Source organism: Ambystoma mexicanum, chromosome 9 (genome assembly GCF_040938575.1).
Source record: "Ambystoma mexicanum isolate Mex_15411 chromosome 9, UKY_AmexF1_1, whole genome shotgun sequence".
In the NCBI taxonomy this organism is placed as follows: Eukaryota; Metazoa; Chordata; class Amphibia; order Caudata; family Ambystomatidae; genus Ambystoma; species Ambystoma mexicanum.
In genome coordinates this window covers 1,303,231,698-1,303,808,413 of record NC_090931.1, presented here as the reverse complement: position 1 = coordinate 1,303,808,413, position 576,716 = coordinate 1,303,231,698, and the positions used below count along the sequence as shown (strand labels likewise).

The 576,716-nt window shown below is 46.2% G+C and overlaps 1 protein-coding gene across 1 annotated transcript; it reads right to left on the bottom strand.

Annotated features, from left to right (window-relative positions):
* Nucleotides 1–191,852: 191,852 nt before the first annotated feature.
* Nucleotides 191,853–576,356, bottom strand: CCDC14 (coiled-coil domain containing 14). The gene is made up of 13 exons (XM_069616670.1): nucleotides 576,161–576,356; nucleotides 515,734–515,789; nucleotides 504,088–504,145; nucleotides 497,670–497,736; nucleotides 497,452–497,592; nucleotides 485,189–485,437; nucleotides 478,858–478,952; nucleotides 423,401–423,977; nucleotides 401,805–401,946; nucleotides 326,834–326,916; nucleotides 277,853–278,071; nucleotides 236,806–236,938; nucleotides 191,853–193,076 (listed from the first exon to the last, which is right to left on the bottom strand). The coding sequence occupies exons 1-13, from the start codon at nucleotides 576,188–576,190 to the stop codon at nucleotides 192,029–192,031; spliced, it is 2,898 nt and encodes a 965-aa protein (XP_069472771.1). The 5' UTR covers nucleotides 576,191–576,356; the 3' UTR covers nucleotides 191,853–192,028.
* Between the last annotated feature and the right edge of the window lie 360 nt (nucleotides 576,357–576,716).

Here is a 576,716-nt window from a genome sequence, read left to right as displayed (position 1 = left end):
TGTTTCAATACTCTGCGTAGTTCCATTGCAGCTTCTGCAGAAAGTTTGTAATAGTCTAATTTGTTCTGGTGTTCTACTGGCAATAATAGTAATCGGTGTAAAGTGACACCACCTATGTTATAGGCAGCTAAACCTGTGGAGGCAGGGACAACAGCTGACAGTTTGTTGTTTGTCAATTGTTGAAGGAATTTACTGATGATTCTGATTAGGAATGTTTTGCCAGAACCAGCTTCACCACTGACGTACAGTAGTATAGGTTTATAATTATGGCAGGAACATTCTTTATTTTCATGTTGTATACCATGTGCAATTTGTTTTGTTACTTCTTCAAAAATGCTTCGTTGTTTGTTGTTTAGTTTTGATTGTAGTATAGTTAAGTCTTCTTTATGTTCATACTGACACATGGTGTTTTCTACTTCTAGCATAGCTAATTCTGCCTCATTTATTATTAGTGGTTCTCCAAGTGGTTCTTGGCTTCCTGTTACAGAAGGTTAACTACTGTCAGGAGTGTCTTTATCTAGTTGGGCCTGGAGTTCTTCTTCGTGTTGCTGTTCATTGTGCAACATTGTTTTGTATTGTGTAAAGTTTACATCAGTTATAGTGCTTTCATTTGCTTTGAAAGCATCTTCATATAAGTCATAGTTTTCTAGTATTTCTTCTTCTTTTCTCCATGGTTTAAAGAGTTGTAGCAGGGACATGTAATATATTTCTTTATGTTGAAGAGTCTTCAATGACAATTTTATATGATTAATTAAATTTGGTTTAGCGAGTTTAACTAAGCTGCCTTCACAGTTTGTCACTCTGTATTTACCTTTTTTTTCATCAGGTTTTATATTATTTTTGTATGTGTAGTTTTGGGCTGACTGGTATAGACACATGATTTCCGAAGTATTACTTCTGTTTGGGTAGTATGTGTCCAATAAATTGTTTTTTAAAATGTCTTAGCTGTTGGGATCATGTTTGGCTATTGCTTCTATATCTTCGTATGTTTTTAGAACTCTTTTTCTAGATTTAGCTGGACCAAGACTTAGCCATACTATATTTTCAGATTTACCATACAATGCAGTACCAGTTAAACAATCAGCTGCTTCATATGATCCACATTCTCTATGGGAGAGCATTTTAATGTCCAAGCTGTATAATTTCTGAGACACTGTTTTATCTGATGACAGGTCATTCCAGAGGTCTTGGAGCTCTGTCTTTTCTGCTTTAGTTAAGTATGCTGTGACATATCGTGCAACTGCAGTAGAATCGTCTGCAATGTACTGCACATCTATGTTTGCATTCCATAAGTGGGCAATGATTGCATTATAATCATAGATATATTTTTCTTCTTCTTTTCTTTTTATATAATATGTATTTTTAGGTGACTTACCTTTAACACTATGTCTAACTGAAGACATGAGGTTGTTCACTTGACTTGTAATTGTAACTGGTCTAGGGAAACCAAATCGGCATTTGGTGTAGTATTTCCCTTTGTTTTTGTATTTGCGAAGACAATATTTGCCACATGTATGTCTTTGAAATTGTAAACTTTCTGCATGAAGATCACTATTTGTGGATTCTGATGGAATTTCACAACAGACATTTTTCAATAAACTGTAAAACAGTGGCATCACTGTCTTGACCAAATTTAGGAGCATCTTTAATCCATAAAAGCATGTGGATATGTGGTGCTCCTCTGGCTTGGTATTCTTTTCTCCAAAAGAAGTGTTGCACTTCCCCAAGGGGAGGAACAGTTTTATTACAAATAAAATGTAGCATAGTGTAAAGACTGGTGGGGGGGTCTGTACTTCTGCTCTCTATATGGTAGAGGAGAGGCACAGAGGACCCCAGCCAAGATTCTCTAATTCGGTAGCAGTGGGCGAGCAATCAAGGCCTAGCTTCTCAGGAGGTGATGCAGGCTGGTTCTTAAGTACAGTGGTTCTTAAGTACAGTGTATCCCCAAGCCCCCACAAAGGAATGTCCACACACTGTATTACTGAAAACACAGTCTTTATATAATTAATATTCAAGGGTTATGTACACTTATCACAATAACGCACTTTGTGCTCAGGAAAATCAATAATGGTATATATCTACAATTCTAAAGTGGTACCACTAATATTAGACCTCATTAAAGTGCATTCACAATACTGTAGAAATGGCACACAGATCAATAAGAAGGAAACCAGCAATAGAGAGAGGAGAGATAAAAGATGGTTGAAACAATAGGCAGAATACTGGCCCTTGCTACTGGACACAGTTCTGTGTGGAGATCCCCCCACCTGGGCAACCTGTAAAATAAAAGAGATATAACACAAGCCCAGTCCATATATTGTTCAATAGTCTTATTCTCTCCTGCAATGTTTTTACCCCCCCAATGTACCTGGTGGAGTCGAGTTCTTCGAAGAGGCGTCGACAGATCCTTCTTGAATGACCCCCTTTAAAGCAGGAGTCACGGATCGTCGAGAGGCGTCGAGAAACGTCGAGGAACTCGGTGTTCGGTGTCGGGGAATCGACGGCCCTTCTTGAATGCCTTCCCTTTCAAGCGGGAGACACGGGGCGTCGAACGTCCGACAACAAACAAGGTAGAACGGCGTCGATGAGGCGGCAGGCTTCGATCCGAGCGGTGCTCGTCGGCGTCGAGACGTCGGCGTCCTGCGAGGAAGAGGCGTGCGGGGCACCTCGGCGACACTAGTTCTGGACCGCAAAGATTGTGAATGACGGTGGCCCAGCAAGGGCGTCGAGTCGCTCGAGTCTTTGGGGTCGTGAGGTGGCGGCAAACCCACCGGCGGATTCTCCTCGGCGCGTTGGTCGTCCTCGACTTTCTCCGGCAGGACAAAAGCGGTCGACGGTGCGGACGAGGGAGTCCTTCGAGTCAAATGTTCTTAGGCAAGGAGCGGACGGCTCCGGTCGTCGGCGGCACGGCGTCAAGTGGTTCCCACGGCTGGGCAACACAACTTCGACGGGCCTCCAGCGGTTACACAGACCTGCGAACCCTGGTCGACGACAATGGACTTCGACAGCGTCGATGTCCGGGTGCTTCACTTCGATCTCCTCGGCGGTCCCGTCTCGGGTCGGCAGCCTTTCGAGGGTCTGACTTCCAGGGCGCTTCGGCGAAGATTCAGCGGTGCTCGATGGTCCCTCGGAGCACGGGAAGAGGGCGCCTAACCAGGTCCTCTCTCGGGTCAGTCCTCGACGATTTCGACAACCTTCAGTTCTGTCGAAGCAAATGCCACAGCAAGTCTTCTTCTTCCAGCTGGACGTCGAGGATCAGCAAATCCAGTTACTCTTGAGTGGAGACTCAGCTTCTGAATGCTTCTGAACAATTTCCAGTGGTGAGAGGTCCCCAGATATACTATTCTGTCTCTCATCCACACTGCTGGCACACACACAGCAGCCAATCACACAGAAGGGCATTCATGCAGTCAGTCAGCCAATCAGGCACACAGTGCATTCAGGCCACACTCCTCCCTTTCAGACACTCACAACAAGGAATGTGGATTGGGACAAGTACCCAGCCATTCAACACTACACACTGCATTCAGGCCAGTTTCGGGCAGGGCTGTCTCAGTCTTTGTCTCACATGCCAGAAACCAGACAACCACAACAAGAAGTGTATATTGGTCACACACTCCATTCACCCAGGTCCCACCCACAGGAGGTACCCACAACATACAGTCAAAGGGAAGGCTCCAGTCAGTCTAGCTGGGCCTTCACAACAACACCATATATGGAACTTCCACCCAACAGCCAGTTAGGGGGAAGGGACAGAGTCAGGGCTTCCCAGGACTTTGGGAAAAACAAGACAACAGGCAATAGAAAGCAAGAGGCCACAGGGGCCATCTTGTTTTCTATCAGGAATCAACTGATCCCAATGGCAGGGCCTGGGTATCCCAAAATGGAGGACACCCAGAGCACCTGTCCAATTCAGCATGGAGCTGCCACCAGCCCATACCCTGCTCTGTGGGCCACCCACAGGTGCCCAAAAACATACACTAGGGGCACAGGGTTGTACCCCTACCCAGGGGTGCCATAAGGGTATCCCATGGGTCTGTTCACCAAACCAAAAGAGAGAGCTGCACTGCCAGGAGTCCCAAATGGACTCCTGGGCAGAAAACATAACAGAACACACGATAAAAGGCAGAAAAGGACAAGGATTCAGAGGCCCTGTCCCTCTGATGCATTTCCAGCATCACAGTCGCCCCCCCCAGACTGAGGTGGAGGGTGTCTAATCTCCCACGGGATAGACACCCTCATCCAGACGGTCAACATACCTTCTGGAAAGGCCATCCGCATTATCGTGACTCTTCCCTGGTCTGTGCTCTATGGTGAAGTCTAGCCCTTGCAGGCTAATGGACCACCTGAGCAATTTCGGATTCTCACCCTTCATCTGCATAAGCCACTTCAGGGGCTTATGATCTGTTTGGACCTTGAAGGTAGACCCCGTAAGGTAGGGCCTAAAACGCCTAAGGCTCCAAACTATGCTAAAACACTCCTTTTCAACAGTAGCCCACCTAAGTTCTCTACCCTTGAGTTGTCTACTGATGAATATGATAGGGTGTTCTCTCCCTTTGTCATCTAACTGGGACAAGACAGCTCCAATTCCGGTGTCGCAGGCATCCGTCTGGACGATAAAGGGTCGGCTGTAGTCAGGTGCACACAACACAGGTGCCCTACACAGACTTTCTTTCAAGCCATTGAAGGCCCTCTGACAGTCTTCGGTCCAATTAACCTTCCTAGGCTGTTTGGGCGAAGTTAGAGCTGTCAGGGGTGCAGCTATGGTTCCATAGTCTGCCATGAAATTGCGATAGTACCCAGTGAGGCCCAAAAAGGCTCTCACCTGGGTTTGAGTAGTGGGAGTCTCCCAGTTCTGTACGTCCTGTACTTTACTGGAGAGAGGTTGGATTTGACCCCCTCCTACCTCATGACCAAGATAGGTAACTTTCCCCTGAGCTATCTGGCACTTGGTGGCCTTGATAGTGAGGTTAGCCCTTTTCAAGGCCTGCAACACCTTATCCAGATGTGTCAAATGCTCTTACCAGGTGGAACTGTAGACGGCAATGTCGTCTAAGTAAGCCACACAAAAGGCTTCCAGCCCACTGAGCGCATGGTTGACCAATCTCTGGAAGGTGGCAGGGGCATTCTTCAACCCAAAGGGCATGACCCTAAACTGGTAGAGTCCCTCAGGTGTGGAGAACGCCGTCTTTTCGTTGGCATGGTCCGTCAGAGCTATTTGCCAATAGCCTGAGGTAAGGTCAAAGGTGCTCACAAATTTGGCAGCACCTATGGTGTCCACGAGCTCATCAGCCCTGGGCAATGGGTGCGCGTCAGTTTTGGTGACGGCATTGACTCCTCGGTAGTCCACACAGAACCTCCAATCCTTGGTACCCGCCTGGGAACTTGCCTTGGGGACAAGGACCACTGGACTGGACCAGGGACTGGTTGAGGGTTCAATAACACCCAGATCCAACATCTTGGCGACCTCAGCCTGGATGTGGTTTTTGACGGTATCTGACATACGATAGCTCCTGCTCTTGACAGGCACACTGTCACCAGTGTCAATTTCGTGCTTACACCACGGTGTAAGGCCCGGTGTCAGTGAAAACAGAGAGGCATACTGCTGGAGCAAAGCCCTGCAGGCCCTCTGCTGCTCTGTTGTCAAATCGGGAGAGAGTTGTACTCCCTCCACTGAGCCATCCTGAGGGTTGCTATGCAGCAAATCAGGAAGGGGCTCACTCTCATCCTCTTCTTGCCCTGAAGCTAGCAAGAGACATGAGACCTCTGCTCGCCTGTGGAAAGGCTTGAGCCTGTTGACATGGAATACCTGGGGGGCTACCCCAGAGGCTCCCATGTCAACCAGATAATTGACTTCGCCCATCTTGGAGATGATCCTGAAGGGTCCAGTCCACTTGTCTGCCAAAGCTCTAGGCTTGGTAGGCTCCATCACAAGGATTTCCTGTCCCGGAGTCCAGTCCACTTGCGAAGCTTTAAGGTCATGCCAGTACTTGTTCAATTCCTGGCTGGCCTTGAGATTTGCTGTTGCCTGACCCATCATTTGTGTCATCCTCCGCCTGAGGCCTAACACATAGTCCCCCACTTGCTTGGCGGGACCTGGAGGGGTGGCTTCCAAGCCTTCTCGGATCAAGGCGAGGGGCCCCCTCACGGGATGTCCAAAGAGTAACTCAAAGGGGCTGAAACCAACACCCTCTTGAGGTACCTCTCTGTAAGCAAACAGCAGGCATGGCAGGAGGAGATCCCATTTCCTCCTTAGGGGCTCTTCCAAAGCACCTAGCATGCCCTTGAGAGTTTTATTAAATCTCTCAACCAGACCATTGGTCTGGGGGTGGTAAGAGGTGGAGAACTTGTAGGTTACCCCGCACTCTTTCCACATGGTTTTCATGTAACTAGACATGAAGTTGGATCCTCTGTCAGAGACAACCTCCTTGGGGAATCCAACACGGGTGAAAATGCCCAGGAGAGCCCTGGCAACCACCTTGGCAGTAACAGTCCGAAGGGGTATTGCCTCAGGGTACCTGGTGGCATGATCTACCAAGACCAGGATGAACCGATGTCCACCTGAAGTGGGAGGGTCAAGGGGACCGACGATGTCGATGCCCACCCTCTCAAATGGTGTGCCAACCACTGGTAATGGCTGCAGTGGGGCAATGATCCTGCCTCCAGTCTTGCCAGACAACTGACAAGTGGGGCAGGTCCTGCAGTGGGACTCCACCTCTACCCCCATCCTTGGCCAGTAGAAATGGGCAGAGAGCCTCTGCTTAGTCTTCTTAGTCCCAAGATGACCAGCCAAGGGCACCTCATGCGCCAACTGCAGTAGGAAGGGCCTGTAATCCTGGGGTACCACCAACCTCTTGCGGGCACCAGGTTCAGGCTTAGTGGGCTCACTAACAAGGAGCTCACCCTCCCAATAAATCTTGAATGTCCTAGGCACTTCACCTTGTGCCTGGGACAGGGCCTGTTTCCTCAGACCCTCGAGAGAGTGGCACTCTCTCTGTCCTTTACAGAAGTCTGCCCGGGAGGGTCCCCCTTCAGCTAACAAGCATTGAAGGTCGGGGTGCTCCTCCGGGTTAAGAACCTCTCCCACAGGAGAGTCTTCTGCCTCTTCTGCCACAGGAGTTGAGTTTGGGTTTTCCACTGGACCCAGCCCGTCCGGAGCATGGATCCCAATGGGTGCTGTCGGAACAGCAGGAAGAGAAGGTGTTCCCTCCACAGAGGTGGCCTTCTTGGTCTTCCTTCTTCTTGCCTTAGGCCTCGCCTTTGGCTCGGGTACCTGACTCACAGCCAGACCCGGTGTCACCTGTGACCTAGTGACCGCAGCAGCAGTCAGGGGAAGACCATCCGAGATCAACCCCAACTCCACTAGATCATTACCTAACAGAATGTTAGCAGGGACATTGTCCTGAACCAGGACAGGAAGCTTTGCTGTCTTGTCTCCAATCATGAGTGTGACTAAGGCTACAGGTGATAATTTGGGAGGCCCACCAGCTAATCTGGTGGTTTGCAGAGGAGCACCTTCATAGTCCTCTGGCTTGAGCAGGGTCCTGTCCACCACTGTCATGCTTGCCCCAGTGTCTCTCAAACCAGTAGAAGGCTGGCCATTCAAGAGGACACTTCTCAAAAACCTACGGGTGTTCTGTGGGATAGTCGCCAGTACTTCTGCGTACTGGTCCCAGGCCCCAAGGGACACTAAGGAAATCTCTACCGGAGCACCAAAGGTGATTCCGGTAGAGGAGGGGAGGACAGTGGCCTCCACCTCAGACACGGGGTAAGGGTAGGTCAGGCTGACAGCCTGTACTCCAAGTGCCTTACCTTTACACTTGGGGTCACCCCTTTTGTGACCCAGAGCCCCACAATCCCAACAAGTGCCAGGAGTGCGGGGTACGGTACTGGAACCACTGGGAACCTGCTTTGCAGCAGGTGGACCACTACTCTTATTCCCACCCACAGAGGACTTATCCCCACTAGATTTTTGGGTCTTAGGAGAGGAAGGTTTTGGTTTACCTGACTGTGACTGCTTTTGGGACTCCTCAGCTTTCTGAGAGGCCCCCTTTTCTTTGTCCTTGTCCTTCCCACTGGAGTCCTTAGGGGACACCCGATGGGAGACCCACTTGTCAGCCAACCTAGCCAGCTTAAAGGGGTCCAAAATGTTCTGGTCAGCCACATACTGACGCAGCTCTGGTGAACAGGCTTCAGAAAAATGCTCAAAAAACAAGAGGTGGGACAACTCAACAAAAGTTTTCACCTTGTATCCATCAATCCACCCCATCATGTTCATGTGCGCAGTACTCACCCAGTCAACCCAAGACACATTCTCTCTTTTCTTAAATTCCCTGAACCTTTTAAGGTATTGGGTAGGTGTCTTGCCAAACTTGGAAATCAAAGCGGACTTCATACACTCATACTGACCCCTTTCTTCCACACCCAGCTTCAGAATACAGTCATATCCAGTTTGAGGCACTCTGCTTAACAAACACTTAGCCCAATCTCTTTTATCTACATCATGAATTGCACAAGCCATTTCAAACGCTTCAATCCATTGGAGGATATCTGAACCCTCCACAAACACACCAACCAAATCTTTCATAAACTTGGTGGCTGGGGACCTGCCACTCTCAATTGGTCTAGCTGAAGTCTCCACTCGAGCTTTCTCTAACTGGATTCTCTGACATTCAGTGTCCTTTTCTTTGAGCGCAAGATCCCTATTCTTGAGTTCCACTTGCTGTGCCAGCTCCTCTTTCTTAAGCTCAGCTTCTATTTCCAACTTGCGATATTCAAAGGCTAACTTCATCCTTAATAACTCAAGTTCCATGGAATTGCTGGGGTTTGGAACAGAGGCAGCAGGAATGGTGGCATTCTCAGAAACAGATTCAGCGACAACCCCAGGGGCAGAGTCCTCACTGGTTGCATCCCCCCCTTCCTCAAGAGTTTCACCATCAGTCTGGTAATCCACCAGGGCAGCTATCAGCTCAGCCCTAGACTTATCCACAAAGTCTAACTCCCTGGCTTCACAAGCACTCTGGAGAGCCTCTAAGCTCATCCGAGTCAATTTACCATTTGCAATGGACTCCATTGCTTGTAATGCAGTTATTTGGAACACACCCGAACCTTAATCTAATAAAAGTGCGGATATTTTGTAAGTGGCACGGTTATACACTGAGTCTTAAAACCATAAGCATCCCACCGCTGCCACCAGACTTTGTAAAGACTGGTGGGGGGGTCTGTACTTCTGCTCTCTATATGGTAGAGGAGAGGCACAGAGGACCCCAGCCAAGATTCTCTAATTCGGTAGCAGTGGGCGAGCAATCAAGGCCTAGCTTCTCAGGAGGTGATGCAGGCTGGTTCTTAAGTACAGTGTATCCCCAAGCCCCCACAAAGGAATGTCCACACACTGTATTACTGAAAACACAGTCTTTATATAATTAATATTCAAGGGTTATGTACACTTATCACAATAACGCACTTTGTGCTCAGGAAAATCAATAATGGTAAATATCTACAATTCTAAAGCGGTACCACTAATATTAGACCTCATTAAAGTGCATTCACAATACTGTAGAAATGGCACACAGATCAATAAGAAGGAAACCAGCAATAGAGAGAGGAGAGATAAAAGATGGTTGAAACAATAGGCAGAATACTGGCCCTTGCTACTGGACACAGTTCTGTGTGGAGATCCCCCCACCTGGGCAACCTGTAAAATAAAAGAGATATAACACAAGCCCAGTCCATATATTGTTCAATAGTCTTATTCTCTCCTGCAATGTTTTTACCCCCCCAATGTACCTGGTGGAGTCGAGTTCTTCGAAGAGGCGTCGACAGATCCTTCTTGAATGACCCCCTTTAAAGCAGGAGTCACGGATCGTCGAGAGGCGTCGAGAAACGTCGAGGAACTCGGTGTTCGGTGTCGGGGAATCGACGGCCCTTCTTGAATGCCTTCCCTTTCAAGCGGGAGACACGGGGCGTCGAACGTCCGACAACAAACAAGGTAGAACGGCGTCGATGAGGCGGCAGGCTTCGATCCGAGCGGTGCTCGTCGGCGTCGAGACGTCGGCGTCCTGCGAGGAAGAGGCGTGCGGGGCACCTCGGCGACACTAGTTCTGGACCGCAAAGATTGTGAATGACGGTGGCCCAGCAAGGGCGTCGAGTCGCTCGAGTCTTTGGGGTCGTGAGGTGGCGGCAAACCCACCGGCGGATTCTCCTCGGCGCGTTGGTCGTCCTCGACTTTCTCCGGCAGGACAAAAGCGGTCGACGGTGCGGACGAGGGAGTCCTTCGAGTCAAATGTTCTTAGGCAAGGAGCGGACGGCTCCGGTCGTCGGCGGCACGGCGTCAAGTGGTTCCCACGGCTGGGCAACACAACTTCGACGGGCCTCCAGCGGTTACACAGACCTGCGAACCCTGGTCGACGACAATGGACTTCGACAGCGTCGATGTCCGGGTGCTTCACTTCGATCTCCTCGGCGGTCCCGTCTCGGGTCGGCAGCCTTTCGAGGGTCTGACTTCCAGGGCGCTTCGGCGAAGATTCAGCGGTGCTCGATGGTCCCTCGGAGCACGGGAAGAGGGCGCCTAACCAGGTCCTCTCTCGGGTCAGTCCTCGACGATTTCGACAACCTTCAGTTCTGTCGAAGCAAATGCCACAGCAAGTCTTCTTCTTCCAGCTGGACGTCGAGGATCAGCAAATCCAGTTACTCTTGAGTGGAGACTCAGCTTCTGAATGCTTCTGAACAATTTCCAGTGGTGAGAGGTCCCCAGATATACTATTCTGTCTCTCATCCACACTGCTGGCACACACACAGCAGCCAATCACACAGAAGGGCATTCATGCAGTCAGTCAGCCAATCAGGCACACAGTGCATTCAGGCCACACTCCTCCCTTTCAGACACTCACAACAAGGAATGTGGATTGGGACAAGTACCCAGCCATTCAACACTACACACTGCATTCAGGCCAGTTTCGGGCAGGGCTGTCTCAGTCTTTGTCTCACATGCCAGAAACCAGACAACCACAACAAGAAGTGTATATTGGTCACACACTCCATTCACCCAGGTCCCACCCACAGGAGGTACCCACAACATACAGTCAAAGGGAAGGCTCCAGTCAGTCTAGCTGGGCCTTCACAACAACACCATATATGGAACTTCCACCCAACAGCCAGTCAGGGGGAAGGGACAGAGTCAGGGCTTCCCAGGACTTTGGGAAAAACAAGACAACAGGCAATAGAAAGCAAGAGGCCACAGGGGCCATCTTGTTTTCTATCAGGAATCAACTGATCCCAATGGCAGGGCCTGGGTATCCCAAAATGGAGGACACCCAGAGCACCTGTCCAATTCAGCATGGAGCTGCCACCAGCCCATACCCTGCTCTGTGGGCCACCCACAGGTGCCCAAAAACATACACTAGGGGCACAGGGTTGTACCCCTACCCAGGGGTGCCATAAGGGTATCCCATGGGTCTGTTCACCAAACCAAAAGAGAGAGCTGCACTGCCAGGAGTCCCAAATGGACTCCTGGGCAGAAAACATAACAGAACACACGATAAAAGGCAGAAAAGGACAAGGATTCAGAGGCCCTGTCCCTCTGATGCATTTCCAGCATCACACATAGCAATGAAGTGATGGTGAAAATATCTTGAAACATTAACAGGATCCAAAGAACAAAGTTCTCCTGGTGTTAGTATATCTATGTTTGTTTTGTTTTTATTTGATATGCGTAGGAAATCATGTAAATCTTCCCATGCATATTCTGCACAACGTAATGTAGCAAACCAAGTGGGTGGGCCAATGTTTCTGATCATACAACGTACATCTCTGTGACGTTGAAACCAGTACTCTTTAGGGCCACGCATATTTGCTAATAGATTTGTAATATTTGATTGTAAAACCTCATCCGTTTGTTGCACTTTTTGTAATAATTGTGCAGCTGTCATATTTTGAAAGTGACATCCTGATTTTAATATGTGTGCAACTCCGTAACATAAAGTTGCTAGTTCACTTTCAAAGAGTAGGTGGAATATGTATTCCACATTTTGTCTAAATCTGGGATCTTCAGAATACATCCGTAATGAGCGGTATTCTGAAGCTGATATTTGAATAGGTCTATCATCATACCTTCCTCCTTTGCCAGTAGGAAAGAGTAGAGGAAAAGCACGTGCTTCTATACTTTTTTCCCATATGCTGATTGGTGATCCTTTTGTTTGACGCATTTGGTATCTTTCCAATGCATCTTCTATGGTGTCAGAGTGCAAAGGATGAATTGTATAATGGTCTAAATTATTTGATATTGTAGCAGGATCTAGTAGCTCAAATTGACTAGCTTCTTGTGTTTCTTGAATTATTTCAGTTGTATCTTTCAAGTTTTCTTCAATATTAATTTCTTTGTAATATTCATTATTCTCTTTAAGATATTGTAAGGCTGGTCTAACTTTATGTAAATCTACCAGCTGTTGCCATTTTTTTGTCTTTTGTAGGTACTCCATTTACTAAGATAATTAAAGATTGCTGCATTGGACGTTGCACTCCTAGAGTATGCACATTTTCTTTTAGATCTAACGGTAAATAAATTACTTTTCCACGAATGCCTTTTACCAATTCAGAGGGAGGTAATTTTACTGTTTTTGGTTGAAGGCGTATTATTGCTTGAAATGGGTGTACTGTTTGAATTATGATGCTCTCATATAAATTAAGTTGTTGTAGGGGTTTTGGTAGTGGGTATAATTCCAAATTATTTGTCATAGCACGTTAAGGAGTTTGATTGTTGTCAAGTTTTGTAGTGCAGTAACTGCAAAGTATTAAGGGGTCACTTATTTCGTATTTGTTTTCTGCTACAAAGTAGAGAGCTAATTCAAACCATTTAGAATCTTCATTGTCTTCTATTTTATATGATAGGTCTACAGTTTTCGTGTTACGTTTATAAAAAGTTCTGCGGCAACATACACATACATGGTTTGGTACTTCAGCTGATGTACTTTTAAATTTTAGTATTTATTTTTTGTATGTGTTTAGCAAAAGGTTGCCATGTGTAGAATTGTTGCTAATTTGGTTTAAAGCTATTTCATTCTGTAAATGGCTTTCACTTCCAAAATATTTTTTCTGGATATAGTCAATTTCTTGAAGTAGGTATTTTGCTGTACCATGTAGAAGAATGTTATTTAAATTTGCTAGTGCTAAAGCAGGATTTCTAGCATAGTACAGTTTATAGACCAGATTTCTTATAGTTGAATGATGTGTTGATATTCTTTTGATATCATGGAAGGTGGTTTTACAAGTAGGTCCTGTAATGCAGGCCAATGAATGTCCTTGTAGTCCTGTGTATTTGCGCACTGGATAGGTATCCATATTTTGCAGTAGTTTAATTTTGATTTTGTCTTTGCTTTTTACATATTGATTGAGGAATTGGCATAAAGACTTGAAAAATTGTTTAGGAATGTTACATATTGACACGCATGGCCATTTGTACACTAGACGTTCTGATTCAGTTGAATGGAGGGGTAATTCTAAGTTTTCAGGGCATATTTTTGTAAGGAGTACTTCTTGTTCCATTATGGTATTATTAACTTTTTCATAACCTCGCCCACTGCTATGTATGGCAATTGTATTTGTTTGTTTTTGTTTGTACGCTTCTTCATTAAAGTATGGTTCTGTGCTCGTAGTGTGACTCCATTCACCTCCTCAGATACTTAAGAAGTTCTTTCTGTTGACATTTCATTTATTGAGAAGTCTTTTTTGTAATTTAGTTATTAGTTTTGTTAGCGGTTTCATTTTGTTTAACACTTTCTTTTGAGAAGAATTGCACTATCTATCAACGCTTCTAAAATTAATTTCCTACAATAGGTTTTAAGCATTGAACCTGATTTATCTCCTGTTTTTATAAGATTTTGAAGGACTTTGTGACGGAACATTTTGGCTAAAAGGTAAGGGTCATCAGAATTCTGTATGGCCTGTGAGTCAGCTTGAGGAAGACGCTGTCACACAGAGGTGGTCCTTGTGGTGACAGGATCAGAAACAGAGGATGAAGTAGAGGAAATCAACCTACTACGTTCTTCGCAAGGTACAACCTTGTGAATAGCCCCAGAGTGAAATGACCTCAGGTGTCGCTTCATGGTCGTGGTCCCAAAGCTGTACGAACCGTGCTTCCCGCGACTGAGTATCATTTTGCACTCATTGCAGATAACACGGTTCGCATGAGCCTTAGGATCATTCCCATAAATGGAAAATAACCGCCACACCCAAGACTCACGTCTAGTGCGGGTAGTAGGGATTTCCTCTACCTCATTCTCGTCATCCTCTTCTTCCTCCTCTGCATCCTCACTCCTGTTCCCCTCTTCAGGCCCTTAGGAAGGTGGTGGTGGTAGAGGGGGTGGGGGTGGTGCTGAAGCAGGTGCAGCACCAGGTGGCAGTTCTGCAGCCAGGGATGCCATCTCGATGGTAGAATCAGCAAGTTGCTGGAGAAATAGCTGTGCTCTGAAGAATAGCCAAAAACACAATGAGAATAAGCTCTAGGGTCTTTTATAGGGGTGCTTGTATGCGGTTCGCGGACATGCGCGCTTTCCGCGGACAGATCGAACACAAAAAAGGGTTCAGAAAGTTTCAAAGATATGTAGAAACTCAGGATTACTATGTGGACTTGTGCCATGATGAGTTTTTATGGAAAAAATACTGTGGATTACTCGAAAATTTACTTTTAAATTGTTCAGGGACACGAACAATGTCCACATTCAGAACGCGCGATCAGCATGGGCGCGGTCACATGATCCCTTCGTGAACAGGTCCGCGAAGGAAGCTTCTGTCCACAGGACACCAAATGCACGGACAATGGTTTGCGCATGCGCGTTGATGTTCTACGGACAGTGTTCGGGTCCTGAATTAATTAAAAGTGCGTCACACATCAAACGAACATTTCTGGACATCGCGTATGTTGTAGAACAGTTTAAACTTGCTAGCGAACACTACGGACAGATATAGTGTTCTTTAGAACACCTCAATTTCCGTTTAATTACGAATATTTCAGGACACAAATTGGGTTCTTAGTACAGTTTGAACTTGCTAGCGAACAGTACGGACAGGTATAGTGTTCTTTAGGACACCTAGATTTTCGTTTAATTACGAACATTTCAGGACACCGCTTGTGTTCTTTGAACAGTTTCAACTTGGTAGCGAACAGTACGGACAGGTATAGTGTTCTTTATTAGGACACCTCCATTTTCGTTTAATTCCGAACATTTCAGGACACCAATTGGGTTCTTAGAACAGTTTCAACTTGCTAGCGAACAATACGGACAGGTATAGTGTTCTTCAGGACACCTCCATTTTCGTTTATTTACGAACATTTCAGAACACCCGCGCTGTCCGCGGACATCTACATTGTTTTAAAAAAAATAAAAAATGGGAACTAATTACAACACAATATAAAAATTTTACTTTATTCAACATATATTAACAATTTATGACAGAGAAGGTGAGGCACAAACAAACAAAAACAGGAGAATTAGGGGTTTCAACATGATTGATATCAGATGAAGAAGGGATGGAAGTCTCATCAAAACATTTTGGATTATGGAGAGTGTTTGGGGATAATTGACTGGGATATGGTGAGGGGGGACAAGTACATGTGGGACAATGGTATGAGGTTTTTGTTTTAAAATGATCCTCAACAAAAGTTTTCAAATTATTAAAATTGCTCAATAATAAATCCATTCTTTCTTTTAAGCTGTCAAGCGTGTTTTCCATAACAGTTTCTTCAGACATTTTTTCTATTTTGGTATGCTCTGTACAAAAAGAAATATATATGTTAAATATATATATAAAATAATAACACTTAAATGGTTTATATTGTACAGTGTGTGCCATTAGCTTCACTATTTTCTGACATTTCGTCATGTGGGAAGTGCTCCTCTAGCCATTCCAGAGTACTAGACATTTCTGTGAGAAAAAATATATATATAATATTTTTTTTTAAATCTAATACATAAAGTTTATAAAGATATGAGTAAAATGATGTACACTTACTATTTCAGGTAAGATATGTTCTGAGTAGTCTGTAGGTCTGGTCTTGGTCTTAGTTGTGGAGTGTCTGTCAGATAATTATGCTGGAAGCCTATTTATCTTCTCTTGGTATATTCCATTTTAGAATAGATTGTATTTAAATGAATGGTTAGTGTGGTACATATATGTGTTACATTTCTTATGTATTACTACATATAATATGTATGTGTAATTTTTTAAATGTTATCATGTTGTAATATAACAATGAAACATGCCCCCCCGACTTTTTAGGTAGTGGTACTGTTGTCCGAATATGTCCGCGGACATCAAAAATGTTCTCAGACATTACATTCAGTAGAAGTGGTTCAGTATGTTCCATATTACATGTACATAAAGTCAAAGTTACTATTGTTAAGCTTTGCTACTAAAAACCTATGAAATTCAGTTAAAAAACTTTGTTAAAAGGGGTATTATGTTTAAGTTGTGCTACTAAAAACCTATGAAATTCAGTGAAAAAACTTTGTTAAAGGGACGTTATGGTTAAGTTGCGCTACTAAAAACCTATGAAATTCAGTGAAAAAACTTTGTTAAAGGGACGTTATGGTTCCAAGTAAAACCCTTGAAATTCGCCAGTTATGGTAAACTAAGCAACCATAACTCGCGCCACCACCGTGCCCTGCTAAGACTAACACCCACGACATCAAAGATGACATCACAAATGTCATTGATGACATCACTGATGACATCACATGTGTATGTACTTTTCATGAAATATGTGTACAAGGGATTCTTATTATAATGTTGCGAAAAAAGTGTTAAGGATCATTGCAATAAATATCATACCCTAATTAGTGCATTGAATGATACATTGATATAAATAGCATTCTATTATGGGGTTCTATCTGGTATACTAAGCTACTAATGCAGAAACATAGCATTGTGTGCAGCGTACAAGATGAAGGTATAATATTCGTAATGTTAATATGTTGAATAATGAAATGATAATCGTTTTCTTAATAGATTTTTGTGTACTGTGAAATATGTAATAAGTAGCTAATAAAACCCATGAATTACATAATTGCATTACTATAGACAAAACACAAAGAGACAAGAACACATACCAATATGGGTATATACAGGGAAAGTGAAGTTAGCAAAAAAGCACAAGTATTAGCACAAACAATTCATAACCTAACTGATTATTTTCATGCAAATAAATGATTGCTCTGTTTCAAAGCTGCTATTTACCCTATGTATATGTATCACTGGATGTGATTGGACCCTAAGGAAAGTAGTGTGAGTACAATGTATACAAATATGACCATATACAGTGAAAGTACAGCTATAAAAAAAACAACAGAACTATCAGAAAGTGCTGATAAGTCTATTGATTACCTTTATGAACAAAAAGGATGGCTGTCTTTAAAGCTTGTGTCTTCCCCTATGTATATGTTTCATATGATGTGACTGGACTCTAAGGGAATTACTATAAGAACCTACTTGTAGGATACATCTACAAATAAAATACAATTTTTAGTTTCTAACTGTTACTGAAGAAAACCATGTGGCCTAGATATGTCAGCAAAAGAAAAAAGAGTGAGCCAGCCATGTGATGTCATCAGTGATGTCATCAATGACATTTGTGATGTCATCTTTGATGTTGTGGGTGTTAGTCTTAGCAGTGCACGGTGGTGGCGCGAGTTATGGTTGCTTAGCTTACCATAACTGGCAAATTTCAAGGGTTTTTCGGTTTTACTTGGAACCATAACGTCCCTTTAACAAAGTTTTTTCACTGAATTTCATAGGTTTTTAGTAGCGCAACTTAACCATAACGTCCCTTTAACAAAGTTTTTTCACTGAATATATATATATATATAAATATATATATATAGATATAGATATAGATATATGTGTGTGTGTTTGTCCCGCTCCATGATCTCAGTTCCATCCTTTTTCCCTAGCACTCCAACACTAAATGAGCATAGAACCAAGGTGTAATAGCTAACTGCCAAGAGGGGCAGGTAGCTAGGGCGATAAGGAATCTGTGGGAGGAACATCCATCAGAAACAACGTTACAAAGAGGCAAGTATTTTTTCTTCTAATGGACTCCTTCCTCCCACAGATTCCTCACCTATAATCATCTCCCAAGGCAGTACAATGACCTGGAAGATGGAGGGTAACAAGGACACCACCTAAGCCAGAAAACTCTGAAGGACATCTCTGCCAAAAGAGCGTCCGACCAGAAATAGAATCCAAGCAGTAATGCTTAGCAAATGTGCGCAAGGAAGACCACGTAGCCCCTTGGCAAATATCCAGGACAGATACTCTGTGTTGCAGAGCCGAGGTGGCGGCCAACCCACTGGTGGAGTGAGCCCTGAGACCTTCATGGACCTCCTTGCTGGGCAGATCATAGCATTCTGAGATGGAGACAATGATCCACCGAGACAGGTTCTGTTTGGAAATAGCCCTGCCAGCTCGGGCACCAGCATAACCAACGAAAGTTGGCCATACAGTATGTTCTCCCTTGTCCGAGAGACGTAGCACTTAAGGGCCGACACCAGATCCAGCCGATGGAATCGCTCCTCTTCCTTGGAAGGATGAGGCAAAGGGAAAAAAAACAGGTAGATGAACCTTTTGAGAGAGATAGAAATCTGAGACCACCTTCTGAAGGAAGGAGAGTCAAACTCTCAAAGTCACCTTTTCCTTGGAGAAAACCATGTAGGGAAGATTAACACACAATGCCTGGCACTCACTCACCCATCTAGCAGAAGTGATGGCAACCAGGAAAATCACCTTAGTCACCTTAGGGGGGAGGAGTCTTAACGAAGAAAAATGAATGGGCTCAAACTGAGCACCCATTAAAAACATTAACAAATAATGTAAATCCCACGCGGGAACAACAAACTGGTGTGGAATTGAATGACCATAAGGATTGTGAAAAAGGATCCTAGCTCCTGGGTCCTCGTAAAGACAGATCTGGCCAGAAGACAAACCCTTCACTTTACAAATCTGCAGGCCCATTTGAGCCCAAGATGGAAGAAATTCCAACACAGAGGAATTGGATCAAGTTAAGGGATCCAGATCACACTCCAGCACCAAGCCAAAAGCGTATGCCACCTGTAGGCATACATGGATGTGGTGCTGGGTCTTCTAGCAGAGAGAAGCAGGTCCAGGACGTCCTCCAACAAATCCCACTCCTTAGCCTTCCAGCAGCTAGTCATGAGGGTTCAGGCTGCAGAGGTTCAGGTGCAGGACCTCCCAAACCCTGTAGTGGGAGAGGAGATCCATCCTCTGTGGTAGATGTCAGGGAGGGCAGATGGCCATGTACAGCAACACCGGGCACTATGTGCTCCATGGCCAGTCCGGAGTGATGAAGATTCTCGTGGCGTGAACAGACACAGTCTCCTGAGAACCAGTGTAATGACAGGCATCAGCGGGAATGCATAGAGTAGGTCGAAGTCCCATTTGACCACTAAGGAGTTCACCCAAAGCTCCCTGAAGAGAAAACTCCCTGTAGCCGAAACACACTTCTTGTTCACACTGGAAGTAAATAGGTCCAGGTCCACCTGAGGAGACCTCAGTGGGAGAAAATGTCCTTCAGAACTTCTTGGTACAGCTCCCACTCTTTGGAGGTTGACTATTGTCTGCTCAGTGCATCCACTAGCACATTCGCCTTGCCGGCCAGACGTGTTGTGATGTCCCCAGTTACAACGATGAATGTAGAACACACAGCTTTGGAACTGGTGGCAGTTTGCAGAAAAGAAGTGGCAGAGCTGTGATATTCCTGCACCCTGCAGGTGAGTGTCCAGATTCAAAGTGGTGATGAGGAAAGCACCACGAGGGATCCAGCTGTCACCTGCATCCCCCTGCCTTTGTAAAATCATCACGGCAGTGTGAGGGATGGATACACAACTGTCTGGGAGATGCCATACAGCCAGACGCACCACTTGTTTCCTCGCATTCTCCAGGTCAACTGTGGCTTCAGCAGGTGGATTGGAGGAGCAAGTCTGGGAAAGGAAGCAGGGCGCTCGTCACATGTGCACCAGCGTGAGCTGCAGCAACTCGGCTGGACATGCAAGCATTGTTTCATGTAGCAGCTGCCCTAGTTGTTGGGCAACGGTAAAGTGCCGGGCGAGCACCGTTCGCTGTGGCACTGCACATTACTGACACACATGGTTGATATTGTGCTTTGGAGGAGCTAAGAATTGCCCAACTCAGCACTGTGCGCAGAAGTGGCTCACGGTAATAATGGAAACACTTTTTTTTGGATCATTCATTTAAGAAATAGCAAGAGGCTAGGGTTACCCATATACAATTATTGCCCCCCCTGATGTTTGGCAGAGCCAGGAACTCCACCAATTCACTGGGAGAGGTGGAAGAAGATGTCTGACACCTACCTTGTAGCCATCAGGGGTGACAGATGTGCACCAATGAGGAAGGAGGCAGTTGTGTTGCATAGTTTAGGGCCGGAAGGGCACAGTGTATACGATGGGCTCCTGGATGTTATGGAGGAGGGCGGCCAGGGTGAACTAGATGGGTTCTCCAAGGCCATAAAGAAGCTGCAAAACCACTTTGAGCCCAAGAAAAGACAATCTTCGAGAGGCAAGGGTATAGTGCCGGGTGAGCACCGTTAGCTGTGGCACTGCACCTTACTGACACACATGGTTGATATTGTGCTTTTGAGGAGCTAAGAATTGCATAACTCAGCAGTGTGCACAGAAGTGGCTCACGGTAATAATGGAAAAAAAGATGTATTTTTGGATCATTCATTTAAGAAATAGCAAGAGGCTAGGGCTACCCACATACAATTATTGCCCCTCCCGCCCTAATGTTTGGTAGAGCCAGGAACTCCACCAATTCACTGGGAGAGGTGGAAGAAGATATGTGACACCTACCTTGTAGATATCAGAGGTGACAAATTTGCCCGAATGAGGAAGGAGGTAGTTGCGTTGCATAAGTTAGGGCCGGAAGGGTGCAGTGTCTACGATGGGCTCCTGGATCTTATTGAGGAGGAGGGCCAGGGTGAACTAGATGGGTTCTCCAAGACCATACAGAAGCTGCAAAATCACTTTGAGCCCAAGAAAAGACAACCTTCGAGCGGCACATGTTCTTTCAGAGGACACAGAAGCAAAATGAGCCAGGAGAGAACTACATTGCCACCCTCAGGACATTGAGTCATACACGTGATTTTGGATCTCTACTTTCCGCTTTCATTAGAGATCAATTAGTGAGGTGTATGAATGATCTGAGGGGCCAAGAAAAGCTTTTACTTAAGGACATGACACTTGAGGCTGTGGAAGTGGCTAGGAGCATAGAACAAAGGGGCAAATATACACAGCATATGAATGGCGAAAACATTTGACATGAAAGTGCCACTGTATGTGCTCTTAAAAGTTTTACCAGGAGGAATTTTGAGGGGGTAAAAGAGATAAAATGCTTCATGTTTAGGAGCAAGAGACCTATGGCTACAAATTACTTTTGTCCGAGGAACGCAACTGGTCTTAAATGCAAAAGTAGAGGACATTTTGCACGCATGTGCAAAGAGACTAATGTGAACAATGTAAAAAGTGTTGCTACCAATGAGAGTCAAGAACATTAATTACAAAACAATATGCATAACTAAAGGAGGCCCCTATTTGAAATAATGGCCATAGCAGGAGATAGGAAAGGTCTTGTGGACAGTTTCATGGTGAATGACCAGCTAATGTCAATGAAAGTGGACAGTGCATCTCCATGGGCGATACTAACTGGAGAAGAATCTCAGTGAGATGATGGAGCACGACATCATGCCATGTGCTTATGGCAAAGTAGAAATAGAAATATTAGGAACATTTGAGGTTTAAATAGCATACAAAGAAAGGAAGTGTTGGGCATGGATATATGTGGCTAATAAAGGATCCTCCTTGCAGTAATGGGAGGAGCAGGTTGAGTTGGGCATTCACATACAGGCTGGGTCAAAGAAATCGGTCACTGTGGTGGAGGAGGATAAATGGGCTAGTGAGTATCCAGAAGTAATTTCGGAAGAGTTAGGGGAACTAAATGATTTTTCACATCATATTTACCTCAAAGATAATGCAAGTCCTGTGGTACAGAAAGTGAGGTGAGGGACTGCATAAAGGAAGAACTCGATGCCATGCTGCAGAAGGGAATAATTGAAAGAATAGAGAGTTCAGAATGGCTGTCCTCTGCATTTCTGGTAACCAAGAGCAATGGCAAATTTAGGGTTTGTGTAGATTTGAGGGATTTGAACAAGAGCATGTGTGTGCTGCCCAATATCTCAGAAGTATTGACTACCTTAGGGGAGACCAGGTTCTTCACAGTGATGGACCTTTTGGCTGAATATCACCAGGTTCCACAGTCACGGTTTTGTGTAATAAATCCTGTGGAGTCATTACTGAACTCCACCCTAACCTCTTCCCCCATGTGGCCAGGGGAATGCAGCCCCTACCTGACCCTAACTCTGGGGGTGGCATTATGAGGGAGGATCACATGGGAGGAGATGGCTGTCTAGGGAAAGTGATAACTCCATTGGGGGGGACATGGTATTTGTCCTCTTATGAGGATGAGGACCCTATAATTCCCAGATACCCAATGGCATGCTGTCACTGCACAAGTCCCTCCCATAAAACTATGCAAAGAACATGCTATGAAAAGTTATCCAGACAGGATAAGGTTTATACCTTAAGAGTTCCTGAATTAAATGTGGTATCCTCTAATTATCATGATTCTGTCTCAGGTAGAAGTACTAATCCCATTGTTAAATCATGCGAGTGGTGGACACTGCTGCTTTGATATTGCAAGGCAACTGATATTGTAAAAATTCCTGCGCTGCTATTTTCTGACTGAATGTGTGTAACCTAAAGCCTAGTTCCAGCAATTCTGACCTATATGACCATATACATTTTAGGATGCTTACAGAAGGTACATAACAGATCATTCTGTGGTTATTGTGGCATGATAAAGAAATGCCATCGAAATCCTTCATAGTAAGCATTCTTAATGGAGGAATGCATGCCATCAATTCTAACAGGTATTTTTGGTTAATCCTAGCTCCACCTAATATTTCAGCTTTACCCTCCAGGCCGATGATGTTTAAGGCCTCACCAGTGGCCAGAGAGTTACCTATTTGTTCATTGTATCTATAAGATACATTTCCGCTGCCTATGTTAGAAACTATTGGCATAACGGAGGGTGCCATTCCTGCTCTATCCACTAAAGTCACATTCCTCATTGCAGGCCCCAATACTACCATATCATTCTCACATTGGAATAAGGCTCCTTGAGCACTTATTTGCCTGTCAGCAGGGTAATTAACCACCTTTTGCAAGTCCAATTCTTTAATCAGGTTGTCATTCCTCCATCCAGTGTTTTTTTCAATGACCCCAATAAAGGTGCATGCGGCTCGGTCTCAACATAGTCAGCTGCTTGTGATGGCCGCATCACCTGCGCAGGGCCATTTTCTTGAGTGCCATTACGCAGAACCAATTCCCTGGTCTCGTCCGTACACTTCCCCCAATCGGAGGAAAAAAGAGACCAGGAAGGTTACGATTTTCAGTGGCATCAGACAGATCATGCAGGGGAGCAGTAGTACTACACTGACCCCCTCCCCCCTGGAGAGGCTGAACTACCCTTTTCTCTAATGGTAGTTCCCTGGAACCCCTTGCACTGGGGTCTGTATCTGTACCTATACAGTCCCCCCTTTTTTCTTCCTGCACTTATCAGACCTACGTTGTCTGCTGCCTTAAGACCAGCACTTGCCAATTGCTGGCTGCAATACCACTGTTTGTTGCTTTTATTATTTATTTATTCATTATTTATCTGTTTCTCCTTTGCTCCGCACTTTCCACTTCTCCCCCCTTCCGTGCACTCTTCCCCTCCCCCTCTCCCATGCACATGCGCATTCTTAATGTCACTGGGCCTAGTAAGATCGTTATTTTGCTCTCCGCTGTTCCCCTCCCTTGCTTTGATGCGCTCTGAAAAACTAGTGTACGAGTGCGACAGAAATAAAATATCAATATCAATGTGATTTTTTTATTGAAAATCCTTGACCGTGTGTTATATATATAACTTCAAGACTACTCTGCTTCTTTGGACAGTGGATATGGTCTCGACCCGGGTTAACATTGCACCTGGTTTGAGCGTTATTTGAACGGGTGCCACTCCCTGTAAGAGACCTACATTGTGAGCACTGGTTGTTCATAACACATCAGGAACCTGTGCTAGGTCATTTTCAGTGAAAGGAGGCGCTGTTAGAAGGGCCATCATAGAACACTGCAGTATTGTACCATTATCTCACAGGGTATGCAAGTAGCCAGCACTATCTCTCCATCATCAACCTGATCCTCAAACAATTCTGCATCTGTTACTTCTCTTAAGGGTACTGTTGGCTCAATACACAATAGTGTGCGCCATTCACGCCCGTCTGAATTGGTCCCAATTACCACAATCCTCTTTTCTGATACCACAAAACCCTGCAAGTCCAATGAAATTATCATACCTGCCACAAGCTCCAGGGACACAACGAGTCTAAAGATAAAATCAGATGGTACCCGCCAACACACTTTTCCAACCTAGGGCACTGCTTCAAGCAAAACTATAATCCTGTACACAAACATATTGGGGTGAACAGGGAGGGTGTGAACCATCACTTCCCCACCTCTGGCATGTATCATAATCATTGTGTGGGATGTTTCAACCCACTAGTCCAGGCCCTGCAATATTCTTGTGCATTGCTTGCATCAGGAACATCAGAACGCTAAAAATCACCCAAAAGTGCGCAGTAAAAATCTGAAAAATAGGCCGCCATCCACTTTTACCTATCTCAGTGTTAACACAGGAGACCACTGCCAAAACACATCATTTGGCTGCCTACAAAGCAAGGCTGAATACAAAAGAAACACAGAGCTGTGTGAAAATCCGTTTTGTTTGGTTGTCAAATTTGCGAAAATCATGGCTCACAAACCACCCAAAAGATCCAACCTCCTTGTTGGGTGTTGAATATCATTCTACTTCAAGAATCCACATAAATATAATGTCCGGAGAAGTACACGTATCAGAAGAAAATCCACATTGAAGATTGCTTGCTTGGAGAAATATGTCACAAATGGGTGCAATACCGTTACTCGGCACCGTCAGACGCTGGGAAGCTCTAAATCTGACAGATGACATTTGTGTCTTAAAAACTAAATATGCCAAAGAAGGGACTTCCATCAAATGCAATATAGGGTGCCAGCCATTGATTTTCATGTTGAAAAAAAGACTGGAATTGAAGATATGTCTGCTTATTTTAAATTTGTAACTGTAATTATTCACAAGGAACTATGTCACAATTGACCATAAGGTAACCTGATTCGGCTAAAACTTCAAAGAGGCTTTCTTCCCCTGAGAACATACCATCCTGTTCCTTCCCACCAAAAGGAGAGGATATCGCATTGGCATGTTAATGAGAAGGGGAGGAGACTTCCTCTGCTGCTCTGGGAAAAAGACAATGGGATCCTTGAACTGAATAGAAAATGCTAATTCGGGTGTGACTGACATCAGCTGCCCTGGCAGGAAGAAGACCATGTGACTCTCTTACTCAGCCAAGCTTGGAGGCGGGTCAGACTGGAAATGTGGATTGGAAACTAAAGTAACTATGTTTTGGGAAAAGACTTATAAAATATTGTGCCGAACTGACAAAAATATGAAATTTAAAGATTATTAAAATGAAAAATGCACTCACAGTTTAAAACTAATCTGGAATCTGTGCGACATTCAGAGACTGAACCACAACATGTTTAATATTGTAGCTAGTGTGATTATGCTAGGAACATGAAAAATTACAGGACCATGCCCAGAGGGTATGTGCATGTATGTATAAAGAATTGCAGCTAACTTATAGAGAGCAATGGAGTTATTTATAGACGTTTGTCCCGAACTCCTTTCAATGCCTTATAGACAATATTCAACAAAAGGGAACAAACCGTCTTTCTCTTCTACTTGTTCTCCAAACTCTACCCCTATTCCCACACACGGTCCGTGGACCAAATAAAGACTGTGTAAAGGGTTTTAAAAATCAAATAAAATACAATTTTATTAAGGAAAAAACATAGCACATAGTATTCTTAAAAGTCAACATATCTAAAAAGAATGTAAAACTTAGTGCACTTTGGTTAAAAAAAAACCACAATAAAAGTTCTAAATCAGTTTTAAATAAAATACTGAAAAAAACGTTCACAAACCTGCCTAGGTGTCACCTATACACCCAAAAGAAAGCTCCTGCCTATACAAATCTGCACGAAGCAGTACAACAAAAATGTAAACCCTGGTGTATTGTAACGCTTTTGGTAGGTAGCACCTTAAAACAACCCCTGTTCTAGGCTTGTTAAAGGTGTGTTGATAATCCACTGTCTGTTAATTGTCTACCCCTTACAGTCGCTACTGGGGTGACCGTAACCACTAGATTGGTCAATGAACAACACCTTATAATTAAGGTGTTGTGGGATGTTTTTACCCATGCATCCGAGCCCTACCTCAAAAACTGTGCAGTACTGGCATTGAAAACATCAGGATGGCCAGAGCTTCCCAGAAAATGCCCAGGGAAATGCATGAAGAATAGGCTGCCCCCATTTTTGCCGATGTTATGGGCACAGAAGGGCACTGCCTAAAACCACCATTGGACTACCCACACAGTAGCCTGAAACCATTGGGAATGACAATGCTGATTGCCAAAAGCAACCTAGAACTGTGGGGAATTAATTTTCTTGAATCCCAAAAATGGTTGCATTACCAGTACTCACCACTATCAGAAAGCCGGCGTTTTAAAACCACCAGACTTTGGTGTAAAACTGAATAAATGAACCCAAAGCAGGCCAAAGAAAGACTTACTAAGATGTGGATACAATGAAAAGTTATATTCTGAAGTGACTTGAAGGTTTATAACAAGACTGGCTGAGCTCTGCAGGTCTGCAGCGGCTTAAACTGAAACTGGATTTAAAATTACCAAAAATCGAAATGTGTAAATAAACTGAGGGACTGTCATGATGCCTACCTCTAAGGAGCCAGGCCGGGCCCAGCAACCCCAGAGGCAGACATCATTTTCCCCAGGGAAGTCTCAGCGGGCCCAAGTCGGGGCCCTTTGGACTCAGTCCTGGCGCCTTAGGCGCCAGGCTCATAGCGGACCCCAGTCCTGGCGCCTTAGGCGCCAGGCTCATAGAAGAGGATATGTGTTTAAGTGCTTGGGTGCACACTTACCTGATGCAGACCTTGCTGCTTCATCCAGGCCCTCTTGAGGCCTGAATGGGACTACTTAACCTGTAGGACTACTTCACCACCCGGGTGTGGTCGGGGAAGGATACATACCTGATTGGTGGAAGGATACATACCAGGAACTTCTTCCAAGGCTATTTAAACCCCACCCGAACAGCCACACATGCTTCGCGTTGTTCTGCACCTAGCAGCTGGACGCTCACCGTGTCAGCTCCTGCATCCTGACTTCAGCCACGCCTGCCAGCACCCTGGAACACCTGCAAGGGGAGAAAGGAAGAGAATATGAGAAGAAAAGCCCTTACCTGCTAAATCTGCATCCCAGAGTCATTTCTCCAACGGCCCTGAAAAGGAAGACATCATTTTAAAGGCATTTCGTTTCGATCGCTGCAGCGCTGCATTTTACTCACCTTTGCAAGGCGCTTCCATCTTCAGCAGCGATCTTCCGGGTTCAGCTACGCCCCGGCGCCTAGAGGAAAAAAGACAAGAACAAAGGTGAGAGGGAGAAAAGGAATAAGGAAAGCTCAGTTTCCTTTTAAGTCTTACCTGTTGAATTATTCCCACTGCATTTCGGGTCCTGCCGCTTCCTGGCATCTCCGGACCCCGGCCCCTATGGGGAAAAAAGACAAAGACATTGAATGAGCGAATGCAAAGACATTACCTGAGCGCTCATCCAGAACTGTTTCACTTCGGGTCGGCGCCATATCTCCGGCACTCCGAACCCCGACCCCTAAGGGGAAAAAGACATAAGCATTAGCGCTTGCTGCAATTAGACAACAAACATTATTATTAAGCTTGAACTTTTGAACAGAACTTTTACAGCGCCTTACCTGAACAGTCAAGCTTACCTGAACTCCCATCAATCCTCAATCCAGTGAAGTAACTGGGTTTGAACGCGCCCCTGCATCAGAAGCAGGATGGAGAGCTCATCCTTCCAAACCCTAAGGTGAGGCTTCACGGGGAATCGTGGAGGAGGTATCGTGGAGGGTTGGAAGGGAGTGGGAGGCTTGAGCATTGTTCCACAGTTGGTAATACTCCCTTTTCACGCACAGGAGGGTATCCAACGAGCCAGGGAAGCCAGAATAGAGGGGCCCTTCCTGTCCATCTTCATAGTTCTGCGCCTTCGACGCCGCGCCTCCGTGGGAACCAGGTGAGCGTTACAGAACGCGAAGCCTTACCACAATTTCCCACCTGGGTGCTATGGAGACTTCCGAGACAGATCAGCTGGCCCATCTTTTAGGGGAATTACGGGCAGAAGTGCACTCAGCCCACCAGGAGACTAATGCTCTCAGAAGGGAACTAATCCTATCCAAGGAAAGAACTGATGATCTGGCCAAAAGGTTATTGCAGGGCCAGGCAGAGCACACTCCTTTACCTGTTTCCGGAGATATTTCTACAACAATGGGTTCGAATAACCCGGTACAAATCAATCTACCTGGACACATGCCTTTGGCCCCGCCGGAACGTTTTGCGGGGGATCCCAAGAAATATGCCGTTTTTATGAACCAATGCCGTTTACACTTTTTATGCAGGCCCGGGGCCTTCCCCAACGACCAGACCAAAGTAGCCTTTGTACTATCTTACCTCAGTGGCTGTGCTGCCGATTGGTCTATTCCATTGGTAAATAAGGATGATCCCATTCTCCGGGATTTCCAGGGCTTCCAGGCCAGCATGGAAAGATTGTTCGCTCGACACTCGCAGGGACAGGCCCTTGACAACGAACTGCTATCCTTACGAAAAGGTAATCAGGATCTTTTGTCCTATATCGCCACCTTTAATAGACTAGTTGTGGAAACCGGATGGCCTGAAAATAAAAGGATCACATTGTTTCATCGAGGCCTGCGCGGAGAGCTTAAAGATGTTATAGCTCAGATAGTAGATCCACCCCAGGCCTGCGCAGACTACATAGACTTAGTGGTTCAACTTGATCACAGACTTCAAAATAGAAAAGCAGATCGGCTCAAGTATGAAACCAGAGTACCTATCAAGACCCACGTTAACTCCTAGAGTACTGACGTTTCCGAACCTATGCAAATTGGCAGTGTTAAAGGACCAATAACGCAGAAGGAACGAGAGAGAAGGCGACAAATGCAACTTTGTCTGTATTGCGGAACTTCCGGTCACTTTCTTCAAAGTTGTCCAGTTAAACCACCCAAGAAGGTGGTTGGAGCCACTGATAAAGAGTTATTGACACCTGGTTCGCGAAACGACCTAGCCCGACAAGCGTAGGGGTCCGCTTTCCGAGCTTGAAAACAAACTCTTTGACCTCGCATTTTGTCATGCCAATGGTGCTTGTGAACCCAAAACAGCCTCAGCAGTTGCATGCTATAAAAGCATACATAGACAGTGGAGCTATTGGAAATTACATAGACCGTGAATTGGCTTCCAGGATTAAGCTTCCTCTCCGCCCGAAAGTAACCCAAGATGTAATTACTACAGTTGATGGAACCGAAATAGCCTCAGGGCCTGTAACGCATTCCACAGTTGAAATCACTCTGGTGGGTCAGGACGGACATCGGGAAGCAATCGTGTTTGATGTGATCAAGGCCCCACAATTTCAAGTACTTCTTGGAATCCCTTGGTTAGAAACACATAATCCGAGAATAGACTGGCGAGCAAAGAAGATAACTTTTCCTGATTGTGAACCAACCTGTTACCCAAGGAATCCAGCTATGGGTCTAGCCTCTGTAACTTCCACCCCTGTACAGCTACCATCTGAATACCAAGAATTCCAAGACGTTTTTCAGAAATAGCAGGCTAACACCTTACCTCCCCATCGATCTTACGATTGCCAAATCGACTTGGTACCCAATGCACAACTACCTTGTAGTAGGATTTATGCTCTTACTGAACCTGAGAACCTGCATTTGCGCCAGTATTTGGATCAATACCTGGCCAATGGTTTCATTCGCCCATCAAAGTCACCAGTTTCTTCCGCTTTCTTCTTCGTACCTAAAAAGGAAGGAGACCTTAGGGCCTGTATTGACTACCGCGCCCTAAATCAGATTACGATTAAGAATCGTTACCCTTTGCCCCTGATACCTGAGCTTATCGACCAAGTAAAAGATGCTCGTGTGTACACCAAGCTAGATCTCCGAGGAGCTTACCACCTGGTACGTATAAAAGAGGGCGACGAGTGGAAGACTGCATTCCGCACCAAATTTGGGCTCTTCGAATATCAAGTAATGCCCTTCGGTTTGTGCAACGCACCTGCCGCCTTTCAGTACTTCATGAATGATGTTCTTCGGGAACTTATCGATGTTTGTGTCATCGTTTATATTGACGACATCCTGCTGTATTCCTCCTCAGAATCTGATCACAGAAACCATGTTAGGGCAGGTCTTGAGAAATTGCGCCAGCACAAATTATTTGCCAAGCTCGAAAAATGCGTTTTTCATACCACAGAAGTGGAGTTTCTCGGATTCATCCTGACACCTCAAGGAATATGAATGGACTCGCGGAAAGTGGATGCCATTCTCAAATGGCTATCTCCTAGCTCTGTGAAGGGAGTGCAAAGCATGCTTGGCTTTGCCAATTTCTATCGAAGGTTCATCCCAGAATTTTCTCGAACTGTTCAACCCATCACAGCTCTCCTAAAGAAAAACAAACGCTTTGAATGGACTCTTGAGGCTGAACAAGCCTTTCAGGACCTGAAAACCAAATTCACCTCTGCACCTGTATTGAAGCACCCGCGCCCAGATCTCCCTTACATCGTGGAAACTGATGCATCCAGTTCGGCCATGGGAGCTGTCCTGTCGCAAAGAGACCCAGAAACTAACCAACTACACCCTGTAGCCTTTTGGTCCAGAAAATTCTCTCCACCTGAACTCAATTACGGAATTAGCGACAAAGAACTACTGGCTATTAAATCAGCTTTCAAGGCTTGGCGTCACTATCTTCTCGGTGCAAGACACACCATCACCGTAATTACGGACCACAGAAATTTGCAGTATTTAAAGACGGCCAAAGCTCAATCTTTGCGACAACTCCGATGGGCTTTATTCTTTGCGGAGTTTGATTTTGTAATTACCTATCGCCCTGGCTGCAAGAATGGTAAGGCAGATGCCTTATCCCGGATAGGCATGGAAGAACCCAATTCGAGTTTAGAACCTGTGCCAATCATACCGGAACAAAGAATTCTGGGCTTGACTTCATTGCAAACCATTGAGGACATCCAAGCTCAAGTAAAACAGCTTTTTGACTCTTCTGCCTTACTGGAATGGAGTCAAAAGGGTTCTCACTACACCGTTAAGGATGATTTACCCTACTTCCAAGAGCGGTTATTTCTGCCAAGTAAAGAATTGCAGGAACTTGTCATTACCCGTCATCATGAATCATTAATGGAAGGACACCCCGGTATCGCGAAAACAGAAGAAAAGATCAAACGCCACTTCTGGTGGCCTTCTTGGAGAAAAGACATAAAGTCATTTGTGTTGTCTTGCGGAATCTGTGCCCAAAATAAGAGTCAAAAGAAAAGGCCAGCCGGCCTACTTCAACCTTTGGACATTCCACCAGCACCTTGGCACACCTTGTCAATGGACTTTATAATTGACCTGCCTCCTTGTGGTGGTTACAACACGATTCTCGTAATAGTGGATCTATTCTCCAAAATGGCCCATTTTATCCCTTTAAAAGGATTGCCGTCAGCTTCCACCTTGGCCAAGGAATTTATGGAAAATATAGTGCGGTTACATGGTTTCCCTTCCATATTAGTCTCAGACCGTGGAAGTCAATTTATCTCCCACTTTTGGAAGAAATGTTGCCAACTAGCACAAATAGACGTGCGGTTATCCACCAGCCACCACCCCCAGACCGACGGACAAACCGAGAGAACCAATCAGACTCTCGAGCAATATCTGCGGTGCATGTTACACCAATCCGAGTTGAATTGGAAGGACATCCTTTGGATTGCAGAATATGCATACAACAATTCAGTGCATTCTGGAACCGGACAGACTCCTTTTTATACCCTGTATGGTCACCATCCTCGGACCTCTGACCTAGATCCACCTCTGACCCTGGAGATGCCTGCAGTAAATCACCTACATTCCACAATAACCCAAGCCTTCAAAGAAGCTACAACCCACTTACAGCAAGCCAAGAAAAAGTATAAAGAAAACGCTGATTTGCACCGAAGTAAAACTCCTCCTTACCAAGTAGGAGATCAGGTATGGCTAGCAACTAAACATCTACCCCTCAAGGGTCAGCGAACTTTTAATCCCAGATTCATTGGGCCTTACCCCATCAAAGCTATTATCAACCCAGTGGCCTTTAAACTCGATTTACCATCCAACATGCGGATTCATCCCGTTTTTCACGCATCTCTTCTAAAACCAGTACAACCTGGAACCAGACTGTCTGAGCCCCCAGGCCCTGTCCAAATTGATGGAGAATTAGAATTCGAAGTGAAAGACATTTTAGATTCCAAGATAGTTAAGTCGAAACTCTTCTATCCTGTTGATTGGAAAGGATATGGACCTCAGGAAAGATCTTGGGAACCCAGTAACTATGTTCACGCACCACGATTAATTCAAAGATTCCATCGAAGATTCCCGCACAAACCAAAACCCCCGGAGGAAAAGACCTTGGGAGGGGCCCTGAGGGGGGGTACTGTCATGATGCCTACCTCTAAGGAGCCAGGCCGGGGCCAGCAACCCCAGAGGCAGACATCATTTTCCCCAGGGAAGTCTCAGCGGGCCCAAGTCGGGGCCCTTTGGACTCAGTCCTGGCGCCTTAGGCGCCAGGCTCATAGCGGACCCCAGTCCTGGCGCCTTAGGCGCCAGGCTCATAGAAGAGGATATGTGTTTAAGTGCTTGGGTGCACACTTACCTGTTCTGCACCTAGCAGCTGGACGCTCACTGTGTCAGCTCCTGCATCCTGACTTCAGCCACGCCTGCCAGCACCCTGGAACACCTGCAAGGGGAGAAAGGAAGAGAATAGGAGAAGAAAAGCCCTTACCTGCTAAATCTGCATCCCGGAGTCATTTCTCCAACGGCCCTGAAAAGGAAGACATCATTTTAAAGGCATTTCGTTTCGATCTCTGCAGCGCTGCATTTTACTCACCTTTGCAAGGCGCTTCCATCTTCAGCAGCGATCTTCCGGATTCAGCTACGCCCCGGCGCCTAGAGGAAAAAAGACAAGAACAAAGGTGAGAGGGAGAAAAGGAATAAGGAAAGCTCAGTTTCCTTTTAAGTCTTACCTGTTGGATTATTCCCACTGCATTTCGGGTCCTGCCGCTTCCTGGCATCTCCGGACCCCGGCCCCTATGGGGAAAAAAGACAAAGACATTGAATGAGCGAATGCAAAGACATTACGTGAGCGCTCATCCAGAACTGTTTCACTTCGGGTCGGCACCATATCTCCGGCACTCCGAACCCCGGGCCCTAAGGGGAAAAAGACATAAGCATTAGCGCTTGCTGCAATTAGACAACGAACATTATTATTAAGCTTGAACTTTTGAACAGAACTTTTACAGCGCCTTACCTGAACAGTCAAGCTTACCTGAACTCCCATCAATCCTCAATCCAGTGAAGTAACTGGGTTTGAACGCGCCCCTGCATCAGAAGCAGGATGGAGAGCTCATCCTTCCAAACCCTAAGGTGAGGCTTCACGGGGAATCGTGGAGGAGGTATCGTGGAGGGTTGGAAGGGAGTGGGAGGCTTGAGCATTGTTCCACAGTTAGTAATACTCCCTTTTCACGCACAGGAGGGTATCCAACGAGGCAGGGAAGCCAGAATAGAGGGGCCCTTCCTGTCCATCTTCAGAGTTCTGCGCCTTCGACGCCGCGCCTCCGTGGGAACCAGGTGAGCGTTACAGGGACAGACTTGTGACTGCCACATAGTTTGTCACTGTTAAAATGTCATAGTTTTGAACTTAGAATCAGCATTCTAGCTGCATATGTAAAAATTGTCTTGACTTAAACTGGGGAACAAAAAGTGACATTTTATCTGAAACCTGGCTTAATGAAACTGAATTCTGCCCACCAGCTAACCCCGACAGGAGTTGAGACTTGCACAACAGCTGTGTTCCCAGGCCTAGCTGCCTTTTGCTGTTCCCACCAAAAGGGATATGACACTTCTCTGATTGAATTACCTGGGCTCTGCAGGAAATTGAACAAAGCCCTGTCCTGACTCAGGCAAATGTTTTATTATGGGGGTCGTAAAAGTGGCTTCCTCCTGGAAGGAAAGGGGAGGAGCACTGCCTGTGAGAGCAAGCTGGCTTGGCAGAACTGGAAAAACCAGAAATTCAACCTTGTGCTGGGGGAAACCACACCCCTTTGGGGCCAGAACATAAATCTAAAAAGATGGATCATTCATAGAGCGGACTTGTGAAAATTTTATAAGTGATATCATTATTCTTGTGATTTTTCTGTGCACATTTGAAGACGTGGTAGGACCCGGTGGTATGTTCAGGGGGGTTTTAGCGGAAAAGAAGATATTACTCTAAATGTATGTATGTTAAAAATCTAACACTCCACCACCTAATGCCCACACACCATGGGCACATCTGTGTAAAAGCGGGGAAAAATCCAATATTGGTAACCCGACTAAAAAGTGAAATATGTTGCCATTTTTGAACCAAAGCTCCTAGGAAGAGCAGATTTGGGACAGAGTATACCTCATGTGATATGTGATGGGTGCGTGTAATTTTAAACAGATGTGTACCTGTGTAAATATGTATTTGGGTCAAATATAGATTGTGTGTAAAGTTGACAGGGGTGGGTTCTCTGGATCATAAACAGACCTCATCATGATAACACTTCATTTCATTCCCCCAATCAAGGGGAAGAGGAGGAAGTGGCCAATGACAAGTGGAGAGGGCTAGGGCCTAGAAAGCTAGCCTCTCCACCCACTTTCAAAACACATAAAAGCAGACAGTCAGGACAGATAAAGACATTCTATTCCATCTGTTGCGGGACGCTCTGCCGGGAAAATCCATACTTTACCTCCATCAACCTCCAGAGAGCCAACATAGAGACTTCAATCTATCCACCTTCAGAGACCAAGACTTTACTTCAGAATTTGTAGCAGAGAGGTCAACTACAAGCTAAATCCCTCTTTAGCAGGCCTCAAATCATTGCCACTATTCACAGCCAGGCGAGCGGTTTGAATTCTTTGCAAGAACTCTTGCCATTTGCCAGAGAGCAGTGTTGTATCCAGAGAGAGGCCAGCTGAACCGGAGACCGCTGTATCCGGACCCACAGACCTGATCAGAACCAGAGACCCAGACCAGACCAGCAGAGTAGAGCTTACCCAGACGCTGTGCGCAGAAACCGTCCGTGGCGAGTGAAGAAAACCTGTTGACCAGATCCGTGGCGAGGCCCACTCCTTTTAAAATTATATTGTGAGTACCTAGCAGAACTGTGCAGAACCAATCTCTTAGTTAAAATAATATAATTCAATCTATTTTAATCTAACCAGAACTGCCTCCTAACTCTCACCTGTCATTTGCAAATCTGTCACCTGTCATTTTCTATCTGCAAGCTGTAACCTGTCGCTTTGAACTTTTAAAATTTCAAATCCGAAAAACTACCTTTATTTAATCGTTCGTATCTCTGAAACCGTTTGGGCTAGGAACTTGGTTTAACTTTCCTCTGAAAGCTTAGAATCTCACCTTTTCAACAAGCCTAGACTTCCTACTCCTCATACTTTTGCCGTAATCACGTTTCTCGCACTCGCGAATTTTACCGCGATTTGCGATTTGGTTAAAAATCCAGCCACGTGTGAAAACAGCAGCTTCCTTGCTTTCCTTGCTAAAAATTCGTTTGCCTCTTAAGAACCATCCCTGAATCATTGCTAGAGTGAGCCTGGACTAATATTAACTAGATACCACTCACCCTGAACCTCTAGAGGGAATTAAAAGCATTTTAGCATATTTTTCACTTCCTTGCAAACCACATTCAAAGCACTTGGGTCTGTGTTTAAAACTCCGACCTGTTTTCCTCTAAGCTTGCTGGGGTGAACTGAATTACATTTGATTGCATTTCTGAGAACTGTGTGCTTTCCTTCCATTTCCTTGCATTGCATAAAAGGGGGGGGGTGAATTGTCCAAGAAAGTGATTACATTGTCTTTTGCTGAAATCCTATCAAGTTAATTTCTGTACTGCATTTCATTCCACATTGCATCCATTTGAAACCATAAAAGTATTGTTGCTATCGTATCCATCCTATAACCACTCATCATTGATTATAAAGAAGTGTGCTAGTGCCGGACTATCCATTATTGATTACTGCTCAGATTAAGTGTGATATTCAATTATTAATTTATTAGAAAGTGTGATATATATATATATTGTTTAAATTATCAAATAAACCGTTTAAACTTGCAAAACAGAACTACTTCGTGGCTCAGTGGGGTCAGGGGGATTCCAAGAGAGGGGTGTTATATAGGGGTAGTCATCCAGAACGCATGAACTGGACGTAAAGATATATCAATAAGGGTTTCCATTCAGTATCCCAGACTAGGCATTGACTTAGCTGTAGTGTTGAATTGAATCCTCTTACAAATTGGGGGCTCGAGCCGGACGTTTGGGTTAGATCTATCACTTGTGCAGATTAATACAGGGTGCCAGCTGACCAGATACACATATCCGGTCGGATCACCACGCTGTGTTACGCTGTAAAGCACTCCTCAAAGGAACGCTCTAAGGAAAAGGTCTGTTTTGCAAAAATAAAATACAAACTTCTGTAAGTCAGGACAGAGACCAATCTCTAGAATGACGACCTTGGTAGATATGAAAATAGCCAGAGAACACTTCTTACATAAGCTATTTGTGAGAGGTGAGTGGACTCATCAGGACCAAACGGTCTGGTTGCAGGCAATCGCGCAACAGGTCACTGAAACAGGGTCAGATATATGGGGAGATCAGGGTCCCCTACATGTGGCCCTGAGCGAACTATACATGGCCCCGAAGGCCAAGGATGAGCACCACAAGATTGCCAGGGTAGCGGCATATTTATATTTACATATGGGAGCCATGCAGGACAAATGTGCTGAAGGCCAAGATCTGGCGAGTAGGCAACTGCTGGCACTACAGAAGATCCAATCTGACCTGGTCTCTTCTGAGCAGTGGCTGCAGGGGAGCCAGGAGTCAGAAAATGATAGTAGGCAGTATATCATTAAAATAAAAGAGGACATGGATATACTGCAACAGGAAAAGACAGACCAGGATACCAGAATTCTGGCTTTGCAGAAGGAACGCCAAGACAGTTTGGACTCCCTACTGCAGAGCCAGAAAAAGCTGGAGCAACAGATCAATTTCAACAGGGCATGCACAGAGCAGGTAGCCACCCTGCAAATCCAACTAGACAGAGAGAAAGAGGAGAGCAATAAACTGATCCTGAAAGACCTGGATACCCAGGCAGAGTTTGATCAGGAGCGCCAGAAATCTGGTGCCTTCCAAAGGCAAAGGGACGACCTGGCGTCACAAATTCAAGCTCTTGGTCAGGAAAGGGACACCTTAGGCCAGGAAGTCTGCCCCTTAAGAAGAAAAATGGAAGAAAATCACCTGGCCCACCAGGGACTGGGTGACCTCCAAAAAGAACACCAGGACTTGCTAGAGCACACCAGGAGGATGGGGCAGGCTCTGGCAAGACAGGAGCAGGCCAATAGGGACACAGCTCAGGAGGTAACCCTCCTGCAGCAAAGACTGGCCCAGTGCTCCAGGACCAATCAGGAAATGCAGAGAGAGAATGAGGCTCTCTGCCAGCACAATGATAGGCTCCAACAACAGGTAGCGATGCAGGAGAGACTGATAGAGTCTAGTAAGGCCTTAACTGAGGAACTGAAGGCGCAGGCTCTTGCATTGCTACAAGGAGCAGGGGCGGATAGAGACCAGGTTCACTGGGAAAGGGAAACTCCTGAGCATAACCTCAGGAGCCCTAGTACCAGAGGCCTTTATCTCTCTCAGTCCCTGGACTCTGCCACCCCCATGTCCCCTGGCGCACATGAGCACTGGGCCACAGGGATGGCAGATTACTATCCAGCCAGTACCTCCCAGGAATGGATGGGCGGGCATCCGGGTATGGGCACCCAAGCACAGTGCAATTTAGTGGGGAACCCCAGGAGAATAGGCCCATTAAGGGCATCCTGAAAACTTCTGCCCAGTTAGGTCAGTGGGGGGGTACCCATCAAATCCTGGCAGCAAAGAGGAATCTGAAGACTCCTCTGAACGGCGCAGGACACAGGAGACCAGGTCCCCACATTCTGCCAGCCATTCCCAGGCTTGCAGAATCCGGGAAAACCTGGAAGATCAGACAGGAACCTCTGGGAGCAGTGCCTCTGAGTCAGAGGATGAATGGACAAGGGTTACCCGAACCAAAAAGGCCAATAAGGCAAAAAGGGCCTTGCTTAAGGACCCATTGAAGCAAATAAAGGCAATAAGGAGTGTTATCACGCCTTATCATAAGAACGCCAAGTATTCCGTATGGGAACACTTGGAGCTCTATGAGCAAATGATGGAGACTTTCCATTTGAAGGACAGCAGTAGCTGCATCCAGTACGTCAAATGGACATTCTCCCCAGAATACTCCAGTTTCTTTGCGGGGCTGGAGGACTAAAATCATTTAAGATGGTCCACCTATAAGGCGGCCATCTTGAAACATTTTTCTGTTCACAGAAATCCTCAAGAGGCTCGCAAGGCAGCCTACAATTTGCAATGTGGGGAGGATCAGGCCCCACAAGAATTCGTGCAAGAACTGAAACGTGCCTTTGCGCAGACCACCAGAAGGGTGCGCACAGACAGCAGAGAATTTGTCAATACATTTTTCCATGCCTTGCCCAAATATATAATGACCCAGCTCGTGAGAGATTTGCATGAGAAAAGATCTTTAGACTGGGTCATTGAACAGGCTACCGTGATCTATGAGGTGCAGAAGCCCATAGAAAATAAAAGCAATACCCAGAAAAATCCCAAAACCAACAGCACCCCTGCTGCTGCCAAGGTGGCAGAGGTAAAGGTTGCCCCCGTTTTGGATTTGGAGATGGGAGGGCCTAAAAACCTACCTGCACCTAATAATGCTGGCCCAGAAGGTCCTCGGGCCAGTCACAGACAGGGAGCCAAGGAGGCAGCCCCACAAATGGGGTCCCTCGCTCTCCTGATTATGTAAGTCCCCGTTACAAGGGAAATCGACCCATCCTGAGTTATGTGTGGACTCCTCCAGCCCAAGGGGGGGGATCCAGCCAAGCACCTAACCCAAGGAACTTCCCTCCTAACTTCCCACCGGAGGGCAGAAATTCTCCAAATCCTGGGCAGAACTTTTTCCCCAGGTATCCACCCAACTTCCAACCCCAAAATCATCCATCCTTCTTTCCCCAATTCCCTGAGCCCAGACAACCTAATCCGGGAGAGGGGAGGCCAAGGGTGGAGGGGTACCAAAATCTTCCCAACCAGGGGTACTACCAGAGAAGGGATAGCTACCCTTCCCGGGATCAGCCCAGGGGAGAAAATAGAGCCCCGTATCAGCCTGAGCGGGTTTCCCAGTTAGAGCGCCAGGTCCAAAATATGGCACGGGATCTGGGTCACATACTGAGGGCTCAACAGAACCCTCAGATGAGCGTGCCACCGCAGAATGCCCCAAACTCTGGACCTGGTACTCCAGAACAATGACGGGGGCAGCACCCCGATAACACACTGGTTCCTAGGGAGGAGGCACAAGGGCAAGGGGGGGTGTAAAGCCTTGGAGGAAGCTTCCTTCCCAACTTGTAAACAGCCCCTGGAAATCCAGGAACCGGAAACAAAATCTCCTGCCCCTGAAAGCCTGCCTCCCAAGGAGCAGAGGGGGGGTAGGAGAAACAAAGGACCCAAACAGACCCACTTTGTGGAGGAGGTACAGGTCTTCCAATTTGAGGGAGAGGGATCCTCAGAGGATCCTGGGGAAAGGACCTTCTCCTTCAGAGATGGGGGAACTCCTCCCAAGGAAAAATGGGTCCCAAGGGATTCCAATCCAGACTGAGGAGATATGGAGACTGAGCTACCGCCGCCCATCATCTCATCCCAGAACCCACAATACCAAAATCCCCTGGTTCAAACCCATCCTGATGACTGCCTCCAAAAAGGGGGGGGCGGCCCAGAACCGGAACCAGAGGAACCCACAATGGCTCTGATCTCCAGTTGCCAACTTTTTCTTTCAGATTCCCAAGGCTCTCCACAGAATTCTGCCCAAATTTCTTCTCTTGCAATGTCCAAAACCAGAAAGTTAGCCCACCAGTTGTCCAGAAATGTGCATTATCTGTGCCCCCTTGAGAAGAAGGAGGGAATATATTATGCCCCGGTACAAGTACAGGGGCATGGTACGATTTCAGCGCTGGTGGACACGGGATCTCAAGCTACCCTTCTGTCCAGAAGGGTCTTTGATGAACTGAATGCAGGAAGGGGAGGGAATTACCAAATTCCTCTCACCTCACTTCCTGGACAACTCCAGAACTTTGACGGGAAGGAAATTCCCGTCGAGGGGAAGGCAGATTTGGACATTAAAATTGGGCGACACAAGTTGAAACACCCGGTCATAGTTGTGACTCCAGAGGGCACCCCTTGTTTACTAGGGAATGACCTCCAGAGAAGGTTGTCACCCCTAATAGATTGTGTAAACAAGGTCCTCTGGACCCAGACTAGCCGACCCATAAAATTAAAACAGAGTGTCAACCATGTTAGTTTAAACGGCACATGCCACATGGTTGAACAAAAATCTGACCAGGTAGAATTCCACTTCCAGAATAACCAAATTCCAGACGTGACAGTAATAGCAGTAGGACAACAGACTGGTGATGGGGGGTCCTCTCTATTTCTGAAAATCAACCTTCCTTCCAGTCTAAAGTGGTATTCCACGCTGGAAGGAAACACTCTGAAATTCTATACTAATCCACAATCAGAAACTCCCCCTCCTACAGTCCAGAAAGATGTGAAATCAGCTCAGAGCCTGGCTGATATTCAGCAAATTGGAGAGCAGTTGTTCATCCCTGTTCAGTTAAAAGATGGGAAGGACTCTGTTCTCGCTCGAGTGTGTGTGAACAACGGTAAGAGCTTCATCAGCGAAGCCATGTTCCGCCAACTCCCAAAAGATCCAGCCATTCCCACATTCAAACTGATAGACAAATGGGAAATGGACCTGGAAGCCCCCAATTCCAAACATCTCCTGCCAAGCAGGTGTATGCTCAAAATCTCCATTGGCAACAAGAGCATAGTCCATAATTGTTGGGTCGTGCGAGACGTCACTGCCGCCTTTTACTTAGGCAGTGACATTCTCAATCGCTTTGCCATTAGTTTGAACCTAATAAACTTCAAAGCTTGGTACCGATTAGCGGATAATCCCATGGGCTTTGATGATCCAGAAAAAGCATTTAGGTCAGCTCAATTGCTACCTTATGCAGTTGAAATTCAGATCAAAGAGGAAGTCACCATCCCAGAAAGGACCCGACAATTCTCCCTGGAAGTGAAAGCTAAAAGAGGACAACATTTGAAAAACCCTGATGCTTACATACATCTAAACGCTTCTCTCCAACAGCAAGGGTTGGGGGTAAACCCAACTCCATTAGTCAACATAGAACATGACACCATTCTAATAGAGGTGGATAACAGCGACTTAAAGAGTATTACTGTAGCCGCAGGCACCATTATTGGAATGGCGGTTGATGACCGACATTTTTCCATCGATTTAGGTAATGAACTGTTAGGGCCAATCCCCAAGGACTGCTTTGACAGTGACAGTGATGACAATACAACACCAGACAGGATTTTTACCCGGCATGGGGGGAACTTCCTGGTGTACACTTCTTGCCCTTATGGTAAGGAAGATGTGACTTGTGACTTCAGGAGGGATGAGGTGATTTTCCAGGTCCATGAGGGCTGCCTTTCCCACCTGAAGCCTCCAGTCCAAATCAGCACTCTGACCAGGGACTTCTCCACCCAGCTGGAGGAGGCCGCTGAGATAGCCAAACCAGAAGTCTTTCCAGGCTTCAGGCAGATGGTGGAAGAGAGAGTCAACCTAGCTGATGCCTGTGTGACTCTGGAACAAAAGCAAAAGTTGAAACAAGTTTTCTTGGATTTCCAAGATCTCTTTGCGGTAGACTCATATGACTGTGGCCGCACCGACATCCACACAACAACAATCCCCACGGACCCTGGCATGACTCCAGTGTTTGTGAAGCAATATCGTTTGCCTCTCGCATCCATGGAGTCCCTTACTGAAATAATTAAGAACCTTGAGTCCCGGGGAATAATCCGTCCAGTTCGCAGCACCTTCAATAATCCGGTGCTGGGAATATTGAAGCCAAACGGCCAGTGGAGACTCTGCGCCGACCTCAGGGAGCTCAACAAAAGGGTCCACACTTCCCGATGGCCTCTGCCCTACATTGACCAAGGGCTGGCCCAGATCCAGGGGTCACAGGTATTCACTGCAATAGACCTGACCAATGGATACTGGACTGTGCCTGTCAGTAGGGAGGACCAATACAAGCTAGCTTTTACCTTTGGGGGCCAGCAGTACACATGGACCCGGACTCCATTCGGATACCTCAACTCCGGCAATGAATTCAACATTTTCCTAAACAAGGCCATGCCCGACCTGGGTGCAAGGGGTAACCTGGCTTATGTAGATGATGTCCTCATCAAAAGTTCATCTGTGGAGGAACACATAGCGGAGATCCGTTATGTTCTGACGCAGTTGAGGGCCACCGGAGCAAAACTTTCCTTTCAGAAACCACAGTGGTGTAGAACCCGTGTTAATTTCTTGGGGCATGAGATTACTACTCAGGGTCTCTGTCCCCAGGAAAAGAAAGTGGAAGCACTTCAGAAACTGAAAGACCCCACAACTCTGCGGGAACTAAGGAGCCTCCTTGGACTGACTAATTACAGCAGAAAGTTCATTGAGGGCTACGCAGAGATCCCCAGACCCCTCATTCATCTTCTGAAGGGGGGGGGGGTCAAGTGGGAATGGGGTCCAGAACAAGCCGAGGCGGTAAAACAACTCAAGAGAAGCCTCTCACAAGCGCCTTGCCTAGCTTACCCTGTCAGAAACAAGGAGTTCTTCCTGGAGACCGGGTTCTCTAATACGTGCTTGACGGCAGTATTATACCAAAAGCATGACAAGGTCAATAAAGTAATCTCCTATGCGAGCAAAACTTTATCCTCTGGGGAGGAAAAATTCAACGATTGTGAGAAGGCACTCCTGGCAACGGTGTGGGCATTGAAGAATTACCGCCCGTTTATCCAGGGGGAACACATCATAGTGGAGACTCCACACCAGCCTCTGCAATATCTCCAAAGTGACAGAATCCGGGCCGGAAATGTGAATAATTCCCGAATTACTTCCTGGATTCTGTCAATGCAAGGCTTTCCTGTGGAGGTCAGATATGGCCAAAACAAGAAGAGTCCCCTCGCGCAAGGTCTGGCTGACTTGCATGATTGTGCCAGAGAAAACTGTCTCGAGGACGAAAGTCTAAAGATCAAGGACAACACGGAGGCATACCTTAATTCTCCACACAAAGTCTTTGAAGAGGACAAGTGTGAGGGAATGCCCACTGTCTATGTGGATGGATGCTCGTACCATGTTGACAACGACGGGGAGAAATAACTGGTGGCTGGCGTAGGGAATGCATGGGTGAAGGAGTTCCCAGAACCCTCCGCTGGATACAAAATTGGTCCCCAAAGTAGTCAGGTGGCAGAATTCATGGCTGTGCATCAGGCCATCCTCACTGCTGTCCAGCATCAACTTCACGAACTGGTCATAATCACAGATTCGGATTATGTACGGAACGGGTTCGTGGAGCACCTGGTTAATTGGAAAACCAGAGGCATGTTATGTGCTAACAACAAACCCTTGAAACATGGGAAGTTGATCCAAAACATTGATGATCTTGTCACCTCGAATGAGATGACCATCTATTGGAAAAAGATCAAGGGTCATTCCAAAGTAGAGGGACCAGACAAAACTGGAAATGACTTAGCCGATCAGCTGGCCAAAACCGGGGCCATCCAAGGGGATCTAATTGAGATTGAGTCCCTGTTGGGGGAAATCCAGGTCACTGCTATTACTAGGTCCCAGACAAATGCTCACAATGATCTTTCAATTGCACAATGGAGTAAGGAGACCCCTGATGCTGATTTGATTACAGCTCAGAAGGGGGATCCAATTATTGGTAAGTTTTACCAACACCTTGAGGACCCTGAGAACTTTCCCCTGACGGATACCGATTACATTGGGAAAGAGGACCTAAGAGTGTTGATGAAATGTCCAAAAATGTTCCGAATCCAAGACGGTTTGCTGGTAAGGAAATCCAAAGCTGGCCACGATCAGTGGGTGATTCCTACCTCATTCTGAATCCTGATGTTAAGTCACGCCCATGATGCGGCCACCGCCGGTCATAGGGGGTTTCACACAACACTGGAAATCTTAAGAGAGGTTGCATACTAGCCACACATGGGGCAGGACCTTGACCAATACTTGAAGGGGTGTCTTGTGTGTGCACAATTTCAGCCATCATCACTCACACACCGTGCACCCCTCCAAAACAGGGGGATGACACTGCCATGGTCAGATTTGCAAATCGACTTTGTAGGCCCCGTGATTCGCTCTGCTAGGAGGAATAAGTACATGTTGACTGTGACATGCTTGTTTACCAAGTGGGTGGAATGTCTCCCAGCCCCAAACTGCAAGGCAGAAACGGCAGCTGCCTTGATGATTAACCACATATTTTCCCGTTTTGGTCTACCTCAAAGGATTGAGTCAGACAGAGGTAGCCACTTCACCAGTGAAGTGATGACAAAGATGTGGGAGATACTGGGGGTCAAAAGGAAGTTGCATATTGCTTACCGGCCAGCTTCTTCTGGAGCAGTAGAGAGATACAACCGAACCATTGTGAGCATATTAAAAAAGTTTGTGGCAGATTCTGGGCCAAGTTGGGATATCCGATTACCTCTGGTCCTAATGGCCATCAGATCTACCCCTTCATCTGCAACCAAAATGTCACCATTCGAGTTGATGACTGGACGCAAGATGGTGCTTCCGCAGCATTTGCTCTACAGGACTCAAGAGCAGACACTAATAAATGCCTCCACAACTCATGAGTATGTGGAGAATTTAAGGAAACACCTTCAACCTGCTTTTGCCTATGCTCAGCGGAATCTAGAAAGATCAGCTGAGAGTATGAAGATCCACTATGACCTGAAAACTTCCAGGAAGGAATATCAGGTGGGAGACCGGGTCTATCTATTCAATTTCCAAAGGAACCAGGCCAAACAGCGAAAATGTTTGCCTACATGGAAGGGACCCTTTGAGATTATAGACAAGATCTCCCCTGTGGCCTACAAGATCCGCATCCCCAAAGGCGGTTTGGCAGAGGGGGAAGACAAGTGGGTCCACATTAACCAGTTGAAGTGTTGCCATCCCAGGCACACTCTGCAACAACTGGAGGAATCCTCTGGAATCCTAGAGGGTACTGTCTCGGATTAATTCAGTTCTAACTTAAAATATCCTACATATCGCCTATCAAATTCTGAGTTTCTCAATGGGGGTTTTTCGCTTTTGAATGCAAAAAGAAATGTGCATGTTCATATGTTTTGACTATAAATTTATATGCCACCCCACTATATCAATGGTGGGGGAAAAATGTCTATGAATAGGTATTGCCGCTCTTCCTTTGTCGTCCTAGGAGAAAGAAAACCTTGAGACTGGCCAGGGAGGACGATCCGGAGACCGGGAGCAGAGACGCAAGGGGCCCGGGGTACCGCCCAATCTTCCCATCAGGGCCGGCGAGGAGAACCGATCGATCCGACCGGATGGAGAAAAAGATGCTGAACTGTGCCATCTATTGGAAGAAGATGAGGAAACATCGCAGATCTTGCGAGTTCCATCAGTGAAACAGAATGGCCATCGCAAGAGGGGGGCTTGTGGGATGTTTTTATCCATGCATCCGAGCCCTACCTCAAAAACTGTGCAGTACTGGCATTGAAAACATCAGGATGGCCAGAGCTTCCCAGAAAATGCCCAGGGAAATGCATGAAGAATAGGCTGCCACCCATTTTTGCCGATGTTATGGGCACAGAAGGGCACTGCCTAAAACCACCATTGGACTACCCACACAGTAGCCTGAAACCATTGGGAATGGCAATGCTGATTGCCAAAAGCAACCTAGAACTGTGGGGAATTCATTTTCTTAAATCCCAAAAATGGTTGCATTACCAGTACTCACCACTATCAGAAAGCCAGCGTTTTAAAACCACTAGACTTTGGTGTAAAACTGAAAAAATGAACCCAAAGCAGGCCAAAGAAAGACTTACTAAGAGGTGGATACAATGAAAAGTTATATTCTGAAGTGACTTGAAGGTTTATAACAAGACTGGCTGAGCTCTGCAGGTCTGCAGCGGCTTAAACTGAAACTGGATTTAAAATTACCAAAAATCAAAATGTGTAAATAAACTGAGGGACAGACTTGTGACTGCCACATACTGGAAAAACCAGAAATTCAACCTTGTGCTGGGGGAAACCACACCCCTTTGGGGCCAGAACATAAATCTAAAAAGATGGATCATTCATAGAGCGGACTTGTGAAAATTTTTATAAGTGATATCATTATTCTTGTGATTTTTCTGTGCACATTTGAAGATGTGGTAGGACCCGGTGGTATGTTCAGGGGGGTTTTAGCGGAAAAGAGGATATTACTCTAAATGTATGTATGTTAAAAATCTGACACTCCACCACCTAATGCCCACACACCATGGGCACATCTGTGTAAATGCGGGGAAAAATCCAATATTGGTAACCCGACTAAAAAGTGAAATATGTTGCCATTTTTGAACCCAAGCTTCTAGGAAGAGCAGATTTGGGACAGAGTATACCTCATGTGATATGTGATGGGTGCGTGTAATTTTAAACAGATGTGTACCTGTGTAAATATGTATTTGGGTCAAATATAGATTGTGTGTAAAGTTGACAGGGGTGGGTTCTCTGGATCATAAATAGACCTCATCATGATAACACTTCATTTCATTCCCCCAATCAAGGGGAAGAGGAGGAAGTGTCCAATGACAAGTGGAGAGGGCTAGGGTCTAGAAAGCTAGCCTCTCCACCCACTTTCAAAACACATAAAAGCAGACAGTCAGGACAGATAGAGACATTCTATTCCATCTGCTGCGGGACGCTCTGCCGGGAAAATCCATACTTTATCTCCATCAACCTCCAGAGAGCCAACATAGAGACTTCAATCTATCCACCTTCAGAGACCAAGACTTTACTTCAGAATTTGTAGCAGAGTGGTCAACTACAAGCTAAATCCCTCTTAAGCAGGCCTCAAATCATTGCCACTATTCACAGCCAGGCGAGCGGTTTGAATTCTTTGCAAGAACTCTTGCCATTTGCCAGAGAGCAGTGTTGTATCCAGAGAGAGCCCAGCTGAACCGGAGACCGCTGTATCCGGACCCACAGACCTGATCAGAACCAGAGACCCAGACCAGACCAGCAGAGTAGAGCTGACCCAGACGCTGTGCGCAGAAACCGTCCGTGGCGAGTGAAGAAAACCTGTTGACCAGATCCGTGGCAAGGCCCACTCCTTTTAAAATTATATTGTGAGTACCTAGCAGAACTGTGCAGAACCAATCTCTTAGTTAAAATACTATAATTCAATCTATTTTAATCTAACCAGAACTGCCTCCTAACTCTCACCTGTCATTTGCAAAGCTGTCACCTGTCATTTTCTATCTGCAAGCTGTAACCTGTCGCTTTGAACTTTTAAAATTTCAAATCAGAAAAACTACCTTTATTTAATCGTTCGTATCTCTGAAACCGTTTGGGCTAGGAACTTGGTTTAACTTTCCTCTGAAAGCTTAGAATTTCACCTTTTCAACAAGCCTAGACTTCCTACTCCTCATGCTTTTGCCGTAATCACGATTTTCGCACTCGCGAATTTTACTGCGATTTGCGATTTGGTTAAAAATCCAGCCACGTGTGAAAACAGCAGCTTCCTTGCTTTCCTTGCTAAAAATTTGTTTGCCTCTTAAGAACCATCCCTGAATCATTGCTAGAGTGAGCCTGGACTAATATTAACTAGATACCACTCACCCTGAACCTCTAGAGGGAATTAAAAGCATTTTAGCATATTTTTCACTTCCTTGCAAACCACATTCAAAGCACTTGGGTCTGTGTTTAAAACTCCGACCTGTTTTCCTCTAAGCTTGCTGGGGTGAACTGAATTACATTTGATTGCATTTCTGAGAACTGTGTGCTTTCCTTCCATTTCCTTGCATTGCATAAAAGGGGGGGTGAATTGTCCAAAAAAGTGATTACATTGTCTTTTGCTGAAATCCTATCACGTTAATTTCTGTACTGCATTTCATTCCACATTGCATCCATTTGAAACCATAAAAGTATTGTTGCTATCGTATCCATCCTATAACCACTCATCATTGATTATAAAGAAGTGTGCTAGTGCCGGACTATCCATTATTGATTACTGCTCAGATTAAGTGTGATATTCAATTATTTATTTATTAGAAAGTGTGATATATATATATTGTTTAAATTATCAAATAAACCGTTTAAACTTGCAAAACAGAACTACTTCGTGGCTCAGCGGGGTCAGGGGGATTCCAAGAGAGGGGTGTTATATAGGGGTAGTCATCCAGAAGGCATGAACTGGACGTAAAGATATATCAATAAGGGTTTCCATTCAGTATCCCAGACTAGGCATTGACTTAGCTGTAGTGTTGAATTGAATCCTCTTACAGTGTTCTTATGCCCGACATGTTTCATTCAAAAAACATATTAGCCAAATTACTTGAAATTCATCAGGGGATCCAAAACAAAAATCCGCTATACACACAAAAGATAAACAAATTCCAAGACAAGTGATGTTAACTGTCTGAGAAGATGAGGTATGTCTCCACGTAGGGATGCTTCCAAGTTACTGAAGGCTTTAATGAAGGACAACCTGCAATCTCAGTTTTGCCAAAGCAAATACTGCTAAGTAATGGTGAAGAAGAGAACGTCTCCACTGTGGACGTTTGTACACGTTTCTCTGAAGGAGGAAGTATGTCAAGGGGAGTCCAAGTAGCTCTTTCCAGTCCCAATGAACCCCGGCCCAAAAAAAGACAGCAGACTGCTAGTATGTATGGCTGAATCTACCTCCTGTCTGTCTTCACGCATCACTCGATATTTCCCAGTAGAAAAAAGGTCGCCTGTGTAGTGAATTTACACTCGCTCCCATCCATCCTACCGATTCACTCAGTCGAAATTGTACAGATCGAAAATGTGTAACCAACCAAAAGCGCAAAAAATTGTCATTTATGAACCAAAACTCGTAGGAAGATAAGATTTGGACAGAAACGTAACTTAGTCAATATGGCATGTAATTATGTATTATTAACAAGTTGTGCATATTGAAAATAAGTTTTGGGGAAAAATAGATTTTCTGGGTAAAAGCAAAGGGGAGGTTCTTCCCTAGATTGTAAATGGCAGCATCACTCCGACACATCACGACACATTGTTCCTTTCTCAAATCAGGAGAGGTGGAATTCTTTGACCTATCAGATCCTTAGAGGGTTGGGCATAGACAATCAGCCTCCCCCACCCACTTTGGAAAATGGATAAATAGGGACTGCTGAGGACAGGCAAAGGACACACACTTTCACTCATCACTGATCCACTGGCAAAGCGCTCTTCAGGAAGAACCCATCTCTAGAACCCCTCTCTAGAACCAGACTCCAGAACACTGAAGCAGAGGCCTAACCCAAAAAGCTGAACTCTTCATCAGGCCTTTAAAATCTAGCAACCTGATTTAACCCCTAAACTTCCACGGGGCCTAACCCATTCAACAGCCTGGCTGAGCTGTTTGCTGCTTCTGGCCAACAACCTTTGCTAGAACCCAAGATCCAGATCAGTCCAGCAGAGCTGTAACCCAGAACCCATCAGATACAGTCCAAGAGGCCGCGCAGAGACCAGAGTGCTGAGAGCAGAACCAAGCGCCTGAGACCTGTCCGGTGGCGAGCGAATTCCAGCCAAAACTTTGACCAGATCTTGACGGGCATATTCCATTCCAAACCATAGTTGTGAGTATTTAGCATAGAACTGTCCATAGTCATCTCTTAGTTTAAAGTAAACCTATTCAATCCATTGCAACCTATCAGAACTGCATTATAGAATATTGTGTCCATCCTGAATCCTTTTCATTATATAATCCTGTGATAATTGTTAGTGTAAGCCAACCTGTTTGCAATTCAAAGCGCAATTTCATTTGAAATCTTGACTCCGTTTGAGAAAAATCGACCTTTATTAAAACCTCTAACTTTTGAACCGAATGAAATGTAAGTGTCATTTTGAAGCTAACATCCTCAGCTTTCAAACAAACTCAAAACGACATTCCAATTCCTTATAGTTTTTACGTAATCGCGTTTCTCGCACGCGGAAAAGTTGCTGCGAATTTGCAATTGGCTCAATTTCACTCCATATAAAATAGCTATTTCTTGATTTTAACTTCTGAATTTCATTTTCCATCTGCTAGCCATTCAACTATCATTGCTAGTGTTGACCTGAACCAATCCAAAGCAACTCTCACTAGTTCTGAATCTCATTTAGCGAATTAAAATCATTTTAGCATTTTTCCCATCCAATTCAAACCACATCTAAAAGCAATCGACCGGTTTTAAAATCATTACTGTTCTCTCTAAGCTTGCTGGGGGGAATCGGGATTGAAACTGCAATTGTTGATTGTTATTCCTGATACCTGTGTGTCCTCATTCATCTATTCATATTGCATATTGGGGGGAGTGAGTAACAACAGGGGGAAAGAGTGATTATATTATCTTTGGTTGAATTCATATCAAGTTTCCTTCTGTGTTGCATTCTTTCCTATCATTACATTTCCTTGAACCACACAAAGTTATTCTCTGCTACATTATTCTTCCTCTTCCTACTCCTAATTGATTAAAGAGATTGTTGGTTTTGTCATCTTGCCCATTGCCGATCATAAGTGTGATATTCCGATATTATCCATATTTATAAAAGTGTGATATATATATTGTTCAATTCTTGAAATAAATCTTTTAATTTGCAAAACAAACCTATTTCTTCGTTCAGTGAGACCGGGGGAATTGAAAGAGAGGGGCGTTATATAAGGGTACATCATTCAGAATTAAAAGAACTTTTGACATAAAAATATATAAATAAGGGTTTCCATTGGGCATCCCATACTAGGCATTGACTTAGTTGGAGTGCTGGATTAAAATCACTTACAATTGCTCTCAGGGGGTAGCACATACTATCCCCCGATCTGTCAATGAGATTAAGTTTGCTCAAGAGATCACGCCCTAACAAATTTGCTGGTGAGGTTTCTGAATATAGTAAGGGTGCACGCTCCAGCTTGCCTCCTATTTTGATGGATACGTCTTCTGTAAAAGCAACCATTGCCACAGCCCCAGAGAAGCCCTGGATGTCAAGAGTTTCACCTGATAACAGGAAGTTTTCTTCACTAATGCATGACGTTGAAATCTTCTTCTTGGCACCGCAGCACTACGCGCTTTGTCCATGACCGCAACACCTGCAAGAAAAAGCGAAAAGCAAGGTTAGACATTAAAAAGACATTGGGCCTCATTACGACTGATGCGGAATGGGTTAATGGGCTCCGCTAAAGGAGGCGTACCCGTTAAACCCGTTCCGCCTCATTACAAGCTCTCCTCACGGGACCCGGTAAGAACGCCTGGTCAAACCAGGCATCCTTACCAGGTCCCACGAGGGGAAGAGGGAGCAAACAACAGGCCACTCGTAATCGCCCCGTTGTATTGCACCCTCTCCCATTCCCATTGAGCCCTACGGGTGCTCAGATGGGAATGGGGAAGGTCTGGGCTCGGGTTCCTGGAGGGAGGAATTACCAGGCCCTCCGAACTAGGAATGGCCCAGTAATTCCCCATTCTGGGAACCCAGACCCGATTTCGGCAGCAGGCATGCTGCCAATAGCGGCATGGCTACTGCCGAAGTCGTAATGAGGCCCATTGAGCTTAAATCATCACTCACCTGTTGTCAGACATTGCGGTTTTTTTCTATCTTCCTCCCGGCTGCGTTTCGCACCTCCACAGCTGCTGTTGAGCTGCAATTCCATCTATTGGGAAGAAAACAGAAGAGAAAACATTATTAAGGAAATAACAACAACATTGGGAGCAATAATACAAGACAAAGTGGGAAGGGATAACAGAAAGAGGAAAAGACGAGAGACATTGAGAAACACTTACTACCAACCAAGAGAAGAATAGTCGCAGCTGGACTGGACCATTACTCACCAGGGATCAGTGAAGGAACTAGATCCCATTAACAAGTGCCCCTGCCAGAAGTAGCAATCAATAATTACTAGGTGAGCCTTATGGACCAGTACATGTCCACAGAAATCGCACCTTGGGTAGAAGGGTTTGAGAGGTACCATAGTCACCGAGCAGCGCAATCACATTTTCTCATATCCGCGCAGGAGCAGGGTCACAATTGGCGCAGTCCGCAGCCTATCCACAGGGGAAGAGATCCGACAGGGGTGATCACATTCCTGGGAGGGCTGCAACCGTGCCCCAACGCTTCCGCAGAGACCAGGTGAGCGTAACATGGACCCCACAAGCTTTCTACCCATGGGGTAATTACTGGCATCTGTTCATCTTCTAATTCATCCAACGTGTCCCAGTCGTCCTCCCGCAATTCTCGGTTTGTATCTCCATCCAAATTTACTGTCCCGTAGCCCACACTCCCTGCCCCTCGTTCATCACCCTTCCCCTTCTTCTCAATATGAACATCCTTGATCGTCGTACTATCTAATCCAATCCAGAAAAAATTTCTCTTGCCCGGCATTCATCTAGTCTGCACCCTGATTTGTTCCCTTCTTCCCCGAGGGCCCTCAATTGTGCCAATTCCATTTGCACTGCCATCAACGCCTCTTCTAACACCTTCTGTGGTTTCCTATCCATTGGTACGGTAGTGTTAGTATTCGTTTGATATGGGGGGGTGGCACAAATTGGGGCATCGGGGGGTGCGCTGGCGAGAAAGGGCACATACATTGGATTGGTATATCCGGTGGCAGGAAGGGTTGGCTAACATCCTGCTGGGGACTGAGGTAACGTTTTTCTTCAGATACTGCTGCTTTAACTACACTTGGGGCTGGGCCATTATCACATTGGGACTTGCTCTCATCATTGTCCTCTATGTCCTCCACCATCTTCCATAATTGTAAAATCTCTTTCCTCCTTTGGAGCTTTTTACCTTGATATTTAGCTGCCAAAAATGTGTACATGTGTTCCAGTATCGCTCTGTTGTTCGTACCCTGCTCAGGCCATGATCAAAACATACCAACTTGCGGCTCCACTACCCACTGCTTATGATATTTCTCAATCTTGTCCTTATACAACGGTAATGCACTACACATGTACTCTTAATGGTGTAGCTACCCCCATGTTAAAAACCTGGTTTATGAAAATATCATACCATATACAAACTATGTTTCATCTTAAACTTTCCTAGCAGTCAATCGCCCCACTCCCCTATCACCCCATACCCACACAACCATTGTTCTCACCCACTCACTGCACGCATACATACTCTTCTCACAGATAATGCCCACACAACTCCTTCCACAGGCCCTGCACTAAAAACAAGCTAAAACAATAAACTAAAATAACAACCAGTACTTCACCTTATCCCCCCACCCACCTGAAATATATTGGGCACAGGAATTCAAGCCCTGTAATTATACAGAGCCCCTACTTCTGTATTCATTTATCTTTTTTTCAAAATGTGGCACAGTCTTCTTCCCTAAATCGGAAAGGATTCCACTTCTCCATGTCTCTTCTCATATTTTTATAATAATAAAAAATATATATATAACCGCCACATGGGCGTAACACCCTGCTCACTCAGTCCCACACTATTCCACCAAACACTCTAACACCCTCATCCTCAACACTCACAAACCCACACACTTTTCTCTCAATTCCCCTATCAGCGTCCTCCCCTGTTTTTGCCCACCAGGCCTGGCTCCAGCAGTAGGGACAGGGGGGCCAGGCCACCCAGAGCCAGCCCTTTCCCCCCCCTGGAAAGGAGGCCATGTCAATGGCGTTATACACCACTAGTAACCATGGGAGTGGGGGGGGGGGTGGATGTCGCTCTAAACATTCATCAGCAACCTCAGAGACATCATTCTGAGAGGCTGAACTGAGGAGGCCCAGCCAGGATTTGTTTTCTTGCCCTAGACAATGATTTATGCCCAACAGCCATGAAAGTACAAATGCCCAGGGAGATTGACGGCCATTGACACCTCTAAGTGAGGTAGCACACTTATTCAAACAGGCTGCCTACAACTATTTTCTCAAACTAAAATCACAATGTTGGTTTCTGTAATTTAAGTATGTTTATTTTTTGTGGGAATATAGTGATTTTTCACATCATGCTTAATAAAATGGTTAATTATATTAAACAATATAAATGACAGGTACAGTTACTTGAACACATTTACATTCAAAGTATATATTCTGCTGAATTAACTACTTCAATACAAGTGACAAGATAAGTGAAAAGATAAGGTTGGTAGTAACACATTTAATTCTGGAGGAGCGAGTGTAGTAAAATCAAAAAGTGATAGATGCAAGGCTTTGATTTTAAACATTACCACTACTGTTGCTCTGCACAACATTCCATGCCATAATTCTGTAGTATGTGCCATTAGAGAAGGGGACAAGCCATTATCAGATGGTTTTTGGTGCTGTCACCAAAAGGTGCAGTTCAATCTCACTCTCTAAGCCGTGTTCCATCTGCACTGGAAAAAAAGTAACCACATGGATTTTTAGGCCCTGTGGTCCAGCAGTTTGGGATGGGCTTCTGATATTAGTGACATGGCCAAGACTGATATGCAAACAATGGTATGGAACGCTGGCCAGAGCAATGACGGTAGTTCTAATTGATTCAGAGACTTTTTACCTATTAGGTACAACCAGAACGTATGCATTGGAACACAGATAGGATGGCGATAAAATGTGAGGAGAACAGACATCCTATGGGTGTGTCTGGTCATTTACCCACCTAATGACTAGCCATAGCTATGTTAATGCCTCACCAGAAAACCAAACCTTTCTAGCACTCTTTGAGCAAGCTCTATCACAAACTAACACCTAACGTGTTGCTGTATAGGGTCTGCCAGTGTTATATCTAGCATTCTTTTGAGTGTTTAATTACTTAATTGCGTCTGTAAATGAGCTCCTGGTGTGGTAAAATTCTCTTAATATGTGCCTTCAGGCAGCTGATTTTATAAGCAATATATTTGTCAATGGCTCTGTGACTTGCACTGAAGTTCTGTTTTAAACAAGCCATCATATTCCATCAGTTTTGGCTTGCATATATGTATTAGCAGACATTTGCTGGGCATATGCCCAGTCACTGGCATCATTTTAAGCTGTTGCCATTTTATGGCCAGGTGGTACCCTTATTTGATACCTGTATGGCAATGCCTGGCAAATGCCTATCCATGCCTAATCAAAATCCCAAGCTGTTGGCTTTGCAAATGCATGTTGGCTTCCGTTTGTCTCCCTATGTGAATGTGTACATGCCCAGATGTGTGTGTCTTACTTGCTATGCCTAGGGAATCAAGCTGCATCTCACTGTGCTGGTCTAACAAGACCCTACCTGAAAATGATATGGCTAGGTTGGCAAGTATTGACCAGTATCAGATCTTCTCATGCATACTTACAAGTGTGTCTCGACTTAAATAGAATATCTTTGTTTGGAAGCCTAGTCTACTCTGCCAGAAAATTTCATGATTCAAACTGATAGGTACTTTACAGAGTTTGCATGCAAACAGAATATGTCATGCGTGTTGTGGATTTATTTGGAAAGTATGATGTAAATCCTGGGTGCTGTTTGTTTAGGCAGTGCTGGAAATGAAACATGAACATAAGTAAAATAACAAAAAAGAAGAGTGTTTTCCATAAAGTTGGAGGCAAAATATAAAAAGGTGTACATCTTTCATAAATAAAAAACAGTTTTTCAATATTTTCCATAGAGTGCAATCAGAAGTGGAGTTAACATTTGGACAAGGGACAAATGCCAATGCCCCCTCCCTGTTCTACCCTCTACCCTCAAATGCAAACAGCAGGGCTGAACAGGCCTTGCCATTGAGATTGTATCTTTTTAAGGTGTCTCAGAGGCAGATTATTTACAACTGCAAGTGGTATGGCAACTATGCTGATGATACTCAGTGTCTTTTGCCTTCATCAGGAGACAGCACCAAAGAACCAAAGACACTGAGGTCATTAACGCTACATACAACTAAATCCAGCTCTGTGTGCTGTATAATGGACTAGCCCTGAATAACTAAAAAACGGAGATTATTATCCTGGGCACCGGCCCCAAGTGGCGCCAGCTTGATCAGTCCTATTGATTCTTTCAAATCGCAGAATGTCTGCTCCCCACTTTGAAAAAAGTAAAAACCTTGGGAGTCACTATTGACCAAGCGCTCTCAATGAGGTCCCATATTAGCGGCCTATTGACTAACTCAACATACTACATTACACTTTTGGCACAAATCAGACCATTCCTTGAGGCTTTCAGTTGTGCTGCCCTATCCAGGGTGATCATTGAGAACCGCCCGGACTCCTGTGCCAGCAGTCTACTTGGGGTAGGCAAAGGAGAAGTCAGTCGTCTGCAAGTTGTCCAAAACAACGCAGTGAGGGTGATTATGGGTATGCGTAAAACAGATCATATCTCAACAGCACGCAGAGCATTACATTGGCTCCCCATTACAAAGAGAATCAAGTTACGTACACTTTGCACTAACAGGCGTAATCTAAGATCTAATAACATAGGGTTGCTTTTTATCCCAAAGGCAAAACTGGTACAGGTGCAAAATGGATGCTTCCCAGCCCAATTCCTAACTTGTGGAATACTCTTCCGCCTGATTTGAGGCTGTGTGCCAGTCTTCCCAGCTTCAAACGTGTGTTAAATACCTTATTTTTCGAGTAAATGGATCCTTGGCCCCCACTAGTTTCTCTCAGGTTTCTCCTTAGGCCTCTGTGAACTTTATATTTGTTATTGTATTAATATCAGCGCTCTTATGTCTCAAGGCCACTGTACTAGCACATTAGAACCACATTAAATAAATAAATACATTAGAGATGAGAAGAGATAAAAAGGCAGTGACCATTGCTGTGGTACATTTAGAAAATAGGTATGTAGGGTTTTAAGAAGCTGTTTAAGTGTGATTGTTGGGTGATTAGTAATTAAGGGGATACAGAACAAGCTGTGTGAAACAATAACCTTGTCATGCATTTCATTTCACTTTGTGTCTGTTTGAGATTTTTTGTAAGGTCTCATTAATTGCTATGCTGGAGCTTGAAGGCTTCCATTCAGGATGGGGAAAATAAAGCTACAGTCATAGGGGTTATTTTTCAGGTCAAGCGGAGTGGAAGACGTGTGCTAAATGCATTTAGCTCCACTTTTTATGAGATGCAGGATTTTGTATGATTTCACAGGTGAAGTTGGAGAGCAGATCAGACTTAACAAGGTCCCCCTGTCAAATCCGATTGGCATTCCACCAGCATATATTTTTACGTTGGTTGAAAGCCAATGGATTCCATTGGGATCTGCCTGGCATCTACAGCTGTAAAAGCGGACAGAGTCAAAAGGAATCCATTGTGGATGGCTCCCACAGTCGTTAATTGTGGAAGTGATTTACACTTTTTCAGACACGTAGTGGTAAAGTAAAAGAGCACATGTGATTTTCGCCTGTGTTTTTCGCTTTACTTTTCCAGTAGAAACAATTACATTTAATGAATGGCCCCTTTAGCAAAAAGTGCAAACAGAAGAATTCTGTTCTATGCAGTTTGGGATTCAAAACAAAATGTCCCCTCTGCCCCCTTAAACTTTTCATCAACATGTTGCTTCAATGATGAATACATTGTCAGGTTGGTTTATCATGTGACTTGTGCATTTTTTTTGAAGTAATCTGTATAAAATTGAGTATTATTTTAGGTATTCAAAGCCAAACTTCAACACATATTTGTACCAACTTGAGCTCAGAACATGTGTAGTATCTAAATTTCAGGCTAGTCTGAAATTATGTCAGTCAACAAGTTTATTCGGATTCCAGAGAAAATCCATTAAACACAAAAAAAAACATCATACAAAAACAATAACATTCAATATTCCAAGAAATAACAGAATACACCCCATCGGAAATAATTGGGGAGGAGAATAAGTAAAACTAGGAGCCCCATTGTCATCCAGAAGTCCCCCATTACAAGGGCCTATCCCCCAAGGAACCTGACCAATGACGTCCCAAAGGGGTGAGGTTAGCACCAGACAGGGGGGAGGGTCTCATAGTTAACCTCGGGGGGCACTCGAGGACTACTGGAGGATGGCTACTGATTAAAATAACACTCCTGGGTGACCAGCTAGTCCCCCCACATTGTCCTAGAACCGCCCTTGCCACTCCCAGGTCCCAAAATGCAAGTTCCACAATGTCACCCTGCTGATTGTCCACTCTTGGCATTCTGCGACACCCTGCCAAGGATTCCCTGAACACGAAAGAGCAGCCTCTAACGGACCGCAGCCAATGTAGACTTTTGTTGAGAAGTGCATCCCTTGACTCCTTCCTGTCCCTTGCCAACCCGGGTACGCCATGCAAATACACGGTAGCTTGCCCGGTCCAGCCTAGGACATAGGATGGAGGTAACTTCTCTCTACGCCACGAGCCATGGGCTCTCCCCTCTCCAGGAATGAGGCGTATTGGGCCCGATTTGCTTGGTGCAGTTTCCTCCCGAGATGTAGGTTTAGCCTTACATTGGGGCACCCCATTGGACACTCTAGGCTCGACACAAGTACTGGGGTTGATACCCTTGGCTGCTTGTAGATTCCCAAGCACCATGCTAGAGAAAGGTTCAATGAACGTGGGTGACACAGGGGCCTGTACTTGTTGGTGTGGCAGGGGGTGGGCCAGGGGTGAGACGATAGGTCCTTTGCGAGCTATTAGAATTTTACAGGGCTCCCCCTCGCACTGTTTTTCCCCCTGCATTCCTATGAGGACTGAGAGCAGATTTTTGATAGCTGCCAACTCAGCCAACACTTGGATGCATACACATTTACACACCCTGGCTGTAGAATCGCCCCCAATTGAGGGGTCGGTGGCTGGTTTTGCCGTGGGATTGGGGTCATCAGGTTGTTGCTTCGGAACCCCGGGTAAGGATTGATGAGAATGTGAGCTGACTGAAGGGCTTGACGATGACATATAATCGCTCCAAAGACTACTATTGTCAGAAGATATATTCAGCGGAGGTATGTCAATAGGCGGACTGCAAAGATGCAGGCTGCCCTCGTTGAGTGAGCAGACAGGGGTGGAGCTGGACGGGCCCACCTCTGAGCAAGAGCCAGGGGTAGAGAACACGACTGCAGTAGGTGGACGGGACAACGGGCCTGGATGTCTTCCTCCGTTGGGGCATATGAGAGCCTGGTCCTCCTGAGGTTTAGGGGAGCGGTCCCCTCCTGCGCGGTCAGACATACTGCCCTGGTTAGTAGGTATTAGACCTTCCCTGGTCCCTAGTCCAGCGGCTGTACTGTCCCCCTGTGGCAGCTGACAGCCCCCATCTTTCATCACTAGTGGGGGTTCGGGGGAACATGGGAGGGACTCACCCCCAGGAATTAGGACAGAGTTTTGAACATCCGGGATTGGGGCTTTGGCTGGCGCTCCCTTTTGACCCTGGGAGCGAATCCTCTTCACAGCCTGGACCTTTCGCTTGAGTTTGGGACTGGTCGTTTGACGGGTGAGAAGAACCTCTGAGCAAAATGGGGGGAGGGGGAAGGGTGAGAGTGCTGGTAATGATGGGAGGGGTTTCCTTGGTGGGCCGTGGGCTTTCAAAGTTCTTAGGGACTTAAGGAGTGACATTGCGAATTTAGTAGGTCCACCCCAATGTTTCTACCTTCTTGTCCAAGACACACAGGCAATGCAGCTCTTCGTACAGTCCCTCGCCTGCACTTACTTCACCCTCTTCTCCCAGGTGTATCCAAGCCGAGTGTCCCTCTTCACCACCAAAACACTGTGTCCATATACCGCCTCAGGGTCAAAGGGACAGAGTCCAGAAGATGGACCTCCACGAGTCCGCAAACACCCTCCGCGGGACGCCAACACCCGCGCCCTTGTCCCCGCGGGCTTCACCCTGGCGGGCCGAGAGTCCTGGAGGAAATAGTGGAGGGGGCGTGGCTTGCACGCATGTATGGAAGCCCTCCTGGGCCAAAACACCCTCCGCGGGACGCCAACACCCGCGCCCTTGTCCCCGCGGGCTTCACCCTGGCGGGCCGAGAGTCCTGGAGGAAATAGTGGAGGGGGCGTGGCTTGCACGCATGTATGGAAGCCCTCCTGGGCCAAAACACCCTCCGCGGGACGCCAACACCCGCGCCCTTGTCCCCGCGGGCTTCACCCTGGCGGGCCGAGAGTCCTGGAGGAAATAGTGGAGGGGGCGTGGCTTGCACGCATGTATGGAAGCCCTCCTGGGCCAAAACACCCTCCGCGGGACGCCAACACCCGCGCCCTTGTCCCCGCGGGCTTCACCCTGGCGGGCCGAGAGTCCTGGAGGAAATAGTGGAGGGGGCGTGGCTTGCACGCATGTATGGAAGCCCTCCTGGGCCAAAACACCCTCCGCGGGACGCCAACACCCGCGCCCTTGTCCCCGCGGGCTTCACCCTGGCGGGCCGAGAGTCCTGGAGGAAATAGTGGAGGGGGCGTGGCTTGCACGCATGTATGGAAGCCCTCCTGGGCCAAAACACCCTCCGCGGGACGCCAACACCCGTGGCTTTACCACCTTACCAAAGTGTGTGATCCTGAACATTTTTTTTAATTTCACTATGCCTTGCCTGTTAAAATTAGGTGCCCCTAGAAGTGATTCAGCTTACATTATAAGCTATTCCAAAAAGGCTCACTTGTGGTTTGATAGATGGGCAGCACAGGAATTAGGACACACACATCTAACTTTGAAAATATCCGGGCCACATTTATAGAACAACATTGTTTCATTTAATACCAAATCAAAATAAACAAATCAAGCAAAGAGTCATCCTGGACAATTGTATATTATAACCAGTATGTAAACAGTATGTACCAGACATGATGTACAGGGGCATGGCAGGGGAGCAAGGCCCTCTCCTTCATGCCACACCCCACTAGGAGCCATACCAGGTGGCCGGGAATCCCTCAACCAGCACAGTCTGCCTCCTGATGCAGCCCTAGCACTGCCTTGCACTCTCAACTCAATTAAAATGTGCTGCAAAAAAGCAACGAAAAATAACATTGTGTGTTTAAAATGTAATTTTGGACATGAACCATTGATGGGAGACATTCAGAATGGGACTAATGTAGGGGTTCCGTTGGAAAGGAGGGGGGTTGTGGACTGGGTGGGTGAATGGAGGATTGTATACATGTGTATGTTATTGGAGAATATGTTTTTGTGCTCTAAATATTGTTAAGATCAACAAGACTACCTGTATTGAATGGGCATGGTATGGTCTGTTCTTGAAATAAAAATAAGTTTGGGGGAAAAAAAAAGTAATTTAGTAGGAAACAGAATCTCCTATTCCTTGCTTCAGTATTCTGGGGTGTGAGGCGGGCTATATCTTTCACAACAGGATTGAGGGAGCACAAGCAACTCCTCCGGAGCCTGCTGGGAGTAGCCACAGTTGTTGGGCGTACACCATCTGAGATGGTACAAAGACTGGGGTCTCATTGCTCAGCCCTCTCAGAGGAAGACGAGGAGGCATCACCCTCAAATCTCCCAAGCCAGGCCAGGAAAGGCATGTTGGGTGCTGGTGTGAATGGGTGGGAGGGGAGGTAAATGGGAACAGAGGTTAGGGCTGCTGAAGGAAGGTGACTGGATGGTGAAGGAGGATCAGATATAACATAAAGGGGAGAGCAGATGGGAAGGGAAGATGGGTAGATTGATGTTGCAACAAAATTTTCCTTGCTTCTCTTTTGCTATGTACTGTTTTTATAGAGGGGCGCAAATGTATTTTTGCAGTTCTGGGAAAATAATTTGCTGCATCATGGATCTGGGAAATCTGGATCAACGCCAGCACTTTGATTAGGGTACTCCCAGACCCACACCCAATGGAATGTGGGCCCCCCTGGTCACAACCCTGGACCACCCAGATGAAAATTCCTGGAGCCCGGCCTGTCGCCCGCAAGAGCTGTACTTACATCTGCATGTTCACCCAAGCTCCCCCGTCTCGGGGTCCCAATAACGGCCTGCGGCGTCCAAGGAGCCGTGCCCCGCTCAAAGAGCAGACAAGAATTCTGTCAAAACAGCTCCTGTACACCACTGCAGGTTGCACTCTTGGGACTGGTCGCTGCAGGTGGGCACGGCCACTCCAAATGTGCGGCCTGGAATCCTCTGTCTTTGCGGAAAATCTGGCATCATGTTGGAGTCACCAAATGTTTAGCGTAACCCCTTCAACACTCACACCAGAACAAATATAACCCACTAGGTGAAAAAGACCCAGCACACCCCTTGCAAGGAGAACAAGGTTTAATCTCACAAAAATACAAGCATGTGCCAGCAAAAAACTCTGCTGCGAAGGAACACTCTGACAAAAGCCACCTAAACAATGAGTTATAAAAGGTCTATAGCTTCATGAGTGACGTACATTACATAGGTCACAAGTCCAGGTAGCTGGTTGGTGCGACCCTATTCACATATAGCCGGCTCCATACAGGATGCCAGGCGATTGGTCCCAGCATCTTCTGTCCATCTTCTTCCACGTGGAGATATTTCTCTTCTGTCATGGGGTACAAAGGCTCTAATTTACAATCTAGTCATACAATTCATTATTTTCATAGCTCTACAGTGCACCTGGTACCAAGGACATGAGCGAGGCGAATACTTTCAAGGGCGTGATAACTTCTTCAGAACTATGTGAACCCCTGCTCCAATCCCAGACACGCCGGCGCCTCTGCAACTTTCCCACCCACAGTCCTAAATGTGTTACCTTCTCCCCTGCACCTCACAGCATAAATCACATGAACCGATGGTGGGGGCAGTCCATCACTGCGCTCTGATCTTCCCGATCGATTGACCACTTTACAGTTTTATGGCCAGGGGTCTTGGGTTGGTCAGTGTATTCAAATGCTTGTGTCCTACACTCAGGATCCCTGTCAGCTATAACAAAGATCTAGACTGGCAAAGGCCTAAAGCCCTCACCCCCTTCTCCTGGGATGGCTCTTCAAAGATCAATTCTGGCTCTTCCTTGGCCTTGCAGGGAACATTCCTTTTGGGTTACATGCACTAATGATAAGACACAACAGAGAACTGTGCTTCTTCTCTGAATTAACCTGCCGCCAGGGCTGAGAGCAAGAGACGTGCGTACACCCTGCTAACCCTTGGGACAAAATTAAGCATACTGGCATGGCCGTGGCATTAGGCTTCAATTTCAAAATGGCATCTCACTTTGGTATTAACATTACAGGTGTGGTAAGACATCTCTTTAGCTATCCCCCTCCCGCTCCCTCTCTATGACTCTGGGGGGTTCCAAATCTCACCAAAATATGCAGCATACTTCGCATGTGAGTCTGCTGCTGCATTTCCTTTTAACCATGTTTGCTCTCAGTAGAGGGTCTCCCACACTCTTGTAAATCATGACAGACTATATTGTGGGAACAAAGAGATTTATTTTTTAGGTGGGAAGCAGGAATAGGTTGCCAGAAGGCCTGTTAATTGCTTCTCCAAACTTCAAGGGTCATGTACTCCGAAGAATATAAATGTGGCGCAACTGGAGGGCAGGCCATGTTATTCGATTGGGAATGGGTTAAAGACCTTGATGCGGTCTGACTTGCAAGCAAACTAATAAATCCTTTTGCTTATCAAAACCAAATTCCAAAGACAAGACAGCTTCTTACGTTTACAGACTGCCCGCGCAAATCAGATGTGTCGCGCAACGTGGTCCGGCACCAGACCAGCCGGTGGCCTCCTTTCGAAGACCCATGTGCATGACCAAAGAAGGTAAGGAGTCATAGTTAAAAACTCCAAATGTGTTTATCGGGAGGAAGATGTCCAGGTCTGTAAATGCTGTGCATGCATAGCTGCTGAGCATTTTTATCATATTGGTTAAGCAACAGGAGGATTTGTTTTGGGGATTTGCAAATATAGGTTAGAAATTCAGATTTGGGTATTGCATTCCAATACTTTTTGACAGTTTTATTGCAATGGTTTTGGCATTTGTGTATTATTTCTCCCTGAAATAGTTCTGGCATAATGCTCCACATTTTAATTTAGTCGGGCTGGTCCAGTAATTGACCCTGCAGGTTTCAGATATATGTATCTGGATTGGCCTGAATGCATTTAGATTCTTTTTAAATGCATGCACCGGTAGGCGGCCGGTTTGTTATGAGCACCTCTGTTTTAGATAGGTAAATTTTAAAACGGAAACGGAATGAAATATGATCTGGTGGGAAGATACACTTCACTAAAATAGGAAAGACGGAAGCTTGCGGGTAGAGTGCCCCTTTAGCTCTTTCAGGACCACTTTGCAGAGTGTGATGAATCCTATGGAGTCATCACTAATTCCCAAACAAAGATCTCCTCCCATGTGGCCAGGGGACGGAAGCCGCAACCTGATCCTGACACTGGGGGTGGTATTATGAGGGAGAATCACGTGGGAGGAGACAGAGAAGAAGACTGGATCATTCCAAAATGTTGATGGCTTGTCACTATATAAGCCCTCCCCGTTGTAAACCTCAAAACCTCTTCTTCAAAATCACTCGACAAAACATCATTTGTACCTTATACACACAATACTCCTTTAACATCTCTTGTCTCTAATGATTCTTTGAACAGAAGTTCTGAACAATATCACATTGGAAGTCACAGAAACTCTATGAATCCCAACTCTGAGAAAGCTTCAGGTACTGGGAAGAGAAAGGAGTTAATGCGGATCAAGAGGAACACCAAGTTAAATATGCAGACCAGTTGTTTTGGGGAGGTCTGAGTGAGCGGGGCATTTAAAAATGGCATCCATTTTAAAAACAGAAGAGTCGGAGAAGAAGGAAGTGAAGCCTGGGACGAGAGAAGCAGAGCCGAAGCTGACAGTAGTACGGGGGAGGACCGTGCTGGGGTGAAGCAGGCACTTCCACTCTGCCGCTCACAAACGTTACATACCTGTGTAGCACAAGGCCAGAAGAGGCACTGCAGGCACCAAGAGAGAACCATCGAAGGGCTGGCAGCAGCAGTGGAGCAACCAGGAACACGGTTGTGCAGAGGAGAAGCAGTCGTGCTAGTGGGTGACAGCAGAGCTGCCTGAAGAGCTGGAAGGAGGTTGGCACTGCAAGGGAGGCCTTCCCAGAGCAGGAGCTTCACTGCAACAACGTGCCACGGGTCAGAAATGCTTCAGTACACCTCTGAGTCTACCCAGAGCCATTGAGGAACCTGGGGCGTCCCGACAAGCTTATAAACAGAAAAAGATATTTGAATACCGAACCAGTGAAATACAAAGACAGAACTTGACCAAATCCCCAAACACGAGATGAGAGTACAGGGAAAATTGGAGCAAGTATTAACCCAAGCAAATGAATAGCCATGAAGATATAAAAAAGTAGAACTTGAACAATGTGATGTCAGTTGGGGAAAGTTGGAACAAGTAGTACCTTAAGCCAATGAAATAGAAAACACAGTGAAGTAACACAACTGTTTTGAATTAAAGGACAGTGAACTCAAGAAGTCGTCCTGCTGAAGGGAACACAGCAGACAGTGACTATTGGGAGGCAATATGCTTGTCAAGAAGCAGGGCAGAATGCGTGAAATACTGATCACCACACTGGGAGGGCCGAGGGGGTCACATAGTTATGGGGCTCAATCTCACAGAAGGTGCCATGTGTGTCCCTCTTGTAGGTGTGCACTGCTCAAGGGCACCAGGAGACACTTTGGAACTGTTGCCAGTAAAAGCAGCAGAAGGGGAGAACCAAGGAAGGAACTACATACCCCAGTAGCCCCAGCGCTCTGCCTTCAGAGTCTGGACATTCCCAGGACCACGCCCAGCACAGCACGCATCGCACACTTGTTCGTGCTTGAGACTTCGACCCGAAAGGGGCATCGCAGGCTTCCTCCAGGCAAAACTCAGTGCGGGCCATGCCATGCCTGCAACTTGTTCAGGCCCCGCTCACATGAAGATAAGTGCAGCAGAACTCCCACTTTCCATAAGCGCCATGCCACTAACTCATTAACCCACGAGAACGGGTCCCGACGTTACCGAAATGCAGCAGCGCACTAGCACGCATGAGTAAATCTGTCTAGGACGCCATAGCTAGATGAACACATTCTGTGTTCTAGTTTGATATGATCCATAGGATAGGAGTGTTTTTGGGGACAACGCCTAATTTGTGCATCTCTGATAGTCTGAAGACACTGCTAATACAGCTCACAGTAGCAGCTGAGAACCAGAGACAGGGCAGACCCACTTTCTGCACAAGGGAGGTTGCCAAGCACCAAAGCTACGGGATTTGTGTTTTCGTGTACTGTTATAAGCAGAACTGCATAACGTCTAATACCATGATGTTATGCAAAGCAGGGCTCACAGTCTACAGGGCCAAGGTAATACTGTGCCTAAGTGGTGCGCTAATAACACATGGTTTATGCAGTGTGGGGCTCTAAACTCTGAGATAACTGAGTGCTGATTGAGCTCTATTCATTTTGGGTCACTCGCCCAGTGTGGCAACAGAGTGATAAAGTAAGGTGTATTTGTGTTTGGGTGAATGCATGCATGTTGGAGTATGTGTCAAAGCCAACCAGAACCAGCCGCCAGCAACAAGAGCCATGGAGCATTGAGCATACGGCCCTTGAAAACGTGCATCTGTTACTAGATGGGAATTACACCAGAATAGTAAAAAACCTATCAAGGGTTGGGATTGGTTAAGGAACACATCTAGATATACAATCATGTAAGAGCCAGGTTTGTTAATGGCTATCAGATATCAGGTGGACAACGTATGTCTACCTCTTCATACACGTCATTTAAGAAAAATCAGTTAAACAGTGTTTCATTGGTTTATCAAGTTATAAGGTCTAATACAATTGGTTTGGCACATGTGTTCCATGTCTGGAACATTCGGTTCAATTAGCAACACATAAGCCAAGACCCAGGTGCAAGTAGATAGGACATGGCGCTGCCCTACCACCCAATTAGCCCAACATCTCTTATCACCCATGCCTTCTGCCATGAAATTGTCTTTGTGCTTGGCCTTGTAGAGTATTCTTGTCCTAGAAATGTAACTGAAGTGAGGACACTCGCTATCGTGCCTGAAACTCCAAGGTCAAGCATTATTTTCAGCCTTGACTCGCGTGACAAGAGACCACGATTCTGGTAATTCTGCAAGTATTTTAATGTTTTAATTAATTAAGACTTGGCATCTTCTGTGTTATTTCTTGCACCTTAACGTGAGAGGATTCATCCTCCGCACACATGCTCCTCTTCAGCATAGATAGCTGACCTCGACTTCTCAGTTCTTGACTTCAGGCCAGACAGCCTCCCATTGAAGCTCCAACAACCTACTATCCTTCTGCGACACAGTCTTTCATTTTCTCTTCATAATGGTTTGTCCTTATTACTTATTTGATTATTGTTACTTATTTCATGATACCAATATCCAGTTTCTGTACAATGGTGGCTCTGCCTGTATTATATTCAGTACTTGTAGCTAGAATATACAATGGCTTGATCTATCTTGCGTTTCAGCGTATGTACATTCAATATACTTCTGATTTCTGCAGCACATTCTACTGTGTAATCTTCTGGTTTTAGACTTTTAGGGTCACTTGATTCTTTACTTTTTCATTTCTCCTCACGGATTCTTATATTGTCTTCATTCAGTATTTCAGGATTATATTCACACTTTCTTATGACGTCATCAGTCCATTTTCTTAGCTCTTGCTCATATTCCTTCAGGGATCTCCTCCTGCAGTCTATCAGCAACTCGAGGGTACATTCGATATGGGTGTCTTAATGGATACCGGCTTCCAAATACTCACTGCATTATTGGCACAATAGCTGGTGTTAGACAGGCCACTGGTTCATGTCTGCAATACAGGGGAGGTGGGGGGGGGTTAGAATCTCCTGCAGATGTGTACATCTGCTCCTCTACAGCATGTTCTTTCCTTAACACCCCTAACCCACCCACTACCTAACCCTCTACACAGTTACCCTAACCACCCCTTCCTGTTCAACCTGTGGACCCTAACCCTCTTTCCCTGTGGGGGTCACGGCTTACCTCTGTTAAACCAAGTGCAGGTGCCAAGACTCTCAATGGGAGAAAGGAGTTTGAGCTGCCTCTGCGTGAGAACCTGAGACCTGACAATACCTGTCAGGAGAGTATACCAGGGCATCTGGAAGACCCAGAAAGGAAAACCTGGCAGGAGAGTGTACCAGGCGATCCACCCAAGTTGTAAAAGGGTGGCAAGATACCCAACAGGAGTGCATACCAGGGAATCAAGGATTCCTGGCACGGGAGAATACCAAGAAGTCCATTCAAGTTGTTTAAAGAAACTTATTTTCTTTGCAAAGTACATGGTAAAGTACACCAGAGAAAGGTTTTGCTATCCTAAAAGAACTGTGTGCGAAAGAAACACTTTTGCCATCTTTAAGTAATTGTTGTTTATAAGAGACTTTTTTCCATCCTTTAGAAACTATTGACTAAGAGACACTTGCCATCACACTTAAATAATCCAGGAAAAGGGAAATCACCCTCTGGATCCAAGGACGACTCACAAACCCTTTTCACAGTAGATTCTGGTGAATCCCCCTCTCTTTTCAACAGCCCGTAGGAGTGGAGTCAAAGAGTGAGTGGTAGAGGAAGAGCAAATGAATGCAGGGTCCCTGGAGATAAAACTAGGACAGAACATGGGCCAAAGGCAGTCGAGACACGTGGAGCCCCTCCAAAAGGCTTGCCTGTACATTTTAGGTTTACCAACTACAGCACTACCTGTGACATTGTAGATTCTTGGCATTGCTTGCCACAACTTAATAAAAAGCTACTCCCTATATGGTATGGCAAAGGCATGGAACACCCCAGCAAGGCTATCAATTGGGTAGCAACAGATGAGCAGCAAGGCTTAAGCTTTCAGGGGGTGATGCAGGTAGGTTCTTAAGTACAGTGCTTCCCCAAAGCTCCCACAAAGGAATGGCCACACATTGTTGAGTGATAACACAGCTTCTTTATATAAAATAAGATTACTACCTATACCAAATATACATATAAAAACGCAAAGGCAGGTTATTTATGAACAGTGGCAGAATGCTTTCTTTAGACTAGGCAGGTAATTCTGAGTGAGGGTCTCCACCCACCTGGGCAACCTGTAATAGAAAAATTGGGGAGGAACTTATGTTGTCTTTTACAACATAGTCCAATAATGTTCAATAACCTACTTTCTTTCAAAAGGTTCTACTATCCCCAAAATACCTGAGAGGCAAGAGGAGAACAGGATCCAAGATGAATCTGGGACCCCTGGATGACTGAGGCTAGAAGATGCTCTTCCTCGTTGCAGTACCTTTGGTGCCTTGGCAGGCGAAGTGGCAGAGTTTCTCAGCTTTACTTGACGATTCCCTCCGAGGATGGACCCCCTTTGGAAGATGGAGCCACTGGGATGCTGAGTCCAAGAATAAAAAGGAACTAAAGTCTTTCTTTCTTTTTTTTTTTAAACACTTTTATTTAACAATAACAGGTCAATAAAATCATACATAAAGATAACAACCAGAATATAAAACATGCAGAACATTTGTAGAATTAATAAGCACAGGAAGAATATAACTAACAACAAAAGAAATATCCAAAGGTAATCTGGTTGTCCAATAATATTTTGACAGTATATCATCACAAGTGCATTCAGTATAGACATAAACCCAGTACACTAGACACAACAAACAACCCCCCGTGCCCTCCATCCCACCCCATCATAATGTATAAAACGGAACCAAACCTGTTCTGAAAGTCTTTCTGAAGTGAAGCAGTTTGGCTCTTCGCTGTGCTCTCTTTTGGTTGACGATTTCTCTGACTAGAAGTCTTGTGAAGATGAAACTTGCTGTGGGCTCCTTAAAGGCTTGGCAGATGAAAGTAAGACCCCGGGGACCCTTCAATGACTTCTGGTGGCGACGCGTACATAGGTCACTTTTGGTATCATGTTTTGGAATATCGTGCTTTTTCAGTCTTCAGTGCTGCAGCCGCAGCACAAATCTCTGGATGGCTCCTGGCGACCTGCACTCGACCACTGGAGTGGACCTCAGATCCTCACCAAGATTGGACCCTCTGGACTTCTTAGCTTCTGGTGGAAGGAAACCCACTGTCAGTACTTCCTCTGCTTCCAGCAACCCTGGAATCTCTCAGGCGGGAAAAAGTGGTCAGTGGTGACGGCAAGGATGTTATTTCAAATGTTCTTAGGCAGTTTGGACCTTTCGCAGCTCCAGGTGTCCAGCAGCACTATGTCAGGGTACCCTAACTTTTGGGCGGTAGACTTCAACGGCTTCCAGTGGTCACGAAACGATCCTCTGGACCCTGGGTGACACCAATGGACTTCTCTGGCTCAAGATGTCCGGCACTCCTCTTCGGGACATTGAAAACTCCCTTCTTCGGACAGCAAGCACACAGGACTGGCTTCCAGGATACTTTGATGAAGAGCAGCAGCTTTGCTCATAGCTCGGGAGAGGTCTCCTTTGCAGGTCCTCTCTGGATCAGTCCTTGGGAGGCATGACAGCTTTCTGATTACAGTGAAGAAATGCAGCAGCAGACTTCTCTTCCATCTGGGCTTTGAGGAACTGCTTCTTCTTGCTTCAGCTTCGACTTCAGCTTCTGAACAAATTGGTGAGTGGGAGGTCCCCAGATATACACATCTGTTCCCTATTTACTCTGGCTGAGCCAGGCTCAGTAGGCCAGTCACGCAGAAGGGCTTTCATGAAGGCAGCCAATCAGGCTCACAGACATTCAGGCCATTCACTCCACCCAGACACCCATAACAAAGAATGTGGATTGGGATAAGTGCCCAGCCTGTCAGCAAACTACACTGCTCTACACAACAATCAGATTCTCAACTGTGATAACCACAGCAAATAACTCCACAGAATCATATCTGAATTCGTCAAACCCACTTGCACCTCTTCCCAATCTCCCCCATCTCAATCGATCTGCGACTCTCACTCCCTCCACTTCTACACCACCGCTCTTGACAGGACGACTTCCCTTAACAACAAACTGTCCCTCCTCCCCCCCACCAACTACCCACCAGTCCAACAACCCCCCCCCCACTGCCCAACCCCACCTTACCCACCTTTGACTCCTTCAACCCGATCTCCAGAGAAGAATTTCTTGACCTTCTATCTGCTAGCAAACCATCTGGTTCCCCCCTTGACCTCTGCCCCGCCTCAATCCTCAAAGAAATATTCTCGTCCACCTGTGCAGGAGAACATGCGAGAACCATTCTAAATGACTCCCTCAGCTCTGGAATCTTTCCAGGTGCCTTCAAAATTGCACATGTCAAGCCGCTTCTAAAAAAAAACATCCCTTGACCCCAAAAACTGCAGACCCATCTCGAACACCAGATTCCTTGCAAAACTCATCGACTGAACAGCGTACTCCAAACTAAATGCCTTTTTCGAATCCAACAACCTCCTCGACCCCGCCCAATCTGGCTTCAGACCGCGACATGGAACCGAAACCACTCTGGCCTCAATCTGGGACGATCTTAAGATCACTGCAGACACTGCAGGATGCGCTGCACTAATTCTCCTTGACCTGTCTGCAGCCTTCGACACGATTAACCACTCAATCCTCCTTGACTGTCTCCACTCCCTTGGAATCCGTGGAACCGCTCTTAAATGGTTTGCCTCCTTCCACAACAATAGGAAACAAATAACCCTCCTCTCCTCTTTTGTCTCAGCAGCTCGCAAAGTTAATACTGGAGTACTGCAAGGCGCATGTCTATCGACTCTCCTATTCAACCTCTATATGTCCACCCTTCCTAGGATCATCCGCCGGCACAATATCTTATGCTACAAGTACTCCAACAATACCCAAATCATCCTTATTAAAGTCCACAACTCTGACCCCTTCTCCCAGCCAGACCTCGCAGCCTGCCTCCTAGAGATCGACCGTTGGATGACTATAAACCACCTCCTCTTAAACCCCACTAAAACCAAAATCATGGTGTGTGACAACACTGAGCTTCTACCTTGTCCACTTCCTTGGCCCCCTTCGATGGGCCAACCCCCCCAACCCACCGTCACAGTAAAAAACCTTGGGTGCACTATGGACTCTGACCTAACCCTCTCCCGACAGGTCAACAACCTATCCAAATGTTGTCACTACCATCAAAATTCTAGCGCCAAGATACCTCCGGGTGAACTTGCGCTTTAGAAATTCTTCAACATAACATCTCAAAATTCTCAGGTGCATTTTTCCGCACCTCTCCTTTCCAAACAGACTTGCCGCTGTTATGTCTATTGTAATGTCGAGACTGGACTATGGCAACTCCCTATACCTAGGAGTCCGGCATACCACCTTAATAAACCCCAAAGAGCGCAAAATGCTGCTGCTAAACTGCTCGTCGCCCTGGGTCCAAGAGACCACACCTCTCCAGCTCTTAGAACCCTCCACTGGCTCCCAGTCAGATGAAGCGCCACTTTTAAGACCCTATGCATCACCCATCGTAAAATAAAACCTTACCTTCCACCCCGCACACTAGGATCAAGCTCTGCCCTCCTTTTAGTGATCCCAACCACTAACTCCATCAGGATTGGAGGGTCCTCTTTCTCAGCACTGACCCCGACTCTGTGGAACTCGCTTCCACCACACATCCGACACACCCAAGACTATATGACATTCCGCAAATAAATAAAAACATGGCTCTTTCCATAATGCCAACTCTAAAGATTCATCTGAACTCGCAACATCCCAATTACAAAATCCACAATGGAACTCCCAACCTTGCCTTCAATGAATATGCTCACTGATTGGGCTATAGACAACCGTATATGAAGACTGAACACTGAACAATGATGTTTAGATCCTACCCACAGGATAGAATGTATAGTTGGAATGACGGATGGAGTTGATGGATGCAACGGATGGATGGAACAGAGGGAAAGGATGGACACATGTTTAAAGAATGGATGAAATGGGTGGCATGCATGCATGTGCAATGAGTGGAAGGTATGTATATGCAAACGATGGACGGAATAGATGAAATATATGTAGATGTATGGAATTGATGGATAGATGCGATGGATGGATGGAGGGATGGAATGACGGATGGAATTTATGGAATGGATATAATGAATGGAATGGATAAATGTAATGGATAGAGAGAATAGATAGATGGAATGGATGGATGAAATTGACGGATGGAATTGATGGAATGGATGGAAGGAATGGATAAATGGAATGGGATGGATGGATGGATTGGGATAGATGGATGGAGTGGATGGAATGGAGGAATGGATGAAATGGATGGGCGCATGTGGAAGGAATGGATGCAATATATGGCATGGATGCATGTGGAATGAATGGAAGGTATGTATATGGAATGGATGAAATAGACTGAATGGATAAAACGGATGAAAAAGATTGAATGGATGGACAGGATGGAGTAGGTGGATGGAATGGACTGATGGAATTGACGGATAGAATGGATGGAACAGATGGAAATGATGGACACATGTTGAAAGAATGGATGAAATGGGTAGAATGGAGTCATGTGGAATGAGTGGAAGGTTTGTATATGCAAACGATGGAAGGAATAGATGAAATATATGTAGATTTATGGAATTGAGGGATAGATGCAATGGATGGATGGATGTGATGGAATGGATTGAATAGGTGGATGGAATGGACTGATGGAATCGACGGATGAATGGAGGATGCAACAGATGGATGGAACAGATGGAAAGGATGGACACATGTTGAAAGAATGGATGAAATGGGTGGCATGGATGCATGTGGAATGAGTGGAAGGTATGTATATGCAAATGATGGACGGAATAGATGAAATGTATGTAGATTTATGGAATTGAGGGATACATGCGATGGATGGATGTGGTGGAATGGATGGACAGGATGGATGGATTGAATAGGTGGATGGAATGGACTGATGGAATTGACGATCGAACGGATGGATGCAACGGATGGATGGAACAGACGGAAAGGATGGACACATGTTGAAAGAATGGATGAAATGGGTGGCATGGATGCATGTGGAATGAGTGGAAGGTATGTATATGCAAACGATGGACGGAATAGATTAAATATATGTAGATTTATGCAATTGAGGGATAGATGCAATGGATGGATGAATGTGATGGGATGGATGGAATTGACGGATGGAGTTGATGGATGCAACGGATGGAACAGAGGGAAAGGGTGGACACATGTTTAAAGAATGGATGAAATGGGTGGCATGGATGCATGTGCAATGAGTGGAAGGTATGTATATGCAAACGATGGACGGAATAGATGAAATATATGTAGATGTATGGAATTAATGGATAGATGCGATGGATGGATGGATGGAGGGATGGAATGACGTATGGAATTGATGGAATGGATATAATGAATGGAATGGATAAATGTAATGGATAGAGAGAATAGATAGATGGAATGGATGGATGAAATTGACGGATGGAATTGACGGATGGAATTGATTTAATGTATAGATGGAATGGATAGTGAATAGATAGATGGAATTAAATGGATGAAATTAATGAAATGGATAGAATGGATTGAATGGATGAAATTGATGGATGGAATGTATGGATGAAATGGAATAGATGGATGACATGGAATAGTTGGATGGAATGGATAGAAGGAATGAAACGGATGAAATTACCCTAACCTCATGTATGTATCCCAGTGTATTAGCCAACCCTCTCGTCACCATGTATGCCCACCGTGCTTGTGCGTTACTGTGTACTCTGCTATCTTGTCCCCCATGCTGTTACTATGTATCCGTATGCCCCTCCTGTCACTGTAAGCCCAGCCCACTGTCACTGTATGTCCATGTGTTTATATGTTCCTTGCCATCCTGTTCACGTGCCTGGTTTCGGGCATTTTAAAGAGGAACCGTCATATCACATCACTACGCCTACTCTATACTGTACACCATCACGCAACTAGAACACAGCTATACCCCTGATAAATTTGGCGTAGCTGTTCACATACAAACTCTACCCCGCAGTTATCCCATGACATTCTGGCCTAGTTGCTCACATAAGCATCCTTCAGGCCTAACGCAGCCAAACCCAGTCTGGATGTCCACCCACCATACTGCACACATTCAAACTAATATCTCCAACACCACACCCAACGCTAAAATGCAGCTACCATCACGCTATTACATCAGCTGCTCACATAACTGGTGCACCGACGCACCCTTTGACACAATCTCCCTCTCCTGACCTGAACTGCAGTTCCTGGGGGCGTCAACTGACCAGCGCTTTAAGATCGTAACAATGATATATAGAGGCTATATAAATGCCAAGTAACATAACATTTATGTCAGTTTCAGTCAGGGCTGTCTCATTCGTTGTGTCACACAGAAACCAGACTTACCGTAATGTTCTTTCTATGGAGTCTTCTCCCGCAGATTCCTCAGAGGATAGATATCCCATGCAGCTCTGCTGCGTTGGAACATTTTCAACATGGGACGTAGTGGACCTCGACTGTCGATCCATCTTGCTCGGCATCTGGTCGTCGGCTTTGGACACGACATCAGGCGTTGTATAAATTCCCTTGTCACTACGCCCCACACCTCACTTTCTCCCTTTTTTCCAGAGCACACCACGCTGAACAAGAAAATGGAGAACAAACAGGCTAATAAGCCCTTAAAAAATGAAATAACTATAGACCTCTGAAGGAGGAAGAATTTGCAACAGACACTACCAAGTAGCATCAGAATTTTTCTTTTTTTAAAACATGCGGCAGGAAAGACAGAAAACGGACACTGAGGACCATCACCACGTCAACATGAAAGAGGAGATACGCACCAACCACTGACTTTCTGAGCGGGGCTGGATTGGAGGGGAGATGAGGAATCTGCGGGAAAAGAATCCATAGAAAGAACATTACGGTAATTCATTTCTCCTTCAATGGATTGCCTTTCTCCCGCAGATTCCTCATCTGATAGACTCCCAATGCAGTAGATCAAGGAGGCGGGCAGAAAGTTAGACTAAGAAATGTTGCAGCACTGCTCTGCCAAAACGTGCATCAGCTGTACGAGCCACATCCAGACTATAGTGCTTAGCAAAGGTATGAAGAGATGACCATGTTGCAGCGCAACAAATATCCCAGACAGGGACTCCCCTCTGTAATGCTGTTGACGCTGAGACTCCCCTAGGTGACTGAGCCCTGAAGCCTGCCGGTAATTCCTTTCCCGCGGACTGGTAGCATTCCGATTTACAGAAAATTATGCAGTGGGAAAAAGTTTGCTTAGTTATGGGAAGACCCTTACGGGCTAAGGAAAAAGCCACAAAGAGAAATCAGCTGTGCTCGCAATTTAAGTCAATGCCCTTTTCGGGTCTAGGTGATGTAACTGCTCCTCCTGCTTAGAAGGGTGCGGAGGAGGGTAGAAGACCGGAAGGTCGATGGATTGCAACAGGAGGAATTCTGAGACAAACTTGAGGGAGTGTGGGGGGGGGGCAGGCCTTACACTGAGTGAGACTTTTTCCCAGAAAAAACACAGGAAGGGTGGTTTACAGCATAAGGCCTGCCGCCTAGCGGATGTAATAGCCACAAAAAAGGCTGTTTTCAAAGAGAGAAGTCTTAAGGGATAAGTATGCATAGGCTCAAAAAGAGCCGCCATCAGAAATGTCAGTACCAGATTAGGGTCCCAATCCGGGACAACAAAGGGAGTTTGCAGAGAACTATTTACAAGGCCTTTCAGGAATTGTGCTATCACTGTGATCATAAAAAATTTACCTTGATCTGGGGATTTGTTAAACACAGACGAGGCCCCCAAATAACATTTGACTGTGGTGACCTGAAAGCCTGCTGAGGCCAGTGACAGAAGGAATTCCATCACTGGAGTGACGGGGCAATAGATGGGTCAATCTTGCATTCCCTGCACCACGCCTCAAATCTTCTACATCTGCACATGTACAAAGATCTTGTAGGCAGTCTGCAAGCATGCAGTAACACCTCAAGTACTTCCTCAGAGAGGTCCCAGTCATCATACCTGATCCTCTCAAGAGCCACGCATGTAGCTTGCGGGATTCCGGTTTCGGGTGGAGTCTCTGACATTCTGACTGGGTTAGGAGATCCGGCCGCCGAGGCAGCCGGTGAGGTGGAAAGATGGACAGATACAAGAGTACCATGTTCTCCTCGCCCAGTTCGGGGCGATCAAGATCATGGTCGCTCCAAACCTCTTCAACCTGCATAGAACCCATGGAATGAGGGAATCCGAGGAAACACGTAATGGAGAGGGAAGGTCCAATCCACCAGAAACACGTCCCCCAGTGCACCGTTCGCTGGGAATTCCCTCGAGCAAAACTGTCTGCACTTCCAGTTGGATTTGGTTGCAAACAGATCCATTGCTGGGGTATCCCAGAGAGAGAAGACCTCCTCTAGGGCTTCCTGGCACACTTCCCACTCATGCGAGACCATGCCCTGCCTGCTCAGAGAATCCGCCAAGTTGTTCTCTGTGCCCGCCAGATGAACTGTCGAGACTGAGATCCGGTTCTCCAGCAACCAGAACCAAAGCATCATCGCCTCAGTGCTGATGGGGCAGGAGTGCACACCACCTTGTTTGTTGAGATAGTGCATTGCCCCTGTGTTGTCTGTCAGAACGAGGACATGCTTCCCCTGTAGAGATGGGGCGAATGCTTTCAGGGCAAGCCTGATAGCTCGCAACTCCATCCTGTTGATGTGCCACTTGGCTTCCGTTGCTAACCATAGGCCACTTATCTGCAAATCCTTGCAGTGAGCGCCCCAACCCTTCAGAGATGCATCCGTTACTACTCGGGTCTGAGGCCAAGGAGTCCAGAAGGGTTTCCCTGGCAGGAGGCTGTTGCGGTCCGCTCACCAGGACAGGTTGTTGACCACTGATGCAGACACCCTGAGGAGATCCGAGAGAGTGCCGAGGTACTGAGACCACTGACCCCTCAAGGAGCCACTGCAGGTATCTCCTGTGCAAACTGGCCTCTGGCACTAGAAAAATGCAGGAGGCCATAAGACCTAGAAGGGGGAGGAAGGAAGCTGCTCGTAGAGTGGCATGGTTCCGGAACAAGTAGATCATTTGTGTCAAGCTGACTACTCTCTCCTCAGGAGGGAAGGCCTTCCCCACCCGGGTGTCTAGGACTGCTCCAATGAAATGGAGTCTCTAAAATTGTGTCATTTGGGACTTCTTTACATTTAGGGAGAAGCCCAGCCTGTGCTACAGCAAACAGGTGTCCTCTAAATGGGACAAGATGTGTACAGCAGACTTCCATCGGATCAGCCAATCGTCCTGATATGGAAACACGTGGACCCACGATCTCCTGAGGTGAGCCGCAACTACTGCCATGAGCTTGGTGAAGACACTCGGGGCGGAGGCTAGACCAAAGGGAAGCACCTTCAACTGATAGTGCATATCGCCTATGGTGAAACATAGGAACTTCCTGTGCTTTCGATGGATCAGCACATGGAAATAAGTGTCCTGTAGGTCTAGTGACACCAGCCAGTCCTGTAGTTCGAGTGCGTGGAGAATCTCTCTCAACCTCACCATCCTGAATTTCTTTCCTCAAAAACGTGTCCAAGGCCCTGAGGTCCAGAAAGGGACGGAAACCTCCTCCCTTCTTGGGTACCAGGAAATACTGGGAATACCAACTCAATCCTCTCTGCTCGAGCGGTACCTCTTCTACAGCACCCTTCAACAACAGGGCTCTCAGTTCTTCCTGGGGCTCCTTTCCCAGCTGGATTGGAGGTGGAGGGGGCCTGTCCGGTGATTTTCTTACAAATGGCAGACAATAGCCCAACTTAATGAGCTGACGAGCCCAGGAATCGGAAGTAAATCCCTGCCACTGGAGCAAATGCTCTGTCAACCTTCCACCAACCGGTGCGCTGAGAGAGGGGAAATGAAAGCAGTTTCGGAGGCTGGGCTGCCCCTGCGGCTGCTTGTTGGCCCCAAGAAGCCCCTCTGCCTCTTCCGGAGCATAAGAAATGCGTCTGCCATTGCCTGGTCAGTGGGAGCGGTGCTCTCCTGCCATAAGGAGCATACCGCCTGTAGCCCCGTGCCCTAGAGACTAAGCTGAATGCAGGTTTGGCCAGCTGCGCAGCTAGGTCTAAAGACTTAGCAGAATCGTCGGCTTTCTAGCCAAACAGAAGATCAACGTCGAAGGGCATGTCCAGAAGTTTAACTAGGAGAGTAGGCGGATACCAGATGTTTAATAGGCCTGCCTTCTTAGCGTTACTGCTGACCCCATAGATCGGCCCACACAGTTGACCATGTCCAGGCCCATTCACAGCGACTGCTTGACCACCTCTTTCCCATCCTCCACTAGCTGTAGGAAGCCCTCGTGCATCTCTCCTTCAAAGACGTACTGCGCAACATTCTCAACTTCTGTCCATGGACCAAAGGAGTACTTGCCAAAACTGCTTGCCACATTTGTAATCTTAAGGGCCATTCTGCCCGAAGTGAATGCTTTTTTTGCTAAGGCATCAACTTTTTTTTCCTTCCCTGGCGGGAGGCAGAGTCAAAGTGGAAGATGTAGGTCTAGATGAGACAGTGTCAGCCTGCATAACAAGCCCCTCTGGGGAAGGGTGAGAGGAAGGGAATGAAGGGTCTCCTCTAGCCGGCCTATATTTTCCAGAAATGGTGGAGCTGACAGGAGGAATAGAACATGGATGGTGCCACAGAATTGTTAAAGGATCAGCAATGGCAGGGATTAAAGGCATATTGCGCTCTGTGGTGAGCACTTCATCTAAAATATCGGTAAATTCATAACTTTGTATTGGTGCCATTGTTGAATGCAATCCTAGGGCATCAATAACCCTTTCTACTAAAGCCCTGAATTTAGACATACTATGAACATAGGGCTTAGATTGCTGAAATTCGAGGTCTGGCGAGGTGTCCAGACCGCTGGCGTCATGGAGGCCTTGAGCTTGCTGTAAAAGCTGATTTTGGTTTTCAAAATAATCAACCTCTCATGTACCCAAGTAAATGGGGTCGACATCGCCCTGATCATCAGTGTCATTATCGCCGAAGATACCTGCCATGGTATTGAAAGATTTGCACCGTGGTTGTAGTGTGAAGGTTTTCTCGACAAACTTTGACGTCAAGGGTTTGACTTTCGGCGCCAATATGGTGGATGTAGATCAGTGTTGAGATGCTGTAGCAACGACATCCTTGGATGCACAGGGTTGATCCGGCTTCCATTGGACCTCATTTGGTGTCAAAAGATTTTTCAGCGCAAACGTTGTCGGTACCCGGGATCTAGGGGTCGGAAATAATGAGGACCGCTCTTGACTCCAAAGCCTGCTGAATGGGGGGAGGAGAGGTTTAGCCACGCGGACTGCAGCATGCTTTTTAAACATTTTAAGCAGAGAGGACTTCAAATCCTCCCACTCTTGGCGGGTGGTAGGCCCTGCCGATGGCTTACCTTTTTCTGTCGAGGAATCTGAGTAGTGGCGGTGACGCCTCTTCTTTCGGGGCGATGTAACGCTCACCTGGTATCCAAGGGGACGTCACTCAGCCTGTTCTGACCTCTTACGACCTCGAAACCTTCCCTGGAGGCTATTCGATTGGAGACTGGGCCTGAAACACAAGATTGGTAGAGTTTAACTTCTTATTGTCTCTGTGTGCTTGAAGCCCTTCTTCCCCGGGGTCCAACCCTTCCCTTTGATCCACAGCTCACCTTGTTTTCTTGGATAGGGTGCTCTCCGTCCTGCTTTCAGCGCAGGGGCGCGTTAATTGATACAGGCTCGTTGCTGCCTAGTTACTTCACTGGCAAGAGTCCGACAGGTAAGTATAATGAGTCTTTTGAACAGTTCTCTAACTTCGTTCCTTTCCTTCCTTAGATGATGGCCGGCGTCCGGGGATGGCGGCGTGCTGCTAAGATGAGTAGCGCTGAAGGTGAGTGAGAGCGCGATGCACCCCTTTCGTATTTGCATTGAACCGAGTTCTTTTTCTGTGTCTTTTAGGTGCTGCGACATTTTCAGCGTGGATGCCGGTTATGAAGAACAAATGCGGTGCTTAAGCGCGGTATGCAACGCCTCTAGATGTTTCCACGCTACCCTGGAGTGTCTTTTCCCTCTTGCAGATGGATGAGAAGTTCCGGAGACAGAGTTCCCCCAGAGCGGCCGGGATTCAGATAAGCGTTTGAAGCTCGTACAGTATTTAAAAATAAGCGAAGATTTGCAGAATGCTTACTAATGCCTTTTTTCTGTTCTTTTCCCTTTTCCTTAGGATGCGGCGTGCCGGGATGGGAATGACACCGCCGAACAGAAGGAGCGATAAATGATGGGCAGAAGCGCCGCAAGGTAAGGCTGTTCCTAACGGTGTTCTTGCAGGATCTGAGAGCAGAAGAAAGATGCAGGCCTACTGGAGACCGATCCGAGCACGTTGAGTGTCACGCTGCAGGTGCAGAAAACGCAAAGCAAGTTTCTCAGCCTGGGTGTGGCTTAAATAGTCTCTGGGTATCCCAGGTGTCTCTGGGCTGAACCACACCAAGACTAGACCGCAAATGCAGTTCTGGGAACCGAAATTTGTGGGGGCATCCATCTTGTCCCCATCAATGCACTACAAGTCCAATCCCCAATGTTATCCTATGGGAGTGAGTTTGGTGCCACAAGCGCCAAGTCTGACTCCAAGTAGGTCTTTGGAGGGATGGGGAGCCCTTGAGGGTCATGTAGGTGATCGTGGCCTGGCTCCAGCCTGACATCTTGGAGGGCTGGGGGCATGAGGGGCAGGAATCATGACAGCCAAGGAGGAATGGTTCTTCGAGTGGGCCCGTTTCTTCTTCCTCCTATGTTGCTTTTCAGGGGTGTGCCCGTCAGCTTTGGCCTCCGAAGACCGAACCGTTGACTTGGAGGGCGACCGACCAAAAGCAGGTTTAACTGCTCGATCGCAAAGGGATTTGGGCTGCATTTTGGCACACGTTGGACACGAGTCAGTCCCGTGACCCATGCTGAGGCACCAGAGAAACAAATCAGGTGCGTCAGTGATGGGCATCTTGGTGCCACAGTCGGACCACCACTTGAAGCCTGATACCCGAGCGACCAACATCTTGTGTCGAGCAATTGACACAGGTCACACCCCTAGAGCGTACCCACAACACCTGAGAAGGCTCCAGTCTGACAGGAGGTAGCCCCAGAGCCATACATGGTGTTTCCACCCAACAGCCAGTCAGAGGTAAAGGGACAGAGTCAGGGCTTCCCAGGACCTTTGGGAACAATGTGAAAGGCATTAGAAATCAAGCCATCTTGCCTTTGTGTAGGAATCCATTGATTCCTAGAGCAGGGCCTGGGTATCCCAAAAAGGAGGCCACTCCGAGCCACTGCCAAGCCAGCATGTAGCTGTCACCAGCACATACCCTGCTCTGTGGGCAACACACAGGTGCTCAAAAACACACATAAGGAGCAGAAGTGTGTATCCCCACCCACGGGTGCCATAAGGGTATCCCATGGGTGTTGTTCACCTAAAGATAAAATGAAGAGCTGCACTGCCAGAAGTCCATGATGCACCTCAGTGGTACAAAACAGAGCAAACACACACAGAGAAGTGGTAGGCCAAGGACAGGAGGCCCTGTCCCTCAATAATGCAATTCCAGTATCACAGCCCTCTATTCCTCAATTTGACCAAAACCCACTACAGCAAGAAAGTGAAGTTCTGATGGATCCCTTGATTCTGATGAATCAGGATGGCCCATATGCACAATGTAGTGTAGACTGAGGATCTGTGCCCTGCCTGGTGGGCATAGGGGCTAGTAAATAAGCTCTGCATATAGGAAATGTTACTCACTGTAGTGACTACTGTACTCCTAGTCCATAATCCCCTTTCCTCCATACTTGTGGGCATTCAGTCTACTGGGACTTCAGTCTATTGGGACGGGACCAGAGCTTTTTGTTGCATCATAGAAACAAATGTGTCAATTTCTTGTGTCACAGGCTAGGCTACTGTTACACTCACCTGATATCCCTGGGGATGTCTGGAAGGCTCTGATATCTGGAACCCTGGATGCGTAGTTGCCCGGTGCTGAATAATGAATCTGCAATTACAGAAGGGAGGATTTGTGATAACTGTCTATTGTGGACGAATCTCCCACCTCCCTCTGGTAAGAGAAAGCACGAAGCGCAGCACCTTTGTCTTTTAAAGCTAACCTGTGTTTTCTTCTTCTCCTCCTCACAGGCCGCTGTGGTGATGCGAGTGGATGAGAGCGCGATGAAAAACAGGCCCCCGGAATTCGTTAAGGTAAGTACAGCGCTGTGCGGTTGTTTAATATTGAAAGCGAACCTGAATATGTCTCTTTTCCTTTGCAGATGTTGCTGTGGTGCTCCGGATGGTGGTGAATTCAGGTAAGACTGATGGAATTCGATGTTTTGGAAGCTTTTCGTTCTAATATTGTTTTTCCCTTTCTCGTTATTGCAGGTCGCAATGTTCGAACAGCAGCTGTGGTAGCCGTTTGCCGGAAGTCCTTAAGCTAGTACTCACAGGTGAGTGATGTTTTTTCTTCTCTTGGTTTCCACAGATTGCAGTATGAGAGCTACTAGCAGCAACCTGAATACCCAAGGATAGATCCAGGTCATAAAAAAACAATAGCTAAACCCCGGTTTTTGTTAGTTTGGCTTGTATAATTATGGGGTGGACTCAATCTATTCCAAGGAGAATAGAACAAGGTTGTGGTTGAAGACAGAAGGATAGAGCGAAAAAGAGGGTACTACCCCTACCTAAAGTGCGCTCTTGGCTAGGTTGCGGTGTTTCAACGCCTATCTGTAAGTGACAGAGTAAGAATGAAATTGCCACTTCTATGGTAAGTAAAACATTCAACCTTGAGAGTCTCAGCCCACTCTCTTCTTAATCAGAAGAGACTAGTAATAAAACCAGGGAGAGGAAAGGAGAGTCAGCCCAGGAAAATGAAGAGAGTCAATTTTTCTCTGCAAACTAGACCGTGTGGCATCAAATGGGATTGGCAATTTTAATAGCCCATTGATTGTCACATCGCTCCTAGGGTGCTCAATTATATAAAAATGACACAACTTCGGGAAAAAGGGGATAAATTCCCAATCCCGTGAACATACACATAGACAATACAATCACCACTGTCCATGTAGAGTAAACTTTTTGCTCATGGAGAGTGGGACAATATAAAAAATGTTTGCTCAAAACTAAAATGGGGGCCAATTAAAGCCCTTTTAGATGATGCAAACAACGTCGACCGGTTTCAGTGGCTTAGAAATAGTAACACCACATTCTTCAGGACAGTCTAAGCTCCTCAAAGATAGGTGCATTCACTTATGCAACAACTAATTCAATGAGGACAATGATTAAAAACAATGGATGGCATGGTACATTACCACCTTGCAGTCAGTGTCATAGGACTGGAGCAGTCTGGGAAAGAACCTGTGGAATCAACAAAATGAACCACAGTTACTCGGAAGCTGCTAAATTCCTCTTACTGGATTTTGGATGGCACAACACTGGTTTGCCTACCACAACAAGCACAACACCATGGCTATCTGATAACACCACCTTAATTACCCACAACATAGTAAATAGTTCTAACAGTGGTGCTATATGCTCCTAGACAACTCATGTGATCATAGTAACAACAGAGAAATTTCTCAACTCAACTCACCCTTGATGTTCGTTCCCTTTTGTTCTATAAACTGGTATGTTACAGGGTAATATCCAGATTATGCTGTCCAATCCACGTATGATACATCTGTGAATGATTACAACATATTCCAATCAGATTGGATTACAGGGACTTCCAGTGTGGGTGACCCCAGTTTCTTTCTCATGGGAAAGTATTTTGGGCAAGTCAAATTAGATTATCCCTGTAAATAAGAGTTTTTCTCTGTACTTACATAAAAATCGCATCACACGAACGCCTTGTCGATCACACGTGCAGCGCTCTATATCGGCACATCTATCCCCTATGGCTCGATTCTCTGTTTTAAGTAGGGGAATGGAAGCGGCAGCCTCTCCTTCATGTATCACGTGGTACGTGTCTGCGTGTCACGTGTTCATATCTCTGACCTCGTATAGGTCCATTCGGTTGGATATATCACGTGACATACGTACGTGATACGTACACAACTCCACCTTCTTGGTGGCCGGCCCGTTGACATGGAAACACCGATAACACACACGATGTTACCTTCTGTGGGTTTAAGAAACGTATCTGCGTGTCACGTGTTCATATCTCTGACCTCGTATAGGTCCATTCGGTTGGATATATCACGTGACATACGTACGTGATACGTACACAACTCCACCTTCTTGGTGGCCGGCCCGTTGACATGGAAACACCGATAACACACACGATGTTACCTTCTGTGGGTTTAAGAAAAACCCCCCAGTGTGGTGTCTAGAGGGTGTCTATCAATGTCAGTAGCTGATCTCAGGTGTCCCCATAGATGGCTTAGGGCATCATTGCCAGGGAATGCCAGGGTATATTTTCATTGAGACCCAATTTGTCGGTTTTTAGACGAAAAACCCATTTTTGTTCCCGTTTAAGTAGAAGGAGACTCATGTCCCCTCCTCTTCTGGGACATTTCACCTTTTCTAAAATGGTCCACTCAAAGTCAGATGCCTGGTGTTTAAGCCTCTGAAAGTGGTCCACCATGGGGGCATTCTCCCGGTGAGTTCTAAGACATGATAGGTGTTCCTGGATGCGTTTTTTAATTGGTCTTAGAACTCACCGGGAGAATGCCCCCATGGTGGACCACTTTCAGAGGCTTAAACACCAGGCATCTGACTTTGAGTGGACCATTTTAGAAAAGGTGAAATGTCCCAGAAGAGGAGGGGACATGAGTCTCCTTCTACTTAAACGGGAACAAAAATGGGTTTTTCGTCTAAAAACCGACAAATTGGGTCTCAATGAAAATATACCCTGGCATTCCCTGGCAATGATGCCCTAAGCCATCTATGGGGACACCTGAGATCAGCTACTGACATTGATAGACACCCTCTAGACACCACACTGGGGGGTTTTTCTTAAACCCACAGAAGGTAACATCGTGTGTGTTATCGGTGTTTCCATGTCAACGGGCCGGCCACCAAGAAGGTGGAGTTGTGTACGTATCACGTACGTATGTCACGTGATATATCCAACCGAATGGACCTATACGAGGTCAGAGATATGAACACGTGACACGCAGATACGTTTCTTAAACCCACAGAAGGTAACATCGTGTGTGTTATCGGTGTTTCCATGTCAACGGGCCGGCCACCAAGAAGGTGGAGTTGTGTACGTATCACGTACGTATGTCACGTGATATATCCAACCGAATGGACCTATACGAGGTCAGAGATATGAACACGTGACACGCAGACACGTACCACGTGATACATGAAGGAGAGGCTGCCGCTTCCATTCCCCTACTTAAAACAGAGAATCGAGCCATAGGGGATAGATGTGCCGATATAGAGCGCTGCACGTGTGATCGACAAGGCGTTCGTGTGATGCGATTTTTATGTAAGTACAGAGAAAAACTCTTATTTACAGGGATAATCTAATTTGACTTGCCCAAAATACTTTCCCATGAGAAAGAAACTGGGGTCACCCACACTGGAAGTCCCTGTAATCCAATCTGATTGGAATATGTTGTAATCATTCACAGATGTATCATACGTGGATTGGACAGCATAATCTGGATATTACCCTGTAACATACCAGTTTATAGAACAAAAGGGAACGAACATCAAGGGTGAGTTGAGTTGAGAAATTTCTCTGTTGTTACTATGATCACATGAGTTGTCTAGGAGCATATAGCACCACTGTTAGAACTATTTACTATGTTGTGGGTAATTAAGGTGGTGTTATCAGATAGCCATGGTGTTGTGCTTGTTGTGGTAGGCAAACCAGTGTTGTGCCATCCAAAATCCAGTAAGAGGAATTTAGCAGCTTCCGAGTAACTGTGGTTCATTTTGTTGATTCCACAGGTTCTTTCCCAGACTGCTCCAGTCCTATGACACTGACTGCAAGGTGGTAATGTACCATGCCATCCATTGTTTTTAATCATTGTCCTCATTGAATTAGTTGTTGCATAAGTGAATGCACCTATCTTTGAGGAGCTTAGACTGTCCTGAAGAATGTGGTGTTACTATTTCTAAGCCACTGAAACCGGTCGACGTTGTTTGCATCATCTAAAAGGGCTTTAATTGGCCCCCATTTTAGTTTTGAGCAAACATTTTTTATATTGTCCCACTCTCCATGAGCAAAAAGTTTACTCTACATGGACAGTGGTGATTGTATTGTCTATGTGTATGTTCACGGGATTGGGAATTTATCCCCTTTTTCCCGAAGTTGTGTCATTTTTATATAATTGAGCACCCTAGGAGCGATGTGACAATCAATGGGCTATTAAAATTGCCAATCCCATTTGATGCCACACGGTCTAGTTTGCAGAGAAAAATTGACTCTCTTCATTTTCCTGGGCTGACTCTCCTTTCCTCTCCCTGGTTTTATTACTAGTCTCTTCTGATTAAGAAGAGAGTGGGCTGAGACTCTCAAGGTTGAATGTTTTACTTACCATAGAAGTGGCAATTTCATTCTTACTCTGTCACTTACAGATAGGCGTTGAAACACCGCAACCTAGCCAAGAGCGCACTTTAGGTAGGGGTAGTACCCTCTTTTTCGCTCTATCCTTCTGTCTTCAACCACAACCTTGTTCTATTCTCCTTGGAATAGATTGAGTCCACCCCATAATTATACAAGCCAAACTAACAAAAACCGGGGTTTAGCTATTGTTTTTTTATGACCTGGATCTATCCTTGGGTATTCAGGTTGCTGCTAGTAGCTCTCATACAGTTGCGTTTTGCCTAAATTGTTGTGTTAACAATATCTTTCTAAAGGCAATACCCTGTCAATCTATAGAAAACTGCCCCATTGTTTGTTAATACTTCCACAGATTGCAGCCCAGTTGAGATGCTGAGTGCTGGATGGTGTTTTCTCAGGTAAGACAGAATAATCTTGTTCTTGTTCTTGAAGGATTACAGGAAGATGCTGAAGACCAGGAGCTGGACACGCTGCTGGTTGCAGAAAAACATGAAGCATGTTCTGCAGTCAGGGTGTGGTTTGTATAGCCCAGGTAAAGTAGTACCAGGGAAAGTAGTTCCAGGCACGAAACACCCAAAACACTTGACCGCATGGCTTGGTTCTTAGAACTAGACTGTGTGGGTGCTTCCATGTTGGATTTAAAGGCCCATGTACATACATGGGACTTAGTTTGAACAGCCCTTCCTTCCTACATAGCCTGGTGCCAAAGGCGCCAGGACTGACTCCTTGAGCCCTTTTGCATTTCATTTTAAGGCACTCAGGTTTCTGGTGGGAGCCTGCTTGTGGCACAACTTGTACCCCCTCACAGTGGTCATGACAGCTACAGACTCTTCCTCCCAAAGCGCTGCATCCGGGCCTCACCCTTCAGTCCTTTTAAACCAGCCTAGGTTGGGCGGTTACTAATGATGAGAACAGTTTCAGGGTGATTGAGGGAAGGCAGGTGTATGGAGGAAAGGGGATTATGGACTCAGAGCACAGTAGTCACTACAGTGAGTAACATTTCCTTACTCCTACGTTCTGCCCCCTTTCCACCATACTTGTGGGAAATTCTATAGCACACGTCTCCCAAGGAGTGAAAGGCTCTATTTGAAACCCTAATTGAAGAGATTGTTCAACACTGCCTGCCCAAACTGACCATATGCTCTTGAGCTCCTGTTCAGGCAAGAGCACTTGCAAAAGGCGGACGGTGATGCCCACGTTGCTGCTTTTGTGAGAACGTCCCAAGGGGTATGTGTCATGATGCATACCCCCGGGCATCTGGACCAAGCCCATCAGCCCCGGAAGCAGGTATCCAGACATTTATTAAAACCTCAGCAGCCACGGCTAGGGGCTATCTGGGTTCAGTCCTGGCGCCTTAGGCGCCAGGCTCATAATAGAAATCAGTCCTGGAACCTAAGGCGCCAGGCTCATAGTCATTACTTACCTCAGGCAGACCATGCTGCAAATGAATCCAGGCCAACGTGAAGCCTGGAGGGGACTATTTTTTACTTGTGTGTGGTTCAAGGGACTTCTTACCTGGGACTACTTTTGATGCTATTTAAACCACGCCCGACAAGCAACACACGCTTTGCGTTATTCTGCGTTATTCTGCATTCTGCAGCGTAACGCTCACCATGCCTGCAAGCCAGCATCCAGTCTTCTGCCACGCCCGCCTCGAATCCGGAGCTCCTAGAAAAAGGGGAAAGAAGAAGAAAAGGTTAGATCACGGGCATTATTTTAATTCCTTACCTGATTCTGGATCTTGCACGACTCCGAGCCTGAAAGGACATTACTTCAGCACGCGTCGCATCGCCAGCTGCAGCACTGCACCATACTCACCAGTCCACAGCATCTTTTGACTCAGCGCTGCCTCCATCATTTTCTTCAACAAACTCCAATACCAGGGGGAAAACAAAGGAATAACAAGGTGAGCCTAGAGAGCCGACAAATACAATAACTTTCACCACCAGGCTTACCTGATTTACCACCGGAGGCATTACCCTTCAATACGCCACATCTTCTTATGCCGCATCTATAAAAGGGAGAGAAAACAACAAGTTAAACTCACACAACTTTTACCGGACAGTGTTGGGTAATACAGACTCTTACCTGAACGCCATCAGCAGCCTCCAGACAATATTTTTAGCTGCAATTCAACAAGGGGATGCAAGAGTGAACATCGGACATATTGAACTCTTTGAACTTTATAAACCCCGGAGTCAATATTCCTCCGGAACTCTTCCAGTACCCCCAAACCAGTGAAGTAACTGGTATCGACTCGCCCCTGCATGCCACGCAGGATGGAGAGCTCATCATTTAAAAACATAAGGTGAGGATACTAATTGGGAATATCGGATGTGACTAGTGGGGAGAACGAGAACAGTGGGGAGGGACCATCACTAAAATCCACGGGGCTAAATCCCTTTCTCCACTTGCAGACTGTCATTTCTGCATTACGCTTCACATTGGTGCAGACCGCAGCAGTCCGGGTCCGATCGACGCCCCTGTGGGAACCGGGTGAGCATAACATAATGCCTGTGAAAGGCTACCAAGGCTGCTTTTGCCCTGACTAAATGAGTGTGAAGACCCTTAGGGTATGACTTCTTCTGTACACAATAACATTCCAGAATCTCTGCCACAATCCATCTGGCAATGGTTGCTTTAGATGCAGAGGAGCCCTTATTCGCTCCACGAAAGCTTATAAAGAGCTGAGGAGATTTCCAGAATTCCCTGCTCCTATCCAGGTAAAACTTTAGAGCCCTCCAGACATCCAACATGTGGCAGACTCTCTGATTCAGTTGATGGGTTTGGAAAAAATATCGGTAGGGACATTTCCTGAATAATGTGGAATTCTGACACAATCTTCGGCAGAAAGGAAGGGTGTGTGTGTAGCACCACCCTGTCTCAATGGAAAATAGTAACTGGTTTGTCCACCAAGGCCTGTATTTCACCAATTCTTCTGGCTGATATTATAGCTACCAAAAAGGCTGTTGTCCAGGACACCAGCTTGATGTCCACAGAAGCCATTGGTTCGAACAGTTGGTGGCACAATACTATCAGGACAATATTCAAAAACCACTTCAGATTGAGGATCCTTGACTGTGGGAAATAAGTGACACAGACCCTCAAAGTGCCACTTTATCACCGGGTTCCGATGGCAAAGCATTGGTCATCCGAGCTGAGGTAGACACCAGATAAGTCCTGAAGGTTTTGGTTTATTGGCCGCTTGTAGGATCTGCATGTTTTCACCAGACAAGCCCAGATGGCCTAGGGACTTGACCTCAGGTACCATGCTGGCAAGTCCCGCGATTGTGAGAAGGGATGAAGAACCCTCATGCCCTCCATTGGCAACAACTCCTGGTGAAGTATAAGTGTTACCGGTGTCTGATTGGCCAGGTTTACTAGATCCGAGAACCAGAACCTGGCTGGCCACCAAGGAGTCACTTATGAGAGAACAATCCACTTTCTTTTGAAATTTTCACAGGGCTCGATGAATCAGCAGTACCAACGGAAAAGTGTGAGCTGTTATCCCCTCCAAAGTGATCTCCAGGGCGTCCCTGAGGGAACACCGTCCCTGGCACACCCTAGATGAAAATTCCAGGCAGTGACTGTTCAGGTTCATGGTGAAGAAGTTGACCTGGGGAAAGCAGTCTGCGGAAAAGCTCCTTCGCCACCAAGGGGTGGAACTGTCACTCGTGGTTGGCCTCTGTGAGGCCCAGTTGGTCTACTTCTGCATTCAAGGCACCTGGAAGGTGGACTGCCTGTACTCCTATGCGGTGCCTGACAGCCCACACCCAGAACTCTAGGGTTAGAGTGATGAGAGGGGGAGACGGTGTGCCCCCCTGTTTGTTGATGTAGAACATTGAGACGGCATTGCCCGTCCTTATCTAAGCAGACGTGCAACGAATATTGGTGAGAAATGCCTTCAAGGCTAGAAAGATGGCTTTCAGCTCAAGATAGTTGATGTGTTAGGAGCGGTCCTCCCCCACTGATAGGCCAAAAACCTGCAGACTGTTGAACTTTACCCCCTAATCCAGAAGGGATGAATCTGTTGCAATGACCACCTGGGGTGTAGGGTTGTGGAATGGCCCTCCTTGCAAATGATTCTGGGGATCCAGCCACCACAGCAAATCCTAAGTCAATTTGTGAAGAAATTGATGAGTTGCGATTCGGGATCCAAGCCCTGCTACCAGGATCGTCTCAGCGCTAGCTAGGCTCTCTGCATCTTCATCCAGGCTAGCAGGACTGTCTAGACACAGGATGCCATCAATCCTACCAGTTTCTGGAACCACCAAGCTGTGGTGCTCTTGGCTGGAAGAAAGAACATGTCTCTTGAATGTCAAAAATCCTCTCGGTTGTCGGGAAGACATTGGCTTGTTGGGTGTCCCAAAGGAAACCTATCAGTACCAGGCGCCAACACAGGGTCAGGTTGGACTTCCTTCAATTGACAACCCCAAATCAAAAAGCAGGTCGTGGAGATAGGTTAAACAAGCTCTCACCTTTTCTGGGAAGGGACCTCTTGCCAACCAGTCATCCAGATAAGGGTAAACATGTATACCCTGAAGACAGAGAAAAAGTCACTGCGCCTCTCATTTTCGTGAACACCCTGGGGTTCTGCATTTAGACTAGTGCTTCTACAGAATAGTTCAAAGGCAGTAGGGTCTCTTTCTTCGGGCCATCATCCAGAATGTTTGAGCTCGTACTGCACCTTGGGTCGAGAGGAGGCTGAGAAGGCCAAGATATCAACCACTTTAGCTAGCAGATTCTGAAAAGTCACCTGTGGCCTACCCAGAGTGGGAACATGTCCAGCTCCAGGGAGGTGTCCAGACCACTTGCTTCCTGAAGATCAGTAGCAAGATCCACCAACTCACCATCCTCTACATAAAATTCCTCTAGAAAGTCCCTAACTTCGCTGGAGTGTAAGTGTTCCAATCCAAAGGGAATGGGGTACCCTTCACCACAAATGTCCTCCATTCGGGACATGAAAGTACCTCTAGGAAGCGGATCATACTCTAGAGGAAATCTGGCGTCACAGGCATTGACCGACGTGCCACTGTGGAAGCAAATGAGGTTGGAGGACCAACCTCCGAAGATGGATTAGTGCCACCTTGAGACATGATCTTGTCTGCCTTCGGCACAGAGCCCAAGGGGGTACAATTGCATGCTTTTGCAGTGCCTTTGCCGGCTCATCCCATTGTGATGGTGTTACGCTTACCTGGTCCCTTCGGAGGCGTTGGGGCACGGTTGCATCCCTCCCGGGGGTGAGGTCGCTCGGGTCCGACTGGGAGGACCGAATGGGAGGTGAAGAGTTTCACCTCCCATTCGCAAAGCATATTGACACGACCCACAAGCCTGTAAAGACAGGATGTGAGGATCTGAAACAAACATTTGGTGTCTGCAATCAACACAGGATTTAAACCCGGAGGGCTTCGACAGATTCCGTATATAGTCGACAGACGAGCAGCTGGGAAAACTCCAAAAAACAAAGCAGTGTTCCTGAAGCAAGCAGACTGTGGAAAAAAATTACAAGTGACCAATGTACTCCGAGTCCATAGTCCTTTACTCCATGATGCATGGACGTCGCTCACTAGTGACGGAAACTGAACATTTTTCACGCAAAAAAACCTTTCCCCTATAATTTTAGCTGCGTGTGGAGGCGTGACATCAGGACCATGCACTTCCCTGACTCCGCCCTGCAGCACCACACCTCAGTCCCCTTTTACACATCGGCCAGGTTAATACTGCCTGTGTTCTTTTTTAGGGGGAAGGATGGAGGTTCGTATAGAGGAAAGGGGACTATGGACTAGGAGTACATTAGTCACTACGGTGAGTAACTTGTAATTACTCCTACATCCTGTCCCCTTTCCTCCATGCTGCGTGGGTGAGATTACCACTGATTATTAGCCCTGAGGGAGATGCGATGTTGATAACCTTAAGAGAACAGATCTTCTGGACTGCTTTCCTGAAGTAGCTGCTGTCACGCTGCGCGCTCGCGGGCGCCACTTACCTGTCCTGGAGTCCCGGTCCACGGCCGCAGCGGTCTCCTCCTTCATGGAGGCTGTACCCGCGGTGGCGTCTTTCCTCACGCCGACCCGCGGTCCGGATAGGCTCCGTGGACGCCGCCATCTTGCGAGGATCTGCGCATGCGCGGATCGTCAGTATTCGATATCCCGCGCATGCGCAGTGTCGGAACATGCGTTCCGAGCCTCGCTTTGATCCCGGGCCTTAAAAGAGAACCGCATACATAGGGACAACGCGTCTCAACGCGGTTGTTACTGTGTATGCGCTGCTGGAGTCCTGGCGCTCGTGCCTCAGCCCTCCAGTTCCCTGCCTTGCCTTTTCCTGCCAAGCCCTGCCTCTTCTCCTTGTCCCCTTCTTGCTCCTTGGTCCTCCTAACCCTTGCTTCCCTGTTCTGCTGGGTCTTTGCCTGCCTCCTGGTTTAGGGTAGGGGAGGTCCTGTCTGGGTTCCTAGATTAACTCTCAAGTGGGATTTCCCTGTCTGTCCTGCTTCTCCTTGCAGTCCTTTCTCCCTTGCCTGTCTTGTGCCCTGCCGGTACCTGTGCCTTGCTGCCTCCTTGGATGTTCCTGAGTTCAGCTTCCGCTATCATCGGTGTCTTCATCAAGCCTTCTCAGCCAGTGGAAACACTGTCCCGACGTCACGCAAATACTGAGAAGTGCCACCCGTGGCGTTGGGAGTTGGTCCAGTGCCATCCTGTCATATATCGTCAGGAGGGGATTGGGCTGATTTCTCGCGCTACCCATTCATCGGCAATAGATACACCGACATACTGGCAACCTCAACTCCACGGTCTACAGGAAGAAAAGGTAACCAGCGATCTCGTGAAGACTCGTTTAACAGATTGAGACGCCTTTCCTCCAGTCTCGACATGGACGACATGCAGGAACTTCGCGAAGAAATGCGTGCCATGCGTCTTGAAATGACCACCCTCCGCCAGGAGAACAACACCCTTAGACAAGCGTTGGACCGGAGTTTGGCTAATCCCACACAACCAGCTACATCACCTGAGAACTCCATGGCTTACACTACTCCGATGAAGTATGATGGTGACCCGCGTCGAGTGGCAGAGTTCTGTACACACTGTCGGATCCATTTCCAGTTCAGGTCCAGTCATTTTGGTCAAGACAAGGCCAGGATCGGGTATATCCTTGGAAACCTAACCGGCAATGCACTTGCTTGGGCCGCACCTTTGGTCTCTACCAACAGTCCTCTGTTGGGTGATTTTGCTGCCTTCGAGAAAGCCTTTTTGGACGTCTTTAAACCGCCCAATTTGGCAGCCATGGCCCAGAATCAATTAATGGAAATCAAACAAGGGTCAGGTGACATAATCCACTACATCAGTCGGTTTCGACAATTAGCAACCGATTCACAATGGCCCGAAATCACTCAAAAAACCATGTTTCGTCGGGGACTTCGAGAAGAGTACAAAGACGAATTGCTGCACATCCCGGAGCCAGAAACGTTGCCTGCATTGGTGGAACAAGTCTTACGCATTGACCACAGATTAGCTGAACGACGGAGTGAACGTCGCAGATTTGACAGGTATCAACTGGTCCCTCCAGTACAGAACCCCGGACCAGCTGTCCCTACCGATATGGGTCCAGAACCCATGCAGTTGGGTGCCATCCGAGGCCCGTTGTCCGAGACCGAAAAGAAAAGAAGAAGGCAGCAAAACCTGTGCTTGTATTGCGGTGGTTCTGGCCATTTTCTGGGCACCTGTCCGCTACGCCCTCTGAAGAAACAGGAAAACTAACAGGCCCGTTGTTTGAGGCGAAGGCAGCAGCGGGCCGCCTTTCTGAATCTGACCTTCCTCCTATGAACCCGGTACCCTTGTTGATCCTGAAAGTCGGTGTTGCCTGGCTAGGGAAGTGTATGAAAACCTGGGCCCTTCTGGATTGTGGAGCATCCGGCAACTACATCGATGCCGCGTTCGCGATTGCCAATGGGATCCGTTTACATTACAAGGAACGACCAACAGTGGTCGAGGTGATCGATGGTTCTGCTTTATCTTCTGGTCCAGTCTGCCAACAGTCCGATCCCTTGTGGCTCTCTGTGAAAGGGCATCTCGAACGGATTTCATTGGATGTCATCAAGTCTCCCTCTTTTCCGGTGGTGCTGGGCTTACCTTGGCTGTTATATCACAATCCTCAGGTCGACTGGACCACTCGTTCCCTGGTGTTCTCTTCGACACGTTGTCCTCGGGACTGTGGACTTCACGAAACCTTTCCTGCAATTTTGGAGTCCCTCAATCCTGCTGACGTATCTGCCCGTTTATGTGCCACTCAGTTGATACCTCAAGAATATGCTGGATACCACAAGGCGTTCTCCAAGCCTGAGGACATACCATTACCGCCCCACCGGCATTTTGATTGTTCCATTGACATCCTGCCTGATGCGGTCATTCCCCACGGCAAGATCTATTCGTTGACTCAACTCGAGAAAGGCGTCCTACAGGAGTACATTACGGATTGCCTCAACAAGGGCTACATAGTGCCGTCCAAGTCCCCCGCAGGATTCCCGTTATTCTTCGTCAAGAAGAAAGAGGGCACTTTGCGCCCTTGTATCGACTATCGTCAACTAAATGAGATCACAAGGAAAGACAGGTACCCATTACCACTCATCCGGGACATCATCGAATCCCTGAAATCCGCACAAATCTTCACCAAGCTGGATCTAAGAGGGGCCTATCACCTGGTGCGGATTAAGAAGGGAGATGAGTGGAAGACGGCCTTTAAAACACCTATTGGTCACTACGAGTACAGGGTGATGCCGTTTGGACTCTGCAATGCCCCGGCCGTCTTCCAGCGGTTCATGGACGATGTCTTTTCGGACCTTATTGGAATATCTGTATGGGTATACCTTGATGACATTCTGTTTTTTTCTGACACTCGTACTGCAAACGTTGCGCATGTTCAGGAAGTTCTCCGTAGACTAACAGATAACGGCCTGTATGCCAAAGTAGAAAAATGCCAATTTCATAGGGAAAGCATGGAATTTCTGGGCTATGTGATCAGCAGCACAGGAGTGCAGATGGATCCCACAAAACTGCAAGCTATACGAGAATGGAAAGCGCCACATGGCGTGAAGTCACTTCAAAGGTTCTTGGGCATCGCCAACTTTTATCGACGCTTCATTCCACGCTTTTCTCAACTTGCCAACAGTCTAACCCGCCTGACCAGTACCAAGGTGCCGTTTCTCTGGGACACGCAGGCCGAGGAGGCATTTCTGGAATTGAAAAGATCCTTCATGTCGGCTCCTGTTCTTAGACATCCAGATGATGAAAAGCCGTTTGTGGTTGAAACAGACGCTTCGGACTACGCAATTGGTGCGGTCTTACTACAGCAAGATGCAATCACGGGAACAGAGCACCCGGTGGCTTACTACTCAAGGAAATTGTCAGTGAGCGAGAGAAACTATGCGGTGATAGAAAAGGAATTACTGGCGATAAAAGCAGCTCTAGAGGAGTGGCGACATCACTTGCTGGGTGGGAGGTACCCGGTGGTGGTTCGTACAGATCACCGTAATCTACAGTACCTGCGCTCTTTGCAATGCAGAACTTCCCGTCATGCTCGTTGGGCCTTTTTCTTTTCGCAGTTTGATTTCACCGTCACATACATTCCTTGTTCCCAGAATACTAAGGCTGACGCCCTGTCTCGGTCTCTGGAAAACAACGTTGAAGGTGCCAAGGAACCGGAGCCTCTGATAGCGTCAAAACATTTTATATCAATGGTGACTCCCCAGCTCCAACAGTTGAGAGAAGCCACACGAACGGATCCCTCAAAATCACAGATACTAAAACGCGCTGACATGAGAGAACGTGACGGCTTGTTGTTCTTCAAGGATCGTCTGTACGTTCCCACCTTGGAGCTCCAGAAGATCGTTCTACAAAATTGCCATGATTCCGTCGTTTGTGGTCACCGTGGAGTCCGCACAACACAAGAACTGGTTGCACGGCAGTACTGGTGGCCTGGATGGGCCACACTGGTAAAGCACTACGTGGATTCCTGCCCTGTATGTGCCCAGACCAAGATTCCTCGCAAAAGGCCCCTTGGTCTCCTGAAACCCACGCCTACGCCTCCGTACCCTTGGCATACCATCGCCACGGATTTCATCGTTGACCTGCCCCTATCTGGTGGTTTCACGTGTATAATGGTGGTGGTGGACTGTTTCACCAAGACTGCTCATTTCTTGCCCTTTCCTAAACTGCCCACTGCCTCCCAGATGGCACAACGTTTTCTACACGAGGTGTATCGTCTTCATGGTCTTCCTGAGAAGATCCTATCAGACTGGGGGTCTCAATACATCTCATTTTTTTGGGACCAACTGTGTCAGCATTTGGACATTCAGCGGGCCCTGAGTTCCGGCTATCATCCACAGACCAATGGGCAGACGGAACGCACCAATCAGACCCTTGAGCAATACCTACGTTGTTATGCCAATGCCACCCAAGACAACTGGTCGGAATGGTTGGACACCGCGGAAGCGGCTTACAACAATGCTGTTCATTCTGCTACCGGACTCAGCCCCTTTTTCTGCTCTACCGGTCTTCATCCCAGACTGCTGCCAGTTCGTCCTGCATCTTCCAGTGCCGTACCATCTGCAGATGCCCTGGTGCCCCTGATCCGCGATCAACATCGTCTGGCGGCCGGTACCTTGGCTGTGGCACAGGCACGTATGACAGAACAGGCTGACAAGAGACGGAGCCCTGAGCCTGTCCTTCATGTTGGGGACAGGGTATGGTTGTCCTCCAAGAATCTACTGTTACGCAATTTACCTGTGAAACTAGCTCCCTGCTTTTTTGGTCCCTTTCGCATCATTGGGCGTATTTCTTCTGTTGCCTTTCGTTTGTCTCTGCCTCGTTCTTGGAGGGTCCATCCTGTCTTTCACGTCTCCCTTTTGAAGCCCTATGTGCCCGATGTTATGGGTCGTACCTGTTCCCGTCCTGCCCCGGTTTTGGTTCGGGGGGTCCCTGAATTTGAGGTGCAGGAGATTTGTGATTCACGGATTTGGCGGGGTGCTCTGCAGTTCCTGGTTAGCTGGAAGGGTTATCCTGCTTGTGACCGCACTTGGGAACCGCGCTCCTTCGTGCATGCACCACGCCTGGTTCGGGACTTCTATCTCCGGTATCCTTGGAAACCCGGTGCTCCGGGGTTGTCCGGGAGGGGGTATGGTGTCACGCCGCGCGCTCGCTCGCGGGCGCCACTTACCTGTCCTGGAGTCCCGGGTCCACGGCCGCAGCGGTCTCCTCCTTCATGGAGGCTGTACCCGCAGTGGCGTCTTTCCTCACGCCGACCCGCGGTCCGGATAGGCTCCGTGGACGCCGCCATCTTGCGAGGATCTGCGCATGCGCGGATCGTCAGTATTCGACGTCCCGCGCATGCGCAGTGTCGGAACATGCGTTCCGAGCCTCGCTTTGATCCCGGGCCTTAAAAGAGCACCGCATACACAGGGACAACGCGTCTCAACGCGGTTGTTACTGTGTATGCGCTGCTGGAGTCCTGGCACTCGTGCCTCAGCCCTCCAGTTCCCTGCCTTGCCTTATCCTGCCAAGCCCTGCCTCGCCTCTTCTCCTTGTCCCCTTCTTGCTCCTTGGTCCTCCTAACCCTTGCTTCCCTGTTCTGCTGGGTCTTTGCCTGCCTCCTGGTTTAGGGTAGGGGAGGTCCTGTCTGGGTTCCTAGATTAACTCTCAAGTGGGATTTCCCTGTCTGTCCTGCTTCTCCTTGCAGTCCTTTCTCCCTTGCCTGTCTTGTGCCCTGCCGGTACCTGTGCCTTGCTGCCTCCTTGGATGTTCCTGAGTTCAGCTTCCGCTATCATCGGTGTCTTCATCAAGCCTTCTCAGCCAGTGGAAACACTGTCCCGACGTCACGCAAATACTGAGAAGTGCCACCCGTGGCGTTGGGACTGGGTCCAGTGCCATCCTGTCATATATCGTCAGGAGGGGATTGGGCTGATTTCTCGCGCTACCCATTCATCGGCAATAGATACACCGACATACTGGCAACCTCAACTCCACGGTCTACAGGAAGAAAAGGTAACCAGCGATCTCGTGAAGACTCGTTTAACAGCTGGCCTGCTGCTGGTCTCCCAAGGCACATGCCTCTGCAATGCCACAACCTTGGCCCTAACCGCATGAGCATGAAAATGTGCTTGTAAATCCTTATGTTGCCCTTTGTAGACCTCATGATTGGCGGCCACCGTCTATGAAGCCCGACAGCCTGATTTCGAACCACCAAAAGTAATGACTAATGCATCTGATTTACAAAAATCTTTCATCCTGTCCGAATAGAACTTCAGTGTCCTTTTCACATCTAAGCAATGCAAGACCCTTTCTGTCTCCAGCTTAGGATCAGAAAAAACCTCAGCAAGGTCAAACAAAGACACCACTTTAGGAAAGAACGAAGGGTGAGTGTGCAGCACAACCTTGTCATGATGGAACATGATGTAGGATTTCAAAGCCAACAGAGCTTAAATCTCGCTGACCCCGTGTGCCAATGTAAGCTTCACTAGACATGCGATCTTTATGGTGACAAGTCCGATGTCGGCCATCACCATGAGCTCAAACAGTTTATGCGCCAGGGCCCCCAACACCACATTGAGGTCCTAGATCAGGTGCAGGCACTTGATTTGGGGGGCGGAATACAACCTCAGTAATCCAGTAAGATGCCTCTTGACCACTGGGTTCGACATGGAGAACGACATATTCTCCGAGTTTCTGTACACCACTATTGCCACCAGGTACATGCCAACCTGAAAACCCTACTCTGCAAGGTGTACCGAGAAAGAAAACACCTGATTGAGGGTGCAAGCCAAGGGGTCTGTCTCTTTCCTTTGCCCAGAAGCAGAATCTGGTCCATTTGCTCTTGTACGGACTCCTGGTAGTCTCACTCCTTGCCTTCTGTATTATCCTAAGGTTGTCCTGTGACAGCGGCAGGTGGTGCAGGGTCATATTCTCAGGAACCAGGCTGCAAAGGATAATTTCTCTGGAGCCGGGTGAACCACTCCTCCCCTCCCCAAATCCCCTTGCTGAGAGAGGAGGAGAGATCCTGTAACTGGAAGCGGGGGTGGACCCCTGAACCGGCAGCCTCATCAGCTCTGAGAACCATGGCCTGGCTGGCCACTGTGGCACTAGCAGAATTAACTGCAGCCCCTGGGCCTCCCTGACCTTGCAGATGACCCTGTGAATTAGTGGGGTTGGCGGGAAGGGATACATCCATATTTTGTCCCATTGCAGGTGTAGTTCGTCTCAGGGCTGAAGTCGAGGGTCCGCGGGGGGGGGGGACGGAGTCCCCCCACTTTTTTCAGAGGGTGGACTCAGTTCCCCCGAACAAAAATGAGAAACACTGAATATCCTCTTTGAATTTATGAATTAAAGCTGACCTCAGGCAACAAATCGCAGTCGTCAGGTTTGCAGGCCGGACTCTACACCATTGCACTATATAACCTGATGAAAAATAAACTAAAGGTGAAATGTCCAATTTCAGTACTGCACGTTCCAGGGAAAACATTTGTATTGGTTCTTGGAGTTTCAAACATGCACCCCTTTTAACGTTTTTTAAAAACACTGTAATAAGAAAATATGCTCTCTTGATTTTGTGTGTGTGTCGATTGTATGAAAGGCAAATGCCATTCGTCCTGTGCTATTTGGGTGGTTATGCAAAGCCAATTTAATGAAATGTGCACATTTCACCTTGATACGCTAATTTCTGGCGACGTCACATCCCACTGCGTTTGTTGATGAGTCCCCCCACTTTAATTTTTAGGACTTGACCCCTGGTTCGTCTCCCAGCAAACCTCTGCCCCTGCAGGATGCAAACTGATGGCAGCACCTGTTCTGTGGCAAATAAGTATCTCCGGATGGCCCCACATCTGGAAAATATCCAGCAGGACTTGAGTGTCCAACTACCACTCGTAGTTGTCTACACCCAGCCTGCTGAGCCTGTCTGCCTCTAGATTGGAATCCCCCGGAAGGTAGATTGCAGACAGCTGTATATGGAGCACAATTGCCCATTCCCAGATATTGATTTATTTTAAAACATTTTTATTGGCATTTGTATATAGACATTTACACATGTTTCAAATGCTTCTTTTCTTGCAGTATAGTTTGCCTGTATACATATTCACATATTATTAACAAGTTAACACAATAACAAACACAAACTTTCTTCACTTATCAAGCAACATATTTTACCTATCATTTCGTTTTTCTTTGCAGATGATCAGGGGTACCGTGTGTGAGTCCTGTTGTCTCCTGTAGGGGCACTGTGCCAGGTATGCGCCAACCTGAAAACCTGACTCTGCAAAGTGTGCTGAGAAAGAAAGCACCTGATCGAGGGTGCAAGCCATGGGGTTTATGTCGCTTTCCTTTGGGATAGGATGTAGGAGTAAGGAACTAAGGTTACAGGATGCAGTGCCTCAATATGTATATGCATCAATGTTATGTCCGGTACTGGGCACGGAAAAGTTGCAGAAGTGCAGCTGCACTTGGAGATAGACATCAAAGATGAAGACTCAGTAGGAGGAAGGAATCCTTTAAAAACTGCATTCACCACAAGCTTGTGGCTTACAGTATAGTAAAGAGTAAGACCCAGTTGCAGCTGGGATGCTGCCTTGTTCGCAGTCAGCTGTACCACCAGAGTGATGTGAGAATATTGTGCTGGGTTCCACGTTAAGAGGTTGCAGCCCCACACTAAGTGGTCTCTTTTGTTGAAAATTAAAACATCTGTACCTAGAGCTAGTAAATATGAACTGTTACTTCTTTCAATGTTATTCTGACCAGATGCCCAGTTGTGAACCCAGTATACCTGCTTCCCACTACCCACGATGGTGAACGGCACGATAAAGAAACTCATGATTGTTTTATCTCTGACTTTTTATTGTCTCCCCAACATGATTTAACTTCTGTCCCCTCCCTGAGATGGACCTCATTTTCTTTGTGGATGGCTCATGTTACCTATCAGAATGGACAAATCGCAGAGCTAGTGGCACTCACACAAACATACAGGCTAGCACTGATTCGAGGATGCAATTGGGGTAGCCCACAACCTTTGTCAGCTCTGGCAAGCAGAGGGGATCCTTGACATCGACAGGGTCCCCCATTAAATATGATCAATATGTAAAATGACTCCTACAAGACCATCATGCTCCCTGAAAAGACATCTATAATCAAATGCACTGCTCATCAGCCTTTATATGACATCAGTTGCGACAGCAAAATAGTGGAACTAGCTGTCATATTAGACTGTGAAGATGGATACATACTCCCACTTAAGGTCAGTCATTCTTCAACCCCTCCCCCATTTAACACCCTAGAGGAATTTTCACAAATGCAGGAAAATTCTCCCTCCAGCGAGAAGGATCATTGGTCTAAGAGGGGTTAAGAATTGCATGAAGATTCTCTGTGGAGAGATGACCAAGGTTGATAAGTGGCACCAAAAATATATTCACACCTTGTAGAGTGTACAATGGCGAGGCTCATGTAGGAAAGGACGGGATGATTATTTCTATTGACAAAGTCCTGGTTTGCCCCAGAGTTCTCCAAAAAGGCTCAACAGTATTTGTAAACATTGCATCATCTGCCTCCAGAATAATGTGGAGAAAACTATTCCCACCACCCAGGGAGCACATCCTCCCGCATGTCCCCACCCCACTGCAATCAATGTCAGTACCTTCTTGTGATTCTGGATGTGTCCTTTGGGTGGGGGCATACCCCTGCCAAAAGGCAGATGTTGTAGTGGTGTTTAAGAAATTGGTCAGAGACTTTCTGCCCAGGTTTGATATGCTCAACAACGAACGACCAAGGGGCACTTTGTAAATAATGTGGTGAAAACGCTCCTGGCACACTTGCAACACAGTTTACATTGCTCACACCACCACCAGTCAAGCTGGGGCAGAGCAGAAAGGGCATTATTAAAATTATTAAATTTGCAAAGATGCCATGAGACAGGGCTGAAATGGCCCAGTGCCTTTACCTTCGTCCTATTCAGTATTCAAAGCACTCTTACTAGAAGAGCTGAGGCTTCCCTTATCGCCACATGTAAAATCTGTCGTTGTTAGTCTACACTTAATGGATAACTCATTGGGGTATGTGAAGTCCTTAATTTCTTCTGCCAGCTTTGCTCTTAATCAGGTCAAGGCAGCTCTGCCTAATAAACCAATTGTGCACATGCACTCTCTGCAGTACACGTTTTTGGGCTGTTGAAGATCCACTAGAGGAAGTCTGCTCTGGATCTACGCTGGAAGGGGCCATACCAAGTGTTACCGACTTCAAACTCTGCCGTTAAGCTACAGGGGCACCCTACATGGGTTCATGTGACACACTGCAAAAGGGCTATAGCGCCAATCAATTGAGAAAGAAAATGTCTGTTTTATGCATTTCAGTTGGACTGATTTTGTTGTTGGTCTCGTATGCCTCTTCATCTGGCAAGCTATGGGCTCCTAAGATATTGTCCTGTACCATCGTGAAGCTATCCCTAAATTGCATTTCTGACAAAGATTTTGTGCTCTAAATATCGCAACACAATCCTCAAAATTGACCCCCACCCCAAATGTGGTAGGAAACAAAATAACCACTGGTACTAAACCAACCATAGCTCTTGAAACGTATACTCAACCGTCCCATGTCTCAGATCTAATATATTGTTACTGTGTTTTGCACTCTAGAATCGGAAGGAAAAATCCTGAAAACAAAGTGTTGCAACAAGACGAATACAACAGTGTTGGTGAAAGAAAGGGTCCAAAGTGCCAACAAGAGCAAAGATGTTGATAAAGTATCCTTACCAAGGGGGCTCCATCGTGTGGCTGTCCCAGGAGAGCTTAATATGCAAGATCAGAGTGTAGTGTTAGGGAAGAGTTATAACAATTTGATGGAACTATATTGCTATTTACTAACTAATTTGGCTTCCAGGAACAGTACTGAGGTGGTATGGGTGTGCTCCAACAACACTCGTGCTGTATTAATACATTGTTAGAAAATAGAATGTTTACTCTAATCCAGCATAGCATATGGTTTCACCTACATTGAGGATGCAGAGTTTATGAGAAACACACAGATGCAGAGCCATTCCTTGTGGTATGTCATACTTAGCAGGATAGAGCAGGATTTTGCGATGTTATTTTGAACACCACTTTAACAATTAGGATTTTCACTATACCTGTGTCTGCGTTCCAGGTCATGGCACAGTTTCCCAATTGCACTGAGGGGGCCTCACTATACTTGCAGAAGCAGTCTGAGGAATTGAGCACAGGAAGAAAAAGAAATCTGCTAATATTGCCCTTGCAGCTTTTGGTGTATATAAGGGGCAAAAGTTAGACTGTGTGGGCCGCTTGGAACAAGCAACAAGACTTATCTCTGGGGCACAGCTCACCCTGACCAATAGAGGATTGGGGAGCTACATGTCATTAGGAATCTCAGCAAGCTCATGAGGGACGCCTTAATACAACTAATAAATGGAGTGATGTCTTCTGGATGCTGCAATGGGACATCGCTTGTGAAGAAGTGCAAGATTACCTGACCTCTGGACTCCTGAGAATCCGCATGGATGGGATGCATAACAGCTTCCCAATAATCCTGGGAAATGATTCAAGAATACTGGAAGGCATGCGGCCCTGGAGAGACGTCTGGCAATACAGTGGATGACCTGTGGACCTCAATAGTGCACCTTCACAGCAAAGGGGCCAGTGAAAGGTGTCTGCGACCCCACCAACACAATGCTGACTGGCCCGTGCGCTGTATGCAACCGAGACCGTGTTTCAGACTGAGAAGTGCGACCGCCTGCTAATTCAGCCAGATACCCAACAACTGCCCCAGGGATAAACCTATTTCTAGAAATAAGCTCAACTTGGAAACTATGGCCCCTACAGCCACCCCAGCTCTAATGACTTAAAGAACTAGGAAAAGGTCAGGTGTTATTGATGGGTAACAATATTTGCTGGGATGGAAGAGCAACTTGCATAGCGCCAACAGGAAGGTGCTTATTTCATGGTGAAGATGTTAGTAAAATTTGTCTCAGATATGCATTTAGTCCTGCATACAGGAGCGCAACAGTTGAATGTGTATTGGCCAGCAGTAGAAAGGAAATCAGTAAGTCTACATGTAGAGCTTTTGAAGGGATGGCCTAAGGTAGAACCTAGATGCTTTGAGGATCTTGAGTCTTATCCCAGAGATAAAGAAAATATCTCGCATTCAGAAGAGCTTACAGTTGTTAGAAATAGTTTTAAACAAGAAGCAAGCATCTGAGGTTGCTCACTGTACAGCCACTATGTATTCCTGATTCCATAATGCATGCGATTAGTAATGTCATTTCTGAACAACCCTATATCACCACAACCGTTTGTAAAACGGTGTTCATTTTCTTACTGCCTGGTATAATTTCTTGCTGCCGCAGGTGGTGCAGTAAGAAGCAAACAGTGGCAGACAATACAGAGTCCTCCAGATCTCTCTTCTGCATTTTGCTCACAGGTGGAAGAAGGAGAGTAAAAAATGTAAGGCTCTTGCTATGATAGTTGCACTAGAAGCGCAAAAGAAGGGTCTGTGTAAGAACATAGACCTGCATCAATAAAATAAACCAAATATTGATTTGGGACACAATATACATCGGTGGGGTGGGGCTGAGGTTTTTCTTTGAATGTACTCCAACACCAGGACATCATCCTGCTTCTTTACCTTAGCGTTTATTATTTTTCTTCACCCCCTGGTGAAACTATGCAATATTCCCCTAAGGGTGGCAGAAAGTGGGAACTCACAGGGAGAGACCCCCCAACTGCCAATGAGGACAAGGACTCCCATTCCGATGAGGAACTCCCTTTCCATCACATTAAGAAGCCCACTGAGGTCATACCAGCTGACAGAAGAACAGACTCCTCCTACATCTATTATTATGGTATTACTACTGAAAGCTATCTGCCTGGTACTGAGAAGAGTAAAACTCCAGGAGTGATAAAGAATAAGTACCTGATAGGTACTGGGACGAAGAGAACCAATGGAGTTATAACAAATACAACTCAAGTATAGACTTGAAAGAAGAAGACTAGTTGAGTCATATGAATGTAAATTAGAAACTGAAGGACTCCTACAAGCTACCTGGGAAATCCCAGGACCGCATCATAAAAGTGGGAAGGTAAAGAGTCGGCAGCGGGAGACCGGGGAGGAAGGTAGTGAAACTAATTGGGACATTATAAAGCAGCAGATGTGAGAAATTAAATATAACGATTGGTGTGATCTTCCACATCACAGTGGGGAACAAAGTCAATACCAGAGAGCGAGACAAACCATCTCAAGATGGAGGCTAATCATCCCAATACATGGCCAAAGATACAAAACAGTGAAGAGCATTGAGGGACTCCTCATACTCATCCCAGTGCGTGGTTGATGGTGCCAACGAGTGGGGAGCACTCTGAAACTCCTCATACTGGTCCCAGCATATGCACAAACCTACAGAAGAGAGAAACACTCAGGGACTCCTCGTAGTCATTCCAGTGAGTGTCTGAACCTACAGAAGAGTGAGGAACACTCAAGGACTCATGCTCCCCCTGTGAGTGGTTAAAACCTGTGAAAGATGGCGCTTGTCAAGAGAAGATTGTAACATGGAATATTGTTCTGGTAGAAGTAAGAAATCAGAAAGACCCAGAGACAACTAACCCAATAGAGAGACACAAGTTCCCTGAAGATACCAGAGAGAGGGGGCATTACAGAGACCCTAGGAGAGACCATAATCGCAAGGGGTCAAACCCCCAAAGCAAAAGTAGAAAGGAGTTGATCAGGAAGGAGAACTAAAAAAGTCTAATACAAATATTTGGAGGTGGGGTTGGCTGTTACTAGAGGGTTAAAAAGGGACATGTTATACGTTTATCATTTCTATTCCGTTGCAGTGGAATAAATTGACTCTCTCCTTTACTACTCTTCAGATTATATGTGTGCGCACTTCGTTTCGCAGACAGATTGAAGCTGTGCAAACCTGCATTCATCCATTCCCTCATGGGATCCTCTGCTCTTTTAACATGATGCGCAAGACAAGCAAACCCTGGTAGCGAGTTTCTGTTACAATTCGGGCTAGTGTCAGGGAGAGGTTGTATTAGGAGGCAATGCAGTCTCACCATAGTTGTGCGGAGGGTGAGAGGTGAATCTTTGGGAAACCGGGTATTTGCAGTATTGGTTCAGATTGAAAGACTGTGGGCGAAGGAACCACAGGGAAGGCTCACAATGGCATTATGAACACCACAGGTTAGAGAGGGACGGGGATCTGGATGACAGCATACAGACTCTGGGCCCCGTTTGCCGTAGCAGGTGGTGGCACCCAGCACTCAATGCCACCCCGGTCTGATCAACTAGGTCTATGCATGGGACTTAGTCACAGTATCCAGTGTAGACAGAATACCTGGAATTTTCTGGCCTTCTTCCACCTGTGAGCAAAATGCAGAAGAGAGCTCTAGTTCTGCGAGGTTCTTTTTGATAGACCCACCACATCAAGTCCAGACACAAAATAAGACACTTTGTTTTGAGATGTCAAACCACCTTTCAACCACAATTATGCTATAGGTACCCAAATTCCTTCAGCTCTTTGAACCCCACTACACTTGTGAAGACCGCTTAAAAAGCCTGTTGGGACCATCTTTAAGAAAAGCATCCCCACCGTGATCGAGTCTTTAGAGCTACATCTAAACACCTGAACAGAGCCTTACACTTCTGATATATTCACGATGACCCAGAGAGTAACATGCAAACTTGAATCACAGCTGCAGCAACTGAACCCCAATCAAGCAGTCATCATAGTTTCTTTTCACGCGCTTCAGTGATCCAATCCAGTTGAGACATCTTCACATTCAACCCATAGCTGGGATCTGTAAAGAAAAGTGCCAGGAATATCGGGTTGATTCTTTCAAGCCTTCTAACAAAGGATAAGGCATTGTAGTTGTGGAAAAGGGTTCCTTTTCAAGAAATCCTCAGGACCCTGTGGGAATAAATAGAACCTAAGAATATCTTCCTAAAGCAAACTTCTGCTAAAAAAAAAAAAAACTGCGCTGCTTCTTTTAAACTTGGTGCATATGACTCAATTGTATAAAGAAATATTACAACATAAAGGAATAAAAGAAGTGGGGCTACCCGACAAACTATTTGAGGTTTTCAAACATGCAGTAGGAACATTTTTTAAATCAAGCCCAAAAAGAATGCGTTTGTAATCCACTTTAATTGCAACAAGAAGATTCAGAAACCCCCTTGCATCCAATCGCACAAAGGCACAACTTTGCAACTTAGTTAAAGCAAGGAAATTAATGGTCTCAGTTGTAAAGATCTTGGTCTCAGACAAGATGCAAAGGCTTTAACAAGGTATTAGGTCATAAGAAAAGGCCATTACAATATTGTTAAAACGGGCAGTCTGACCAAAGTAAAAATGCCAATGCCTTCATGTTTCAAAGACACCTCCATGTCAATCATGCATTGATTCTACTACTGTCAAATGTATTGTACAAAGCCATAATGACTCATTGAAATGACTCAAGTTAATATTAGATTAGAGAAACGTGTGCATTAAATTCAGTTTGAAATTGTGCCGACTCAAGTAACAAGTATTTATTTCAAATCCGATTACAAAATCCATTCCATCTTTGAGAAATGTTCTTGGAACAAATCTGTGAAGGATAAAGTACACTAAGAAATTTGCTCCAGCAATGGGGTGGAGAGATTTCTGAGTTGCACAGATGCTCAACCCAATGGGAAGCTTTAAAGAGAGATAGATATATTAGTGGTCACCTCTTGGCATGTTCCTCAGCACATCTTACCCGACAGTAAATTAAGGCCTATTGAAAGGTTCTGTCCATCATTGTCAGACACAGCACAAGGACTTGTGTGGCTGTGCTGGTGCATATTGCTGTCGGAAATTATAAAACAAAAACAAATTTGCTGACAAAAACATGGAGTGGTTTTGGCCGCCACACTTTTCAGGTCAAAAGCTTAAAAATCATAACCATCCAATAGAGACTGCTGTGTGTATTTGTAGGAGTGTCTAGTTAGGAAATAAGCCAATGAAAATAAGCAACATCATAATGCCCATGGGGAGGATATTTTCATTATAAAAAAGGATTACACAGGAATTATCATGGATCGATTGATGAGACACCAACTTGAGAGCCAGAATTCCATAGATACTGCAGAAGAACAATTTACTTACCCCTGGTAACGTTCTTTCGACTGGATGTATTCCTCATCTTATGATATCTCCTTCCAGTGTCAGCTGTTTCAGAATTCTTTTGCGGTAGAGGGCGCCATGATTTGTCATCGACAGCCCTCGAAGGCCTCCATCCCCTCTCGAGGTTGACATCAACAGTATAAATAGCATGCACTGTGCCTGTTACTTCAGTTCCCAGGTTGTTTTGCCTTCCTCTATCAGAATAACCAGCATATGTGAGGTCACAGACCAGACGCTCAAGAAACGAAAGGTGTAATGCATGGAAATTCTACTGAGGGGTAAGATGGGAGGGGCGATGAGGAATACGTGGAAGGAACATCCAGTCGAAAGAGCGTTATCAGGGGGTAAGTAACTTGTTCTTCAAATAGATTGTGTCCTTCCATGTATTTGTCATCTTACGATAGCCTCCCAAAGGAGTATAGAATTGGAAGAGGGAGTAAGAATGTTCATGGTCTGTCATGGACGCTGTGACGTACAGCTTTTCCAAATCCTGCCCTCCTGAAGCAGAGTCAAGACAATAGTATTTTGCAAAGGCGTGAACAGATGACCAAGTGGCTGCCGCACAGATGTGCTGAATCGGCACCCCCTTTGTAAGGCAGATGAAGTGGCCACGCCCCTTGTGGAAGGAGCCTGCAAGCCGACAGGGGCATCTTTACCAGCTACTCTATAACACTCAGTAATGCATAACATTATCCAACGGGATCAAGTTTGCTTTGTTACTGCAAGACCTAGTTTGTGCCCTGTATATCCAATAGAAAGTTGATCATCTTGTCTCAGTTTAGCCAAAAGAGAAATATAAAAGCTTGAAGCTCTTTTGGGGTCAAGCCTGTAAAGCCTTTCTTCCTCTTTACCATGGTGAGGTGGAGGGTAAAAAGTTGGCAATTCAATTTTTTGTGATATATGAAATTCAGAAATCCCCTTCAGCAGAAAAGTAGGTAAGACTTAACACCATCTTTTCGTAGGAGAAAGTTGTAAACAGCGACTTACATGATAAGGCCTGCAATTCGCTGACCCTGTGTGCAGATGTTAGAGCCGGTAAAAATATTGTTTTTAATGTTAGCAATCTTAATGGCCAAGAGCGAAGTGGCTCAAATGGAGCACACATGAGAATGTTAGCACCAGCTTCAAATCCCAAATGGGAACCACAAAAGGTGCTGAAGGGAACACATTTGTGAGCCCTTCTAAGAATTGAATTACAAGTGGTGTCTTAAAGTAAGATGTTTTCTCAGACATCTGCTTAACAATAGAAAGTGCCCACAAGTATCCCTTGACAGTCCCAAACTGGAACCTGAAATTAGCCAGATGCAATAGTAATGATACGACCATAGCTGAGTCGTGTAGAAAAGGATCCACATTCTTCTCTCTACACCAGCTGCAGAACTTGTTCCAAGAGCAGCAATACAGAGATTATGTTGCTGGCCTTCTGGCCATGTCTTCTGCAAGGTACCAATCCTTATATCTCAACCTCTCAGAAACCATTCGTAAAGGTTGAGAGTTTTGACCTCTGGATGGAGAACACGACCCTCCTCTTGCGAGAGAGGGTCCTCTCTTTGCAGAAGATGAATTGGAGGACAGATGGACATGTCCAGAAGGCCTGGGTACCACATGCTCCTGGCCCAATACGGAGCAAGTAGGATCATGGATTTCCGAACTTTCTCAACCTCCTGATCATATGAGGCATGACGGGGACAGGAGGAAACACGTACAGGAGTGGAAACTCCCAGTCCACTATGATGCATCCCCTAGTGCTCCTCTCAGAGGTAAGTCCCTGGAGCAGAACAGCTTGCATTTCCTGTTGACACTGGATGCGAACAGATCTACTTGAGGTGTTCCCCAAAGGGTGAAGATCTCTTGAAGAACTTCCTGAGCTAGTTCCCACTCATGGGAGACTGTGTTCTGACTGCTCAGAGAGTCCCCCGCTGTGTTCTCCTCTCTGGCTAGGTGAACCGTTGATAGGGAGATTCCTTAATGAAGTGCCCAGAACCAGAGCTGCATTGCCTATCTACACAACGGTAGTGACCCTACACAACCTCTCTTGTTGAGGTTATAAATGGCCACTGCGTTGTCAGTCATTCTCAGGACATTCTTTCCCTGTACAGCAGGCAGAAAGGCCTTCAGCGCTAGCCTGATTGCCCTCAGCTCCAAAACGTTGATGTGTAGTTTGGACTCCAATGGAGGCCAACAACCGCTGACCGTTAAGATTGTTGGCATGAGCTCCCAACCATGTGTGGGAGGCATCAGTAACTACAGTTATCTCTGCGCATGGTTGCCAAAAAGGTTCCCCCTTGAGAATATTGTCTTCGCAGGCCCACCACAGGAGATCCTAGCCGACCCTACTCAGAACCTGAAGATCTGGCATTTTGGCCAAAAAACGAGGGCCCACTGGAGGGATCCCATCCTCAGACAAGCCTCCAGCACCAGGAACATGCAGAATGCCATGAGGCTCAGCAACCTTAGGAAATCGAAAGGCCGGAAGACGCAGGCCTTTTAAAATCTGGTGACCATCTGCTGAATGTGTTGAGCCCTCACCTCGGGTGGCAAGGTTCCAACCGCCTCCCGAGGACGCATCCAGGACCACTCTAATAAGTTGTAGCTTTTGGGAAGGTACATGTGAGACTCATTGAAGTTGAGGGAGAAGCCTATTCTATGGAGAGAGCATCAGGTTATTCAGAGATGTTCCAGGACCTGTTCAGAAGAACGGCTCTGAACAGCCTATCGTCCAGGCAGGGGTAGATGTGAATCTCCCCCTCTCCTGAGACTTGCTTCCACCACCACCATCAACTTGGTGAAAATCATATGGACAGAGGTCAGCCCAAATGGCAGAACTCGAAACTGATAGTGAGAACCACCACTGGCGAGCCTCAGATACTTCCTGTGCTTGTGATGAATAGGAACATGAAAGTAAGCATCTTGAAGGTCCAATGATATCATGCAATCCTGAAGCTGGAGGGCCTGATGGATCTGAGAGAGGGTAACCATTTTGAACTGGTCCTTCCTGAGGAAATTGTTCAAGTACCTCACTTCCAAAATATGTTTCAATCCTCTGTCCTTTTTGGGAATCGAAAAGTAAGGGGCAGTACCACTCTCTGTTCCTCTCCGACACAGGTACTAGTTCTATAGCAACACAATACAAAGAAAGGACCGGATGCTGTTTCAATACTACAGGGCACCATGCTTAGAAGAAGTGTGAAGAGAAAAAATATTCAATTTGCTCTTCTTTATTCTCAAAATAGATCAATACTTTATTATAAAAGCGGTCAATACGCTGCTAGTAATTAAAACTACAGGTAAATAATTTTTTTGCTAAAACCTATTAATACATAAACACAAATATGACAAATAATAAAGTCAGTGCAAAAACAGCTAGAAATACAGAAAAATCAAACAATTATTAGTACATAAAAAAACAGCTGAATTAATATTCAGCTTAAATAAAGTGCTCTAATGCCACATTATTACATGTTTACGTTTACATTATTAAAGCTGGTAACAACCCAACATGTTTCGCTCCTATCAAAATAGTGTGTACAAATATAAGAACTTCTTCAGAGGGTTTCTATTTCTATTCTGTGTTGGCAGAGCGACAACTTCAAAAAGGAGTAGCTCACTTCTTATTAGCTTGTGGTGTCCTGTATCATGAAACAGATGGTAACAGCTCTTTAGTAGTTGTTCTTGATAATTTACTAGACATAATTAGAGACAAGCAGCTCACGGCCTGTAATTAATGCAGTGGCACGAGTAGCTTACTCACTGGTTCTATAGCACCCTTCTTATGCAGACTGGAAATCTCCTGCAAGAGGAACAGATCTGGAATTTTGCGGGAGTGGCTCCCCGGTGGACAATCGGGAGGCAGTAATCATGGGCTACTCTTTGCAAGTGTTAGGTAGGACTCCCAGGTATGCCAGCGCTATGCTTGGTGTCCGTGGACTCTGAGGGCCTAACTCCTTCCTCAAAATGCACAGAGGACTCAGTCAGACAGCAAGTACAAACTGAGGTTTATTGCAAATGAAACCAACATGGATCAGTACACGAATACAGCAAGAATCAGGCACAGCTCGAGGCTCCCCGGCACACATGCCAGTTTTCTAGCACTATTGGGTCATCATTCGAACCCTTCCCATACAAACCTATTGACACAAGGGATAGACTACCAAGGGTCCCTACTACCTATAGTGGGCCTTATATTTGTTATTCTACTGGTCCTTGCATGTCAGGTGGCTGACCTGTTCTATCCCCAAGAACTATCTATTACATTGTTGCAGAGTAGTGGCCCTAACATTGGTTCGTGCCCCATGCGATCTACCCCTGGGATACTAAACTGCGATTGGTCAGAGCTGTTGCCCCTAGGCCTGGGACTCAATCAAGTTCTCAGCTCGCTGTGCACCTCTTCAAGGTGATGTGTACGAATATGTGTCTGTATTGTAACTTGTGCATACCACCAGTCTGCATCTGGTTTTCTGGTATCAGCTCCCTTTCCCATCGTGGATGCCGGTCCATTGTCTCGTCTGGCTGCATCATATGTTTAGACACCACAAATTTGAGCTCTGCAGCTCGCATTTATGAGGATTTATTCCATTTCTCTGCAGCTGGTCCCCTTGCCATCTGGAGATTGGAATGTGTCTTATCTCTGATCTTGGCTGTGGGCCTGTCTCCGGCGTCTTGCTCTGTGCAGTCTGAGTCAGCTTTGCTCTTCTCATGCTCAGTGGCTTGAGGCCGGCTGTAGTTTACCTAACCCTTATAGCAAAAATAATAAAAGCATGGACAGTATGTATAGGTATCTGTCCTCTAGCTATAGATCTATGTGCTCATGTTCTTCATGTATACAGGTGTATGGTCATGTGGTGCATTGTGGACTGCACGTGTGCTTCATGTCCAACGCTGCCATGTCGTGGGGTCACTAATGACGTCAGTACCATGGCTTCTTGGTGGCTAGTCAAGGCTGTCCATATAGGTTTCCCTGTCCATGAACACTGGCTCTTCTCCTACACACTGGAAGACTTGCATTTTATCTGGTCAGTATGGCTGGCTGAGAGGATAGCTTTCAGTGTACTTATCGATCGTTGGTGCAAGCGGGATTCATCCAACATAAGAGGAATGGTGGCAAATGTTTTTAGCTCTTCATCCTGACCAGAACTTGGGATGCAGAGGGGTGGTCTCGGGACTCCCTCTTCAGTCCTCTCTCTGGTCGACTTGTCAACCACATCTTTATAAGTTAATCTTTTCACTCTCAGTTGCCATATCTTCGTATTCCCTCAGAAATGTGCAAAGTAATTCACTTGATCGTCAAAAGTCCATTCCATATAACTGCATGCACCTTCTGGGTTGCACCACACCCATTTCCCTTCGTAGTCCTTCACATCGAAAGGGTTGGTCAGCTTCATTGCCTCGTATGGGAACAACTGACAGTTCACTATACCTTGCCTTAGCCTATCTCTTTCTTCCACAATCAAGTCTCTTGCTCCTCCTATATTCACATCCATCAAAACCTTAATTCCAATAGTGTCTTCTGCTTTCTTTGGGCACTGTGTGATGCAAATCTTCACCACACGCTGTCGCTCTCCCAATATGAGTGCTCCCAATATCACCTTCAGCCCATCTGATAGCCATGACGGCATCCATGACCATATGTATGCTATCCAACTCTGATCCTTTCCAGTCCCCTCGGCTTCTTCCTCCATCTTTGCATGCATCTGTGATAGCGGATTTACTGCTTCAGTCAGGGTGCCGTTATCTTCGTCGTTGGCAGGTCCGAATGTGCATCAGGAACTCACAATTTTTGCACAAACTCCTCCTTCTATTGCTGTGAGTAAATCCATATCAGTTCTGGAGCCCCACCAACCGTACTGCTCAGAGCTCCTCCTTTATCGCATTGAACTCATTCACTGTGGAGTTGATTGTCACCATCAGCTCCCAACGAGTAATCTGCAGCCATTTCACATAAGTCAGTACAGATGGGATGAATGATGCGAAGAACATCTCCGTCCTGCTGAACAGCCAGTACTTCATCCAGTGCTGTTTCTGATGCTTCTGAGAAGTAATTGCCTCCTCTCTTTACTCTCTTCAACTCTTCTGGCTTTTCACTCACTGATCTGTTCCTCTTCTACAGACCTCTTCTTCCTTCTGTTAGTGTCCAATTTTGGGAACTCATCGAGCTGCACATCCTTTCGCGGCACAACCAATGATGGCATATTGATGTGCACCAGTGAACACACTCCTCCCCATTTGGGTGGCAGCTTCTCGAATGCCTTCAATTTGCACGCCCAGTAGTGATCCATTAGAATTGCAGTGCCTATCTTCCTTGCCCCATGCTTTCTATGCTTCGCCATCCTGCGTTTTCTCCAACGTACACTTCAGTGTCATTTTGGAAACAATGCAGGCATCTTCAAGGGTATTATTGGCATTGGTCCAGCTTCATTTTCCACCCAGGCAAGTAACTTTGCACTTGCGTCCTACTCCTTCAGGCACTTGTCATTTTCTTCTTGTACTTTGTTCACTGGGGATTGCGCTCGGGTCAGGGCCTTGCTTCCCACCACCCCATCCTTCCATCTGTCTTCTGTGTATACTTGACCATACACAAGCATCTGTGGTTTCTCCCAACACCCAGGGTCTCCTCCTATCTCCCATACTCTTGTCCATGGGCATGGCAGTTTCTTCAATGTTACTGACTTTGTCTCCCCTTTCGCTGGTCCATCAGTGATCTATTGTATTGCGTCGTCTAACTGCCAATAATTGTTCACCATGTCTAATGTCTTTATGTAATTGTCTTCCTACAGGAATGTTGCTCGGGACATCCATCTCAGTGTTGCTGTGTTCCCCGGAAATCTTCCTCAAGTTGCTACTATCAAAAGGTACACAGGCATCTAGCTCTTGCTGCCGTTATTTCAGTTGCTATAAACGTCCTGAAGGCACTCATTTCATAGGGGATTAATGAGCAGACATAACAGCTCTCCCCGGTGGTTTCCTTACCTACTTTTGTCATGTGTCTGTACCACATGTTGTTAGGCAGTCAAGCAGTGTTGGTTGGATACCGATTTACCCCCTTCATGTCTACGTCAGCACTGCGCTACCTCTCCTTACTTGCAGCACTCTCCTGTCCACCTGACATGGTCGTTCCTCCTGCTTGGGTCGGGGGAATGTTAGTAGAGGGTACAGCAGTAGCACTAGCAACAATTGAAATCCTCTAAAATATAAAAGCAAGAACTACACTTGGAATAAAGAGACAACAATATAATCCAATTTTTTATTATTTCCCCCATCTTTAACTGTGCTGCCTGATCCTTGCAGCTTGAAGATATAGATGCCTGCCTGAAATGCATGAAAGTGTGCATTATCTTGTTAGAATTTAGTTAATTCTTCAAGCCCTGCGAACTAAATAATCATGAATGGCAAAAATGAACACTTGCTCTCACACTGCCCTCACTGCTGGGTCTCTTAGTGTGGCTAGGATATGAGGGTCGCTGTCACGGCCACGGGCCTGGATTCCGGGGGCCTGGTCTCTTTCCCCAGTCTAGTGCCCCAAAACACCATCTGAAGCACTGTGGGTGGTCTCGGTCAGGTTGTAGGCAGGGGCAACATAGGTTAAAGCATGGCGGGTTTGGGGGCACACCAGAAACACTTGAGTACATTGCATTCATGGGTTATTTCACTGACTGGCATTTATGGGCATGCATGGTTTAATACTGAAGTCTGGGACACTTTCAGGGGTTTAATACAATCTCGGTGGGTACATCCTGTGTATGCTGTGCCCGTTAGCCCCTCCAAGATGGAGCACTACTATGCTGTTGCAGGCCAGTCTCCTGGGCGCGGCTGGCTGACTTACTATAAAAAGCCACGCCCAAACCACGATCCCTGCATCGCGTCGTTCTGCTTCAGCAGAGTGACGCTACCGGCATCGTTCTCTGCAAAAGAAAGAAAAAGATCATTACAGCCTGCACGCGCGCGGCCCTCTGGTTCTTGTCAGCTGTTACCAGCACTCGGGGTTCGCCGCAAAGCCTTTCCAGGAATCTCTGTCTACTAGGAATCGGCTGTAACCTTCAGGAATCCTTCCAGCTCGTCACACATCGCTCGCTCATCAGCTGTTTTCTGCCACGGGCCTCGTTCCGCTTCATGAACGGCTTCTGCACGGAGGATGATAGCAATCAGCGCCGTTCCTGTCATTAAGGAAAAAACAAACAAGAAGGTTAGTGAAAGACTCAGATCTCTTGTGCTCTCACCAAAAGCACAAAAGAAGCACAATTAAGCGCCTGCCTGTGAGATTGCTATTAACAAGAGGCACTATACCAGCCAAGGGCATATTTGGAGACGCATTGATATTCTTTAAGGGGTGAAGACTCCAACATTGGAACTGGAACTCAATAGACTCCTAAACATACTGTATCGTCATAGCAGTGCAAAACTGTACAAAGGCACTAGTCTCACAGATCCAAGGACCAGTCGCAAGAGAACTGTTACGTGAGCATTTGCACCAAACCACCTGGGAAAATCCTCATTAAAGAACTTTCACGCTGCAGCAGGTCTGGGCGGAACTCCAGCAGCCAGTTAAGTAACTGGTCAAATCTACAAGCGCCCCTGTTGAGATATAACAGGACAGAGAGCTTCCTGAAACATTAAAACAGGTGAGAGAGGACCCCAAAGGTTGGGTATTGGGTGGTACTGAGTGGTGGTTTCTTCCTGAACACATCATCAGCTGACATTCGTGCACATTCCTTTTCAGATACACGCTTCACTATCCAGCACCCCAGTGCATACCAGAGCAGTAGCAGAGGTTTCCAGGTGCCCCTGAGGAGCAAAGGTGAGCGTTACAAGACGCAAAGCCTCTTACTGAACCTCTGCCTGGGCATCATGGAAACCTCAGACACAAACCAATTAGCGCAGCTGTTAGGGGAGCTCCGAGCTGAGGTACACGCAGCCTGCCAGGAATCTAACGCCCTACAGAGGGAAATGGTAGTTGACAAGGACCGAACTGGGGAGTTGGCCAGACAGCTCCACGCTAGTCAAGCCAGTCAAGCTCCATTACCACAGAGTCTACCTCAGGGTCAATCCCAGGCCCCGGTGCAGGTCATACTCCCTGGTTCCATTCCCTTAGCCCCACTGGAACGGTTCCTAGGGGATCCCAAGAAGTTTGCCACCTTTGTCAATCAATGCCGCCTACACTTCTTGTGCAAGCCAGGGGTGTTCCCGAATGATCAGTCCAAGGTGGCTTTTGTTTTGTCTTATCTGGGAGGAAGTGCGGCCGATTGGTCCGTTCCCTTAGTGAATCGGGATGATCCAATACTACGAGACTTTGCAGGGTTCCAGAGGGAACTTGAGAAGCTGTATGCATGTTATACTAGGGGACACGCCTTGGATAACAAGCTTCTGACCCTCCGGCAAGGCAGTCAAGACCTGCTCACGTATATAGCCATGTTTAACCGATTGGTTGCTGAGACCAATTGGCCAGAGGAAAAGAGGACTACCTTGTTCTATCGGGGTCGGAGGGGGGAGTTAAAAGACGTACTGGCTCAAGTGGTGAACCCGCCTGACGGGTGTGGCGAGTACATAGACCTTACGGTACAACTAGACCATAGACTACAGGATAGACGAGCTGATAGAGCACAGGACAAAGGGAGAACAACCTACCTATTACCTAAGGAGAGTCCATCCCGTCCACCTGAGAACCAGCCTGAGCCCATGCAGCTCGGAGGAATTAGGGGGCCTCTTACCAAAACAGAGAGAGAGAGAAGAAGGCAACAGCAACTCTGTTTGTATTGTGGCAAGGCGGGCCATTTTTTTACGAGAATGTCTAGTAAAGCCGCCCCGGAAAACAGTAGGAGCCATGTACAGAGAAGAAGCAAGCCCTGACTCAGAAAACTCCAGCGCTCAAAAAGCATAGGGGTCCACTCGCCGAGCACTGAGGAGGACTCACAGACCTCCCATTTCGCCATGCCAGTAGTGTTAATTAACCAACAACAGCTGTCTAAAATGCACACCATAGAGGCCTTCATTGACAGCGGAGCAGTAGGAAATTACATAGACCAGAATCTGGCATCGCGGATTGGCCTACCTATATGTCCAAAAGTCGCAACGGAGAGCATCAAAACCGTCGATGGTTCACCACTGTCTTCCGGATTAGTAACCCATTCCACTGACGTGGTGACACTCCTTTGCCAGAATGGGAATAGAGAAGGCATCACTTTCGATTTAATAAGCGCTCCGCAGTTTCAACTGATTCTGGGGATTCCTTGGTTGGAGGCTCACAATCCGCTCATCAACTGGCATACTAGGGAGCTGTACTTCTCCAGCGAATGTGCACAAGCCTGCTACGCGGACCAAGCACACTCCTGTAGAACCGGTCCATGCAGTTCCAGGAAGGGAAGCACCATTAGGATTAATGGGGGAATTACCCCCCTGCTTACTCTGCCTATCAGGATGTGTTTCAAAAGGAAATGGCAGAAACCTTACCACCGCACAGGGTATATGAATGCCAGATTGACCTTATACCAGATGCCCAAGTGCCTTGCAGTCGTATCTATGCGCTAACGGAACAAGAAAACCAGCACCTAAAGAAGTACCTTGATCAGTATCTGGCAAACGAATTCATTGGGCCATCCAAGTCCCCCGCTGCGTCATCTCTCTTCTTCGTCCCTAAGAAGGAGGGAGACCTTAGGGCATGCATCGATTATAGATCATTGAACCAGATAACAGTCAAGAATAGGTATCCCTTGTCTCTGATCCCAGAATTGTTGGACCAAATGAAAAACGCCCAAATATACACCAAACTGGACCTCAGGGGGGCTTATCACCTGGTACGCGTAAAAAGTGGTGATGAATGGAAAACGGCTTTCAGGACGAAGTACGAGCTTTACGAGTATCAGGTGATGCCCTGCGGGCTTTGCAACGCTCCAGCGGCATATCAGAGTGTCATGAACAACGTGCTGAGAGATCTGTTGGACATTTGTGCGATCATCTACATTGATGATATTTTGGTCTACTCTTCCACCGAACAAGAACATATCGGGCATGTACAAGCAGTCCTGGAAAGATTACGCAAACACTGGTTATATGCCAAACTGGAGAAATGCTCCTTCCATGTCAACGAAGTTGAGTTTTTAGGATTCGTTCTTACTCCTCGTGGCATCTGGAGGGACAATTGCCAGGTGGATGCGATACTCAACTGGCCTTCACCAACCTAAGTAAAGGGGGTAAAAAGTTTCCTAGGTTTTGTAAACTTTTATCATCGCTTCATTCCCAATTTCTCATTGATTGTGCATCCCATTACAACTCTGTTACGAAAGAACCAGCGCTTTGTTTGGACCAGTGAAGCCGAATAGGCCCTCCAGGACCTCAAGCATTTGTTTACTTCAGCATCGGTTTTAGAACATCCCAGGCCTGACCTTCCCCTACATAGTAGAAACGGATGCTTCTAATGTTGCCAAGGGGGCTGTTCTCTCGCAAAGGAACCCTGAAACCGGGCATTTACATCCCGTAGCCTTCTGGTCTAAGAAATTATCTCCAGCTGAAAGAAACTATGCCATCACGGACAAGGCGCTTTTGGCACTAAAGGCAGCATTCAAAGAATGGAGACATTACCTCCTAGGGGCCAGACACACAGTTACAGTAATCACAGACCATCGTAACTTACAATACCTTCATTTGGCCAAGGCCCAGTCATCACGTCAGTTATGGTGGGCCTTGTTTTTTTCCGAATATGATTATGTAATTACCTTCAGACCCAGGGTCAGGAATGGTAAAGTAGATGCACTGTCTCATCTGGGAGAAGGAGACAATGCATACGTTGCTCCAGAACCAATCCCCATTATTCCCACTGATAAGATCCTGGGTGTGGTGACCACATCACCATCAAATGAGTTGAGGAATTGTATAAGAGACCAGTTAGGCCCTAAAGATTTACAGGAGTGGGTCTCGACCAGTTCCCGTCATACAGTGGAGGATGGGTTACTATTCTATATGGGTCGCCTTTACTTACCACAGAAAGCCCAACAGGAACTAATCATTGCTAATTACCATGATTCTACTCTCGAAGGGCATCCAGGGTTAACCAAGACAATGGCCAAGATCAAACAGGGTTATTGGTGGCCAACTTGGCGGAAGGACATCATTCAATACGTAACGACTTGTGGGATCTGCGCCCACAATAAAAGCACTAAGCAGAAACCTGCAGGACTTCTACACCCCTTAACGGTACCTCCAAGTCCCTGGCATACACTGAGTTTGGATTTTATCACTGAGACTTGCCTCCTTGTGGCGGGTACAATACAATTCTTGTGGTGGTCGACATGTTCTCAAAGATGGCGCATTTCATCGCCCTCAAGGGACTGCCTACGGCAAACACCTTGGCAACGGTTTTTCTGGAACAGATCGTGAAATAACATGGGTTAACATCGGTATTGGTATCAGACCGTGGAAGTCAATTTATTTCCAAGTTTTGGAAGGAATGTTGTTCCGCACTACAGATAGATGTACGATTATCTACTAGCCACCACCCCCAAACAGATGGCCAGACCAAGCGAGCAAGCAGACGCTTTAACAGTACTTAAGATGTCTGCTCCACCAATCAGAAGGCACATGGAAGGATCTGTTGTGGGTTGCAGAATACGCATACAACATCTCCCATCAAACATCAACCGGGCAAACCCCGTTTTACATTCTCTTTGGCCAACACCCACGAACTTCCGACTTTGATGTTTCAAAGAAATTAGGAATGCCTGCTGTCAAGGCGCTGCATACCAGAATCCATACAGCATTCAAGGAAGCATGCAAGCATCTTACCCTTGCAAAGGAAAAGCAGAAGAAATTTGCGGACCAGTACCGTCAGGAGGCCCCTATATACAAGGTTGGAGATTCCGTATGGCTGGCTTCAAAACATGTATCCACAAGAGGGCGGAGAGCATTTCGTCCTCGATACCTGGGCCCATATACCATTAAGACTATAGTTAATCCGGTCGCCATGAAACTGGATTTGCCCACGAACATGCATATCCATCCAGTATTTCACGTCTCCCTCCTGAAACCTGTAATGTCGGGAACTCGCCTAACTACGCCTCTAGCCCCAATACTCATCGATGGAGAACCTGAATATGAAGTGAAAGAGATTTTGGACTCTAAACTAATGCGATCCAAGTTGTATTATTTGGTGGATTGGGCCGGATATGGGCCACAAGATAGGTCCTGAGAGCCAGTGATCAGGTACACGCACCAAGGTTAGTCAGGAGATTCCATTGCAACCATCTGAATAAGCCTGGCCCAATCACACTAGGGTCAGCTTTGAGAGGGGCCTCAGGGAGGAGTTGTCATGATCTCTGCTTCCAAAAGATCAGGACTTGCCCGACTCCCTTGGAAGCAGACCCATAACCCCGGTTCCGAGTGCCAGCCAGTCCCAATTGGGACCTTTGGACCCTGACCTGGCGCCAGTGGCACCAGGCTCATAAAGATGCCCAGTCCCAGCGCTGGAAGCGCCGGGCTCATAATGCTTGGGTGGACTTACCTGCAGCAGACCATGCTGCTTACTTACCTGCCAGTTGAACCCCTGATCCTCTTCTGTTTGGGACTACTTTTCCTGTTGGGTGGGGCAGGAGCCACCTCCTAGGTTCAGAACACTGGAACTCTTCTGGAAAGCAGGAACTCTTTTCTTACCTAGGCGTGGCTGTGGAAGGAGACACCTAAGCACTACAGGAGGCTATTTAAACCACACCCGATGGATGAATCTTGCGTTGCGTTATTCTGCATTCTCTGCAGCAGAACGCTCATCGTGTCTTCTGCTTCTGATCCTGGGCCTAAGGGAACAAAGGCTTACCATCCTGGAATCCAGTCTTCAGCAGCACCTGTAAAGACAAAGAAGGAACAGGTTAGCACTACGGTCTTCAGTGGCAGCGCATCTCTTACCTGGTCAATCGGCTGTCACCAACGCCTCGCGCTGCATTCCGGCATCTGAAAGACAAAGGCTTACCTACTCTTCGCATGCTCCGGAGGTCTTCGCACTGCATTCCGGCATCTGAAAGACAAAAGCTTACCAGCTCTTCGCACGCTCCGGAGGCCTTCGGCGCTGCATCCCGCATCTGAAAGACAAAAGAAGGTGCGTTTAAAGACATTGGGCAACATTATTACTCACGTCCCATTACTCCTTCCCACGCCGAATCCAGTGGGTATTCCAGCACCCTTCAGCTTCTCTAAAGCTCCGAACTTGTACCTGCAAGATAAAAGGGACAGTTAGTGCGCATCGTGAAGCAGGCTACAAGCGCTTACTTACGTGCTTCCAGGCGCTTCTATTCCTCACGCGGGTTCGATCCTCAACTCTCATCAGCCCGCCATCCGCCATCGCCGGAACCCTGCAAAACAAGAGATATCATTACAAAAGACTTTTAAGACACTTGAAGTGCCCAGAACTTACCGTTCGTGCAGTTAACGACGGACAGCAGTCCTCTGAGGTCAAGAGGCCTGCACCCTTATCCAGTGAAGAAACTGGTTACGGCACCCTGCCCCGAGGCAGATGGAGAGCTCGGCGTTCACTTACCTAAGGTGAGGGTGTTAACCTTTGGGGTTCTACAGGAGAAGAGAAAGGGAAGTGGAGAGAGGCACCCAATAACCCCAGTTCATTAATCCCATATTTTCTATCTGCCGACATCTTACTCTTCGAGTCAGACATACAGTGCACAGAGGTCCAGCCCAAAGAGCCAACCGTGTGTTACACATCACCTTTGAAGATACGGCATTCACCCAGTCAAGACCGGCGCCTCTGCGGGAATCAGGTGAGCGTTACAGAACGCAAAGCCTATCGCAAAACTGCCACCCAGGCGCTATGGAAACCTCGGATACCGACCAGCTAGCCCAGTTACTTGGGGAACTAAGAGCAGAAGTGAATGCAGACCGTCAGGAAACGAATGCTCTAAGAAGGGAACTGATTATTTCCAAGGAGTGAACAGACGATCTCGCTAGACAATTGCTACATTCACAAGCCGGACAAACTCCGTTACCTGCATCAGGGGCAAATCTTCCTTCAACATTCTCTACGAACCCAGTGCAGATCAAACTACCTGGGAATGTACCTCTGGCTCCGCCCGAACGATTTTCTGGTGACCCAAAGAGGTTTGCAGTATTTATTAATCAGTGCCGGTTGCACTTATGCCGGCCAGCAGCCTTTCCAACTGATCAAGCTAAGGTAGCTTTCGTACCTTAGTGGCAATGCGGCACACTGGTCGATCCCTCTAGTTAATCAAGATGATCCGGTTCTCCATGATTTTCCAGCTTTTCAGCTCAGTATGGAAAAAATGTTTGCAAGACATTCACAGGGGCAGGACTTGGACAATGAGCTCCTTTCATTGCGACAGGGTAATCAAGACCTTTTGGCTTATATTGCGTCTTTCAACAGACTGATAGTGGAAACTCGATGGCCTGAGGACAAAAGGATTACGCTGTTTTATAGAGGTCTAGGTGGAGAGCTCAAAGATGTGTTAGCCCAAGTAGTGAATCCCCCGCAAGACTGTTCGGACTATATTGACTTAGTCGTTCAAATTGACCACAGACTGCAGAACAGGAAGGCCGATCGTTCCAAGTTTGACGCTCGAGTCTTTTCCAAACCGCCAACTCCTACCAAAGGAGTAGACTCCGGGGAACCCATGCAAATAGGGGGCCTGAAAGGACCACTAACACAAAAGGAGCGGGAAAGGAGAAAACAGCTGCAATTATGCCTCTATTGCGGAAACTCGGGGCACTTTCTTCGAGACTGTCCGGTGAAACCAGCCAAGAAGGCAGTAGGAGCTGCAGTTACCAGGGTCACAAACTCTGAGCAGGGAAACGACCTCGCCCGACAAGAATAGAGGTCATCTTGCCGAGCGTTAAAACCAGTTCCGTGACCTCGCATTTCGTGATACCTATGGTCCTCATTAGCCCTAAACATCCGGATCGATTACATGCGATTGAAGCTTACGTCGACAGCGGTGCCATCGGCAATTATGTGGATCATGAAATGGTTTTGAGGATGAATCTGACTCTTTGTCCAAAGGCTGTAAAGGACGTCATTACTACGGTGGATGGTACGGAGGTAGCCTCCGGACCAGTAACGCATACCACCCAAGAAGTGACGCTAGTAAGTCAAGATGGACACCATGAGAAGATCGTGTTCGATGTGATCAAGGCCCCTCAGTTCCAGATTATTCTAGGAATTCCTTGGTTAGAGAAGCACAATCCTCAGATCGATTGGCGAGCAAGAACGGTTCAGTTTCCAGAATGTGTCTCTACTTGTCACCCTCGACCTGGTGTTGCACTGGCAGCAATTTCCTCGGAGGCTCCTCAGTTACCTCCTGAATACCTAGAATTCCAAGATGTTTTCCGGAAGGATCAGGCTAACTCTCTACCTCCTCATAGGTCTTATGACTGCCAGATAGACCTGATACCTGGATCTACTCCTCCTTGTAGTAGAATTTATGCCCTCACCGAGCCTGAGAATCTTCACCTCTGACAATACCTGGATCAATACCTAGCGAATGGGTTTATTCGTCCTTCCAAGTCCCCTGCTTCCTCAGCTTTGTTCTTCGTTCCAAAAAAAGAAGGGGACCTTAGAACTTGTATAGATTATCGCGCCCTGAACCAGATCACCGTTAAGAATAGATATCCGTTACCTTTGATCCCTGAACTCCTGGACCAAGTCAGAAAAGCATGCATATATACAAAGCTGGATCTTAGAGGAGCCTACCACTTGGTACGAGTAAAAGAGGGCGATGAATGGAAGACGGCCTTCCGCACCAAGTATGGGCTATTTGAATATCAGGTCATGCCCTTCGGACTTTGCAATGCCCCGGCCGCCTTTCAATATTTTATGAACGATGTCCTCAGAGAGCTCATAGATGTGTGTGTTGTTGTACGACATCCTCGTTTATTCTTCATCGGAAAATGAACATCGGAAACACGTGAAAATGGTCCTCGAGAGATTGCGTCAACACAAACTTTTCGCTAAGTTGGAAAAATGTGTTTTCAACGTGACTGAAGTTGAATTCTTGGGATTCATATTATCACCTAGCGGAGTGCGTATGGATTCAAAGAAGGTCGATGCAATTCTCAAATGGCCATCGCCATCCTCCGTAAAAGGTGTTCAAAGCATGTTAGGCTTCGCTAACTTTTACCGCAGGTTTATCCCCGAATTCTCTCGAATAGTCCAGCCTATCACCGCCTTGTTAAAGAAAAACAAACGTTTTGAATGGTCTACCGAGGCGGAACAAGCTTTCCAGAATTTGAAGACTAGATTTATCTCTGCACCGATCTTAAAACATCCTCGCCCAGAACTCCCCTACATCGTTGAAACTGATGCTTCGAGCCTTGCCATGGGGGCAGTTCTATCACAAAAGGACCCAGTAACCAATCAGTTGCATCCCGTGGCATTTTGGTCCCGCAAATTCTTGCCTCCTGAAATCAATTACACTATTACTGATAAGGAACTTCTAGCTATCAAGTCCGCCTTTAAGGCTTGGCGGCATTATCTTCTGGGGGCCCGACACACCATTACTGTGATTACAGATCACCGAAACCTGCAATATTTGAAAACCGCAAAAGCTCAATCCTCTAAGCAACTCTGTTGGGCACTATTCTTTGCCAAGTTTGACTTCATAATTACCTATCGACCTGGTACAAAAAACGGTAAAGCTGATGCCCTTTCTCGGATGGGAGTGGAAGAACATTTGATCAATCCTAAACCTGTACCTATCATTCCCGAACAAAGAATTCTAGGTGTAATCGCCACACAATCCATAGAGGAAGTTAAGGATAAAGCCAGGCTACTGGTAACTCCAGCAGACATACAGAATTGGCATCTGCAGGGAAAGGACTTTACGGTGAAGGACAACCTATTATATTTCCAAGAACGGTTATACCTGCCCAGCACAGATTTACAGAAAAAGGTAATCTCTTGTTATCACGATTCTTTAATGGAAGGACATCCCAGTATGACCAAGACCTCGGAAAAGATCAAGCGCTACTTCTGGTGGCCGTCTTGGAAAAAAGATATCAGAGACTTTATAATGTCCTGTGGAGTATGCGCCCAAAACAAGAGTCAAAAGGAAAAACCAGCCGGCCTCTTACGCCCTATTGACATCCCGCCTCGCCCTTGGCATACGCTTTCTATGGACTTCATCACCGATCTACCTCCATGCTCCGGATACAATACGATCCTAGTAATCGTGGACCTATTCTCCAAGATGGCGCATTTCATTCCACTCAAAGGCTTACCAACAGCAGCAACTCTGGCCCGAGAATTTCTCGAAAACATCGTCCGACTGCACGGTTTTCCTTCAGTTCTAATTTCGGATTGAGGTAGTCAATTTATTTCTAATTTTTGGCGAAGTTGCTGTTGGTCGGCTCAAATTGATGTGAGACTTTCGACCAGCCACCACCCTCAAACCGACAGACAAACCGAGAGAACCAATCAAACTCTGGAACAGTATTTGCGCTGCATGCTACAACAAACTGAAAAAACTTGGAAAGATATCCTTTGGATAGCCGAATATGCCTACAATAACTCTGTCCACTCGGGAACTGGGAAGACCCCGTTTTTTCTTTTATACGGTAGTCACCCTCGAACCTCGGAGTTGGATCCACTCCAAGATCTTGGAACACCAGCAGTAGACCACCTGCATTCTACAATCAATCAAGCCTTTAAGGAAGCCGTTTCTCACCTTTAAAGGGCTAAAGAACAATGCAAGAAAGGAGCAGACCAACATCGGAAGGAAGCCCCCCAATATCAAGTAGGAGATCAAGTCTGGTTATCCACCAAATATCTACCTCTAAAAGGACCACGCACATTCAACCCAAGATACCTTGGTCCCTATTCCATCACTACCATAGTAAATCCAGTAGCGGTCAAGTTGGACTTGCCCCCTCACATGAAGATACATCCGGTCTTCCACGTCTCTCTAATAAAACCCGTGCAACCTCAAACCCGACTAACTACATCTCCAAAACCTATTCTAGTTGATGGAGAACTCGAGTTTGAAGTCAAAAGCATCCTGGATTCCAAGATCTCCAAATCTAAACTATTTTACCTGATTGACTGGAAAGGCTACGGTCCCCAAGAAAGATCCTGGGAACCTGCAGAATATGTCCACGCGCCTCGTCTAATCAAAAGATTTCATCGAACATTTCCTAACAAGCCCAAACCCCCGGAGAAGCCCGGTTTGGGAGGGGCCTTGAGGGGGGGTGCTGTCATGATCTCTGCTTCCAAAAGATCAGGACTTGCCCGACTCCCTTGGAAGCAGACCCATAACCCCGGTTCCGAGTGCCAGCCAGTCCCAATTGGGACCTTTTGGACCCTGTCCTGGCGCCAGTGGCACCAGGCTCATAAAGATGCCCAGTCCCAGCGCTGGAAGCGCCGGGCTCATAATGCTTGGGTGGACTTACCTGCAGCAGACCATGCTGCTTACTTACCTGCCAGTTGAACCCCTGATCCTCTTCTGTTTGGGACTACTTTTCCTGTTGGGTGGAGCAGGAGCCACTCCCTAGGTTCAGAACACTGGAACTCTTCTGGAAAGCAGGAACTCTTTTCTTACCTAGGCCTGGCTGTGGAAGGAGAGACCTAAGCACTACAGGAGGCTATTTAAACCACACCCGATGGATGAATCTTGCTTTGCGTTATTCTGCATTCTCTGCAGCAGAACGCTCATCGTGTCTTCTGCTTCTGATCCTGGGCCTAAGGGAACAAAGGCTTACCATCCTGGAATCCAGTCTTCAGCAGCACCTGTGAAGACAAAGAAAGAACAGGTTAGCACTACGGTCTTCAGTGGCAGCGCATCTCTTACCTGGTCCATCGGCTGTCACCAACGCCTCGCGCTGCATTCCGGCATCTGAAAGACAAAGGCTTACCTACTCTTCGCATGCTCCGGAGGTCTTCGCACTGCATTCCGGCATCTGAAAGACAAAAGCTTACCAGCTCTTCGCACGCTCCGGAGGCCTTCGGCGCTGCATCCTGCATCTGAAAGACAAAAGAAGGTGCGTTTAAAGACATTGGGCAACTTTATTACTCACGTGCCATTACTCCTTCCCACGCCGAATCCAGTGGGTATTCCAGCACCCTTTAGCTTCTCTAAAGCTCCGAACTTGTACCTGCAAGATAAAAGGGACAGTAAGTGCGCATCGTGAAGCAGGCTACAAGCGCTTACTTACGTGCTTCCAGGCGCTTCTATTCCTCACGCGGGTTCGATCCTCAACTCTCATCAGCCCGCCATCCGCCATCGCCGGAACCCTGCAAAACAAGAGATATCATTACAAAAGACTTTTAAGACATTTGAAGTGCCCAGAACTTACCGTTCGTGCAGTTAACGACGGACAGCAGTCCTCTGAGGTCAAGAGGCCTGCACCCATATCCAGTGAAGAAACTGGTTACAGCACCCTGCCCCGAGGCAGATGGAGAGCTCGGCGTTCACTTACCTAAGGTGAGGGTGTTAACCTTTGGGGTTCTATAGGAGAAGAGAAAGGGAAGAGGAGAGAGGCACCCAATAACCCCAGTTCATTAATCCCATATTTTCTATCTGCAGACATCTTACTCTTCGAGTCAGACATACAGTGCACAGAGGTCCAGCCCAAAGAGCCAACCGTGTGTTACACATCACCTTTGAAGATACGGCATTCACCCAGTCAAGACCGGCGCCTCTGCGGGAATCAGGTGAGCGTTGAAGGAGTGCTGTCACAGCCACGGGCCTGGATTCCGGGGGCCTGGTCTCTTGCCCCAGTCTTAGTGCCCTAAAACACGATCTGAAGCACTGTGGGTGGTCTCGGGTCAGGTTGCAGGCAGGGGCAAGGTGAGTTAAAGCATGGCGGGTTTGGGGGCACACCAGAAACACTCGAGTACATTGCATTCATGGATTATTTCACTAACTGGCATTTATGGGCATGCATGGGTTAATACTGAAGCCTGGGACACTTTCAGGGGTTTCATACAATCTCGGTGGGTACATCCTGTGTATGCTGTGCCTGTTAGCCCCTCCAAGATGGAGCACTACTTTGTTGTTGCAGGCCAGTCTCCTGGGCGCAGCTGGCTGATTTACTATAAAAAGCCACGCCCAAACCACGATCCCTGCTTTGCGTCGTTCTGCTTCAGCAGCGTGACGCTCCTGGCATCGTTCTCTGCAAAAGAAAGAAAAAGATCATTACAGCCTGCACGCGTGCGGCCCTCTGGTTCTTGTCAGCTGTTATCAGCAGTCGGTCTTCGCCGCAACGCCTTTCCAGGAATATCCGTCTTCTAGGAATCAGCTGTAACCTTCAGGAATCCTTCCGTCTCGTCACACATCGCTCGCTCATCAGCTGTTTTCTGCCGCAGGCCCCATTCCGCTTCATGAACGGCTTCTGCACGACGGATGACAGCAATCAGCATCGTTCCTGTCATTAAGGAAAAAACAAAGAAGAAGGTTAATGAAAGACTCGGATCTCTTGTGCTCTCACCATAAGCACAAAAGAAGCACAATTAAGCGCCTGCCTGTGAGATTGCTATTAACAAGAGGCGCTATACCAGCCAAGGGCATATTTGGACACGCATTGATATTCTTTAAGGGGTCAAGACTCTAACATTGGCACTGGAACTCAATAGACTCCTAAACATACTGCATCGTCTTAGCAGTGCAAAACTGTACAAAGGCACTAGTCTCACAGATCCAAGGACCAGTAGCAAGAGAACTGTTACGTGAGCATTTGCACCAAACCACCTGGGAAAATCCTCATTAAAGAACTTTCACGCCGCAGCAGGTCTGGGAAGAACTCCAGCAGCCAGTGAAGTAACTGGTCGAATCTACAAGCGCCCCTGTTGAGATATAACAGGACGGAGAGCTTCCTGAAACATTAAAACAGGTGTGAGAGGACCCCAGAGGTTGGGTATTGGGTGGTACTGGGTGGTGGTTTCTTCCTGAACACAGCATCAGCTGACATCCATGCACATTCCTTTTTAGATACACGCTTCACTATCCAGCGCCCTAGTGCATACCAGAGCAGTAGCAGAGGTTTCCAGGTGCCCCTGCAGAGCAAAGGTGAGCGTTACAGTCACCTTGTTCGAGTTGTGGGTAAGCTTGGGCCAAACATTGTACAAAGGCGAGATAATACACTCTGGGTTAACGTGCTCGGAAGCTACTGGGTCTTCTCACATTTTAGACAAATTGGTTCGAGACGGTATCAGGGTGATAGTCAACAGGTAACAAACAATCAGTAATATCATAGTCGACTTTCTCGATGAATGTACGTAGGGAGTAAAATAACAGTGTTTCCTCACTCTAAGGCGATAAGCAGTCAATTCCCTAACTCTAATGCCCTTGAGCGAGTACCATTGGGTGCCTGCCACTCGGCAGAGTAAGTTCAGAGTGATCTTGCTGCTCCTCTTGCTGCAGATTGTTGGCCCTGTTGAACACGTTGCCAGGCAAGGCCGCTGCTTTGTAGGGCTTGATGTCTAACAAGTGGTTCCACAGTGTCTTTCCTTCCAGTCGGACAGTCTTATCTGCTACTGCTGCGATGGTGTGGGGGCCCGTAAATCTGGGGGCATACCACTTTTGGATATAATTACAGAGCAGGACCGTATCTCCCACGTTCACCTGTCTTTTTACTCCAGAGTCTTTTGGTTCGTTGTCACAGTTGCATTCTCCATTGTCTTTGCGGCCTGCCTGGAACCATTGTATCTGGCAAGAGATAAAAGAGGCGCTAGCAATCAAGGAAGTAATGTAATCAAACATTTCCTGTCCTAACACATCTGCACTGCTCTCAGCATCTTTAAAAGTCCTAGTGGGAGGAGCCGAGCCAATGGGAGTTGTATGCACCGTCCTATTTCCACCTCATGGGGCGTTAAATGGTGATCAGACCCAGGCTTATTGCACAATGCAAACAAGGCAAGGGGAAGGCAGTACAGCCAATTCTTTTTTGTGCTCTGCTTTGTTTTCGCCATTGCCTCCTTCAGGAGGCCATTCAGGCGTTCACACATCCAGTTTGCTTGCGGTTGGTACATACAGGAGAACAATGTTGAATGCCCAGCAATGTAGTGAAGTGCTCGAACATCTCATTGGCGAGGTGAGGGTCATTGTCAGACAGCAGGACCTCACACACAGCCCATCGCAGGAACACTTCCCGGATCAAAAACTTGGCAGCCCCGAGGGCATCGGGATGAGAACAGGGGCCTGCCTTATTCCATCGAGAAAATGGGCAGACTATTATGTAGTGGTACCCTTGGCACACTTGGATCATGTAAACTTAGTCAACATATAGATGTTGGAATGGACCTGTTTGACGTGGTATGGCTTCTTTCACAACTCTCAAATATATGTCCTGCTGTGTACTGCTTGCACACAAGACAATTGCTCACAAATTCAGCCATGTGTTCTGCCAAATTAGGACAGAACCAATTTTCTCTAATGTTGGCAGCAATTGCTTATTTCCCTGTCTGCGTTGGATAGTGCAACTGTGTCAGTGCTGCGTTCACTAGTGCTAGGGGCATCACCACCTTCCCAGAGTTGTTTTGCCGCCATAGCATGTCGGTTGCAGATACTGTGCATCCCTTTTTTTGTCACCAAGTCCTTTTCTTCCCTGGGTGCAGTTCCCTGCAACTTCATTAGCTGTGCCTCTGGCAACACATTGTAACCTTCTTTTAATATTGTCCTCGCAGAACGGACGTTTGATGCTGCCTCCATTTCTAATAATTCTCCAGAATATGCTGCATGCTTTGCTTCTGAGTCTGCTGCTTTGTTTCCTTTTGAAAGATCATCGACCCCTTGTGTGTGCCTGTTACTTCACTATGGCTACCTGTTCCGGATGATCAATTACTTCAATCAGTTTTCTCAATAAAAGTACATACTGTACTGGTGTTACATCTGCTCTCCTGAATCGTCTCCTAATCCAACGCAACAGTCCTGAATGTACTGTTGACGTCACGTGCGCTCAGCCTGAGTTCACCATCACTTCTTTTTCTCTGCTGTTTTCTAATGCTAGTATTAAGGCCATTAACTCTGCTGCTTGTCCCGAATAACGTGGTGGTAATCACGCACTTGCCACTACCTCACTTTTTCCCTCCTCCCTCAATATCACCACTGCTGTCCCTGTATGTCTGACCCCATCTGTCTGGTGAATTGTTGAAGACCTGTCAATGTACAGTACGTCTCCCCCTCAGGTGTGCCCTCATGGATCTTACGGGTGTCACTGAACATCTGTATGTTTGCTGTACATTTGTGTGCATAGTAGCCCCCCTGCAGAACATCTGCAAGAGAAATTGCTGCGTTGACAACTCTGTATCTCACCATTTTAAGTGAGGCGTTTGATAGTATCACCTCGTATCCTGATGCCCTCTGTGTCGTCAAGGAACTCTTTGGCTTCTACAGTATCGTGAGGAGTGCGTGCTCCACATAAAGCATGCTAGTGCACCCCATGGTAGTCCCTGCTGATTTTTGCACTTCAAATGCGGCAGCCGGCAAAGCTTGTTCACACTGATAGTGTCCTCTCATTATTGGGTCAAGTTTCCCGCTGTAGTAAGCTATGGGCTTGTGCCCCGAACTGGTCTTCTGTGTCAGTACCGCCTTCATCACTATCCCGTCAGTGTGCGAGAACAGAACAAATTCCTTTTTGTACTCTGGTATCCCTAACACTGGAGCTGTGCATGTTGCTTCCTTTAGTTCATTGAATGCCTCCGTCATATGATCTGTCCAGTTCATTGTTTTGTATCCCCTTCTGTGCTTCTTTCAGAGCGCCCAGTAATGGCCTTGTGTATGTACTACAGTCGCATACGCATGCTCTGCAGTAATTGCACAACCCGAAGAAGTGCTGTATTTCTCTTAATGTTGTGGGTTTGGGCTGCCCTGCGTATTGTCTCCGCCCTCTCTGGCGGGATCTGCCGGACATTTTGGGAAATGGTCTGTCCAATGTAAAGAACTTCTCTCTGGCAGTACTGTAGTTTGGGCTTGTTCACCTTGTACACATTGTCTGCTAACACTGTCAGCATGTGCACCGAGTCCTTTCTACACGTGTCTTCTATCATGCTGCAAATCAAAATGTCATCTAGGTACTGCAGAACCATGCTTTCCACCTATACATTGCCTAGGTCCATCTGGAGGACCGTGTTAAATATTGAGGGGGACTCACAGTTCCCCTGTGGGAGCCTTGTATGTTTCCACTTCTGGTTTCTATACGTAAAGGACGTCAAGTCTTGTGAGTCTGGGTATAGCGGTACTGAGAAAAATGCATTCTTCAAGTCTATGACTGTGAATCAAGCAGCTTCCACCGGAATGCTGCACAACATTGTCGCTGGATTTGGGACCAAAGGATACTCTGCTTCTACAATGTGGTTTAGGGGGTGTCTCCCCCTTTGCTTTCTTGACAGGGTACACAGCTGTATTGCATGCATGGGGACTCGGATCGTACTAGGATGCCCCACTCTACTAGTGCTGCAATCGTCTCATAAATGCCCTCATCTGCCTCCTTTGAAAGTGGATACTGTTTTACTCTGGGTAGAATTGCTCCTGTTTTCATCTTTAGTTGTACTCCCCCTATTCAGTTTAGGAGCCCCACATAATAGGGACTTGTGGTCCATAGGGTGTTTGGTACCTTGGCCAGATCCCCCTCACAGAAGGATGGTGGTGCCTCCAGTGCCATTGCCATCTTCTGAGGCACCTCTCTGTAGTGTATACTCAGCCCGTATGTCCCACTCATCTCAAACACCATCTGGTGCTGATCGCTCGTCTCTACAGAATTCTTCTTCCGTCACTTTGGTTGGCCTGCATTCTTCTGCCACCGCAATCACTGCTTGCCATGACCGACCTGTGTCGTTCATCCCATGTATCGCTAGCCATTCGTTCCTCAAAATGACTGCCTCGATCTCTATTGGAACTATCGTCCCTTCCTTCTCATCCATAGGGATCTCTGGTCTGAACAAGTACTCATTTGGCATCCGCCACATCTTTCCTGCAATCCCTGGGAGCCATGCAATTGCCATGTCAGTTCCATACTGGAACAGCTCCTCGTCTCCCCTCTGTACCTTCCATTCACAATAGGCATGAACGATCTCTCTTGCATTGAGCATGTGTATTCCTGGTGTGGAGCACACTATCCCTTCGTCAGTGAATGAAATGATCATGTTCAGTCTGCTCATAATGTCTTGTCCCGGTATGTTTACAGGTGTCTGTCGAATGTAAAGTAAAGGCAGAGATCAATCATGTTCCCCTATAGAAAGGGATACATTGTCTGTAAAAGGATCCACTTCCCGTGCCCCAGAGAATCCTTGAGTATTCATGGCATCAACTGACAATTTAAATGTTCCCTCTCGAATGCAGGCCCTACCCTGTGTCAACAAGAAAGGAAAACGTTTTGTCACCTATCGCCACCCCTATGCGAGGTTCCTCTGCAGGGTTGGGTTTGATCGACAGGATGGAAAACATCAGGTCCGTCTGTGGGCTGGCCTATTGAGGATACATGGACATCCCATTCCCTTTAAATGGGTTTCTCCCTATCATGGTGACCCCTCCCAATTTCCTAATGGGTACTGTGCCATCGTTTTGCGGTGTGCTGTCCTGTATCTGTGGCACCTGCTGTGTGCCTCCTCCAATCTGTGGTGCTTGTAAGTACTGTGGTGCTTGTAAGTACTGTGGTACGGGTACTTGCATCTGTGGTATCTCTGTTATGGGCTGGGGCACTCCCTGTGTCTGTCCTTGCTGTATCTGTGGTTGGTCCTGTGAATAGTAATCACTCTGGTTCCCCTGATACGTCTGATATGTCCCTTCCCAATTCTGCTGCATCCCCCTGTTCCTGCAAGCTCTCGAAATGTGTACCAGCTGTCCACATGACCAGCACTGTGGTGGCTCCCTATCTTGACTTTGGAAATGACCCCGTAATCCCTGGGGCCCTGTTGCACCTGCTGTCCGTACCCCCGAAATCCCCCTGGAAATGCACCTAGGTTGTGATGCGTCTGTGGTCTGTACCCGCAGCCTCTCGATGGCCCCCCTCTTCCTCTAAATTATTGCTGTATCGGACCTTGCCCCATGAACCCTCCCACTATGGGCAGCTGTGTGTACTGCTGCTGTGGGTGCTGTGTCTCCGGTGCGGCTGCGCTTGTACTTTCGATAATTTCTTCTGCACTAACCACCTCATCTATCTTTCTGTCCTCCTTTTTCTTAAGCTTCTCTTGCAATAACCTACAATGGTGAACGATCGTAAGCTTTAGTTATGGCCACGCCCTTGCTTCCATGCCTATTAACTTCTTAGTTGCTTCTGTACTGTTTATAGCAGCCCCTGGCATAGTATATGGCAGAACACTGTTACTGTTTTATCCCATGGTTCTCGAGTTTCAAGTCGCCAAAGCTCTTGGATCGCCTGAATGTATTCCACGGGGTCTTCATCCCCATCTCAATTTCCGGGACATAATTGCCCCAATGTCAGAGGAGTCTGGGTATTGTGTCCTCAGTGCCCACCATACGGCTGCTCTGCCGTTTGCAAACGGTGACCCATCATGTGGCGTGTTCAGGGTTGTCACCCCGGGGAACCCCACCCTCGTCCATATGCCATCAGCAGCGTCTCTGAGGATCACAATTAACAGCCCCTTCACGTCTCCCATGGCTAATCTCTGTCCTGTTATTCCTTCAATCTCATAAATCAATTTTCCTGCCCCCACGCTCAATTAGGGTTGCCTGAACCTCACATTCTCCTTGTCAGTGTGTTTCCATGGTACATACGGAGGTCAGCCAGTCACCTCCATTTTCTACCAGGGGCATCTGTGTGAACCCTATTTCCCCATTCCCACTTCTGGTCAGTCTAACTTCTCTGTCCGCGTTCCTAATGTTGGTATACACATCTATTGGTTCCATTATGGGTAGTCGGATGTCATCATTGTGTCCTTCCCCTCGAGCACACTATATCTGTCTCCCCCTTCCTTCATCCTGGGAGGTCCCTAAGCCTGTCTACGTATGGTCCAAGGTCATCAATGTTACATAACTCATCCACTGATCTTTGTTTGCACTTCCCTTGCCCCCTCCTGCTCCCACTGTACAGGTCCCAGTTTCCCATGCCACTCGCTTGTCCCCATTGATTGAGGCCTACTCTGCTCCACCTCTCGCCCTTCTTTGTCAGACACCGAGCCCACATTACTACAAAAGTCGTATTCGAAGCTCAGTGTTCTCGTGGTTGTGTCCGTAGTAGGCTTCATATTAATGTTGATGTCCCACAAGTCGTGCCTGCTTCCCCTCCTCAAGCCCCAAGGCCTGTCCTCATCTGCTCTGTTAAACACATACCAAACGCTGTTGTGCTATCTGGCTCTGCTTTTCTGCCTCCCCTCAAGTCTGTCATCTCTTCGGTCCGCTGTCGATTGTGTCAAGTCTGTTGATTGCCCGTTCCTCCCTTTTTCTTTCTCGGCGATCCCTTTCTATCCTTTCTTCTTTCTCTGCACCTGCTCTTTCTCATCTCCTCTCCCGGTCTTCTCTTTCTAGTCTCTTCTCTTTCCTTCTCCTTTCTATCTTTTTCCTCTATTATCTCAGCCCAATCCGATACTTCTCCACTCCTCTTGAACCTGTTGTTGGGAAGGAACTAGGATCTTCCCGCACCCCTAAGCGCTTTAGAATTAGGCAAGACTTCTTTTGACTTTTAAGCACTACAAGGGACCAGGGGGGAGGAGGGGCACTGGAAAAGCTCGCTCATGCAAATATCATATACACATGGGCTGGCACTGCAAAAGGTTAGTCATTGTTTAAATATATAGCCCAATTAACTAGTAGCTGAACACATTTGTAAATGTCAAAAACCTATGCATTTCTACAATCTTAGCATGGTATAGGCAAGCTCTCTCACTGAAAGAATGCAGCCTGTTCTAAAATTGGACTACAGGCTTTGCGGTGTTCGCTGCACACGAATGCACTGACCAGCAGTCTGTCACGAGCCCATGAAGTCTAAGAACAGGGGATTTTTACATGCTTAATGCAGAATTATGAAAGTAAGGTTTTAAGGCGATTACAGGAGCAGATAAAAAAACATGAGTAGAGTGAGTGCACAATGGAAAGAATGACAGGAACATGTTTTCATATATAAATGTTCATAGGTAGCAATATTTAAAGTAGCATGTCCTGACAGAAATTGCTGATCATGACGAAAGGAGGGCTGAGGCATCCCTTGTATGGAAGGACGACGGTTTGGGATAGAGCCATGCCCATATCCTGTGACAGAACTGCAGCAAGCCAAGAGAATGTAAACCCCTGCCTTGCATCACTGTGGCAGGAGAAAGGAATGGAAGAGGGACAGAAGACCGTTCACGGAGCAGAGTTCTTTGCCTCCATCTGCATTTCTGTAAAATTAAACTTGTTATCCTTACAAGATAGACTCTTGGCCTTACTTCCCTATAGGGGTGTATTTCTTCTGGTGTGAGCGTAATTAGGGATACCCTTATCTGGCTCTGCTCATCAGCCCCCCACAAGTCGGTCGTCTCTCCAGTCCGCTGTCAATTGTGTCTTTACCACCCTTATTGCTTGCTCATCTGCCTCCTTGCATGCATGTTCCCTTGCCAATCTGTCCACCTGTGACTTCCATTGTTCCATCTCCTGCAACTTGTGCTTTTCATGCTCTGCTACCTCCCGCTGTCTGGCAATATCTTCCACTTCTCTCCCGCTGCCCACTTTCTTAGTGATCCCTATCCTTTCTTCTTTTTCTCTCTGCACCTTCTCTTCCTCACAACTCCTCTCCCAGTCTTCTCTTTCTAGTCTCTTCCCTTTCCTTCTCCTTTCTGTCCTTTTCCTCCATTATTTCAGCCCAATCCGATGCTTCTCCACTCCCCTTCAACCCATCCATTGCCTTGGTTGCCCCTTCTGCTTCCCCATCTGTCTTCCCTTCTAGCATTAGGAGAATATGTCCCTCTATCCATTCACCTGTGGCTATTCCTCCTAGCCCCTCCTTTTTGTCCTTCTGCGTCTCACTGATCGCTCCCCTCTGTGATAGGCTGTCCTGCTCATCTTGGCCCCTCTTCTCGAGTATATGGTGGTGGTTTGTATGCCAAATTTGAACATCCCTTGCTCATAGTCTGTGTCATTAGATACTATAGTCTGAGGGACGTGTGGGGAGAGAGAGGTGGGGCCGTTGGCCCCTGCACCTCCTGCTGGCTCAGCATCCACTGACATCTCGCTGCAACCCCCTCGTCCTTCTGGAACATGTGCCACAAGTGGAATATTGCCATGCGGCTTGCAAGCTTCTTCCCCTTATAGGTGCCCTGTATGTGTGTCAATAACTATTGCTGCACATTCTTGGAGAAACTGCCACTGTAACGCTCACCTGACTCCCACGGAGGCGCTGGCCTGGTTCGCGCTGGTGTGACCTCTTCTAAGGTGATGCGCAGGGTTCGGAAGACGGACTGGACCGGGCCCCCAAATCTGGCTTGTCTGGCTCGCAGAACTATCCTTCTGTAGGCGAAAATAGGGGATTAACTGTCTGCGGGGTAATGCAATCGGCCTCCCACTTTCCCCTCTCTCCCTCCTCGAAACCCTTCTGTGATTCCTCGTAGCGTCTCACCTTAGGGCTGGAAGGACGAGCTCTCCATCCTGCTTCTGATGCAGGGGCGCGTTGGTATCCAGTTACTTCACTGGATTTTTGGATTGGTGAGAACCAAACTTGCTTGGCTTCCAGGTAAGTTTTTTGATAAGAGGTTCCCCTTGTGTCCATGCATTAATGTACTAATGCTAGTGTCTTTTTCCCCATAGGGGCCGGGGTACGGAATGCCGGGGAACAGGCACCGACCCGAGATGAGAGGTGAAATCCTTGTAGAAATCAGGTTAGTCATTAATGAGCGTTTTTTGGTAATGTCCTTTCATTCGCTCATTAACGCTGATGTCTCTTTTTTCCCCCTTAGGGGCCGGGGTCCGGAAATGCCAGGATGCGGCGCGGACCCGAAATGAAGAGGGAATGAATCAACAGGTAAGTCTTAACATGGAGATTTTGCTTTCCTTATTCCCTTCTCTCTCTCACCTTTTGTTCTGGTCTTTTTTCTCCCTAGGCGCTGGGGCGTGACTACGAATCCGGATGATCGCTGCTGAACATGGAGGCGCCCTGTAAAGGTGAGTGGAATGCAGCGCTGCAGCGATCGACGCGATGAGCTTTTAAATAAAAGTCTTCCTTTTCAGGATTGTCGGCGAGATGTCTCCGGGATGCGGATTTAGCAGGTAAGGACTTTTCCTTCTTCTGTTCTCTTCTTCTCTTCCTTTGCAGGTGATCCAGGATGCTGGCAGGCGTGGCAGAAGTCAGGATGCAGGAGCAGACACGGTGAGCGTCCAGCTGCTAGATGCAGAACAACGCGAAGCACGTGTGGCTGTTCGGGTGGGGTTTAAATAGCCTTGGAAGAAGTTCCAGGTATGGATCCTTCCTCCAATCAGGTATGTATCCTTCCCCGACCACGCCCGGATGGTAAATTAGTCCCACAGGTAAAGTAGTTCCTTTCAGGCCTCAAGGAGGCCGGGATCGTGCAGCATGGTCTGCATCAGGTAAGTGCACCCAAGCACTCCCATAATGAGCCTGGCGCCTATGGCGCCAGGACTGATGTCTTTTATGAGCCTGGCGCCTTAGGCGCCAGGACACTGTCCAAAGGGCCCCTATATGGGGTTGCTGGGTCCTTCCTTGGGGACTGGATGTCCGCTTTCGGGGACGCAGGGCTTGAACCGGCTCCCCGGGAGTGGGCATCATGACAGCACTCCCCCCCACCCCACCCCCCAAGGCCCCTCCCAAGGTTGTTCCCTCCTGGGGTTTTGGTTTGTCTGGGAAGAGTCGGTGGAATTTCCTGACTAATCGAGGTGCATGCACATGGTCGCTGGGTTCCCACGACCTCTCCTGAGGTCCGTACCCCTTCCAATCAATTAGGTAGAACAGTTTTGACCTAAACATTTTTGAGTCTAAAATGTTCTTCACTTCGAATTCGGGCTCCTCATCTATTAGAATAGGTTCTCAAGGTTTGAGTAGTCGGGTTCCGGGTACCACTGGTTTCAGAAGTGACACATGAAAAACAGGGTAAATTCGCATACTAGCTAGTAAATCAAGTTTAACAGCCACTGGGTTAATTATTGCCGTAATAGAATAAGATCCCAGATATTTTGGGTTAAAAGTTCGAGGCCCTTTGAGTGGTAAATGTCTGGTAGCTAACCACACTTGATCCCCAATCTGATACGGAGGTGCTTCACTCCGATGTAGATCAGCATTCTCCTTGTATTTTCTCTTGGCTTGTTGTAAATGCGTAGTTGCCTCTTTGAAGGCTTGGGTAATTGTAGAATGCAGATATTCTACTGCAGGCATTCCGAGGTTCTGAGGTGAGTCAAGGTTTGAGGTTCGAAGGTGATGCCCAAACAAGGTATAAAAAGGACTGTGGCCAGTTCCAGAGTGTACCGAATTATTATATGCGTATTCGGCTATCCAAAGAATGTCTTTCCAGTTGCTTTCAGATTGCTGAAACATACACCGTAAGTACTGCTCAAGGGTCTGATTTGTCCTCTCGGTCTGACCATCGGTCTGAGGGTGGTGACTGGTTGATAATCCTACGTCGATCTGCGCCATTTGACAACATTTGCGGCAGAAGTGGGAAATGAATTGGCTTCCCCGGTCAGAGATTAGTATAGATGGGAATCCATGTAGCCGAACAATATTTTCGAGGAATTCTTTGGCTAGGACAAAAGCTGAAGGTAAACCTTTCAAAGGAATAAAGTGGGCTATTTTGGAAAACAAATCCACAATTACCAGAATAGTATTGTACCCCGAACAAGGAGGCAGGTCCGTAATAAAATCCATTGATAGGGTGTGCCAGGGTGCTGGCGGTATGTCTAGAGGTTGAAGGAGACCGGCTGGTCTTTTCTTTTGACTTTTATTTTGGGTGCAAACACCACAGGCCATCACAAAAGATTTAACATCTTTTCGCCAAGAGGGCCACAAAAATTGTCGTTTCACCTTTTCCTCTGTCTTGGCAATACCGGGGTGTCCCTCTATTAATGTATCATGATAACCGGAAATAACTAGTTTGTGTAATTCCTTATGTGGCAGGCATAAGCGTCCTTGGAAATAAGGTAAACCATTATCTATGGTAAAGTCTGATCCCTTTTGTATCCAATCCTGTAAGGCTGTAGAGTCCAGGAGTTGTTTCATTCTGGCTTGAATGTCTTCAAGCGTCTGTAACGAAGTCATGCCTAGAATCCTCTGTTCGGGAATTATTGGTACTGGTTCTGAGTTTGTATCAGATTCTCCCATTCCAATTCGGGATAAGGCGTCTGCTTTGCCATTCTTGCAGCCAGGTCGATAGGTAATCACGAAATCAAATTCAGCGAAAAACAAAGCCCATCGGAGCTGCCGTGATGACTGAGCCTTGGCGGTTTTCAAATACTGTAAATTTCGGTGATCAGTGATCACTGTGATGGTATGTCGAGCGCCAAGCAGATATGCCGCCAGGCTTTAAAAGCGGACTTAATGGCTAACAGTTCTTTGTCCGTGATTGCATAATTAACCTCGGGTGCCGAGAATTTTCTGGACCAAAATGCTACGGGATGCAATTGGTTGGTTTCGGGATCTCTTTGGGACAGGACAGCTCCCAGGGCTAGGCTGGATGCGTCAGTCTCGACGACATAAGGGAGATCTGGACGCGGGTGTTTCAATATAGGTGCGGAGGTAAACTTAGCTTTTAAATCCTGAAAGGCCTGCTCGGCTTCTTCAGACCATTCAAAATGTTTATTTTTCCTCAAGAGTGCAGTAATGGGTTGTACCACGCATGAAAATTCTGGGATAAACCTGCGATAGAAATTGGCAAAGCCGAGCATGCTTTGAACCCCTTTTACAGAGCTTGGCGATGGCCATTTGAGGATGGCATCCACTTTTCTTGAGTCCATTCGGACTCCTTTAGGTGTCAGGATGAAACCTAGAAACTCGACTTCTGTGGTATGGAAAACACATTTCTCCAATTTAGCAAATAGTTTGTGTTGGTGCAGTTTTTCAAGTACTGCCCTGACGTGTTTTCTGTGATCAGATTCCGAAGAGGAGTACACCAGAATGTCATCGATATATACGACAACACAAACATCGATGAGTTCCCGAAGGACATCATTCATGAAGTATTGGAAGGCAGCCGGCGCGTTACACAATCCGAAAGGCATCACCTGGTACTCGAATAATCCGTATTTAGTACGGAAGGCAGTTTTCCATTCGTCGCCTTCTTTAACTCGTACCAGATAAGCCCCCCGGAGATCTAACTTGGTGTATATGCAAGCGTCCTTCACCTGGTCAAGGAGTTCAGGGATCAGAGGCAGAGGATAACGGTTTTTAACCGTTATCTGGTTCAATGCGCGGTAATCGATACAAGTTCTAAGGTCGCCTTCTTTTTTTGGGCACGAAGAACAAAGCCGAGGATGCCGGGGTCTTTGACGGGCGAATAAAACCATTAGCTAGGTATTGATCCAAATATTGTCTCAAATGCAGGTTCTCAGGTTCGGTAAGGGCATACATCCTGCTACAAGGGGGTTGTGCACCGGGCACCAGATCGATTTGGCAATCGTACCATCTGTGAGGAGGTAACGTGCTGGCCTGTTCCTTCTGGAAGACGTACTGAAAGTCTTGGTATTCCGGAGGTAGTTGCATGGAGGCAGAGGTTACAGATGCTAGATTAATCTTCAGGTTTTCTGGCTAGCAGGTTTGTGTACAATCCGGGAAGGTTATTCTCTTAGCTCGCCAATCAATTCGAGGATTATGTGTCTCTAACCAAGGGATTCCAAGAATAACCTGAAACTGTGGAGCCTTGATTACATCAAATACAACACCCTCCCGATGGCCGTCGGGACCAATAAGAGTCACCTCAGTAGTGGAATGTGTTACCGCTCCAGAGGCAATTTCAGTTCCATCGACTGTGGTGATGACATCTTTGCTGGTTTTAGGACGGAGAGGGAGGTTAATCCTAGAGACCAATTCACGATCCACATAGTTTCCAATAGCCCCACTATCGATGTATGCCTTTATTGCATGCAACCGCGTAGGCTGTTCTGGATCTACGAGAACCATTGGCACAATGAAATGCGAGGTCTGAGAGTTAGTTTTCAAGCTCGGCAAGCGGACCCCTACACTTGTCGGGCAGAGTCGTTTCCCGAAACAGAGTCTTCATGGTTTTTATCAGCTTTTCCTACCGCCTTTCGGGGCGGTTTTGCCGGGCAATCTCGTAGAAAGTGTCCAGAATTCCCACAATAAAGACATATTATTAACTGCCGCCTCCTTTCACGTTCCTTTTGAGTTAAGGGTCCTTTAACCCCTCCAATTTGCATAGGCTCAGAGACATCAACTCCCTTGGGATTAGCATGGGTCTTGACCAACACCCGGGTCTCAAACCTGGACCGATCTGCTTTTCTGTTTTGAAGTCTGTGATCCAATTGGACCACTAAGTCTATATACTCTGTGCATTCTTGGGGCGGATTTACAACTTGGGCCAAGACATCTTTAAGTTCTCCGCGTAGGCCTCGATAAAACAACGTGACTTTTATCCTCTGGCCATCCAGTTTCCACAATTAGTCTATTAAAGGTTGCAATATAGGATAGGAGGTCCTGATTGCCCTGTCGCAGGGATAGAAGTTCGTCATCCAGAGCCTGCCCCTGAGAGTGTCGAGCAAATAACCTTTCCATGCTTGCTTGCAACCTTTGAAAATCACAGAGAATCGGGTCATCTTGAGTAACCAGTGGACCTGACCAATCGGCAACGCAGCCGCTGAGATATGACAATACAAAGGCTAACTTGGTCTGATCATTAGGGAAGGCCCCAGGTCTGCATAGGAAGTGCAAACGACACTGATTCATGAATACGGCGAATCGTTTGGGGTCCCCAGCAAAGCGTTCGGGTGGGGCCAGCGGCATGTTTCCAGGTAGATTAATCTGCACAGGGTTAGTGGAAACCACAGGAGCGAGGTTCCCTCCGGAACCGGGTAGAGGAGTTTGCCCAGCTTGACCTTGCAAAAGCTGTCTGGCCAAGTCATCAGTTCTTTCCTTTGATATTATTAATTTCCTCCTGAGGGCATTAGTCTCTTGACGAGCGGCATGTACTTCGGCCCTTAATTCCCCCAGTAATTGGGCCAACTGATCAGTCTAAGAACTTTCCATAGCGCCTGGGTGGGAATTTGTAGGAAGGCTTTGCGTTCTGTAACGCTCACCTGACTCCCACGGGGGCGCTGGCCTGGTTCGCGCTGCTGTGACCTCTTCTAAGGTGATGCGCAGGGTTCGGAAGACGGACTGGACTGGGCCCCCAAATCTGGCTTGTCTGGCTCGCAGAAGTATCCTTCTGTAGGCGAAAATAGGGGATTAACTGTCTGCGGGGTAATGCAATCGGCCTCCCACTTTCCCCTCTCACCCTCCTCGAAACCCTTCTGTGATTCCTCGTAGCATCTCACCTTAGGGTCTGGAAGGACGAGCTCTCCATCCTGCTTCTGATGCAGGGGCGCGTTGGTATCCAGTTACTTCACTGGATTTTCGGATTGGTGAGAACCAAACTTGCTTGGCTTCCAGGTAAGTTTTTTGATAAGAGGTTCCCCTTGTGTCCCTGCATTAATGTACTAATGCTAGTGTCTTTTTCCCCATAGGGGCCGGGGGTACGGAATGCCGGGGAACAGGCACCGACCCGAGATGAGAGGTGAAATCCTTGTAGAAATCAAGTAAGACTTTAATGAGCGTTTTTTGGTAATGTCCTTTCATTCGCTCATTAACGCTGATGTCTCTTTTTCCCCTTAGGGGCCGGGGTCCGGAAATGCCAGGATGCGGCGCGGACCCGAAATGAAGAGGGAATGAATCAACAGGTAAGTCTTAACATGGAGATTTAGCTTTCGTTATTCCCTTCTCTCTCTCACCTTTTGTTCTGGTCTTTTTCCTCCCTAGGCGCTGGGGCATGACTGCGAATCCGGATGATCGCTGCTGAACATGGAGGCGCCCTGTAAAGGTGAGTGGAATGCGGCGCTGCAGCGATCGACGCGATGAGCTTTTAAATAAAAGTCTTCCTTTTCAGGATTGTCGGCGAGATGTCTCCGGGATGCGGATTTAAGGACTTTTCCTTCTTCTCTTCTCCTCTTCTCTTCCTTTGCAGGTGATCCAGGATGCTGGCAGGCGTGGCAGAAGTCAGGATGCAGGAGCAGACACAGTGAGAGTCCAGCTGCTAGATGCAGAACAACGCGAAGCACGTGTGGCTGTTCGGGTGGGGTTTAAATAGCCTTGGAAGAAGTTCCAGGTATGTATCCTTCCTCCAATCAGGTATGTATCCTTCCCCGACCACGCCCGGATGGTAAATTAGTCCCACAGGTAAAGTAGTTCCTTTCAGGCCTCAAGGAGGCCGGGATCCTGCAGCATGGTCTGCATCAGGTAAGTGCACCCAAGCACTCCCATAATGAGCCTGGCGCCTATGGCGCCAGGACTGATGTCTTTTATGAGCCTGGCACCATAGGCGCCAGGACACTGTCCAAAGGGCCCCTATATGGGGTTGCTGGGTCCTTCCTTGGGGACTGGATGTCCGCTTTCGGGGACGCAGGGCTTGAACCGGCTCCCCGGGAGCGGGCATCATGACAGCCACACAGTGGCCATGACTTAGTCAACTTCCCCTCGGTACCTTTGGACCATTCTATGCTATATTTGCATATTTTTTCCCTGTAGGGTGGGAGCATCTCAGGTGCTGGAGAGGCGCCCCCCCCTCCCCTGCACTTCCCTTGATACATTGCTCTTGCATTTAACTGACCTCAAATTGAGGGTTTCGATCATCCTCTGTTAAGGGAGGAACACAATGCAATCAAACTTATTACTTTACTACGAGCCTCTCTGGCTCCACACTTTACCGCCCTCTTCCCACGATCGCTGCCTCCTCAGGCACACCCACAATCTTGTGCATGCGCCTTCCGCACACCGCCGCTTGTTCACCTCGTCTGCCAATCCCACCTTTTCCAATGCTACTTCCTCACCGTCTCGTGCTATTCATGTCCTATGTATAACCCTATGGGTGATGTCAACAATTTGCTAACCACGTAGTGCTAAGAAATCAAATACCGCACAGACACAGTTATAACCCATTACTCCCAAAGTGCACAAAACCCAACACAAATCCCACAGCTGTCTTCCTGCCTTCAGGCAGAGTATACCATTATTCTCTCATGTTCAAACTGTATATGCTGCATCGCCTCACGTGCAAAACTTCTCACTACAGGAGACTTAACCACTCTACTCACCTTCCACAATCTAGGCCAGCTCCCTTGCTAAACCTTACAGGGATACTGTCATCTATGACCCGGGCTAAAACGCCCAACCCAAAGGAACTCCACTATTTACATAACATCTGTCATCCGTGCCCTCGAGCCAATAGTCTAGGTTATTCACCAGAACTGTTTACCTCTAAACCTGAATATGCCCCGCCCACAAATAATGACATCTACCTCTGCTCCAGTCCCTACTAAGTTTGACAATGCTTGACAGTTCTCGACAATACTAAACAATACTCCACAACCCTCAATACCCTCCATGATACTCACAGTTGGCATTTGAGTGGGTCAATACTTGCACTCTGTGGTCTGCTGGCATTGCTCGGCTGCCGTATCCTCCAGAAACTGCCACTTCCCCCTTCTTGTCTGCCTGGACTCCTCGCTGACTTCAGGCGGGATAGTCTCAAAACTGGTTCCTGACAGCCTTTCTACAGATACACATTCCTACACGATACATCTGTCTCAAAATATTTGAGGTTCCTGCAGCCTTTCAGGTTCTGCGGCGAAAGAGACTTTGTGCCGGGCCGCCGCAGCCAATCATCAGCTCTGCTACCAACTTGTTAGGTAGGACTCCCAGGTATGCTAGAGTGATGACGGGGGTCCCCGGACTCGGAAGGCCTAACTCCCACCCCAGAATACATGGAGGACTCAGTCAGACAATAAGTACAAACTGCGTTTTTTTTCAAATAAAACCAACAGGTATCACTACACAAATACAGCAAGATTCAGGCACAGCTAGAGGCTCCCCGGCACGAAGGTCAGTTTTCTAACACTATTGCATCATCATTCGAGCCCTTCCCATAAAAACCTATTGCCACAAGGGATAGGCTACCGAGGGTCCCTACTACCTATAGTGGGCCATACAGGTGTTATTCTACTGGTCCTTGCATGTCAGGTGGCTGACCTGTCCCATCCTCAAGAACTATCTAGTACATTGTTGTAGAGTAGTGGGCCCACCATTGGTTTGTGCCCCTTGTCATCCACCCTTGGGATGCTAAACTGACTGAGTCCCAGGCCTGGGCATCAGATCTGACAATCAAGTTCTCAGCTCGCTGTGCACCTCTTCAAGGGAATGTGAACAACTATGTGTCTGTATTGCAACTTGAGTATACCACATTTGCCTATGAGACCATGTTTCTCATGCTGCAACACTGTTAGTCTGCACCCGGTTTGCTGGGATTGGCTCCCTTTCCCATCTTGGATGCCTGTCCATTGTCTCGTCTGGCTGCATCACGTGTTTAGAGACCACAAATTTGAGCTCTGCAGATCGCATTTATGAGGATTTATTACATTTCTCTGCAGCTGGTCTCCTCGTCTGGACTTTGGAATGTGTCTTCATATCTATGACTTTGGCTGTGGGCCTGTCTCATGTGCCTTGCTCTCCATGCTGTCTTAGTCAGCTCTGCTATTCTCATGCTCATTGGCTTGAGGCCTGCCGTCATGTTCCTAAACCTTATAATGTGGTTTCTACATTGTCTATGTTGTGCTTCGTTCCTTATGGATGAGCTATAACATGGTTCGATCAGATTACATATACACTCCTGTATATCCACGCGACTATCAGCTTGAAGCATCCGCAAGCTTGCTCAGGATCTCTTGTGCCTTGCGGTTCCACGTTTCTGTATTTGGCTAATGGCAAAAATAATAAAAGGATGGACAGTATGTATATATAGCTGCCCACTAGCTATAGAACTGTCTGCTCATGTATACAGGTGTATGTCCATGTGGTGCAGTGTGAACTGCACATGTGCATCAGTGCCATGGCTTCTTGGTGCCTAGTCAATGCTGTCCATATAAGTTTCCCTGTCCACGATCACTGGCTCTTCTCCACACAGGAAGACTTGAATCTAGTCTGTATGGCAGGCTGAGAGGTTATCTTTCAGTGTACCAGAGGAATGGCAGCAAACCTTTTTAGCTCTTCATCCTGACCCGAACTTGGGGGCGCGGAGGGGTGGTCCCAGGACTTCCTCTTCACAAGGACCAAGCATCGGAAGTAATGCCCCACCATTCTTCCATATGATATGATATATGGCATTTGTAACGCGCCTATACACAGGTGTTTCAATGCTGAGTGAGCCTGCGTATTAAGGACTCAGAGTGGTTTTGAGGCAGCTGAAGCAGGCACAGAGGGTAAAGCAGCTGATGCTTGAGCAGACTTCACACCTCTTCCTCATCCACCACAATGGAATTTTATGACCTTTCACTGGCCAGACCTCTCGCTCTTCAAAATGAGGAATAATAGTGAAAGGACCTTTCTCTCTAAGCCTGTGTAGTGGGGTGCGAAGGTTGTGGCCGTCTAATAGATACGAGTTACTTGGCAGCAGCATTTGAGGTCCAACATTTCTCAAGGCTCTCGTCAGCCTTGCTCGCAAATAATTGAGTGCCATCAATGGACATGTTGGGTAGTCTGGACTGCACACCTGGTGCAAAGCCAGACTTCCTCAATCACGTAAATCTGCACATCACTGTGCTTGCCTCTATGGGTCTGCTTACACCATCAGCAAAGTCCAAACCTGACTGGAGAGATTTTTACACATAGCGTCTTTTCAATCCTTCACAAAGTTCATGAATCGTTCTCTCTCCTCCCCTTCAGGGATATGCTCAGAAGCTATAAAAATGCATTCCCACAAGGTGTGGGTACATTTTGCTAGAGCACAAGTAGTTTTTATAGACTTTATAGCCATATTACTGGCTAAAAAAACATTTTTAGCAAGTGCGCCAAAACGCTTGCAGTCCCTGTCTGGTGGTATGGTAGGGTAAGCTGCCTGCCTAGATAGAAGTTGCGGCCTGTAACACAATGCTTTCCGGGGTAGGGTGCCTTCAAACTTTTCAGATCAATTGTTGTGTATCTTTTGGTCAGATTTTTACTGACAGCCGGGTCTGTATCAGGGTTTCCCAGTTAGCCGTGACCCTTTTTTGTAAAGCTGAATGAAATGGTAAAACAGGGTCTTTTTGCAGACCCTTATCTAGAATGTCTGTCAGGTCATCCTGTTCAAAGAGTGCAGCTGGTCTCCCCAACCCAGGTATTCATTTACCTTATTTATGAGAGGTCTGTAAGACACCTCAGCGTGCTCAGACAGGTCAGACTTACTAAACTCAATTTCAGGGGAAGTGTCAAGGCCACTTGCACTCAGAAGATTTTCATACAAGTATTGGATCATGGACTCCTCAGATAATAAAGCCGCAGGAACATTGGGTGTTCCATATTCCAGACCAAAAGGATGAGTTTCCTGGTTTGAGGGTTCGTGTTCCACGAATATGGAGGCACGGTACTTGAAAGATTTCTCTTTTGGTAGAGGTTTGAAAGATTTCGATTTCCTTCGAGGGCGTTGAAGGCTTTTATGGGGTCAACGGCACTGGCCTCGACCCACGACTGTAAAGAGTCTTTGAGGGTCGAGGACTGGGTCACGAGTCAAGGCCTCAAGAGATATCGATGGGTCAACGGCTTTCACCCAGGCTCGAGGGCATGTACATTATAGCCTTTTTTTCCTCTTTATTATTTATTTTTTATTATTTATTAGCATATGGTTTAAAACAAAACCTTTTGCCATTTTTTTTTAAAAAGAAAAACAAAACATTAAGTCGTCTCATTAATGAATAGTGTATCGCGAATACCAGTGTATCATTCACATACACAGCAAGAAAGACTAAAAACATTCAGTAGAGATTCTTAGTTAATTGTTGTACCTTCTAGTTTCTCGAAGGCAGCCGATACAAACTCCAGCAATGCATGCGTAAGTGAAATGCTTGTACCTTGCAACGATGACCGACCATTTGTGCTTTTCGCTCGCTGTTTGATAGTTTCGAAAAATAATTCCTATGATGATCCTTGTGTGTTTCGTTTTCGCACATTCCATTACAATATGGCATAAGATCTCCCTTTTGACCTTACGCAACCTGCAGCTAAAGTCCCTAAAAATATATTTTTTTTTTCCTAGATTCCAAGATTTCTTTTGTAGCTACCAGGTTGAGACGAGTCTTAGGAACTGTTGGCGAATTTTGTCTGATGGAAATTTTCCCAAGTAAGGGAGCAGCGCGCCTCTTCTTCTTGGTTCAATCTGTTCTTTGCTATAAATCTTATACTGGGGGGCTGTGTCTAAGGTGTCAATCCGGTCTCTGTCAAGTAGTTTGTGCTTTACCTGGTCCGGATTTTAAAGTAAGGTTTCTTCTGTGGTACATGCCTGCATCAGCTGGCTTTGACAAATGGCGCTCCATTCATTAAGAATTGTTTCCTTTCCTTTTACGATTGCACTTTTAAGAGTAGAGAATTCGCCATCCACCGGAGGCAAGAGACACTTTCGGTAGAAGGCAAGGGACTTCCACATAGATATCACGTACATTGAATTTAGTCCAAGTTCTTTTCTAATTATGGCTAAAGGAGTGCAGTTTGGAAGACTGAGAACGTATCTCCAAAATGTACCTTCTATCCTGAGCCATACTTTCCAAGACAGAAAGGCAGGCTTCAGTCCCATAAGTCAAGATGGGTAGCACCTTCATCTTATAAAATGTTACCAATGGGCTGATCAAGAATTTACAGTAATGGTGCTTAGACATTGAGGGAGAGAGAGTTTTGCATCTGAGGCTTAAAGTTCTTTGGCAGTCCACTGAGCTTTCATGATTGTTAAGCCAAGGTAGGTCATTGGGCATACCTCCAGGATTTTCTCCCCTCCCATTGACCACCCTTGTGTCTTTTCTTTTGCCTCGATCAGCCTTGGTAGGCACGACAGGGTAGTGTATTTTCATCTTTTCTTTCGAGGGGGTCAGACCGCCTTCTCGAAGATTATCATTTGAAGCCTAAAAGCCTCTTCTTCAGTTTTCGAAGCCGACATGGCTGGGCAGGCTACTCTGCATTCAGGCGAGGAGCCGGAGGATTAGGAGAGAGACCTGTCATGCCGTTTCTTCAATTTTTTCAATGACGAAGAGGAATGGTGAGAGCCGCTTTGAGAATGTGAATGTTTCTTGGAATGTTTTCTCAGCGGCAGTCCTGTAACAGTTCTCGGGTTCTATAAATAGCTGGCAATTTTGGGGAGTTCTTAGATTAATTTATAAATGTGACTGGTCTTGTAAGCAAGACAACACAGATTAGAATCCTGGTTTTGCCCTTAGAGACTGGTCCCTCAGTATTAAGTGTGTTATAAAAGATTAATACAAATGCTTGTGTGTGAGATTAATGCAGGAAGATCAATATCATTTTGTACACATGATGCTTGTGACAGTATTAATTGTTTAATTGTACGAGGTGTGGCTAACTAGCCATGTAGGATGTTGGGCTGCTCCGGAGCTCCTGAGGATCCATCCACTATCCTGCTGATGCCCGCTGCCTAAATTACTGAAAACAAGTTATAGAAACAGGTGAATGGATGGGAAAGGAAGCTGCACGCATCGAGCTGCCCAGAAGCTGTAACTATGTTTCACAGAGGAAACTGACCGAGCTGAAAGGAACGTACTGCTACACAGATCTTTGCAACAAAATGGCCGCTCTGCAGAACAAAGGGCTCGAGAGACAGAGCACCGGGGGGACGAGCGAGCGCCGACTCGCAAACGAAACGTAATAGATGGTCGCTGGAAAGCGCTCAACTGCGGGCCTGACTGCATGTGGGGGAAAGGGCATGCAGGCATTTGAGGTGTACCAGCCCTGTGTGCACGCAGACCGAGGCCCCCGTACAACGGTGTGACTACGGGCACCGATGCGGAGTAGAACATGCGGACCAGCTGGATGCACCGGAGCAGGAGAGTGTGCAGGCCCCCAGGGGGTCCTGGGCTGCACCGCCCCTACAGAGCCGCATACAGCACGCGGCCGTATAGGAGTGGGGCGGAGACTGGCCGCATTAGTAGCGGCTGTAGCCCCTGCACTACAGTGGTAACTGGACCGGCTGAGAATGTTGAAGGGGCACAAGGGCATTGTATGAGGCGCACAAGGCCTGAATCATAGGAACAGGACCTGCCGACGGGCCAATCAAGGCAAGTATAACATACGGGTAAAAAAAAGTGGGAGGGTGAGACACTGGGACATAAAAACCCAGCCCCATTAGAACACAAGCAGTAGCATCAGTGGCAGGACTGGGGCGCAAGAGACCAGCGGAGGTGGCCCCACTACAGATTTCCCGAATGAGGCAGATCACACATAGTGGTACATATATAGTACCAAGCAGGGCCACTGCAAGCTGGCACATAAGAGCCTCCAGACAAGGCACAGCCAGTGCCCATACAAAAAAGGGAATCACGGCAGGAGCGCAAGAGACACCATGGCATAGCTGGCAAGACTGGCACAACACATGTGGAAGTCGCAAGACACAGTGTCCCAGGTCAAATGTGGACCACCACCCCCACCGGCAGGAAAGGACAACTGCCCTAGGCCAACAAGTGACAGTGAATTTGGATCCCAAAAAAGCGTGCATGGTGAAGCAACCAAATTTAGCTAGAGCAGGGAGAGGAATCTAAAGGTTATGCGAGACACCTGGGCATCCTACACCCTGAGAGAAGCACCACGCAGTGAGTAGCCCCTGGACGGACTTCAGCACCAGACAAGAGAACGAGCGCAAATGTTGGGAACCTCAGCCCCAATTACGTAGAATTGCAATGTTGGGCTATACAGAAATGGCATCCAAGCTGCCCAAGTCGAAGGGGAAGCAGCCCACAATGGAGGACTTTACAAAAACTCCACAAATAACAGAGGGAGCCAGGAACAAAGAGGAATGCTCAGGGGGATGCATCGCCAACACATGGAGATCGACAGATCCTGGAGGCTATCGCAGACCTGAAAGTGACATGGAAACGAAGCTGGAGGCGGCAATTAACACTCAAAGAATCGCTAGAGGTCAAAATAGATGCGTTACAGGTGGACGTTAACTTACTGAGGCAAGATGTAAGGTCAATACTGTGGGTAGATCTCTGACTTCAGCTGGGGCCTCCTTCTGGAACAGCCTCCCTGCCACTCAAACTTGAGGAGAACCATCTCCGGTTCCAGAACCACCTCAAGACCTTCCTCTTTTCTTCTGGCTTCGCTCCCCCTCTCCCCTGCTGATCTGTTCTCTTGGCACCGTGCACATGGCCACCCTCTGTCCTTCGGGCCCAGGTACCTGCTCACCCTGCCACCCTCCCGCACTGCCTCCGGGCCACCCCTTGCACTGGGGTCTATATCTGTACCCATACAGTCGCCCCCTTTTTTTCCTGCACTTATCAGACCTACCCTGTCTGCTGCCTTAAACCTAGCACTTGAAAATTGCTGGCTGCACTACCACTGTTTGTTGCCTCTTATTTATTTATTGTTATTTATCGGTTTCTCCTCTGCTTCACACTTTCCACTCCTCACTCCTCCCCCTCCCATGCACTTGTGCGTTCTCAATGTCACCGGGCCTAGTAAGATCGCTGTTTTGTTCTCCCCTGTTCCCCTCCCTTGCCATGCTCTGAAACACTTGTGTATGAGCGCGATAGAAATAAAATATATCATATATAATAGCGGAACGCACAGGAGCATTGGAAAAGGAAGTAAAAACAAACACGGCTGTCTGTGCATCACACGCCTCGGAGATCCATGCACTGCGGCAACAAGTGAGCAACTTGGAAAATAGAGCAGAGGAAGCCGAAGGACGCGCACGAAGTAATAACATACGCATTGTGGGCCTCCCGGAGGGAGAGAAAGGAACAAACCCCACTGAATATATTGAGACAATGCTGCTGCAAGAATTAGAAGGGGGAGCATTCACATCACAGAGCCCTGCCAAGAAGGGTTTATAGTGATATTGTCAAAAACACCTTACCGAAAAACAATTATGTCGAAAAAAATATGTCGAATGTATATATGTCGACATTACATACTTATAATGGCCATGGTCATTTATTTGAAGAAAAAAAATAGATTTTTTTTCGATAACCCAATGCCAAAATATCAATGGTAACTTGTCCAAAAAAATTAACATTGTCAAGGGGGGGGAGGGGGGAGTTTCCCCTGCCCCTCTACCACACACGGAACCCTCACACCCTCTGCGACAATCACGCAAATGATACACGTTGTGAATGACGAACAGCACATAAATTATGATTACTAAGGGTTAAATGAGTGAATAAAAGGCAAGAGTAAAGAACCTTAAATGAACGCGGGCGAACAGATGACGGTTGCGACAAACTGTCATTAATTACCTGACAATCTGAGGTCAGAGCAAACGGTAAAAAGTACACTGCAGATACGTGAAGTATATACAGGTAATATTTAATAAAAATATAGACATTATTATAAGGTGTAATAAGATTAATCTGTAAATAGAATGACAAAAATAGTGAAACGTTTTCATTATTGTAGATATAAAATGAGTGACAAAGTCGAATATGTGAAATCACAGAGAGGAGAACAGTTAATTCATGAGGGCTACATATACAACAGAGAATTAAAAGAAAAACGACAAAACATATTGGAAGTGCACAGAATATCCAAAAACAAAGTGTGCTGGGAACGTGATAACAGACAATACAATGGTAAAAAGAAAGGGGGAACACAACCATCTACCGGACCGAACCACTATAATGGTAAAAAAAAAAAATGAATGAACTGAAAAGAAAGGCTATGGAAAACCCAAATGAGGCAAGCAGGTCTGGGATCGCTCGAACGTGCAACAAAATTCCAATGCACGTAGCAGCACAAATGCCAGCGGAAAAACATACAGCGTACCATAAACAGAAAAAAACAACAAAAGGAAAATCTACCGATAGCTCCCAGAGGATATGAAGAAATATGCAAACCGGAAGTATTTAAAAAAAGAGACAAGGTGAAGATTTTCATTACATCACAATACAAACAAAGGAGGAAAACATTGTAATTTTCACAACAAACAGTAATTTAAGGCAGCTTGGTAAATGTGACATTTGGCAAAGCGACGCCACATTCAAATCGTGCCCACAACCATTCCAGCAATTTTACAGCGTACATGGGTCGATTAACAACCCTATTCCACTCATCTTCATTTTAATGCCATAATCATGGTGGAACTGTTACAATGCTGTAAGTGAAGGAAGGGCAAAAACCAACAATATGCTAGAAGGATGGCACAACAGAGTGAACAGAAACTTTAATACCAACAACCCAACGTTATGGCATTTCTTGAAAGACTTATTAGCAGAACAATCAGCACAAGAATTTAAATTATCCCAAACAATTTCCCTTGAAAATGCACAATTAAAAAAGAATATAGAGATTGAGCAACAGATTCAAAATGTAGTAAAACAGTTTGAAACACAAGAAACATACGACTATTTGGAAGCAATCGCATATAATCTAAAATGTTAATGTACTCACCGTTTCGAAAATCCTCGGTCATCTATGAAAAATCCAAAGTAACCATCAATCAATAAAAACAATGCCAAACAGATCCAAAATTAAGTGAAAATAATCCACTAAGCGTCCAAAAAAAAATCTAGTAAAACCATCCCACAAAGAGAATCCATAGTGCGATCCAGCCAAAAAAGTTGCAATCCATAATCAATTCCATGCTCGAAAAGTGAAATCCGGATGTAAAAAAAAAAAAAAAAAAAAAAAATCCAAGGAAAACAGTCCATTCCAGAAATCCCACGATTCAATCCAAAAACCGCACTGAAATCCAAAAAAAACACCAGATAAAAATAAAAATCCAAGGAGCAGCAACAAATACACACGACCGGAACGAAAGAACTTAAAAAATGGCGCTTACGTACACGTAACGCATACGTTTACGCATTGCGTAAAGTTACGCAATGAACTTATAATATTATGTTATGTTATAAGATGTTTTGTTATACAATTGCACCATCTAGTTGTGAAAATAAATAGTAGTTGAAACTAAAACTTTTCACTTTACTATTTATATTACTATTTAATAAAATATTCAATTATTATTACAACACACTTACCTTGGAGAGAACCCTCCTCCTGGAAGCCCCCCAGCACCGCCCCCACACCCACCCAAGACCAATCATAGCCAAGATATTGAATGAACAGGGAGAGATATTTTGTTGAGACCCCAGAGGATGGAGTAGCTGGATACACAAAACTGCCCAATGGGGACAGATGACCAGAAGGAAGGCGGAGCGGAGCAATGAGGCCCTGGCCCCAGAGACTGAGGTGCCGTATAAATTGGGACTTGACTATAGACCTGTGCAGTTAGACGAAGGCAGGCAGAACACAATGAAGCGGTAGTTCGGGAGGTACAAAGGACCCAAACTCATACCCCAATCGATAGTTTAGTTGAGCTACCAGTAGTACGGTAACCCCATGCTGGACACCTAGTACCGGGTTAGCCAGGGTAGGGCCAAATGCGGGATCGCCCGAGATCCAGGGATGAAGCTGGGAAACAGTGTGGGCAGGATTGGGAGGACGGTGGGAGGGGAGTTGGGGAGGTTGTTGTGGGGTTTGAAGGGGAACGAACATACACCCACGCACCACTGCGCGTGATACAAAGGAGGTTAGAGGAGGAACAGGGGTTGGCTGAGAATGGGAGACATCAAGATAGTAACTTGGAATGTCAGGCGACTGAATAGCTATTTAAAAAGGAATAAGGTAATGATGTACCTGAAGAGACAAAAAATAGACATCGCCCTACTACAGTAAACAACTCACAAGGGATAAACAGGAAATTATACAGGGAAAATGGAAGGGACCATCATTGGGGCAACATACGCGACATACGCCAGGGGGGTGGTTACCTGGATTGCTCCGCACGTACTCTTTCAGCTAATGCAGTCCACAGGGGACACAGATGGGAGGATGGTAGCGATAAGGGGATTGATCAAAAATAAGGAGGTGAGCATCATTAACTCATATGCACCCAACCAGGATACCGTGGCATACTTCAAGACCCTTTATGGTAAAGTCAGTCCGTACCAAGGAGGGGTAATTATATGGGGAGGTGACTTCAACTGTACGCTGGACCCAGGGATGCATAGATCGGATGATAGACAAGCAAACCCACCCCCCCGCTGCCAGAACCTTGAAGACCTTACTAGGGGAACTACAATTAGAGGACATATGGAGGTCACACCACCCCCCACAAGATAGACCGTACTCTCACTACGCGGCCCCACAAAACCTATATACTCAGCTGGATTACGTGTTTGTCTCTTCAGAGGTGACTGGGGAAATAGCACAGGCAGAATACAAAGCGAGGGTCCTCTCAGACCATTCTCCACTGATAGTAACATGGCAATACCTGCCCCCCAGTCCAAGGATCCCCACATGGAGGCTCAGAGCAGAGGCATTGAAAGATACAATGTTCTGAGAGGATAATATTGAATATTTTGAGATAAACACCAGTAGCGTACGATCAGCGGGCACCCTGAGGAAGACATTTGAAGGTGGTGGTGAGGAGATCAGCCATATCGAAATCCAAAGGGCTCCAAGGTGATAATTGGGGACCTACAAAAAGCCGAGGAGAAACTTGAGACAGGCATGGAAATGAGTGATAGCTCCCCAGGGGCCACTGAAGCCATAAGTAAACTACAGCAAGAATGTGGGGGATTCTGGGAGAGACTATGTAACCTATATTATAAGAAATATATGGAGACACAACATGCAGGTGGGGATAAGCCAGGGAGGTTGTTGGCATGGCTGTACAAGAAGGAAACGCCTAGATCAGCTATCAGAGTAATAAAAGGGGAGAATGGTCAAACGCTAGACCCTTACCGAAGAGGGAGTAAATGAGGGGTTCCTTAAATCCAACAACTGTACCAAGATACAGGAAAGGGGGAGGGGAGAGAGATCACAGATATTGGAGGATATAGGCCTACCAAAACAGTGCGGAAGAACAAGAGCACCTGGATGCCCAGATTACACTGGAGGAGCTGGAAACAGTGGTAAAGCACTTACCTATCAGCAAGGCCTCGGGAACAGACGGACTGCCTAGCAAATTTTATAAAACGAATATCACGGAAGTACTTCCCCCCCAATGCTAAATATGCTGAACCAGGCGTGGGAAGCGGGGAGGTTGCCAGAATCCCTTAGAGAGGCTATTATCATCCCATTTCTTAAGCCCAACAAACCAAGCATAGACTGCAGGTCATACAGACCGCTCTCCATGTTAAATCAGGATAGTAAGATTCTTACAGCGGTACTGGCAACCAGATTGAGACAAGTCATAGGCAGGCTTATACACCCAGATCAAACAAGATACGTACCACATAGAAGTATAGCTGATAACTTAAGGAGGCTCCACCATGTAATAGAACAAGCAGAAGGTGACATGCAGGAAGTGGCTATAGCCTCGCTAGACGCAGTGAAGGCTTTTGATTCGGTCAGATGGCCCTGGCTGATGGCCACCTTGAAAGAATACGGAATAGGGCCGGGGTACGTACGATGGGCTAAACTGTTGTACAGCTCCCCACTAGCCAGAGTCAAGACGGGGGCGATCATCTCGGACAGATGGCAGCTCAGCAGGGGTACCAGACAGGGCTGTCCCTGGTCTCAGATGCTGTACATCCTCGCATTGGAACCCCTAGCGATATATTTGAGACAACAGTATGAAACTGTGGGAATCCACACCAAGGGGGGGACCACATCTCATATTGCTATATGCTGATGATATACTACTATACCCGAGTTATCCAGAGGAAAATTTGCAATATATCCTCAAAGTAATGGAGCGATTTGCGTCGCTCTCTGGGATTGCGGTAAATCCCCTGAAATCCAGACTGTTCCCCATTGGCAGATACAAAGGGGCTCTGCGTGATAACCTACCAGTATTACAGATACCTTGGGAGACCAGTACCTTTAGATACTTGGGGGTTGATATATACCACAGGGTGGAAGACGAACACAACACAGAGGGGGCAGTAGCAAACTTGGATAAGAGCATGAAATTCTGGGCGAAGCTCCCCGTGGCCATGGTAGGGAGGGTGGCACTGTTGAAAATGGTGGCACTGGCCAGGCTATTACAATTCTTTGTTAATATCCCCTACATGATACCAAAGCGATTGTTGGGTAAACTACAGAGCTCATGCAGAGGCTTCATATGGCACACCACCAGAAACAGGATAGCCTTATGGAAACTGCAGAACACGCATGACAAGGGGGGGTATCAAGCTACCCAACTTCGAGATCTACTACCAGACTGGCCAATTACAGCATGTGGCTAAATGGTTAAATGAGGACCCCACGGTAGAGTCCAACTTGCTTAGGTCCGAATGTGACCCATTTTTCCTGAACGAAATATGGGTGCCCAAAATAACACTGGAAGGGCGATTCTAGACTGTTGGAACTGGGATGGAGTATATGGCGTAAGGCCGTACGGGCCCTGGGGAACCAGAATCCGTGTTCCCCACAGGTGCCACTGGAGGGAGTAGATGAACAACTGCGAGAGACGATCCGGAAGCACTGAGAAACGGTGGGCATTGCAATAGTGGGAGACCTATGGCAGATGGGGAAGGTTATAGAATTTGATGAGCTAATAGATGGAACCAGAGTACACCCCGGTCAATATATCACCTACAACAGGGTAGTTTGACAAGTGAGAGAATCATGGCCTGATTCGGTGCTGGAAGACCAGCCAGGTGCAACTGTGGAAACAATGTATGACATCTCAGAGGGTGGAAATGAGGTCTCCTGAATCTATGAACTCCTGATGTCCAGGGTGGGGGAAGGAGGTGACGCAACTGAGGCGGGATTGGGAGGAAGAAGTAGGGGTAACCCATGCATGACGGGATGTGAGCGAGAGCCCAAAGATGGTTCTACGTTCTTTTGCCGCAGGAATTTTCGCCGCAGGAATTTTCATCGCCGTTTTTTTACCCCCCCAAACCGCCCTTTTTTAAAAAATTATTCCCTTTCACCCACAAATATTTATTTAATTTTTAACCCCCCCAAAATAAAAAAAACAATTTTTTTCGATAAAAATACAGCGATGAAAAGTCCCGCGATGAAAAATCCTGCGGCAAAAGAACTGTATACCCCCAAAGATACCACAAAAAAGTGTCCAGGAATGCGAGGTTGCAGCAGATCCAACTATACGTTACCCACAGGGCATATATAAACCCTCAGAAGGTCGCTAGATTTAAAAATATAGGAACACAAGCTTGCCCTAAATGTGGGGAGGTGAACGCTGGGATGCTGCACATGTTCTGGGCATGCCCGGAGATTGGGAATTTTGGGGGGAAATCACCCAATGATTAGCCGAGAAAGGAATCCAGCTAGACGTGGAATCAGTGTGGGCATTTATGGTGGGGGGCTTCACGAGACCTCAAACTGAGGCACGTAAGCAAACTCAAGGACCTGGCCTATATACTGGCCAAGCGTAGAATTGCCATGGGCTGGAAGGCGAGCCATAGACCCAGAATAGAGGTGTGGTGGAGGGACCTCCTGAAATGGGTAGAGGCAGAAACAGCAGTATGGTATGAGGCAACCAATTTGGGGCCGTGGGGGGAGACAGAAACTCTGATGGCCTGGAGACATTTAATAGCTACACTGTATGGGTCCACCCAAGGCTGGCCAGATGAACAAAATTCCTCTAGTGATACAGAGGGGAAGGAACCTCTGGAAGACACCACAGTGGGAAGAGTGGGAGAGTAGGCTCGAGTTAGGAGGTGGGCTAAGGGGAGTAGTGGTTAATTTGCGGTAATATGCCAAACGCCTGATGAAAAATGATATACTCTGCTGTATTGTTTTTTGTGTGTTTGTTTTATAAATAATAAAAACATTTAAAAAAGAAAAACAAATTGTTTAACTGTACTCTACTGTGCCAGCAATGGTATTTTTCATAAATTCACATGCTTTCATTATTCCCAGGTGTCCCTGGTGTATATAATATATAATGCCATATAAAAAGCAATGGAATTTCTCAAACCCTGAAAGGCTTCCTTTTGCAGCCTATCGACCTCATCTTGGCTCTTTTGCACCTTATTGAGGTGGTAGGGCTTTAGCACCACTCCAGCCAGCCATCTAGATTTGAGCCTCAGTGACTGAATGACTAATTCGAGCAGCCTCACAGGGAGGCATGAGGGCGCATGTGAATCTATGAAAGATACCAATGCTGGAGAACTACATTTACTGCTAAGCAACTAAGTCGTCCAGCATTGGATCTTTCATAGATTCAAATAGAATACCAAGCAGTAGTAGCATGCAGCCAGACACCAGCTCTAGCAGCGGCTTACCAGTTAAGCACATGACCCGATCCTTGCGAACAACTAAACAGTGGTTTTACACACAATGCCTGTAGTTCACTAGTGCGCCTGGCTGAAGCCATTGCGATCAAGAAAAACACCTTCCATGAAAGGAACTTCAACTCGCACTTGTGAATGGGTTCATAACTTGCAGTCATTAGTGCTGTTCAGTTGCCAGCTTGGTGATGGTCCCGGTATTGGTGGGAAAGTCCAAAGCAGACCTTTGAGAAAAGTCTTGATTGCAGGGTCTGAGAATAAGGATGACGACTGTGGACCTTTTCTTTAAGCCGTTACAGCCAAGAGGTGAACCTTAAGAGAGGCTCGAGATAGACTTACTTCAGCCTGATGGAGCATTTAAGGTAGTAACTAATCCAATGCTACACAGTGAAGCGCCACCACTTATTGGCCTAAGTCTGGCGGATGGAGGGAGCCCTTGCTGTCCAGATGTCCCAGCATTCTTAGTTAAATTTACATTGGCAGGTCTCTGCTGTTCAGCAAACATGGCAGGGAGTGGGCTGCAGGATTGTGGTGTTGTACCTGGCCATTCTACTGCATCAGCAGCGCATGGGTGCGTTGCATGTCATCCTCAGGAGAATCAGGTACCAGATCTGCCTTTCCCAGGTTGGAGCAATGAGGATCAATCTGCATAGCTGCTCCTGCAACTCTGATTACACTGGGCAGCAACGGGATCGGGGAAAGGACTACAAGAATTTGTTATTCCAAGGCAGGGGAAAAGTGTCCCCTAGGGATCTGTGGGATGTTTTCACCCACTCATCCAAGCCCTGCAACAGTACTATGCATTGAAAACATCAGAATGGCCATTGGAAAGCGTGCTGCTCAATCAAAACCATCTACAAATGCGCAGAAAAAAGAAATCTGAAAGATAGGCTGCCATCCACTTTTGCCTATCTTAGTGAGCACAGGAGGTCACTGCCTAAAACCACCATTGGGCTACACACACAGTAGCCTGAAACCACATGGAAATAGCAATACTGATTGCCAAAAGCAATTTTCTTGATAGTCAAAATTGCTAAAATCATGGCTCACAAAACCACCAAAAGGATACAACTTCTTGTTGGGTGTTCTACATTACTCTACTGCAAGAATCCACATCAGTACAACGTCAGCAAGAATCGTATGTTATTAGGACAAAATCCCATCTTAAAGACATTAATTTAAAGACAGCTGTCAAAAATAGGTGCAGTACCTTTGCTTGCCTCTGACAGGCGCAGGCGATCTAAATTCTGACATGAGAGCTGTATTGCAGAAGCTAAATATGCCAAAGCAGAGAAGTCTATCAAAATGCCAAATAGAGCGCCACACATTGATTTAATGTTGAAAAAGACTTGATTAAAGATGTTGCTTATTTTCAGTTTATAATGTTATATTTGTTTCACAAGGAACTAAGTTGCAATTGATTAGAAGACAGTCTAATTTAATTAAAAGTTCAAGAGGCCTTCTGTCCCTGGGAATCCTTCACACCTGGCCTTCCCACAAACAGGAGAGGATATTGCATGGTCATGTTAATCAGACGGAGAGTGGCACCCTGGTCTGCTGCCCTCAGTCAAGACAATGGATTTTTTCAGCTGCATACGATAGGCTGATTTGGGTGCAACTTGTCAACAGCTGCCCTGGCAGAGGCAAGACATGTGCCCATCTGACTCACCAAGCTTCTAGGGGCGGACCAGACTGGGTTGTGGATTTAATTTTGCACCAAATATATGTTTAAGGAAAATGCTTCTAAAATATTGTAGCAAGCTGACAGAAATGTACAACTTTGGGATTCTTAATATGAAAAATTCACTCACAGTTTGAGACTAATCTGTATGTTGTTCTGAGACCAAACCCCGAGATTTATCAATATTGTGGGTACAGTGTTTATGCTAGAAACATAACATACAGTAATATGCTCAGAGAGGGTGTGTACGTCTGGGTAAAATTTGGTGCAGAACCAATATTGCGAAATTCATTAAAACCGCAATTAAGTTGTCATTTCTGAACTAAAGCTCTTAGGAAAATCAGAGTTGGAACAGAATGCACCTTAATTAATCTGGGATGTGTACATGTATTCACAACAACTTGTGTATCTGGGAAGCATGTTTGGTTATGAAAAATTGATTTCTAAGTAAAGGCAGAGGGGAGGGATTTCAGCCACAGCCATAAACATGACACCTGATGACTCATTCTGACTCGCTAATCCTTTCTCCAGTCAGGTCCCAGGGAATCCTCTAACCTATCAAATCCTTAGTGGGTTGGGCATAGAAAGTCAGCCTCTACACCCACTTAGAAAACACATAAAAAGACTGCTGAGACCCAGATAGGAACTTCTCTTTCCACTACTCACCGATTCCTGCGAAGCGCTCTGCCAGACCAGATCCAGACAAAGACTTCAGATAGATCCAGAGACCAGACTCTAGAACCAAGTTCTAGAACCTTGGAGAAGCAGAGGCCTAATCCACAAGCTGGATTCTCTTCAGCAGGCCTCAAAATCTTTTGCAACCTGATTCTCAACAGCTTGGCTGTGCTGTTCTGCCGTTCTAGCTAGGAACCCTGTGCTAGAACCCATATCCAGACCCAGCGAGAGCAGTGCTGTATTCAGACCCGTCAGACCCCGACCAGAGGCCGTGCTGTGAGCAGAACCCGTGCCTGAGAGCGTCCGGTGGCGAGAGTGAAGTCCAAACCTGACCAGATCTTTGACGAGGCCTATTCTATTCCAAAACTAGGAGTGAGTAGTTAGTCTATTACTGCGTATAGTCATCTCTTAGTCTAAAGTAATCTTATCCCATCCATTTCAACCTGTCCAGAACTGCATTAATAGAATTGTGTCTATTTTGTTGATTTCAAATCTGTAAAACGCGCATCCGTCATTCTGAAATCTTGACTATTTCTGAAAATCTACCTTCACAAAAACGTCCGTATCCTTTGAACCGCAAGTGAAATGTAACTGTCATTTTAAAGCTAAGATCCTAAGCTTTCCAACAAACCCAAAATGACATTCCAATTTCTTTTAGTTTTTTCCGTAATCGCGATTTATGCACGCGGGAAAAGTGCTGCAAATTGCAACTTCGCTCCATTTAATTTCCTGTCAAAATAGCTGCTCTGGCTTTCCACTGCTGAAATTAGTTTTCAATTTGATAATCACTCATGAATCATTGCTAGTGTTGATCTGAACTAATCCAAAGTAGCTATCACTTATCCTGAATCTCCTTTAGTGAATTAAAAGCATTTTAGCATATTTTCCCATTCATTGCAATCACCTTCAAAAGTATTTTTGCCTGTTTAAAATCATACCGGTTTTCTCTAAGCTTGCTGAGGGGAACTGGAATTGAACTGCAACATTAATTGTATTCTTGAAACCTGTGTGTCCTCATTTCCATCTCTTCCTTTTGCATAAGGGGGGAGTGAGTTGTCACAAGGGAAAAAGTGATCATATCTTGTTGAAATCAAAGTTTATTTCTGTGATGCATTCTTTCCCACCTTGCATTTCATTGAAACCATAAAAGTATTCTCTGCTACCTTATCCTTTCTATATCAACTCCTCATTGATTAAAGAGAATGTGCTATTGTAATATCACCCATTGTTGACCACTATTATATTCATAAGTGTGCTATCAGATATTATTTTGTTCATAAAAATGTGATATATATTGTTTAATTTTTCCAATAAACCTTTTAATTTGCAAAACAAACCTACTTCTTGGCTCAGTGAGGTCAGGGGGATTCAAAGAGAGGGGCTTTATATAAGGGTTCATCATCCAGATTTAAGAACTTTGACATAAAAATATATATAAATAAGGGCTTCCATTTGGCATCCCAGACTAGGCATTGACTTAGTTGGATTGCTGGATTGAAGTCACTTACAGATCCCAGCATCTCATTGCAAAGAGATTTCACCTGCCAATGGCCCTTGTGATGAAGTCTATCAGTGGTGACCCCCATTTCCTGAACACAAAACAAAGGATGCTATACACTGCACTCCAGTTTTGTGATGAAGGTTTAACAATTAACAGAAGGCTAAATATAATATTATATAGAAATTTTAGGTGCAGGAAAAATCACAATCCTTGTACATAGACCATCAGTTTGATCTCAATAGTTTACTAAGGATTTGGTTGCAGAAGATGAGATGTGCTGCTGAGGATATAAGATTGGCTTTGCTTTTTTTAGAATTGTAACGCTTCTTGAATTTTGAATACTGGAATTGCATTGGAACCAAATGGATGTTTGAGATCCCATATACTGACTCAACATATAGGGGCCAATTCATGGAACAAACGTGCGCCGAAAATCCCAGCGCAAGCAGGCGCAAGGTGGCGCAAGCGTGAGAAAGCAAGCGCACATGCACGCGCACGATTCAAGGAAGGCGCTGCGCTTGTTTCCCCACTGGTTGTGCGCCAAATCGGTGCATGCCGCACGCAGGCACACACGTCATCAAACACTGTGCGCTACGCACACAGCAAAAGCACACAGTGAAGCGCACACAACAAAAGTAGGCGGAACAGTGGGCGTACCACGCAGAATGGGGAATAACGTGTGAAAAAGAAGGCGTAACTGGGGAAGTACTGCAGGGAACTACACAGAACGCCCACACGCACGCGAACAACCCGTATTCATGGATATGAATACGGGAAACCCGCGCACGGCAAAAGACGCACACAGGCGTGAATGCGTCTGCCACACGAAGGCAGGTGGAAGCGTCCCCGCGCACAGTATAAAAGTGCGCGCAAACAACAAACATGTATATACAGCTACGATGAATGCCCCATTTGTCGCAGCACTGATCGTGGGACACTGCAGGAGGAGAATAGCCAGGGCACGCTTTTTTTCACCACGGACAAGCCTTTTTGGGATGCCTGACGACCAGGTCTACGGCAGGTATAGGTTTCCACCCCGTATCATTGTAGACCTGGACAGGGAGTGGGAAGATGACCTTACATCCCCCACCCTTTGCTCCCAAGCATTGAGCCCCTTGGAGAAGGTGCTCAATGTCCTGCATTTTTTGGCCACTGGGTCATTTCAGCAGACTACTGCCATAGTGGGGGGGGGTCTCACAGGCCACGCAGTCACGCTGCCTACACCAGGTGTTGGCAATCATAACTGCACACCCCTCAGTCCGCAGGCACATATACATACCCAGAACACCTGCAGAAAGGCAGGCCGTTTTTCAGGACTTTTACAGGGTGGCACACTTCCCCAAAGTGCTTGGTGCCATAGATTGCACCCATGTGGCCCTACGTCCACCTAGGGCCACTGAGCACATCTACCGAAACCGCAAGCACTGGCATTCCATCAATGTACAGGCGGTATGCGATGCAAAGGGAATCATCACCTCCGTCTATGCAAAATACCCTGGCTCCACCCATGACAGTTTCATATACAGAATGTCTGCCCTGAGCCGGGCCCTGGAAGCTGGGCAGCATGGCGACACATGGCTCCTAGGTGAGTACAAATGCCCTTGCACATGCATGCATGTCTCACACACACAAATACACAAACCCCAATAATAACCATTATCAACTCTCCAGGGGACAGTGACTACCCTCTGAGCACCACATGATGACGCCAATCCAGAACCCCACCACACCACCCCAGGTAAGATACAAGCGGCCCATATTGCAACCAGGGCCATAGTGGAGCGCACATTCGGAGTGCTCAAGTCACGCTTCCGCTCCCTTGACTGAACTGGTGGGCAGCTACTCTACACAGAAAGCATTAACAGGGAAGTGCCCAACGGCAATATTGAAGCAGACCAGTGCAAAGGTGGAATTGGGGTGCAGAGCGGGGGGTGGAGGGGCAAGGGAGCATGCCTACATGGAGTACCCGCATGCAGGCAGAGGACACATGCACATCAGTCATGCTATGACATCGTGCCTGGGCTGAGAGGAAGGTCACCCCACGTTACATGCAGAAGGGCCAGTGAGCTGGGACATGGACCGGAGGGGCATCCTGGTAACCAGCATGTGAGAAGGATGCAATATTGTTGATGCCGACAGTCCCCGTCTGCTCCACATGTCCACCATCCAGCAGAGCAGACATGCATCACGGAAGCATTGCATTACTTGCACATCCGAACCATGTACACCTCACATGTAGTGGCAATCATGCACAACACATCCCACAAGTAAAACACACACGTCCTCAACAAACATGCATTAACACTCACTGGACTGGGCATCAAAGTCCGGCATCTCTCCCACTCCTTTGAACGATTCAGATGGTATGAACGCCGCAACAAGTGACTCATGCGGAGTGAGGACTTCCTCCTCTGGTGCAGGCCCACCGCCAGTCACCAGAGTCAAGTTGTAATTAGAGGAACGCTTAGCCTTAGCGCTGCGTTTGAAGTCATTCCAACGCTTTTTGCACTCTTGCGCCGTGCGCACCTCATGGGGAATGCACTGACATTTTCTGCAACATGCTTCCAGTGGGTATCACGTTGGGCAGCCGTAGTCTGACTATTGGCACGCACTAGCATGTCACGGCTGTGGCCCCACACGTAGCCCACAAGAAAGTCCAGTTCCTGGTTGCAGAAAGGCTTCTTCCTCGATGTGCAGGAGGTCGTGGCTGTGTGTGAGGTCCCAGCCTGTGCTGCAGGTGCAACATTCCGCTTCTTGGAATGTGGCTCAGACCCTGGCAGGCTAATGCCACCCTGACCAGTATGGCCAGTGGATTCGGTGGATTTAGCCAAGGGAGTGGCAGGTGGAGGGACAACCAAAGGCCTGACTTCTGTCAGAGGCAGCTGGGTGCCCTCTAATGGACCCTGCGCAGCAACATCCGCTGTGGCAGGGTCATTGACCGCAACTGTCCTGGTTGGCAGACTCACAACCGGGGTGTTGTTGGGTGCATCTGCCCCTGCACTTGCCAACACCCGGCTGTTTGGGGCAGCAGATGACCTAACTGCCCCAGGGACACGTGTCTTGGTCAGGGCAGCCCTGCGTGTCCCTACGGTTTCCCTCCTGGCCTGTTGGAAATCTTCCAAGGGCTCCTCCAGTGCCAACGCAGGCTGCGCTGGCAGACCCTGAGCCTGGGTGGCGGTGTCCACAGCTGCACCTTCAGCTACCACTACCCTTGGGCCTGTGGCGTTTCCCTCCTGGCCTGTTGGAAATCTTCCAAGGGCTTCTCCAGTGCCAACGCAGGCTGCGCTGACAGACCCTGAGCCTGGGTGGCGGTGTCCACAGCTGCACCTTCAGCTACCACTACCCTTGGGCCCGTGGCAGTCGATGGAACAGACTGCCGGGTCACACGGGCGCCAGTGCCAGATGCAGAAGCTGCATCTCCCAGAACCACAGGGGGTGGTGGCATGACTGCACCGACACATGGCACGACATTGTGCTCAAGTGGCGCACCCTTGCCTCTTCCCCCTCTGCGGCTGCCCTGGACACCCTGGAGTCCCCCTACTCCCTGGTCATCCTGGCCATTTCCCTGACCACGCCCGCCACGAGGAGTACGCCCAGCTGAGGCGCCCCTCACCTTTGGTGGCCTCCCAACCATGGCACAGATGTAGTAGTGCCGGCACAGATGGAGTTGTGCCAATGGGAGGTGTACACCACAATTGACCTGGGCAATTGGGGTCAAGGGGGTGGGAAGCAAGGCTGCATGTGACCCCGGTGATGTAGCGACGGGTCACGCAACGCTCAGGAACCCCAAAAATGCTGGAAAAACGGGCACGCAACCCAGCAGCCTACGTGCGTGGAATCAACCTCCCGCAGTACGCGGTGGCACCCAGTAACACGAAAATCGCGTACGCGTGGGACACGCAGGCTACTATGACATCAAAAATGGTGCGATACACAGGGGCACCCGCAGTGGGAAAAATAGCGTGCGCGATTCACCGTCTGACTAGCGCGATGCTGAAAAACACGCGTAGCCAATCCCCCCGCCAAAAGAAGAGATACATCCTTGATAGCTGTCAAGTTGTGATGGCGCGCGAAACAGAAAGCAGCAACACGTCGGTCTCCACGAAAGGCACGTACAGCGAACTGCTGGCCCCGCTCACCTTTAACCCATGCTGAGGGAAACGCCTGCGCATGTCACGTCACTTACGCGCGTAGGCCCTTTCCTCGGATTACACGCATTCACACGGGGACGTGCATTTTTTTGCGTGCGCGCACTAATCCACTATGCCCACGTCACGGGGGAAACGCGCACGCACGCCCCCCTTGCCTCACATCACAGAAGCGCTTACACGCGAAGGGCCTTTGGTCCAATGAAATCGCTGACGTGCTCACGCGCTAAGGGTCTTTCCTCAAATTACACGCTGATGTGCAAGATTTTCACGTGCCAAATCACTCCGTATCAAGCTGGCCACGCATTCACACACGGAAGACCACGCTCCTGCCCAGAAGGCCGAATTACTGCCCCCCAAAGCCCTGAGCACGCTCCCACCTGCCATCTGCTGCTGCCCGATTGCCTGCTGCCCACGTGCCCTGCCATTTGCTGCCTACACGTCAGCCAGGGGTGCTGTTGCTGTGACCACCCTTGCTGGAACCGAAGACTCCCGACTGCTATTCCATCGCTCCACAGCCCAGCCCCAGGACCCAGTTGCCCACCCACACCTGCCTCGGGTTGCCATGTTGGGCACTATACCATCTGGCACCACTGGCAACCCCCAGCCAGAGGCACCAGCTTCACTGCCACCAAAGTTGGTGTCCTGGTGGAGCAAGTCCTGGGGCAGTATGATGCCCTCTTCAGAAGTTTGCGCGCCGACAAGGACGGACTCGGATCTGGACGGACATCGTGACTGCCATCAACGCGGAGGGGGTGGCAGTCCGCGACTTCCAACATGTCAAGAAGCGCTGGGAGGACTTCAGGTCCAGGACCCTCAACAAGGCCCGGCGCCTCTTGAAGGCAGCGGATGCTAAGGGGCGCCGGGGCCACCTGTCGGAACATCAGATGAGGGTCCTGGAACGCATATGCCCAGCGCTCCAGGTCCAGGTCCTTGAGAGGCAGACCCGTCCGGAGTCGAGCAGTAAGTGTACATGCATACTGATTGGAAGCTGTGCGTGTGGTGGTGTGCCAGTAGTGTGCAGGTTGTACATGTGGTACCTTAGGCGAACATGTTGCGCAGCACTGCTTGGCCGACCCTGGACTCCTCCCTGAAATCCCGATCGACGCAGTAGAATTTCGTGAAGGTGTGCGTCGACCTCCACGTAGCAGCCCTGCAGATGTCCAGCAAGGGCACACCAGATAGGAACGCCATGGTAGCTGCGATCGCTCTGGTGGAATGGGCTCTCGGACGGCCAGGCAGCGGTCGGTTTGCCAACCGATGACAGTACATGATACAGCCGGAGAGCAATCTGGAAATGGAAGCCTTCGAGAGAGCCTTCCCTTAATTGACAGGTCCAAAGTTCACAAAGAGTTGTGACGTCTTCCGAAAACACTTCGTGCGGTCCACGTAGAACTTCAGCGCTCTAGCCACATCCAGCGAGTGCAAAGTCCTTTCAGCCGGCGACGAAGGCGACGGGAAGAAAACAGGCAACACCAAGGGTTCGTTGAGGTGGAAGTCCGACGGCACCTTGGGCATGAAGGAGGGGTGCGTCCTGAGCACTACCGTCGTGTTGTGAAAAGTCAAGTACGGGGCCTTGCAGGAAAGGGCCTGGATCTCTCCCACCCGTCGTGCGGAGGTGATGGCCACAAGAAACGCTGTTTTCCACGACAAGAACTTCAACGGAGCCGAGTGCAGAGGCCCGAACGGAGGTCCCATGAGCTTGGTCAGCACCACGTTGAGCTCCCACGCCGGGGCCGGAGCCTTCACCGGCGGGAACGATCTGAACAGTCCCTTCATGAATTCTTTCACCAGACGATGAGACCACAAAGACGTCCGCCCCGTGGTTCTGGTGTATCGGGAGATCGCAGCAAGATGAATCTTGATGGACGCGTGCGCCAGTCCAGCCTTGGCCAGCGTCAGAAGGTACGGCAGTACCTGGGGAGCCGTAATCCGTAGAGGGTTAATCTTCTGTGCGTGGCACCAGACAGAGAACCTCTTCCATTTGTGTCCATAGCATTTAAGAGTTGAGGACTCCCTGGCCTTTGCAAGAACCTCTTTGCAGTCGGCCGGTATGTCGTATCCTCCAAACTATAACGCTGCAGGAGCCAGGCCTGCAAATTCAGTGACTTTGGATCGTGATGGAGGATGGCGCCTCCTTCCCTGGAGAGAAGATCCGCGTCCACTGGCAGCTTGATTGACGGGGACGCTGACAAGTCCAGAAGGTCCGGGAACCATATCTGCCTCGGCCACGCAGGTTCGACGAGGATCATCCTGCACCGTGACCTCTTGAGCTGGTTGATGAGCCGGATCAGCAATGGCAATGGAGGGAACGCGTATAGAAACAGGCCCTCCCAGGGGAACGAGAAAGCATCGCCCATGCTCCTCGGCTGGGGAAACCTGCTGGCGAACCTCCGGCACTTGGAGTTCGTCGCCGTCGCGAACAGGTCGATCTGGGGTGTGCCCCACCGCCGGAAGAGGCGGTGCACTAGATCCTGTCATAGTTCCCACTCGTGGCACGAGCGCAGCTCTCTGCTGAGCGAGTCGGCGATGGTGTTTTTTATCCCTGCCAGATGAAACGGCACCAGAAACATCCCTTGGGCGACGGCCCAATGCCACAGATCCTGTGCCTCCTTGGACAGGGCTGGGGATCTGGTACCGCCCTGCTTCCTGATGTAGAACATGGTGGTGGTGTTGTCGGTGAAGATCCTCACCACCTTGCCCTTGAGGGACGGAAGAAAGGACCTGAGGGCCCAAAACGCTGCACGGAGCTCCAGGACGTTGATATGAGGGACTTCTCCGTCGGAAGCCAAAGGCCTCTTGCGTGCAGATTTTCGGTGTGCGCTCCCCACCCTTCCAGGGAGGCATCGGGGTCACTGTCTCCTGGTGGCCGGGGGTCTGGAAGTCCATGCCCACCGTCAGATGCGCGCGGGTGCCCCACCACCGGATCGCTCGTCGGAAACTCTCGTCGAGTGTGATCCTCTCCTCGAAGCTGCCCGTGTTCTGGATCCAGCGCGCGTCCAGGAACTCCTGCAACGGGTGCATCCGGAGCCTGCACAGGCGGATTAGATAAATGCAAGAAGACATCATTCCGAGGAGGGACTTGATGGACCTCACCCTGGCCGCGTCCGCAACCAGCATCCGCTGCACCTTGCCCAAGATGGCCCTCGTCCTTTCTCCGACAGAGAGGCCAGAAGCGACACTGTGTCGAGCTTCGCTCCCAGAAACAGTGCATCTTGCGCGGGCACCAGGTGGGACTTGGCGTAGTTTATGGAGAATCCCAGGTCCGTGAGCAGTTGGACGGTCCTTGCCGTGTGCTCCACGGCGAGCTCCTTCGTCTTTGCTCAGATGAGCCAGTCGTCCAGGTAGGGGTAGACGTGAATCCCCTCTCGGCGCAGCTGCGCCGCCACCGGTGCGAGGCACTTGGTGAACACCCTGGGTGCCGACCTCAAACCGAAGGGAAGGGCTCTGAACTGGTAGTGACGCCCTTGGACCTCAAACCTGAGAAACTTTCGGTGTTCCTTTAGGATGGGAATATGGAAGTAGGCATCCTCCAAATCCAACAACGACAGGAAATCGCCCTCCTCCAGTTGACCCAGGACGTGTTGGAGGGTGACCATCCGGAACTTCTGTGCCTTGATGAATTTGTTCAGTCGTCGTAGGTCCAGGATGGGACGCCATCCCCCCGTCTTCTTCTTCACGAGGAAGTATCTTGAGTAAACTCCGGAGCCCCGAAGCCTCTTTGGGACGAGCTTGATGGCGCCCTTCTTGAGCATCGCCTTTACCTCCAAGAGAAGTTGAGGGACGTGATGTTCTTTCCTGGCCACAGGGGGGAAGCGCGGGCACCTCTTTAGAAACTCGAGCGCGTGACCCTGAGCTAGGGCGTCCAGCACCCAACGGTCAGTGGAGATGGACTCCCACACGCTGACTAATCTCGCCAGCCGGCCTCCCACCGGGGTGCTTCGGTGGGGGCCCGACCCCACGGCGGGTTCAGTCCTGCTTCGACGAGGCTTTGCCGCCTTGACCTCCTTGGCGACGACGGCGGGGTCCGCCTGACTTGCCTCGTCCCCTGTAAGCTTCCTGTGACGACGAACGGGCTGCTTGACGGTAGGTGGAAAATCCGCCGCTGGAAACTTTGGAGGCACCCTGTTTGCCTCCGCCGCTCCGAAAGGGCAGCCGCCGTTGCTGGAGAACCCCAAGAGCCCGGGCCGTCTCCGTGTCCGCCTTGATGGCTTGAAGGGAATCGTCCACCGTCTTCCCAAACAGGTTGTTTCCGTCGAACGGCATGTCCAAGACTCTGGTCTGCACGTCCTGACGGAAGTCAATGGCCTTGAGCCATCCACGCCGCCTAAGGCACACGCCGTTGCCCAACTGGCGAAATCCGGTGTCAGCGATGTCCGTCGCAATCGTAATGGCGTGGTCCGACGCTACCTCTCCTTCCTGCAAGATCTCTAGGGCTTCCGCCCTCTTGTCGTCTGGTAGGAAGTCCAGCAGGTGGGCCAGTTTGTACCACAACTCCCTGTTGTAGCGGGCTACGATAGCCAAGGTGTTGGCCGCCTTAATCGTCGTCGCTGCCGACGAGATGACTCTGCGTCCCATCGTGTCTAATTTCTTTCCCTCGCCGTCCGGCAGGGAGGTTGACGTAGAGGCCGCACCCCCCACCCCGCTTTCTTCCTGGACGCCGCGGAGACGACCGAGTCCGGGGTCGGCTGTGCCCGAAGGCACAAGGGGGCCGCGTCCGGGACCCGGAACTTCTTCTCGTACCGATCCCTTCTAGCCGGCGTCGTGGATGGGTTGAGGAGGGCGAGGCCCTCATCCCAAATATCGTTCAGTAGAGGTACAGCGAGGACCGTCTTCCTCTTGGTCTCGCGTCGTTGATGAAGGAAACCTTCCTTCTCTTCCGGGCAGAGCTGGAAAAGCTCGGATGCCCTGGCGATCATGGAGTGAAACGATCCAATCTCGTCGGGCGGGGAAGCCCGGGTGGGAGGTGACGACGGGAGATCCTCGTCGTAAACCTCGTCGTCTGTACCCGTCGCGGCCGTGTCAGTCCCCGTATCATCCCCACGTGTTGTGGACGGGGAGGAGGGCTGAACAGGGCGCGATGGCTGAAAAGGAGGTGGAGGATGAATCCTTCTTCTCGTAGGGGGAGGGCTCCCAGAAGGGCCTGGTTCCGGGTCCCCCGTCGGGAGCGGTTCCTCCGTTGGTGGTAACGGCAGTCTCGTCCTTATCTCCCAGCATAAGACTGTATAGCCAACAAAATGGCCGCCGAGTTGTCTTGCGGCACTGGTTGAGGGAGATCCGACGGGCGATCAGGAGCCCCGTCGGCATCCTCGACGCCCTCGTCGTCTTCCACGTCGGGGTCCCTCCCGACAGGATGGCCTTCTTCCACGCCAGAGCCGTGGCCTAAGACTTCGATCAGCTCCTCAGAGGTTGAGGCCGAGTCCACGACGACCCCCTGCCCCCCCCCTTTTCTTCTCCGTCGGAGGTTTCACGGGGGATCTGTCGATGGGCATGAAAGAGGACTCCCTCCGCGTGGCAGGGAGATTCTGGGCCCCGGGGTCGCCACCACTGGTGTAGCCTCCACAGGCTGAGCCAGGGCCGCCTCGACTGTCTCGATAGAGGCCTTGGCCGGATGGATCAAGGATTTCGCCACCTTAGGTGCGCTCACCGCCTTCTCCTTGGGGGGAGGGTCACCACCTCGCTCCCCCTCCGATGGGGCCTTAGGGCATGACCGGGGTCTCTCCAGGAGCTTCGCCGGGTGCTCGGCCTTCCTCTTACCCGAGCCAGAGCGTTGGCTCGTGGTTGATGACGCCGGGGAGGATGCGCCCTGCCTGGCGCCCGTAGAGCCCGACCGTTCGGCGCTCCCGGTGCCAGCGGACTCGCGGTGCTTGGCCTTCTGTTTGACCCCCGTCGCCGGGGCGCCCTCAAAGGTCTTAGAAGACCGCTCGGACTTCTTCTCGCTTGACGGGCTCTTTCTTCCAGCCAGTTGGCGAGACATTGATGGCGGTCCTTCATGGTCCGCTCCGACATATTGCCGCAAAACGCACAGTCCTTCTCCACGTGCGTCTTGTCCTCATGTAGGCAGTAAAGGCAAAGGGAGTGTTCGTCCTCCTTGAATACATTCAGAAGCTGGCATCCAGGGCAGACCCTGAACAGCTTTCCGGGCGTCGAGCTTCCCTTCTCCTGGGCCATGTCCGAGATGGGCCTGAGAAACATCTGGAGTCCTCCAAAAGCGTGGCTCTACGAAATCTTCACCCTTGAGGGGCGTAGACGAATCCGACACGGGTCCCCGTTGATCGGATGAAGAAACGGTGGAGCTTGAGGCTCTTTTGACCGAAAAAGAGAAATTTTCTGAGAAAAAAAGTGAAAAATAGCACTAACGCTCGAGAGCAATAGCACGAGGATCCCAACACTTGAACGTGCGGTAAAAATCTGAAGATGGCTGCCAGAGGCGGGGCTTAGGTAGAGGGCAGTCATTGGCTGTGGTCAGTATGACGCAGAGATCAGTGATTGGTTACTACTACGAAAGACAGATCAGAAACGAAACTGATACTGATTTTTTCTTTACCGAGGATTCCCAGCCTGACGACAGGGAATATTCATGAGCATGTGAATCCATGCCAGACCCCATGCTGGAGAAGGATGTGTATGTACAGGGCTGTGAGGCTGACACATGCAAGTCCTTTCATGTGTGAGAGACATGGATGGTGTATGTATGGGTAAGCATGCAGGCCAAATGCAGATGTGTGCGCACACATGTTTGGATTACTATGTAAGTTGGCATGGTTGTGGTGTCACACATGGTTGGTTCCAGCTGCATGTATCTGCACCGTGTACATGTGCATGTGTGTGTATTTGACAAGGGTGCAACAGTGATGCAACATGGATGCATGCGAGACTGATATGTAGAAGACTGATCGCCAGATGTGACATGGATGCCAATCTCATCACTGCGACAGTTGGCGGAGGTGTACACATGCATGTAAGTGTGGTGGCGTGCGTGCATGTCTAGTGCACTCCCTGTGTTTCATGTGATGTCTGGCTCACCTTTGGCTGCTCATGCTGTTTTATGTGTATGGATGGTGCTGGCTGTTGCGATATGGCTGTGGAATAGCTCATGTGTGTGAGTTGCAATGACATGTGTGTTGGGGATTGTGATGCCTGTCTGAAGTTTGAAAATGCCACTCATATACAACTGTCATGTGTGTATGAGTCCATTGTACAGTGCCCTGATGCCGGTCTCTCTCTCCCTGTCTGCAACGTCAACTGATGAAGAGGGCGGAGAAGGTGCTGTGGAGCACAGCGGCAGGGATCGCACCACCAGCCGGAGACGCAAGGCCCGGCTCCCCTCCCATGTTGTCATCTCTTCGGGGAGTGAGGAGTCCGGTGCTGCGTCCCAGGTCACAGCTGCCGAGGGGAGGTCCAAGAGGCGGAGGTTGGAGTTGACTCCTCGGCAGCCGAGACCCCACAGGGCCCGACGGAGGAAGATGGCACGAAGTCATCCAGGTTGGTGGGGGGTTTGGCGGAGGAGGCCATGCAAGGGATAGAGACGGGGTCTGGAGGTGGGGATTCCACTGGTGCTAGTGGTGCAGTGCAGGGACAGGAGGAAGCACAGGCCGCCGTGGAGGTGCCTGTGTGTAGTCCTGTCCCCGAATCATCTTGCACCAGCAGGGATACCTACGTCCACACCAGTTCTCAGGGAGGGGATTGACTTACACCAACTGCCTTCCTCTCCCTGCGGATGTGGCTATCCGGCACCGGGTTGAGCCTGTCCTGGGTGGGGTGGGGTGGTGTTGCGTCAAAGTGACATGCGAGCTGACCTGCAGTCTTTTCATGAGGAGACTGCACGTCTTCTCGCATGGCTCGTGGACTGCGTTGACCCACTGGGACAGCTCACCAGGGCCGGATTCCTCCGTTTTCTGGACCTTGTTCCGACCCCCTCCTCAAATGAACCCCCTATGCGCCAGTCATCCTCCGTGCCATCTTCCCACCCATGTGTCACCTGGGTGCACTGTGGAGCTGCCTCTGACCCTGCGGCCAGGATGGTGGAGGACACATCACTGCCACAGTCGGGAGTCAGACGTCCAGCAGGGGTGGCCACCTCAACAACTGCACCCCAGCTGGAGGAGGATGTGCAGGCAGCAGGAGCCAGGGCACAGGCAGCGGCACAGCAGCAAGGTGGGAGCCATGATGGCTCGGGGCCTTCATCATCGAAGGGGCAGGCATCAGCCGGAGGGCAGGAGGACCCTGGACGGGAAGTGACTTCCGTGTGGCAGCGGTTGGGCCATGCGATAGATGCAGAGTGGCAGCGGGCGGAAGAGGCACGGCTCACGATGGTCAGGGCGGAGAACTCCATGTGTAGGGCCCTGAGGTGGGCCGAGTGCCTCGAGGCCATTCGCAGGGACCTGGAGATCCAGATGTCATCGTCCCTGCGAACCCTCTGGGCCATGGAAGAGGACCGCCTCCAGTACATCGAGCAGGAGTTCGATGATGCTCTAGCCCGGGACATCAACAAGTGAGCCGTTGGACTTGCCCGCTGCCCTTGTAAATAGTTAGTATTAGGTTTCCTTTCGTTTTTTCTTTATTTTGGACCACTTGGACAATGCACCACATTTTTGTATAGTTTTTTTTATTAGGTAGTAGTTTTTGGTAGGTTTCATTTCTTAAGTTGGGCTCATAGACCCTGGACAATTGTACATAGTTTTACATTGGATTCATCTTTTTAAATATTTTTTTTGTGTTCACCATGGAGCAATGGTTTCTACTTTTTATTTTCCCTTGGATTTGATTTTTTGAACTGTGACTTTTGACATTTCTTTTGCTTATGTTTTCTTGATTTTCATTATTAATCACACATGGACCATTTCTTTTGTTATTTCCATTGTTGTGTCTTTAATTTGATTTACGTTCAGGTTATCTTTAATATATATTTCTTTATACTTCCATTTGTGGTATCATCTCATTGGTTTCATGCATGTCATGATATGGGTTTTGACATTCACTTGCACCCATTGTGTGTGTGTGTGACGGACATGTGTTCATTTACATACTTGCCATTGGGGTTGTATCATGTAATTGTCTTTTCTTTGTGGGTGGATGCAATACTTGGTTGGGTCTTTGGGCTGGGGAGGCTGACCATAAGGGCCATGATTGAGGATCGTCATGACCTGGGGGCAGGGGGACATGAGTAGGACATGAGTGGGGGCATTTCTATGTGGGTGGATGCAATACTTGGGTGGGTCTTTGGCATGTGGAGGCTGGCCATAAGGGCCAGGGATCTAGATTGTGATGACGTGTTGGCTGGGGGACATGAGTGGGGGCCTGCTGGCAGGTGCCCCGCACTGCTGGGGGGTGGGTGTGCAAGGGGACACGAGTGGGACATGAGTGGGGGCCTGCTGGCAGTTGCCCCGCACTGCTGGGGGGTGGGGGTGCAGGGGACATGTGTAGGTGCCTGCTGGCAGGTGCCCTGCACTGCTGGGGGGTGAGGGTGCAGGGGGACGTGAGTGGAACATGAGTGGGGGCCTGCTGGCAGGTGCCCTCCACTGCTGGGGGGTGGAGGTGCTGGTGGACATGAGTGGGACATGAGTGGGGGCCTGCTGGCAGGTGCCCTGCACTGCTGGGGGGTGGGTGTGCAAGGGGACATGAGTGGGGGCCTGCTGACAGGTGCCCTGCACTGCTGGGGGGTGGGGGTGCTGGGGGACATGAGTGGGGGGGCCTGCTGGCAGGTGCCCTGCACTGCTGGGGGTGCAAGGGGACATGAGTGGGGGCCTGCTGACAGGTGCCCTGCACTGGTGGGGGCCCAGGGGGACATGAGTGGGGGCCTGCTGGCAGGTGCCCTGCACTGCTGGGGGGTGGGGGTGCAGGGGGACATGAGTGGGGGCCTGCTGGCAGGTGCCCTGCACTGCTGGGGGGGTGGGAGTGCAAGGGGACATGAGTGGGACATGAGTGGGGGCCTGCTGGCAGGTGCCCTGCACTGCTGGGGATTGGGGGTGCAAGGGGACATGAGTGGGGGCCTGCTGGCAGGTGCCCTGCACTGCTGGGGGGTTGGTGTGCAAGGGGACATGAGTGGGGGCCTGCTGGCAGGTGCCCTGCACTGCTGGGGATTGGGGGTGCAAGGGGACATGAGTGGGGGCCTGCTGGCAGGTGCCCTGTACTGCTTGGGGCTGGGGGTGCAAGGGGACATGAGTGGGACATGAGTGGGGCCTGCTGGCAGGTGTGCTGCACTGCTTGGGGGGTGGGGGTGCAGGGGGACATGAGTTGATCAATGGTGCAAGCGGACAGGTGGCTTGGCTGGGGTGCATGGCCATGGTGGATGGGCTGCCTGCGGGACATGACCAGGGGTGCGGGGTAGTCCCCTGTTGTGTGGTCTGGCTGCAGGGGCCGTGGAGGGTGTAGAGGGAACACCTGGGAGGACCCACACTGCCAATTCACGTGCAGGACTCCCCGTGCACCCCCGAAATTCACGTATTCCGCTCTGACAGCTAAATCGTGTGTGAAACTTCCCGCGAACCCCTGAAATACACATACCCCACTCGCACAGGGCCTATCACGTGTGAAACTTCCCGCGAACCCCAGTAATACACGTACCCCCACTCGCACAGGGCCCATCGTGTGTGAAACTTCACGCGAACCCCAGGAATATTGGCCCTGTGCGAGCGAGCGGGGTACGTGTAGTTCTGGGATACAGCGTGAAGTTTTACAGGCGAAAGGGCCCTGTTGAGCGAAGTACGTGTATTCCTGGGGTTCCCGTGAAGTTTCACCCGTGATTTCAGCAGGGTACGTGTATTACGGGATTCGCATGAAGTTTCACCCGCGATTTCAGCAGGGTACGTGTATTCCTGGGGTTCGCGTGAAGTTTCACATGCGAAATGGCCCTGGTCGAGGGAGTACGGGAATTTCAGGGGTGCGTGGCAAGTTTTACACACGAAAGGGCAACGCCCATGCACAATACTCCACAGACGCGCTAAGGGCCTTTGGTCCAATGATATCGCATACGTGTGCTGACGCGCTTAGGCACTAAGGGCCTTTCCTCGAATTACACGCTGACGTGCAAGATTTTCATGTGCCAAATCACTCCGTATCAAGTTGGCCACGTGTACACACACGGAAGACCACGCTGCCGCACTAAAGGCCATTTTCCTGCCCCCAAGAGCCCCGAGCACGCTCCCACCAGCCATCTGCTGCTTCCTGTCTGCCTGCTGCCCACGTGCCCTGCAATTTGGTGCCTGCACGTCAGCCATCTGCAGGGGTCCAGTTGCTGTGTCCACCCCTGCTGGAACAGGAGACTCCCGACTGGGATTCCATCGCTCCACATCCCAGCCCCAGGACCCAGTTGCCCACCCATTCCTGCCTCTGGGGTTGCCATGTCGGGCACATCTCCATCTGGCATCACTGGCAACCCTCAGCCAGAGAGGCAGAGGGCCACTAGCTTCACTGCCACCGAAGTTGCTGTCCTGGTGGAGCATGTCCTGGGGCATTAAGATGCCCTCTTCGGAACAAGACACGCCAACAAGGAAGGACGGACCAGGATCTGGACGGACATCGTGACTGCCATCAACGCAGAGGGGGTGGCAGTCCGTGAAATCCATCATGTCAAGAAGCGCTGGGAGGACTTCAGGTCCAGGACCCTCAACAAGGCCCGGCACCTCGCGGAGGGGGGCCGGGTCAGCCTGCGCAACATCCAGATGAGGGTCCTGGAACGCGTAGGCCCAGCACTCCACGCCCAGATCCTTCAGAGGCAGACCCGTCTGGAGTTGAGCGTTAAGTGGCCAAGCATTGCTGTGTGAGACAGGGCATGTTGCAGTGTGCTGGTAGTCTGATACTTGCCTGTATGTGTGACATAGGCCATGTATGGATGTGTGTGCAGGGACATCATGGTCATGCATGTGGGACCAGTTATGTGTGAACCACATGGTAGGTGCATGTGTTGTAATGCAACATGGGGACCTCTATACAGAATGCACACCTGAAAGCATGCCAGTCTGTTCCTGGACATGGAGGGGGGGTGAGGAATGGGTGCTGATGTCATATACATGTATGGTGCACATGTGTGTGTGTGCGCCAGAGAAGTGTGTGTTTGACTTTGAAACGCCATGGATGCATGTGACTTTGAAGGCAACATCTTGGTTTACACAGGCCCTTGTCAATGGGTGTTGATTGCAGGCGCCGGGAGTGTTTCTGCATGTGTGTTGCATGCATTGACCCATGTGTTGTGGAAGGACAGGATGGAAGTGACATTTGACAGTGCCACTCATGTGTTATTGCTTCCTGTCGAGGGTATTTTGTACTGTACTCTGATGCTTGTGTTCTATGTCTCCCTCTACGCAGCATCAAGTGAAGAAGAGGGCGGAGACGGCGCTGTGGAGCCAAGCGGCTGGGATGCCTCCACCGGGCGGCGACGCATGGCCCAGCCACCCTCCAGGAATTACCATCATCCGGGAGCGGGGGGGGGGGTGTTGGTGCCGCGTCTGCCACAACGGCTGTGGCGGAAGGGCCGGGTGAGCCCCCACAGGGGCTTCCAATGGCGGAAGACGGTGTGGAGACATCCAGGTTGGTGGTCTCCACAGAGGAGGAGGAGGAGCCCGCTACTGAGCCGCACATGGGGCCTGGTGGGGGGTAGTACCAATGGTGCAAGTGGTGCAGTCCAGGGCCAGGAGGCAGCACAGGTCACCGTGGAGGGGCCTGTGCATGTCGTCGTCCTTGACCCTGTGACTGCACCATCATGCACCAGCAGGGAGGCCCTGTCCCAGGCCCGTCCGCAGGTAGGGGAGAGTGCCATATCACCTGCCTCTCCACTACCTGCGGGCGAGGGGTCCCGCGACCAGATGGACCCTTCCGGGTGGGTGTCGCGTTGCGCACGTGTGTCATTCGTGATGACATGCGTTCTTCCTGGGCGGAGAACGCGCACCATCACGAAGAGCAGCGTCATGACGTGGCACTGCTGGAAGGGGCCCTGGTTGGTGGGTTCCTACATGTGACGCGCACTCTGGCGGACCTCTCCTCCTCTGTGGAGGCTATGCGCCGGTCGTTCTCCACATCGTCTTCCGGCCCAGATTCCACCAGGGCCCCCTGTGGACCTAGCCTGACCAACACAGCCAGCTTGGTGGAGATCCCATCCCTGCCACAGTCGGGAGTTGGCGGTCCAGCAGGGGTGGACACCACAACTGGAGACCAGCAGATGGAGGATGTGCAGGCACCATCGGACAGGGCACATGGACAGCAGCAGCAGGAGCAGGCTGTAGGCTGTAGATGGGAGCAATGATGGCTCGGGGCCATCAACATCGGAGGGGCAGGCATCAGCCATAGGGCAGAAGGACCCAGGAATGGGAGTGTCTTCCGTGTGGCTGCGGTTGGGCCAGCAGATAGGTGCGGAGCGGCGGCGGGCGGAAGAGGCGTGGCTCATGATGGTCAGGGCGGAGAACTCCATGCGTCGGGTGTTGAGGTGGGCAGAGTGCCTCGAGGCAACTCGCAGGAAGTTGGAACAGGCCACGAGTGCCTCCCTGCGAGACCTCGGGGCCAGGACAGAGGCCCGCCTCTAGGACATCGACATGGAGTTCGATGATGCACTGGCCATGGGACACCACAGAGTGAGCCGCTGGACTTGCCCGCCGCCATTGTATATAGTTCGGTTTCCTTTTTTTTTTTTATTTTGGTTGCGCTTGGACAATGCACCACGTTTCTGTATATAGTTTTTTATTAGGTAGTATTTTTGATAGGTTTCATTTCTTCAGTTGGGCTCATGGAGCCTGGATTGTTCATCTGTATATAGTTCACCATTGGATTATTTTTTTTTTTATTTCATCATGGAGCAATGGTTTTCACTTTTCTTTTTTCCCTTGGATTTGCTTTGTTGTACTGTGACACCATTTCCTTTGGATTATGATTGCTTGTTTTTCAGGGACATGCAGATTTTCTTTTTTTACCACCATTGTTGTGTGTTTGATTTTCATTACATTCATGTTGTGTTTAATACATCTTTTTCTTCATACTTCGATGTGTGGTATTATCTCATTGGTTTCATGCATGTCATGATATGGGTTTTCACATTCACTTGCAACCATTGTGTGTGAAGGACATGTGTTCATTTACATACTTGCCATTGGGGTTGTATCATGTAATTGCCTTTTCTTTGTGGGTGGATGCAATACTTGGTTGGGTCTTTGGGCTGGGGAGGCTGACCATAAGGGCCATGATTGAGGATCGTCATGACCTGGGGCAGGGGGACATGAGTGGGGGCCTGCTGGCAGGTGCCCTGCACTGCTGGGGGGTGGGGGTGCAAGGGTTCATGAGTGGGACATTAGTGAGGGCCTGCTGGCAGGTGCCCCGCACTGCTGGGGGGTGGGGGTGCAGGGGGACGTAGTGGGGGCCTGCTGGCAGGTGCCCCTGACTGCTGGGGGGTGGGGGTTGCAAGGGGACATGAGTTGGTGATCAGTAGTGCAATGAGACATGTGGCTTTGCTGGGGGGCATGCCCATGTTGTGTGGGCTGCCAGCGGGACATGACCAGGGGTGCAGAGCGGTCCCCTGTGGTGTGGGCTGCCTGCAGGGGCCATGGAGGGTGTACAGGGAACACCTGGGAGGACCCACACTGCCAAATCACGTGTAGGACTCCCCCGAAATACACGTACTCTGCTGAAATCGCGTGTGAAACTTCCCGCGAACACCGTAATACACGTACCATGCTCCAATCACGTGTGAAACTTCACGCGAACCCCAGTTATACACGTACCCTGCTGAGATCGCGGGTAAAACTTCCCGCGAACCCCAGTTATACACGTACCCCACTCGCACAGGGCCTACTACGTGTGAAACTTCCCGCGCACCCCTGAAATACACATACCCTGCTGGAATCGCGTGTACCACTTCACGCGCACCCCTGAAATACACGTAGCCAGGCCAATCGCGTGTAAAACTTCCCGCGCACCCCAGAAATACACGTACCCTGCTGAAATCGCGTGTAAAACTTCCCGCGCACCCCAGAAATACACGTACCCCACTTGCCGTGCTGGTACAGGGTTAGCGCAGCCCTTTGCGCTGGATTGGGGATTTTGATGGCTTTTCCCTGTGCGAGGGGCGTTCTTGGAGGCGTAACTGGCACTGCTGCAGGGTCGCTGTGCCACGGCTGGTTTTGGTAGCTGAAATCCATGAATACGCTGTGCATGGAAATGGATTTTAGCGCATGCGGCTGGTGCAGAGATTCACACGCGCACACTGTGCGCCAGCCGCGTGCGACACTTGTGCGCTAAATTCTATGAATTACCCCCATAGAGTCACAACTTCTTGAAGTTTTTGTGTTTCTGATCTTTGGAAGCATAATATTTGAAATGTTTGCTCCTTAACCGTTGGGCAGTATTTGACATTTTTGCAATATATTACTTTGGATGAAGAACACAAGGAATGAACATTATTATGAGCGATTTACTATTTCTAATTTTTTTCTGGATCTACATATTTCATGTTTTACAATCGTTTATTTGCGCTAAATATATACGAATATTACTTATTAATGCATCATAATAGGTTTGAAAGATTTGGCTGTTTCAAGGCAGTGACAGTGCAGGCGATGGGGGTATCCTTACAGTTAGGATAATTAATTTACCCCATTTCCTGAAAACTCGTTTGAGCTCTTTCCCATCCAACTCCCATTCACGGGATGTTGAATAATCTCTGCTTAGCTGTTTCACTAGGATGTTGTCTTTACCAGGGAGGTGTTCCGCTCTGACGTGGATCGTTTTCTTTAAGGGCCCCATCTCCACAGCTCCTGCCCCTCCACGGACAGCTGAGCTGATTGTGGCCCACTGCTTGTCCATATAGTAGAGGTTGTGTTGTCAGTTTGCACGGATATGACATGGCACCTCATGACAAGTTATAAGGCTTCAACGTCCATTGGAAGGTTCTTAACTCCAGGACAGATATAAATATAATTGGTTATTTATAACACGCTTAATACCCAGGAGGTGTCCAAGCGTGGACCGAACCTGTGGTGCTCGATTTCGTCTTACTTCCAAGGGGAGTGCGTTGCCCCCGAGCTATCCTCCTGAGAAGAGGAGAGCTGACTCCGCCCTTGACCGTGTCCCTTTCGTTTGCAGGTTGCACAGATGCGCTCCGCACCTCGTTAGGGAGGTTGTTAGGGATTGGGGCAGGGAAAGGCTTGTGGGCATTCAAAACCGCTTGTAGTTGGGGAAAACTACAATTCCCAGCAGCCGTGGGAAGGTTCTCTAGTCCCAGGCTTCGTGTGAAACAGCTGATTTTGATTGCAGGGACCATTTCCTACGCCGGCCGCCCGTGCTCAGGTGCGGATTATTGAGCCGAATGGCATGGGCGGTCACAGCAGCGTTTGCGATGAACACTGAAAGGAGCAGGGGGAATGCAGGTTTTTGTTCCGCCCAGGTCACAGCAATGAATAGAGGCAGCCTGAGTGTTATATGCCTCATTTCTACAGGTCCAGAAAGTCCGGTGGTGCGCCCGGGAATTCAGTTAAGTAACTGTAAAGTGTTTCTCTGCTGTGTATGTGTGGAAAATGTACATGCACTCTCCACATGTGTATGCAACCTTATTGGGGGTTTCTGCCCATACGCTCCGTTTACTCTTCAGCTGAAGGGCTGCTCTTGGACATTACTTCACAAGCATCGTTTTCTGTTTTGCAAAGGAAGAGTCAGCGGAAAAGCGCAGAATGCCTATCTGAGGTGGGAATGTGTTCTAATGTCACAGCACAGTTATTACATGAGGTGGGAGGGGGGGTTAGGAACTATTAGGTTGCATTAAGGGGCCCCTCCAATGTAATGTACGTTATGTCTGCTTTTGCTTGCCCAACAGGCCATCAGTTTTCTTATGTCATGGAGGGGAAACCCCTTTGTATCTGCCATGCTGCCTACTAGTGTCCATATGTGCTTAAATGTTGCATTCAGTTCCTGGTTATGTGTCTCAAACAGTAGGAGGGGTGTAGGTCTAGGCAAGACTCTCCAGGTGACAGTTATATGTTGAGGTGACAGGCAGGTCTGGTGATGAAATTAGGTCAGGATTGTTGGTATATGCGTGTCTTGATTTTTCCCCCAACTTCCCCGAAACGTATCCAATTATTTTTCCCTTTAACCTCTTTCCGGTTTTCCTTACTTCCCCTTCCCTATCCATAACCTCTCCCTAATCACGCTTTCCCTCCCCCCCAATTGGCTGCCACATGGATAACTTAGTCCAGACATCAGACGCCTGTGCCAAACACGGTGGGAGGGTCGATCTATTCGGCTTCTGTGGTTCGGGGGGAGTGTCGATATTCTCTCCTCCTTTGTTGGGTCTTGACAGAGGTGTCCGTTCTGAGGATAAGTGTGGACGTCTGAGACTGAAAAGGTATGCCTTTTGGAGGTTGCATTTGTTGCACCACCACTGAAGAGCTCGATGGAAACTGAGTGAAGTGTATGTTGTCTTCCCAGAAGCCTGTGGCTTGTGTCCAATGTCGGTCTAACTCCTCCTGGATAGGGTGCATCCTTAGCCTGCAGTTTGGGACTAGAAATATACAGAACATCATGCCCAGCAGGGACTTGTATCGTCAAACAGTGGCAGTAGTCGCTTACATAAGCCAGCCTGCTAGTTGTGTTAGTGCTGCAAATCGTTTGGTGGATGGTTTTATGAGAGTGAGGGATGTGTTCAGATCCACTCCTAGGAACCTGGCTGTTTGTTATTAAGCGTCTGCAGATTTTGCAGTGTTGCTAGAAAATCCTAGCATGGTGAGCACAGTTTGCCTGACATTCTGGATTATCTCGTCCTCTGAAGCAGCTTTTCTTAAACAGACATCCAGGTATGGAAGCACTTACTCCGGATCTCTGAAGATGCACCTCCACCGGCGCTAGGCACTTCAGAAAACCTCTCAGAGCTGATTGTACGCCTAAGGGAAACTCGTAATTGGTAGCTCTGATCGCCTCCATAAACCCTCAGGTAGCATCTGTGAGCAGGGTGAATTGGTATGAGAGTAGGTGTCTTTCAAGTCGATGGTCGTCAGGATGTCGCTCTCATTTGCCAGCAGAATAACCGGTTGGTCATTTTCAAAGTGATGCGCTTCACATGCTTGTTGAGGCGGCATAGGTCCAGGATTGGGCACCATTTTCCATTGTTCTTTATGATGAAATATCGGGAATAGAACCCCTTTCCCTTCTTTAGGCTCTATGGCTGATTTCTTTAACAGCTTGCATGCCTCTAACTTGGTATAAATGAGGCTGCCTTGTCTTTTGCAGCAGTGATTTTGGTGGTTATGTTAAGAACTCTAGCGTGTGGCCTCTATCCACCATGTCTAGCACCCATTTCTCAGATGTGATTTTCCACCAGTAATGTACATAGAGGCTGACCTTCCTCCCAGCGGGGTGCAGTGCAGGAGTTTTTATTTTGGGGAGTCAGGCCTACTTGGACGCCTGGGGTTGTGACCGTCATGAACCCAGTCTGCCCCTTTGCGTGTCGTACTTTGTTGAGGACTGTTGGTACCTTGATGACGGACTGTGCGTTTATGGCGAGATGTGCCCTACTGGATGATTATAATAAGTGCAGAACTTCACTGCACTTCCTCAAAAGGAGCAAAATGGACTGTGTTCCTGGTCCATTTTTACTTTGTGTTGATGGTACACATTAGATGCAGATTGCAGTCAGCAACTTAACTTGAATACACTTTATTTTAACTATACCTAGATGTTGCATTAGCCTGCCCAATTATGTAGGGAATTTGTCACATCTCAATTTCTCAATTCCAGGATGAGTAGGGTTGAAGCATTCCTGGGGTCTCTGGAGTTTTGACATCTGGAATTCCCATGAGACATCATTGTGGGCTCCACCCACTTCAGTGCTTAGCACAAAGTAGGAGTTAGTGTCCAAGCCAAACAAGTAGTCTTATATTTGTGCACGTTGTCATCCTACACCCTTGATTTAATAGAGCTGGCCAGAATCAATATTTCTGCCATGGAAGAAGATTAAGTCTGAAACCCCCTATTTTGAGAAGTCCAATCTCAAGAACTAGTCAGTTGATTGGAAACAACTAACATGCTGTCTTGTGTTCTATGTCCGGAATGTAGAGAAATGGGATCCTGACAGGATTGGCTGTACAATCATCGGTCCCAATATCCGCAAATAAAGCACCCCTCTTTAGTACCGCCTGAATGCCTGATTACTTTTCAAACTGTTTTTTCAGTTGGACACCAGTGTATAGACAACCATTGTAACTGTGTGACCGTCCTCACCATTCTAGGGAAGCAATTGCTCTGTGTCCGTATCGGTTTAGATTCCCTTGAGACGATCAACCATTCTCTTTCCAAATAGCCCCCGACCATCAAATAGCATGTCCAGAATCTGTGTCTGGACCTCTGGGCGGAAGTTGGTTGCCTTCATCCAAACTGGACACCAGAGGACGGTCCCATGCACCATATCTGCCTCAAACCTGCATCCACTGCATCAGTGACAATCTATTGCATGGTCCAACATGGTTTCTCCTTTCATAATGACATTAAACTTCATCCTGCAGTTCTGCGGCAGATAATCCAGCAATTTGCTCATTTTATGCCAGAGCTCTCCATCGCAGGGAGTGGTCATGGCAACAGCATTTGCTGCTCTGATAGGTTATTTATAACACTCTTAATACCCTGAGGTTTCTAAGCGCGGACCCGGGGATCGAACCGGTGGTGCTCCGTGTCGTCTTGCTTCCAAGGCGAGCACGTTGCCCCTGAGCTATCCTCCCGAGACAATTGACAGCAAAGCCGAGGCTGGCAGCTTTCGGACAAGTGCTTCCAATTTTCTGCCCACCTTGTCTGGGGTTGCGGGGCTGTGAGCGGGATGCCAGATAACTAGTCTTCTCCTGGCCGGCACGGTTATAACTGAATGTGGCTTCAGGTGAATTCTGAGGCACAGCGTTGAGCTATCCAGATCCTTGCACTTTTCCGGTTCAGCCGTAGAGGCTGGTGTTGACAATGGGTTTTTGCATAGGGCCTCACAGACTTCCTATATGGTGTCTAAAATGGTCATAGCCATTGATGGTCTCCTTTTATCGCAGTCTTCATAAAACACGATTTCTAATCTTGCTACACTGTTGTGGTTAGGAATCTTCTGCCAATATACATCTCTTGTGAGTATAGCCAGACCTCTGCCCATAGTACCAATATACAATCTAAGGAGGAATAGCAACTAATTTAATCAGTTTTACCATGACTGAACTGTGAGCCGAGGTGGGCTGTACAAGTTTGGGCATAGCGCATAGAAGCCTTTGACGCCAACCCCTAGTGCATTTTTCTGCACAAATAGTATTTTCTTACAGCCACCATACATGTGAGGACTGGAAAGCCAATAATTGCGATGGACAGAACAAGATCAAAACATTTATGATTGCTTAGCAAAAAGGCTGTAGCCTGCATCTTGTAAAGCAATATTACAATTCCTGCATTTCATTAGACATTCTTCCCAGTGAACTGTATTAATGCTCAGGAAAATCATTCAGATATTTAAAAAGATTGCAAGTCAAACAGCACATAATTTATTTTTTTATATAAAAATACAAGATTTAAATAGGAGGAAATCACACACAAACATTTAAAAACAAAGAAAATGAGTTTCACTACATATAGATAGAAATTACTTTGCTCTAAAATAAATAAATTTCTGAGAAATAGACGCAATCATAATTTTATCATTTAAACTTTTGTGAGAAGTTCGCTTGCAGTGTCCTCTGCAGTCTTGCTATGTTGGCATCTAAATCAGCTAATCCATCCCTGAAATCCTGCTCATCGTGCGAAGTAAATGTTGAGAAGGAGGACATGGTACAGTCTGTATTTCTTGGCTGGTAGCCAGTGGTTGAATAGGAAGAATTGTTCACTGAGTTTTTGGCCACGATCTGTGGGTCTTGTACCTGCTGGTGTGAAAAAACACTTTGATGACTTTTAGTAGGTTGCAGACTTTCTGAATTGCCAGATATTTCTGCAGGGAAATCCTTCATTTTTTCCCTCGACTTTGCAGGTAACCAATCCTCAAACTTATTTTGGCACTCCATGAGTTCAGGGGCACTGGGCACCTTATTTTTAAAGCCAAAGTTACCAGTGAATTCTGAACTTTCTGATCTTACAGGCAACGAGTTGGATTCATTAGTAAGTTTGTGACTTTCAAAGCCGGAAATTGTGTTATTGTAATCCAGACTCCTTGGAGGCATGCCCATCCTTGTTGGGGTGCACATTCGCCTTTCAAGTATTTTATGTTGTGTTTTGGAGGGACTGCTGGCAAAAGGAATGTACATTGTCTCATCTAGCTTCTGGTCCTCGTCTATTAGAGTGCAGGAGTCACTTTTGGGTTTCGTACAATACTTTGAAGGACTACGGGATGAAATCGGAGATAGACTACCAGATAGTAAAGCACAATTTTCAATAAACTGTGATGGTTCTTCAGAGACTGTTAATTTTTTTAACAATGCATTCGATGTAGAGAGATTTTCATAGACGGTGGCATCTGGTGATTTTGCTTCCCTAATTTTGTCAGAAAACTGTGATTCTGCATCAGCAAATGCAGTGTCAGGCTCTAGTTTCTTCAAATAGCTCATTATGGATGTCCTGGCAGAACAATTTTCATTCTGTAGTTGTTTCTCATAGGCCTTCAAGAGTGATGTTGTAAGAAGGTTTCCAGGCTTACTTCGAAGTTTGTCAGCACTGAGGTCTGATAGAAGCTTGGTCATACTGCCTTGCAAGGTCCTGTAAAGAATACAGAAAGTTAACTAAAAGCAGAATTCACAAATGTTCATGTTTGTATAAACTAACATTTATTCCACAACACAGAAAAATTATGTACAACTTTCTACTTAAAATATCTGAAAAGAATAATTTTGCAAAACAAAAGTTTGTTCATGGCCACTGAGCACCTCAGCAAGAAAGTTTCGAGATGGGGCTCAGCCTGCCAACCAACATACTAAGGAAGGTTCAATGAACGCCTGGGTTTTTAATACCTCAGGTTGCCCTTCCTCTCAACCAAAGGTTAATGCCCACAATAACACGTAGAACTTATGGTAATGATTGGAGTCTCTAGGACTGCTCCTTCAACCTATCTGCCATTTCCCAGATTATTGTTGCACACAGGGTTACAAAGTATCTATTCGTGAATGTGTGGGAGAGGGGCATATAGGAAGAGCATGAGAGAAATGCGAGAGGGAGAAGAGTGCGTGACAGAGTTTGGCATTACCAAAACGAGAAAGTGAAATGCGAGTGGCTGCAAAAGCCAGAGAGTAGCACGGGGAGGACACCAGTTTGTTTGGCTTTGTTAAATGTTGCTATGACTTCTCATTGTTATGCCTTTCATGCTGCTGAATCATGTCATGATCAATTGTATGTGCCTCCAGATTGTCTGCACTCCTGATCAACTAGCTCCATTCAGGTCTCCCTCAGATTCCTGCACTAACATTCTCAAATTAACTGTTCCAACAAAATAAGCATACCAACTTATGTACCGATGCATGGCAATTGAACATCCCTCTCAAAAGTCATCAATCATCAGAAAACCTTAAAGTCTACAACAGCTTACCACAGCCCTAGCCAAAGCATATTAGCAACATGGGAACACAAGGCTCTTCTTCTGACAAAAGTGCCTATATGCACTTGTCACAGAACAACTAAGAACTGACAAGCAGTCAGAGCTCAGGGCACTTCCGGTTGGCATGCAAGACCACAATAGTAAAGCTACTGTGTATTTTCCTTTGGTGCCCATTCACCTAACACTTCCAAATCTTTCTGATCTGCCAGGGTGCCTGGAGACAATGCAACTGGAGCACTGTATGAATAATATTAACAACCTCTAATATTGGTTCTACTTTTGTATATTTTCTCTACAGCAAACGCTGATATAGAATATCTCCAGAATAATAGTTACCCCACACACTATTACCAATTTCTACTCACTTTTAGTGCGACTTTATAAAATAACAATGCTGAATAAATCAAGTTTTAAGTAATGTTTAATTTGGAAGCATGTGAATCACTTTAGGGTTACTTGCAGAATAGACTACCAAGCATAGAGAACATAGGTAGAGAGAAGAAAGGGAGTATCTGAAAAAGATAATGAAGAATGGCCTATGTTATGAATAGAAATCAATAAAACATTTGACACTTCTAATCCAGTTCAACACCTTTATTGTAGACTAAGGTACCAAGCTGTGAGTAAAGCTAAGGTTGGATTGCCTAGGCTTAACTTGTCAGGATGGGGAACCACAAAAGTGAGGTTCCTGGGTTTATTGTTCCGGATCCATAAAAATATCCCTGGGCTATAGCACCAAACTCACTCCATTAGTGTGGTCAGAGTTCTAGGGATTTAGTGCCCAGGATGCTTCTAGTTTTCTCAGTGGTTTCTGTTGGTCTAGAAATGTCCCACTCTGCATCACAGGTCACCTTCCTTGGCTCCGTATTACAAATATCTACTAGCAAGGACATCTTATTTCCATTTTGCCAGGAGTATACCTTAGCTGCAGGAATAACGTCCACCACCTGCCAGAGTGCTACAATTATTGTTAACAGCAAGAAGATCTTCATCCTTGCAAGGCCGAACCAGGCAATGGTTGCCGGGAGGATAACTCTGGTAGAACGCAATTGTCTTGGAAACGAGACAATGCTGAGCAGTCGGGTTCGATACCGGTTCCTGCGCTTAGAGGCTGAAATTCCGCATGCAGCGCAATATAAAAGCAATTTACATTTTATTGTCCCCTTCTGGGTTTGAGCCTCAAAAGGCCATGGCTTCTGTTTTGGCTCCAAGTAGTATTGGAAAAACAGCTCCCAACAAGAGTCTCACAGTAGTCTCCTTGGTTCTGGACCCTGGTCATGTTCTGTAGTATAGGCTCCAAGAGGCTATTGCTTTCTCTTTCAAGGGTTATTGGTATGCCCTCCCCCACACCCCACTCCCAAAGCAGTTGATACGCAGCTCCCAGTGGGCTCTGGTGTCCACTCTGGCTCTCCAAAGGCATCTAAACCTCCTCAGACCTTTGGTTCCATTGTGTCAAAACATCATTTGTGTAGAGCCGTGCCTTCCCTGGAATATCCAATAATGCTTTGGACTGGCTGAGTAATTTCCCTTTTCGCTGCCAGTTGCAGGATTGATGTCGACTCTCTACCTTCTTCCAGTGTCGGGTGTCCCTTTACAAGTGTTGTCAATTTTAACCCCTCCATATTAAATACCAATTGTTTGTGCCAGCGCAGAACCAAAGCAGCTTGCAGAAGTGCTGGAAGCAATGTGTGGCTCCTTATCCTGGCTCCGGGGACCTCCTAGTCTGAAGCGTGAGCAATTTCACATAGCACAATCAGTTCAGAAATGTCAGCATATCGGGGTATCTTTGCTGAAGCAATCGGCACGTGGGGGACTCCCTGCAATAGAAACCCTCTGGGCACCGTCTATAACACATACCTGCCCATTCATATTGCTCTGGCAGAGCAGCAGCAATCAAAGTTTCCCAAATAACTACATATGAGAGAGGGTCAGTGCTGAATAGTAGAGCTTGAATAAGGTTGGGAGTTTGCGCCCAGACATACAACTGCAATCTGTCACTGAAACCCTCACTCACCATGGATTTGGTAGTGGAGATCAAGGATAAGAACATTTGGCAGAGAATTTTGGGAGACATGAGACCCACAGCGATTCTCCCAATATCACTGATGTGTAACTTCAGTGTACCTGGTCCTCAGTCACCAAATCAACTTTTCATACGTGGCGGTCACAGCACTCCAATGTTGGGAATAGCCATGTGCACAAATCTTCAAAGTAATGACAAAAGAATGTGTGCACGAATTGCAAAGTCACCATTTTGTTGAGGTCTCCACGAGAGTATTGCCCAATAGTGCCACACTTGCCTCAAGTCGAACGGGACGTAGGGCAACCAGCAAAGGTATTGTTACACAACTGATAGCAACAGTAACAACTTCCAAAATCCACCTTGAGACACTACTTCCAAAAGAGCACTGCTTCCAAATTTACAAAGAATTGTCTGGTCAACCAAAGGGCCATTTCATATTATTAGAATATCACACATTTAATCAGTTAAGATGAACAGATATTTATAACCAGTTGAGGAGAATAAATAAAAGCATAACACTAGATTTATATGAAAATCAAGTGTACTACAAGGAAGCGTAAATTCTACAAGCCAGTTTATGGAATACAAAAGGTTACACGTTTACCCAATTCTAGGTGAAACTAACCCATTCTGTGCTAAGGGCGAGTATATTTGGCCTGAATTCCCAAATTCAATACATAAGATGGGAATCTAATACAACCTCTAGGGATAGTAAAACAACTTTTTGCACCTCGGTTCAAAAGAAATCTTATGTCTGATTTTTCCATAAAATATTTTACTAATGAAGCTGTCAAGATCTATATGGAGTGATCCATGGGTATAACACACCACAGGAAATAGGAACAGAAAACAGGGCAACTGTCCAATGTATCAGTAATTCTCGGTGGTCTTAAACATGAATTTTACTTTATCACAGACTAGAAAATACAGAAATGCACATTAAATATATTCCATAGTAATGTCAAAATCAATTTGTAATGATAAAAACATGTTGGCAAATTACATATGCATGTGAATTCTGCACAAGTATGAATTGTTCGCAAAAGGATCATTGTTGAACTGTACTGTGATCAACAGAACTGTTTAGTCTATACATGAATTTTGTGCAATGACAGTTGCGTTAGTCAGTACTATTGATGGAGCATTCATCCTAGATGCTATTTGTGATTAATCTTTAAAATACATGTTTTTGTGTAATACTTTGTGTTGATGGTACACATTAGATGCAGATTGCAGTCAGTAACTTAACTTGAATACAATAATTTTAAATATCCCTAGAGCAGAGGTCTTCAAACTGTGGGGCGCGAGTCCCCAGCCTGAAATGAAATATATATATATTATTTTTTTTAAATGGAGGAAATGGGCATTAGCGGTTCACAAGATCAGACTTGAGCACAAAACTGTCTCAGGCACCAATGAAAATGTGACCCACAATGGCAAGTCATTCCTTTAGTGACAGACTGTTTGACTAGATTTAAGGATTATTTATTCAGCAACAATGGTCAAAACTACTAGCTGGATAGTGAAGTAACTCAAACTGGCCCACATTGGCCAAACAAGTGGCCCACACTAGCATTTTACATGGTGGAGTGCTAATTTTAACATAGTTGTACCTTGAAAGGTTAACTAAAAACGGTTATTTGATAAATTAACAATTAATTGTGTGAATCCTTACCACGTGTTATGTCTTTTTCTCCCTGCTATGGATTGTTGGGGACTTTGGTGACTATGTTGACGTCAACTCATGAATGGCAAAATAGTTTCATTGTAATATTGTGAATTTAATTATTGGTCCACCTTACACCCTTACCTGCACCTATATGCCCCGATTTTTGTTTCTGGTGCATTCAATCCATTTTTACTTTTCATATTTGTTATGTACATCAACTGTCTGTGATATTTGATATGTATATATAAGCCTGGAAGAAGACCTTGTGGTCGAACCATGTATCGGCTGTTTTCACTTTCATTAGAATATTCCATTCATCTAAACTTAACATGTATGCACAGTGTGGTTGTGAATCAGTTGTACTTAAAATCTAAGAGATCTAGGGATACTAGCCAGTTGTGCATGTTGAGGGCTTGAAGGATCTGAGCCAGCGTAACCATCTTGCATTTGCCCTTGCGCAAGTACAGGTATAAGAGATGCAGACCCAGATTTGGATGTACGCCCCATGTGCTCCTTCGCTTTTCGCTGATCGCCCCCCACCCCCCGCGCCAGCCAGGCATGAGAACCTTTACTGCCCTTGTTTGGCCCGGGGCATTTGCGTCCGCACAAAGCCAAGTGTATCGTCAAACATCTCTGCCTCTCAAACTTAATGAAAAAGGATTGGCTTTTGTTCGGCTGCAGAACTGCATATCCTTGCCATTTGGCCGTTATCTATTCTTTAAATCTCTACAGATACTTGTCGGCCCTGGGCATGAAGAGGTGCTCACCAGCAAAGGCCATGTCTAGGAGATTCCACTCTTACCTCAGGTGAAAATCCAGAGCCTCGAAGGTACGAAGCTCTCAGGGAAAACTTCCATCCCCATCGACCTCGAGACGCAATCCGCCATGTAGAGACCGGCATGGAAGGCTTGGCGAGCTGCTTCCTTCCCATCATTTACTATGTCCAAGAAACCATCTCCAATCATGCCCTCCAGCAAATGAGTGGCTGCACAAGGCACTGCTCTTCTTTCAGCACCATGGTTCTGGATGAAAAGATCTTCACAAGCACATCTGCCTTTTTCGACTCCGTCCGTAGGGAGATTAGACGTCGAGGACTCTAGTTGACAGTCACAGCCTGGATCACCAGAGCTCGGTAGCGTATAGAGGAAAGGCCAATAATCCCTGGCTGGTTTGTACTTGGCAAATTCCCCCATAGATCGCTGGCATTTAGCAAGGATGCTGCCAAAGGATTGCAATAGGGTCAGCCATCACCACATTTAACTGTAGGGCAGTTTCAGATCGTGGTTCTTTGTCTCGGATATCCGTGAGCTCTTACTGGAATAGGGGTTTCAGCAGGGCACCGAGGGTGGGGACTACTTTCTCACCAACCTTACAGTATTGAGCATTTGGGTGCACATATGGCAGTTTGGTGTAACTATGTCGCAAGTGGTATCTAACCCGCTCGCATGGCGCCAGCTATATGATCTCTGCTTGATCAGCCAGGAAGTCCAGCACATCGTCTAGCCCCCCCGATTGTCAGCAGCTCCATCCCAAAGGGGAAGGGCCGCTTCCTCCTAGATGGACCGCGACAACACGTGGACTCGAAGTAGTCTGCTCTTGATTCAGGGATATAGCCCCGGTCCTATGCCGGTGACGAAAGGGAAATCACGGTCTGCGTGCCCGATGCCTATGCTGCAGGCGGTATCTTTCTTCTCTAAATGGTCAAACTGCAGGGTGTATGACCTTTTTTCGATGCCTTTGTGTTGATTAGTCAGGGCACGGTCAATAGCCCTGCTGAATGCATCAAGGCAGGTCCCATAACTGCTGCTGCATTCTCAAACTACTAACATTCGTTGCTTAAATTCCTCCCTCTCCCAAGGCCACTTGGAGCGGTAAGACTTACCCCCTTTCCTCAAATGAATCTGAATCACGCCTAAGCATGCACTTTTGTTTCTTGTTGTGAGAGGATGAAGAAGAGTGGTGGGACTCACTGTAAGAGAGCACTCTTATTTGATCTTTTATGTCGCTGGCCTTTTCGGTTATCTTCCTACGTGCAGGTGGGCCTCTCTGTCGACCCTCGATTTCGTGTCTGACCAGGCCAGCGAATTTGACTGGGATGTATGTGATGCAGGAAATGCCTTGGAGGGGCAGGGCTCCCTAGTACTTGTCCCACTACCTACTTAGACTGTTTTCTGCACAGGAGTCCGGTTGGGACCCCTGGCAGTGCAGCTCTTCATTTTTGTTCTCGTGGACAAAGACCCTTGGGACACCCCTATGGAAACTAGGGGCAGGAGTACACCCTTGTACCCCTAGTTTGTGTTTTTGGGCACATGTGTGTTTCCCAAAGAGCAGGGTATGGGCTAGTGGCAGCTACATGCTGACTTGACAGTGGCTCTGGGTGTCCTTTTTGGGACACTTCCTCCTTTTTGGGACACTTGGCCCTACCATAGGAATCAATGGATTCCTGGACAAAGACAAGATGGGCACTGGTGGCCTCTTGGTTTCCTTTGCCTTTCCCCCTTGATTCTCAAAGTCCCAAGAAACCCTGTCTGTTCCCTTCCCCTGACTGGATGTTAGGTGGAAGGACCATATATGGAACTGGGGCTGCACCGGCTAAACTAGTAGGAGAACTTCCTAGGGTGTTGCGTATACCCCAGGAGCAGAACCTACCTCAATGGAAAGAGAAGTGAAATCACGTTCTGGGTTGTGGGTGTCTGGTGTTGGCTGCGTGTGACAATGGCTGTGGTCCTGCTTGAGCATGCCCTGACAAACTGAGTGAATGCTCTGAAAGGCTGGGCGATGCCTCCAAACCACATCCTGTGTTAAGTGTGTCTGGTTTTGGTTGAATGGCCCGAATGCCTGTGAGCATGATTGGCAGCTGGAAGAATGCACTGTGTGATCGGCTGGCTGAGCATGGCTCAGCTTGAGGGAATGGGGAACATGTGTGTATAACTAATGACCCCTCACTTATATCAGGGTCAGAAGGTGAAAGTCAAAACCAAAGCAGAAGCTTGTATCCTGAATCCAGTTGGAGGAAGAAGTCTGCAGCTGCAACTCTTCATCAAATCCAAAAGCTGCTTTCCTGATTTGAGGACTGAACCAGAGGACCTGGATAGGCGACCTCTTCCCGTAGGTACGAAGGGACATCGTGCAACTACTGCTATGTCCTGGAAGCTAGTCATGTGTGCCTGCCTTCCCAAAGATGTACTTTTGTGGGTCCAGAAGAGGAGTGTCTGGACATCCTGAGCATAAGAAGTCCATCTGAGTCATCCAGGGTCTGCAGGAATGTTTGTGACTGCTGGAAGCCAAGTTACTGTGTATCACCCGGAAGATCGGGTACCCCGGCAGAGTGCTGCTCAACGCCCAGAGCAGTGAAAGTTCCAACTGACGCACGAAATCTCCAAATAGCACTGCAGCCAACACATCTGTCCACTTTGCCGTGCCGGAGAAGATCCCGGGTCACCGCCTGCAGAGGAGTTCCAGCCGGTGGGTTTCTCGCCACCAAACACCAAAGAAAGCATGAAGTTCCACACTTTGTAAGGGTCCGCAGTGCAGACAAGTCAAGTGCTTGAGTCCAAGTCGCCAGAAGCCATCATGTAGTCCATGCTGCAGCACCGAAGAACCAAAAGGCGGCCAACCGCAAAATTCCTGAAACCAGACACCTACTAGCGTAGTGTCACTGCACCAGTTGCAATCGAAAAAGTTACTGATGACCACCAAGGGTCTTATCTTCGTCATCCAGCCTTGTTGAGGTCCACAGCAAATGTAATCTTCGTGGGACATCCAGTGTCTGCGTAGTAACCTGTCAACTGAGACCACCGCAACAGGCCTGCTTTGCTGCCTTTCCGACACTGCTAGGTTCGCTTCTCCAGCGTCGACTCCTTCCCAGGGGGGCGGGGTGGTTTCCATCCTCGACGGGCATGTAGAGTAAAGCAGAGAAACTACAGCACTTCACATTCCAAGGCACCCAAGTTACTGTGACGAGGAATAGCATCTTTTATCCTCAGGATTCATCCAGGGGTCCCAGATTCGTCTCGGATCCTATTCTCATGCGGCTTCCCAGGTACTTTGGGGTGGGAGATCTGTAGAAACAGAAGCAGACTAGTAATGGACATATTTGGACTGGGCTTTAGTATACAACATAAAGTACTCCTTAACGTTTCGTTACTGGTTTCCCAGGTTAGGGGGAGGGGGGGCTCCTCGCACTGTTGCATTTTTTCCCTAAATAAGAATTATCCCTATGGTCTAAGTATTACTTGTCTTTCTACAGTAATGTTTATAAGGTTAACCCTTGCATTATCATTTAAATGTGTTTTAAAAACTGTCAGCAGTGGGTGCTTTATAAATGAATTTAAAGAGAACTGTGTAAGCACATAAAACTATGTTAACCAATGAGATTTACAGTACAAAGTGAGTCTTATTTGTATACATCTACCTGAACTTTGACCATAAAAAAAAAAAACGTCTCACCCACCATAGTGTGTGGAAATTCCATTGTGTGGAGCTTGGGGGATTCACTGTACCTAAGAACCAGCCTGCATCATCTCCCTTGAGTCTCAGCCGTGGTTCCTTGTCTATAGCTACCAGTAGAGAACCTTGGCAGGGTATTCCATGCCTCTAACGCAACCATATAGTGGACAGAAGTACAAATAGCCCCTCCGGTCTTTACAGCATACCTAGCACTATTTTGCCGGAGTACTCCCTCAAGGTCTTCGGGTTCATAGAATGGCAGGATGAGCACTGTCCCAAGTCATGTTCCATCCTTGGACACCACACACAAATGTAGGGGTCTGTGATGGACATTTTGGAGCTTCCGTCCCAGCAGCACTTGAAACATGAACGTGTGGGCCACAACATACTGATGCCAAAAAAATGTGTTAAAACAAGCTACGTTTGAACAATGTGCTTAACATGCCGAAAAAAGAACTGGAGGTAGAGGAGCGTAGAGTGCAGGCTATAAGTATGATGACAGATGTCATATCCGGAGTCGGGGAGTGATGCAGTCAAGGCATGAGAAGTCTAGTACACTACGTTAAGTCACATAACTCCCCCGTGGCAAAATGTTCAGAGCAGTTGGCAATGGGGGTATGATCTATCAAGTTGAGGCATCTGTGGGAGAATGCGATCCACTGAATATCTGACTTCTGAAAAGGTCCTGTCCTAGCCAAATAACAGTTCAATGTCATGGCCACATTTAAATGATACAGTAGTACGTCTATTTGAAAATTTTGTGACTTAGGATAAAAAAGCAGGTGACATGCATTACTTACTGTAAAATTATTTCTGATGATTGTATCTGCTTAGATTCACATGCTGTGCATATAGTCCCACATTCAGTGGTAACCGCAGAGTATTGCATCTGGTCTTTCGAGAATCTAGAGGGGACGTCGACATGGGCGTCCCTGTAACACTATCCCTACGTGACATGTAGTGTACCCAAAATCCTTCACGCGTCGAGGTCCCTCCGATTGTATTTTTTCTGCCGTGACCTTCGTGAGCGAGTACAGAAAAAGAGAGAAAGTAGTAAGACGTCTATGTTCCTGCCAACCGAGCAGGGAGGAAGGGTGGGCGCATGTGAATCTGAACAGATACAATCATCAGAAATGCTTTTACGGTAAGTAATGCACATCTTCAGATACTTGTTAATCTGCTTAGAATCACATGCTCTGCGTAGACTAGCGAGCAGTACCGGGAGTTGGAGGTGGGTTGTGAGAAGGAGCAGTAGTGAAAAGATGTCTTAGTACTGCTTGTCCCACCTGAGAATCAGACCTAGAATGAGTGTCTAGACAATAGTGTTTTGTAAAGGTGTTTACAGAACTCCAGGTTGCCGCTTTGCAAATGGACTCTAGGGGAACATTTGCGTTGAATGCTATGGAAGCCCCAGTGCCTCAAATAGAATGCGCTCTAGTCTTGAAGGGCAGATCTCTCTTAGCAAGAGTGTGATGCATTTGACAATCCACCTCGAGATTGCTGACTTAGAGAAAGGATCCCCTTCTCTACCAGCTGCCACTGAAACAAAATTGGTTCGTCTTTCTCAGTGGTTTAGTTCTGTCCAGGTAGAACATGACTGCCCCACGCACATTCAGTGTGTGTGTGTGTGTGTGTGTGTGTGTGTGTGTGTAGGCTTCTTTCAGCCATGTTAGTAGGGTTCTGGAAGAAAGTAGGCAGTTCTATTGATTGGTTCGCAAGAACTAGATACATTTAGGCACAAATCGAGGGCGAGTGCGCAGAACCACCTTCTCTGAACTGTAACGAAAGGGTCTAGAACTGAAAGGGCCTGTAGTTCACCAAGCCTTCTCATAGAAGTTATAGCCACTAGGAAGGCTGTCTTTTAGGTAAGATCTCAGACTTGCCTTATGCATCTGTTCAAATGGAGACCCCATAAGTCTGGTTAATATTGGGGGATATTGGGGGCCCCCACATGGGGGCACCCAATATCATGGTGACTGGTTCCTGGTGCATCTTGTGCACTATCTTGTTGAAAAGAGGAGTCTGGGGGGTGCGGTGGGGCGTAAACAAATTTCCCTGACCATGTGATCCAGAGTCTGTTCCACTTGGAACGGTTCCGGGGGTACCTGGAGGCGTAGTCTTGGCATTGAGCGTTCGCCAGAGTTGCAAACAAGTCGATCTCTGGGAAGCCCCATTCTGCAAAAACATTGGAGACTAGGTCTTCGTGTAATCGCCATTCATACTCCATGCGTAGTGGGAAATCTCTGCCGAGTACGTCTGCCAGAAGATTGAGTTGTATTGTATTTATTGATTTATAAAGCGTCTTACGCCAAAGCGCTGTACATGGAACATGTTGTGACAATAGGGACATGTGCTTGAGAGCCCACTTCCAAATGTTCTGGGACAGTTTGGACAGCCCTGGAGAGTGAGTGCCCCCCCCTATTTGTTCAGATTGTACATGGCCGTGGTGCTGCCTGTGAGGATCAGGACCGTCTTCCCTTGCAGTTGTTTCTGAAAGGCTTTCAGTGCTTTGAATACGGCTAACAGTTCCAACAGATTTATGTGGTTGGATCCTATGTCTGATGACCAAACTCAAACTGTGCGCCATCTGTTGAAGCAGGTGAGCTCCCCACCCTGTGAGAGACGAGTCTGTAGTGAGAGTGGCTTCCACTGCGGGGGTGGTGAAGGATTTTCCCTTCAAGAGGTTCTCCCTCGACCACCACCGCAGCGAGAGAACGGACATCTGCAACTCCCTCGATGGAGGGAGTCTTCTTTTTTGAGACGTGGGTGATCTGCCATAGAGTGAGCATTGCCTTTGGTGGCTGCTAACTGATGAAGATCACTGAGGCGGCGGTGAGTGATGTGGGGTACTATCTGTAGGAAACCTGCTTCCAGTGTGGAGCACCAGAGATGTGATTCGCAAAGGTTTGCTTATAGGAACTGTCTGAGTGACCAGGAACCTTGCTCTTTGCCTCCTTTGGAACTCTTCCATAATTCTGCACATCAACTGCAATAGAGTAGGGTCGAAAGGATCTGCCACGTCTTCCATTGCCAGTGTGGACTGTGCTCTTCAGGTTATACCGACGGCAGTTCCTCCCCCTCTGAGAACTCCTCCTGCAAGATGTCAGGCAGTTTGTTTATCTCAGTTATAGGGGAGAGGGTTAAGCGCCTTCTAACCCATCTAGTTGTGGTGTATGGATGCTTAAAGCTTCCCCTGGCTGTGGAAAAGACTTGTCAATGACGTCTGATGGTGTTGGGTATATCAACAGTGTTTTGCCCTGCTCTTGTGGGCTTGTTGGTTTTTCCATCGACTATGACGGGTCCTTCGACAACGAATGTTTGGATGTCGACAAGGATGTCTTCATTGGGGCATACTTTTCACCAGTGTACTTCGTGGACGGGTGCTTCGGCTCCAGTTTTCGTTGACAAGAAGGTTGGTTTGACGGTGGGCGAGTGTTTATCCGTCGCCAACCAGACAGTTTTAGTGGACGGTGTCCCAGAGGACGGCCGTTTCGCCGGCGAAGGAGAAGAAATGGAGGAGCTTTTACCTTTGTGTAGTTCTTCTTCCAGCAGACGTTTAGAAACAGGTTCAGTTGAGGATTTCCCACTCCTCCTCTTGCCCTTGGATGGCAGTGAGTCTGCCCTGTCCACTGAAGCTCTCCTCTTTGAAGCTTGCTTTTCAGTGCTTGGAGGAAGTTGAGGGCGCAGTCTTGCCGGATTCCTCATCAGACGACATCGGTCTGCTCTCCAGGTGAAGTAATAGTCTCCTATGCCTGTCTTTCAGAGTCTTCTTGGAAAAGGTTTGACATTTTACATGACTGGATGTCATGTGGGTAAAGGCAATAGATGCAGTCTGTGGGGATCTCTGATGAAGATTAGCTTTTCACCACATCTGGAGCAGTCCCTGAAAAGGGAGGTCTTCTCCTTGACAGCTTATACTTGAGTCTCAGCCATGAGCTGAAAAGTAGGCAGTCTAAAAACATTACTTTTTAGGTGGAAAAGGGTGGAAACCTGAGCTCAAAAGGTTGAACCAGGAAGCCCCAATGATAGGGAAGCTAAAAAAGCTCAATATATGACAAAAATGTCTAGAATTAGTGTGGAAAAATTGAATTTTCTCAGAGCTGAAGAGGATTCCCCAGTTCAGTAGACAGTGGAAAATCTGAAGATGGCCGACTGGGGAGGAGTCTAAGCCCTGCCACCTCATTGGTTGGGGCCTAAAATGACCAAAGGAGGTGGAGGGACTCCAAAAGTGAAGGGCTACGAAGGCCCTATGGGGCTGTATGGGTGTTGCTTTTCTTCCAAAAGGAAGACGTTTTAGATTATTGTTTATATTATTTAAATTACTGAGGATTCCCAGTCAGACAACGGAGAATATTCAATCATGTGAATCTATGAAAGATCCAATGCTGGCGAAGATTGTGTTCCCCCAGGAAAACGTGATAGTAGGAAAATGTCTGAGTGCCCATTTCCAAATTTTCCAAGACAGTTTGGACCGCATTGGAGAGTAAGCGCCCCCCTGTTTGTTTAGGTAGTACATAGCTGTGGTGGTGTCTAAGAAATAGAAGGGTCTTCCCCTGTAGGTGTGTCTGGAAAGCTTGTAGGGCTTTAAACACCACAAGTAGTTCCAACAGATTGATATGTTTGGATGCTACTGAGGGAGACCACATGCCGTGCACCGTCTGTTCTAGGAGGCGTGCTCCCCATCCTGAAAGGGATGCGTCCGTGGTGAGAGTGGCTTCTACTGCTGGGGTGTTGAAGGATTTCCCCTTCAGAAAATGTTCCTTTGACCACCATTGCAGAGACTGAAAAAGGGCTGCCGAGACGACCACTAGATCATCCCACTGACCACTTACCTGACACCATTGGCTCGAGAGGCTCTCCTGCATCCGGCGCATGCACAGATGGGTGGAACCAGGAAGATACAGGATGCCATCATTCCCAGCAGCCACAGTTACCAGAGTGGCTACATACTGAAGTATCTGGAACAACATGTTTTGAGCTCCCTCGTTGGAGGGGAAGACTAGTCCATCTTCTGTTCAAATGAGTGCTCTTAGAAGCTGTTTGACTTGACTGGGGATCAGACTACTTTCTCATTGATTGAGAAGCCGAGGTTGAAAAGAAGATCTACAGTCTTTTGGGTGTCCTCCCGACACGCCTGGTGAGAGTGTCCAGTTATGAGCCAGTCGTCGAGATAAGGGTACACTGGGCTATACTGCCTGAACAGATGAGCTACCACCACTGCTAGTACCTTTGTAAACACCCTTGGAGCTGTAGTGATGCCGAAGGGGAGTACCTTGAATTGATATTGAGCATTCTCTATCTTGAACATGAGGTACATTCTGTTCACTGGCAACATTGAAATATGAAAGATTGCATCTTTCATATTCAAGGTGGCCATGCAATCCCTTTGAAACAGCGGGATTGCCTCCGGTAATGTCATCCAGAAATGTTGAGGTTTGACATACTGGTTTGTAGGACGCAGATCTAAAACAGGACGCATGGTTAGATCCTTTTTGGGCACAAGGAAGTATATTGAATGAATACCCTTGTATACCTGAAGATCTGGGACAACCTCAATCGCTCCCTTTTGCAGCAGGATCTGGACTTCTAGCAGGATGTGTAGATGTTCCGGCGACAGCCGCCTGGTCTTGGGAAGATGGTATCGGGGTGGTTGCATGAATTCTATGCAATAGCCGCCGTTGACTGTTTTGAGGACCCATTGATCTGAGGTGATGCCCTCAGATTCGTGGGTGAAAGCTGTTAATCGTCCTGCTACTGGGAAAATATGGGAGGGGACCTGCACCACTGAGTCATTTGCTGCCTGGGGAGCTACCTTTGCCATGCCAAAATCCCTGCTGTTGAAAGGTTTATAAACTGCTTGAAGTGCCCTGTCTGGAATACCAAGGAGACCCTCCTGTTCCATAGGCACCTTGAGGAGCGGGAAAAGGATTGCCTGCAAAAGCAACGGCAGGTGTTAAAGACTCCCCATTGAACAAAAGGCTTGGAGAAGATCCGGTTCAATTACTTCAGCGTTTTGTGTTCTTTCTTTGCGGTTTCGAGGGCCTCGTCTACAGCTTTTCCAAAAAGGGGAGAATCTTCCACAGGTTTTTTAATAAGAGAAGCCTGTGTTTTGGGTTTGAAGCCAGTGTTTTTGAGCCAGGCATTGTGCTTTAATAGGGTCCCCTCCGCTAGTACCCATCCTGCCGTCTCTGCTTTCCAGGAGTGTGGTGGCATTAGCTATACGAGTGCTGAAAGTGCTTGAGGTGTTAGTACGTTTTTCAAGAGGGTAAAGCTTCTTGCAGTGCTTGTCTAGAGGTGACTTGGACTAGTAACAGTGGAACTCCTACTCATTTTCTGGTGGTCGTCACAAACTGGGAGTCTAGAACGGCATGTCCTCTGATGTACAAGGGATCTGAGGGCACCGGATAAAACATGTTTTCGACTCTCAGGTTGATGGCCTGAGAGGGTGTAAGTAAGGAGAGGGCAAGGCACTGAGTTCAGAAGAGGGATGGCCTGACAGGGACCTTTTCCTTCAGGATATCCTCAACGAAATCAGAGTTGGTACGGTCTCCTGTGCCACAATCATAAAATGGCCAGCAGCCTTTCTGAGGAGGATGTTGAACAACATTTGATAGGCAATTGTTGTAGCTTCCCTGGGTTGAGAGACAAGAGGAGCATCTAGGTAGATTAAAAAAAAATTATTTGCATTTTGGTTCATTACAAACCTTTTTGCAATTTATTTACTACAAACCATTTCAACATTTTAATTCATCTCACTTCATCAAGTTAAAAACATCTGGCAATATAAAAATTTCAACATACAAATTTCCCTTAAAATGTCCTATTAAACACCATTACTAACCAACAATGTAATTTCCCCAGTTAATAAAAGAATGTACCAATCATCAGGCGTTAAAGTGCTTAAATTGTTCAAGAAGGTCTTTAAAGTGCTTAGTTCTTAAAATCGTTATGGACGTGCAAAGTAGCAATACATGGTGCAACTTTTTCAACCGTTCCCTCTCTTTTACAATAGCTACATTGCACATCTCTCTGCCTTGTGTGGAGTCTGACAGACAGTACCTTTACTAGGGAATAGATTCAACCAGATCCTCAAACTGAGTTTTATAGAAGCTGTTGGAGAACTTAGTCAAGTATTTTGGAGTAGTACCAAATGCCATAGATGGACCGAATGCCATAGATGGGTGTCAAATGATAAAATAGTTTGTACTTATTTGCCACCTCTGATGTTAATATCGAGTCCAATTTCCAGAGGTTCAATTTCAACCTATTTGGGTTTCTTCTTAAATCGTCATCTGAGGCACACACTTTATCAAGCAGGTCTCTGCATTGCTGTTCCCATTTCCCCAAAGAACCATCTCAATCCATTTCCAGTATCCTACATGGCATGATGAGGAAAAGGTGTTAGAAATAAGTTACTCACTGTAGTAACTAACGTACTCTTAATCCAAAGACGGGAGAGGGAACCTTTTTCACCAGAAATTAAGAGGTGTACGGCGAAGCAGCCCTGGGAGCATGCGCTGCCCTGACTGCCCTCCAGCGCCACACCTCAAGTCCCCATAGACGTGTCGACAATAGATTAACATTACCTAATGACACCAGTTTTATTAGGGGGAGGATGGTGGAACGTATGGAGGAAAGGGAACTAAGGATTAAGAGTATTTTAGTCACTACAGTGAGTAACTTATAATTACTCTTACGTCCCATCCCCTTTCCTTCATACTGCATGGGCAATTACAACTGAATGTAGCCCCAGGGTGGAGAGGAGACCCTCCTTAAGCAAACAGGTTCTTAAGAACCGCCTGTCCGAAAGCCACGTCTGATATAGAGCAGACATCCAAACAGTAGTGCTTGCAGAAAGCCGAAAGGGTGCCCAGGTGGTCACCCTGCTGATGACTTGCCAGGGGACATGAAGCTGGAATGCGATGGCCGTTGCCTCGGCTCTGACCGAGTGGGTGTGTAGGTTCGCCAGAAGTGGCTTATGCTGTCCCTCGTATGCTTCTTTGATGGCCAAGATCATCCACCGGGCTATGGAGGTCTTGGATGCCTGATAACCCAGTCTTGAAACTCCGACAGTGACAAATAAGGTGTCCGACTTGCGGAAGCCCTTGGTCCTGTCCAAGTAGAATTTCAGGGCACGCCTGACATCGAGGCAGTGCAGAACTCTGTGCCTCGTCTTTAGGTTCAGCAAAGAACGTAGGCAGCACTATTTCCTCGTTTAGATGGAAAGGAGATGGCACCTTAGGCATGAATGCTGGGTGTGTCCGCAGGACTACTTTATCCCTGCAAAACGTATAATAAGCTTCTGAGGCGATCAGAGCCTGGATTTCACCGACACTGCGTGCCAAGTTGAGGCCGACTAGCCAGGCCGTCTTAATGGTGACAAGCCTGATGTCTGCGGATGCCATTGGTTCGAATGGTTTGTGCGCCAGGGCACCCAAGACTATGTTGAGGTCCCATACAGAGTGTGGCCTCTTGATGGGCGGGTAGGGTCTGGCGAGTCCCGTCAAATATTTGACAATCGGATTGGAAGAGACAACCTCTTCCTCCGAGTTCCTGTAGGCCATGATGGCTGCCAGGTAAGTGCGGCAAGTGTCAACCTGCACGCCTGAATGGGCGAGGTGCACCGCGAAGGAAAGCACATCATCCAATGTAGGGGGGTTGAGGGGAGGGTCGATATTCTGCCCAATGGCCAAAGACCAAACGGGCTAGAAACATCAAAGAATACTTGGTGCATTCCCAAATCCCACATGGACACTAAGACCACTACAAGGTCATCATCCATGTGGCAACTGCGTGGCCTGCCAATTTACCAAAAAGATGAGCAGTTTTCAAATCGGACAACGGAAATGGACACTTAGGGACCTCACGAACTGCAAGAGTCAAAATGTGATTTATTGTATTGAATGCCCCTGTGGACTTCGATACATTGGTCAAACCACAAGAGCAGTCAACATCAGGATCTCCGAACACAGGTCCAAAATTAGATGCAAACATTTCAGCTGGATTTCTACCATCATCGTTTGAATGAAATGTTCCAACCAATAGTATAATATTACCTTCTGATACAGACACCATAACTGGGGAATAGGCGCTACTTTTTAGTCACATCACTTGCGCCCATACAAAATATGCCCTCTGAGTACCTTTAAGACCACGTACCACTATAAGGAGCTCCTTGCCCCTTTAACTAAATAATGACACCTTGCTTTGTTTTTGACCTAACGCTACTTCCGAGTCTAATCTTTTGACTCACAACCACCTGTCACGTAACATGTGACCTGCAAACTATTAATTCTGCAAGCTCACTATTCAACAGGCCAGATTAGTCCGAAATTATCTTGGGTTTCCTGACCCATGTCCTGTAATACACGTTTTTGTGTTTTCTTCCAATTATTAATTACTATTGAACCAGTGCCTCAGACATTTTTAGGCGCTAGACTTGAATAAAGACCAAAAACCCGATTGACCCCACATTGGTCTCTTCAACAAACAGGGATGCGTACCTTTCTCCTCAATTCCCTACTGATCTCAGCCACTCCAACCCGTTGCGACACTCAACAGCACTTGGAATTTCCTGAGAAGGGTGAACTACAGCGAATGCTGTCATCTCGGTAGCGGTCGACTTCCCCAGCACCCTGTGCACAGAGCCTCCCTCTTCCCCCTCAGATACATCAAGTCACCTATACGTGTGATCACCATTGCAACAAGTGTCAACACCATTTTCCTAGTTTAGCGCATGCGCAATCACTATGGTTACGGGAATATTGCCTACAGACGCCGAGCGCGCACACCCTCCATTCCAGGCTGCACGAACGAGATGCACGCCACTTGTTCCATTCTGCATCAGCCCCTGCCGACTCATGCAGCAGTGAACATGCTGACTAAGAGGTAAACCGCGCGCACGAGTCATTTCTCCTACCCTCTAGTCACTCCATACCAGCCTGACAGCCCGCACTCTCTCCTCGGCACGCTGCTCTCCACGGCCGTCTCTACAGCAGATGAGACAAAATGCCGGACATATACCTGAATGAGCACAACAACGATATGGCTTCCTTCCGTTTGGTTACTATATTAGGGCACTTGATTTGATTAGATTAGATTAGATTTCGCCTGTTCATGAAGTATACACTTCATGTAGGCATTGGATAATCTGCAAATTCAGCTTTTTCATTTAAAATATGTGCACCAATGAAACTCTGGCTTTAAATGTGATTTTTAATCTGGGGTCAGTCAGCCGCTCTATCATGCCACCAAACTGACCTTAACAAGGTCTTGGCATTCTGCCTTGCTCGCTCCACAGGAGCCATCCATAAGTCAGTACCAGTCCATACCCGGTTCCTGATGCCGACAGGATTGGAACATTATAAAAGCAACGACACTGCACCAAAATCAGGTACAACAGTTGTGTTTTCCAATGCTATTTTCATAAACCTGAACAAATGGATGTACAGCTCCAATCTGCCAACACCAATATATGAGACACTGGCACCTTTCTTATACAGCCCCACTTTTTCTAAACTTTTAGCGAGACACCCAGATGGGATTCTGAATACTAATCTTCACATCTCCTGGTTGCCTACGTGATTGGTCCTGTTGCCTGACCTGAACCCGAACACTTGGGATTTGAAGCACCGACAGGTAAGCCTCCCGACCGGTGCTGAGAGTACAAACGATTACACTAGTGCCTTAATTACTATGGGCACCCGCAGTACAACCCCACTCGCTCGATACCTATATTTTTCCCACAGGGTCCCTGAATAGGAGCCCTGATGAAGGCGGACCTATTTCAATATACTACCGCCGAAACGTGAAAAATATAGGGAACCGAATTGAACACAAATACCCCTGTCTTTTGGAACATTTTTGATCCAACCATCAACCCTCACGTGGGCAAGGAAAAGATATGTACCTAATGATCCTGCAGCATTAACTGCTCTGTATAAACTACTGAAGGAGGGATAACTAAAAGCTCCTACATGGGACCTTTGATGCAATGCATCTATTGAACTATGATCATGCATCTGACCTCTCTGCATCCCATCCTTCAACACATGTTTTTTTAGTGATTGAATTTACTGATATTGTATTTCACTCTTTGTTTCTGTTTTTGCTATATGCATGTCTCAAAATATAAATGTTTGTATCTTTGAATTTTTTACTATTTTTACCTTGTGGATGTACTTCTCTTTATGCCCTTGGCTGAGACCATAACTATGTTGATTTTCTGTTATGTTATTTGCTAAAAATTACACGATTTATACTTTCTTGAAATCAGGAATTGACTTTGTTGTTTTCCTTTCTAATGTTTGCTAACCACTGCAACAATTATTCTAACATTTGTTTTTTGAAACATACAGTAAACTCACTAAGCGAGTGGAAATTTACAAACAGGGGATGATTTAGTCCTAGGATTTTCAGAATTTGGAAACCTAACCTTCTGTGTGAACAAATTAAAGTTAGTGGACAGATTTAAAGAATTAAATATCTGTTCACCCAAAACGTTCTTGTTTTGAAACTGTTTCGGTAAGGGTACATTTTCTCGTTTAGATGCCCAATGGCAGAACCTGTTCCACTTGCTTTTATACTGGGCCCTGGTAGCCTTGCTCCTAGAGCCCTGAATTATCTCCAGATTAGCCTGGGAGAGGCTGAGTTGCCCTAGTGTGACCTGCTCAGGAACCAAGCTGTGAGGGCTAGTTTCTGTAGTGCGGGCGGATGAGCCTGCCCCCCTGCTGCGCCAGAAAATGTGCTGGCCCCGTCGGAAGGTGAATAGGTGGTCTCAGAGACTGAGCAGCTCCAGAAAAGAGAAAAGCCCAGATGGTGCACTGTGTTCAATTGAACGTGGGAAGCATGCTACACTGCTTCCGAGATGGCGCCCTGACGAGCCAGTCATCAAGGTAAGGGTAGATGTGGTGGCCCAGAGGAGGGCCGCCACTGTATTCATCAGCCTGGTAAAGACCCTGGGGGCCAAGTTGAGGCCGAAAGGAAGCACCTTGTATTGGAAATGGTAGCCCATGATCCTGAATCGTAGAAAAGAATGATGAAGCTGCCAAATCGGGACGTGCAAGTAAGCGTCCTTAAAATCCAGGGAGCACATCCAGTCTCCCTTGCACAATGTCTCTGCTATAAAAGCTGGCGTAACCATCTTTAATTTTGTACAGGTAGGGAGAGGTTGAGGGTGGAAAGGTCAAGCACAACTCTCCGGGCCGCCTGGCTCTTTTTCTGAGTGGCGAAAATCCTGGAGTAAAAGTCCAAGCCTCACTGGGACTTCCACTGCAAGGCTCTCGAAGAGCGACCTGATCTCCGCCAAAATAGTTGCTGTCCCAATCTGTGGGAGTGGGGGAGAAGAGGGAGGAGAGGCTGGGATGGGTAGGCGGTACCCCGTAGATACCAAGGAGAGGATCCAGGGGTCCGTGAAATTCTGGCACCAGAAATGTGCATGGAGAGCAAGCCTGCCCCTCACTGTAGACACGCGGACCTGGAGGGGCGTGTCTTGCCTTCTTTCCATCCGAGGCTTTAGTGGAGGAGGGTGACTGGAAAAAGCCCTTACTCCCCCCAACACACTGTTGCTTGCGTCGATGTTGAGTTGGCGAGCGGTCCGGCTGTCTGGACCTCCGCTCTTGGAAGCCGCGGAACTCTCCATATGTACGCCCCTTTTTGGAGTGCTGCTGTGACTGGGTGTACGATTTGGGGGTGGTCTTTGTTCGGATGGATAAAGACTTGGCTGTTGGTGAGCCATTTTTCTTTTTATCCAGCCCCTCGTCCGTAGTGGAGTGGAAGAGGTCACCCCCCTCGAACGGCAGGTATAAGATGCGTTCCTGGACACCCGGGTTGAATTAAGTAGCACGGAGCCGGCCAGTTCTTCTCATGTCCGTGGCAATGCAGATGGCCCGGCCAGAGGTGTCAGTGTGGGCCACGGTGGACTCCACGAGGTCTTGTGCCACCATCTTGGCCTCAGCCATTCCCGCCTTGAAACGTGATTGGCTCTGCGCCAGACGTTCTGGGAGGAAATCCACAATTTCCCACCACAGCCTCTGGTTAACAGCTGCCAGCATGGCATCAGCGTTGGCCTGATGAAGATGCAAGGACGTGTTGGAATACAGCTTCTTCCTGTACACCTCCAAGACCTTCTCATGCGTTCCTAGCAGTGCCGCAGACGAGGAGGCCGAGGACGACTGAGCCTTGGAGTATAGTGATGCTGCAGCAATCACCGACAAGTGCGGCTGAGGATGGGCTGATAGCAAGAGTGTATCCCCCTCCATCTGCTTGTACTTGGCGTCCAGGCGTCGATTGACCGGCTGGACCGAGTGGGACTTGAGCCAAACTTTCCATGCCAAGGCGACAACATCCTTCTGCATCGGGATCCCTGTCCTTGCAGTGGGGCGTAGCGTGAGGACTTCTGCAAGGAAACCCCTCTGCTGGTTGCTCGACCGCGGGTTAAGGAAGGCCCAAGTACTCTGGCAGCCCTGCAAGATGTTCGTGGAGGGCTTAGACTGACGATGGTGTGTCTGGGTCCTCTTCCTCGTCCATGTCCACCTGGGGGTCTGGGGTATTCGGCACCGGTAGTGGGGTGTTGGAAGGCTGAGATGTGGAGGCCGGAGGCTGGTACGGAATCGCCTGCACTATTGGTTGGTGGGGCCAGGGGGACCAGGGTCGTCCGTGCTGGAGTCTGCGGCAGCAGAGCCATTGGCGGGAGCACGTCCCTGATGGCGTCCCTGAGGATGACCACCATCCGAGGAGATTTCATAAGCCCGAGGAACCTTTCAAAGAACCTGTCCTCCCAGGCCAGAGGGGTGGTAGGCGATATTGACGGGGTAGCGAGAGGCTACTGGATCCGTTGCATGCCCTGTCCATATGGACCCAGCGGGAACCTGCCCTGCGCAAATGAAGGATATGCTGTAGGCCACGTACCTGGTTGACACCAGTCCCACCTTGACACTCATTCCTTGACCTGCTCCCTTTCCTGGTGCGGCGGCGGACAGGTGTCCCCAATGTCTGGCACGGCGACCATCTTGTTGTGCTGCCCTCCATGTGCCTGTGTCGTGTTGCTTGGCTCACTGTGCTCAGCCTCGCCCCGGACTCGAGTGTGGATAATGAGGCCTACCCTGCTCCTCAGGCCGACCCCTGGTAGGCGTTACCTCGGCAGATACGCCGGTAGAGCTGCGTTTAGGCGCCCCCTCGGACATGTTGCCAGTATTAGGGTGTGGTCCCTCAGCCCTCGGGTGAAGACCCGGTAAAAGAATCTTCCAGTCCTTCAGCACTATCACCAGGAGGATCCACTGACCCCTCGGCCTGTCGGCCGGTAGCTGAAGTAGCCTCGGTACACGTGCTGGTACGAGAACCTGAGCGGTCCCTCCCACGCAGGCGAGTCCTAGGAAAGGAGTCTCCCTTGCAGGGTGCGATGGTAGACAAAGTCCTTCAGGTCCTCTGGAGGCAATTTCTGCAAGAGCTCCCTCCAACTGGCTAGTCTGTTCTTCAGAGACCTTGAGGAGAGAGCGTTGCACGCGGTACAAGCTTGCCTGCCGTAGTCTGGGCCAAGGCAACGTAGGCAGAGGGGTTGGGGGTCTGAAGTTGGAAAGAGCTGTCTCAGGATGGACACCTGCTGAACCCTGTGCGCCGGGAAGGAGTGCGACGCCTGAGGACCGAGTACCTGAATGATAAAAAGACATAAGTATCTGCGCGTGGCATTACATGGCCGAAGCCAAACCCCGGAGCGCTGGTGGATTCGACCTGTTCCCGTCGATGCGGAAAAGGGGACTGAGGTGTGGTGCCGGAGGGCGGAGTCAGGGCAGCACATGCTCCCAGGGCTGCAACCCCACGCGCCTCTAAATTTAAAGGGGAATAAGGTTGTTTCTGGTGAAAAAGGTTCCGTCTCCCGTCCCTTGGAAGGACGTCCATGCAGTATGGAGGAAAGGGAGACAGGACGCAAGAGTAGAAGAGGGATACCGCGTCTCACCTGTCAGTGTCCCACTTCCACTCCCAAGGACCCCCATCCAGGTGATCCTCACTGGTCCATCCACAGGAACTGGATCCAAAAGCAATGGCTGTGTCCTGGCTACCTGGATGACAGATCGCCAGGGACTAGTTAGGGAGACACCTTCAGGTTTCTCACACAAGGCATATCCGGTTCTGTACGGCCATTCAAGATGTGTAAATCCCTTGTGTCCATTAAGGCAATCCATGCCAGACCTTTTTCGGATGTGATTAAGCAGAGAGTTGCGTCCCTTCTTATTTAGGCATATGATATTCAGGTCTCCGCAAGCCATCCATGATGCCTTACCATCTGTAATGTATGCATCATCAATCAATTTGCAGACTCTCAAACTCGGCATCGTCCACTGCTGTCGGATTTCAATACATGTTAATGATTGTCTGGTCTTTCTTTCCACTGTAGACAATGTACTTTGGGGGTCCCATTGCATAACCACTTTCTAAATGTATGGACTTGGGTTTTCGATCTGGCTCGCTTCTAGGCCCATTCCGTTTCTGATGGCCATTAAGAGTCCGGATATCGGTCTTCCTTTTAGGCCAAGATTGCTGGATTTAGGAAGACTGAAAAGCCATCCAGGTTTGGGTTATAACACAGTGGAGGCATATTTGATCAAAGCCTTCCAATTTAACATCTCCTTTTTCAAGCAAGCGGGAACACCCTCTGGTGCTCCATGAAGCCATTGACAGATATTTGTTACCCCCCACTTTGTCCAGCTATTATGGTTTAAGCCCCATCAAGACGTCAGGCAGCCATGACCAGGAGTCCTTCGCAGCTGTATCTAAACCCGTCTTCTTTGGCATCCCAGTCGTTCTATCATTATCAAGTCCTCCTTGGCAGCACACTGTCATAGTGAGGGCATGATTAGAGTATTGCTCCCTTTAAACTCTGAAAAACCTGCATCAGTGAATTTGTTGTTGGGGCCGGACAGCTGTTATCGTCACCTTCCCCTTCCATAAATTATGTCTCTTCACTTAGCAAGGGTGCCCCTGTTCCACTGTTATCTTCCTATTGCACTGAACATTTTTCCATTAATGATGTTAAGTCGAAACCCAATAACCGAAGGCTCACAGTTGCTTCCAATAATGTATATTCAACAATTGGAGAGTGAATGTGAAGATGCACTGAGTCCAAACGGGCCTCATCCACAAATTCAAAGACAAATCAGAGCTGATTTGTCTGAGATTCGGGATGCAGTGAAGGAGATCCAAAACATTTCTTCTATTCAGGGTAAGGTTGTCTGTCCACCATCAATTCTAGCTTTAAACACCTTGGCTCACCTCTTTTAGGGATTTTTCTTTTTTTTTTTGTTACTATTTTGCACTGATCTTCTTGGGCATATAGGCAGTTTCTTAGACCCTGCAAGCTTTTTTCTGTTCCGGTGTGAGGAGGTCATCTCCTGCTAGCTCTTTTGGGCCTGAATCATGAAACAATCAATGCTCGAAGTAGCACCACACTCTGGACCAGCCCGTGACTCTGACATTGTGAACAATTGAATATGTAGCTTTAGTTGTTAAAATCCACAGCTTTTGCTTTACCGGCTTGCGAGTCCTTATTTATGGAAACAGCTTTCTGATTGAACAAAAATAGATCATCTACTGCATGCCGGTTTTCTGCTAGTGTTTAAAACCTTACCATTTGCTTCTCATCCTCGGCTCTTATACTGATGACTGGAGCTTCCAAACAGTCTGCCTGGAGTTTTATGGTAGTTGTGGGCTAACATTGGGTCTCCTTTTCTCCCCCTCCATTTTCAATTGAATAAACAGACAGATACATTAAGGAGGTTAAGGGTGTTCTGGCCATGGACCCCTCCAATCGGTCAGCCTCCACTGGTGGCTCTGGGTTTTGTCTCACTGTTTCCGCCATATTCTTTTTATTAGATTTCCTATTGTTTTCCTCAGAGTGCCCCGTTGTCTGAGACGATCGGATACATTACGCAATAAATCTTTCCAATCGTTTGATCTTACCACAAGCTGAGGTTTCTGTTTCTTCGACTTTACAATCTGCTGGGGTCTTCTGGCTCCTTTGTCTTCGCCCAAAGATTGGATAAGGCCTTGATATTTTCGATGACTCTTTGACTTCACAGTTTTTGGTGTCAGTTAAATTTGCAGAACACAAGTCTGAGATTAATTTTCTAGGGTCCACCGAGCCTCCTGGAGTAGCTGTGTTTAACACTCAGTCTTCCAGTGACATCTCCAGACATACAGCTTGCAGGGGGTTCTGTCTCTGCTTGGGCCCTGGTTATTGTCTCGTCTTGATATTCAATGTCAATGGCGGTCAAATCAGTTTTTTGGCACTACCAGGGATATACTTCCTGCACTCTCCCTGTTTGGTCTCAGATCTATATGCGGACGATCACTAGGTATGTTTTCCCCTTGATCACTCTGGGGTACCTCCTATTTACATAACAATTTGGAGTGTAACATAGCGATAAGGTAGTCTGGTCCTTCTTATTGTCATTAATGGATTCATACAGTTTCAAAAACGGGGCCAAGGCAATGGTTAACTGACATGCAATGGACAACAGACATGGAACTGCGCAAATCTGGCATAGTAGGGACTCCAGAGTCATGACCTTCTCCGAGTCTGTCCCCCCAATGCGTTCTTTTGTGGAGTAGGAGGAATCGGATGATGTTGATGTGGAGTTAAGTGAGGGAGATTCCCCTTCCCCATCACCTTCCATTTTGTCTAGACTAATAGGTGGCATGTCCTTTCCAAGGTCCCCCAAGGTGTTTTAAAATGTCCCACAAACTGCTTTAATTTGCAAACTGTCGTTCAATTTCACGTTTTGAGCTATTCCTAATGTCTCAATCTGTTTAGCAGAAGACGTTAAAAGACCAGTCAACCATTACAATCGCTTCCAATTTCTAGCTTTGTCCCTCTTTAAGGACGTTTGAACTTCTTTCGATTACCTTTTCGAACTTCTCTGCCAACTACTGTAACCTTTTCAGAGTGTACAGAAACAGGCCCTTTATGAGACTTTTTTTTTTTTAGGGAGGTTCGGTGGTGTTGCCAGTGGTGGACTCTTTGCTGTCCTCACTGACATGGGGGCCATCACCAGCGCCTCCTCCGCCACTTCCAACATTTCAGCATCTGTTACTTTGCATTAATCTTTGGAATATTGCTGCGATTCAGTGTTTATTGTAAAAAAACAAATGTTATTTTTCCTATACTGCATTTCCCAGCCACAGCAGGTTTTGGAATCAGCTTCTTAGGGCTGCTCATAGGTATCGGATCTCGTTATACAAGACCTTCAAAACTTAACCCCATTTCCCATTCACTCTTGATGTCACTGCGTTGATTTGGGACTCGTTTCCCTTCCGGTGATTAATGGCAATACACACTTCTCCTTGCTGCAACGCTGCTTGCCTCGAGGCCGCAGGGACTTGGCTTCAATCTCCTATTCCTTTTGTCTCCCTGCTACCCTCACCCCTGCCCCCCACGCCCCAAAACCCTATTCAAAAAAACTTTGCCGGGTTAAATATCCTGGAGCCCTTCCGACCCACTTGACAGGGAGACTTGGGCGTCACTCCAGGTTCTAGAGTAAGTGGTTCACCATCCAATGGTGAGAGATTTATACAGTTACTTGTTAGAGAAGAGTTGGATGTCAATTAAATAGGCCTGATCTATCCTCATGTACTTGGACCTTTGTAGTCCCGCGTCCTCCCTCAGAATAGTCAGGCACGGTTATTGTCGCACAGGATTGAGTCCGATTGTTGGGAAGGGTGGAGGGGACACCTCCCACTCTTCTTTCACTTCCACATCCATTCTAGTGGGTTTGGCTTTTGCACAGCACCCAGGCTAGGAGCATGCTCTAGAAGAAACTGCTCAAGCTGCTGTGTGTAAGATGTTCGTGGTCTCCGCCACAAAGTCGATTTCGCAGGCTACCAAGACTTCCATGTTCTCCGAGGGTTCAAAGGGGGACTGGAAAAGGGGAGGGTTAAGCAGAGTCACACAATGCAGGCAAAGTCGGAGTGTTCCTTCCTCTCATAACATCAGTCAAAAATGCTGGCAATATTGTCCGGGTCGGGGGCATTGGGCCAAGTACCTTGGTCATCAGCGGGTGTCCAGCTATCAGGATCTTGGTAAATATGATCCTGTGAGACCTGATCAGTATATGGGACATAACAGATGTCATCACATGGGTCATCCTGAAAGATGTCCACAGGAGTCTCAGGTAAACGTTGTCTAGGTGGAGAGGAAAATTGAGCCCCAGGAGAGTAGTGCATTGGGGACATGTAAGGCCTAGGGCAGTCATCCACAGGGCAAGGCCTTTTCAGAATTTCATCAAATTTATCAGAAAACTTGATAAACTCATGATTCATCAGTAAAATATGGAGCAGCAGGAGCAGGTACCTACTTGTAGAGCCTGAGACAGAAGAGGAGAGGCTGGCGAATGCCCTTCAGGTAAAGGGGGAGGTCTTTGAGGCCAGAAGGATGATAATGGCACTTGGAAAGCTTCTTGGAAGTGTTTTAGCTAGAAAGGACCTTTTCAGCGAGTCTTTGACCCAGCCGCAACCTGTGTTGAAGTTTTATGGGAGGAGCCTGGTAAGGCTGACACCTTTGGGCCTTGCACTGGGTGTGATGGCAGGTGCACAGTAGGCACTGAACCGCTCTCCAACCAACTGGCTCCCCTACTCGTTCAACCATTGTTGCAAGTCCACACCTTTTATAGTGAAAAGACCAGTCAAGTGGAGTGAGGTGTGAATAGTTACTATTAAATGCCCGACTATTAGTGGGACACGTTCTATCTAGGGTAGGTTGCCCTTATTTTCCCCATGTTATTCCTATGGGTAATCTTTACTGATCTTAGTAGCCTCTTCCTCGCCTCAGTATTTGTTGGAAATGGGGAGGGGGAGATTGGAGATAACCCATTAAGGCTGAGGGAAAGTAGGTTGGGGTATTTTTGGAACTGGGGGAATACCATGTCTCGCCCTTGGGTATCCCCCCCCCCAATCCCTTGTGAACCTCGACCCAGGTGATCCTCCCTCACTTGTCCACCCGCAGGGTTGGGATCCAAATCGAAGGCCCTTCCTTGGCCACTTGAATGGAAGATCCCGGGGAGTGGGTAGGAGAACACTTAAGTTTTTCACACCGCCCACTGCTTAGAGTGCCTGCCCTTAATGGTTTTGGGCCAAAAGAGCTCACAGGCCTTCTAATGCCGTTCATCGTGGCCACGTGGGAGGCACCGATTACACTCTTTACGAATATCCTTCCAAACAAATTTGCTGTTACACAATGGGCAAAATGTAAAAGGAGGGGGCTCCATATTGGAGGAAAAAAGCAGCCAAACGAAAGGGGGCTGGGAGAAAGGCATTCTGAAGAGAATAGTCAACAGAAATGTGTCCCTACTGTATAGGCCGCAGGGACAAGAAAGAGAAGAAACAGCCGCCAGTAGCCAGAGGTGTAGAATCGGCAAATGGGACCAGCCGTCAAGATGGTTGTCAAATAGTCTTCGAACAGCCGTTGAAGATGCCTGGCAGTGAACACGCCACAACAAGTAGCAATATAATCGACCGACCAGAAAGGCAGAAAAAGAAATCTGGTGGGACCTCGATGCGTGAAGTATTTTGGGTACACTACAAATCACGTTAGGGATAGTGTTACAGTCACGCCCATGTCGACGTCCCATTCGATCTTCAAAAGAAAGAGGCATTGCTCCGTGATTACCACTAGATGTGGGACTATATGCACAGCATGCGATTCTAAGCAGATTCACAAGCATCAGAAATCAAATAAACAAAAAAGTATCTCTAAGACTGTGTTCTCTAGCCCATCTCTGAAGAAGAAGATGCCTGCAGTGAACACATGGACAAAGAGTCGTCAGTCATTGCAGTAAAGGTAGTGCCAGAAAGTGCTTCAGCATGCACCACCCCTATGTGCTCATAAGGAGATGATGCACGTGTAGTGAGCATATACTTTTTTGGCACCCTCTTGCTCACCTCCCCACCTTCATTCCATCATGACCCTTCGGCTGAGACACAGTGGAGGCTCTGAAGACTTTGAGAGCACTTTGGAGAAGGTGCACGGCCATGAAGCAGGTTTCTGTAATCCTTGGATAATAAGGCATCACATTGGGCCAGGGCCAGAGCCAGAGCCAGACAAGTCCCAGAAGGATCCAAAGTATTTCCAAGGGTAGGCACAACAGGCACCTTAGGGTGTCACCCAAGAAGCATAGTGACTATCCATAAAGAGGACCCCTGGGAGCCCTCCAGAAAACTGATTTTCCAAGAAAGGTGTTGCATCACTAGATTGATCCTGGAAAAAAATAAAAAGAGGGCTTCTTACCTTTGTTCCCCTTGACAACAATAAGCTGAGATTTTCTCCCACCTCTGGAGGCCTTATGCGACACCCATAACGCCTTCTACTTTACTTCCCTTGTCTTTTTGCTCATTCATATGGGGAAACTGCTCAGCCCATACAAGAATCAGTACTGAGAATTTCTTGTATTGCTATAATTGCACAAATCACTTAAGTGAAGTTATGAAACTTGGTATACTTATCCGTAAAACCTTTTCTGCAGTGGCCATTTGGTTATATTTAGAATGTACACATGTTATGTTAAAGGTACTTGTATAGCGCACCGTCACCAACGGAATTGGTCCCCAAGCGCTCTGACGGATCTGTAAACAGGAAGGGTGGGTATGGTTAGTCTGGAGGAGGGGAGCAGGAGAGGTGATGTCTGTTGGCAGCTTCCGCACGGTATACACCGAGTGCTGGGCTTTGGTGCTAGTATCGCATCGGGCAAGACCTTGAGTGCTGTAGGTGATGTTTACGTGTTGTTGATGCAGCGTGGTAAAGTGCATGCGGATTGCTGGGAGAGAGATGGTTGTGTGGCTTTGTGTGGTTTAATTATGCAGAAGATTGAGGGTTGGGTTAGTGGGGTTTGTGTCCTGATTCAGGTACTTTCTGATTCTGTTATAGTTGTAACCCTGTTTGTTGGGTTGATGCTGGTTCCTCATGGGCCAACTCGCTTTGTTGGTGCTGTGCTGACCCAGCTGTATCATAGTTAGTATTGTTTGGGTTGATAGGTGCGTCTGAACCTTTCTTCTGGTGTGGGGCTTGGTTTGGTAGTATCTATGTTCTCTTATTATCTGGTGTGACACTGGTCAGTTGAGGTTTTGAATGGTTCAGGATCAGAGTGGTGTTCTGGCGATTCTGTCTTGGTGAGCCTGTGTATTAAGTTGTACGTTTCCTCTTGTTATGTTACTTTGCCTTTATATAGCGCCTTATGTATCACTGAAATGATCTCAAAGAGGAGGGGGAGAGAGACTTAAGGTGCGTGGGTGCACTGGATGTGTGTGCAGCTGATGTGGCACTTGCATGATAGCGGCTTCTTAGCGGTAGGTGTGGTGGTTGGGAGATCAGGAGTATGTGTTCATTCTGGCGGGGTGATATCCAGACTGATTTCTGGCTGCGTTAGGCCTAAGGAGACGCATAGGCTAGCGGGGTGTGCTGAGCTAGCTGTGTTTAATTAGGATGATGAGGAGTATGTGGCGGGTGTTAGTATGAGAACAGCTATACCAAATGTGTCATAGTGTCGCTGTGTTCTAGTTGAGTGGTGGTGTATAGGAGAGTAAGCGTGGTGGTGTGATATGATTGTTTTCAGTAAGGTGCTTGAGATCGAGCACACACCTGAACCATCTATTCTATCCGTTTTATTCACTCTGTCAGTTCAATCAGCTTCGTCATTTCATACATTTCGTCTGGTTCATCATTTAGTTTACTAGTCTTTCTATTCATTCGATCCTTCATCTACATAAACCATCCAGTCTGTTGATACATTTCGTCTTTCCCATCTGTTTAGTGTGTCCCGTCCGTTCCATCGTTTTATTCATGCGATCTGTTCCATGTGAATTACACACTTCATCAGTTACATCCGCTGCTTTGAGTCTATCCACTCCATCTGTCCCGTGTACTCCATCCGCCCCGTCTGTCCCATCTACTCATCCGTTCTGTCATGCATTCTGTTCTGTCATGCATTCTGTTCCGTTGTCATGCCTGTCTTTCCGTTGGTTCATTGGTTTCTGTGGGGTGAGCATCCTAGGGGATGTTAGTTGTATGATGGGGCATTGTGCTTCCCGCTGGTTGGTTGGCGGTGAGTAATGATGAAACATTTGGTTTCTCACCCACCGGGTTGGGGCTCGTGGTGTAGTGCTTCCTTTCCCTCTGTCTATTGTCTTTAGGTCTGTTGGGAGTGGCTATGGTTTAAGGTCATGGTCCTCTTGATGATTCGTCAGTGTTTTTGTCTTTGTCTTGCTATGTATGCGGTCTATGGTCGTATTGCGGCTGTCTCCCGGTTAGCCGTTTAGTATGTTGTGGGTTATTTTTCTGAGGGTTTTCCCCATTGATCGCTTGGTGTGGATCCGGGTCTCTCTACGTTCATAGATGTTATAGTTGTGTGCATGCCCCTGTGGCTGGTCTTTAACGTGAAGAGCCAGGTTTTGAGTAATTTCCTGAATAGTAGGTGGTTTCTTGTGTTACGTATGTACTTTGGAAGGTTGTTCCAGGTTTTCAGGGCTTGGTGAAAGAAGGAGGATCCTCCAAGTTTTCTTTTGTTGTAGGGTTTCGGTTCCAGGTGGATGTCAATGCTTGATCTGAGCGTTCTTGCTTGTTTATAAAGACGCAGTTTGTCTTTCAGGAACTCAGCCCCTCTGTTGTGTACCGCTCTGTGCATGATGCACATTGTTTTGAATTTTGTTTTATTGGTAGCCAATGTAGTGTTTTCAGCGCTGGTGTGGTGTGTTCTCTCCAGGGTAGTTTCAGAAGCAGTCTGGCTGCCGCGTTTTGAATGCGTTGTAGCTTGTTTATTTTTTTAAATCGTTCCGGCATGCCTATGTAAAGGCTGTTGGCGTAGTCTACTCGGGACATGACTAGGGCGATGATGGTGGTTGTTTTGGCAAACAATAGGAATGGTAGTATCATATTTGCTGCTCGCAAGAGGAAGAAGCTTTTCTTGAGAAGGGCGTTTACTTGTGGCTCGAACGTGAGATTGTCCATCAGGACCCCTAGGTTTTTTACAATCGGCAAGGGTGTTGGGGTGGTCCGGAGTGCCCTTGGCCAAGGGATGAAGTGGTTTTCTCCTACATTTTTTGTGACGATCATTATTTCTGTTTTGCCTGGGTTGATTTTGAGACAGTTGGAGTTCATCCAGAGGTATACATTGCGGAGGCAGTTTTCTAACGTTTATTTCCGGGTTGTCTTGCATTTTGAAGATCATTTGTGTATCGTCGGCGTAGTTGTAGCAGGGGAGGACGTGGCTTTTGATGATTCTGATAAGTAGATACAGGTAGATGTTGAATAGTAGTGGGGAGAAGGAGGATCCTTGTGGTATTCCACAGGTCGAATCTCTGACTAGATTTGAAGGGTTTCATCCATACGGTTTCCGTTCTACTCGTTAGGAAGGATTGATCCATAGTAATGTGGTGTCTGTTATTCCCAGTCCTCCTTGTCTTGTTATGAGGGTGTTGTGGTTAACTGTCGAATTCTGCTGATAGGTCTAGTAGTATCAAGGCAGTGCTGTTGTCCGAGTCTGCATTCATTTTTAGATCGTCCCATATTGAGAGTGGAGCCGATTCCGTTCCTCTTATTGGTCTGAAGCCAACTTGTGCTTGGTCTAGTAGGCCGTGCTCTTCTATGAAGTCTTGGGTAATTTTGTATATGTATTCTTTTGAGAAGTTCTTTGGCAATGTTGTCTATAATAGTGATAATGCAGGAATGCAGCAGGGCTACTTTTTTGTCCAGGTCATCTTCCATGAATGTTTGCTGTGGTTTGCTAAGCTCCAGGAGTTCAATTAGGTTGGAGTTTTTCATGGTTCTCCAATCTCTTTTCCTGGAGTTCTGCGTTTTGTCAGGTTGACTGATGAACTGGTGGCAGCAGATGTTTTTATACTGTGCTTATAGTTTATATTTGTGCACCTTTGCATTTACCACAAATGGCTAATAAAAGGTGGCCAGCACACCAAGGTGGCCGTGGCACAAGGGGTTTGCTTTTTCTTTGATAAAGATCTGGAATTGCCATATACGGAAAGATGCTGCTTTCCCCAGATAAAGAGGCGGTTTGTTTGTGAACCCAGATGCGAGGGATAAGACTGTCTGGTACCAGTACACATCTTGGTCCCTTGTTTCTGGGCAGATGTGGCCAGTGCCTATCCATGATTGGATAGCTACTGAGAGTTTAAATGCTGCAGATACTTAACATTGGTGGGCTTGGGCGAGCTTCCAGTCCAGAATCTTGGATAAAAGGAGAACTCCTGTATCTATTCTTCAGATCATTGGAGCCAAGACTTCTACGAAGAAGAGCAGCCCATTGATGACCCCTTCATCTGACCAGCACTAACTCCAGTGAAGTCCGGTGAAGCCCTGCTCTCCTGTCGGTTTTCAAGAAGACCCTCATAGGTGCTTTGACAACTGGACTGGTAGGAAACTAGTCTCGACCCCTACTCAAGGATCCGTGCCTTCGAAAGTGTCCCTGGACCAACTGGTGGACTGACCAGCTCCCTCCTGGCTACCTCACTGCAGCGGTCGCCATTCCGAGTGCATTTTTGGAACATTTTCAGCCTTCTTGCATCAATGGAAGCCGTGCAGTACCTGCTCCTTTGTTCGTCCCTGGAAGATCGCCCATCACTCCTTGACCGTGGTGACTACCATTGCAATCTGTCTGCTTCACATTCTAGGTACCCTGAGAGGTCTGCTCTACAGAAGTCGATCGTTACTTCATTTGGGTGTTCAGCTGGAACATACCTGGAACAGATACCCAAGTACCACTATCGACCAAAACTAAATCATATCCCAAAAAGTGCCCCCGGCAGCCATGACCCCTGGGCCTTCCTAAACCAGTCCAAGAACAGAAGACTGTACCATTCCCCGCACCCTCTCCAATGGATTCTCCAACCTCAGCAGTGGTCTCTGAAAGTCTGGGGGTGGGGAGTTAACATGCCCGTTCCTCCCCTCACCTCCCCATTCTCCAAAGGGTTACCATGGGCATCATAAAGTTGTGTCCGTAAATCACTCTCTCCTGCCTTTGGATGGTGGGTGCCTGATCAAGCGTCCCTTCCTAGGCCTATACTAGGATGAGATTGAGTGAGTTTACTTACCTTTTTTAATTTATCATAACCACTTGCATCATCCAATAGTAAACCTACCTGAAAAGTATAATTTTGGAAGTGATGACCCAAGCACCCAAACCATCATAGTGCTGGACTCACCAAGTGTTAGGGAAATTGTTCTGGGGTTGTTCTAGTCTCTTCACTGAATTTCATACATCCGACGTACCTGTTTTATACTGGTTATTGAATGAAATGCTTTCTAGCTTCTCCTAAGGGTGGACGTATATATCTGTTTTATAGTAAGTGCGACAATATTTGCAGAGACGTTTTACTTAATTGGTGCGTATTGTAAAAGCCTAATAAATCATTGTCTGCTTTTGTACTTTCCTGTCAAACTGGAATTATTGGTATTGTTCTGTGTGGACTCATTGTAGCCCTAGACCACTCTCACAGCCCTCCTGAGGCTAAGCCATGCCACTCTGCTGCCTTACCTTGAGTGGGTTGGGCTAGATCTCAGCGTCTTCTGTTCACCATTATAAGTTGGCCTCCTAAAAGCCACTGCCAAAGTTGACTTTGGAAATCCATCTAAACATGAAGCAACCAATGAAAGACATGTACAACCCGAACAGGCATCCCAAAAGTGATCCAGGCCCAAAAACTCCAGGAACAGTGAGTGGCGAGCTAACTAGTATTGCAATGCCCAGGATTTGGACACAGAATTCAGTTTGCCCTGACATAATTGAGCATGAAACACCAGCAGACTGTCAGGAGAAAAAAAACAGAATGTAAATCAGCAGAAACACTGAGAAAAAACTAAACTGCTTCTGCACAGGAGTCTGAGAAAAATGAAATGGCAGGCATTGTTTGGAAGTGAAACCAGCATACAAAGTAAGTCCATGCTCATGCATTCCACTCTGACTCGTCACTTAATTTTAAGCACAGACTTGTATGTGGTTAAGAAAGCCCTGGTGTCGGCGGTATAGAACAGCCTTTCATAAATATGGAGAAAAGGGGGTGGAACTTAGGCATATAGAAGGATATTGACACACAATAAGGCGTTAAAGATGTGCTGAAGGAGCAGGAGGGGCTCCTCAAGACACACCTTAACAGTTGATTACCTTCACAAAAACTAAGAAAAAAAAGAAGCTTATTTTGCATTCCACTACTTTGAAGGGTAGCATGAAATCCATCTAGGAAAGAGGAATACGATGACATTTTAAAATCAAGACACTATTCGGAAAAGACTGGCTGAATTCAGAATAAGACTTAAAGAATGAAGACTGTTTTCCCTGAAATCATGTTTCTGCTGAGCTGAAAGAGCTGTAACTTTTCAGCATACATTTCCTGTTCCAATTGGAAAAGTCGACACTTTCACGACTACTGGGTTTGCTTCAACACTGAAAGGATCCATTACTCTAGTGGTTACCATGATGGAACACGCCATATCTGTACGGCGGGTATCGGTCCCTTTCATTCACACCTCAAAACTCTAAGAGAATACATACATAGCTCTGGATGGTGCCCCAATGGGTTGTGGCAATCCAATTGTAAACTCCATTGTTTAGCAAATAGTGATGAATAGGGAAAGGACTCTTGAATCAACAGAATACAATAAACCATCATATTCTCAGGTACGGTTCTTGCATAATAAAAAGCAGCAAATCTTAAAATGGGAACCCCAGACTTCAACTCTGCTGCTCACAGTGCATACGTATTTAAAGAAAAAGGTTGATGCGTGTGACGATCGCAAAACGAGCCTCAGCCACCAACCTCGTTATCTTCAATATCCCTTGTGCTCTTCCAGGTTCTCAAAAGTCAAAACTAAATACCCCTGTGAAGTTACTAATCTCGAACACTAGGAAAATAGATTTTAAAAACTGCACCTGAAGAGTCACGGTTTATTTTTATATAGTTGTGGGATGGGGTCGGTGCTTGGAAAAAGAAAAAGTAATATCTCCAAAAGTAAAAATATCTGCCAAGGCAAACCAAGAGCACACTGCACGTTTGAGAAAGAGAACAATGTAAATGCAGAGTGTGAGCAGAGTGTGTCGGTGAAGGGGAGAGGATATGCAGAGTTTACTTTCCATTTCCTGGGACTTTGCTAGTCCTACAGTTTTTGTCAGTGGACGCTCTTGCCAGATACCAACACATTATAAATCCATAGCTGCTCACACGGAGTGTGGGCAGAGTGCGTTTGTTGGTGAAGGAGAGAGGATCTGCAGAGTTTACTTTATATTACCTGGGACTTTGCTAGTTCTTCTACAGTTTTTACCAGTAGACGCTCTTGCCAGATGCCATCACTTTATAAATCGATAGTGTGGGCAGAGTTTGTTTGTCAATGTTTGGCGTGATGGCTGGTGCTTAGGATCCTTGTATCCAGAGGTAAGCGCTGTTCTAAATAATCTTGATAATGCGTGGGAAAGCAGCTACGAAGACAAAACACTACCATCTACGCAAAGGCAAACCTTATGGGAAAAGTAGTGAAAAACACCCACTCGGCACCAAGATGAATTGAATAACGTAAACACCTCAATTATCTCGGTTGATCCGGAGAACTGTAAAACTAAGAAAGATATGACTCAGATCACTGATTTTTTTAAACCAGGAAATGATTCCCTGAGTAAAACAGTGCAATTGGGTACCTAGACTGTTACTGCTGTGATTCACCCTTTCCCCCATCGCCCCCGAGAGAGATGGTGACAAGATCGTGCCCCCCTTTACTCAAGATGCGATCGATGACAATTTGCGGCTCTGCGGTACGAATAGAGAACAGCTGAAGCACAGCTTGTCATGGCGCAGCATATGCACGATAAATCCATTTCCATTCCTAATAATGTTTCGCTCCCTAAGGTTAGAGCATCTCCCGCCCGGCTGTCTAGTACACCCTCCCTGTTGCCTCTCTCAAACCAACCTAGTTACCAAGTTACCGAGCAAGATGCCCGGAAGGTTATTAATATAACCAATCAAACTGAATCAGGTACTGTTAAAGAGAAAGAAAGATCTAATGTTGAAAATATCCCTTTCCCTTCAATCGGTCTTTTACATTTTGCTCTTAAAATTTTACTGTCTGATCAAACATTATCAAATGTTAAAGAATGGCCAGATGTTAGAATCTATGATGCAATTGAAAGATAATCCATGTGTAATAATCAATGAGGGTGTTGATAAAGACATTAACGTAGAAGTCAGAAGAACAAGCTCACTCAAATCAACCTACAATAGAAGGTGAAGTGGGGAACCTCTTATGTGACGGAATCCGCACTTTCCTATCCATCTCACAAACAGGACACGTGCCAAACAACGTAGGCAGTGCGCAGTTTCATCTATCTCTGTGAATGATATTGACAATGAAATCCTTAATGATAGTCAACCCTTGAACTCTATGATCACCACACTGGCTATTAATAAAATGAGGACAAAACAGGCACGGAAGCGTGAAAACAGAAAAAAGAAGAAGTAATCAATTAAAACCAGAACTTTGATTAGTTGGTTGGCAAATAACATTGCTGCTAAAGAAAAACCGAGTGCACCTACTGAATCATCTACCAGTGAGAATTCTCTAAATGATTCAGAGAGATGTGAGCCTCAAGCAATTTGCAAGGGGAAAAAAACTAGTAAAAAAGTTGCAGATGTAGTTGGTATCGAAAATGAACCTTTTAAAGAAAGTAAAAATAAGCTTGATAATAGAATTGTGACAAGTGAGAAAACTGATAACCACACAAAGAAACCATTGAACAGGTCTCTGTTGCTTGAACTCTGCGCAATGACACCTGCATTACATATATTAAAATCTTGCAATTTTGTTTTTGTCCAATCACTAAGACGTCAGTTTGGGGCGATTTCTCATGTCCATTGCGCCCTCCCAGTGACTGCCGGGCTGATCCGATCCCATGAAGATTCTTTCAACTTCTTGGGACTCAAATTAAATATTGTAATCTCGACAGTAACTGATGTGCACCCTTGTGAGCATTGTGGTACTTCAAAGCCTGCACCATTGCCTTTATCGCCTGTGAAAGTGGATTATAAAAATCGGAAAGTGAGGTGGGGTGGAAATGGCTTAAGAAGATGTTGACCAAGCTGGAACAAGCTCAGCCGCGAGAGATCAGGGTTGCATCTTGGAATACAAGAGGCCATGTGCACTTTATGAGGCTGGATGGATCCCTTGATGATTTTGGGAAATTCCCTTTGTTTTTATTACAGGAAACCTGGCTTTTGAATGCTTTTCAGGCAAACACGCATTGCATAGATCAACGGCATGCAAAAAAACAGCGACAAAGGACACCCAATTTGGTGGTTTATTGACTGGAATCTGTCATGATTTCCAGGCCAGTGAAATCCCCCTTGTCCCTGAAAATGATAATGTGTTGGCTGTTCAAATCAAAGCCAAAGAGGGAAGTTTTACTCCTAATATTCTTTTTAACATATATGACCCCCCCCCCCACAGCCGACCAAAGATTGTACAACAGAAATGTTTGACAACCTTGATATGCTTTTGACTAATTGGCTGATGAATGTAGGAAATGATGAGGTTATACTAGGTGGTGACCTCAATGCTCAGTGTGGAGTGTCATCTATGAAGGTTGTCTTTGATAATATATTAAAAACGAATGTCATGACAAAAGGAAGGAGTAACTTAAATAGCTGCAAGATTGGGAGATATGGCCCCTGAATGGCAGGACTGTCAGTGATACACCTGGCAATTGTACCTGGAGTGCTGGTGGAAAATCTGCCATTTTGGATTACCTGTGCGGGAACATGCCTGCACTTAATCATATAAATGATTTTGAAGTTTATGATTCCCCTTATAGTGACCTCTCCCTTATTTCAGTTAAACTGAAATGGAGTACAATCAGCCCAACTACACGTGGCAGTATGTAACACAACTTGTTTCTGCGGGGGCGTCAGGTGCCATTGGCATGGGCGTCTGCTCAGGGGTTGGATCAGCAGTGACGTTGCTTGGTCTGCTCTAGGACAGCACCTATAACGAGGAGCTGGCGATATATGAGGACTGTGTGTTCCTTTCCTCCCACTACCCCGTGTTCCAGTTTTCTCAGGTGTATTGGGTTCCTTTCTCCCCCACCCCCTGTAATTCTCCTCACCCAATGTGGTTTGTAGGCAAGCTATCCAGCCTTCTTGCTCTCAGCAGGGGCACAGTTTCTGTATGTAGAACCAAGTTGCTCCACTGGTTCACAGAGTTCGAGCCCAGACCAGCTGCTGCAGTGACTTGGACTGTTCTTTTGCGCGATTGTTTGCTTGCTCTTTTTTTTTAAAATCTTTCCTTATTTAAATACAGTCGCTTTCTTGGTTTGTAGTGTTTACCTGGTTCGGGTATTCTACTTTTCCTTGTTTGTAGGGTTCAGTGTGCAACTTCCTGCTGTGGCTGATGTGCGTGCACCAAGCAGGCTCTGGTGCAGATGACAGCGCAGGAGGATTCAGTGCACTGGAGTGCCGTAAGTATGCACGCGCCCAGTCTGGGGTGACATTATAGTGGAGTTCGATGTTTCCAAATGCTGCTTTCTTGTGCTTACTTTGTCTTTTCTTTTTACAGGTGCCGGTCGACTCTGTGGTGCTGTGGAACGACGGAGTTGCCGAAGATAGAGAAAATGGCTCAATACTCCACCATGTTGAGTTACCAGGAAGATGATGTCCTTCAATGTTTTGTAGACTTTCCATGAGCCTGGTGCACCTGATGCCAAAGGTGCCAGGATGAGGTCCAAGTGGCCTTTCCCCGCATCCGATGGGGGTCACTAGGGGTGGCGCCCAGGGAGCGCCTTTTGTGCATTAACCCTACAACAGTTTGGGGGCGGTTAGCCAGGGTTTGCGTTTGTAATATAGGTGTTTAAAATTGCGGCTCCAAAATTACTTGGAAGGAAACTAAAATTAAGAAGTTGAACAAGAGAATCCTTAAGTTAACACCTGAAAGTCTCCATCTAAACTGCAATGGGTAGGTTATATATGACCCCTTATGATAGGGAATGGCTGAAGTAAGGCGAGGTCATCCCCGTGAACTTCGGAAGTTAAAAAGGCCCGATTCCTTGGGATACATCTATGGTGCGTAGAGAACTCTTGATCGATGTATACAGGGGATGGTGTAAGTGACATTGATTAGGAAAAGTCAACCTTAAATGGCAAATGCTGATGGGAACGTTGCAAAAAGGGGATAATAGATCAATATGGAAGGTATTGAATAGAGTTGGAGGTAATAGCCTCCCTCAACCCCTTAATGCCATAGGAGAACAAACTTGGGTTGACTATCTCACTGAGAATATGAATGACAGGCAAAAAGTTGACCCTGTTGTACAAACCACAGAGCCTTGGCCCTTGAGCTTTAATAGAAGTGAGATTAGTATAATCAGAAAACTTAACTCGAGAACCCCTGGACCCAATGGCCTGGCGTTGGTTGTTGTAAAATCTGATCCAATTGCTTGGTCACTAATCTTGATGTCATTGTATCAAAGAGTAGGTCATGAAAAATGTATCCTTGTTCAATACTGATTCCTGTGTATATAAAGCGGGCTCCCGATCTATTCCTGAAAATTAGCAAACACTTTCGCTACTGGATACCACCAGTAAAATATTTGCTACCATAGTCTTGAATCACCTTCAATGTTGGACTGATGTTAATCAGATATTACATCCCTTTCAGTCCGGTTTTCGCACCGGATCTAGCATCATTGATAACATCACTCTTAGATGCTATCTGGGTCAGGGCGAAACAGAGCACTAGTCCTTCCATATATGTAACATTTGTTGATTTTAGTCATGCTTTCGACAATGTAAATCAAAATAAATTGTGGGAGACTTTGCGTGCTCTCCAATGTCCATTATGGCTATTGGAGATCCTTATAAAACTTCATCAGAATACAGCTCGTGTGTGCCATGACAATAATGGTTGACTTTAAATAAGGGCGTCATGCAGGGGTGTTTACTGGCTGCTCTTTTTAATTTATATACTGCTGAATTAATAAGACGCTTAGAGAGACATGCACATAGTCCAGCCAGATTTGCTACCACTAGGGTCGCAGCATTATTATATGCCAATGACCCTGTGAAAGTTGATCATAACATAACTGGAATGAAAAACATACTGGAAGAGTTGGGTCGTTTCTCCACCGAACATGGAATGACGGTTAATCTAAAAAAGACATTCTATGCTTATTACATCTAAGAAGGTGAATAGGCCTGTCATGAAAACTAGCTGGGGAACAATTAATTATACCACCTCTTATAAATACCTTGGGTTGGAGCTGGATTGTAAACTTGGTTATTGGCCTCTAATTGATAGCAGGATAAAACAAAGCAATTTATGATGCTTGTGCGTAAATATGTCTCTGAATACACTGGCTATACATTGAAGGGAATCATGCTTCTGTATATGCAGTGGTTCATCCCGGTAGTGTCTTCTGGACTGGAAGCCCTCACCCTTGAAAACTTGTCTTGGTTGGACATGGTTGAGGGCTTCTTCTGGCGGACCATATGGAGTCTCCCTCCAACATGTCTTGTGCAATATATAAGAACTGAGTTTGGTTTGACATCCATTAAAGCCATAATAGATCAGCAAAGAGATCTTTTATCATTGAAGGCTCTGAGCCATGCTACTAGCCAATTGCTCAGAATTATTGGGAAAGATGTCATGGATTGTAAAACAAACAAAATATCAGTTAATACATATGATGTATCGTGTATGAATACCAATGCCGAGTTAAATTGGTCCTTGAAGCACTAAAGAGACTGGGAGAACAATTTAATTTGAGTGGTCTTCGTAACTACATACATCTGCAGGGTAGTGTCCATAAGTATTTGTGCCCTCAGATGTATCTGGTTAGATGCCCATGTCCTAAGGTCCGTAGATGTCAATTATTAATGTGGGTTAACTTCCTGCCGGTTAGAACAACGCATGGACCCCAATGGACATTAACTCTCAACCAACGTATGTGACGTCTATGTGAAAGCGAGAGAAATTTGGAGACAGACACATTTTAACTGGGTGTCCCAAAATGGAATCAGTATATAGATGTATGTACAGACATTACCACCATTGTGAATCTGTATCTACAGTTCATTTTTGGAATCTATGTTTGAACTCTCCTTCTGAAGCTCTCATCATTGCTCTCTATAATGTGTGGCAGGTAGTGTTAACATTGTTTAAACCAATTGATACCAACTAATGGATTCTAGGAGGCTATACCATTATATTGGTATCCTTTAATCGGCTTATGATTGTCGTCATGTAGGGTGATCTTCAATGATGATGTTGAATTAATAGCATGGTTTATTGAAGTAACATTTGTTGATGAAATTAGAATGTGGATGTTCTAAGAATTGCAGTAATTTTATGATGTCTTGTATGATCTTTATGTAAATATATGTATACTGTTGTAGAAGTTCAATTGAACTAAAAACAATAAAATAAAAATGTAAAGCTATCCTATTATTTAACCAACAATAAATGCAGGATTTACCTATGGAATGATTTTTAAACATTTGGTGAAAACACTAAGGAAAGCAGCGTTTCTCGCCTAAAACCGGACATAAACAGCAAACAAACTGGTCAATTTGTTGGACATCCAATAACAAAAAACATATGGTACAGGTTAAATCTAAGCAAAAAAAAATGTGACATCACAAATTAACTTGCTTTAAAAAAAATAAAAGACATTGCAGTATTTTCATTATTTGCTTTTCAGATTATGACTAAAACATTTCAATACAGGTTTACTACCTGGTTAGTTCACGTAGTCTGTGCACTTCTGCGTCACGCTGACGTAATGTTATGGCTAGAATATTATTTTCCTTTTCAGAAGCTTCCAACTTAAACTGAATGTTCTTCATTCTTGACAAAGCTTCTTCTCCTTCTACAAATGTGGAGGAACATGTTAATTTTGAACCACCATAAATCAGTCGATATTTGCTTCTGATGAATCACAGTTCTGCAGCCTTATTAAAAATGGATGGCAAATATTTGCATTTTTCATTTAACTCTTCAAGCAACATTAAACGTTAACAAGTTTATTCAAAGGGCACATGTATACAATAAATGCTGGAGTTTGCCAATCATAGAAACCATTGCTTTCAGCCATACAAGACTGTTCCTGCAGTCTGTAAGGGGTCTCTCAGAGCTTTGTTCTCAAAGGAGGTTGTCTGCGGAAGCTCCAATTGTCATTTTTTGTGTTTTTCACCACTTGATGAGGATTTTTTCAACTTAATGAGCCAGTTTCCACCCTCCCTGCTGAATCATTGGATGTGGTAGGGTACAGCGCCCCACACCTGCTTGTTGCTTGCGAGTCTCAGTGCCAGTCTCAATAAGTGTCAACATGTCAGTGTCTTAATGCATGAGTGTCCTAGTGTCTCCATATCAATCTCTCAATTTCTGTACCTCAGTCTCCCAGTCTGATTCCCCCCTCTCTCTCCATGGCTCGATCCCTTTATCCCAGGATGCTTTGTCCCTTTGTTCCCATGACTCCCAGTCAGCCTGAGACACAGTATTTAGAGGCCTCTCACCAGTGTCTCCAAATTTCCCATCCCCCCGATTTATCCAAAATGGCCTATTATGATTTGCTCCATGGGGCATGGCAGTCACACTTTACTTTAAGGCGCCTTTGACTGGATACCTTAGCTGAGAAAAACAGACAAAGGAAAAATTATCAGGAAGGGATCTTTGAGAATATAGGCTTTCCATTCTCTTCTGTCTGAAATAAATCCTGGAAGTCAGAGTACTCTGGACAGAAGCTAAATCTCAGCAGGAACAAGTATCTGGAAATGTAAAGTGAAACGCAGCAGGTGCCATGAGGGGATCCGAAGTAGGGATCCCATAAGGAGGCCAACATACGTCTGTTCATAAAACTATTTGGTGACAAAGTGGGAGAGTGATAACAGGGATTAACGAAAGACAGTTCTTAAACTTGTGGTAAAAAAAAAAAAGAAAATTTAAAAGATCCACTCATCAAGTAGGTGAACATCTTGAATTTGTAGTCCTGCGAGTTATTAACTACTACACCATATCCAAAAAGGCCTTTGTACAAACATTTTATTGTTTCAACCGTAATGAGATTCCAATCTCAACGATGATGGGCAGCATTGTTAAATGGTAATGCATTTGAATTTAAAGTGCCATTGAGTAAAGGTAATTGGAGTCAAGTGTTTAAAAATAAAAATATGTCTAAAGGATGGGTAATCGTGATGTAACCTATGGACAGTGAACAGTCCTGCGATTTGCTGTCAAAACATCTGGATGGTCACATTAAGAGGACTCAATCTAAATCATGCATCTGTGATGTGAAATGGCATGATTAGATGCTAGTACTTCCCTTTTCAGCGTCCTTGGCTCACCTTGCTGGTAGTCAACCAGTATTTCCATTTGTGCCACATTTTGCAGTATTAAAGACTGATGATGGCCAATATATTTGCTGCTCATTTTGTCATGGATTAGTTATTGGAGTGTTTTCCAGAGATCCATCTTCAGCCCTTCATTATCGGACAGTGTAGTAAATAACAAAACGTGGTTCAGAAGCAGCAACATTCAGTGTGTAAAGACTGGAGGAGGATCTCTGTACTTCTGCCCCCCATATGGTATGGTAAAGGCACAGAACAACCCCAGCAAGGCTCAATTTGGTATAACATGTTAAGCAGCCAGGTTCTTCAGTAGTGTTTGCCCAAAGCCCCCATAAAGGAATGTCCACACTATATTGGGTGATAACAGCTTCTTTATATAAAAAAAGGTTTGCTATGTATACCAAATATAGATCTAAATAATAACACTTGGTACATGGAATACTTAGTCAACGAATGCTAAATATACGCCCTATTTGGTACCACACACTTCTTACATTCAGTAAAAACTCCACTAACTCCAGACAGTTTTAAGTGGCAGGTGAATTCTTAAATAAGGTGTACAAGCATAGAATAGAAAAAGGCAGGTTAGTTATGAACAGTGCCGAATGCTTTCTTTAGACTAGACAAGTCATTCTGAGTGAGGCCATCCCCCTCCTCCCCACCTGGGAAACCTGTAATAGAAAAGTTGAGTAACTTATGTTGCTTTTTACAGCCCAGTCCAATATTGCTCAATAATGTGTTTTCTTTTTAAAAATTCTACCACCCCAAAGTACCAGAGGCGCCCTTCAGGACGACTTCGATGGCTTCTGGTGGCGGGAAACTCACAGGTGGACCTTCCACAGCACCCAACGACTCAGATCTGTCCGGCTGTAAAAAGTGGTCAGTGGCGCCTGCAAGTATGTCCTTTCAAATGTTGGAACTTTCGCAGCTCCGGATGTCCAGCAGCACTCTGCCAGGGTACCCCCTCTTCTGGGCGGTAGACAGCACCGGCTTCCAGCGGTCATGAAACGCATCTCGGCCCCTGGGTGATCCGAATGGGCTTCTCTGGCTTCAGATATCTGGCACTTCTCCTCTGGAGGACCTCCCCCCCCCCCCTTCTCCGGATGACATACAGGTCTGCCTTCCAGGATACTTCGATGAAGAGTAGCAGTTTGCACGATGGTCCCTCGTAGCTCAGAAAGGTGTCTCCTTTGCAGGTCGTCTCTGGATCAGTCCTTGGGAGACAACAGCTTTCGGATTGAAGAAATGCAGCAGCAGACTTCTCTTCCAGCTGGGCTTCAAGGAGCAGCTTCTTGATAAGCTTCGACTTCAGCTACTGAAAAAAATTGGTGAGAGGTCCCCAGATATACACATCTGTCCCTCATTCACTCTACCTGAGCAAGGCTCAGTCTGCCAATCACGCATTAGGGCATTTATGCAGGCAGCCAGACAGCCAATCAGGCTCACAGGCATTCAGGCTATTCACTCCACACAGACACCCATAATAAAAGAGGTGGATTGGGGCAAGTACCCAGCCTTTCAGCGGATTACACTGCATTTATGTCAGTTTCACAGGGCTGTCTCATTCATTGTGTCACACACAGAAACAAGACAACAACAACAGAGAATGCAAGTTCACTTCAGACTCCATTCACACAGGTCCAACCCAAAGGGTGTACCCACAACACACAAAACCTGGGAAGGCTCCTCCAGTCAGTCTTACAGGAGGATGCCCCAGAGCTATATATGGTATTTCCACCCAAAAGCCAGTCAGGTGGAAAGGGAACAAAGACATATATGGTGTTCCCACCCAACAGCCATTCAGGAGGAAGAGACAGAGTCTGGGCTTCCCAGGACTTTGGGAAACAAGGTAAAAGTCAATAAAAACCATAAGGCCACAGGGGCCATCTTGCCTTCTGTCAGGAATCCACTAATTCCTATGGCAGGGCATTGGTATCCCAAAATGGAGGATACTCTGAGCCAATGTTAAGTCAACATGTAGCTGCCACCAGCCCATACCCTGCTCTGTGGGCTACACACAGATGCCAAAACACACACATAAGGGGCACAAGGGTGTACCCCCACCCATGGGTGCCATAAGAGTATCCCATGAGTGATGTTCACTGTTAGGGAGAATTCCCCTCTGTGCCAATTCCCTTCAACCTTAGAGACCCTGAGATCTTTTGCTGGACTTTAGGACTTTTTAAGTTTAACCCTGGAGTGAGTGAGACCCATTTCTCACTCTCATGTGTTTTGACCTGATTTTGGATTACAGGTTTCCTTTGTTTTTGGAGCCTGACAAACTCACAGGCATCGACATTTTGCATGGCGACACACAGCACCTTCAGTGCAGCGTCACAGAAATCCTGTACATTTCTCATAAGGTTTAAATACCTTTTCTTGTGTGAACTACCGTTCCCAAGAATAGTAAAGTGAAATTGACTTTACTTACCTTTTCTCTTTGTAGGTCTAGCACAACCCATCTGATGGGAGTGCTGGGGGATTACCTAGAAGCCCCTGATTCTACCTACTCATGTAGCGTTTTTTATGTTACCCTCACTACTTTAAATGGCTTGTAGGCAGTAGTTTACATTTTTCTACCATTGTGATTTGCTACCGCAGGCTGAATCCTCAGGTGCAGTATAGCACCCATGGGTGAGCATTTTTGTCAAAATGACACCCTCCCCCCCCAACCCGGCACCCTGTCTTCTTTTTTCACAATTTTCTGTCTGTGAGGTCTTTCTTGGGTTTTACTCTGCACGCCAAGTCAAGCCAGGTTTGAGCCCTTTGTTTTGCCTTTGGTGGGCTTTGGCCCTGAAACCCGCCTCTGGCTCCAGTTTGTGTGGAATGGCAGGAAGTGAGGGAGGTTCCCAAAACTTGCCTGTCATTTGTTTCTAGGAATGCCTGAATGCACCTAGAACTGATTGGCTGGCTGGCTGGCCTTTCAGGACAGGCTGTGCATGAATGGGAGAAACCTGCTTAAAAGGCGAGGGTTTGGGGACTAGAGGGAGAGTCGACCACTGGGAAGAACACCAGACGAAGAAACCGTGAACGAAGCTTGCTGCATCCTCCTGGACCATTGAATTGCATGGTGAAGCCCTGCTGCTGTGCTGAAACTCGTTTTTCTGATCGACAAACGATGCTACAGAAGGGATGACTTCTTCTCTTGGGTTAGTGGGACCAACTAACCCTGAGACAAACTCCATTGCACCATCTTCCCCGACTGGCTGTACTTCTTTGCTGCTGCAGAGGGGTCAAAAAATCCGTAGTCGAGTGCAACATCTGCAATCCAGCCAGAAGCTCCAGGAGTCTCATAAGGACCATCCCAGAAGCAGGACCAGAGCTTGAGTCCCCCCCCTCACCAGAGTGCAGGACTCAAGGAGTGAAGGAAGCCCAACCGGTATCCAAGATCTGCTGTGGTGCTGTTTACCGCACTGAAACCGCAAAGTGCCGCTGATCCTAAACAAGCCTGTAGTCGCCACCCTCCAAAATGCTGCTGCAGGTGTCCTCCAGAAGTCCTCCATCTTGTCCCCACTACTGAGGCTCAGGAACCAAGGGTCTGCATCGCTGTAACAGGACAAAAGCCAGCTGGACCACTTCTTCATACCAGAAGTACTGTTCAGACTTGAGTACTTACCCCAGTGTTTTTAGCTTTGCTCTTTTCAGTTGAGAATTGCAGTATCTACTTTTGGCAGAGCTGATTTCAGCTCTGCTTTCCACAAGTGTAACAGGTTGTGACCCTTCAGCGATTTTCAACAAAAACTCTCTAACTTTGTGCAAGACTTATTAGATGTGAAGGGCCTCAGCTCCATAGACTGTGCTCCAATTGACTTTGGCTGTCGTGGCTCCCTGCAGACTCTTTGTCCATTGACTGATATTTTCTGTCCCTCAGAGGTGATCACTTGTGTTTAGACTTATTGCTGGGAAAGGTTTTGTATAGACTTCACTGGAAGATTTAAGTATACTCACATGCCCGGAGAACCTGTTTAACCTTTTTTCCATCCTTTAATCTTTCCTTTCTGCAACCTCACAATCTGCAAAGTGTTCTAGTGATATATAAATTCCATTACTGTCCTAGTGAATCAAGTCAACGCAGGGTTTAGGAAGAGTGTAAAAAGCATCTCTAAAAAGTATCTACTAAACTTATACTGATTCTGGAAAAGTATTTTAAAGTATATTTGATTGGTACATATCTTTCCCTTTTTAAAGACTGCTTATTTAAAAATGTATGTCAAATAAATAACTATTTATAACTGAAACCTTGAGTATAAGTGTTACTTAGCTACTTGTATTTGCGAATTTAATTGCTACAGCTCTACCAGTTCACATTTACCCCTCTTCAGATAAGCCTGGCTGCCCAGTTACACTACCAACTTATGTAGTACAGGCCTATACCAAAAGGGGGGTTACCTAACACCAAGAGGACAGGTGTTGTGTAGTCTCACAAAGTGTATCTACATCAATTCTTTCCCAATATTCACCAAAAGAGAAGAATAAAGAGCGGCAGTGCCAGAGGTCCGGGCAGGACTTCCGTGGCAGAAAACAGACAACACACACAGGTATGTGGTAGGACAAGGACAGGAGGCCCTGTCCCTTCATAAGGCATTTCCAGCATCACACCGTCACTGTCTTGGAGTCCATTTTTAAATGTCTTTTGTTAAAAACTGCACCTTCATAATCAAAGACCAAATTCCCTAAATCTTGTCCAAAATAGTGATTATAGTTTTTCTTTTCCACCACCCTATTATATAGGAAACAATTCTTCACTCTCTGGATGGAAGCACACTGAACTCTAAACTATCAGTTGGTAAAAAGGGATATCACCAGGAGGGTCAGCTCCAAGATATGAGCCACTCTGGCAACTTTCGATGACACAAGCACACCATTAATTCCCCCAATTGGTTCCATCTGGGAATTCTCACTCTTCCATACTGCCCAAAATCTGGAAGTCTTCAGAATCTGCGACTCTTGTTCCTGATAAACTTGACCCTTCCATGGAATTTGTGGTTTAAATTCTTGTAAGCTTGGAACAGGTTGCAGGATATGAAGCATGGGTACTATATCATCTTAAATGTGAATTTTATAAGGGCATATGCTTTGAGTTTTGTCAAGTGAATTTCTTTCCTACATATTGTTTGGTGAGGGAGGCACTACTGGCTGTATGCATTCTAGTTATCTATGTTTTTTTTATTTCATAACCATTCTTACTCAAGACTTCAATAAGGGACAGTGGAAGGTAATACTTGTGACAAACTTTCAGTAGTAATTGTTGATTGATATATGATATGGCATTTGTAACGCGCCTATACACAAGTGTTTCATTGGGGTGGGAGGGTCAATGGATGGTGGATGAGCAGGACGTTGTCTTAAACCAGGCCTTGCAAATTCTTAAAAATCCCACTAGACCTGCAGGGCAAGTTACTTAGTCTGCATACTCAACCTAAGATAAAAGCACTTGTCCCAAGGTGACTGGTGACAAAATATTTACTATTGCTTTTTGTAAAATGGTGCACGTCGTCATAAGCACACTACCCATTTGTTGCAATGCTTTCAAGCATGCACAGTGAAACTTGTATTTGCCATTTACTGTAAAGTGTTTCCTACATTTCTAACACTCCACCTTGCTGGCGAGTATGGTGACATTGTGCAAATGGTACTCACCCTTCATAAAAACGGCTTGCCAATGCTAGTGGGCTAGTAGATTTTGCAAGCCCCGCTTAAGCTTCAATCAGCGTCTTGTCAATGGGGTTGGTGCTGATGAGCCTGGCAACAGGGATGGGCCTGGACAAAAGGTTGTGTTCACCATCACTGGTGATATTGTGGAAGATGGGTCTGTTAGAGATAACGATCAGAACGTTTGCAAGGCACTTTTTGACCCTGCTATAAACTACATCAAACAATGTCAAAACCAGACTAATTTTTCATCAACTATTTTTTTTAACTATGCATCCAGTGCCTGTGCTTTATCACCCGTTTCAGAGGTAGGTAGCCTCAAGGTTTTCCAACACAGTTGCTTAAGTTGCAGAAGGACTTTTAAATGTGCCAACCCAGCAACAAGTCAGACCCTTACACCCTCACCATTCAGAGTGCGCGCACACATTCTGAAGGGGGTCTTTCTGTGCTTCGGTTTGTCTGTTTCTAAAGCAGCAGGTAACCTTCGCTTGAAAAAAATTGGCGGCCATCTCAGGCTCTCCTTTAAAGTCTTTGAAAATAAGTCTTAACAGATTTCACAATTATGTGCACTTTGATCTGTGTAGGAGGATCGTTTAGAAAGATCTACAGGCTTCTCTTTGAAAGTTATGATTTTTCTTTCGGGCCTTCAGTTTTACCTGCAGGAGACTTTGCTTTAATGTTTTTGCATTCTGCTTTTTAGATTCCCCACATCTGTAATTTCAGTAATAGGAAAAGTCGAAAATAGCAGCAAGCTGAGGAACAGCAACACGTTTCAAACGCAGAAATGTGTTCTTTATTTAAAAGGCTTTTTAACGTGATAGCTCTTCAGGAGTTGCACAAGGACTCTGATGCACAACACAAATAATCTGAAGAAGGCCTCTAAGGGCAGAGCATAGGGCCTCTTACCGCCTTGTTGGCCCTGGTGGCAAGGAACACAATAAGCTGCATGGGCCATCAGTTAAACTGTATGAAATAGTATCACTCCAAAGATTCTGAGCATGGCGATAGTAAACTATTCAAAGCATGTGGATACATTTAATATCAAATGATGTAGTAATAATAAAGGCGGAAGCTAGAAATGAAGTCTAATGAGATGCTAGCGTTCCAGAGATGCTAGGGGTTACAATTTGCATGATGTAGAAAAGGGGATGTCAACAAGAGACAAAGTGTGCAGCAGTTGCTGAATGGAGTTGGGCTAAACATTCACAGTCCTCCATCTCTATGTGTTTGGTGCAGAGTATTAGAAAAAAGTAAGGGGCACGGGAGAATGTTCCAAAGTCACAAACGCCTCATTATTATGTTGCCATATGCAAGATAACGCAGATTACTCTGCGAGTTAATGACATGTCTAAAAAAGACAAGCTTTCAAAGTTCCCCTAACTGCAAGAATACGCTGGATTTGGGAGGTTGTGAAATGAGAGTAAACAAACCATTCACTCAACTCCTAAAACCTCTACATATTGCTTAGGAATTTTTCAGATGTTTAGTTTATTTTTCATCATCTTTTCAAGTCGTCAAACTTCTTTGTGGGAATAACAAACGGGTCACAATCGTAGGACACTTAAAAAAATAAAACTAAGCATTGATCTACAGTGGTTGAAAATCCATGTTGGCCAGAAGACTCGTAAAGAGCTATGAGATAAAATGATTCATTCATTAATTTTTGCCGTTTTGTAAGGCTCTACATGCAGAGAGTAACACTTAAAAATAACAATTGGGAAAGGATTAAATAAAGTACATCTTATTGTCACTGTGGGGGATCAATAGACAAATCTCAGCCAAAATAAAGGCACATTTCTTTTTATTACTTACCAAAGAAACCAGATGATTAGGGTCAAGGTTAAACAAGACCACAGGGGGGAGGGTTTGCAGTCAACACAGCTTGGTCAGGCATTCTTCAAGAGCATAGCCCCCTCACTCCTTCCGTCTTTTTTCAAACAGGTCTACCTTTCTGCAGAAAAATGTCACTCACAGGGTCTGTGGTTTAGAGTGTTCATCACTTTTTTCTTAGCTTTTCCGAGAATCCTTCTTGGCTCTGTTGTGAACTCATCAAGATGCCTTGGATGTCTGGACCACAACCCCACCCGGATTGGGGTTATTTTACTGTGCTGAATGGTCCGCAACGTAAATTACTGCATGAGAAATGTACGTTATACATAAATGTTTGTACATTTCTCATGCAGACATTTCTTGTAAAACAACCCCAAAACCTAACCCCTGCCCACACCCCAAGCCCCACCACACCCCTAACACAACTCCCCCAAACACGTAACACACCCCTTACCTACCTTTCACCTCGACGCGCTGTGTCCCTGCGACGCTGGTTCCATTCCACTTTCGTGATCGGGTCCGGCGCCGCAGGGTCCTTTTCTTTTTTTGTCCGGCAGCTGCAGGGGTGTTCCCCACAACCCCCGCTCACCATACTATATAGTATGGTGAGCTGGGTTTTTGCGGGGGACAACCCTGCAGTTTTAAAAAATACATTTTTAAGTTGGATCAGCTACAGGGGTGTCCCCTGCAGCCTTTTTTTTTTTTAACCCACCCAACCGAAATAAAAGTTCAAACTTTTGTAGTTCGAACTTTTGGTGGCATGTATTTTAGGTTTTTTGGTGGGGTAGGTAAATTGGTTCGGGTCAGTTCGGTTGAATTCCCCCCCTATGCCCCCTATTTCACATAGTTTGAAAAGGAGTGTGGAAGCCCCTCTACTGAGAACGAACTTAGGTCAAATATCCTGTTCCATGGAATTTTTCACTCAGGTGGGTCTGCAACCACGTTTCAGCTCACTGCACCCTTCACAAAGGTGAACATGTGGTTGTAGACGCACCAGAGTGGGAACCTACCGAGAGAATAGGTAATTTGGCTGTGTTCGAGATGAGATAAGAGATATATGATACATTACTCACCGTAATCGTATTTCTGATGCTTGTATCTGCTTAGATTCACATGCTGTGCATAGGCTGACATCTAGTGGAAACTGTGGAGTATTACAGTTTGTTTTTCGAAACTAGAAAATGGGCGTCGACACAGGGCGTGCCAGTAATACTATCCCTAGTGTGATGTCCACTGTACCCATGATCCCTCACGCGTCTAGGACCCTCAGATTGTATTTTTTCTGACATGAGGTAGCATGAAGAGTAGCGCGAGTACAGATAATCCAAGCAGATACGACTACAAGCATCCATGTGTCTTCTCTCAGAGGGGAGGAAGGGTATGTGAATCTAAGCAGATACAAGCATCAGAAATACGATTACAGCGAGTAATGTATCCCTTCTGAGGCTTGTGGAATCTGCTTAGATCACATGCTGTGCATAGATTAGTGAGCAGTGTTAGAAGGAGGTGGGATGTGAGAAGGGTCATGAGCAAATAAATGTCTTAGAACCGCTTGTCCCACTTGAGTATCTGTCTTGGAATGGGCGTCAATGCAGTAGTGCTGAGTAAACGTGTGAATAGAGCTCCAAGTAGCTGCTTTGCAAATGGTGTCAAGGGGTACATTTGCAATGAAAGCCAGAGTGGCCCCAATGCCTCTTATAGAGTGGGCTCTTGGCGTGAAAGGCAAAGTTCCTTCAGAAAGGGAGCAACACAGCTGGATACAGTTAACAATCCACTTAGAGATGGCGCCTTTAGAGACGTGATCTCCCTCTTTGCCTGTAGCTACAGAGACAGTTGGTCTGTTTTCCTTAGCGGTCTGGTTTTGTTTACATAGTATAGGACCGCCCTATGCACATCTAGGGTGTGTAGTTTCACCTCAGCCGAGCCTTGTGGGTCTTGGAAGAAAGCCAGAAGCTCAATGGACTGGTTCACGTGGAATTTAGAAATAAACTTAGGTGAGAACCTAGGGTTTGTACGTAAAACCAGTTTATCTTTATGAACCGTAAAGAAAGGAGCCTGCACTGAGAGCATGAATTTCACTGACTCTTCTTATAGATGTAATTGCTACTAAGAAGGCCGTTTTATAAGTCAGGTGTTTGAGACTGCTTTTATGCATGTGCTCGAATGGGGGGGTTCATGAGTTTAGATAGCACCACGTTAAGGTCCCATTCCTGGTGGTGGGTTTGAAATTGGAGGGTGAAGTCTCTTTACTCCTTCCATGAATGCTTTAATCACTGATACTTTCCACCAAGACACCTTGTTATGGGAGATGGTATATGCTGAAAGCGCTGCCAGGTGTACCTTTAGTGAGTTAAAAACCAACCCTGCGTCCAGCAGGTGGAGCAGGTATGTGACAATTGTGGAAGGAGTGCAATCAACTGGGTTGATTTGCTTATTCTGGCACCAGATAACAAATTTCTTCCATTTGTCAAAGTAGCAGTGCCTCGTGCTTCGCTTCCTAGATTCTCTTAGGATGTCCATACATCTCTGCAGTAAATTGAGATGTCCAAACTCTATGACCTCAGGAGCCATGCTGCCAGGTTCATTGAGTTGGGTTGAGGATGCACTTTCTGACCTTGGTGCTGGGATAGTAGGTTGAACCAGCCCGGGAGTTTGATGGGTCCGCACACCGCTAGTCTGCGTAAATGTGGGAACCACGGTTGTCTCGCTCACATGGTAGCAACTAGGACGAGTGTCATCGATTGTTCATCTTGTTGACCACCTTCCTGATTAGGTGTTGGTGGAAAAGCGTACACAAACATCCCTGACCAGTTCATCCACAGGGCGTTCCCCCCCGGGAGTCTGGTTGGGGGAACCTGGATGCAAATCCCGGGCACTGCCTGTTTCCGCTTGTGGCGAATAGGTCTATAGTGGGGAAATCCCACTGAGAGAAGAGATCTACGATTTCACTATGTAGACACCATTCGTGTTCCTCTGGGAGGGTATCTCTGCTCAAAGCGTCTGCCAGAGAATTGAGATCCCCTGGAACATGTTGAGATGACAGGAAGATGTTCCGTCTGAGTGCCCATAGCCACATTTTCTGGGCAAGCTTGGACAGATTTGGCGAACGAGTCCCTCCTTTGTTCAGGTAAAACATGGCTGTAGTGCTGTCCGTCAGGATCTGCACTGACAGGTTCAACAGGTAGGGCTCGAACGCCTGAAGCGCTCCGACTACTGCCAGAAGCTCTAGCAGATTGATAGGATTCTTGGCCACTGAGTGAGACCAGGGACCCTTAGCTGTGTGGTGAATATGGTGTGCTCCCCACCCTGACAGGCATGCGTCTGTTGTGACTACCGCCTGTATCTCGGGATTGTAAAAGGGTTTCCCCTTGGACAGATTTTCTCTTGTCCACCAGTGAAGGCTTTGTACAAGCGTTGGCGAAACGACCACTAGATCGTCCCACTGACCACTTGCCTGAGACCACTGTTTCGCCAACCATTCTTGCATGGGACGCAGGCGCGCATGGGGGACCAGGTAAATACATGAAGCCATCATGCCCAGCAAACGCATTGCTTTGCGTACCGTTATCTGGCGACCGGCCTGATATTGCGGAATTTGCAGCAGTATATTCCGAATTCTTTCCTCTGATGGAAAAGCCAACCCCTCTTGTGTGTTTAGGACAGCTCCTAGGAACTGTTTGGAGGTGCTTGGCACCAGACTTGACTTTTTCGCATTTATGGAGAAACCTAATTCGAAGAGGTTGATCGTTCTTTGAATTTTGTTCTGCAAATTACTGGGGTCTCCCCGGTGATGAACAAGTCGTCCAGGTAAGGGTACACTGGGATTGCCTCCCTGCGTAGGTGTGCCGCTGCCACCGCCAGTACTTTGGTGAATACCCTTGGAGCCGAGGCTATCCCGAAGGGCAGTACCTTGAACTGGTAGTGCTAACTGTCCACCTTGAAGCGCAAGTATCTTCTGTGCGCTGGGAACATGGAAATATGAAAATCGGCATCTTTCATGTCCTATGTTGCCATGTAATCCCCTTTTTTAGGAGGGGGATTACCTCTTTGAGAGTAGTCATGCAACATTTTTGGGGCTTGACATACTTGTTTGCAGGCCGTAAATCCAATACTGGGCGCATTGTCATATCTTTTTTTGGCACGAGGAAGTTGAATAAATGCCCTCGTTTACCTGGAGTCCTGGGACGAGTTCTATCGCGTCCTTTGCTAGAAGATTGCCGATCTCTTCGAGGAGGATCTTCTGGTGGTCTTATGAATGTACTTTTTGTCGTGGAGGGTGGTTTCGGGGACGCTCTAACAGTTCTATGCAGTATCCTGCGGACACTGTGGACAGCACCCATCTGTCTGATGTGATCCCTTCCCAAGCTTGGATGAAGTTGGAAATGCGTCCCCCTACTGGGGATGCGCAAGAAGGGACCCTGAACGGAACGTCACTATTTCGGGGGAGGCGTGCCGCCGCCACTATTGGGGCTGCCTCTACCCTTACTGCGTCCTCTCATTACCCCTGACATAACCCTGGGTAGACTGCTGGTTGTTTCATGGTGTACCCTGCCCCTGGGAATAGTTGGAGCCTCTTTGGGAATTTTGGCCGCGTGGGCGACGAAAATTGCCATTGCCCCATTGATTCGGGGGTTTGTTGGTTAACTGGCCCAGGGATTTGAGAGTCTCGTACTCATCCTTGGCATTTTTTAGCGCATCCTCTACCGCCTTGCCAAACAGTAGATCGGGCTCCACCGGCTTGTCTATTAAAGATGCTTGTGTCTCGGGTATGAACCCAGATTGTCTTAACCAAGCATGTCTTTTGATAAAAGTTTTCTCTGCTATCAGTCTGCCGGCGTTATCCGCAGCATCAAAGGTTGCTTTAAGGATGCAACCGGACACGGCTCTTCCCTCTGACGCAACCTGTGCCAACTGGCCTTTATAAAGGGTCTGGGGCGGAGTCGATGAGTGCTGCGACCTGTTCCCACTGGGGGCAGTTGTAACTCGCCAGTAGGGTGGTGAAGTTGGTAATCCTTGCCTGGTAGGCGGAAGTGGAGGCTACCTTTCTACCCAAACCATAGATCTTTTTGCTCTCCTTGTCAGGAGGAGCTTCAGACGATGATAGGGGCGTTCCCGCCCTCTTTCGGGTGTTTGTCACTACCAGGGAGTCCGGTTTCAGTTGCCCCCTTATGTACAGCGGGTCTGACTGGGCTGCACTGAATAGTTTTTCGATCCTGAGGTTAACTGCCCTGGTGAGGTTGGGATTTAGAAGGGAAGGGTCTATTCTCCTCTGTATAAATTTGAGAATAGGGATGGCCTGGGCAACAGGTGGTCTTTCTCCCACTAGCTCCTTGGCAAAATCTCTCTCTTCCTGTGCTCCCTGGGTATCTATGCGGAAGTGTTCTGCCGCTCTGGACAACACCTCATTCAGGAGAGGCTGGTTGTCGACCGGGGAGTCGGTAACCGGAGGTTCTTGGTCTACTGGGGCGTCTACCCTGTAGGTTTCTGGGTCATCCTCTTCTTCCTCTTGGTACTCGTCATCCCCATAGTAGTCCATCCCAGTTTGGTCTTCCAACGTGCTGTAACGCTCACCTGATTCCCGCAGAGGCGCCGGTCTTGACTGGGTGAATGCCGTATAATCAAAGGTGATGTGTAACACACGGTTGGCTCTTTGGGCTGGACCTCTGTGCACTGTATGTCTGACTCGAAGAGTAAGATGTCTGCAGATAGAAAATATGGGATTAATGAACTGGGGTTATTGGGTGTTTCTCTCCTCTTCCCTTTCTCTTCTCCTGTTAAACCCCAAAGGTTAACACCCTCACCTTAGGTAAGTGAACGCCGAGCTCTCCATCTGCCTCGGGGCAGGGTGCCGTAACCAGTTTCTTCACTGGATAAGGGTGCAGGCCTCTTGACCTCAGAGGACTGCTGTCCGTCGTTAACTGCACAAACGTTAAGTTCTGGGCACTTCAAATGTCTTAAAAGTCTTTTGTAATGATATCTCTTGTTTTGCAGGGTTCCGGCGATGGCGGATGGCGGGCTGATGAGAGTTGAGGATCGAACCCGTGTGAGGAATAGAAGCGCCTGGAAGCACGTAAGTAAGCGCTTGTAGCCTGCTTCACGATGCGCACTAACTGTCCCTTTTATCTTGCAGATACAAGTTCAGAGCTTTAGAGAAGCTGAAGGGTGCTGGAATACCCACTGGATTCGGCGTGGGAAGGAGTAATGGCACGTGAGTAATAAAGTTGCCCAATGTCTTTAAACGCACCTTCTTTTGTCTTTCAGATGCGGGATGCAGCGCCGAAGGCCTCCGGAGCGTGCGAAGAGCTGGTAAGCTTTTGTCTTTCAGATGCCGGATTTGCAGTGCGAAGACCTCCGGAGCAGGCGAAGAGTAGGTAAGCCTTTGTCTTTCAGATGCAGGAATGCAGCGCGAGGCGTTGGTGACAGCCGATGGACCAGGTAAGAGATGCACTGCCACTGAAGACCGTAGTGCTAACCTGTTCTTTCTTTGTCTTTACAGGTGCTGCTGAAGACTGGATTCCAGGATGGTAAGCCTTTGTTCCCTTAGGCCCAGGATCAGAAGCAGAAGACACGATGAGCGTTCTGCTGCAGAGAATGCAGAATAACGCAAAGCAAGATTCATCCATCGGGTGTGGTTTAAATAGCCTCCTGTAGTGCTTAGGTGTCTCCTTCCACAGCCACGCCTAGGTAAGAAAAGAGTTCCTGCTTTCCAGAAGAGTTCCAGTGTTCTGAACCTAGGGAGTGACTCCTGCCCCACCCAACAGGAAAAGTAGTCCCAAACAGAAGAGGATCAGGGGTTCAACTGGCAGGTAAGTAAGCAGCATGGTCTGCTGCAGGTAAGTCCACCCAAGCATTATGAGCCCGGCGCTTCCAGCGCTGGGACTGGGCATCTTTATGAGCCTGGTGCCACTGGTGCCAGGACAGGGTCCAAAAGGTCCCAATTGGGACTGGCTGGCACTCGGAACCGGGGTTATGGGTCTGCTTCCAAGGGAGTCGGGCAAGTCCTGATCTTTTGGAAGCAGAGATCATGACACGTGCCCAAATCTGGATTCTCAATCAAAAGTGGATCCTCATATCGAGAGTAAGGCTGTACAGAGAAGGGGTCTGAAGACTGACTGTTGGTGCTTCAACCCGGGATTTCTTACTTGGGGGTACCGGGTCCCTAGACCCTGAGGGTGCAGCCCCGTCAGGGGTATAGGAAAGGAAGTGCTCAGGATTCTTGGCATAGAAGTCTGCCAGGGATGACATCCTAGACATAACTGTCTATGTCCTCACTAGACCATTCCTTTGAGCTGGTGATTACTCTTTCCTGGGAGAGTTTCCCTGTTCTAGAGTGACTGGACCTATGGCCTTGTGCAGGGGTCTTGGGTGAATTAACAGAAGTGTGACCCGTCTGTTTCTGTGGTGAAGAAGAATGAGAGTGCTTCTTCTCCTGTTTTCCCCCCTCCCCGTGGGTGGAAGTGTTTCCCTGGTGTTTTCGCTACTTCTGAGCCTTTTGACAACTGGCGTTGAGATTTGGGGGTAGTGTCCCTATCTCTAAAGTGTGGAGGTCGGGACTCGGGAGCAGCCGTCACACGGTCTGCTGACGCCGACTCCTGTAGTGCAGCCTGGGGATAGAGGTCGGCTTCGTCATCCGACGATCAAACATCCGTTACCTTGGGGAGCTAGGCACTTTTGGCAACAGTGGATGGTTGCCTGGTGTCATGCGGCGATCTTGAACGAGAACGCCCAGAGGACACCGATTCGGTGGACCGTTCTCTGTGCGCCTCTTTCCAAGAACACGACGTGCGCGTCGAGTCTCGGTTGGACTTTGCGTTTTTAGTGTTAGTGTTGTGGGTAGCGCTCGTGTTGCCTGGGGGTTTTCCCCATAGCTGCCATGCCAGACAACCTTCCGAGGTCGGGGACTTGCGCTTGGCTGTCTTTCGACGCCACGTTACCCTCGCAGTCCGAAAGCACAACGTCACTGCTATCACTGAAGGCGCCCTCCGCTGCTAGGGCCTCTTGTTGCCTGGCGTGGTGGGCCCAACGTTTGATCGGAGGATCCTTTAGGGTCTTCGGTTTAAACAGACTACACGCTCTGCAGTTCGCTTTGGGGTGGTCCCTCGGCAAGCAGCGGTTGTTTTCTTCTTCGGGCCGGCGTCGAGTGTCGAAGTTCAGTGACTCGACGTTGGGGTGGAGAAAATGGGGAAATATTAGGATAATTAGCAAAATTATGGCTAAGGCCAGGGAACTCCGTGGGATGCTTCCAACCAGTATGGCGGAAAAAAACAATCTGAGGGTCCTAGACGTGTGAGGGATCATGGGTACAGTGGACGTCACACTAGGGATAGTATTACTGGCACGCCCTGTGTCGACGCCCATTTTTGAGTTTAGAAAAACAAACTAATACGCTGCAGATTCCACTAGATGTCGGCCTATGCACAGTATGTGATGAGTATCACATGGCCAAGAGAACAAACAACTGACATCTGAATAAAGTTAAATTGTTTTAATTGTTTTAAATTGATTCAGGAAGGCTGTTAAAGTTCTTGGGAAGCAGCCATTAAAAGGAGGATTATATACAAAGAACAGCAAATAAAAAGCCATGCAAAAAGTTACATAATGGACAGTCTCATAGTTGCCGATTTCTAGAGCTCACATCTTATCCTTTATTCTGGGGTACACAAGGCCCCTCTGCATCCTTCAGGATTTTAGGACTTTCTCCCTTTGCCAAGTGTCCCAAAAGTCCTTCCCTTCTTGGGGCTCTCCATCACTCTGTTACTAAATTGCCTCTTCAGGGGACCACTGGTTTTGTCCCTCTGTTACACATCCCTTCTTCTGGCTGCGGATCAAAGTCACTCTTCACTATAGCACACCCCTCTTCTAAGCTCACCAGGATTTCCTCCCGCTCACTGAAGCACACCCCTCCTCTGGGGCTTAAGGAGCTCTATTCCGCTGTTGCACATTCCCTTTTCCAGTGATTGAAGTCACACTAACTACTTTTCAGTCCCCCGTTCTCTTGGGTCAGGAGTCTCTTCTGGTCTAATGGGCATCTCCTCCCTTCACTGGAGCGCAGGGTCCCCCCCTAAATGCCTTACTGGATCACACCCCACAGTGGTATGTAAGGGGCTCTCATTACCCTTCCTAGAGCATATCCCTCTTATGGGCTCAATGTTACGCTTACCTGGTCTCTGCACAGGCATTGGGGCACGGTTGCAGCCCTCCCGGGGGTAAGGTCCCCTCCGCGCTTATGTGGTGACTGGTGGTAACAGGTGATGCTGCTTGGGACTGCTCCTGTCGATTAGTTTTGGCGAGCACTCAGTCCTGCTGCTTCTGGCGGGGCGCTTGTATGATCTGGACCGAGTTCCTTCACTGGTCCCTTGCACGTGGTAGTCCAGTCCTGCTGCGACTAAGCCACTATACTTCAGTTAAGTGTTCCTGTTTGCCTTGGTCTTTCCTCATCTGTTTTTGTTGCATTGTAAAGTTTGTCGTCTTGTATTGCTATCCGTTCCACTTTTGATGTTTGTTCTTTTGCCTCCTTCCCTTGCAGGTGATGTTGCCGGCCCAGCAGAAGCTGCGGAGCACGAAGTGGCAGCCGGAGGGAATGAGGAACAAAGCTGCAGCGGTACAGTAGCTGTTAAGTTATTAACTAGGGGACGCGCAGGGTTCAAATGCAGCGCGGCCTTAGAAGGAACAAGTTACTTACCTGTAACTGTTGTTCTCCAGCATGGGTCTGGCATGGATTCACATGCTCATGAATATTCCCCGTCGTCAGGCTGGGAATCCTCGGTAAAGAAAAATCAGTATCAGTTTCGTTTCTGATCTATCTTTCGTAGTAGTAACCAATCACTGATCTCTGCGTCATACTGACCACAGCCAATGACTGCCATCTCCCTAAGCCCTGCCTCTGGCAGCCATCTTCAGATTTGGTAGTACGTGAAGTGGCAGTATGACCAAGCGAAGAGCTGTAGAGGGGTAGGCGGGAGGGTTCGCATGTGAATCCATGCCAGACCCATGCTGGAGAACAACAGTTACAGGTAAGTAACTTGTTCCTTGTCCAGCATGGGGTCTGGCATGGATTCACATGCTCATGAATAAAAGAATACATAGCAGTACACACATGCACAACCACGGGAGGTGGCAAAGGCTCAACATTAAGCATTACATCCAAAACTCAACATTAAGCAAGTCTTACCTCCTCACCAGGCTCACCTTAGGCGAACAGGTTGCGCAGCACTGCTTGGCCAACCCTGGACTCCTCCCTGGAATCCCGATCGACGCAGTAGAATTTAGTGAAGGTGTGCGTCGACCTCCACGTAGCAGCCTTGCAGATGTCCAGCAAGGGCACACCAGATAGGAACGCCGTGGTGGCTGCGATCGCTCTGGTGGAATGGACTCGGACGGCGAGGCAGCGGTCGGTTTGCCAACCGATGACAGTACATGATACAGCCGGAGAGCCATCTGGAAATGGAAGCCTTCGAGAGAGCCTTCCCCTGATTGACAGGTCCAAAGTTCACAAAAAGTTGTGATGTTTTCCGAAAACTCTTTGTGCGGTCCACGTAGAACTTCAGCGCTCTAGCCACATCCAGCGAGTGCAAAGTCCTTTCAGCCGGCGACGAAGGCGACGGGAAGAAAACAGGCAACACCAAGGGTTCGTTGAGGTGGAAGTCCGACGGCACCTTGGGCATGAAGGAGGGGTGCGTCCTGAGCACTACCCTTGTGTCGTGAAAAGTCAAGTACGGGGGCTTGCAGGAAAGGGCCTGGATCTCTCCCACCCGTCGTGCGGAGGTGATGGCCACAAGAAACGCTGTTTTCCACGACAAGAACTTCAACGGAGCCGAGTGAAGAGGCTCGAACGGAGGTCCCATGAGCTTGGTCAGCACCACGTTGAGCTCCCACGCCGGGGCCGGTGCCTTCACCGGCGGGAACGATCTGAACAGTCCCTTCATGAATTCTTTCACCAGACGAGACCACAAAGACGTCCGTCCCGTGGTTCTGGTGTATCGGGAGATCGCAGCAAGATGAATCTTGAGGGAAGCGTGCGGCAGTCCAGCCTTGGCCAGCGTCAACAGGTACGGCAGTACTTGAGGACCCATAATCCGTAGAGGGTTAATCTTCTGTGCGTGGCACCAGACAGAGAACCTCTTCCATTTGTGTCCGTAGCATTTAAGAGTTGAGGACGCCCTGGCCTTTGCAAGAACCTCTCTGCAGTCGGCCGGTATGTCGTAACCTCCAAACTCTAAACTCTAACGCTGCAGGAGCCAGGCCTGCAAGTTCAGCGACTTCGGGTTGTGATGGAGGATGGCGCCTCCTTCCCTGGAGAGAAGATCCGCGTCCACTGGCAGCTTGATTGACGGGGACGCCGACAAGTCCAGAAGGTCCGGGAACAATATCTGCCTCGGCCACGCAGGTGCGACGAGGATCATCCTGCACCATGACCTCTTGAGCTGGTTGATGAGCCGGATCAGCAGCGGCAATGGAGGGAACGCATATAGGAACAAGCCCTCCCAGGGGAACGAGAAAGCATCGCCCATGCTCCTCGGCTGGGGAAACTTGCTGGCGAACCTCCGGCACTTGGAGTTCGTCGCTGTCGCGAACAGATTGATCTGGGGTGTGCCCCACCGTCGGAAGAGGCGGTCCACTAGATCCTGTCGTAGTTCCCACTCGTGGCACGAGCGCAGCTCTCTGCTGAGCGAGTCGGCGATGGTGTTTTTTTATCCCTGACAGATGAAACGGCACCAGAAACATCCCTTGGGCGACGGCCCAATGCCACAGATCCTGAGCCTCCTTGGACAGGGCTGGGGATCTGGTACCGCCCTGCTTCCTGATGTAGAACATGGTGGTGGTGTTGTCGGTGAAGATCCTCACCACCTTGCCCTTGAGGGACGGAAGAAAGGACCTGAGGGCCCAAAACACTGCACGGAGTTCCAGGACGTTGATATGGAGGGACTTCTCCGTCGGCAGCCAAAGGCCCCTCGCGTGGAGATTTTCGGTGTGCGCCCCCCACTCTTCCAGGGAGGCATCCGTGGTCAGTGTCTTCTGGTGGCCCGGGGTCTGGAAGTCCATGCCCGCCGTCAGATGCGCGCGGGTGCCCCACCACCGGACCGCTCGTCGGAAGCTCTCGAGTGTGATCCTGTCCTCGAAGCTGCCGGTCGTCTGGATCCAGCGAGTGTCCAGGAATTCCTGCAACGGCCGCATCCGAAGCCTGCACAGGCGGATGAGAAATGCAAGAAGACATCATTCCGAGGAGGGATTTGATGGACCTCACCCTGGCCGCGTCTGCAACCAGCATCCGCTGCACCTTGCCCAAGATGGCCCTCGTCCTTTCCTCCAACGGAGAGGCCAGAAGCGCCACTGTGTCGAGTTTCGCTCCCAGAAACAGTGCGTCTTGCGCGGGCACCAGGTGGGACTTGGCGTAGTTTATGGAGAATCCCAGGTCCGTGAGTAGTTGGACGGTCCTCGCCGTGTGCTCCGCGGCGAGCTCCTTTGTCTTTGCTCGGATGAGCCAGTCGTCCAGGTAGTGGTAGACGTGGATCCCCTCCAGGCGCAACCGCGCCGCCACCGGTGCGAGGCACTTGGTGAACACCTTGGGTGCCGACCTCAATCCGAAGGGAAGGGCTCTGAACTGGTAGTGACGCCCTTGGACCACGAATCTGAGAAACTGTCGGTGTCCCTTTAGGATGGGGATATGGAAGTAGACATCCTCCAAATCCAACGACGACAGGAAATCGCCCTCCTCCAGTTGATCCAGGACGTGCTGGAGGGTGACATCCGGAACTTCTGTGCCTTGATGAATTTGTTCAGTTGTCGTAGGTCCAGGATGGGACGCCATCCTCCAGTCTTCTTCACGAGGAAGTATCTTGAGTAAACTCCGAAGCCCTGAAGGCTCTTTGGGACGAGCTCTATGGCGCCTTTCTTGAGCATCACCTTTACCTCCAAGAGAAGTTGAGGGACGTGATGTTCCTTCCTTGCCACGTGGGGGGACGCGCGGGCACTTTAGAAACTTTAGCGCGTGTCCCTGGGCCAGGGCGTCCAGCACCCAACGGTCGATGGAGATGGACTCCCACACGTTGACGAAGTTCGCCAGCCGGCCTCCCACCGGGGTGCTTCGGTGGGGGCCCGACCCCACGGCCGGTTGAGTCCTGCTTCGACGAGTCTTTGCCGCCTTGTCCTCCTTGGCGACGACGGCGGGGTCCGCCCGACTTGCCTCGTCCCCTGTAGGCTTCCTGTGACGACGAACGGGCCGCTTGACGATAGGTGGAAAATCCGCCGCCGGAACCTTTGGAGGCACCCTGCTTGCCTCCGCCGCTCCGAAAGGGCAGCCGTCGTTGCTGGAGAACACCAAGAGCCCGGGCCGTCTCCGTCTTGATGGCTTGTAGGGAATCATCCACTGTTTTCCCAAACAGGTTGCTCCCGTCGAACGGCATGTCCAAGACTCTGGTCTGCACGTCCTGATGGAAGTCAGTTGCTTTAAGCCATCCACGCTGTCAAAGGCACACGCCGTTGCCCAACTGGCGAAATCCAGTGTCAGCGATGTCCGTTGCTATCGTAATGGCGTGGTCCGATGCCACTTCTCCTTCCTGCAAGATCTCTAGGACCTCCGCCCTCTTGTCGTCTAGTAAGAAATCCAGCAGGGGGGGCGATTTTGTAACAACTCCCTGTCGTAGCGGGCCACGATAGCCAAGGCGTTAGCAGCCTTAATCGTCGTCGCTGCCGATGAGATGACTCTGCGTCCCATCGTGTCCAATTTCTTTCCCTCGCCGTCCGGCGGGGAGGTTGACGTAGAGGCCGAGGCCCCCCCCGGCTTTCTTCCTGGCCGCCGCGGAGACGACCGAGTCCGGGGTCAGCTGTGCCCAAAGGCACAAGGGAGCCGCGTCCGGGACCCGGTACTTCTTCTCGTACCGATCCCTTCTCGCAGGCGTCGTGGATGGGTTCTTGAGGAGGGAGAGACCCTCATCCCAGATACCGTCCAGTAGAGGTACAGCGAAGACAGTCTTCCTCTTGTTCTCGCGCCGTTGATAAAGGAAACCTTCCTTCTTCTCTCGGGCAGAGCATGAAACGATCCAATCACGTCAGGCGGGGAAGCCCGGGGAGGAGGTGACAACGGGAGATCCTCATCGTAAACCTCGTCGTCTGTGCCCGTCGCGGCCGTGCCAGTCCCCGTATCAACCCCACGGGTTGTGGACGGGGAGGAGGGCTGAGCAGGGCGCAGTGGTTGAAAAGGAGGTGGAGGATGAATCCTTCTCTTAGGAGGAGGGCTCCCAGAAGGGCCTGGGTCCGGGTCCCCCGTCGGGAGAGGTTCCTCCGTTGGTGGTAACGGCAATCTCGTCCTTATCTTCGAGCATAAGGACTGTATAGCTAATAAAATGGCCGCCGAGTTGTCTTGCGGCACTGGTTGAGGGGAGTCAGACGGGCGGTCAGGAGCCCCGTCGGCACCCTCGACGTTCTCGTCGTCTCCTATGTCGGGGTCCCTCCCGACGGGCTGGTCTTCTTCCACGATAACGCTGTGGCTTAAGACTTCGATCAGCTCCTCCTCAGAGGTTGAGGCCGAATCCACGACGACCTCCTGCCCTCCCCCCTTTTTCTTCTCCGTCAGAGGTTTCATGGGGGTCCTGTCGATGGGCATGAAAGAGGACTCCCTCCGCGGTGGCAGGGAGACTCTGGGCCCCGAGGTCGCCACCACTGGTGTAGCCTCCACAGGCTGAGCCAGGGCCGCCGCGACTGTCTCGATAGAGGTCTTGGCCGGATGGATTAAGGCTTTCACCACCTTAGGTGCGCTCACCACCTTCTCCTTGGGGGGGGGGGGGGTCACGACCTCGCTCCCCCTCCAATGGGGCCTTCGAGCTCGACTGGGGTCTCTCCAGGAGCTTTGCCGGGTGCTCGGCCTTCCTCTTACCCGAGCCAGAGCGCTGGCTCGTGGTTGATGGCGCCGGGGAGGATGCGACCTGCCTGGCACCCGTAGAGCCCGACCGTTCGGCGCTCCCGGTGCCAGCGGACTCGCAGTGCTTGGCCTTCTGTTGGACCCCCGCCGCCGGGGCGCCCTCAAAGGTCTTAGACCACTCGGACTTCTTCTCGCCCGACAGGCTCTTCCCTTCCAGCCAGTTGGCGAGACGCAGATGGCGGTCCTTCATGGTCCGCTCCGACATATTGCCGCAAAACGCACAGTCCTTCTCCACGTGCGTCTTGTCCTCATGCAGGCAGTAGAGGCAAAGGGAGTGTTCGTCCTCCTTAAAGACATTCTGAAGCTGGCATCCAGGGCAGACCCTGAACAGTTTTCCGGGTGTCGAGCTTCCCTTCTCCTGGGCCATGATCGAGATGGGCCTGAGAAACTTCTGGAGTCCTCCAAAAGCGTGGCTCGACGAAATCTTCACCCTTGAGGGGCGTAGAAGAATCTGACACGGGTCCCCTTTGATCGGATAAAGAAACGGTGGAGCTTGAGGCTCTTTTGACCGAAAAGAGAACATTTTCTTAAGAAAAAGCGCGAAAAAAGCACTAAAGCTCGAGAGCAATAGCACGAGGATCCCAACACTTGAACGTGCAGTAAAAATCTGAAGATGGCTGCCAGAGGCGGGGCTTAGGGAGATGGCAGTCATTGGCTGTGGTCAGTATGACGCAGAGATCAGTGATTGGTTACTACTACGAAAGACAGATCAGAAACGAAACTGATACTGATTCTTTACCGAGGATTCCCAGCCTGACGACGGGGAATATTCATGAGCATGTGAATCCATGCCAGACGCCATGCTGGAGAACTGATGTTCTAACCTAGTCTTTCTTTCTTCACAGGTTCCGAGTTCGTGGGTGCAAAGTGCGGTGCTGCGGCGTCGGGATCAAGATCACTGGATGTCAGGAGATGGGTCTGCAGATGAAGCGATGAAGCACCAGTTTCCTGGAGGTGAGTATGCAGGAGAACACCTGGTTTCAAAAGGTAAGTAAACTGGTCCAAGCGGCGGTGAGCGTCACGTTGCACGCAAGTGCACAGTAACGCGAAGCACCGGCCACAAGGTTGGTGTCGCTTATATAGCCGAGCTTCTGAAGCCACGCCCCACCAGGTTCAGCCTGCCTGGCACACCCTGCCACACCTGATGAGTCAGCACATGAAGATCAGGCCTAGGGAGCCACACCTGATGAGCACATGAGGATGTTCTCTGGAATAAAGGCTTTCAGCTCCTGGAAAGTTCTTGTAAAATAAAAGCACTCCTGCACTGAAATAAAGTGTTCCTGCTCACATCTATATATAAGCCTGGCATCAAAGGTGCCAGGACTGAGTCCAGCCAGGGCCTCTGTTTATGGGTCACAAAGGGACATAAGTGAGTCAAGTGACCCATTGCCCCCATCACTAGGTGGTGTGGTTTTTGTGTTCTGGGGCCTGTGGCCATGACACTCAAGGAGTGCACCTTCTTGGATGCTCTTCAGCTTTTTCAACACCCTCCTCTCCTAAACTCCCGACCCCAGGCACACTGTCTAAGGATTTTAGCGTCAGTTTTAAAGACTTATCGTCCTCCCACTGGCTTAGGCAAACTTTCAAATGGATTGGTTAATAGGCTTCCTATTTCAGGAAGGCAAGTCTTTAAAAGATTTTCTGCAATTTTGGATGTGGGTCAGTTTGTTCCCTGTGCAAGAGCTAGTGTTTGTCTGCTGCTTTGGTTCCTGCCTGCCTCCTGGCTGCCTGTTCATTTTGTGGTTGTCTGTTTAAAAGGCCATCATAACGAACAGGAAAACCTCTACCAAGTTCCCACATGTGCAAAGTATTTTTTCTTTGGGCCCAGGGATGGAATTATTTATCTCAGTAAATGCTGCAGCTTCAGAGGGACAAGAAAAAACAGTTCTTCACAAGCACCACTGCTGAGAGGGGACGGTTGGAGTAAGTAAGGGTCTTCCGCTTTAAGATCTGCACCAGTTGACTAAGGGGTCTCTCTGGGTGTGCTTGTGTTTCCCCATAGCATATCTTTTTCTGAAGCCCTGGAAAACATTCTGGGTTTTGGATTTCCCTCTGTAATGCATCTTGGGAGATGCAGCCCTGAACACCCTGTTTCTTTGGGAACTGGTGGTTTCTAAATAGTTGTTTCTCAAGGGGCTCAGGAATAGTTCAGGGCTGGGTGTGATGTTGGCACTGTGACTGTCACATGAGTCACTGGTAATTCTTGCTGACCTCTGGTGTTTCATGAGGTCTTTCCACCACTGTCCTATTTCGCTTTGGATTTATGCCCCTCACTTTTGCCCCTCTCCTCATTACCACCTATTTGTTCCCCCACCCTTTCCCGTCTCACATCTTCACCTCTATTGTTATTTTCTTCCTCCTCACCACAACGCTCTACTCTACAACATCCACCTCCCTCACCTTCTGCAGACCCCCCCCCCCCCATCTGTGCCATGTTAGCAAGTGAACCGCCTTGGATGTCTACCATCTGAGGACCGATTAAATCTGTAAGCTTGGCATCATTCTTTCCTACTTTTACAGCACACCAACTCTTTACAAAGGCTACCGCCTCCCCCAATTGCTGTCTTTGTGACTCGTTCTTCTTGACTTTGTCATTGCAAACAGAGGTATAAGGGTGTGCAGACCAACTGAGAGCTCTCGCAAACCTTGAACTTCCAGGTAATTCCGTTTGACTGGTTTCCCTTCTTGTCTTGAGGGAAACTCAAATCGTCTGCATGACTTTAAGGTGTTTACTAATAAATTGGCATTTATCTGGCATCAGCAGCGTTTGTCTGATCACAGTGGTGAATCAACACATGAGGCTGGCAATGTTGGTGGGCGCATGAGGCCACAACCCGCCTAGTGCCATGGGGGCGCACAGTTGCCAGATTGACACACTAGGCCTTTTTTCACCTGTCCAGTCGATTGAGCGGCACTATATTTCCTCATGTTAGAGAAAACCTGTGTGGGCACTATGGAGGAAAAAGGACTATGATGGGAATACATTATTTACCTGTAACTCCGGCTCTACAGCATTGGTATCTTTCATAGATTCACATGCTGTTGAATATTCCCTGTCAAATTGGAAATCCGAAATAACAGTAAAGCAGTTTATGTTTAGACTGTCACTTTAGTGCTCTATTAGAGTAATTTTGGGTCCCATTGCCACACAGCTAATTGCCAGGACTCAATTAGCTCCACCACTAAAGGCCATCTTTAGATTTTGGAAAGCGCACATGAGCGTGGTAATATGAGACAGGAAGAGCCATAAAATGGGTAGGCGGGAGTGTCACATGAGAATCTATGAAAGATACCAATGCTGGAGAACAGGAGTTACCGGTAAGTAACTTTTTCCTTCTTCAGCACTGGATATTTCAGAGATTCACATGTTGTTTGAATAGATTACAAAGCAGTACAAATACAATACCAAAAATGTGCAAAGGTAAAGCTCACCCAAAGGAAACTCGCCTTACCCAAACAGGTTGCACCGCACTGCTTGGCCGACCTTGGACTCCTCTGTGGAAACCCATTGCAGTAAAACCTTGTGAAGGTATGCACTGATCTCCACTTGGCAGACCTGCAAATGTCCATCCGAAGAACACCAGAGAACAAAGTCTTGGTAGCAGCCACAGCTCTTATGGAATGTGCTGTGGGACTGCCTGGAAGTGGCTTGTTAGCCAGTAGGTGGCACTAGGAAATGTAGGACAGTCATCAAGCAATGGAGGCTTTCGAAAGCGCATTTCCAATGTCAGATGGACTAAAAGCCACAAACTGTTGCATTGATGTGCAAAAGCCTTTAGTAAGGGAAACTTAGAACTTTAGGGCTCCTACCACGACCAAGTAATGCAAAGGGCGTTCCCCAGGAGGGGAGGTAGAACCAAAAAAAAGACAGGTAGTGCCACAGGTTCGTGTGGAACGAAGATGGACCCTTGGGCATCAATGTCGGGTTGGTGCAAAGGACCACCTTGAGTTTGCGAAAAATCAAGTAAGATGGTCTGCACAAGAGCCAGTACTCCCGGCCACCCAACACCTTCACCCCCACCCCAACCCCAACACGTCTTGGGGAGGTGATCACAACCAACAAAGCAGTGTTCCAGGAAAAAAACCTTTAAAGAGGCTTTGTGTAAAGGCTCAAAAGAAGGTCCCAGGAGTTTGGAGAGGACCACGTTCAACTCCCATGCAGGAGCAGGTGCGCAGACATGAGGGAATGAGCAGCACAGGGAATTTATTGATGAGCCTGTGTGACTACAGAGAAGGCGTCCCCAGGGAATGCGCGAACCTGGATGGCAGCCAGGTGAAACTTGATGGAAGAGCAAGCCAGACCGACGGCGCAAAAGACAAAAGGTAGGGCAGGGCGTCATGCGCCTGCACCCGGAAAGGGTTGAGGCCACGACCAGGACACCAAGTGGAGAAGTGTTTCCACCTGCTCTTATAGCAAGAAACTGGATGAAGCCCAGGCTTGTGCCAGAATGTCACGATAGTCCTTAGTCAAAGGTACAGTTTAAAATTCTAAGAAAGCAAGAGCCAGGCTGTCCAATTGAGGGAGGCCGGGTCATGGTGTAGCACTGCTCTGTGGTACCTGGACAGAAGATTGACAAGCAGAGGAAGCCATATGGAAAATGCTGATTAACGAGAACCAGCATTACCTCAGCCAAGTTGGGGACATCAAGGTCAGTTTGCACAGATGCCACCTGAACACATCGATCATTCGAGGGGCAAGGGAAATTGGAAGCAACGCTTACATCCAAATTCCTTCCCACAGGAACGTGAAGGCATCCTCCTTAGGCTCCCTGCATGGTGGAATCTGCTGGCGAAAGACACGCATTTCTTGTTCTCCCTGCTTGCGAAGAGATGTACATCTAGTGTCACTCACCTGCGGAAGCTGTGGCATACTTGATCGTCCAGAAGCTCCCACTCGTGGCAGAATCGCAATTCCTTGCTGGGGGAATCTGCCACAGTGTTGTGTACCCCTGGAAGCTGGAACCCGATGAGGAAGAGGTTGTGGGCGAGAGTCCAAGTCTATAAGGCCTGAGTGTCCATTGATAGGACACAGGACTGGTGCTGCCTTGTTTGCAGATGTAAAACATTGTGGGCGTTTGGCGCGCACACACACACCACCTGGCCCTGAAGCTGCAGTAGAAAAGCCTTTAGGTCCCAGAACACAGCATGCAATGTTAGGATGTTGATGTGCAATGTTTTCTCTTCTTGTAACCAGAAACACCTGGCATGGAGATGGCCTGTGCGGACCTCCCCAACCCTCCAAAGACACGTCCGTTGCAACGGTTACTTGATGGTCCGGCAGACTAAAGGGTGCTCCCTGGGTGAGATTGGAACAAAGCATCTACCAGCAAAGAGCTCACAAGTGATGCGTTAAAAGAATCCTGCCATCCCATGCACCGGAGGCTTGTTTTCTTTGAGCATTGAGGAACTCCTGGAGAGGCCCGATTGGAAGACTGCAGTGTTGGATCAACGGGATGCAGGATGACATCATCCTTAGACAGGACTTCAACATGCAGACAGACGCGGATGTCTTTTGCAACAGCTGTAGAGTTTCCCCTAGAATGGTTTTCACTCTGCCGCCAAAGGGGTACAGTTGCAGGAGCCTTGTACTTCGAATCTGTCCTTTCTGGGACGGACAGAAGAGGACAGGTCCTCGAGGACAAGTACGGTAACCACAGACAGACTGCTCTAGCCGCAGGTATAAGACTATTTCCTTTTGCTCCTCTGGGATGAGATCAAACAACTTGGCAGGGTTGGGGTGGGGGTGAAGGTGTTGGCAGCCCTGGTCAAGAGGGTGTGGAAGACGCCAATTTCATAAGGCAGAGAATCTCTAAGAGGGGTTGGGGAGGGGTCCACCAGCTCATCCCCTGGTACAACATTATCAAACCCGTCTGAGTAACAACACCTTTGGAAACATCCTCCGTATCAGTGTCCGTGAGGTTGGCAGGATGAGAAAGAGCAGGTGTGTGGGCGCATGAAGGGCACTCCGCAGGTGATAGGCAAAGGGCCAGCAGGAAGCCGATGGTGTGGAGTCACAGATGGGACAGGAAGCCTATGCAACAACTCCAATATCAAAGTTTGCACCATTGATAGAAAGTCCATATAAAGGTCATGTGGCTTAGGTTGAGTGGGAGCCAGCCCTGGAGATGGCCCAAAAGGAGCAGCAAGCGTGCTTGCGGGTGGCACCCTCTTAGAGGATTCAGCCAGCGCTGGTGTTAGAAACTCCATGTGGGCGTCATCAGAAAATACACCTTGCTGCTCAAATTCTGCCTCACTGGCAGGTTGTAATATGTCCTCAGGTGGAAGTATATGTTACGTTCACCTGGTCTCCACAGGGGTGCTGAACGAAGTTGGACCGTTACTGTCTCCACCAGCAGCACACGTAGCAGAGTGATGAATGGCCCTCTGTTTTGCCATTCCGTCACAAAAGAAGATTTGCCTACAATGTTGAAATGAAATGTTAACTAGACGTAAGGGGGAGGACCGCCTTATGCACTCCTCTACTATGTCTCACCTTAGTATTATGAATGGCGGACTCTCCATCCTGAGACTGTATGCAGGAGTGCGTAGCAGTTCAAGGATCTAGTTACTTCACTGATCCTGCAGATTAATGAAGAGTTCCAGACAACTATGACTCAGAGGGTAAGTCTTTATACCAATACTCCTTGGTATGGATTGCTTTAGAGTTTAAGTTGCCAAAAGTTCAGTCCTGTGCTTTTTCTTTGCAGGTTCCCCTTTGGTGCCCTTAATGAAGCGCGACTCCTGTTTGAAAATGGTGAGCAGAATTCCAAGGCGAGTTTCCATGCTAGCGTGATGCGATAATCTGTCTCTGACTCCACCCACATCAAAGGGCGCACCCTCGACTGGATCAGTCAACATAGCTGCTCACTACTTGTCACGGAAAACACGCCCATCCCAGGGTCTGACCACCATTACATCCAATTCAACCTTCACACCAAAAAAAGAGACTAACTCACCTCCCGCCCCATGCCCAGCTACTCTCGCCAGGAGCTCCCGCCAGCTCACAGTCGAGAATTTAGCACCCTACTTCCGCAACCCGGCCTTGCAGGCCCCATTCTCTAAACACCCAGAAACCCTAGCCAACACTTTCAAAGAAGTCATCACCCAAGCAGTTGACGCCGTTGCGCCACTGACCCTCAAAAAAGCCAAGAAAACCAAACACACTAATTCATGGTTCTCCAAAGAACTCCTTGAACAACGTGCGCAAAAGAGGACTGCCCTCTCCACCTGGAAAACGAACCCTTCAGAAACCACCAAAAATGCGTTCAAAGCCATCTCTAAATCCTACAAAACTAACATCACCCTAGCTAAAGCTGCATCCTTCAACGCTAGGATCTATGAAGCCAAATCGGGGTCAAAGGAAATCTTCACCATATTCAGGGAACTGGAAAAACCATCCTCTCCTCCTCCCGCTCTCATCAAAGATGACAACTGGTGCAATAGCATTCAATCCGCAATGCTAGACAAGCTTAACACTCAAGCTAAAATATGTGGCCACCAAAAAGCCCTTTCCTGCCTCATAGCTAACCTGCATAGTCAACCCACCACACCCTCCACCACTAATCCCTCTCCATCTTTTAACTTCAAAGACATTACTGAGCACGAGGTCATCGCCCTGCTCAAGTCCATCAAACCTTCCAACTGTAAGGGAGATGCTTGTCCAGCTAGTCTCATTAAAGACTCAGCACAGATCCTAGCTCCATTTCTCACAGCATTCATTAATTCATCCTTCCAGTCCGGCCACGTTCCAACAGGACTTAAGGAGGCCTGGGTACGCCCACTCCTCAAAAAACCTTCGCTGGACCCAACGATCCCGGGGAACTATCGACCTATCACCACTGTACCCTTCCTGCTGAAAATCCTGGACAAAGCAGCTTACCTGCAAGTCCAAAAGTTCCTTGAAGAAAACCGTCTCCTCGGCCTGCGGCAATCTGGCTTCCGCCCACGACACGGTACTGAAACGGCTCTCTTGGACCTAAAGAACCAAATGGACGATCTAAAAGACGCAGGGAAACCTGCTCTCCTTCTGCTCCTGGATCTATCCGCCGCCTTTGACCTGGTGGACCACAACACCTTGTGTCACCATCTAGCTACCCAAGCTAACTTTTCCCCCAAAGCTTGCGAATGGATTACCTCCCTCCTCCAAGAAAGGGCCATGAAAGTCTTCTCCGACTCAGCCTGTGCCACCCCTAGCCTCATCACTTGCGGTGTGCCTCAGGGCTCATGTATCGCGCCCACGCTTTACAAACCTCTTCACGAGGCCACTGTTCAGCATCCTTGACTCCCTGGGCATCTCGTATACAAACTATGCGGATGACACCCAGGTCCTCATCCCACTCACAGGCGATTACCTGGCGGATACTAAAACTCTTACCACCATCTACTCCACTATCCAATCATGGATGGCAGATAACTGGCTATGCCTTAATAGTGAAAAAACCGAACTCCTCCTCATAGGAGCACCTTCCACGTTGGGGAACCTCGGTGAACAGTACACTTCCTTCACTATTGACAACATTCCCATCAAGGTCTCCAAACATGTGAAGACACTCGGAGTCTACCTAGACTCCGACTTGTCAATGGATAGACAGGTCAATGCCATGGCCTCCTCCTCAGCCTATTACTCGAAAGTCCTCAACGCTGCCAGACCTTTCCTGTCACGCCAGAATTGCCTCACCATTGCTAGGGCAATAATTGGATCCAGGCTGGACTACTGTAATGCCCTACTCGTTGGGATCTCCAATAAGAACCTGGCCAAACTTCAGCTAGTTCAAAATAATGCACTTGGGGCGGCCACAGGCACCGCGAGAAAAGACCACATCTCAGAAGTCAGAAGACAGGCACACTGGCTTCCGGTGAAAGAGAGGATTGTTTTCAAAACACTCGCCCTCACCCACAAATGCCTCCATGATCTTGCTCCACCCTACTTGACCCAAAGAATCACCAAGCACTCTGCCACCAGACCATTAAGAATGTGCTATTCCAACACGATTGTCACGCCCAAATCACGCAAGGTGCGCGCTGGTGGTGCCAGCTTTCCCACTCGGGCCGCCACCCACTGGAACGCACTGCCACCTCACATCAAAATGATTGAATCCCACCAAGCCTTCCGCAAAGCTGTTAAAACCAAGCTCTTTGTATGAAACGTAACTGAATGCATTCTGTTACTGTATTATGAATATCATGCCTCTCCTGCAACTATGCCTGTAATTTTGTATCCATAAGACCTCTGGTCTCATGCATATCTGCTGAATTAAGAATCCAACACTTACTTGTAACAGCGCCTCGATGCCCATGGGCTGCAAGTGCACTATACAAAAGCGAATAAATAAAATAAATAATGTCGTAACACACGTTATTGTTCTTCTGAGCAACTAACCTGCTGTTCCTTTTCTATTCTGCAGGTGCGGTGCCTCCGGAGTGGCGATCGTGTGATGGTGCCTCGAGGGACCGCAAGAGAGTGCAGCCTTCAGGTGAGTATTAGTGCTGCGAAGTGTTGCAATGTCTTTAATGTGGTCCTTTGCTGTGCACGGCTAACCGGATGTTTTCCTTTTCTGTGCAGCAGATGTGGTGGCTCCAGAGCGATCGAGATGGAGTGTCAGGTAAGAGGCTTATTCTGATTTTTCCACTCTTCCTTTCCTTCCTTACAGGCAGCGGTTCGTGAAAAACTGGACGGGCGTGGCTGAAGCTAGCAGATACCGTGAGTGTTACGCTGCAGGAGTGCAGAATAACGCGGATCGTGTTCTGTTCAGAGGGTGTGGTTTATATAGCCTCAAGATCTAGTCCTAAGGTGAAATAGTCCCTCCAACCACACCCTATCAAATGAGTTCAGGTAAAGTAGTCCCTCCAGCATGCCTCAGACTGGTCTGCACGTGATTCTTCTTCCCCTGCAAACTGCCTTGCTTGAGACGGCAGTATGAGCCTGGCGCCAATGGCGCCAGGACGGAGTCCAGGAAGCCCTTGGGCAATCCTTTGGGGCCTTAAAGGTCCCCATAGGTGCCAGTACCTGGGGCAAGCTGGTCTGTTCCTGATGTCTGGGGGCAAGCACCATGACAGTATAGTAAGTTCAGGAACAGTAGGAGAGACGTATGGGGCCAGACTTAAGAGTGGATAGGTACGAGGAGGCCTTGCTAGTGGCAAGATCTACAGCCAGAGGGACGCCTCGTGGAAACGTTTACACTAAGGCATGCACCTTTGTCATGGACGAGGTGGTCGTAGTGGTAACAGATGTTGATGGAATTTGTGGCACCGTAGATGGCGTCGTCGACTAAGGATTAGTCGGAATTGGCATCAACAGGGCCGTCAACAGGGTTGACGGAACAGAGGACTTGGTATGTTTTTTTGGGCAAAAGCTTATTGGCAGAAGACTAGACGACGCTTAGGGGCGTTTTGCAGCTGAAAAAGCAGTCTTCATGGAAAAAGTCATTGCCGACGCAGTCATGGACTAGGTGGCAGCCAAAGCATGGGTTATATGAGCCTTTTTAGCTCTTTTCACTGGAAGACTCATTGTGGGACCTTGACCTCTTGGATGAAGGTGTGCTCCAGCGGTCTGCAGTGCCTGAGGGAAGCAGGTCTACAGACAGAGGCCATATTCGAGGCTCCAGCGCCATCGTCTCACCAAGTCACTAAACCCTGGTGACTGCCTCGAAGGGTCTTGTTGGAGAACAACTGGCAGATTGAACAGTCGCTGATCACATGGTCAGGGTGCAATAGAGTCAGTTATTGTTCAGATCATTCACATAAACATTCTTTAAACGGCAGAGAACACGTCTTGAAAAGGCTTTTCTTCCTGGTGTTGGCCATAGCTTCATGGACAGATCTAAGGCCTCAACGAGCAGACCCCGAAACTGCACCTCCAGAGGCACTGAGAAGCTGGAATGAAACCACTGACAGGCAGAGGAAGTCCCTGGCATCATGAAGAGTTGAAGAATAGTCGGAAAAAAGCAGAAATAGTAAATAAATTGTCAAAGAAATTGAGAGTTTTTATTTGAGGACTCCCAACACTGAACCAGAAAAATCTGAAGGTGTCCTGGGGTGGAGAGAATGGAGACTGTTCAACTGGCTGTGGGGCAATATGACCCAAAATGACTAATTAAACACTAAATAGACAGCAGTTATAAAATGTAAACAAACTGCTTTACTGTTACTGAGGATTCCTAGCATGACTAGCTGGAACATTCAAATGGCATGCTCATCTATGAAAGGAGCAATGCTGCAGAACTAACGGTACAAGGGTCACTATAGTGCGTTACTCACTCCTAGACCCCATCCCCTTTGCTCCAAACTTATGGGAGACTGGCAATAACTGTAAACTGACAGGAGGAACACTCAAAGGTGCAAAAACACCAGGTGCTTGCAAAAGGCGCAAGGAGAAGCCTATGTAGCTGGTTTGCTGTGATGTTGATAGACAATTATCTGTGACATTACGTGAACTAGATGGGAATTAATGCTTGTTGGCAGAGGCAAGGGTTAAACCTAAGACATTTGCAGCACTCAAATCAACGAAACAGTCCAACTACTAGTGGTGCCCTTTGCAGCCTGCTTCCCATTATTAGTTCTTGTCAAGCAAAAAGGTGGTTGTAGAATGCATGCAAAACAAAATTTCAGAGGACAGCAAACTTTCAGATTATGAACGAGGCTCTCGAAAGGAGATCTTAGAAAAAGGCAGACATACAAGATTCATGGTCAAGATGAAACTCTGGTGTAATATTTGGAAGAAAGGACAGGTCTGGAGAAGCACTTTGTCCTCAGGAAATCTGTAAAGGGCCCCTCAAGAGGGACTATTGTTCGCTAACCTAAGATAGTGAATGCTACAGAATTACATGGCTTGTGCGCTAACACAACATAGAAGAAGTTAAACTCCTTCACTGATTGGGTATGCCTAACATGAGGTAAAAGTAGTAGAGCACCATCAAAATATCCCTTGACCGTAGGGATTGATGAATGACTGAATCAGATATTTTAAAAGACTACAGACACTAGTTAAGCATGGGTGGACAAACATTGAAACGAGAGAAAAAAATAAGCATTCCTGGAAAGGCTTCCTGTAGGAGGATCCCCTTCTCCAAGGACCAGCCAGATCTGCTCTATTCTTGTGTTCCAGTGACAGGTGCACATGGCTGACTATCAAATTCTCAAAAATAAATTAGCTAAACCCACAGAATGAAGGGAGGGATGAGGACTTGTCCTTTCTTTGGCGCCAGAGGACCCACCTCTATGGGAGAGCCTAAGTGAAGAAAGTTTCAACCTGCAAAGGCAGGCAGAGAACAAAAACATGTTGGGTCAATTAAGATATACCACAATCAGAGAGAAGGGGTCTTACGACTAAGTTTAGAGAGCACTCTGAAAAGTAGTATTATCAGGAAACGCATATGCACTGTATAGTTCAAGAGGAGAAGATTGGTTTTGTTTGTATATTTTCATCACACTTATTCTGCAGATATGTCCATGTATATGTGACTTGTAACCTCTGTTTAGTCGGTATACATGGGTAATTCCATTGCTCATGTCATCATTTTTTGAGTCCATATAATTCCTTTGTATTCATTGATATTTTGCCATTGTAACTTGGAAGGTATTTAAATCAGGCCTCTGCTGGAAACGCGCAATGTGGAATGGCTCAAATTGTGAACTTGACTATGCAACTACAGGAAATGACAGCCACATGTAGAAATGAAGCATGGCGACTTTGGTCATCATTCGGCTGGAGCTTTCTAGACGGACCAGTTCAGGTGATTTATGTGAAAGGATCTCTGCGTCAAAGACTCATTCGTATACCCATCTTTATGAACTGTACAGTGGAGAGGGGTTCTGGAAGATTCTTGGATAGTTTGGATTGTGTCATGACAGCATGACCTATGGAAGTCTGGTGGGTTCGTCAGACTGCGGTTTGTTATGGTAAAGTGAACACATTGCTCTGTTTATGGTCTTGCAAGACTAAGCTGCCCAACTCTGCTGCCATACGAGAATGATTTCCTGAGCTTGTTTTCTCTGACACTTTGCAAGGTTGATCCTATGCCCATCCAGGAGACAAACTGGACATGTGCAGATGCACTCTGTTGCAAAGATTGACTCAGTCGTAAACTCATTGATCTGGGGGAAACCCTGTGCTGGGAAGATCTTGAGTTGAATGTGTAGATTCAGGTTCTGCCAAGTGACTGTATGAACAAAGCAATTCAGCCCTTAAATTCAGAATACCTGCAACACGAGTGGTCTTCAAAGTCGATTGTGCTCGAGAGATCACTCCAACCGATCCAAGGCAAGCAGAAAAGGGGGGAAGAAACCTGGTGCCTCCTTGTTTGTTGATGTAATGCTCCGACATTGTGCTGTTGGTATAAAACAGGACTGTGTGGCTACTGGCATAGCAGAAAAAGGTTGAAAAGCCTTTCAGGCCGGCTATGAATTCTAATATACTAATGTGATAGCAGCGATCTTTGACTGACCACAGGTTTCTGACATTTAAACGGCATATTGTTGCCCCCTTGCCATACCCAGAGGAATCCGTGGTGACTATCTGATGTAGAAAAGAGAAAGAGGAACAAGATTTTGTCATCCTAAACGCGACAGTGGGTGTGGCTCCGAGATGGTCAGTAATTAACAAATGGGGTTGATGGAAGTGGTCCATAAAATCTGGATAAATTTGGTTTAAGGTAATTGGCAAAATACCAGAGGACATCGGTTATAATATCCTCTCAGGTGGGTCAGTGGTTTGCGAGCAAGAACCCTCACCTGTTGGTTGGGGGGTCGGGGACGGGGGAAGCCTCTGCAAAGCTAAATCTCTGATGTATTCAATGAAACAAAGGTAATAAGTTAATGTCTCAGATCAATTAATCTCAATGGCAGGCCAAGAGAGAAAAGATCCTGTAAGAGCAGAAGGAAGCCGAGTAAACCACCTGGGGAGGTAGCCCAGATGAGCCAGTCATGCAATGATATCACCTCAAACTGAGAAAGCTCGTCACATTCACTGCCTTAGTAAAAACTCAGGGTGCATGTGCCGTAGTAAAAGAATGCCATTCGGAGTTCAGGACATTTGATTGATGCTGAATTTCGCAAAACCCCAAATTAAAAATGTTGCCTGTGTGGAGGTAGACATCCTTGAAATCCATGGAACAAAGCAAGTAACTCCTTAGTGGGGACATTTGCATGTGAACTTGAGTGATCATTGAAAACCTCTCATTGGGAGGGAGAAGTTGAAGAGGTAAAGGTCAACAATTGTCTGGTGACCCATTTTTTTCCTCTTCTCCACTGTCAAGAACCTCATAAGAAGTCCTTTGAACTTCTCCCCTAAAGGGACAAACTTCTCAATGGCCTCTGACTAGAGACGTTTGAACACCTCTTCAGGGAGAGACTGTTAAAACTCCTGTTAGCAAGTGGGTAGTGGGAGCAGCGGAAGCCAACTCTCTTTAGCCATTACAGGCACACCCTGGGGTCTAGTGTCTTGAGTTAAGTATTTCCACATCCAAAGTTAAAGAGCAATCCACTCACAGGGATTGAGTGAGTCACAATTGTTGCATCAAACCTTGGGATCTAAAGCCCCTCACCCAAAGAAAGACGACTGTCTTCTGTTTGATTTGCTGGAAGCACAGTCCTTTCCGCTATGTCAATCTGAAAAATCTTAAGCCTCCCATGGTTTGAAATCAGTCTAACGTCTCAGATGCGTAGTAGGGTGAAGGTTTGGCTAGTTGATTTGTTATGTAGACCAGAGACTTTGCATTCTGTATGTTTGCTTTGACGCTCATTAAAGGTCATCAGAAGGGACTGCATCATTTCAAGGCAGGTTTTGAATACCCAACAAAGCCTCAAGAAGCATGTCAGCATGATAGAGTGCATACTCAAGCATGTCGGTCAGCTCTTTTCTAGCATTGGACAAGTGTAATGACTGAGGGGGCCCAACAGAGGACACGAAACAAAGTACAAGTTCACAAAATGATTCAGGCAGTTCATGTTCAAGCCTGCACACCCCTCCTGCTGCTTGTATCTGACAACTCCTCAGCAGAAAAAGTCCTTGGGATTTAGTGTTCCACACTTCTTTATTGGCTGAGGTTGGGAATTTCTAGGCAGCTGATGGGTGTCATCAGGATCTGGTGTGGAATTCCTTGGATTCCCCTGCCAGATGCCCCGGTTTGTACTCCTGTGTCCCTAGTGACTAGGGCTCAGAGTTTCTACAGCTCTTTGGACACCAGGAAGTTATCATTTTCCATCTGTTGGTCAAAGTGTCTGCCTCCCCACCTGGACCCGGTTAGATTGGTGTACCACCTCCACCATACATGCTTCTCAATTGGATGTCAGGTACAGAACCTCATGGGCCAAAATAGGTTAGCTGCCCCAAGGCTCCTCTCCAGTTCTCGAAGAGGATGCATCCCTGTCGTGCTGTGGAGCGGCTTTCATTCCTGTGGCTGTTTAAGGGGGTTGTGGCGCTGCTAGTATATCTCTCAGTAGTCTTGTGTTCTGAGATTTGACTGTCTTGCAAAAGAAAGCCAGTTGAGTCCATGGGTAATGTTACAAGCATTGCTTGCAAATGTACACCTTTTCCTGAACGTAGCATTCAGGGTGGCATAGGGCTTTTGGATACCCGCAGGGGTAAGCACTGCAGAGTCTGGCTCAACCCAACATTTACCACCCCATGAAGAAGTTTGCTACACCAATGAAGCCAGGGGGATCCATCCTCCAAGGCTTAAATCATGGAGTGGGTGGTGGTGGTGGTGGTCCTCTGCCCCACCACCCCCGTATCACACCAGTACCAACCCCAGCCTTAACTATGGCACTTCACCACACAGACCACTTTGAAAATGTTCCTATTAATCTAAGAGGAAGAATGTATGTCAAAGGCAGCGATTATATCCCTCCAGATTAGCATCAGCATTCCTTTGGATGAGATGGATGTAGGAGTTCTGATCAACATGCCTGCCCATGGTACCCAAAAATGTTTTCTCTTTATCAAGGCTTGAGAGAAGAAAACGGTTGTCATTGACAAGGCAGTAGATAACACAGTGGATGCATGGATTGATAGGAAGCCATATATTTTTGGACTGCAGGCGCCAACACCTCAAAAGGAAATAGATTCAGGAGAGGAATCCCCCAGAGACTCTGCAATGAACTCCAGGCGTTGTATGCAAAGTGTTCAACAAGGGTGGAGTCTTGTCGTCTGGTTCTTAGTCTTTATCTACCTTACTGGGGACCCAAACCATAGCGATTGGCGCTGCTGTCTCCAAAAAGGCCTGCTTCTGCGAAAAGTAAGAGAACGTCAGGAGAGTGAGAGAGGCGGTGGATTGTTTGTCGACTGGTAAGCTTGTGAAGCTGCTGACACTTGTGGAGGAATTGCAGCTCCATGGAAGGAGTCTGTAGAACAGATGCCATCACTGAAATAGTAGCTGCTACCGAGGACTCCTCATTACCATAACAGTTTGTAATGACAAAGGTGTAGGCCAGCTGGAGGGGGATGAATGCCACTGAAGAAAATACAGAACCACTCCATCTTTCACCCCCTCCACCTGTGTCATGGTCATGGCAATAAAGGCGTCCTCAGCACCACCTCCTATTTCAGTGGTGGCACCTTGCTTTCTGACCGTTTGCAAGGTTGGTCCTATGCCCATCCAGCAGACACACTAGACAAAACGCCTTCTGTGGCTCCTTCTGCAATTACTCCGCCAGTGCCAGCAACCCCTGCACGCCAAGGTCATCAGTAGACAACTCCTCTACCCCTCACTCTTACCCTCATGGCTTACTCCTACTTTTCTCAGAAGCAGGCCACTTGGCGACAACAGCACAAGTTGCTATGTTGCGGGGCCCAGCAAGTTCACAAACTAACAACCAGAATACCAGACTCCAACCTTGTTGAACACCTTCCATAAACATCTGGAGTTCATTAGGTAATCTTTGGGGGATTTCTCTCCTGAATCTAGGACCTTTTAGAGTGGAGTTCACACACCTGTTCTCTCTGCATAGTTAACCCAGCACGATCCAGACTAACATAACAGACTTAATTTTGAGAGACACTTCCTACCAAAATCAATTAATCATACGCAGCTATTACACTCACCTATTTTAACCTTTGCAGTCTCAATCTCAGCCTGCTGTTTGCTTTGGAGCAGTTCTTGCTCTCGCTCATGAATAGTCTCGCTGATCATTTTGTTTTCTTCTTTTTGGTCATTAATAACTTTAAGGAGTTCCTCATTTTTTCCCTGCAGCAATTCTAGGCTTTTCTGGGACTGGCTCAATTGGTTTTGCAGCGTTATATTCATTGACTGAAGAGAAATCACTGGCATAACAAAAAAGAAATATGTTATCAAAATTAAAACAAGCATCTTTACATGGATGAAGAGTTTAATACCAGAAAAAAATGTATTGCCACAATCTTCATGAAACTGGATAGTCGAAGACCCCAAACAAAAAAGGAAATGTGTCAGGCCGATGTCTATGCTGTGCAATTAACAGCATGCAAATAACAATTATATACATTCTGTAAGGCAGCAATCAACATACATTTGATGTTTCACTAATTCCTTTATTTTATAAATAAAACAGCAAAAGAATGTTTCAGCCATTTTATAGTAAGAATATCATTTTTGCTATGCAAAATAGCTAAAGCACAGTCAAAGATGTGGGGTTATTATGCATGCAAAGTAATGCACATGTCAACATTTGATATAAGTGGGGTGTACAAAAGGAGCCCATTCTCATGAGCTGCCTACCCCAAAAATGGAATTGGGGCAGGGTATGGTGTAAATTTGTGTGTGAAGTATTCAGATTATTGGAAATTTAACTTTTCAGAAAATGCATCTTAAAAAGGCATGATGTATGATTGTGTTAAGACAAAACAAGGAAATAGATCCTTAGCGAAATGTTTACTGCTCTATTGACAGCATGAAATTCACAGCAATGGGGACAGGAACTGAAATGTTTACAAGCTAAATAAAAGTTAAACTATTAAACAAATTAGATAAGCTATTGGGCAATCACACACTTCTAAATGTGTTGTGCCTCCAGTTAATGTTGAATTCGTAACTTCAAGTAAAATGGTTGTATGGTTTTACTTTTTGTATTCCATATGAAAGCAGGGCTGTTTTACCTCATGTATGTTTTTGTTCCTCTTTACAACTAGACTAGAAGTATAATGATTTTATGAATTGTGCTCGACAGGGAAAAGAATGCTTTATCTTTGAGAAACGTGTGCTTATGTAAACATTGCTCAGTCTGGTTGAGAGCGGAGCACCAATCCATCTTTCATTTTGACCAACTAAAGTCACCCTTTCTAATGGTCCTACTGTTAATCCTAAACCAGACCTGCCCCATAGGTTGCCAGGCTAATGCTAGCCATATATCAAGTGCCTTTGAAGAGAGGGTATGTTTGAATATGGTGACCCTAGCGGATGTGTTCTGTTTTCACAGCCGAGAGGACCAAGAACAGACCAGCTGCAGAAGTACATTTTGGTGAGACTCCCCATTCTCGCCCCCCACCCAAGCCTACATTTAATGTGATGGATAGATAAGGAGCCAAGCTTCAAAAGAACCACAGATACAATGTCACTTCAGGAAAACAGAAATTCAGTACCTCCCCATGTGAAACAGTATGAGTTCTTTAAATTTTGATATTGGGATTCACAAATCTGAGACCTCAATATCCAAGGGCCGTAGAAAGGAATTATACATATTGACCTGACAGACGATTAGCTGAATCTAAAAATATATATCAAATTCTACCATGATTGCTGCCATAAAAGCATAACATTTTCTAACACTGGAATTTTTAGAATTAGAGTCCAGAGTAATTTAATTAGTAATTTCCCTAGAAAGAGACATGATTCATCAGACAATTTATAAAATTATTAGGCTATTAGAAAGTAGATTTATAGAAACTAGTATTTAATTCTAGTATAGGTCCAAATTACATCATGACTAAGTGCAGTGGAACCTTTGCCAAACCACAAAAGACCCTCATCCTATGAGGTGCACATGGTGTTTTCTAGGAGAGACGTTGCTATAATAAGATACAAATCAGATCGATTCTCCAACGAGAGCTGAGGTAGGGACAACACCTTTAGAAGATGGTTTCCGCACTCTATATAAGGCACAACAAAGAAGATTTTAGGCTGAACCAGCTGGATACATTGCATGAGATGCAACACCTGAAGAAACTAAGGGAAAGGAATGCTGGAGGACAACATTTTTCAAAGATAATTTCCCCCCAAAATCATGTTTATTTAGGACTTGCATTGACAAACAATATCTTAACAGTATAACTTTTATAGGTGCATATTAAGTCATATTTGTTTAAGTAGTGTGAAACAGAACTGAAATACAATCCCAAATGTGTAACCCTCACCCCTCCTACACACTCTTCCATTACAATCAACCTATAACCAAGTCAACCCCGGATGGCCCTCAAATTATGAATAGCCTAGCCCAAAACCTCCAACTCCCTATCGAGAAATCTCATCTCTGACCTTAGTCGGTAAAGTGTAAGGCAAAAAGTCATAGTAGGCAACACAGCCACATACTGTCCGCTGATGCGAAATGCAAAAATGGGCCACATACCACCATTACTCTGGAGAGCTTTTCCATTGCCACGATTTGCCAGCTCTTCATTAACCACATATCTATATCAGGAGGATGTCTCTTGCCCCATTATCCAGGTATACACCATCTTGCTGAAAGTAACAAAATATTGAGCAGCTGTAGTAGCCTAATCCCGTTTTGTCAATTACACCCACCCAACAGCAGTAACAAAAGGTAGTTTGGAATCGGAACTCCTAAGGTTTCAGCCGCCATGGACCCGATTTCTAGCCAAAACTCATAATTATGGACACCCCAAGAGGATAAGACCAAATTCCTTTCTGTCCAGCAGGTTTCAGGCATTCATTTGTCTATAGCATGTTACGCAACAAGTGTACAGTTACAGCAGTGTTAAACTTTGTATTGAACTGCTGCAAGCTGTACAATAGTAACATACTTATAAATCGACAACCCCTTGCTCCATCCATTTTCAGGCACCAATGATCGAATATAATTTCTCTATTTCTGTCTGTCCGACTCTGGGGAGAAGGCCAGCATTCAAGAGTTTGTAAATCCGGGCTTTAAAGGCCTCCGAGTATTGGGGCAGACTGCTAACTTTTCAAACTTTGTGAGCGGTCTTGTAGCACAGCCAAATTCTGAGTTGTACAGCACCCTGTGTTGGCTCTGTAGAAATTCAGCCCTGATATGCAGTCTGGATTAAGAAAGAGTGGAGAGACCGGAAAGGTGAAGGACTTAAAACCATACTGGCTGACAGCCTTCTCCCAAATCTGAGACTATTCAGCCAGTGATCAGACAAATGGACAATAAATGGGCACTCTTGTCCCGTCTGAACTGGTGCTGCGTCCGAATCCTAGTTCCATAAGAAGCCATTGTCATTCAGATTCCGGGTTCATCCATTCAACAATTGCTGAGCTGCGCCGTAGTGTAGTACTTAGCAACATCTGGACATCCAACTCTCCCCTAGGCTCTGGAGGGATGCATCAGCCGCCTATGCCCCTTTCTAGATTAAATGAAATGTGCAATTTTGCATGTTTGTAGTCCTCCTGAGATAAGTGTTTAGGGAAAAGCTAATTTTAAACAAATGACACAGGAGAAGGAAATATCAAAGTGATAGAGACCCACTATATCAACAAACCAACCAAGGTAAAGTGAGAAATAATGAAACACTATCGCCAGCAAGGATGTAATGACTGCCATGCACTGGCACAGGCCCTGAAGGGTTCATTAACAGGTCTCCTTGAAACAAATTACAAGTCAGGGTATTTCTAATTGTACATTGGTACACATTAAGGAGAATAGGTTTCCCAAGAAAACACTGTGTACACAATCACATGCCACTGTACAGCTTCAAACAGGTATCTTTCCTGTTAAAGATTTGTTGAAGTTGGATGTAAGACACATTTAGGGAGATACAAATGTATTTGCGACTTGCAGAATGTAATTAACCATCAATGACTCACCATTTGGAATTTAAAAGTGTCTCAAAGTATTAAAGGACTGGGTTTACACACAATGGAGGAGTTCAGGAGAGGTGGATGAGCACAGAAGTGCATAACTAGATGGTGGTGATGTTCCTCAATTAGGACACCCTGTAAAAGTGACCTTTGACTGTTAGTGGACATCCCTAGATGGTAGAGGGTCACTTAGCCTCACAAATCCAAGATTCTTCTAGGAAATCAATAGATGTGGTAATCCACACAAATGTGTGTTAGAAGGAAACATTTATCAGTAAATAAAAAGGTACTCACCGTAGTGACTAGAGTATTCATATTCCTAAATTCTAATTCCTTCATCCTTGTGGGCATGGGGACGAGTTATGCGAGTTATCGTTGCTTAGCTTACCATAATTGGGGAATGTGCAGTGTTTTTTTGGTTTCAATGTGAAGTGTAACATCCCTTTAACAGAGCTTTTTTTACTGAATGGACTTATATGCATGGCAGTGAACGAAAACAAAGGAGCTAAACATGTGATGTCAGTGATGTCATCAATTACATTTGTGATGCCATTTTTCATGTTCAGGGTGTTAGTGTTAGTGTTAGCAGTGCACAGTGGTGATGGCAGGTATGGTGGCTTAGTTTACCATAACTGGCGATTTTCAGGGGGTTTTCGGTTTTAATTTGAACTATAATGGGGAGGTGGAAAAGTTTTTTTTAGTGAAGTGCACAGGTTTTTAGGAGGGCAACTTAACCATAACGTCCCCAAAAAAGTTTTTTTGGTAGTGAATTGTACAGGTTTTTGGAAGGGGAACTTGAAGTTGATGTGCTGAATATACACTGTCATCATGTGATTTTGGGAGATGTAGTAGAACGGACGTACTTGATATACATGTAACATACAGAACCCCCTCCCTATTGATATTGGGGAGGGACGGAGCGAGCTCCTGTTTGCGGACAGGAGCGGACGAGGTCAACAGTACCCAAAGAGGCAGGGGGTATCTGAAAAAATGTACTATTCTCTTACACAAAAAATGTTCAACGTACAAAAAGGACACAAACAAGTATTAATAAAGAAACCTAAATGTGTGATATGGAAACAACACATTTAATAACCATGTAGAATGAAATGGATGGTACCATAAAAAAAAAGGATGCCTCCATCGTAATTACTTCACAGAAACTCTGCAGCCTAGACCGACAGTGGACGTACGCAGTAGGACGAAGGGAAATAACATCAAAATAGTAAGTGACGGTAATTTTTTTATATGTGAGTGTAGTTTTTTTGGCATGTGGTGCACAAATAATAATGCCTTGCTGTTTCGACACAGAAATGACGAGTACTTTGGAGTGTTTGGAAGAGTACTTTCCGCATGGGGAAATGTCGAAGATAGCGATAACAATGGTACACAGCACTCTGCTTATGCAAAGTAATGACCAGTATTTTATGGGCATTTAATAGATAGTTATTTCTTCCAGACCAGGAAAGAAAAGAAGAAAGGGCAACAAACGACACAGAAAAAGAAGGCTGAAAAGGATTGAACTGAAAATGGAGACATTGAATGAGAATTTAAAAAGTTTAAGGTAATTTGTGGAGGACTGTGTGAGAGGAAAAGTACGTTACCACTGTCCCACCTGTACCTGTCCCCCTTCTCCATTCCCTAGTGAACCATCCCCAAACCTTCAATAAGAAAATAAACGTTTTGACGAAACATCCATACCTTCTTCCCCTCACAAATTTTCCCCTCATAACCAGCCCGTGTTGAATCCTAATTCCCCTATATTTGTGTCAGTATCCGCTTCCCCCGGTATTTCTTTGGAATGAAGTGTGTGTGTGTTTGGAATGTTTTTGTATAGTAGTTGTAGTTAAAGAGTTTGAGTAATACATTTGTTTTAAAAAAAGATTTAAAATGTTCGTGTAAGGAATGGAATGTGGATGTTGCAATGGCAGTACACCTACCCGTACTAATGTCAACTAAGATGGAATTGATGTTTGGCCGCATCTGTGCAAGTTGTACGCAAAAAAACAAAGCGGCGTCCTAAGGACATTATAAGTCACCGTACCACTTACAAACGACAAAACATGGTCGTAGAACACACTAGGTGTACGGGATGTGTGTAAATGAGCAAAATGGGAGCTTGTTAAGGACACTACCGGTCAGTATCGTCCGCAGCCAAGATGGTACCGTTCGTAGAACAGGGGCGGTGGCCGGCATGCTCGTAGTCAAACAAAATGGAGTTGTCCTAAGGACACTGGTCCTGTCCGTATAGTGAGCATCTCTTGTACGGTACGCACATGCGCAGTACAACCTTAAGTACAGCGAACATCGCGCCTGTCCCCAACTGTCCGTTTCACTTGTGTCGCACTTTGAATTAGTTTGAGAACCCGAACACTGTCCGTAGGACACTTGCGCGCATGCGCACTTTTGTTAGTCTGCATTTGCTGTCCAGCGGACACCCATTTCTGTCGCGGATGTGTTCAGGACATCATCATGTGACCGCACCCACGCTGAGCTTTAGGACTAATTTGCGCAGTTTGTGCACTTCCGCAACAGTACAAAAGAACATACACACAAGGCAAATTATTGTACAGTATAAAAATATCATTATACATCGCAGACAATAGCCTACCTGTGGACATGGTGTGTAACATTTTTGGAACGCTTTTCAGTGATTAATATGGTTAGGCGCATCCCTCCACCCCTGTAAAGGGCCACACCCCCGAGCGCATCTTCATTGTGCTTCTGGCTATAGCAGATGGAGTTGTACTGCCTTTACTGCTGTAGTGACCAATAGGAAAACTAATTGTTATGGCATCCATGGCTACTGTTGCTTCATTAGCCTCAGCAACACCCCCAAACCCTCCACCACCACCACCTCCCCAAGGGCCTACAGAGGGATATACGGGTGAGGATGTAGAGATCGAGGAAGAGGAGGAAGAAGAGAATGAGATGGAGAAACTGCGCACTACAAGCACTCGCTGGGAGTCGTGGGTGTGGCGGTTGTTTTAGGTTTGTGGGAACGTACCAAAAGCACGTGCGAACGGGGTCAGGTGTAACCAGTGCCAGTTGGTGCTGAGTCGCGGAAGACCTGGTGTGTAAGCGTCACCTAACTTCGTTGCACAGTACAGACGTTGGCAAGGTGGTGCAATGTGAAGAACGTAGTAGATTAAGTTCCTCCACAGCATCCTCCGTGTCCGATCCGCTCACCACAAGAGACACTCCTGTGGGAGAGCGCCTCCCTCCAGCTGCCTCACAAGCCATTCGAAATGCTATTGACCCTTTTCTTTCAAAGGTGACAAAATAATGTGCATGTGACGCAGTACTCTGCAGGGGGGGAAGAGTTTTCGAAGTGCTTTTGAGGCTACGGAGCATCAGAATAACTGCTTCCTACCCAAGTAAAGATCACCCTATGGCTTTCTCCCTCCACCTGCCCCTTCTTATCCCCGTGGTTGGTGTCCCTTCCTTACCCTGCTTTGCAGTCCTCTCCTAGTGTGTTGTGTGCCCAAAAGCAGGAAAGTGGAAAATAATCAAAAAAAAATTAAAAATGGCTTTTTTCAGAGCCACCTTTCTCAGATTAACAGTAGAACTAGCAAGTGACCGTTGTAGGCCCCTGTGCATTTTTTAAAAAGTCTGCGGACAGTCGTAGGACACAGAAATGGAGGGTGCACGCGGAGTAAAACCAATGGACTTTACGCTGCGAGTAAGTGGTGGCTCTGAAAAAAGAGCCTTTGGTGGTGTTCTGTCTGCTTCAAAAACTGTACATTGGGAAAAACAGAATGGCAAATAGGTTAGTGTGATTCCAAAAAAGGGCGCAATGCATTTTGTACATTGTGAAGAAAAATTTGGTTGGCAGCATATGTGAGATGGACACCATCTCGGCGAAAAATGAAAGAGCTCAAACAAAATGTGTTCATTGTGGAATGAGGACATGCCAACATCTCTTAGAAAAGCACAAACAGCATTATTCACATTGCGTCTCGCTTTCTCCATTTGTGGACCAAATGCAGAAGAACGCAGCCATATTTGTCTTTGTGCAATACGGGAAAAAACTATGTGGCAATTGGAGAACATGTCCATGATCTGCGCAAGTCCTACCTTCATTGCAAATTTCAAAGAAATTCCAGAGGCGTGGCCTAAACTGTTTCCTCCACAATGAATGAGAAGTATATCAGGATGACGCTTTGTCAGTAAAGTAACAGAGGTACCAAGTCCAGCCATCTCATTCCACGCACGCCATGCCAGTGCACTTCCGCATGAGGCAATCCAAGATCTGTAGATAGACAGCAACTTTCTGCATGCACCTTCAACCAATGTATCCATGAGTCTCCCAAAATCCAGATAATCTGTTTTTTCGAGCACACAGAGCCATAGCTGAGGGGTCTCCTGTCAGGGAGAGGACGGTCTCACTAAATCTCTCCGTTCAGAACACACCTACTGAACTGTATTGACCAATCCCTAGCTGCTCTCACTCTCATTTGTATGCGTCTCCAACCCAGAATCCCTGTTGGTAATATGCGCTGCTTGCAAACTACCGCCATGTCGGCAGACAAGTACAGGATCAGAGCGTGACGACTGTACAGTTAAGTAATAATCCCCTTTTCCCCTTGAAGGTGGGCTCTGAAAAGAGCCGTTTTAGAAAAATTTTGGGCAGATACCTTACATACACCTGTTTTGTGTTTTTTTTAATTTTTTGTTCTTACTTTCCTCCTACACCCATTACAGAATCTTCTCTAAAGCAAGCCGAACATTCCAAAAGAACATGGCATTTCCCAAAGAAGACAGTGCAACACCATCTGCTGCAAAATAATCCGCATTACTGGGATCAATGTTGTCGTGGCTGCAGAAACACATACCAGCTCGTAACATAAAAGGATGCATGCCGCGATTGATGTTACACCTCCCAATACTTTGATCTGGACAGAAAAGAGAACTGTTGTCCCATTTTCCTCTAGGGAGTAAACCGGATAAAATTACTTTTGCAGTTGCAAATGGCAAGCACCGTAGTGCAAAAGTACCACATGAGGAGAGGTCATCGTACGCATTTGTCTGCAAACTTGCAGAATTGGTGCAACATCACCATCAGCCTCAGCACTCCACACCTCTCACATCGAAATGGTGTGCCACATGCCTACTCTCGGCATAGTGCTGTAAACCATGGACAGAAATATCTTTAAGCACCAAAAGTCTGACCCTCTCCACCTCTGCCATCTTCCGACACAAAAAAGCAATGTGAACGCATGATTGGCTAATGCCTACAGTCCCCTTTCCATGATGGATTTGCTGTAGAAACCCGTATGTGACACGTCCTACCTGCGGACAAGAGTGGTCTACGTGCGGCACGGAACTCTTACCCAGTCCTTCTACCCTTTCCCCATCAGTCGCAAATCCAGTCCCTCATTGGACACAACTAAGCAGTCACACAACCATCTACCAATCACATTAAACATTGCTAAATCTAACTCCGTCAGCAACATTGCGCACTTCAAATTTACTATCGATGACTGAATGGAAGTCGCATATCGTTGCAAAGCACCTACCTCACAAACGACTGTGCAAGTGTCGCGGATTTCTACGTACACCTCCATGCATGCGCACATGCATGAGTATAGAGTACAGGTATGCATATTTTAATCAGAGAAGAGGTGCAACCCTTATGATTTCATTTAAACAAATTAATGCCGCTAAATCTGCATAGGCAATACATACCAACGCTTCCCATTTTAAGTGCAAGATGTCCGATTTTTCATTGGCAAACCTCACTACGTCTTATTGTCTCCCGCATGACCTATACATACATTACAGGCATGCCTATTTAGCGCGAAACTCGAGTTTACATTACAAAATGTCTGAGTTGTGTACTGTGTACGGCCTACAATAATGCTACTTGCAATGAGATCGTATGGGAAAAATAAGCGCTCCCGATTGCTGTGGTGACAACTCCCTCCGAGGGTCTCCCGATTTTTCAGCATCGTACTTATAATTTGAAAGTCTACTATATCTACTATAATGTCCAATCGCTTACAAACCTCTCTCCTATAGATAAAATAGCTTTAAAAAAACAAGGCATTTTCATAACCTTAAAATTGTTCCATTTCTGAAAGGACCTGCAAGTAACATACTGCAAAAAACATACAAAGACAGCACATAGTGAAGTGAAATGCACACATGCACTGTGTTGCAATACGAAAGGAGAATACTCTGACAAATGATGCAGAATTAACATGTACAGTATCATCACTGCTTTAAACACACAAAGTGAATAATTTTTCTTTCTCAATCGCAGCAAAGACCACTCTCCTGGGAAGCAACAGCATCTACACTGCAAACGACATATCTGAAAAAATCTGGTCTTTTCGCAAAAAAAAGTACAGTACTACCTTTATATTCCAACTATTCCTCAATGGGGGTGCGTGGGTTAACTTTGGGCACCAAAGCAAACATTGATTTCTGCACCATTCTACTCACAAATCCCCATTTCTTAAACAAAGAATAACAGGCAGAATGGCTCACAAATCCCTGTGTGTTTGGAACTCAAATAACATACGGAATCAATAGAACGTTAGTACTAGGAAAGAAATAGCTGTTTCAATTTTATGCCATGTCGTTTACAAATAATGCTTCTCGTCACCACTAGGCCACTTTGTACTGGCATCTGAAGCACATTGGAGTGCTATATAAATAGAAAAATAGCCTTCCCAAATCATTGTAAGAGTCCAATGCACATTCACACACCACGACAAACAGCTTCCCCATCAAAATCATGCACACATGCGCACAACACACATACATTGTACAATAGACCAAAGCATGCCTTCTTTTTTTCAACAGACACCAAAGAATGCCTACCAAAAAGCAAGTCCGTAGAAAGGAACGCAGAATTAGAGCAAATAAAAAGAAAAGTGTCCAATCTAAGCACCCATCTGTAGTAGAGTTTGTAGAGAATGTTGGAACAAACCAGCTAATACAGTTGTTTAGCAAAACAAAGGAAGCGTCAACTACTGAAACTTTACCTCCTCCATCAAAATGCGTCACAAAACACAAAAATCTTGGCAAACAATCGGCTACCAGTACAGCTAGCAATGCTCCTAATAATCCTGATATAGTAACAAGAACCCACAGTAAAAAAACTTTTAGCAAAAATGTTTCGCCACAGAGTCCTTCAGAATCTAATAAGAAGAGGTCTGAAATCATCCTCTACCCTTAAAACCTACCGTAGAAAATTTCTCCTACAAGCTCTCGTGGACAGTGCAATCCTTCTCAAAAGGAAGTTGTTTATATTAGTGATAAGTAGTATGAAAGCACTAACAAAGAATAAGCACCAAACTACAAAAGAAACTCAGTAATAAACGGAATGTGAACAAAAATCATTTCTTAAATGTTTGTGGAGGTGAATCGAGTCACACAACAACCACAGAACCATATGTTAATGAAGCATACAAACAAAATCAAACAAACACAATTTCCATCCATAGCAGTGGGCGAGGGTATGAAAAAAAATCAATAGTACCATCATGGAACAAGAAACGCTGTTTACAAATGTATACCCTGAAAACTCAGAATTACCTCTCGATTCGACAGAACCACACCGTCCAGTATACAAATGGCCATGCACATCACTGTGTGCCATTCCAAACAAATCTTTCAAATCTTTACGTCAGTTCCTCAATCATTATGTAAAAGGTAAAGACAAAAGTAAAATGAAAGTGCTCCAAAATATGGATATTTGTTCGCAAATACACAGGACTACAAGGACATTCATTAGCCTGCATTTCTGGGCCTATTGGCAAAAGCACTTTCCATGATATCAAAAGGATATCAGTACATCATTCAAATGTAAGAAATCTAATGTATAAAATATACTATGCAAAAAGTCCAGCTTCAGAATTAGGCAATTTAAATAATACTCTTCTGCATGGTACACCCAAATACTTGCAAGAAGAAATTGACCATATTCAGAGAAAATATTTTGGAAGTGAAAGTCACTTACAAAATGTAATAGTTTTAGAACATAGTAGCAATAATTCTGCACATAGCAACTTTCTATTACACACATACAGAAAAGAAATACTAAAATTTAAAAGGGCATCGGCTGAAATACCAAACCATGTGTGTGTTGCTGCAGAACCTTTTACAAAAGAAACACAAAAAATAGACATAGCATACAAAATAGAAAACAATGAAGATTCTAAATGGTTTGAATTAGCAGTCTACCTTTTAGCAGAAAACAAATATGAACTAGCTGAACGCCTAATATGTTGCAGTTACTGCACTACAAAATTAGACAACAACCACACTCCTTCACGTGCTATTACAAATAATTTGGAATTGTTCCCACTACCAAAAATCCTACAACAACTCAATTTGTATGAGAGCATCATAATTCAAACAGTTCACCAATTTCAAGCAATTATACGCCTTCATCCAAAAATAGCAAAATTACCTCCCTCTGAATTGGTGAAAGGCATTTGTGGCAACGTAGTTTATTTGCCATTAGATCGAACCGAAAATGTACACACTCTAGGAGTGCAACATTCAATAGAGCATTCTTTAATAGTCTTGGTAAATGGTGTACCAACAAAAGACAAAAGCATTTGGCAACAACTGGACGACTTACATAAAGTTAGACAAGCATTGCAATATCTAAAAAGACAGTAACGAGTACTACAAGGAAATAAATATTGAAGAATGCTTAAGGGACACAACTGAAATATTTCAAGAGCCATCAGAAACTGGACAACTTGAACTTCTGGATCCTGCTTCAGTATCCAATCTTTTGGACCAGTACACAATTCATCCATTACATTCCAATGAAAGCATAGATGATGCACTACAAACTTACCAAATGCGACAAACCAAAGGTTCACCAATGAGTATATGGGAAAAAAGTATAGAAGCATGTGCTTTTCCACTGCTATTTCCTACTGGCAAAGGGGGAAGATAAGATGATAGACCCACTCAGATTGGGGCATCAGAATACCGCTCATTACGAATGTATTCGCAAGATCCACATTTTGTCTAAATCTGGGAATACATATTCCACCTACTCTATGAAAGTGAACTAGCAACGCTATGTTACGGAGTTGCACACATTTTGAAATCTGGAACCCACTTTCAAAATATGTCAGCTACACAGTTAATTCAAAAAGTACAGGAAAAAGATTAGGTTTTACAAGTATAACAAATTTGTTTGCAAACATGCGTGGTACAAAGGAATACTGGTTTCGACGGCACGGAGACGTGTGTTGTATGATCAGAAACCTTGGACCACCGACTTGGTTTGTTACACTAAGTTGTGCAGAATATGCATGGGAAGATTTACATGAGTGCTTACGCATAGCAAACAGCAACAAAAACAACAGATATATTAACACCTGGAGAACTTTGCTCTCTAGATCCAGTTAATGTGTCAAGATATTTCCATCATCGTTTCATTGCCATGCTAGACTTTATTTGCGATAAAACTGTTCCTCCCCTTGAAGAAGTGCAACACTTCTTTTGGAGAAAAGAATATCAAGCGAGAGGAGCACCACATATTCACATGCTGTTATGGATCAAAGGTGCACCTAAATGTGGTCATGACAGTGATAGCACTGTTTTGCAGTTCATCCAAAAATATGTCACTTGTGAAATCCCTTCACAACAGACAGAGTTGCATGGGTAGATTTTACAATTTCAAAGACACAAATGTGGCAAATATTGTCGCTGCATATACAAAACAAAGGTAAATACTAAACCAAATGCCACTTTGGTTTCCCTAGACCAGTTACAGAAACAGGTGAAGTAAACAACTTCATGTCTTCAGTTCGACATAGTGTTAAAGGTCAATCACCCAAGAACACGTATTGCATAAAAAGAACAGAAGAATCAAAATATATCAATGATTACAATGCAATCATTGCCCTCTTATGGAATGCAAACATAGATGTGCAGTACATTGCAGACAATTCTACTGCTGCTGCACGATATGGTACAGCCTACTTAACAAAAGCAGAAAAAACAGCGCTTCAAGACCTCTGGGTTGACCTAACATCAGACAAAACACTGTCACAGGAAATGTACAGCCTAGGCATAAAAATGCCCTCTCAGAGAATGTGGCACCTATGAAGCAGCAGATCGTTTAACCAGTACTGCATTGTATGGAAAATCAGACAACATAATATGGCTAAGTCTTGGTCCTGCTAAATCTAGGAAAAGAGTGATGAAATCATAAGGACATAGAAACAATTGACAGAAATGATCCCATCAGCCAAGAAATTCTAAAAAACAATTTACTGGACACATACTATCCGAACAGGAGTAGCACTTTGTAAAGCATGTGTCTATACCACATAGCTCAAAACTTTGCATACAAAAATAATATAAAACCCGATGAAAGCAAACGTAGATATAGAGTGACCAATTGTGAAGGGAGCTTAGTGAAACGTACCAAACAAAGCTTAATTAATCATGTAAAATTGTCATTAAAAACTCAACAGAAAGAGCTATATTACATGTCTGTTACAACTTTTTAAACCATGGAGAAAAGATGAAGACATACTAGATAACTATGACTGCTATGAAGATGCTTTCAAAGCAAATGAAAGCGCTATCTCCGATGTGAAGTTTACGCAGTACAAAACAATGTTACAATGAGCAGCAACAGGAAGAACTTCAGGCCCCAACTAGATAATGACTCTTCCCACAGTAGTCAGCCTTCTGTAACAGGAAGTCAAGAACCACTAGGACAACCACTAATATGAAATGAGGCAGAAGTAGCTATGGCAGAAGTAGAAAACACCATGTATCAGTATCAAGAAGATACAGAAGACTTAAATGTACAAAAGCAAAACTTAAAGATCAGTGCACAATTTTTGAAGACGTAACAAAATAAATTGTACATGGTGTACAACACGAAAATAAAGAAAGTACCTGCCAAAATTACAAACCTATACTGCTGTATGTGAGTGGCAAAGCTGGCACAGGAAAAACATTCTTGATCAAAATCATCAGCAAGTTTCTTTAACAATTGACAAACTGTCAGCTGTTGTAACAGGTTTAGCTGCCTACAACATAGGCGGTGTCACTTTACACCGTTGACTACTGCTTCCAGTAAAGCATCAAAATAAATTAGACTATTACAAACTTTCTGCAGAAGCTGCAATGGAAGTACGCAGAGTACTGAAACAAATGAAAATGCTACTAACAGATGAAGTGAGCATGGTCTCCAACCTAATGTTGGCTTTGATTCACCTCAGATTGCAGGAAGTACTTAAAAATAACAACGAAGAACTCTTTGCAGGGAAACACATTATCGTTTTTGGAGATCTTCTACAATTGACACCAGTGAAAGGTGAACCTATTTTTGAAACCTTAGGCCACAAACTCTGCCGTAAAACTGTTGGCAGTATGGGAAATGTCACCATTTCCAATACAGAGAATTAACAGAGAACATGCAGAAATCTGCAGATCTCACTTATGCCAACATCTTAAAAAGTATTAGAGTTGGTGTACTATCGCAAGAAGCACAAGTAGTATTGAAAAACCGGCACATTCATGCACTTTATGGTGATAATGCATGTGCAACTGATGCTATAGAACAATTAGCGCACAAAAATGTCAATTGTATGGCCTTAATGCCAACTCTTGCAAGCTGTTTCAAATTCAATGAAACAATGTTAAATAAAGAAATGCACCCAATAATGGAAATTAGGGCTACAAACTAGACGTACATGGTATGACAGTGCTCATGTGTGAGCAAGCCACAACAAGACTAAATAGTTTAGAAAATTCAATCTCCAAAACAGCTGGGTTGGAAAACATTAAAATGATCCTTCAATTGTAGAGTAATGCTTAAACGTAACCTTGACGTCGAGCAAAGGCTAGTTAATGGAGCACTGGGTACAGTTGTTGGCTTTCAATCATACCTCTGTGATAGCAATATTCAGTTTGTCAATATTCACTTTGAAGAGAAGGAATTGAGCGCCCTATCCTTTTCACTTCTGAAAGTTTATCAAAGACATGTATGTACGTAGAGCAATTTTCTCCAACTCTTGCATATGCAGTTACCATTCATAAATCCCAAGGTCTTACCCTAGACAAAGCATTGATAGATATAGGAAACAGTCTTTAAAGAAGGCATGAGCTATGTAGCATTATCACGCTTACATACACTTGACGGTCTATTGCTAATGAAGTTTGATACAAGTAAAGTCACAGCTGATATTCCTTGCATTCTAGAATACAATAGACTACGTTCACTGTACATCCCCCATCTGAAACAATATCCTGTTCCAGATAAAGTATAACGTGGTAAAAGAAAACTAAATCAAACAGAAATCCAACATCAAATCCCTCAAAGAAAACAAAAGAAGCTAAAGCTTCACCAATTACCAAAAACAAAGAAGGACCTATTATGGAATGTGATCCAGGTACGTCTTCAAAGAAGGAACAAAAACTCAGAAAAATGCACTCAGATGCAGAACTAGCTGGTCTATTCAAATTTGCAAATGAAACTGGGGTAAGTTGCTATGCAAATGTAGCAATGAATATTCTATTTCAATTGCCACAAATTGTTAACAATATTTACTTACACAGTACAGACCAATTGTGTTTGCAAATGTTAGTGCTTCATAGAAACGCAACAATCATCCAGACAACACGCACAGTGTGCATGGAATAAGGCAAGAATTGGACCACTGAGCTAGAATGGTGAGATTCACTATAAACTCACAAGAAGATCCACAAGAATGTCTAATGTACTTACTACTAGTATTGGAAAACAAAAGCATACCTGTAAATGAAACCTTCCAGATTTCATGCATGTGGAAACATACATGCACTCTCTGTAGCAAGGTGATACAGGAACAAATCCGAAATGAGCGATTTGTGTATGTTTACATACCTAATTGTGAATCTATTCCATTTCAGCAACTTGTACAGAATGCAAACCATGGCAGATTATGTACTATTTGCAATTCAATCGCTCCACCTTACTGATGCAATCACATAGTGCCTACATAATACTTCTGCTTCTACGTTATAATGAAGATGGTACCAAAAAACAACTGCAAACTGACTGGATTCACACACGGTCAAGTTTAACTTGGAAAGAAAACCTTTACAACAATAGGCATTATCTACCATGCAGGAGCTACAACCAATGCAGTCACTACACTGCATACATTAAAAAAGCAATGTGGATGGTTCGAATGTAATGATAGCACCATTACTCTAAAGCAGAGATTGCCAGCTAATCTTACAAATGCGTATTTAATCTTCTTAAAGCCAAAATTTAATAAATAATGTGTACTTCAAGATTACCAAAACATTATGTGAAAGACTACAAACAGTTAGAATACGCCTACAGGTATCTAACTGCCCACGTGGATATAACGACACAAATAAATGAATATCACAGATCTGTAAGAACAAATGCAGTTAGAATACGCCTACAGGTATCTAACTGTAAAAAATCGACAGCAAAGCAACAAACATAACATTAATCAGAAAGAAGGAAGCACTCAAAGGAAACAACAAAGTAGTTAGTACCATAGCAAATACATTTTTTTTTTGTAATCCGACAAGGACTTTTTTTCCCAGACCCAAGGATTAGAAAAGCAAACACAAACTGAGCGGAATGCACAGTACACTGGTTTGTAAACTAATTGAGGGAAGAAAAAAAAAAAAATGTCAAATCTATGGTAGCAATATGCTGCTGTGGCTGTAGGCTGGCCCTTGCATCTTGGTTGTGTAACCTACCACCTACGCCTTACGACCAAGGTACAAAGAGGATAGTTCCTACCCACGACCATAGCTGCATATCAAAACCATGGTCCTCATAAATGAACTACTTTTAAGTTAACTTTTGGGACCATCGTCTGCAGCTGCAGTCAAGACGCTAGGACGTGTACACAACTACCGCATTACACCACACCCATATTCACTTATAACCCCACTGCTTATGACTGAAGTCTTGGGTGCATGGCCTTTGGGCATGCAGGCAACACTCTGGGTCCGGGGCAGAAACACCACAGCATATCGGAACCATCGGAACCATTGTGCCTTGTAATTTCACTACGTACAAAGTTGGTTTTGCGGAGCATGGCCTTTGGCCATGCTCCCAAAACACTTTGCCCTCCCCACAACCATCTTAATGATGTTGCATAGTACAAGTGTACCTATAGCTGTGATATGCAGCAGTAGTTTGTAGCCACATGCTACAGACGTGAGTGTGAGGCCATAGATTTATCAATGAATGGGTATACAGTATATAAAATCCATAGGTGCTTACAACTGCAGTGCGTATTACTTTGTTCAAATACTCTACATCCTGGCCACTACTACCACACCATATGACATCCATTGGGGCATTTCACACTACGTATAAATGTGCTTTTGGGGGCATGGGCTTTGGCCATGCACCCATAACTGCAGCCCCTCCCCACAGCCGCCTGAGTGAGGCACTACCACACCATATCATACCCATTGTGCCTTGTAAGTACATGGCTGCAGAACCTCCCCATAGCCACCTGAGTGATGTTCAATACTAGGGGTGTCTCTGTAGCTGTGAAACGCTGCAGTGGTTGTGGGCAGGGCCTAGAATCTTAGGTGTATGTCCATACATTTCATTATATGTATGTGAAGTGGCTTATAACTCCAGAGCTTAGAAGCTTCTTGGGTGCATGGCCAAAGGCCATGCAGCCTAGACTGTACACATTCCCCACAACCATCTGATCAATAATGAATACTACAGGTGTACCCATTGCTGCGACATGCTGCAGTGGCTGTGGCCAGGGCCTACAGTCTTGGAAATATGGCGCCCGGCCTACGGCCATGCACCCAAGACTGTAGGCCCTGGCCACAATCACCACAGCATATTACACCCATGGTTGCGTAAAAATCAGTAGCACACCCATAGAAGGAAACATTGTAAATGTAGCATGTACTGAATTTGTACCCAAAACTCTGGGAGCTGGCCACACCTGCCAGATAAATAATAGATTGTGTGGGTGTGAAGTATAAATGTGATAAGCTGCAGTGGTTGTGGGCAGTGTGTACATGCTTGGGGGTATAGCATACAGCCTGCAACCATGCACCCAAAAGTATACATCTTGGCGACAACCACTGCACTAGATAAAACCCATGTTGGCTTGTAAGTGAAGAGGTTTTAACTTTGTTGTTGGGTGCATGGCCTTCGGCGGACAGCCATGCATCCAAGACTCTAGGCCCTGGCCACAACCACCATAGCATGTCACACCCATGGTGGCGTACTAATGAATACAATACCCATAGTAAAAAGTAATGAAATTACGGCATGTTGTCAATTTCAATGGTCGCTAACACCACGTGTGTCCTTACAACAGTTACAAGTTGCCTGTGCACTGCATGGACTGAAATACTACCGTTATTGGACCCCTCATTTTCTGTGCGTACAAAGTGGCCATAGAAAATACATCATGAAGACTGACCGCCAGAACAAATGCATTGATCACCCATGTCTTACTGTCTTAACCTTTCCCAACGCTCTATGACACAGCAAAAGAGTTTTATAAATATAGCATGTTTGCGCTGGTTGTTGCTCCACTATCGGCAGATCCAAGATGTCGGGCGCATCCAAACAATCTGAGGCAGAACATGTCTCGCTTCAGCCAAACTTTGCGAAAAAATTCAGAGTGGCCCATATACTTATACTTTTTTTGCAAAGTTTAGTGAGGATTCGTCCAGGCGGAGCGGAGTTATAGGCCGCCCAAAAAGTGCTCTTCCTATGGAAACAGCAACTTAACCATAACTACACAGCCACTATCGTGGCTGTGTAATCTCTGTCTCTCTCTCTCTCTCTCTCTCGCTGGAATCAGTGCAAAAACTACTGATATACAGGGCCGAACACCAGCACCTAACTTTCTGGTTCAACTGAGTAATTATCTCTTCTCTCTACTTAAACGAAATGCCAAATTAATTCTTTTAGGAGATTTCAATATCTGGTTGGGTTGCGACACGGATGCCACGTCAGGGTCCATGGAGACTGCACTAGACTCATTAGGTTTTTTACAATTTGTCAGAGCCCACACACAAAGGGACACACCCTGGACTGGGTCACTTCCCATAATCTTAACCTAGTGGCCATTGACTTTACGCCTTGTCCTTGGTCTGATAATTTTTGCATTTACATCCAGACCTGCATCAACCATTTCAAAAAGATTGGATGATACCAAGGTATTAATACCAGTTGGAAGCTATAAGTAATTAATTTTAGAGAATCTTAGACCATGGGCTTTGACCCTAAATGCAGAGATTCTTAATGCAGGAAGGTTAGATGAGATCACTGACTCTCGATAAATCTTTGAGAGTCATCACGGAGGACCTAGCACCCTTAAAGGAAAAACACTGCCAGATGAAATACAGAGGTAATCCCTGGTTTAATGCTAACCTCACTGAGCTCAAGGCTAAACAAATTGAATACTTCGATGCATGGTGAAAGTGGTGAAAGTGCCGGGATTCGTCCAGCCTGGATGCATATAAAAAAAAAACAGCGACAACCTATAAAATGGCGTTCCTCTCAGCAAAAAAGGAATCACTGAATCATAAAATTATGAATGCAACATCAAACAGCAAGGAGCTTTTTAAAATACTAGAGGAACAGGAACAGCCAAAGTGCCCCAATAAAGACACTATATAAAAAAACGAGATATGGTGTACAAATATTCAGACAGCTATGTTTAGCAAACTGGAAAAGATCGAAGAGAATATTGAAGGGAAAAAAAATATCCTTTAATGAAAAAGATCTTGAAGCAAATCTCTATGCTACCCCAGCAAAGGCCAAGGAGCATGAGACTTAACTTCTCACCTGTTTCTGAAACAGAATTATCCAAGATCGTGCAGCTTAAAACTACTAGTTGTAAGGGGGATTCCTGCTCTGCCATGATCATCAAGGAGTGCTGACCCATACTTTTCCAGCTCATTTAATACCTCTTTTGCTCAGAACTGTGTCCCAAAAGACCCAAAACATGCTTGGATCACTCCACTGTAAAAAAAAAACCTAATCTCTGCCCTTTGACCCACACCAACTACAGACCCATCACCAACATCCCATTTCTCTTGAAAATATTGGATAGGGTTGTTTATAAATCAGATATCACACCACTTAAATGGCCGACAGATTCTGTAAGTAATCCGGATTTCGGCAGAATCATGGGACAGACTGCTCTTTTAGCACTAAAATCCCAGCTGCTTCAACCCTTTGATGGCGGTCAAAAATCCCTACTTATGATTTTGGATCCTCGGCAGCCTTTGACCTGGTGGATCATTCCATCCTGACCACCAAGTTAAGGGATATTGTCCACTTCTCAGATCAGGCCCTCAATCACCCACCTCATTCCTGAGCAGTAAACCGGTGAGAGTTGCTAGTGGGGTAGCAGAGGCAAAAAAACAGTGCCTCTGCTGTATGGGGTTCCTCGGGGAGCTTGAGTATCACCATGTCTCTACATTTTCATGGTGCCATTTTTCCATATGTTAGAACAAGAGGGGATCCCATTTCCCAACTACGCAGACGAAACACAATGTGTCATCCCCATCTCAGAGTCACATGGAATTGATGAAAAAAACATCAATAATGTTAATGTGATCCATACTTGGATGGTCCTGAATGGCCTGGCACCGACAGCGAGAAAACAGCTCATGATCATTGGCACAGATATTTAACTTGCAAAATGAGGTCCTATGTTCAACAATTTTAACATCGACAATTGTAACATTGAGGTGAAGAATAAAGTGAAGACACTAGGTATCATTTTGGACAAGAATCTGAAAGCTCAAGTGAAGAGCCTAGTTTCTACCTCATCTTACTATATCAAGTTACTACGACATCTTCGCCCATTGATATCAGAAAATAAATACAGAAACCTTAGCCAGAGTCATCATTGGATCCAAAATGGACTATTGTTGCAGCCTCCTAGTCTGCATTACGCAAGCGGATATTCACCACCTCCAGGTCATTCAGAATGGCGCAGTGAAGGTTGTGAAAGGCTTGAGTCGTAAGGATCATGTGTCTGAAGCAAGACAGAGCCTGCATTGGCTTCCCTTCAAGCAACCGTTCAAGCAAGAGTACATTTCAGTATGTTACTCATCACACATAAATGTATTATGGGTCATATGCCAATTTATCTAGTAGAAGCCATTACAAAAAACATAGCTCCATATCTCTAAGATCCAATAATACCAACCTTTTAAAAATCACCCGCTGCAATACTAATAAAGTCTGCAATGGAGCTTTTAACATAGCAGCTCCATTAGCATGGAATGTCCTGCCCCCCCCCCCGCCCCTCCGATCTCAGGATTGAGTCCACAGACATGTTTAAGGGGAAACTGAAGAATCTTTTATTCTGCTAGTCCGCTCAAAACCTCATCACCATGCAGCATGATCTCTGACTCGCCTCTTCTGTGTGTCTTGTTCTGTTCTATGTTTTGTGCCCTTAAGCCTTTGGGTACCTGGAGCGTGGTGATAAAACAACCCCTGGTGAAAAAGGGCTGCTCACCCCCCCACCCCCTTGAGCAGCACACTCCGAAGGAGACGCGGGAGGCCTTATGTCTGGGCCTAAAATGGCAGCTGAGCGTGTTGGTTCTGCCACGTGCTTGGATGCCCTTTTGTGAGCTTGTGCCCAGTTCTGGGACGAAAGGCGCAAAGGCTGCGCTCCCATGTGGGGTTTGATATTTGTGCAGGAGCCGAAGAATTGTTATGACCAAACTTAGAGACTCTTGCGCTGTCCTTGGAGGAGTGGGGCCTCTGGTCGGCGGAACGCCCTCAGTCATGCAACTGGTAGTCAACCTGACCCGCCGGAAACAACCTGAGAGAAAACTCAGGAAGGCCCTTTGCCTTCAGATAAAGAACTGTTTGTCATAGCACTGCACTGCGCCTGAGGCATATGCCTGGAACCAAAGCCTGAAGGACACTAGCAACCTGGTGCTGTAACAGAGCCAGAAAGCCCCTTGGAGACTGGCCCAGGAGAGCCGCTGGGCCCCTCAGCACAGTGTTCAGTAGCCTGGACTGCCTTGGGAATCAGGGCCTGAGTGACCCATCCCAGCCGACGAGGGATGAGTCTCTGTGCTGAGGCGCCTTGGAAAACAAATGGCTTACCTTGTTGTGATGGCTTAACAATTTTGCCACAAAGTCCTCGAGGTGACCTGGAGGAGAATGGAAAACCTCCCTCCAGCGAGATGATTGGAGAGCGAGGGAGCTGCACACTGCGCTCGCGTCCCAACAGTGATCGGCCCCAGGCACTCCACACAGAGTGCGTGGGGTTCGATGTCAGGAAGGAACGGTCACGTGGGGCACACCTGGTGAAGCCTCCAACGACTGCCATGCGCCGGTGGGAGGCGAGGCACCGAAGAGTGGTGATTTAATCAAGAGAAAAAAAAAGGCGGCAGCATGCAAGCTGCCATGTCTGTTCCCGTCTGAGCGGAAAAAGGTACTGAGGTGAGGGACTATGCCCAGGGCAGCACCGCCGCATGCTATACAAAATCTAAAAGGGAAAGCTCACTCTTTTTGCTGCCAAAGGTGCCGGTAACGTCCCCATTCCTGGGGACGCCCACAAGGATGGAGGAAAGGGACCGGGACGTAAGAGTATGTTCTTTCTAAGGATTATTCTCCCACATATTGCTTGGCAAATTTCAAGAGGTAGGCGTAATGCAGTTGGACATCATCTCAAATCCTCATTGCATGGCCTGATCACTCCTGGACTCCAGACGTGATGCTGATAATCATACTTATAGCATGCACTATGCCCCCTACCTCAGTTACCCACCTGGTTTCACCCCTTACTCAGCAGCCAATGAATTGGTTCCCATACACAAAAACAAAAAGTCTTACCAGGAGAATAAACTGTCTTTGAGATATAGATAGAAACATCTATCTATATCTATATCTATATATCAAACATTAAATACCTGTAATAGTCTTTCTGATCCTTGTATCTGCTTTGATTCAGTTGCTTTGCATAGGTCGACATCCATTACAGGATTTGTTTTCAATTTCAAAAAAGGATGTTGACGGGCAGGTCTTTAATACTACCCCCATCATGATGTGTGCTGTACCCAAGATCCTTCACGTGTCGAGGTCCTCAGATTGTTATTTTTTGACCCGAGGTTGCATGAAGTGTATAGTGAAAAGTTGAATAAGATGAAGTTGGTTGAGAAACAGAATTATTGCCTATGTTCCCTGTACTCCCATTGAGGCGAGGATGGGTAGCTGCATGTGAATCTAAGCAGATACAAGCATAAAAAGAAGATTACGGGGGGCGCTAAAGAGCCCAAACAAGATGGCGGCAACAAGCTGGAGCACGGTCTCATGAAGCCAGGCCTGGTGGAAAGGGGGCTGTTCTGAGGCAGGGGGCTGTGAATTGCCCCCAAGAGCAGTTAAGACCGCGGTGCGGCAAGGGCCGAAGGGTTGGACAGAATACATGCCTCCAGACTTGACTGCGGTGGTGTGCAGCGTTGGGCTCTCCTGGCACGAGGCGTAAAGGAAGCTGTGGGAGTGCACCCGTGGTTCGTACCGAGGGAGCGGACAGAGGTGCCTCAATCTCTCCTTGTTCCACGGGGGAGACTCTGGCCCAGCCGCAGCTCCCACGTCTCGGCTGCTTCCCGGTTTGGGATTCTGGACACTGAGGCTCGCAGTTCTGCAGCTGCCACCGGGAATGCCTTGATGCCCATCTGCAAAGGCAGGAGCTTGCTCTCAACAGCGGGATAAGGTAACTGTGCTCTGCAGGGTGATGCAAGGTCTGGTACATCGGGTGGCCAACAAGTTTCAAATCGGAAGGTGCATCTCAGTCTGCAGCACATCAGGGAGGTTAGGGGAAAAGCGGGTGTTTGTGCTGCACCACAAGGCGAACTAGGGGAGATTCTTGTTCTCCGGGACCCTCGGCCACAACCAGCGGTTGGGGCGACTGCAACAGCATGGGGGCTTGAAAATCCAGTGAAACTGCCCAGGGTATCCGAAACGTGAAAGAGGCAGAGAGAAATGGCTTCTGGCAAAGGGATAAAGAAAAGTGTCGCCTCGCAGTGGCCAACTTAACGTGCACAAGTCTGTACCCCAGGATCCTGTCATGGCGGCACTGGGGCAAGTAGAGCAGTCAATGTCTCGGCTGAAGGATAAATTGGACAAGTTGACAAAGAAGGTGGCCCAGTTGGAAGCTAGAACCTCCACATTAGAGCAGTAGACCAGTGAGCTAGATAAGCAAACAGCGCAAATGCTCCCTCAGGTGCAGAAAATTAACACTCAAATTGAGGCAGTGGTGAAGTGTAACAGGGTGTCGAACAATAGACTGGAGATGCTTGAGAAAGCAATGCGTGCCTCACAACTGTGCACTTTGGTCTCCCCAAGGGTGCTGATGGGGCGGGTCCAGTAGGTTTTACGACAACTTTGCTCCCTGAGCTGTTGGAGCTCGACGTAGAGGATGATCCCATATATGTTAAAGTGTTACATGCTCAGGTCGGTGGGCTCCAAAGTAAAATCAACGTCAGAGGAGGGCTCTACACTACTGGCACATCTGAGCGACACTCGTGACAGAAAGAGGATCCTGAAGGCAGCAGCGACATAGAAAACAGTGGAATACCAAAACCATAGGATCCTCTTTTTTCCGGCTCTCTCACCAGCAACTGATAAGAAAAGGAGAGCTCCAAACAAATAAATCTTTTCTGGGACACAGGGTTAAAGCAGGCCTGCTCCATCTGGCCAAACTCAGGGTAGCTTGGGATGGAAAGGAAAACCTTTTTTGGGATGTGGACGGGGCAGAAAAGTTATCAAAAACCATTCCTACAGAGAACTCACTTGACGAGGCTGCCGGATAAAGGGTTTGAAGTCGCATGAGTGTTGTTTTCCTCAATCTGTTAGCATTCTAGCATGAGCCCTCCTTGACATGACATGTAGGGACAAATAATGTGTCTCTTCTGCTAAGTTTAGTTGAGAATTCACCTGTGCTTGGTGGTGTTCGGGGTCCCCCCGCCATATATGAACCCCTACATGGATATTACTGCTAATATCTTTGTAAAAACACATGGCGCCGAAGTGATCCCAAGAAGATGGAAGAGATGGAGAGTGCCATTAGGGATGACCGAGGGAAGTTGAAAGGAGTCCAAGCAGGGCTTGACGCCAGAGCCGTTGGGCTGGTCAACCATGATGGTCGAAAGGGGACAGACGTGTGTTGTACCCATGATGCCGTTTTTTTTGTCTGCCATCGGGTTGGTAGCACTTTTTAGAGTTCCTTGTACTGGTGTACGTGTTTGCGTTCTGAGCATTATTATAATTCGAACAACCTTATTTGCTGTCCTCGATTCAGCGCTCGATGAATGGCAACAAGTGCACAACTCAGTCACTACTTTTGACTCCCACCGCCCTGTGCTTCAAGATCATTTCCAAGCCTCTACCTCAGCGTGCTGGCGGTAGGGTTGCTTTAATCTACCCCGAGTGGGACCCTTCTTCCATCAAACCCACCCAACTCTATACTTCCTTTGAGAGCCTGGTCTGCAAGTTGGTCATCTCTCACTCCTCCACTATGACCATTGATACCGTCTACCGGCCTCTAGGCGCTACCAGCCTGTGCCTCTCTGAATGGGCTGATTTCTGCTCCTCCTTGCTTTCATCCACCTCCAACAACCTCCTTTTGGGTGACTTCAATATCCAATTGGCCGCCTCAGCCCCAGCATCCACTCTTTTCATTGACCTCTGCGCCTCTTCCTCCCTCTCGATCCTCCCCTCCGGTCCAACCCACACCCTGAACACCATTATACGCTCCGACCTCTTGCACACTCCCCCTCTGGTCACCCCTCTCTCCTGGTCAGACCATGCTCTCCTCCCACCGGTTTATTTTATTTCTATAGCGCGCCTGAGGTATCTAGGGTCCCTTTGGCCATCCTACTGCACACACAAAAGCACTGCCAACCTTGTTCTCGAACATTCGCCCAATGAAACGAGTGTCAACCTCTGCCTCTACCTTCACCCCCCCTTACTCCCCTACCTCAGACTCCGAGACTCTGCTCTCAGCGATCTTCACTCGCAATACCAACACCCTTGACATCCTTGCCCCAGTCATGAGGATCCGCCTGAAACCTGCCTCTAAGCGTACCACTTGGTACGACTCTGACCTTGCAGCCCTGAAACGAAAGTGCAGAGCAGAAGCAGAACAGAAGTGGCAAACCCCAGGTCCACCCTCTGACAATCTGGCCTGCCGTCTGCTCCAAAGGCAATACAGACTCATCCGTGCCAAGAAAAGAGCCCAGATTCAGGCACGGGTATCAGGTGCATCCAATAATATGGCAGAACTTTTCTAAATCTGCTGGGAGCTAGCCAAACCTTCTGCAGTCTCGTCCTCCCTTCTTCCTTCCCAGGCCCTCTGAAATGCATTGGCCACACACTGCCACCAAAACTCAGGACATCCTGAACACCAATGTTACTCATCAACCAAGCCCAACCTACACCCCCTTGGTCCCTCCCCCTCCTACTTCCGCCTTCAGCTCTTTCACCCCTGTCACACCCGAAGAAGTTACCAGAGTTGTCTGCTCTATGGAGGCATCTTCTCTTGCCCCCACACTGATTTCTGCAACCACTCTTTCACCACTAGCTCTTTCCCCTCCTCCCTCAAGCACTGTCTTGTGCGCCGACTATTGATAAACCCTACCTGTCCATCCAACTACCACCTATTTCAATCACCCCCTTCCTGGGTAAACTGCTGGTGAAGCTGCCCTTGCCCCAACTCGCACACTGAACTTGTCAGTGGTCTCCACGATCATCAATCTGAATTCCGAGCATCCAGAGGCACGGAAACTGCTCTTCTGAACACCCGTGAAGAACTGCTCGCATTCCTGGTCTCAACTCCCCAGCTGTCATCCTTCTCGATCTCTCTTCTGCATTTGACACAATTAACCATTCCATCCTCATACAAAGGCTCCACGATACCCTGGGTATCTCGGAACGGGCACTGGAATGGCTAACCTCTTTCCTACGCTCCTCTGGGATGAACTATGTGTGTAAAGCATTTCGCTAAACAGAGCAGGCGGCCGCTCACTTTCCTCAGCTGGATCCATCCTTTGGAACAGCCTCCCCTTTGCGCCTTGAGAAGGACGTTCTTCAGTCCCGAAAACACCTCCAGACTCTTCTTCCTCCTTCCCTTCTTCCTTCCTCTGCTAAGCTCATAGTTGCTGTGACTGGTGTCTTGGGCCCTTATGCATCTGCAGGGCCTCCGGCCATTCACACCCAATCTCCCCAGCTTTTGTCTTCCTTCAGCACTTGCCTCGGCATACCCCCCCACACTGGAGATTCGCACTTTCCAGCAAACGTGATTCCTGCCGCATAGCACTTACCATACCTTGCACTTTATTTGTGGCTCACCCTCGAGCATGTCACCACAGCATCTACCCCAGTGCCCTCTTCCTTGCTGCACTTGCACTTTCTGAATAATAGCAAGGCATAGTAGGTACGGCCGTCCCTTCCCCTCACTGTATTTTCTTGTGTGTATTTAATGGTACTGCTATCCCATGTTCCCTCCCTTCTGCCCCGTGGGCGCATTGAAACAGTATTGGTTTCCTGTATAAGCGCCTAACATGTCAAGAATAAATAAATGCACTCTAAGGCCATCAGTGAGTGTGCCGCAAAGCTCTTTACTATTTCCACAAAGTTGAAAAGAGAATGCTTTCAATGTGCCAGAGATCGGAGTCCAAGGTTGAATAACCTGTGGAGGAAAGAACGTCTGTCCGTAAGAATAAGAAGCAGTAGCATAGTGAAAGGTCCCACTCTATTACGGACTCCTCCAAGCTCCCTCTTCTTCATCCTCTAGGAAGAGCCACCACTCTGGCTCCAAAGCTCTGAGGAATCACAAACAATGCTGAAGCTGCTCTACCCCCCCCCGGCCCCTCCCAAAGAATCCTCAATTGCAGATCACCATCAAAAGCAGCAGCAGCCTTATCTGCTGGGCACTGCAAGCCAAGCGAAAACTTGAGCAGGTGTCAGATCCCTTCATCGCCTAACTACTGCAGAGAGCCTGCTAACAGCCTGAACTTTATATACTTAGTAAGAAATTATGATACATTTTTCGTTCAACCTTCCCTGAAGCCTACTTGCAGTGATCATGGCTCGGACATTGGCACACCCTCCTGGTATGATTTCTTTTTAGGGACGGCGTACACAACGGTTACTCGCACACTACGCCTCAAGTAAACTATGTCAATGTAATTTCTGATTGGATGGCTGAGAAAAGTCAAACAGAATATCAAAATCAACATTCCAAAACATAGGCATGGGGCTTTGGGTGGAGAAGGGGCCAGAGTTAGTTTTATGAATGGAGTGATGGTGCAATCATCTAATAAAGGTGAGTCAGACACTATCACATAAGATTCAGGCAAAAACCTTATTGAATGATATGCTGTAGAGGAAGGAAACAGGAAGCCAAACTATGCTCTACCCTTATAAACATCTAAAACCTATAGAGATTTCAGGAGCATTTTTACCAACTTGGTTTTGCTACCTTTCGTCACAAACTAGAAAATACTAGTCACATCATGGATAGGACCTTCCATGCAAGAATTAAAATGGAATAGAAACAGATATTTTTAGTGTTCTCCACTAAACAGAGTTTTATTTCTCGAGCAGGTGAAGGAGGTATAACCATTCTTTACTAGGATGACAAAATATTATCACTATTTGCAAGGTGATAGAAAATATGGCAGACTGCCCTGGTGGGTGCCTGGCCAATGACCGTGAGGTAGGTTTATAGTGGATGGCAGCCTGTCCTCACTCAGAGACCTCAAGCCTTAACTTTTCTCCCAAATCACTGTAAAGGTTCAGTCATACTGTCACAGTTGGTCGCAAAAACAACTCTTGAAGACAGTTCAAGGGTTTTTATAATGGAGATAATTGTGTAGGAACTCACTAAAGGACGTAGTCCTTTCTCGCTTGGGTGGTTCCATCCCCAGCCCATGGTTCCCTCAATTCCAAGATGGTCACTAGAGATCGGTAACCTCTACTGCCCATCAACTGACTGGCTGGTCGTGATGGCCTCAGACAAAACATTCTCTCTCTGGGAACAATGTGGGTGAACACCAACAGTGCTCCCACAAAAACAGTACAAGAAGGTGCCATCCAGTCACTCAGGTCTCACCTGGTCTTTTCCTCAAACGTCCTTGTACTCATCGCTCTGATATTGCATCCTTCCACTCCCTCCTACTCACTTCCCTTTATTCCTCCTGCTCTCCTTCGTCACACTTCCTTCTGATGTTCCATTTACTCCTACTCTACTCGCCATACTATGCTACACTGTACCCATGCCTTCTCCTACAGCCATCCTCTTCAACCCTCACCTGCAAACTTTCCATTCGATTGCATTCACCTCCTACTCTCCGGATAGTCTTACCATGCACGCATTGTCACACCCAAGTACCACTTTCTCCAAACAAATACCTCACCTAGCACAGACCTTCAGCAATCTTCCATGGTCCTCTGCACCCTCCTTCCTCCTCTTGATATCTTGGTCCTCAACCACAACTGAACGACCCACACCTTCCCATGTCCCTTTTTAGCCTATCCCTTCCCCCTCCAATTGGTTCTCTCCCTGGGCTGGTTCCCCGGATCAACCACTGGCTTCCTTCTCCCTAGGGGTTAAAGAACAGGTGGTACCTTTTCCAGTCATGCATGCACATGAAGGGACAGAGCCTGGCACCCTCAACTCCCATCCCCACCTCTGGGGCAGGACTAGGTCTGGTAAAAGCTCTGGTAGGCCTCCCACCTCCGGTTGATAGTGGTCCCCATCCCCTCTTGGCAGGATCAGCTCCCCGACCCTGTCACACTACAAAATTCGGGTTCGTAAATGTGCAGGTGGTGTTTTTAGGAACATATTTGCTCTAGACTAATAGGGTGGTAAATGCCCATGTGCAATAAGAACTAGTCGGTCACTTTAAGAAGTCTGGTTATCCTAGTCCATGGTCCCCTTTCCTCTATATTCATGGGATGTTGTTGCATGTAGAAAAACTGCAAATAATAACCTGGTCTTATGCATGGACAAGTCTGCGCACAGAATCTTGCCCTCACACATTCACAGCTACAAATGCAAGTTCTTTTTGCAACTAGAGTTTATTTAAGGAACTAATCTTAATAGGGCGTATGGTTTAAGTTACTTACCTGCAACTATTCCAGCATGCGTCGGGCATGGATTTACATGCTCCTGAATATTCCCCGTCAGGCTGGGAATCCTCTGTAAAAGAAAACACAGTTTCACTTTCAAACTGTATTTCTACTTTAAACCAATAACCGTCCGCTGGGTCATACTGACAGTCATCTCCCTAAGCCCCTACTCTGGCAGCAATCTTCAGATTTGGTAAGCACAAAGTGGCAATAGGACCAAGAAGAGCTGCAGAGGGGACGGAGAGAGGGTTTGCATGTGAATCCATGTCATACCCATGCTGGCGAACAATAGTTACAGGTAAGGAACTTAAACCTACTCCAGCATGGAGTCTGGCATGGATTCACATGCTCATGAATAACGAATACATAGCAGTACAACATTACACAACCACGGGAGGTGGCAAGGCTCAACAGAAGCAATAACATGCACCCCTGGAACAGACTCAACTCAAGCAAACAGGTTGCGTAGCACTGCTTAGCAGACTCTTGACTCTTCTCTGGAATCCCTGTTGAGGCAGTAGGATTTGTGAAGGTTTGCGTGGACCTCCACGTAGCAGCCCTGCAGATGTCAAGCAGGGGCCCACCAGATAGGAACGCTGTCATCACAGCGATTGATCTGGTGGAGTGGGATCGGACAGTGGTCGGTTAGCCAACCGATGACACTGATGCAGCCGGATAGCCATCTTGCTATGGAAGTCTTGGACAAGGCCTTCCCATGGTTAACAGGACCAAAGTTCACAAAGTCGTCCGAAAACTCTGTGTGTCACATAGAACTTCAGTGCACGAGCAATGTCCAGCGAGTGCAAGGCGCTTTCAGCCTGAGACAAAGGTTTTGGTAAACAAAAAACAGGTAACAGACGCTTTGAGGTGGAATTCTGATGGAACCTTTGGCATGAAGGAGGGGACATATGCAGCACCAACCTCGATTCATGGAAAGTCGGGTAAGGCTGTTTGCACGATATGGCCTGGATCTCACCTGCCCGTGTAGCAGAGGTGATGGCCACATGGAAAGACATTTTCCACGAGAGAAACTTGAGTGGGGCTTGAAGCATAGGCTCGAAAGGCACCCCCATGAGCTTCGTCAGAACCACGGTGAGTTCCCATGCCATGGCAGGATCCTTCACTAGCAGTAAAAACCGGAACAGCCCCTTGAGGAACTCCTTGACTAGTCTGTGGGACCACAGCGAGGATATTCCCGGGGATCTGGTGTAGCGTTAGAAGGCCGCCAGGTAAACCTTGATGGATGCGTGAGCTAGTTCAGCTTTTGCCAAGGCCAGTAAAAATGGAAGGATCTGTGGAGCCATGACACTCAGAGAGGTAATCTTCTGTGACCGGCACCACGTAGTAAAACGCTTCCACTTATGGCCGTAGCACTTTAAGAGTCGACGATGCCCTGGCTTTGAAGACTTCCCTGCAGTCCGCTGGCAACTCAATCGCCAAGCTCTTAGGCTGCAGGAGTCATCCCTTTAGGTTCAGCAATACTGGTCGTGATGAAGGATTGAGCCTTCCTTTCTGGTGAGCAGGGCCGGAAGTACCAGCAATTTGACTGGAGGCGGTGCCGACAGGCTGAGTAGGTCCAGATACCAAATCTGCTGTAGCCACGCAGGGACGATGAGTATCACCTTGCATTGACACTGAGTGGGTTGATGACATGTAGCAGGAGAGGGAACGGGGGGAAAACACGTACAGAAACAGACGTTCCCATGGGAAGGAAAACCCGTCCCCCCAAGCTCCTCATTTGATGGAATCTGCTGGCAAACTTCTGGCATTTGGAGTTCGGCGAAGTGGCAAAAATATAGATCTGGGTGAACAGGCAGTCCACCTGATCCTGACAAAGTTAACACTTGTGGCAGGAGCGCAGCTCCCTGCTGAGGGAGTCTGCAATGGTGTTCTTGATGCCTGCCAGGTGGGAGGGACAAGGAACATCCCCTGTCCAATGGCCCAGTGCCACAAGTACTGAGCTTCCTTGGAGAGTGCTGGAGACCGAGTACCCCCTTACTTCCCGATGTAGAACATGGTGGTGGGGTTGTCCGTAAAGATACTCACCAGCTTATTTATTATTTGCTTGTTAAGCGCGTATACAATAAGAATATACTGTTGCAAAGCACCAACACAGGGCACGGGGGAGTGGGTAAATACATTAAGACAATATTTAAGAGCAGAGGGGGAAGGAGGAGAGGCATGAGCTTACCATTCCTTGTGAGTATTCAGAACGTGCAAGTGCAGAAGGAAGAGGGGCTAAGTGCTAGGTAGTCCGAGCTATTGGGTGAGCCATGGATAAAGTGTTAAGAGTGTGGAGTGCTACACGGCATGGGCCGCATGAGGTGTATGTGCGAGTCTCCAGAACAGAAGGTGTGCAGATGCAAAGTGCTGTGGAAATACAGGAGCTGGAAGGAATTGGTGTGGGAGGTCAAGGCCCAGAGTATGCATAAGGGCCAAGGACACCGATTCAGCAACAGTAGGATTAGCAGAAGAGGAAAAGAGGAATGTCTTAAAAGAGTTACCAGAATTTGAGAAGATCCTGCTCAAGGCGCAGGGAGAGGCTGGTCCAAAAGAGGAAGCCCGTAGAGGAAAGTGAGCGCCCCACTGCCCTTTGTTTAGCGAAGCGCTTTGCACACTAATTGGTGCCTGAGGAGCAAAGAGGTCTAGAAGGACAGTATTTAGTGAGGTAGAGTTGAAGATAGTGTGGCCCCCGGGCCCAGACATCCTTGTGGATGATAGAGGGATTTGAATTTAATCCGTGCAGCAACCAGGAGCCAGTGATGACTTTTTAGTGCAGGTGAGATGCAGTCCCTGGGCTTAAGGCCAAGGATAAGTCTTGCTGCCCTATTACGGATAAGCTGAAGGGGTTGCAGAGTGGAAGAAGGAAGATTCAGGAGGAGGCTGTTACAGTAGTCGAGTCAAGAGAGAACCATGGCTCGAGTTAGATTGAGCCTCTGAGGGAAAGTGAGAAAAGGTAGCATTTCTTTGAGAAGGAAGAGCAGATAGTTGGACTTCGTGCCAATGTCCTGAATATGGGGGAGGAAGGGGAGAGAGAGGAGTTGAAGATGACTCCTTTTCTGGCTTCAGTTGAAGGCACAGGGGGAGAGCTCAAGGAGGAAGGCCAGAGGGAGGGGAGGAAGGAGGGAGCAAGGGTCCCAATGGGAAGGATCTCAGTTTTACAGACGTTGAGGCAGATAACATTGGCAGCGCACCAGGACTGGATGGCAGATGGGCAGACAGGGATGATGGTAGGTGCAAAGGGGTCAGCATGGAGTCTGAAAAAGAGCTGCGTGATGCCTGTGTAACACTGGAAGCTGGAGGAGTAAGAGGAGATGAGGCATGCAAGCAGAGCAAGGTAGATGTTAAAGAGCCAGGGGGAAGGTAGAGAGGCCTGGGGGACGCCATAGGTAGAGATGGGAGAGAAGAGCGAGCCCAGGAGAACTTGGGAAGAGCGGTTAGTGGGGAAAGAAGACAGCCAGTCCAGTGCCCGTTCTGAGATACCAAGTGTATCATGGAGCCTTTGTATGAGGATGGAATGGTTAATTGTGACAAATGCAAAAGGGAGATCGAGAAGGATAAGGACAGCTGGGGATTTGGAGTCCAGAGAGGCGAGCAGTTCTTCACGGGTGTTCAGAAGAGCAGTTTGTGCCTCTGGATGCTCGGATTCCAGATCGATGGTCATGGAGGCCACCAACAAGTTCAGTGTGAGAGTCAAGTTGGGGGAGGGCCAACTTCTCAAGATGCTTCCCCAGGAAGGGAGGGATGGAGATAGGACAGTAGCTGGCAGGACAGGTAGGGTCAGAGGAAGGTTTTTTCAGGAGTGGGCACAAGGGTTTGCTTAAGGGGGAGGTGGAAGATCCACTGAAAAAAGAGCGATTACAGAAATCAGCAAAGGCAGGGGCAAGAGAGACAATGTTATCCTTAATGGTCCTGGATGAACAAGGGGAGACTTGGGATCTTCATGGAGCGGACAACTCTAGTAACTTCTTTAAGTGTGACAGGAGAGAAAGAGGAGAAGGAGGGTGAGGTGGGGGTGTGTGGGAAGGGTTGTGAGGGAGTGTAGAAAGGGTGGACAGAATGTCACAAGTTTTGGTGGCAAGGTGTGAGGCCAGTGCATTGCAGAGGGCCGGGGAAGGGGAAGGGGAGGACAAGGAGGAGACTGCGGAGGGGTTGGCTAGTTCCCTGCAGATTTTTAAACGTTCAGAGTCATTGGATGAGCCGGTGACCCGTGCCTGAACATGGGCTCTTTTCTTGGCACGGATAGCGAGTCTGTATTGTCTCTGGAGCAGGCGGCAGGCCAGTTTGTCAGTTTTGCCCTTCAGAGACGGTAGGAAAGACATGAGGGCCCAGAACACTGCACAGAGCTCCAAGATGTTGATGTGCAGATCCTTCTCCTCTGGAAGCCACAGACCTCTGGCATGTAGATGTCCAGTGTGAGCCCCCCCCCCCAACCTTTCACAGAGGCATCCGTAGTGACCATCTCTTGGTATGGCGGAGTTTGGAATCCCATCCCCTGGGCGATGTTGGAGCGCATGCCCCACGAATCTATCGCCTGCCGGAACCTCTTATTGAGGGATCTTGTCCGCAAAATTTCCAGAAACTTGTATCCAATGTGCATCCAAGAATTTATGCAGGGGTCTCATCTGCAGAGACGGACAAGGTATATGCAGGACGACGACATGGCCAACAACGGCTTGATTGCTAGCTTCTCCTCCGAGCGTGAAGCCAGGCAAGTCACTGCATCGAATTTGGCGCAGAGGAAGAGCATGTTTTGCTATGGTGTTAAACAGGACTTTGGATAGTTCACGTAGAACCCCAGCTCAGTCAGACTGTCTCCTTTGTGTGCTCGTTGGCAAGCTCCCGAGAAGGGGTGCATATCAGATCAGCCAATCGTCCAGATGGGCCGCCACTGGGGCCAGGCATTTTGCAAATACTCTTATGGCCGACTTCAAGCTGAATGGTACGGGCATTGAACTGGTAGTGTTGGCCTTGCACCACAAACAGTAGAAACATTCAATGTTTCTTGTGAATGGGGACATGGAAGTACACGTCCTCCAGGTCAAACGACGCCAAGAAATCCACTTCTAGTTGGCCGAGCATGTGTTGCAACGTGACCATCCTGAATTTTGTGACAAGGTGCTTGTTCTGCCGGCATAGGTCCCACTGTCTTTTAGTAGAAAGTATCTGGAATGGAGCCCTGGAGCTGTTGTGGGACAAGCTCCATCGCCTCTTTCCATAGCCTGGCTTGCACTTCTTTCAGGAGAGGAATGTGACACTCCTGATTGGGAACCGGTCGCATACGTGGGCACTACAATGGAACTCCAAGGTGTGCCCCTGGGCGACAGTGTCCAGCACCAATCTGTCGGTGGTCATCTTCCACTCGCTGACACGTGGGGGCCCGACGTCTACGCCGGTTTAGGCTTCATTGTGCGCCAGCGTCCTGCAGGCAACGGCGACGCTGACATCTAGTACCGTAGGCCTGGGAGCGGCCCCTGTTGGCTTTCTGCGTTGAGGATCGAAGAGATTGCCTGTAAGACATGGAGAATCCCTTTGATGCTCTACTCCTTTTTACCCTAGAGGAGCGAAAAGAAGATGAGTGATGATGCTGAAGAGTGCCCAAGGAGCTGGTTGTCTCTGTATCTGTTTTAATGGCCTGGAGGAACTCGTCAAACCCTTTTCAGAACTGATTTTTGCCGTCAAAGGGCATGTCCGGCACCTTTGCTCGGACGTCCTGATGGACATTAGTGGCCTTCAACTATCCTTGCCGACAAAGGCAGGCTCCATTTCCTGTCTGCCGGAAATACGCGTCAGCGACGTCCTCTGCCACTGTAATGGCATGGTCCAATGCCACTTCCCCTTCCTGAAAGAGGGCAAGCACTTCAGTCTTATTGTGGTGGGGAGGAATTCCAGGATCGGGCCCAGCTTGTACCACAACTCTGTCATACCTGGCCAGTATAGCAAGGGCATTGGCCGCCACTGTGTAAATTAATTTCTTCCCTATGGCGTGCATCCCCTTTCCCCTCGCTGTCCGGGGGAACTGACGACTATGAGGCCAGGTTAGCCGAACGTTTCCTAGCTGCAGCCGACACTACAGAGTCCGGTGACAGTTGCTACTTCAGACTCTTCAGTGCAGAGTCCGGCACCCTGTACTTCTCCAACCTGTCTCGCTTGGCTGGAACCGTGCATGTATTCTTCACGAGGGCTACGCCCTCCTCCCAAATGTAGTCCAGAAAAGGCACTGCCATGATATTCTTCCTCTTGGACTCTCACCTCTGATACAAGCAACTCTCCTTCCTGGTTTCCTCAGGCACCAGCTGAAACAGCTTTTAGGCCCTGGAGATCATGGAGTGAAATGATCCCACCTCGTCTGGTGGAGAGACTGAGGAGTATCCAAATGCAGTGACATTGTTTGCCACGACTAAGTCCTTATCTTCGTCGGTACCCGTGGCCGTACCAGTCTGCGGATCCGCTAAGGGAGTCGGGGCCTGACGTGGTGGAGGAGGTTGATGTGGGGCTGTCGGATGACGCTTTCTCTTTTTACACAGAGTCTGGTCCGGAGCCTGCGGAACTACGGGAACCGGTGCTGGGGGCAACCTCTCCTGAATCTCGGACACCAAGGCGTGGAGAGTCGATAGAAATGTCCCTTGGTTGAGGATGTAACGAAGGAGCAACAAGCCTGGCGTCGTCTTTTGTCTTCGTGGGCCGAATCAACTGACTCTTGGTCATCTGTGTAGGAGACATCCATTGGATGAACGCCAACCTCTGTGGGCTGTTTTGGGGCCTCCTCGCCCACCCCTTTTTCCTCCCTGAGGGCTTTGGACAATGACCTGGACCGGTGTCTCTCCCCCCTCCCCCTTTCCATGGATGCTTGCAGCCTTCGCTGATGCCTCTGTGGCCGTGTAGCGCTGCAGGGGTAGGGATATTCTCTGCACTGTGGGCGCCACACTCGTAGGATCGGCGCCCACAACTGCTGTGGTGACCACAGTAGATGTCGACATAGTGGTCGACGAGAACTTTGGCTGCACCGATTGAGCCTGTTTGGGCTGAGAGGCCTTCTTCTCATCCTCCACCCTGGGCTTATCAGATTTCTCCCGTAACTTGGCCAGGGTGGATGACTTCCTCTTTGAAGAGGAGTTTGATGGAAGGCTGGCTCCGCAGGAGGACGGTGATGGTGATCCAGACCTATCCAAACTGGGACCCGCATCAGCGGCAAATCCGATGGACTCAAGACTTGCGGCTCTTGGCCTTATCTTGGACCCCGACGGGTGGGGCGACCTCAAAGGACTTGGACCTCTTTCCGGAGGTAGACCGCTCTTCGGTCCGGCCAGTCCTGGACGAGGCATGACCCTGCTCAGAGCACGGGGCAGAGGCCTTGTTTGAGTTCAGCCATGCAGCCAGCCTGCTATGCCAGTCTTTTGTCTTCTTCGAAAACCCCAGGCATATCTAGCAAAACACCTCCTTGTGGTCCGGGTGCAGGCAGCAAAGACATTGTAGATGCTTGTCCTCCACAAACACATTCAGTAGCCCGCATTTGGTGCAGGGCCTGAATAGGATCCTTCCCTCCTTTTCCTCCGTCATGGTCGGAGGGCACAAAGTAGGCCCAAGAAGGCCTTCCAGAAACTTCGACAAATCTTCACCCTTGAGGGGCATGAAACTTCACAAAGGATCCCCGTTGACGGCAGATTAGGAAAGCACAGGCTCTTGGAACAAAAATCTAACCTTTTCCACGAGTATAAAGAAAACTCTAAAAAAACAAACTAGCTCAGAGAGCAACTCGAGAACACTGAAGAGTGCGGTAAACATTTGAAGATGGCTGCCAGAGGTGGGGCTTAGGGAGAGGACTGTCATTGGATGCAGGCTGTATGACCCAGAGGACAGTGTTTGGTTTACAGGAGAAATTAATTTTTTAAGTGAAACTTGTTTTCTTTTACAGGGGATTCCCAGCCGGACTACGGGGAATATTCATGAGCATTTGAATCCACGCCAGACCCCATGCAGGAGAATAGTCAGTTATACCAATGATACTTTCCTGAAGAGTGGAACACAATTCTAAGGTAGAACTTTGTATACTTTTCAGAGGGGGCAGAATGCAACTCCAGGATAAGTGAGAACGCTGTAAGACTGTTTTAAAAATGCACCAAGCAGTTCACGGTAAGCAAACCCCAATGGTACACTTTTAGAATGGCAGCAGCTATTCAAGGTGACATTTACACATTCATTTTCAGGAATAATAAAGACATACCAACTCAATTACTTTCTACAAGAGTGGAACACAATTCAAAGGTAAGTAAATAACGCATACTTTTCTGAGGGGTAACAAGCAACTCAAAAGGTAAGTAAGAACGTGTAACACGTAACATTCTATTAACACGGTGTAACATTCTATTTCAGAGCTACAGTTACAACAGTAACACCTTTCCGTAACATATCCTTATCCTCTGCACCCTGATGCCCCTGGGTTTGGTGTGCATTATAAATAAAAAACTAAACTAAACCTTTAGCAAGTAAGTATTTTTCCATTTCCAAGTCAGAGGCATTATCTTGTAAAGTCCTTCCCTTTTCTAAGGCATGAGTGATCTCCGAGTCAGAAAGGGACACCAGTGGTCAAGAATAGGCAGTTTAGGATGACGCTCAGATGCAGGAAAGTCAAGGTAAGTACAGACTTCAAAGTTAGTAGAAAGTGTTTAGGGACTTCATAGAAGGCTTCCTAGGTGCGTTCCAGCATTAGGCCTTGGCGAACAGTATGGGCGAACTCACACACACGAATCGCCCAATCGGCTACACAGGATTGACACGAGACTTTAGTTAAGTATTACCCAAGCCTACACAGTACTTAGCAGTGAAGACCTTGCTAAGGGACGACTTCATGATGTAGCAGCACAGGTCCCGGTTCCTGGATTCTTGGTCGTGGTAGTGGCGACGAAAAGATTGACACTGGATTGAAACTTGCAACAGAAGTCAACAGAAAAGGCTCAAACAAAGGATTCCTCAGTGCTTCTCGTGGCTCTGTGGATTTGGCGCCGTTTTCTAGGTACCAGATGGACGGTTGTCGCCGGTCATTCTCTTCACTCTCGGTACAGCACTCTAGTGAGGGGGCTTCAGGGATTCAAATTGTGTCTATGGCGGTCCGGCAGAAGTCTAAAGTTTCAGCGAGAACCACATTTCGGAAGGCGCTGCACAGTACTTAGGCTCGAGGTCCCATGGTATTGGTGGTTTGCATCCCAGGAAGGTCACAGCACATTGTGGGATGGCTCGTTTTACAGGTCCTCAAGACTGAAACGTCCCAAAAGTCTCTGGGTCAGAGTAGTCATTTTCAGGACTGCTAGGTCGCATGGCAGAAAGGATCAGAACAGGCTCTGGTTACACAGCAGGCATCTCCAAACTCTGGTGGAATCGGCTACAGCCGTCTTCTCTTCATCTTCCTCTTCAGATTCAGCTCCAGTGGTCGACTTGTCTTCAGCTTCCAGAATCAGAGTTACACATGAACCCACACACAACTTCTGCAAACTCTCCCTGCGGTTTACAGAACGGGGCAGGTGGCTGTCCAATCAGGACAGCCAGCCCCCCAGAGGGAATTTGTTTTGCTCAGGATCACCAGAAGGCAAAGGGCTGCAGAGTTTCAAACTCCGCCTTCGCTTCCTGCCTTCACAGACACTCTGGCACCTCAGCGGTCTACACCAAGGGTTCTGGCCCAAGACAAAACTTCAACCAGGACGGCAGATGAACTAAGAAAGGATGAGCAGACTAAAAATTGTGAAAAAAGAAAAGCCAACATTCTAGTAGAATGGTGACCCTTCTGTGAATTACTGCAGCTGGTTTGACAGCCTGCGTGTAATTTCAACACAAAAGTCGTTGAAGTGTGTTCACTGCCACCAGCCATAATTGCAAGCTTGTCACAGTAACAGAAATGTTACTGGAGCAGTGAAAAAGGGGATACGATGAATCTCCCCAGCACTCCACATAAAGTGTAGTGTGCTGGTCTCTCTATATAAAATGTAAAGGGGATTGAAATCACTCTACACTTCAGAATAGTAATTCTGCAAGGCAGGTAAAGAGAAAATAAATAGGGGAGCCCACGGGGCAACCCAGCAACAATGCACAAAAAGTGCTGTGTGCTGCAATGAATAAATATAGATGCCCAAAAAGTCATAGGTAAGAATATACTCAAAAATACACTATGGAGAGTCAGCAAAATGACACCCAAAAAAAAAAAAAGAGTAAAAGGGCAAAGCATCTGGGGATCTCAAAGAGGAGGAAGATTAAGCATAGAAATGCAAATCTAACCTAACTCTAGAAAGTATGTCATCACTGGAGTGATTAACAATAATGCATGAGGAAGGCACATCCGGTAGGCAGTTATCACAAACAAAAAAAAAGCACTTTTAAAAAGGCAAAAAGGAGGACCAAATGTATTCAGATAAAGGAAGTTAAAGCAGCATTGTCCCTGCTTGCAGGAGTTACAGTCCAGTTTCGCTAGATGGCACCCCAGGAACAAAACACACTTGAAGGTGTAAGACGCAAAGCAGGGCGTTTCGGTGCGCCCACTGTCCGGATCCCATGTTGGCACAACGGTATGCCGTATTTAAATCGCTCAACACAAATATCGTAGATCCGTTGGCGCGCCCCGTTAGCCACTGTCATGGACATCAATCAGGGCGCAGGGACCCAGGGCTGTCACTGGATTTTTTTGAGGCCCGGGGCAAAACATTGGGTGAGGCCACCTTACTATTTCTTGTACTGGACCAGCGGCAAAACCAGCTGGAGACTCGAGGACTGCCCGTTTCATTTTATTTTTGCAAGAACCCGAATTCAATGTAGTATGAGAGTTGTATTCGTGAGTTTTGCATTATATCCATTTATATACATATATGCACACATTTTAATTTTAAAAAGGGGTTATCCAAGTATCTTTACATTAAAACACCAAACATCATGTACATGACAAATCTATAAGGCATCCACGAACCTATGTTCGCCTCCCACTACGCCCGTTCCAAACCACAATCTAGCTTAATATCTTCCTAGCAGTGATCAGAATGAGCATGGAATTTCCTTTACAGTCCCCCAACTCTCTTTATCTTTACTACAATCAGAATAATAAACAAGTGCCATTTCAAGGGCAACATGAGTAGTCCACTGGAAGTTGTTTTCTCACATTTCAACAATAGCAGCCACAAGGAAAGTGTGCAGGTTTCAGTGTACATGCAGGATGGAAATCGGACGCCATATGAGAAAGGGCACACATAACAGCATAGATGCAGAACAGAGATTAGCACCCTTACAAAATGTAATAGTGTTCATGCATGGGTATAGGAGGCAGATTGGAAGTTGCCCGTACCATTGGCAGTGGATACTGGTTAAAAGTTACCAGGAAGGGGCACGTATCCGAATATAGATCGACATTAGAAGAGGCCATGGTTTTCAAGAATTGTTGCCATGAGTGAACCAAGAAACAAATGACTTTGGGGTTCAGCAATCCATGAATGGTCATTAAAGTAATTTATGAAGCAACACTAGAGCAAGTTAACCTAAGAGTGAGGTGCGATTGAAGTGCTTACCCTGAGAACAAAATCACTCTAAATGACCTGACTGAAACTTTGAAATATTTAAGCACTGGAATTCATGACAGGTTAGACACAGACTAAACATGTGGCCAGGTTCACACACTTTTATTAAGTGTTGCAGCTAGGATTTGAGCCAAGTCTACAGTTTTAGCCCTTGCTGACTACATTATTTCCGAGTTCTCATCATACAGCAAGATTCAATAATTTGTGAATGTTTGACATCCATAAGCTAAAATAATACATGTTTTATAGACCTGTCATGGAAAGCACATAATAAACCAACACAGCAATGTTTGTAAAAATTATTTTAGACGTGTTAATCAAAAAATAAAAAAATAAATAAAACGAAGAGCATTAGTGTAGGTTTATTTTGCCATCATCCATGGTCCAGTTCGAATTGTTGCAATTTTGAAGATTTGAATGCACCCAACAAAAAAACTGAAAAGGCACATGTCCATAGTCATTGTTTGACACCGACTTGCAGATTGCTTGCTATTCATGAGATCAATATTTGAGAGGCATTTGACATTTAGCCGGCTTGGTCATCTCTAGGACACCTTCTACTCAAATGTTCTAGACATATTTTATTTATAGCGTGCCTATACACAAGTGTTTCAAGGCGCGATGAAGTTACAGATCAGCAAAGAGCTAAGGCGTGCAAACAGAAGCTGAAGGGGCAAACCTTTTCACCAAAGCTAGACTACTGCTATAGAATCAATGAAGAAGATCTACTCAGAATTACGGTACTCTGGTGGTTAAGCCGGATACTAGACTCTGCACTTTGGTTTTACTTTCCCTCTAATTTGACCTATTTTTGTACTATTTTATCATTTAAAATTAGTGTTTTTGTTGCAGGCGTGGTTTTGTAGCCCAGTAAGTGTTATCAAATATTTACACATATAACTACAGAGAGAGGAAAGGCTGAGCTGGCCTTCCTAGTATTGGAACTGTGCCACTCCATAAATGAACACAGTTCGCTGCAACAAATTCTTAACACAAGCTCACTGAGATACCTTCTTAACCAGGGTGTCACTAAAACCTATCAAAATACTTGTTATTGTATGTGATCATTGTTATTATGTTGATGTAATCCAGTGAACACGGAAGTCATGACAGGCTAAATTGGTTAGATGCAAACTTAGTTCCCTTGGCCTCATCAGCGAACAATACATTATCACTTGTAAGTCTTGTTAAAAAGAAGTTCATTGACTTCTTTGCATGTTCCACTGACACCAAGGGCCTCCTTATAAGTTTGGTGGTGCTGAAAAAAATGTGGCGGTAATTCCGTTACCTCCACTTTTCCTGCACCTTCAAATTACAATGTTGGCAGAATTACCACGGGCGGATTTACTCAGTGGTAATTCTGCCGCTATCTGTAGGTAAATCCTCCACTTATCCCTCAAATCTGCGGACTAACACCTCAGTAATTCCACCGGTGGCAATTCTGGCAAAACTCTGGAGTCCTCCATAAATGGGGAGTAACACCACCCTACCACCGTTTCTAATCCTGTGGTCACGGGACCAAGTGGTGGTAACAGTAACTGAGTTTAGTGGTATTTCGCCGGATTTACTGCTGGAATACTGCCAAACTCATAATGAGGCCCCAAGTACATGAAACAGCAGAGGGCCTGATTTGCAAAATGTTTTTTCAATAGGCAGAACCCACTGAAAACTGCTTTGTAAATCAGGCCAAGTCTCCCAGTAGTAGAGCTACGATTTCTGCATGCAGAGCGAAGCTGAGAGCATCCTGATGGGAGCTGCCTCGAACTATGCTCCTGTTTTCAGCCTGCACCCTACTGCTCGAGGTTTAGGATGTTCTAATAGAAGATTACCTTCCTCCTCAACCCCCCCTTTAACGTGTGAGCTGCAAAACCGCATACACAGAGAAGAATGTAAGTATTACACTTTTGTATTTGACATGCAAATGAAGAGGCAGGAAGGCAGTGAACCTGCCACACCCTACGAGGCTCGGGGCAGTTTGCCCCTCTGGCACCCCGCTCGTGCCGGCTCTGCAGGGACCTATGGGCCGCGATATGTCTGGGTGCTCAACTAAGAAGTACTCGAACTCAGATTTCCGGACTTCAAGGACCAGCACTTAGCCACCAGACCAAACGGAATTTATAGATTAAATTGCACGAATTTCATACTTACCCTACAATAATATATCTAATTGCAGGATAAGTATAAAAGATGTGCTGTTCACTAGAATTTCTGTATGGTCTTGTGGCGAACTGCTCGGCTTCGCAGACTGGAAATCTGCGTTCAGACGCCACTGGGTGCAGGGTCTTTTTTAATCCGTGTTTGCATTTATTTCGTAACACAGCTGCTGCACCCAAGTCATCCTTGCGGCAAATGAGCGGTGCCGAGATGGTTGTTGTGCCACTGTGGCTGCGTGGAAGGGGCTATGTGGCCACATTGGCGTGGCAAAATGGCCCACGCCAAAACAGGGTGCACCGCATAAGACGACGTGGACTATCCTGATCCCTCTAACAGCTGCTTCAAACGCCTTGACTGCATATATTAATTTCAGGATCTGTGCAGTGAGGGGCAATGTTGTTAAATTGTGGTGAAACCGTTTCTTTACACCAGGACAGGAGATTCTGTATGCACAGTATATTCCTATGTGGTTGACTAAATGGAAAAAGAACATCAGGATACTATCATTTGGGTGGCCAGGTTGGGCTACTAACATAATTGTTACTGCTCTGCATTGTTTCAGCTTGGTGATCAACTTCGGTATCAGAGGAATTGGAGGAAAGGTGTAGAGAAATGTCTCAGACTAGTTTATAAAATGGGTATTCCGCAGGCACCAGACCTTCACAGGACATCCACCAGGGTGTTCTGCATCCAAGGTATGTGGGCTGCCAGTATGTTGCTGGCCAGACCCCAATGCCGTATGCGGTTAGATTTATAAGACAAGTGCTCCGAATTCCATCCTGTGCTTATTTAGATTGAAGAGAGGGTCTCTGGAATGCCCCTACTCACTCACCCTCATAAAAATGGCGGCACGAATAGTTAAAAACGCACAAAGCAACTCACTATTCGGACAGCCCCCAGGAGGGCCAGTGACATCTACATATGCGTACACATACCCTCTTACACAACCATTCAGACCTTATCCAGCAAATGTGTTTTTGGACACAAGTGCCTCAACACTGGTCATGGACCCAAACGCCTTGATGGATGACGTTGACTAATGCAGAGAAACCATTGTACTGACGTCATTAGAGAAACCATGACATAGCCACCTTAGTCACAAAGTACACTCGCACACATGCACAAAGTTACAAACATACACACGCGCTCACACACGAAGAACAGGTTTACACAGTTCTGTAGATAGAGGCCAGATACATATACATACTGTCTAAAGCTTTTATTTTTCTTCTCATTAGCCAAGTGCAGAAACGTTGAATGCAAGGCAAACGAAGAAATGCAGAGCAAGCTTGCAGATGCTTATTGCAACTAGCCCTATGGAACTACATGATCACATAAGGAGACTGGAAGGGCCAGACACGACTAACCTATGGGAAGAACAGCACGGTATAGATATGTAGAAATCATAGTACAAGCATAATGAGGGTTACAAGAGGCCACAAGCCGCAGGACGAGAGACGAGGGAAAGCAGAACCAGGCTGCACATAACAGCAGGCCAGGGCTTGCAGCCAAGGTCAGAGACAAGCAACACATTCCAAACCGAACGACAAGAGGCCATCTGCAGAAAAACTGAATAAATCCTCAAATTGCAGACCAGAAGAGCTTGATTTCGTGGTCCTCAACCACGTGATGCAGCTGAGCTAGACAATAGTCATTCACCCACGGTGGGAAGACCAACGGTTCTCAGCAACACAGCCAAAGTGAAACATGGAATCGTTAACCCTGTTGCAACGCTGAGGGCACACTCACAGGCAAAAGTGGTATTACTACAATGCACGGAGAACAGAGCTCGGTCTCAGGCCTGGGGTGACCAGTTCCAGCCAATCAGGGAGCAGAAATACAGGGGTGGATGGCAGAGGGCAAGGGCCATTGGTAATTCTGCGACCCTGCAACAATGTAATGGATAGTGTCTCAGGGAAGGGACAGGCCTGCCACCTGACATGTGAGGGCCAAGATCAAATCAAACAAGATCTATAGGTGCTATCCATAAGGGATACCACTCCAATCACCCAACCAGAAGGACACGTAGGTTTTTCAGGGAAGGGTCCATGTTATGACGTAGGGGACGGGGGCAAAAAAAATGGCCTGACAAGAGCTGGGGAGCAGCGATTCTGGGAATTTTCGAATGTCCTGTATGATACTGTCGGTTTGTGCAATAAACAAATGTTCTAACTTGCCCTTGGCCGAGTCCTCTGTATTCTGGGGGAGGGTTGTTTGGCCCTGGGAGCTGAGACAGTGAGCTCACAATAACCCTCAGACCTCTGGCATACCTAAGCCAACAAGCTAATACATTGTGGTGGTATTATCACTCTTTTGAGAAGGCCGTTGGAGCAGATGGCTAGATGGACAGATATTGATCGACCTTGGCCACAGCATATTGACACAGAAGGCAGTCTCTTTGATGGAGCAGGGACCTAGTGTTGACAACATCTGTATGTGGGCACCTCAATTCTTACAGGGAGGTGTACGTCACCACTGATTGGCGATGTATGATCAATTCAGAGGGGACACTGCTGAACAGGTTCGACTTTTTTTACATCCCTAACATAATCAATCTTCTGCTGAGGTTTCAAGTGTCAGCATCCCTTGCAACAAATCTGGTTTCTGAGACCACTGATTCGCTGGTTGGTTGCCCGCTGTCTATGTATACAAGCTCTAGCAAAACAGTAAGTGAGACGAGAGAATAGCGCTTATGCGCATTGTTTTATTAACAAACTTTAGGCCTCTGATAGTCTGTGGAGACTAGTGTCTCCTTGCACACGACTGAGCAATCCTGATTGGGTTTGTCAGCCGATTGAATCTGGTAAGGAGGATGGGGGTTGGATTATTGAGCTGCAAAGGGTTAGTGTTGAGGTTAGTGATATTTTTATTATCGTTTAGGTAGAGGTTGAGACACAGAAGAGGTCAGTGATTGAGAGGTTTTTGTACTTTTGGGGTTGCCCTTGAAATGAGGGAGTAGAAAGAGTTGCACTTAAAGAGACTCTTCTTGTAGAGAATAATGAATACTAATGCAAAATTAAGAATTGCAGGAAATTAAGCCTTGGAAGAAGGATACAGATAGATATCCTAAACACGTGGGCAACACCATTAAGCCAAAGAATATTGGCTATGCTGGCAGACTTTATGTTACATGAAGTGTTTTATTCTTATTGTGGATGTTATCCAATACATGGGAAACTGTGTTCATGTCAAGTATTGATTGCAGTGCAATAAAGCACGAAATTGGAATTTATGAAAGGATATTTTATTTGATGGTTGATTTTCTTGAATACTAATGAGAAAACGCTTGTTATTACAATTGGTCTGTGATCATAATAAGAGCACCTTAAGGATATGGAAGGGGGCTATCCACAATTTGGGATTACCTGTTAATAGGTAAGGTGTATACACCACGGATTCTCAACACATTCCTGCAGTGTGCTCATCTATGGTCTTGCCACAGGACAAAGTGGGTCCCAAAAGCGAATAAACTAGCCTTACATGGAGTGAGAAATAGTCTGTAGATTGAAGCATTTTTTGTAGGCCAAAAAGTATTTTCTCCAAAGAAGATACTCTTGCTGTGATAGTGTCCAGACCTGTGCCTAAGTATTGAAAATTAAGTCTGGGCATCAGAGGGAAAAAAAAAATGTGCAGTTTTATTTTCCGGCTGAGCTCTCAACCCTTATCGGACAATGCTGCTTTGTTTTCTCAAATGAACTGGCCTAGGTTAGACATTCGTCAAGATCTGGGTAGAAATATATTCCATTGGACTACCCTAATGTTCAAAAGGGAATTCAAAACCTGTCTTTCTTCCAGATCCTTGCACCAAATACAAAGGTTATACAGCTGGGACTCTGGTTTTTGATGAAACTACTATGCTTGAGCGAGCAAAAACATTTGTAGGGGACAGTCCAGCAGAACTAAGTGGATCTAGGATCTAGGAAAATGGGCCTGTAGAAACGGAGCTAAAAGGATTCTGAAGTAGCCCACACGGACACCAGTGGCCATCTTTGGTATTAACATGGCCACTGTGAGGGCACAGCATCTTTTCACTCTACACACAAAGACATTTCTATAAATCTAGTTTACGGATGTGGTTATAACTCTGGGAGAGAGCTAGAGTTCTCACTCGTCATAGAGAAGGAAGGTATGAAATGATGCAAGATTTTCTAACATGAGTTAGCATTCATGTAAAGTTGCATCTGTTATTTTCAGTTTCACTAAAAATGTTAATACAACCTTTTAGTACTTACATTCAAAGTTAAAGTCTGGAGATCTGGATTCTTTTTCAACTCGCTCACGTTCTCTAAGTTGTTGGTTCAAAATTCGTAGGCGCCTTAAAACAAATTCAGAAAAGCATTAATACTGTTAATCACATAGAACTCACATGCGAGTGAAGAAAGGTCTCAATCATACCCAAACATCGAGTGCTCCCATAAAGAACGCCCATTGACAAAACCAACAGGACTGGCTAATTTAAAACCATATATAGCCTCATAAGCCCAGGTATAGCCATAAGTTCTCCTGGAAAAGGTGCAGTCTCATATGGACATGTGCTGTTTTCAAATGACCGGTGCAGCATTCATTGTTAATTGCCATCAAATGCCTGGTGCAGGCATATATGCCCATCTACCGTCAACATATGTTCCGATCTGAGTCTTATACGCTAGGTACCGACTCAAATAGCCAGGTACCCCAACATAACAAATACACATTCTGTCACTCAGTACTGGGATCCACTCGAAAACATAGCCCAGAATTCACTCTGCTTCATATATAACAGATAATAGAGCAGAATTAATTGTCAAAGAATACACTTTGCCTTACGTAGCCCAGGTGGCCAGAGGGCTTCATGTCTTTATACAAAGGCCCCACAGGATGACGTCCTATATCATCTGAATCTGCACATTATTCACAAGACCATGTCCCAGAATTAAGTGTTTCACATTGTAGAGAAGCCTCCATTTTGAACATATGTGCTAGAACACACTGTACCTCTCTCTCGGGACAGTTGTGCTGAGAAATGTGTGTGCCAGAAAGCACTCTCCCTCACTCAGATAAATAGGACTATGTTATAGTGTACTCGTTCTCACATGTCCTATAAAGTCATCTGCTGCTCTCAATAAGTGCCTTTAACAGGTCTACTTGTCACAGAAAACACTCTTAGGCGGGACAAGTATCCTTCAACCTGTGACAGAAAACAGATTCCCCCCCAGAAAGGAAGTTTAAAAATGCACACGGTTAGAGTCAGTAAATAGTCCAAATGCAGTGTCTCTCACAGGACAAAGTTAACTATCTGACTGAACTTACAAGAATGCAATTTGGGTCACCCATGATCTAAGACCTCATATATGTTCCAGAATGCACTCACCCTCTAGCAGCAAACAGAAAATGCAAGCCTTATGTCCCAGAATGCACCTCTCAAAGTACTGAGGACTCCACAGAACTACAGCCACAGAATGCACGTGGAATAACCGTAACAATGTAATGGACTATGTGCCCAAAGTGCAATCTACTTCTCATTACAGATGCCTCCACAGAAACGCATGTGTGGGAAATCACTGCGCCTCACTCGGGTATTCGGCTGAATGGCTACATGCTTAATGTAGAGTAAGCGTGGAGGCCTGTGTCTAAGCATGCCAAGAGACATAGCGAGTAGAGGGAGAGCTTAAGATCTATTACCCAAATAAAGCAGTCACTAAGAATTCAGAAAAGGGCTAGTAATATGCACATCTCTCCGCACGCTCGGCCACGCCCATGCATCACTATCACCTCCCAGTAGACATTCCATGTGCATCATGTTAAAAACCCAAGTACCTTCCTTTTGCGTAAGTTTAAGTTCTCCCCTTTCCGTCTAGTGCTTTTAGCCATTCTATGTCCACAAATCTAATATTTGGTGCACTTTGTCTTAAGTTGCGAGTCCCAATAAATACTCAATCATGTCTGAGGTCTTCATTTCGAAAATTGTTTGCTAATTTGTATGTATGCTGTCTTCTAGATATAATCTCAATCCATATTTGTGTGGGTGAGATTAGGTGCATGCTGTACGACTGGCCAATTCTGATAGTTTGACCACCAAAACATGGAATGGTACATGGTTGCGGATTGGTGCTGTCCGCGTAGAGTCGTTATTGAACCACCTCACTCTGATGTTTATTGTGCTTTTTAGTCTGAGCTTGAGAAACACTGGCACCAGGTCGCATTTTATGGAGCGCTGCATGCCCAAACACTGTACTGCTCCGAGAATCGATATCTCTAAAATAGGTTTTACAGAAGGAGTATGTCGACGACCAGGCAGCACGCCAACATATGACATCAATGGGCACATATCTATGACAATGGAGGCAGATTTAGCAGGTACAGTCTTGGCGTGAACACCTGTTAGAGGTACATTTCTGGACCTTAAAATGTTTCCAGGAGGATCAAGAGCATCCAGGTTGGTAGGGACCTTTTGAAGGCCTGACAACCTGGACAATTCTTTCCGCACATTACAAAGTCTTTCAGATGTCAGAAAGATTTGGTCCTCCCAAGATAAAATAGGACCCTGGGAACATCCAAGCAACGTAGAACAAGCAGAGTCTCTGAGGGGGTGAGGACAAAAGGATGAGATAGATTTCTTGTTTTATTTGGAAGTCCAAGAACCTCAGTAGAATATCATGACCAGAAGGCAAAACACGTAGCAATCCCTATAGATGTCACACTAAGGGATTATAGGAAAAGAACAAAAAAAGAAATTCAGTGAAGAATATCGGTGCCAATGGCACCCAGTAGACCTACAAGAGTCTACTTTACACTTGTAAGCAGGAGGAAGTCAGGCAAGCACTGCAGGGCAGGACACTGTCCAGATAGAACATCCAAGTATTGATATTTGTTTGAAAGCACTTGTTAAGAGAGATTGTCCTTTTTGCAACTTGCTTTCCATTCACATCCAAGGAACTACCAGATTTATTTATTTTTTTAACCCTTCCCCGACTTTGGTGGTATGTAACGTCATTTTGCTCAACTTTCCTTGCTCAATTCACCAATTTTGGAGGCATCCATCAGGCCGTCTGGTTACCAGTGACTACACCCAAGTGTCAAATACCCTGTTCAACTATGGAGGCCTCTCAGAACGCGCCCACAGGGGGGCTCCGCAAATCCATCTTAACACCAGCAATGTGAAAATCAAAGCCACTGACTGCAATATTGGGCCCTGCTGTAGGGCTTCACAATTGCTTAATTATGTCCATGTTTTCCGAGACAGGCCCAAGAGGTCATGAGAAAGTGTGAGGGGGAAAAAAGCAGTCAAGCTCATCAAATGGACTGTCCTCCTGTCACATAAGATCCAGCATGTGAGGAAAGAACTTGGGAGGGAGACATGTTCGCCAAATTAAGTCACAGAAAACTAGAACCTCAAAAGGCCAGTATGATGCGATCAGCATCACGTTGCAGTACTGAATCTCTTTGAACTTGGCTATGACTTCACGGATCACTGCATTTAAAAGGAAGGCATAAGAAGGCACGTTGGTCCAGCTCTGCATTGACTGCGTCCCCACAAGGATCATATGCCACACGGGGAGACACAGAGCCCTTTATGTTTAGTTCAGCTGCGTACCAATCAACCTCAAACATTCCCAACTAAAACATCTAAAGTAAGGGAAGTCGAACTCCCCCCACCCCCACCAACTGACCACAGACAACACTCACGGGGGCCTGCAGATGTTCTTCCAGGCAATTGCATGAAGCACGACAATCAATGGACAGGTACTTGAAAACAATTTTGCTCATCTTGGTGTCCATAGGACATCCACTGTACCCCAAACCCTAGGTCTGTTAATTGTCACTCGATGCATCACAAGCAGGGAGTGATGGGGCTGGCATGCCTTGGGATACCACAACTAGGACCAAGACTTGCTCCTGTCAAACCTCGACTGCTGCAGAGGTTGAAATGATTTAGCTGGATACTTTTACAACAAAAACAATGCCTTGGCAGTCTATTTAGAGGTATTCCTCTTTGTAATCTCTCCCTCGGTTGAGACAAGGGGCAAGTGGACTCCCTCAAAAGAAGGATTGAGATTTTGTCCCCCTCCTCGCATCGTGTGACATGTGGACAATTTTGCTGTCCTCATCCAGGTGTGTCTCCTTGTATTCAGGTTGATCTTCATTGCCCTTTCTACTATTGCCATATAATGGAGTGTGCTATTAATCATGCCAGCAGCCACGTGCACTACCCCCAACCGGTCACACTTAAAAACAGCTCACTTAACTTCAAGGAGGTTAAGGAGATCAGCTTCAAAATCCAACCATCAGTGTAAAAAATTGGTGTTTGCATTGACTTGCCACAGACAGATCAAAGGGGAGTTGGAGGGCCGGGGGAGGGAGAGATGTTCTTTTATCAAGAGGATATCTGACAGAGAATTATGAATCCCCAGGTAAAGTTGGTAAGACCACTGAAGCTGCCACAACAGAGTATTGAGTCCAAGGGTATGAAGCCAACCAAAGCTTTACAAAAGGAAATGGTTTGCAGGTTACATCAACATATCTGCTGACAGGTGTGGAAGCACACTCACAAATAAGAATGCCTAGAAATTCCATTAGGCCCATCATCTTTTCGTAGAATGCACTGGCATATAGTTCCAATCTCCAACAGCAAGGTAGACTTATTCAAGTTCACCAGAAAATTGAGAACACTTTTTTTGCCCAACAAAACATGGAGAACACCAAGCATCCCATAGAAGAAGCAAAGTTTTTTTAAGATCAATTGTATGTAATATTTTGTATTGAAAAGTTGATTTATTTCAAAGATATCAATAAAAAAAAAATTAAAGAAAAGAAGCAAAGTTCACAGAATTTAGACCATGTCATACATGCATACCACCTGCACCATATCCCATCAAAGATCTTTCATAGAATGGTCGCAGAAGCCCTACAATAATTACCTTATGGACACCCCAAACACTCATTTCAACCGAAAGGAATACAAACTTATTAAATCTTTATTCGCAGATACATAACTAAATTTCAAACCCGCAGACAAAGGGGGTGGACTAGTTGTGATGAACACTGAAGACTAAGAAAAAGAATGTACCAACCAGCTACAAGACAGGAACATTTATGTCCCAATAGACACAGATCCAAAAAACAAATAAGAGATCATCTTAGCACTATACTTATGAGTGCAGAAGAAAGGGGTTGGATCTTCGATAGGACCAGGAACTATTTAACAGCACTACATCCCAGGACACCCATTTATTTTTGTACATTACCAAAAATCCATAAAGATATATCAAAACCACCATGACGCCCCATAGTATCTGCTACCAATAGCATTTTACAACCACTTGGCACGTATTTGGACTAATTTGTACAACCACTCATCCAACAAACATATCAAGGACACCACACACTTTATCAACATTCTTGGTCCCTTAGACAAACATACAAGCAATTTACTTTTCATGGCAGATGTACGTAGCCTCTACACCTCAATTCCCCACAATCTCGGTCAAGAGGCAGTAAAATGGTTGGGTCAACAATTTGAAAAACTCCAAAGAATTCCTAATGACATTGCTAGAAAGTCTAGCACAAAATTCTTACTTCAGGTTCAAGAAAGAATCATAACTCCAAGTATGGGGAATATCCATGGGGGCCACTATGGCCCCAAGTTATGCCAACTGCTTCATGTACAAATTTGAAAACAAACATGTTTTTCGGAAACTATGTAAAACATTGGGGCAGATATATCAATGACATTTTGGGAATTTGGACCAGCACATTAGAGGAATGTAACCAATTCAGTACTTACCGCAACAACATTGGCGACCATATACAATTCACCATCATCCACAGCACCAACACTGTCAATTTCCTAGATGTTACAATGATACAGACTGACAAAACACTCTATATCGAAAACCGACAACTTATTGCATACATCATACTGTATCCCCCCAATACCATCAAGAATCTACCATGTGGCCAACTCCTAAGAATAAAAAGAAAATTGTGCAAGATGAGTCGTACTGTACCAGACAGCTGAACGAGATGTAAGGCAGATTTAGAGAAAGAGGTTATGAGTCACAAGACAATCACCATTAATCTGTGACTCGAAATACTCCATACAAGAAAATACGAAAACACTAGATTTTTGATCACTCTACAGGACATTAGGTGAACTCTATAGTGAACCATCAGTTTTTACAAACAGTAGAAGCAAGAAAATCAAAGACACGCTAGAATGAAGTGACAGCACCAGATGATGTGGGACTTTCCGCATGTCCACAACGCTCAAACTGTATCCTCGTCCTTAAAGGGAACCTGTTATTCCATCCCAACTCAGGAAAGAAGATCTGTCTGAAATCATTTGGCACATGTGAGAGCAACACAATTTACAGTATTAAATGCCCTTGTCGGAAACACTATGTGGGGCTGTCTACACGCAATCCCAAATTACAAGGGAACAAACACCGTTCAAACATTCGCACAGGAAATATCAAATCCCCAGTCACACAACACTTTTTGGAAGCTAAACATCAAATCTCCCAGATGAGATTTCAGATCCTTGAAGCAATAGAAAGGAAACCAGGCGATTGATCCAACCATTTAGTAATGTTACAAAGAGAAACATACTGGATCGATGCACTGAATTAACTTTATCCAAACCAAATGAATGAAGAATGTAATGTTGCCTATTTCATTTCAGATGGCATTTAGGAAGAATGCACTCTTAACTTCCATTAATTGTACAAGAAACATAACTGTTTGTCATTGTGAACATTCAGAAATCAACATGACAATATGCCGACAGTAGCTCAGAACAGAGAAAGTATGGTTATGTTAACAGCTACACAAACGTAAATGACACTATGGATGTTGCTATCGCTTGTAATTACCACATTGTTATTGCAAATATTTGAATAACCATATTGTTATGTGAATAGTCAATCACAAATGGAGGTCAAGATCATGAGTCATTGTTAACAAGCCTATGTCAAGACTACATTGTGTTATCCTTTTAAACCCTTTGGAAGAGTCTGATTGGAAAGATCAGCAACGTGGTAGTATAGAGTTGAAAGTATATGGAAAAGATTGCGTTTTCCATAATCAACATAGAAGTCAACCACTGATTTGAGGGCAGATTATTCAGGGAATGTTAACGGTCATGCATTACATGTCAAAAACGTGTGTCATTGTCAATAAGCTGATGTCAAATTACACAATATATTGTCAACTAGTCTGTTTTGAGAAACGATGGCCACTAGAAGTATGAATAATGGGGTAACAGAATTGAATTTGCATGGAAACAGCATTTTCCATCATTACTACATAAGTTAACCATCAATTTGGGGACAGAATACACAAGTAATGGTGCAATACTGGAAAGCACTCTTTGGTATCAAAAGAAAGTACAAAATGAACAGACATGTATGTGAAGTGTAGACTTTCTACATGTAAAAAAACAATGTAAATACGTGCAATGAATGTCCAAATATGAACGATGCACTGATTAATCGAGTTCTACTCAAATGGATAACTTTTTTAAAAAAAATAGATTAAAAATTATAACTCATTTTTGATCCACAACTCAAAATATTGCTTTACGTGTAATATGTAACCCCAAAACCATATATATATATCTATATATATATGTATATATATAGATATATATATAGATATATATATATATATATATATATTACATGGATGCGGTTGCGTCCATGTAGTTATGGTTAAGTTGGTGTTTCCATAGGAAGAGCATTTTATGGGTGGCTTATAACTTCGCTCCCTCTGGAAGAATCCTCACCAAACTTTGCAAAATAAGTATATGGCCCACTCTGAATTGTTTTGTACAGTTTGGAGAGGTTTGGTCCAGGGGGGGCAAAGTTTGGAGAGGTTTGGTCCAGGGTAGGGGGGGGTCCCAAAACTTGTTTTTTTTCCCATAGACATAATGGGAACAACCTTTGCGCACGCCGACAGCCCAAACCGCTGGACGGATTTACACCAAATTCGCAGCAGGAGCGGGGGCTTGCTCCCGAAAGCGTGCGTGCTTTTGCAAATTTGGTGTAAATCCGTCCAGTAGTTTTTTTTAAATGACCAAAATGGAAGGCAAAAAAAATTAGTGATATCTCCGTTCGCTTCGCAAACAGACTTCTCGGTTTGCTCTGCGGACAGTGCCCTGATTGGCAGGGCGGCTTGCGTGATGTCCGCGAACATGCGATGTGTTCGCCGATTGGATGGCGTGGAGCGCGTCAGATATTTTGTGGCGCCCGCCATCTTGCATTCGCTGACGACCGCGGACAGCGCGGTGAAACTTGGATTCAAAATTGTATTTAGTGGAGTGTGTTGGTGTGTAAGAGTGTTTGGGGAGGGCGGGGGAGTATGAGATAGGTTCAATGTTCTGTTTTTTTTTAATGTGCTAGACGCTTTTGTTGTGTTCGATTTTTCTGCGGACAACACAGCGGTTCTGAAATGTTCGTAAAATAAATAGAATGGATTTGGTGTCAAGTTGAAAGTGTTCTAAGACGACTCGTGGGGTATTGGAATGTTCGCAGGGGGTGTCCTGAAGAAGTTGTCTGTATTGTTTGTTGTCAAGCTGAAAGTGTTCTAAGAACACTCGCGGTGTCCTGAAATGTTTGAAAATAAACAAAATGGGGGTGTTCTGAGGACATTCTACGTATTGTGTGCCTGCTTATCTGTATCCAATGAGGGAATGGCACAGAGAGTGAAGTGGAAATGGTAGAAGGGCTGTCTAAGAGTTACGCGGTCCGCAGACAGGGTGTGCTACATCCGGGGTTTTCCAGCAAATCCAGCATGGAAAGAAGACTGTAGGGATCAGCCAATCAGATGTTGAGGTTGTGGATTTGTGTTCAAAGAGACTGTGTGTAGTGAAGATGGCAGAAGTGGAGAAAGTCAGGGTGTTGGTGCTTGGAGATATGTTTGTGCATGGTTTACAACAGTATGCTCAATGCAGGCATGTTACAAAGCATTTTGATGTTAAAGGAGTGGAGGTGGTGTGGAGCACTGTGCCTGATTACAATGTCCAAGGAATTGTACAAGTTTGTGAAGATATGGGCAGGATGAACAGTCCCCATGTGGTAGTTTTGCACTATGGTGCTTTCCATTTGGGCTACGTCAGTGCCCTTACTTTGTTGGCAGATTTGGAACACTTGGTTCAAGCAGTAATGAACATCCTTCCAAATGCCAAAGTAATTTTTTCTGGATTAGTACCTAGGGCAATATGGGACAATAGTTCAGTTTTTTGTCCTCAGCAAAACAATGCTAGGTGTGTAATCAACCGAGGCATGTGTGCCTTCATGCATAGAGCTGGTATGTTCTTCTGTAATAATGAGAATATTGATTCCAGTAATGCTATTTTAAAGAAGATGGCATTTCCTTATCTTTTACGGGAAATGCCATTCTGTTTTGGAATATAAGGGTTGCTTTGGAGAAGGTTATGTGAAGATTTTAGGAGTAAAGTAAGAAAAATGCAAAAAAATACAAATACAGGTGTCTGTCAAGCATCTGCAAAAAACCCCCCAAAAAAACGGCAGAACCAACCTCAAAGGGGAAATGGGGCACACTATTTAAATTTACATTCACCACGCTCAAATTTTCGATATGTCCGCGGACATGGCGGTAGTCCGCGGACATCAAAATCACTAGCTAGGGGTTCAGTATGTTCTATGTTACATGTATATAAAGTCAGGGATATTATGGTTAAGTTGTGCTACTAAAAACATGAAATTCAGAAAAAAACCTTTGTTAAAGGGACGTTATGGTTCAAAGTAAAAACGAAAAACCCCTGAAATTCGGCAGTTATGGTAAAATAAGCAACCATAACTCGCACCACCGTGCACTGCTAACACTAACACCCAGGACATCAAAGATGACATCACAAATGTCATTTATGACATCACTGATGACATCACATGGCTGGCTCTCCCTTTTTTTCCCTTTACTGACATATCTAAGCCACAGTTTTCTTCAGTAACAGTCAGGAAGTAAAAACTGAAAAGGTACTATATTTGTAGACTTAGGGTCAAGTCAGAACATATGAAACATATATAGCGGAAGACACAGGCTTGAAAGAGAGCAATCCTTTCTGTGCATGAAGATAATCATTAGAGTTATCAGCACTTTCTCATAGTTTTATTTTTATTAGGAACAAGTTACTTACCTCTAACTGTTGTTCTCCAGCATGGGTCTGGCATGGATTCACATGCTCATGAATATTCCCCGTCGTCAGGCTGGGAATCCTCGGTAAAGAAAAATCAGTATCAGTTTCGTTTCTGATCTGTCTTTCGTAGTAGTAACCAATCACTGATCTCTGCGTCATACTGACAACAGCCAATGACTGCCATCTCCCTAAGCCCCGCCTCTGGCAGCCATCTTCAGATTTGGTAGCACGTGAAGTGGCAGTATGACCAAGTGAAGAGCCGCAGAGGGCTAGGCGGGAGGGTTCGCATGTAAATCCATGCCAGACCCATGCTGGAGAACAACAGTTACAGGTAAGTAACTTGTTCCTTCTCCAGCATGGGGTCTGGAATGGATTCACATGCGCATGAATAAAAGAATACATAGCAGTACACACATGTACAACCACGGGAGGTGGCAAAGGCTCAACATTAAGCATTACATCCAAAACTCAACATTAAGCAATTCTTATCTCCTCACCAGGCTCACCTTAGGCGAACAGGTTGCGCAGCACTGCTTGGCCAACCCTGGACTCCTCCCTGGAATCCCGATCGACGCAGTAGAATTTCGTGAAGGTGTGCGTCGACCTCCACGTAGCAGCCCTGCAGATATCCAGCAAGGGCACACCAGATAGGAACGCTGTGGTAGCTGCGATCGCTCTGGTGGAATGGGCTCTCGGACGGCCAGGCAGCAGTCGGTTTGCCAACCGATGACAGTACATGATACAGCCGGAGAGCCATCTGGAAATGGAAGCCTTCGAGAGAGCCTTCCCCTGATTGACAGGTCCAAAGTTCACAAAAAGTTGTGACGTCTTCCGAAAGCTCTTCGTGCAGTCCACGTAGAACTTCAGCGCTCTAGCCACATTCAGCGAGTGCAAAGTCCTTTCAGCCGGCAACGAAGGCGACGGGAAGAAAACAGGCAACACCAAGGGTTCGTTGAGGTGGAAGTCCGACGGCACCTTGGGCATGAAGGAGGGGTGCGTCCTGAGCACTACCCTTTTGTCGTGAAAAGTCAAGTCGGGGGCTTGCAGGAAAGGGCCTGGATCTCTCCCACCCGTCGTGCGGAGGTGATGGCCACAAGAAACGCTGTTTTCCACGACAAGAACTTCAACGGAGAACGGAGGTCCCATGAGCTTGGTCAGCACCATGTTGAGCTTCCACGCCGGGGCCCGGGGCCTTCACCGGAGGGAACAATCTGAACAGTCCCTTCATGAATTCTTTCACCAGACGATGCGACCACAAAGACGTCCGTCCCGTGGTTCTGGTGTATCGGGAGATCGCAGCAAGATGAATCTTGATGGAAGCGTGCGCCAGTCCAGCCTTGGCCAGCATCAGCAGGTACGGCAGTACTTGAGGAGCCTTAATCCGTAGAGGGTTAATCTTCTGTGTGTGGCACCAGACAGAGAACCTCTTCCATTTGTGTCAGTAGCATTTAAGAGTTGAGGACGCCCTGGCCTTTGCAAGAACCACTCTGCAGTCGGCCGGTATGTCGTAACCTACAAACTCTAACGCTGCAGGAGCCAGGCCTGCAAATTCAGTGACTTCGGGTCGTGATGGAGGATGGCGCCTCCTTCCCTGGAGAGAAGATCCGTGTCCACTGGCAGCTTGATTGACGGGGACGCTGACAAGTCCAGAAGGTCCGGTAACCATATCTGCCTCGGCCAAGCAGGTGCGACGAGGATCATCCTGCACCATGACCTCTTGAGCTGGTTGATGAGCCGGATCAGCAGCGGCAATGGAGGGAACGCATATAGGAACAGGCCCTCCCAGGGGAACGAGAAAGCATCGCCCATGCTCCTCGGCTGGGGAAACCTGCTGGCGAACCTCTGGTACTTGGAGTTTGTCGCCGTCGCGAACAGATCGATCTGGGGTGTGCCCCACCGTCGGAAGAGGCGGTCCACTACATCCTGTTGTAGTTCCTACTCGTGGCACGAGCGCAGCTCTCTGCTGAGCGAGTCAGCGATGCTGTTTTTATCCCTGCCAGATGAAACAGCACCAGAAACATCCCTTGGGCGACAGCCCAATGCCACAGATCCTGAGCCTCCTTGGACAGGGCTGGGGATCTGGTACCGCCCTGCTTCCTGATGTAGAACATGGTGGTGGTGGCGTTGGTGAAGATCCTCACCACCTTGCCCTTGAGGGACGGAAGAAAGGACCCGAGGGCCCAAAACACTGCACGGAGTTCCAGGAGGTTGGTATGGAGGGACTTCTCCATCGGCAGCCAAAGGCCCCTCGCGTGCAGATTTTCGGTGTGCGCTCCCCATCCTTCCAGGGAGGCATCCGTGGTCACTGTCTTCTGGTGGCCCGTGGTCTGGAAGTCCATGCCCGCCGTCAGATGCGCGCGGGTGCCCCACCACCGGATCGCTCGTCGGAAGCTCTCGTCGAGTGATCTGTCCGCGAAACTGCCCGTCGTCTGGATCCAGCGAGTGTCCAGGAACTCCTGTAACAGGCGCATCCGAAGCCTGAATAGGCGGATGAGGTAAATGCAAGAAGACATCATTCCGAGAGGGATTTGATGGACCTCACCCTGGCCGCGTCCGCAACCAGCATCCGCTGCACCTTGCCCAAGATGGCCCTCGTCCTTTCTTCCGACGGAGAGGCCAGAAGCACCACTGTGTCGAGCTTCGCTCCCAGAAACAGTGCGTCTTGAGCGGGCACTAGGTGGGACTTGGCGTAGTTTATGGAGAATCCCAGGTCCGTGAGTAGTTGGACGGTCCTCGCCGTGTGCTCCGCTGCTAGCTCCTTTGTCTTTGCTCGGATGAGCCAGTCGTCCAGGTAGGGGTAGACGTGGATCCCCTCCAGGCGCTGCCGCGCCGCCACCGGTGCGAGGCACTTGGTGAACACCATGGGTGCCGACCTCAATCCGAAGGGAAGGGCTCTGAACTGGTAGTGATGCCCTTGGACCACGAATCTGAGAAACTTTCGGTGTCCCTTTAGGATGGGGATATGGAAGTAGGCATCCTCCAAATCCGACGACGACAGGAAATCGCCCTCCTCCAGTTGACCCAGGATGTGCTGGAGGGTGACCATCCGGAACTTCTGTGCCTTGATGAATTTGTTCAGTCGTCGTACGTCCAGGATGGGACGCCATCCTCCCATCTTCTTCACGAGGAAGTATCTTGAGTAAACTCCGGAGCCCCGAAGCCTCTTTGGGACGAGCTCGATGGCGCCTTTCTTGAGCATCGCCTTTACCTCCAAGAGAAGTTGAGACGTGATGTTCCTTCCTGGCCACGGGCGGGGACGACGCGCGGGCACTTCTTTAGAAACTCGAGCGCGTGACCCTGGGCCAGGGCGTCCTGCACCCAACAGTCGGTGGAGATGGACTCCCACACGCTGATGAAGCTCGCCAGCCGGCCTCCCACCGGGGTGCTTCGGTGGGGGCCCGACCCCACGGCCGGTTCAGTCCTGCTTCGACGAGGCTTTGCCGCCTTGTCCTCCTTGGCGACGACTGCGGGGTCCGCACGACTTGCCTCGTCCCCTGTAGGCTTCCTGTGACGAACAGGGTGCTTGACAATAGGTTGGAAATCCGCCGCCGGAACTTTTGGAGGCACCCTGCTTGCCTCCGCCGCTCCGAAAGGGGGGCCACCGTTGCTGGAGAACACCAAGAGCCCGGGCCGTCTCCGTCTTGATGGCTTGTAGGGAATCGTCCACTGTTTTCCCAAACCGGTTGCTCCCGTCGAACGGCATGTCCAAGACTCTGGTCTGCACGTCTTGACGGAAGTCAGTTGCCTTGAGCCATCCACGCCAGCTAAGGCACACACCGTTGCCCAACTGGCGAAATCCAGTGTCAGCAATGTCCGTCGCTATCGTAATGGCGTGGTCCGATGCCACTTCTCCTTCCTGCAAGATCTCTAGGGCCTCCGCCCTCTTGTCTGCTAAGAAGTCCAGCAGGGGGGCGATTTTGTACCACAACTCCCTGTCGTAGCGTGCTACGATAGCCAAGGCGTTGGCAGCCTTAATCGTCGTCGCTGCCGATGAGATGACTCTGCATCCCATCGTGTCCAATTTCTTTCCCTCGCCGTCCGGCGTGCAGGATGACGTAGAGGCCGAGGCCCCCCCCCCCCGCTTTCTTCCTGGCCGCCGCGGAGACTACCGAGTCCGGGGTCGGCTGTGCCCGAAGGCACAAGGGGGCCGCGTCCGGGACCCGGTACTTCTTCTCGTACCGATCCCTTCTCGCAGGCGTTGTGGATGGGTTCTTGAGGAGGGCGAGACACTCATCCCAGATATCGTCCAGTAGAGGTACAGAGAGGACCGTCTTCCTCTTGGTCTCACGCCGTTGATAAAGGAAACCTTCCTTCTCTTCCGGGCAGAGCTGGAAAAGCTCGGATGCCCTGGCGATCATGGCATGAAACGATCCCATCTCGTCGGGCGGGGAAGCCCGGGGAGGAGGTGACGGGAGATCTTCGTAAACCTCGTCGTCTGTGCCCGTCGCGGCTGTGTCAGTCCCCGTATCATCCCCACGGGTCGTGGACGGGGAGGAGGGCTGAGCAGGGAGCGATGGTTGAAAAGGAGGTGGAGGATGAATCCTTCTCCTAGGAGGAGGGCTCCCAGAAGGGCCTGGCTCCGGGTCCCCCGTCAGGAGAGGTTCCTCCGTTGGTGGTAACGGCAATCTCGTCCTTATCTCCGAGCATAAGGACTGTATAGCCAACAAAATGGCTGCCGAGTTGTCTTGCGGCACTGGTTGAGGGGAGTCCGACGGGCGGTCAGGAGCCCCGTCGGCACCCTCGACGTTCTCGTCGTCTCCTACGTCTGGGTCCCTCCCGACAGGCTGGTCTTCTTCCACGCCAACACCGTGGCTTAAGACTTCGATCAGCTCCTCAGAGGTTGAGGCCAAATCCACGACGACCTCCTGCCCCCCCTTTTTCTTCTCCGTCGGAGGTTTCACGGGGGTCCTGTCGATGGGCATGAAAGAGGACTCCCTCCGCGGTGGCAGGGAGACTCTGGGCCCCAAGGTCGCCACCACTGATGTAGCCTCCACAGGCTGAGCCAGGGCCGCCGCGACTGTCTCGATAGAGGCCTTGGCCGGGTGGATTAAGGCTTTCACCACCTTAGGTGCGCTCACCGCCTTCTCCTTGGGGGGAGGGTCACATCCTCGCTCCCCCTCCGATGGGGCCTTCGAGCTCGACCGGGGTCTCTCCAGGAGCTTCGCCGGGTGCTCGGCCTGCCTCTTACCCGAGCCAGAGCGTTGGCTCGTGGTTGATGGCGCCGGGGAGGATGCACCCTGCCTGGCGCCCGTAGAGCCCGACCGTTCGGCGCTCCTGGTGCCAGCGGACTCGTGGTGCTTGGCCTTCTGTTGGACCCCCGTCGCCGGGGCGCCCTCAAAGGTCTTAGAAGACCGCTCGGACTACTACTTCTTCTCGCCTGACGGGCTCTTCCCTTCCAGCCAGTTGGCGAGACGCAGATGGCGGTCCTTCATGGTCCGCTCCAACATATTGCCGCAAAACGCACAGTCCTTCTCCACGTGAGTCTTGTCCTCATGCAGGCAGTAGAGGCAAAGGGAGTGTTTGTCCTCCTTAAAGACATTCTGAAGCTGGCATCCAGGGCAGACCCTGAACAGCTTTCCGGGCGTCGAGCTTCCCTTCTCCAGGGCCATGATCGAGATGGGCCTGAGAAACTTCTGGAGTCCTCCAAAAGTGTGGCTCGACGAAATCTTCACCCTTGAGGGGCGTAGAAGAATCCGACACGGGTCCCCGTTGATCGGATAAAGAAACTGTGGAGCTTGAGGGTCTTTTGACTGAAAAAGAGAACATTTTCCTAAGAAAAAGCGCGAAAAAAGCACTAAAGCTCGAGAGCAATAGCACGAGGATCCCAACACTTGAACGTGCGGTAAAAATCTGAAGATGGCTGCCAGAGGCGGGGCTTAGGGAGATGGCAGTCATTGGCTGTGGTCAGTATGACGCAGAGATCAGTGATTGGTTACTACTACGAAAGTCAGATCAGAAACGAAACTGATACTGATTTTTCTTTACCGAGGATTCCCAGCCTGACGACGGGGAATATTCATGAGCATGTGAATCCATGCCAGACCCCATGCTGGAGAACCATACCTTCCCTGTATATGCTCATATTTGTATACATTGTACTCACACTCCTTTCCTTAGGGTTCACTGACATCATTTGAAACACACACACAGTAAGTAGCAGCTTTGAAACAGAGCAATCATTTCTCTGCATAAAGATAATCAGTTAGGTTATGAACCCTTTCTGCTACTACTTCTGCTTTTTTGCTTACTTCTATGTCCCTGTATATACTCATTTGTATGTATTGTTGTCTGTGTTTTGTCTGTAATGTAATTATGTATTAAGTGGGTTTTATTAGCTACTTCTTACATGTTTCACAGTACGCAAAACTAATAAGAAAGCAGTTATTTCATTATTCTACATGGCAAGATTATGAATATTGCACCTTCATCATGTATACTGCACACACTGCCTAAGTTTCTGCATGAGTTGCAGAGTATACTGGATAGAACTTCATAATATAATGCTATTTATATCAATGCATTACTTAATGCACTAATTAGCTCATGATATTTATTCAAATGATCCTTGACACTTTTTGGTCAACATTATAAGAATCCCTCCTACAGAGTTTATGAAAAGTAAATGCACATTTGATGTCATCAGTGATGTCATCAATGACATTTGTGATGTCATCTTTGATGTCCTGGGTGTTAGTGTTAGCAGTGCACGGTGGCGCGAGTTATGGTTGCTTATCTTACCATAACTGCCGAATTTAGGTTTTTTTTCGGTTTTACTTTGAACCATAACGTCCCTTTAATGTTTTTTTTTTACTGAATTTCATAGGTTTTTAGTAGCGCAACTTAACCATAACGTCCCTTTTAACAAAGTTTTTTCATTGTATGTATATAAATATATATATATATATATATATATATATATATATATATATATATATATATATATATATATATATATATATATATATATATATATATATATATATATTCAGTGAAAAAAACATTGTTAAAGGGACGTTATGGTTAAGTTGCGCTACTAAAAACCTATGAAATTCAGTGAAAAAACTTTGTTAAAGGGACGTTATGGTTCCAAGTAAAACCGAAAAACCCTTGAAATTCACCAGTTATGGTAAGCTAAGCAACCATAACTCGCGCCACCACCGTGCACTGCTAAAACTAACACCCAGGACATCAAAGATGACATCACAAATGTCATTGATGACATCACATGTCTGGCTCACTATTTTTTCTTTTGCTGACATATCTAGGCCACATGGTTTTCTTCAGTAACAGTCAGAAACTAAGAATTTTATTTTATTTGTAGACATATCCTTCTAGTAGGTTCTTACAGTAATTCCCTTAAGAGTACAGTCACATATGAAACATATACATATGGGAAAACACAAGCTTGAAAGACAGCAATCCTTTTTGTGCATAAAGATAATCACTAGACTTGAGCACTTTCTGATAGTTCTGTTTTTTTTATGGCTGTACTTTCCCTGTATATGGTCATATTTGTATACATTGTACTCACACTACTTTCCTTAGGGTCCAATCACATCGTTATACATATACATAAGGTAAATAGCAGCTTTGAAACAGAGCAATCATTTATTTGCATGAAACTAATCAGTTAAGTTATGAATTGTTTCTGCTACTACTTGTGCTTTTTTGCTAACTTCACTTTCCCTGTATATACCCATATTGTTATGTGTTCTTGTGTCTGTGTTTTGTATATAGTAATGCAATTATGTAATACATGGTTTTATTAGCTACTTATTACATATTTCACAGTACACAAAAATCTATTAAGAAAACAATTATCATTTCATTATTCAACATATTAACATTACGAATATCATACCTTCATCTTGTACGCTGCACACAATGTTATGTTTCTGTATGAGTAGCTTAGCATACTAGATAGAACCCCATAATAGGATGCTATTTTTATCAATGCATCGTTCAATGCACTTATTAGGGTATATTTCTTGCAATGATTCTTGACGCTTTTTTCGCAACATAACAAGAATCCCTTCTACACATATTTCATGAGAAGTACATACACATGTGATGTCATCAATGACATTTGTGATGTCATCTTTGATGTCCTGGGTGTTAGTCTTAGCAGTGCACGGTGGTGGCGTGAGTTATGGTTGCTTAGCTTACCATAACTGGCGAATTTCAAGGGTTTTTCGGTTTTACTTAGAACCATAACGTCCCTTTAACAAAGTTTTTTCACTGAATTTCATAGGTTTTTAGTAGCGCAACTTAACAATAATGACTTTGACTTTATATACATGTCATATGGAACTGCCTAGATCTCTTCTTATGAACTTGATGTCCGCGAACTTATTTAATGTTCGCGGACATGTTCGGAGAACAGTACCACTACCTAAAAACTGTGGGGGGAGGAGGTGGTGGGGTATGTTTGATTGTTATATCATAATATAGGAAAATTTAACAAATTCAAAAAGCAGCACACAAACACATTATATATAGTAATACATAAGAAATGTAACCCATATATGTAACACTAACCATTCATTTAAATACAATATGTTCTGAAATGGAATATACCACAAGAAGATAAATTGGCTTCCAACATAATTACCTCACACACACAACAGAACTGAGAACAAGACCAGACCCACTGAATACATAGGACTTATTTTACCAGAAATAGTAAATGTACTTCATTTTACTCATATATTTATAAACTTTCTGTATTAGATTAAAAAATATATTATCTTTATTTTTCTCACAGAAATGTCTAGTACTCTGGAATGGCTAGAGGACAATTTCCCACATGAAGAAATGTCACAAGATAGTGAAACTAATGGTAAACACTTTATAATATAAACCATTTATTTATTATTTTTTTTATATACATTTAACATATATTATTTTTTTGTACAGAGCATACCAAAATAGAAAAAACTTCAGAAAACCCTGTTATGGATAACAGTCTTCACAATATAGAAGAAAAAATGGATGTATTGTTGGCTAATTTTAATAATTTAAAAACTTTTGTAGAAAATCATTTCAAACCAAAAACCTTGTACCATTGCCCCACATGTACTTGTGCCTCCTCACCATATCCCAGTCAATTATCCCCAAACCCTCTCCATAATCCAAAACATTTGGATGAGATTTCCATCCCTTCTTCACCTAATACCAATCATGTTGAAACCCCAAGTTCTCCTGTTTTTGTTTCCGTTTCTGCCTCACCTTCTCGGTCATAAATTATTAATATATGTTAAATAAAGTTTAATTTTTATATTGTATTGTGAATAGTTTCGTTTTTTTTTTTTTTAAAACAATAAAAGTGTCCGCGGACAGTGCGAGTGTTCTGAAATGTTCGTACATAAACGAAAGTGGAGGTGTCCTGAAGAACACCACACCTGTTCGTACTGTTCGCTAGCAAGTTGAAACTGTTCTAAGAACACACGCGGTGTCCTGAAAGGTTTGTTTCACGTGTGACGCACTTTTAATTACTTCAGAACCCGAACAGTGTCCGTAGGACATCAATGCGCATGCGCTAACCAATCTCCGGGCACTTGGTGTCCTGCGGACAGGCGCTTCCTTCGGACTAGTTCGCGAACGGATCATATGACCGCGCGCACGCTCATCGTGTGTCCTGAAATGCGGACACTGTTCGTGTCCCCGAAGAATTTAAAAGTACATTTTCAGTTAATCCATAATATTTTTCAATAAAATCTCACCATGGCACAAGTCCCACATAGCAATCTTGAGTTTCTATATACCTTTTGAAACTTTCCGATCCTTTTTTTGTGTTCGATCTGTCCGCGGACAGTGCGCATGTGCGCGAACCGCGCACAAGCACCCCTATAAAAGACCACGCCGAAGAGCTTATTCCCATTGTGTTTCTGGCTATTCTTCAGAACACAGTGATTTTTGCTGCCACCTGCAGACTACACCATCATCGAGATGGCATTGTTGGCTGCTGAACTGCCACTTGGTGCTGCACCTGCTTCAGCACCACCCCCACCCCCTCCACCACCTCCCCAAGGGTCTGAAGAGGGGAACAGGAGTGAGGATGCGGAGGAGGAAGAAGGGGATGATGAGAATGAGGTAGAGGAAAATCCTACTACCCGCACTAGGCGTGAGTCTTGGGTGTGGCGGTTATTTACCATTCATGGTAATGTTCCCAAGGCTTGTGCGAACCGTGTTACCTGCAATGAGTGCAAAATGACACTCAGTCGCGGGAAGCACGGTAAGAAAAGCTTTGGGACCACTACTATGAAGCGACACCTGAGGTCATTTCACTCTGGGGCTATTCGCAGGGTTGTACCTTGCGAAGAACGTAGCAGGTTGATTTCCTCTACTTCATCCTCTGTTTCTGATCCTGTCACCACAAGGACCACCTCTATGGGACAGCGTCTTCCTCAAGCTGCCTCACAGGCCATACAGAATGCTGATGACCCTTACCTTTTGAGGGTCACAGTTGTATGTATGTACTGTGACACAGTGCTCTGCAGGGGGGAGCGACTTCGGAGTGCTTTTGAGACTATCGTCTCAGAGCACGAGAAGACCTGCTCACGACCCAAATAAAACCCACTCTACATCTTCCTCTCTCAGCTCGCCCTTTCTTATCCCTGTGGTTGGTGTCCCCCCCTTTACCCTCCTCTCCTAGTGTGTCGTGTCTGAAAAACCAAAAAAAATACAAAATTACAAAAATCAAAAAAAATAAGGCTCTTTTCAGAGTCGCCTTTCCCAGTTAAAAAAGAAGTGAGAATAAATGAAGCAGGGCTCTTTGTATTTTTTTAGAAGTCCGGACAGTTCGCGAACATTAAAAAAATTGGGTTGCTACTCCATCACAAACATTGTAATTTTCTATGGAAAGAAGTGGTGGCTCTGAAAAGAGCCTTAGGGTGGTTTTTGTAAGTCAAAAATTGTAAATGCTTAACATCTACTTCAAAATCGTAATTCCAAAAAAGGTCGCAATGCATTTTGTACATTTCTCAGAAAAATCTGATTGCCAGCATAAGTAAGATGGACTCCATCTCTGCGAAAAATGTATGTACTACAAAACATAATATTTACATTGTGAAAAGAAGACATGCCAAAATCTTAGAAAGGCACAAACAGCCTTATTAACATTGTGCCTTGCTTTTTCCATTTGTGGACCAAATGAAGAAGAACAAAGCCACATTTGTCTCTGCGCAATCCGTGAAAATATCACTTGAGAATTAGGAAACATGTCGATAACCTTCCTCAGTCCTTCTTTCATAGCAAATTGCAAAAAAATTCCATCCAGTCACATGTCCTAAACTGTTCCCTCCACAATGAATTACAATTATGTCTGGATGTTGCTCTGTCTCCAAAGTAGCACAGAGAGGTAGCAAGTCCAACCACTTCATTCCACGTACTCCATGACAGTGTACTTCCACATGTGGGAATCCAAGATCTACAGCTACTCCACAGCTTTCTGCATGCACCTTCAGCCAATGTATCCACGAATCTCCTAAAATCCAAACAATCTGTTTTCTGAAACACACAGTCATAGCTATCTTTTGTTCTCTCAGCAAAAAGAGTATCTGAGAAAATCTCTCCTGGCACAACACACCCACCAAACTTTCCTGACCAATCCCTTTCAGTGCTTATTCTCATTTGCATGACTTCTGAACCCAAAAATCCCCGGATGTAACTCCCGATGTCCGCGAACTACCGCCATGTCCGCGGACATATCGTAACATGAACAGCCGTTCTACCATTTCCACTACACTCTCTGTCATTCCCTCATTGGATGTACCTCAAAAATCACATGACCATGCACCAATCACATTCAAGACCTCTACATCTAACTGCATCATCATAGATCAGCACTGCAAATGTACTCTGAATCTCTGAGTACAAGTGTCATATCATTGGCAAGCACCATCTACCAGAAATACTGTACAAGTCTTCAAGATTTCTACTTGCAGCTCCATATGCATGAACACAAACTTCAGGTATGCATATTTTCTGTATAGTAGATGAACACATTTTCAAACAGACTTTTACCTTGTAAAATCTGTAAAATGAATTTACTGTACTTTTTTCAATTTCCTAAAATCAACTATCACTCATAAACCTTTCTACTATTTACTTTCTTTATACACACACACTCAAATCATGTTAAACTAACATTTTTTAAATGAAATATATAGACTACATATATTCAAACAAAATTGTATGCAAACACAATCTATGTTTAAACCTTTATAAAAATACTTATACAATTTCTTTTTGGTTTTTATTTATTTATTTACTTAATTACTTTAAATTAGATATGACATTGAGGCGCTATTACCTAGAACAGTTTACTTACAGAAATAGTGGTATTCACTAATATATTATAAATTTCACAAGACATAGTAAAGATATTTTTTTTTGCTACAATTAGTTATTCAATACAATTTGTTCATTAAGAACATATCATATGTACTGAACTGATGCAATGTATCTTATGTAAATAAATTAGTTTAATGGTTTTACAGAAGGCACTGAGGATTTCAATTAAAAAAATCAATATCTAAATTAAAAAGTGCTATATACAAACAAAGTTACTAATTTGAAGCTTTTACAATTGCAGTGAAGACCAGTTTCCTGAAAAGAAGCAGCCGAATTCGAAGAAGAAAGAAAAACTAAGAAGTTACTTGTTAATTTAAAAAAAAGTAAGTAAAATATCACCATAATATTTGGATTATTAATCAAATATACTATAACATTAATACGAGCTATTTTGGTATCTAAAAATAGAGATTTTATACCATTTTGTCCAAAAATGTCCATGTCTTAAACAGCGATTTACAGCCAGAATGGCCCACAAATTTCTATTTTTGGACACACAAATTACCCAACTGAACCACTACAATTTTCATATTATAGAACAAACAATTGTATACATTAGATTTACTATTTGTACTTTTCCACACCACTAGCTTACTTTTGTCATCTGAACCCCAGTTTAGTAACACAAATTCAAGAATACCTATCCCTACTAGTTTTAGTTCCCAATGCACAATCACACACCATTACATACATCTTTATCATCTTACTCAAACACTCATGCACACAGCGCACATACATTCCAGAACACCCCAACCCATATCTTCTTTATTTTTTTCAACAGACCCTACAAAATGCCTACCAAAAGTCAAGTCCATAGAAAGCAACGCAAAAGTAGAGCAAATGAAAATAAAGGTGTCCAACATAAGCATCTATCTCTAGCAGAATTTGTAAAAAAAAGTTGAAACAAAACAGCTAATACAATCATTTAGTGAAACACAAGAAGTTTCAAGTACAACTTCGCTTCCTCTATCAAAATGTAAAACAAACCAAAAAAGAATTAACAGAAAATCAGCTATCAGTACAGATAAAACTACTTTTTCAAATTTTAATATAGTGCAAAGTAAGCATACCAAGAAAAGTATTTTAGCCAAAATATACCGTCACAAAGTCCTTCAAAATCTTATAAAAACAGGAGAGAAATCAGGTTCAAAGCTTAAAACCTATTGTAGGAAATTAATCTTAGAAGCATTGATGGGCAGTGCAATTCTTCTCAAAAGAAATTTATTTATTTTACTGTTAAACAAAATGAAACCACTAACAAAACTAATAACTAAATTACAAAAAAAACTTCTCAATAAGCGAAATATCAACAGAAAGAACTTCTTTAAGTATCAGCGGAGGTGAATGGAATCACACTACAAGCACAGAACCATATTTTAATGAAGAAGGGTACAAACAAAAGCAAACTAATACAATTGCCATACATAGCAGTGGTCGAGGTTATGAAAAAGTGAATACCATAATGGAACAAGAAGTACTTCTTACAAAAATATGCCCTGAAAACTTAGAATTACCCCTCCATTCAACTGAATAAGAACGTCTAGTGTACAAATGTTTCAAATCTTTACGCCAATTCCTCAATAAATATGTAAAAAGCAAAGACAAAATCAAAATTAAATTACTGCAAAACATAGATACCTGTCCAGTGCGCAAGTACACAGGACTACAAGGACATTCATTGGCCTGCATTACAGGACCTACTTGTAAAACCACTTTCCATGATATCAAAAGGATATCAACACATCATTCAACTATAAGAAATCTAGTCTATAAACTGTACTATGCTAAAAGTCCTGCTTTAGCACTAGCAAAGTTAAATAACATCCTTCTACATGGTACAGCAAAAGACCTACTTGAAGAAATTCACTATATCCAGAAAAAATATTTTTGAAGTGAAAGCCATTTACAGAATGAAATAGCTTTAAACCAATTAAGCAACAATTCTACACAAGGCAACCTTTTGCTAAACACATACAAAAAAGAAATACTAAAATTTAAGAGTACATCAGCTGAAGTACCAAACCATGTATGTGTATGTTGCCGTAGAATTTTTTATAAAAGTAACACAAAAACTGTGGACCTAACAAACAAAATAGAAGACAATGAAGATTCTAAATGGTTTGAATTCGCCCTCTACCTTGTAGCAGAAAACAAATATGAAATAACTGAGCCCTTAACACTTTGCAGTTATTGCACTACAAAACTTGACAACCACCAAACTCCTTCACGTTCTATCACAAAGAATTTGGAATTATACCCAGTACCAAAACCTCTACAACAACTTAATTTATATGAGAGCATCATAATTCAAACAGTACACCCATTTCAAGCAATAATACGCCTTCAACCAAAAACAGCAAAATTACCTCCCTCTGAATTTGAATTGGTAAAAGGCATTCGTGGAAAAGTAGTTTATTTACCATTAAATCTAAAAGAAAATGTGCATACTCTAGGAGTGCAACGTCCAATGCAGCAATCTTTAATTATATTAGTAAATGGAGTACCTACAAAAGACAAAAAAATGTGACAACAACTGGTAGATTTATATAAAGTTAGACAAGACTTCCAATATCTTAAAGAGAATAATGAATATTACAAAGAAATTAATATTGAAGAAAACTTGAAAGATAACTGAAATAATTCAACAAACACAAGAAGCTGGTCAATTTGAGCTACTAGATCCTGCTACAATATCAAATACTTTAGACCATTATACAATTCATCCTTTGCACTGTAATGACACCGTACAGGATGTACTGGAAACTTACCAAATGCGTCAAACAAAAGGATTGCCAATCAGTATAAAGTATAGAAGCACGTGCTTTTCCTCTACTCTTTCCTACTGGCAAAGGAGGAAGGTATGATGAGACCTATTCAAATATCAGCTTCAGAATACCGCTCATTACGGATGTATTCTGAAGATCCACATTTGGAATACATATTCCACTTACTCTTTGAAAGTGAACTAGCAACTTTATGTTACGGAGTTGCACACACATTAAAATCAGGATCACACTTTCAAAATATGACGGCTACACAATTATTAGAGAAAGTGCAACAAAAGGATGAGGTTTTACAATCAAATATTACAAATCTATTAGCAAATATACGTGGTCCTAAAGAGTACTGATTTCAACGTCACAGATGTACGTTGTATGATCAGAAACCTTGGCCCACCCACTTGGTTTGTTACATTAAGTTGTGCAGAATATGCATGGGAAGATTTACATGATTTCCTACGCATATCAAATAAAAACAAAACAAACAGATATTCTAACACCTGGAGAACTTTGTTCTTTGGATCCGGTTAATGTTTCAAGATATTTTCACCATCGCTTCATTGCTATGCTACATTTCATTTGTAATAAAACTGTTCCTCCCCTTGGAGAAGTGCAACACTTCTTTTGGAGAAAAGAATACCAAGCCAGAGGAGCACCACATATCCACATGCTTTTATGGATTAAAGATGCTCCTAAATTTGGTCAAGACAGTGATGCCACTGTTTTACAGTTTATTGAAAAATATGTCACTTGTGAAATTCCAACAGAAGCCACTAATAGTGATCTTCATGCACAAATTTTACTATTTCAAAGACACAAATGTGGAAAATATTGTCGTCGCAAATACAAAAACAAAGGCAAATACTACACCAAATGCTGATTTGGTTTCCCTAGACCAGTTACAAATACAGGTCAAGTAAACAACCTCATGTCTTCAGTTAGACAGTGTTAAAAGTAAGTCACCTACAAATACATATTACATAAAAAGAAAAGAAGAAAAATATATCAATGATTATAATGCAATCATCACTTATGGAATGCAAACATAGATGTGCAGTACATTGCAGACAATTCTACTGCAGTTGCACGATACGTCACAGCATACTTAACTAAAGCAGAAAACACAGAGCTCCAAGACCTCTGGAATGACCTGTCATCAGATAAAACAGTATCTCCGAAATTATGCAGCTTGGGCATAAAAATGCTCACCCATAGAGAATGTGGATCTTATGAAGCAGCTGCTCGTTTAACTGGTACTTCATTGTATGGTAAATCTGAAAATATAGTATGGCTAAGTCTTGGTCCAGCTAAATCTAGAAATAGAGTTCTAAAATCATATGAAGATATAGAAACAATAGCCAAACATGATCCCAACAGCCAAGACATTTTAAAAAACAATTTATTGGACACATACTACCCAAACAGAAGTAATACTTTGGAAAACATGTGTCTATACCAAATAGCCCAACTACAAATAAAATAATAACATGAAACCTGATGAAAAAAAGGTAAATATAGAGTGACATACTGTGAAGGCAGCTTAGTTAAACACACTAAACCAAATTTAATTAATCATATCAAATTGTCATTGAAGACTCCTCAACATAAGTATATTACATGTCCCTGCTACAACTCTTCAAACCATGGAGAAAAGAAGAACAATTACTAGATATCTGACTCATATGAGGATGCTTTCAAAGCAAATGAAAGCACTATAACTGATGTAAACTTTACACAGTACAAAACAATGTTGCACAATGAACAGCAACAAGAAGAACTCCAAGCCCAACTAGATAAGGATACTCCTGGCAGTAGTCAACCTTCTGTAACAGGAAGCCAAGAACCACTGGGAGAACCACTAATAACAAATGAGGCAGAATTAGCTATGATAGAAGTAGAAAACACCATGTGTCAGTATGAAGAAAAGGAAGACTTAACTATACTACAATCAAAACTAAACAATGAGCAAAGTAGCATTTTTCAAGAAGTAACAAAACAAATTGCACATGGTGTAAAACATGAAAATAAAGAATGTTCCTGCCATAATTATAAACCTATACTACTGTACGTCAGTGGTGAAGCTGGTTCTGGCAAAACATTCCTAATCAAAATCATTAGTAAGTTCCTTCAACAATTGACAAACAACAAACTGTCAGCTGTTGTCACTGCCCCCACAGGTTTAGCTGCCTACAACATAGGTGGTGTTACATTACACCGATTACTACTATTACCAGTAGAACACCAGAACAAATTAGACTATTACAAACTTTCTGCAGAAGCTGCAATGGAATTACGCAGAGTATTGAAACAAATAAAAATGCTACTAATAGATGAAGTGAGCATGGTCTCCAACCTGATGTTAGCTTTGATTCACCTCAGATTACAAGAAGTACTCAAAACAGACTATGAAGAGCTCTTTGCAGGAAAACACATTATTGTTTTTGGAGATCTGCTTCAATTAACACCAGTAAAAGGTGAATCTATTTTTAAAACTCTAGGGCACAAACTCTGCCGTAAAACTGTTGGCAGCATTGGAAATGTCAACCTTTGGCAACATTTCCAATACAGAGAATTAACAGAAAACATGCGCCAATCTGCAGATCTAACTTATGCCAACATTTTAAAAAGTTTGAGAGTTGGTATACTTTCTAAAGAAGCAGAAGCAACATTGAAAACCCGGCACATCAATGCACTTTATGGCGATAATGCATGTGCTACAGATGTTATGGAACAATTAGCCCACAAAAATGTCAATTGTATGGCATTAATGCCAACTCTTGCAAGCTGTCTCAAATTCAATGAAATAATGTTAAGTAAAGAAATGCAACCAATAATGGAAATTAGCGCCACAGACAAACTAGATGTACATGGTATGACACTACCCATGTGTGACCAAGCCACAACAAGACTAAATAATTTAGAAAAATCAATCTCAAACACAGCAGGCTTAGAAAAGATGTTAAAATTATCCTTAAATTGCAGAGTAATGCTTAAACGTAACCTTGACGTGGACCAAGGACTAGTTAATGGAGCACTGGGTACAGTTGTTGGCTTTCAAACATACCCACGTGACAACAAAATTCAGTTTGTCAATATACTCTTTGACAAACTTTCAGAAGTAAAACGGATAGGACGCTCAACAGCTAGATTCCTTCTCTTCAAAGATATGCATGTACGGAGAGAACAATTTTCTCTAACTCTTGCATACGCAGTCACGATTCATAAATCACAAGGTCTTACCAATATCTATCATTGCTTTGTCTAGGGTAACAGTCTTTAAAGAAGGCATGAGCTACGTAGCACTATCACGCTTACGTACACTTGACGGTCTATTTCTAATCAACTTTAATGCAAGTAAAGTAAACGCTGATATTCCTTGCATTTTAGAATATAATAGACTTCGCTCACTATACACTCCCCATCTAAACACATTCTGTTCCACAAAAACTAAAACGTTGTAAAAGAAAACTAAATCAAACAGAAATACTTCAAGTACCACAAACAAAAAATAATCAATTAGAGAAAGTAAACCAGGTACTTCTTTAAAGAAGGAAGACAAACTCCAAAAAAGGAGTTAGATACAGAACTACCTGGACCATTTAAATTCTCAAATATAGTTGGTGTAAGTTGCTATGCAAATGTAGCAATGAATATTCTATTTCAATTACCACCAATTGTTGACAACATTTACTTACACAGTACAGACCCTTTGTGTTTGCAAATGTTAGTACTTCACAGAAATGCAGCAAACAATCCTGACAACACGTATAGTGTTTTTGGAATAAGACGACAATTGGACTACTGTGCTGGAATGGTGAAATTCACTATAAACTCACAGGAAGATCCACAAGAATTTCTAATGTACTTACTATTAGTACTGGAAAACAAAAACATACCTATAAATGAAATCTTCCAGATTTCATACATGTGGAAACATACATGCACTCTGTGCAACAATGTGACACAAGAAGAAATTCCCAATGAACGCTTCGTATATATCAATACCAAATTGTGAATCCATTCCATTTCAGCAACTTGTACAAAATGCAAACCATGGTAGATTATGCTCTACCTGCAATTCAGATAATCGCTCCACATTAGTAATACAAACACATAGTAAATACGTAATACTAATGCTTCTACGTTACAATGCAGATGGTACCAAAAACAACTGCAAGCTGACTGGATTCACACATAGTAAAATATCACTTGGTAAGAAAACCTTCACAATAGGTATAATCTACCACGCAGGAGCCACAACCAATTCAGGGCCCTACACGGCATATATAAAAAAGAAATGTGGATGGTTTGAATGTAATGATAGTACCATTACTCTAAAGCAGAGATTACCAGCAAATCTTACAAACGCTTATTTGATGTTCTTAAAACCAAAATTTGATAAATAAACTGTATTTAAACCTTTAAGTAAATGTGTGTTAAAAAAATATAAACTGTTAGAATACTCCAAAAGCTAACTGCTCAAAGATTCTACAACAACTAATCAGATAAATGAATACCACTAAAGTAGACCAAAAAATACACAGTTAGAATACGCCAATTGGTATCTAACTGCTCCAAAATTTTATAATATCAAAACAGAGAATCTGTTACTGCTCCAAAAAAAATACAACAAAGCAAAGTATAAAGCATTAGCCAGAAACAACAAGTGAACATTGAAAACAAACAAACTGTAGCATAACAGAAAAAGTTTTTTTTTTTTAATCCAACATGGATTTTTTTTCTCCCACAGACCCAATGATTTTAGCAACAAATACAGAAACTGAGCAAATTGCACAGTACTCTGATTTGTATTCTACTAAATATGAGGGTCAAAAAAAAATAAAAGTATATTGCTTATACAATGTAATAAGTCATTACAAAATACTAATACTAACATGCTATTTTCTTTTATCACAGAAATGAAGAAGAAAAACATGGACTCCCATTACTAGACCAAACAGTAAGTATACAATAATAAGGACAACCATAGCAGCATATCACATCCATAGTATCTAATACCTTTGTTCCTTATACATTTGTTTTTCACCCAAAGTTATAAGCAAATATGAATGTGATATGCTGCGGTGGTTGTTGCCAGGGCATAGAGTCTTGGGTGCATGGCCAAATGGCCATGCACCCAAGACTCTATGCGCTGGCAACAACCACCGCAGCATATCACATCCATAGAGTCAAACATTTCAACTATGATCTATGGGAAACTTTTAATGTCCGCGAACAATGCGAGTGTTCTTAGAACACTGAACTTGCCAGTGAACAATACGGACACCGTTTTCAGGACACCCCCTACGAACATTTCAGAAAAACGCGATAGTTCTTAGAACACTTTCAATTTAAGAACGAACAATACGGACAGCGTCCTAAGGACACCCCCTACGAACATTCCAGGACACCGGGAGGGTTCGCAAAAACGTCTTCAGAACACCCCCATTTTGTTTATTTGCGAACATTTCAGGACACCGTGAGTGTTCTTAGGACACATTCAACTTGACAGAGAACAATACGGACAGCGTCCTCAGGACACCCCCTATGAACATTCCAGGACACCGGGAGTGTTCTTAGAAGCGTCTTCAGAACACCACCATCTTGTTTATTTGCGAACATTTCAGGACACCGCGAGTGTTCTTAGGACACATTCAACTTGACAGAGAACAATACGGACAGCGTCCTCAGGACACCCCCTACGAACACTCCCCGGACACCGCGGGTGTTCTTAGAACAGTTTCACTTTGCTTGCGAACAAAACTGACACATATTGAGTCCTTAGAACACCCCCCTGTCAGTTTATTTAGAACATTTCAGAACACCCGTGATGTCCGCAAACAAATCGAACACAAAAAGAACGTCTAACACATAAAAAACACAACTTTCATCCTATCTCATACACTCTCACCGTCCTCAAACACTCCTACACACCAACACTCTACAAAATACACATTTTGAACAAAGTTTCACCGTGCGGTCCGCGGACGTCCGCGAATCCAAGATGGCGGGCGCTACCGAAAAATCTGACACGCTCTACGTCGTCCAATCAGCGAACACGTTGCATGTCCGCGAATATCACGCAAGACGATTGGCCAATCAGGACACTGTCCGCGGAGCGAACAGGGAAGTGTGTCCGCGAACCGAACACAGATATCACTAATTTTTTTTTGACCTACTTTTTGGTCATTTTTAAAAAAAACTACTGGACGGATTTTCACCAAATTTGCAAAAGCACGCTTTCGGGACCAAGCCGCTGCTCCTGGTCCAAATTTGGTGGAAATCCGTCCAGCGGTTTGGGCTGTAGGCGCGAGCAAAATTTTTTCCCCATTCAGTCTATGGGGAAAAAAAAGTTTTGGGACCCCCCCTATAACTTTGCCCCCCCCTGGACGAATCCTCACCAAACTTTGCAGAAGAATTCAGAGTGACCCAAATATTTTTTTTGCAAAGTTTGGTGAGGATCCGTCCACGGAGAGCGAAGTTATAAGCCACCCAAAAAGTGCTCTTCCTATGGAAATAGCAACTTAACCATAACTACATGGCCACTACCGGTGTATGGGATACATTACTCAAGGTAATCGTATTTCTGATGCTTGTATCTGCTTAGATTCACATGCTGTGCATAGACCGACATCTAGTGGAAGCTGCGGAGTATTACAGTTTGTTTTTCGAAACTCGAAAATGGGCGTCGACACAGGCGTGCCAGTAATACTATCCCTAGTGTGACGTCCACTGTACCCAAAATCAATCACGCGTCTAGGATCCTCAGATTGTATTTTTTCTGACATGAGGAAGCATGAGGAGTAGCGTGAGTACAGATAATCCAAGCAGATAGACAGAAAGGTAAGACTACAAGCAATCATGCGCCTTCTCTCGGAGGGGAGGAAGGGTGGGTCGCATGTGAATCTAAGCAGATACAAGCATCAGAAATACGATTACGGTGAGTAATGTATCCCTTCTGAGGCTTGTGGAATCTGCTTAGATCACATGCTGTGCATAGATTAGCGAGCAGTACCAGAAGAAGGAGGTGGGATGTGAGAAGGGTCATGAGCAAACAGGTGTCTTAGAACCGCTTGTCCCACTTGTGTATCCGTCTTGGAATGAGTGTCAATGCAGTAATGCTGAGTAAAAGTGTGAATAGAGCTCCAAGTAGCTGCTTTGCAAATGGTGTCGAGGGGAACATTTGCAATGAAAGCCAGAGTGGCCCCCATGCCTCTAGTGGAATGGGCCCCTGGCGTAAAAGGCAGAGTTCTTTCAGAAAGAGAGTAACACAGCTGTATACAGTTGATAATCCACTTCGAGATCGCGCTTTTAGAGACGCGATCCCCTTCTCTGCCTGTAGCTACGGAGACAAACAGTTGATCTGTTTTCCTTAGCGGTCTGGTTTTATTTACGTAGTAGAGGACCGCCCTACGCACATCAAGGGTGTGTAGTTTCACCTCAGCTGAGCTTTGCGGGTTCTGGAAGAAAGCCGGAAGCTCGATGGACTGGTTTACATGGAACTTAGATATAAATTTAGGTGAGAACCTAGGGTGTGTGCGTAAAACCAGTTTGTCTTTGTGGATAGCAAAGAAAGGATCCTGCACTGACAGAGCCTGAATTTCACTGACCCTTCTTATAGAGGTAATGGCTACTAAGAAGGCCGTTTTATAAGTCAGGTGTTTGAGACTACTTTTATGCATGGGTTCGAAGGGGGGGCCCATGAGCTTAGCTAGCACCACATTGAGGTCCCATCCTGGCGGTGGGTTCAAAATAGGAGGGTGAAGTCTCTTTACTCCTTCCATGAAGGCTTTAACTACTGGTACTTTCCACCACGATACCTTGTTATGGGATGTGGTGGAAGCTGAGAGGGCTGCCAGGTGTACTTTCAGAGAGTTAAAAACCAAACCTGCGTCCAGCAGGTGGAGCATGTATGTTACAACGTTGGAAGGAGTGCAATCAACTGGGTTGATTTGTTTATTCTGGCACCAAATAACGAATCTTTTAAATTTGTCAAAGTAGCAGTGCCTTGTGTTTGGTTTCCTGGATTCTTTTAGGATGTCCATACACCTCTGTGGTAAATTGAGATGGCCAAACTCTATGACCTCAGGAGCCATGCTGCCAGGTTCATAGAGTTGGGTTCTTTGTGCACTGTTTGACCTTGTTGCTGGGACAGTAGGTTGTACCAGGCTGGGAGTTTGATGGGCTCGCACACCGCCATCATGTGTAGGTGTGGAAACCATGGTTGTCTCGCCCACATGGGAGCAACTAGGATGAGCGTCATCGATTCTGTGTTCATTTTGTACACCACCTTCCTGATGAGAGGGGTTGGTGGAAAAGCGTACGCAAACATCCCTGACCAGTTCATCCACAGGGCGTTCCCTTGGGAGTCTGGCTGGGGGAACCTGGATGCAAATCCTGGGCATTGTTTGTTTTCGCTTGTGGCGAATAGGTCTATAGTGGGGAAACCCCACCGAGAGAAGAGATCTTCTACGATATCTCTGTGAAGGACCCATTCGTGTTCTTCTGGGAGGGAGTCTCTGCTTAGGGCATCCGCTAGGGAATTGAGCTCCCCTGGAACATGTTGTGATGACAGGAAGATGTTCCATCTGAGTGCCCATATCCAGATTTTCTGGGCAAGCTTGGACAGATTCGGCGAACGAGTCCCTCCTTGTTTGTTCAGATAGAACATGGCTGTCGTGCTGTCCGTCCGGATCTGCACCGACAAGTTTAGCAGATGGGGCTCGAACGCCCGAAGCGCTCGGAATACTGCCAGAAGCTCTAGCAGATTGATGTGGTTCTTGGCTACTGAGTGAGACCAGAGACCCTGAGCTGTGTGGTGGAGATGGTGAGCTCCCCACCCAGTCAGGCATGCATCTGTAGTCACCACTGCCTGTACTTCTGGATCGTAAAAGGGTTTTTCCCTTGGGAGGTTCTCTCTTGTCCACCAGTGTAAGCTCTGTACGAGTGTTGGCGAAACGACCACTAGATCGTCCCACTGACCACTTGCCTGAGACCACTGTTTCGCCAACCATTCCTGCATGGGACGCATGCGCAGATGCGCGTGGGGGACCAGGTAAATGCATGACGCCATCATGCCCAGTAACCGCATTGCTTTGCGTACCGTTATTTGTTGACCTGACTGATAATGTGGAATCTGCAGTAGTATATTCCGAATTCTGTCTTCCGAAGGGAAGGTCAACCCTTTCTGAGTATCTAGGATCACTCCTAGGAACTGTTTTGAGGTGCTTGGCACCAGACTTGACTTCTTCTCGTTGATAGAGAAGCCTAATTCGTGGAGGAGGTCGATAGTCCTCTGAATGTTTGACCTGCAAATTCCTGGGGTTTCCCCCGTTATGAGCCAGTCGTCCAGATAAGGGTACACTGGGATTGCCTCCCTGCGTAGGTGTGCAGCTGCCACCGCCAGTACCTTGGTGAATACCCTTGGTGCTGAAGCTATCCCGAAGGGCAGTACCTTGAATTGGTAGTGGCGACTGTCTACCTTGAAGCGCAAGTATTTTCTGTGCGCTGGAATCATGGAAATATGAAAATAAGCATCTTTCATATCCAAGGTTGCCATGTAATCGCCCTTTTTAAGAAGAGGGGGATTACCTCTTGTAGCGTGGTCATACGGAATTTTTGGGGCTTGACATACTTGTTGGCAGGCCGTAAGTCCAATACTGGGCGCATTGTCAAATCTTTTTTTGGCACAAGGAAGTAAGTTGAATAAATACCCTTGTTTACCTGGTGTCCCGGGACGAGCTCTATTGCGTCCTTTTGTAGAAGAATGGCGATCTCCTCGAGAAGGATCTTCTGATGTTCTAAGGAGTGTATTCTTTGTCGTGGAGGGTGGTTCCGGGGACACTGCAGTAATTCTATACAATATCCTGTGACACTGTTGACAGCACCCATCTGTATGAGGTGATCCCTTCCCAAGCCTGGGTGAAGTTGGAAATGCGTCCCCCTACTGGGGTTGCGTGAGAAGGGACCCTGAACTGAGCGTCACTGCTTTGGTGGAGGCGTGCCACCTCCCTTGTTGGGGCTGCCTCTGCCTCTTCCACGACCTCTCTTGTTACCCCTGCCGTAACTTTGGGTAGACTGCTGGTTGTTCCATTGTGTACCCTGTCCTTGGGCATAGTTGCCTCTTTGTGAATTTTGGCCGCGTGGGCGACGAAAATTACTGTTCCCCCTCTGGTTAGGGGGTTTGTTGGTAAGCTGGCCAAGGGATTTGAGAGTCTCGTATTCGTCCTTGGCATTCTTAAGTGCGTCTTCGACCGCTTTCCCAAACAATAGCTCGGGTTCCACCGGCTTGTCTATTAATGAAGCCTGGGTTTCTGTTTTGAACCCCGACTGCCGTAACCACGCATGTCTCTTGATAACAGTACCTTCTGCTATCAATCTTCCTGCGTTGTCCGCGGCGTCGAAAGTTGCTTTTAATATGCAACCAGACACGGCTCTCCCTTCTGCCGAGATCCGAGCCAACTGGCCCTTTAACGGTTCAGGAGCAGAGGCTATGAGCGCCGCGACCTCTTCCCATTGATGGCAGTTGTAACTTGCCAACAGGGTGGTGGAGTTTGCAATCCTTGCTTGGTAGGCGGACGTTGAGGCTACCTTCCTGCCAAACCCGTACAGTTTCTTGCTCTCCTTGTCGGGAGGAGCTTCTGACGACGATAAGGGTGTCCCAGCCCTCTTCCGAGTGTTGGTAACCACTAGGGAGTCTGGTTTAAGATGTCCTCTTATATAAAGAGGGTCAGACTGGGCTGCCCGAAAAAGTTTTTCAACTCTGGGGTTGACGGCTCTGGTGAGGTTAGGATTCACCAGGGATGGATCTATTCTACGTTGGATGGATTTAAGGATAGGGATGGTCTGAGCGACCGGCCTCCTCTCTCCCACCAACTCTTCTGCGAAGTCCCTTTCCTCCTGTACACCGTGGGTGTCGATGTGAAAATGTTCTGCTGCGCGAGCGAGAACTTCATTAAGGAGGGGCTGGTTATCAACTGGCGAGTCGGTAACTGGGGCTTCGCTCTCTACCGGGGAATCTACTCTGTAAATTTCCTGCTCATCTTCTACCTCCTCCAGGTCATCCGCATAGTATTCAGTCCCGGTTTGTTCCTCCATAATTTCAAACTCCTGGTGTGGAGTAGAGTATGGAGTAGAGTAAGGCTGCACCTCGAAGGGTTCAGGTCTTTCAAACCGGGCCTTTTTACTTAGGGGGATAGGATCAGAGGAGCCTGAGGGTGTGGCCCCTTGAGGGTCATACGAAAGGAAATGTTCTGGGTTTTTTTCATAAAAATCAGCTAAGGAAGACATCCTTGACATGACCCTGTCTATGTCTTCACTGGAACAGGGTATGACTTTAGTAGGCAACTTAGGGGACTCAAGGGTACCCTTACTGGATGTTGAAGTCCCAGTAGATTTGTCTGTCTGCTTAGGGTGGAAGGATGGTCTTAGAGGAGTGGAAGGCTGTGCTTTCCGCTGTTTCCCCCCCTCCCCATGCGTGGAAAAATGTTTTCCCTGCCCCTTGGAGGCCCCAGAGACCTTCGACGGCTGTCGTCGAGGGTCTGGGGAGGTATCTGTGTGTTTCGAGCGTGGGGCCTCGCTGGTGATAACTGCGGCCTCGGTCTCCTGGAGCGCGGCCTGGGGGTGGAAGTCGTCTTCGTCTTCCGACGATCGAACTTCCGTTAATCTAGGGAGCGAGGCACTCTTGGCAAGAGTGGATGATTGCCTTGCGTCATGAGGCGATCTCGATCGAGAGCGCCCAGAGGACACCGAGTCGGACCGTTCTATCTGTGCCTCTTTCCGAGAAGTCGACGTCGTCGAGGTTCGGGTGTGCTTAGTGTGTGTAGGGTGTGTAGCGCTTGCGTCGCCGGGGGTCTTCCCCATAGCCGCCCTGCCGGACAACCTTCCGAGGTCGGGGACCTGCGCTCGGCAGTCTTTCGACGCCCTAATGCCCTCGCCGTCCGAAAGTACGGCGTCGCTGCCATCGCTGAAGGCGCCCTCCGCTGCCATGGCCGCCTGCCTGACGTGGTGGGCCCAACGCTTTGTCGAACGGTCCTTAAGTGTCTTAGGCTTAAACCTACTACACGCTCTGCAGTTCGCTTCGGGGTGGTCCCTCGGCAAGCAGAGATTGCACGTGGCGTGCCTGTCGACCCAAGGGTATTTGCGGTTGCACTTGGGGCAGAATTGGAAAGGGGTACCCTCCATACGCACCTTGAGGCAGCGGGCTGGTAAGTGTAGGAAATATATAAGGTGTACCTAACGGTGTACCTATATACCAAGAGTGAAGAGTATGTACCACCCCCACTCTCCCTACTTGCAGGGCCGAGGCCAGCGGCCTACTAGGCCCGGGCCGAGGCCAGCGGCCTTCCGAGGCCCAGATCCGTCGTGCAGCAGCCGACGGTCGATGTCTTCTCCAGCCGTCGTCGAGTGTCGAGGGTCGACGTTGGGGTGGGGAAGGATGTTAATAAATAATTTTAAACTTCAATAATAAGCAAAAGTTTGGCTCAGGCCAGGGAACTCCGCAAGATGCTTCCGACCAGTATGGCGGAAAAAAACAATCTGAGGATCCTAGACGCGTGAGGGATCTTGGGTACAGTGGACGTCACACTAGGGATAGTATTACTGGCACGCCTGTGTCGACGCCCATTTTCGAGTTTCGAAAAACAAACTGTAATACTCCGCAGCTTCCACTAGATGTCGGCCTATGCACAGCATGTGATCTAAGCAGATTCCACAAGCCTCAGAAATATATATATGTCCATTCATTCTGCATATATGATTATCACAAGTTTACAAACTATTGTCTATAGTTATACCGATCTAGGTAGACCCTCCCTCTTATTGGCTGTGTGTATTATATGAATCAACACTTCGATATTCATTTAAATTTATGGATATCTGGATGTTTTACAGCCATACTTTTGCACTGAATAGGAACTTAGGTCTCAGCTTTTGTCTTATATTGTATTTTAATGCATTAGTCACTTTGTTCGATATGGTGACTTTTCACCAATCGTGATATTGTTTTAATTTGTCATTGAGAATCAGACTGTCTATACCACAGATGCTCGCCCCGTGTAGTGAACACCATTGTTGTTTTTAAATGGCCATACACTGGTATTGCCATGTTGCATTTATAGTGTGCATATATAGGGGGCCTTCACTTGAAGGCTTATTTTACTAAACGGAAGCGGGCATTGTGGTTTTAGGGCAGTAGCAGCACACATTCGTTTTAGGGCATTTTATGCCACTAGCGGTAAGAGAGCAGCACCGTGAAGACATTTTTTCTATCACGGTGCAGCATTAAATTAAATAGGCGCACTAGCGCTTTTACTTGTGGTCACTTCTTTTAACATTGTAAAGCAAGTGAAGGTGAAGGGCTGTTATGGCTTATCGTCAGCTGGCATACACCCAGTATAGTAATGGGGAATTAGGCAACTCACAAATGTGGGCAACTATGTATTTACACACTGAACAATGGCGGATTTGTTGCAATCAGAACCATAGAGTTCTAAACAATTAACTGTTAAGGTTTTTTTCATGTTATGTAACTGTCAACTTTTTTTACGTTATGTAAGCTGCACAGCTGTGCAGACCCAATCACCTTCAGTGCAAGGGTATAAAAAACAAGGAAACAAACGTTTGGAATCATACTAGCCTGAGGAAGCTCGCGAGACGAGCGGAACGCGTGGCGTTTTCCACCTGTGGGTGAGTGCTGCATGACACCTGGTCTGCTTAGGTATTGTTATGTATGCTTTTTATACTATGTTCACTCTTTTTGGATAAATAAAATGAAATTTTGAACACAATTTGAAGTCTTGTGTGCTTGGGCATTTTTTGGTAGGTGTTTGTGGGAGAGCTTTCTCCTCCCCAGCACCTTTACCCTTCTGTTTAATATATATATATATATATATATATATATATATATATATATATATATATATATATATATATATATATATATATATATATACACATACACACATATACACATACACACATATACATATATATATATACACATACATATATATAATAAATGTGAGATGCTTAAATCATAATTTATTCAGCATAAGAGTGACATGCTGCAATCGAGGGGGGAGCATCATGCTAATCCCGTGCTTATCACGACTAGAACAAAACATTTAAACAAAGTATCATTAGCGTGATGCCAGCCGGCGCCATTTGCTAACAAATAAAACCATACCGACACTGGGGATCAGCTTGACCAAGCGATTCCTCCAGTGTCGGATGGTCTAAAAAGAACTCTGGTAAACTAAAAGGAAATATGCATAGCGGCTGGCAAGGAGTTCAAGGTTATGTACAGTGAATTAGCTCTTAACAAAGGATTACCATTATTGCAGATATTAAGAACACTACCTAGGAGGGTGTCAAAACACTCCCACTAAGGCAATGCCTTTGTCTGGGATGCCCAAAGGAAGCCCTTATTTATATATTTTTATGACAAGTTATAATCTGGATGATAAACCCTTATATAACACCCCTCTCTTTGAATCCCCCTGACCTCACTGAGCCAAGAAGTAGGTTTGTTTTGCAAATTAAAAGGTTTATTGGAAAAATTAAATAATATATCACACTTTTATAATAAATTAATATTTTATATCACACTTAAGAATATGATGTTGATCAACAATGGATAATCTTACACTAGCACAATTATTTTATTACTTAGGAGTTGGTATGGAAAGGATAAGGTAGCAGAGAATACATTTATGGCTTCAAGGAATGCAGTGATGGAAAAGAATGCAGCACAGGAATAAACTGATATGGGTTCAACAAAAGCTAATATGTTCACTTTTCCCCTTGTGGCAATTCACTCCCCCCCTTTATGCAATACAAGGAGATGGAAGTAAAGCACACAGTTTTCAGGAATTACAATCAACATGCAATTCAGTTCCCGTTCCCCCCAGCAAGCCTAGAGAAACAAGGATGATTTTAAACACAGGCAAAAGTACTTTAAATGTGGTATGCAAAGAAGGGAAAAATATGCTAAAAATGATTTTAATTCCCTATAAGAGATTCAGGGTGGGTGATAGCTACTTTAAATTAGTTCAGGATCACTTTAGCAATGCTCTATGAGGGATTGGCAGGTTGAAAACGAATTTTAGCAATTCAAGCAAAAGACGGCTATTTTTACACGTGGCTGAAATTAAGCAAACTGTCAATTCGCGGCACTTTTTTCCGAGTGCGTCGATCGCGATTACGGAAGAACTATAAGGACTAGCAAGTCGGTTGTAAGCTTGTTGGAAAGATTAGAATCTTAGCTTTAAGATGAAAATTAAACCTAGCACCTACGATTCCAAAGATACGGGCGATTTTATGAAGGTCGTTTTCCAGAAAAGAAATAATGATTCAAAATGGCAAATGACACTTTTACAGGTTTAAAATCGGAGAAGGGACACACGATTCTATGATGCAGTTTTGGACAGGTTAAATGTTTTGAATCAGATTATTTTAAACTAAGAGATTGGTATTGCGCAGTTCTAGCTGAGTACTCACTATAAATTTGAAATAGGCCGTCAAGGTCTGATCAGGTTTGGACTGGACTCCTGGCGGGTGGTTCTGAAGTCACAGCTATCTGGGTCAGCTCTGCTCTGCTGGTCTGGATCTCTGGTTCTGCTCACAGCGATCTGGTCTGGTCTCTCTGGATACAGCACTGCTTTCAGGGTTTGCTACCGGTTCTGGCAAAAGTTCTTGGCACAGAATCCAACAGCTCGCCCGGCTGTAGAATAGTTTGGTTGGATTGCTGGATTCTGAAGGCCTGCTGAGAAGAGTTCTCAGCTTGTGGGTTAGGCCTTTGCTTTAAGTTCTGTAGTTAAGTTCTGGATCTCTGGATGTAAAGTCTGGAATGTGGATCTGAAGTCGTCCGTCAAAATGCTCCACAAGAAAGTGGAAAGATCATCTCTGTCTGTCTAAGCAGTCTCTTTATGTGTTTTGAAAGTGGGTGGGTCGGCTCATTCTGCATGCCCAACCCTCTCATGATTTGATAGGTCAAGGATTCTCTGTGACCTGATTTGAGAAGGGATAGTGTGTCAGAGTGAGTCAGAGTCTTACGGTCTATTGAAGAAGCGCCCCTTTGCTTTTACTTAGAAAATGAATTTTTCATAACTAACAGGTTTCCCAGATACACACGTCGTTGAAATTACATACACATTTCACAGATTAATTTAAGATACACTCTCGCCCAACTCTGATCCCCCTCAGAGCCTGGGTTCACAAATGGCAACATTTTGTGCTTTTTAGTGACTTTCGCCATATTGGTTTTTCCTCAAAATGTACACAGACCTGCACCCCTTCCCTGAGCATATGACTGGAAATTACTATGTCTCTATCCTAAACACAGTGTCTGCAATATTAATAAATTGCGGGGTTAGGTCCCAGAACACCGTACAAAGTGGAATTTGGGCTCCAATCGTGAGGGCATTTTTCATTTTCAGGATCCCCAAATTGTACATTTCTGTGAGCTTAATACAAGATTTTAGAAGCATTTAACTTAAACATATATTTGCTGCAATATGAATCCACAGTCCTGTCTGGCCCGCCCCTAGGAACTGGGGGAGTCAGGGATCACATGTCTCTCCTTTCAGGCAGAGCTCCGTTTACAGTCCACACCCAAATCAGCATACTCAATTCAATTGAAAGGGTGTATTGTGTTGGGTCCAGCAGGCTGCAGGGAAGTCCCCTCCCTCTCAATTAACAGGGCCATGTGAAATCCTGCCTCCTGGTGTGGGTCTCTGGGGTGTTAAGAGTTCTCAGGAAAGGCATGTCTTTTGAACTTTTAATTACATAAGACCCCCTTCTGTTCACTGCACAGTTCTGCAAGACAGCTCTCCCGTCAGGATTCGTAGAGCGCCAGCGCCGGTCAGTGTCCAATGCCGGTACTGCACCTATTTTTGACAGCTGTCTTGAATTAATACATTTCAAAAGGAAAGGATTTTACTTGATAGTATATGATCCTTGCTTGACATGGCATTGATGTGGATCTGTAGTAGAGTAAAGTAAAACAACAACCATAGTTGGATTTTTGTTTGGTGGTTCCGGGCCCATGATCTTAGCAATTTTTGACATTAATAAAAACGGGTTTTGAACAGCACCAGCTTTCTTTGCACTGGTGGGTGGCAGGTCAAGGGACCATTTTGGTGTGCGCAAAACTGCACGGTTCTCCAGGATTCTGGCGCAAATGTGGGCTTTTCCGCCCTCTTGGATTTCCTAAGCACACAGCACCAAATGTTGCTGCATAATAGTCCAAACGTGGGTCAGGACACACAACAAGGGTACTTAAAATACAAAGGTCAGGAAGGATTTTTTGTTTGGAAGACAATTTATCCACTTGCAATACTCAACAAGGATTGTAAACAATGTAACAGGGAGAAACATTACTATTTTTAGGATTTGATTCCAGATCCTTACCAAGTAAGCGAGAAGCTTACTAGAAGTCCAGGACGACATTACTTTTATTTTAAATATGAAACAGACAGGTAATCCATTTTTCTTAAATATTTTTCACTAATAAGTAAAAAGTATGTACACGATACAGAAGAACAAGTTACTTCTTACCTGGTAACGTTCTTTCGACGGGATGTTCCTCCGACGTATTCCTCATCTTTGATAATTTGTCTCCAGCTTGCTGGCCTCGGAAAAAATTTCCAGTAGCGGGCGCTGCTCATCGACTTCCGTCGAGTTGGTGTCCCTCGACAGCCACCGTATCGGCGCCGACGTAGTCATGCCCATAAATAGCCACATGCAGCGTCCGTTGCTCAGTTCCGTTTTGTAGCATAAGAGAAGTCATGCATGAATTGGTTATTGACCTTGAAGGAGCGTAAGCTGCAACCACAAGGGAAGTATCACTGCGGGGATGGATGGAGGGGCGATAAGGAATACGTCGGAGGAACATCCCATCGAAAGAACCTTACCAGGTAACTTGTTCTTCGAAGGGATTGTGTCCTCCGACATATTCCTTATCTTTGATAGACTCCCATAGCAGTGGTGTGTAATTGGAGGTGGGAGTAAAAACGCCATGTTTCCCTTTAGCAATGAACAAAATTTAATATGGCTTTGCCAAACCTAGTCTCTTGATTAGAGGAGGAATCCAGGTTGTAAAATCTTGTGAAGGTATGTGCAGACGACCATGTGGCAGCCGCACATATGTCTCGAACCGGAACCCCTCTTTGGAGGGCCGAAGAGGCTGGGATACCCCTGGTTGAATGAGCCCTAAGATTTTGAGGAGGCTCTTTCCCTGGTAGTTTGTAACATTCCAGAATGGCCAAAATAATCTATCTGGAAATGGTCTGTTTTGTTATCGGTAGTCCCATTTTGTGCCCCGAGTAACCTACGAACAGTTGGTCCGCTTGCCTAATCCTAGCAAGTCTGCTGATGTAAAAGCTTAAAGCCTGCCTTGGGTCCAGCCTGTGTAGCCTTTCTTCCTCTTTCCCCAGATGGGGAGGAGGATAGAATGAAGGTAAGGCAATTTTCTGAGTGATGTGGAATTCAGAAACCACCTTTGGGAGGAAATTAGGCTTCACCTGTAGGACATTTGTCTTTATGAAAAATTCTATGAGGGGGATTACAAGATAGAGCTTGTAATTCACTCACTCTTCTAGAAGATGTTAGTGCCACTAATGAGACAGTTTCAAGGGTGAGAAATCTTAACGAACAAGAGTGGAGTGGTTCGAAAGGAGTACCCATCAGGAAATGTAAGACTAAATTTAAGTCCCATAAGGGAACTTGGAATGGTCTTGGAGGATAGACATTAGTTAATCCCTTTAGAAATTGTATTACTAAGGGTAATTTGAAATACAATGGCTCCTCTGCAGTGCGCTTGAAGATCGATAGCGCTGCGAGATAGTCCTTGATAGTGCCAACTTGAAGGCCTGAATTTGCCAAGTAGAGTAGAAAGGATAACGCTGTTGGTGTACCACATGAAAAGGGGTCGATATTCTCTTCACTACACCAGCTGCAAAATTTGTTCCAACGGCAGCGGTATAAAGACTTTGTTGCTGGCCTTCTGGCCAAAAGCAACACCTCCATGACGTCTGCAGGGAGGTCCCAATCCTTGTATCTCAACCTTTCAGAAGCCAAGCATGAAGGTTGAGGGTTCTGATGTCTGGATGGAGAACCTGACCTCCCTTCTGTGAGAGAAGATTCTCCTTGAGTGGAAGGAGAATTAGAGGGCAGATGGACACGTCTAGAAGGTCCGGGTACCACGTTCTCCTGGCCCAGTCTGGGGCAATTAGGATCATGGTCCTCCGAAATCTTCTCAACCTCCTGATCATTTGAGGAATGACGGGGACTGGTGGAAACGCGTACAGGAGTGGAAACGCGTACAGGAGTGGAAACTCCCAGTCCACTACAAACGCGGCCCCTAGAGCTCCTCTCGGGGGAAATTCCCTTGAACAAAACAGATCGCACTTCCCGTTGGTACTGGTGGCAAACAGATCCTCTTGAGGGGTTCCCCAAAGGGCAAAGATCTCCTGAAGGACTTCCTGAGCTAGTTCCCACTTGTGGGAGACTGCCCTACCTGCTCAGAGGGTCCGCTGTCAAGTTCTTCTCTCCGGCTAGGTGAACTGCCGATAGAGAGATTCCTTCTTGAATTGCCCAAAACCAGAGCTGCATTGCCTCTCGGCACAGTGGCAGTGATCCCACTCCTCTTTTGTTGAGGTAGTGAATGGCTACTGTGTTATCCGTCATTATCAGGGCATTTTTTTTCCCTGTACTGATGGCAGGAAAGCTTTCAGCGCTAGTCTGATCGCTCTCAGCTCCAAGGTTGATGTGTAGTCTGGACTCCGATGGAGACCAACGACCGCTGATGGTCAAGTCGTTAGCATGGGCTCCCCACCCCATGAGTGAGGCATCCGTGACTACTGTTATCTCCGGCCATGGTTGCCAAAACAGTTCTCCTTTCAAAATGTTCTCTCGATAAGCCCACCATTGAAGGTCTCGGGCTACCTTGTCCGGAATCCGAAGGAGATCCGTCATTTTTCCTGACAACTGCAACCACTGGGTTCTTAGTGCCCACTGGAGAGATCTCATTCTCAGGCGAGCCTCTGGCACAAGGAAGAGGCATGATGCCATGAGGCCTAGCAACCTCAAAAAGTCGAAGGCTGGGAGATGTTGGGCATTTTGAAAATTGGTGACCATCTGCAGAATATCTTGAGCCCTCACCTCTGGTGGCGAGGCTTTTCCCAGAGAAGTGTCCAGGACCGCTCCGATGAACTGGAGTCTCTGTGATGGTATCATCTGTGACTTCTTTAAATTGAGGTAGAAGCTCAGTTTGTGAAGGAAGTGGCAGACATAATCTAGCTGTCTCTGAGCTTGTTCCGAAGATACAGCCCTGATCAGCCTATCGTCCAGGTAGGGGTAGACGTGAATCCCTCCCCTCCTTAGACTTGCCGCCACTACCGACATTAACTTGGTGAAGACCCTCGGGCGGAAGTCAGCCCAAATGCAGAACTCGAAATTGATGAGAGCCGCCAATTGGGAAACTCATGTATTTCCTGTGTTTGAGATGGATTGGCACATGGAAATAAGCATCCTGGAGGTCCAGAGATACCAGCCAGTCCTGGAGCTGGAGGGCCTGAAGGATCCGAGAGAGAGTTACCATCTTGAACTTGTCCTTCCTGAGGAACTTGTTCAATGCTCGTAAGTCCAAGATAGGTCTCAGTCCTCCGTCTTTCTTCGGTATGAGAAAGTAGGGGGGAGTACCAGCCCTTGTTCCTCTCCGCTACAGGTACCGGTTCTATGGCACCTTTCTCTAGCAGGTCTACAATTTCCTGTAAGAGGAGCGGATCTGGAACTTTCAGAGAGCTGTTCCCCGGTGGATGACTCCGAGGGATGTGTAGAAAAGGCAGGCAGTAACCTTGGGCAACTGTCTCCAATGCTCAAGCATCCGACGTAATAGCCTGCCATTCCGTCAGATTTGAGTTAACCTGCCCCCTACTGGTGTCTTTTGAGGAGAGTCCTCACAGCGGTTTGGAGGCAGCCGATGCAGATGCCTAGGGTAAAGAGGCACCTGCTGCGGCTTTTGTATTTTTAACCCGACCACCTCGGGTGAATTTTTTCTGACCCCTTTGAACCAGCTGTCCTCTGCCTCTTCCGAATGCAGAATAGAAGCGAAAGGACTTACCTCTCCAAGAGGTTCCTGAGGGGCGATATGGTGTCTGACGGATTGCAGCTCCCAGGGATTTTGCTGCTGCCTTTGATGTTTGAAGCTTTTCTAAAATGTCATCTGTCTTCTTAGCAAACAAGGAAGAGCCGTCAAAGGGCATATTCAAGAGTCTGCTTAGCACATCTGGAGCAAAACCAGACTTCCGCAACCAAGCAAATCTCCTGGTTGTTGTACTTGCCGCCATGGCCCTGCTGATGCTGTCAGCAGAATCGATGCCAGTTTGAAGGGATTCACACATTGCGTCTTTACCATCCTGAATGATGTTTAGAAACGCTTCCCTTTCTTCTCCCTACGGGAGGCAGTCAGCCGCTGATGAAGCACACGGCAAAAGTGTGTGGCTGAACCTTGCGAGCGTACAAGTAGCATTGATGTATTTCAACGCCATGCTACATGCAGAAAATACTTTTTTGGCCATAGAGTCATATCTCTCGTCATCCCTGTCCTGTGGAACAGTAGGGTAAGCCGATTTACTATCTGATGAAGTCGCTGCCTGCACAACCAGACTCTCTGGAGTTGGGTGTCTGGATAAATATTCAGGGTCATCAGTAGACACCCTATACTTGGCTGATAATGTTTTATTAACCGCTGGGATAACCTCAGGGGTTTCGCAGTTTGCCAATATTTTGCTTTGTAATGCCGCATGAAATGGCACCACAGGATCCTCCTGTGGACCTTTAACCAAAATGTCTGCGAGGTTGTCTTGCTGAAAAGCAGGTGAGGGTGTAGACCACCCCATAAACTCCATTATCCTTGCCATCAAGGTTCTATAAGGGGTTTCGGCATGTACCCCTGGGTCTGGTTTGGCAAATTCCACTTCTGGGGAAGTGTCCAACCCACTTGCTTCACGTAAGGATTCTTGGAGGTCCTTAAGCCTACTTTCCTCAAAGGTAAATTCCTTTGGTACAGGAGTTGCAGATCCCTGCAACTCAAAAGGTCTCTCCTGATCCGAATTCTCCCCTTCTTCATAATAGATGCTAAGGCTCTGGAACGATCAGATCTTGGAAATGGTATAAATCCTATTTCCAGAGCAGAAGGAGCCAAATTCGTCATAATTGGCTGAGAAAACGTTGACGCGGACGTTAAAGGCTCCGAAGCCATCGAAAAAGGTGTTGAGAAAGTTAGTAGAGGCCTTGAGGAACTCGAGAGTATCGGAATTCTACCCGAGGTTGTCTACGACATTCTCGTGATCGAGGCTCTGGGTATGGCCACTGGCTGTGGGGTGGCCGTGCGTTTGTCCTTTCTCGGCGTCGAATCGACTGACCTGTGCGTCGAAGAACCCTTCGATAATGGCGTTGAAGACACAGATCTATGCATCAAAGGGATTTTCGACGACGGCATCGAAGACGCGACCTTGCCTTTACTCTAGGGTTTGTGACGCTCTCGAGTAGCTTCTTTCGCCGGGTGCTGCGACTCGCTGCGTTTTGATCTTTCGGGTCTTTCACCCAGGGTATCGCCCTCAGCAGTTTGAGGGGGTCGAGGCCGCTTTCTCGAAGACACTAAGCATCTTTTTCCTGAATTCCTCCCACTCAGCCTGAGAGCTATGTTTTGTGGGGCAGGAGACTCTTTTCGGGGAAACGGAAGACGACGAGGAAGGGGATCTTCGACGTCTCTTTTTTGAATGCTTAGATCTCGAAAAGTGATGGGAACTGCTTCGAGACCTAGAACAAGAATGTCTTTTGTGATCGCGAGGAGACGAATGTCTCGACTCCGCCGAGGAAACTTTCAAAGAAGTTTCAACTGCCTTACCTTTCTCGAGCTTCCCCTTACGCTCCTTCAAGGCTTTCGCCGTCATGGACATGCAGTCCTCGCACTCCGAACAATGGTGCTCGACTCCCAGGCACCACAAACAGATCCTGTGAGGATCCGTCAACGATATTTTCTTTCCGCAGTCTGGACATTTTTTGAAGCCGGACCGTGGAGTCGGTTCGGATGAGGAAGCCATCGAGTACGATTCGGTATTCTTGATGAATAATGAAGTATATTTGACTGAGGAACTGAGCAACAATATTCCGAGGCACCACGAAGCGCGGAAAAATGGAACTGAGCAACGGACGCTGTGCGTGGCTATTTATGAGCATGATGACGTCGGCGCCGATACGGTGGCTGTCGAGGGACACCAACTTGACGGACGTCGATGCGCAGCGCCCTCTACTGAGAGCATTCTTTTCGAGGCCAGCAAGCTGGAGACGAATTATCAAAGATAAGGAATACGTCGGAGGACACAATCACTTCGAAATGTAGTTTAGTTACAGAAATTGTTGGTTCACTTTATAGAAATGGGTCCCTGAAGATGGGCGGAAGACCGAAACGCATTGGACAACAGTGACCTGCTTTTGTCTTTGAAAATAAAAATACCTTCCTTTGAATTCTACCATTGGTGTCAAGAGAAAAATTCAAGAAAATACCATGAACTGTTGCAAAGTTTTCGCACCATGGTGATTTTGACAACTATGCACGGCCATTGCTGCATTGTTTTTGTATGCTCCTGGAGTCTCGCACTGTAGTGTGTTCAACCTCTCTTCACTCCCCTTTTCTAGCCCTTCCTTCTTCTCTACCTATAACTCCCATCTTCTCCCCTCTCAAACTACAACTCTCATGCACTTATCACTATCGCAAATGATCTTGGCATGTACGATAGTCTCATTGTTTTGTCTGACCTTACCCCACCGTCCCCTCCCCCTCACCTTACTCCATGTATAGCTATTGCATTGTTGCAACGACTGTCAGGCACGTACAATTGTCATATTTTGCAATTCATTTAGTTTTCCTCTTTGTTCCATGTTGTACCTCTAAATGCACAGCACTTGCACATTATGAATGTTCCAATATCTTTTAAGATTGTCACTTTGTTTTTGCCTAACTACTCACCCTCCCTGCGTTGGAGCGCTTTAAAAAGCTTAAGTGTATAGACGCTATATAAATGACTCAAACGTGTTTATTTACACATGGGGGTCCTTCCAACTTCCTAGGTTCGCCCACCTAGGATCCATTACTTCACTAGTGTCTTCATACCTCATAGTGCATGTCTGGTCTGTTGGCTACAGGACCAGACATTAGATCAGAAACTTACTTAAAAATTCTAATAAACAAGGGTTGCCCACTCAACTTCACACTGTGCAAGAGAACCAGTCATCTGAGGGAGGACCAAGGCAGTTTACATTCAAGCGGCAATATTCATAGCAACTAATGGTTGCTTATAATGAGCAGGAACTGCGGTAACCACAGGTCTGCTAGTGATGAACCATGGCAGAGATACTGCATAACCTCCAAGGAGGAAAGTGAGAAAGACAGGCAGGCGTCCTGTATGACTGCCAGCATCTGTCATGTCTCCTATCTTAGGCACCATTATAACGTGATTCACAAGGGCAAAGAGGGGATAGAGCGCTTGCTTCAGGAGATTTCTCGCCGTGGGACCCAAACTGTATCCCTGATGGGCAAATCAAAGTGCAGAAGTGACAGTCTGGCGCAAGCCTGGTGGGTGGCCAGTGACATTCGGCACCAACCATTCAGGCCTTTCCCTTTGAGAGTAAATCTTAGCTGGTCTCCATCATCGGCATAACGGTTTAGACCCAAGAAGGAATGCATGGACTTTGATCTGGTGACGAGTTTCTGAATGGGGTTACTTGGGCCAGGGCAAGGTTAAACGTGTGACTCCCCCCCCCCCCCCCCCCCCCAAGCAAGGATCTGCAGACTGTTCCGGTGGAATCGATTATTATGGTAGTTATTGAGTACGGTCCTAGCTTTGAGTAGCAACAGAGCGCTTTACAGATGTATACACCACATAACAGAGCGCTTTTCAGTGGTAACAGAACAGTTATACGGCAAGGGTTAGGATAAAGAGGGGGACAGAGGCGGGGTACAGCTGTACCGAGTGGCTGGGAGGAAAGAGGCTGGTGGTGTCTGGCGAGTCAGGAGGCGCGGTTTAGGGTCTATGAGAGTTCCTTTTAGGTATGGCATCTTGTTGAAATGAGTTGCCGGGGCAGAGTTACCTGTGCGCTTCTTTCAGACAGCTTGTGATGGCCAAAGTAAAAAGGTAGGTTAAAAAGCCATCCACGACAGAGTCTGTCCCCTAAAAAGAGGAATGAAGGAGCTCTAGAGTTCCAATGGATGATCTGAGCAGAGGCGCCGCAGACAGAGCGTGCGCGTGTTGGTCACAGGACTTACAAGAGAAAAAAAGATTAGATGTCTTAAGTGGATGGAAAAAGGCAGTTGAGCACATTAGCAATGTGACAACAAATGTCGAGCATCGCCCAAAAAATAAAGGAAGCCTGCTGTGAGGCATCCAATCCACTCAAATGCAGGGGAAAATGACAGAAGGGGCATTATGTAGAGAAAAAGCATGCTGGAAAAGGCATTTCTCTGCAATTGTGAATAGATTCTGTACAATGGCTTCCCAAAAGTGAGGACGAAAGAGCAAACCTGTTTATGAAGAGAAAGGAGTGTGGGGCAGGCTATTTACCCATTACCCTGCTCACAATACAACGCACTAGAATGGATTGTACCCAAGACAATGAGGAGTTGAAAACAAGCTCCTATGATGATTGCTGGGGCTGGATTAACTGAACCAGAGGCAGCGTCTGTCACGGCACCAATAATCTGCTCCAAATGCAGCCTGGGGCTTTACCCTTTGTAAATCCTGCATACAACCTCTCATATCCACTGGGGTGGCGCCAAAGGCCTGTCAAGCAACACAGGCTTTCACTTCAAGAGGTCTGTGTGATTATGCCGAGTTGACAGCTTCAGCAAGAGTTAAGGCGGAGTGCAAACATGTAGGATCAGGCTACCCCTTTCCCCCTCATGTACAGTAACTCCACGACCAGATGACAGTGCGGCCAAGAGGTTCTATTGGACCCCTCACACCCTCTCATGTGTGCAACAGTTATAATTTGAAATTAAGATTCAATGAGCAGGAACTAAAAGCAGATCCTGTGTCAGGCATCACCCAGTAGGCAGGAGCCACCACTGGGGAACCAGGAGCGAGTACAAAGCGCACTGCAAATCTAACTTTCACTTAAAATGCATACTAACTTTTTGTCCATTATGTATGATCCAATATAGTTAAACTTCTCCTAGATGTGCCCCAATTCTTCTTTATTCACATTCTCAAACACTCAAAGTTAAATGTCACATGTTTGCAAAGCACAAGGTGGCGTAAGGAGCTAAAAGTAGCTCCTGGTACCTGTTGCTTTTAAACTAACCAGGCTCTCCTAGGGTAGAAGCACGAGCTAAAAAGCACACAGCAACTTTGAACCCTGCCATGCACAGGGGGAATTTGCACAGACTCTCCTCAATCGAAATAAGGGTATGCCCGCTAGCACACAAAAAGTACAGAGGACATTCAGTATTGCTGAATGTGATACAAATGTGCTCCCACTTCAGCATACACTGCACCATGTGCAGTTAGCGCAGGGGAGCCCACATTTTGTTCATGAGGCCTCCCTGGAATAGTATACATTTTCCTTTTCACTTCACTGAACAAATGAATGAGATGATTTCATAATCATGGTCACCACTTTGATCATATCTCTTTGTAAGAGTGACCATCTTGAACTTGTCCTTCCGGAGGAAACTGTTCAAGCATCTCAAGTCCAAGATGGGTCCATTGGTGTGCCGCCAATGATCTCTGCCTTAATGCCAGTAAGACGAGATCCTCATCGGCACACCTGCACCTTCCTTTCCTGTCACTCTCTGGCCAGCCTCCCTTGGCCCTCTTCCTGCTTCCGCCTGTGACGCCAACCTCAGGGTCATCTTCGACTCCACATTCTCCTTCTCACCTCACATCTCCGACGTCTCTAAGAAGTCAAACTACCAACTGCACCTCCTCAGAGGTATTCTTCCTCACCTTCTCCCTAGAAGCTCGCCGTCTCCGGAGCTTTGGTTCCCTGAAGTCTGGACCATTGAAACAGCTTCGTTTTAAAATCTGCCTGCTTCCACTCTCTGCCCTCTACAACTCATCCAGAACAGGACTGCAAAACTTGTCCTTGGCCTCAAGCCCAGGGATCGTATCTCTACAGCCCTGAACTCTCTCCATTGGCTCCCAGTGGCTGCAAGGATCAAGTTCAAGACCCTCTGCATTGTCCACAAGGCCTTCTGGGCACCGCAATACCTCCAAACTCTTCAGAAATATCTTCCTACTCAAGCTCTTCGCTCCTCCAACTCCCTCAGGGTCAGTCTCTACAAGCAACGAGTTGGAGGTAAATCCATTTCTTCAGCTGGTGCCTCCCTCTGGAACAGCCTCCCTGCCTCTCAAACTTGAGCAGAACCATCTCTGGTTCTGGAAGCACCTCAAAACCTTCCTCCTTGCTTCTGCCTTCTCTCTTCCTCTCCCCTGCTGATCTCCGGCCTGATACTGCACTGGCACCTGGCTATCCTCTGAACTTGGGTCTGTATCTGCAACCCTACAGTCCCCTTACCGGCATTTATTGACTCCTGCTGTCTGCACTTAACCCTTACACTTTGCCATCTGCTGGGCACACTACTTGTTTTTGATCACTTGCACAGCACTCGCCCTTCCTCCCTGCTCCTAGCACTTTTCCCCTCCCCTCTGCCCTGCACTTACGTGATCTCAATGTCACTAGGCCTAGTAAGATCGCTGTCTTTGTCCTCCCTCTGTTCCCCTCCCTTGCCTCGTCGCGCCTTGAAACACATGTATAGGCGCGTTAGAAATGCCATATCATACATCATATCTCAATCCATTCTTGGGGAACAAAAAAATAAAAAAGGTACCACCACCCCCGGTTCCTCTGCGCTACAGGTACTGCTCTATAGCACCTTTATTCAGCAGGATGGAGATCTCCCGCAGAAGAGGCGGATACGGAACCCTGGTGGACAATCGGGAGGCCTTTTTAAGAAAGTGAGGCAGTAACCCTGGCTACCGTTTGCCAGGACCAAGCATTGGAGGCAAGGAGGCAATGCACCACCTTTCTTCTAAATGTAAATTAAAATTGTTCTTTTATAACTCGCTTAACATTAGTGATTTCTAAGCACTGGATCAGTATTCAAACCTGTTTTTCTCTGCATTGTCTTGCTTCCAAGACCAACGCGTTGCCCCTGAGCTATCCTTCCTCCCCTGTTGAGTCAGCCTGCCTCCCCAGCACGGTCCTGTGGACCAAGGCCTCAAAGAGGTTTTGGTGTAGCAACTGTTGGCAAGGAGGTTGCAGCAGCTTGGGCGTTTTTACCACCTCGACCTCGTCCCGCACAAGCAAATCTCCTCTGGCCTCTTTGTGAAGCCTGACCCCTTTACCTTCCGACTGATGAAGAACATTGAAAGGACTGGCCCCTCCAACCTGGAGGAGCCGAGAAGGTTTGCAGTTTCCGAATCGCTACTCCCATCTATTTTGCCGCTGCCTTCAGTGACTGCAGCTTTTCCAAGCTCTCATCAGCTTTGCTGCCAAACAAATGAGCACCACCAAAAGTCATAGTTAACAATCCTGCCTATACATCAGGTGCAAAAACAGACTCTCAACCATGCAAATCTGCACGAGTCCGTGCTGGCTGCCATCGCCCGGCTGATGGTGTCAGCTGAGTCCAGTCCTGTCTGAAGTGACTGGAACATTGCCTCCTTGCCGTCCTTAAGGCTGTCCATAAATCCATCCCTTTCTTCCCCCTCAGGAATATGGTCTTTAGCCATATTCATGACATCCCATAATGTAAATGAAAGCTTGGCCAAACACAAGTAGCCTTAATAGATTTTAAAGCCATGCTACTGGCAGAGAAAACCCTTGGCCAGGGTGTCAAACATTTTATCATCCCTGTTGGGGAGAATGGTAGGGTAGGCAGCAGCACTCAAAAGATGGCGTGGCAGCCTGAACTACAAGGCTTTCAGAAGTCTGATGTTTAAACAAATTCTCCAGATCTGCACAAGGGTTTCTATTCCCTCGTGAGACCCTTACTAACCGCAAGATTAGTATCCAAAGCCTCCCAGTTAGCAATCACCCTTCTCTTTAGAGCAGTATAAAAAGGAAGTATAGGGTCTTTAGGAATATCAGTGAGGGCATCCTGCTCAAACACTGGAGTCGGCCTCCCCAACCCAAATATTAAGTTACCCTACTCATAAGTGCCCTGGAAGAAGCATCTGCATGAGCTAAAGGATCTGGACTGGCAAAATCCACCTCAGGAGAGGCATCAAGCAACTTGCATCCCTAAATGAGTCCAGTAGATGTGGCATCTTAGACTCATGCAAAACAAAAGCCTCTGGAACATTTGGGCATAGGTTTATAAGCCTCAACCAAGAACATCATTTTTAATGTCGATGTTGGCCGTTTCGACGTGGATGACCTGGACGTCGAAGTACCCAAGTGGAGTCTCATTGAAGGGACAAAAGGATGAGGCCTATGCTTCACCTCATCAAGGCTTTGAGGGAACGAACATTCGAGGGAACTGAGGTTTGGAACGAGGTGCAAGTAGCAACCTTAACTGACATCTTACTTGGGCAAGTGACTCTACGAATAGGCAAGGAGTTGGAGAACAAAGAACTATCAATGACACCTCTTCTTTGCCTTCTTCCGAGAGGCAGAGAAAGAAGAGTGGTGAGACCCCTCAAACTTTTCCTTGGCCGAAGGTCTTTTGGAAGGAGTGATCGATGGGGATTTTGACAGGGGGCTACCGACTGAGTTTCCCCTTCCTCTCCTTCAAAGTCTTTCCCGTCATGGACTGGCAGGAACCGCAGTCAATCTTGTGCTCGATTCCAAGGCACCAGAGGCAGCTACGGTGTGGGTCTGTGATTGACATCTTCGACCCACAACACGCACACCTCTTGAAACCAGTTTTAGGAGTCGACAATCTTCCTTTATTTAAACTTCAGGGAAATAATGTAGCATTTTAAAAACATGGAAATCCATTCCTCAAATAGAAAAAAGACCAAAGTGTTAGGTCCTCCCAAAGTGCAGCACTCCTCGTGCTGACGGGTTCCACGGCTAACTCGCCGCTTGCTCACAACGATTTGCCTCGTTGCCATAAAACCATTTAAAAAACATGAGGGAAAGGCAGGAAGAAAGGAGGGGGAGGAGGAAAGATTTAGGCAAAAATAGAGAAAGGACCAGTTTTTCCTTTGGCTTAAACATTTAAAACTTGTGCCAGCCATTTTAGCCTAGTATGCCTCAGAGTACGCATTGTGTGTTTCCATTTCTTGTTTGTGCTCTGTCATGCTTGCATCCTAATATTTACTCTTGCATACGTTTTAATCTGTAACTTCTATGCCTCCATGTATAGAGGAGTATTGCTGCTGTGTAGTAATGAAATAAATGTACCCGCACAGTGTGGATTATTACTATTCAGGCGATCATCTGGACCCGAGCTCTTTACGTAAAATGCCTATTTGTTCCTCATAAAGTGCTTAGTGCATTAGCAGCATTACCCCTTCAATTTAAAGTGACAAGTGCCAAAGCAGCATATTACGTTCAAGAATAAGGTCCCAGATGTAAATCTTAGTCGGCTTCCACCAGTAGCCTATACCACAGTTACATCGTATTAGGTGCCTAATGCTAATACTTAAACCATTTTTTCCCGATGTTCAGAATCTTGCTGTATACACTTTGAACAATCCCAACCACATAATGCAAGTTATGGTTGTGGTAGTCACCTGTAACCCATCTAACCTCTTTGCATGAAATGCCTATATAAAGTGCTTAGTGCATTAGCAACATTTTGTTCTTAAATATAAACCACCACGAACAACAACAACATGTTTGGTTCGGAGTAGGTTGCCAAGGTTAAATCTTGATAATCAAGATTTCTTCAATTCTGTATACCACAATCCCATCATCCCTTGGTATTCATAGAGATGTCTCCTTCACTAACTTAGTGTTTTACCAGCTTTTTTCAATGTCCATACACATGCAGAAAATATTCAAAACACCACAGCATTTTTCCACTATTTGTCAACACTGACCACTATGTGTGGTCTATGACCTCTTAGTATACGTGTGACATCCTACCCCTAATCTGTTAACATCTAGCCCTCATGCCAATTTGTTAAATTTGTATTTCATTCACAAAAAAGTGTACTAAAAGCAACCACTAATGCCCCATAAAAGATTTGGTGAATTAAAAACATTAAAACCACCACTGGTTTTTCTCATTAGTTGAGATCAGACATTTTTTTAGCCTTCATCCATTGTTTACAATTGACATGTCAAACATCAAAAACCTACGATCGATAAGATAAGACTGATTACATAGACACATGATTAATATCTCAGATTTTCGTGTTGTGATTGATTCTTCAACATGGAACATAAGCATTTTTTAGCAACCCAGAAAGGTGTACAATTCGTCGATGTTATGCCCATCGGGCTGTTTACTTTCGAAGTCAAGTATCCACCGAGTCTTTTTGTCTGAGCAGCTTCTCCTTGTCGCCTCCCCTCGGGCCCATTTCCATTTCATATAAGCCCAAAAAATCTAAAACTGTTAATTTCATCATTATGGACTTCATGAAAATGTTTTGCCATTGGATAGTTTGTATCATTATGTAGGATGGCACGCACATGCAGTTGTATGCAAATGTTCCAATATACCATTTCTGGCATGCACAGGTGTTAAGACGGATTTCTGAACTCTGTCCTGGTGGCGCAGAAGTTCAGAAGGCCAACCTAATTACTTGGAACAGGGTAACCTCTGGAAGAGCCAGACCAATCAAGGTAGCGATCGCGGCGGTCAAGACTAGGTCTCAAGAGGGGTGAGGGTGACTGAAAGCCCGCAATGAGCACACAAAGCAAGATCACTTACAAACTACTCCAAACAGTTGTTATATTAAAAATATATACACATTTATTTCAAGGCCTTTAAAACAAGGACCGTAGCGAGAAAATCACAATATAACGATAGTAAACCAACACATACCATATCAACACAATATATATACAAATACGACAGTCTCAAGCGTTAGATGCACGAAATGGGTAGTCCACCTAAAAGGGAAGGAAGACAGGCAGTGCGAAATAATGCTTAGACCCAGTTCACCTTCAGAGGCACCTAACTAGATGGAAGTCCGAGCCCTGCGAAGAGTGGAGCCTTGTGCTCAAAAGTACCTGCACGCGCTGGTGCCAACGGGCAAAAGGAGGAGCTCTTTGAGGGAAATCAGGCAGTTCAGTTTAGTGCACAAAAGGAGAACAAGTTCCGCGACTCAAGCGCAGCCTCCACAGTGGGCAGAAGCAGAGCGCGAGTACGGAAAAGGGTGCTGTTTGACACAGCGGGGAAAAGCAATGGGCTCCTGCAGGAGGGCGACCAGATCCTAGCTATGCTACTCAGCTAGGCTCCCAGCTAGGCTCCCAGGAACCCAGGGAAACTAAAACTACCTCAGCCTCTATCCCGCTGGGAAATGAGTGAGGAGAAGGATGCTCCTGTAATCTCTTCTTCCTCGTAGGAGGAGAAGGCCAGATTAGCGGAGTGGACCCCCAAAGGTCTAACCTTACACCGGGGATCCCCCTTCACGTGGTCAGTTGCTCCACAAGCAAAACAAGATCCATTGGGTCTGTTTACATAGGGAGGCTTATTGTAACCAGAGTTCTGTTTCGGAGGCTGACCTCCACTACCCTGTGAGTTCTCTTGTGTCTTACCCTTATTTTTCTTTTTGTGGCCCTTATGAGAAGAAGATTTATCAGATTCTCCACCCTCCTTATCTTTGGACTTTTTCCCTTCCTCCTGCTTACCAGGATGAGTTTTGTCCTTATGGGACACTCGATGTGACACCCATAAGTCTGCTGCAATGGCCAGCTTCTTAGGATCTATCTCCTTCGAATCGGCCAAATGCTGCTTAAGCTCCGGGGAAGAAGATGCAAAAATGTGTTCCAGCATGACAAGATTTATCATGCCTTCGAAGGTAGAAACCTTATAACCTTCGACACAGCCAGTTAAGTTTTTCAAGGACTCAGTGACATAAGATACCCAAGTACCACCTTCCTTTTTCTTATACTCTCTGAAACGTTTCAAATATTGGGCCGGAGTCTTCCCAAACTTTAAAATGAGAGTTTGCTTTAACATTGCGAAAACAGCTCGCTCAACCTTCGACATTTCCATAATGGCACTACAGCCAGAATGGGGCAGTCTGCTGAGTAACCAGGCAATCTTATCAGCATTGTCAACTTGTTGACCTTCGCATGCATACTCAAACGCATTCAGCCAGTCCATAATGTCATTCCTTTCTTCATACACACTGAGCAGATCTTTCGGAAACCGTGGATGAGAGGAGGCCCCAGACCCATGTCCAGGACCCTTGGACCCATTTGCAAACTGAAGCTTGGCCAGTTCCAACTGGTGATCCCTGTCTTTTTGTTTTTATGCCTGTTCGATTTTTAGTTTGGCTATGCTGAATTCTAGCTCCTGCTGCCTAAACCGCAGCTCTTGCTTCTTGAATTCAAGCATAGCCTCCCCATCAGCACTGGCAGAGGAAACATTAGACATCTCGTCCTCCCTGTCCTTGTGGTTGCGATGGATCAGTGCAGCGGCAGAACCGTCGGTTCTACCAGTGAGAGCAGCCCCACCTCCTTCCGCACTGTCCTCAGAAGTTATAGCGTCAAGCTGCGCTTGCCACGCCATGATTCTTTGGATCATTTCCAATTTCATGCCTTGAGAGGAAACACCTCTCTCCGCACACATCTTTTTTAATGTTTCTGATTTGGAAGCATTTAACGTTAACAAGGTATTTGTTTCCATACTGTTAGATAGGACTATGGCCTTTTTAAAGTTATACTACAACAATTCACTACGTGTCCTGGTTGGAATAACCTGAAATGCCTTAGTTCGTGCGCAACACTGGATACCTTCAGTCTTATCCCACCGCTGTACACCAATTTGTTAAGACGGATTTCTGAACTCTGTCCTGGTGGCGCAGAAGTTCAGAAGGCCAACCTAATTACTTGGAACAGGGTAACCTCTGGACGAGCCAGACCAATCAAGGTAGCGATCGCGGAGGTCAAGACTAGGTCTCAAGAGGGGTGAGGGTGACTGAAAGCCCGCAATGAGCACACAAAGCAAGATCACTTACAAACTACTCCAAACAGTTGTTATATTAAAAATATATACACATTTATTTCAAGGCCTTTAAAACAATGACCGTAGCGAGAAAATCACAATATAACGATAGTAAACCAACACATACCATATCAACACAATATATATACAAATACGACAGTCTCAAGCATTAGATGCACAAAATGGGTAGTCCACCTAAAAGGGAAGGAAGACAGGCAGTGCGAAATAATGCTTAGACCCAGTTCACCTTCAGAGGCACCTAACTAGATGGAAGTCCGAGCCCTGCGAAGAGTGGAGCCTTGTGCTCAAAAGTACCTGCACGCGCTGGTGCCAACGGGCAAAAGGAGAAGCTCTTCGAGGGAAATCAGGCAGTTCAGTTTAGTGCACAAAAGAAGAACAACAAGTTCCGCGACTCAAGCGCAGCCTCCACAGTGGGCAGAAGCAGAGCGCAAGTACGGAAAAGGGTGCTGTTTGACACAGCGGGGAAAAACAATGGGCTCCTGCAGGAGGGCGACCAGATCCTAGCTATGCTACTCACCGGTCCCCGATGAAAGCAGACCCAGGCTTCCCCGCGTCCGTTTCAGTAGCTGGCAGGTTCAGAAGAGCAGGGAACGCCTCGTCGTCGTGTGGAGTAAAAAGACATCCCAATCGAAGAAACCCGCACAATTTGTTACCACAGCAGGGCAACGGAGCGGCCGTGTGCATCTGAGCCAAATGTACACTACTCACTTCAGACCTGGGAACGCCAAGTGTACGAAGCGTGTGAGAGTGACAAGTGCTCGAAATACTACACAACCTGGCGGCGGTTACAGAGCAAGACTCCCGTGTAAGCTGGTCAGTCAGCTGGATGGCCCAGAGACACTTCCGAAGGCTTACTGGCAGGAGATGGTGAAGATGCCGAGAATAGCTGTTCCCGCTATTCCAAAGGGTCGAAGTACCAGTACAGGCCTTCTGGTTCGATCAAAGGTGAAATGGGTTTCACAAGGCGACAGCAGTGCAGAGGAGAAGTCCTTCAGCGGGTCACCAGCGATTCCTCGGTCCAGCCTCTTGGTTGCAGGATACTTGGCTCCTGTATTCCTTCGTTCTTGAGAACTCAGGAGATCGACATGGTAGTGGTGTTTCCAGTCCCCTCTGATCCACGGTTCCCTTCGCGCCAAAACGGAGGGGACCCAATGGGAGATCCGCTCATCAACACACACACCATTCGTGGACCAATCACGGACCACGGTGGTCCCAGGCATTCACACCACCCTAGACTCTCTGGCACCCAGGATGTGTATTGGGACCAGACATCCCAGCCCACATCCTGGAGGCACACACAAGACATGTAGAAGCCCGCGAAAGCATCCGTGTTTCGCGGGAAAGTACATGCCCAAATAAGGAAGGCCCTGGGTCGGCTCGACCCGGGGAAGGTGAAGGGAGCAAGACGGTCAGCCGACAGGACAAAGGAGCCTCGTGGTCTGGCCATTTTGGGAGCCAGGCCACCATTTTGGGTTAAGCGCGAGAAACGCGCTTAGAACGCCAAAAGGATGTCAAAACACAAGAAACGATCGCTGCCACCATTCCTGTCCCTGAATCACTTGCACCGATCAGATACAATCCTAAACGAGTATCTAGGGCCTGTAGAAGGCTAGAGACCCAAGAGAGCTGTAACTTAGCTTACAGTGCCCTCTTGTGTCATGTTGCACGAAAGCCGCAACATGATAAAAAACTACGGGAAACAGCGTTCCCCGGTACTGACTGTCTTAAGGGCATGTCAGTTTCCCCGTAAGACAGGAGCGAAAGCCCAGAGGAGTGCGGCAGAAGGCTGCACTTCTCTGGCAAAGTCAAGAACAAGGTGAAAAACAACAGCAAAAAGTTTAGGGGTTGCCACATGGAAGGAAAATTACCTACAATTACGAAATCTTTCCTAACAGGTGAGGGCATATATTACATGATCAGTTTCACAGGTGATCCACTGTGGGATCATCACTGTATGTCCTGTCACTGGGTGTGTAAATGTTCCACAATTGATAGCATACTTAAATGTTGCAGCTTGTGCACTTATGAAATCCTTTCTTCTTTGCTTTTAACCAGTTTGTCTGTATCTTCTCTTCTTATTCGGCCATAAAACTTTGGACCAGCATGTCTTTAAAGGATCTATTTCTCCTGAAACTGATCTCCGGGTGAGTGTTACGCTCACCTGGCTCCCACAGGGGCGTCGATCTGAACTGGACAGCTGCGGTCTCCACCAATGTGACACGTAGTGCCGAGATGACAGACTGGACTGGCCCACCTAGCTTCGTTTGCTTGGCCCGTAGGAGTATTCTTCTGCAAATGGAGAAAGGGAATTAACCACCCGTGGAGTTGAGCGTTTACCCCCACCCCCGCTGTTCTCCCCACTGATCACCTTTAATATCCCCTCTTATAGTCTCACCTGATGGTTTGGAAAGATGAGCTCCATCTTGCATTGAGCGCAGGGGCACGTATATAACCAGTTTCTTCACTGGTTCGAAGGAATTTGTGAGTTCCAGAACAATATTGTCTGTGATTTCCGGCAAGATGCCGTAAGTACGTAGTTCGTAAGAGTTCAAATGTCTGACTTTCACTCTTGTCCGATTCCTTGCAGGTTGCAGCTTGACCCTAGCGAAGAGTTCCTCGTGGCAACCGGTAACATTCAGGTAAGGATTTGTATTATCCAACACAGTTCGATAAAATAATGTCATTATGTAACCTGTTGCTTTCTCCCTTATTCAGGTGCTGAGAGAAATTATGAAGTCTCGGGGAAGAATGCCTCCGGCGGTAACATTAGGTAAGTCTATTGTGGTGAGGATGATTCCCCTTGTTTGTCCCTTTGTTTCACCTTGCTGTCCTTTTATTCCCCTTAGGGGCCGGGATACGGCGAAGATGCGGTGGAGGCTGCGCCGACCCGTGAAGAGGAATAGTACCCTCGGCGGTAAGATCAGGTAGGTCTATGGGGGGTAACTAATATTGCCTCGTTTTATTCCCTTGGCTCACCTTGCTGTTCTTAAGTTTCCCTTAGGTGCCGGAGTGCGGCGGGAACATGCAGAAGGATGCAGTGGATAGTGAAGATGCTGCGAAGGCCGGTGAGTTCAGCGCGGCGCTGCAGCAGGCGAGGCGACATGCATAAAATAACTTCTTTCTTACAGCTCAAAGGCTCGGTGGATCGGGAATTCAGGTAAGGATCAAAGGTATTGCTCTTGTTCTAACCTTTTCACCTTCTTTCTCCCTTTTTCTAGGAGCTCCAGACTCGAGGCGGGCGTGGCAGAAGACTGGATGCAGACTTGCAGGCACGGTGAGCATTACGCTGCTGGATGCAGAATAACGCGAAGCGTGTGCTGCTCTTCGGGTGTGGTTTAAATAGCCTCCAAAGTAGTCCCAGGTAAGTATTCCTCCCCGACCCCACCCGAGTAAAAAAAATAGTCCCATGGTAAAGTAGTCCCTTCCAAGCCTCTTTTGGCTTGGAGCTCTTGCAGCATGGTCTGCATCAGGTAGGTTTTAATCTATTAAGCCTATGGTGCCAGGACTGACTCTCCATATGAGCCTGACGCCATAGACGCCAGGACTGCACCCAAATGGTCCCTAGCAGGGGTTGTTGGGCTTGCTTGGAATAACTTGATGCCTGCTTCCGGGGCTGCTGGACTTGATCTGGATCACCGAGGGTAGGCATCATGACAGTGAGTTTTGAGGCCGTTAGCCAAGTGTGGGTCAGCCAACAGGATATTCCAATGTTTCTGCAGGATGTGTTTGATTGTTTTTGCTTGGCTGTCAAACTTGAGTAGAACCCGTGTGCTGTTCTCCCCTTCGATTTTTCTTTCTTACGATTGCCAGCTAATAAGGTTTGTCTTTCGATTAGTCTGGCTTTGAGGAAGACTCTCTTGATTACTTTAGGATACATCTGCCGTTTAAGACCTGCAGCCATTATCTTGCTCTCTCAATCGTAGGACTCTAAAGGTAGCGTTATTCCGTCTTAGTCTCACAAATTCCCCATAAGGGACACTCCAAATCAGGTTTTTGGGGTGCCCACTGAGTGCATGTAATGGGGTGTTGGAGCCAATCTTTTTTCTATGCAGCTCGCAGGTTATGTTATTGACGATTCTGATATTCACATGTAGAAAGGTAATAAGTGTCCGACTGAGTTTCAGTGAATCTCAAGTTCTTGGTGTTTTGATTCAATTTTTTGACATACTCCAACCAGCCCTTTGCAGTCCCTTTCCAGATGATGAATAAATCATCGATGTATCCGAGCCACAAAACCACATTCTGTGTATATTCCTTATTAGTATCCGACCATGCCTCTAGTTCTTCCCATGCACCCATCATCAGATTGGTGTACGAGGACGCAAAGGTCGTTCCCATTGCGGCCCCCTGTACTTGCTTGAAATACTCATCATTAAAGTGGAAGACGCTGTTCGTTAGGCATAGATGATCATTTTCATCACCATTTTAGTATGTTCTAAAATGTTTAATGATTTGGTATTTAGGTAATGTAGACATGCTTTTTTGCCGTCCTCATGTCCAATGGATGTGTATAGGGAAACATCCATTGTTGCTATTAAATATTCTGCTTCCCAGGGAATGTCATCTATTTTGCACAAAAAATCTGTGGTATCTTTGATGTATGAAGGAAGTAAAGAAACAAAGGGAAACAATGCCTCATCGATATATTTGGAAACATTCTCCAATGCTGAGCTTATCAGGCAGACTATAGGTTTCCCAGGTGGTTTCTTCAATCTCTTATGGACTTTAGGTAAAAAAATATATGTTTGGTGTTATGGCATTACTGACCTGCAAAAATTTGGAAGTTTCTTCTGATATAATGCCCATTTCTTCATATTTCTCGAGAAAATATTTCACCGTCTGTTCTAGTTCTTTCATGGGATTAGCCTTCAGTCCCTCATAGCAGTTAATGTCATTGAGTTGTAAGTATGCCTCCTTGATATAATCATTTTTGTTTTGTAGGACAATGTTACGCCCCTTATCTGAAGGTTTTATAATACAGTTCCTGAAGATCTTTCAATGCTCTTCTTTCATTGATTGTCAGGTTATCTTTGGGTATTTGATTGTTAGTTCTTCTGCGTAAACTTTTTAGGTCCTCTATAACGAGGCTTTGAAACACTTCAATGTTGCTCCCTGTATTGGTCATCGGGTTAAATCTTGATTTGGATTTCAAGTTGCTTTTAGCCATCCAATCTGTGTTGATCCCCACTTCTGTAAGGTCGATAGGTAGGGTTTCTCCTCCCATGTCAGTTCCTTAAGTTCCATAAGATCTGTGTAGGTCCAATTCCCTTATTGAAATTTCTGTTCTTCCTGTTTGTGCTTCCCTTTTTCGTTGTTGCCAAGTATTGTTAGCGAAAAAATTTCCTAAGTCTAACTTTTCTGATGAAATGATCCAGGTCTATCCTAGTCTCCACATAATCATTTTTAGCGTTAGGACAGAAGTTTAATCGCAAACCGAGTACTTTTTGTTGGGACACAGTTAGAATGTGGTCTGACAGATTTATTATGTTAAAGCCGCCAACGTTTTGTGCATCAGCCTCACTCACTTGCCAGAGCGCAGAGATCTGGCCGGGATATTGTTCTGGGAACTTCCTGCTCCTTTGTCCCCTCCTTGTTTGTTTCGGCCGCCTCTCCCTCTTCCACCGATTTGCATTTCCAGCTCTTTTTTGTTTGCTCTTTTTGCCGTCTTGGCGCAGCAAGTGCATCTCGTCTAAAAAATGTAAACCAACCTGTGGTTCCTCTATATCACTCCCAGTTAGATCGGATACTGACACTGAAATTTGTTGTTGCTTCGGTGGTTGTCGGTGGTATTTTGAGGGATGCTTTTCTTAGCTGATCAAACCTTCTTGCGAAGGTATACACTCTCCCTGTTTCATAGTCTTCCTTGTCCCTTAGAAACTTTGTTTCCTTTGTTTGATTTCTTCCTCATATTCTGATAAGTTTTTCTCCATTGTGCCTTTCAGCTTCTTACCATCACCAGTTATTGATTTCAATTTTTCTTCCACTTCTGTTATTCTTTCTAGCAATACTGTGCGATCACTACCTGCATATTTGATGAGCAAAAGTAGGAAGGTTTTTGAGGATTCGTTTGTGGCATCATTCCCTTCTTTCAACATCAATGGGTCCTGTTCTTCAAAGGATGGAATTATTAAAATCCTTATACCCCTTGGTATTCTGCCCACTTCTACATAATTTTTTAACTAATGTTCTTCCCACCTTTTACTCACTTCCTTACGTTGTAATTTTTCTAGTTCTTTTAGTAGACCAATTCGCTGTCATTCTTCGGTATTGCTTCCGTGGTTACATCTTTTTTGGTTGTTTTCAATGTTTTGTTGAAAAGTGTGAGGGCTTGTGCCCGACGTGTTGCTTCTGTATGCACTTGGGAATTCGCCATGTTTAGAATCCCTTTAAGGAAAGTGACAGTGGTGTGTGCACCCCGGCTCCTCTATTTCTTTGCTATATACTGTTTCCCCACCACCTGTGTAGGGACCAGAGATAGCCACTTTGCTGTGGAACTTCAATTAAAGTCCAAATAGACTTTTAGAGTTGTGTTTTGTTTACGAGGAATATAGGATTGCTAATGCCTATCTATACACACTTGCCCGCTACAACGTGCAACCAACCTCTGTACTTACCCCGCTTTGCCTTACCGCCTGTTCTCCAACCTGCGGTTCCGCGCTGCTAAGGGGTTTCCAGCTGCTGCCCCGTGTTGGCATTCCTGTGTTTATATTTCGGCAATCCGAGCAGCAACAGGACATGCAGTCAGCTTCTCCGTGTTGGCCGTGCGCTCCTCCTCCAAAATCAACACTGGTGCTGAGCTCCACACCGAGATGTTACGGCGTGTTCAGATATTAGCAATTCTACCTTTCAGGTCAGAAATACGAGCTGCACTCTCCACAGTTTGTTCATAACCCATCCAAAATGCGGAAAAAGAAAAGTCCGGGTCCACACCAATGTTTGTCTTCAAATCTTCCTTTATTTATACTTCAGGGAAAAAACATAGCATTTTAAAAACATGGGAATCCATTCCTCAAATAGAAAAAAGACCAAAGTGTTAGGTCCTCCCAAAGTGCAGCACTCCTCGTGCTGAGGCGTTCATGCGTTCCGCAGCTAACTCGCCGCTTGCTCACAACGAGTTGCCTCGTTGTCATAAAACCATTTCAAAAACATGAGGAAAAGGCAGGAATAAAGGAGGGGGGGGAGGAGGAAAGATTTAGGCAAAAATAGAAAAAGGACCAGTTTTTCCTTTGGCTTAAACATTTAAAACTTGCGTCAGCCATCTTAGCCTAGTATGCCTCAGAGTATGCATTCTGTGTGTTTCCATTTCTTGTTTGTGCTATGTCATGCTTGCATCCCAATGTTTACTCTTGCATACGTTTAAATCTGTAACTTCTATGCCTCCATGTATAGAGAAGTATTGCTGCTGTGTCAGTAATGAAATAAATGTACCCGCACAGTGTGGATTATTACTATTCAGGCGATCATCTGGACCCAAACTCTTTACGTAAAATGCCTATTTGTTCCCCATAAAGTGCTTAGTGCATTAGCAGCATTACCTTTTCAATCTTAAGTACAATAGCAGCATATTTCATTATTTCATTCCACAAATAAAGTGCAAAGTGTAGATCTGTATGATCAGCCTTTTTAAAATGCTTCGTGCATTAGCAGCATTACCCCTTCAATTTAAAGTGACAAGTGCCAAAGCAGCATATAACGTTCGAGAATAAGGTCCCAGATGTAAATCTTAAATTTGGCTTTCACCAGTAGCCTATACCACAGTTACATCATATTAGATGTCTAATGCTAATACTTAAACCATTTGTTCAGTATGTTCCCAATCTTGCTGTATACACTTTGAACAATCCCAACCACATAATGCAAATTATGGTTGTGGTAGTCACCTGTAACCCATCTAACCTCTTTGCATGAAATGCCTATATAAAGTTTTAGTGCATTAGCAATATTTTGTTCTTAAATATAAACCACCACGAATAACAACAACATGTTTGGTTCGGACTAGGTTGCCAAGGGTAAATCTTGATGATCAAGATTTCTTCAATTCTGTATACCACAATCCCATCATCCCTTGGTATTCATAGAGAGGTCTCCTTCACTAACAGTGTTTTACCAGCTTTTTTCAATGTCCATACAAATGCAGAAAATATTCCAATAAAGTGCACAGTGCAAATCTTAATGGTCAAGGTTTCTCCAATTGTCTCCGATGTTCACAGCCCAGTTTTTTAACAAAACACCACAGCATTTTTCCACTATTTGTCAACACTGAGCACTATGTGTGGTCTACGACCTCTGAGTATACGTGTGACATCCTACACACACAATCTGTGACATGCTGAAGAGCAAACGGAGACTGTCAACTATGCACGATGTCCTGAGGAAAAAAGTTTCAGAATCAGCTGATGTAGTGTTAGGAAAGATTTCGTAATTGTAGGGAATTTTCCTTCCATGTGGCAACCCCTAAACTTTTTGCTGTTTTCACCTTGTTCTTGACTTTGCCAGAGAAGTGCAGCCTTCTGCCGCACTCCTGTGGGCTTTCGCTCCTTTCTTACGGGGAAACTGACATGCCCTTAAGACAGTCAGTACCGGGGAACGTGGTTTCCCGTAGTTTCTTTAATCGGGTCGCCATTTTAGTGCAACACGACACAAGAGGGCACTGTAAGCTAAGTTACAGCTCTCTTGGGTCTCTAGCCTTCTACAGACCCTAGATACTCTTTTAGGATGGTATTTGATCGGTGCAAGTCATTCAGGGACTGGAATGGTGGCAGCGATCGTTTTGTTTATTTTGAGCTCCTTTTGGCGTTCTGAGCACGTTTTTGCACTGAACCCAAAATGGTGGCCTGGCTCCCCAAAATGGCCAGGCCGCAAGGCTCCTTTGTCCTGTCCACTGTCCGTCTTGCTCCCTTCACCTTCCCCAGGTCAGGCGACCCGGGGCCTTCCTTATTTGGGCATGTACTTTCCCGCGAAACGTGGTTGCTTTCGCGGGCTTCTACATGTCGTTTGTGTGCCTCCAGGGTGTGGGCTGGGATGTCTGGTCCCAATACACATCCTGGGTGCCAGAGAGTCTAGGGTAGTGTGAATGCCTGGGACCACCGTGGTCCGTGATTGGTCCACGTATGGTATGCGTGTTGATGAGCGGATCTCCCATTGGCTCCCCTCCGTTTTGGCGCGAAGGGAACCGTGGATAAGAGGGAGCTGGAAACACCACTACCATGTCGATCTCCTGAGTTCTCACGAACGAAGGAATACAGGAGCCAAGTATCCTGCAACCAAGAGGCTGGACCGAAGAATCGCTGGTGACCCGCTGAAGGAATCCTCCTTTGCACTGCTGTCGTCCTGTGAAACCCTTTCCTCCTTTGATCGAACCAGAAGGCCTGTACTGGTGCTTCGACCTTTGGAATAGCAGGAACAGCTATTCCCGGCGACTTCATCATCTCCTGCCAAGTAAGCCTTCGGAAGTGTCTCTGGGCCATCCAGTTGACTGACCAGCTTACAAGGGAGTCCTGCTCTGTAACCGCCGCCAGGTTGTGTTGTATTTCGAGTCCTGGTCACTCTCCCACGCTTCGTACACTTGGCGTTCCCAAGTCTGAAGGGAGGAGTGTACATTTGGCTCGAATACACACGGCCGCTCCGTTGTCCTGCTGCAGCAACAAAACTGTGCTGGTTTCGTCGATTGGGACGTCTTTTTGCTCTACACTACGAGGCGTTCCCTGCTCTTCTGAACCTGCCAGCTGCTGAAACTAACGTGGAGAAGCCTGGGTCTGCTTGCTTCGCGGACCGGTGAGTAGCTTAGCTAGGATCTGGTCGCCCTCCTGCAGTATCCCATTGCTTTTCCCTGCTGTGTAAAAACAGCACCCTTTCGGCCGTACTCGCGCTCTGCTTCTGCCCGCTGTGGAGGCTGCGCTTGAGTTGCGGAACCTGTTCTCCTTCTGCTGTGCACTAACACGAACTGCCTGACTTCCTCCGAAGAGCTTCCCCTTTTGCCCGTTGGCACCGGCGTGGCAGGTACTTTGAGCACAAGGCTCCACTCTTCGCAGGGCTCGGACTTCCATCTAGTTAGGTGCTTCTGAAGGCGAACTGAGTCTAAAGCGTTATCGCACTGCCTGTTTTCCTTTCCTTTCAGGTGGACTACATATTTCGTGCTTTAAACGCTTGCGACTGTGTATTTGTATATATATTGTGTTGATATGGTATGTGTTGGTTTAATATTGTGATTTTCTCGCTACGGTCATTATTTTAAAGGCCTTAAAATAAATGTGCATCTATTTTTGATATAACAACTGTTTGGAGTAGTTTGTAAGCGCTCTTGCTTTGTGTGCTCATTGCGGGCTTTCAGTCACCCTCACCCCTCTTGAGACCTAGTCTTGACCGCCGCGATCGCTACCTTGATTGGTCTGGCTTGTCCAGAGGTTACCCTGTTCCAAGTAATTAGGTTGGCCTTCTGAACGTCTGCGCCACCAGGACAGAGTTCAGAAATCCGTCTTAACATGTTGGATGAAATATATAAAAGATGAGGAATACGTGGGAGGACGCCATCCATTCGAAACCTCTGATTCTGCCAAGTCTGGACGAAGTTCCCTGTCTGGTGACCATGAGCCAGGTGAGTCAGGGAGCCGGTTACTTAGCCAAACCAGTAAAGGAAAAATACATTTCCAATAATGCCCCTCAGAAACCAAATGACAACCCGGACTGGATCCTGGAAACGAAATTGGAGATCGGGTAAGGGGGTAACCCGGAAAAATACCCAGCAAGCTCACTTAAACCAGGGAATGAATCAGGAAACTTGTCAAGGCCCAAACAGCGAAATTGTACAGGAAACCACCCACAGATGGACTACATCTCCCACAAAGCCTTCTCTCCCAACCAGAAAACTCGGAATGGATGAGAGAAATTAAATGATCCCTCGAGGGAAGGGGAAACCCGAGGAAAACTCTTCAAGGACATGAAATTCCTGGGGGAAAGTTAAACAACCCCTGGAGCCTCCAAATATTTCACCCCCCCCCCACAACAGAAGCCTGTTCATCTGCTCCATGACAACGATTGTTTCAAAATTAATCCAGCCCCTTCAGTCTCAATCTGACCATCAAGAAGTGAGTCCGGCCAATCCCAACCCTCCCACCCCTTTTTAGGTTCACAGCGGCAGACCATCAGTCCTAGCTTCAGTCACAGGGAGGGGGCACGTTATTGGTATCTAGTCATAGCATCGAATGGCAAAGCATCGAATGCCTTACCATCTAAAAAAAAGCGTCGAAAAAAAGCATCTAATGCAGTTTTTTTTAAAAGGTAAAGAGTTTATTTTAATTGTATTGGGTTTTTAAAGGTTAAAAAAGGGGGATTGAGGATACTCCCCATTAAAAAATGTTTTAAAAAAATAAGAAACAAAACGCTTTTTTTTTTAGATGGAAAGGCATTTGATGCTTTGGCATTCGATGCTATGGCTATAAACCCATGTTATTAAATAGGCCAGGTAGCCCAGAGTTCAGTGTGGTAGCTCACAGGAGCAGGCAGCTCCTGTTTGGGAAGGGCTGGCCTTTGGTTTATTTCCTACTCGTGCCGAGTGTTGGTCATATGAATCAGAGCCTTTGCCGGGACGTTTTTTCCCCAGGAAAGTTGGAGGCTCTCTGAGAAATGGCATATTCCAGAAATCAGACCCAAACCTCCAAAGCCAGGCGACAAAGATGGGGACCATATCCCCTCCCGGCTTGTTCAGGTAAAACCCTACAATACTCCAACCACAAGTGACCAACCACACAAGATAAGAAAGCTTAAATGGCAAGGAAGATTGTTGGCGCTCCAGAGAATGGTGTTGCAATAAAACCCGATGGTACTTCGGGCACGTGACACGTCTGCCCAGCGAATGCTGTGGGAGAAAACGGCCTTTTGGGCCCCTCACGTGTTGGGGAGGCCCTGTAGGATATCTTCTGGACGAGTTGCCCATACAAAAAGTAAATCACTTATCGATTTATTTTTGCATTTATTACAGCGCACAAAACCCTCAGGTATCTAGGCGCTAGTTACATTGAGGTAAAAGAAGGGAGGGGGTTGGGGAGATGCAGTAGGGGGGATGGAAGACTCTTAGGAGGAGCAAAGTTAGTTGAACAGCCAAGAACTTCTGCGAAAGGTCCAGTAGGCCTGTTCTTTTCTGAGTGTTGGTGGTAGATTATTGCAGAGTTTGGCGGCCACGACCGGGAAGCTCTTGCCCCCTACTGAGAGGCGATTGACGTTAGGGATCTTCAGGAAGTGAGAGTTCGCCGATCTAAGTGATCAGGCTGGGGAGTATTTCTCCATGCAGCGTGAGAGGTAGGTCTGGGTAGTGTTGGAGAGACATCAGTTGACTAGGGACAATGTTTTGATCTTAATCCTTTGCCGGATGGACAACCAGTGTGCATCTCTCCTGGCTTTGGAAATATGATCAGATTTGGAGAGACCAGTGGCCACCAGGAGAGCAATGTTCTGAATCATCTGGAGTTTTTTTCATGTTGCGTTCAGTTGGGAGTGGAGAGGAAGGGCCTGCTGGCATGAAGCAGTTCAGCTGTGTAGGCCGCCGCTGAGGGGATCAAGTTCACTTGATGAGAGGTTGAGGTCCAGGTAGATGTCACGAGTTTTGGCAGTGGCAGAGGTGGTGATATGGTTATCATTGATGATAAACCCCTTGTATGCTGGGTCAATGTTGCGAAGTGTGGTGTTGGAGCTGTCAGAGGATTTCGGTTTTGTCGTCACTGAGGCAGAGTACATGAGAAGCCATCCAATTTTGTATGACCTCGTATACAACTTAACTTTGATCTGGATTGAATTAAGTCTTTGTCCTCTTAGTGCTAGCCTGCTGTGGAGAGCCCAAATTGAGATGGAGCAAAATAAATTGCAAGCATGCCAAGCTTGTAACCTCCCCAAGCAAAGCAAACAAGAAGTGTGCAGGCTTGCAAAGAAGCTCAGTGGGCAACCAGCACACTTCCAGAACCCATTAAGTAGGTGCGTCGTGAAGGGTTTTCAATAATTTGGTGCGTAACAAGATACAGCTGCTCTTGTGAGGCTCCCTTCCGTCCAACACAGAAAGGAACTGGTGGTTGGATGCACCATGCAGAGAAGTTGCCAAATGGGGAAGAATATAGGGAGTGCCAATGCAGGACATTTCTGGAAAATTCTATTTTGCTACTTTGCATCATGCTCTGGTCCCGTCCCCCGAACATCTCAATAGTATGGAGGAAATGGAACAGGACGCAAGACTATATGATCACGTTAATTACATAGAAATTGTATAAATCTCGTCACTCGGATGCTTTCCACACAAGTGTCTACTATGAATTTGTATTGGTCTTTTCGTCTCATGGATACTTAGCCCACAAAAACCTACCAACACGTTTGTCAAGTTACGCAACTTCTTCAGGGAAATCATGATGTGTGGTTAGTAAATCACGAGTGAATATGTGTAGGCTTGTGCTTATTCAGTAGTATCTATATTGAACATTCCTTCATGTTAGCTCTAAAATATCACGCTACAAAAAGAGCCTCTTTTTTCGGTAGGTCAATTCTTGTTGACTTTTCTCAGACTCTTGGAACAATTGCTTCCCTTATTAACTTTCGTTCCATGTGGAATTTGGCAAATGCCAATGCAGGAATCTAGCCAAAGTATCCAACATGAGCCACCCCCAAAAGGGAATCACATGAAATAGGATCACAGAATGAAACTTACAAATGAACCATGCTTCCAAAGTGCCAAACCACTACTTCAAAGAGATCGATAGAATGATGCAGAAATTTATATGGGACAGGAAACCTCCAAGACTTGTGCTATGGAAAATGCAGCTGCCTCAGCAGTATGGTGGAATGAATCTACCTCACTTCTCAGAATATCATTTGGCCCTAACGGTTAGGCATCTGTGTAAAATTATCGACACTGATGGGGAGCCAACTGTTGACATACTGAGAGAAAGTAATGCATCGTCTCATTTGGCCCCCAAGGCCTTATTATCTACAGTGTCAAAACAGTCCAAAAGGCAAAATCCCCAGACTGCTTTTTTGAAGGAGTGCTGGCGTGACCTGTCTAACTGTATTGGAACCAATCCCTTCATAATCCCGGAGGCTTCGATCTGGCTCAATCCAGCTTTGAAGCTACGTGGAAAAGTGCTATTCTGGCCAGCATGGTTCCTAGCAGGGATCCAATATATAGCAGACATAATTAAATATTAAGAATGGATTCAGTTCGCACAACTTTGCCGCACTTTTGATCTAAAGGAATGCACCTACGCAGAGTATAGAAAGCTGAAGAGCATCATCTCCATAAACATGGACCCGGCACAATTGGCGGTCCAGGGCAAAGCTTGGGCAGCTTTAGAGACATGCAAACGTGCTGCTCACCCAGCCGCAACCATGTACAAGGTCCTGAGAACATGTCATAAGGGGAACTTAGAGACAGCGAATGCTTGGACAGAGGAGCTGGGTGAAGTGATGGACCAAAAATGCTGGCTGCGTTGCGGTGATAATGTGAGGCTTGTGAGCATGGACTGGGGCTTAAGAGCGTCGCAAACCAAGCTTCTATTTAGGGCCTTTTGGACGCCAGTGCGTCTGTTTAAGAGACACTTGTTGGAAAATGATCTATGCTGGAAATGCAAACAAGCAAGAGGTACTTTAAGTCATCAGATCTGGTTCTATCCCAAGACAAAGGTATTCTGGGAGGGAGTTTGTGAGAGATTAGGTTTGGTGTTGAGCTGCACCATTCCAATGGTTGCATCTCTCTTACTACTGGATGATGTGTCATTGTTAGAAGATGTTGACTTTAGAAAGAAAATGTGGTTCCTCAGGGCCTGTATGATTGGGAAAAAAATGATTCTTAGGTCTTGGAAGTCGTCCAGCTCTTTTTGAATCGATGAGTGGGTGGATGAGTTGCTTACGATCTCCACCTATGAAAAGGCAATTTGCAAATTGAAAGGAGAGACTGAAAAGTGTATGGACATATGCAGGATCTTTCTCAATGTGTATGGTTAAAGTCTCATGGTGACTCAATAGGCTGGTGTGTTTTGTCCAAATTCACTATTACCCTGAAATGTATTCTGATTTGCTCTTATGCTAGCCAAGACCATGCCATGTTACGTGGGGATGCGTTTTGTGATTAGTTATAAATTGTACTTCCAAATGATACAGTTAGATATTCTTCTGTTTCTTTCTCTTCTCCTTTTCTGGTCTCTTTTCAATTTTCTTTCTTTTTCTACTTATTTATGTTGTGTTATGCATTATGAGATGATTTTTTCTTCCCTTTCTTCTCTTTTGGACTCAATCTTGTGACCAGGTTTGTAATTTTATGAAGCTTGTTTATTTCTGATTGTATTGCAAACTTTATTGGTGAAAATAAAAAATGATAATCTGACATACGAACCTTGATATTCTCATCAGAAGAGTATGAGAATTAGTTATACAAAATTATACTAAATATACAAATGTATAGTAGACGCTTGTGTAGTATGCATCGTGTAACAAGACAAACATTACAAAAATATATATCCTCTTTATAGTTTGTAGTTGGGTTCTTTAGAAAACATTGATTTATTCTGGAGAACATTTTTTAAAAGCTTTTGAAAGGTCTTGAGCAATGTAGCAGGTACCAGTATAAATGATATAAAGATGAATTATTTTATTTGCTCACAGCCCTATTTCTGCTAATTAAAAGAGGATTTCCGATCATAGATGTGACCTTGGTTGCCCTTTGTAAATTCTTATACCACCTCAGGCTCCTGTGTACACTGTGAAAGGTTGTAAATGTATTCTACTTTATTTCTCATGTTTAGGATACTGACCTGCGCAACTGTGCATTTTCACTTCGGAGAGGCTGCAAAGCCAGAGCGATGTCCGCGTGTATGTTGGTGCCATCCATTATTACAGGAAGCATGGAGAGACCCTCTTCTAGCTCTGCTGTTAACCGCTGAACTTCAGTGTCATCTGCAAGGAAATAGTATGTAGGCTAAGTTAACTCAAATAACAAACGTGGGCATAAACTATTTCAACAATATATCATCTCATCAGGACGTTTACCTTCCAGTCGACATACTAGTGCTGGGTAACAGGAGCAATGGTATTAATTGGGATAACAAGCCTCTTTAACATAAGGAGAGATTGTTTTAGTAGTCAGCAACATTGTCATTTGTCAGCGGGCAGGTTGTCACTAAATCAGATCTATGGAAAAACAACTTTAAATCTCTCAATTTCATGCACATACTTCTCACCAGTGTGGAGGAATGAAGGAGTCTGAGACATTGAGGACATGTTACCTTTTCTTTAATAGATCTTACTCCTACCTTAGTCTGCTAGCAGCAACACAGTCAGTGGCATCATCTCTATACCTGCAAAGTCCTCTGATCCACACCCACACACAGTAGTCCCCACCAGTTGTCAAATCGCTACCAGTAAATCCTCCATTTGATCTGATGATACATTTACTGCTAACACTCCTGAAAATAATCTGCCTACAAGCAACACACATGACGGTTTGCCCTGGGAACCAACTACTAATGCAGGGTTCGTAATTGAGGGGATCTGGGAGGTATTTAGCTCCTGCGTGTAGCCTAGTGTCATGCAATGCATTCCTACCTGGCGTCTGTGGCCACTATTCCGAATTTCCTAATTCCCGTCACGTCTTTCGCGTCACGTCCACTTAGCGGTCTAGTCTTTTTCCGCTCAAGCGAACGTGGTGTTATTTAAGCCACCCACACCTCATCTTCCTTCTGTGCGTTGCAACCCCTTCACGGTCAGCTGTGCTTTCTTTTGCTGCCGCCGTTTGCTATACGCTGTATTTCTGCTCCGGTGAGCTTTTCCTCTCTCTACACCTCCTCGTCCTATCGGGTCCCGTTTCCCGGGACCCCCCTTCTCTCTCTCTAGTTTCTTTTTGTTATTACCGTTTCTGTATGCCTGCAGTTTTTAGTTTTCCTGGAGTAAGAGCTATTGTAATTCCCTACCCTTCCTGTTTCTTGGTTATTCTTTTCTCGCTTTCAATTTCTGAGATTTGTTGATATCCGCTGAGTTCAGCTAGTACAACCTCCATCAGGATACCCACCTGCCGCTGTTATTCACCGGGGTTTTTGCCTACACTTTGCTTTTTCCCCCCCTTTCCGGTCCCTCCCGGGAGGGGGTCACGGCCAGGGCGTTTATCGCTCTCACTGTGGCTTCTTCTCATGGGAGACATCCGCAAAAAAGAAAAAAAGAAAAGGACTACAGAGCACATTGAACTCTCAGCTCTATTGAATAAGACTGATTCAACAAGTGAGGAGGTGGAGGAGGGAAGCAGGGATATTGACGTCCTATCAGTGGAGATTGCTGACAGTTTGCAACGCCCTCAAACCTCAAGAATGGCTACTCCTGAGCAAGTGCAAGAGTTAATAGCTGCTGTTCAAAATGTTTCTTTCGAAATGCAAAACAAGCATAAAGTAACCTTTTGAAACAAATGGTGACGGCATGCGAACCACCCACAACAGATCTACCTCCCATGCATTTGTCCTCTGGGAAGTACGATGGGTCTCCTAAGACCCTAAAAGAATTCCTTGATGCTTGCAAGGTGTATTTTTCATTTAGAACTCGCACCTATGCATCCGATCATGCCAAAGTCGGGTTTCTAATATCTAACATGACAGGGAATGCTCTTGCTTGGGCCACCCCTCTAGTTACAGGAACCGACCCAGTTCTCCAAAATTTCAATGCCTTTGTGGACCTAGTAAAACGCACTTTCGAGAGACCCGAATTGTCTATGGCAGCAGGGGAAGAGCTGATGGACATTCGCCAGGGCCAAGCCGATGTGTTGTCTTACATTTCCTCCTTCAAAAGATTGGCATTGGAGACTGGTTGGTAGGAGCAATCTCAATTCATATTTCGCCGAGGCCTCAGAGAGGAACTTAAAGACAAATTGGCTCATTTTCCTCGTTCTGCCTCACTACAGGACCTGATGACTGCTGCGCTTCAGATGGAATTCAGGATGCAAGAAAGGCGGCAGGAGAGACGCAAGAACCTCCTCACCTCCTTCAGCTACACGCAAACATAATGACGAACCCATGCAAATCGGAGCTACTCGTCGGTCCCCGACCCCTGAAGAAAGGAAAAGGAGAAGGGAATTTGGCCTATGTGCTTATTGTGCTTCAGATCGTCATTCAGTACATAACTGTACAGAAGTGCCTCATAAACCGGCGGAAAACGTGAACCCTCGTACCTAAAAGGGATAGGTTATTGAGGGCAATCTTCCAGTCCCTATGTGACTGTCAATTGATTCTTCAGATCCCTCAGAAGACTCACGTCTTATGGGATTAACAGTAAAAGTTACCATTCATGGTAATCAAGTGGAGACCCTCAAACTTTTAGATTGTGGTGCGGCATGGAATTTTGCCGATACGCCCTGGGTGGACAAAGTTGGAGCAAAGCGTATTGATCGCAGACACGGCCAAAAGGTTGAGGGGGTGGATGGTACGCCTTTGAGTTCTGGACTCATTGTACAGACAACTGAACCTCTGCCACTCACCATTTTTCACCATTCAGAAGTCATCACATTCGACATTATCAGGGGAGCTCATTTTCCACTGATCTTAGGGATCTCCTGGTTGCGTCAACACAATCCAAGCATTGACTGGAAATCAAATAATTTGCATTTCAATTCCAATTATTGCCAAACCCATTGTTTCCAAGACACACCTTACCAGGAGGTAAAGATCCATCCCACCATTCTTCACAAGACTATTGGAATACACTCTCTTGACAAAGTCTTGGAGGAATATTAATTAGTATTTGCAGAAGCTGCTCCTATGGCGTTACCTCCCCACAGACCTGAGGACTGCGCCATTGACTTGGCTCCCAACGCTCTAGTACCCTTTGGCAGGATGTTTGCGTCATCAAAAACTAAAAAGGAAGTACTACGGAAATACTTGGATGATAACCTGTGTAATGGTCTCATTAGACCTTCAAAGTCCCCGGCAGGTGCTCCTTTGTTTTTTATCCCCAAACGGGATTCCAAAGACCTCCGGCCATGCATTGATTATAGGGGACTTAAAGTAACTCTTAAGGAAAGATACCCCATGCCGCTGATCTCCGACATCTTGGAATCCGTACAAGGGGCAATGGTTTTCTCAAAGCTGGATCTGCGTAACGCTTATCATTTACACAGAGTACGTTCCGGTGATGAATGGAAAACTGCGTTCAGAACACCATTTGGCCTATACGAATATTACGTGATGCCCTTCGGACTAGTGAACACTCCTGCCATTTTTCAAAGGTTTATCGACTGTATCTTCTCACATTTGTTATTTGTGTCTGTTGTTTACCTTGACGATATACTGGTCTTTTCTCAGACCATGCCAGAACATCTAATACATCTCAAAGTAGTACTGGAGCGACTCAAAAGGCATTAACTATTGGTCAAAAGGGAAAAGTGTGTTTTTGGAGTTTCTTCTGTACCTTAATTGGGATTTATTCTTTCATCTCAAGGGATTCAAAAGGACCAAAAGAAGGTCAATGCCATTCTCCAATGGCCAGCTCCTTCATCTGTTAAAGAAATACAGCGATTCCCGGGCTTGGCAAATTTTTACAGGCTATTTGTACCAGGGTTCCCAAACATTGTTCTACCCATCACCAGTTTATTAAAGAAATCATCCGCGCCTTTTGCCTGGAGCACTCAGGCTGAAGACAGCTTTCAACTCTTTAAGAAAAGTTTCTGTAGTGCTCTCATCCTACGTCAGCCACATCAAAGGAAACCTTTTATCCTCGAGACCGATGCTTCAGCTACAGCCATAGGAGCGGTTTTACTACAAGAATATGACAACACAGAACATCCGATAGCCTATCTGCCCAAAACCCTTACAACAAGTCAGCAGAATTATTCCGTCATCGAAAGAGAACTCTTAGCCATGAAAAAGGCTTGCGAAGTTTGGAGGCATCTGCTACAGGGGAGTTTCCACCCCTTCATAATTCGAACTGATCACAAAAATTTACAGGTGTTACAGTTAATGAATTGCATAAATTCCAGACAAGCAAGATGGGCACTTTTATTTCACAATACGATTTCCGGATTACTTACATCCCCGGAAGCCAGAATACCTTGGCTGATGCTCTATCCAAAAAGACACTTACCTCCCAGACAGCCTCTTCCTACCCTGAAAAACTGTTCCCAAGGAATTGAATAGTGGCTACCATCACTTCATTTTTTCAACAGATCAGAGAAGCTGCCTCCTCTCAACCGGAGCCCCATGATATGACTGAACGAGATGGCCTTTTTTTTTTTAAAGGTAAAAAAATATGGGTCCCATCCAAGACCCTCCAGAAAAACATCTTGTCTTGGTGCCATGATCACAAGACAGCAGGTCATAGAGGGCAAGCCAGTACCCTGGACTTGATAAGAAGAGCCTTCTATTGGCAGGGTTTGCCTGAGGATGTTAAACGATATGCAAGGACTTGCAAAGTCTGTTGTCAGAGCAAAAGCAATACTAAGAGGCCCATTGGATTGTTGCAACAAGACACCATTCCCAATCGCCCGTGGAGTCATATCCGCAGATTTGATTGTGGACTTACCACCCTCACAGGGACACACATGTATAATGGTGACTATTGATTCTCTCACCAAGATGGCCCATTTTTCTCCGCTCCCAGGTCTCCCGACTGCTGACAGCATGGCATTGGTTTTCATAAAAGACGTTTTTAGACTCCATGGTCTCCCAGACAAAATCATCTGACCTGGGGAGTCACTATGTCTCTAAATTTTGGAAATCACTTTGCGCTGCCCTTAACATCCAGCGTGCTTTATCGTCTGGATATCATCCCCACACAAATGGCCAGACGGAACGCTTGAATGCCACCTTGGAGCAGTACTTACGCAGCTATACGAACCTGGAACAAGATAACTGGGTAGACCTGTTGCCAACGGCGGAATTCGCATACAACAACGCCAGCCATTCAGCTAGTGTGATGTCTTCCTTCTACTGTTCATATGGTTTTCATCCCCGAGCCATTATTCCTCTCTCTCTTTCAACCTACCCTTCCGGCGGTTGCTGAAACACTGTCCAGGATAAAAGATACTCAAGAAAAAGCAAAGGTTAACCTGAAAGACAGTTTACAAGTCTACAAGAGACAGGCCGACCGACACCGGCAGGTGGTACCTGATTGGAAAGTGGGCTCTAAAGTGTGGTTATCCACTAAATACCTCCCAAGATGGTCTCGACCGTCTGAACTCTCCCCTCGGTTCATTGGTCCCTGTCCTATTACTGAGAAAATCAATCCAGTGGCATTCCGCCTAAAACTGCCACATGCATTGAGGCAGCTTCACCCAGTGTTTCATGCTTCACTTCTTAAGAGTGCCGATCAGTCTCTCAAGGCTCGACCTTTCCCTATTCTTTCTCACTCCCCTGATTCATCCGAATACGAGGTTTCTCAGTTGTTGGATTTTAGGTACCGCAAAGGGCGCCTGGAATACCTGGTGCATTGGAAGGGTTTTTCTCATACAGAGGACTCTTGGGAACCCAGTTCACATATCCATGCCCCAATACTTTTCAGAAAGTTTCACCGATTACATCTTTCGCGTCACGTCCACTTAGCGGTCTAGTCTTTTTCCACTCAAGCGAACGTGGCGTTATTTAAGCCACACCCTATCTTCCTTCTGTGCGTTGCAACCCCTTCACGGTCAGCTGTGCTTTTTTTTGCTGCCACGGTTTGCTATACGCTGTATTGCTGCTCCGCTGAGCTTTTCCTCACTCTACACCTCCTCGTCCTATCGGGTCCCGTTTCCCGGGATCCCCCTCTCTCTAATTTCTTTTTTCTTTTTCTTTTTCTTATTCTTATTCCCGTTTGTTTGCCTGCAGTTTTTCGTTTTCCTGGAGTAAGAGCTATTGTAATTCCCTACCCTTCCTGTTTCTTGGTTATTCTTTTCTTGCTTTCCATTTCTGAGATTTGCTGATATACGCCGAGTTCAGCTAGTACAACCTCCATCAGGTTACCCACCTGCCGTTGTGATTCACTGGGGTTTTTGCCTACACTTGGCTTTTTTCCCCCCCTTTCCGGTCCCTCACAGGAGGGGGTCACGGTCAGGGCGTTTCTATCGCTCACTGTGGCTTCTTCTTGTGGGAGACATCTGCAACAAAGAAAAAAGAGAAGGACTACAGAGCACATCGAACTCTCAGCTCTATTGAATAAGACTCTAATTCAACAGGTGAGGAGGTGGAGGAGGGAAGCGGGGATATTGACGTCCTATCAGTGAAGACTGCTGACACCTAGAAGAGCTTGGTTAGCTTGACACCAACACCTACCAGGAGCTACTTTTGGCTCCCCAGGCAAGCTGATGCTGAACAAACAACTATATGAATTTAACTCTGTGCATTTGGGTCAATCTATAACCATTAGGACACTTTTGCATGACATTTAAAGCACAAGGGGTCCTAAACAGACAAAAGGATATGTTGGCTTTTCATGTGGAAGTTACATTTGCCTAATGCTATACTAGCTCCTGGTTCCGCAGTGGTAGCTCCTAGTGACCAGTTACTGCTGGATACCCAAGAGCTGCTTGTAGCTCCTGCTTCTCCAATCCCAACTTCGGGCCCTGTAATGTTGCTCCTCATGCTGACCCCACCCGCAAAGATGACACTAGTTTCACTGCCACAAAACGTTCACATGGCGGTATGATCCTAGAATCTCCAGAGAAGGTGAATACCTATGTTGACCCGCTTTGTGAAGAGGACATCACTGCACCTTCTCATCGGCCTACTCCTGGAATCTGGACTCGCCCAGCCACAACCAAAGAGGCCAAGCTCACAGAGCCAAACGCAATCCCCGTAGCCACTCCACCCCTCAAACCCTGTGCCCTCATTAATGCACGCCCCATACCGGCTCACACTCTAGAAATAAACGACCTCTTCACCACCCACAACCGGATGCACAAGCTCTCTCAGAAAGCTGGCGTCATGAAGCATCAGGCCCTGCAATATCTTTAGCCATTCCCTCCGACTAAACTATCTACCGGAACAACAGACCCGCATCCAGAGGAGGCGGTGTCGCCCTTGTGGCTAGAGACTTCCGCTCTATCAGGAAGGTTAACACCAACCTCGATGACAATGTAGACTTGCCATCCCTCAAGTTGTCACCCTCACCTATCTGTACCTTCGCTAGCCACCTCACCAACCGCCCTCCAAGACCCACACTAAACTTAGAGGAAAACCTATGCCACATCCTCCAAAACAACATCAAACCCTCCTCAAAAATCCTCCTCCTCGGAGACTTAAATCTGGGCCTTCATGACCCAAATGACCCTCAAGCCACCTCGCTGGCTAATGCCCTCAAAAACCTAGGCTTCCATCAATTAATCAACTACCCTACTCATGAGAAGGTGCGCACACACGGGACTGGAATGTTGACCATAACTGCCAGGTAACAACCTGCGCTAACACTCCTTGCTTGTGGCTTGACCACCACATCATCAATTTCTCCATCGCTCACCATAGGAAATCTAAACCTATTGCCACTCTACCACTTGCAGCAGTCACACATGGCTCACTGAAGCACCCAAAAGAAAATAGCATGCCTTGGCTGGAAAACCCGGTCTCAAACCCCACTTTCACTACTGATATATATATATATATAATATATTTCACTCTCATTAGTGGACATGTACACCTCTAGCCTATCCAAAGCAGTGAACACCATTGCCCCCCCCCCCGCATCCCCTGCAGTTCCTCGCAAAACCAAACCCGTAAGACATACCAACTCTTGGTTTACCCCCGGACCTCCTAGAACGGCGTAACAAGAAACAAAGCAACACTAATGTGGTTTAAAATTCTTCCATCACCCTAAAAGATGACTTCACCAAACTCAAGGCTCTATAAATCAGCCATTATATCAGCAAAATACAACTCCTTCAATGCCAGAATATGCAACGCCAAGTCGGACACAAGAAATCTTTACCATCTTTAGGGTACTGCAGACTTCAGCAGCACGTCCCGCCCACCCTCACCAAGGATAAATCCTGGTGCTCTGGCATCCAAAAGGCCATGCACAAAACATATCCAAGCATTCCAACCAAATCCCACAACCACCCACTTTCCCCAGCCACAAGCATCACAGCAACCTGCACATCTATCCCCCAATTCCAATTAAAGGAGATCTCAGAGATGGAGGTCCTAACAATAATCAAAAGTCAAACCCTCAAAATGGAAAGGAGATATTTGTCCAGGCCCCTATCAAAGACTGCGCAGAAGTCCTAACTCAAACTGCCTTCATAAATGCCTCCTTCTAGACAAGCACAGTCCCAGTCAGCCTGACGGAAACCTGGGTTCTCCCTCGCCTAAAAGAAACCTCATTAGACCCTCCCATTCCTCCCAATTACAGGCCAATCACAACCATCCCCTTCTTACTAAAAATTCTGGACAGGGCAGCTTACATGCAATTTCAGCACTTCCTAGAAACCAACCACATCCTAGGAGTGCGGCAATCTGACTGCTGTCCTGGGCATGGCACGTAATCAGCCCTGTTAGAACCAAGCAAATCAGCTGGACAAGATCAGGGATGAGGGAAAGCCAGATCTTCTCTTAGATCTATCGGCTGCATTTGACTTGGTCGATCACAAAATTCTATGCCACCACCTTACTGCCTCTGCTAACTTCTCTACACTGCTTGGATTGCATCCCTTCTGGAAGGGAAGAATCATGAGGGTATTGTCAGAGAATGCCAATGTCTCATCCTCCCTCATAACTTGCTGGTTAACACAAGGGTCGTGCGCCCCTCTTCGATATCCTGGATTCCCTCGGCATAGCGTACACCAACTATGCCGACGACACCCAAATCTTGCTCCAACTCACAGGCAATTATACCCTCAACACCTATTCCCCGATACAATCATGCATGGCAGTAAATCATTTATTTCTAAACGGTGATAAAAACCCAAATCCTGCTCGTCAGACCACCTACAGCTCTCAAAAATATCAATGAACAATACACTGCTTCCCAGAATGATAACATCTTGATCCGTCTCTGCATCTGTAAAAACCCTAAGGGTGTACACCTTGATGCCTCCCTTAACATGTCCCACCAAGTGAACGCCATGGCTTTTTCAGCAGCCTACGCACCAAGGTACTGAATGCTGCCAGACCCTGCCTCTCCAAAAACAGCTGCTTAACTATTGCCCCAGCAATCATCGGTTTAAAGATTGATAACTGCAATGTCCTCTTTGCAGGCCCCTCCTAGAGAAACAGCCATAAACTTAAAGTAATTCAAAATAATGCCCTCTTGGCAGCCGTGAACATCCCCAAAAGAGAACATCTCAGAAGCCAGAAGAGAGGCCCATTGGCTGACCATACAACAACGCATCAACTTAAAAACCTTGCTCATCACTCACAAGTGCCTGTCCAGCACAGCCCGCCATACCGCTCCCAGAACATAGCCAAAGCACACTCAACAAGACCTACCAGAATACCATACACTGACTGCCTTATCCTACCAAAGGTTAGACTAGCAAAAGCCGGCAACTATCGCCCCCCTCGCTCCCTCTCCCTCGCTGAGAACAGAAAAAAATTCTTACTGGCCATTCCGAAAAGCTCCAAAAACTCAGCAGTTTGCCTAAACTGCAGCATTTTCTGTCTTTTGCTCCTCTTCCCCTACTGTATTGCGTGACTAAACCAAATCCAAATAACCTGCATCTGTAACAGCGTCTCAATGCCTCTGGGCTGTTTGTGCCCTTTATAAATGAAATAAATAAAAATATATTTAATGAAAATTATAAGATACAGGCCCATCATTACTAATACTAAAGGTGCTAGTCTGTTAGGAAGACAAAAGTATATTTTGTCCAGTCCTGGGTTTGTGGTATTGGGTTCTCTGTTTTAGGATTTAGTTCCCTTGACAGTTTGATTTCACAAAATACATATTCACATTGGGTGAGCTCTCTCCTGTAAGCCTCACAACCTGGGGGCTTGACCCCCCCCCCCGGCCAGGGTATAATTTTCCACTTCTTGTCTGTTTCCCATACAGCATTGTTAAGACACACACTGTTGGTTTCTGAAACTCCCAATTTTGTTTACTTCATGTTAGTTTTTCATAATTGGGGCTTTGGGAGTTCTCTCCTCCCACTACTTTGCTCCGGCGGCCTCCCACCTCTCCTGTTCTCCCCAGTACCTTTACCGGCACAGGGGAACCTCACTGGGCTAGAGCGCACTCGGGTACTCTACTTCTCGGTGCCTGGCTTCGCCCGTGAAGTGTACTCGCTCCTTTGACCGGGTGCCGCCTACGGACACGGGCTGAATGAAACTAACAGGATTTGCTTCTCTGATGGTCTGGTCATTTGTTGAGCACCTCACCCACCACAACGTAGTCGTCACACCACCACCTTGCACAGGTCTTAGGACCCTGTTCGAGCAACGGTTCGTCAGCTCCAGCGTTCCTCGCCTTTCCAACATTTGTGGGCTCCGTGACTTTGCTCAGGTCTGCCTCTCCAAGTCGCAATCACGTAAGGGGGCTTCCCCTGCATACCATAATCTGGTAATGGGTATTTTGACATTGAAGTTTGAGAGAGAAAAACGAGAGGAGTCACCATTCAGGTAGGCTCCCATAGCAGAAAATTAGATGCAGCAAGAATCCAGGGACATATCAGACAAAATAGGACATCAATGACAGGACATGATCAAGGGAATGCCTGGAGCAGGACAACTTGTCTAGAAACCAGAAGCAAAAGCTTTTCTACTTGCTGGAGTATTGGAGCATATGTGGCAGGCATCCTGGCAGCCTTCAATACCTCTAGATTTCCCTTGAGAAAGTTTGATGTTACCAAACGTTAAATGACAGATTCATTGCTAGCTGGCGTTGGGGGTGAGAACTCAGGTACCCACTGCACCATCTAAAAAGAAAGTTGCAGTGGTGCTGTCCTCTGAGCCATGTAGATAGTTTTGAGCTCCAAGAAATTGATATGCATGAAGCACCACACATGGGCCAGCGGTTGTGTGCTTGAAGTTTGTTGCATGTGGCTCACCCAACCCAAAACGGAGGAGTCGGGGGTTATTGATCTGGTTGTGTGGTTAGTGCAACACAACACCAACAGGTTGCAGTTCTCACTCCGCCCAAGCAAATCCTTGATCATGTCAGGAGACAACTGTAGGTGTCAAGTGGGGGACAGATTGTGTCTCTGGAGACCAGTGGATCACCAGATGTATCTAGCTGATTCTCATCTGTTGCCTCAAGTATGGCACAGTTAGTATGCAGTAGGCCCAAAGCCCCAGCAGCTGCTGGAAACTGAGAAGCCCTATGTGAGTTGAGAGAAGATATCCATAATCTGCTCACTGGGAAGAAAAGATGGATCCCAGATGGGATCAATGAATTGCAGTCACTAATAGGTGTGAGCTTCTCAAATTCTGAAAGGTCCAGGACAAATATCAGATTCAAGGTAATGTGACGGGGTAGAAGCTCCGATCAACCATTCATACCGGTACAGGTAAATGTGGATCCAGATCCAATCTGTTAGATGAAAGGTCATTTCTGCCATTATCTTGGTAGAGACTATGCAGGAAAGTGGAGACCAAAGGGAAGGTCATTGTACTGGGACGATGGTGACAAAACAACAAGAGATTAGCTTCAAGTCCCTTGCAGCTACAGATGGAGTTCAGGGATTATGTGCAACTGTTTGATATGTAACCAGATGAGAGACCAGATCCTGTATTCGTGTTGAATTGCGTGGGACCTGGAAAGTGGGAAGCATTGGGATTTTCTGATAAGAAGTCAAAGGGAAGAAGAAGCAATTGCCTGAATGGGTGTACTTTCGGGAAGAGGATCCCAAGACTGAGAAGTCACCCCCATCTTTCTTCTGTGTTCAAACTTGGAAACATCTGCTCGAAGGCCTGAACCTGCGCACTTTCTGGAGGAATGAAGTTGCAGATGAAAACATGGAGCTGAGGATGTTCCCATGGATGATAGATGAAGAGCTGACAAAGGAAAAAAGCAACACTGACAGCCAAGTCACTGTTGAAGCATTTACGATGGTAAAGGCCATTAAAAAAGGAGCATGTTATCCATCTCCTGTACTTCCTTTATATGCTTGATGCCCCACCCATGTCCCATGGCCAACTATAGGGTGACGTGAGCAAATGCCTTTGCTTCCACAGAGCCTGCACGGCACAACTAATCTCTTCTTGGGGGCGCAGGTGGGTAGTTGGAGACCAACAACCGCTGATTGTCAGATCCTTGGCATGGACTCGACAACCCGTGAGTGAGGCGTCTGTCACTACTGTTATCTCCAGCCACGTTTATCCAGTATGGCCCGATGAATTGCAGCTTATGAGATGGTGTCATATGGGACTTTTTGTAACCGAGGGAGCAGCCCAGTCTGAAGAGAGGGGCAGGTGATGTTGAGATGATCCAGGACTCGTTTGGATCAGCCAATCGTCCAGGCAGGGGTAGTCGTGATGCCCCCCCTCTCCTGAGACTCGCTGCCACCACCGCCATCAGTTTGGTGAAAACCCTCACATACAGAGGTCAGCCCGAAAGGGAGAACGCGAAACTGATAATGATAATCGCCAACGGCGAACCTCAGGCATTTCCTGTGCTTGAGATGGATTGGCACATGAAAAGAGGAATCCTGAAGGTAAATTGACACCATCCAATCCTGGAGTTGGGGGCCTGAAGGATCTGAGAAAGTGTGACCAACTTGAACTTGTCCTTGCTGAGGGACTTGTTCAACTATCTCAAGTCCAAGATGGGTCTCCATTCTTTGTTCTTCTCCGCTACAGGTACCGGCTCAAAAGCACCTTGATTGTAATAGCAGGGTCAAAATTTCCTGTACAAGGAGCATATCTGGAACCTTCAAAGAATAGTGCCAGGTGGATAGTTCCGAGGTCTTTGAATGAAGCGAAGGCAGTAACCTTGGGCAATGGTTTCCAGTGCCCAAGCATCCAAATTAATGTCTCGCCATTCTTTCAGATGCTGAGACAGTCTGCCTCCCACTGGCGTTTCGTGACTAAATGCCTAAGAGAGGTTGTTAGGCGGCTGTTTGAGTGGGCTTTGCACCTCTCCCTCGTCCACCACGAGGGAATCTTCTTTGGCCTCTTTGACCAGACATTTCTCTCGCTCTTCCAAATAGTAGCGAAAGGATCTACCCCTCCAAGAAGGGACAATAGGGCCAAAGGGCTGAAGCTGCCCAATAGCAGCACCCAACAATTTGGCTGCCGCCTTCGAGGTCTGCAGCTTCTCAAGGCCTTTGTCAGCCTTGCTGCCAAAAAGGGGAGACCCATCAAAAGGCATGTTAAGGAGCCTAGATTGCACATCTGGTGCAAATCCAGACTTCCTTAACCACGCAAATCTGTAAATTACACAGTGCTTGCCGCCATGGCCCTGCTGATGCGGTCAGCAGAATCCAGACCCGACTGAAGAGACTCGCATATGGCTTCTTTGCCGTCTCCAACAATAGCCAAAAAAAGTCTTTCCTCCCCTTCGGGACTATGCTCAGCCGCAATAGAAATGCAGTCCCATAGAGTAAATCAAAACTTTGCTAAGGCACAAGAGCCAAGATCCCCTCACAAAATACTTCCCTTGGCCATGCATCTATCCTTTTGTCATCCCTATCCGGTGGGATGGTTGGAAAAGCTGCCTGTTTTGAGGTTGCAGTAGCTGCCTGCACCACCAGACTTTCTGGGCTGAGGTGTTTTGATAAATAGTTGGGGTCACCACTAGATGGATGTTATTTTCTTGTCAAGTTATTGTTTACTGCCGGACTTGACTCCGTCTCCCAAGTGGAAGACACCCTTTTTTGAAGAGCAATTTGGAAAGGTAAAATGGGATCCTTTTGCGGACTCTTTTCAAGGTGGTCTGTTAGATCATCCTGCTCGAAGGGGAGGGTAAGTCTACTCGATCCCAGGTAATCTACAACCTTAGACATCAACTGGCTATATGATACATCTGCATGTTCATCAGATTAAGGTTTACCAAATTCCAACTCTGGTAACATTTCCACTCCGCCGGCTGTTTGTACATTTTCATAAAGGTCTTTTAGCCTGGATTCCTCCGATCTAAAGCTTTAAGGGACATTTGGTGCACCATACTGTAACCCAAATGGCGCAGCATCATCCGATGGCTCATTGTCCTAAAAAAAATAGAGGTTAGTGACTTAAAGTAATCCTTTCTAGATAAGAGTGAACGTTTTATCTGGTAAGGGTGTCAAAGGTTTCACAAATGTTGAACTCAACGCTCGAGGAGTCGATGTCTTCAATGAAGTGGTTTTCGACTTCGATGACAGACTGTGTCAATGGCGCCATTGGTGTCGATGGGCCGGCTGGCGTTGACGACCTTGACTTATTCTTTGACTTGCGGCTCGAAGGATCCTTCGATTTCTCATCGTGTCGAGATCTCGCCAGCTCTTTATGTGGATCTGGCCTTTGCCCGGGGCTCAAGGGCGTGCATGATTTGGCTCGAGCCCTTTCCTTACCGTCTTTATAAAGCGCAGTAGGAACATGGTTTGTGGAGGGTTTTTGTTTTTCAAAAATGCTCAGCATTTCTAACCTGAATGTTTCCCATTCAGCAGGAGTGGACAGGATAATGCTCTCTCGGGAAAAGAGTCAGACAAAGAAGTTGAAGTGGGCGATTTATGGTACCTCTGACCTCGACGAATGGTGGGAACCACTCCTCGACCAGGAAGTTTTCACCTTCTTCCTTCGAGGAGAGTCGCCTCTCCCATCGTCCAGAGAAGGTTTCTTCGACGGGGTAGTCAATGGGATTTCTAGCTACCACCAATTTCCCCTTACGTTCCTTCAGAGTTTTTCCGGTCATCGATTGGCATTGAGCAAGCTGAGGTCTTGTGCTCCACACTGAGACACCACAAGCATACTCTAAGCGGATCGGTAATCGACATCTTGGAAATGAAGCCCTGACACTTTCTAAACCCGGTCTACAGGGTAGTGGGCGTCAAAGAATAATTTTCATATCTTTCCCGAATGAAACTATTGAAGTGTGCTGTAGTTCTAAAAGCGTAGGCTTACCCCAAAAAACGGAACTGAAGTCAAACGGGCGCGGCGCGTGCTATATATATATATATATATACCTTCGATGACATCTTCGAGACAGAGGCCCTTGAGGGACACCGAGTCGGCTGCATCGACGCACAGTGCCCTCTGCCAAAGAAATAATCATTCTGAAGCTGGATATTGAATATCAAAGATGAGGAATAAGTGGGAGGACACAATCCATTCGAAACAAACAGTCTGCATATACATACTATGCACGATGTAAAAGGCATGTTGATATTTATTTAAAGGTTATTAATGTCGCTTTATAAATGTGTCTAGATGTTTTGGGAGTGATAAAATCATAGAACTGAAGAAAGAGCCACACCAACAAACCTTTTATGAAAGAGGGACTCAGCTGCTACGACAGAGCAGGTTGGCGGAGGGTGCACTCTAACTGATAGCATCCGAGCTCAACTGCCCATACCTCATATTCCAATGTTTATTCACCGGAGTTGCAAAGTGAGGCTTGTTTGAGAAATGTCCTTCTAGATCAAATTCTGGAGCAACCTTCTATCTAGAGGCCCAACACGCCAGACACCATCCTGGTTTTGTAAGGCGGATCAACTGGGGCTGGGAAGCCTAGAAACTCTGACACATGCCTGATCCTTTCGTGAAAGGACCTCAGTGAAGTGGAAGCTCCTCCATCTAAATGCTTGTGTCCGGTAGACGACCCGGCTCGGCTTCACGAAACTGCACAGGGTGGCAGTCTCCATTGCAGGATCAATTTTGGGAACCAAGGCTGAAAAGGGCAACGTGGGAGTTGGCGGTCTGGGCACCAGCGGAGGTGCCGCAAGAACTAATCGCGTTGGTGGCCTGGGAACCAGAAACGCAGCTCTGTGAGGTGTAGGTACCAGAGCCTGAGGGGTCAGCAGGCCCCTGAAGTAGGAAAACATCAAGACTTGAAAACGATTGTAAGAACGATCTTCCACAGGCTGCCTGGGACAGTTTGAGCAGAAGCCAGAGTCTAGAATGCCGAAAAGGCTGGTGGTTCAATTTGAAGTCTAATACAGCTGATGTGTGGTGCTCCTAAAGTGTCAGAGTAGAACAAAGCTGAAGATGATGTAGGCTGCTGAGAGGACAAGGCTGACACCATGGGGCACCATTCTACTTTAGCAATGACGAAACCATTAAACACAGTCAGGGGTAGACGAATCAGGGGTTGGTCCAATCTTGATCTCCTCAATAATGGACTCCTGACCATCAACCGAGACTTGAAGCAAGGGCACTGCTGAAAGTGAACCCATGGCGATCAAAACAGTGCTGGTTGTCCCTTCAAGATATGCTGCCATTTTGTGAGCCGAAGTCAGGGGTACAGCAGAGAACTGTGGTCTTTTGGGCTTTACCCCGTCCCTCACGGGATGCTCACAGAGTCTTTCAGACAAGAGTCCAGTAGCAGTGGTGTGGAACTCAGACCAAGCTCTGGTAGGAGGCTGAGATGGAGGATCAGATAAACCCAGAGCCAGTTGGTAAGAGACCCAGAAGGGTATTTGGCGGCAACAAAGGTGCAAGATCTTTTGGTATCCCCGGCGCGAGTGTCAATAGGACCCGAGAAGCCTTAAGGTTTGACCGAGTGGGTGAAAGAAGATCACTTGAAAATAACTTCTACAACTTCAGCGCTTTAAAAGAATGTGAAAATCATTCTAGTTACTGGATGCAGTTTTGTCGGTCTCAAACGATTCTCCAAGGTTACCAAAAGGTAAATCTGAAGAAAGGATATCTTTATTCCTGAAAACTAGTAATACACATTATGATTACCTACCACACCAAGAATATTTCTTGCACTATGACACATTTTTATCTTGAGGAAATAAAATAAAAGCACAGTAGAAAACATTTAATCTCTGGAATCAAAGAGGTTTAAACTCTCTCAGAGGTCAATTATCTGCCCAGTATTCAATTTTGGGAACAGGCTTTCTGCTTCTAAAGAAGAGCTTTTAGCCATGCCCCCAGGTGAAAAGAATGACAATGTTTTCCAAAGTCTAGTAGTATGGAAGCAAATCCACCACCAACTGATCAAAAGGTCACCGATTAAAATGTCTAAAATTGAACCACATTCATAGTTTGAGGAAGAGGTTACCAGCACCACATGATGAGCTTATTAGACTTGGTTCATGCATGCAGTGGAGGCACAAGCTGTATGCAACGGTTCTCCAAAGACTTCTCACAGTTGATGCATTTTAATTTGTCCCATCATAAATATGCTCTTCCACCAACCCCTCCACCCGCCATGACTACTATCGCCGTACTGGCTTAGTAGTGTTTATAGCTTCACCCTTTCTTCTTGATCCAATTGCTCCTCTATGTCTGTCCAGCACAAGGGGACAGACCCATTTGCACTGGTCACAGCTCGAATGAATTCAACCAAAAAGATTTTAATCACACCACTCATTTAATAAGAAAGAAATGTAGTGACCAAACATGGCACAGGGTAGCCTAGTGTTCTCTGTTAGTCCAGAAGTTGGAAACAACTTTATTCAGTCATTCACTCAAGGAATGGGAGACCAGAGGTCAATAGATGATGTACCAAACACCATTTTTGTTGCGTTTAGATAAATGGGCTCATCAGCAGTTTGAACTGACTTACTCTACTTAAAAGAAAAATACTTTGTGCGAGCAGACTTTATAGGAATGCAAATATATGCGTTCAGTATAGTGCAAGGTGACCGACTACTCAGTCTCCATGTCCAAAGGTGAGATCTCAATTTTTCAGAGATTCGTAGCAGGGTTACTGTTTTGCAACAATGACCATCAAAGTAATTCTACTTGTAGACTGGATAAATCACCTTCTAAGGCAGTGAAAGCAATAAGAAATGCACTTCCTATTGAGTGCCAGGTTATAAGAATTCAGCCCCCTGAATGAAGCAGCTTAATACATCAGTGACATAGGGATTATCTTGTGCCCTAAATATTTATACACCACTTTAACTGCTCAGATTACGGCCCTGGAATATTTCCGAAACATTAGTTCTTCTTTTCCTCATCACAATCCTTCCTTTATGAAGGTGAGCAAATGGCCAAGAAGCAGGCAAACTAGCGATTAGTTACGAGTGAAGAAACGCCAAGAACTCCTTCACATTTTCGGGCGGCTTGTTTGCTTTACATCTTACCTAGAAAACTGTTTGCGATATACAAACAGTGGCATATTGTGACATGGTACAGAGCGCATGGTAGGATGTCGGGTAAGGATTCCAGAAATGCGAGAAGCATGGTTAAGTGTAAAGAACATGAATGGCAAGTAACCTGAACAATTTTGCATTCTTGCTGGTCAATCCTTAATTAAGGAAGGCATATTAAGCAGTAGCAAGTCTACAACCAACATCGTTCAGGAAACTCCCATGTATCATCCACAAAAACATCACAAGTTTTATTGACTCTCTCAACAGCCTACTCAGAAATTGTGCTGAATCTAGCAATGCCATAACTCCCTCTCTACGGGGAAACTCTTCCATATGGCCAGGGAAGGGCAGCTGCTACCAGATCCAGCCACTGGAAGTGGCTGCCTGAGGGAGGACTATATTGTGGAGGGGGGCGGGAAGGGGCAGGAGTGGACAACCCTCATGGGAGGGAAGGAGACTCACTGGCTGGGAACATGGTATCCCCTTTTCACTCAGGGTACGACATCCTTCTGAAATTCCCACATCTTTATGGCATGTTGAGGTATAGATCCAGTCCAACCACTTTAAACTGATTGTAGGGCTCTTTCTAACCCTTTTTACAAAATCACTGAGTAGAGGAAGAGCACGAGAGTAATACAGAGCACAAGCTGCAGAACTAGAGAAGTTTGCTAGTGGTTGGAGGGATCCGATAGGTGCCAGGACATTTAAAACCCTGGCACTGCGAAATAGATGGAGATCCGCTAAACCTTGACGCGGATCAGGAAGCGAGAAGGAATCCAGCTACTGAAGGGGCAGAGGAGCTCCTACCATCACAAGAAACAGAAAGGGAGATGGTACGTCGCACAGAGGCCTGCAGCAGGAGACATTGCATAGAGTAGGCCCAGGCACAGCGAAAACCAGAGAGCAGACAGGATGACAGCAGAAGGAGAGACCGAAGACCATGGAGAACGGCAAAGCAGCCAGACAACACCGCTGAGCCCACAGAGGGGAATTGGGACACTGAGGCGCTTCGCCTTCGCAGCATATACCGCAAAAGAGTGACAGTCACAGGGCGTACCTGGACAAGGAAACTGGGACGCTGAGTGCATTTGGAAATGAGATAAATGAAATGGGGTCAATGGCCTAGGACCTGAATTGAATTGTTACATGTGAAAAAAGGAAGGTCTGGCAGGAGAGTATACCAGGCAATGTGATTGCAAGTCTGGGACCTGCACCCAATTACAAATAAACTGAGGTTCAAGAGGAAAGCGAGCCCCTTGAAAGTGTGAACCCCACGGGAAGGAGACCATACCCCCTGGGCTGGAAAAGCGAATAAGTTGTGGAAATCAAGAAAAAGGAAACCCTTGTGTGTGAAATCCAGGGGTAGGGAGTCATACCCCCTGGATTGGATAATTGCATATCCAGAGGAAAAGAACTGATTCTGATCTGTGAAGGGGAAGAGAACCGTGCCTCCTGGGGATTGTGGAACATTGATCATTTGTTTATTTTTGCACCTTTTGGAACTTTGTGTTGGACCTTTAGAAAAAGCTACAGATGGCCAGTTGAAAGACTATATCCCTTTGCATGTTATTTTGAGTTTAGCAGAATTTTGGACACAGGGTGGAGACCCCTTTATTTTTGGACATTCTGACACCGACATCCTTTAGTTTCATTGAGGCAGGGAAACCCCTCATGCGGATAGGGCGAGATATGTATTTTTCCAACCCTCTTTACTCTAATAAAAGTCTACAGCAACCCTCACAATGCCCGTGTTAGTCGCTCTCCTGATGCATTAAAAATGAAACCAACTTTCTAATGAACCATCAAACCACTGGCTGCAGAAGAACTGCCATAGCAAACTTCCATTAGAAGCCAGGAGAGTCGAGTTTCAATTCAGTTGGGTGCATGCCAGGATGCATGTCACTGTTCCACAACACCCAAGTGTGGCACACGCTAGCTATTGCATCCACTGCCAAATATAGATTTGAATGGTCTCATCCTTTGGCTTAAGGGGAAGCTTATATTATTACAGATGCCTTGGTTTGGTTCTTGTGTGGAGGAAGCAGTAGTTCTTTTTCGAGTGGGATGCTCCTTCTGTGTTGAACTTTGACATGGCAAGGATGTGTGTTTTGTAGTTCTAGACAGGGTCGCCACTCTGGAGGTTCATTCTCGGAGAATGTGTCCCTTGGAGAGTGCAAATGTGTATGGTCCCTGGGGAAAATGTGTGCAATCTTCCCTACAATGCCATTATTGTATGTGTATGAAGTATGTGTATGAAGTAAGGAGATGTAGCCTGGCTGACTTCTGTTTGAACGGGGAGGATATTGTATCCTGTGAACAGATGACTGAGCGACAAAGGCGTATAATGCAGAGATTAATGTTGACAGCAAGGTTAGAGTAAATGTTCCATTGTTGTCAGTTGGTGCCTGGGAGTTCGATGTGATGTAGCCTGTGGATGCTCTCTTCAATGTAGCATATCCTAATTAACCTGCAACTTAAGGTGAATACATCTACATCCTATCAGAGACTGCTTCCCGATTCCTTACAACCAGAATTCTACATTTTGGTGACCAAGAATAAAAAGAACAAGCAACAACCAGCTAAGCTTTGCGAGAGTGCAGCAAGACACCAAACTACCCTAAACTGACTCACAGCAGCACAAGTAGGAGCCAAATCCTCTGAAGAGGCCAGGACCGCAACATCAAGAAGACAGATGTCACCTGCTGCTCAATACGCTGCAGAGCTTCCCCTCCACCTACCATCCTTGGGGAACTTGAGGCCCAAGGGGTCTGTGTCTGCCCCATGCATCTGCCGATCTGCCCTCCATGCCACCGCTGTCCCTGGGCACAAGAGGGCTGCAGGGTCTGTGCATCTACATTTTTGCCCTATTGCTTATAACCTGAAACCCCTTTAGTGCTGGAAACAATTTCGGTACAGTGTCATTCTAACAACCTACAAAGGCATGTGCATGCCAGTTCCAAACTTCAAAGGCAAAAAAGGTGATGGCGTGGACTTAGAGGATGTTTGAATTAATATAAAACATAAGGGAGGCGAATCTTGCATTTTTCCGCAACAGGTTTTGCATGGACATCCTGAAAGTCAGTAGAAAGCATCAGTGGCAATGTTAAAATTGAGCATAGCAAGTAGCTATTGCAAGCAATGACGCTTTAATCACTTTTGAAGTTGGTAATCAAAAGACGTATTTTGCATCTGGCATGAAAATATGTGCAAATATTCCATACAAATAAAACCAGCACATTTTACAAAGGTTTGAATTATATAGTTCAAAACAAATATATGTTTATTCATTACCTTGGTCCGACGCTAAAGCCTTTATCTCAGCAAGAAGATATTTGACTTTGTTCAGTTTTTGTGCATTTGTGTGTGGACTTGTTCTTTTATTATTCAGAGCATTTTTATCAAAACTTGTTTGACAGCTTGTGTCTCTGACCGGCGCCACATCAAGTCTATTGAAATTCTCTTCGTCACTGGATGTGCCGTCACTTTGCTGTCCAGATGATTCCTCCTCCCTCTGAGAATCCGACTCGGCCGGGATGTGCATTTCATGTTTCTTATTAACCCTTTGGCTTTCCATATTGCGCTGTTGGAGTTGAGACAGTTGAGCTTGAATGTGGCACAGTATTTCAGAATCCCTCATCGGTTTTTGGTCAGGACTGGCTTGTTTTAATAGAGTCTCAGTTTGATAAACTGGTTGTGGGTATTTTGGCATGCATGGACTAGATTGTCCTGTCGCTGGCATGCATGACATCACATCACATGCAGAAGATACTGGCTGCCGTGGGGAAACTGTGCTCCCAGCATTGGAAGCAACAGGGAAGAAAGCTCCTCCAGGAAGCAGGTTTTGGTTATAAATGTCTACAGGAGTATTCTGAGAACAAAAACAAAACATGAAAACCATTAACACCAAGTCTGCACATTATTAGTTATGCTGCAAATACTGGCTCTAATTATCCAAATAAATTTAAACAATCACCCATTTTAACATGTGGGCAAACTGCAAACAATAGAACATGAGTCAACATATACACAAATGAGAACCTTTTACATATATTTTAACATGAATTCTCCATTCAGCATGTATACAATTGAATAGATCCCATTCATCAGTAGGATGCCCAGAACATTACTGTACAACTTTCAAAATAATAAAACATTTAAAAAAGGTAAACACACTGCGATTCCTGAGATCGCACAAGGTTTGTCAATTTAAGACTTCAATACGAGGTCAGGCAAGTATTACCACAGTCCTTTGCGGAAATTGGGCTCTATCAATCCATATATGTTTTGCCCAACATGTGTATATTTAAAAATAAAGATAACCAAATCAAGAACAGTGGGTTGAATATTGAGCTGGGCAAGACATCCAACACTGCAACACCATTGTTATCTTTGGAATATATAAAAAGGAAAATCTGTTTGTTCCTCATACAATTCCACACCGTTTCACCAACCTGCAACAAATTCTGGCATGTTACCTGTCACTGGCTACATTACATCTGGACACCCCACCCCGTTACCCGGATTTCAGCCCCTGCACATATGACAGTTGCCTGGAAGCAGCGAATCATCAAGGTGGTGGTAGGACATCTGGACGCGAGCAACAGAACTTCATGTTTGAAGACCCTATGACGCACCATTTCCGAGATATTTGCACCACAACTCAAAACATTCATGTGGTCACAAAACTCATTTTAACCATCTTGACAGCAGGCACAAAACTTAAAGGCTCTAAAACCATGTTTCAATGACCTAGGAGGCAACGTTTGAGATGTCTACACCGCAACATACACCACTGTGCCAGGGTGAGGTGACAGATGGGGTGAGCGCACAGAAGGTCCCATAATACTGCAACACGCCAATTCTCACCTCCCTTCCACATCTGCTCTGACATTTGATGAGTAATGCCCGACTACAGCGCTCCGCTCATCCACCTCCAACTCCCTCAGGGTCAGTCGCTTCTCCAAGCATCGAGTTGGTGGTAGATCTTTCTTCGGCTGGGGCCTCCCTCTGGAACAGCCTCCCTGCCTCCCTTAAACTTGAGGAGAACCATCTCTGGTTCCGGAAGCACCTCAAAACCTTTTTTTTTGCTTCTGCCTTTTCTCTTCCTCTCCTGATCTGGCTGTTACCAGAACTTCACTGTCGACCTGGATACCCTCTGATCTCGGGACCAAGTACCCCCCCCCCCGGCCAGCATCACACCTGCACTGCCCACCTAGCAGCCCCCGCACTAGGGGACAGTTTCTGTATCCCTACAGTGCCCCTACCAGCCCTTGACACCTGATGTATGCGCTTACCACATTGCACTTGTCACTTGTTGGCCGTTATTTATTATTGTTATCTCTCATGTACTGCACTGTCCCTTCTCTCTCCCATGCACTTGCGCAATCTGAATGACACCTGCCCTAGTAGGATCGCTGTCAGTCCTCCCTTTGCTCCCCTCGTCACGCCTTGAAAGACTTGTGTATAGGCGCGTTATAAATGCCATATCATACTGAACCCGTGCAAAGTATGGCACATTTTGCTAGTAGATAAATATCTGAAGAATCATCCCAAGAAGTTGTCGGGCAGCAAAAATATAATTAAAAACCGTTTCAAAGTTAGAACCAAATGTCAGGATGCTGATGGGGTTATGCACCTTAGTTGTTAGTCCCCGGTGCCTTGGAACATATCCATTCATACCAAACATATTGTGATATGTTGCATGACAACTTCTATTCACCAAACGTCTTGGGTACCTTTGATTCTCTTACTACATAGGACAGGTCAACTGTTTGAGCATGCAGCGTAATTTCTTCCTCCCGCACAGGTTTTTAAATTATACTTTAGGAATTGCATTCTGTGTCCCAGAATGCAGCTTTAACGGTTGCTGTGTAACAGATTGCTTTATTGGATGCGTTGGTACTTCTATGTTGCCCAATACAAAGAATCAACAGTTCCTTTCAATCACAACGTTTTTTGGACCCCAGAATGTGATAAAAGATCTCCTCTCACATTGGATGCTTTGGCACTCTTCCGTTTACCACATTGTAGTTGCTCTATCGCACAAGATCTATTGGACAATTTGATAAGTTTCAGTTGGCCAAAAATACAACTTCCAGAGACTCCTTAGGTCAAAGACTTTCTTATATGGTTGACATTTCAATCTCTTTAGTACTTTTTTTTTTTCACAGAATGCTTTCTGTTCCAGTTAATTTATTTTGCTTGGAAGTTTATGCTCTTGACATATGCTTCAGGAGTTTTACACCATTTTCCAGAATTCACTGCAACTTGCCAACTTTCCTGAAATCTTTTCCAGTTACTGGCTCTCAGAGTTGGCAGTACAGTAGTTACCCATTCGGTGTTCCAACAGGTATCATTGGATTCCCTCAGCCTGCTAGGCTATTGGATTTGCCAACGCCATACCTACATTTTGCAGCTGCCCACTGCTTTTTCAACAACCTGATTTTGCTCTGCTTGGATTAAGGGCTGCACAGCAGAGGTTCCATACAATACCACTCAAGCATTGTTCAGCATGCATCTCGGCTTCCCTCTAGCATATCACTTTAGTTTAAAGTTTGCCTTTGTATCAGCTCAGCCCTGGTCTCTTGCAGTGGCTTGGGGCTCACCTTCCCTCAACGCTGATTTGGACCATCCTCAGCAGTTTGTGGTTCACCTTAGCTTGGTTCTGTCCTCAAACTGTGTTCCTCTGCTCTTCCTCGCAGCTCAAACTCAGCTTCCGATGTACTGATTTCACACTGCCACCTCACCAGGTCTGTGTCGCTCTCCCTCTCACCAGGTCTCGGTCGATCGCTCTGTCTGTATATGCCGCGCTAATGTCGCACTCTTACAATCAATCGGAGAAGTTGGCACGCTTACCTGATTCCCACGGAGGCGCAGGTCTGGCTTCGAGTGCTGATGCTTCTTCAATGGTGAAGCGCAGGACTCTGATGATGGACAGGAAGGGCCCCTCTACTCTGGCTTTTCTGGCTCGCAGGAATATTCCCCTGTGCGTGAAAAGGGAGTATTACCTACTGACGGAATAATGCTCAAGCCTCCCACTCCCTTCCAACCCTCCTCGATACCCTTCCACGATTCCCCGTGAAGTCTCACCTTAGGGTTTGGAAGGATGAGCTCTCCATCCTGCTTCTGATGCAGGGGCGCGTGGAAACCCAGTTACTTCACTGGATTGAGGTTTGATGGAGTTCAATATAAGCTTGACTATTCAGGTGAGGCGCTGTAAGAGTTCTGTTGCAAGTTCAAAAGTTCAAGCTGAATAATAATGTTGTCTTATTGCAGCAAGCGCTAATGCTTATGTCTTTTTCCCCTTAGGGGCCGGGGTTCGGAATGCCGGAGATATGGCGCCGACCCGAAGTGTAAGTTCTGGATGAGCGTTCAGGTAATGTCTTTGCATTCGCTCATTCAATGTCTTTGTCTTTTTTTTCCCCATTGGGGCCGGGTTCCGGAATGCCTGGAAGCGGCAGGACCCGAAATGAAAGGGAATGACCCAGCAGGTAAGTCTTAGAAGGAAACTGAGCTTTTCCTTTTTCCCCTTCCTTCTCTCACCTTGTTTTCTTGTCTTTTCTCTCTAGGCTCTGGGAAGTGGGTGCGGATCCGGATGATCGCTGCTGAAGATTGAGGCGCCCAGGAAAGGTGAGTGAAATGCAGCGCTGCAGCGGTCGAAACGAAATGCTTTTAAAATGATGTCTTCCCTTTCAGGATCGTCGGTGTGGTGTCCCCGTGATGCAGCTTTAGCAGGTAAGGTGGTCTTTCTCTCCAATTCCTTCTTATCTCCTTTTGCAGGCGACCCAGGATGCTGACAGGCGTGGCTGAAGTCCAGATGCAGGAGCAGAACAACGCGAAGCGTGAGTTGCTGATCGGGCGTGGTTTAAATAGCTTTGGAAGAAGTTCCAGGCATGTACCCTTCCACCGATCAGGTATGTATCCTTCCCCGACCACACCCAGGTGGAAAGTAGTCCCACAGGTAAAGTAGTTCCATTCAGGCCTCAAGAGGGCCTGGATGTAGCAGCATGGTCTGCATCAGGTAAGTGCACATTAAAACACTTGAACACATGTCTAGCTTTATGAGCCTGGCGCCTAAGGCACCAGGACAGGGGTCCAACATGAGCCTGGCGCCTAAGGCGCCAGGACTGTGTCCAAAGGGCCCCAGCTTGGGCCCGCTGGCACTTCCCTGGGGGGAATGATGCCTGCCTCTGGGGTTGCTGAGTCAGACCTGGCTCCTTGGAGGTAGGCATCATGACAGACGTTCCATTGCTGAAGTTTATCATCAAACATTTGTAAAGATTTGTCACAGAACATTTCCTTCACTAGCACTAGATTTGCCCGCGAGAACATAGGGAAAAAGATATTGAACAGTACAATACCAATGTATTTATGTTGTCTTGTAAAGCATGTTACATGCAAAAGTAAACATGTGTTTCAGGATCTGAGGAAAGGGCAGGGCTCAAGTACAAAACCAGCATTACCTGACAAACAGCGAGGTGCTTTCTGTACTTCATAATGGTGTAAAGCCAGATTAACAGTCACATGGACGAGTGTTTCCTTTCACTGAAGGTCTGTAGTTGGTTGGTAACCACTTTTCCTATGATTTTGGCCTCCGACAGTAACTTGCAGTTTGGACTGCAGTTTTCTAATATCTTTGGGTCGGTTTTGGGTTTCTTGAGAAGTGAAATGAGCTGGTAACACCTGTGCCCAGTCTAACCAATGGAAGAAGGGACTGAGTAGCTCACAACAGAGGTCCTCGTCCACCTATGAATCGGCACAGGTTTAAGAACGTTTCAAAATAGAACACTGCACATCTCTATTGGAAGGAGAGTCTATCAAGCTATTGTAGCTTTACTCTTGAGAACAGGGCTGAACAGCAACAAGGAAAAGAACCTGACGTTTTCGAATTCATCAAATTGAAATAAAAGCTACTGTAAATCATGTCTTTCAGGTCACTGAAATGGCTAATGGGACAAGAAGTGCAAAACCGTATTCTGCTCCCATTATTTATGAATGATGTAAAAATGTAAGGTTTCATTCACATTTATCTAAACACCCTTGTGATTTAAAGAAAAGTCAGAGTTTCAGTATGGCTCAAAGGCTGAAAGACTGGGCATGCATAAACCAAATTGCATGCCAAAACTAGAACACAAGGAAGAACAGTAATTGCAACAGAAAGTGGGCATACTAAAAACAGAGCTAATATTTACACCTGTATGGATCTTTTTTGGCTGCCTATGTAATGGGCAAACGTTTACCAGGGGTCGCTTAAATAGAGCTATTCAACGTCACTACACTCTGATAAGTGCAGTATGATCTTCAGTATTTCTTTACATTCAAGGATTAATACATTTCCTGAGTAATAGAGATCAAAAAAGGTTTTTTTGATCTCCATTACTCAGGAAATAGACAACACCGTGGTTTTAACGGTGGTGCACGATAACGTCCTCAGTGGCAGACACAAATTGGATCCTTGTTTAGGAGGTTCTTAATCCTTAAATGTAAAGAAATACTGAAGAACATACTGCACTTATCGGAGTGTAGTGACGTTGAAGAGCTTTGGCAACACACCAGCTGCCATAACGTGATGAAGATCTTTGAACCTACTGGGCTACTTGATGAACCTGTTGTAATAACAAACTTGATTTAAGATGTTTCCTACTATTGTTTGGACTTTAACAGTAGTGCTATTGAAATCCCACTTAGAGGAGGCTTTACCTTTTGGATCGCGTATCCTAACCCTGGATTGCATGGTGGTGAAAACTGTTGTGTAAAGGTTTCCCCTGAAGAATGTTCGAGCATTAAGAAGCTGTAAAGAACTGAAACATGTCGGGATATTGTTTTTTTGTGAATTGACACTCTGTTCAAATGCACAGTATGTTGTAACTGTTTTGTGTCTGTTGAATCAGTATATGTTGTGAAATGTTATTGTATTTATCCCAATAGGTTGATGTTATACCCACCATGTGGGTCAAATCTTGGGTTATTGTGTTTTAGAAAGAATGTTTTAGTCGTGTTTTATCAATTTTGATAATGATAATTAAAATGGTCAAATGTATGAAAGTATTTTGTGTACCAAGTCAATTTTTTCAGGGCCAATGGTTTTAGGTTTTCTAAACAACATATCTTGGATAGATGAGTTACTCACCAGATTAGGTCTTTTTGAACTTTTTTTCCTTGTTGTACAAATAACAAAAAGCATTAAATTGCATGAGAATAGTAATTTAAATTAGGCATATATGAAAGGTGGGAAAGTGATATCGGCAGAGTAATCGAGATAGCGGAATGGGGGTCGCATCTGGACCAGAGTACAGAAGAGCTCAAAATGTGTCACCAACAAGGAAGGGGCGATCAAAACATGCTATAGATGGTACCCAACTCCCGAGTCCCTGAACAAGGCGAGGCTGTGCAGACACTGGCACATTGTTCACTTGCTATGGGCATGCCCAATATCCACGAGGTTCTGGAAAGAGATCCTGGAGCTTATCAAACAGATCACCAGCCTAGCGATTCCATGGGACCCGGGGATAATCCCACTAGGCAGCACAGGAGACGGCCAATTCCGCTGACCGGCCGACTGGCGGACCTATGCACCCAACTTCTCACAGCAGTAAAGATTTCAATAGCGAGACTGTGGAAACATCCAGAGGGCCCCGCAGTCAGTATGTGGTGGTCCAAATGTTGGGACATTGCAGTGGCGGAAAAAATAACTGCCTTCCACCTTGGAAACGGGAGCAAGTTCTTCGACACCCAGGGGCCCTTTTTGGACTAAGCACAGCAGTTCCCAGAAGTGTCGAGGAAACCACTGTCCCTCTGCTGGCTGACCAAATATGATTAGTGAAGCCCAAACTCAGGTCTGGGACCACCATTGAACACACCCCGGGCTAGTGACACAGACAGGAGCATTGGTGATCAATGTACACATCCCGAAGCACACCAGAACCCCCATGACCTACAGCATCCCCTCCTGGAATGGTAACCTGGTCCCTCTGTCCCCTCCGTCCCCACTCGGTTAGGTATTTAGTTTGTTTTTGTTTTATCTCTGCATGTCTTTCGATGATCGAATTGATGCTCTTGAGATGCCCGTTTGACAAAATCAAATAAAAAGATCTGTTGAAAAAAATAAATTAGACGAATATTCAATTACTAGAAGAGTCTGCTAGCATAAAACATTATAAAAATCATGCAGAACATTGTGTTCAGGTGCAGAGATGACTTAGGTCAGTGACTATGTGACAGCCAGACCACATTGTTTGTGGGATTCAGCTGTATTCTCTGGGTTGCAGCGCAAGCGGTGGAATGGGTATTACAAATAGTCCATCAACCCCTATGGCAACAGTCTACATTTGAGGACTCCGCTATACTTTACATAGCGAACATGTGCACATTGTATTACATGCAAATAACATGCATAATTGTCAGATTTGTCAAAGATACATTCAACGCATATCCTCTAGTTTATACGATCGGGTTATTGGGAAATCTCCATTCCTCGATTTCTAGATACTTTTATCATTGCGAAACTTCAAGGTTTGTGTTGTATAGGTCCTGCTAGTGTTACTTTTCACAAATGCCTCAATTGTCCATGTAAATGCGTTCCTGTTGTATTAATTAAAATAAGACAGATGTGTGCCCTTGAACCTGCTCCTTGCACTTAAGTCAGGTTAAAAACAAGTGCTAACAAAGGCAAAGGTTTTAGCTTTTGTATAGGTGTAAGTGGTCTTGCATACCGCACACCTGCCACTATTTGTAGCCTCACTGTGCTTGGTGCTATAAGAAAATAAAGGGGGGACGGGGTTCATTAGTGGGAAAGGCAGATGCAAACCAAGTGTTGTTCATGCGTGCAGGCCCGAAGTACCAGGTTTCTGAGTGCCAATCTGATTTCTATGAGTTTGGTGTAGAAACTTGGGATTATGTGATCCATAGGTAAAAAGCATAAGATCTCAGACTACACCCTTTGGGTCTTGTTGGCAGCTGATGTGTGAGGGTTTCAAAGGGATAGAAGAGAGATTAGTCACAGCTTTATTAGTGTTGATGTGCCAACGCCTAAACCTGTGTGCAACCCTGCACTCCTACCACTGTCCACTTGCAGACATTGTAAACCCCCCCACCCCGTACAATAAAACAGGGCTCTGAAAATCAGCAGAAGGGGCTGTCTGGAAGCTACCCTAGTACCATAAGCAAGATACAGAAGTTTATGGGAGGCAAGAACTTTTGGTTCAGGGATAGGTATGCCTGAAATTTGAGGGCCGCACGTGCCAGTCTCGAATTCCTTAATATGTTGTTGGGGGCTGAGCGACGCCTCAAGGCTCACTCAAATGCGCAGAGGCCTGCTGGGATTTTTGCCCGTCGGGCCAGGGCATGTTTTTCCATGCGTTCATTAGGAGGCTGGGCCAGGAGCCAGAATGCCTGCAGCCTCCCAAAAATCAAACTCCTTATACAGTGCATACAGTCGTAGGTCAAAAAGGAATTTCCCCCAAACCCCTCACCGGACAGAAATTACCAGTTCTTGAGTGTGACAGTCAGGGATCCTTCCAGGCCTTGGTTAGGCGCCTACCAGGGTGTATGCCAGAGCTGACCGTACCCCAGATGCAGGGTAACAGAATTGGGTGCGGGGGGCTAGACCATGATCATCTTAAGTGTGGTGTGGCTTGCAACTGTTGGCACCACTGTCCTTCAAGTAATGCCTTCCAACTGTTTTTCTATCCAGAGCTCAGAGCATAGTGAGAAAGACACTGACCGGTCTTAGACACAGACTAGTGCTAACCGACATGAACACCCCAGAGCGAAAAGGGGGCATGGCCAACGAGGACTATTAAAGTAAGGGTCATTGTAACGCGGTCCCTGAAGGGCTAGATTTAGAGTGGCCAGGTGAGACACAAGACCAATGGGAAGGGGGAAGAGAAAGGCAGGGTAAGGTATTCGGGTGAGGTTAGGCAGAGTGAGGGTGGACCAAGAGAAAGGGCTGAGGATGGAAGGTGGAATAGAGTGCTGAAAAGTCTGTGGGGGTGTTGGATGCAAGTGCAGGTAATGTCTGTGAGAGAGTGTTACTAAGTGAGAGCGACTGAAGGGTGGTTGTGAGAGTGAATGGTAGAGTGTGTGATAGTATAAAAGGTTATGTGAGATCGCCGAGAAAGAGGGACTGAAAGAGAAAGGTGGAAAGAGGAAGTAGATGCAGTTGGAGACATAAGGGAGTAGTCATCAGAGAGGAGGTGTGCAAGAAGATCAGAGGGGCATAGGAGAAGAGAGGGTGCGAGGAAGTCGGAGACAGAAGTGAGTAAGAGAGAGGGGGAGAACCTGGTAGAATATGGAGAGTATAGATGAGACAGAACAGGCACCATCTTGACCATCCTTGATACTGATGTGGAGGAACCAGTTTTGCAGAAAGTCCTTAGAAATCCTTGGCAGCAGTAAGACAGATGAGGCCTTGGCCTTTAGGTCCTCACCACCAGAATATCAAAGTCTAGAGAGTAGGGGTTAGCTATTGCTAGTTTTCATTGCATGCTGGAGACAGGGAACATGGGCTTGAGAGGAAGGATCCCCCGGGGGGGGTATACTACCTAGACAGGGAATTCCCTTAGTCAGACTCGTCTACAATCTGCCAAACCAGTTCACGTAATTTAAGATTGGACAATGAAAAATACTTGAACATCTGGAGTATGAAGTTGTTAAAGCCATCTGTGACAAGTGCTGGCTGTCGCATGGGCACCGGATACAGAAGCCACCCACTGCCCTGAGAGAGATTGAGAATACTTTGGACCACTAAAATAGCCCAACTCCTTATGAGGGCCATTCCTAAAGCCACCAGCTATTACCTAGATCAGGATGAGACGGTGGTGGCCCTGCCAAGAAGAAGGGCACTGGTCAAGACCCGTCTGTGTGGAAGCTCCTGATGGCACTTATGGGAGACAGACTATCAGGGAGAAGTCAAGGTCGTCCTCTTTAACGTTGGAAACACATACGTGATCCAGCCCTTCCAAACCAATTACATAGCTAGCATGCAATAAGGTCCCAGTCCCAGGGACAGAAGAAGATGATTATCTAGAGTATACTAAAAGGGCCGACGGCGGGTTTGGAGAAACCAGCTCACTTGAGAAGGCAGCCAGGCCCTGATGGAGCCACTGGGTCAGCAGCCTTTGAATTGTCAGAGGTTCAGCGAGTAGATCCGCTACTAGAGCAGGACCAGAAAAGCCTTGGTATCGAAATAGGAAAGCAAAAATCTTAAGACCCCGGCTCTTCACAGAGCGTAAGCAACTCCTCTATAGAGTTAATGTAAGCCAAAAAGGGAGGTGGGATCAACCACTGGTCCAAAGACATTTTAAGACAAAGTTGGTGTGGCTGACTCAATCACACCTTACAGCACAACACCTGGGCCTAGAGAAAACACAGTTTTACTCCCATTTAAAAACAGATTTCAGTTCCATAATACATATGAATCAAAGTGGTAATGCCATTAAAGGCAAAGTATCACATGTGTTACAGTAAAAAAGGCAATCAAAAAATAAAGACAAAAGAACACGTTACTTACTAACGTTCTTTCTACTGGATGTTCCTCCCATGTATTCCTCATCTTAGATATATTTGTCAGCTTGCTGCTTCTTTCGTAAATATTTTCGCCAGAGGGCGCTGTACCCGACGCCGCGTAGCTTGGTCCCTCGAAGGCCGCCATCGAGCATCGACGTCATCCGTCGTATAAATGGCTCGAGCCGCTCCCGTTGGTTCAGTTCTGTTTTTTCGATATTAATGGTCGCATCAATTGTATTTTGTATCGGCAGATGTCAGGCTGTTAAGGAAGTAGAAGTGCAACAAGCATAAGAAAGAACTGTACGGAGGGGTAGGTTGGGAGGGTCGATGAGGAATACGTGGGAGGAACATCCAGTCGAAAGAATGTTACAGTTGATAAGCAACTTGTTCTTCGAATGGATTGTGTCCTCCAACGTATTCCTCGTCTTAGAAAGACTCCCATAGCAGTTGTAATTTAGAGGAGGAGGGAGTACTATAGTTCTTTAACCATGCACAGAATGAAGGACGGTTTTTGCAAAACGGCCTCCTTGGTAAGAAGTGGTTTCTAAACAATGTTTTGCAAAAGTGTGCATTGATGACCAAGTGGCCGCAGCACATATTTCTTGCACTGGGACACCCCTCTGAAGAGCCATGGAAGTTGCTATGCCCCTGACTGAATGGGCCCTTAAACCATCTGGAGGCTCCTTCCCAGCCAATTTGTAACATTCAGATATTGCTATCGCTAGGATAATCCAGTTGGATATAGTTGGTTTGGACACACCAAGGCCCAATTTGTGTCCAGTGTACCCGACAAACAACTGATCCGTTTGTCCTAATCTTTCCTGTCTAGATATGTAGAAACTGAGAGCCCTTTCAGGGTCTAGTGTGTGGAATCTTTCCTCCTCTTTACTAGCGTGTGGAGGAGGATAAAAAGTGATTTTCTATGACAGATGGAAATCCAAAACTATTTTAGGTAGGAAAAACTGCTTGACCTTTAAAACAACTTTATCTTTTTGCAAAACCGTGTGAGGAGGCTTGCAAGAGAGTGCCTGCAACTCACTCACCCTGCAGGCTGAAGTTAGAGCCACCAGTAGAACCGGTTTTAAAGTTAAGAGCCTTAAAGGACAAGAATGTAAAGGTTCAAAAGGGGCACACAAACTTTAAAACTAAATTTAAATCCCAAACGTGAACTTGGAAAGGTGTAGGAGGGAACACATGTGTTAACCCTTTAAGAAATTGGATAACTAAAGGCATTTTGAAATATGAAACTTCTTCTGAAAATATCCTTTAATAGTTCCAACTTGGCGCCCCGAGTTGGCTAAATGTAATAGAAAGGAAAGCACCATGGGAGTGGTACATTGAAAAGGATCCACATTATTATCCCTGCACCAGTTACTGAATTTCTTCCAACGACACCGGTATAAGGATTTTGTTGCTGGCCTTCTGGCTGAAAGCAAAATCTCCATAACGTCACCCGGGAGGTCCCAATCCTTGTATCTCAACCTCTCACAAGCCAAGCGTGAAGGTGAGTGTCTTGACCTCTGGATGGAGAACCCGACCTTCCTCTTGCGAGAGAAGATCCTCTCTTTGTGGAAGACGTATTGGAGGGCAGATGGACATGTCCAGAAGGTCCGGGTACCACGTTCTCCTGGCCCAATCCGGGGCAATGAGGATCATGGTTTTCCTGAGCTTTCTCAACCTCCTGATTTACTTGAGGAATCACAGGGACTGGAGGAAACGAGTAAAGGAGTGGAAATATCCAGCCCACTACAAACGCCTCCCCTAGAGCTCCTCTCGGGGGAAATTCCCTTGAGCAATATAGTTTGCACTTTCGGTTGGCACCGGTCGCGAACAGATCCAGTTGAGGGCTTCCCCAAAGGGCGAAGTACTCTTGAAGGACTTCCCGAGCTAGCTCCCACTCCTGGGAGACTGTGCTCTGCCTGCTCAGAGAGTCCACCGCCATGTTCAGCTCTCCGGCTAGGTGAACTGTGATAGAGAGATTCCTTCTTGCATTGCCCAAAACCAGAGCTGCATTGCCTCTCTGCACAGTGGGATCACTCCTACGCCTCCTCGTTTGTTGAGGTAGTACATGGCCACTGTGTTGTCCGTCATTATCAGGACATTCTTTCCCTGTACAGAGGGCCGAAAGGCCTTCAGCGCTAGATTGCCCTCAGCTCCAAGAGGTTGATGTGTAGTTTGGATTCCGATGGAGACCAACGACTGATGATTGTCAGATCGTTGGTGTGGGCTCCCCACCCTGTGAGTGAGGCATCCATCACTACAGTTATCTCCGGCCATGGTTGCCAAAAAGGTTCCCTTCTGAGGATATTTTCCTTGTGAGCCCACCAAAGGAGATCTTGAGCTACCTTGGACGGGACTTGTAGAAGATCTGACATCTCCCCTGAAAACTGGGACCATCGAGTCCTGAGGGCCCATTGAAGGGATCTCATCCTCAGTCGAGCCTCTGGCACTAGAAAAATGCAGGATGCCATGAGGCTTAGCAACTTTAGGAAGTCGAACGCGGTAGATGTTGGGCATTCTGAAATTTTGTTACCATCTGCAGAATGTGGCGAGCTCTTTCCTCGGGAGGCGAGGCTTTCCCTGAGGTGGTATCCAGGACCGCTCCGAGGAATGGTCTTTGGCTCAGAATTATTTGTGACTTCTTATAATTGAGGGAGAAGCCCAATTTGTGTAGGAAGTGATAGGTCATAGCCAGATGTGCCTGGGCCAGTTCGGGTGAACTTGCCCTGATTAGCCAATTGTCCAGATAAGGGTAGATGTGAATCCCTTCCCTCCCGAGACTCGCTGCCACTAACGCCATTAGTTTGGTGAAGACCCTCGGGGCGGAGGTCAGCCCAAATGGCAGAACTCGAAACATAGTGAGAGCCGCCAATTGCGAACCTCAGGTACTCTGTGTTTGAGATGGATTGGCACATGAAAGTAAGCATCCTGAAGGTCCAATGAAACCAGCCAGCCCTGAAGCTGAAGAGCCTGAAGGATGTGAGAAAGGGTCACCATCTTGAACTTGTCCTTCATGAGGAATTTGTTCAAATTTCTCAAATCCAAGATGGGTCTCAATCCCCCGTCCTTTATGGGAATGAGAAAATAAGGGGAGTACCAACCCTTGCTCCTCTCTGCTACAGGTGCCTGTTCTATTGCACCTTTCTCTAGCAGGGTTAAAATCTCCTGCACAAGGAGCGGGTCTGGAATTTTTACAGAGTTGGCTCCCGGTGGATTATCTTGAGGCCTTTGATGAAAAGGAAGACAGTAACCATGGGTCACGATCTCTAGTGCCCAGGCATCCGACGTAATGCCCCGCCATTCGTCCAGATACTGAGTGATTCTGCCTCCCACCAGGGTCTTGTGGGTTAAGTCCTCAAAGTGGTTTTGCAGTGGCTAAAGCAGTGGCTGAGGAGGTAATAGCCGCTGCTGTGGCTGATCTAGCACCTCTCCCTTTCCCACCACGAAAGGGTTTTCTTTGTTGTCCCCTCTGACTGGCCTGCCCCCTCCCTTTTCCAAAAAGAGGCATAGAAGCGAAAAGGGCGACTCTTCCAGGAAGATGACCCTGCATAAGAGTGCTGTTGAAGTTGCCTTATAGCGGCGCTGAGTGATTTTGCTGCCGCTTTCGAGGTCTGCAGCTTCTCCAAGCTCTTGTCCGCCTTGCTGCCAAACAACCTCAAGCCGTCAAAGGGCATATTAAGTAACCTGGATTGTACATGAGATGCAAAAACAGATTTTCTTAGCAATGCGAATCTAAGCAAGACTGCGCTAGATGCCATGGATCTGCTTATACTCTCTGCAGTATCCAGTCCTGATTTGAGGCACTCCTGCATAGCCTCCTTCCCATCCTTTACTATCGCCAGGAAACCATCCCGCTCCTCACCCTCCGGGATGTGATCGGCCGCTGCGTCTAAACAGCTCCACGGGGTGTAAGTGAACCTAGCTAATGTACAAGTCACATTAGTAGATTTAAGGGCCATACTACCAGAAGTAAAAACCTTCCTCGCTCAGGCATCAATATTTTTATCGTCCCTGTCAGGGGGCATAGAGGGATAAGCCGACTGTATTTGCAGTCGCAGCTTGAATTACCAAACTTTCAGGCGAAGGATGCTTAGATAAATATTCTGGATCCGAGGGAGCAGGTCTATACTTTCCTACAAATTTCTTATTTACAGCTGGTAGAGATTCAGGTGTCTCCCAATTTGTCATAATTCTCTTTTGAAGAGAATTGTGGAAGGGAAGGACTGGGTCTTTAAGGTCCTTCATCAATAATGTCTGTTAAGTCGTCCTGGTCGTATCTTGGGGACACCGACTTCCACCACATAAAATCTATTACTCTTCCCATGAGGTTCCTATACCCCGGTTCAGCATGGTCTGTGGGGTCAGGCCTTTCAAAATCTACCTCAGGTGAGGTATCTAGGCCACTGGCAGATTGTAGGCAGTCAGAAAGGTCTGACATTTTTGAATTAGGATCTACCAGTTCCTCAGGGACTTCTCTTGTCCCAAATCAAACACCAGCTGATGTAATTTCATCAGAGGTTTGGCCCTCAAAAATAGACAGATTAAAATAATTCCTGCCTGTGCCGAGGGTGGAAATCTTTTTCTGGTAAAGGTGAAACAGACCTAGCCTTAGCCATAGTTGTCATCTTGGGACCCGGTATGACATTTTTCCCAGACAAAGACATTGAAGGAATCGACACTGGCTTTGACAAACTCTAAGGCATCCCCGAGTCATCGAGGATGGCTTTGATGTCGAGGATGGCTTCGATGTCGAGTAAGGCTTCGACGCCGAGGCCAAAAGGTATCAATGCCATTTTTGGCTTTGACAGCATCATCGTCTAAGGACGCGTCGAGTCGATAGCGGACTTAGACGATGACGGTGTCATTTTGTCCTCAGGCAACCTCGATGTATGCACCAAAGGTTTCTGTACAGTATCATGAGGCACAGGAGAATCATCGTCCGAGGACGCCCTCGACTTTGTCGGATTTAGTGTGAGCCGTTTTGGATTTCCCTCTGTTACCTTTAGAGTGAACAGGGGCATGCTCTTCACGCAGCTTTTTTGAGGGGTCGGGCCGCCTTCTCAAAAATGTTTAGCATTGAAGCCCTAAAGGCCTCCCATTTCTTTGGGGAATCATGCTTCGAAGGACAAAAATTAACCTTTGGTCGGGCGAGGAAGAAGATGACGAAGATCTATGACGTTTTTTTGATTTTTTCGACGAGGAAGAAGACTTCCTTGAGCAACTTTTCGACCTCGATCGCCTTGACTCATGACGAGATTTAGATCTCGATTCTCTGCAGTCTTTTAGCCTTTTAGCAGACTTGAAAGACTTCCCACCACCGCTAGCTTACCTTGGCGTTCCTTAAGAGCCTCGTTTGACATCGCCTGACACGACCCGCACTCGTCGACTCGATTCAGGACCAAGGCACCAAAGACAGTTGCAGTAAGGATCCGTAATAGACATCTTTCTTCCGCATTTGAGACACTTTAAAACCCGTCTTGGGTGTTGTCAGGGTTGAGGAATGACAATGCATTACTTACCGTAAAAGCATTTCTGATGGTTGTATCAGCTTAGATTCACATGCTCTGCATAGTCCGACATCCAGTGGTCACAGCAGAGTATTGCATCTTGTTTTTCGTAGTCGAAAGGGGACGTCGACAAGGCGTGTCTAACACTATTCCTACAGTGACGTGCAGTGTACCCACAATCCCTCACGTGTCGAGGTCCCTCTGTATTTTTTGTGCCCTGAGGGAGCCTTATAGACGTGAGTACAGAAAAGAGATAAAAGGATGTCTATGTTCCTTCCATCCGAGCGGGGAGGAAGGGTGGGCGCATGTGAATCTAAACAGATACAACCATCAGAAATGCTTTTACCGTAAGTAATGCATTGTCTTCTGATGTTTGTTAATCTGCTTAGAGTCACATGCTGTGCATAGACTAGCTAGCAGTACCCGGAGTTGGAGGTTGGTTGGGAGAAGGAACAGTAGAGAAAAGATGTCTTAATACTGCTTGTCCCACCTGTGAATCAGACCTAGAGTGGGCATCTAGACAGTAGTGTTTTGTAAAGGTGTGTACAGAACTCCAGGTTGCCGCCTTGCAAATGGACTCGAGGGGGAGATTTGCAATGAATGCTATGGAAGCCCCAGTGCCTCGAGTAGAGTGTGCTCTTGGCTTGAAGGGTAGTTCTCTCTTAGCAAGAGTGTAACAGAGGGTGATGCATTGTACGATCCATCTAGATATAGTGGATTTTGAAACTGCATCTCCTTCTCTTCCTGCTGCCACCGAGACAAAGAACGGATTAGTCTCTCTCAGTGGTCTAGTTCTTTCCATATAAAACATAAGTGGTCTAGTTCTTTCCATATAAAACATAACAGCCCTGCGCACATCCAGTGTATGCAGGCTTTTTTCTCCCAAGTTTGAAGGGTTTTGAAAGAACGTTGGTAGTTCTATAGATTGGTTCACATGGAACTTAGAAATGAATTTAGGTGCAAACCTAGGGTGTGCGCGTAGAACCACCTTATCTTTGTGAACTGTTACAAAGGGGTCTAGAATAGATAGCGCTTGTAGTTCACTTCCTCTCCTGATGGAGGTGATGGCTATTAGAAAAGCAGTTTTAATGGTGAGGTCCTTAAGCGTTGCTTTGTGCATGGGTTCAAAGGGTGAGCCCATGAGCCTGGTTAGTACCACATTTAGGTCCCATCCGGGAGCTGGGTTAGCTATGGGAGGGTGTATTCTTTTAACTCCTTCCATGAAGGATTTAATACTGGGACTTTCCACCACAACACTAAGTTGAGAAGTGGTGTATGCGGAAAGTGCAGCTAAATGAACCTTAATAGAATTAAACACTAATCTTGAGTCTAGTAGGTGAGTCAGGTAGAGAACAATGTGTGTGGGAGAGCAGTCAACCAGGTTGATGCTCTTATTTCTACACCATATGACGAATCTTTTCCGTTTGCTAGAGTAACAGTGACGAGTGTTAGGCTTTCTAGCTTCCTTGAGAATGTCCATGCATCCCTGCGGGAGTTGTAAATGACCAAATTCTATGATCTCAGGAGCCATGTTGCTAAGTTCATGGTCTGTGGGCATGGGTGTAGTGTCTTGCCCTTGTCCTGTGACAGCATGTTGTACGGGCAGGGTAGTTTTACCGGTGGAGACGGAGACATCTCCATCAGGTGAGCGAACCATGGTTGCCGGGCCCACATAGGGGCCACTAGTATCATGGTGACTGGTTCCTGGTGCATCTTGTGCACTATCTTGTTGAGAAGGGGAGTCGGGGGGCGGGGGGGAGCGTAAACAAATTTCCCTGACCATGGTATTGATAGACTGTTCCCCATGCATTGGTTCTGGGGGTACCTGGAGGTGTAATCTTGGCATTGGGAGTTCTCCAGAGTTGCGAACAGATCTATTTCTGGGAATCCCCAATGTGTGAAGACGTCGAAGACGATGTCTTCTTGTAACCGCCATTCGTACTCTGCGGGCAGAGGGAAGTCTCTGCTGAGTTCGTCTGCTAGCAGATTGAGTTTCCCTGGTACATGTTGTGACAACAGGAACATGTGTCTGAGAGCCAACTTCCAGATGTTCTGGGACAGCTTGGACAGTCCTGGAGAGTGAGTGCCCCCTTGCTTGTTCAGATAGTACATGGCTGTGGTGCTGTCTGAGGACCATCACTGTCTTCCCTTGCAGGTGTGCCTGAAAAGCCTTCAGTGCTTTGAAGACCGCTAACAGTTCCAGGAAGTTTGTGTGTTTGGACGCTACGCTCGGAGTCCAAACTCTGTGTGCAGTCTGATGGGATAGGTGAGCCCCCCATCCTGTGAGGGATGCGTCTGTGGTTAGAGTTGCCTCCACTGCGGGGGTGGCGAATGGTTTCCCCATTACAAGGTTTTCCTTTGACCACCACCGTAGCAAGAGAACCAAGGCCTGTGAGACCACCACTAGATGGTCCCATTGTCCGCTGGCCTGACACCACTGGCTGGTGAGCCACTCTTGCATTGGGCGCAATCGCGCGTGAGGTACCAAATATATACATGACGCCATCATTCCCAGCAAATGCATTGCTTTGCGCACCGTCACCTCTCGACTGGCCACATATTGAGGGATCTGAAACAGCATATTTTGGACCCTCTCGTTGGAGGGGAAGACGAGGCCGTCCTTTGTTCGAATTAGAGCCCCTAGGAATTGTTTGATCTGGCTGGGCTCTAGGCGGGACTTCATCTCGTTGATGGCGAAGCCCAGTTGGAACAAAAGGTCTACAAGTCTTTTGGGTATTTGAGAAGCATATCTCGTAAGAATCCCCTGTTATGAGCCAATCGTCGAGCTAAGGGTATACTGGGATGGACAACCTGCGCAGGTGGGCCGCTGCCACTGCCAGTACTTTCGTGAAAACCCTTGGCGCTGACGCTATGCCGAAGGGTAGCACTCTGAGCTGGTAGTGTTTGCCCTCCATCATGAACCTGAGGTATTTTCTGTGCGCTGGCAACATTAAAATATGAAAGTATGCATCTTTCATGTCCAGTGTTGTCATGTAATCCCCTTGAGATAACAGGGGGATTACTTCCTCTAATGTCACCATACGAAATTTGAGGTTTTACAAATTTGTTCGCTGGGCGCAGATCTAGTACAGGGCGCATGGTTAAGTCCTTTTTGGGTACAAGGAAGTACACTGAATAAATACCTCCCGTTACCTGTGATAGAGGCACGACCTTTTCTAGTAGCTGGTCCACTTCTTGAAGGATGGCGAGGTGCTCTGGTGACAGGCGTCGTCCGTCCCCTTGGGGGTCCGTACGTCAGGGAGCAGTTGAATTCTATACAGTAGCCGTGGCTATGGTTGAGAGTACCCAGCGGTCTGATGTTATTCCCTCCCATGCTGGAAGAAAGGATGTTAACCGGCCCCCGACCGGCGATACATGGGAGGGGACCCGAATCTTTGGGTCATTTGGTGTTGGTGGCTTGGGAACCTCTAGGGGTGGGACCCCGACCTCTTCCCTTGCCACGACGCTGTCCTCTCTGGGTGTATTGTCCACTGGTTCCTTGATTCGAGGACCAGTTGCCTGCAGAGTATTGCTGCTGTTGATGATGTTGCTGGCGTTGGCCTCGAAAAAAGCATCTGTTTCCATAAACCTCGCTTGTTGGGAGGCCTTGAAATCTGATCTAGGGTGTTAATGGTGTCAATCCTTTTTTGCAGTCTCTAGTGCGTCATCCACCGCCTTCCCAAAGAGGTTGGCATCCTCTATTGGTTTGTTAATGAGAGATGCTTGTGTTTCGAGTTTAAACCCTCAATTACGTAGCCAGACATGACGTTTGAGGAAGATTCCTTGGACTAGGGAACGGCCAGCCGTTTCTGCAGCATCTAGAGTATTCTTAATGATGCTCTGCTTGACTAAGGTTCCCTCAGTAACCGTGGCCAGAAGCCGAGGAGTCCGGTACCGAGTGGCCCCTGATGTATAACGGGTCAGATGGAGAAGGACTACATTTTTCTATCCTTGGGTTGACCCCCCCTCTGACCAATGCGGGTCTAGATAGCGAAGGAATGATTTGTCTCTTTACTGAGGCAAGGAGGGGAATGGTTTGACTGACAGGGGGTTTCTCCTGGATGAGCTTTTCCACAAAGTCTGTGTCAGGAGAAATTTCTCCAGTCTCGATTTCGAAATGCGCTGCTGCTTTGCGTAGTAGTGCATTGAAGGTAGGTTGATCGTCTATAGGTGACGTATTCCTAATTGGTGAGTCTTTTGGGGGGGGGGGCGGGTGAGGGGGACAGGTTTAGGGCGTCTCGGTCTGTGGACGCTGATGAGGACTGCCAGGGCTGTGAAGCACCTTCTTCTGGGTCTTCGTCAAAGCCCCCACCACCCATGTCTGGGTTATCCTCGACCCCTTCCTGGTCTAGGTTTTGTTCTTGTTCGTTAGTTAAGAACTCCTTATCTTCATGAAAGTGGGAGTCCTCTTCAGTGAGGTCATATAACTACATCCTCCTGGGGGGTGAGGGGTTAAACAGCCTAGGGTACTTAGCCCTGGGATCCTCCTGAGGTCCCTCTCTTGGTCTTTTGGGTGTGGGTAGGTATAGAGTACACATAAAACTCTCCATGTTGTCCATACAAAACTGGAGTCTCTCCAAGGTCCCTTGTGGTAACCCAGAGCGGTCTGGGGGGGGAAGGGAAGGCTTTCGGCCTGTAAACGCTTTGACCTATCCCAGAACGTCGAGGATAAACTCCCATCGCCTTCTGAGAAGCCTTCTAGTAGGCTAGGAGTCCCTTTCGACGGAAGGGGCAGTGCCAACCTTCCTTCCGCCCCTTTCGGCGTTTCCCTGGCCTTGCGAGCGGTATTCGGCGCCTCTTACGCTGTCCGTCCCTGGCTATCGGCGGACTGTACTGTATTAATTGTAAATGCACGCATTACAATTGAATTCTACATTGAATGGAATGCTTCTATGGTGGCAGCTGCAGCCACCTGCTTAGTTCCCTTCCTTGGTTTCCCAAAGGGACCTGACGATATCTTTATCTGGCATTTATTTGACTCATGCTGTTTTGATGACTCTTATTTGTTTAGAGAACTCTCTGAAAATCTAAGTGACGATTCTGTATACAGCACCTTGGGCACGATCCAGCTTGCATTTCAACAATTGCGGACGGGATTTCTCTCTAGATGAGTCCTGTTTTCCTAGCTCAGTTTGTATAGAATCATAAGTTATCTCTTGGTCTTGAGATAGTAGGGTATGTCTATGCAGTATTTCTGCTTGCTGCTTTAGCGTCCACTTTCGCAAATCATCATATTGGTGTTTTCAAAGAAGGTATTCACTAGTATCAATTGGGTCTGTAAGCTCTCTGATGGGATGAAATCCCAGTGTCTTTTCATAAAACCAAGCGTCTTTTACAAAGGTTCCATGTCTTGCATTGTCTAAGTGACTTCAATCTAGCAATCCAACTAATCAATGCTTAGGATGGGATGCCCAATGGAAGCCCTTATTTATATATTTTTATGTCAAAGTTCTTAAATCTGGATGATGAACTCTTATATAACGCCTCTCTTTGAATCCCCCTGACCTCACTGAGCCAAGAAGTAGGTTTGTTTATATCGCACTTTTATGAATAAAATGATATTTGAATAGCACACTTATGAATATGGACGGTAATCAACAATGGGTAATATTACAAAATTGACACTCTCTTTAATCACTTAGGAGTATGAATATGGAAGATACTGTAGCAGAGAATACTTATGTGATTCAAGGAAATTCAATAATGGGAAATAATGCAACACAGAAATAGACTTGATATGATTTAAATCAAAAGATAATATGATCACTTTTTCCCTTGTGACTACTCACTCCCCCCCCTATGCAATATGGAGAGATGGAAATGAGGGCACACAGGTTTTAGGAATACAATCAAGAATGCAGTTCAATTCCAGTTCCCCCCCAGCAAGCTTAGAGAAAACGGTATGATTTTAAAACGCAGGTCAAAACACTTTTGAATGTAATTGCAAAGGATGGGAAAATATGCTAGAATGATTTTAATTCACTAAAAGAGATTCAGGATGAGTAAAAGTTACTTGAGATTGGTTCAAGTCAACACTAGCAATGATTCATGAATGATTATCAGATTGAAAAATGAAATTCAGCAGTTGCAAATAAGACACAGCTATTCTGACATGTGTTGAAATTGAGCTAAATTGCAATTCGCTGCAATTTTTCCACATGCGTAAATCACGATTACGGAAAGACTATAATGAATTGGAATGTCGTTTTATGTTTGGAAAGCTGAGGATCTTTGCTTTAAAATGACAGTTAAATTTCACTTCTAGGACATGCGGTTCAAAAGATACAGACGCTTTTGTGAAGGTAGATTTTCAGAAATAAAGTCAAGATTTCAGAAATGACCGATGCGCTTTACAGATTTGGAATCCCAGGATGGACACAATTCTAAATGCAGTTCTGGACAGGTTGAAATGGATGGGATAAGATTACTTTAGACTAAGAGATTGGTTAAGGACAGTTCTAGACTAGATACTCACTCCTAGTTTTGGAATGGAATGGAAATGGGCCTCGTCGCTGATCTGGTCAGGTTTGGACTTCACTCGCAACAGGACGGTCTCAGGCACTGGTTCTGCTCACAGCACGGCCTCTGGTCTGGGTCTGACGGTTCTGGATACAGCACTGCTCTCTGGATCTGGTTTCTAGCACAGGGTTCTTGGCTAGAATAGCAAAACAGTTCAGCCAGGCTGTTGGATTTTGAGATGCCCCTTGGAAGTTTAGGGGCTAGAATCAGGTTGCAAAAAAGTTCTGAGGCCTGCTGAGAAGGATTCAGCTTGTGCATTAGGCCTCTCTTTCAGGTTCTAGAGCTTGGTTCTAGAGTCTGGTCTCTGGATCTATCTGGAGTTTGTCTGGATATTATCTGGATCTGGAGTCTTCCGGCAGGGTGCTGCGCAGGAATCAGTTGAAGTGGAAAAATGAGTGTGTCCTTGCCTGTCCTAAGCAGTCTCTATGTATTTTCAAAGTGGGTGGGAAGGCTGATTCTACATGCCCAACCCCCTAAGGATTTGATAGGTTAGAGGATTCCCTGTGACCTGACTGGAGAAAGGGTTAGCGTGTCCGAATGAGTTGGAGTGATGCCGTTTTACAATCTAGTGAAGAAACTCCCCTTTGCTTTTACTTAGAAAATCAATTTTTCATAAACATTTCCCAGATACACAAGTTGTTCAGAATACATACACACCTCACAGATGAAGTAAGGCAGGTCTCTCTTCAAGCCCCGTGTTCCTACGTGCTTGGGTTCAGAAATGACAACTTATTCGCGATTTTGGTGGGTTTGCCAAGATTGGTTCTGTACCCAATTTTACACAGACATACACACCCTCTCTGAGCATATTACTGTAAGTTTTTATGTTTCTAGCATAAACACTATCTACAATATAAATCCCGGGGTTTGGTCTCAGAACATCGTACGGCGTCCAGCTTAGTCTTGAACCGTGAGTGACATTTTAAGGATCCCAAATATTCATATTTTTGTCAGCTCGGTAAAATTTGTTATAAGCAATTTTCTAAAACATACATTTGCTCTCAATTGAATTCAGATCTCAGTCTGGTCCCCCCCCCGCCCCCCCATCCCCCCACCGCCAGAGCTGGGTGAGTCAGATGTCACATGGCCTGTCTCTCCCAGAGCAGTTGTTTGACCAGGCACACCCAAATCAGCATATTCTATTCAGCCAGCCAGAAGTCTCCTCCTCTCCTGTTGGTAGCAAGGCCAAGTGTGAACGGTTCCCATGGACAGAAGGAAGCTTCTTTTTTCCATGGGGGAGGTGTGGACTCTGTTTGATCCCAGTGTGGGAACACTTTTTAACTCTGCAACCAATGTTTACAATTTGTCTTTTCTTACAATATAACCCACATTTTGAATACATACATTAAACAATTGCTTCCTTCAAGTCATTTCAGAATATAGTTTTAAATTGTCTCTACCCCTTAGGCTTCTGATGGAAGTATTCCTTGGCATAGTTTGGGTTCAGTTCAGTTTTTACGAATTGTTTTAAAACGCTGGCTTTTGGGTAGAGGTGAGCAACGGTACTACTCCCATTTTTGACAGCTGTCTTTACATCAGTATCTTTAAAAGGAGATTTAGCTTGATAGCATATGATTCTTGCTGACATTGTATTGATGTGGATTCTTGCAGTAGAATAATGTGGAACACCCAACAAGAATGTTGGATCTTTTTGGTGATTTGTGAGCCATAATTTTAGCACATTTTGACAATCAAGAAAATTAATTCCCAAACAGCTCTGGGTTGCTTCTGGCAATCAGCATTGCTTTTTCCAAGTGGTTTCAGGCTACTGTGTGTTTAGCCCAATGGTGGTTCTAGGCAGTGACCTCCTGTGCTCACTAATATAAGCAAAAGTGGATGGCAGCCTATTTTTACAGTTTTTACTGCGCATTTTTGGATGGTTTTGAGCGATCAGCATGCTTTCAGTGGCCATTCTGATGTTTCCGCTGCCAGCAATGCACGGTACTGTTGCAGGGCTTGGATGAGTGGGTTAAGACATCCCTCAGTTGCCAGGCGGGAACCTCAATCCTTTTGGAAACCAACTGACACATCTTTTCCTAGATATTGTGGCTCAGTAACTGGCAGATAGGTCATTCCTGCCTGGTGTGCTCTATATACAAAGCATCTAAATGTGCCCCTAATTTTCACTGAGGGTGTTTTTACATATTGTGACAAATCCCGAGATGTTACTTCTCCCCATGGGGGAGCTCGTTCCGATGAGGCCACGGTGGTGAAGCCGCTACCCGATAGTCCTCCTGCGTGTGGTACTCAGCAGGAGGATCTCATGGGGAGAGACCCCCCCCCTCTACCCCCTCTGGGGATCAGGGAGGACATACCGGGAGAACACAGTACGGTTCCTCAAGCCGAACACCTCTTATCCCCCCACTACCATGTATTCCCCAATACTGTACTCAACCAAACCATGTATATGTGTAGGTCAGTCAGTGTGACAGCCACTGAGACAAAGAGCTGGGACTACCCAGTGGAGGCTTATGTGGGAAAGACTGAAACGAGGAGGCGGCGCAGAGTAGTGCATAATGTTCCGCGAAAATCAAATGAACGTTCTATTCATTCATGTCAAACTGTTTCAACAACTAACATAAAAAGGGAAGAAGGACTCAATACCTCGTCAATTGGGCCGTTGAACCATCCCAGGGGGAACAGAGTGTAGGAACCATTTGACGCAGCGAATTCAAGCGCCTGCTGACTGGGGAGCTGTCGAGCATGAAGGTGCATTTCTGTGGGGTCTGACTTACGAAGACCCTGTGAGGTAGTAACACGACCTCAGAGAAGAGGTGGACCTCCTGGTCGAACAGGGAGCCAAACGCTGCCAAGCCGCTGCAATGAAGTAGATGTTGGAGGGTGCTGCGAGAAACCGTGACAAGAGACCCACAAGCTGCAGACATGCCGTTGCGAAGGCGAAGCCTGCAGAAAGAAGCAGCGAGAGACCTGAGCAAGGAGGAATCGGACCCCGACACAGGCCAGAGAAGAACCCAAAAGGTACGGGAGTGAAACAGGCTGGCTGGTGGGGGCAGAAGTGGGTCTTTGGAACTGCAGAGAGGCACCAAGAAGGAAATTGTTCAAATCTGGGGTAACATTAGAACCCCCCCCCCCCCACGGTCACCGACAATATCTCGTAGAGTCCAAAAAAGAAGATATTTTATAATTAAGGGGAATGCTGAAAACCCTAATCTTCCTCGTGGCAGTACTTGGCAGGTGAGTAAACCAAGTCAGACCATCACGAGTAGCAGAGAAATATGGGAGGGACTTGCATATTGCTTTCCTCGGGACCTGGCTTGGCATGAGAGTAAACCAAGTTGGCCCAAAACCAAGTGAAAGAAAGACCAGGGGAAAGGAGTCACCCCCCGCCCCCCTCCACCCCCACCTGTTTGTTTTGAACTGTGAAGCTGAAATACCAGGGGAAGGGAGTCCTTCCTCTGATGTTGAACTGTGCAACAAAGCGACCAGGGGAAGGGAGTAATTCTCCATGTAACCACAACCAGGGGAAGGGGGGGGGGGGGCATTTCCCCTGGTTGTGTTGAACATGTATGCTCAATCCAGAAGAAGGGAGTCCTTTTTCTGGACCAAGAAGGTCTACTTTATCTCTAGTTTAGTTTTAAGTGTAAGGGACAGAAATTGCGGTTTTAGCGCAGGACGGTGGACTGTTGATATGCACAAACATTTTGACAACCCTTAGTGTTTTAGTTGAGGTAGGGAAATCCCTCTTGGAGAAAGGGAAACTTAGGAATTCTCTAATTTTGCTACAAATGGGTCTATAGCAATCACCATGCCACAGGGCACTCTTACAATATGCATAAAGCACTCCTGTAGGTTAAGAAATGTGTGTCTGAGTCTGCTGCACTCTTATTATAAAATCTTGATCTTGTATACAATTTATGCGCATAACCAGGATTTCACCTGATCTGTGAATTGCTAAGGAATCTAGCAGTCCTGTGTAAATGACTAGTACGTCACACCAGCCATTATCTTATAAATCCCCTTGCCCGCACCATCAGAGGGTAAAACTGCATCTGTTTTCGATTTACAGAAGCACTCATAGTGAACAGTTAAGCAGGTGTTTACTTCTGCCTACTGTTGTAAGAGCTAGGACTTTTAAACGACAACAGTACACCTACGGATTATGCAGCGCGGGTGGTTTAACAGTGCTTGTCTGTAGCTGATAGGGGGCCCTAGTGAGACATACCTAGCTCTCTTTTTACTGTTATAAAGACCCCTTATTAAACTCAACAAAATCATGCGGGTGACAAGTTAAGGGTAACCGCTGTGTCCTAATGAGAGGGTTGGAGTACCTTGAAAGCCCCAATAGATGGGCGCTGTGTCATGTTTAACAACCTAGCGGCTAGATATGCACTCTGCACCCTCTCTCAGCTCAGAGAGGGTTCTAGCGTCCCTCTAATGCGAACAGAAGGTGCATAGGTCACTGGACTGACTACAGAGGGATGTCTTCCCCCGGCCAGGCCAAAGCTAATCTGTGGTCTTGCTACAACTATTAGATTTGTGATTCGTGGGCCTCCAGCTGTGCCTCTTTTCCCCGCTCACATCATTGGCATTTTACAGCCCTCAAAACCTGACATTTTACTTCCGGGTTCTGCAAACTGTTCCTCGTCAACTTTCATGATGTTTCTTAATGCACACACAGGCATAGAGAAATAAAGATTTGGATGGAAGAGAGGCAAAAGAACAAATAATGCAGTGGTGTTAATAAGCTATTCTCACAAAGGTTACTGTGCCAGTTTTATACCAGTCTAGAATGACCAACGTTTATAAAAGATGCATTTTATTTACAATCCGTGCCTCAGTCCTTCTTGCTAAATCAACATAAGTTTCAACCACATTTGTTTCATTTTCAAAGTTTGTATAATCGCTGCTCTTTAACTATGTCAACTTGACATCAATTCTCCCCACATGAGGCTCAAACCACGTTCTAAACACAAAAAGCTTTTTCCAAGGACAGGTATAGAACTTCTAAAACTGATATGATCCGTTCAATGAAGCAGTATTGTACATGGTAGTATGACGGATCGGAAGAAGGATGCAGACGCTCTGAGGACATTTGTAGCTTGTGTTGGGGGTCAGGAATGAAACTCCGACGCAGTGGCTCATGATTTTGGCCATAGACTTCAATTAAACAAAAGTGGGTTAGGAAAACACCTCTTTGCCCCTACTCTAAGAGGTATTTTCTCAAACAAAACAAATGAGTCGGTCATTTGTCAGGGTGTCCAAAACAATTGGTCCTCTGTCCAAAGTACTATTCTGACCCTCATATTCTAAAGTCAACTCTAACATGAAAGGGAAATGTCTCTGGCCTTGGAAATTGTACAAATGTTGAACAGAAGAAATGTTTAACTCCAACACAAAAGGGTAATTCCCTTCCCTGGATCTCTTCACTTAATAGCAGTTTCTTGTGTTTATTTAAACCGATAGAATTAGTATTCAAAATAACTTGATTGACAATTTGAGTCTTAGTAGACTGACTGGTGTACACTCCTGTCAGGCTTCTTTTGCTCCTGGATATGCTTCACTCACACTCCTTTGTTATCTCTTGTTATATCATTGTCAGGATTTCCTCATGCAATATATCTCCTAAATGGTGTAGCTTGGTCTTGCCTTTTCCGCTCTCCAGCCGGGTCATGCTTTATATGTAAACAATTCTGATTTGTGAATGCCTGGTATACTGTCCTGCCAGGTTTTTATTTGTATGCACACCACTTATTCTGATATATACTGGTTCTCCGTCACTTGTTTTCATATACTTGCCCTGTATACTCCTGCCAGGGCTTTACATGTGCATATTGCACACACTTACAAACTTGAGTCTTTATTATTTTGTTCTGTTCCTTTAAGACATATGGAACCCTTTGTTCTGTCTCATTCATATCATTTACTTATTTCCTTTTTGGTACCAGTGTCTGAATACCCCGGTGCCTCCTCTTCCCTTTGACGGAATCACTGGGTTACTGTAGCAGGAATTGGCTCCCCCGCGGTGAACCTGTAGCAGTTTGTCACCATCCTGCTTGTTCCTTGGGCCCGCCACCTCTGCCTTGTGGTTCCTTTTCTTCTCGCTGCTCTTGCTTGCTGGCTGCACGTTACCCTAGTCTCCAGTGGCGCGTAGTCTGTTCTCTGATGTAGCTGCATGCCAGGAAGCGGTCCTTCCTGCTCTGGCATTCCCACAGCTCACTGAACTCTGCAGCCTTCCTCCCTAGATTCCTCCCTTGAGCCGGTTGGCTAAATGGATCTCGCTCACACTTGGCAGCACCTCGGTCAGTGCCGAACACAGGAGTTCTCCGTGTAGGCTGCCTTCATCAGCTGATTTCCTGGGTTTAAATGTCCCGCCAGCCAAAACGTGTTCACAGCAAACTAGCGTGCAGCGTGTGTTCCCGGCCTTTTGTATTCTTCATTACTTGGCTATTCTATCTCGTGGCAGTACTTCAGCATTAGAAAAAGGGAAGTCAGTTTGTGATCACATCGGTAGAGTCTGACGAAGTGTCTTTAGTAGGTTTTAAGGGGGAATTAGGGGAGCTATAACAGCATGCTGTTAAGGAATGAGGAATAGGAGGAACATTCTTAAAAGGGGATATCCTGTCTCATCCGATTATGTCGGGAGACTTCCCTGTGAGCTGCCTCTCCCATGGAATTATCCCTCCATATAGCCACCTGCAGGGTCTGTTCAGGTAGCGGCTGCTGTCCCCTGGCCACATGGGAAGAAGATGCTCCCGGAAAAGCAGCGATGATGCCGTCCTATTCATCAGGCTTGTCTTTAGAAAACAAATAGGAATAAGGCTTATCTTTCGTTATCCCTGTGGGGGTTTTCCCTACCTATCTAAGGTGCTCGTTAGTCATGAGTCAGTGTCCAAAGGAATATGTCTGCTGTCCAAACTAACCTATCTGACCCTAACACTAGTTTAATCAATTAAGTTCAGGAGAATGACTCCCTTCTCTTGATGGTTGTGTTTTTACGCCTTCTTCTTTTAGAGTCCTGGTTATCATACCATTTTCAAATGGTATTGTTATCCTTTGTATCAGCTCCTGTAGTTCCCTTCTCTTTTATGGGGGTTTTCTTTCCCCTTATTTGGATCCTCCATTCTGGGTTACAGGATTCTGAATATTCTTGTCTTATGCCTTCTCTTCTGGGGATTCTGCTTTCCCGGATAATTATCATTCAGCTTTTCCTCATGTAGACTTTCTTTTACAATGTTTATCCTGGGAACTTCTCTGGTCTTTAGTTCATAGTCATCTTGGTCTATCCTTTTAAGGCTCTTCATGCAAAAGGGTTTACTTTCCTCTTTTCACAAGGTAAATATATTCAATTTCGATTTCCCTTACTCGTTGGGATTTCTATGCATCTCTTTATCACATTGATGCAATTCACTTATCAACTTGGGTTTTTCCCAGTTTCATCATAGATACTGGGACAGGTTATGAGTTCCCTTCGGCTTCCCTGTATCCCTGTTCTCCCTGTTACCTTCCGCTTTGCGGGGGAGCGTCTCTGTTGCTGGTGGGTACTTGGCACCTTCTCCTTTCCACACCATCCGCTTCTTGCAGGTTTCTCCCTCCATTTTGCCTTCTGAATACCAGCGCGGTCGACTGGACCGTTAATTGCATCCTGCATCGGGAATGTCAGGGTGTTGAATGGGCAGCCTGCCCACCACGAATCTTTGTGGTCACCACTGAGCTTTCTGCTCCAGCTGTCTCGGCTACGTACACGCTGGGCTTCCAGCGTCTCCATCTCTGACTCAGCAGTTCTGAATTTCGTGTGCTTCATGCTCCGCTTCTGCTCCACCTCCTTCAGGTATTCTCTGCACAGGGGGCTTCCCCTGTGTGCGTCTGCCGTCGTCGCTGTCTTGTTGTGTCTCGCTTTGCGGGCCCTTTCTCTTCAACATACTCGTCCCAGTTAATTGGAGACTTGTATTTAAAGAGACCAATGCTTTTTCTGGTAATGACAGAACTTCACTTTCTCTTGCAATTATTTTGTATATTATTTGGTTCAAAATAGGCAGTCGTGTGTAAGGCATCAGGGAGTTCCTCACGGGAGCCCTTGTCCCCAACGGTGGGACCTCACCGGGAGAGACTCCACTTGTCTCAACGCCTAGGGAGGGTGTTTCCGAGGAGGCTCCCCTCCCTAGCCTCACAGGGAGGGGCTCCCCCTTGGGGAGAAGTGACAAATTTCCTCACTTTGTCACAGTACTCGGAACTATTTCTACTATTTCCAAATCAAACCAGAAGCACTTTCTTGTGCAATTAAATATTTGAAACAATTCAATGCAAAGCACAAAGCCACTGGACCAGAATTGCACACTATGAGGATACTGTCCTCATGCGTTTTGGGTCTAACGACCCGATCAAGCGTGCACCCCACCATTTTCCTGTTTCCAGGCAGGTGAGTGCTACGCCCATCCTGACCCATTTTAGCCCAATAGTGTATTTTTTTAAAGTATTGCTCCCCTGCCCCCGGCCCGCTTCGCCCTCGAGTCTGACCTTCCTCCTCCCCCCACCTCCATCCTCCCCCTGCACCCTGATTGGTGTCTTGGCCACATATCATGAACCCTCCCAGGGCAGCACTCTGCCCGGCAGCCCCTGTGGCTAAGGGCCCCAAGGCCAAGGGCGGCTCCGACATCAGCGGCTCCAAGACGTGTCTGCAGGTGTCAGCAGGCGAAGCCAAGGAAGCCAACAGACACCAACAAAACTGTGAGTGTGGCATGGGTGGGGTGTAGAGCAATTGCTCTACTCCAGAAAGCCCCCATCACTCTACCTTACCTTCTATAGCGTAGAATGCCATAGACTTAAACAATACAGACATTGGAAGACTTGTGACCACTGTAAATGGATTATAAATGTTGCCCTGTGAGGCATATTAACTTACTTGCAAATTTTAGCCAGTGCCACACATGTAGGGAACTGAACTCTAGCTGGCGCCGCATCTAGATAGAAATGTGATTGTTAGAACCTAAACCACTGTAAAAAATCTCCGTACGGTGGTAGCCTAACACCTTGAAGTACGCATTACAGCATGTCTGTGACATTGTTGAATTTTCGATGCAGGAACTCTCCGTTGAATTTAGAAATGTACCTGGTAGCCTCACTGTGCAAAGTTGAATCTAGAAGTGTCCCTAATAGCCTCACTGTACAAAATTGATTTTAGAAGTGTGCCAAGTATCCTCACTGTGCAAAGTTGAATTTAGAAGTGTGCCTAATAAGCCTCACTGTGCAAAGTTGAATCTAGAAGTGTGCCAAGTATCCTCTGTGCAAAGTTGAATCTCGAAGTGTGCCAAGTATCCTCACTGTGCAAAGTTGAATTTAGAATGAAGTGTGCCCAATATCCCCTCTGTGCAAAGTTGAATTTAGAAGTGTGCCTAATAGCGTGCCCTACTTGAATTTAGACGTGTCCCTGATGGCCTCTCTGTGCAAAGTTGAATTTAGAAGTGTCCCTGATAGCCTCTCTGTGCAAAGTTGAATTTAGAAGTGTCCCTGATGTGACTAGGGCATGCAGAAAATGCATGCATATTAGGGCTCTGATAAGCCCAAAATAGAAAGCAAATCTGCAACAACAAAAAAAAAATCAGTGGGTCAGTGCTCCTGCAGAGCTCCACTGAGAAGTAATCATTTGTTTTAAACAGCTGAAGATCAGCTTAGCTTACATAGGCCATCCATCCCAGGCGGCTTCTTCCATGTAAATAAATAAAAGCCATAATATGAAATTATATTTGAAGCCACTACAAATAAATGATAAGTGCCGTGCACAGACAACGCATTGTACAAATGCAGCTACTCAAGCAAGAATAGAGAACGAAAGATTACTTTCTCCTAAGTCTTAAAAATGTAGACGGCAAGCTGAAATAGCCAAACGGTGGTCAGATAAATTAAGATGTCTAGCGTGTCCATTTAAGGATCAAATCAAATAAGCCTCCAAGAAGTGTGTTTGCATTTAACCATGGTGCGATTAAATTGCTAGTTTCCAGAAAACTAAGCATAACAAAGCCTCATTAAAAAATGTTTCGGAAAAAATGTGCATGTCTATTCAGATTCGTGTACCAAATTAAACTCAACAAAAACATTGCTTTATTACAGTCCAGGCCACAGATCATGGAGACCACCACTGTTATGTGCTGAGAGCTGGCAGAGAGAAAGTTTACACACAAGAAAGCAAATTCCATTCCTCGCCGCAGTAAATTAAGCAAACTCAGATTCTGATCAAGGTCATGAAGCTCCTGGTTTGCAGTCTAAACAAAACTGGGCATCGTCCCAGTAAAATAGGTGGAGGGTAAGAGAAGCTCCTTAGCCGTCACAGACGCCGGGAGAGAGATCTGCAGATTCCACCCTCCCCTTTCGTGCCCGGTAAGACAGACACACTTCCAAGTGCAAGCTTCACAGCCAGGCATCTGACGTAGCTCGAGACTAGTAACTGAAAAGGGAACACACACAAAACGCAAGTAATTTCTTAAGCTACAAAGCTTTAAAGTGAGGTGAATTTGGATATGTGATTCTCCATGTGAGGGGTTGAGAAACTGCACCTACAACCTACAATTATCTAGAACAGAGCCTAGAACCAACACCTAGAACAGTCTCAATCTTGGGCCCAATTAGTCCACTACATACGAATTGGCAAATTTTCAAAGCCGAAAAATGCTTTTCAGTAAAAGGCAGCATGTCAAATATCCTGTGGTGTACCAGCCATAGCACAGCTAAGTTAAGCAACCAAGCAGACCTATTCAAGAGTGAATAAATGTCTGCCTATACCTGCATGTACAAATTGTGACAATTTGCACGGTGTCGTCACTTCTCCCCGGTGGGGAGCCCTTTCCCATGAGGCTATGGAGGTGCAGCCGTCACCCAATAGTCTCCCTAGGGGTGGCTTAAAGCAGGAAGACCGCATGGGGAGGAACTCCCCCTACGAGGACAAGCATGATCGCCTTGGGTACAGCCGGATGAGCCACGTCACTCCTCAACATTCCTTAGCCCCGCCGCCCCCTTCCATCCCGAGACATTTAATCGAGAGTAAGCACATGTATTTTTGCATCACATGGGATATTGCTAGAACAGAACATACCAAGACAAGAAAGAACACAGCAACCATGAAAAGTAACCAACTCTCAAGTACTGCCACGAGGTGGCTAAATGGGGGCATGAGGAATACCAAAGAGAATTTATCTGTAGGTTTTAATGCTGCGACGGGGCTGAGTCCCGAAGATAAAATGGAAAGAGACGAGTGACTAAGAAGTCCGATCATGGGGAAGCCAGGAGCCCACTGGGGCCCAGGAGTTTCGAACATAGAGTAAAGGCTGGAAGAAAGGCTGTGCAGGGGATGCCAGAGGTAGGCTGCGAGAGTCCATTGTGGGTCAGAGGAGCAGCCCCAAATGCGAGGCTGAAGGGAAGAAGCAGTGGCGTGGCTGCAACAACATGCAACATCGGGTCCCAGAGCGGAGCCAAGACCATAAGGAGTGAAGGTGCCCCGGGTCTGGCAAAGCAGACAAGAAGAGCAGCAAAAGCCACTGACAAGAAAACCATCCCAGGAAAGACCGGTGTTGTGTCGCATCTAACAAGAAGGTAAAGGGAGGCACAGGAGACCCAATAGGGATATAGGTGAGGCGGAGAGAGACGCAGCAATGTTCCTTACCCCAGTGACAGCTATAGTGCTATTTGGGAACAGAACTGTATACTACTGGACACTGGAAGAGTGAACCAAGCATCCATGGAGAATATCCTCGTCGCAGTGCCAACTAGAAGCCATTAACCACCAGAGAAGGGTCTGGGACCCCAATACAAGGGATCTGAGAAGCCAATGAGAACTTCCTCAGGCGGAGTGGCAAAGTTAAGTCCATTTATTTATTTCGTCATTTGTAAAGCGCACCCAACCCTAGGGCATCTGGCCGCTACATTTCTTGTGAATATTCCATACCTTCGTGTACATAACAAAACAATAAGTCTTACAATTGGTAGCACATAGGTGGTAATTGCAGGCAGAGTGTCTGACAATTGATGGTGAAAACATATTCTACCATTGTAGTAGAGTTAATTTGACATATCACTGATAATCAAGACATTTTCCAGTGGGAGTTAACATGAAAATGTGGCGCGCCACCAGTTAATACAAAGAATTATGGGTACATTATCAGTGCAGGTAGGCCAAGAGCGTCAGGCAAGTGTAAGCATGGCTGAGTTGAATGATGCTTGAGGCTTAAAGTGGGAGAGAATACTCTTGTGAGAAGAGCCATGTTTTCAGACTCTTGTGGAAGGTCCAGAAGGAGGGTCCAGCTCCGAGGGATGGTGGCAGTGCTTTCTAATGTTTATCAGCTACCACTGGGAAACTGTAGCCTCCTGCTTTCTGAAGTTTGTATTTGGGCATTGACCAGCAGAGAAGAGTTTGCTACTTTGCTGGCACCAAGAGAGTGGAAAATCATACAGCAAGTGGAAAGACGCTTAACTTTTCAAAATACCAGTAGAATGGAGTCATTCTCTGGGGACGACAACCACCCCCCCCCCCGCACCCATCCCCCCGGAACATATTCAAAAGATGCCAGGGGTAGGGAGTCATTCCCCCTGGCATTATTGTGAACTGTACAAACCAGTACACAAGGAGAAGGGAGTCATTCTCCTGGTCCAGAACGCAGTGTTGTGCAAATACTGTGGGACCTGCAAATCAGTGGATACGAATCATCCCTGTTCGGGCTGGTCGCCGGTAGGCGCGTCCAGCTGTTCGACTAAAGTAGGAACTCTACTGGTCTTTACGGGAGTTGAGAAATTGCCTTCACGGCCCCGGAATCCATCATTCTTGTTGCTTCTGCATTACCGGGTGCTGTTGTACACTGGGTTAATATGTATTCGCACGATTTCTTGGTGGGGCTATGGTATACTCTGGGATACATTAGTCTAGGTGCTGGGAACACAAATAGACTATTTGGTATATATAAAATTGATATCACCATAAATACCCAAAATCATAGTCTACATGGTGCATTAATCAATGCAAGGTCTGCAGTAAAAAATGCTACGGCCCTGAATGATCTTTTAACTTCACTGAACCTAGATTGTCTTATTACTGAAACATGGTTTCAAACCAATTCAGTTTCACAGCTTCACCCGTTTCTTTGACCAGAATTCCTGATTACATTTGAAAATCGGGAGCATAAGAAAGGAGGGTGGGGGGGGAGTGGCTATTGTTTTTAAATCAATATTTAATATAACGATCTTTGAAGACCTAAAATGGGAAGAGCAATCTCAGGTTATCGTTTGTTTGTTATCCACCTCAGCAAGTGACTCCATACGGGTACTATTGCGTTACTGAGCACTAGGTCCTATTAAGGCTTCTTTGAAAAATGTGATTTGTTTCTTGCATCAGAGGCGCTTCAGTGTTCAATATTGGCGATTCTTGGCGACTTTAATGTATAGTGTCATGACTCTCACAATACACATTGGTCAAGGCTGAGTTAAATAATGACAACACATGATTTAACATTGTTGAGTTCCTCCGCTTCACACAGCCTGTGCCATTGTCTGGACACTGATTATATAGAGGGCTGAACATGCACCACTTAAATATGCCAGTAATCTGGCCAGGCCATATGGTTGTGATGTTTTTGATCCTTTCTGAGTATGCTGACCATCGAAAAAGAACCCAAACAAACTCCTATGTCTCGTAGCAAGAGGGCTCTTGATGCTATTACAGTATCTCAGTCAATAGTGGATTTAGTACCACTCACAGCGGAAATAGACTGAAAATTCCATCAGATTAATAAAGCATCACTGAAGAACTGATGTGATGCTAGGACACCTTTGAAACTATAGAAACAAAGCAAAACCAAATATAATGCTTTGTTCTCAGGCTCTTAAAAGGAGCTAAAAAAGAACTATAGAATGAAAGAAAAAATCTGGTGGAAAATTAAACATTTGTCCTCATGCCACAATGTCAAAGAAGCATTGGCGATATATAATCAAGGAATTGCCTAGGCAAAGTCAGTTCTTCAAAGTCAAATCATTTCCCCCCAAAAAACGATTAAAGGATCTATTTGGTATAATTAAGAATCTTGCCCCACCATCTTGTGCTCTGCTTAAACTACCCCCGTCCCAGACTCTGGCCAATGAGTTCAATGTTTTCTTCAATGACCAGGTTAAAAGCATTCGTAATAACATGGACTCACAAACTACGGCCACAACAATGCCCTGCCTGACTCAAGATAGTTTAACAATCCCCACCTCTACACTGCCAACGTTTTCCTTCTCATTGGTAGACTCAGAGGATATTGATGACTATGACCCCATTCCAGCTTCTCTGGTAGCACATGCATCATCCCTTAAATCTTTTTTGAAGGACTTTGTGAATGCGTCCCGAAGCCAGGGGTCAGTGCCACAAGATTTAAAGAAATCGGTCCTCACGCCCAGTTTAAATAAATCTACACTGGACCGTCAGGTGTTGGGAAACTATTGACCTATCGCAGGGCTGCAAAAATATTGGACAAGATAGTCACCATGCAGCTGCAGACTTATCTGGAGGAAAATGCCATTCTAGACATCTTCCAGTCCGGTTTCAGACCTGGGCATGGGACCAAGACCGCATTGGTGGCTGTGTCGGATGATATTTTAAGGGCCACTGATTAAGGTGATTGTAGCATGTTAATCATGCTCGATCTGTCAGCGGCCCATGACAAGGTAGACTTCAGCAAACTGCTGAAAAGACATGCAGTGGTTGCCCAGGTCTCGGATGGTACACTGAAATGGTTCTCTTTTTTGGACCATAGGACTCTTGGGAGCCTTTTAGTCGAATGACCTTCCAGGCCTTTGTGGAGTTCCACAGCGGTTGTCATTGTCCTCTATACTGTTCAATATTTACCTCCAACCATTGATGGACATTTTCTCCAGGTTTAATTTGAAGTGCCATCCCTATGCAAGTGATACCCAAATGTATGTTAACTTTAAATCCGCCCCAGAAGCAACAGACCGTGTCCTTCCTTGTGCCAATGCCATTAAAAACTGGATGAGTGAAAAGAAGCTCTAGCTCAAACCCAACAAAACAGAGGTGATTGTGTTTGGTCCAAAAAATCTTCAAGGACTACCATGCCACCTATCCCTGCCCTGCCATTTTTGATGCAGACACATCTTTTTCTAGTTAAGTAAAAAATCTTGGCTGCTTATGGAAAGCATCTCTGGATTATAATGCTCATGTTTCAGAGGTAGTCAAAGCTGTTAATCAATTTAGGCTACTGAAACCGATTTTACCGTTCATTCCAGAATCAGATGGGGCAGCGGTCGTGGGGACTGTGGCGACACTTCTTTTGGGTGCCCCAGAATGTCAATTACACCGTCTGCAGTTAGCCCAGAACGCTGCTGTTAGACTGGTCTTCAATCTACCGAAAAGGGCTCCCATCTCCATATATCGGAGGAGATTGCACTGGCTGCCTGTCAGGAAAACTATTAAATTCAGAACAGTGCGCCTGATGTATAAGTGCATTCAAGGAGCAGCACCTAGTTATCTGACATCTAAAATTCTGCTTCATCAGCCCTCGAGCATTGCGCTCGCCGGCCAAAATGTCTTGGTTGCCCCCCCCCCCACACTATGCCACCCAGGGTGACTTGCTTTTCCATTAGGGGTCCTCGCCTCTGGAACATACTTCCAGCTTAATTGCGGAACACCCCTTCTGTTGCGGTCTTTTGCTCAAAGCTGATAACATTTTTGTTTCAATTAATTGGGAACTCTGATTATACCTAAACTGAGCAAGCAAAACAACATCTGTGCCTAGATGCAGGTTTCCTGCTTGATTACGAAAGGATTTACACAAAATAAACGATAAATCAATAAATATTAGTCTTTAGTTTAAGTGATAAAGTAGACCATGACGCAGGACGGTGGACTTAGATTTTGACTGACATTCTGATGGGTTCTTTGGAATTAGTTTGAGGCAGGGAAACCCCTCTTAGATGATAGGGCTAGTGAGGGACTTTTTTCATTAAAAAAATCCTATAACCACCACCACCACCACCACCACCACCACCACCACGCCACGCCACCTTTGCGTCAGCTTCCTTCTTCGACACCCTTACAAACTGCAGTGCTGAAAATGGGCACATCCTAAACTGTGCATACATAGTGAAGCAACTCTAGCGCCCTAGGGTGTACATGCAAGCAATTTTCTATGAATGAATAGAGAAGGCAATTTCATGTGCAACTTGCCCCAGGATATGACATGTAATTGTGGGACTAATCCTTGGAAATTGCAATACAAATATATTCTGTATAAAGTAGGTGCATCCTGTGCCAAATTTACCATTGCTAAAACATGGAACATGTACAATGCAAAACCTAAAATGCAGAACCATTTGCAAAGCACAAAGGTATTTACTGTGCAATGTTTGAAAACCTCATCTCCTCTGTTGTAATTTGAATTATTCTCATAAGAGACTGTTACAAAGTTGTGCCAAAACATTAAAATGCATTAAACTGTTTATATGGTGGGGGCGTGGCTTGCTGCCATGGAGTTGGTCGGCTCCAAGGGCAGCTCCCGCCGCATCCTGCATGATCCAAGAATTTCTTACGCCTAATTATCATAATTTGCCCTGATAACAGAAAGAACAGAGCATGAATCAGACAGCAGCGTTCAGCCGAAGGAAAGGAGAGCGGAGCTGCTGTTAGTAGCTTGGGGCGAGGATGGAGAAGTAGCGATGTGGCTGGCCTCTGAATTCTAAGATGGCGACCGGAACGAGGTGCAGACTGGCAGACAAGAGGTCAGGACACTGAAAGGAGCCCAAGTAACCAGGGCGGGGGAGCAGGGAAGATTGCGGGAACCGCGTCTGCCTAGAGCGGGACACCCAAAGAGAAGAAGTGAAGCCCACGAACCAGTGTGCTGGGACCCGGGGAGCAGCGAGGTGAGGCACAGAGTAGGCAACAAAAATGAGGGACGAGGCGGTCCCCCTCCCACAGAGCTTGCTCCCCGACGCCAGCAGGAATAAACACACTCACACACCAGGGCAGCATGGTGTGTAACTGGGAACATTGAGGTTGGGGCCCCGGACACGAGTCCCTGGCAGAGGAGGGCAGCCAGCACTGTCAAGCCAAACAGCCTGCTGGGACCACAGAGCCCGACCTCGCCCTCAGGCACGTGGCTGCCTCCACTGGGCGGACGGGAGTCTCCCGTCTGCAGTCAGGAAGGCTCTGCCCACTGGGGGAAATAGCGGGGACGAGAACAGCCAAGGTGGCCCTCAGGAGGAAGAGGAGCCCAGCTCAAGAACACTGGAGCCTCTGGCTCCTTAAAGCCCAACCAGAAGCAGACGCAGGGCAAGCGGAAAGCAGCAGGGAAGAGGAAGATCGAAAACTACAGACACCAAGCGCCTGAACATTTCTACCAAAAATGTATTCAAAAAACAAAAAAGTAGAAAGCCTGCGACAGTTTCAGCCAAGATAGCCATCAGGAGCCCTGCAAAAGCCAAAGTAGTGGAGGCGAAAGTGGCCGAGAAGAGACACCAAGGAATCTGCTCACCTTCCTGGCAGTGAAGCTGAGGGAGCCCTGCAGTGCTCTGCCCTTCAGGACACCGTGGACTGTGTAGGCAGTATGTTTACACGGGAAAACAATTAAGAGACCTGGGCCGAGCGGTGCCACGGGGGAAGCAACCCATAATCCCCATGGTCCTGAGGGGCCAGAGGGAAACTTTTGCAGGCAACCACCAAATAACGGCCTAGCCTCTGCATTCTTGAGGACAAGGTCTGGCAGCAGGCCTGTAGTTAGATGGTGCGAGACCATTGTAGCAGCGCGAGGCTAAAGGCCATCTGGGCGTGAGACGATAACAGCCCTTGGAACACTGCAGCTGCCCCCACCATGGAACGACATACTGGTAGCCAGCACAACTTGATAGCCTCAAACAGTATTTGTTGGACTACACTTCCAACTTGGGGGTGCGCTGGGGTGGAGTTATCCGCGGCCAACTGCCGGCTGGTTGAGCAGACTGGATGCCTCCCAAGCAAGACAAAAAGCAGAAAAACCAATGCTGGATAGCTTCACCAGGACCCCACAAAAGGCCCCAGGGAAAAGCATGGAACTTGCGCAAGTGAAAGGGGGAGACACCATGGAACTACATAACCAAGTTATGCAGGCGATTGGGGAGATACATCGAGACAGTGCAAACGGACGTTGGCCTACTAAGCCAGAATGTACAGGGCTTGGCAGAGCACACTAACACTCTGGAGACCCAAGTAAAAGAAAATGTGTGAATGCTCCGGGAGACGCAAGCAGATATCCACATCCTGCAGCAGAAGGTCAGCTTGCTTGAAAACAGGGTCAAAGAAGCAGAGGGTCGAGCCCGGAGGAATAACATACTTATAAGTAGGCCTGCCGGAAGGCGAGGAAGGCACAGATCATACAGCATACATTGAAAATCTGCTACTTCCGGGAAATTGGGCACGGTAATCTGACACAGGACTTCACGATGGAGAGGGCACACCGGGCACTAACAAGGCATCCTCCCTCGGGCACCCGACAGACCGATCATCACTAAGGTCCTAAATTACAAGGACAGATGAGATACTGGCGTACTCCAGACAGGGGGGGTGAACGGAGGAGAGCTTCATCGGAGCTGGCAGTTTACCTGGATTACACGTTCCAGGTGCAGAAGAGCCGGGCACAATTCTCGGCAGCCAAAGCCAGGCTTCGGAGGGTCGGTATGAAATACATGCTAATCAACCTTGCACGACTTAAGGTCATACACAAAAACAAGTCTTGGTTCTTTGATGGCCCGGAGGAAGCGCTGGCATGGATGGACAGAGAGAAGATAGACCTTGGCGGTGAAGGCGACGCAGACAGGACCGGCACCTCATGGAGCTGCAGAGAAAGCCCAACACAACCCGTGTCTAAGAACACCTAAAGAACCTTTGACTGGACATGCAGTTTTGCTGGGTGCTTGGACGGATCAACAATCCTATGAGCATCTCCAGATAAACTGATCTTTGTGGGGGGTGGGGGAACAGTTTTCCTCTGTGTGGGTCTGGGTTGCTTACATGTCTATTGCATGCCGGGGATTAACACCGGTCAAGGTTGTACAACACAGGACAAGAGACCGAAAACACGGCTGCTACTGCCACACCCTTCTAGTTTTTCTTTTTGGAGGGCACCCGTTTATGGTGCCCACGGGCTGTGCACTAGCCCCAGGTATGGTTACCAGGGGCAAGTGCGAGAAGCGGACACGCTTGAGCGAAAGTAATGACGCTAGGCAATTGTTTTCTTGGGGGGGAAGAGGGGTTGGGACCTTGCCAACATTTTTGCACAATAGGAATAGTAGCATTGTAAGTTGGACTGGATCACTGTACGAAGGACAGGGAGAAACCTCAACTGCACTGGAAGTAAGCGTAGATGGACTGTTGGGAAGTGACATGAGTAAATGGCTGGAACTATAAATGTACTCAGATTGAACACTACGGGGTTAAATGCTTATGTGAATAGAGTGTGTGCTTATCTCATAAGGTGTAAGGTGGACATAGCCTTCTTGCAGGAAACTCACTTTATGGCAGAAGAAAAAAGCATAGTTAGCAAATAAATGGAGGGGCGAGTATTTGTGTCTCTGTATTCTGCTTACGCCTGCAGCGTTCGGATAGCACCCATGGTACCCTTTAAGGTTACCCAAATTAACAAATTAAAAATCGATAACAAGGAAAGAATGGTGATGGTACAGGGACATCGGGATATTTGCTTGGTTAGTACGTATGCCCCCAATTATGCTGCGGCCACATTCTTTCGGTCACTATACCACCGGCTGGGCCCCTATAGGGATGGTAACATCATATGGGGGGTGATTTGAATTGCACGTTAAACCCCGCCTTAAGACAGGTCAGACACCAAATACATTAAATCTGCTCCGCCAGCCAGGACATTACAGACGCTTCTAGACTCTGCTTTAGTGGATGCTTGGAGAATGCACATCCGGATACTAGACATTATTCGCACTACTCGGCACCACATAGAGTGCACACACAAAGATTCTTTTTTTGTGAGACAAGAGATGGCGCACCTCATCACATCTGCACAGTATAAAGGAAGGGTCCTATCGGGCCATGCCCCGCTCAGTTTGCAATTGCAAGTTGTACCCCCGAAAGCCCTGATCCCTACATGGAAACTGGAAACTTGGGTGAATCCCTGAACGATTCCCATTCCGGGATTGCTTGAGGAATAGCATAGTAGACTAGGTAGTAGACCACCCCCACCCCCTCCAACACTATCTGAAATGTCATCAGGCCTAGTACGGTAGTCGCCTGTCTGTTTCCCATTTCCTTCCCATTTGTTTCTTTGTACTATCTGAAATGTCGCTAGGCCGAGTAGGATAGCCATTTTCACATTCTTGTTGTTCATGGCCTGTAAGAAGGTTTGTATTTTCCCTTGTTACCTCCCTTGTCGTGAAGCATTTTGAAACACATTGTGTATAGGTGCTATATAAATAAATCATATCAGATCATGTCTCGCAATGTGAGGAGTGTATCCAATATGGGAACCTTTTGGGAAGAGCTAAAGGTGGTAACTAGGGGAGGAGCTATTGCTGGGTCATGTAGTGCTCAAGCAACCATCAATAAAGAACTGTCCTTGGCGGAGGAACGGCTGAGGAAACTGGAGCAGTCCCACGCACAGCTACCAGGCAAGAAGGCTGGGGTCAGAGCTTAAACAAACATGCATGGAGTGCTGGGAGAGGCTGGGTAGGCATAACTACGCAAATTACATTGGAGAGGCAGCAAAAGAGGGGGGAGGGATAAACCTGGCCATCTGTTAGCATGGCTATATGAAAAGGAGGAGAAACAGGGCCCTATCCACATGATACGCATGAGTAATGGCGATTTATGTTATACTCAAGCTGAAGTTAACAACGCCTTTCAAGAGTTTTACAAAAACCTCTACCGGAAAAAAGGTCCACCCCCCACCCTGACAACAGATGCTCACCTTGAAGAGGTGTTAGGGGAGATCAGGCTCCCTAGGCTCAGCCAGGAAGCAAGAGACAGCCGGGAGGAACCGCTCACCCTGGAAGACAATGTACGATCACAGCATTACCGACAGGGAAAAACTCCTGGATCAGACGGACTGCATAGCAAATTCTATAAAGAACATGTTCAGGAGTTGGCCTTGCACTTGCTCAATGTCTCCACAGAATCTTATGAGGCAGGCGTCTTTCCCCTCAGTTTGAGGGAATCTATCAATATACCACTTCGTAAGCTTCTTAAGCCCCATAAGATCCCAACAGAATGCAGCTCATATAGGCCCCTCTCGATGCTAAATCAGGACAATAAAATACTGAAGTCAATACTAGCAAACAAACTGAAAAAAGTGATAGCCAGTCTGGTCCGGGTGTACCAGAGTGTGCATGTGCCAGACCGTAGCATGACATAGAACCCGAGAAGGCTACACCGTGTGATAGATAGCACGGCATCACGGGACGTGCCATAGCTACGTTGGATGCAGTGAAAGACATCGACTCAGTGAGATGGAACTCGCTCTGGGCAAATCTGCGTAGGTTTGGCTTGGGCAGTTGTATATTAGTTGAGTCCAGCTGGTGTATACAAGACCAATGGCAAAACAGGTCATTGTGTTTCTGAGGCATGGGAGCTGGAAAAAGGAATGAGGCAGGGCTGCCCGTTATCCCTGTTGCTATACATACTTGCCATGGAACCAATATCACAGTATTTAAGGGCGGAATACATCGAGGCAGGCATAGAAATAGATGTGACCAGGCATCCAATATTGTATGCCAACGACACTTTAATATACATCCAGAATCCCGAAGACAACCTAGAGCCGATACTGGAGGCCCTGGCATTGTTCGCGGAATTATCAGGCATCAGGAACAGTATAGACAAATCAGCCCTATTCCCGTTGGCGGGACTGCACAGGATGGTACAAATGGAGCTGCCGGTTCTCGCCCTGCAGTGGAATACATCCACGTTTAGATACCTGGGGGTCAATATATACCACAACCCAGCGAAGGAACATATACACAATACGTTGCAGGCACTAGAGAGCATGTTATGTTATGTTATAGGACTTGTATAGCGCCAACGCCCTAAGGCGTCCAGGCTCAATGAAGTTCTGAGCCAAGTTGCCCCTTTCGCTGATGGGAAGGGCGTCCCTGCTGAAAATGGTGGTACTACCTAGACTCTTGCACTTCTTTGTAAATGTCCCGTTCGATATACCCCCAAAAAATGTTAACGACACTGGACAGCATTTGCAGTGGCTTTTTTGTGGGCAAATGGGAGGAACAGGATAGCGCTGTAACGCTCACCTGATTCACGTAGAGGCGCCGGTCTTGACTGGGCGTATACCGTATCTTCAAAGGTGATGTGTAACACACGGCTGGCTCTTTGGGCTGGACCTCTGTGCACTGTATGTCTGACTCGAAGGGTAAGATGTCTGCAGATAGAAAATATGGGATTAAGGAACTGGGTTATTGAATGTCTCTCTTCTTCCCTTTCTCTTCTCCTGTAGAACCCCAAAGGTTAACGCTCTCACCTTAGGTAAGTGAACGCCGTGCTCTCCATCTGCCTCGGGGCAGGGTGCTGTAACCAGTTTCTTCACTGGATAAGGGGAGCAGGCCTCTTGACTTCAGAGGACTGCTGTCCGTCGTTTACTGCACGAACGGTAAGTTTCGAGTAATTCTAATGTCTTTAAAGTCTTTAGTAATGATGTTTCTTGTTTTGCAGGGTTCCGGCGATGGCGGATGACGGGCTGAAGTGAGTTGAAGATGGAGCCCGTGTGATGAATAGAAGCGCCTGGAAGCACTAAGTAAGCGCTTGTTGCCTGCTTCACGATGCGCTCCAACTGTCTTTTTATTTTGCAGGTACAAGTTCGGAGCGGCTGCAGGGTGCCGGAATACCCACTGGGTTAGATGTGGAAAGGAGTAATGGTACGTGAGTATTAAAGTTCCCCAATGTCTTTAAACGCACCTTGTTTTGTCTTTCAGATGCCGGAATGCAGTGTGAAGACCTCCGGAGCGCACGAAGAGTAGGTAAGCTTTTGTCTTTCAGATGCCGGAATGCAGCGCGAGGCGTTAGTGACAGCCGATGGACCAGGTAAGTGAAGAGCTGTCACTGAAGACCGTAATGCTAACCTGTTCTTTCTTGTCTTTATAGGTGTTGCTGAAGACTGGATTCAGGATGGTAAGCCTTTTTCCTTAGGCCCAGGATCAGATGCAGAAGACACGATGAGCGTTCTGCTGCAGAGGATGCAGAATAACGCAAAGCAAGATTCATCCATCGGGTGTGGTTTAAATAGCCTCCTGTAGTGCTTAGGTGTCTCCTTCCACAGCCACGCCTAGGTAAGAAAAGAGTTCCTTCTTTCCAGAAGAGTTCCAGTGTTCTGAATCTAGGGAGTGGCACCTGCCCCACCCAACAGGAAAAGTAGTTCCAAACAGAAGAGGATCAGAGGCTCAACTGGCAGGCAAGTAAGCAGCATGGTCTGCTGCAGGTAAGTCCACCCAAGCATTATGAGCCTGGCGCTTCCAGCGCTGGGTCTGGGCATATTTATGAGCCTGGTGCCACTGGCGCCAGGACTGGGTCCAAAAGGTCCCAATTGGGACTGGTTGGCACTCGGAACCTGGGTTATGGATCTGCTTCCAAGGGAGTTGGGAAAACCCTGACCTTTTGGAAGCAGAGATCATGACAGTACCCCCCCTCAAGGCCCCTCCCAAACCGGGCTTCTCCGGGGGTTTTGGCTTGTCAGGAAATGTTCGGTGAAATCTTTTGATTAGGCGAGGAGCGTGGACATATTCAGCAGGTTCCCAGGATCTCTCTTGGGGGCCGTAGCCTTTCCAGTCAATTAGGTAAAATAGTTTAGATTTGGAGATATTGGAGTCCAGAATGCTTTTGACTTCAAACTCGAGTTCTCCATCAACTAGGATAGGTTTTGGAGATTTAGTTAGTCGGGTTTGAGGTTGCACGGGTTTTAATAGAGAGACGTGGAAGACCGGATGTATCTTCATGTGCGGGGGCAAGTCCAACTTGACCGCTACTGGGTTTGCTATGGTAGTGATGGAATAGGGACCAAGGTATCTTGGGTTGAATGTGCGTGGCCCTTTTAGAGGTAGATATTTGGTGGATAACCAGACTTGATCCCCTACTTGATATTGAGGGGCTTCCTTCCGATGTTGATCTGCTCCTTTCTTGTATTGTTCTTTAGCCCTTTGAAGGTGAGAAACAGCTTCCTTAAAGGCTTGGGTGATTGTAGAATGCAGGTAGTCTACTGCTGGTGTTTCAAGATCTTGGAGGGGGATCAACTCCGAGGTTCGAGGGTGACTGCCGTACAAAAGAAAAAACAGGGTTTTCCCAGTTCCCGAATGGACAGAGTTATTGTAGGCATATTCGGCTATCCAAAGGATGTCTTTCCAAGTTTTTTCAGTTTGTTGCAGCATGCAGCGTAAATACTGTTCCAGAGTTTGATTGGTCCTCTCGGTTTGTCCGTCGGTCTGAGGGTGGTGACTGGTCGATAGTCTCACATCAATTTGAGCCGACCGACAGCAACTTCGCCAAAAATGAGAAATAAATTGACTACCTCGATCTGAAATTAGAACCGAAGGAAAACCGTGCAGTCGGACGATGTTTTCGAGAAATTCTCGGGCCAGAGTTGCTGCTGTTGGCAAGCCCTTGAGCGGAATGAAATGCGCCATCTTGGAGAATAAGTCCACGATTACTAGAATCGTATTGTATCCGGAGCATGGAGGTAGATCGGTGATGAAGTCCATCGAAACCGTATGTCCAGGGCAAGGTGGGATGTCAATAGGGCGTAAGAGGCCTGCTGGTCTTTCCTTTTGACTCTTGTTTTGGGCGCATACTCCACAGGACATTATAAAGTCTCTGATATCTTTTTTCCAAGACGGCCACCAGAAGTAGCGCTTGATCTTTTCTGAGGTCTTGGCCATACCGGGATGTCCTTCCATTAAAGAATCGTGATAACAAGAGATTACTTTTTTCTGTAAATCTGTGCTGGGTAGGTATAATCGTTCTTGGAAATACAATAAGTTGTCCTTTACTGCAAAGTCCTTTCCCTGCAGATGCCAATTCTGTATGTCTGCTGGAGTTACAAGTTGCCTGGCTTTATCCTTAACTTCCTCTATGGATTCTGTGGCAATTACACCCAGAATTCTTTGTTCGGGAATGATTGTTACAGGTTTAGGGTTGATCAAGTGTTCTTCCACTCCCATCCGAGAAAGGGCATCAGCTTTACCGTTCTTTGTACCAGGTCGATAGGTAATTATGAAGTCAAACTCGGCAAAGAATAATGCCCAACGGAGTTGTCTAGAGATTGGGCTTTTGCGGTTTTCAAATATTGCAGGTTTCGGTGATCCGTAATCACAGTAACGGTGTGTCGGGCCCCCAGCAGATAATGCCGCCAAGCCTTAAAGGCAGACTTGATAGCCAGAAGTTCCTTGTCAGTAATCGTGTAATTGATTTCAGGAGGCAAGAATTTGCGGGACCAAAATGCCACGGGATGCAACTGATTGGTTACCGGGTCCTTTTGTGATAGAACTGCCCCCATGGCAAGGCTTGAAGCATCAGTTTCCACGATGTAGGGGAGTTCGGGGCGAGGGTGTTTTAAGATTGGTGCAGAGATAAATTTAGTCTTCAAATCCTGGAAAGCTTGTTCCGCCTCGGTAGACCATTCAAAACGTTTGTTTTTCTTTAACAAGGCAGTGATGGGCTGGACTATTCGAGAGAATTCGGGGATAAACCTGCGGTAAAAGTTAGCGAAGCCTAACATGCTTTGCACACCTTTTACGGAGGATGGTGATGGCCATTTGAGAACTGCATCGACCTTCTTTGAATCCATACGCACTCCGCCAGGTGATAATATGAATCCCAAGAATTCAACTTCAGTCACGTTGAAAACACATTTTTCCAACTTAGCGAAAAGTTTGTGTTGACACAATCTTTCGAGGACCATTTTCACGTGTTTTCGATGTTCAGATTCCGATGAAGAATAAACGAGGATGTCGTCAATGTAAACAACACACACATCTATGAGCTCTCTGAGGACATCGTTCATAAAATATTGAAAGGCGGCCGGGGCATTGCAAAGTCCGAAGGGCATGACCTGATATTCAAATAGCCCATACTTGGTGCAGAAGGCCGTCTTCCATTCATCGCCCTCTTTTACTCGTACCAAGTGGTAAGCTCCCCTAAGATCCAGCTTTGTATATATGCATGCTTTTCTGACTTGGTCCAGGAGTTCAGGGATCAAAGGTAACGGATATCTATTCTTAACAGTGATCTGGTTCAGGGAGCGATAATCTATACAAGTTCTAAGGTCTCCTTCCTTTTTTGGAACGAAGAACAAAGCTGAAGAAGCAGGGGACTTGGAAGGGCGAATAAACCCATTTGCCAGGTATTGATCCAGGTATTGTCGAAGGTGAAGGTTCTCAGGCTCGGCGAGGGCATAAATTCTACTACAAGGAGGAGTAGATCCAGGTATCAGGTCTATCTGGCAGTCATAAGACCTATGAGGAGGTAGAGAGTTAGCCTGATCCTTCCAGAAAACATCTTGGTATTCTAGGTATTCGGGAGGTAACTGGGGAGTCTCTGAAGAAATTGCTGCCAGTGCAACACCAGGTGGAGGGTGACAAGTAGAGACACATTCTGGAAACTGGACCGTTCTTGCTCGCCAATCGATCAGAGGATTGCGTTTCTCTAACCAAGGCATTCCTAGAATAATCTGAAACTGAGGGGCCTTGATCACATCGAACACGATCTTCTCATGGTGTCCATCTTGACTTACTAGCGTCACCTCTTGAGTGGTATGCGTTACTGGCCCGGAGGCTATCTCCGTACCATCCACCGTAGTAATGACGTCCTTTAAAGCCTTGGGACAAAGAGTTAGATTCATCCTCAAAACCATTTCATGATCCACATAATTGCCGATGGCACCGCTGTCGACGTAAGCTTCAATTGCATGTAATCGATCCGGATTATCAGGGCTAATGAGGACCATAGGTATCACGAAATGCGAGGTCACGGAACTGGTTTTCACGCTCGGCAAGAGGACCTCTATTCTTGTCGGGCGAGGTCGTTTCCCTGCTCAGAGTTTGTAACTTTGGTAACTGCAGCTCCTACTGCCTTCTTGGCAGGTTTCACCGGACAGTCTCGAAGAAAGTGCCCTGAGTTTCCGCAATAGAGGCATAATTGCAACTGTTTTCTCCTTTCCCGCTCCTTTTGTGTTAGAGGACCTTTCAGACCCCCCTATTTGCATGGGTTCCCCGGAGTCTACTCCTTTGGAAGGAGTTGGCGGTTTGGAAAATACTCTAGCATCAAACTTGGAACGATCGGCCTTCCTGTTCTGCAGTCTGTGATCTATTTGAACGACTAAGTCTATATAGTCCGAACAATCTTGTGGGGGATTCACTACTTGGGCTAACACATCTTTGAGCTCTCCACATAGACCTCTATAAAACAGCGTAATCCTTTTGTCCTCAGGCCATTGAGTTTCCACTATCAGTCTGTTGAAAGACGCAATATAAGCCAAAAGGTCTTGATTACCTTGTCGCAACGAAAGAAGCTCATTGTCCAAGGCCTGCCCCTGTGAATGTCTTGCGAACAGTTTTTCCATACTGAGCTGAAAAGCCTGAAAATCATGGAGGACCGGATCATCTTGATTTACTAGAGGGATCGACCAGTCTGCCGCATTGCCACTAAGGTACGAAAGCACGAAAGCTACTTTAGCTTGATCAGTTGGAAAGGCTGCTGGCCGGCATAAGAAATGCAACCGGCACTGATTGATAAATACTGCAAACCTCTTTGGGTCACCAGAAAATCGTTCGGGCGGAGCCAGAGGTACATTCCCAGGTAGGTTGATCTGCACTGGATTCATAGAGGATGTAGCAGGAAGATTTCCCCCAGATGCGGGTAACGGGGTCTGTCCGGCTTGTGACTGTAGCAATTGTCTAGCGAGATCATCTGTTCGCTCCTTGGAAATAATCAGTTCCTTCTTTGAGCGTTCGTTTCCTGACGGGCTGCATGCACTTCTGCCCTTAGTTCCCCAAGTAACTGGGCTAGCTGGTCGGTATCCGAGGTTTCCATAGTGCCTGGACGGGAGTTTTGTGGTAGGCTTTGCGTTCTGTAACGCTCACCCGATTCCCGTAGAGGCGCCGGTCTTGACTGGGCGTATACCGTATCTTCAAAGGTGATGTGTAACACACGGCTGGCTCTTTGGGCTGGACCTCTGTGCACTGTATGTCTGACTCGAAGGGTAAGATGTCTGCAGATAGAAAATATGGGATTAAGCAACTGGGTTATTGAATGTCTCTCTCTTCTTCCCTTTCTCTTCTCCTGTAGAACCCCAAAGGTTAACGCTCTCACCTTAGGTAAGTGAACGCCGTGCTCTCCATCTGCCTCGGGGCAGGGTGCTGTAACCAGTTTCTTCACTGGATAAGGGGAGCAGGCCTCTTGACTTCAGAGGACTGCTGTCCGTCGTTTACTGCACGAACGGTAAGTTTCGAGTAATTCTGTCTTTAAAGTCTTTAGTAATGATGTTTCTTGTTTTGCAGGGTTCCGGCGATGGCGGATGACGGGCTGAAGTGAGTTGAAGATGGAGCCCGTGTGATGAATAGAAGCGCCTGGAAGCACGTAAGTAAGCGCTTGTTGCCTGCTTCACGATGCGCTCTAACTGTCTTTTTATTTTGCAGGTACACGTTCGGAGCGGCTGCAGGGTGCCGGAATACCCACTGGGTTAGATGTGGAAAGGAGTAATGGCACGTGAGTATTAAAGTTCCCCAATGTCTTTAAACGCACCTTGTTTTGTCTTTCAGATGCCGGAATGCAGTGTGAAGACCTCTGGAGCGCACGAAGAGTAGGTAAGCCTTTGTCTTTCAGATGCCGGAATGCAGCACGAGGCGTTGGTGACAGCCGATGGACCAGGTAAGTGAAGAGCTGTCACTGAAGACCGTAATGCTAACCTGTTTCTTGTCTTTATAGGTGTTGCTGAAGACTGGATTCAGGATGGTAAGCCTTTTTCCTTAGGCCCAGGATCAGATGCAGAAGACACTATGAGCGTTCTGCTGCAGAGGATGCAGAATAACGCAAAGCAAGATTCATCCATCGGGTGTGGTTTAAATAGCCTCCTGTAGTGCTTAGGTGTCTCCTTCCACAGCCACGCCTAGGTAAGAAAAGAGTTCCTGCTTTCCAGAAGAGTTCCAGTGTTCTGAATCTAGGGAGTGGCTCCTGCCCCACCCAACAGGAAAAGTAGTTCCAAACAGAAGAGGATCAGAGGCTCAACTGGCAGGCAAGTAAGCAGCATGGTCTGCTGCAGTTAAGTCCACCCAAGCATTACGAGCCCGGTGCTTCCAGCGCTGGGACTGGGCATATTTATGAGCCTGGTGCCACTGGCGCCAGGACTGGGTCCAAAAGGTCCCAATTGGGACTGGTTGGCACTCGGAACCTGGGTTATGGATCTGCTTCCAAGGGAGTTGGGAAAACCCTGACCTTTTGGAAGCAGAGATCATGACAAGCGCTTACTAAACTGCACATGCCGTACGAGAAAGGAGGCATTAGAACTCCACATTTTGAACTATATTACATAGCGGGACAGGTGCAGTTTGTGATGGACTGGCTCGCAGTTGACCCAACCCGAGATACATTAATGTTTCAGCCCGTCGGAGCCCGATACTACCTGAAGGAACTGCTGTGGGTTAGAAATCCCAGTGAAGGCCAATGGTCACACCTGGTGTCGTTGGGGGTATGCATGTGGGAGAGGGCACTGTCAATGATGGGACTTAATGACCCGTTCTCAGTGTAGATTCCCCTAGTTTCTGTTGTAGCACCCACAGCACAGAGGAGAATGGGAATACGGGCAAACTGGGAACCCCATGGGGTGGCTACTGTGGGGGAATTATTGCACGATGCCTCTTTCATACCCTTTGCTGAGTTGGTGGAACAAACAGGGTTGCATATAGGTCAATATGTAATGCGTGGTGCGATTAAATGGAGACTGTACGTAGGTGGCCTGCTCACAGCGAGCTACAAGAGGACCATTCCATAGTGGACACGATGTATGACATACCTGAGGGAGGGCACACTATATCACACACATACAATTTCTACTGTCTAGTCAGCCCTCCCTCCCCATTAGCGATAAAGGGCAAATGGGAGGAAGATTGGGGGAACCCTTCACAGGGGCAGATTGGAATAAGATACTAGGATACCATAAGAAAGTGTCACAGAACTCGACACTGCAGCTTATACAGCTACTAATATCTCACAGAGCATATATGACGCAGCAGAGGATGTCCAAGTTCCCAGGAGCGGGGGGCGCAGGTGTGCCCCAGGTGCAAAGAGGCAGAGGTGGTCAGGCAATACTGGTGGGAGGTGGAGGGCAGATTGGGCAGAGGTGGAGTGCAGCTAGACATTGCTTCTCCAAAACCATGCTTGCTGGGCCGCTTCCCGTGCCACAAAAAAAGCAAAATATATCAGTAAAATGAAGGACTTCGCGTGTATACTAGCTAAACGCAAGATTGCCATGGCGTGGAAATCCCCCAAGGGACCAGATGTAGAAGAAGGGTGGCAAAAACTGAAGAAATAGGCATTGGCTGAAACCGCGTTATGGAGGGGGGTGACCTGGCTGAATCTACAACGGGAGTTACTGGATGGAATGTTTTAGTACAGACTTTGTTCACTCAGGAGACTTTGCTCCCTTGGAAGGCAATCCTGGTAATATTCAATACTTTACCATCTTTCAGTTGCACAAACATTTCCTTTTGCCTATAAAGTTATTGCCTTGGATTGCACATTCCTAATTTGCACTGACCATTGCTTCCCCACGCTCCCTCAGGACCTTATGCCCACTTCCAACCATCTATCAAAAGTAGAAGATGGTAAAGTTGTCAACCTCGACATCCAGGCTGTGCATGCTTGCCTTAAGAAGCTCATGCACATGCCAAGGCCAGAAAACCTTCTTAGAGAGCTGAAATCCTGTTTCAGGTGGGGAGCAAAACAAAAAGATGGCTGGAAGGATTTGAATTAATCTTAACCTGTAATTGCTCTAGGCAACCCTCCAGACCATTGTTCTTCGCCTGCCAAGCCATTACAAAAGGGAAAAGACCATATGCAAATCAGGCTTGGTCCCATCCCAAAAGGGGCCATCCAGACCCAAACTGCTTGGTCACATCCCTTCTGCACGAGACCACAAACTTCCCCAAACATAGTACCCATGTCTGGGTATACCCGTCTCACTTCCAGCATTACCCCTCCAGGGACAAACCTATAATGACTTCGCCATCATGCCAACATTTGCCCATATACAAATGTACAATGTACTACATAGGCATAGCAGAAAAACATCTACTCACCAAGGTGAATGGAAGTCTATGTACATATGGTTAATAGATTAGTGTGTAAACCATAACTTGCACAGGTCAACATTATAAAAAAGGTCTTCAGTTGAGAATATGGGCTTTTTTTAAGTTCTGGCGACATAAAGGGCATTCTGAGATGGCGACATTAAAATCTCCAAATGCACTGACATTTCACAAAGTGTACTTAAATAATGATGATACACCTAGTTCATACCTTTCATTGCTGAAAAACATTTATAAGTTGGAGCTTGCACAGTTTACACCAAGCATTCATATATAACAGGTTTCTGTCCACCGCTACAAAATGTCATTTTGTTACTATCGTCTGCTTAATGTAATAGTGCTCAAAAGCTTTTATGTACTGCCCTGAACCACACATACCATACCCTTTACTTACCTCTAGATGCATGTCCAGGGCACACAACAGCTCTTGCATAGTCTCATCAGCTGGTATACTGCCTCCTCACAAATGGGATCTCTCTGCACATAGGATTCAATGGTAATTGTACTTTTACCCTTGAATCCAATGGCGGGAAGATGTCCACATCTGTGGGACGGAAAGAGTGCTGATCATAACATGGGTCTGAACAGCGTGTGCAGGTAAACTCAGAAATTACAGAAGGAATTTGGCCAGGCTAAAATATGCAAGTGCAACACCGATAGAGGCATACAATAGAATACACTTTATTCAATTAATATACATGTGTGCATTGAGGCCATAGCAGTCGCAGAGGGGCAATTTATATGTGCAAATTAACAAGACATACCATATCCTATGGTTACAACAAGGGTAGCCAATGCCTTGCTTGGCATAAGCAACTATGCTATAAAAAACAAACTGTCAACTGCAACAGTCAGAATTTTCCAAATTTAACTAGTGCGGAGAGTGAAATTAAAAAGCAAGCATTTCAACACGCTTGTTCTGATAACACTTACTGGTTCGCAGACAGCAGGAGTAGCTGGACGTTGAGGGGACAGAGCTGGTGTAGAAGATGGCAAACGATAATTAAAAAGTGGAACACCCTGAGAACCTACAAAATAATAAGTAAATAGATGAGCACTGGAAAACAGACTGTTTATCCTCCATGTTCTACAGTCGGGTCAACCATTCTGTTTAATACACTAAATGAACATTAGAAGAAAATGATACGAAAGTAACAGCTACCTGTATGGGCTATCAACTAGACCTCGTCACACCTTTGCCCACCTTCCAAATAAATTACCCTGTACCAGCCATTCAGAAATAATGCATACCAACCACGTAATCCCAAAAACAGGCTACTACAACAAACAGAGTAAAAATGCCCGCTTTCACCCACACAGCTCCACAAATATGTTCCGATCAGTGCTACCAGCATCTGTGTGCGCTACTGTAACTTCTTGATCTAAAGACGTCACTTCGTAGGAATAGAAAGCATAAAAAACAAAGTTACACTACCCACTGCTTATGTTGGTAAAACAAAGCCGATTGTTCTAGAAGCTGCGTGGGGAGATTAGCTGGCTAATGGGACATCTCCAGGTTCACATGATATGGACAAATAAGAAGGTATTTTCCCAGCTAGGTGAGGAATCAGCTCTCGAAATACATATTTCATACCCTATTGGTAGGTTTTAAAAACAATAAGAGCAATTTCATCAATAGTTCTACTATCATAGCAAATTACAGGATCTGGATTATCTTTAGTGTTTTACTTTGCACTGAAGGACAGCCTACACTCGTGTTTGCCACATCAAGGAGTTTCTGAAGGCTGTGAAATTGATAAAAAACTTGGAAACGTGTGTGTTAGGCCATTTACATCATTTTTTGTACTTGTCATTAAACAGACTCCCTTTGCCAAACCAATGAGTTGTCATTATTGATTTGGTGCTAGAGTACTAATCTGCATCCCCATCCATCTCACGGGTGCTGCTACTCATCTTAAAGTGCTATTGGGTAACCCCCAACTTTATGGGCCGGGCGGGGTCCTAGTGCACACTAGTATATACCCTACTCCTTTCTATCCACCCAAAATTCAGTTAATCAGGGTTTGCGTGATCATTGCAATGGGAAATCTTAACTGGGTGCCATCTACCCAAAAAGTAAAATTGCTCCCATTCAGTTGTGCTTTATGTTATAGTGGAAGGTCAACTAAGTGTATTCTATCATTTTACAGTGTAATTATCACCCCACTGGTGATTTCTGCATAATATTAAACTTGTGTGATTTCATTTGGATTTTCAAAATAAGTACACATTGTATTACCACCCACCGGCCTGGTTCATGGTCCTTTGTGGCCTGGGGTATTTGTAAAAGGGGTTGTGAGACTGGTTGGGTGCCATCTCAATCTGAATTCTTAGAAAAACAAATTCCGAAGCTGAAGAGAACGTATATCTAAGATGAGGAATACGTGGGAGGCCACAATCCATTCGAAAAGGAAAATCACTATTGATATGAACTTGATATGATATAATATAAATGGCCTGGCATTTACAACGCGCCCATACAGTGTTTCAAGGCACGACATGGCGAGGGAGGGGGAACCGAGGGAAGACAGACAACGATCTTACTAGGTCAGGTGACATTGAGATTGCGCAAGTGCATGGGAAGAGGGGAAAAGGAAAAATGCGAGGGGGAGGGGAAGTGCAGTAGAAAGGATAACAGTAAATAAATAAAAACAAATAAGAACAATAAGTGCGGCCAGCTGGTGGAAGGTGCAAGGGTAAGTACAGACATCAGGTGTCAAGTACTGGTAGGGGGCTGTTGCATTGGGATACAGAAACAGAACCAAGTGCAAGGGTTGCCAGGGGGGCAGTGCAGGTGAGCAACTGGCGGGGAGGGGACTTGGGCCTGAGAACAGAGGGTAGCCAGGTGACCAGTGCAGAGTAAGTTTCAGACAGGAGTTCAGGAGGGGAGAAAGTAGAAGCAAAGAGGAAGGTCTTGAGGTGCGCCAGGAACCGGAGATGGTTCTCCTCAGTTTTTAGAGAGGCTGTTCCAGAGGGAGGCCCCAGCCGAAGAAAGATCTACCACCAACTCGTTGCTTGGAGAAGCGAGGGACCCTGAGGGAGTTGGAGGCGAATGAGCGAAGAGCTCGAGAAGGAAGATATTTAGGAAGAGAGTTATTGAAGGTATTGAGTCCCCAGAAGGCCTTGTGGACAATGCAGAGAGTTTTCAACGTAATCCTCGCAGCCACTGGGAGCCAGTGCAGGAGAGATACGATCCCTGGGCTTGAGGACAAGGACAAGTCTCGCAGTCCTCTTTTGGATGAGTTGCAGAGGGCGGAGAGTAGAGGCAGGCAGATTTAGAAAGAGGCTGTTGCAGTAGTCCAGCCTAGAGAGAACCAGAGCTCTGGAGACAGTGAGCTACTGGGGGGAAGGAGAGGAAAGGTAGAACACATCTGAGGAGGTGCAGCTGCTAGTATGACTTCTTAGAGATGCCAGAGATGTGAGGAGAGAAGGAGAGTGTGGAGTCGAAGATGACGGCAAGGTTTTTAGCCTCACAGGTCGGAGCAGGAAGAGGGCCAATAGAGGCCAGCCAGAGAGCTAAAGGAAAGGAGGGAGGGGGTGTGCCGATGAGGAGAATCTCAGTCAGTTACTGGCATTAAGGCCGAGATCATTAGCAGCACACCACTCGTGGATAGCATACAGACAGTCGGAGATGAGAGAATGAGAATAAGTGGCTGAAGGGAGCCTGAAAATGAGCCGATTGTCATCCGCATAGCACTGAAGGTTGGGGCAGAGAATGGCAATGCGGTGGGAAACAAGCGCCAGGTAATAGCCAGGGTTAGACCCCTGGGGAACACCACAGGTAGAGCTGAAGAGAGGAAGGACCCAAGTTGGACCTGGGAGGGTCAATCATAGATGAAAGAAGTCAGCTGATCGGTGATACCCAGGTTATCATGGAGACAGATGAGCAGGATGGCATGGTTGACAATGTCAAAGGCAGAAGAGAGCTCAAGTAAGATGATGACACAGGAGGCGTTGGAATCAAGGTTGGAGAGCAGGTCTTCACAGATGTTCAGGAGAGCAGTTTCCGTGCTTCTGGCAGTCTGAAGCCAGACTGATGGTCATGAAGACAACCAACAGATTCAGTGTGAAGATTAAGCTGGGAGATGGCCAGGAGTTTGCCCAGGAAAGGAGTGATGGAGATTGGGCAGTAGTTAGCCGGGCAGGACAGATCGGCAGAGGGTTTAGTAAGAAGTGGGTGAAAAAGGGAGTACTTCAGAGGTTAAGCGAAGACTCCAGTGGCAAAGGAGTGGTTGCAGGAGTCGGCCAGAGCAGGAGCCAGAGTGACAATGCAGTCCTTGATGGTTTTAAAGGAACAGGGGTGAACCTGTTTTGACAAGGCTTTCATAGATCAGACTTGCCTGGGAGAACAGGGGAAGAGGTGGCCGAAGAAGATCCACAGGAAGAGCAGGGAGGAGGGGGAAGAGGACAGGATGTCCCGAGTTTTAGAGATGAAGTGAGAAGCCAGAGCAATGCAGAGGGCCTGGGAGGGGACAGGAGAGGTAAAGACGCAGCAGGATTGGCCAGTTCCTTGCAGAGTTTTTGGCAGAGTTGTTAGATGCGGCAGAGACGCGGGCTTGGATGTGAGCTCTCTTCTTGGTGCGGACAGAGAGCCGGTTTTGCCTTTGGGAGCAGACGTCGTGCCAGTTTGTCAGAGGATGTATCGGAAGCACGCCATTTCCTCTCAGCCACCCTGCACTTGTGTTTGAGGGTGACAAGGTCAGAGTTGTACCTGGAGTTGCACTTGGCTTTGAGCTTCAAGCAGATCTTCATGACGGGGGCAAGAACATCAAGAGTATCAGATATAGCAGAGTGGAGCATGGAAAGGGCTGTGTCAGAGTGTGAGTCAGCCAAAGGGGGAGGGTGAGAAAGCAGCCACGAAAGCCTCAACTGACACGCGCTTCATGGGTCGGATAAATGAGAAGGTGGGTGGCGGTGCTCGAGGTGGCTTGGCCTGAGGGGTAGAGGGTGAGCTGGGAGGAAAGGAGAAAGTGATCACTCCAGGAGAGAGGAGTGGTGAGAGGGATAGAAAGGGGAAGGTCTGAAGAGATCAGAACATCCAGAGTGTGCCCTGCAGAGTGAGTCGGGCCAGAAGGGAGAATAGAGAGTGAGAGCGAGTTACAGAGGTCGCGAAAGAGTCCAGAGGAAGGACAGGAAGCATTCAGGTGGATGTTAAAGTCTCCAAGAAGGAGGAGTTGAGTGGTCGAGACCAGGAGGGAAAAGGAGAGGTCCGCACAGAGAGGAAGGAGGAGATCTGACCAGGTGGCCGACAGATGGTAGCCACAGTGATGGCATGGCCAGGAGAGAGAGAGAGAGAGAGAGCAAGAGATCCTGCAGACGAGCCATTTGAAAGAGTAGGCCTGGATGGATCTGGGCGCAGAGGGGATCTTGTAGCCATCGGGGAGGAGAGTGTCAAAGTTTGTGACCGAGCTGGCCGTGAACCATGTCTCAGTGCGACCAAGGATATCAAGGTCAAGTTCTTCCAGGAGACGGCAGACGTCAGGAGTGCTTAGCAGAGCGAGAGATGAGTGTGGCAATATGGAGAAGGTTGTCTTCCAGGGAGGGGTACAAATCCGAGGTACGCCCTGCAGAGGTGTAGAAGAAGCCCGAGGGGGGGGGCAGAAGCGGAAGGAGGAGAGGGCAAGGTAGCCAAGGAGGAGACAGCATGGGGAGGCAAGGAAGCCATGGGGGAGGAGAGGGGACAGCGGGAGAGGAAAGGAAATTGATGAGGCGCGGGAAGAGTCTCAAAGAGGAGAAGGCTGGCCCGAGGGCCTTGGACCAAGACGGTACCATTCAGGTAGACATTAATGATGACCTTAGGAGTGGAAGGAGGGCAGTGGGGCCTCCCACCATTAATGGGAGAGGAAGAGAAAGGAGAAAGCACAGAGACCAGATGAAGCGTCCACAAGTCTGGAGAGGGAACGACAGAGGATGTTGGGGAGGGTTTGCCTGGAGGCGGCACTGGTAAACCTATCAGCGATAGGGAGGCCTGGGTTGGAGACCAGGATAAACTTCTTACTACCGGATTTAGTGAGGAGAGTAGGATAGTCGATGGAGAAGCAGTTAGAAAGGATAGGAGAGACAAAGAGCACCATATAGTAGGTAGGGAGAGGAGAGAAGAGGAAGGGTGTGGGAGGAGGGGGGTAGAAACACTAGAGACGGACACAAGCAGAAGAGACGGGACAATGGTAGACAAATTGGACAAGCCGACAGGAGCTTAGACAGTAGTAGAAAAGTTTGGTAGGTGAACGCTTTGCTAGGAGGCAAAAACCTCAGGACGGTACTACTACAGAATGCAAGTGGTATATATCTGGTTGTTTATTGAACTAAAGTAACGTATTAATGCATTTGCAAAGAGACGGATTTAGTGCAACAGCATAAGTAATAGCCTCCCAAAGGCAATTTTCCTTGTCTGGGATTAACCTTGCCCAGGTTCCTGGTGGGGTTGCTCGGGCATCCCTTGTGAGTTAGGGTGCTTTTGTGGAAAGCCCACCCATCCCTGTCATTTCTCCCCAAACACAGAAAATCCTACCACAGGTGATGGTTACTTTCTGCATCTGCCACTCCCTCTAGCCCACTAACAGTCCCCACCCCCAACCTGTCTTTTTCAAACCCACATGCAGCAAGTCCAACATTACTGGCACAAGGGCAATTTACAAGATCGCTTACTTTACACTTCCGTACAGGGTTTCTGTGTTGCAGAGCATTTGCTAATCTATTCTGAAATCCGATTGCATGAGTAATAGGTTTTTGCCTATGCGCCCGGAAATGTTTAACAAAGCAACCTAGCAGAAAAAGGCACCAAAGGGCATCCACTGGCCCCTTACATCAACAGGGTGAAGCAATGGTGGAACAAAGTCAGAGACAGAGGTATGGCTGGAGAAAAGGAGCGGTCTGCTACTTTCCACAAGCAAACAAGATTCACAGAGTCAAGGGGCAGTCTTAAAAGGTGCAATTAGATAAAAAAAAAACCTGTGTTCTCTCATCACAACATCTGTTGACATGAAGAACACAAAGGCCCTCTCTACGCCTGGAGGGACTTTGTTCATTGACTTACTAACCATCAACGTGCCAGTCTGTAAATGCTAGTACTTGGACTGTAAACAGAAAACACATATTACTATACTCTATTGAAAATAATGAAGGCTTTATGAGACGCAGGACCAAGATGAACCAGTAAATTGAGGGACAACACCTGCCCCTTGGAGTCACCAATGACCTCAAAGCTATGCTGTTGCTGCCTAAAAATGGCAGTTGATAAGAAAAAGAAAGATGTATAACATACCATGATCAGAAATAAGACCGTATGACTTTGCAGGAATTCCGCTGCTGGTAGCCTGTACTATTTGGCCTTTCATCAAGGACATCTGTGTCTGCACTTGCTCACACAGCCCTGTAGGCATCACAGGTGAGTGTTGAATGTTGGGCATATGGACTTGCTGAGCATGTGGATTCTGTTCAGCTGGGGAAGTATCTCGCAGTTTGTTGACAGTCTCTGTATTTCCAGGGATAGCTTTCCCACCTAATGAGGAAACTGGAAGAAAAAGCAATTACAGCCTATTTAATTTGTTCACATTTTACATTGACAGTGAAATAAATATTGAAAGAATACAGTCTGCAGAACAGGCAAGTTAAAAACAGTTATATCCAAAATAAATCACAATTTAAAAGCAGCAGCAATTCTAATAATAAATTAAATAAATAATAAATTAAAACACAACTATTCTGTTTAAGGGGTGAGTGTGTGCCATGAGACGGTTGATTTTCGCTGTTTGTATAGATAAGACAGAAAAGAAACTAACAAACCAAGAGCTTGAAATATGCATCAGGTCCCATTCCCTACTATGTAAACTGCATTGAACCATCAGCGATCTCCTGACAAAATAATACTATAAAATAAAAATCACGAGATTCCAAGATGGCGGCGGAGAGGGGAAGACGTGCCTGAGCGTCGCTCCGACTACCCCTCCTGTGCCGCATTAATAAAGATAGACAATAAAGTGGATACCTTGCCCCCAAAGCTCAGAAACCAACCCGGGAATCACAGTGGACAAGCAGAACCTTATCCCAACCGAAGCAGAGGTCCATACGGTGATAGAGCAGCGAGGGGAAGCCAATTGTCCAAAACAGTGCACCACGGGGACTACTCTGCCGCCATGTGCATAGATCACGAGGAGCCAGAACCAGCACTGCAACAGGGGTGAAGGAGTAGCAGAGACGCACAAAGACCTAGAGCCTCAGAATCTGAACAGAGAGGGACACTCACCAAAGGACCCGGACCACAAATGGAGACGCCCGCACGCGGTGACACGGAGGCGGGTCCCGGAGCAGGCTGACCTCGCAGAACAGAAAAGACCCCCCAGTGCAAACCTCGCTCCGACAGACTCAGACGCAGGAGGAACCACAGAAAAGGCCTCAAAAGAACCCCCTTTCTCCCCCACCCCAACAAAGCGACAAGAGGAGGAGCAGACACTGCTTCCCCAGGACAGTGGGGAAGCGCTGAGAAATTGCCGAAATTTTGGTGGACAGAGAGGACACCAACCACAGAGCAAACAAGAAAAGGGGGTAGGGAGCCACCCACGGCGCGGAACAGAGAACACCGGGAAGACACCTATAGAGCCACAGTTTAGTTTATTTATTTGTACCGCGCACCGAACCCTGGGGTAACTGGGCGCCAGAGACTTAGAGACAGTTACAACATGGCAAAAATATACAATACAGACTGTGATAAAACAATAGGTGTAGCAGACCGGGTTACAAGGTGGTCAACAGAGACGTGCGGAGAGGAAGTACATTAAGCAGCGTTTTTGTTGGAAAGCCATGTTTTTGTTTTGGCTCTAAAAGTCCAAAATGAGGGTTCTGCTCTAAGGTTTGGTGGCATAGCGTTCCATAGTTTGGCAGCTAGGACCGGGAAGCTGGCGCCACCTGCTTTTTTTAGGGAGAATTTGGGAATGGAAAGGCAATGCGAGTATGGCGTTCTAGTTGGTCTAGTTGAGGTGTGATTGTGGAACTTGTCTGCCAGGTATTTGGGTGCGTCATTGGAGCGGCATTTATGGACGATGACGAGGGATCTGAGAGTGATTCTGTCTCGTACCGGGAGCCAGTGAGCATCTTGTCTGATGCTGGAGATGTGGGTGTTTCGTGGGATACTGAGAGCGGCTCTGATGGCATTATTTTGAAGCACCTGTAGTTTGTTCAGGTTGCGTTCTGATGAGCCGAGAAAGAGGGTATTGCAGTAGTCAATTTTTGAGAGCACTAACGCTCTGGCTAGTGTAATGCAGCTGGAAGGTGATAGGAAAGGTTTGCAGGCGTTGATGAGCTTATTGGTGTAAGCTGTGGATGAGGCTGTGGCGTTCACCTGTCTTTTGAGCGAGAGAGTAGAGTATAGATAAACCCCAAGGGTTTTAATTTCTTTGGCTACTGTGATTAGGTTACCGTCTATGTTGATGGATGCGTAACAGGGGTCTAATTTGTTTAGCCATGGTTGGGAGCCGTCAAGAAGGAGCTCAGTTTTCTTGTCGTTGAGGCATAGACCGTGCTCTGCCATCCAGGCTTGGATCTCCAAATAAAGGTTGTTGATTCTGGTGGAGTCCTCATCGTAGCACCCCGATAGGGTGATGAGAACCTGGGTATCGTCAGCACAGTTTGTGTATGTGACACCCAGGTTATCTAGGCGGTCAAACAATAGCTTAGTGAAGAAATTGTATAGGGTCGGCAAGACGCACGAGCCTTGAGGAACGCCGCAGGTGATGGGGACAGGGAGTGCTGATGCCCCCGGGGAGAAGACCCGGGTGTTTCGGTTGGCTAGGAATGACTGGATCCAGGCAGTCGCCTGGTTAGAGAAGGCCGCTGAGGTCATCAGATGTTCCGTGAGGAGCAGCAAGGTGCATCCCTCAACACCACCGGATCCCTCTCCTAGCCACATCTCAAAGCTTAGGGGGACACTCTCAAACCGGCAACCCAGAGTTCGCCCAAGGGGCTCGGGGGAGCGTACATCTGCCCATGAGCTACCCCAGACCCAACGGGGAGGCTACACGCAAGGGCACAACGGGAGGCTAAGAAGACATGAAGCTAAGCCCCCACCACACACGGAACAAGCCCCCGCAAACAAAGGCCCAGAAATAAGCCTAAACGTTTCAGAGTCAACACATCCCCGGGGTCCAAAAGCAAAGACGGTCTCTCTAAATAAAGAGAGCGCCCTCACACCCGGAGGACACTTAAACAAGGATCAAGGGGAGACTTCCCCACAAAACAGCGGAAGGCCGTTACAGACCAGGTGTCAGCAGACCGCAAACTCGCCCGAAATGCAAATGGAGCAGCAAAGACCAGCACACATGTCAAAATCCAGGGGGAAACAATCACAGATAAATCCGCAGACCCCTCAAGCAAGACAAGAGCCTAACTTAGTACAGCTCTGGGGCACAACCCCCACCAAGTAACAAAAAGGGAAGGCCCATGGCGACCAAACCGCAAAAACAGATACAAACACATCACAGGCAGAGATGGCGATGAAGGAGAACATGTCGGCATGGTTTGGGGAGTTCCAGGCTCAGTTCATGGAATTGATGCAGATTCGATTTGAAACTATGAAAAGTGAAATAAAAACGGCAGTACAAGAGTTAAAAACAGAAGTGGTAAATCTCGGGGAAAGAAAGGATACCCTAGAGAAAATTGTTCAAAACAGAGGAGACGACTTAACAAGGCGCAGAGACACAGGAACACCTGGTCCGATTGACCCACAACCTCTAACTCCAATGCGAGGACTTCGAAAAATGCTCCAGGAGATCGATCAGGTGGAAAAACATGGTGGAATCGGTAGAGGACAAAGATCTAAAGGAAGCAGTATAGCAAGTCTTAAAGGAAATCCTCGCAACAGAGGGGGGATACGGATATCCCAATAGACAGGATACATCGTGTGGGACCACGGAGAACCGGGAGCCCTCCCTCGAGATGTCCTGTTCAGGCAAATGAGCAAGAGAAAAGGGTTGGGGTCCTGATTGCATTTCATAACTCCCCAAACCTACAAATACACGACACACGCAGACAAGCATGGGAGATATCTTTTGGTAAAAACACATATCGAGGGATACCCCCCTGACATTAGCTGCAATATACGCCCCAAACACGGGACAGGACGGATTCATCAGAGACATCCTGGACAAATTGGAATGGTTTGTCACGGGGGAGGTGGTGCTGGGGATGGGAGGGGGTCCGGGGATTTCAACATCGCATGGAATCCCAACTTAGACAGATTGGGCTCCAGACTGCAGGGACAGGGAGCACCATCTAAAGCCCTGCAACAGAAAATGGGAAACCTAGCATTGGAAGATGTATGGCGAGGCATCAAAGGGCAACATCAGGGTTTTACACACTTTTCGCACGTCCACAACACAACGTCTAGAATAGACTATCTGTGGGTCTCGTCAGGGCTCCTGGGAAAGGTTCAACACACAGAGATTGGAGCAATATCCCTCTCCGACCACTGTGGGTGGATCTCTCAATGGCCCACCGCCAGTCAGGGCTCTGGAGATGTAAACTCCCATCAGAAATAATCTAGGACCCTGTCATGGGGAACTCAATCAGGGAACACATAACAGACTATTTCTTGTGTAAGAATCTCCCAGGGACATCCATGCAAACCTTATGGGAAGCTTTGAAGATGGTGACTAGGGGACAACTCATTGTACTCAAAGCACAGAGGGATCAACAGTACTGCCAATGGGAAGCGGAACTATAGGGTAAATCGACAGCGATCCAAACAGAGAAGGTCCAGAATGACTTGTCTAAATTAAAGAAAGCCTTAGGCATATCCAAGGACAGCTAGAAACCATTTGCACCAAAAGAGCAGAGAGAAACTAATACATTTGAAACATTGGTACTATATAAAGGATGAACAAGGCATGTCCAGCCAAAGCCTGCCCCCATGGTAAATCCTGTGATGTCACCCACCTTCTAAAAGGGGGAAGCTCAGAGAGAGAAAAGACACTTCTGAATTTTCCAGCTGCTGCGTATCCAGACATTCCATATTCATCCTGCAGATTCCAGATCCACTGCTAGGCCAGAGCATAGCTGACCCTGTCCAGGCAGAACCAACCTTCAAAACTGAACCCCAAACCAAAATCCCACCAACTCTGGGAGAAAGGGGGCTGTGGCACCCTTTTGGAGAGTATCCTGTGACCAGACCGTCTTTTTGCCCCACTTCCTGCATGCCGCTGTGCCGTGACCAGACAGGCCCAGCTTTTTTCTGGTAGGAGAGCCCCACTGTGGTGCCTTTACCAGATCCTTTGAGTCAAGAAACCCGGTTGGCTGTCCCAAATCCCAAACTCCAGCGAGGTTTGAGTGCATCTCCCCATCCCATAGCAACACATAGGATACCTCAATTTGATACCTTGTCTTGGTTCCATTCTCTAGGTAATCCCAACTGATAACTTGTTTAAGATAGTATGTTTAAGATAGTCTGTATCCTCTGTGTATTCTGATCCTTGATTTTATAGTGTTAGAGCAATTATTTCACTCATCTGTGTCATTGGTAAGTCCTTAGTACTATTTTGATTAAATCAATTAATTCTCCCTGAAAAGAGGCACACTGCGTGAAGGGTTACAACTGCAGTCTAACTTTTCTACTTCACGGGTGGCGTTTCTCTTTTCTAGCCACTAAATCTAGTTTAAGTGAAACCTTTCCTTTATAAACCGATTCGCTGTTAACTGTGTTTATTTTTAAAACCAAATTTCCTTTCACATTGAAAATCTCATCCAGTTATTCAGCTAGAGTCACTCTTTCACTTTCATACTATCCCTGTGATGTACATCTATCACCCACCCTAAAAACTGTATTCCGATTGTGCCCATTTCACCCGTTTTTCAAACCGTTTTGACATTTAAACATTTTTCCAACGTGTGATTTGCCTGCAGTGTTCTTACTTCAAAGTTGATTTTTGAACAGCATGCCCTTTGTTGATACCTTGCCTTGTAGTTGCTAGTGTTCTTACATTCCTGATACTGTTAGAACTCCTATTTACCCCATTTATTAAACCGCATGTAAATTATTTACCAATTCCGAGTGTTATTTATGCAATTGGAAAGGTTTTCAAATCCGATTTTGCCTCCCATTTCGTGAGGGCAGGTCGGATTTTAATTTGTATTGCAGGGGTAAATCTTAATTCGGGTGCTATCTACCCAAACAGTAAAATTGCTCCCATTCATCTGTGCTTTGGATATGTTATAGTAGAAGTTCAACTAAGCGTGGTTCATAGTTTTACCTTGTAATTATCACCCCATTGGTGATTGCTGCCCAATATTAAATGTGTGATTTTCTTTGAATATAAAATAAATATTGTATTACCACCCACCGGCCTGGTTCATGGTCCATGGTGAGCCGGGGTATTTGTAAAAGGGGCGTGTGAGACGGCTTGGGTGCCAACTCAATCCGAATTCTAGGAAATAAAGAAAAAGTATTTTAATTGTGTGCTACCTCCTAGGCTAATGGCAAGAGTACTGGTCTGGTGTGTGACGCCCAATTGGAATCCTTAACACCACCATCCCTGGCAACCCAGCCGGCAAGTCAAAGGAAGATCTCCACAGATTATTTGACACACTGTACCTCAAACAGCACACGAAAGACCTCAACTTAAAGGAAAGAGAACATCCTGGAACGAATCATCCCTGCTCTCCAATTCCACTTGCCTGGTCAAACCATCGGGCAACCACCCTAGACAAGCATATCCATTGGAAATATAGAAAACAAGCCTTCGGATCAATCAAGAACTTCCTACTGGAGGCTCTCGCAGACTACCTCCTAACTTCCATCTCACATGGGGCAATTCAACCTCAAAACTAACAAGGACTGCTACTGGTTTCTCCAAGACTTCAACACAACCAACATCAACCGACATGCCCCGGTGAAACAATGCACCCTCAAACTTAAACCTTCCACACCCTGGTACACTAAAGAACTCAACTTCAATAAAAGAAAATCATAAAACAAAAAACAAACTTGGTGAAATTCCTGCAGCACACACCACCTCCGAATTCTGTGCTACACACATCATCACTGCAAAGACTAACTACTGCCAAAGCCAACAATGAAAGCAGAGCACTCTTCAAAGTCATCAAGAGCTGCATCAACCCTCTGCCCGACCCACCCATACCTCAGTCCATTTAAAAATCCACTGCCATCATATCTTTCTTGATCAACAAGATCAGCGTGACCCTCCACACAGACACCAATGCTACAAGTGACTGGACATCTCTCACAGGGTGAAACATTTACACTAGACATTGCCTAGTGATATTTGACTCTTGGCGAGAAGGACATGGTGAGCTGTTTGTATGTATAAAATTGAGGTGGCGAGTGACTTATGCTGGCTAGCAGCTTACAACTTTTGCCCACACCATCTCGCAAAATCACAACTACTTGGACAACTTCAAGACACTCACTGCCACCTTAATATGCCTCAAGGCCAGATTGAATGCAAACAACATCCTCCCTGCATTCATACACAAGACCCTTCTGACGGAAGCACTCCTCACTTACCTGACAATTATCAACAGCTCCCTAACTCAAGACACCTTCCCTTTGACATCCAAGGCTGAACAAATTCTCCCATTACTCATGAAACCAACACTGCCCCATCAACCAGCTTACTCATGAAACCAACACTGCCCCATCAACCAGCTTACTCATGAAACCAACACTGCCCCATCACCCATCTTCCCTCTCTAGGTAAGATCCTTGAGAAAACAGTAGAAACTCAACTCCTCCAGCACATCGAAGCCAATAGCCTCCTTCAGTCCTACCTATCTGGCTTGAGACACAGATGCAGCACAGAAACGGCCTTAAAATCCTTGAATATGGACATCCTTGTCTCCAGATTCTGCTGGACTGTTCAGCAGCATTCAACACAGTAGACCACCAAACACTCACTGACATTATACATTGACGTATGGGGATCAGCAAGACCATCCTCTGCTGGTTCAAATCCTATCTTGCTAACTGGCACCTGTTTGTTCAAATGGCTTTCTCCAGATCTACTCTACCCATCACTTGGAGTCGGCAAGGATTCATTCTCTTCCCTGCGACTGTGTGGAACCCTCCCAGCTCCATACAATATCCACATCCACCAATACACAGACAGACAAGCGGCTCTACTGCAAGCTATCATCCATCAAAGACATGCACAGGTTCAAGGCCTGCCTCACATTAGTCCAGTCCTGGATGCCCAGTGTCTACTTTAAGCTCAACCCCTGCATCCTCCAAGAAGGAATTCCTACTGCTGACCACCACCGAATACCCTGACATCCAGACCTGGCTCTCTACTATGATACTCTAGGGCTGCACACCCCGGCTGCCCACCTGCGCAAAGTCTTTTGGATTAGACATCAACAGATATCTCTTTCAAACAGCACACAGCAAGGAAGACAATCACCTTGGTACCAACTTTCTCTCCTGCTGAATATTCAGGCTCTTCATCCCAGAAAACAACTTCCCATTTGCTGTCCAAGCCTTGGTCCTCTCCCACCTGGATTGTGGCAATGCCCTTTTCAAAGGCCTTCCTGCGATTACACCGACACCCAACAAGATGTGTCCTGAAAGCTGAAACAACGCAATTTCGGCCACACCACCAACCCTCAACGCACTGCACTGACTCAAGCTGGAAGCATGTAGCATCTTCAAATCCTGCTGCATAATCTACAAGGCTGTCACCGTGAAGTCCCCAAGCTATCTCACTGTGAAACGCAACATTTCTGAAGGCCTATGATCCACCAGAAGGACATGTGCAGATCTCAAAACTGCCGATGCAGGATTGAAAGAACCAAAAGACATTCTTTGTCTACACGCAAGACTCTGGAACAATTTCTGTGTCAACACCAGACAAGCACCTCGCTTCTACTTTTCAGGAAGGAGCAAAAGCACATCCACTTTAACGAATGGCTCTTCCCCAACACCTAGGTCCACACACCCTCAACTCCCCCACCTTAATCTGAGACTGGGTAATCTGCTCTCCTAGTTTCCTCCCCCAGTTGCTTGTAGATGCCTTGCTGCCAAATGGCCGGCCCTCCCCATCCCCCCCGTTAGCTCCCGTGTACGGTGTAGCTGTGCTTCCCCCATCGTGTCCTCTCCCCCCCACCCCCTGATTTCTAAAGTGCTCCATTGCTTCCCGAAGCTTGGTCTGCGCTAAATACTCCAATAAAAATACATTCTTCGATCTTAGTTATCCTAAATGTAATGGTGGAAACAGAGCGATTTCCTTGCAGGTACCTTGTATTTTACACAACTGTTTTCATGCTGGGGCCTGAAATTCACTGCATACACATTAGAGAAATACACCTTAAAAATTTACAAACAAGAGGCAAGAAGTGGATTTTGTAGACACCCAGGCATGCAGCCTGTAAGGCTGCTTAGACATGGGCTGTATGCACTAGTAGTACAAGCCTCTGTTCAGAGAAGCCAAAGAAGATGCTCGCTGCTAAACCCTCCCTGCCATTCACTCTTCGCCCCCGCCCCCTCCGGCCCACGTCCCCCCTCTACAACCTTCAGCAGTTACATCTGCACCAGAAAACACCAGATGCGGGCGATAAAGCCTTACATCAAAATGAAAAGATATAATAAAAAAACTTCTCCAATCTAGATTACCCGCCAATCCACTAACGCCCCTTCCTTTTCCTGTGTTGATTTTTTCACCAACAAAAACAAAGCAGACTTCAGTAGACTGGAGAGCCGTAGAAAATACATCTAATCAATAGCGTATTTTTTTTCTTCACTTAAACAGCATCCTCAGCACCTGTGTCTAATGTTCGCAAGTGCTACTGTTAATGCGTGGGTCGGAGGGCTGACTCTGCCGTAACAGCATGGCCGGACGCACTAGTGGGAGAGTCATTACCAAGTGTAGGGGGGCTGAGAGTAAATGGAGGGCTTCTTGCTCATCCTCTGACAAACTGGCCTGCCGCCTGCTCCAAAGGCAATACCGACTTGCTGTCCACACTAAGAAGAGTCCACATACAAGCCCGCGTCTCTGCGGCATCTAACAACTCGGCCGAACTTTTCAAAATCTGCAAGGAGCTGACCAACCCTGCTGCAGTCTCCACCCCTCCTCTCTCCTCCCAGGATCTTTGCAATGCCCTTGCCTCTCACTTTATCTCTAAAACCCAGGACATCCTGTCCACCTTCTCTTCCGCTCCTCCCTCTCCTTCTCAGCCTGCTGACCCTCCTTCAGCTATCCCTCATCCCCCTTTCTCCTCCTTTCCTCTTTTCTCCCCTGATGAGATATCTAGAAAAGTCCGATCTATGAAAACCTCATCAAAACAGGTCCTTCCCTGTTCCTCTAAAACCATTAAGGACCACATTGACACCCTTGCGCCAGCCCTTGCTGATTTCTGCAACCTCTCCTTTGCATCTGGCTCTTTCTCCACCCATCTTCAACACTCCCTTGTGCATCCTCTCAAGAAATCCACTGCTGATCAGTCATGTCCCGTAAACTACCGCCCAATTTCTATTACTCCCTTTTTGGGCAAGCTCCTGGAAAAGCTGGCCATCTCTCAGCTTAATCTCCATTCCGACTCTGTTGGCTCCCTCCATGACCACCAATCTGGCTTCGGAGCCGCCAGAAACTGCTCTCCTGAACATCTGTGAAAACCTGCTCTCCAACCTCGATTCTAACATTCCCTCTGTCCTCATCCTACTTGACCTCTCCTCTGCGTTTGACACGGTCAACCATACCACCCTGCTCAATCGTCTTCGTGACAACCTCGGTATCACTGATCAGGCTCTGGCCTGGCTGACCTCTTCTCTCTGATCGACCCTCCCAGGTACAACTTGGGTCCTTCCTATCTTCTATCTCCCGCTACACATGTGGTGTTCCCCAGGGGTCTATCCTCTCGCCTTGGCTTTTCAACCAATACCTGGCAACTCTCGCTTACTGCATCTCAATGTTCTGCTCAACTTTCCAGTGCTATGCTGACGACACCAAACTCATTTTCAGGCTTCCCTCAGCCTCCTCCTCTCCTTCCCTCATCTCCGATTGTCTAATCGCCATTTAAAATTGGTGTGCCGCCAATGATATGTCTAAATGCCAACAAGACTGAGATCCTCCTTATTGGTACATCTCCATCCTTTCCTCTCACTCTCTGGCTGGCCTCCCTTGGCCCTCCTCCCACCCCCGACTTGCGAGACTAAGAACCTTGGGGTTATCATTGACTCTACACTTTCCTTCTCCGCACACATCTCTGATGTCTCCCAAAAAATCTAACTTTTTACTTCACCTCCTTAGAGGTACTCTACCTTTCCTCTCCTTCCCTCAAAAGCTCACGGTCTCCCAAGCTCTGGTTCTTTCCAAACTGGATTACTGTAACAGCCTCTTCCTAAATCTACCTGCCTCCACTCTCCGCCCTCTACAGCTAATCCAGAACAGGACTGCAAGACTTGTCCTTGGCCTCAAGCCCTGGGATCGTATCTCTCCAGCCTTGAAATCCCTTCATTGGCTCCCAGTGGATGCAAGGATTAAATTTAAAACCCTCTGCATTATCCACAAGGCTTTCTGGGGCCTGGGTCCAATATACCTTCAACTATCCCTCAGTAAATACCTCCCCTCTCGAGCCCTTCGCTCCTCTACTTCCAACTCCCTCAGGGTTAGTCGTTTTGCAAAAGAAACGAGCTGGGGGTAGATCCCTGTCTTCGGCTGGTGCCTCCCCCTTTGGAACAGCCTCCCGGCCACCTTGAAACTTGAGGAAAAACATCTTTGGTTCCGGAAAGTTCTCAAGACCTTCCTCTTTGCCTCTGCCCCCCCTTCTCCCCTGTTGATCTGTTTCTTCTTATGGCATTGTGCACCTGGCCACCCTCTGTTCTTTCGGGCCCAGGTATCTGCTCACCCTGCCACCAGGCCACCATCTGCACTAGGGTTCTGTATCTGTACCCATACAGTCCCCCTCCCACGTTTCATCTGCACTTATCAGATATACCTTTCTGACTAACTCACTTGCCGGCTGCACTACAATGGTTTAAAGCCCTTATTTTATTATTTATTCTATTTAATATTTGTTTTTCTCTCCTCTGCTTCACACTTTTCCCCCATTTTCCTTTCCCATGCACTTGTGCTTGTGCTTTCTTAAATGTCACTGGGCCTACTAAGATCGCAGTTTTTTCTGTTTTTTCTCTCCCTTGTTCCCCTTCCTTTTTGCCTGGTCGCGCTCTGAATCACTTCTGTACGAGTGCAATATAAATAAAATATCATTTCATTTTCATTTCAACAGGGTTGGCCCACTGTCCTGCATTTGAATGCTTTAATAAAGTCTATTGCAAATGACATTTGATCAGACTTGAAAGGCAAAAACATAAGTGCTGTTACTCACTATCCCAGAGTACCTGCTATCTGTTGAGAAGTGCTGGTGGTAAGACATTAAACGCATTGGCATCTTGCTGAGAAGCTGTGTTAACATTTCTTTCAAATACAAAGTGCAGATACTCAGGCCCACTTAAAGCACAGCTGCATGTGATTAACTAGCAAAGAACTTGGCTAAACGACAACTTTAGGCACAGTCGGTTAATGAGCTTACCGATTTCTTTATGAACATGTGAAGCAGGAGCATGTTTCCTTGGCACTTTCTTTTTTGAGAGATTCCCTTTCCCCATTAAAGATTTTGTCACTGCTTTAGTGAATGCAACTTTTCCTTGATTCAAATGTATCTTCTCTGCATCTAGAGTAACAAAAAAAAAACATGAATACAAGGAGTAATACCTCAAAACGTCGCAAATAGAAAGAACACACCATTACCTTCATTGTGTAAAATGTCCTTTAATAATGCTGCACAGCGATCAAGTCCTTTGTGTATGACAACCACCTGCAGGAATGAATAACAGTGAATTACAGAGACCGACCATAGTATTCCAAAATCCATTCCGCAGTTATTTTGTGTGGCACTACAGTTCATAATGAACAAAGTGTGCTGGCGGGGAAAAGGGTGGCAGGTCGGCGTTAGGTTAGAATCTAGAATATGGTTTTCTATTCAATAAGAAAGTAGAAGGCCCATCACGCCTGTGCTTACAATTCATCATTGAAATGGGTCTTGTAAAATGTTTTATTTATTAACTGGGTGTATAAAGCACACACAAATCTCAATGGGTGGGGAGCACCATAAAACACAAAACATAAATGTAACACTGGACATTTTGGCTTGGGGCCAGGCAGACAGCTAGAAAAGAAATACAATCCAAATAAAAATAAATTAGGTCAGATGTTAAGAGTTTGTGGAGAAGAAAACATACAAGAGACAAGAACAACAAGTTACTTACCAACTGGTAAGTTTCTTTCTATTGGATGTTCCTCCAACGTATTCCTCATTTTAGATGTATTCCATCCAGCTTTGCTGCTCTTCGGAAATTTTTTCGGCAGAGGGCGCCGTGCGTCGATGTCGAGTGTCCCTCGAAGGCCGCCGTCGAGGGTGACGTCATCGGGTGTAAAAAGCACGCGCGGTGCCCGTTGGCCTCAGTTCTGTTTTTCCCCCTTTTTTTTGCCTGTGATCTTGTACTGTGTAGATTGTGCCAGCAGACAGGTATCAGTATCAGCCTTGCGAGATTTGAGATGGCAATAATCCGGAAAAATCTACAGAGGGGTAGGTTGGGAGGGAGATGAGGAATACGTTGGAGGAACATCCAATCGAAAGAACTTTACCAGTTGGTAAGTAACTTGTTCTTCGAGTGGATTGTGTCCTCCAAAGTATTCCTCATCTTAGATAGACTCCCAAAGCAGTATTTTGTTACTTTCTCTGGAGGAGGAGTCAGATTTTTTTTTCTTTCATCAATGCCTTTAGATGGTGGAATGAAGCACTGCTTTCCCAAAAGTCAGCTCCCTAGACTGGGAAGCATCCAGGCTATAGAATTTTGAGAAGGTGTGAAGTGAAGACCAAGTTGCTGCTTCGCAAATGGACCTTATTGGGACACCTCTTTGAAGGGCTGTGGAAGAGGCGATGCCTCTGGTGGAATGAGCCCTCAACCCTTCTGGTGGGTCTTTTTGTGCTAGTCTGTAGCATTCTGAAATGCAAAGTACAATCCAGCGTGAAATTGTCTGTTTTGTTACCGATTGACCCAGTTTCCTTCCTGTGTAGCCTATAAACAACTGGTTGTTCCCTCTAAGCCTAGAAAGTCTAGAGATGTAAAAGCCTAAAGCTCTTTTTGGATCCAGTCTGTAATCTTTCTTCCTCCTTAGAAGGATGAGGTGGAGGATAGAATAAGGGTAAAACAATTTTCTGACTTAAATGAAAATCAGATATTACTTTTGGTAAAAATGATGGTTTAACCCTCAATACCACCCTGTCCTTATGGAACACAGTATAAGGTGGCCAGAAGACAGTGCCTGCAATTCGCTCACTCTTCTTACCGATGTTAGAGCAACTAAAAAGGCCGTTTTCCATGTTAGTAATCTTAATGGACACGTGTGCATAGGCTCAAAAGGGACACACATTAAGAATTTTAGGACTAAATTTAAATCCCAAATCGGTAGTTGAAATGGGTGAGGACGAAACACATTAGTGAGAACTTTTAAGAATTGTGTTATCAAAAGGAATTTTGAAGGCGCATTCTTCCGATGAGCGCTTGAAAATGGAAACCGCTGCAAGGGAACCTTTCATTGTTCCGATATTCAGACCTCTATGCGCTAGGGTCAGAAGGAAAGATAGTATTCCCGGAATAGAACATAGAAAAGGATCGACATTCTTTTACCTGCACCAGTTGCAAAACTTTTTCCAACAGCAACGGTATAGAGACCGTGTTGCTGGCCTTCTTACCGAAAGCAACACATCCATATCATCTGGAAGGTTCCAATCCCTGTATCTCAGCCTTTCAGATACCAAGCATGAAGGTTGAGTGTTCTGACCTCTGGGTGGAGAACCTGACCTTCCATTTGAGAGAGAAGGTTCCCTCTCTGAGGAAGACGTACTGGAGGACAGATGGGACATATCTAGAAGGTCCGGATACCACGTTCTCCTGGCCCAATCCGGGGCAATTAGGATCATGCGGTTCCCGAAGCGCCTCAGCCTCCTGATGACCTGAGGAATGACGGGAATCGAGGGAACGCGTACAATAGTGGGAAATTCCAATCCACCACAAACACGTCCCCCAGGGCTCCTCTCGGGGGAAATTCCCTTGAGCAATACCCTTCACATTTTCGGTTGGTACTGGTTGCGTATAGGTCTACCTGAGGGGTTCCCCAAAGGACGAAGATCTCTTGAATCTGCCGTCATATTCTCTTCCCCGGCTAGATGAATTGCCGTTAAAGAGATTCCCTCCTGAATCGCCCAATACCAGAGCTTCATTGCCTCTCTGCACAGCGGTAGTGACCCCACACCACCTCTTGTTTAGGTAGTGCATGGCCACTGTGTTGTCCGTCATTCTCAGGACATTCTTTCCCCCGATAGATGGCAGGAAGACCTTCAGCGCTAGTCTGATTGCCCTCAGCTCTAAAAGGTTGATATGCAGTTTGGACTCCGATGGAGACCAACGACCGTTGATTGTCAAATCGTTGGCATGAGCTCCCCACCCCAGGAGTGAGGCGTCCGTCATTACTGTGATCTCCGGCCATGGTTGCCAAAAAGGTTCTCCTTTTAGGATGTTCTCTGTACAGGTCTACCATAGAAGGTCTCGTCTGACCTTGTTCGGAATCTGAAGATCCGTCATTTGACCCGAGAACCGGGACCACCAAGTCTTTAGGGCCCATTGAAGGGATCTCATCCTCAAGCGTGCCTCTGGCACCAGAAAGATGCAGGATGCCACAAGGCTGAGCAACCTTAAAAAGTCGTAAGCCTGGAGATTTTGGGCATTTTGGAATTTGGAAACCATCAGAAGAATGTCTTGAGCCCTCGTCTTGGGAGGCGAGCTCTTTCCCAAGGATGTGTCTAGTACAGCTCCTATGTACTGAAGCTGTTGGGAAGGTGTCATTTGAGACTTCTTGAAATTGAGGGAGGAGCCCAGTTTGTGGAGGAAGTGGCAGGCGACTTTCAGATGATCTAGTGCTTGCTCGGCAGAGCGCACTCTGATCAACCAATCGTCCAGGTAGGGGTAGACATGAATCCCCCCCTCTCCTGAGGTGCGCTGCCACCAATACCATTAACTTGGTGAAGACCCTCGGGGCGGAGATCAACCCGAATGGCAGGACTCAAAACTGATAGTGCGAGTCACCAACTACGAACCTCAGGTATTTTCTGTGTTTGAGATGAATCGGCACATGAAAATAAGCATCCTGGAGGTCCAATGACACCAACCAGTCCTGGAGTTGAAGGGCCTGAAGGATCTGAGAAACGGTAACCATCTTGAATTTATCTTTCCTGAGGAACTTGTTCAAGTTTCTTAAGTCCAAGATGGGTCTCAGTCCTCTGTCCTTTTTGGGGATCAAGAAATATAGGGACACCATCCCTTGTTCCTCTCCGCTGCAGGTACTGGTTCTGTAGCACCCTTTTCCAGCAGTGTTAGAACTTCCTGCTGTAGGAACGGGTTTGAAAACTTCAACGGGTGTCTCCCTGGTGGATTGCTTTGAGGTTGCTTTAGAAAAGGAAGGCACGAGCCTTGGGCTATTATTTCTAGAGCCCAAACATCTGAAGTAATGGCTCGCCATTCTTGCAGATGCTGCAACAGCCTGCTTCATACAGGTGTTTTGTGGTGTAAGTCCTCAAAATGGTTTTTTGGCGGATGTTGCAGCCACTGATGGCAAAGAGGCTGCAGCTGGAGCTGGCTTAGCACGTTTTCCTTGTCCACCACGAGTGGCCTTTCTTTGGCCCCTCTGACTGGCCATTCCTCTCCGTAATAACGATAGGATCGTCCCCTCCAGGATTGCCCTTGCGCACGAAAAGGCTGAGGTTGCCTAATAGCAGCTCGTAAAGATTTGGACGCTGATTTTGAGGTCTGCAACCTCTCAAGGCTCTCGTCAGCCTTGTTGCCAAAAAGGTGAGACTCCATCAAAAGGCATGTTCAGAAGGCGGTTCTGTATGTCCGGTGCAAAACCCGACTTCCGTAACCACGCAAACCTGCGCATTACCGTGCTACTGCCCATGGACCTGCTTACACTATCCGCAGTGTCTAATCCAGAATGAAGGGATTCCTGCATGGCCTCCTTTCCATCTCTAATGATGGCTAGGAAACCTTCCCTTTCTTCCCCTTCTGGTATGTGCTCCGCCGCCATTGCGATGCACTCCCACAGAGTGTACGAAAATTTTGCCAAGGCACATGTGGAGTTGGCTGATTTTAATGCCATGCTCCCAGCTGAAAATACCTTCCGTGCCCAACCATCCACACGCTTATCGTCCCTGTGTGGAGGGATAGACGGGTACGCAAGTTTGTTGGAAGCTGTGGCTGCCTGTATGACCAGACTCTCGGGAGATGGATGTTTTGACAGATAGCCGGGGTCGCTACTGGCTGGCCGGTATTTTGATGCGAGGGACTTATTTACCGGAGGAATAGAATCCGTAGTTTCCCAATTCTTGGCCACCCTGTTTTGTAAGGCTACATGAAAAGGTAGTACTGGGTCTTCAGTGGGACCATGGTCCAATATGTCTTAAATCGTCTTGGACAAATTGGGCTGGTGGTCTAGCCCATCCCAAGTAATCTACCACCTTGGTCATTAACTGACGGTAAGATGGACTGGCATGCTCTCCTGGATCTGGTCTACCAAAGTCATTCTCAGGAGAAGTGTCAATGCCACTTGCATTATGTAAAGACTCCACCAAATCCCTCATTCTGCTTTCCTCTGAGATCAAGCATTCTGGGACATTTGGGGTGCCATATTCCAATCCAAAAGGTACATTTTCCTCCTCGGATCTCTCCTGTTCCTCAAAAATTGAGGTCAAAGATTTGAAAAACTCCTTCCTAGGGAGAGGCTTGAAAACCTTCTCTGGGAGAGGAGGAGGAAGAGGTGTAATACCAGGCTCTGAAGAAATTACATGTTTTGTAACTTTTTTTTTCTCTTTTTCTGGCTGCCCTCCTTGGTTGGAGCCATCAAACACCTCCATCATTTTGACCCTGAATGCTTCCCATTCTTCGGAAGACGAATGTTTCGTGGGGCATTTCATTTTTTTCAGAAACTCGTCTGACGAGGTGGAGGGAGACTTGTGGCGTTGTTTCTTTGATTTTTTTGACAAAGACGACGAGCGATGAAATTCGCTTCGCAATCTAGATCAATGCCTTTCGCGTCTTGGAGATTTCCCCTCATGGGGTCTCGACTCGACGCTAGAAGCTTTTCGATCCTTCCGACCTACCTGTAGCTTTCCTCTCCTTTCTCGCAAGGCCTTCCCCGTCATCGCCTGACACCAACAGGCCTCCATGTCGTGGCCTTCTCAGAGGCACCACAAACACTTGCGGTGTGGGTCCGTGAGCGACATTTTTTGAGCCGCACGACTTGCATTTCTTGAAACCCGATCTCGGGGTCGTGGTAGGTGTCGATGACGAGGACATATTTCTTCTTGTTTATATATTCTTTCACAGAACTCGAGGTGCACCGAATGTCCGAAGCAACGTAACTACAGAAAAACGGAACTGAGGCCAACGGGCGCCGCGCGTGCTACTTATACACCCAATGACGTCACCCTCGATGGAGGCCTTCGAGGGACCATCGACATCGACGCACGGCGCCCTCTGCCGAAAATTTTTCCAAAGAGCAGCAAAGCTGGATAGAATGCATCTAAGATGAGGAATACGTTGGAGGACACAATCCACTCGAAATACTATTTTGGCAGGACAAACATTGCATATTATTTAGGAGCACATCAGTTAAGGGACTCATGAAGTGAGCAAACACATACATCTGGACGTGGAAACCTGAAGAAGAGGTTCCAGAAAAATGACACCTTCTGGCATCATCATAATGCTATGCATAATCTATAGAACATGTATGGCAAAGTATAGAACAGTTTTAAAACATCAGAATTAATCAGGGGGAAGTGGGTTGAGGACAGTGAAAATACTTCAACAGGCAAAATTGCAGAACCAACTGCTGGAAATAGATGCCTTGCAAATTTGCACCATGTTCCCTGCATGTTTCTCAAACACTTGCTCTCCTGGAAAGTTAGGCGACACGTAAACCATACATATTCCACAAATATTCCTAGGCCTGGCTTTAATAAGCAATCTAGGCGACGCACTATTGACAATACAATTAGACCTACCAAACATGGATTACGAAAATGTTGAATGTGTTTAAAGACAGCTACCTGATCTTCAGAATCAGTGGAATACACAGAGGAGCATTGAGCTTTTCTCACAGCGGCCCTGAAAGACAAAGGACATGCATGATTGAAATCCCAACAGTATCGGTTTTATATTTGCTTGTTCATTGCTCCAAATAATACATAGCATGGTGTTGATACTCTCGATCCCACTCAACAGGAGTACTGTATATGCAGGGCCACTTACAGTTGATTATTTAGACCAAGCAGCATCTGCTGCACCACACCACAGTGTTACTGCTACAGTACTGAGTAATGATTTGTTATTTCAAGTAGATGTTTCATGCTGCATACAGAGTGCTTTGAGACAGCAGCATTCTGCAATACTCCAACATATGTAACAAACAAAGAGAATTCTCCCCAAGAGAGGAGCCACCCACTTTGGGATCAGAGCAAGAGGAGCCATCCCTTTTGGGATTAGGCAGAGAGGAGTCTGCTACGCAATACCCTCCCTATGGATCAGAGCAAGTGGGATACCACTGAATGTGACCCGCCCTTTGGGTGCAAGTAATACCCAAGTCAGGGTTACTTCCCAGCTCCCTTATCCCCCAACCCCCAAGAGCCCACTGTTAGTTGATATGAGAAGAGACCCTGTTGATAACATGAAAGGCCCCTGAAGGTGGATGGCTTAGGAAGACAAACTATCTTACTAGGCCTTGAGTCATTAAGTGCACACCGCAAAGTGCAGGGGTGAGGGGGAAGTGCCATCAGGGCAGCAAGGGTCGGAGTAAGTGCAGACAGGGTAGTGCGGTCTGGGTTGAGTGAAAGGATGCAGGGGACTGTAGGGGTTACAGTTACATTTCTTCCCCCCCCCCCCCCCCAAGTGCGTGGTAGACCTGGAGACAGTGCAGTGGGGACTGATCATGGAAGAGCCCGTTACCCAGTGTGACACAGAGTAGCCAAGCAACCAGGAGGGAGGGAGGGAGAGAGAGAGAGAGGGAGAAGGCACCTGCAGAGGAGAGAGATCTAACCCCCACTCTTGCCTGGAGAAGCGTCCGACCCTCAGAGTTGGAGGTGGCTGAGCGAAGGGCTCAAGAAAGAAGGTATTTTCGAAAAGCGAGTTGGCTGTAGTGTGGGCTCTGGCCCCCAGAAAGCCTTGTGGACGATGCAGAGGGTCTTGAACTTGATCCTTGAAGCCACCTGAGAGATTTAAGGGCTGGAGAGACAGTCCCTGGGCTTGAAGCCAAGGATAAGTCTTGCAGTACTGTTCTGGATTAGTCGCAGAGGGCAGCGAGGAAGTCAGATGGAGAAAGAGGCTGTTGCAGTAGTCCAGGCTAGAGAACCAGGGCTGTGAAGATCATGAGCTTCTGGGGGAAAGTGAGAAAAGGAAAAACACCTCTGAGGAGGTGCAGCTGGTAGTGGGCCTTCTTGGCAACCTCAGTAATGTGAGGAGAGAGTGGAGTCAAAGATGACAAGGTTTTATGCCTCACAAGAAGGAAGAGGGCCCAAGGAGTTCAGCCAGAGTGAGAGAGGGAAAGCACGAGCAGGGGTCCCATTGAGAAGGATCTACATCTTACTGACATTAAGGCAGAGATCGTTGGAGGCGCACCAATCCTGAATCATGGATAGACCGTCGGGAATGAACAAGAGAGCAGAGGAGGCTGAGGGGAGCTTGAAAGAGTGGAGTGTCATCTGCATAACACAAAGTTGGAGAAGGTAGAGATCAGGTGGGCCAAAAGGGCCAAGTAGACATTGAAGTGCCAGGGTGAGAGGATAGAACCCTGGGGAACACATGTGGAGAGAGGTGGTGGAGAGAAAGGACCCAAGTTCGGCCTGAGAGTGTCAGTCCAGGAGGAAGAAGGGCCTGTTAGGACAGTTTTTCTGAAGTCCAATTAAGGGCCTAGCAAAACCATTCTACTGAGGCAGTACAAGACTCCACTCTTAGTATAAGGCTGTACCACCTGAGTTCGGGGTAGCGTAGACAGAGCAGCCAGGCTTATCTTAGGAGGGAGAGAGGGCAGTAGATACAGTACAAATGAAATTGTCATACAGATGATCCAAAGAAACACTGAAACACTATGTATTGTAAAAATGAAGGATTTATTTAAATACAGGCAGGCCCAGATAAATCTAGGGGTTAAGTACTAACACATTATATGAAATCACAATATAAAACACAACACTATACTTGAAAGTACACAGACCCAAGTATAGACCTTATTTGGAACACCTAACAGTAGTTCTAGGAAAGTCAAAGCCTTGTTGTACACATTTAGTATAGGTCCAGCCTATTCTTTGGGAGTAAAAGACCAATGGTTACTTTTAGATTAATTTTGGTAATACAAGGACAATAGGCCCTTCCAGTTGTACAGTGACTCTTGGAACAAATCACAGTCATCTGGACAATATACTTTTGGTGAATAGTGAAACATTTATTCAAGGTGCAGTAAAAACCTATAACTACTTTTGTCATAACACACAGTTATACCAGGTGAGTAAAACCTAAGGAGGTAATATACAATTACAGATGCTTTGGAAATCAGGGAACCCCAGATTGAGGTAAGCAATAACTCTGGTAACTTGTTTTGGATGGCACACAGCTAACACAAAGTAAAACCCACATACTTTAACTTCACAATGAAGGGAAGAGTAAAACCCAATGTCACTATTTACTGAATAGTTATTCTAGGTAGGCAACAGCCTAATGTAGACTTATTAAGGACAGGCTAGCAGCAAGTCAGGGAAAGCAAGACCCAGTTGGGGGACACTCATACAGTTATCCTAACAGGACTAACCTGGTGATACCAACAGTTGGAGGACACTCATACAATTACCCTAAAGGAATAATCTGGTGAAACCAACACATTACTTTTGTAAAGAGGCACAACCTAATCACAGGAGAGTAAAATACCTTCACATCTACTTTCTTTTAGACTGGTAAAACAGTGGCTAAGGAAGAAAATATGTTAACCATACTTTTAAGAATAGTGCATCACACATTCAAGATCAGTGAGAACGTTTGTAACTGTTCACTCTGAGAATTACAGTTACCCACCAACTCTTTACAAGTAAAACACTAGATTTCTTTTCTAGGCAGAAGTCCCAATCCCTTCAAAGTCTTTCCCTTAGAGCATGAGTGTTCTCAGTGGCAGAAGAGGGTGGCGTCACTAGGACTAGTGACCAACAGGCAGTGTTAGAATACGTTCCTTAGTAGCAAAGTTCCTTAGGAAAACTGGGCAAACAGGGGAGTACTTTACTTCTAGGGTTAGAAGAGGGTCCAGGGGCTTCTCAGAAGACACCCCAGCAGGATTCTAGCATTGGGACTGTGTGTACTGGACGAGGGACCTCCCAATCACAGAAAATACCCCAAAGCTACACAGAAATCCCAACAGGATTAAGGTAAGTATATACCCAAGCCAACACAGTACCTCAGCAATGAAGAAGAGATTGCAGCAGGAGAACTTCAGGGACAGCAGCCAAATACCCGGTCAGTGGATTCCTTGTCCTGGAGACTGAACACAAGACCTCAGAAGGGACTTTGTAGCAGGGATCGATGAAGGTTCTAGGCAAGATTTCTCTCGCGGCTGAATGCGGTTCTGCGGGTTTGGCGCCTTTTCAAGGAGCACAGAAAAAAAGACAGAAAATCGCGGTTGAATTCTCGTAGTTTCAAAAGGTCCAGCACTCCTGCGAGGACTTTTCAGACTCGATTCGTGTCTCTGGAGATACACGATGCCCACAAAGTTTCAGCGAGATTCGGAAGACTGTGCACCGCACAGTGGCTGGAGGTCCCAGGGTATTGGGGTATTGCAAGAACGCAAGGTCGCAGCAACACGTGGGATGGCTCAAAATGCAGGTCATCTTGAGTCTAGTGGGTCTCACCAGGCTTTGGGTTCGGGTCGTCATTTTCGGAGACCCCAGGTCGATCGGAAGGAAGGGCTGCAGCAGGCTCTGGTTACACAGCAGGCTCTCCGGTCGCTGGAAATCATTCCCGCCACTTTTCCTTCATCATCCTCTTCAGTTTTCTGTTCCAGTGGTCGACATGATTTCAGCTTCCAGGTTCAGGAACTACAACACAACCTCTGCATTCTCTCCCCGCATTTTACAAGAAAGGGGCGTTTGGCTGTCCAATCAGGACAGCCAACCCCACACTGGGATTTGGCCGAGTTAAAAGAAGGCATAAAACAAAGGAGGGGGAAGTTGGACTCCTCCCCCCCACTTCCTGTGCTTACAGACTGACTGGAGCCTGGGCGGGGTGTCGAGGGGACTCCCACCAAAGACCAAACTCAAACAAAGGAATTTCCCGCCCTGGATGTCAGGGGAAGGAACAAGAAATGACAAGAAACACTAAAATGGCAGAAAAAGAAGACAGGGGCCATTTTTGTAAAATTAAAACCCTTGGGTGCCTTTACTGCAGCTGTGATTACAGCCCACGGTAAAGGTGCACCAAATTAGTAAAATATATCACTGCCACCAGCCATTAAAGGTAAGCTTGTCACTAACAGGATTGTTACAGTTTTAATGTGAAAGGGGATACATTGTATCTCCCCAGCACTCCACATAAGGTGGGGTGTGCTGGTTTCACAGAATAAAATGTAAAAGGGATCCAAAGATCCTTTCTACCCTTGGGAACTGTAGTTCACTCAAGGTTAGCACAAGAGTTAAATGGGGAGCCCCTAGAGCAACCCAGCAACAACAGGCACTTATTGCCAATAGGTTGTTAGACATGATAACTTTAAAAAGACACTATGGAGAGTCTTAAAAATGACACCCATAAAAAGAGTTAAAGAGTAGGTGAGTGTGGAAAAAGGTTCCAACTCACTGAGGTATTAATGAAAAATATCCCACTAGAAAAGCGAAACGTTCTGGAGTTAACCAGGAAAGGAAGAGTTGCCAGCTCTGTGGATTTCTTACCCAACAGGGCCCGATTCGTCATGTCCATGTTCTCACTGAGTCGATTGATCAGGATGCCGTGATTGGCTGTGCCAAAAGCAGAGGAAAGGTCAAGGAGGATGAGGACAAGAAAGAAGGCTGGAGTCAAGATTACAGAGCAGATCTTCATGGATGTTCAGGAGAGCAGTTTCCGTGCCAATGGTTGCTCTGAAACCAGACTGATGGTCATGGAGACAACCAACAGATTCAGTGTGGAGGGTAAGCTGGGAGATGGCCAGCTTTTCCAGGAGTTTGCCCAGGAAAGGAGTGATGGAGATCGGGCGATAGTTTACCGGACAGGTAGGATCGGCAGAAGGCTTTTTAAGGAGGGGGTGCACAGGGGAGTGCTTGAGGAGAGAGGGGAAAGATCCAGTGGTGAAAGAGTGATTGCAAAAATCAGCCAAGGATGTCAATGTGGTGCTTGATGGTTCTGGAAGAACAGCGGAACACCCGTTTGGACGACACTTTCATAGATCGGATTTGTCCAGAAACAGCCAGGTGCTGTCAAAGAGAAAGGAGAAAGAGGAGAAAGGAGGAGGAGAGGGAGAGGCGGCCAGAGGGCGGGAGAGGAAGAGACGAGCAAGGACAGGATGCCCTGAGCTTTAATGGTGAAGTGAGAAGCCAGAGCCGTACAGAGGGCCTGGCAGCGAACAGGATAGGTGGAGATTTCAGAAGGATTGGCCAGCTACCTTGAAGATTTTAAAGGGTTTGGCCATGTTGTTAGAAGGGGGAGAGAGGGGGAGAGAGGGGAAGGGGGGGTTGCTGAAAAGCCCCAGAGGAGGGATTTAGCTAGCCCTCACCTCCTGTAGAAGTGGATGACCAATGGGCTGCTCTTCTTAGTTCCAGGGAGGAACTTAAAGATCAGAAAAGATCAAACCAAAGAGGCCAGCAGGAAATCCAGAGTAGCAATCCGCGTAAAGACGCGGGAGACAGTGCCCCCGATAGAATGAGAACCACACAAAGGACGTGGTGGAAGGAAAGCATTGGCTCTGCAGGTACAGCAGCTGCTTCGACGAAGGCGGGGAAACCCAGGAGCCCAGAACCATTGAAACACGAGCATCCCGAAGCCCAAATGCAGAGCTACCGAAAAGGAAGGACAGATGCAGGAGAAGCACCCGCGTAGATCCATGTGAAGACGCGGAACCGACAGGGCCAGAAATCCAGATGCAGACTGCGAGCCCTACCGCAAGGAAGAAAGTACGCAGCTGAGATTGCTGTCAACGACAGATATGGCTTAGAAAGCCCAGATGTCACTAAGGAAAGCAAGACCATGCAAGGAGATAGAAGAAACCCACTAAACAGGGCTGTGAAAGCACAGCGCCCACTGGAGGCTAAGAAAAGCAAGACCCGGGAAGTGGGGTATAAGAAACCCACTTAACGGGTCTGAGAAAGCCCAGACCTGTCTGGGCGCTAAGAAAGTAAAGACACTGCAAGAGGGTAACAAAAAGACACTAAGGGTGAGCAAGCCTCAGGCCACCTGGGGCTGAGGAAGTAAAGACCAGCAAGGGGACCAAAGAAGCAAGCTAAACAGGGTTACCAGAGAGCATAGCCCACCTGGGGATGAAACAACTACTGCAAGAGAGGGTGAAGCAATATATCCCACAGGGCTAGCGAAGCCTGTAGGCCACGAGGGGCTGAGAGGACTACCCCATGAGGGGGTTGAAAAAAAGTAACCGGTCCGATCAGGCTAAAGAAGCCCACAGCCTACCTGGGGCTGAGAGAAGGACTACTCCAAGAAGGGGATGAGAAAAGCAATAGATCCGGCAGGACTAGAGAAGCCCGTAGCCTGCTTGGGCTCAGAGAAAGACTACTCCAAGAAGGGGTGAGCAAAGCAACATATCCGACAGTTCTAGAGAAGTCTGCAGTCCACAAGAGGCAAAAGGAAGTCCAACCCCTCAAGGGGGTGGGAAAAGCAACCAATATGATAGAGCCACAGAAGCCCAGAGCCCATTCTGGCCTGAGAAAAGGACTACCTTGGAAGGGGGTGAGATAAGCCACTTATCCGACAGGGCGAGAGAGGCCCGGCCATAGCCCACAAGAGGCTGAGGGAAGAACGACCCCCACGAGGGGGTGGAAAGAGCAGCACATAGGCTCATAGCCCACCCGTGGTAGTGAGGGGTGAGTGGAGAGTACCTTACAAAGAGGAGAAAGAAAAAAAAAATACTAAGCAGGGCTTGAGAGGTCTGTGGCCTACCCTAGCCCTAGGATAAGAGCGGAGACAGGCTCTCCTTCTCCTCCCTACTACTCCTCCCCCCCCTCACTACTCCCTCCACCCTACTACTACTCATTCCACCCTCCAGCACACTATTACTCCACCCTCCACCACACTATTACTCAACCTTCCACCACGCATTCACTTCACCATCACTCCTTACACTATCCTATCTAAACACTAACCACACAACACACAAACTGCAGAACCACTTTTCACTCCTAAGCCGATACCTCACCTGCTCCATGAAACTCCTCCACATTCCGCAACTCCCTCCTTTCTCTGTCTAGTGTCTTGGTGGTTCCCCACCTTCATTTTTTCCTTCACCCAAAAAACCCAAACTTCCTGCCCCCTGCTTAAGCTTCGCCCCCCCCACCCCCACGAATGTGAGGATTGGATAACTGTCTGGCCACTCAAGCCCGGTCTTCCTCACTGTATCTGCAAGTAAGACTCATAAGAAGGGACTTTCCCCGCAGGGCTCGCTGCGTACCACTTATGGCGGCTTAGAAAGTTCAATGCTCCCATTGGTGTTCCAGGATCCTTCCTAGTGGGTTGATACTCTCATTGGGGAAGGATTATCTCTTTTCTCCTTTTCAGCCCTGGCAGTTTAGGGGACATGTTCTATGTTGTGCAAATCCTCCTGTGCGCGCTGCCGGTCCGGTAAGGCAGGTCTTTACACTGTATCTGGTCTCTCGTTCTGAGCAGTGGGCTGCTGCGGTCAGGTCTCTGCAGGGCTGTGAATTCTCTTCATGGCATCTTTCTCCACTTTGTTTCAGGTCTCTTTCACAATGCTCTGCATGTGGGTCGTTGATGTTGCTTTTCTTGCTTGCTATTCACTGTTGACTTTGTCCCCAGGCTGGTGGTCTCTGAAAATGAAGAGATACTGGCCAGTATCTGACATGAAGCAAGTCTGGTAATGAATCAGAAAATACTTCGCTGGTCTTTATGGTAACTGTGGAAAATGTGTGCCACACTATGCATACATTGCATCCCATACAAAGATGGCCGCCGACTTTTCCTCAAATCGTCCTCGTCACGTCGTCATATTCCTGTTCACGTCCTAGGCGCCGACCCGGAAGATGGTGTCAAATGGGGCCGATAATGTTCTGTGTGTCGCAACGACTTGGCGAGTCTTTACAAAAAAAGCTTGTGTTGTATACCTGGATTCTTTCGGCCTTCCCCTTTCCAGTAGTCATCCTGACTGTCCCACTAATTCCAATTCTTTTCTGTAGTCTACCTACCTTACTCTACTGCTTGCCTCCCGGCGGCTCTGGAACCTCCAAACTCTATCGCTCATCTCCTGGTGATCCCGACGTTTACCACACCTGGGGGAATTCCATTGAATGCTGTTCAACTATATTCCGATCTACAAGGTTTCCTCCCCAAGCCCCCCAATTAGGGTGTTCACCTTTCTTGGCATTTGCCGGACCACACGCGTCACATTCCAGAGTTTGCTTCACAGTGGGATCTGCGTGTGGTTTGGCTTGTGTACTACACCCCATGAGTGCCTGTGTTGAAGAAACAGGTACATGTCTTTAAACTGTGCATGCATGATAAGGGTCTGCAAACAAACATGCTAGCACAAAGGAGGATGGGGGCCAAGAATAGGTGCCCTCTCTGCTGCCACCATCCGACTCATGGGTAGGACTGGACTGGCTCTGGATTCTTCCATGGTAGGCCTCTCGCACAGTGAAGAGGGGGTTCCCGTACTCCGCTTGGCAGGGCCAGGTTACTGGCCTTGTCACAGGAAGCACATGCATGTTCGCTGTTGGACAGCTGGGGGTTTGTGGATGGCTTAGCTTTTCCATTGTAGGGGGCAAAGGAGCAAGAGGGGTAGTGATAGTCCAAGGAGGTGGGACGAGTGTCAATTAATTGAAGGTCAGTTTGAAGAAGCGTGAAAGTGAAGGAGTGAGGATGTGACTTGGTTCAGCTAAGAGGCAGATTTGACATTTCTGTGAGTGATAGTCGAGGGAGGGGTGGGTACTCTACTGACTAGGCAAGTGAATGAGCGAATAATCAGAGGGGGAGGGATCAATAAAGGGAGCGCAAGGCTAAGATTAAGACGAGATTGAGAGGAGGTGGAGGTTATGGAGACTCAGCAGGCATGTTCAGAAAGAGTGATATGGTAGGGAGGTTGAAGGAGCCCATCATGACCAGGGGGACATTGACTGATAAGGACGGTCTTCCTTCCCTATAACCTAGACATAAAAGCTTCAGCCATACTTATCAGTGGAGTCAGGTCGGTTGCTAAAGTTTATGCATAACAAATCTCAGGCTACACAACCGAGAATCGGAACAGATGCTCATATGCATGAAGCATGACTTCTACAGGGCATACTACGAAATCCCACTTCAGCAACAAAATTCCTACATTCAGCAACATGGTTGCACTCAAGGTCTATGTAACATTTTGAAAAAAAGATACAACAGCATGCAGTGAACGTTCATCATTTCCCCCAGACAACCGTGTCCTTTGATTCATTTCCAATGGTGGAATCTTTCAGAAGGAATCTGGACAAAGGACAGTGAGATCTGTGGCAGGTCAGAAGACATTACCTTTTTCTTTAATAAAAGCACATTAAGGAAACGCCCATCTTTCCCCATTTCTATGGGGTATTCCCTACCTAACAAAACTAAGGGCCTTGTCAGTCGTCCGTGAATGTCTTAACCTACCACTATTGTTAACAACTAATGACAAGAGAATGGCTCCCTTCTCCTGGGTTCTTGCTCCCCAAAAGGTTATGTTCAATGATTAACTTCAAATTTTTCTTGGTGACTTCTTTACTCAGTTCACACATTTCCTTTAATACTTATTTCTCTTCTTGTCCTGGCTCTCTGAGAACTCTTTTTTCTTGTCAGTTTCTATTATTCATCGATTGCTTACTTCTTTGATTCTGTTTCCAATATGTATTCTTCCCTTTTCCCAGGGTAGGGTTATCCAACCTTTCTGTGATTCTTTGTTGAGGTTTCTTTTCCTCCTTTTTGATTCAAGTGTTTTGACCTCTGTTGGATGGATACCCTTCAAGATATAAGTTTCTTTATCCTTACTCTCAGGCTTTCTTCCCTCATGTTTTTCCTTGAACGTTGATGCTTTCCTTATGGTGACTATAGGAAGTCTGATTACTCCAAGAGGGTTTTACCTCCAACTCTTGTCCCTCTTGATTATACTCCCAATATTTTTACTGAGACGAGTAGGAATAGTTTCAAAACTATTCCCCTTTTCTTCTCACCAGTGTATTTTCGTTATCTCGACTGCCGAATATCAGTAGTCTGATAACTGTCCTCTTTTCCTCCTCATTCTCCAGGTTATTTCCTGGTTATCTTAACTTATTTGAATAAATTCGTATTTTTTATCATGATTTTCATTCACTTCTCACTGATCTATTGCCGTTCTATTGACACGGACAAGTATGAAGCGCATGAATGTTCAATGTTTTTCATTCACTTTTCTTCTGAATGCTATATTTTCATTATAGTGACTGGGCCGAGTATTAAGGTCCATATAAATATTTACCATCTCTCCAGGTCTCCAGAGATCCCGGTTACCTGCTTCTCTCGGAGAGAACGTCACTGGGTTTCAGTCTCGTTCGGGTTCCCTTCTCTCCTTGCCTAGTCCCCAGCCTTTAACTCTTTCACTCTCTCCTTCACGGTCTTGTCCTTCCCCGACAGGTGTTCAGTATCTCCAGTACCAGTTTGGTTCCTGGTCTCAGCCACACAGCGGTATCCGCGTGCTTGATAGGATCTTCGATCCACGACTGACTTTGCTGCCATGCCACCGCTTGCTGCTTCGTTTTCTCTCCAGTCGATAGGGCCCACATCATCGACACCGGTTCAATAACCGGTTTGAAACTCCCAGGAGTTCCCAGTCTCCTGCCCTTGCAGAGATGACGTAGCTGTTGGCCTTCCCCCAGCTTAGCTTCTCCTCCCTTGCTCTCTCTCTCGTGATCGATGGAAGTCCTTCGCCTTCGTTGTTCATCATTTTCGTCTCAGTAGAATGAAGTTCTTCCCTTAAAGGGGCAGTTACAACTTCAGTTTCACAATAACAGTCCTTGTCCTTCAAGGGACTCTCCCGGTGAGGTACCGCTTCACTCTACCCCTGGGAGGGTATTTCAGAGCATGCTCACCTCCCTAGCCCCACCCCTTAGGGAAGAATGGACTAATTCCTGCGATTCGTCAATAGAATAGTGCTCAGTTACTGGTGAGCAGATTAATATGGCTTGACCAAGCCACTGAAACCTACAACCACCCACCATAGAAAGACATCTTGCAATGGTCTGAATCATTACAATTTCCAAAACAGGCATTTTGCTTAGCAATATTTTGGTCTTGTTCCCATTCTTCAGATTGATCAAACAGCTCTGTAAAGGATTCCAATATTTTCCTTCACACAATGCTTGGTTCAAAAGGGGAAACATACTGGTCATTGATTTGGAAATTCATTCAACTGTTGCTTAAGGGTAGAAGCCAAATAGAGCGATTATAAAAGAGGGAGCTTCCGATATATATTCAAACATATTTGCAGTTCAAAACAAAAATAAATGGTTAAGCACCTTTTTTTCCCAGCTGACACTTTATTGGGTCCTGCTAGCCTTCCGGTAGAAAGTGCCTGTAAAAAAAGAAGGAACAATAAATGGTTTCTTACGATTCCTTTTTTAAACAGTTCCACATTCTACATACAAAACAGTGGAAATGCAATTTGTAATGGATGGTTTAATGGATTACATTATTGGTCCTTTTGTTTTAATGGCTAGCATGAACAAACAGAGAAGAAGATGCATTTTCAATGTTATCTTTGCTGATATGGTCCACATCTTTATAAATGCAAAATGACATTTTTATCAAACATATTTGAATAGCCCACATTATGGAAATAGAAAAACATTGGCTAGCCCCTTTAGGAAACGGATACTCTGTCTGGCCTCTTCCAGTCTGAGTAATGTCATTTATAATAGGAAACGGGCATCTGTACCACAGGGAATAAATATCCAGTTATTTATCAACCTCCAACTGTACTTTTTCCACTTCCATAGTGTGCTACCTTTTATCTATTACTCCTTAACACAGATCCAGAAAGAAAAGCCACCAAAATGTAGCCTGTGGCTGGAACACAGGTCTGGCGTCAATGTATTTTGCATGGAATATTCTTTATTTCATTGCCGAATGAACGCAACTATTTCTAGCTTGGTAAGTCATCCCGTTACAGAGATCATTTTTTTTTTGCTTTTCGGCATTACGTTTTGTGGTCTTCTGCCGCCATCTACAGGTCATTTGTAGAAAAATGACATCATCGTACTGAACTGGTCTTGCATATTTTTTTTTGTCGTCTTATTTCTTTTTAGGAGATAGAGTGTCTTTTCATGGATTTGTTTTGCAATGATATATGATATGGCATGCATAACGCGCCTGTTCACAAGTGTTTCTAGGCGCGAAACTCAATACATGTTAATTTCACGAATGAATTGAACACCAAATTTTGATTTACCTGCAATTTAAAATCTCACATGAATATCATTTGTATGCCTACTCTGATTATTTGCAGTGTGTGTTTAGCAGCGAAAATGGCCATCACTGCTAACACTGCAAATAATCAGAGGGAGCATACAAATATGACATTAACATGAGAAGTTATATCAGGGGATAAATAAACATTTGATGTTCAATAAATTAGTCAAATTAAAATGGATCATGTTTTTCCGTTGTGGCAAACAAATATTTGTTCATCTCTTTGTTGAATATGAAATCAAATCTGAGAATGGACATCCCAGGTGAAGCCGGGTACTTAAGCTAGTTATTAAATAAAAATGGTGGCACCATGGACACCTTCTAAAAGCTATGAACCATGACCTGGATCGATTGCCATCTTCCTCACTATGAACGCTTTTTCAGCGGCTGACCACTACAAGGAGATGGATCATCAAGTATAATGGACAAATGTGAAGAAAACTATCAACACAGCGGATAGAAGGTGTGGCAGGTCTACAGAGAAAAGGATGGCACGCTCATTAAAAGGAAAATTGCCTAGTGAACTGGTAAAAAGGAAAATCTGGATATAATCCAATTTTATGTAAACTTAATAAAAAGGAGTCAAGGAAAAGTATAAATACGCAACTATTAGAGAAAAGAATGGTTACAGATGGGGTATGTAAACTCTTTAACGCAGGTCTAAATGTGAATTAGAACGTTTTGGGAATTGTAAACTAGGTGAGCTATGGGATGGGCGTAACGACTAAAACGTTCAGTATAATAATGAACTGAAGATAAAAGCACTCGTTTTTTTATGTTAAGGTTGAATAACTAGTGTTTTAAATATACAATTCAGATTTTCTTGTGAAGGGGACAATGTGTACGGTCATCTCCATAACATTTCCTTTCACCAGTTCTGCTTAAGTTCAGCCCATCTCAACTCATTCCTTTACTCTTTTTTGCCCCCTCATTTCTTTCTTGCTCATCTCCATTTATTCTGCCTTGCAGTTGAAAAGATTTAATAAAACGCCAAACTCAGCACTTAAGTGTTTTCTTAATGTAATTATAGTATACAGCAGTTCGTAATGAAACATTATACTCTTCCAATGTAAAACACCTTTTGATTACAAAACAAGCCTTAATTAAAAACCTACCTATAAAAGCTTGATACCCATATCCATAATCTTGTATTTGCAGAAGTCATTTGATTATGATGGGATCCAAACTGATTTACCAGTAGATCTACGAATTCTTCATATTCCTGTGTCTTTTAACGGGTATTCTCCCTTTTGATCTTAATTTGTTTCTATAGGGGGTACAGATGATCAGCATTCATTTAAGTCTGCCCATTTTTAGCCTAATCACATTTTTCCATTTCCTTAAGTATTGTATCACTTGCAGTGAAGCTTAGAAACTTGAGAGAGGGTGGGGGAAGATATTAAATTAATTTCAAAGAAATCAAATTGTTACTCAACTCATTGGCCGTCACTCATACCGTTGGCCAACATAGTGAGCTAATGAGGACATAGCCCTGTTCTTTCAGTAGTTCTAGTAAACTTGGCACATGTCTACGTGGGACATCAATGCCGCAATCTGCATCAAATTGCTAAGCCTTCACATCACCCGATGACTGGGCACTAGACATTGACACCTCTTAGAAATAACATAAGGTCATCTGGATCAGTAGCAATCCAATCATCAATCGCCCGTTTCATAGACTAATACTTGATTTAAATGAACTTTTCCCAGGAGGTCATGAAGATTCATTAAAAGGGGGCGTGGCTAGTGGCCAACGAAGATGGCCAAAACACCAACCCTGCCCCAAATCCTCCCTAACCCATGGATCCATACACTGGAACCTTTGTAGCACATAACCTGAAGCACAGATGAACAACTGGTGAAGGTGGAGGAGAGGGTGGAAGAGGCACCCCTACAGACAATCAGCACTGCGGACCAGATGGAACAGCGCTGCCTTTGAGCGAAAAATGACGGCGGCCGTGAAGGAGCTGAAGCACCAGCCGGCACTGAATCAACAGAGCTACCAAGAGAGCCAGGAGATCCAACACACCAGCACAATCAGAAAAATATAAGGCATGCCGATCTGGTCAGCAAAGAACAAACAGGTAAGGGTGCCAGAAGGCAGCAGCGGAGCATCTAAAAAGTCGGGGGCAGAGGATAGAACTCATGTTAAACAAAAGCTAGAATACTCACCGTCGACGTAAGAAAGGGGAAAATAAATCAGAAACCGACGAAAAGTGAACAAACAGAGGAAGGGCAAGAGAACCATACAACACAAGCTAATATAAGGTCAAGCAGGCGGCCATCTTGAAGTGGGACTTGTGCAGGGATACCAAAGATAAAATGCAAAACACCACAAACTGGAAGGAAAAATAGTTCCAATAAGGAACTCAGAATCAACTCAGAATAACAAATCCCAGTGAAGAATAATAGAAACAAAGCAGGACCAAAAGGCCAAACAGGAAATCTATATATAATTTATAAGGGAGCAATACGCAAGGCATGAAGGCTGCCATAGGGAGCATGGCAAACTAACATCAAACCAGACAGGATCTTCTTGCAGAACAGAGCCACAGAGATGCGGGTGCACAATTGTTGATGGTGGCAACTGTATACCTCCTGCTCCAAGAGAGGACACCCTTGAGTGCAGCAACGATTGATGAGCAGATATCGTAAACGCATGCAGATCTGAGTAAATTGATTAAAGAAATGAACTCTCAGGTCGTCTTGAAGAAGATGATGAACAACTAACTAATAGGGATGGCAGTAGACAGGATTGAAGGTCTGGAGCAATTGCAATATAGAGTCTTGGAATTGGAAACCATAGATCACAACATTAGAGGGAATGGAAAACAACCCAATTGACTATATGCAAAGGCTAATACTGCTACTCACTGGCATCACATTTGAACCCCATCTCGCACTACAAAGAACGCAGAGTATCCAGCCACAATCCAAACAGCAGAAAGACCGTAAGGCCTGGCATTGTAGTCACGCTAAAATATAGCTACGCTGAGTGCAATACTACAAAAAGCTAGAAAAGCCAACCCGTTCTTGCATGAAGGATAGAAGATATATATCACAAGACGACTCCTAAGAAAAAAAACATTAGAAATGCCTAAACAGACCACATCTCAAAAGATGGGACCTCAGATATGGCCACCTAGATCCAGGCAAGACTGTTGATCACCAGAAGTAGTACAGCATTACCTACAAAACCTGGATGAAGGGGCATTGGAAACTCCAACTCATTCTCCAAACATGCCCCAGCACCTCTTGAAATGAGATCCAGAACAAACAGATAGGAAAAACCTTGAAAAATGTAGATATGAACCAAGCATAAGTACCCCTGCAACGGTCGAACCCTCCTGCAATGAATCAACAGGAAAAACTAAAGGGACAAATCGAGATTGCCACTAAAAACGCTACAGAAAATCAGTCAGAGGAAGAACCAAAATTCAGCAGAAATACTCCAAGAAGGCCAAAGTATCCAAAGATGATATACAAAAGAAAATGCTAGACACAAAAACAACCCCACCTCTCTCCGCCTACGTGAAGACACAAACCATGACACCATGGGAGAAGGGAGGGACGCAAGTCCGACTCTCTTCAATTGAAGCCACAGTAGGAGGTTTCTCTGCGTTCGTAACACTGGTTTACCAGAAGTTAAAGTCTTACATGGTTTATCTGTTGAGTTATTATAAATTCCCTTAGTTACACATTACCTCAAGATGTACAATGCAGATCCAAATACAATATGAATGCAGACAACATACACACATTTTCTCAAAAATATGAACAATTAACAACGGAGGTAAATACTAACAGACATTAAGATACACACATTCATTCAATAGTTACACAAAAACGGTCTGAATGGTTACATTAAAAGGAAAGATAATTCTGCAATATCTCCAAACCAAAAATGTTGACATTGCCCCAATACAGGAAACGCACCTCAGCCCTGAAGAAGCAGAAAAGCTAGCAAAAGGGTGGGTGGACGTGGTGAAATATAGTTGCTCAACTAATGATAAAAAAGCAGGAGTGGCCATAGTACAGAAAAATAACCTACACAACAAGATAGTTAAAACATGGACGGATGGTGAGGGGGGAGAATCTGCCTTGTGAAAAAAGTGCAGGATACACTTCTGATAGTGGGATCAATATATATGTCCCCACAGAAGACCAAAGCGGGGACCATACCTACATAGAATGCCAACAGAGATCAGGGACAAACCAGTTATCCTGGGAGGAGATTGGAATTTCGCACTAGAAAGGTTTTTAGAAAGATCAAAAGGAATGGATAAGATGGGGACCAGAGACTGCAATGTACTGAAAGATATCATGCAAGATCACAGTCAAAGTGGAGGATAATGCACCAAAAAGGGGAGAGAACAAACACATACGCACTGTGAACATGACACGGGCAAGGTTATACTGTTTCCTTAAATCAAGTGCGCTAATAAATTCGATAAATCAGAAATAACATACTACACTTAGGAATCTCAGACCACGTGCCATTAACACTATGTTTATCATTAGATGGTACAGGCCCGAGAGGGAGATGGCACATGAACGTAAGCCAAAAAAAACACACTGGTACAAAAGCTAGACTTACAGAACTCGCTAAAAGAATATCTAGAAATCAACGAACAATCAGTAGCCAGTCCTGTTGTACTATTGGCCTCAGTTAAGGCATTTATGGAGAGGAAGCATGATAAGAAGTGCATCCTACAATAAAAAGAAAGTCCTAGAACTACAGGGGGAATAGAAGAGGAATTCAAAAACCTCACAAGGGAATACTTGGAACACCCCACAGAACATAACCTACAGGAACTCACAAGAGCAAATTTCTACCTTAACTTATTGTTCACCAAAAAGGCTGAATATGCCCTCTTCAGACTTTGGCGCAATACGAACAGGGGGAAGAGGTGGGAAGCAGCGAGGCTACTAGCGTCACAACTTAAAAAGAAACAATCAGAACAGAAAATAATGCTGCTAAAAACCAACGAAAACCTGAATATAAACCGACCCAAATGCAATAACCAACACATTCACTAATTTCTATGCAAACCTCTACAAATCCACAGATAGAAGCACCCACGACGAAAGGTAAAATTTCCTTGACTCACTTCACATACCACCACTAGACTCCCCACAGAAGCAAACACTAGCAGCACAAATAAACAGTCAGGCAGGCAATTCAGTCAATGGTAAAGTCATCAGGAGATTATGGCTTTTCTTTGGAATTCTACAAACTGGAAGTTAACACTGGATCGCCCCCTTAATAACAATTAGAACCCTGGGCCGGTGAATACGCCTTTCCTATTGGTCAATTTGCGGGCTATAAGAAATGTTATAGCTTGCGAGCTTGCAGTTTTTTTCATCATAGCCTGCAAATTTGGCCTTTGCTTGTTTTGTAGCTCGGAAAGTCGAGCATTAATAATGCTTCACCTCCTCTAGTGGCCTTCTTTAAAATAACATTTGCCTACAAATACCATGCCTCTGTTTTCTTTAAATGCATGATGGCTGGGGGGGTTGCAGTGAAGTCAGAGGGACCCCTTTACTTGTCCCTCACTCGCAGTGCCGGCCTTAGCTGCAGCAGCGCCCTACACGCACATGTTATGGGGGGGCAGGATGCACCACTTTTTTTCTACGTCCCCGCTCCCACGCCTCGCAGGGAGCTAATCACTGGAATAGGGCGTTAATGCTAATGCTCAAGTGCACCATTCCAATGCAAACCGCCTCGCTCCTGCGTCGGAGCGAGGAGATAATCATGTGAATAGGGTGCTGATGCAAAGCATCAGCACCCTATTGTTATTAAATGTGCCCCGGGCGGGTGCATTTAAAAGGAAAAGGGTGCCTGCCTTGCCTTCTCCCACTATGCCAGCTCGGGGGAGGCCTTGAAAGACTCCCCTGAGCTGGCATGGCAAGGGACTAATGGCACCTGGGGGGCATTGCGCCCTGCCCAAAGGCCAGCCCTTCTCACTCCCCCCACCCACATCCTGTGAGCCTGAGTGCGCACCTCAGGCTATGCTCCCTCACTTACCTTCCCTGTGCCCACTCCCTCCTCACTGTGCACTCACTCACCCTCCCCCCCTCAACTATCCTTTCTCTGCTGTCCCTCACTCTTCTGTGGTCCTTGCTTGCCTTCCTTGCACTCCTCCGGTCTCCACTTTCTGTGCTCTGTCTCACACTCACACCTGCTAACTCCTCCCTCTGAGGGCATGGTGCCAACCCCCCTACTGTGCCCCTTTATAAACAAATATTCTGCGTGGAATATTTCCCCACCAAAAAAAAAAAAACATCTTTCAAAAATAGATATATTTTTACAAAAAGCTTTTGTGCGTTTGCCCATGGTTCTAATAGCTTTATAGACCTCGCCCTCGGGCCGTACCGTCGCTATGGGCCCTCAAACCTCACCCAGAACGCCTGCTACGGCCCTCGCTGCAGGTCTATAAAGCTAGAATATGCACAAAGAAGCAGAGGACAAGGGCTACTTTCTGGAAGAGTACAACAAAGCCCTAAAACAGTAATCCCCAAACCAGGGCAGGATTGTACAGCATGTGCCAATTACCGACCCATATATCGCTAATCAACCAGGACATTAAAATATATATACCAAAATCCTATCCACAAGATTGCAAAAATATTTTGTGATACCCTTGCACAAAATTGGACTAGGCCCCGCTTACATTAGAAAAGTCGTCCTCCATCAGAACTCGGTGGCCAGGATAATAAACAACGGACATACATCAAACTCATTTCACATCAGAAGAGGGACCAGACAAAGGTGCCCCCATGCCTCCACCTTATTCCTACTAGCGCTCGGCCCGTTATCCATTGCTATAAGATCTAACCCAGATATAGAAGGCAAACAAACACATGCGAGGACCAGCAAACTAATTATATTTGCCAACATCCTCCTAAGCCTATTCAACACATAGAAGTCACTTGCAACCCCAATGAGTCTTATAGACTGCTTTTCACACCTCTCAGGATACAAAATGAATCGCTCAAAGTGCAAAGCTTTCCCAATCTCACCAAGTACGCCTACACCGGATCTGCATGGCTACAACTTCAAATGGATACCAACAGGGTTCAGGTATCTTGGAATCCACACATCGAACAACCTAAACTAAATGTGCTTCAAAAACAGACTCATTGTAGAGAACCATATCGACTGATGGGATACAAGTAATCAAGATGATTACAGGCAAGAGCTACTCTACGGCGACAATAGCAAACTAATCAAGTACCCAATCAAAGCTGCTAAAACTAAAAGCTGTATAGCAGCTCACAGACTACTAGACGTAGACCCATACCTGCAACTAGTGGCACCCTATTTGAAATAACTGGAAATTTAATTTCAGAAAGCAAAGGTTATGATGGGGTGACTGGGCAGAACTAGGCAAAAACATAAAATGTGTAGCATAACGGAGGTGTGACATCCTTCAACACTCTGCAACGGGGGCATGTGCTGTCCAAGCACGCGGTCCCCAGATGAGGTTCATACCAGGTCTTTTTACACATAAAAAACCTTGTAAATGAGACAGCCTGATCATTTTCCGGTGTACATTTATACACAGGTTTAGAGCAGAGGGCAGTGAAAAGGTCAGGTTACTTGACAGAAACCAGAACGCTTCTTTTGATTTATATCTACATGTATGCAATTGCAAGCCATGGAGAAAAGCCTCCGAAACAGAATATATTTCTCTGAAGCCTTTCAAAAAAACTGCACATTGTGATAAAAGGAATGGTCTCTTTCCATTCAGCTTCTGCTGTGTTGTGTGTAGATGCTCATCAATGCAAACACCAGCACTGTGCATATTTATTTTCCTAGCATTTTAGGATTGTATAAAATAAGATGGAAAACTAATTTGCAATTGAGAATTAATCTTTTATAACAAATTATGCTTTTCTTTTACCAGTGAAAGCAAACCAGTATTGCACAATTGTATTTTTCAGAGTTCCTGTGCAATATCAATTTTACACGTATAATTAAATTTACACTCCAATTATAAAAACACTGTAAAATGAGTATGCACTGTCTAGTTTACATCCATTCAACTTTGCAGTCAATGGGGTAAATTACTATAAATGGTCAGTGGCAGCAGAGTCTTTGCTCAAGGGTGAGTGATTGTCATTACACAAATCGCAGGTGTCAAAGCTTCTCCAATCTTCAAGACTACAATTGAAACAACCAAAACCTGACTCTCCAGGAAGCGCAACCGCTGTTCAAAAACAAACAAATGAAAGTTACATTTTTAATTGAAATAGAAACTCAGCAAAAAACTGTCCCCTGTGATAATCCAGATAGGTACTTAACTTTATGAAGCGCTTCATACATCATCCAACATCTAGGCACTGTGATTATTATACCTCAGTCGATACTCAGTTTACCGATCTCTGAAGGATGTTATAAAATAGCTCAGCCAGTTAAGCGCTCGTTGCTGCAATCTGTGTGTCATCTGTAGGTTGCAGGTTCGAATCCCAGCAAGGCCAACTCAGCCTTTTTTTTTATCCTTTTGAGGTTGATAAAGGAGAACAGACTTCAGTTTGGTGATAGTTGTGACAAATATGTTCCATGTACTGCGCTTTGCCAAAAGCGCAATATAAATAACCATTTGACCATGAGATTAGGTATATAATTGAGCATGGAGTCCTTGCCTCTCTGCGCCGTTGTATCATAACGTTGGCATACCATTAGGTAGTAATTGCTCCAGGGAGTGAGTACTTTCGTTAAACATCAAAAGACAAATCTGCTATCGAATCTCAACACACGCAATACAATGCATATTTGCTTTACTATGTAATTGGCTAGGTTTTTGTATTATAAACATTTAAATATATACAGGAGAGATCAAATGGCCAGACCGTAGAGAAATAATGCAAGGTGTATTCTGTCACAATGCAGCAAGCTGCCGCATAGTAATGATTTCCATACAGTTTTTGCACATGTTGGATGGATGTCACATACATTTTACTCTTGCAAAGGCAAAAGGTAATTTTTACTCTTGAAATCACATTTACTCTCAAAGTTTAAAAATAGGAATTTAAATACTCCCACCTCAAAAATCTTATCTGGAGCACTGCCGAGCACCAAATAGGGAAACATGCAACTAAGGGACTGCATAGGGAAAGCCACAAGATTCAAATATGAATACCAGAATCGCCTCCCCAATAGTACAATTCGTAGAGAAATGGAAAGGAGGCAAGCACATTATCGAAGACATAACCTGATCCTGACATCTACACTCCATAACAAGGTATCAACGGGTCTCAAGTAGAAATGGTAGAGTCTGCTACAAACAACCGTTACAGAAACACAATGGGATAGGATACTGAGTAGCTGTACTAAAAAGGTCTCAGAGAAGCCAGAGTAAAATTCTCAAAATTTAGATACTGCACAGGTGGCACTGGTCACCAAGTAGATCACACAAAGTGGGCCTATGCCAGGAAGATATGTGCTGGCTGTGTAATGGCAAAAGCATAAATATATTGTGGTCCTGTCTCAAATTACGGAAATACTGGGATCAAGTACTGGATCATATAGACTCGATAAGTGGAAAAACAATAGAAAGAAGCAAGGGCAATAATATTGCACAGCCTCTACGATGGGCCCGACACGCACACACATTGGAGTACGTGGAGAAGGGTGGCGCTGGCAACAACCAAAACTGGCATACTAAGAAACTGGAAGTCTTCCATGTGCCTGCAGTACCTGAACTGGCTAGACATGATGATTAAACTATCTGCATATGAGCAAGTTATATGATATTATTTGGTATTCATAACACGCCTTCACACAAGTGTTTCTACGCGCCACAAGAAGGGGAGACAGATGGCCTTGTGACATTCAGATCGTGCAAGTGCAACGAGAAGTGCAGGGTAGCGGGTGTGGGGAGAGATTCAGTGAAGGGGTACGAGGGGAATTGCAGTCAGGGCAGCAGGGCTCTGATTAAGTGGGGGGATGGCAGAGGACTACAAATGGTGCAGTAGTTAAGGATACCAATCAGGCGACACACACCGGACCAGGACACTTGGTCTTATCCTGTTATGTGGCGCTCAATAGGAATGCTTTTTCTTTCATTTCAATGAATTCAAATTGAGCCGATACCCGACCCGTCTCACACCCCCTTTTCCAAATACCCTGGGTCACAAAGGACCAGGAAACAGGCCGGTTGGTGAGAAATACAATATTTGTTTAGAAAATTCACACACATTTTTATATTGGGCAGCAATCACCAATGGGGGGATCATTACAATGGGAATGGAAGCAATGCACTTGGTTAACCTTCTAGCAGAACATATCCAAAGCACAATTGAATGGGAGCACTTTTTGAATTAGGATAGCACCCAAGTTAAGGTTTCCCCCTGCAATGTTCCCTCAGACCACAAATAATAATAATAAGCAGCAGGTAGTCAGGGATAAGAGGCAGCAAACAATCAAAATCCGACCTTTCATCACAAAATAGTGGGATTTCAGAATTGAGGCCTTGCTGGGATTTCAAATGCCTTGCAAAGGCCTAAAACGAAACTCAGATTCTGATAATTATATGTGTTTTGAAATAATGCTGTGCATATGTTTTATCACAGTATCAGAGAGGTTATATCACTAGCAACCATAAGGTAAGGTATCAAAAACGCATACAGTTCACAAAACAGATTTGAAATTGAAAACCCAGTGCAGTCAAATCACACGTTGGAAAGTTGCATTTTTACACAGAAGCAGTCTTAAATGCAAATACTTTTTTTTTTTTAAACTGGTGAAAAACACTGACTTCAAATGCAGCTTTTGGGCTGGGGAATAGATGTATATGACAGGGACAATATAGAGGTGAAAGGAGGGGTTTAAGTGGTGAATTGAGAGAAATTTGGAAGGAAAATAGAGCAGTTAAAAAGGGAAAATCGGTTTTGAAAGAAAGGCAAATTTGACTTAAAATAAATCATGTAATTTAACCCAAAAAAATACCACAGCTTCTCCCTTTGGGCATTGTGATTTTTAGTGGGGTTTCAGGATTGAGGCCTTGCTCGGATGGTCAGCAAAGCTTTTGTCCTGATGGGATAGGATCAGCTATGATCTTGCTTTTCAGTGGGATCTGGAGTCTGGCAAGATGAATGTGGAAGATCAGGAACTCCGGCGCAGGGTATTCAGGTAGAGTCCCTAAAGTTCTGTCAACCACCCTTTATATAGAGCCTGGTGACATCACAGAATTATTGGTGGGCAGAACTGATCTAGGCCTACCTCCAAGACTCAGATAGGTCAGCCCAAGTTAATCGCCTCCTCAAGGAGGAGTTCCAGTTTATGAGGTTGCATTTTATGAGGTAAAAAGCCACCCCACATCCCTTTTTGCCAAAATTGCCATAAATAGCACATTTTTATAGTTTGGGAATTTTAACAAATTACATAAGCAGGTTACATATTGTATGCAGAACATGCCAGTCCAACTCTGCAGTCTAACACACTGTTTCGCCCTTCTAATAATCTTTGGTCATTTTCAATGTGAAACATTCTGCCGAAAATTCTATAACTTTAGGTGTGTGTACATATCATGGGGCCTATTTCTGTAAATTTTTACCATTCCATAATATGTCCTTCCCCATGATTCACATTGTTCTGGCGTTCGTGTCCCATACATGCTATTGACAGCCAAGAAATCTTATTTGAAAGCCACGAAAATCATATTTAAACTGTATAACTTTTACATTTTTGCAAAGTCCTGTTGCAAAGATAAAAGTCTTACAAGTTTTTATTTAAAAAATAGTCTTTGAAACAAATCCTTTGTCCTTCACTGGAACCCTTTGTTTCTCTTCAGCTACCCCCCCACCCCACCTCCAACTGTCAGGTCAGCCCATTGTGGAAGGGTGTGTCCCAGTATGATTGAAGGTTTATGACTTCATAGGTTGGTGTACAAGAAGTTCCATTGTAAGAGACTGGAGCACAGACCAAAGTCTGGAAAGGGGATAAATGAATAAAAACAAAAAAACACAAACAACCTACAACCACAGATAACTTTAATAGAAAGGGTACTGGGGACATGAATATCTTACTGTTGGCATTCAGAATACTTTTCAAGAGGAGTAAAAGGGAAAGGTTATTAGAACATAAAAGGTTACAATTATTCTTAGACAGTGTAGATATTTTGAATTTACCAGAAGAGTCAATTCAATAGGCTAGGCCAAAGTCAACGGGCTAAAGTCTTGGATAGAATAAAGCGGTTCTGGTAGTTAAACGGAACAGTCTCTGCACAGGTTCTTGGGAGTAGTTTGTGGAAATTAGAATCACATGTTGGGTCACAAGCTGATTAGGCCGGTGAGTTGCAAAAGTTCCAAGCACTTTCGCAGTGAGTGGCAAGTACTCTCAGTCTTGGTTTACAGTAATTTACAATGAAGAAAAAGAGACCGCTGATTACTTTTGTTCCTGGCAGTTCCTGCAGGTCTCGCTGTTCCTGGGCCACAGTCGTAGGGACAAGAGGGATGACGTTGGGGGACTCTTCCACTGCACTTGAACAGTCAAAGGCTCGCAAATAGCAAACTTCAATTTCAGTGGTTGTAAGCAACGCACACAATCTGGTGTTCTTCTCCCTGGTTATACGGTTTCCTGCAGCACTGAGGAAAATGCAACCAGCACTGAGATAGGTGTCCAGGTGGCTTACTGTTGAATTGATTGGTCCCACCAACTCAAAGGGAGAAGTCGTCCTTCCTTGTAGGGGCTTCTCTGTCTAGGTGAACTTGGCGATTTGGACTTACAGCAGAGCTTCACCGGGCACACTAACAGTACAGGAGTTGCATCAGTCGTCCGCTTCCAGCTAGCCTTTGGTTCATTCGTTCCAGTGGTCGACTCTACCTTCCAAGCCAAGAGACTTGCCTTTTATTCAGTTCTCTCCCATTCATTCCAGCCTAGCGATCAACTCACCCAGCAGGGTGGTTGTCCTTGCCGGACAGTCAGCCAGCCAATCAGCACAGAGTGCATTCGGGTCTCCTAGGAGACTAAGCACAGGGAGTTTTGGGCACCTTCCCTCACTTCCTGCCCACCCCAGACACTCGGGCGCCAGTGGCGGCCTTCACTCCTGAAGCCTGCCAAAGGCGAATGAACACAGACCAAACTAGGTTTGGCGCGCAGAGACAAACTCTAGAAGGACCTTTCCACAAAGAAATGGTGAAAAAAGAAAACCAGGACCTGTTTTTACAGAGGGGGCTCAGATGCAATCTTAAAAAAAATGGTTCCTGCGATTTACCGGAGCTACGAATAGTTCGCGGTCGGGGAAAAATCATGGTTGTTCGTTGTAAAACCACTGCCACCAGCCATTCTGAGAGGAAAGGGTAGCATTTGACAGCTACATGAGTATCTAGACATAGTGGATACTAAGTAACACCTCCAGCACTCTATTGTAAAATAGGGTGTGCTGAGTCTAAGAAATTTAAACGACTAGTAAAATAAATTACACTTTACTTACTCTGGGAAACAGTAGTTTATCCCAGAGAAGGTATTTAAACCTTGGAAAGGCCTGAAAAGGTTTCCCTGTGCCACTGCACTGAGGATTCTGTGCGAGACAAATGAAAAGATGATGCCTATGGAGTTGGTTAGACTCCATAACCAAAGAAAACACAGAGGTAAAACACATATTAAAATACATGAGTGGGAAAAAGGGTCTCACACTCTCCAGTTCAAAAGAAATCAAGTCCTCAAAATCCAGCAAAGTTGCTGGGGGTCTCTAAAGTGAAGGGAATTAGCACATTTTTGAGAATTATCCCCAACAATGGACATGGAGATAACCAGCAGATTCAGTGTGCCAGTTTAGCTGAGAAATGGCCAGTTTCTCAAGGAGTTTGCCCAGGAAATGAGCGATAGAGTATGGGTGGGTAAGAAGGATCAGCAGAAGGCTTTTTCAGTGGGTTTAGGGGGTTGCTGCACAAAGGAGTGCTTGAAAAGAGAGGGGAAAGATCCAGTGGCAAAGGAATGATCTGCAGAAATCGGCCCAAGGCTGGAGCAAGTGAATCAATGTTGTCCTTAATGGTTCTGAAGGAGCAGGGGAGCACCTGTTGGAATGAAACATTCATAGACTGGACTGGTATAGAAATATCAGACGTTATAGGAGAGGGAGAGAGAGAGAGAGAGAGAGAGAGAGAGGGAGGAGGAGAGGTAGAAGGCGAGAGATGAGGAGAGGAGGATGGCGTGAACGGGATGTCCCGAGTTTTAGTGGTGAAATGAGAAGCCTGGGCCGTACAGAGGGCCAGGGAAGGAACAGGAGAGGTAGAGACTGCAGTCGGATTGGCCAGCTCCTTGCAGATTTTAAAACGTTTGGCCGTGCTGTTAGGGCCGCAGAGACGCGTGCTTGAATGTGGACCCTCTTCTTGGAGCAGACAGTCGATATTGCCTTTGGAGAAGGAGGTAGGCCAGTTTGTCAGAGGATGTGCCAGAATCGCTCCACTACCGCTCAGCACTACCGTTTCAGACCAGCCAGGTCAGAGTTATACCAAGAATTGCACTTGGAGGCAGGCTTCAGATGGATCCGCATAACAGGGGCAAGGATATCGAGAGCATTGGATATAGGGAGATGAAGGTTAGAGAGGGCTGTGTCAGAGTGGGAGTCAGCCGCAGGGATAGGAGGAGAGACAGTAAAGGCAAAAGTGGCAACTGACACCCGCTTTATAGGTCGAATGACCACGAAGGAAGGTGGTAGTGCTGGGGTAGGTTTTGCCAGGGGGATCGACAGTTTCAGATGAGAGGAAAGGAGACCATGGTCAGTCCAAGAGAGTGGAGTAGTGAGGGGGATGTCTAAGGAGATGACAACATCCAAGGTGTGTCGGACCTGAGGGAAGAAGAGAGAGGAAGAGAGGGTTGCAGAGGTTGCGTAAACGCCCTGAGTGGTCAGGGAAGTCCAAGTTGATGTTGAACCCTGAGGAAGAGAAGCTTGGAGGTAGAGGCAAGGAGAGATCATCTCATTTAGAGAAGAGGGCGACCTGGCCAGGTGGCCTGTAGATGAAGGCCAGAGTAAGATAGAGGCCAGGAGAGAGATATAGCCTACAGGCCAGGCATTCAAAGGAGGAGTAAGCCTGGGTGGGAATGACAAAGGCAGGGACCAACTCAGGAAAGATCAGGGCCACTCCACTCCGGGCCAATTGGCCCTGGGTTCAGAGAGGAAGAGTATCAAAACTCGTGACAGAGCTGGTCGTGAACCAAGTCTCAGTAGAGCGAGAACATACAGATCCAGGTCTTCGAGGAGATAGCAGATGTCAGAGGAGTGTTTGACAGCAGAGCAAACATTGAGAGTAGCTACATGGACCAGGTTGCCACTTTCGAAAGACTTCTGGGGTGGGGTACAGGAGAGAGGTACACACAGTGGAAGAGGCAGAGGGGCCCAAGAGAAGGCAGAGGTAGAAGGCGGGGGCAGATGGCCCAAGTAGGAGGAGGAAGAGAAGGGCACCAGAAAGGAGGCAGTGGAGGAGGTGAGTAGAGGAGTCAGATAGGTGGTAGAGGTAGCGCTAGGTGGCAAAGGGCCCAGTGAGGAGGCAGAGGGGAAAGCCACAGAGGCGGCAGCATATGTGGAAGGGAGTGGCAGAGGAGCCAGAGAGGTAGAGGAGGAAGGTTGCTGAGCTAGAGAAGCAAGAGACGGGATGAAGTTATGATATGGCATTTATAATGCACCTATACACAAGTGTTTCAAGGCATGAAAGTTGATAGGACGTGAGAGATGCCTATCCAGGAGGAGGAGCAGGTGGGGATGAGGGCCCTGGACCAGGATGGTCCCATTTAGATAGACAGTGATGGTTTCGGAGGACAGGAAGGAGGCCAAGAGGACCTCCCATCTTGTGCCACCATTAATAGGAGATGAAGAGAAAGGTGAGAGAACAGCGACCTTATGTGGGGTCCATAGGTCGGGAGAGGGAACAACAAAGAGGATGTTGGTGAGAGTGTCTGGAGGAGGCACTGATGTGGGTGTTAGCAATGGGAAAGCCTGGATTGGAGACCAGGATGTCCTGCTTGAACATCTTCCTTCCAGACTACAAGATGAGATGCAGACATTCCCAAACATCTATAACAACTTTCTTGGGAACTACATTGGGAGTACAAACAAAGATCAGAGAATATCCGATGGCGACCTACAAATGAAGCACAGAAGGTAATGCGGGTATGAGAACCTAAACATCCCAATAAAACACTGACTTCCCCAAGGACTACGTTGCACCATGTTAAGTTACAACTTCCCTCGCGTTTGTGGTTTGTGTTAAAGTTATAAAAAACTTACCATGGGTACATATCAGACCTGCAAAGAGCTAGAGGAAAGGTCGAACAAACTTCCCCTCTGCCGAGAAGAAAGGAAACTAGTGCCACAGAACCAGTCCCAACAATCCTATGAGCCACTCAAAGTAACCACGTGGTGAAACAAAGGATTTGCGAGAGGGGCAGAAGAAAGGAAACTAGAGAGGGGCAGAAGAAAGGAAACTAGTGCCACAGAACCAGTCCCAACAATCCTATGAGCCACTCAAATTAACCACGTGGTGAAACAAAGGATTTGCGAGAGGGGCGACAAAAATGTCAATAGAAGGCTACAAATTCATACCGTGATATACAAGCCATGAAGAATTGAGAACTCCTTGTAAGCTTTAGTGTGTACTAACCACAATTCTTAATTGAACATAAATGCCTGGATATGTAAACCAATTGTAAACATAATGTTTGTTAGAAGAAAATATGAAGAAAACATTTTGTTTTTTAATTCATTACGAACATTCTACATAAAACATGGTGTTTTCTTTTAATTCTAAATTCCCTAGTAAATTTAGAAGTTGGTCCCATTGCAATTTCATCCACCCAAGCCTATTTTACACTCTTAATAATAAGCCACCTTTGGGTCAACCTTTCTTTCATTTGGTTACAAGTTAACTGATCATACTAATACTACTCAGATGTGTTGCAATGATCATACCTCCTGCAGTGAGGTTAGGTGCGCTCTACCAAAGAAATGACCATGCCCCCTAGAATTTTAAGAATAAATTGTGAGGGCTTCTGGGTCACTATTAGGACCTCAACAGAAGTTGGCGTCATGCATGCATGAGGCTGCATGTCAAGGAATGTTTATAGTCTGTGAGGCCAGCCCTCCTGGACCTCTCCTCACAAAACCCAGCCAAATGTCAAACAATACTAAAATCAGTTGAATAGGGGTTGGGGAAAAGATATAAAGAAGTCTTCCAACTTCAAACCGAAAGCTGCAAGGAAATGTAAACAGGTTAAAAACTAATAGCCAAAGGCAAACAGCGAACAGAATATCAGAACCACTGTGTAATGTGTGGGTCAACGGAGGTCTGTGAGGAGAATTAATCCAAGGAGAGGGTCGAGAAATCAGTATCCAACTGCAACGGAATGCTAAATATGTGGGTAGAATAGTCAGAGCTTTTCCGATTTTTACTATGAAATGATGCAGGTAAATCTGCCCCTTAGTAACATCTGTTAATTAGACCTTACTTAAATAATGCCCCATGCTGAAAAAGTACAGGGCAAAAGTGCAAGACGGTCTACTGACACCTTTCAGCAGTTACCTTTTTGTTTCAAAACATGGCAGTTAGATTGACATGTGCATTCCTGCTAACAACCTACCGTTAACCAAAGTTCCAACAGTCAGGGACTGACTAATAGTGGGCCGCACTGATCTAAATTATATAATTGCATGCTCCCAGAGCCTAGTTACAAAGTAAAATCTAAATGTAAGCTATGTCTAGTTTTTACATGCTGGCCTCTGGGAATCTACAATTCTACTGGCCAAAATCTTTTTGGAGTCAATTTATCGACAAATTATTTGATAGCAACTCATTTCACCGACAGCTTGATGTGCAGCAGCACAATCATTTGGGGATCAGCCCAGGAAACCCTCCTTTCGATCTCTCTGGGAAGACTTTCACCTTCTCCAGAGGACAGAAACTCTCCCCAGCGGTTAGCTGCGAACCACTGTTTCCAAGGAGAGCTCTGCCAGAACTCATACCAGGGTGGTAATTACTAAAGATTCTTTGAGACAGGAAAGGAAGGAGAGAATGTGGAGTTAAAGTAACCAGGAGACCAATACCAGTCCACAGCAGGGTCCCACATCTTGGAATCTCCAAGTGACATCACGCTTCCTGCATACAAAGCACACTGGGACTGGCATCACCAAGCAAAAGACTAAACACATTAGACAGGATTTGACCCCTACGGAAGACGACAAATCTGCTGTGGCAGATTGTCCATTTAAGGGGGCAACACCACCCACTCTGTTAAATCAACTGGGGAATATAGAATAAGAAGGATTAATCTAGACCTTTATTGGGAAGACAGTCTGCCCCAAAGTGCTCTTCCATAGAAGTGATTATAAAGAAGCTCAAATATTTGGGGGTCATCTGCTGACTGGATAAGGTCTGCAAATTGAAACCACTGGTACTCCAGGACCATCTCACTGGAGGTGGCACACCCCTCCAAGTGCTCTATGGCAACTGTCCTGGCTGAGAAGTGCAGAACAAGGATCCACCATACCCCGGATGACCCAGGACAGAGTCCCCCGAGCAACCAGAAGATAAAAACCAGCGTGGGGGAAATTATTTGCCCGCTGCAATCTGCTTGAGCGGACTCAAACCTGTTAGAGTCGCTTTGAGGCACTGCAGGACACTCACACTATCACTCCACAGTCTGTCTCAAAGCTGACCTGGCCTGCTGGAAGCAATCGTCTCAGCCGTCTTGAACGCTGACACAACCCATAGGAAGCCATTGACTCACCCACTCCAAATACTGACTCTACCTACTAAAAGCAATGGTCTACATTCATCTCGATGCAGACTCGAACCTGTGGAAGTCATAGCCTCAGGAAGACTGTTTCGATGCAGTTGAGCCACAAGCTAAAACCTAAATCGTTATCTGAAGTGGTTGTGTCAGCCTCGACTGCTTTCGAATGCCATAGTAATATTTAAGATACCCTCCTTACCTTTTAAAATACCTTTTTCTTTGAACGGGGCTTTGCTGCTAAAAATATAGCCTGTGCTCCCCTCTCTTCAGATAGAAGAGTGCCCTCTTATGACAGTCTGCATATTCTGTCCCTTCACTTACAGGGGTGGGTTATAGTGTTTTGGATTAGTAGGTTTGTATTATTCAAAAGTATATTTATAGAACCGCGGTTTGGATATTCATTTGTTTTGGTACCCCAGTACTATTGCTGTTTTTATGCTTCTGTGCAAGTTCACATGACTCCTGAAGAGTCTAGCCTGCGCTCGGTCCATGCTACCAACAGATGCAAAGTGGGTATACTGGTTGGGCTGTGCCCATTTTGACCAAGATAGGGATCACTGCTGGTTTAGTAATAGTGTGGGGATGAGTAGGGGTTTTAGCCATTACTCATCCCTGTACTCCTTCAGAGCAGCAATCATTTTGTCACACTGTTAGATCTAGCAGACTGCACCCAGAGCTTACTCAACCAAAATAAAGAGTACTGTACAGGCAACGACTCTTCAAGATCCATCAGGAAAGGAGACTCCTCCTATGGCAGTAATGTTAGCAAGTCTGAAATGCTGAAAAATCGCCAAGCTTTTAAGGAAGGAAGTGTGGTGGAGAAGACCAAGGGGGAGATTAGTGATCTTGAGCACCCAAGACAGGTATCCATCCTAGTGGGGGGGTATGTCAATCGAAGAGGCTAGCAATAAGGACAGCTGTTCCCACCATTGATCCTAAAGGGCGAGCAGTGTGGTGTCCCAAAGATACAGCGTTTCAGCTAGGTACCAAGTGTCAGTTAGGTAGGTCAAGAGCCTGAGACCGGTCCTAGTGGAGTTTTAGGAAGCTGGCCAGACTGCTAGAAAGCTCCTTCTGGAAGAAAGGAGGGTGCTCCCAGCACAGAAGAAAAAGGGATTTTGCAGACCTAGCAGAACAGAAGCAGAGAGATTTTGCAATGTTAGCACTGTGCAAGCTGCAGCTTGATGAGGGGACTAAAGGGTTTCAAAGCTAATGCCCCCAAGGAATGCCTAAGCCTCACATCCCCAAGGATAGGAGAAAATCAAAACATCTTACACTGGCTTGAAGCATTGGAGTTGGCCTTCCAGCTTGAGGTGGTGGAAGAAGCTGGGGTGCAGCAGTGATGAGCCGTTAAACGCCCCAGGGCACCAATATCATTCAGTTGCCTCCTGAGGAGAGGCCATTTTATAAAATTGAAAGTGGCCACCCTCAGGAGGTTTTGCAAAACAGGAGTTTTATTGAATTCATAAAAAAGGGCAATCAGGCTTTAGGGGAGTTTGACCCTTATGTATTGCAGTGGGTGTGTGATTGAACAAAGGTGCCATTTAAGCATCTTCTTAAATATTATGAGGCAGAGTTACATCAGCATCCAGTGGACAAGAATATCATAGACCCAATGGAGCTTGCAAATGCTGCTGACATGTACGAGAGAGCACACCTCCCGAAAAAGGCTCAGGTGACAAAACCCAAAGCAGAAGAAAAGGCTTCTGACAAAAGTAAACACAAAGCGGGTAAGGACAAAGGGTAAACCCCTTCTTCCAGGAGAGGACCTAAAAAATCTGCTGTGAAATCTCAGTCACATGGCTTTTCACCTTCACAGAAGAGAAGAACGATGGTACCTCAAACACTGGGACAACAACACCCTCAACAACCAAAGAATGTTTTCTGTGTGGAAGAGAGATGCAACCTTTAAGGGCAGAACCAAACAGGCTATAGTCGTGGTGATTTCCTGGAAGAGGCCATCAACATCCAAGGGCATCCAAGAGAAGCTGCAGCGAAGGTTGTGTAAGGAAAGTCAGGGTTTGGGGGGAAATGGAGGGCTGAGGAAGAGGCTGCTTTTTTGGAGAAGCCGTTTAACTCTCAATGCACTTGACTGCATTCAAAAGCCCAACACCTGGCAATATGACGTTTAACTGCAGTTGGCAGTCTGGGAATGTGGGAGCTAGGATTTAGGCTGGTCATAAACTGTGCATAACCATATTATTCTGCTCCCTATTACTCTATGGTTACACGTGGTGTTTTGTAGTGCTCCTACACTTTGCTTCTGTTTCTGGAGAGCTGGTCACTCAACTGTCTTCTACATATTTTGTCTCCATTGGAGGCGACTTTGGATCATGTGCCTTTGAGCCTCCTCATTGCAGGTTCTTGACACCTCGATTTTTGCTAACTATACATAAAGCATTGTGGCTAAAGATACTACAGCTCCACATTTTGGAAACAGCTCTGCGGCTAATGTTCTTGTACGTGCAAGGTAACTTTGGGCCTCAATCCTTTGAGCCTCCGACTGAATCAAAATGCTTTGAACTTGCAGGCCATATTAAACTATCTTTTTATCCCACTGTTCTTTTCTAATGCTGTCAAAGGCAATTGTTAAATGGTCTTCTGGGGTGTTTTTAGGCGTACTTGTTCTTTTCTAGTTTGAGGTGATTATTTCAGATTCAAATTGTAATTAATATTTCTTTTCTATATGTATAATGTATTTACAGGGTGGAGTTAATTGGTTACCCTGCAGTTACTGTTTTCCTTTCTAGTTTGTAGAAGTTATTTTAAATTAACTACCTCATTTCCTCCCCGACCCCATTTTTCAGATGGGTAAAAGGAAAGCCACCACACAATTTAATCCTTCAGTTGGTAAAACAAATTTAAGAAAACAAAAATCAGGGAAGCTTGGCGCGATCGCATACATATTCTCTGGATGCTTACTAAAGAGAGGTCAGGCAAACTGGATGAGAAAATTACCAGAGCTGGAAAGGCTCTGTAAAATGACCTCCAAACAGTGAAGGCTCTTTTAATCTCTGACCAGCCCCCATATTTAGAAAACATGGAAAGTTTTGTTAAGTGCTACTACAAAAATATCGCCCCATGTTACCATTGAATCTTCCATAGTCAAAACTGATCAACTAAACAATACAGATGGTCAATAGCCTTCTGGACTCTGCTGCGGTAGCTCAGTCAACTTCTCTTATTCACCGGCCAGACCACTACTATCCACTCTAGTAGTAAAATGGAGAGAAGGATGATGTATATGCTATTTTTAATGCTAATCGATTACCAAAGAGGACTAACCAACGGTGGCTTCTGTTCCACCTCAGACGGTTAACTCTCTACCTATCGAAGTCCATAGTACTGTTCATGCAGCATGAGTAGAGGTTACCTTTAACCTTGATCATTTGAAACCTATGCCAGGGAGTTCTGCATATTTCAATATATCCAACACTGTTCTTAACAAACCTATCCCTCGAGGCGATATCCCTACACGCGGATATAAATAATCAACTTCCTCACTTAACAAAAGTCACCCAATGGATCAATACGAGATGGATGGGACCCAATATTGACCTGTAAAAAAAATGAATGGCCAGATGAGTTTCCTGGGAGGAAAATGGGCAAAAAGCCATTAAAGTCGACTATGCAAACGCTTTGCCGATTCTAGATCAACTTCTACGTTGCTTTATTCAAATTTTGATTTTATTGCCGATATCAGGAAAGTTAAGAACCTACCACTTTCGTACTTTTATCCAAATCCAGCTACAGATAGTTACTGTTACAAAACTTTGCAGCATGAACCTGCACACAGAACTTTCTCACTGGGGACAAGAATTCAAGTTGCAAGCTACTAGCCAGCCACAAAAAGTCACTTGCCACCTCAATTCTATACATAAACGCAGCACACTTTCTTTCTCGCCAGAGTCAAATTTCACTTACCAACGGCTAGTGGCAAATACAGCTTTTGTAACATGCTCTACGCTGACTCATTAAAGCCAGTTACACCAATGACCAAACAAAGAATAGAATTACTACAGCACTCACTAGGTCAGCTGTCCCACAGAAGCAATTGGTCCATAAAGAAGGAGTGGTGTTTTCTTAACAGATTTGCAGCCCTCTCTTTATACAAAGTAATAGATTGACCATCATCTGATTCAGTCAAGAAATGCAACACTCAGTTTATAAATCACACTGAAACCACTAGTAACGATGTTGCACAGCACTCTGGGTCATTACTTACAGTTCTTATCTTGGAATATTTCAGATTATAAAAAGAAAGCTTCATAACTCAGAGGTAGTTGCGATTATAGACACTAGTGATAGTATTGCCCTACAAAAGACTTGGGTCAATCGTATTGATTGGTAGAGATGGGTTTTGATCCTTTGACAAGATGGTCTCAATAAAGCAACAGAGTAGACCTACTATAGATGTGGCGGTTTTATTAGCTCTCAAAATTGTTGTTGTTCCTACCAATTCTTTGAACTTTGCCATTTCATTATAAAAAAACTCAAAGGTGACCCCACCCCTTTACTTTGTGAACGTCTATAACAGCCTGCAACAGGCATCTACGTATAGAGCCTTGATGGACCATAAATATATAATGGTGTCTAAAATACCTTAATAGGGAGTTCTCCTATTGGTTCATCATTGGGGGTGAGTTTAACAATTGGTAAAGATCCTGCCCCAATAGAGGTCATTGCACAAAATATCCCGTCACCGGACACATCAGAGCCCCAGATTGCAACTGAACTAAAATAATATACTTGGCTAATGCAATGGGGATTAAGGGCTGTGAATAGGAGACACCGCAATGATACAGGTAGATTCACTTTTAAGGGCCATCAAGGAAACTCTTCAATAGTTTATTTTTGCATTTTTGTTTCTAGATGGAATTTAATTCTGGACTTAAAGTTTTGTCTAACTTGCAGTGATAATCATGCTATAGTGCTGAAATGCTCCATACATTTTTTGAACACCGCTAGTGCCCCTTATCTGCTTTTAAAAGATTGATAAGGTAGGACCAAAAGGGGAAATCAACCATTCAAGAGCAAATATTTGGATCTGACCCGTCATTGATTAATATCCTTTTTGAGACCACAGTCATACCCGAGGTTGCCATAAGGATTTGTACTGGTTTCATGACTCAGTTGTGATTGTTTTTTTTTTTTGTTTTTTTTAGAACGGATGTGAAAGGGAAAAGGTCACCCCAGGTATGCTGGTTCGACTAAACTTGCAGAGCTGCTAAAACCAATTATTTTTACTGAAATCTCCACTAATTAATAGGGCTAAAATAGTGATTGCTGGGGTAGAGCATCAAAATGTGATTGCCGCCTGTAAAACTTGGATATTGAAACCTGAGATGATTTGTATCAGCAGCAAGTTTAGTAAATTCAAGAACATTTTGGAAACAGATTAATTACGGCCCCAAACATATGTCTAATCAAAATCGAATTATACAAAATGTGCAAGATTCTACCTTGGTGCTTCAATTTCCAAAACATTTTAGCAGTTGGAATAGCAGTCAGTTTGATGAAAAGGGCTTAGACTGGCTGAAAATTCAATTAAATAGTGCTCTGCCTTAAAACTTCACAGGTTGCAACAGCATTGCATAAGCAAACTAGTGGCAGACACCCAGGAACAGATCACATACAAGTATAAGGATTTGTATTAACACTATACAAAAAATTTAAAAATCTCAAATATATTTTATGGTCCCATTTTATTTGATATCAAATTAATATCATCGCCTATAAGAAAAGTCTCCAATATACCAGCTAAAATATTCATGTTGACGGTATTACAATAAGAATATTTAAAACAAAGGGATTTCAAACTTTCGCAATTAATAATCAGATGTTGAAGTGATTCCATCAAGTTAATGCTGCATAAGCGACATCCTATCGCAACTGAGGCTTATCCATGCACCCTTTGTCTCTAGCGTTTGAGATGTTAAATTTCATTTTTAGATACGTGCGAAATGTTCTCACGCTAGGGTAAGCCTTAGGATACTCGGGTGTATTCATGCGTATAGTCCTAATAGCACAATACAAACTACTATTAGTCTTAACTGCAAGTGTGTTCCTATAGGTCTCTTAGCCATATGTTCTTAAGGCTACTTTTAGCTTAAATTTCAAACTTAACTTCGTAAGAGGAATTGAGTCGGCCACTGTCAATTGCCTATAAAGGAGTTGCAGGGTACGAATTAACCCATGGGACTGCCTTCTCTCATAAGTGCTTGAGCAAAGGGTGCTAAGATCGTCTCAGTTTGAAGAGTGCATAAGTCGTAAAATAATACGGATTGGCTTATTTAGGCTTCATTTGCACCAATTCCAGTTCTAGATAAATATATTTGACTGACACACTTTGAGGGAGTCACAATAGCTTGCGTAACATTTTGGCCTCAAATGTTTGCAATACTTTGTCCCCAAAATGCAACAGCATACATTAAAATAGCTCTCACTTTAGCGGTGTACAAAGTCAGTATTGTCATGGTAGAGAAACCTACATTTTTCCCATTGAATACACTCAGTGCATTATTTGCCAACATACAGCAGTCTTTAACAGCTGCCCAATGTGCTTCCCAATTCAATCTCTCATCAATGAGGATACCGAGATATTTATAAGTTGTTACTTGTTCTATTTATTTTCCACACGTATTTCTTTGAGGATTTTTTTACAGGAAAAACATTATTTTACTTTGATATATTTGTGCCTAGCCCATTGTCTCTGGAATATATAGCCAATGTGTCTAGCATATTCTGCAGGCCTTTCGGTCTATAGTCCAGGTTCAACAGGTCATCGGCATATGCCAACCAACCCATGATGACTGAGCTTATTTTAATGGGATTTGCCAGAGTATTAGCAAACGCTTCCTGCATGTCTGCCAAGTACAGATTGAATGAGATGGCAGCGACTATGCAGCCTGTTATACTCTGATACTTGTGGCCATTAGTCCTGACAATCGCCCCTTAGCATTGAGGTGGATCCTGACATTAGTATCATTGTACAAAGCATCAACATTTTCAACAGACCTTGTGGTATGTTCCATTTACTCATCTTACACCAAAGACTGTTTTGTATTGAAGGCGGCTGAGAAGTCGATATAGGCACCATATACGTTTAATTCTCTATTAGCTCTTGCATGCTCTATCGCAGATGCTAATAAAAATAGGTGGTGTGTTGAGCTGAATTTTGCCCGGAAACCTATCTTGATTTTGGAGGCAGAATGTAGGGCTGCTGCCCAGAGGAAGGGCGCCTGTTTAAAAAGTACATCACAGGAGCCATCTGGGCCAGCTGCACGCGAGTTGTTTAATTTTTCAATGATTACTGTTATATCCAACACTGATGCCTTGCACTCCCACTTAGCCTCTGAAATGGGGAAAATCTCACCAATATTCTCTTCATGTCCTAGAGTATTTTTAATATGGTCCCGCCATTTTTCTTCGGGGATGCAATTAATAGGGAGATCTCTTTGCTTCCCATTACGTAGAATTTGCCAAATGCCTAAAGGTATTATTCAAGAGTGCCAGGTTGGCAATCATTTCCATTTCTCAATCTCACACTCCCGTTTGTGTTTCCTCAACCAGTCTCTAAATTTCCTCTTGGTGTTTTTTTATTAACGCCACTACTGTTGTCTGGTGGGGTATATTCTAATTTCGGGATATGATTGATTTAATCTCCAATCTCATCAATCTTTTGGCTTGAACAATCAACTTGTCATGGCCTTCTCGTATCTGGATTTTCTTATTTGACTTCTCGGCACTTGACTTGTAGTTGCGCACTTCTGTAAGGTGTTTTTGAATGTAACTCATCAGCAATGAGAAGTTTTCCAGTAAGTTTATTTTATAGATCGAGGTTGCAATACCCTCGACTACAAAATAAGGGGGACTAATTTCTTTGCAACTTTGTTTGCATGCTCTACATTCTGAGGATGCCATTGGATTCTATTCAGTGCCTCATTAAGGTATAGTTGGTCATTTGCATCATTTTCTACCTCAACTGAAGTTGGAATTGGACATTCGAATAGGACACAGTAAGATGGTCGCTCTCTTCACGGCCCACTATACACAGATCTTTAATGTATTGCATACCCTTAATGTTAGCAAACACAGTCAATGGTGGCAGCTGACAGTCCCTTAGTCCACGTGTATGCTTTCTCAGCATCACTGGGAGTTTGACCATTTAGTCGTACTAAATCATAAGGTGCTAAGGACAGTTCCCACATGTGTCCTTGTTTGTTAACTTTAGCACTTTTGACTACTGCTGATTTTCGACTATTAAAGTGATCATCACCAACCTCTGGTTGTTAGATAATAGCATTAAAATCCCAGACCAGCAATGTCTGAATGTTTTGACTATCTCTTTAGGAGAGATTAAACAACTTTGGCATTATCTTTGGTCATTGTCATATTGGGACGATTGTAAACATTAATATGGATTGCTAAATCACCATTAGTTAACTTTGTTGCAAGAACATTCTGTGTAGATTGTGTTAACTTTATAATAGTCCAAGGAGATTTAACTAACTAAAAGACCACCTTTTGGTCTACCCCTAGGGTCCCGAGTAGCAACTTGATGAACAGAGCAACGGCTATCAAGTAGCACTTCATTGGTAAGCCATGTTTCTTGGAGAGCTACTATTGTGAACAATTCTGTGTTGGCTATTAAGCCTTCACTACTAAATAGGTGGGAAAACCCTCTTGTGTTCCAAAAATAGATCATTGTGACTGTGCATCGTCACTGTCGCACTGCTGCAAAATGGTCTTCATATGCAGTGGGTAGCCACTGCCAATAGCCTTCTGGCATTTGGGCTGAACCTTCTTCTACTTTCAGATTAATGCAAACATTTTTTATAAAATCCAAATAGCATTTCAGAACAATCTGGTTTTATGTTCAAGGTAAGGTTGTAAAACCTCATTTCCTCTGACAGAGTCTAAGGAGATCATAAAACCCTTTAAATCGTGGTCACAAGACTTTAAGGACACATTTTCTTCCAAAATATTTAACATGATCTAGGTGTATTCATGAACGCTCTCATTACTGGAGATCAATTTAATGGTTTACCTTTGAGCGCGGTCACAGCTAAATGATGTATTTTATCACCCTCTTGGGCTATTTGTGTATTTTGTGATGATGCAGAGGGAAGATTTCACACTTTTTATTTTTCTGTCCAGCATGTAATTTGTTAGAAAATATTAATTCCTCCACTATTTGAAATGTATCCAATTTAGTCCTGTAATGTATTGTATGTTGATGGACCAAACACTGTTGGTAGCGTGGATTTTGCTGTCTTACCTTAGGGCAGAACTAAAACCTAAAAGTACTTTAAACCAAAATATGTATATGTATACATTTCAGGGCTTTTTTTCGTTTTCATGTTTTTAAAAATTTCTTTAAAAAAGTGTTTTTGGCTATTGTATTGTAGTTGTATGGATATGTAATCTCAAAACATCTTGACCAAGTATTAAATCCCAATAGACCAGGATGTGGTTCGCATTTTTTTTTTAACTTTGGTTTATTTGGAATGCGCATCCATAAGCCTGCGGGTGTGAGGGCGCAGACAGGACAAAATGTTCTCTAGTGACTCAGAGTGCAAAAGGTAATGCAGGGTTCAGAATTAAGATTCAATAATCAGGAACTAAAACCAGCCCCTGGGTATCACTCAGTAGGTAGAAGCTACCGCTGGGGAACCAGGAGTGAGTACACAGTGCACCACAAATCTAACTTCTACATTATGTATGATCCATTGTGTTTAAATGTGTGGTGGACGTGCTCTAATACTTTGTTATTAACATTCTCAAGTACTCAAAGTTAATGTCATATATGCAGGTTAGTAAGGCATCAGTTGGCTTTGGAAGCCAAAAGTAGCTCTCGGTAGCGGTTGTTTTCAAGGGAACCAGGCTCTCCCAGGCTAGAAGCAAGAGCTAAATAACTCCCAAAGCCCAGCAAGTTCGAACCCTGTAATGGGTCCCCAGAAGAGATCCCAATTCCCACAAACACTCAGACCTTTTGAGAACATATTTTCATCAATGGCACACTGCTCTTGTGCAAGACACAGCTGCTAGTCACACAGCTCGGAGGCGATAATGGATGCATGAAGGGCACTATGTCAAAGGCTCAGATTGTAGTGTAAGAGTGTTTGTTGGGCCCAGCCAATTCCCACTGGCAATAGAAGAGTTTAGCTTTGGAAGGAGCGGTAAATTACTCCATATTCTAGTAGATTGTCTGTTAGGTAATTACCTTCCTTAACCTGAATAATTGTGGTGCTCACTAAATCTAAGGTGAAGCAAGCAGCCAGGGAAGGGTTGCTCGAGGCCGCAGGCCCCTATGCTCTTCCTGCTGGAGATTGCTAGAGACCAGAGAAGCACCTAGTCCAGAGCCGAAGTCCACTGAGGTGCCAACTACTGTTTAAGAGGGTTCAGTGGCCACTGATGAGCCTAGTAAAGAAAAGGATTCACTGGTCTCAGGGATGCCTAGTGGTGTAGGAAAGGAACCAGCGATTGAGGACACCATCTTCAGACCTCAGTGGACTGCCAGAACTGAGCGAGTTGACTCAGGCTAGAGGCCCAAGTCAGGCTGACTGCCAAGCACAGAGAGATTGCCCACTATGGCAGGTTTGCGAAAAAAGGGAGAGGCGGCGGATCAGGGCGTGGCCCGAGGTTGTACAGCAGAACTGAATACCGATCCTTGTCCTTAATCTATGTGCACTTATGTATTGTACCCAGTGGCCGTTGCATTTACTCCCCTCCACAACTTGGTCAGAATGCCCATCAAACTCACCCCACTGCAAGAAGCTCACTTCTGATTATTATCCATTGTACGTTCTTTTGTGATCAAAAGACCATTGTTCCTCCCTCTATATAAACGAACAAATACATACTGAGGAGGGTGGCTGGAGATTGGTTGTTCCCCAATGCCGCAGAAGATCCCTACTGGACTTGGCTCAGAAAATTATTTTGGCAAAAATGGTTGGTTTTGCTAATGTCACTGCCAGCGGGACAGGTATATCTAGACACGGATCCCCGAGCCTGCTGGGCCTAGAGACCCAAGCTACACCTCACTGATAACGCCCAATGAGGTTGAAACAGGTCTGGGGTTCTCTTGCAGTAGGGATGTGATTAAGTATTTTAGGCTGGACTTCCCCTTATGGGATGGAACCTCACCCCATTTGCATATGGGTCTTCCCCCTTTCTGTAATGTCTTAGCAGCCTGAAGAACGATGGTCTAGCGAGTCGCCCAGCGCAGTGTCACAGGTTAAGATTAATTCTAGACCTTCCAGTCATTTTTTTTGCTGCATTATTTCGACAGGTCACTTAGTATTGGCCAAGACAGCTGGTTGTCTACCCCTTTCCTACTGGCTCCAGAAGGGTGTACAAATCAGGAGCTTGGGCACTCCTGCCACATCAGCCAAGCTGCTGTTTAGTCAGACGGGGCAATACAAGCCCTTTAATTCCTCTACCAGTGGTTGGGCAGCCTTTCAAGAGAATAGGCATTATGGGTGCTTTCAATCGACAAACCACCTCATAACGATTACATTTTGCTAGTGTTAAACTATGCCACATGGTAGCCTGAAGAAGTCTCCTTGGACAGTATTAAAGCCTGCGTGGTGGCAAAGGATCATAGTGATATTCATTCATGTTGGGTCCTCCAAAGGAGCGATTTCTGACAGAGCCTCTAGGGTCACATCAGCATCTATGATGTTGATGAGGGAAAAGTGTGGAGTTACTTCTCTTTAACTTCTCTACAGCTTCACATCCCCAAACCAAACAGACTTGTGAAAAAACAGTCAACAAGATCCAGATGGGCATGATAGACTTGAAAGCGCTAAAGATAATGGGATGTTCTACTGCCAGGTCTACTGTTCCATTACAGAGAGGTACCCCAAAAGGGAATGTGGTTAAGTCCCACTGAGCTACCGTTAGGGGTTTTCCCACTTCTGGTGGGAGAAGTATGAGAGCTTAGCCCCTGAAGTCCTTTCCACAACGTAGTGTATTAGGGGCTTGGGTTAATAACATTCCATCAAGAATCAGAGGGCTACCGAAAACTTAAGCACTGACAGACCAGAAGACCACAGTGACAGAGTACACTCCAGGGCAGTTGGTCTAGGTAGTGAATCCTTCAAAATCCCACGGTGCTTCAGGACAATTGGACTGGAATCTATGTGGTTCTGGAAAAGATCAGTAGGGTTAACAATCTCATTGAAACCAAGCATCCGGGGCAGATGGAGAGGATCTTTCAGGTCAACTGGCTGAAACTACATTACAGTAACAAGGGCTTGGTGTCGGCTCTGGTGAGTCTGAAGAGGATTCTGCCTCCCGCGCTCCCCCAGCCTTGCTAGTCGCAGAGGAGTCCATAAAGGGGTGTGCAAATATCCTGATACGACAGACCAGACAACCCTCCAGATAAGGGGCGTATTGGCCCTTATTATGCATGTAATTTTTGCAATTACGGCACATTTCATTTTCCAATGCGTACATTTACGCTAGCTGATCACGGCATATATAAGGCAATCTTCCTCTTTCCACCAGTAGATGGCACCGCTGTCTGCATCACTAGTTCTATCCATGCGAGCTTCAGATCCGGATGATTGGGTGCGAGCCATTCACTGCTGGATAATTTGGCGCAGCTCATTCGGATCAACTCCCTTTTTTGGCACACCCCATTGGCCATGGCCAGCAGGGCGCAGGGACCTGGGACATATAGCCACCAGTATGTTTTGGTGCACAATTACTGGAGGGGTGCATCGCCATTGCAGGTATATCCTGCATTCCTTGCATATGGGAAGAGAGATTAAAATGGCTTGTATATAAAGTTATGCTGCATAACTTCACAGAGCTGCATGAGAACACTTAGTTTGACTATGTTAGCACTCATGCTGATCACATAAATGCTGATGGCATAACTCAAAGATGCTGTATGCAGTGAGTAAAGCAAGTGAGTTAATTACGAGTACCATCTATATAGCAATGTTATATATTATTAACATATATCTTGTACCTGAGACTGAGAATGAAATTAAAGCACATCTATGCAACTGTGCTCCTTTGTTGTTCTATGTATTTAAGAGTCAAACAATGTCTCTATCAGGTTGATGCTATTGTCAGACTATGCTTTTTGTAAACTTTCTAATAGCTAATCGAATGTCTGTCGTACTCCACCCCAAGTCTCGCTGCCTTATTCGGTCTCCATGCTTTGTAGACACCCAGGAAGTTTTCTTTCTATTAAGCAATGATTCTATCTATGTACACATATACAGTAGCGCACAAAGCCCTGAGGCATCTAGGCGCTAGTTACAGTTATAGGTGGGTTATGGGTTACACGGTTGCAAAATAGTTTCAAGGTGGGGAATAAGTTAAATGGTAGCTTGACAGTTGCAGCAGGTAAGGTTGAATGGCAGTACGACAATTACATAGCAAATGGTGGAAGAGCAGTTAAAATGTGGTTTATATCAGACGGAAGATGATGCATGGACCATGATGGAGGGATAAGGGGAGTGGCCAAGTACCGGACCAGATGTCTTGTGTGTCTATTCTACATGTTTACATTACTGAGTGCAGAAAATATTAGCATATTTACTGTGACAGCATTCTTTAACTCTGGGCACCTGTCAATATGCAGACACAAGGCTAACACTGGTGTGTTCAAAAGATGCTCAAACCTTCCTAAATGTAAATGTTCTACTTTGGGGAAAAAACCACATGGGTTGCATTGCTGGACGATGCCGGCTGCATGCAGAAGGCGGTGCGATCTAAGAAAGTTTGAATTAATTCCAAATGGGGGTGCACAATGTGAGCAGACTCTTCAGTGCTACTCCAGAATTTCCCTTCCACATTTTTTTTCCCCAGCAGCATTTTAAAAATATTTGCCCGAAAAAAATCATAGAAAAACATGGGGGTTGGAGAGGTATGGAATAAATAGTGGAACGGAGGCTTGGAAGGGGGGGGGGGGGACCCCCTCACCCCCCAAATCAAAATAACAAATGTGATGTTTTTTCTGGCAAATATTTGCAGTAAAAAAATACAGCAGAAAAAACCCTGGCATAAATGAACATAGAACCGTCGGGCTATAGTACCCACGAAAGCCCACATCGATACGCAGTAACTTCGCTGGACGCAGTGAAGGCAATGGACTCGGTTAGATGGCCATGCCCAATGGCGGTGTTGCGCAGCTTAGCCATGGGGCCAACTTATATAAAATGGGTACAGCTGCTGTGTAGCAGCCCACTGGCGAGTCAAAACAGGGAGCCTCATTTCAGATAAATGGCGGCTGGAGAAAAAAGGTACCAGACAGGGTTGCCCGTGGTGTCCTGTGCTGTTCATACTGGCTTTGGAGCCGCTGGCAGCGTACCTCAAAGGAATATCACGAAGCAGGCATAGTTCTACTACAGGGCAACGTTAATTTAATCTCGCTATATGCAGACGACATGCTGTATTTGCAACACCCGGAAACCAACTTACAATATATTTTGGATGCTTTAAGAGCGGTATGCAGATCTTGCGGGTATTATGATAAATGCTCAGAAATGTTTGTTCCCCTTGGCAGCCTACAGGAGGACTCCAGTGCACTGCCTACACTACCGGTGAAACGGGCGGTCAACTCGTTCAGATACCTGGGGATGGATATACTCCATGACCCCAAGAGGGAGTATTCACAGAACACACTAATGGTGGGTCAGATTGTCGCTCTCACTGATGGGGAGGGCAGCGTTACTAAAGATGGTAGTACTCCCGAGGCTCCTTCATTTCTTTACCAATGTTCCGCACAATATCCCTAAGGGCTTTTTTAAGAGGCCCAACGGAATTTGTCACAGCTTCCTAGGCACAAGGTGTAGAGTGGCATTAACTAAATTGCAGAGACCGTACGAGCAGGGTGGCATTAAGATGCCCAATTCTGAGGCATATTTGGCAAATCAGCTGCAGTTCGTCACAAGATGGTTATCAGATGAGCAGTCCCAAGACACAGATGCTGCAGCCCTCATGTGCTCCATTTTATTTGAAGGAGGCGATATGGATGGTAACAGCAGAGACTCCAAAGGCCCCGCTGCTGTTGAAGCTGGGTGGGATGATTTGGCTCAGGCCTGTTTTTTAGGTAAACAGTCACCTTATTCCCACCAGGTTCTCACTAGTGCCACTGAAGGCGGAGGACTCATACCTAAATGTCAGGAAGTATTGGGAACCCATGGGAGTGACGACGGTGGGAGACTTATTACAGGAAGGCAAACCGATGGGCTTCAGCGTATTAACCTCAGAAGTGGGCATATGTGCAGGACAACATACGATACAAGCCTCACTCTTCACTAGATTCACCCAGAAGTTGCCAAGTATGGACGGGGTGTGGCAAGAAGATGGCACTATTGAGGCGCTTTAGGATGTTTCTGAAGGTGGACATGCAGTGTCTAGGTTGCATGAGTCATTAATGTCACGAAGCAGGGATATGCTAAGGCAAACTAGGTGTTGCTGGGAGGCAGACTTGCAAGAGCAACTAACAGACGCAGTATGGAGCAGAGCACTGGTGTATCATAAAAAGGTGTCCAGAAACGCGAAGCTCCAATTAATACAACTGTATATAACTCATAGGGCATATCTAACCCCGAAGAGGATAGGTAACTTTATTAAAGGCAACAGAACAAACTGTAAAAGTATATTTTGCACGAATACCGCCTGATAGCAAACAATGGCCCAAGCACATTCGCACTATAAATTGCATTGAATGAACCTGAAACAGGCGGACTACGCTGCCATTTTGATCGCTTCTTGCGTTCCGTCCCATGTCTAGAATTGGGTTTTTGGCTCCACCAGAGCAAAATAAACTTTGTACCGTTTCCATGATGTCAACATAGATAAGAATGTTGAAGCTGTAAAAGTGGATTGTTTGTCCTACACTGAGAAACCTTGGAGTTAAACAAAAGCCATGCTAACCAGTAATTTAGATACCATCTGTTCCAACAGTGCCTTCCTCGTTCAAACAGCAAAGTAAAATAACAAATAGTTGAACATGCTTTTCTGCAGAAATCTTTGTTTTCGCTCCTTGAAACTGAACCGACTTTAAACTCAAGAACAAATGATAGACAAATATAAGCGAGCAAAATAAGGAATGTTACCTTTGTGTCTTATATTTGGAAAACGTGAAATATTTAAAGGAAAACAACAAACTATTCAAAGGTGTTTAAACATGACTAAGTTATGTGGATAGACCATGAACCCTAGGTAAATGTATGACACGAAGAGGGGCTGGACGATGTGTATTGGATTGTGGAAAATCTGTACAAATACCTGTGTTTTTTTGAAATCTCCAGCACCCTCACATCTCACAGTGTCTGCTTGCACACATTGCGGGCTGTTGAGACCAGACAGTTGCCTGTTAATAAATGTACATGGTACCTTTGGACTCGTGACTGGCATTTTTCTATTAAGTGGTATTAAGCCTCGATATTTTTATTTTTCAGATGGCGCCCGAATAGGGACCCTTAAGATTGATGCCACATCGCTAGACGAAGACGAGGCTACCGGAGAGTGACAGGGCCCCCTGCAAAGTGAGACGCGATTCTTTCGCAGTACTGCATGCCCGATCCCTGGAGGGTGAGCAGCGTTTATTGGGCATCACAACGAAGGTCCCTGTATCGAGGCATGTTTTGCGAGAAAGTCAGTCACGACGATTTTATGTCTGATCGGACCCTTTGATTTGAAATCGGGCGAGTTGTACCCAGATTCTTAGAATCCTGATATTTTTTGGAAGTGTTGTCTCTGCAGAAACAAACGTAGCCAGGTAAGATCGCGATTTAACTATGCCTGGGAAATTGTCATCCTGTTGCAGGGTTTTATTCCGCAGGAAAAAGACAATCTTTGAAACCAGGCCAAGCGGCGCCACCCGATGGGTCCCCGACTTATTTCTTGTATTGTAATTATGGCCTAGGAACCATCGTATTCAATGATATTTGGCACAGACAGACCAGACATGTTTCCGAACTTCAGTGGCCAGTTTATGGTAGTTTTGAAATTGCCCGCCTAAACCATTTAGAATCTGTATTGTTGAGAAAAAAGGCTAGGCCTGCAGCATTTGATGCAGTTAAAGATTGGAGAAAGGAAGCTATGCAGCAACTCAAAAGTAGAGAAAAGCATGCACCTAGACATAGGACGAATGCGGAGAAAGCATTATTGCATGATCAGCAGAAACAGTCAAAATCCATTTGAGGTATGGATAGGGCTTTCCAACTAGATGCAAAAGATATATCCCCCTCAGGATTTTCATACATCAGACGAGTTGAGAGACCAGACAGCTGCCCGTTAATAAATGTACATGGTACCTTTGGAGTCGTGACTGGCGTATTTCTATTATGTGGTATTAAGCCTCAATATTTTTAATCTTTCAAAACCTGCCCGAAATGTGGATTGATTAATGCGGACCTGGTGCATATGTTCTGGGCCTGCGCGGAGATCCGACGGTATTGGGAAGAAATAGCACAGGCCGTGGCCAGGACAGGTATACCTTTGAACACGAGCACCCCGGTGGCTTGTATGCTGGGTATTTTTGTGCGACCGAAATAGATGATGTATGTCAGAAAGCTGAAGGACTTCGCATATATCCTGGCAAAATGAACAAGTAGTGGACTAGAGTTGCGCCTCTGGTGGGGTGATCTCCAAAAATGGATGCTCGCGGAAACCTCAGTTGGCAGTAAGCGGCTCGCATAGGCCAGGATGAAGCCAGTGTTGACCTGGCCACCTGGAAATGTATGGTGCAGGAGTTGGGGGCCTTACCCCATAGTAATATCTTGAAAGATAACTGACCCGCGTAGACAATAGCAGTAGCGAACGCATATACCCAAAATCGATGTATGATGTTAGCATGATATTAGTGGTATATACAGACAATTGACTGGTCAATGCTATGCGATGTAAGTAAACAAGTTTGACTTACCTCTCTGGTAGAAAGTTCACTGTAACCATGAACCACAGACAGTCCTCTCATGTTTTGTATTCTTTCTGTCTCCTGCAACTAAACAAGTCTTTCTTGTAAAAGCGCCACGATGCCCGAGGGCTGCTTTGTGCACTTTATAAATGCAAATACATTTTTTATTTTAAAATAGTAAGTTATATTGTTGTTTAAAAAAAAAAAAAAAAATCTATAAAGAAAGTTTAAAGAATCGTCGGGCTGGATACAATGGAGCAAGGCCTTCACATGAGCAGCATTTTTTTTTTTTTTTTTTTAAAAAGGTAGGTAGTACCACCAGGGCCGTGAAAGCACTAGGACAGCAGTCCTCCACCCTCACTTTCATTGCTCGCTGGTGTAAGGCAGCATTGCACATTTGTGGCTGCACTTCGGCCTCAACGCATTGAATTGTACAGCATCACTACAGCAGGGGCCAGTCATGTAATATATGGTCATCTGTGCTAGAAGCGTCACTAGTTATCATTGTCTTTTACTAGCTCTCCAGAACATCTGGGTAAACTTGCAGTGGTAAGTGCCAAGTGCTTAAAATAATATGCCTGTCCCTTTCAGTACGGATCTGAACTGTACATTTTATTGATTTATTTTTTATGCCAGAAGAATCTGAAATGATATCATAGCTGCAGCACTTGGATCTGCTACTCTCCTCTCACATATATGACACTGCGCAGGCCAGATGTGTGCTGATCCTCCTGCAGTTTACTGATATTTTCAAACTTGTTTGTCCCAACGATTTTCAAACCTCAGTTTGTCTACTGAGCAATGGTGTGAAAGCCGCGGTCTGGATGGAATGGGGTGTTAAAAAAGGCATGTGGCAGAGTTTGGGGGGCAGCAGCGCTAGCTTCATCTCCCTTTTGATAACCCTTACCCTGGTCACAATGATTGTGCGTTGATCTTTCCCCACAATTGTTCTGTGAACCTTCAAAGTCATTCAGAAGAACCCATCATTTGTAGATGACCTTGGGTCCTAACCTTCACTGAATTTGCAAGGAAAGAAAGCCCAATGGGAAATAATTTCTCTCTCAATGCACTTAGGTCCTGAACTCAAATTGCTTGCACATTCCATAGATTTCAAGAAACATTTCAGACAACACTAAAAGGCATCAAGGTGGTTTAACCAAAATACTTGCATTATGGGGAAGGTTTTCCGATTTCGGTACTCTACCGTAAAAGAGAAACAGTGCTGCTATACAATGAGACTTCAACTGTTCGACAGTTTTGACACTGTTCTAGCAAAGGCTTTGTGTAAATTAGAACTTTTGCAAGCCAGGAAATAGGGCTGGTCCTACTTCTTAATTCATGCTTCATGAAATTTCCATGCATTTGCGGACTTAGTGCATCTACTGGACTTCCCTATATGTACATTCAAAATGAGGATCACCTCTGGTTCATCCGTTTTCCTGCCTCATTGCACTTTTCACCACACTATGGCTTGACCTGAAACTTCTGCATAAGTGAACGAGCAAAGTTGGTATGTATAGTTGTGTCCAAGCTGCATAGCCTGTGCATTTCTACGACATTTGGCACACTGTTGAAGCGGAAACCATTTCACTGTGCTGCTTACCATAGCCCACGCCACACCCTTCTTGGTCCAGTTATCATCTAAGTGCTGGTTGATTGCATTCATGTATCAGATCTCATTTTTATTACCGTTTGTAGGCTGATACTGTAGGGTTATCCTCCAAAACATCATATGTTTTACTCTCTTGTGAAAGAGAAAACTCATTTTTACTCTCTTGAAATTGAATGTACTTCCCAATTCTAAAAATAGGGAGTAAAACACTCCCATCTCAAAATCGTATCTGGAGCACTGGGAACAGAAATATAAGACTATTAGCAGCTGTTGGGCCTATTCGCACTGACTCCAGGTCACAGACAGTTGTGTCCATGATATTGACACAGGAGACTAAGCCAGTGAAAAGCAGAATTCACTGATGTATGACAAGTTGCGGGACACCATCAAGGACATTTTTTCCAAAACATTGGCCCTGGCAGTCCTTGAGCTGAAACAGACCATGGGCTACTGTGCTGGTACTAGTTCCTAAAATGTCCAACTATGGGACGCCAGTTGCTTTTGTGCAGACTGAAGAGAGATCAATTCTGTGACCAAGACAAAGGCACACCCCATACCTTGTGCAGTTGTCACTCAATGAGAAGTTAGGCACCACCAAGTGCATCAGTACCTTTGACCTCGCAGTCTAATCGACAGAGCAAAGGAGAGGGCAGCATTTTCAATAGGACAGTGGCACTACCAGTTCACCGTTATCTCCTTGCATCATGTTGGCTGTGTATGCCTACTCAGGCCCAGATCGGCGCAAGCATTCTTTACCTCTTCAAATGGAGCACCTTATTTTGCATGGTGGAGGATTCTCTGGGGCACTCTCAGCTTGTGTTAGGTGGGGTGGGCTTGTTGTCTGCAATCCAGACACCCATCCATCCATCCTTGTGGTGCAATCGTTCATCCCATCTCTGAGCCAAGGGGCAGGTGTTGGCGGGACATCCCCAGCAACAATTCAGCCAGGGAGGAGGGTGAGGACCAAGGGGAGAAAGCAGGAGCCCCCAGATGCTTCTGCCCAGGTGCGATCAACTACTCTGAGCTCATCTCTTCCTACAATCTATCTCGTCATTTCTACAATAATAACACCCCAATTACCTTCTCCTTCTCTTCCTTTTCTGACTCCCTCCATACTAATATTTCCAACTGCTTCTCCACCATCCAATCCTGGGTGGATGGCTTCCCTCTTTCTCCACCTAAACTCTGCTGAATTGGAACTACTTTTCTTTCCTGCTAATACTCCACCCACTCCCTCCATCCCTCCCACCACCTTTTCTTTTTTACCCAAAAACGACTCCCATTTTCTTCTCCTCCAATTTAACAATGCTCATGTGTCGTTTTACTCTCTAGAATATTCATCATGCTTGTACTATCTTTTTCTGCTACTAAACTCCTCATTGTTTCTCTCATGCTTTCTCCATTTTCTATTGCTCCACCATGCTGACTGGCCATCGCAGCCCTCATCTCACTCCTCTGCACTCCACTTACAATGCTGCTATTCGTCTATTTGTTTCTCTCCTGCCACATACTTCTATCATCTCATCTCTGAATTTCATTTCTTTATTTTGACTCTTGCCTTATTTTCCACTCTTGTCACCGTCTTTAAATGTATCCATTGTCTCGCTTTTCACTACACCTTCATTTTTCACTGCTTCCCGTGCACTTTGCTCTCAATCCAAATTCTTGCTTACTGTTCTGCCTTCTCCTTGCGCCTCCTCTCGAATCCGTTCCGTCTTACACCTGGAACGCTTTCCCTCTGTTTATCCACTCTCCTCCTTCTCTTCAGCACTCACCTTAAATTCATGGTCTCGCTTCACTTTCAAATTGATTTAACCTTTGACTAAAAAAAAAATGCATGAAAGCCACTTGAATGTTTGTATCGTCTTGCTTAAATTGTACAGTGTTTTGGGGAAAAGTGCTTTATATATGTTTAAATAAATATGAATAGCACCATCCATCAGCAGGATGCTGAGCTGTTCCAGACGGATCTGAGAAAATCCCACTGCAGCCATTTTGACGTCAATGTTGATCGGGCGCAATGCCCGCCCCCCCACCCCCAGTGCCCCTGGGATGGGGATGGTCACCGGCGTTGCAATATTCACACCCGGCAGCCCTACTACTTCTTCCTCTGGTCCCATGCAGTGCATTAATTCAATTCAGAGACTGGCGCTAAAAAAGAAAGACTATGTTTTAGGGGAAAGCAGGGGATTGCGAACAGGGGCTCTTTCACACAGTGTCTGACTCCGTTGGCAGTTGATCATGACCCCCATAGCCTTCATTTAATTGACAATTTGGGGTGGTTTGCAGGGGACGGGGGGTGTGTGTGAGAGAGTGAGAGTAACAAAAGTGGGATGTATAATATTCTACCTGCTGAGTGAATGTGGAATGTTGGTGAGTTAGGTTATCAGTGTGTGCTGTGTGAGTTATGGGGACAAATAACTTGTGGAGACAGTAAAAATACTAGTACAAAAATGCTAATAAAATAAGTTTGCTAATCAAGAATATTTTAATTAGCAAACTGCTAATCAATTTTAACAACTAATATATGCCTTGCTGGAGGGAATCATTGATACACCCAAGTGAAGGACAGTGGCTTTATAAACACACAATTGCATTTAGTTCAATTTAAGTATTTACATCGGGTATACTAAGAAGTTCTTTAAAATGGGGGAAGTGCAAGGATTTCTGGTCCATGTGTGGAAAGGGGTAGCTTTTATTACACAATCTGGAAAGGTGAGCATAGAGATATTTTAAGAAACTGTCAAGGGAATTGTCATTTATACTGGGCTAGACATTATGTACGGATGCCTGGTTAAGGACACAACGTTTGCACTTTCCACTTGCCGTTGGCTGATGATAATGGAGATTTGGCAATTAGGAAATGGTGACGAATGACTTTATTGCTGGCTAGTAGCTTGTAACTTATAATTAGCCTTGTTAGGAACATAGAATTATTCAGAAACCAACAGACACCTCAGATCTTTTTTAAACGCTTTTATTTTAACAATATACTGCGATAGTCTGGATAGTCTGGATAGTCTGGAAGCACATCAAAACGACTGCTTAAAGGAGAACAAAATAATGGCTTCGGACGAGATGGTTTACAAAAATAGAGTACGACCTTTGACATTTGGAAAGGCCTGAAATAGCTGTAAAGTATACCATCATTAATGGTTGAATTTCAAAATGCAAGTAACAAACGTAAACGAGACGGAAGTGAAGGGAAAGCAACTTACAACACGGATGACCACACTCAACACTAACGTGAACTGTAAAGGTGCAGTCACGTTTTAAAGACAGAGGATAATCACAGTCATATGGAGAAGGGTACTAAATCAATAAAGATGGGAATTGGAACATGCACCTAAGTGAACGGAAACAAACCAAACGGAGACCAAGAGCATTAAAATAAAAAATAAAAAAAGAGAAATGGTATACACTCCATTAGGAGAAACCAAGAAAACACTGTGCATACACAAGCAAAACTCTGACAAGCGGGAATTAATTGTGTTGCAAACTACTAGCCAGGCATAAACGTCCCTCACCCCCTCAATTATTCACATATACACAAAACGCACCACTTCGTACACTCCAAGAGTCAATTATCATCCAATGGTGAATGAAGGTGCACTTTGTTAGGCCTGTATCCAATATCAATCCACACGCACGTGATACCAAAACATGTAATTTGCACCCTATGAATCAGAAACATGGGATTCACGCTGAGTCTTACCCACACATTGTTATGTTAGGTTATTTGGCATTTATATAGCGCTCTATATATATCATTAGTAATACCTCAAAGCGCTTGTAGGTTGTACGCCCTCTGGAACCATAGTCCAGGTCAGTTGAGAGAGTAGGGTGTCGAAGGGTGCTTGGGTGCACTGGTTAAGTGTGCAGCTAGGCCAGTTTGTCGTGGGATATAGCTGCGTTTTATTAGAGTGATGAGGTGTTCATGGGATAGTGTTCGTATGAGCAGCTAGGTCGAATTGATCCAGGAGTGTAGCATGTGATGGTGTAGAGAGTAAGCATAGTGATATGATATTGATACAGCGCCCACACACAATGTGCTTCAAAGCGCTGCACGACAAGGGAGGGAACAAGGGGAAAAAAAAAAAAAAAAAAAAACACAAAACACTCCTACAAGCCATGAACAACAAGAATTGTAAAATTCAATATGCAATGGAAACATTGCTCATTGTATACTAACAAAAAGTAAACTTAAAATAAATGTAGCAACACTTTACATATGAAAAAAAGAAAGATGCATAGATGCAATCACGTTTTACATCAAAACGAGCATTTGACACTGATAACATTTGGAAACAATTGCCATTTTTAAAAAAACAGCTATTCGGAGCGACCAATAAATTGGAAAGCTAACTATCGCTTAAATGCAAGTACATTTAGGTCTGTCATGCGATACTATCCAAACAAAACAAAGATACAGCATTTTTACAGAACCTTTGCATCTGAAAGAAGGTTAAGCATGTATAAAGTTGCATTTCATTGAATTGAATGAGAAATAAAACTATGCACGGGTACTAGTGCTACGATCGCATTTAACCTCAAAAGAAAATAGATGCAATGGCTGCAAAAGGACTTTACAGGTGCAGGGAATCGACCACCAAACATAGACATCCTATACACTAGAGCATAATAACTCCCTAGAGAGTCTGTATAACCTTGGAGGAAAGGGGAGCTTCTGCCCTACTGCAATTATGCACAGCCGTTTGGCAAACGAAAACATACAATGCCACGTAAAGACACGTGTCTGAATAAATTAAACCAGTCACTAGCAAGTCCACCTGTGGAAAACATGGAGATTAAATTTGAATTGCCACTGTGGCACAAAAATGCAGCTAAAGAAAAACGAATTTGCATGAGAATGACACAAAGGACCAGCAAGCCATTGTCCCAAAAGCGGCAAAACTACTACTCTGCCCATACCCACAGCAATCGAGAAATTCAAATTATGTGACGCTGTCCACACCTGCGAGTTACCAGTCTACCAAAAAGACCTTTCAAGGCATAAATTAGTTTTCAAAAATTGATTAGCAGCATTTGCCAATTTACATTTTTTTGATTAGCAAACTGACCCTTTTGATTAGCAATTTTGTATTAATATTGTTAATGTCAACACAAGTTATTTGTACCCAAGACATGAAATGAGCAACAATACAGTAGTTTTGCGTACCGCTGAAAAAAGACATTAGAGAAGTCGGGCCTTGCAAATTCTTTAAAAATTCAGCTAAACCTGCATGTGGGTTAACTTAGTTTCCCTATTCAACCCAAGAGAAATGCACTGGACACGTAGCAATGGAGGACAACAAATTTAAAATGCGATTTGTGTACAATGGTGCATGTCACTACAAACGTGCTTTGTTTGGCACACTGCTGCCACCCAGAGGCCAGCCATGCACAGTTGAAACTTTTGTTTGACATTTACTGCAAAGTAAATGTTACATAAAAGTTTCAAACACCTCTTGCAAATGCTACTAGCCCTTCATAAAATGTTCCAGACTATGCGAGTGGATAAAAAGACTTTGCAAGCCACATCTGAGTGTCTGTAAAATGTAAAAAGTTGGCTTTATGACGGACACAAATAAGTCATTGTGATAAAAAAGGATCTGAAAACACTTTGGCCAGCTGTCTCCTGCAGGTGGTAATATATAATGCAATTATAATCATAAAGCAAAGCAAGCTATGGAGGCTAACTACAGTGTTGGGTATTGCAATAGATCTGTAGATGCACAAATTGGATGGAACTATTGATCACTACTTTGCGTAAGCATCTAATCCGATTTGTGCATTCATCATCACAAAAGAAAGACTAAACAGAGTGGATTGCGTAGCAGGCAGAGAAATGAGCAAGCTAGATGGAATATTGTAGTTTGTGGTCATCTCAATTTCAGGGTATCTGGTATAAAGCAACTGGGTGATCATTTAGAATGTCGAGGAGTATGGGCTCATTCATGGGTTGAGCACCAGTTGCAAGATGTATGCAACCTGCAGGTTACAGAACTAGGTGTGCCATCAAAAGCATTTGATAATGTGATCATGTACATTTTCAATGTTGACTCGTCAATATGATGCATCTTCCCCAACAAAATGGAATATAGTTGACACAATGAAATTGAGATACACTAACCTAAACTTTACTGTAAAGCATGGACATGATGCAGTTTATCAGTACTCTAATTATGCATTATGTAACAACCTACATGTTAGGAATGGAATTGCATGGCTGTCATAAAAAAAAAAAAGTTGACACATACTGGTCTTTGCCAGTCAGGATACAGAAAGGTTAATAAAAGTAGCATCCCGATCATTTCGGGTTTGCAATTATTTGAAAAACAAAGACATTCTTGCCTAGCACTCCCACACATGCCTTTCGGCACTTAAGAGTGGAGGAGATTTTGGGGGGGCGCTGCTGCGCAGCAGTCTAAGATGGCCGCTGCCCGAGAGCTCCGGCAACGGCCGATATTAAAATCCTTCAATTATCCTGCCTCCTCAACTCCCAAACCCCTGACCGTCGCGGACGAGAAGTGGTGGCATAGCTGGGACCCCAGAGGGGCTTGGGTGTAAGCTTGCTGCATCGTGGGAGCATTGACGGAAGGGGCCTGGCGGCCTGATAGAGAGTGGGGGAGGAGGGACCTGCTCGTCCAGCCGCGGGGACCCACCTATACGCCAGACCCAACGGAGAAGTGGCTGGCTGCAACTGCAGGTGACGGCAATGCTCTAAGGTGGGAGTCGCCGGCCTCGGCAGCGCCTGCAGCCTTGGGCGCGGTGGGTGGAGGCAGGTGGTGGAGTGCGTCCCTAGGCCCCGTGGACCCGGCGCTCGGCATAGTCGATGAGCGGCCCCTGCAGGGGAGCTGGCGGGACTGAGTGCGCTGAGTGGTGGCGGGTGCCGGTCCTTCCCCTCCTGCTCTGTCAACTTGCCTTCGTGAGGTTGTGATCTCGAGCGGGGGGCTCTCGGTCTCCTTGAACGGAGCAGCACTCTGGTGGACTGGATCTCTGGCTTGTACTGTTGCTGGGGCGGCACCCCTTCTGGGGCTTCATCCTGGATCTCTACGACGCGCGTGAACTGGCATCTCCGGATGATGTGAGCTCGACTGGAGGGGCACAGAATTTACCTGCTGGAATTTGAATAAATTGACTTTTTGTTTGTTTTTTATTCCTTTCTCTCTGCCTGTATTCTGAGCTGTCTATGTGTGCAATTTCGCAGCATTGGGTATGTGCCCACGGAAACATCATTCAATGTGCTCCGGTAAACAGGGATTTTATTGGCATCATTTCAGTAATGAGTGTGCAATTAGCGAATGGCTTGAACCTACTCCCATCGGAGGCCAAGACTTTAATACTGAAGCTGGCATCAAGGGCTGTTGTCCAATGTTCCCGCAACCCCTGTTGTAAAAAAGTAGGTGGAGGAACTGCGCTGGAGTGTTTGTTTACGCTTTGTGGCCTAGCTGTTGTACGCACTGCACTGGTGATCGCGGGCCTGCACACCAGTCTTCATTGAAAACAGGTGTACTTCCTTCCTGAACTCAAGTGGGGAGCATACTCCCAGGGCAATGCCGACACGGGTTTCTCTGTAACAGCCATGCTGAGGGAGCTGTTCACCTGGAAGCAGTCTTGCATCAAGGTCAACTGAAGCTTCTGTTGTTCAGACCGTGTCCGGGGAGGTGAGCCCCCGCTGTTTATAGTGCTGGACTACCGACCCGCCGAGACATCTAGGTGAGGCTGCTAGGGGAGGGGCCTCTGTGCGACCATCCGGGGACTGCATATTCGCTGGCATCATTTGGAGCAGAGTATTTGGCTCTGCCTCTCGCCTTTCCCAGCCCTATGGGAAACCAGAAGAAGCAGGCAAGGATGGAGCAGTTTGCCCGTCCGGAACAGGCCCAGTCACAGGCGGCGTCGCTGCAGGCTCCGGTGGCGAAACAGGTGGACATTGTGGCCCTGAATCAGACGCTACTGGCGCTGAAGGGAAATACAGACACGCTTGGGGTCAAAATCGATGCCCTCACTTATAAAGTTGATGTCTCAGCAGTTCAGATAGAAAAACTTTGGGGGCGCATGGAAGAGCGGAGCAGAGGATTGGAACTACAGAGGACAACGTAACCTCATTACAGCGCAAAGTCGCGGCCCTCCAGCAACTGGTCAAGAAAATAGCTGCGAAGAATGAGGATTTGGAGGGGCGCTCTAGGAGGAACAATGTCAGGATTACAGGTGTTCCGGAGTCTACCAACATAGACAACATGGAAAAGTTTGTTGAGCAGCTCTTGGTAGACGTGCTGGACAATCTGCCTCTATCTAACATGTACATGGTGGAGCAAGCTCACCGTTCGATGGCTCCCAGACCACCACATGGTGCCCCGGAACGGCCTATTATTGCAAGGATTTTTTGTTAACGGAATAGGGACACTATACTACTTGCAGCCAGGGAAAAGTAAGTTAAAATGGGAAGGCCACACTGTTTGTCCGTTTCCCGATTTCAGCCGGCGGTTCAAGATCAAAGGAAGACCTTCCAAACGGCAAAAAAACATCCTCCAGAGTAAAGGAGTAAAATACTCCATGATGTACCCGGCCAAGTTGCGGGTACAGCATAAAGGGTCATCAGTTTTTTTACAGCCCTGGATGCAGCTAAGCAATTTGCTAGGAATCTACCTGAGCCAGGGGGTTCTCCCCGGCATCCTTCTTAAGCTCGCAAGGATAGCCCTTGTAGGGGAGTGTTGGAGGCTTGGGGAAATGCTACTACTTCCCGATACATGGGATGTTGGGGGGTGGGGAGGAGCCGACTGCTTCGGCCGTAGCCATATGGGGCGCTAGAGCTGCCCTCAGAGGCCCCGGTCGCCGCTGGTATTGCGGCATTGTTTAGTCGAGGTTATTGTTCTTTTATTATGGTTGGATTGGGGGTAGATGGGCGGAGGGAGGGCAGAGAGCTGGTAGGTCATGGTTGCTAGCGTGGGTGGGAATGGGGGTAGAGGGGGGGTTTGCCACAGTCATTTGGGAGTTGCCCTGACAGTATTGTTCTATCGTCTTGCACGCGCTCTGACTCAAGGGCTAACACTAGCGAGTTCAGGCCCCTGCATTCTGTGCACAGTGGGTATGGTGGAAGGATAGGTGTCATTGCATACTGTAGTTTATGGCTGCAATGGGGATGAGCGAGGGGCATGGTAGGCTTCTTACAATAATGACGTGGAATGTGAGAGGGTTCACGAATAAAAAGAAATCTCGCCTCATAGCTAATTTTAGCAGGAATCATAGGGTCGATGTGCTCTGCTTACAGGAAACACACTTGGCTAATGATGCGCTCCTTCCCAAACTACCAGGCTGGGGTATACACAGGTATTGTTCATCCTACTCCTCACACGCTAGAGGGGTGGCGATATACAGACAAAGCTCTCCAGTATCGGCTACACGAACAAATTAAGGATGAAGAGGGTCGTTATCTACTTCTGGCGGGAGAAATAGGCGGTGCAAAAATAATTATAAATATATATGCCCCTAATGTAGATAGCCCAGAGTTTTTTCACCAATGTGCTAGGCACACCCATAAATTCCTAGCCTATGAAATACTCTGGACGGGTGACTTTAACCTAGCCTTTACACTGGATCTGGACAGGTCGGCCACGCTTCAGCGGTCTCTCCCGCAGGCAGCTGGGGCGTGGTCCTCAATAGCTTCGTATCATGATCTTCACGATCTATGGAGAGAGGAACATCCAGCTACTAGAGAGTACACCTTTTTCTCAGGGGTTCACGGCAGCTCCTCCAGGATTGACTATATTATGGCCACCACCGCTGTCGCTAGGAGTGCTGTAGGGGCTAGGATACTTCCACGTACCCTCTTGTATCATTCCCCAGTGATGGTTCATAATAATATTGCCGTCTCTCCGCCTTCGCCCCGGTGGCGTTTTAGGGCAGCATCCCTGGAGGACGTGGCCTTTCATGCTGGTATAGAGCAAGACATCCAAACATACTTTCAGGCCAATTATGGCTCAGGGCCTAGCCAAAGTATAATATGGGAGGCGTTCAAGGTTTACGTCAGGGGGTGTTGTACATCGAGAGAGGGGTGGGTACTAAAGGCGCTACGGGGGTCTATGAAGAGACTGGAGGGCACTATTCGTGATTTAGAAAACAAACAGAACACCTCTGTTGACCTAGCTGTACAGGAAGAGCTGAGGGCATGTAGGGAGGAATATCAACAACTAGCAGCGAGTGAAGAAAAATATTTGGGAGACCCCATAATGGCAATGAGGTATGGGGAAGGAGATCGCCCGAGTAGAACCTTGGCTTGGGCCATTAGATGGGAAAATTGGCCCCATAGCCAAGATCATGGGAGCGGACGGCAAGACCATCAAAGATTTGCATGGGATAAATAGGGAGTTCTATAAATATTACGCGCAGTTATATGCTTCGCGCTATAAGGGTGGGCGGGACAAGCTGTCTGAATACCTTGATGAGGTAGCGTTGGGGTGGCTAGATAGCAATCAGGGCAGTGCGCTAAATTAGGGATGTAACGGTATACCGTTAAAGATACCGTGAACCACTTAATTGAACAATAATAACCATCACATTGTTTATACAGTTATACCGTTCATACCGTAAAGTGTGCTTTTCAATCTGATTTGGAAAGGCTGCAGTAAGCAAGTGCTGCGCAGTCTTGGTCTTGCACTGTTGGATGTGCCGTCTGCCAAGTAGTTTCAGTTGGAGCAGTTTTTAATGCCATTCTATAAACCACACGTGCCTGACACAAAATCAATATGTTAGCAATAGGAAGAATAGATACAGTGCCAAGAAGGAAAAGGGTTTAATTTGGGTTGGCGGCTTTGGGGTTTATATATTTATAATGGATAATGTTCTCTAAACATATGGCAATGGGGGATTTCCCTGTTTCTATCATTGAATTTACATATAATAAGTCACACTGCGAAATTCTGAACACCTTTTGGCCCGCAAGTAAACTAAAGGCTGTAACGTAAAGAGTGCGTCAGTGTGTCTATATGCGCACAAGCGTATACTACCATCAGCCCCCATTGATCGGTGGCATGCAGGTTATCAAGATGGCAACATGTTCATCTTCACCAGTAGCCAGTGGGGGAGCATAAAGCCTAAATGACCACTTAAGTAAAGCTATTCAGTTTGCTTTGCCAGTTGCAGCAGGGCTCCCCCCTCCTCCTCTCTACACGTGTGTTTGTGTTTGGTGGAAGCAAAGCATTTCAGTGGAAAGTATGTTGAAAAGCCCAATTCTGGCCCTGGGTGCCTGGTTTTGTTTGTGATGCTAAATCTGTCAATTTATGACCTTTTAGAAAATATTTGTTAAGATTAGTTAACTCCACCTGCTATACCGCGATAACCATGATATACCGTCATTTGGCAAGAAGGTTATCGTACCGTCATAAAACTAATACCGTGACACCCCTACGCTAAATGCCCCCATTACTGAGGAGGAGATTCGAGAAGCTATAAAATTGCTTCCCAATGGCAAGGCACCTGGGTTAGATGGCATCACAGCTGAATTCTATAAGGCTTACATTGATATTGTAACTCCTCATCTGCTGGGTATGTTCGAGGATGCCATGTCCAAGGGTTCACTCCCCGAGTCAACCAGATCGGCCCTAGTGACAGTGCTCTCCAAGCCAGGGAAAGATCTGTCAGCTAGCATCTTATAGGTCTTTGCCGACAATAAAATATTAGCAAAAATATTAACCAAGCGATTGTTACCGCATATGCCTGCTCTGGTCCTTCCCAACCAGGCAGGCTTTATACCTGGTCGGTCTACCCAGTATAACTTAAGGCGCTTATTCACCCTGATGCATAATGTTAACCCTGAGATCCCCATAGCGGTAGTAGCACTCGTTCGACTCGGTTGAAAGGCCCTTTCTTTTTGAGGTGCTGAGGCGATCGGGGCTTGGCCTTACCTATATTAGTTGGGTCGGGCTGCTTTACACTGCCCCACGCACCGCTGTGTATGCAAGCGGAGTGACCTCAGAGTTTCTCTTTCCCACACGTGGCACGAGGCAGGGCAGCGGGGTGAATGCACATTGAGCTATAATATCGCTATATACGGATGACATCCTTTTGTATGTCAAGCACCCAGGCAGAATTTAGTTCCCTTAACACAGGAAGTGATCAGATTTGGGGAATTGTCTGGCCTTCATATTAATCGGAACAAATCTGAATTTCTCCCTCTGACACCGGAGGTAGTGCAGACCGATGTGCGTAACGAATTTCGTTGGTGCCCTGGCGGGTTGAGGTACTTGGGCATCTTGGTTACTACGGACATTAAATCGCTGTACAGGGACAACTATATTAAAGTGCTTGAGGTGTTAGAGCAGAAAGTGGAGTCATTGATCCGCCTCCCCATCTCGGCTCGCCCTGTGTAAGATAGTCATTCTACCCAAGCTGCTGTATGTTTTCAATAATGTTCCCATATGGCCTCCTGGCTGTTACTAGTCCCGTGTTAGGACAATGATGTCTAGATTAGTGTGGGCTGGCAAACAAGCTTGCATTGCATGCGACACTCTGACGCTATCCTATGAGCAAGTTGGACTTGAAGTCCCTGTCATGCACTGGTACTACTTGGCAGCGCAATTGCAGTATGTAATGGGTTGGAACTCACAGAGCGCGGCTCATCCACATGTCATGGCAGCGAAAGCGGTCTCCTACCCGAACAATTTAATGGGAATGTTGTGGGGAAATAGGGACACGGTCCCGAGAGGGGAAGTCCAGCCAGTAAACGTGATGTGTAGGGCCTGGGAGCGGGCGAGTAGGCTGGCGGATGCTATGCCCCATTTTCATCCAGATTGGTCAATCTATAATGTCATAGGTGTATCACTCACACATGAAAAGTCGTTTAAGGAGCACTTTCGCAAGCTGGGAGTGCAAACGCTGGGGGACATGATACTGGATGGGCGGTTTATACAATGGGAAGAGTTGCGGGATAGAGGTGAGCATAATGCGGTGACCCTGTTCCTGTACTATAGAATTAGGGGTGTGTAAAAGGCTAAGTGGACCAAGTTCCCGCAGGCCCCAGTTCCCAATCTGGTACAACAACTCATTGTCAAACCTCTGACATCTAGCAAATTAGTGTCCTCTATTCATAAAGGGATCCAAGTGCAATGGTTGCGAAGCAGACGGCCTACAAGAGTGCATGGGCAGCCTCATTGGGCTATGATTTGAGTGATGCACATTGGAAGCTCATATGTACTCAGACCCAAAAAATCTCCCTGAACGCGCAATACAGATTGACCTATTTTAAATGTTTGCACCGGGTTTACTATTCCCCATTGAAATTGAGTAGAATTTATATGTACAGCTCCCCAGGGTGTAGGAGATGCGGTGGGGAACCTGGCGATTTCTTTCATGTAGTGTGGGATTGCCCACGTATTAGGCTGTTTTGGAGCAAGGTGGAGGAGGCAGTGAGTAAAATGCTTCCTATTCCGTGGGCATATACGCCTGCGATGTGGTTGTTGGCCTTGGTCGAGGGGGGGATCCCGCACTGAACGGAAACTGCTGGGAATGGCGGTGGGGGTGGCCAGGCATTTGGTGGCCAGAAAATGGGCTAAGAGAAGCCCTCCGACATGTAATGCTTGGCTGGAGTGCATGAAAATGTGTGAACTGAGGGAGACCAGATATGCTATAACCATGCCGACTACTAGTCGTCCATTTGATTACTGGCCTTCTTTCTGAATTTACCTGGCTGAAATGGGTGCTGGGTCTCCCCACTTGGAAACAAGGCTGGATGGCCATTCATGAACTGCTGGAGGTGGAATTCACAACCCCTGGACATTCGGAATCAAGTGAAATAGTGGACTAATGGTCAACTGTCTGTGTTGGCACCTCCTGTTATTGGTATGCTTGGGGTCGGAGCGTGTGGTACTGCAAGACGATTACTGTTGAGAGGGTGGGGGTGGGGGGGAAGGGAGAGTTAATACGTTGTGTGCTGTTTTACTTTGGCAAAAAAAAAAAAAAGTGGAGTTTATTAATGCTGCACTTTCTCTCCATTAGGACTTGAAGTGCAAAGAGGGCAAGAGGAATGCAGGGCGAGCTGTGCTTTCATTGAAGAGGGCAACTTAAATAGCTATCTTTGCTACACTAGTGTCCATTTGACTAGCAAACGGACAGAATTTCATAGCAAATTGCTATGCGACACTGCTTATTTTATCCCTTGCCTTTACACATGAAAATGTCTGGATAAAAAAACGGAAAAAGCCAAAAAGTTCCAAAAAAAATGTTGTATGGACCATTTGTCTGAATTCTGCCAGTACAACCGAAGCCCAAAATATCGAACATGAGGTGCGCAGGTTGCGGGGGATGTCCCCCGCTTCCTTGACATTGGAAGCGGGAGACGCAAAAAAAGAAAGGAGAAAAAAGCGATCAAAAAAGAAAAAAAGGGACCCTGCTGCGTCAGTGGCGACCCACGTTAGAGGGACGGAACTGACGCTGCAGGGGTACAGGAGAAGTGGCGGCAGCCAGCGAAAAGGTAAGTAGAGGGAGGGGATTTGTCTACGGTTGCTTATGGAACATGGATTTGGGTTGTTTAACCTAAGTAAAATCGCATTTCCGCCACGATTGTTGGTAAAACAATCCAAAGCCAAAAAAAAAAACAGCGACGCTCAGCAGGGAGTAAAGGCAGTGTGAACACATACTGTCCTGCACACCACACTTACTGCGCTCACTCTGTGTGCAACATATTGCGCATTCATTTGCTTAACTTACAAAAAAAATACTCATTTTATTCGCTTTTCATTTTTATATCCATTCACTAATACTTCGGTTCTGCAGGTCTAATCTTGGGACAACGCACAACAAGTAGAATACTTTTTTTTTTTTTTACACATACATACACAAAATTTATAAGAACACAGTTCCCTATTCATTCCACTTTTCTTATACCATTAATGCGCCCATTTTACATATATTAAAGTGCTCTACATAGTATCCTTCCCCATTTACCCGACATGTTTTGTTTTGATCATCATCAGGGGCTCCCACCCATTAGCAAACCTAATCACGAGAGACTATGCTTAATAATGAAACAGACCTCCATTTACAGGTACTACACACGTCTTTTACATATACCTCTGTTACATACATAATTGCACCATAACGGCGCGGCCCATTCTAGTCCATTTGTTCTTAAATGACTCCTTTCTCCACCGTCTTGAGCCCTCACATATCATGTGAAGACCCCCGAGCAAGCATGCCTAGTTCCAGTACCACTGGGAGATGATGCCTGGGCACTCTACTGCGTGCAAGAGGGGTGTGTGAAAATACTGGGAGCTGACAACTATTTAGTTCCTGCTTATACCTTAGAAAGGCCTGGTAAGCTTGATGTCATCAGCTACCACGGGCTACTTTTGACTCCCAAGGTCAACTAGTGTCATACAAAGATACCTACCTGGCATTAAATCTATGTTTGCCGTAAACTTTGTGTTTGAGAATATGCAAAAAGATGTATTGTGACGGGCTTAGAGGAAATTTAGAGCAAAGTCATATACAATGTGTATCATGTGGAAATCAGATTTGTGGGGCGCAATGTAACATTGCACCCAGGACACCATGAATAAGAAATGGGCTAGCGCAGGCAATATACAGATATATAACCAATGCTTAAACTCACCCTATATTATTTTCATTGAGCCCAGAAATGTTACTGTTGGTGTTAAAGAGCAATGTTGCACCAGAACATCCAATTTGCATGCCAGATTCTCATTTAAAAAAATAATAACATTACTAACAAACACAGTCCAATGGATTTCGTTTGCACTGTGATTCTCTTGCATAAAACCTGAGCCTAGAGTTGCTGTGGTTACATTCTTTCTAATGCAGCTGTAATGCTGCTAATTATATATCATCCCTAGGTGTATTTCGGTTGTACGTTGAGTAAACGGGCCGAAAACACAAGCTTTGCCAGGGCAATGTCCTCAAATTGGGGATCCCCAAAGCTCAGTTAGGGTAGGTTGGTAAGTGGCATAGTCCTTAAACATAGTTCGGACTAGTAGATTCATAATGCTCCTGCTTTTTTTTTTATTATGTTAAAAGCATACTGGTTAACTTTTTAGCACCATGTTCTAATAACTGCCAGTCTTTTGCAATTCTTATTTTGGTTTGACAAGAAACATTTGTGAACTGATTAACACAGACCAATCTCTTTGTACTGGTTTCCTTTATTCCGCCTTCCAAGAGACCCAGTCAAGGATCATTCCCAGCCAGTGCTGCATGATAACCAGTCTTCTGCCTTTCTGCTTTTCCCTTAATGGACATGTGGTCGTTGCCACTGACCTGTACAGGGCTTAGGGAGATCGGGTACAGGTCTTTAAGGAAGCCAATATCCTAAGGGGGTATCCGACGAAGCAAGGTATACGTAAATCTCATCGCAGACGATTCGGTTCAAAAACTATTTGATCTAATTCTTTTGACCAAATGTCACCGCAAATGTGGGGGGTTGGGATAGGATAATGAATGTGGGGCAATATGAGGGTGGCCCTGCAGGGGTCTCCCCCTACATATATTTTCAGTGAATTCTTTTTTTCTTTTTTTTTTTTTAAATTAGATTAAATCGTCTTTGAGAAAATATTTTCGATGAGAACAAGACACCCACCCTTGACCGCCTCCAGTGAGCATGTGATTCTGGCCCAAAGCCCCATTAGGCTAGCATGCCCAGGTTGTACAGTCCCTTCCATGCCGCGAGACAAGGTCAGGACACTTACTTGTTCAAACTACGGAAATTCATAACAAGAGATTCTGACTATGGATACCATAGGATAATAATGGCAGAGGGGATGGGGAAATTCTCCAATGTGGGACATGCAAGCTGCTGCTAGAAAAGTCAAGATACTGGAACATGCACATTGGTAGAAAGACATATGATTAGACGAATACATTATTTCGTACTAGGCCACAGATTACCTAAAAAATGTCACCTAGCAACCACTAGCCCGCACATATCTCCTATCCAACCTATGCCTGTACATCCGAAACCTATTAGCACCATTAACGTGTCATCTAGCATAAAGAGCCATCCTGCCATAAACCTTACCTCTTGCAAAATCTCTCCGGAAAACGCCACTTCTACCCTCAAAGGAGGCTTGATCAACACTAGATCATTAACAGCCTATGCCTGATATTAATGATCTCATTGTCCAACGACCTCGACTTCCTAGCCATTACCGAGACGTGGCTCCAACCTACATCTGGTCCTTTAATTTCACTAGCCATCCCACACCAATACACCATCCTCAAGAAAGATAGAACTTCATCTAAAGGAGGTGATGTCGCCATCATTGCCAAAGCCTCCCTAGGTCTCAGGCAAGTCTCTAACCAGATGTTCCCTTTTCCCTTCAGGTGAACTCCTTTCAATCAAATTACCTTTGCTGCCCACCCACGCAACAGTTCATTTGATCTACAGACCCCCCCAGGCCCTCTGTCCTCGTTTGAGGAAGATATATCACTAGTCCTCAGAGCCAATTCCAAACCAGGTTCACAAATCCTGCTCCTAGGTGACCAATTTAGGCCTTCACAAAACTAAGGATACCAATGTGTTAGCGATCAGCAACAGCTTATCCGAACTAGGCTTCACACAACGAATCTCCCAACCTACCCATAACAAAGGGAGACAATTAGACTGGATTGCAGATACTAACATCTTATCCAATGAGCCTTGCGCTTGGACCGACAATCATGCTATCATCTTTACAATGTACAAGAATAAAAACTAACCTTGATAAACCACTGGCACCTCCGAGACTAGCAAGAAATATGCGGAATGTAACAGCGCACAAGCTTCTCCCACTCCTTCAACCCCTTACCATCTCCGGGATCTTCAATGAATCCAACAAAGATCCCACTCACCTTGTAGACCTCCATAATGCAACCATACTAGATGCTATTGACAAGATTGCACCCCAAAAACTCTGTAAAGCTAAACCCAGAGCCCACATGAACACGTGGTTCATCCCTCACCTAAGATCACTGAGAATAAAACAAAAGAGCAGCAGAAACTATATGGAAAAACCTCCCTTCTGCACATAAAAAAAGCTTTCACATCTGCCTCTTCCATCTACAAGACTGATATTCCTAGCTAAATGTGAATCTTACAATGACTGCATCCAGAAGGCCAAATCCAATACAAAAGAATTATTCAACATACTTCAAGAGCATGAGTCCACACAACACCACGGCAGCCTGTTCCAAAGACGCCACATGGTGCCAGAACATTCAAACAGCGCTCTCAGACCAGATTGAGCTTCTGCAAAAGAAAATTGAGACTACAAAAGCGAGCCTTGGCAATAACGCTCCCCAACCCTCCACTCAAGATCCACTACCAGAACAATCAGACCTATTCAAATTCTCTACATTGTCCATCAACTTACCAGATGCTGGGCGATGTCTGTCCAGCTTCTAATATTAAAGAAACAGCAAAGGAACTTGTACCGTTCATTACCTCTCTTATAAACGTCTCATTCACAACTAATACTGTTCCCACCCACCTGAAGGACGCATGGGTTCTACCCCTTCTCAAGAAGCCTACCTTAGACCCTAATAACCTGACCAACTACAGACCGATCAGCACAGTGCCCTTTCTTCTGAAGATTGACAGAGCGACCCATCTACAGATTCAGCACCATTTAGAAAGGAAGAATCTACTGGGGCTTCGCCAATCAGGTTTCCGGCCCAGGCAGGGTACAGAGACAGCCTTGATAGATCTAGTAACTCAATAGAAACCATATGAGACAATGGTAACATCGCCCCCTCCTTATACTAGATCTATCAGCTGCCTTCGTAGCCATCTCGCCTCTGCTGCCCACTTCGCGAACGACGCCATCACTTGGATCCAATCCTTCCTCAACAACAGAACGACTAGAGTATTTGCCACGACAGCTTCTGCCTCACCTGCTCCCGTCACTTGCGGGGTGCCGCAGGGCTCCTGTGTTTCCCCCCACGCTTTATAATATATTTACAAAGCCTCTTTTCAATGACCTTGACCGCCTGGGTGTCTCGTATACCAACTACACTGACGACACCCAATCTCTCGCAACTACACAACTGACTCCAAATGACTTAATGACATTTACTCTATCATCCAAGCCTGGAGGGCGGAACACAGACTATGCCTGAATGACGACAAGACAGATACTCCTCGTAGAAACGCAAACCAGACTTAACAGACAACACTGAGTTTAACTCCTTCAACATTGATGGAAATACCATTAAGGTTTCAAAGGATGTTAAAACACTAGGCATCTACATTGACGCAACCCTCTTCCCTACCCAGACAAATTAACGCCACTGCTTACACATGTAAGCTTATCAACGCCTGTAGGCCCTTTCTGACACCTGACAACTGTATTACCATGGCCAGAGCTTTAGTATTAAGCTTGATTACTTTAATGCCCTTTGCTAAGCCACTAACCAACACAACCTAAAAAAAATTACAAATATACCAAAACAATGCACTTAGAGCAGCAACCAACTTCCCGAGAACACACCACATTCCAGAGTTGAGGCAGAGCGTCAGGTGGCTCTCCATCAATCAAAGAATTAAATTCAAAACCATTGAACTCACGTACAAATGCCTGCATAATCAAGCTCCCATGTAACTCTGCGACAAATTTAAACACCACTCTAATGACCGACTGACTAGATCAGCACAATCCAACGGCCTTGTTATACCGAGGTTTAAACTCCTAAAAGGCAGGGGGTAAAAGCTTCCCGGTACTACCAGCCAAAACCTGGAATGCCTTAGAGGAGAACCTTCCTATTACAAATTCTGCAAGAAATGTTAAAGCATGGCTCATTATGAATGAAGCCCAACTACCAACAGAACTTGACACATATGTCACCATGTAAATATAATGCATAATTGTACATACTGTATATTGCTTAGTGTAGTGTGTAATTTAATATGACTGTACCTGCATTCCTGCTAAATGTACTATTGTGATTGCCTATGTAACTTGGTATGAAATGTGCCCAGATGCCCAAGGGCTTGGTGCGCTATAGAAAAATAATAGAATACAAGGCTTTCTGGGGCCTAGGACCTCTCTACAGCCAGTTTTCTCGCCCGAAATACCTCCCAGTATGAATCCTTCGGTCTTCTGGCTCCAGCTCTCGACAGGTCAAACGTTTCTCCAACCAGAGAGTGGGAAGTAGATCCCTTTCCTCGGCTGGCACCTCCCTCTGGAACAGCTCCCCCCTACCCCCTTCAGACTGGTGCTAGATCTTCTTAAGTTCCGGAACATTCTCAAGACCTTCCTTTTCTCCTCTTCCTTCCTTCTCCCGTGCTAAACTCTCCACCTGCCGCTGCGACTGGGGCCGGTCCCTTCAGAGTCATACAGGGACTCTTCCTTCCCGTTCTCCCGGACTATCCCAACTTATTCCTCCCTGTCCAATACACTCTTCTTTTCCTCCCTCTTTTTCCCCTGGCACTTGCCACCTTGGCCTGACCAGCACTTGCCTGTCCCCCACCCGTGGGGGTACCCCACTCCTGCACTTCTTCCTCTACCCACCACACCCTGCTTTTATCACATTTTTATGCACATGCACAATAGGATTGTCACAAGGCCAATATAACTGCTACTTCGTTTTTATTATGATTTGCCATGCCCCCCCCAGCCCATCTTGTCTTGTGGCGCCTGGAAACACCTGCGTATAGGCGCCGTACAAATATCCAATAAAATAACAAATAAAATAAGCGATGGTAGGGAATGACCGCATAGTGACTAACGGAAAACAGCTGGAGCACACCTAGCTCACTCCTTCTCTATGTTGTTAGGAAGTAGGGGCATCCCAGATTTGGCCAGTATTAACAGGCTTGCCTTAATTCAGCATCATATTTCACTCTAATGCATTATAATGAGAATATACCGTTTCAAACACAATACAGCAGAATCTAGGGATACATAACTCAAATGTTAGACTAAAGATCAGTGTGAAACAAAGCCACTGAGAGACACTCGGGACCTGGCTGTACCCTAGTAGTATCTGCCCAGAAGGGTCCCTTTAGGTCAAAGGTTCACCACCCTCGGGACCCCACTTTCTAGCTCAGGTGTTCCCAGTGATAAAAGCAGCGTCTGTCAACGGAACAATCTCCGCTCAGAAGTGCTCTCAGCCCCTCACGGAGTCCGGTGTCTCTCTCCATCGCTCTAACACAGTGGGTTTCTCTGCTACTGTCTAGCGCTTTCCTCATCTGAAACCAGAAGCACTCACTATGGCGCAGCGTTCACGCCATAAACCCTCCCTCGCTACGACTCTTACCTTGTGAGCTCGAAGCCCCTGCTTCGCCATGGTACCTGCCAGGTGCAAGTCCTCCACAGCACTCCGCTCCGCGTTCAGTCAATGAATATCCAAACTGACTGTTTTGGTGGTACCTCTTCTGAGCCTGGCTTCGCTGGTGCAGCAGGGGGCGCTGTACGATTCCCGCGCCTCCGAGGCGGGACCCATGGCTATGTCTGGACATTGAAAACGGACAAGGAAGTACAGCCGTTGAGAGTGAGCCGTTAGAACAAGGCGGCGCCCATCTTGCAATTGCTCAAAGTCCCTTTGAAGTTTGTGAGATCTCAAAGCAAACATTGAATGCAAATGTGGTTTACCTCAAAAAAGAAAGCAGGTCTACTTAAATAATGTTTGTTTTCTCTTTCCCAGCCTTTTAATTAATTTACATATACGGTATGTTAAATGTGTCCTGAATTATTTTAACGTAAGACATCATTAATTACAACACTAAAAAAATAAAACAAAAATCTGTAACATATATCTCGTCTTTGCTAGATGAGTCTCAGGCAGGGCCCCAACGTTTACCTGTTGCATCACG

What these genes read in the sequence shown, in the direction of transcription:
- CCDC14 (XM_069616670.1), bottom strand. Translation starts at nt 576,190, where the DNA reads ATGGCGAAGCAGGGGCTTCGAGCTCACAAG. An exon ending in CCACTGATTCTGAAGATCAG is followed by an intron (nt 497,737 to 504,087) that starts GTAGCTGTCTTT and finishes TCATTCCTGCAG; the next exon opens with GTGGTTGTCATACACAAAGG. An exon ending in GAAAATGCACAGTTGCGCAG is followed by an intron (nt 326,917 to 401,804) that starts GTCAGTATCCTA and finishes ATTTGTTTTAAG; the next exon opens with GCGCCTACGAATTTTGAACC.